General features: G+C 36.6%; 2 protein-coding genes and 1 long non-coding RNA gene across 6 annotated transcripts; 1 reads left to right on the plus strand and 2 right to left on the minus strand.

The window, feature by feature from the left end:
• Positions 1 to 22,379: 22,379 nt before the first annotated feature.
• On the minus strand, positions 22,380 to 404,839 carry WDPCP (WD repeat containing planar cell polarity effector). 4 transcript variants are annotated; one of them, XM_053890728.1, is made up of 19 exons: positions 404,400 to 404,507; positions 370,978 to 371,084; positions 316,794 to 316,878; positions 313,221 to 313,268; positions 312,324 to 312,374; positions 310,726 to 310,796; positions 310,363 to 310,422; positions 282,716 to 282,830; positions 280,334 to 280,467; positions 276,571 to 276,762; positions 264,237 to 264,846; positions 251,604 to 251,792; positions 248,208 to 248,331; positions 209,520 to 209,583; positions 156,449 to 156,551; positions 78,104 to 78,263; positions 53,618 to 53,697; positions 31,541 to 31,569; positions 23,086 to 23,182 (listed from the first exon to the last, which is right to left on the minus strand). In XM_053890728.1, exons 3-19 carry the CDS (start codon positions 316,852 to 316,854, stop codon positions 23,132 to 23,134), a joined length of 2,142 nt encoding a protein of 713 aa, XP_053746703.1. In that variant the 5' UTR covers positions 316,855 to 316,878; positions 370,978 to 371,084; positions 404,400 to 404,507; the 3' UTR covers positions 23,086 to 23,131. The 4 variants fall into 4 exon arrangements, with proteins under 4 accessions (XP_053746704.1, XP_053746703.1, XP_053746705.1 ...); XM_053890730.1 differs by lacking the exons at positions 370,978 to 371,084; positions 404,400 to 404,507 and adding an exon at positions 404,747 to 404,839; XM_053890729.1 differs by lacking the exons at positions 53,618 to 53,697; positions 370,978 to 371,084 and having other exon boundaries at positions 22,380 to 23,182; positions 404,400 to 404,508.
• Positions 404,840 to 405,040: 201 nt separating this feature from the next.
• On the plus strand, positions 405,041 to 425,624 carry MDH1 (malate dehydrogenase 1). The gene is made up of 9 exons (XM_019434859.2): positions 405,041 to 405,171; positions 410,937 to 411,035; positions 411,872 to 411,968; positions 414,690 to 414,865; positions 417,055 to 417,177; positions 423,306 to 423,482; positions 423,997 to 424,110; positions 424,656 to 424,745; positions 425,284 to 425,624. The coding sequence occupies exons 1-9, from the start codon at positions 405,169 to 405,171 to the stop codon at positions 425,407 to 425,409; spliced, it is 1,005 nt and encodes a 334-aa protein (XP_019290404.1). The 5' UTR covers positions 405,041 to 405,168; the 3' UTR covers positions 425,410 to 425,624.
• An 86,730-nt stretch (positions 425,625 to 512,354) lies between these two features.
• LOC128773527 (uncharacterized) lies at positions 512,355 to 531,026 on the minus strand. The gene is made up of 3 exons (XR_008417866.1): positions 529,034 to 531,026; positions 522,147 to 522,341; positions 512,355 to 513,275 (listed from the first exon to the last, which is right to left on the minus strand). It is a non-coding gene; the product is annotated as an uncharacterized LOC128773527 (long non-coding RNA).
• Positions 531,027 to 576,716: the final 45,690 nt, after the last annotated feature.

Consider the following 576,716-nt stretch of genomic DNA (forward strand, 5'->3'; position numbering starts at 1 on the left):
AGACATTTTAAAATAAAGAAGTATATTTATGTTACTTAGACATTTTTTGACTTTTTAAAATGAAGTCTATTCATGTTATATAGACATTAAAACCTAATATTTTAGGAAAATCTTATTCTGTGTACATTTCTGGCATCACTTCCTGTATAAATTTTAAATCTGAAATCCTCTTAACATGCAGAATAAATAGATTATGATATACTGAAGGATTAAGCTTCACTGTCTTGTGTCAGATTAATCCCTCATATATAGATCATTATTTGAACTGACAGAAGTATGGCTGTGATTCAGCAAAAAAGCTCAATGGATAAGTTATTTTATATAGGATAGATTCTATGCTTCTTGACTGGTTGTCGTATAATTCTCCGAATTTAAATCTCATAAACATATTTTTCTTAGGTTTTCATAGGGATTCGTGGAAAAGGTATCCCTGGTGGTTTTTTGGTGAACTAGTACCATTAAATATGCTATTTGGATTTTTCCACTTTATTGAGGTAACTCACTTGGTAAAGATATTTTAAAAGATTTTATGTAAATGTTGCTATTATTCTGAACTTTAATTTCCTCATTATACAAGTACAGATAAATTGGCTTTTAGGGGTTCCTGGGTGATTCAGTTGGTTAAGTGTCTGATTTGATTTCAGCTCAGATCATGATCTCATGGTTCATGTGATCAAGTCCCATGTCAGGCTCTGTGCTCGCAGCATGGAGCCTGCTTGGGATTCTCTCTCCCTCTTTCTCTGACCACCCCCTCCCCAAATAAATAAACTTAAAAAAAATTGCTTTTAAACAAAATAGTTAAATCTATAAAAAACATTGCTCCAGTTGCTTATGTTTTTGAATGAAATAGGTAAAAACTAAATACATGTAGGTGAATGTTTAAATGGGCCATGAAAAATAAAGACAGCTGTTACAGTATGGGCATTGTGGTTTGTAATTTATGTATATTTAAGAAATAGTTAAAGGAAATTTAAATATACTTTTTTTCTAACAGGAGATTGTATGAAAATGATTTCTAACTATCATTTTATGTAAACAGTTGAGCAATAGAGCAGAAATACTGTGTTTAGTAAAATTATTTTAATAAATATGTTAAAAATAAGTTTAAGGGGTGCCTCGCTGGCTCAGTTGGTAGAGCATGTGATTCTTGATCTTGATGTCATGAATGCAGCCCTACATTGGGTATAGAGCTTATTTAAAAAAAAGTTTTAAGAAACTTAGATAACTAATGAAAATATTTGTGTGTAATTTATGTTAGGATAATTGTGAGAAAATAAAAGAATAGTACTTGTTTTCTTTGAGAAGTTGAGAATGGAAGTAGAATATTGAAGTAGATTTTTAGCAAATCAAAATTAAATCCAGATGTTTTATTTTTATTTATTTATTTTAATGTTTATTTAGAGAGAGAGAGAGCATGAGTGGGGGAGGCGTAGAGAGAGAGAGAAAGGGAAACACAGAATCCGGCTTTGAGCCATCAACACAGAGCCCGACGTGGGACTCAAACTCAGGAACAATGAGATCATGACCTGAGCTGAAGTCAGATGCTCAACTGACTGAGCCACCTAGTCTCCCCTAGATGTTTTATTTTTTAGCTTAGTTTTATTTTTTATTAGTTTTTTAAGTAGGCTCCACACCCAACATGGGACTTGAACTCACAACCCTGAGAGTAAAGTTGCATGCTCTACTGAGTAAGCCAGCCAGGTGTCCTTTTAGTTTTAAAAATACTTTAATTGAAGTATAGTTCCAGTACAATGTTACATTAGTTTCAGATGTGCAACACAGTGACTTGACATTTATACATTATGAAATGCTCACTATGAGAAGTGTAGTTACCATCTGTCACCACACAAAGTTATTAGTTTTATTGACTATATTCCCTGTGCTGTACATTTCATCCCTGTGACTTATTTTATAACTGGAAGTCTGTAGCTCTAATCTCCTTCACCTGTTTTGCTCATCTGACCAAACCTTTTCCCCTCTAGCAAACACCAAATTGTTTTCTGTATCTATGAGTCTGTTCTTGTTTATCCATTGGTTTTATTTTTATTTTACTTATTTTTAAAGTTTATTGAGAGAGAGAGGGAGGGAGGGAGAGAGAGAGAACACTAGCAAGCACATGCAGGGGAGGGGCAGAGAGAGGGAGAAAGAGAATCCCAAGTAGGCTCTGTGCTGTCAGCACAGAGCTTGATGCAGGCTTGATCCCAAGAACCATGAAATCATTACCTGATTCAAATCGAGATTCAGACGCTTAATCAGCTGAGCCACCCATACGCCCCCATTTATTTCATTTTTTAGATGCCACATATAAGTGAAATCATTGGGTGTTTGTCATTCTCCATGTGACTTATTTCACTTAGCATAATGCCCTCTAGGTCCATCCATGTTGTCACAAATGGCAAGATTTCATTCTTTTTTATGGCTAGTAATATTCCATTGTGTAAATATCTTTTTTTATTCATTTATCTATCTGTGGATACTTGGGTTGCTTTGCTGGCTTGGCAATTATAAATAGTGATCCAGTAAACATAGGGGTGAATCTTTTCTAATTGGCGTTTTTGTTTTCTTCAAGTAAATACCCAATAGTAGAATTACTGGATTACATAGTATTTCTATTTTTGATTTTATGAGGAATCCTCCATACTGTTTGCCATAGTGGCTGTACCAGTTGATGTTACCACCAAACAGTGCATGAGGGTTCTCTTTTTATTTCTTGTCTTTTTAATGATAGCCATTCCTACTGGTGTGAGATGATACCTCCTTGTGGTTTTGATTTACGTTTCCCTGATGATTAATGATGTTGAGCATCTTTTCATGTGTCTTTTGCCATCTGTATGTCTTTGGAAAAATGTTAGCTCAGGTCATCTCTGCCCATTTTTAAAATTGGATTGTTTGGTTCTTTGGTGTTGAGTTTTTGGAGTTATTTATATTTTGGATATAATCTCTTTATCAGATACATCATTTGCAAATCTCTTCTCCCATTCAGTAGGTTGCCTTTTCATTTTGTTGAGGATTTCCTTCACTGTGTAAAAGCTTTTTAGTTTGATGTAGTCCCAGTTGTTTGTTTTGCTTAAAAATTTTTTTTTTTAATTTTTGCTTTTGTTTTCCGTGTTTAAGGGTCAGATCCCAAAATAATTGCTAAGACAAATGTCTACAAATGTACTACACACGTTTTCTTCTAGGAGTTTTATGATTTCAGTTTTCATATTTAGGTCTTTAATCTATTTTGATTTTATTTTTGTAAATGTTATAAGAGCCAGGTTCACTTTCATTCTTTTGCATGTAACTGTCCAGTTTTCCCACTACCATTTATTGATGAAATTGTCTTTTCCTCATTATCTATTTTTACCTCCTTTGTCACTGATTAATTGACTATATAAATGTGGGTTTATTTCTGGACCCTTTATTCTATTCCATTGATCTACGTTTCTGTTTTTGTTCAAGTACTGTACCATTTAGATTACTCTAGTGTAGTTGTATAGCTTTGTAGTACAGTTTGAAATCTGGGATTATGATATCTCCAGCTTTGTTGTTCTTTCTCGAGATTGTTTTTGCTGTTTGGGATCTTTTGTGGTTTCTTACAAATTTCAGGATTATTTGCTCTAGTTCTGTGAAAAATACTATTGATATTTTGATAGGGATTGCATTGAATCTGTTGATTCCTTTGGGTAGTATGGACATTTTAACAATTATTATTCTTTTAATCCATGAGCATGGTATATCTTTCCATTTATTTGTGTCATATTCAATTTTTTCATCGTGCTTAAGGGATTATTTTTTCCATTATGTTAAGTGTACTCTTTAATCCCCATCCCCCACCAACTTCTCCTCTGGTAACCACCAGTTTATTCTCTACAGTTAAGAGTCTCTTTAAAAATAGAACTACCCGATGACCCAGCAATTGCACTACTAGGCCTTTATCCACGGGATACAGGTGTGCTGTTTTGAAGGGACACATGCACCCCCATGTTTATAGCAGCACTATCAACAATAGCCAAAGTATGGAAAGAGCCCAAATGTCCATCGATGGATGAATGGATAAAGAAGATGTGGTGTATATATACAATGGAGTATTACTCGGCAGTCAAAAAGAATGAAATCTTGCCATTTGCAACGACGTGGATGGAACTGGAGGGTATGATAAGTGAAATTAGTCAGAGAAAGACAAAAATCATATGACTTCAGTCATATGAGGACTTTAAGAGACAAAACAGATGAACATAAGGGAAGGGAAACAAAAGTAATATAAAAACAGGGAGGGGGACAAAACAGAAGAGACTCTTAAATATGGAGGACAAACTGAGGGTTGCTGGAGGGGTTGTGGGAGGGGGGATGGACTAAATGGGTAAGGGGCATTAAGGAATCTACTCCTGAAATCGTTGTACTATATGCTAACTAATTTGGATGTAAATCTTAAAAAATAAAAAATAAAATTAAAAAAAAAAAGTTTCTTGGTTTGTTGCTCTCTCTTTTTTTTTTCCTTTGCTCATTTGCTTCTTAAATTCCACATATGAGTGAGATCATATGGGATTTGTCTTTCTCTGGCTGACTTACTCACTTAGCATTATGCTCTCTAGCTCTATCCATGTTGTTGCAAATGGCAAATGGTTTTTATGGCTGAGTAACATTTCATTGTCTATGTATAACACCTCATCTTTATGGACATTTCAGCTGCTTCCATAGGTTGGCTACTGTAAATATTGTAACATTTACATTATATATTATATATTACATATTACTGTAAAATTACATTACATATTACTGTGATATTTACATTATATATTACTGTAAAATTAACAGTAATGTTAAAATTACTGTTTTTGTATTGTTGGGATAAATGCCCACTAGTGTGACTCCTGGATCTTAGGGTAGTTCTCTTTTTAATTTTTTGAGAAACTCCATGTTATTTTCCACAATGGCTGCACCAGTTTGCATTCCTACCAACAGTGCACAAGGGTTCTTCTTCTTCACATCCTTGCCAACACTTGTTATTTCTTACATTTTTTATTTTAGCCATTCTGACAGGTGTGAGATGATATCTCATTGTAGTTGTAATTTGCATTTCCCTGATGATAAGTGATGTTGAGCATCTTTTGATGTGTCAGTTAGCTATCTTTATATCTTCTTTGGAAAAATGCCTGTTCATGTATTTTGCCCATTTTTAAACTGGATTATTTGTGGTTTTTTTTGTGTGTGTGTGGGGTTTGATAAGTTCTTTGTATATTTTGGATACTAACCTTCTATTACATATGTCATTTACAAATATTTTCTCCCATTCTGAAGGTCGCCTGTTCTCATTATTGTTTCCTTCACTGTGCAGGAACTTTTTATTTTGACATAGTCCCAAAAGTTTATTTTTCCTTTTATTTCCCTTACCTAGGAGACCTACCTAGAAAAATGTTGTTACGGCTGATGTCAGAGAGGTTACTGCCTGTGTTTTCTTCAGGAATTTTTATGATTTCATGTCTCACATTTAGGTCCTTAATCCATTTTGAGTTTATTTTTGTATGTGATAAAAGAAAGTGGTCATTCTTTTGCATGTAGCTCTCCAGTTTTCGCAACACCATTTGTTAAAGAGACTGTCTTTTTGCCATTGTATGTTCATTTCTCCTTTGTTGATTAATTGACCATATAATTGTGGGTTTGTTTCTGAGTTTTCTTTTTCTTTCTTTCTCTTTCTTTCTTTCTTTCTTTCTCTCCTTTCTTTCTTTCTTTTACTTATTTATTTATTGAAACTTGCATCCAAGTTAGTTGCATATAGTGCAATAATGATTGCAGTAGAGATTCCAGTGATTCATCCCCTACATATAATACCCAGTGCTCATCCCAACAAGTGTCCTCCTTAATGCCCCTTGCCCATCAAGCACATCCTCCTACCCATAACCCCTTAGTTTATTCTCTGTATTTAAGTCTCTTATGTTGTGTCCCTCTTCCTGTTTTTATATTATTTTTGCTTCCTTTCCCTTATGTTCATCTATTTTGTATCTTAAATTCCACATATGAGTGAAGTCATATGATACTGTCTTTCTCTGACTAATTTTGCTTGGCATAATATGCTCCAATTCTATCCACATTGTTGCAAATGGCAAGATTTCATTCTTTTTGATTGCCGAGAAATATTCTGTTGTATATATGTATACACCATATCTCCTTTATCCATTCATCTATCAGTGGAAATTTGGGCTCTTTCTATATTTTGGCTATTGTTGATAGCACTGCTATAAACATTGGGGTGCATGTGCTCCTTTGAAACAGCACACCTGTATTCTTTGGATAAATACCTAGTAGTGTAATTGCTGGGTCATAGGGTAGTTCTATTTTTAATTTTTTGAGGAACTTCCATACTGTTTTCCAGAGTGGCTGTACCAGTTTGCATTCCCACCAGCAAGGCAAAAGAGATCCTCTTTCTCCGTATCCTTACCAGCATCTATTGTTGCCTGAGTTGTTGATTTTAGCCATTCTGACAGGTGTGAGGGGGTATCTCATTGTGGTTTTGATTTGTATTTCCCTGATGAGTGATGTTGAGCATCTTTTCATGTGTCTGTTAGCCATCTAGATGTCGTCTTTGGAGAAGTGTCTATTTATGTCTTTTGCCCATTTCTTCACTGGGTTATTTGTTTTTAGGGTGATGATTTGATAAGTTCTTTACAGATTTTGGATACTAATCCTTTATCAGATACATCCTTTGTGAATATCTCCTCCCATTCTGTCAGTTGCCTTTTAGTTTTGCTGATTGTTTCCTTCACCATGCAGAAGCTTTTTATTTTGATTAAGTCCTAATAGTTGATTTGGCTTTTATTTCCCTTGCCTCCAGAGACCTGTCTAATAAGAAGTTGCTGAGGCCGAGGTCAAAGGGGTTTTTGCCTGTTTTCTCCTGTAGGATTTTGATGAATTCCTTTTTTATTTTTTATGTTTAGGTCTTCCATCCATTATGAGTATATTTTTGTGTATGGTGTAAAAAAGTGGTCCAGGTTCATTCTTGTGCATGTCACTGTCCAGTTTTTCCAAAACCATTTGCTGAAGAGACTGTCTATTCCATTGGATAGATATTCTTTCCTGCTTTGTGAAAGATTATTTGGCCATACACTTGTGAGTCCATTTCTGGGTTATTTTGTTCCATTTATCTATATGTCTGTTTTTGTGCCAGTACTATAGTGTCTTGATTACAGATTTGTAGTATAGCTTGAAGTCTGGAACTGTGATGTCTCCAGCTTTGGTTTTCTTTTTAAGGATTACTTTGGCTATTCGGGGTCTTTTCTGGTTCCATACAAATTTTAGGGTTGTTAGTTCTAGCTCTGTGAAGAATGCTGGTGTTATTTTGATAGGAATTGCTATTTCTGAGTTTTCTATTCCATTGATCTGTGTGTCTGTTTTTATGCCAGTACCATACTGTTTTATTTATTTATTTTTTAAACTTTATTTATTTTTAGAGAGAATCCTAAGCAGGCTCTGTACTGTCAGCACAGTCTGTCACAGGGCTTGATCCCACAAACCATGAGATCATGACCCAAGCGGAAATCAAGAGTTGGACACTCAACTGACTGAGCCACCTAGGCACCCCTACCTTACTGTTTTAATTACTGCTACTTTGTAATATAACTTGAAATCTGTAATTGTGATACCTCTAGCTTTGTTTTTCTTTTTCAAGATTGCTGTAGCTATTCAGGGTCTTTTGTTCTATACAGATTTTTAGGATCATTTGTTCTAGTTCTGTCAAAAATGTTATTGGTATCTTGATAAGGATTACGGTTAATCTGTTGATAGTTTTGGACAGTGTAGCCATCTTAGCATTATTTGTTATTCCTACCCATGAGCATGAGAGGTCTTTCCATTTTTGTGTGTGCCATCTTTAGTTTCTTTCATCAGCATTTTATAGTTTTCAGAGTATAGGTCTTTCCCCTCTTTCAGATATTTTCTTGTTTGAAGTGCAATTATAAATGGTATTTTTTTCTTAATTTCACTTTCTGCTGCTGCTTTATTAGTGTATAGGAATGCAACAGATTTCTGTACATTGATTTTGTATCCTGCCATCTTACTGAAATCATTTATCAGTTCTAATAATTTTTTGGTAGGGTCTTTAGGGTTTTTAAAATATAGTATCGTGTCATCTGCAAATAGTGAGAGTTTTACTTCTTCCGTTCCAATTTGGATGCCATTTCTTTCTTTATGTTGTCTAACTGCTGTGATTAGGGCTTCTAGTACAATGTTGAATAAAATTGATGAGAGTGGACAGCCTTGTCTTATTCCTGAACTTCGGGGAAAAGCTCCCAGTTTTTCACCATTGAGTATGATGTTGGCTATGGGTTTTTCATATAAGGCCTTTATTATGTTGAGATATTCCCTCTAGACCTACTTTGTAGAGGATTTTTATCATGAGTGGAAGTTGTACTTTGTCAAGTGCTCTTTCTGCATCTATTGAAAGGATCATACGGTGTTTATACTTTCTCTTATTGATGTGATGTATCACACTGACTGTTTTGAGAATATTGAACCACACTTGCATCCCAGGAATAATGCCACTTGATCGTGGTATGTGATTTTTTAAATAATTGTTGGATTCAGTTTACTAGTATTTTATTGAGGATTTTTGCATCTGTATTCATGAGGAATACTGGCCTGTGTCTTTATCTGTTTTTTTTTTTTTTTGTATCTGGGTGATACTAGCTGCACAGAATGAATTTGGAAGTTTTCGTTTTTCTTGTATTTTTAGAAATGTTTGAGAATTGGGTATTGAGTTTTCTTTAAATTTTGGTAGAATTTGCCTCTAAAGCTCTCTGGTTCTGGACTTTTGTTTTTTGAGAATTTTTGATAAGTTATTCAATTTCATTGCTAGTGATTTGTCTGTTCAGATTTTCCTTATTTAGTTTGGTAGGTTATATGTTTTTAAGGCATTTATCCACTTCTTCTAAGTTGTCCAATTTGTTGACATATTGGTTTTAGTAATTTTCTGTTACAGTTGTTGGGTGGTGTTGGTTGTTATTTCTTCTCTTTAATTAGTAATTTTGTTTATTTAAGTCCTCTTTTTTTAAAATGAGTATTGCTAGAAGTTTATCAATTTTGTTCATATTTTCAAAGAACCAGCTCTTGGTTTCATTGATCTGTTATATTGGTTTTTTTTAGTCTCTATTTCATACATTTCTGCTCTGATTTCTACTATCTCCTTTCTTTTACTCTTCTTAGGTTTTGTTCTTCTTTTTCTAGTTCCCTCAGATGTAAAGTTAAATTGTTTATTAGAGATTTTTCTTGTTTCTTGAGATAGGCCTGTATCGCTATAAATTTTCCTTTTAGAATTCCTTTTGCTGTGTCCCCAAAATTTCGAACTGTTACATTTCCAATTTCATTTGTCTGCAGATATTTTTTTCATTTCCTCTTTTATTACTTTGTTGACCAGTTGGTTGTTTAGTAGCATGTTGTTTTAGCCTTCATAATTTTTTTCTTAGTATTTTTTTCTTGTAATTGATTTCTTGTTTCCTAGTGTTGTGGATGGAAAAGATGCTTGATATGAGTTCAGTCTTCTTAAATTAATTAAGACTTAGGTGACTTTTGTCACCTAACATGTGCTCTATCCTGGAAAATGTTTCATGTGCCCTTGAAAATAATGTTTATTCCGCTGTTTTTGATGGACTATTCTATACTTATCTATACTTATCTAATGTGTTGTTGAAAGCCACTGCTTTCTTACTTTCTGTCTGGATAATCTATACATTGATGTAAGTGGGGTGTTAAAGTCCCATACTATTATTGTATTGTTGTCAGTTTCTCTTTTTATTTCTGTTAATATTCCCTTTATATATTTAGGTGCACCTATGTTGGGTGCATAGATATTTACAATTGTCACATATCCTTTTGTTAGATTGATTCCTTTAACATTATGTAATGCCCTTCTTTGTCTCTTATTACAATCTTTGTTGCTTTTTTTTAATGGTTTATTTTTGAGAGAGCATGAGTCAGGGAGGAGCACAGAGGATCCTAAGTGGGTCCATGCTGACAGCAGTGAGCCCATGTGGGGCTCGAACTCACAAACTACAAGATCATGACCTGAGCCGAAGTCAGATGCTCAAATGACTGAGCCACCCAGGTGCTCCTTACAATCTTTGTTTTATTTTTTCATTTTTTTCCTCCAGGCATTTATTTATTTTATTATTATTTTTATTTGTTTATCACTTATATGTAACACCCAGTGCTCATCCCAACAAGTGCCCTCCTTAATGCCCATCACCCATTTTCTCCACTCCTCATCACCCCACCCCCATCAACCCTCAGTTTATTCTCTGTATTTCAGTCGTTTATGGTTTGCCTCCCTCTCTGTTTTTACCTTATTTTTCCTTCCCTTCCCCTATGATCATCTGTTAAGTTTCTCAATCCAGCTATGAGTGAGTGAAATCATGGGATACTTGTCTTTCTCTATTTTGCTTAGCATAATACCCTCCAGTTCCATCCACATTGTTGCAAATGGCAAGATAACATTGTTTTTTATCACTGAATAGTATTCCATTGTATATGTATACCACATATTCTTAATCGATTCATCAGCTGATGGACATTTGGGTTCTTTCCATAATTTGTCTATTGTTGATTGTGCTGCTATAAACATTGGGATGCATGGGTCCCTTCGAATCAGCACTCCTGTATCTTTTGGATAATTACCTAGTAGTGCAATTGCTGGGTCATAGGGTAGTTGTATTTTTAATTTTTTGAGTAACCTCCACACTGTTTTCCATAGTGGTTGCACCAGTTTGCATTCCCACCAACAATGCAAGAGGGTTCCCCTTTCTTCACTTCCTCACCAACATCTATTGTTTCCTGAGTTGCTAATTTTAGCCACTGACCAGTGTGAGGTGGTATCTCATTGTCTTTTTCATTTATATTTCCCTGATGGTGAGTGATGTTGGGTATCTTTTCATGTATCTGCTATCTGGATGTCTTCTTTGGAAAATGGTCTCTTCATGTCTTCTGCCCATGTCTTCACTGGATTATTTGTTTTTTTTGGGTGTTGAGATTGGTGACTTCTTTATAGATTTTGGATACTAACCCTTTATCAGATATGTCATTTGCAAGTCTCTTCTCCATTTCTGTCAGTTGCCTTTTAGTTTTGTTGATTGTTTTCTTGGATGTGCAGAACCTTTTTATCTTGATGATAAACCCAGTAGTTCATTTTTGTTTTTATTTCCCTTGCCTTCAGACACATGTCAAGTAAGAAGTTCCTGTGGCCAGGGTCAAAGAGGTTGCTGTCTGTTTTCTCCTATAGGTTTTGATGGTTTCCTGTTTCACATTTAGGTCTTTTATCCATTTTGAATTTATTTCTGTGTATGGTGAAATAAAATGGTCTAGTTTCATTCTTCTGCAAGTTGCTGTCCAATTTTCCCAGCACCATTTGCTGAAGAGACTGTCTTTTTTCCACTGGATACTCTTTGCTGTTTTGTGGAAGATTATTTGGCTACACATATGTGGGTCCATTTCTGAATTCTCTGTTCTGTTCCATTGATCTGTGTGCCTGTGTTTGTGCTGATACCATACTGTCTTGATAATAACAGCTTTGTAATACAGCTTGAAGTCGAGAACTGTGATGCCTTCAGCTTTTCTTTTCTTTAAAAAAAATGTGTGTGTGTGTGTGTGTGTGTGTGTGTGTGTGTGTGTTTATTTTTGAAAGAGAGAGCAAGTGCACACAAGGGGGCGGGGAGGAACAAAGAGAGAGGGAGACACAGTATCTAAAGCAGGTTCCAGGCTCTGAGCTGTCAGTACAGAGCCCGACACAGGGCTCGAAGTCACAAACTGTGAGATCATGACCTGAGCCAAAGTGGCATGCTTAACCGACTGAGCCACCCAAGTGCCCCTTGGTTTTCTCTTTCAACATTACTTTGGCTATTCGGGGCCTTTTCTGGTTCCATACACATTTTAGGATTGTTTTTTCTAGCTCTGTGAAGAATGCTGGTGTTATTTTGATAGAGATTACATTGAATGTGTAGATTGCTTTCAGTAGTATAGACATTTTAATAATATTTGTTCTTCTGATCCATGAGCATGGAATGTTTTCCCATTTCTTTGTGTCATCTTTAATTTCTTTCATAAGCATTTTATAGTTTTTAGAGTACAGGCCTTTTATCTCTTTGGTTAGGTTTTTATTCATAGGTATTTTATGGTTTTTGATGCAGTTGTAAATGGGATTGACTCCCTGATATCTCTTTCTGTTACTTCATTATTGAGGTATAGAAATGTAAATGATTTCTGTACATTGATTTTATATCCTGTGACTTTGCTGAATTCTTGTGTTGGCTCTAGCAGTTTTTGGTGGAGTCTTTCGGGTATTCCATATAGAGTATTAAAGTCATCTGTGAGGAGTGAAAGTTTGACTTCTTCTTTGCCAATTTGGATGCCTTTTGTTTTGTTTCGTTGTCTGATTGCTGAGGCTATGACCTCAAAAACTATGTTAAACAACAGTGGTTAGAGTGGACATCCCTGTCATGTTCCATGTTCCTGATCTCAGAGGAAAAGCTCTCAGTTTTTTCCCTTTGAGGATGATATTAGCTGTGGGCCTTTCATACATGGCTTTTATAATGTTAAGATATATTTCTTCTACCCTGACTTTCTCGAAGGTTTTTATGTAAAAAAAATTTTTTTTGAATATTTATTTTTGAGACAGAGACAGAGCTTGAGCAGGGGAGGGGCAGAGAGAGAGGGAGACACAGAATCTGAAGCAGGCTCCAGGCTCTGAGCTGTCAGCACAGAGCCCAACCTGGGGCTCGAACTCACAAGCTGTGAGATTTACCTGAACCGAAGTCAGACGCTCAACCAACTGAGCCACCCAGGCACTCCTTTCAAAGGTTTTTTTTAAGAAAGGATGCTATGTTTTGTCAAATGCTTTTTCTGCATCTGTTAAGAGGATCATATGGTTCTTATCCTTTCTTCTATTAATGTGATATAACATATTGAAGGATTTGTCAGTATTGAACCAGCCCCGCAGCTCAGGAATGAATGCCACTTGATCATAGTGAATAATTCTTTTAGTGTACCATTAAATTCAGTTTGCTAGTATCTTGGTGAGAATTTTTGCATCAAGTTTCATCAGGGATATTGGCCTCTAATTCTCCTTTTTAGTGGGATCTTTGTCTGGTTTTGGAATCAAGGTAATGCTGTCTTCATAGAACAGTTTTGTGTGTTTTTTTGAACAGTTTGAGAAAAATAGGTATTAACTCTGCTTTAAATGTCTGGTAGAATTCCCCTGGAAAGCCATCTGGCCCAGTGTTCCTTTATTTGTTGGGAGATTTTTAATAACCAATTTAATTTCTTCTCTGGTTATGATCCTTTTCAAGTTTGCTATTTCTTCCTGTTTGAGTTTTGGTAGTGTGTGAGTGTCTAGGAGTTTGTCCATTTCTTCCAGGCTGTGCAGTTTGTTGGCACATAATTTTTCATATTATTCTACAGTAATTGTATTTAGGTGGTGTTGGCTGTGATCTCTCCTCTTTCATTCATTATTTTGTCTATTTGGGTCCTCTCTCTTTTCTTTTTGAGAAGTCTGGCTCTAGGGGGTTATCAATTTTGTTTATTCTTTCAAAAAACCAGCTCTTAGATTCATTGATATATTCTACTGTTTTTGTGGATTCTGTATCATTTATTTCTGCTCTAATCTTTATTATTTCTCTTCTTCTGCTGGCTTTGGGCTGTCTTTGCTGCCGACTTTCTAGCTCCTTTAGGTGTAAGTTTAGGTTGTATATTTGGGGCCGTTCTTGATTCTTGTTAGAGGCCTGAATTGCAATGTATTTTCCTCTTAGGACTGCCTTTGCTGCATCTCAAAGGGTTTGGACTGTTGCGTTTTCATTTTCATTTGCTTCCATATATATTTTTTTCTTTTTAAAAATTTTATTTTCTCATTTTAATTCCAGTATAATTAATATACAGTGTTACATTAGTTTCAGGTGTACACTGTAGCAATACAGAAATTCTATACATCATTAGTGTTCATCATAAGTGTACTCTTAATGTTCTTCACCTGTTTCACCCATTCCCCCATCCCCTCAACTCCCCTCTGGTACCATCAGTTTATTCTCTATAGTTAAGGGTCTGTTTCTCGATTTGTCTCTCTTTTTTTCCCCTTTGTTCATTTGTTTCATTTCTTAAATTCCACATATGAGTGAAATCATGTGGTATTTGTCTTTCTCTTACTGACTTATTTTGCTTAGCATAATACTCTCTAGATACATTCATGTCATTGAAAATGGCAAGATTTTATTTTTTATGACTGAAAAGTATTCCATCGTGTATCACATCTTTTTAATTAATTAATTAATTAATTTTACATCCAATATAGTGCAATAATGATTTCAGGAGTAGATTCCAGTCATTCATCCCCTAGGTATAACACCCAGTGCTCATCCAAACAAGTGTCTTCCTCAGCAGCAGCAGAAGAGAAATAATAAAGATCAGAGCAGAAATAAACAATATAGAATCTAAAAAAACAATATAGAATCTAAAAACTAAACAAAATTGATAAACCTGTAGCCAGGCTTCTCAAAAAGAAAAGGGAGATGACCCAAATAGATAAAATCATGAATGAAAATAGAATTATTACAACCAGTCCCTCAGAAATACAAGCAATTATCAAGGATTACTATGAAAAATTATATGCCAACAAACTGGACAACCTGGAAGAAATGGACAAATTCCTAAGCACCCACACACTTCCAAAACTCAAACAGGAAGAAATAGAAAACTTGAACAGACCCATAACCAGTGAAGAAATTGAATCAGTTATCAAAAATCTCCCAACAACTAAGAGTCCAGGACCAGATGGCTTCCCAGGGGAATTCTACCACACATTTAAAGCAGAGATAATACCTATCCTTCTCAAGCTGTTCCAAAAAATAGAAAGGGAAGGAAAACTTCCAGACTCATTCTATGAAGCCAGCATTACTTTGATTCCTAAACCAGACAGAGACCCAGTAAAAAAAGAGAACTACAGGCCAATATCCCTGATGAATATGGATGCAAAAATTCTCAATAAAATACCAGCAAATTGAATTCAACAGCATATAAAAAAAATTATACACCATGATCAAGTGAGATTCATTCCTGGGCTGCAGGGCTGGTTCAACATTCACAAATCAATCAATGTGATGCATCACATTAATAAAAGAAAAGATAAGAACCATATGAACTTGTCTATCGATGCAGAAAAAGCATTTGACAAAATATAGCATCCTTTCTTAATAAAAACCCTCGAGAAAGTCGGGATAGAAGGAACATACTTAAAAATCATAAAAGCCATTTATGAAAAGCCCACAGCTAATATCATCCTTAATGGGGAAAAACTGAGAGCTTTCTCCCTGAGATCAGGAACACAACAGGGATGTCCACTGTCACCGCTGTTGTTTAATATAGTGTTGGAAGTGCCAGCATCCGCAACCAGACAACAAAAGGAAATCAAAGGCATCAAAATTGGCAATGATGAAGTCAAGCTTTGACTTTTTGCAGATGACATGATATTATACATGGAAAACCCGACAGACTCCACCAAAAGTCTGCTAGAACTGATACATGAATTCAGCAAAGTCGCAGGATACAAAATCAATGTACAGAAATCAGTTGCATTCTTATACACTAACAATGAAGCAACAGAAAGACAAAGAAACTGATCCCATTCACAATTGCTCCAAGAAGCATAAAATACCTAGGAATAAATCTAACCAAAGATGTAAAAGATCTGTATGCTGAAAACTATAGAAAGCTTATGAAGGAAATTGAAGAAGATATAAAGAAATGGAAAAACATTCCATGCTCATGGATTGGAAGAATAAATATTGTTAAAATGTCAATACTACCCAAAGCTATCTACACATTCAACGCAATCCCAATCAAAATTGCACCAGCATTCTTCTTGAAGCTAGAACAAGCAATCCTAAAATTTGTATGGAACCACAAAAGGCCCCGAATAGCCAAAGTAATTTTGAAGAAGAAGACCAAAGCAGGAGGCATCACAATCCCAGACTTTAGTCTCTATTACAAAGCTGTAATCATCAAGACAGCTTGGTATCGGCACAAAAACAGACACATAGACCAATGGAATAGAATAGAAACCGCAGAATTAGACCCACAAACGTATGGCCAACTCATCTTTGACAAAGCAGGAAAGAATATCCAATGGAAAAAAGACAGTCTCTTTAACAAATGGTGCTGGGAGAACTGGACAGCAACATGCAGAAGGATGAAACTAGACCACTTTCTTACACCATTCACAAAAACAAACTCAAAATGGATAAGGGACCTGAATGGAAGACAGGAAACCATCAAAACCCTAGAGGAGAAAGCAGGAAAAAACTTCTCTGACCTCAGCTGCAGCAACTTCTTACTTGACACATCCCCAAAGGCAAGGGAATTAAAAGCAAAAATGAACTATTGGGACATCATGAAGATAAAAAGCTTCTGTACAGCAAAGGAAACGATCAACAAAACTAAAAGGCAACCAACAGAATGGGAAAAGATGTTTGCAAATGACATATCGGACAAAGGGCTAGTATCCAAAATCTATAAAGAGCTCACCAAACTCCACACCTGAAAAACAAATAATCCAGTGAAGAAATGGGCAGAAAACATGAATAGACACTTCTCTAAGGAAGACATCCGGATGGCCAACAGACACATGAAACGATGCTCAACGTCACTCCTCATCAGGGAAATACAAATCAAAACCACACTCAGATACCACCTCACGCCAGTCAGAGTGGCTGAAATGAACAAATCAGGAGACTATAGATGCTGGAGAGGATGTGGAGAAATGGGAACCTTCTTGCACTGTGGGTGGGAATGCAAACTGGTGCAGCCACTCTGGAAAAGTGTGGAGGTTCCTCAAAAAATTAAAAATAGACCTACCCTATGACCCAGCAATAGCACTGCTAGGAATTTACCCAAGGCATACAGGAGTGCTGATGCGTAGGGGCACTTGTACCCCAATGTTTATAGCATCAATTTCAACAATAGCCAAATTATGGAAAGAGCCTAAATGTCCATCAACTGATGAATGGATAAAGAAATTGTGGCTTATAGACACAATGGAATACTACGTGGCAATGAGAAAGAATGAAATATGGCCTTTTGTAGCAACGTGGATGGAGAGTGTTATGCTAAGTGAAATAAGTCATACAGAGAAAGATACTGTATGTTTTCACTCTTATGTGGATCCTGAGAAACTTAACAGAAACCCATGGGTGAGGGGAAGGAAAAAAAAAAAAAAAGAGGTTAGAGTGGGAGAGAGCCAAAGCATAAGGGACTCTTAAAAACTGAGAACAAACTGAGGGTTGATGGGGGGTGGGAGGGAGGGTAGGGTGGGTGATGGGTATTGAGGAGGGCACCTTTTGGGATGAGCACTGGGTGTTGTATGGAAACCAATTTGACAATAAATTTCACATTAAAAAAATAAAACTGATATGAAAATTAAAAAATAAAGTGTCTTAATGTTCCTTATCCATTTAGCCCATTCCCCCACCCACTACGCCTCCAGGAAACCTCAGTTTGTTCTCCATATTTAAGAGTCTCTTTTGTTTTGTCCCCCTCCTTGTTTTTATATTATTTTTGCTTCCCTTCCCTTATGTTTATCTGTTTTGTATCTTAAATTCCTCATATGAGTGAAGTCATGTAATATTTGTCTTTCTCTAATTTCACTTAGCACGATACCCTCTAGTTCCATCCATGTAGTTGTAAATGGCAAGATTTCATTCTTTTTGATTGCTGAGTAATGCTCCATTGTCTGTGTGTGTGTGTGTGTGTGTGTGTGTGTGTACACACACAGACACACACACACACACACACACACACACACACACACCACATCTTCTTTATCCATTCATCCATCGATGGACATTTGGGCTCTTTCCATAATTTGGCTATTATTGATAGTGCTGCTATAAACATTGGGGTGCATGTGTCCCTTTGGAACAGCATACCTGTATCCCTTGGATAAATACCTAGTAGTGCAATTTCTGGGTTGTAGGGTAGTTCTATTTTTAATTTTTTGAGGAACCTCCATACTGTTTTCCAGATTAGCTGCACCAGTTTGCATTCCCACCAGCAGTGCAAAAGAGATCCTCTCTTCCTCATCCTCACCAACATCTGTTGTTGCCTGAGTTGTTAATGTTAGCCATTCTGATGGGTGTGAGGGGGTATGTCATCGTGGTTTTGATTTGTATTTCCCTGATGATGAGGGATGTTGAGCATCTTCTCATGTGTCGGTTGGCCATCTGGATGTCTTCTTTGGAGAAGTGTCTATTCATGTCTTTGGCCCATTTCTTCACTGGATTATTTGCTTTTTGGGTATTAAGTCTGATAAGTTCTTTATAGATTTTGGGTATTAACTCTTTCTCTGATAGGTTGTTTGCAAATATCTTCTCCCATTCTGTCGGTTGCCTTTTAGTTTTGCTGATTGTTTCCTTCACTGTGCAGAAGCTTTTTATTTTGATGAGGTTCCAGTAGTTCATTTTTGCTTTTGTTTCCCTTGCCTCTGGAGATGTGTCGAGTGAGAAGTTGCTGCGGCCAAGGTCAAAGAGGCTTTTGCCTGCTTTATCCTCAAGGATTTTGATGGCTCCCTATCTTACATTTAGGTCTTTCATCCATTTTGAGTTTATTTTTATATATGGTGTAAGAAAGTGGTCCAGGTTCATTTTTCTGCATGTCACTGTCCAGTTTTCCCAGCACCACTTACTGAAGAGACTGTCTTTATTCCATTGGATATTCTTTCCTGCTTTGTCAAAGATTAGTTGGCCATATGTTTGTGGGTGCATTTCTAGGTTCTCTATTCTGTTCCATTGATCTGAGTGTCTGTTTTATGCCAAGCTCTGCTAATTTTCAAAGCTCCTGGAGTTAAGTCCTGCTGATTTTAAGAGCCAAACATCATGGGGGCTTGTCTTCCCATCACAGATCCCCAAGCTGGTGAATGTCTAATGTGGGGCTTGATCCCCTTGCTCCTCAGGAAGAACCTCTATGTTTTTGATATTTCACTTGCCAATGGGTCACTGCACCGGGGTTTTAATTCCCAACCACATCTCTGGCCTTCATACTCTTCTTGATGTGGCTTTTTCTTTACATCTTTAGCTGTGGAAGAGCTGGTCTCTTAGTCTTCAGGTCATTTTCAGAGTGAGTTGCACACTAAGTAGTTTCAGCCTTCATGTGTGCATGGGAGGAAGTGAGTGCAGGATTGTCCTACTTCAACGTCTTTCCAAACCCTCTAAATGTTTTTAACTCAGGCAACATCACATGTTGGCAAGGATGCAGAGAAAGAGAATCTCTTTTGCATTGCTGGTGGGAATGCAAGCTGGTGCAACCACTCTGGAAAACAGTATGGAGGTTCCTCAAAAGACTAAAAATAGAAGTACCCTATGACCCAGCAATTGCACTCCGAGGTATTTATCCAAGGGATACAGGTGTGCTGTTCCGAAGGGACACATGCACCCCAATGTTTATAGCAGCACTATCAACAATAGCCAAAGTATGGGAAAAGCCCAAATGCCCATAAATGGATGAATGGATAAAGAAGAAGTGGTATATATATACAATGGAGTATTACTTGGCATTCAAAAAGAATGAAATCTTGCCATTTGCAACTACGTGGATGGAACTGGAGGGTATTATGTTAAGTGAAATTAGTCAGAGAAAGACAAAAATCATATGACCTCACTCATATGAGGACTTTAAGAGACAAAACAGATGAACATAAGGGAAGGGAAACAAAAATAATATTAAAACAGGGAGGGGGACAAAGCATAAGAGACTCATAAATATGGAAAATAAACTGAGGGTTACGGGAGGGGTTGTGGGGGGGGGTGGGCTAAATGGGTAAGGGGCATTAAGGAATCTACTCCTGAAATCATTGTTGCACTATCTGCTAACTAATTTGTATGTAAATTTAAAAAAATAAAAAATAAAACAAGTTAAAATAAAAAAAATAAAATTTGTTTTTATAAGAATTGTGTTTTAATCCCCATTACTTTTTAAAAAAGCAAATTGGTGTTATGTAACTAGGATTATACATTTAAATTATTAAGATTTAGAAAACTTGTTACTTCTGAAATTTAGCTTTTTATTTAGTTTAAGGAGATAATTGATCTCCATGTACTTTTTTTCAGAGCCTTCCAGGTCATATAATAAGGTAAAATCATATGTTACACACATATTTTAAAATTTTTGATAAAATACATATAAACATAAAATTTATCATCTTAACCAGTTTTAAGTATACAGTTCAATAGTGTTAAGTATATTCACATCATTGTGTGACCAGACTTCAGAATTTTTTTTGTCTTGCAAAACTGAAACTATATACCTGTTAAACACTTCTTGATTTCCCCACTCCCCAACCTGTGGCAACCACTATTTTACTTTCTGCTTCTATGAATCGGACTACTCCAGATACCTCATGTAAGTGAAATCCCATAGCATTTGTCTTTTTGTCACTGGCATATTTTCACTTAGCATGATGTCTTCAAGATTCATCCATGCTATGGCATATGTCAGTATTACGTTTAAGGCTGAACATTCCATTATATGTATATACCACATTTTGTTCATTTATTCATACTTTGTTGGACACTTCACTTATTTCCATCTTTTGGCTATTGTGAATAACACTGCTATGAACATGGGTGTATAAACATTAGAGTTCCTACTTTATATTCTTTTGGGTATACTTCAGAAGTAGAATTGCTGGATGGCGATTTTGTTTTTAATTTTGAGGAACTGTATGTTTTCCGTAGCAGGTGCACCATTTTATCTTATAATCAAGAATTTTCAAGGGTTCCAGTTTTCTATATCCTTGCTGACACTTGTTTTCTTTTATCTTTTTTTTTTTAGTTTAGCCATTCTAATGTGGTGAAATAGTATCTCATTGTGGTTTTGATTTGCATTTCCTTAATTATTAATGATGTTAATAAGTATCTTTTCGTGTGATTTGTATATTACATTTGGAGAACTGTGTATTCAAGTTCTTTGCCAATTTTTTAATAGGATTATTTAGTTTTTTGTTGTTGGAGTTCTTACCATATCTATGATTTTCAAATATTTTCTTCCATTCCATGGATTATTTTTTCACTCTGACTATGGTATCTTTTGAGGCACAAAGTTTTAAATAGTGATGTCACTCAGTTTACCTTTACTTTTGTTGTCTGTACTTTTGATGTCATATCCAAGAAATCACTGCCAAATACAGCGTAATGAAGCTTTTCCAAAACCATTTAGATAGGAGTATGCAAACACAGTTTATTTTAGTAAAAGGCAAAATGTCATAGTTGTGCATTATTGTGGATATTATTTGAGATCTGTGAATTTTGAAGAATAGTCAAAAAGCTTAACTGACTTGACTGACTGAGCCACCCAGGTGCCCCTTAATGTCTCATTAAAATTTTTTAGTTTTAGCATAGACTATATCTATTTAGCATACACTATGTCTACTCGCATAGAACTTAGAAATAATACTGAACTCTTCTACCAGTCTCTCACATCGCTGTAGAGACAGTGGTGAAACGAACAAAAGGATATGGTAGATCAGGAAATGTGATTTGTATTTTCGGTTAATGGCTATTTACTAGAAAATCTGGAGAAAATGTTGCAGTCTTGACAAAACCATATATTTCTCAATATAATTTTTTCTTTAAAAACACTAGCTAACTTTTGATTATTATGGTAAAGATCAGAATAGTAAAATTAAAATCTGCTGGTAACTCTACATCTCTTTTTAGTATGGCTCATATACTATGTATTACTAAACCTTTTCCAGAGGAGTAGCAAACTGAAAAATCTAATTTGAGTTTTACTTCCTTTCTTCATCATACCATCTGGTAGAGGTGCATATGAATAGGAAGTAGGGAGAAAAATCTGAAGTGTAAAAGCCTTCAATCTAATTAACTTCTAAGATTGAAATAAATAATTTACCTCATGTACAACATTTGAAAAAAATGTTGATTATTATAGACATTTACTCTTCTAAAATACATGCTATTTGCCTAATGAATGGGTGTCAAGAACTGTGAAGGGCTTGAGATTTTTACCCTACTTGTAACAAATTACCAAGTAACAGTGGCATGCTGGTAGAAGACATGAGGCTCAAGACTCAGAAATAAAAGACAGTTTATTACTCATAGTAATAACAGCTATAGTGTCAAGTTTTGGTGGGCAGGGGGAGGGCATTGATTCCTAAGCCCATTCCCATGAGGTGATGTCAAGAAGGTCAGATGACCCCTGCACACTAGGTGGGCTGTGTAAAAGCTAGGAACTCTGAGTTTAGGGAACTTTAATTCTTTCACATGGTCAGGGAGACTGCCTGGCTTGGTCGGTGGAGCATGTGACTCTTGGTCTTCTTTGAGCCCCAAATTGAGAGGTATAGATTACTTAAAAATAGAATCTTTAAAAACAAAACAAAACTTTTTTTTTTAAAAAAGCTTATTTATTTATTTTTGAGAGAGCAGGTGAGGAACAGAGAGAGAGGGAGAGAGAAAGAATCCCAAGCAGGTTCTGCACGGTCAGAACAGAGGCCCATGCAGGGCTCAAACCCATGAATTGTGAGATCATGACCTGTGCCGAAATCAAGAGTTGGAGGCCCAACCCACTAAGTCACCCAGATGCCCCCAAAACAGAACTTTTCAAATGGGCAGTAAGCATGTCTGGTCTATGCTCTAGAGGGAGATGGTATCTGGCTCCAAGGGGCATTCTTTGCCTCATAGCCATAATTCAAGAGACCCATAGAAAACTGCCTCCCAGCAATGGGTCTGGGCTGAAAGTTTTGCTTAGTAAATATCTTATTCATAATGCAAATTAATAATGTAAACAAGTTCACAAGAGTAAATGTTTAAAATACTTGGGAGAACCACGTTTAAATATTTTACTTTTTATACCCAATAATATATAATTTAAGAAACTTCGAAAATTTTAAATTATTGAAAATAAGGACTTTTACTTAGGATCACTGCTGGTAAGTTACATGTTTTTGAAACTAATAAAATGTAACTTGAGAATACTCTCAATTTAAAACACTTAACTAATTCATATTGTCTTTTCTCTTTTTAATCTGTATAGGGAGATTTTACTCTGTATCAGGCCATGAAAGATTTTAGATGTGAGAAATGTGTTGTTTTATTTAAGTAAAAAAGTTTCTCATTGTTTATACCAAACCAAAGTGAACCATTCTGAGAGAACCACCATCTCCAAGTTCCTGAAAGTAAACAAATAAAAACAATTAAAATCATGTTTATGGTAGAGATTAAACAATAATTGACTTAGTATTTATATTTTAATATTTTTAATATAAATATTAGAAAACATTGAAGCAAAATAAAATAGTTAAATGCACTGTATATATGTAAATAAGAGAACCATGTATTCAGCTTACTGTTAAAATTTTGATACGGTGTTCATAAAGGCAGTAAAGATTAATAATATACAAAGCATAAAAAGGTAAAGAAGGAAAAATGTTAGTTGAAATTTGGAAGCATGTAAAGGCTCCTGCAATAAAAAGTTGCAAATTATGAATCCTCATTTTTTTATTCTACCTTTTTGATTTTATAATACTATCTGTTCCCCAAGTCTATTTCTTAATTTTGGTGTTTCTAAGCCCTTCATAAAATTTTATGAAGCTGCAAAGAGATACAAGAACTTCATCCATTTCCCATTTTTTGCTTTCTTTCTCACCTTCCCACCTACCCCATTAAGTAGAGATAAACAAAAAATTTTATCATAGGATTCTGAAATTGGAGAATGTTTAAACATGACACCAAAGGTGAATGACATTATTTGAAAAACAGTACAGTGGGGACATTTTTGAAATTTGGAAATAACCTACTTAAAGTTGAAATGGTAAAGGGGAAAAGTAAAGAGAGTACGGATGGTGGTTAGTACTTAAGCTAACATGTCATAATTGCAGATATTACTCTTTAAGAATTTAAAATTATTCCTTACTTATATCTTTAAAGTTCTTTTTAGTGAGAAGCCTTTCAGAAATTTGTCCTATCTAGAAGAAAACAGGTGTGGGGTTGACACGTAAGGGAAGCATGTATGTATGTATGTGCCTATGAATCCTGATAATACAAAATTAAAAAAAAAATTACCAACCTGGAAAAACAGGTAACAAGAAGAATGACAAACTTAACATTCCTGGAGGCTTATGTGTGTGTGCTGGCAAGTTCAGGAGACTTAGGTAGCTTTCAATTTAAAAACAAAAAAAAATGAAAGTACCAGCTTTTTAAAAAGCATAAGTTCCAATTCTTGGCTTATAAGCTACTATCCCAAAGTTTGTTTTCTCCACCACTAGAATGGTCATCAAGAAACTTGGCTTTAGTTTTTGGTCTTGTTGACTAACTGGCAGAAATCCTAGGTAAATTATTTCTCTAATATCTGGTTATAACTGTTACCAAAGGCCAGATTTTGTATACTCGATGTATCATCTGGTTCAACCATATTCTTGATATATATATATATATCTATATATACTGATATATAGATATATATATATCTATATCTATATATATAGATATATATAGATATATATCTATATCTATATATACTGATATATATAGATATATATATACTGATATATATATATATCAAGAATATATATATATATATCAAGAACATATATATCAAGAACATATATATATATATCAAGAACATATATACATATATATATATATATATATAGTGTCTTATGTTAAGAATTACATTCTCAAAAAAAAAAAAGAATTCTCAAAAGTAGGAACCTTAGAATTAACTTCTTAAGAATCTCCCAGGACTTAAAAAAAAAAAAAAAACAACTTCATAAAATTCATCCTATTTGTAAAAGACTTACTTCAGGGCATTTCAGGATTTCCATCATAATGTGTTCCATGCTAAATAACATTGACTTGTCCTTATTCAACTTGGAGGACTATTTTGGTGATTAATGAAATAATGTATTTTGTATACACAGTTACTTATTATTTGAAATAAAGTCAATTCATTAAATAAAATTTGGAACACAGAAAAGTATAAACAATTACCCATAGTCCCACTAGTCAATTAAAACTGTGGTTTAACATGTATTTGCTTCCAGTCTCTTTTTTTCCACGTTATATATATATATTTTTTAAATTTTTTTTTTCAACATTTTTTATTTATTTTTGGGACAGAGAGAGACAGAGCATGAACGGGGGAGGGGCAGAGAGAGAGGGAGACACAGAATCGGAAACAGGCTCCAGGCTCCGAGCCATCAGCCCAGAGCCTGACGCGGGGCTCGAACTCACGGACCGCGAGATCGTGACCCGGCTGAAGTCGGACGCTTAACCGACTGCGCCACCCAGGCGCCCCTATATATATTTTTTAAACACAGCTGAAATCATATATACAATTCTATATATTTTGGAGGGTTTTGCCTCAGTTTGAACACTTTTCATTGCTTCCAGCCTTTGTTTTTAACGGCTTAATTTTATTCCATTAAATACTGTAGCTTTACTCAACTATTCCTTTTTTTTTTTTTTTTTTTGGTTAAAATCTGTGTTGTTACCAGTTTCCTCTTTTTTTTTTAGTAAGTAACTCAGTGATAGAAAATTTTTAAAAGATATTACTAGGCATGAGTTTTATTTCTGTGTTTAGGATTATTTCTTTGGTATGGAGTTGCAGAGATAGAATTATTGGACCAAAGCTTATGAAATTTTAGGCCTCTGGATAAATACTAGAATTGGTAGTTTAGCTTTCTTTATTTCCTAGTTTGGGAGGAGGTGATTTTGTTTGGTAATAGAAAGTTGTGGTTTTGATGGAGGCTAATCTTCATTTTATTAAGTGCTGAAACTGTGCTCACCCTTGACTGAATGGCTACATGTTAATTCTTGTAATAATTTACAGCAACAAAAGGGTTTTCCCAGACCCTCATTTGATTTCAACATACGGGCTGGTGCATTTTCTAAACCACACCCTATTACTGTTACCTAATGTTGGGTGATACCAGGTCACTTTCTTTTAAATGTACATAGACTTTGATAATCAAATTCTGTAGACAAGTTATGCTTTGCTTTGTTGCAAACTGGATTTTGACTTCTTCCTCAATTAATACAGATATCTATATCTATATCTATATCTATATCTATATATCTATATAATACTAAGTGAGCATCTCATTATTTTACATTAGGTTTCCCCTAATGGTCTCATGTTTCTTGTTTGTTTCAACAATAGTTAAATCCCAGAAGTGTTCCATTTTAGAGAGAGAAGAAAGTTTCCTAATTGGCGGTCCTTTCATTTTACAGATGAGGAGACCAAGGCTTATGTGGGTTAAGTGTTTTATCCATAATTACTCATTTAGTGGCAGACCTGGGATTAGAATTTCGTTTTTATTTCTCTGAGGTGCTTTTTCCACTACAGCTTTTTTTATGTAGTAACAAGGAACATGTGTTCCACAGGCTACTTTATGATGAACTCTTAAGATTGCCTTACTCTGTCATTTAAGGCTTTTTTCTATAGGCATGCCAGTAGCCCACCCCTGTGTGACAGGAGATGCTTTCTTGAGCAAGTGGTCCAGTTACTCCGGTTTCACTATAGACTGTTAACTCTGCTTATTGCATATTTGGTATCATACACGGATTTATTTTTAATCAGCATTCCAGAGTTTTGTTGCTTGATATTCTTTCTAGAAAATGAAATCTTAAGTTGACTACAATCTAGCAGTTGCCAAAGGTTGGCTTGAGGTTTCTGGTACGTGTGTGAGAGAGGTTAATAGATAAGCTAACTATCTCATTGTCTAGCCTTCTCTGTGTTAAGTCAGCCATCAGAAAGGAAGGTGCTGGGAACATGTCCTCTCACTTTTCCACAGAATAGCCTTCACTGAGTTGTGATTCAGTATAATTCCAGCTTTCATAGAAGATTTCTAATGAAAACTTCTCTGTGAATAGGATTTCTTTTTCAGAACTCTACTTGAGGAATGTTTAGTTTCTAACACAAGCTTGCTTTCTTTGTTTGTTTACAAGAGAGAGAGGGCAGGGGAGGGGCAGAGAGAGGGAGAGAGAGAATCCCAAGCAGGCTCAGGGGTCTCCAGGCATTCTTGAGTATGAATCCAGTGCTAGAAAAACGTTTCAATTTAGTTGCATTTACTGTTTGCATACTTTAAACAATTAAGTCAGTAAAGACAATAATAATGAATGGTGTTTTGGAATTACAAAATGCTTTCACATTACCTAATTTGACATAGCAGTCCTATGATGTGTTAAATATAACTGTTCCAATTTTACAGTTTAAGAAATAGGTATAAATAGGCTGTAGCAGTGAGGAAGTAGTGGAACAAAAGTGGAACTGAGATAGTTTGCCTATAAATCCTACATTCTTTCTATTATACCATGATGCCTCCCCAAGTAAAGTAAACCTATTTCCCCTTTTTACCTTAGCCTCCCCAAATTGAGAGCCAAACTCCTTTTTAGTTGTATGTAACAGCCCAGATATTCAGCAACATCTCTTACTCTGCAAATTTTAATTGATATTTGCTTTGTCTAATTTCATTTTTGATATTGTATATAAAATAATTTTGTGAACTCAGCTCCAAATCTTTCAGAAAGTAGACAGGTCAGAAATACTAAGATAAATTGGTTCCTTCTATGAAGAATGACTACTTTTTATGGCTGTGCTGACCCTTTTGTTTTCTACCTAATGGTTTATCTAACTCTCCTCTTTGGGTAATAGGTTTATATATTTAAAAATATTTTTTAAAAATTATCCTTTGGAGGACAGAAATAAGTATGAGACGAATTTAGCACCTTTCCCATCTTAACAAATATATGAAGATGTTGTTATCCATCAAGTAGATTAATAAGCTTTATGAGGGGTCCCTGGGTGGCTCAGTCGGTTGAGCGTCCGACTTTGGCTCAGGTCATGATCTCGCGGTCCGTGAGTTCGAGCCCCGCGTCGGGCTCTGTGCTGACAGCTTGGAGCCTGGAGCCTGTTTCGGATTCTGTGTCTCCTTCTCTCTCTGACCCTCCCCCATTCATGCTCGGTCTCTCTCTGTCCCCAAAATAAATAAACTTAAAAAAAAAAAGCTTTATGATAGAAGTGACAACCAAAAATTGCTTTTATCACACTTGTACAAATTACTTAAACTTCAGTTATATAACGTGCTCCTTGTTAACATGGATAATTGTCAGTATGTAAATATATTTCCAAATACATGTAAATATATGTGTATATATGTATGTATATGTTTTATATGTAAAAAATATATATTACATATAAATTTATATGTAAGTATATGAATATATGTAGGTATTTAGGTTTATATTATATATAAATGTATATGTAAATATAATATATGTGTGTATACATATATCCCTAACATTTACATATTGACAACATAGACACACAAAAATACTTTCTTCTATTCATACTGCTCTTTCTGGTTGGAATCCACCTTGTTGGATGATAGAAGAACACAAAAAGAGCAATATAAACAGCAGATTGGTATATCTGTTGTAATTCCACATTAAAAAAATGAGTTTCTGGCATTTCCAAGTCTAAGATTTTTTCCAGACAGTATGCCAGTGAGTAGTACAGGTAAAACAATGTAGCTATATGACTGTACAATTTATTACCTATTTATGACTGAAGTCAGTGGGAAACAAGAGGTATGCTCCATACCTAGAAATGTATTCCCACATGCAAGCCCAAGTTATCCTCTTCCAAATTGATTAAAGTTTAATGGAGAAATCAAATTCTTTTCCTCAGCATTTGCCAGTACAAATCCTTCCCAAAATCTTCCCAAGAGCCAGCCAGACTTCTCGTAGTTTTATTTCTTTTTAATTGTGGGGTGAAATATACATAACATAAAATTTGCCATTTTAATCACTCATGACTTTCCCAATTTGTTTTTTCTTTGCTGTCATTGACTGTTAACTGTAGCTCAGTTAAGATCTGTTTAAATGCGTATTTCAAAATAGTTCTGGAGAAAGTGGGTAAAAATCTTCTTAGAGTGTACCACATCTATTAGAGAACATCTCCCAAATTTCAGGACATCTGAGATTAGTAGGGTAACTCTGAAGACTGTCTATAAATTTTAAAAGTGAGAAGGAGTTAAGCATTTGTGGAATTGCCTTCCTATTGCAGGGAAAAACTGTCAGAGTGTTGTTTTTTTATTTGTTTTCAGAAAGACTAACATAAATTGTTCTTCAGATGGTAGTTACATCAAGTTAAGACATGGAACGTAATTCCCTTTTCATATTTTTCACAAAAGAGAAGGTAAACAGGGATCTGAAGAACAAACTTTTTCTTGAGAGGTCCATAAGCAGGCAGTAATGTATACTATTTGAGAGAAATGTAGCTACTCTAGTAACAAATGTTTTGACAGTCAGCTAATTCAAAGCATCAGAGAACTTTGCACCTGGAGTTCTCTATATATCACCCAGCAGATTCTACCCAAAGAGTTTTCTTAGAATTGAAGTGCACAGCACAGCTCTCCAAAACAAAGAATTATCTGGCCCCAGATGTCAGTACCTCTGAGTTCAAGAAACTCTGTTCTAGAAGAGGATTGTTTGGGTTAGAATTCCAGCAGTATACTTTATAAACTGTGGGGAAGTTACTTAATATCTGTGTCTGTTTCCTTGTCTATAAAATGGCACTAATAGTAATTTTTAACTCATAGACTTGTGAGAATTAACTGAATTAAAATATTTAAAGCATTGAGACCAGTGCCAGTAATATAATAAGCAGTTGAGAAATACTAGCATTATTTTATTTATTTTATTTTATTTATTTTTTGCTTTCTTTTTTTTTGTTGTTTTATTGTTAAAAACTTAGTTCTTTTTTTTTTTTTTTTTTTTGGGACAGAGAGTGACAGAGCATGAACGGGGGAGGGGCAGAGAGAGAGGGAGACACAGAATCGGAAACAGGCTCCAGGCTCCGAGCCATCAGCCCAGAGCCTGATGCGGGGCTCGAACTCACGGACCGCGAGATCGTGACCTGGCTGAAGTCGGACGCTTAACCGACTGCGCCACCCAGGCGCCCCTAAAAACTTAGTTCTTGTTGAATATATCCAATTGGTTAAACTTAAATAAATAGGTGATAGAGAAATATGCTGAAAAAAATTACTAAAAGAAAATTATACAAAGAAACACATAAAATCCTAATTTAAAATGCAGTATATGGAAATTTTGAATGAGAAATACCTTTGTAAGCAATAATGATAGGCTCTTATAATCTGAATTTTATCTGTATCTTCCTAAACAAGTTTCTAAACAAGAAACTAGAAGGTTGAACATGACGTGTATATGACTGGTGCTAATCTGAACTTAAATTGTATTAATATCTGAATTTAAAGACTTGTGGCCTAATAATTAAGTTATGATAACCATTCTATACTTCAGTACACAAACTGATAGTCCTCTCATTCTGTGTAACAACCCTTACAGAAAAGTCCTTGGGAAATCAGTTTCTTGATTGGATGTCCTGTGCACTTATGTATTCAAGTGGATGTGTATAAAGTTTTGACGGGATGCAGTTTTTTTTTTCTTTAACAAGTGTTCTTAAAAATAATCTATTTAAAAATATACAAAACTTATAGTTAGGTTTCTTTAAGCTTTAGCAAATTAAGAGCAGATTATATGAATGTGTATTCAACTGTAACATGGAATATTTTTCTCTAAGCAAATCAAGAACTAAAATTATTTTCATTATAAATATATCTATAAAGAAGTAGATTGAAACAATGGTTTAATAATTACTATCATTAGTATAGTTCCATATAATTAACAAAGTCCTAGCACATACATAGTCACAATACTCCTTCATAAAAATCCCGTGGGGTATGTGGAATTATCTGTTCTATAGATGAAGAAGTTGAGGCATCCATAGATGAAATGATTTTCCAAAGTATAATGCTAGTAATTGTAGAACGATTATTCAGACTCAAGTCTCATAATCAGTTACTATGGCAATCTGCTGAGAACTTTTTAATAAAATTATGAGACTTTCTCTGATTTAGACCTAACCTTTTTGAAATTGGTATAATAAACCATAGATATTTCCTCAAAATGAATTTAGATATTTTAATGGCAGAATATGGAGAGAGACCCAACATGCATTACTTATGAAAATTATACATAAATATAATAAAAATGAATTTGATAACCTTGTCATTATTATAAACCTTTCTTTTATTTTTAACTTTTAATTTTGGATAGTTTCAAACATAAACCAGAGTAGAGAGAATAATATATGTAAACTGCTATTTTACTCATCACCCACCTGCATCAATTATCAACTCATGGTGAGTTCAGTTCATGTATATACCTCCTACTTTCTTCCCACTGGATTATTTTGAAGCAAATTCCATGTATATAATTTCATTGTACATGTTCCATTATGCATAATTTTATTTTTCAAAAATAACTATTTTAATAATAATTACAGCCCTGAAATACTACAAAACTGAATAGTTCTCTAGAAAAATATTTTCCCATTAATATATACCAGTGGGCATCTTTTTCTGAGTTCAAAATAATCACATATAGTATGATTTTCTCTTGGAATTTAATTTTCTAATGATAAACAGTAAGAGAAAGCATTTTACCTGTTCTATGTAGTCTTCTCGCCTTTCTCCTTTAAAAATAAAATATTGCAACATTAATTATTTGACATCTAATAAAGAGCCTTACTGAAAATTGTTAACAGAACTTTTTAATATATCCTTAGTAGCAAGAGAAATATTTTAATTAGGACTATTTTAAATCCTAATTTAAACAAATTGAAATACTGAAAACTCAAGAGACAGCAATAGCCAAACCTCAAAATAGTATGAAACTACCAGTGATTCTCATACATACCTTTGGGGCTAAGAGCTGCACTGAAATCAAATGAGTAGACTATATCTACATTGTTCCCTCTGTTCTTAAAATGATACCTTAAAACTTGATTGGCAAGTAAGTTTCATCTAAGTGCCAATTCTAGTTGATTAGTGGTGGTTACCTAGAAAACTCAGTTGAGTTTTATAAGCCCCCCCTTTTTTTCCCCTCAAGGGAAAAGAATACTGTATTTGCTTATGGGTTATTTGCTCTCATAGCAGTGATATACCTGCTAGGTCCTGGCTTAGTATATCTAAATGATGCTTTTAAAAGAGACATCCTTACTTAAATTTATATGCCACTAGACTGAAAGAAAACACATGTCATAGTGCTACAGTCTAATTTCCCATTATTCATGGTATTAGATAGACATTAATTTATATATTCTCATCCTTGAAACAAGTAATTGTGTATAATTGGTGGGTGTTTATAGGTACCAGTTATGTTTCTGTACTAGCCCTTAGTGCATGTATACCACTCATTTGGCACTATGCTTATGTTAACATATTATTATTTATTTCCTTTATTTATTTAGACTGGCTTCCCAAGTATATTATGTTTTTAAAAGCTTATCAGCAGCATCTTATTTCTCCTTGTAGTCCTGGCAACAAGAAATGCCTTGATAATGATTATATTTCCTTTTTTTAAAAAAAATTTATTCATTTTTGAGAGAGAGAGAGAGAGAGAGCGAGCATGAGTGTGGGAGGGAGAGAGAGAGAATCCTGAGCAGGCCAGTGCTGTCAGCATAGAGCCTGACTCGGGGCTTACCTGAGCCAAAATCAAGAGTCAGACGCTTAACCCACTGAGCCACCAAGGCTCCCCGATGATTATATTTCTATAAAAATACATGTTACTTGTCTGTCACTAACTCAAAATTACTTGCTATTTTGGGATATTTTTGTACAGAATGGGATGTTTTGCTTAGCTATATAGTTCAAAAATTGCAAAACACTTTAGATCTTTCTGACTTAAAAACATCCAGTGTTTGTGTTATTTCATCACAAATTTATGATATGAGCTTTCTCCCTAAATTTAATGGCGAGTTACTCTTTGAACAGTGGTACTCAAAGTATGGGATGAAGACTAATAGCTGATCATCAAACTATTTTTTGCTGGTCTGTTAACTGTTTATTATTTGTGCTTGGAAAAAAGAAGCAATTGTAAACATTTATGGCAGTTTGACAGGATAATTCTATGTATGTTTAATAAAATTTGAATTTTTATTTTTAAAATTTTGATATTACACTTAAAAAGTTGATATAATTGACATATAACACTATGTTAGTTTTAGGTATACAACATGATTTGATTTATTGTGAAATGATCACCACAGTATGCTTAGTTAACATCTATAGCCATTAGAATTTTCTCTTGTGATGAAAAATTTTAATATTTATTCTCTAATCACCCTTCAGAAATATAATACAGCATTATTATTAGTTTTTAAAATTTTATTTTAGAGAGCGTGCATGAGCAGGGGAGAGGGGCAAATGGAGAGAGAGAGAATCCCAAGCAGGCTCCACACCTAGCACAGAGCCTGACGCCATGATCCTGGGATCATGACCCAAAATAAGCTGAAACCAAGAGTGGGATGCTCAGTCAACGGGATGCTGAGGTGCCCCTGATACAGTATTATTGATTATAGTCATTATGCTGTACATTATATACCCATGACTTATTTTATATATGAAAGTTTCTACCTTTTGATAACCTTTACTCATTTTTCCCACCACCCCCATCTCTGGTAAACACCAAACTCTTTTCTGTATATCGGAGTTGGGTTGTTTTTTGTATTTGTTTTTTAAGATTCCACACATGAGTGAGATCATATGATATCTGTCTTTCTCTGTCTGACTTATTTCACTTAGTATAATGCCCTCAAGGTCCATCCGTGTTGTCAGAAAAAACAGGCTTTCCTTCACTTTTATGGATGAAAAGTATCCCATTGTGTATTTATATCATATTCAATCACTGATGGACACTGAAAGGTTGTTTCCATGACTTGGCTATTGTGAATAATGCTAATGAACATGAGAATGTAGATACTGTTGTAAGTTAGTATTTTTGTTTGCTTTGGACAAATACAAAGAAGTTGAACTGCTTGATCAAATGGTAGTTCTATTTTATTTTATTATTTTTTTTGAAGAATCTCCATATTGTTTTCTATAGTGTACATTCCTACCAACAGTGTACAAGGGTTCCCTTTTCTCCACATCCTTCCTTGCCAACTCTTGTTATTTCTTTTTGCTAATAACCATTCTCACAGGGGTGAGGAGATACCTCACTGAGGTTTTGATTTGTATTTCTTTGATGATTACTGATGTTGAGCACCTTTTCATGTACCTATTGGATATCCATATGTCATCTTTAGAAAAATGTCTATTTAGATCCTTTGCCCCCCACCCCCGGTTTTTGTTTTTTTTGAGAGAGAGAAAGAGAGCATGCACATGAGAACTCTGGAGGGGCAGTGAAAGAGGGGGAGAGAATCTCAAGCTGTCTCCACACTCAGTGTGAAGCATGATGCAAGGCTTGATCTCATGACCCTGGGATCACCACCTCAGATCCTGTGCCCATTTTTTAATTGGATTGTTTGTTTGCTGTTGAGTTGTCAGGTCTTTATATATTTTGGATATTAACCCCTTATCAGATATATGATTTGCAAATATTTTCTCCTATTCAGTAGGTTTTCTTTCATTTTGTTGATGGTCCTTTGCTGTGCAAAACTTTTCAGTTGGATGTTAGTCCCACTTGTTCATTTTTGCTTTTGTTGCCTTTCCTTTTAGTGTCAGATCCAAAAAATTGTCTCCAAGATTAAAATCAAGGCTCTTACTGCCTATATTTTCTTAAGGAGTTTTCCTATTTTGGGTTTCATATTCAAGTCTTTAATCCATTTTAGGCTATTTTGTGCATGTAGGGTAGTGGTATGGTTTCATTCTTTTGTATGTAGCTGTAACACTTTTTCCAGTACCATTTATTGAAAAGATGATCTTTTCCCTTTTGTACATTCTTATCTCTTGTATTGTAAATTAATTAGCCCTATATGCTTGGGTTTAATTCTGGGCTCTCAGTTCTTTTCCATTGATCTATGTGTCTTATTTTTTTATGCCAGTATCATACTGTATGATTACTGTGGCTTTGTAATATAGTTTGAAATCAGGACGTGTGATTTCAAGTCCCACTTGATTCTTCTTTCTCAAAATTGCTTTGGCTATTGGGATCTTATGTACTTCCATACAAATTTTAGGATTGTTTATTCTTTTTTTGTGGAAAGATCCATTAGAATTTTGAAAGGAATTGCATTAAATCAGTAGATTCCTTTAGGTAGTATGGACATTTTAACAATATTCTTCCAATCTGATCATGGTTTCTCTTTCAATTTATTTGTGACATCTTCAATCTTTCATCAATTTCTTATGGTTTTCACTGGGCATGTTTCTCACTTCCTTGGTTAAATTTATTCCTAGGTATTTCATACTTTTTGATGTAGTTGTAAACCAGATTGTTTTATGTCTTTTTATGACAGTTCAATATTATTACATAGAAACACAACAGATTTTTGTATGTTGATTTTTTTAACCTGCAACTTTACTGAATTTGTTTATTCTAGCAGCTTTTTGATGGAATCTGGGTTTTCTATAACCATTCATCTGCAAATAAAGTTTTAGTTCTTCCTTTCCAATTTGGATAGCTGTTAATTATTTTTTCTTGCCTTAAGTGCTCTGGCTATGACTTTCAATACTGCATTGAATAAAATGATAAGAATGGGCATTCTTGTCTTGTTCTTGATCTCAGAGGAAAAGTTTTCAGCTTTCACCATTGAGTAAAATGTTAGCTGTGGGCTTGTCATATATGGCCTTCATTATGTTGAGATATGTTCCCTCTATAACCACTTTTTGAGATTTTTTAAAATCATAAATGGATGTTGAAATCCATCAGATGATTTTTCTGTATATATTGAGAAAATCATAGGATTTTTATCCTTCATTTTGTTAATGTGGTGTATGACATTGATAGATTTACAAATGTCGAACCAGTCCTTGCATCCCTGGAATAAACTGCATTTGATCATGGTGTATGATCCTTTTAGTGTTATTGTTGAATTTGCTAATATTCTGTTGAGGTTTTCTGCATCTGTTCATCAGAGATAGTAGCCTATTGTTTTCTTTTGTATGGTGTCATTGCTACTTTTGGTATTAGGGTAATTCTGGCCTTGTAAAATGAGTTTGAAAATCTCTGCTTTACTTTTTTTGGGAAGAGTTTCAGAGGATTGTTACTCTTACTTAAATGGGTAGAATTCGTCAGTGAAACCATCTGGTCCTGGAATTTTCTTTTGGGGGAGATTTTTGATTAGAGATTTAATTTACTTTTCTGTATCTTCATGATTCACGTTGATAGGCTGTATGCTCCTAGAGTTTTATCCATTTCTTCAGATTTTCCAATTTGTTGAATTCTAATTGTTCATGGTAGTCTCCTATCCTTTGTAAAAATTTCTGGGAAGCCAGTTTCATTTCTGCTTTCTTTTTTTTTTTTTTTTAGTCACATTTCATTTATTTCTGCTCTTTTTGTTGCTATTTCTTTCTGCTAACTTTGGGTTTAGTTCTTCTTTTCTAGTTTCTTGAAGTATAAAGTTAGGTTGTTTATTTGACCCCTTGTTTCTTAGTGAAGGCATTTGTCATTATTAACTTCCCTCTTACAGCTGCTTTTGATGCATCCCATGAGTTTTGATATGTTGTATTTCCATTTTAAAATTTGTCAAGGAATTTGCTTTTTCTTTTGGTTTCTTCTTTGATGCATGGACTGTTTGGTACAATGTTGTTCAATCTTCACATATTTATAAATTTTCCACTTTCCTTCTTATAACTGATTTTTAGTTTCATACCACTGTGGTGAGAAAAGATGCTTGATATGATTCAGTTCTCTTAAATTTGTGAAGACTTGTGTGGTGTAACATATGATTCTTCCTAGAGAATGTTCCATGTGAGATTAAGAAGACTATGTATTCTGTTGCTTGGATAGAGGGTTCTGTGTGTGTTAAGTCCACCTAGTCTAACATGTCATTTAAGTAAAATGGTTTTTAATATTTTCTTTTTGTAATGTTTATTTACTTTGAGAAAGAGAGAGCATGAGTGTGTGAATCGAGGAGGGGCAGAGAGAGAGGGAGAGACAGAGACTCCCAAGAAAGTTCCACACTGTCAGCGCAGAGTCCAACACAGGGCTCAATTCCATGAACCATGAGATCATGACTTGAGCTGAAATCAAGAGTTAGATTCTTAACCAACTGAGCCACCCAGGTACCCCTGGAATAGATTTTCTGTTTTGATGATCTAATTGATGAAAGTGGGGAATTTAAGTCCCCTACTATTTTTTAATTGATGTCTGTTTCTCCCTTGACATTGATCAATGTTTGCTTTATGTATTTAGGTGCTTCTTCATTGGGTGAATAAATATTTACAAATGTTATATCCTCTTGTTTGGTTGGTCCTTTTATCATTATTTTATGACCTTGTTTGTCTCTTATTATAGTCTGTCTTAAAGTGTATTTTGTCTGCTATAAGTATACCTACCCCAGCTTTCTTTTGCTTTTCATTTGCATGGAGTATATTTTTTCCACTCTTTACTTTCAGTTTGCCTGTCCTTACATCTGAAGTGAGTCTCTCGTAGGCAGCATATAGATGCATCTTCTATTATCATTCGTTCAGCCAGTCTGTGTCTTTTTTTTTTTTTAAGTTTATTTATTTATTTTCAGAGAGAGCATGAGTGGGAGAGGGAATAGAGAGAGGGAGAATCTCAAGTAGGCTCCTCACTGTCAGTGCAGAGCCCAGCCCAGGGCTCAAACCCACAAAACTGTGATATCGTGACCTAAGCCAAAATCAAGAGTTGGATGCTCAGCTGACTGAGCCATCCAGCTACCCCACTCTCTGGCTTTTTATTGGAGAATTTAGCTCATTTTCATTTAAAGCAATTTATTGGTGAGTAGGTAGTTATTGGCATTTTGTTAATTGTTTTCTGGCTGTTCTTAAAATTTCTTTATTCCTTTCTATTTTTCTTTCTTTTTTCTTTTGTGATTTGATAATTTTCTGTAGTAATAGGCTTATAGATCTCCTATCTTTTGTGTATCTATAGGTTTTTGCTTTGTGGTTACCATGAGGCTTACATATATCTCACATCACATAGAAATAAATAAAGATGGTCTATTTTAAGTTAATAGCTTAAGTTCAGATGTATTCTAAACCTGACATCTTTTCTCCCTCTTCCACATTTTGTTTTGATGTCACAATTTAAATCTTTTAGTTTTCAATATTAACTTACAAATTATTGTAGTTACAGGTATTTTTACTACTTTTGTCTTTTAACCATCATACTAGATTTACAAGTAGTTAACCAACCACCTTTACAATATAAGATTATTTCTGATATTTGCTATATTTACCTTGACTACTGAGATTTATACTTTCCTATGTTTTCCTATTGTTAATTAGTGCCTTATGTTTAAGCTTAAGGAAGTCCCTTTAACATTTATTGTAAGTCAGGTCTAGGGGTAATAAACTCCTGAAGCTTTTGCTTGTCTGGAAAACTCATTCACACACCCCCCCCCACCCCAAATCTTAAGGACATCTTTGCTAGAGAGTCTTGTTGGCAGTCTTTTTCTATCATTATTTTGAATATATTGTGCCTACTCCCTCTGGCCTGCCAAGTTTCCACTCAAAAGTCTTGATTTTCTTATGGGATTTCACTTGCATTTAACTAATTGTTTTTCTCTTGATGCTTTTAAGATTCTCTCCTTCTTTTAAGAACAAATATTGTTAAAATACCCAAAGAAATCTACAGATTTAATACAATCCCTATCAAAATACTAGAAGCATTTTTCATGGAACAAATAATCCTAAAATTTGTATGGAACTACAAATGACCCCGCATAGCCAAAGCAGTCTTGAAAAAGAAAATCAAAACTAGAGGCATCACAATTAGAAACTTCATATTATACTACAAAGCTATAGTGATCAAGACAGTATAGTACCGGCACAAAAACAAACACATATAGATCAAAGGAATAGAATGGAAAACCCAGAAATAAACCTACAATTACATGTTCAATTAATCTTCAACAAAGGAGGCAGAATATGCAATGGGAAAAAGACTCAACAAATGGTGCTGGGAAGATTGGACAGCAATACGAAAAGAATGGAATTGGACCACTTTCTTACACCATACACAAAAATAAACCCCAAATAGATTAAGAACTTAAATGTGAGACCTGAAACCATAAAAATCCTAGAAGAGAGCACTGGTTATAATTTCTCTGACAATGGCCATAGCAACATTTTCCTAGACATGTGTCCTGAGGGAAGGGAAACAAAAGCAAAAATAAACTATTTGGATTACATCAAAATAAAAAGCTTCTGCACAGCAAAGGAAACAATCAACAAAACTATAAAAAACAACCTACTGAATGGAAAAAGGTATTTGCAAATGACATATCTGAAAAAGGGTTAGTATTTAAAATATATAAAGAACTGATACAACTCAACACCAAAAAAAAAATCCAATTTAAAAAATGGGCAGACAACATAAACAGATATTTCCCCAAAGAAAGCATTCAGATGGCCAACAGACACATGAAAAGATGTTCCCCATCATTCATCATCAGGGAAATGCAAATCAAACCATAATGAGATATTACCTCACACCTGTCAAAATGGCTAAAATAAAAAAGACAAGAAACAACAAGTGTTGGCAAGGATGTGGAGAAAAAGGAACTCTTGTGCACTGTTGGTGGGAATGCAAACTAGTGCAGCCATTGTGGAAAACAGTATGGAGTTTCCTAAAAAAATTAAAAACAGAGGCACCTGGGTGGCTCAGTCAGTTAAGTATCTGACTGTTGACTTCAGTGCAGGTCTTGATCTCACAGTTTCGTGAGTTCAAGCCCCAAGTTGGCTCTGTGCTGGTCCTGCAGAGCTCCTTGGGATTCTCTCTCTCTCTCTTTCTCTTTCTCTCTCTCTGCTCCTCCCCTGCTCACCTTCTCTCTGTCTCAAAATAAATGAACTTTAAAAAAAATTAAACAAAAAATTAAAAACATAACTACCATATGATCCAGTAATTCCACTACTGGGTATTTACCCAAAGAATAAAAAACCACTAGTTTATAAAGATAGATGTACCCCTGTTATAGCATTATAACAGTACTGACTGTATAACTGAGTAAACAGTATAACTGAGTACTGACAAATATACAGAATTGTTGAATCACTATATTGCACACCTGAAATGAATATAACACTGAACATTAACTTACTGGAATTAAAAAAAAAACACACAGATGCGAGGCTGGACCAATTACCAAAAAAAAAAAAAAAAAAAAAAGATTCCCTCCTTATCTTTAACTTTAGACAATTATAATGTGTTTTAGAGTGGGTCTCCAAGAGTAGGGAAGTTTTTAGCTATTATGTCTTTAAGTTCTCTACCCCTTCTCTGTCTCTTCTCATTCTGGAACTCCTATAATATGAATGTTGGTCCACTTGATGCTCTCTCATAAACCCCTTAAATTATCTGCACTTTTTTTTTCTTCCTGCTGCTATTTAGATGAGTTCTGCTGACCTGTCCTTGAATTCACTGCTACTTTCTTCTCATTCATCTGCTTTGATGTTGAATCTCTGTGTTGTATTTTTCAATTCTGTTATTGTATCTATCAGCTCTGTGACTTTTGACACTTTCCTATATTTTCTCTTTGTTAAAATTTGTTCATAAACTTTGTTCATACATTTTTCTGGCAAGATTGGTAAGCATCTTTATGACTGTCATTTTGAACTTTTAATCAGGTAAATCACTTACTTGTTTCATGAAAATGTTTTTCTGAGGTTTCATCTTGCTTTCATACGGAACCTATTCCTCTTTCTTCATTTTCTTGACTCTCTGTGTTAGTTTCTATGCATTAGATAAAACAGCTGCCATTCCCTGTTTTGAAGCAGTACCTCATAGGAATGATTTTCATCTTTCAACCCAAGTCTCTCAAACCTTTGTGCTTCTCCAAGCAGCCTACTTTATTCTTAGTGGCTGTCAATAGTTGCGGGTTTGCCAAGACCTGTCAGAGTCCAAAAGGGGAAGATCTTGGTTGGCTCATAGATTCAGACTGATTGGAAACAAACCCTCAGGCAGTAGCTTTTAAAGTATGCAGACATGACTCTTTCATGGGAAGACTGGGAGTGTTTTTGCCATTCCCTCTGAAATGGTAGCCTGTGAATGCAGGTCCCACCGGTCACCAAGAGTTAGGATATCAAGGAACTTGTCCTCTCGGCAGCAGACAAAAGTTGAAGCACCAACCAAGTATACAAGCTCCTTTCTCAGAAACACCAGTGACCTGGAGTAGGGCAGAGGGAGAGCAGGAAGATAGTTCCCACCCTCTGAGATCTCTGGAGAGGATTACAGTTGGCTCTTAGATGTGTATTAAATTAGAATCCTGTCCCTCAGGGTGCAGCCAAGAAGGTATCTTATACACCTCTTTCACAGAAAGACCAGGCATTTCAGTCTGCTGCCTTTCTGCTGTGCCCTAGGGTAGCTGGTTAAGAACTCTTTCTCCATTTATTACAGTCCTTTTGAATGTAAGCCTTGCTGGCCACCAGAGCTAGGTGATCAAAGGGTATCCCCCTAGGTGGCAGCTGCAAAAACTGGAATGCCAAACAAGTGCACAGTTCATTTCCAGGAGATATAGGCAACCTGGAACGAGGCAAGTACAATGACTGTCACTGTCAAAATGACAGAATCCCACATCCAGATATTGGTTGTTCCAAAATAACTCAAGTTCTTCAATTACATTTCTCTTTTTTTATTTTTTTAATGTTTGTTCATTTTTGAGAGAGAGAAAGAGTGCAAGCAGGGGAGGGGCAGAGAGAGAGGGAGACAGAATCTAAAGCAGGCTCCAGGCTCTGAGCTGTTAGCACAGAGACTGACGCTGGCCTTGAACCCAGGAACCATGAGATCATGACCCGAGCCAAAGTCAGATGCTTAAATGAGTGAACCACCTAGGTGCCCCTTCAATTACATTTTTTAATACCATGAAGGAAACTATATTAACCACAGTGATACAAAAAGCTGTAGATGTTTAAACGTATACAACTTGATGGGTTTGGAGATACGTATACACCTGTGAAACCATCATTACTATAATTGCCCTAAACTTATCTATCACTTCCAAAAGTTTCCTCCCATACCCCCTTTGTTGTTTTTCCTTTTTTCCTTTGTGGTAAGAGCACTTATCATAATACCTACTCTCTCAGAAAATTTTAAAATACGGTATTAAACATTACAGGTCACATACAGTAGATCTCCAGAACGTTTTGCATAAATTAAATTTTGTACTCTTTGACCAACAGATTCCCATTTCCTCCTCTCCACAGCCCCTGGCAACCACCATTCTACTCTCTGCTTCTATGTATTTGACTATTTTGGACTCCACATATAATTGAGATCATGTCTTGCTTTTTTTTTTTAAGTTTTTAAATTTTATTTTGAGAGAGAAAGCACAAGTAGAGGAGGGGCGGAGAGAAAGGGAGAAAGAGAGAATCTCAAGCGGACTCCGTATTGTTGGTGCAGAGCCCAGCATAGACCTTGAACTCATAAACCATGAAATCATGACCTGAGCTGAAGTTAAAGTTGAAGCTGAAGTTAACCGACTGAGCCACCCAGGAGCCCCAAGATTTGTCTGTGTCTGGCTTAGTTTACTTAGCATCATGTCCTTTAGGCGCATCCATGTTGTGGCAAATGGCAGGATTTCCTTTTTTAAGGCTGAATAATATTCCTCTGTATACCGAGAGTTGTAATTATTTATAAATTTGGGGTATTAACTTACCCTTATTTAATATTTGGCCTGTAAATATTTTCTCCCATTCTGTGGGTTGCCTTTTTATTTTGTTGAGGGCTTCATTTTTGTAAAGAAGTTTTTTAGTTTGATTTAATCTCATTTGTCTATTTTTGCTTTTGTTGCCTGTGCTTTTGGTGTCCTATCCAAGAAATCATTGGCTAGTCCAATGTCTGGTAGCTTTTACCCTAGATTTTCTTCTAAGACTTTATTGTTTCAGGTTTTGAGTTTAGGTCTTTAATCCATTTTGAGTTGATTATTCAAAATGGAGTGAGATAAGGGTCCAGTTTCATTTATTTACATGTAAATTTCTAATTTTTCTCCCAGCATTTATGGAAGAAATGGTCTTTTCCACGTGTGTATTCGTGGCACCCTTACTGAAGATCAGTTGATTCTTATATGCATGGACTTAGTTCTGGTGCTCTATTCTGTTTCATTAATTTATATTTCTGTTTTTCTGCCCATACCATACTGTTTAGATTATTATAAATTTGTAATATGTTTGAATTGGGCAGTATGATACCTCCGGCTTTATTCTTGATCAAAATTTTTTGAGCTATTTGGGGTTTTCTGTAGTTCCAAAAAAATTTTAGTATTGTCTTCTGTTTTTGTAACAAATGCCATTGGGGTTTTGATAAAGATTGCATTGAATGTACAAACTGCTTTGGGAAGTATGAGCTTTTTTTTTTTTTTTTTTAATGTTTATTTTGAGGGGGAGAGAGAGAGAGAGAGAGAGAGAGACAGGAGGAGGGGTGGAGAGAGAGGGAGGCACAGAATCTGAAGCAGGCCCCAGGCTCTGAGCTGTCAGCACAGAACCCGACACGGAGCTCAAACTCACGAACTGTGAGATCATGACCCGAGCCGAAGTCAGATGCTCAACTGACTGAGCCACCCAGGCACCCCAGGATGAGCTTTTTTTAAACAAATTTTTAAAATGTTTATTTTTGAGAGAGGTGGGGGAGAGAGAGACAGAGACACAGAGCACAAGCAGGGGAGGGAAGGAGAGAGAGTGAGACACAGAATCTGAGACAGGTTCCAGGCTCCAAGATGTCAGCACAGAGCCTGATGGGTGCTTAATGGGTGCTTGAACCCATGAAATGTGAGATAATGACCTGAACCAAAGTAGGATGCTTAACTGATGGAGCCACTCAGGTGCCCCAGGAAATACGAGCTTTTTAACAATACTGAGTCTTCTAGTACATAAACATGAGATGTCCTTCTATGTATTTGTTTTGTTTTTGTTTTGAGAGAGAGAGAGAGATAGAGAGAGAGATTGTGTGAGCAGGAGAGGGGCAGAGGGAGAGGGGAAAAGAATCTCAAGCAAGCTCCACGCCCAGCATGGAGCCTGACGTGATGCTCCATCCCAGGACTGTGAAATCATGACCTGAGCAGAAATCAAGAATCAGATGCTTAACTGACTGAGCCACCAGGCACCCCATTTATTTCTTTTTAAATTTATTTCTTTAAAAAATGTTTATTTTTGAGAGAAGGAGATAGAGTGTTGGTGGGGGAGGGGCAGAGAGAGAGGGAGACACAGAATCTGAAGGAAGCTCCAGGCTTTGAGCTGTCAGCACAGGGCCCTACATGGGGCTCGAACTTACGAACTGCAAGATCATGACCTGAGCTAAAGTTGGATGCTTAACTGACTGAGCCACCCAGGTGCCCCCTTTTTAAATTTCTTAAGTCAGTGTTTTGTAGTTTTACGTGTATAAGGGTTTTACTCCTTGGTTAAATTTATACTTAAGTATTTCTTTTTTAAAAAATATTATTGTAAATGGAACTGTTTTTTAAATTTCCTTTTTGGTAGGTGGTTAATATATAGAAATGTAGTTGATTTTTGTATGTCGGTTTTGTATCCTGTGTTGTTACTGAATCCATGTACTCTGTTTTTTGTGGAGTCTTTAAGGTTTTCTACATTTAAGATTATGTCATTTGCAAACAGGTAGTTTCACTTCTTCCTTTGCAATTTGGGTGCCTTTGTTTACTTTTTGTTTTTAATTGTTCTGCCTTATACTTTAAGTACCATGTTGAATTGGAGAGGGGGGAAGTGGACATCCTTGTTTTAGAAGTTAAATGTGATGCTTTCAGCTTTTCACTGTTGAGTACGATGTTACCTGTGGCCTTTTCACAAATGGCCTTTATTGTGTTGAGGTGCATTTGTTTTAGTACTTGCTTTGTTGAGAGTTTTTTCTTTCTTACCATGAGAAGGAGATGAATTTTGTCAAATGCTTTTCCTGCGTGTATTGAGATGATTATGTTAATTTTATCCTTTGTTCTGTTAAATGTGGCATGTCACATTTACTGATTTTTCTATGTTGAACGATCCTTGCATTCCAAGGATATGATTCTTTTAATGTGCTCTTGAACTAAGTTTGCTAGTATTTTGTTGGGGATTCTTGCAACTATGTTTGTCAGAGATGTTTGACTTGTAGTTTTCTTCTCTTCTGGTGTCTTTGTCAGTCTTTGGTATCACGGTGGTGTTGGTCTCATAGAATAGGTGGAAGTGTTCCCTCTTCTTTGACTTTTTGGAAGTGTTTGGAGAGGACTGGTATTAATTTTTTTGATGATTGGTAGGATTCACCTGTGAATCCATCTGGTCCTGGACTTTTCTTTGTTGGAAGGTTTTTAATTACTCCTTTACTTTTCTCATTTGCTATTGGTCTTTCAGGCTTTCTGTTTCTTCTTGATTCAGTCTTGGTAGGTAGTATGTTTGTAGGAATTTTGCTATTTCATGTAGGTTTTTCAAGTTACTGGTGTATAATTTTGGTAATAGTCCCTTACAATCCTTTTTATATCTGGGGGATCAGTTGTAATGTCTCCTCTTTTGTTTCTGTTATTATTTGATTCTTCTCTCTTTATTTCTTAGTCTACCTAAAGGTGTGTTGACTTTATATTTTCCCAAAAGAATTCTTAATTTCATTGATTTTTTAAAAATGTATTTCTATTCTCTATTTCAGTTCTAATCTCTATTACTTCTTCCTTCTGCCAACTTCATGAATAGCTTGTTGTTGTCTAGTTCCTTGAGGTATAAAGTTATGTTGTTTATTCTACATTTAAAAAAAAAAGCTTACTGCTATAGCCTTGCTTGTTAATACTGTTTTTGCTGCCTCCAATATGTTTGGATATATTGTGTGTCCATTTTTGTTTCTTTAGAGATATTTTCTTATTTCCCTTTTGATTTCATATGTGACCCAATAAATGTTTGAGTATGCTTTTAAAGTTGTGAGTATTTGTGAATTTTCTCATTTTCTTTTTATTATTCATTTCTTTTTATTTTTCTTTTTGATTATTGGATTTTCTTTTTTTTTAATTTAAATTTTAGTTTTTAATATATAGTACAATATTGGCTTCAGGAGTAGAATTCAGTGATTCATCACTTACTTAAAACACCCAGTGTTCACCACAACAAGAACTTTCCTTCATATCCATCACCCATCTAGCTCAACCCTCATCCACCTCCCTCCATCACCCTTAGTTTGTTCTATATCATTAAGAGTCTTGTGTGGTTTGCTTCCCTTTCTTCTTCTCTCCCTTCCTATATGTTCATCTGTTTTGTTTATTAAATTCCACATATGAGTGAAATCATATGGTATGTGTCTTTCTCTGATTGACTTATTTCATTTAGCATACTACATTCTAGCTCTGTCCATGTCACTGAAAATGGCAAGATTTTGTTCTTTTTCATGGCTGAGTGATATTCCACTACACATACATATGTATACATATATATGTATGTATATATATATATATCACCAGTCAGTGGACATTTGGACTCTTTCTATTGTTTGGCTATTGTTGCTAATGCTGTTATAAACGCTGGGGTGCATACACCCCTTCAAATCTGTATTTTTGTATCCTTTGGGTAAATACATAATAGCGTCACTACTGGATTGCAGGTTAGTTCTATGTTTAGGTTTTTGAGGAAACTATACTGTTCTCCAGAGTGGCTGCACCAATTTGCCTTTCCACTAGTGGTGCAAGAGGATTCCCCATTCTCCACATCCTTGCTAACACCTGTTGTTTCTTGTGTTGTTAATTTTAGCCATTCTGACAGGTGTGAGGTGATATCTCATTGTGTTTTTGATTTGGATTTCCCTAATGATGAGATGTTAAGCATCTTTTCATATGTCTGTTAGCCATCTGGATGTCTTCTTTGGAAGAGTGTCTGTTCATGTCTTTTGCCCATTTCTTCACTGGATTATTTGGTTTTGGGGTATTGAGTTTGATAAAGTCTTTATAGATTTTTAGATATGAACCCTTTATATGATGTGTCATTTGCAAATATCTTCCCCCAATCTCACTGGTTGCCTTTAAGTTTTGTTGATTGTTTCCTTCACTATCCAGAAGCTTTTTATCTTGGTGAGGTCCCAGTAGTTCATGTTTGCTTTTGTTTCCCTTGCCTCTGGAGATATGTCTAGTAAGAAGTTGCTATGGCTGAGGTGAAAGAGGTTGCTGCTGCTTTTCTCCTCTAGGATTTTTGTAATTTCCTGTCTCACATTTAGGTCTTTCATCTATTTTGAATTTATTTTTTTGTATGGTGTAAGAATCAGTAATCAAAAATCTTCCAACAAACAAGAGTCCTGGGCCAGATAGCTTACCAGGGGGATTTCTACCATATATTTAAAGAAGAGTTAATACCTATTCTTCTCAAACTGTACCAAAAAACAGAAATAGAAATCTTCCAAACTCATTCTATGAAGCCAGCATTACCTTTTTTCCAAAACCAGACTAAGACTCCACTAAAAATGAGAATTATAGGCCAATATAATATCCCTGATGAACCTGGATGGCAAAAATTCTCAACAAGATACTAGCAAATCAAATTCAAGAGTACGTTAAAAGAATTACCATGATCAAATGGGATTTATTTCTGGGCTGCAGGGCTGGTTTGGTATTCACAAATCAATTAATGTGATACACCACATTAATAAAAGAAAGGATAAGAACCATATGATCCTGTCAATAGATGCAGAAAAAGCATTTGACAAAAATACAGCATCTATTCTTTTTTTAAAAAGTTTTTAAAATGTTTATTTTTGAGAGAGAGAGAGAGACAGAGCATGAGTGGGGGATGGGCAGAGGGAGAAGGAGACACAGAGTCTGAAGCAGGCTCCAGGCTCTGAGCTCTCAGCATAGAGCTCGATATGGGGCTTGAACCCACGAATGGTGAAATCATGACCTTAGCTGAAGTCAGATGCTTAACTGAGTGAGCCACCCAGGTGCCCCCAGCATCCATTCTTAATAAAAACTGTCAACAAAGTGGGGATCACTGGAACACACCTCAACATCATAAAGGCCATATATGAAAGACCCACAACTCATATCATCCTCAATGGGGAAAACCTAAAGAATGGACCTAGAATGTATTAAGCTAAGCTCAAGCCTTTCCCCTATAGTCAGGGACAAGACAAGGATGTCCACCCTCACCATTACTATTTAACATAGTACAGGAAGTCTTAGCTTCAGCAATCAGGCAACAAAAAGAAATAAAGGGCATACAAATTGGCAAAAAAGAAGTCATACATCCACTATTTGCAGGTGACATGATACTCTATGTAGAAAACCAAAGACTCCACCAAAAAATTGCTAATACATAAATTCAGCAAAGTCACAGGATATAAAGTCAACGTGCAGAAATCTGTTGCATTTCTATCACCAATAATGAAGTAGTGGAAAGAGAAATCAAGGAATCATTCCCATTAACAATGCACCAAAACCAGTAAGATACCTTGGAATAAACCTTACTAAAGAGATAAAAGGTCTGTACTCTGAAAATACAGATTTATGAAAGAAATTAAAGAGGACAAAAAGAAATGGAAAAGCAATCCATGATCATGGATTGGAAGAACAAACTTTGTTAAAATGTCTACACTACTCAGTGCAATCTACACATTAAATGCAATCCCTATCAAAATACCACCAACATTCTTCACAGAGTTAGAAAAAACAATCCTGAAATTTGTATGGAACCACAAAGACCCAGAATAGCCAAAGCAGTCTTGAAAAAGAAAAAACCGGAGGCATTGTGATTCTGGATTTCAAGCTATATTACAAAGCAGTAGTGATTAAGACAGTATGGTACTGGCACAAAAACAGATGGAAACAAGAGAACAGAATAGAACAGATGGAAACAATGGAACAAAATAGAAAACCCAGAAATGGACCCACAGCTATACAGTCAACTCATCTTTGACAAAGCAGGAAAGAGTATCCAATGGAAAAAAAGACTGTCTCTTCAAATGGTGTTGGGAAAACTGGATGGTGACATGGAGAAGAATTACTTTCTAATTTCATTCCATTGTGATCAGAAAAGATATTTAAAATGATTCCGGTCTTTTTAAATTTGTTAAGACCTGTTTTGTGAACTAGTATGTGATCTATCATGGAGAATGTTTCATGTGCACTTGAGAAGAATGAGTATTTTGTTTTGGGGTGGAATGTTCTATATATGTTCAGTTTCCATTTTGTCTATAGTGTCATTCAGTTCTGCTGTGTTACTGAATTTTTGTGTGTGTAGATGATCTATCCATTATAAAGAGGTGGGTATTGAACTATACTACTATTTTATTACTGTCTACCTCTCTTTTCATATCTGTAAATGTTTGCTTTATATGTTAATATGTATTGACAGGTATATAGTTGATGTTGCGCGCATGTTTATTTATAATTGTTAAATCTTCCTGGTAAATTGACCTTTTTTATTGTTATGTAATGTCCTTTGTCTCATGATAGTTTATCAGTTAAAGTCTCTTTTGTCTACTGTAATGACTCCTCTCTTTTGGTTACCTGTAGCCACCCTTGTACTTTCAGGCTATGTGTATTTTTAAATCTAAAGTGAGTCTCTTGTAGATAGCATATAGTTGAGTCTTTTTAAATTTTTTAATCCATTCAGCCATACTATCTTTTGATTGAGGAATTTAATCCATTTACATTTAAAGTAATTACTGTGATAGGAAAAGACTTAATATAACTATTTCATTAACTGTTTTCTGTTTTGTAGTGATTTTGTTTCTTCTTCAACTTGTCTTTATTTGATGATTGCAGCAGCAGCAGCAGTATGCTTTGATTCTTTTCTCTTTATCTTTGGTGTATCTATTGTGCCTTTTGTTTTTGTAGTTACTACTGGGCTCACATCAAACATTTTCTAGTTAAGGCAGTCTGTTTTAAGCTAATAACAACTTAATTTTACTTATGTGCAGAATGTGTACACTTCTCTCACATAAACTTTGTTGATTCTAGATTTTACTTCTATGTTGTGTTCCATTTTAGTGGTGATAGTTATTCTTAGTACATTGGTCTTAATTTTTGTATACTAGTGTTAAAAGTGATTTACATGCCACTATTAAAGTATATCCTTTAACAGTGACAGTTCATATGCTTTTATGTTATTGTTTATACTTTTTTTTGTTTGTTTCAAACTAAACTCCCTTTAGTTTTTATTGTAAGGCACATCTAGCATAATATACTCCCTCAGGTTTTGTTTGTATGGGAGACTCTCTCCTTTATTCTTAAAATACAGTTTTGTCAGGTAAAGTATTCTTGGTTTGTACTTTTTTTGCTTTGAATATATCATCCGCCCCCCCCTTTTTTTTAGAAAAAGTTTTAATGTATATTTATTTTTGAGACAGAGAGAGAGTGTGAGTAGGAGAGGGGCAGAGAGAGAGGGAAACACAGAATCTGAAGCAGGATCCAGGCTCCAAGCTGTCAGCACAGAGCCTGACATGGCTGAACTCACCGTGAGATCATCACCTGAGCTGAAGTTGTACACTTAACCGACTGAGCCACCCAGGCACCCTTCATCCCTCTCTCTTTTGACTTACACAGTTTCTGTGGAGAAATCCACTGATAGTCTTAGGTGCTATTCCTTGTTATAGTCCCTTGGTGTGACAAGTCATTTTCTTTTGCTGCTGTGAAAATGTTTTCTTTTTACTTTAGACAATTTACTTGAACCTCTTTGGGAACTTTTAGGCTTCACAAATTTGGATGTTCATTTTCCTGCTTATATTTGAGATGTTTCAACCACTGTTTCTTTAACTTTTTGGTCTCTCTCTCTCTCTCTCTCTCTCTCTCCTTCTGGGACACCTATAGTGTGAGTATTTGTTCTTTTGGGGTATCATATTAAGTCCCATAGGGTTTCTTCACTTTTTCACTTGTTTTTTAATGTTTATTTTTGAGAGAGAGTGGGAGTGGGAGAGGGGTGGGGGGGGCACAGAGGTTCTGAAGTGGGCTGCATACCAACAACAGAGAGCCTGATGTGGGGATCGAACTCATGAACCATGAGATCATGACCTGAGCTGAAGTTAGACGCTTAACTTAAATGAGTCACCCAGGCACCCCTCATTCTTTTCTTTTTTGTTCTTTTAAATTTGGAATTTCAAATGACTTGTCTTTGAGTTTGTTGGGGTTTTTTCTGCTTAATTGATTCTGCTGTTGAAGTTAATGGAATTTTTAGTTTTATCATTATATTCTTCAGCTCCAGATTTCTGTTTTGTTTTTTTTTAATAGGTTGGTTTTTGTTTGTTTGTTTTTGAGCTTCATCATTTTGTTCATGTATTGTTTTCCTAATTTTCTTTAGTTATCTGTGTTCTCTTTTAGCTCACTGAACTTTTTTCCTTTTAAATTTTTATTTATTTTGAGAGAGCAAGCGAGTGGGGTTGGGGCAGAGAGAGAGGGAAAGAGAGAATCCAAGCAGGCTCCACACTGTCAGCGCAGAGCCCGATGCAGGCCTCAATCTCATGAACTGTGAGATCATGACCTGATCTGAAATCAAGAGTCAGAGGCTTAACTGACAGAGCCACCCAGGTGCCCTCACTGGGCCCCCTATCTATCTATCTATCTATCTATCTATCTACCTACCTACCTACCTACCTATCTATCTATCTATCTACATTGAGCTTTGTAAAGATGATTTTATTTGGAATTCTTTGTCAAGCAGTTTGTGGATTTCCATTTCTTTGGCACTGGTTACTAGAACTTTTTGTTTCCTTTGGTGGTACTGTGCCCACTTCTTTGTGACTTTATAGCCTTGCACTGGTGTCTGTGCAACTAAAGGAGCAGGGACCTCTTCCATTCTTTACAGAGTGTTTTTGGCAGGTAAAGACCTACTCCTGCAGGTCCCCAGATAGACAAGCCTGCCTCCAGGGTTGCAGTGGAGCAGAACCAGGGCCAGGTCATGGGGCTACTTCCTGGTCTACAGTTAGGTTACTAGTTGGCTGATTTATCATTGGGGGCATCATCAGGCATAGCTTGTGCTGCTTGTCCAGGTGGAAAGGCTACTTCTGAGTCCACAGTTAGCCCGCCTATTACTTGGGACATAGATTGGCATGTCTCTTCCCAGGTCCCTAGGTGGACCAGACTGGCTGTGGGATCACAGTTGAGCAGCTGGAACTGAATATGGGGTTGCTTCTAGGTTTGCAGTTGGGTCTGTAGTCAGTGGGCCTATTAGTGGGGTTACAGGCACATGACATTCCTGCCAGGCCCGCTAGTGTAGATCCATGTATATGGGGTGATAGAGCTGCTCCTAGGTCTGTGGTCAGGTCCTGGGGCAGGGGTATGCTTTCTCAAAGAATCCTCTGTCTTGGGCTCCATTGTGCTCTTGCAACTTTCTTCCTGGATTTTGAAGCCCCCACAATGGTACTTATGTTTGTAGATAGTTGCCAAATTGGTGTTTATGGGGAGGGGGGAATGAGGGCTGGAGACCTATTCTGCCATCTTGCTAGTAACCATCAACTAGCTGCTGGCCTTGTTGAATACTATAAACTCCACATTTTTCTTCAAATTCAAAAGAAACAAAATTGGAAAATGCCATTTCTTTCCTACATAGAATCATGTATCTTTAAACTACTAATGCCAAAACCATAGCTCTAAATTGTTTATTCAACTGTTCATCCTTCATGAGAACCATTCCATTTTTTTATTTTATAGATGAGGACAACAAAAGAATTGAAGTAATAGTATTTTGGGTTGGAGTTGGGACCATACATAGGCCTTGTGGCATATCCTTGGTAGACCTCAGTTTGTAAAACAACAGCAGTAAAGTAAGTGCTATATGCCTGGCACTATACAATACTTCTTAAAAGTTCTTTTTCCTTCCTGTCCACTTGCCTCAGAAGTTGCTCTTATGCACTTCTTTCTCTGGGCTATGTAGGAAAAAAAAACCCAAAAACGTCATAAAAAGTCTCTTAACTCCACATGCCTCTCTTGTCCTTCTCCATATCCTTTTTTTGTTCCAACTTCGGCATTTCAAAGTTTCAAAGACTTTAGTTAAGCGGAAATGACCCCTTTTCAGGGAGAAAGGTAAGAAAATAAATAGGCCAAATTAAGATTCATCTTTAGGGGATAGTGAAAAGGGAACATAGTGTGAACATTCAAATATTAACTACTTTTGTCTCTTCACACACAGTCAACTATGTGTTATTTGTACTTTCTTTTTCTATAAATGCTCACACAGTTTCTTCTACATGTTGAAATTCTTTGAAGGCCATCTGCTCAGCTGAATATCTTGGCTAGAAGTGATTGCTCTATTACCTCCTCATGCTTATTTGGGGTAGCACTTGTAGTCTAACTTACTGTGTACATTTCTTTCTTACTAAATTAGGTAAGGATGAAGCCATTTTTCTCAGTGACCTTCAGAACCTGTCTTATCAAATTGTAATCTCTAAGCCAGAAGTATACACATCACTGGCAGCTTGTTGGAAGGTCAGAATCATGGGCTCTACTCAAGACCTATTCAGTGAGAACCAACATTTTAAGAAGATCCCCAAATTTATTTGTATAATCATTATAATTAAGCTTTTGTTAAAACAAGCTGACTTAGTATTTTACACTATATTTACCAAGAACTGTCTTATAACACACCAACTAGAAATGCTCAGGGATTTCTTAGTTTCTTGCCAGCCATAATATTGTTATTCTGTTATGCTTTAAATACTTTGAGTAACTTGGATACCATTACCTTCTTCATTACAGGTCTTAGTCATCAAAGATTCAGCACAGGTGTCTTTTTCAAGTTCATTTCTTCTGTCAAGTACTTGTCTGTTGTTTTTTTTTAATTGGAAAAAGGATTAAAAAGAAAATTATAGGGTTAATATGTCATAGAATTTTTTCAATTTTCCCATCATTAAATAATTTACAGGACATTTTTGAAGAGCAATTAAATTCAAATTTAAGATACAAATAAAATATTTTACATACACAATTTTCAAAAGAAGTAGTGGAAACAAAATGTGACATTCTACTGGGGTATTACAGGATTAGAATGGATGGTAAAAATTTCCTATTAAATACATTTTATTTTCCTGATTTTAAAAGTAATTTATTACTACAGAAAAATTAAAAAAAAAAAACACAAAGGAAAAAAACAATAATATAATTCAGATTTCCAGAGTTCTCATCTGGATAATTAGCTTCTATATGTAAGCATCTTTAAAAAAATTTTTTTTTTAATGTTTATTCATTTTTGAGAGAGAAAGAGCGTGCAAGCTGGGGAAGAGGCAGAGAGAGGGAGACACAGAATCCAAAACAGGCTGCAGGCTCTGAGCTGCCGGCACAGAGCCCGATGCAGGGCTCAAACTCACAAGCCATGAGATCATGACCTGAGTCGAAGTCGGACGCCCAACCAACTGAGCCACCCAGGTGCCCCAAGCATCTTTTTAAACAAAGCTGAGATAACACTATCTTATAAAATTTTATATAGCTCTCATACAGTTTTTGTTACATTTTGTATGTAAATTATTACACATTAAAATGGACTATTTTTTTTGAAAATGGACTTTTAAAGATGTAGGTTTTAGGGGTGCTGGGTGGCTCAGTCGGTTGAGCATCTGACTTTAGCTCAGGTCATAATCTCATGGTTTGTGAGTTCAAGCCCCGCCTGGGGCTCTGTGCTGACAGCTCAGAGCCTGGAGCCTGCTTCAGATTCTGTGTCTCCCTCTCTCCCTGCTCCTCCCCTGCTTGAGCTCTGTCTCTCTCTCTCTCTCAAAAAAATAAAATAAACATTAAAAAAAAAAAAAGATGTAGATTTTAGGGGCACCTGGCTGGCTCAGTCAGAAGAGCATGTGACTCTTTTTGTTTTTTCTTTTTAAAGTTTATTTATTTGAAAGGGGGAGTGGCAGACAGAGGGAGAGAAGAATCCCAATCAGGCTCTGCACAGTCAGCACAGAGCCCAATGAAGGGCCGGAACTCACAGACCATGAGATCATGACCTGAGTGAAGATCAAGAGTCAGAGCTTAACTGATTAAGCCACCCAGGCACCCCAGAGCATGGGACTCTTGGTCTTAGGGTCATGAGTTTGAGCCTCACATTGGATGTAGAGATGACTTAAAAATCTTTAAAAGAAAGATGTAGATTCTATGAATTTAACAGATGTATAGATTTGTGTTACTGCTATCACAATCAGAATAAAAATAGTTTCAGCATGTGAAAAAAAAAACTCCCTCATACCTAACAGTCACACTTTCACCTCTATTAGTAAGCCTAGGAACCACTAATTTTGCTAGCTTGTCATTTCATGTTCTTAACAGTATCCTTTGAAGAGCAAAAGTTGATGAAGTCTAGCTTGTCAAATTTGTTTTTTTATGGATTGTACTTTTAGTGTCAGTTCTGAGAATTCTTAGACTAATACCAGATCATGAAGATTTACTTAAATGTTTTCTTTTAAATGTTTTATAGTTTTGCATTTTATATTTCGATGTATGATACATTTAGGGTTAATTTTTTAATAAGGTATGAGGTTTACTTTGGGGCTCATTGCTTTTATACATAAGATGTCCAGTTGTTCTAATACCATTTATTGAAGAGTATTCTTACTCCACTGAATTGCATTTGTACGTCTGTCAGAAATCAATGGGGCATATTGCATAGGTTTATTTCTGGATTCTCTGTTCAGTTTTATTCTGTCAATCTGTCCTTTTGCTAATACCACGATTTTTTGATTAGTATAGATTTAGAGAAGGGCATGGCAAACCACAGTCCATGGGAAATTAAAGTGATGCCTATTTTTGTAGATAAAGTTTTATTGGAACACACCCACACCCATTTATTTCCATAATATCAATGGCTGCTGTTTTAACAGCAGACTTAAGTAGCTGTGACAGGGATTGTATGATTTGCAAAACCTAAAACATTTACTAAATGACCCTTTATAGAAAGTGTTTGCTAGTTCTTGCTTTAGAAAAAGTCTTAAGATCATGCATGATTTTTCCAACATTATTTCTCTTCAAAATTGTTTTTGGTATTCTAATTTCTTTGTCCTTTTATATAAGTTTTAGAATCAGCTTGTCCATATCTACACAGAATCTTTCTGGGATTTTGATTAGAATTGTTTTAAAACTTTAGATCAATCAGAAGACAACTGATATGTGTACCATATTGAGTTTTTCAGTCCATAAACATGGTATGTGTCTCCATTTATTGTGGTCTTCTTTGATTAGTGTAAGCAGTATTTGAAACATACTTTAAAACTCTCTCAAAACAAAGTCCAGGAACAGATGGCTTCACATTTGAATTCTACAAAACTTTACTTTTTTCCCCAAGTTTTATTTAAATTCCAGCTAGTAAAAATATAGTGCAATATTTGTTTCGGGTACAGAATTTAGTGATTCATCACTTATATACGACACCCATGCTCATCACAAGTGCCCTCCTTAATACACATCACCTCTTTAATCCATCCCTTTGTCCACCTAGTAACCATCAATTTGTTCTCTCTAGTTAAGAGTCTGTTTCTTGGTTTGCCTCTCTTTTTTTCCCCGTGTTCATTTGTTTTGTTGCTTAAATCCACATAAGAGTAAAATCATATGGTATTTGTCTTTCTCTGATTTGTTTTGCTTAGCATAGTACTCTCTAGCTTTATTCACATGGTTGCAAATGGCCAGATTTCATTCTCACTTATAGCTGAGTAATATTCTATTGTATATATATGCCACTACTTCTTCATCAGGTGAAGGACATTTGGGCTCTTTCCATAATTTGGTTGTTGTTGATAATGCTGCCAGAAACATCGGGGTGTATGTATCCCTTTGAATTAGCATGTTTTTATCCTTTGGGTAAATACCTAGTAGTACAATTGCTGGATCATATGGCAGTTCTATTTTTAACTTTCTGGGGAACCTCCATACTGTTTTCCAGAGTGGATGTACCAGTTTGCATTCCCAACAGTGCAGAAGGTTCCCCTTCTCCACATCCCCACCAGCATTTGTTGTTTGATGAGTTAGTTGTTCATTTTAGCCATTCGGACAGGTGCGAGGTATGTGTGGTTTTGATTTGTATTTCTCTGATGATGAGTGATGTTGAGTACCTTTTCGTGTGTCAGCCATCTGTATATCCTCTGGAAATATGCCTGTTCATGTCTTCTGCCCATTTCTTAAACTGGATTGTTCTTTGGGCGTTGAGTTTTGTAAGTTCTTTATAAATGTTGGATATTAACTTTTTATCAAATATGTCATTTGCAAATACCTTTTCCCATTCCATAGGTTGCCTTTTAGTTTTGTTGATTGTTTCCTTTGCTGTGCATAACATTTTATTTTCATGAAGTCCCAGTAGTTTATTTTTGCTTTTCTTCTTTGCCTCAGAAGACCTATCTAGTAGGAAGTTGCTATGGCCAGTGTCAAGAGGTTATTGGCTGTGTTCTTCTGTAGGATTTTAATGGTTACCTGTCTGACATTTAGGTTTCCCATCCATTTTGAATTTATTTTTCTGTATGGTGTAAGAAAGCAGTCCAGTTTCATTTTCCTGGATGTTCTTGTCCAGTTTTCCCTAAACCATTTGTTGAAGAGACTGTCTTTTTTCCATTGGATATTCTTTCCTGCTTTGTTGAAGATTAATTGACCTTGACCATATAGTGGTGAGTTCATTTCTGGGGTGTCTATTCTGTCCTCTTTTGTGCCAGTCTGTTTTTGTTGCCAGTACCATACCACACTGTCTTGATCACTACAGCTTTGTAATATAACGTGAAATCTGAAATTTGTGATGCCTCCATCTTGGCTTTTCTTTTTCAAGAGTGCTTTGGCTATTTGGATTCTTTTGTGGTGCCATATAAATTTTAGGATTGTTTGTTCTAGTTCTGTGAAAAATGCTGTTGGTATTGTGACAGGAATGGCATTAAAACTGTAGATTGCTTTGGGTAATAGAGACATTTTAACAATATTTGTTCTTCCAATTCATGAGTGTGGAATGTTTTCCCATTTCTATGTCATCTTCAGTTTCTTTCATTAGTGTTTTACAGTTTTCAGAGTCCAGATATTTTACCTCTTTGGTTAGGTTTATTCCTAGGTATCTTGTAGGTTTTGGTACAAGTGTAAGTGGGATTGGTTCTTTGTTTTCTCTTTCTGCTGCTTCATTATAGTATCTAGAAATGCAACAGATTTCTGTACATTGATTCTGTGTCCTGTGACTTCACAGAATTCATGTACCACTTATAGCAATTTTTTTGGTCGAGTCTCTTGGGTTTACCATATACAGTATCATGTCATCTCCAGACAGTTAAAGTTTGACTTCTTCCTTTCTAATTTGGATGCCTTTTATTTATTTTGTTGTCTGATTGCTGAGGCTAGGACTTCCAGTACTATGTTAAAAAGTAACAGTGAGAATAGACATCCTTGCCTTGTTCCTGACTGTGTAAGGGAAAAGCTCTAATTTTTTCCCCATTGAGGATGATATTAGCTGTGAGTTTTTCATATATGGCCTTTATGATGTTGAGGTAGTTCCCTCTAACCGTACTTTGCTGAGGTTTTTTGTTTATTGTTTTTGTTTTTTTCTTATCATGTATAGATGTTGTACTTTTTCAAATGCCTTTTCTGTATCTGTTGAAAGGACTGTATGGTTCTTATCCTTTCTTTTTATTAATGTGGTGTATCACATTGATTGATTTGCAAATAGTGAACTACACTTGTAGCCCTGGAATAAATCCCACTTGATTATGGTGAATGATTTTTTTAATGTACTGTTTTCATTTGATTCTAGTATTTTATTGAGAATTTCTGCATCCATGTTCATCAGGGATATTGGCCTGTATTCTTTTTTAGTGAAGTCTTGTCTGGTTTTGGTATCAGGGTAATGCTGGCATCATAGAATGAATTTTCAAGTTTTTCTTCTATTTGTATTTTTTGGAATAGTTTGAGAATAGGAATTAACCTCCTCATTATTTTTTTAATAGGAAATTTATTGTCAAATTGGTTTCCATACAACACCCAGTGCTCATCCCAAAGGTGACCTCCTCAGTGCCCATCACCCACTTTCCCCTCCCTCCCATTCCCCATCAGCCCTCAGTTTATTCTCAGTTTTTAAGAGTTTCTTATGGTTTGGCTCCCTCCCTCTCTAACTTTTTTCTTTCCCTTCCCCTCCCCCATGGTCTTAAGTTTCTCAGGATCCACATAAGAGTGAGAACATATGGTATCTGTCTTTCTCTGTATGACTTATTTCACTTAGCATAACACTCTCCAGTTCCATCTACATTGCTACAAAAGGCCATGTTTCATTCTTTCTCATTGCCAAGTAGTATTCCATTGTATATATAAACCACAATTTCTTTATCCATTCATCAGGTGATGGACCTTGAGGCTCTTTCCATAATTTGGCTATTGTTGAAAGTGCTGCTATAAACATTGGGGTACAAGTGCCCCTATGCATCAGCACTCCTGTATCCCTTGGGTAAATTCCTAGCAGTGTTTTTGCTGGGTCATAGGGTAGATCTATTTTTAATTTTTTGAGGAACCTCCACACTGTTTTCCAGAGCGGCTGCACCAGTTTGCATTCCCACTAACAGTGCAAGAGTATTCCCTTTTCTCCACATCCTCTTTAAATGTCTGGTGGAATTTACCTGTGAAGCCATCTGGCCTTGGCCTTTTGTTTATTGGGAGATTTTTGATTACTGATTTAATTTCTTTGCTGGTTATGGGTCTGTTCAGGTTTTCTGTTTTTTTCCTGTTTTGGTTTTGGTAGTTTGTTTATTTTTTTTAGAGTACATAATTTATTTATTTAAATTCAAGTTAACATACAGTGTAGTATTGGTTTCAGGAGTAAAACCCAGTGATATAAACCCAGTGCTTATATATAAGTGATATATATATATCACTTATATATAACACCCAGTGCTCATCTCAAAAAGTGTGCTCCTTAATGCCCATCAGCTATTGATTGATTGATTGATTGATTGAATCTTTGGAAGATTTCTTTTTTCTCTCTCTTTAAAAAAGTTTTTAAAAATGTTTTATTCTTGAGAGAGAGAGAGAGAGTGCACAAGTGGGGAAGGGGCAGAGCGAGAGAGGGACACAGAATCTGAAGCAGGCTCCAGGCTCTGAGCTGTCAGCACAGAGCCTGATGAAGGGCTCGAACTCACAAGCCATGAGATCATGACCTGAGCTGAAGTTGGATGCCCAACTGACTGAGCCACCCAGGCACCCCTCTTTCTTTTTTAAGTTTATTTATTTTGAGAGAAACAGAGACAACACAAGTTGGGGAGGGGCAGAGAGAGAGGGAGAGAGAGAGAATCCCAAGCAAGCTCTGTGCTGCCAGCACAAGAGCCCAATGTGGGGATTGCACTCACAAAACCATGAGATCATGACCTGAGCTGAAACCAAGAGTTGGACACTTAGCCATCTGAGCTACCCAGAAACCCCTACCTATCGCCTATTTAGCCCATCCTGCCACTCATATGTTTTGTTTCTTAAATTCCATAATGAGTGAAATCATATATTTATCTTTCTGTGACTGACTTCACTTAGCATAATACAGTCTAGTTCCATTACGTTGTTGCAAATGGCAAGATCTCATTCTTTTTGATCACTGAGTAATATTCTATATGTATATACCACATCTTCTTTATCCATTCATCAGTTGATGAACATTTTAGGCTCTTTCCATAATTTGGCTATTGTTGATAGCACTGCTATAAACTATTTTTCTGCATGGCACTTTTTTTTTTATTTCTCTTTTTAAAAAAATTATTTTAGAGAATGCAAGCAGGGGAGAGGGGCAGAGAGAGAGAGAGAGGGGGAGAGAGAGAGAGAGAGAGAGAATGAATCCCTAGCAGATTCCATGCTCAGCAGAGCTTGACTTGGTGCTTGATCCCATGACCCTGGGATCATGACCTGAGCCAAAATCAAGAGTCAGACGCTGAACTGACTGAGCCACCCAGGCACCCCAGGACTCTGATGTTATGAATGTTAGACTTGGCATTGTCTCAGAGGTCCCTTAGGCTCTCTTTATTATTATTTTTTCAGTATTTTTTCTTTTTGTTGTTCATTGGATATTTTCTATTGATTTGTCTTGCAATTCACTCCTTTTTCATCTCAATTCTGCTATTATTGAAGCCATCAGTGAGGTTTAAAAAAATTGGTTACTTTATTGTTGAGTTATGTGTTTTTCCTGTTTCCTATTTCTTTTTGAGACTTTGTATTTTTCATTTCCGACAGCTTTTATGATTGTTGGAGCATTTTTGTAATAATTGCTTAAAGTTTTATCAGATAATTCCAGTGTATCATCTCCATATTACTGTCTATTGACTATTTTTTCTCATGTGAGTGGGGGTTTTCCTGGTTCTTTTTATGCCAAGTAATTTTGGGTCCTAGATATTTTGAATACTGGCAAGACTTGTTCTTATTTGAAATCCCATGATAAATGTTGATATTTCTGTCCTAGCAGGCAACTGATCTTGTTAGCTTTAGGCATCAAGTTCTAGTGTACCTCTGTGAGCTGTGGTTCCAATGTCAGTTCAATTTTCAGAGTCTTTGCAATACTATTTAGATCTGTTCATGTGTGTATCACCCAGTAATGAATCTGTGACTTGGGTGATGTTTTATCTGTTAGTTTAGATCTCAAAGTCTATTATATGCTAGTTAGGATCAGATCTACACATGCACATCTTGGGGTATAAACCTGGAATTTAGAAACAATTTAATTGGGTCACTTTCTTGAGGTCCTTCCTATCTGTAATCTCTGTTGGTACTTTTCTCCTCTATGAAGCAGTGGTGTCAGTAACTACATGCTGCCACCTACTTCCTTGACTATTACTGCCTCCAGGCCCAAGTGGTGGCAAAATGAAGGAAAAAATACTGGTAAACTTACCATTGGTTGAGGTAGTTCAGATTCTGGTCTTCTTCCTCAAGCTGTCTGCCACTATTTACTTTCCAGAGTCTTCAAATAGCTAATCTGTACATTCTTTCTAGGATTTTTAGCTGCATTCAGTGGGAGAGACCAGGAATAGTATGCTCACTCCATCTGGGACCAGAATCTGATAATTATGATTTTTAATGGCTTACATAGTATTCTAATATTCAGATATACTTTAATTTACTCAGTAATTTCCCAAATAGGCATTTAAGATTATTCATTTTATGCCAGCAGTGTGATGGACACACACACACATATATATAACAAAAATGAAATTTTAAGTCATGATATTTAAAAGCTTTTGATACAGTTGCCAAGATTACTTTCTGAAAAACTTAATTGGATGCATAAAACCTGACCATCAAAAAGAATATTTACCATATTAAAATACAAAACAAATGGAGACCAGTCTTGAAAATTCTCTCAACTGGGATGCCTGGGTGGCTCAGTCTATTGAGCATCTGACTTCAGCTTAGGTCATGATCTCACGGTTTGTGAGTCTGAGCCCCATGTAGGGCTCTGTGCTGATAGCTCAGATCTTGGACCCTGCTTCAGGTTCTGTGTCTACCTCTCTCTGCCCATCCCCAGCTCATGCTCTTTCCCTCTCTCAAAAAATAAATAAACATTAAAAAAAAAAAAAAAAAAAGAGGGGCCGTTGGGTGGCTCAGTCGTTTAAGTGTCTGACTTTGGCTTAGGTCATGATCTCACGGTTCGTGAATTCAAGCCCTATGTCGAGCTCTGGGCTTGACAGCTCAGTGCATGGAGCCTGCTTTGGATTCTTTCTTCCTCTCTCTCTGCCTCTCCCCTGCTCATTCTCTCTCTCCCTCTTCCTCTCTCTCTTTCTCTCAAAAATAAATAAACATTAAAAAAAAAAAGAAAATTTCCTCAACAGACAAAATCAGTCTCATCATATCAACAAAGCTTAACTTAGCTTATTTTGCAAGACTAACTTGACCTGGGTCATTTCTTGCTTTTGCCTGTGGAGATCCTAAAACTTGAACTGTTTCCCAGGGTTGGTGTAAAGTAACCACTCACCAATTTCCTAGCATTTAAGAAAATTTTAATATTATAACTAATCACTGTGAAGAATAAAGTGTCACTGCTTTCTTACTATATAAGCTGCTCTATAATAATATACCCCTGATGTTTTGGTTTGACTGCCTTTGGTTTGAAACTTTGTTTCTGGTGTGTGCACAGTAAACTTACTATTTACTACTTTGGTGATTCATTGGTTTTACTGTTATTTCTGAACTTTTGACAACCACAATGGACTCTAACACATTAAACACCATTTAAAAATGCACTTGACCTTTCCCCCCTCCCACCCCTGCCAAAATAGTGGTCCCCATTGCAGGCTGATGGCTTAATTTACTATGGCTCTGGAAACTGGTAAATATAGGGAACTATCAAGCATTTCCTTAGCCTTTCAGGGTAATCAAATAACTAGTAAGGAATCTTTTTTTTTTTTTTTTGCCTGTATAGAAGAATTCCAGCTTATAACTGCAGAAGGAATGCCAGTGTTAAAAAAATCACCATTTCACTACTCCTAATTAAACAGTCATCTGGGCAGCTTTCATGAGTAAATTCCAAAACATTAGGAGAAAGGTTGATGGGGAACTTTATACAGATCTTCCTCAACTTTTGATGGGGTTACATCCTGATAAACCCATTGTAAGTTGAAAATACCTTAAGTGGATGTTGGATTTAATACACCTAACCTACCAAACATCATAGCTTAGCCTAGCCTACCTTAAACATGTTCAGAATACGTATATTAGCCTACAGTTGGGCAAGATGATCGAACACAAAGCCTATTTTATAATAAAGTGTTGAATATCTCATGTAATTTGTTGACTACTGAATAATGGTTGTATGGGTACAAAACGGTGATAAATGTGTCAGTTGATTACCCTCTTAATCATATGGCTAACTGGGAGCTGTGGCTGGCTGCCACTGCCCAGCATCACACATAGTACCACGTATCACTAACTCATGAAAAGATCAAAATTCAGGGGCGCCTGGGTGGCTCGGTCGGTTGATCGTCCGACTTCGGCTCAGGTCATGATCTCATGGTCCGTGAGTTCGAGCCCCATGTCGGGCTCTGTGCTGACAGCTCAGAGCCTGGAGCCTGTTTCAGATTCTGTGTCCTCCTCTCTCTCTGCTCCTCCCCTGTTCATGCTCTGTCTCTCTCTGTCTCAAAAATAAATAAACGTTAAAAAAAAAAAATTCAAAATTTGAAGTATGGTTTCTATTGAATGTGTATCACTTCTGCACCATCATAAAGTCAAAAAATCATAAGATGAACCATCTTAAGTCAGGGATCATCTGTAATGGAGAATTCCACTGATTAATCTTAACATCACTAAAAGACATTATATACTTCCTGTTGTATGGTAATAGCACAGAGTATCCTCTGTTATTTTTTGTTATTTGGGACACAAAGCAACAATTTCCCTAAATTTGTTTATAGGAATATATATAAGAAGAGTAAAATAATTAAAATTTCTAAATATAGGGGATTTATAGATGACTGATGTTCTTCCATATTCCAGATATGTAGTTTGTCTCTGTGAAGGGATATGCAAAACTTGGTATATCTTCACAATAGGTAACAGACCAGTAGCTTGGCCTATAAAGAAAAGGTATTACATGGTGGTGTCAGGGTGTTTCAGACCCCATTTAGAGGATTTTCCTAGGATCTTCCATATCTTCAGAATGCAATTCAGGACACCTGTTTTCAGTTATACATGAAATAGCAAAACCAAAGCATCTTTTGTTTTATTTATTTATTTATTTATTTATTTATTTATTTATTTTTATGTGTATATAAATGGAATCATCTTCCTTAGGTTATTTTATGCTTTCATAATTCTCTCCTTAAAAGTTCCAGTTTCCTAAGTTTTTTCGTTTCTCTTTGTTGATAGTGTAAGGTATGTGAACCTAGATTCAACAAATATGGCAGAAAAAAGGAACCCAAAAGAATAGTGAAGAACAACTAAAGGCACATAGATATTTCTCCTTTGTCCTCAATGGCATACATTGCATTATTTTGAAACCATATATTTAAATATTTTAAGCTGCATGAGGTCCGTGTCTGAGGATAACAGCTTTCCAGGGAAAACTAAATATATAAATAAAGGGAGCCTTTAAACTGGGATTGAAAATCACTGTAAATAGTGATAGTACAATATGACTAAAAAATAAAGGTAAAACATAGAGATAAGTTTATGTTAATAACATGTATGTTATTGGGAATGCAAGCTGGTGCAGCCACTCTGGAAAACAGTATGGAGGTTTCTCAAAAAACTAAAAATAGAACTACCCTACGACCCAGCAGTTGCACTACTAGGCATTTATCCAAGGGATACAGGTGTGCTGTTTCGAAGGGACACATGTGCCCCCATGTTTATAGCAGCACAATCAATGATAGCCAAAGTATGGAAAGAGCCCAAATGTCCATCGATGGATGAATAGATAAAGAAGATGTGGTATATATCCACAATGGAGTATTACTCGGCAATCAAAAAGAATGAAATCTTGCCATCTGCAACTACGTGGATGGAACTGGAGAGTATTATGCTAAGTGAAATTAGGCAGTCAGAGAAAGACAAATATCATATGACTTCACTCATATGAGGAGTTTAAGATATAAAACAGATGAACATAAGGGAAGGGAAACAAAAATAATATAAAAACAGGGAGGGGGGGACAAAACAGAAGAGACTCATAAATAAGGAGAACAAATTGAGGGTTACTGGAGGGGTTGTGGGAGGGGGGATGGGCTAAATGGGTAAGGGGCACTAAGGAATATACCCCTGAAATTATTGTTGCACTATATGCTAACTAACTTGGATGTAAATTAAAAAAAAATAATAAAAAAAGTTTAATTGAATAAACTGGAGGGCATTATGTGAAGTGAAATTAGAGAAAGACAAATATATGACTGAGGACTTTAAGAGACAAAACAGATTAACATAAGGGAAGGGAAACAAAAATAATATAAAAACAGGGAGGGGACAAAACAGAAGAGACTCATAAATAGGGAGAACAAACAGAAGGTTACTGGAGAGGGTGTGGGAGGGGGCATGGGCTAAATGGGTAAGGGCATTAAGGAATCTACTCTTGAAATCATTGTTGCACTTTATGCTAACTAATTTGGATGTAAATTTAAAAAAATTAAATTAAAAAAATATAACATGTAGGTTATAATTTCAAACTAGGCACAAATTCTTAGAAGGAACAAAGAATAAGTCAGTTTGACTGGGCAGGTGGGGAGTCGTCCTAGTTTTTTTGACTAGATCCTCTAGAAGCATTAAATGGCATCTTTAACTTCACATTTGACTTTCGCAGTACACATCTTCATAAAGAAGGCCATTCATTTTCCTGTGGTTTCTATTAATACTTTGATAATAAACTAGTTTTCTTTTGCAATTCTTTTAATTTCATTATCCTTATGGAATTTCTCTTTTTAACTTAATTGGCCTAAGTGCCATTTCCTCATTTATCAATGGTTTTTGCATGGGATCTGAACATTCCTCCAATGTCTTTCATTGAACTCATGAAATACTCCTTTGTGCAAAATTTTTGGTTGTTTTGAAATGTCTTTGTATTACTGTGGTAGGTACAGCTGATAATCTGTGAAACTGCCGATGACCTTGCACTTAATATGTAGAAATAAATGCTAGTATTCACTGTGGATAAATATTTGAGTGGGGACTGAGTTTATAAGTAGTTAGTTCATTCTTAGATATTTCACATTATGAAGACTGTTGTTGCTCTTTGTAAACACATAACTATAGGATTTCAGGTAATGAATATCTGGGTAATAAGGATGCCCCTATAGTTGAAATTTTATGGTATTTTGAATGCAAGTCATGAAGTTTGAATGTTGTGAGCTTTGTGGAAGAAAAGTACTATGCAAGAAGTACTGTGAAGTACACTAACAAAGGTTAAGAGCTTCAAAATATATTAATACTAATATGGTTTTGTACATGAAATTATACTTTCATGTTTTTCATTTCACTTAGTTAATAAAAAGAATACATTCTAAACCAAAATAATACCCCTTAAAATACGTAAATTTTGGAACTTTGGATTTTCAAGGTGTTTGCTTTTCTTTTTCCGGTACTGGAGAATTACGATTCAGTAATAGAGCCATGAGTCTGTAAAGCACCTCATTTCGTCATAGCTTTTTTTGAGACAAATTAAAGCCACAATAAAATGAAACTTCTCTTTAACAATAAGCTTTAGTGGGTCAGAAAATGAAAATAAGAAAATTCACTGGAGACCAGATTAGACTGGAGAGAAAATGGAAATGTTCTTTTTCTTCTACAGCTTTTATTCTATCTTTGTCACATTCTCTTGATCAGCTTTCTTAAACATAGCTAGAGATTAAGTGAAAACCTGTAAACATCTTTACATTGTCAAATTGCTGATATCCTTTAATTTTTATGTTTTAGAAGAGTTTATAATTGATGGTCGTCTTTGGAAATATGTTTGAAATTGGCCAGGTTTAGTCATATACTGAAGCTTAGAAAAAGATGTCTGTACTTAGTTTTCAGCTTTATAGGCAGCAAACATAAAACATCTAGTGGGGATAATATGAACTTAATCAGTTCTGTGTAATATACATTAAGTTACCTTAATAGCTGAACACACTGGAAATGCTCAGTATATTCTACATTTATTTTGGTTTAAGATGCAGAAATGGACTTCCTAGACATATGCCATATGTTCTCTTCTTATGCCAAGTTAACAAGAATTAAAAGACTGAGATGAATAAACAAGGTCAACTTAAGCTGAGCCAAATTAGACAACAGAATAATTGTCAGATTTTCTGTTGGCAGGGACAGTTTGTTTTGAGCCAATCTTCATGAATTATAGGCTGTAAATTTTTTTTTTTTTTTTTTTTTTGCTGGTAAGTCTACCGCCAGGCATTCTGTTGACAATTTTCTTTGTTTTGTAAACACTGAAAATTTTCATCAGTTATATTGTTTATAGGCACACATAAGGATTATGGATAGATGGGTTTTTTTGTTTGTTTGTTCTAACTTAAGGGAAATTTGCTTAGAAACAAATCTAACAAAACCAAGCCAATATTTAAAACTTTTAACAAGATTTGTATTTTATTTGGAGTTTGTTAGGTATGAATTCAGATATAATAAATAGAAAACTAAACAATATTACTATTCATTTATGATAGTAAATATCAAAGTAGATTTGTTACGAACGCAAGGTTTATTTACAGTAAAGAATTTTAGACCTTGAAGGAGATAATCTAATACAGAGGGAAAGATTGAAGCAATTAGAGAAATGGAATAATTTAAAATATAATAACTAGTTTAGGGCAGTACCAAACCTAAAGTAAAATATTTAGTCCTAGGATCAATTATTTACCATTGTCCTTCTCATTACCCTTTTTCATTCTAAACTGTTTTTTCTTTGAGTTGTTTAACATTTTTTTTAATTGCCAGGTCAAAAAATATGAAAAACTAACCATTTAAATAATGTTTATTTTAACCACATAAAATATGGAAACCAACTATTTAAATAATAATGTCGGTGACCTATAAAGTCTCAGTCAATTCACATAATGGTGATTTTTAAAAACACTCATTTATATCCTAGATGTTGTAACTGCTATTAATATGGAAGTGCCTGATTCTTTTGGGTGTCTAAAGTGTCTACTTAACACATGTATTACTAGTAATGTATTCTTAATATCCTGTATATTCTTGTATTATAAAAATAATTATCTTATTTATTCAGTAAATATTTATTAAGCATCCGTTATATTACAGACAATTTTCTAAGTCCTGTAGGATCCAGCAATGAAGAATTAAAAAAAGACATCTTTACCCTCATACAGTTTACATTCAAGTAAGTTTGTTTATAAACTCAAGCATAGTACAGTCTATTCAAAACCAGTTTTCAGTTGGTTTCTGTATTATATTTAGTTCAAATGAATTCCATTTATTAATTTTGCCATAGCCTACACAGAAATTAAAATTTTTATTGTTTTGTTGATTGTTTCCTTCGCTGTGCAGAAGCTTTTTATCTTGATAAGGTCTCAATGGTTCATTTTTGCTTTTGTTTCCCTTGCCTCCTAAGACATATCTAGTAAGAAATTGCTATGGCTAAGGTCAAAGAGGTTTTTGCATATTTTCTCCTGTAGGATTTTGATGGTTTTCTGTCTTTTAGGTCTTTCATCCATTTTGAATTTATTTTTATGTATGGTGTAATAAAGTGGTCCAGGTTCATTCTTTTTTTTTAAAATTTTTAAAATGTTTTTATTTATTTTTGAAGGAGAGAGAGACAGAGCATGAGGGGGGGAGGAGCAGAGAGAGAGGGAGACACAGAATTCGAAGCAGGCTCCAGGCTCTAAGCTGTGAGCACAGAGCCCGATGTGGGGCTCGAACCCACAAACTGTGAGGTCATGACCTGAGCCGAAACCAGACACTCAACCGACTGAGCCACCCAGGTGCTCCCCAGGTTCATTCTTTTGCATGTTGCTGTCCAGTTCTCCCAGCACCATTTGCTGAAGAGACTGTCTTTTTTCCACTGGGTACTCTTTCCTGCTTTGTTGAAAATTATTTGGTCATACATTTGTGGGTCCATTTCTGGGTTCTGTATTCTGTTCATTGATTTATGTGTCTGTTTTTGTGCCAGTACCATACTGTCTTGATGATTACAGCTTTGTAATACAGCTTGAAGTCCAAACTGTGATGCCTTCATCTTTTTTTTTCCTAATTTTTTTTAATGTTTATATATTAAAAAAAATTTTTTTTAATGTTTATTTATTTTTGAGACAGAGAGAGACAGAGCATGAACAGGGGAGGGGCAGAGAGAGAGGGAGACACAGAATCTGAAACAGGCTCCAGGCTCTGAGCGGTCAGCACAGAGCCCGACGCGGGGCTCGAACTCATGGACTGTGAGATCATGACTTGAGCCGAAGTCGGACACTTAACCGACCAAGCCACCCAGGCGCCCCAATGTTTATATTTTTGAGAGAGAGACAGAGACAGAATGTAAGTGGGGAAAGAGCAATGAGAGAGGGAGACACAGAATTCAAATCAGGCTCCAAGCTCGGAGCTGTCAGCATAGAGCCCAACATGGGGCTTGAACTCAAGAACAGTGAGATCATGATATGAATGAAATCGGCTGATTAACCAACTGAGCCGCCTGGGTGCTCCTGGTTTTCTTTTTTAAGATTACTTTGGCCATTTGGGGTCTTTCATGGTTACACACAAACTTTAGGATTGTCTGTTCTAGCTCTTTGAGGAATGCTGGTGGTATATGTGTAGACTGCTTTGGTCAGTATAGACATTGTAACAATATTTGTTCTTCCAGTCCATGAGGATGAATGTTTTTTCCATTTCTTTGTGTCTTCATTTTTTTTCATAAGGTTTCTGTAGTTTTCAGTGTACAGGTCTTTTACCTCTTTGGTTAGGTTTATTACTAGGTATCTGCACAGTGAAGGAAACAATCAACAAAACTGAAAGGCAACCAACAATGGGAGAAGATATTTGCAAATGGCATATCGGATAAAGGGTTAGTATCCAAAATCTATAAAGAAGTTATCAAACTTAACACCCCAATAACAAATAATCCAGTGAAGAAATGAGCAAGAGACGTGAACAGACACTTGTCTTTTTTTTAAATTTATTTTATTTTTTAAAATATATATCCAACTTAGGAATATAGTGCAATAATGATTTCAGGAGTAGAATCCAGTTATTGATCCCCTATGTATAACACCCAGTGCTCATCCCAACAAGTGTCCTCCTTAAAACTCCTTGCCCATTTAGTCCATCCGCCACCCCCCACCCCTCCAGCAACCCTGTTTGTTCTCTATATTTAGGAGTCTCTTATGTTTTGTCCCTCTCCCTGTTTTTTATGTTAGTTTTGCTTACCTTCCCTTATGTTCATCAAACACTTTAAAAAGAAGACACCCAGATGGCTAACAGACACATGAAAAAGATGCTCAACATCAGTCATCATCAGGGAAATACAAATCAAAAACACAATGAGATAGCACCTCACTCCTGTCAGAATAGTAAACTTAACTCAGGAAACAACAGATGTTGGTGAGGATGCAGAGAAAGGGAAACTCTTTTGCACTGCTGATGGGAATGCAAACTGGTGCAGTCACTCTGGAAAACTGTAGGGAGTTTCCTCAAAAAATAAAAAATAGAAGTACCTTACGACTCAGCAATTGCACTACTAGGTATTTATCCAAAGGATACAAAAATGCTGATTCAGTGGGGCACATGCACCCCAATGTTTATAGCAGTGCGATATATCAACAATAGTCAAATATGGAAAGAGCCTAAATGTCCATCGACTGATTTTATACACACACACACACACACACACACACACACACACACACACACGCACACATGCACACACGCACACACACACAACAGAATACTACTAGGTGATGAAAAAGAATGAAATCTTGCCATTTGCAACAACATGGATGGAACTAGAATGTATTATGCTAAGCAAAATAAGTCACTCAGAAATATAAATATATGAATTCACTCATGTGAAGTTTAAGAAACACAATAGATGAACATAGGGGAAGGGAAGGAAAAATAAGATAAAAACAGAGAGGGAGGCAAACCATAAGAAACTCTTAAATACAGAGAACAAACGGGGTTGCTAGAGGGGAGGTAGGTGGGCAGATGGGCTAAATGAGTGATGAGCATTAAGGAGGGCACTTGTTGGGATGAGCACTGGGTGTTGTATGTAAGTGATGAATCACTGGGTTCTACTCCTGAAACCAGTACTAAACTGTATGTTAACTTGAATTTAAATAGGTATATTAAGAATAAAAAAATAATTTATTCAGTCATATAGGCCTATGAAAAATGTAAATAATTAATGGGAAGGACTTAAAATTAAGAGGACATTTTATAAAGAAGGCTAATATTTTATGGTTCAGTCAACCATTCATGGATGGAATATTTGTTGAATCCTAACTTTGTGCCTGGTGCTGGGTTGGAGGCTCTGGATACAACAGTAAGCAAAAGTAGGTACACTCTTAACCCCTGGTGAGTAGACCCATGTTGTGGGCCATGCTGCCATTCTCTTCTCTCTGCTTCTCTTTCTTACAGAGCTTGATACATTACTGAACTCCTATAGACAAAAACTTTAAGTATCTTTGGGTAAACTTCCCCAATGTAGTTCTGAAATTCACATTTAGCCCTGAACCCCAGCATCTGTATGTTGAAGTATGAAATCAGACATCACATCAAAATTGTCACTGATGCCAAGGCAGCTTTCCCTATCAAGTCAGCCTAGTCATTCAAAATGACCTATTAAAACTGCAGAACACATCCTAACACTTTGTATTAATTTTTCCTTGATTCTTTAACAATTTAGTGGCTTAAACAGCATGCATTCCTTTTCTGGAAGTGCTACAGGGTAATCTGTTTTCTTGCATTTTTGAGCTTCTAGAGGCCAGCCTGCATTCCTGGGCTCACGGCTCCTTTTCTCCATTTTCAAAGCAATGGTAGGTTGAGTCCATCTCATAGTGAATCACTTAGACTCTGATTCTTCTGCCTCTGTCAACCACATTTAAGGACCCTCTTCCAGATTTAAGGATTACATTAGGCCTGATAATCTGAGGTAATCTTCTTATTTAAAATTTTTTTTTTAATTGTTTACTTATTTTTGAGAGAGAGAGAGAGAAAGACAGAGGGTAAGAGGGGGAGGGTCAGAGAGAAAAAGGTAGATACAGAATCGAAACAGGCTCCAGGCTCTGAACTGTCAGCACCGATGGGGCCCAAGGAACAGCAAGATCATGACCCGAGTTGAAGTTGGACGTTTCACCAACTGAGCCACCCAGGCGCCCCAAATCTTTGTATGTTTAAGTCAGATGATTAACAACCTTAATTCCATCTGTTTCCTTAATTCCCCTTTACAACATGATGTAACATATTTACAGATTCTGGGGGTTAGGATGTGGCCATCTTTGGGAGTCCATTCTGCCCACTACATACTCTAATATCCTATATTGGCTTCTCACTGTAATTAAAACAAAGATCATACACACTAATATGGCTTAACAAGGCTCTAGTAATTTATCATGTTCCATACTCCTTTACAGTTTAGCTGTATTGGCTCTCTGTTATGCAAACCTCCCAATCTTGTTACTACACTAGGGCCTTTGTATGGGTACTTTCCTCTCCCTGGAATCTTCTGTCAATTTACTGCATCTTCACATAGATGACTCTTATCGTTCAGCCCTTAACTCAAATAGTACCTTCTCTACTCACCAGTTCTTTGTATTTTTTCCTAGTACTTATCATTAATTGAATGACCTTTAGTTATGTATTTTTGTTTGTTTCTTATCTATAGCATTCCTCTTCCTCCCCTACATGCTTGAGAACTCCAAGAGTGCAGTAGGCCTGCAGTGCCAACTATACACTAGGCATTATGGCAGGGCTTAGTGAAATGATAATATCTAAGAGCCATGGTGGTTTTCCCCTTCATGGAGTTTATAGGTTAATGAGGAAGCAGATGCTAATCTAATAATCACATAAGAATAAAACTGTAAGTATTATAGTATTATAGTAGTATAAGGCTTTATAATTAGGATGTTTTACTATCTGGTAGGACTGGCTCCCCTCCCATAGTTTCTTCTTTGTTTTAATTTTCTATGTGAACTTTAATATCACCTTGTCTAACTCAATAAAAAAGTATGTTGGTCTTTTTATTGGGATTACATTAAATGTAGGTAGTTTAATATAATACATTAATTTAGGGAGAACTGACATCTTTATGATGTTGAGTCATCTTATTCAAGAAGAGGGATATCTTGCCATTTGTTCAAGGCCATTTTTATGTCTTTCACAGTGTTGTAAGATTTCTATCATGTGGAATTTGCATATTTTTTGTTCAGTTTATTCCTCAGTATTTAATCTTTGTTGATAAAATAGATGGGGTTTTCCTCTACCATTACCATCTCTAACTCATTACTGTTTGTGTATATGAAGGCTAGTGGTTCTTGTACATTAGTTTTGTATCTTTCTACCTTACTGTATTTTTAAAATATTTGATTTTATCATTGATTCCCTAGTAGTCTTCTGTTATATTGTCATATCACTGAAAAGGGAGATAGTTTTATTTCCTTACCAATTTTTTTAAAAGTTTGTTTGTTTAGGGAGTGAGCAAGTGCAGAGAAGGGGCAGAGAGAGGAAGAGAGAGAATCCCAAGCAGGCTCCATACTGTCAGTGCAGAGCCTGATGGCAGGGCTTGAACCCACGAACCAGGAAATAATGACTGAGCTGAAGTAGGACACTCAACCGACTGAGTTAACAAGGCACCTCTCCTTACCACTTTTTATTCTCTACTTCAAGGATTGGCAAACTTCAAAGTATAGGATAGTAAATTACCTAGGTTTTGAGGACATTCAGTCTCAACTACCAACCCATAAACAATAAATAAATGGGTGTGGATGTGTTCTAATAAAACTTTTTTTACAAAAACAGCAGATTTGGATTTGGCCACTGGGCCATAGTTTGCCAACCTTTGATCTAGTTGATTTATCTAATTGTAATGGCTAACTGTAATGTACCTCTAGTACAGTGTCGAACAGTAGCAGAGATAGTGGGTATTCTTGTCTTGTTTCTGGTTTTAGTGGAAATGCCCTCAGTGATTTCCCATTAAAGAAGATACTAGTATTAGGACTAAGTTATATATATCAAGAATATATCCCTCAATTCCTATTTTCTTGAGGATTTTTTTCTGTCATTTTCAGTGCCTTCTTTTAAATTTTAATTTGAATTTATTCCCATTGGAATGCCTTGTAATTTATTTTTCATTTCTAAGATATTTTGCTTCCTTTTGTTTCTTGAATGCACTGAGCTTCCTCTTCCCTGCCTCTCCTCTTAGTTTTCATCTAATTCAGAGTGGGTTTCCAGAGTGCTTGAAGTGTTGTACAGTTTTCTTGTACTTCATGCCTGTTTTAGGGGAGAGAATTTTTCTCAACTGATATATGTTGGTCTTCATTTTTCTGCTTCTTTGCAGTATAACTCTATAGAACTCTTCATCTTTTTCCTGTTTATTTTTGTGGTATTGGAATGTATTTTGTGAGATTCCGGTTCATTGGAGCCCTTTGTATAGCTAAGTCTGACACTTGTTTTTGTGGGGTAGACACATAGACCAATGGAACAGAATGGCAAATCCAGAAATAAATCTTCACACGTATGGTCAATTGATTTTGACAAAGGAGTAAAGGCAATTAGATTTTCATATATAAAATAATGAACTTTAACCCTTATATGAGACATAAAAATTAACTCAAAATGGACTTGAATGTAAAGCTAAAATTATAAAACTTCCAGGAGAAAACATGAGAGAAAATTTTTGTGATTTTCATTTAGAAAAAGATTTCTTATATATAAAAGTACAATCAATAAAAGAAAAACTAAATTGTGCTTTACCAAAATTTGAAACTTTTGCACTTCAAAAGACACTGTTAGGAAAATGAGAGGGCAAGCCATAGACTGGGAGAAAATATTTGCAAATCATATTATGTGATAAAGGACTTCAAATTGAGGAATATATAAAGAGGTCTTATAATTCAATAATAAGGGAACTTATTTAAAAAATGGACAATGTTTTGCATAAATATTTCACCAAAGAAGATAAGCTAATGGCTAATAATCACATAAAAATGCTCAACATCACTAGTCATTAGGGAAATGCAAATTAAAACCATAATGAGACACTATACCTGGTAGAATAGCTATAATAAAAAAGACTGACAATACCAACCACAGGTGAGGATATGGAGAAACTGAAACCCTTGTATGTTGCTGACGGGTATGTAAAATGTTAGTCACTTTGGAAAAACAATTTGGTAGTTTCTAAAAACTAACAAGATAAATATAAACTGAGAACATGATCTATCAGTTCCACTCCTAGATATCTACCCAAGAGAAATGAAAACGTATGTTCCCTCGAAGACTTATGTGAATATTTATATCAACATTATTCATGTAGCCGAAAGCTACAAGTAATTAAAAAATCCAGCAGCTGGTGAGTGGATAAACAAAATATGGTATATCCATACAACGGAATACTATTCAGAAATTAAAAAGGAATAAACTACACACTACAACATGTATGAACCTCAGAAACCATAATGCTAAGTGAAGGAAGGCTGACACAAAAAAAGACAACATATTGTATGAATTAATTTCTATGAAGTTTCCAGACTGTATGATATCATTTATATGAAATTCCTCTAGAGGCAGGAAGCAGACACATGACTGGTTCAGGCTGGAGGTAGGAGTGGGAATGGACTGTAAATTATTGGCATAAGGGAACTTTGTGGCAGTGGAAATGTTCTAAAACTACACTGTAGTGGTAGTTGCACAACTTTATACATTCAGCAAACATATTTGAATTGTATACTTACAAGGAGTGAATTTTGTGGTACATGTAAATTATACGCCAGTAACATTGTTTTTAAAAAAGTAAATAAAGAAGTAGGACTGCCAGGTAGTTGAAGATAATAATGGCTGCTTTCCTTTCCACCTCTCAGTACTTCCTCTATAAACAGTATAGAACATAATAAGGAAGAAACAAACTGCATGAAAGCCACAGCTTCAGCATGACTTGACAGAGAACTTCCAAACAATTGTAAATAAAATGGAAAAAACGCCAAATGCTAGTGCATGATCTCCAATTCCTGGTGTTCTTAGCATGAACTACACCATGCAACTTGAAGGGATAGTTTTTTTAAATGCACAGTTTCCGGGGTGGGGAGATGAGTGGGTGAAAAAGGTAGAAAGGGAGAAGCACCTTATGGCAGTTGGGTGTGAAGGAAGAAAGAAGCAAAAGGGGAAAATTTAGGATCCTGCAATATAAAAGGGAGCCAAAAGAATTAAGAGGTCATACAACTCTATCAGGAATGTGTAAAGAGCTTAATTAGACAGTCTTATTCCAGGATCTTCTGGTTAAATTTTTGGCTAGTCTCCCATTCTGTCACTTGACCTAAGCAGGCTAGTAGAACTGTGGCTTTCCCTGTTCATTTCCTATCAAATTTGTTACTTTTGCTGACAGTTAGTTTGCTATTTTTATCGATAATAGTGCTGGGCAAGGGTTTTTCCATTCAAAAGCTCCACATCATGTCAACTAGCTGTTGTTTTTCACAGCCGGTGCTACCCTAGAACTAACTACAAGGCTGAACTAGCTTGGGAGTGGTGAAAGGATGGGAGCAGCACCAGAACATCAGATTTCCCCTTCATTACTAGAAGTTCAGCATTACTTCATGAATAAATGCTTATCAAATTGTTGTTTGCCCTTTTTGATTTCAGAGCCCTGAAATCGTAGTTTTTGTCCAGTTTTAAAACTGTTTGCTGGGGACAGGATTTATTCACCTCTAAACTTTGCCATACCTGGAAATTCTCCTTTATTTACTATTAACCAAACTATGTAGTTTGAAGCATTTTTCTCAAGGATGTTTTAAGTATGCATGTATAATTGATAGGAAATATGGAATATATTGAAATATGATATATATGAAAAATATGGTCTCTTCACAGTAATTGCATATAGTTGGGATCCTTAAGAGCAGGTATGTAAGCTACCGAATAGGGGCCAAATCCTGCCCACTGCCTATTTTTGTAAGTAAAGTTTTACTGTAACACAGCCACTCTCATTTATTTATGTATTATCTATGGCTGCTTTCATACTAAGATGGCAGAGTTGAGTGTTGTGATAAAATCTGTATGATCCACAAAGCCTAATATCTGGTGCTTTACACAAAAAGTTTGCTGACCTTTGCTTCAAAGCATTATCATAATTAACATAGCTACCATTATAAATATTACTTTGTCTAGTATATTTACTTCACATTTATCCTTTATTTTCTCAATAACCCAATATAATCAGCTACATACATATGAGTTATCAATTATCAGATTCCAAAAACTAATGGTAACCTTCATAAGTATGATCATATAAATTATAATTCAAACTGAATATACTAAAAATTAATATTTTAATCTAATAATCTCACAATCCTAAAATTTAGCAACAGAGACTAGAATTTAGTATCTTATAGTAATTTCATGTTCATGTTGGTTTGCAATAACATTCATCCTAACAATACTCTGTTTACACTCAATTACATCATAACTGCTGTTGCATGAACAAACTACTATAAAGTTGTTGCCATGAGAAAATGCACATTTTTTTCTTTGATATTTTGAAATCTTGCTTAACTATTAGTTTGCATTTAAAAAGGGAATATTTAAATTGTTTAATACTAAATACTTTGTGGAGCACTTTACTCAGTTCAACATATCTTACCTGTTAGAAGAGACATTCTGTGTTCTTTGTTGAATATGTTTATGGACTGAACAAAAGGGAGGGAGGTCATCTGGAAATGTGTCTTCTCCTTGAGGAGCTAAAGATAGGCCAACAAAAGCTTCATTTAGCGTATCTCCTCTGTCCAAAGGCCCCAGGAGTTCTGTTAAAAAATGATCAAGATATAAGTTAAAATCAAATAAAATTTCTGATAACTCCTTCATAAGTATGATTACAGGAAAATCTTTCACATATCCCAATGAAACTTAAAAATTTGTCAATTAACTATATAATGTGCAGTGGAAATCTTGTAGTCATAGTCCCCCTATGACTTCTGTCATTCTTACACTTAGCTCAACCCAGGGGAATTTGGTAACTGAGTAATTAATGTTTCTGAGTTTAGACTTTAAAAATTCACTTGTAACTTCATTCATAGTGTTTTTAGCCAGCATTTTATTAATCAAATATTTTTTGTTGTTAACAAATTACTGGAATATTTTATTATATTGGAAAGTTGTGAGAGGTGAATTATTTTACACTCCATATGTTGAACATAATTTGAAAGCAATAAAGGAAAGTATCTTTCTAATATTTAGTCTTAATTACAATTTTAAAGTGTACAGAGAGTTTGTTATTCCCACATCATACAGATGAAGAAAGCAAACTTTAATATTGGCAACTTTGACAGGGCATTGTTTAGAAAAATTGTGAAACATGATGAAGTTGTGAAAAACATATCTGAAAAAACATAAATCTTATTAAAAGCCAAAAACTCTTAGGACTGCACCCTGTGCATGTGTGTATTTTGTTTTTCTTTTCTTTCTTCCTTTCTTTCTCTTTTTTTCTTTTTCTTTTTCTCTTTCTTTCTTTCTCTCTCTCTCTATCTTTCTTTTCTTTCTTTCTTTCTTTCTTTCTTTCTTTCTTTCTTTCTTTCTTTCTTTCTTTCTTTCAGACAGAGCATGAACCAGGGAGGGGCAGAGAGAGGAGACAGAGAATCCTAAGCTGACTCCACACTGTCAGTGCACAGAGCCCGACATGGGGCTCAGACTCATGAAACCATGACCTGAGCTGAAATCAAGGGTTGGATGCTTAACCAACTAAGCCACCCAGGTGTTCCAACCATGGTAACCATTTTTTAAGTGTGCAGTTCATTAGTATTAAGTATATTCACCTCATTGTGCAACAGATCTCCAAAATATTTTCTGCTTTCAAAACTGACACTGTACACCCATTAAAAAACTCCCTATTTATTTCCTATTTCCCTTCTTCTAGGCCCTGGTAACCACCATTTTACTTTTTGTTTCTATAAATCTGACTACTTTAGTACTTCATTTAAGTGGTATCATGCAGTATTTGTATTTATGTGACTGGCATATTCTCCTTAGCATAATGTCCTCATGGCTCATCCATGTGGTAGGCATAATGTCCTCATGGCTCATCCATGTGGTAGGATTTCCTTCCTTTCTTAACAATTTTTTAAAAAAAATTTTTTTGAAGGGGGGAAGGGTGGGGAGAGAGACAGAATCTTAAGCAGGCTCCATTTCCAGCCCAGACCCCCATGTGCCAGGCTCAATTTCACGACCATGAGATGATTACCTGAACAGAAATCAAGAGTTGGACACTTAACTCACTGAGCCACTCAGGCACCCCCAGGATTTCCTTCCTTTTTAAGGCTGTATAATATCCCACTGCGCATGTGTGTGTGTACACAGAACCACATTTGGTTTATACATTTGATCGTCCATGGAGATTTGGGTTGCTTCCAGCTTTTGGCCGCTGTTAATAATTCTTCTATGAAGATGGGCGTGCAGATATCTTTTTGATACTCTGATTACAATTCCTTTGGATATGTACCTATAAGTGGAGTTGCTGGATCATAGGTAAGGTATATATTTTTTTTAATTTTTAATGAACTGCCATTTTTTTTGTTGTGGTGGCAACATTTTACAATCCCACCAAGAGCACTCCACAATTTTTCCAGTTTTGCCAACACTTGTTATTTTCCTTTCTTTTTTTTATTATAGCCATCCTAAAGGATGTGAGGTGCTCACATATAACTCACATATAACTATATCTCATTATAGTTTTGCTTTTGTGTCCATAATTATCAGTGATGTCAAACATATTTTCATGTGCCTATTGGCCATTTGATTTTCTTTGTTGGAGAAATATCTATTCAAGTCCCTTTGTCCATTTTTGAATCAGATTGTTTGATTTTGTTGTTGAGTTTTAGGAGTACTTTATCTTTCTGGATATTAAACCCTTACTACATATATACTAAATAGAATACATGATTTTCAAATATTCTTTCCTATTCTATGGGTTGCCCTTTTCATTCTGTTGATAGTGTCCTTTGATGAATAAAAGTTTTAAATTTTGATGCAGTCCAGTTTATTTTTGTTGCCTACTTTGGTATCCTATCCAGGAAACCATTGCCAAATCCAATGTCATGAAGCTTTCTCTTTGTTTTATCTCTGTAAGTTGGGTAGTTTAGGTCTTACAATTAGGCCTTTGGTCCATTTTGAGTTAATTTTCATAGATGGTGAAAGTTAAGGGTCCAAATTCATTTTTTTTACAATGTTTATTCATTTATTTTGAGAGAGAGAGAAAAAGCATGTGCAGGAAAGGGACAGAGAGAGAGGGAGAGGGAGAATCCCAAACGGGCTCCATGCTGTCAGCACAGAGCCCCACACGGGGCTCAGTCCATTAACTGTGAGATTGTGACTTGAGCCAAAATCAGGAGTTGGACACTTAACTTACTGAACCACCCAGGTGCTCCCCAACTTCATTTCTTTTTAATATGGATATCTAGTTTTCCAAGCACCATTTGTTGAAAAGACTGTCCTTTCCTGCACTGGACTGGGTACCCTTGTTGAAAATCACTTGACCATATATGTAAGGGTTTATTTCTGGGCTCTCTGTTTTATTCCATCAGTCTATATGTCTGCTGTTATGCCAATACTATTTATTGTTTTGGTTACAGTAGCTTTGTAGTAAGTTTTGACATGAGGAACTGTGAGTCCTTCAGCTTTATTCTTTCTCAAGATTATTTCGGTTCTTTAGGGTCCATTGAGATTCCATATGAATTTTAGGATAGGTTTTTCTGTTTCTGCAAAATATGTCATTGGGATTTTGAGAAGGATTGTACTGAATCTTTAGATTCCTTTGGGATCTAAGGACATTTTAACAGTAAATCTTAACAACTCATGAACAAGGAATGCTTTTTCACTTTTTACTGTCTTCTTCATTTTCTTTCAGTAGTGTTTTCTTCTTTTCAGTGTATAGGTGTTTCACCTCCTTAGGTTTATTCCTAAGAATTTAATTTTTCTTGATTGGATTTGTTTTTAAAATTTTTCTTTATAAATTGTTCATTTTTTAAAAATTAAAAAAAGTTTTTATTTAAATCCCAGTTAGTTAATATACAGTATAATGTAGTTTCAGGTGTACAATACAGTGATTCAACACTTTCATACAACACCTGGGGCTTATCACATCAAGTGCACTCCTTAATCCCCATCACCTATGTTACCCATCCCTCCCCACCAATTCCCTCCAGTAGCCTACAGTTCTGTATAGTTAAGGGTCTTTTTCTGATTTGGATGCCTCTATTTATTTTATTTTTTAAAGGTTTCTTTATTCTGGGGAGAGAGAGAGTGAGCTTGTGTGCAAGTATGTGTGAGCAGGGGAGGAGCAGAGAGAGAGAGAGGGAGACAGAGGATCCAAAGCCAGATCTGCACTGACAGCAGAGAGCCCAGTGTGGGGCTCGAACTCACAAACTGTGAGATCATGACATGAGTTGAAGTCAAACACTTAACTAATTGAGCCACCCCTATTTATTTTATTTCCTAATTGCTCTGGCTGGGATTTCCAGCACCATATTGAAAAGAAATCGAGAAAGAGAGCATCCTTGTCTTGTTCATGATTGTAGAGGAAAAGCTTTCAACTTTTCACTTTTAACTATGATATTAGTGGTGGGCTTTTAATAATTTTAATATGAGTCTTTTTAATGTCAAGATACTTTCCTTTTCTATTTAGTTTGTTGAGTTTTTATTATGAGAGGGTATTTCTGTCCTTCATTCTGTTATTGTGGTATATTACATTAATTTACTTTTGTAGGTTGAACTGTCCTTGCATTCCAGAAATAAATTAGTTGGAGTATAATGTATTAAATATGCTGCTGAATTTGGTTTAGTAGTATTTTGTTAAGAATTTGCATCAGCATTCATCAGAAATATTGGTATATTCTGTTATTTAATGTTTTTGTCTGGCTTTGGTATTAGGGTGCTAGAAAGTCGGGGAGGGACATTAAAGTATCCCCCAAATTGAGAAAGCACTTTAAGACAGGAATATGAAGGTGGTGATTCCATACAGTATACACAGAGTTTTTTTCATGGTAACTTATTGATGGGGCAATCAGGTGGGGGAGATCCATGGCAACTACATAGTTATTCTCCAGAAAATCCAGACCTTTGTCCACAGATTTTATTAGAGCTAGGGGACACAAAGAAGGATAGTGTAATGAGATCAGAGGGTTAACATGTACCTCAAAGGGTTTGCATGTACCTAATTGACAGCTAACCTTTTATTAGATCTTGTGGCACCACCTGTGCATCATGAGGGGGAAAGGCTGTGTTATGGCTAACAGATTCACAGGAGGCTAAAACATGCCTTCCACCTCATCCTAGCCTTGGCAGCCTAAGGCATGTATATTAATCTCCAAGGGGCCTGGAACACGAAACCCCAAAAGAGAGGTCATCAAATGAACATGAACAAGATGGTAGGGTCAAAGATGGAATTAGTATTGTCAGCACTCCTACATAGAGTAATGATGGCTTCATAAAATGAGTATGGGCTGTTGTTTCCTCTTCAGTTTTTTTTGTAAAAGTTTGAAGAGGACTGGTGGTCTTCTTTGAATGTGTAGTGGACTTTCCAGTGAAGCCGTCACTGGACTTTTCTTTTTGATTTATCCATTTCTAGGATTTATCCATTTCTTCTAGGTTTTACAATTTGTTGGCATGTAGTTGTTCATAGTAGTTTTAGAATCCTTTTTATTTCTGTGGTATTGGTTGTAAGAGCCCCTCCTTCTGATATTTATTTTTGAGTTTTCTCTTTTTGTTCTTAATCTAGCCAATGATTCGTCAATTTTTGTTGAAGTTTTTTAAAAAAGCTTTTAGTTTCCTTGATCTTTTCTATTTTTCTGGCCTCCATTTATTTCAACTTTGATCTTTGTTATTTCCTTCCTTTGGCTAACTTTGGGCTTAGTTCTTCTTTCTCTAGTTCCTGAGGTATAAATTTAGGTTGTTGATCTGACATCTTGCTTCTTTCTTAATGTAAATATTTACTGATACAACTTTTCTCTTAGCACTGCTTTTGCTGCATCCCCAAAATTTGGGTATATTGTGTTTTCATTTCCATTTGTCTCAAGATATTTTCTAATTTCCCTTGTGACTTCTTTGAGCCATCGTTTATTTACAAGGGTGTTAATATCCATGTTGTGATGGTGAATATTATGTGTCAACTTGACTGGGTTAAATGATGCCCAGATAGCCAGTAAAACATTATTTTCGGGTATGTCTGTGAATGAGTTCAGGAAGCAATTAGCATGTGAATCAGTAGACTAAATAAAAAAGTCTACTAGGTAGGTATCATCCAATCTGTTGAAGGCCCAAATAGAACAAAAAGGCAGAGAAAGGGTGAATTGTGTCTGTTTTCTTGAACTGGGACATCTATCTTCTCCTTCCTTCTGATGTTGGAATTCCTCATTCATTGGGCTTTTTCAACTCTGGGACTTGTACCAGTGTTGCTGCCCATCCCCCATCCCTGTTCTCAAGCCTTTGGCCTCAGACTGGGAGTTAAACCATTGGTGCTTCTGATTCTCAGGCCTTTACACATGGACTGAAATACACCACCAGCTTTCTTGGTTCTAAAGCTTGCAGATGGTGTACCATGGAACTTCTCAATTTTTATAATCATGTGAGCCAATTCCTACAATAAATCCCCTCATGTATCTTGCTATATATTCTATTTGTTCCCTGGAGAACCCTAATACACATATATTTATAGAATTTTAAGTTTTCCTTCTGTTGATTTCTAGTTATATTCCATTGTGTTTGCAAAAGATATTTTCTAAGATTTCAGTCTTTACATTGTTAAGACTTGGATTTTTGTTTTTTTGTTCTTTGTTTGTTTGTTTGTTTGTTTTTTTGCCTGACTTAAGGTCTGTCTGGCAGAATGCTCCATGTGCACTTGAGAATAATGTATTTTACACTGTTGTGTGAGTGTTGCATAGATGTCTGTTAGGTCCAGTTAGTGTATAGTGTGGTTCAAGCCCTCTATGTCCTTTTGATCTTCTGTTTGGTTGTTCTTCTATTACTGATAGAAGGGTGCTGAAGTCTCCTACTATTGTTTTGTTACTCTCTCTTTCTCCTTTCAATTTTGTCAGTGTTTGCTTCATATATTTAAGAGCTGCAGTGTTTGCTAAATAAATACTTATAATTGTTAGATCCTCCTTGTGAGTTGTGCTCCTTCTCATTATATGATATACTTTTTTGTCTCTTGTGATAGTTTTTGACTTGAAGTCTTTATGGATGCTATTAGTACAGACAGCTTTGCTCTTGTTATTATTTTCACAGAATATATTTTTCCATGCTTTCATTTTCAGCCTATAAATATAAAGTGAGTCTCTTGTATGAAATATATTATTGGATCTTGTTTGTTTAATCCACTCAATCTGTGTTTTTTGATTGAGGAGTGTAATCCATTTACATTTAAACTAATTGACCCAGAAGGACTTACCATTGTCATTTTGTTACTTGTTTTTTGGCGTCTTACAGCTTTTTTGTCCTTTATTTCTCTTACTGTTTTTTTTTGTGTTTGACTTTTTCTTTGTAGTGATATGTTGTAATTCCTTCTCATTTGCTTTTGTGTGTATTCTATAGTTTTTCTTTTGGATATAATTTTAATTATATAAAGTATCTTAAAAGTTAAAAAATCTATTTTAAACTGGTAACTTTAATCACATACAAAACCTTACCCCCTTATGGTTCTGTTCCCCCATTTGTTATTGTTACAAATTATATCTTTATATATTGTATACCTATTAACATAGATTTATAGTTTTTTTAGGGTTTTTGTCTTTTATACTCTGTACAAGAATTAAAAGTGGATTTATGTAACAAACTTACAGTAATACAGGATTCTATATTTGTATTTTTACCTTTACTGGGTAACTTTATACTTTAATAGGACTTCATGTTGCTGTCTAGCATTTTTTTTGGTTTAATTTGCAGGAGTCCCTAGTATTTTTTTTTTTTTTTTTTTTTTTTTTTTTGTATAGCAGGTCTAGTAGTACTAAATTCCTTCAGCTTTTATTTATCTGGGAAGATCTTAATTTCTCCTTCAGTTTTTCAGCACAGTTTTATAGGACACAATAATCTTGTTTGACAGTTTTCTTCTGTCATTAGCTCTCTAGTATATCATCCCGTTTCTTCTGATCAGCAAGGTTTCTCCTGAGAAATCTGATAATCTGTACTTGACAAGTCATTTTCTCTTGCTGTTTTCAAGATTCTCTTTGACTTTGAACAGTTTTGTTATAACTTAGGTCTGTTTATGTTTATGCTAGTTGGAGTTCATTGATCTACAGTTTGTGTTTTCATTTCATTCCTTAGATTGGGAAGTTTTCAGCCACTTCCCAATGTTTTCTCATGTAAGTTCTCTGTCCTTTATCTTTTCCTTCTACGACTGCTATAACACATTTTTAGGACTCTGATGGTGACCCATAAGTCTCTTAGGCTCTCTTCACTTTTTCTTCATTCTGTTTTCTTTTTGTTCCTCTGACTCAATGATTTCAAATGATCTGTGTGCTTTTAGTATATACAGGTGTGTGTGTGTGTGTGTGTGTGTGTGTGTGTGTGTGTGTGTGTCTTGATTTCCCATTTGTTCTCAGATTTCATTTTCTATTGAATTCTTCTGCCCTTATTCTCTTGCTCTGCCTAGTGCCTGCCTGCTGACTTGAGAGCCTCTGATATTCAGTGCACCAAGGCACTCACTTCTGTTTTCACTGGCCTCCAATCTGATATCTAAACTATGCTGCTGTCATTCTTACTAACATCTCAAGCCAGGCAACACAGAAGTCAGTTCCTTGTACACTTCCCAGAGAAGCCAGAATACTGTACTTGAGTTCCACTCTATTTCTTCTGTCTCAAGGAAGGGGTTGGTTACTGGGTGATATTCTTCCTATTGTACCACCCTACTGAGGTGAGGAATGGTGTGTATGGTGAGCAAAATGCAATGAATTCTTTTACTCCTTCTGAACCACCCCTTTTCTTGTTTATGCATTGGTGTGGGTGCTATGGCCCCTCACTATTTTCTAGAGTTCTCACAAAGGTATTTTATTCCTCATAGCTGTTAGGTTGGTGTCTTCATGGGAGAACAAGGGTCTGAAGCTTCCTAGTCCACCATTTTGCTGAAGTTGCTCCTTCCACAGTGAAGTCACTAGTTTCCATAGTGCCTAAAACTATAACAGGTAATAAGTAAATAGCTTTCATGTAGGCAAAGAAGACTATTTATTTTCACATTGAGTCCTATTCCCAATTACCCTGTTACCAATTTTCTTTTCTTGTCCATTACAAAATACATATGGCTTCGATTATCTCCTTCCAATAATTTGAAGTAATAAATTCTGCTTGGAGATCTGTTAGTATTATCTTAAGGATGAAAATATTTGTAGAAAGTACTTGTATCATAAGCATACTTATTTTGTAGAATACCATTACATGTGCCATAACATTTTTACTCTTTGCTTACTAATAAGGCTGAAATGAGACTGTATGGATCTCTGACAATAAATGGAGTTCTGAGGTGGTTCTGTTTTCAAATGTGAAAATAGGCTTTGGTTATTTGTATAAGCAAACTTTTATTGAGAGTTGGCTCCATGTAGGTTGCTCTACTGAGTAGGGGATATAAACATGAAGAAGACATAAAGGCTGTCCTTGACAGGGTAGGTATGCTTCAATTGTGCTTTCTTGAATATAAAATGAAAGTAAAATCAACAGTAGCAGCAAATGATTATTGTTGCAGTTGGGGGAAATGTCAGCAGGAGAGAACCATTAAAAAAAAAAAAAGGGTCGCTTTATGGGGCACCTGGGTGGCTCAGTTGGTTAAGCACCCAACTTCAACTCTGGTCATGATCTCGCAGTTCGTGGGTTAGAGCCCTGCATCAGGCTGTGTGCTGAAAGCTCAGAGCCTGGAGCCTGCTTCGAGTTCTCTGTCTCCCTCTCTCTGCCCCTCCCCCATTCATGCTCACTCGCGCTCGCTCTCTCCCAAAAATAAACAAACATTTAAAAAATTAAAAAAAAAAAGGATTGTTTTAACAGTATTTATTCTTTACTATAAGGCATATGGTCTTAGATTATAGCTATATTAGTGTGGTTTTACTTAAAAATATAATAATGAGCTTACTAAATTTCAGGGAATGTTATAGGCATGACTAGTAGTTTGGCTCCACCTAGTAAATAAAGGATAAAGTCTTAAACTAACAAACTACCAAGCGGCAGAATTTTGTTTGGGATGGAGCCAGAGGACAGAGTATGGAGAGGTTATATCCTTAGTGATCTATTACTTTATAGTCATACGTTTGTGTTCAGTAGGCAGAGTGAGTATGGGTTTGGGCTAAGAGTCAGTGAATTGGGTAATCTTAACTGTCTGCCAAAAGCAGGAATTACCTAGAATTTTGTTTTGTTTTCCTAGAACAAAGATTTTAAACTGGTAGTCCATATGCTAAATTCAGTTTATAGATGGAGACGTGTATATAATTATCTTCTAAAAATAAAGCTTATTTAAAAGAAAAAACACCAAAAACCTAGCACTTCTTAAAGAATTATGTCTGGGGGCTTTCTAAATTGTTTAAAAGATCAGTATGAAGAATTCTTGTAAACAGTTCTTACTTGCTCTATGTCCTTTTAACTTAAAAGGCTTTGTATTATAATTGCTCTGTAAATATCAGAATTTTCTGTATATTGTGCAGTGCACACAAAGAAGCTGTCAAACGGCTTACCTTGTACTTATCAACTTGTTTATTTTCATGCCTCCAAAAAGCTGTATTTTTTTACTAGAGCAGCTGCTACTTTGTAAATATTTTAATGGCTTCTGTTAAGTAGAGCTGTCAGTTTAACAAACAATATCATATAAGATTTTCACTCTTCCATGTATTGCACATCTTGAAATGTGTTTTACCCTGAAAACCTTTGGGAGATTTTAGACTGGAACGGACATCTCCTTTGAAGGCACATAGCCAACAAAAGAAGAGAGAGATTTAAAGAACCGTGTATAAGATAACCAAGGAAATAGTGCCATTTATTTCAGAAGACCAGTGTATGACAGCAATAAGTTCTCTTAGCTCCTATCTCCTTTTTTGAACTCAACTACAGATTTAAACACTGTTCAAATTAATGAACTACTGACTCAGGCAATATGATAATTACTGACCATTATCTGAGTTTTATTCTAGGTTGTGCCATCTGGTCTTGGGTAGGTCATCTAACTTCTCAGATTATTGGTGAGGATTTTAGAAATGGGTATCTTGTATATTGTTGATTGTATATTGTTGGTAAATCAATACTTAAAGGGAAATTTGGCAGTGTCCATAAAAATATTTCTTTTTGGACTCAATATACTATACTTTGAAATTATCTTCTACAAACACTAGCATAATGTGTACAAAGATATTTACAAGAGTACTTTTATTTATTCCAGCTTGTTATTTAAACATAAACACACCCCACAGTCATCTTGTTATGGAATTTCAACATGTCTGAAACCAGAGAGAACAGAATAATGATCCCTTAGCTAATTCTCCATCATCCAGCTTCAGTAATTACCAGTTATGGTCAATCTTGTTTCTTCTCAATCCTCTACCATTCAATACTCTACCCCTGGAATAATAATTGAAGCAAATCCTAGACAGATCATTTTATTTGAAATATTTTATATTGTATCTCTTTAAAAATAAGTGCTTCCCCTTTTTATTAATTTTTATTGAAGTATAATTAATACATATTAGTTTCAGGTGTACAGTATAATCATGAAATAATTTTATGCATTACTCAGTGCTTATCAAGGTAAATGTACTCTTTTTAAAATTTGAAAATTTTTAATGTTTATTTTTGAGAGAGAGAGAGAGAGACAGAGACAGAGTGCGAGTGGGGAAGGGAGAGAGAGAGAGGGATACACAGAATCTGAAGTAGGCTCCAGGCTCTGAGCTGTCAGCACAAAGCCCAGTGCAAGGCTCCAACTCATGAACTATGATATGAGATCATGACCTGAGGTGAAGTCGGATGCTTAACTGACTGAGCTACCCAGGTGTCCCAAGGTAGATGTACTCTTAATCCACTTTATTTTACCCATTCCACCCATCCACTTCTCTGGAAACCACCAGTTTGTACTCTGTATTTAAGAGTCTGTTTTCTTGTTTGTCTCTTTTTCTTCTTTGTTCGTTTCTTAAATTCCACATGAGTGAAATCACATGGTATTTGCCTTTCTCAGACTGACTTGTTTCACTTAGCATAATGCTCTCTAGCTCCATCTGTGCCCATCCAGGCAGAAGTTCATTCTTTCTTATGACTAATATTCGCGTGTGTGTGTGTGTGTGTGTACACACACACATCTTCTTTATCCATTCATCATAGACACCTGGATTGTTTCTGTAGCTTGGATGTTATAAATAATGCTGTAATAAATACAGGAGTACACATATCTTTCTGAATTAGTGTTTTCATTTTAAGTAGAAGTACTGGATTGTATGCTATTTCTACTTTTAATTTTTTGAGGAATCTCCATACTGTTTTCCACAGTGGCTATACCAATTTGCATTCCCATCAGCAATGCACAAGGGTTCCTTTTTCTCTATATAAGGTGATACATATGTCTTTGTGGTTTTCATTTGATGATTAGTGATGTTGAGTATCTCCGTGTATCCATTGGCGATCTGTATGACTTCTTTGGAAAAATATCAATTCAGGTCCTCTGCCTATATTTTAATTGTATTATTTTGTGGGGGGTGTAAAGTTATATAACTTCTTTGTATATATTTGATATTAACCCCTTATTGGATATGTCACTTGTAAATACCTTCTCGCATTCAGTAGGTTATTTTGTTGATGGTTTCTTGCATTGTGCAGAAGCTTTTCATTTTGGTGTAGTCCCAATAGTTTAATTTTGCTTTGGTTTCCCTTCCCATGTCAAAGTTATTACTGCCTATATAGTCTTCTCAGAGTTTTGTAGTTTCAGGTGTCACATTTAGAACTTTCATCTATTTTGAGTTTTTGTTGTTGTTGTTTTTGTTTTTAATGTATGGATTAAGTAAGTGGCCCAGTTTCATTCTTTTGTATGTAGCTATCCAGTTTTCCCAGCACCATTTGCTGTCTTTTCCCCATTGCATATTCTTGTCTCCTTTGTTGTAGATTAATTGACCATAAAAGTGTGGGTTTATTTCTGGACTCTATTCTGTTCCATGGATCTTTGTGCCTGTTTTTGTGCCAGTACCATACTGTTTTGATTCTTACAGCTTTGTAGTATCCCTTGAAATCTGGGATTGTGATACTTACAGCTTTATTCTTTTTTTCTCAAGATTGCTTTGGCTATTTGAGGCCTTTTGTGGTTCCATACAAATTTGAGGATTATTTGTTATAGTTCTGTGAAAATGTTGATATTTGATAGGGATTACATTGAATCTGTAGATTGCTTTCGGTAGTATGGACATTTTAACAATATTGTTCTTTCCAATCTATAAGCATGGGGCATCTTCCCATTTATTTGTGTCATTTTGTTTGATGTTTGGTTTGGTTTTTATTATTATTTTTTTTTCAAATAGAAACTACATCATTAGTTAATACTGAGATTATTAATTCAATTTCAGGTCTACAGAGATGTTTTTTTCATCAGCATTACTAATATCACCATTCTCCTATGTTGAAAACCCTAGTTCTTAATCATCATCATAAATGTTCATTTGCTGTATCCCACACCACATGTCTGACTCTTGGATTCTTAATAATAGTGCCACTGATTATGATTGTAAAACAGCTGAAGATTGTTTTGAAAGACCATTTTTATATCTATTCATATGTGTAGTTACAAACACTGAATTTTAAAAGTCACTTAGAATAATTCCTGCATTATTATGGCAGTAATTGGATACCTAGTTAGTTTTGTTTCATTTTTACGATTATTTTTTAAAAAGCTCCATATAATTATGTAAAATTAATGGTTCCAGAGTCCACTCTGCAAAGAAAAGCATATTCAAGGAACTATAAATTCTACGCCTGTACCCTTTTCTCTATAATAACTATTGTAGATATTTAAACAAAAATACACTGAGATAAATGGTATCATATTCTTTGTTCACTTTGTTCTTTATTCTTAGTAGATTCTGAACATCAGTCTATAGTGTGTAGAGTTGTACATTTCTCCTCTATTTGGATGTACCATAGTGTATTGAACTATTCTCCTTTTAATGAATATTTAGATTATATCCAGTCTTTTTTGGGGGGAGGGGAGGGGTTATCATAAACAGTGTTATAATGAATAGCTTTGTGCATTCATCTTTCCGTGTATACATGTTTGTGTATGGGTGTCTTTGGATTAGATTTCTAGAAGTGAGATTTCTGGATCAAAGTTACTTTATACATTTATTAGATATTGCCAAATTCTCTTTTATAGGACTTTTATTATTTTGCATTCCCACTGGCAGTGTATGTATTCATTCCTACAACCTTGTCAATGGCATATACTGTCAGACTTAGAATCTAACAGGTGGAAAATATCTCAGGGTGATTTTAATTTGCTGTGCACGCTGTTCCTAACCCATTTTTCTTCAGGAATGTGCATCTTTTGTTTTACTGTATTTTAGAAGCTTTTAATATATTAGAGACATTAAATTTTTATTCACGTAAGTTGTGAATATTTTTGTTAGTCATCTTAAAAATTTGCTTAATGTGTTTTCCCTATAAAATATATTAATTTTAAGTTATTACTTTTATCACCTTTCCCTTTTTACTTCTGGATTTTGAAGGTTTGTGTGTTGATTTTCTGTTGTTCCTATAACAAGTTACCACAGATTTAGCACCTTAAATCAACACCCATCTATTTTACTGTTCTGTAGTTTGGAAGTCCACATATAGTGCAGCTTGCCTGAACCTCTTGCTCAGGGCCTGACAAGATTTAAATCAAGTTGTCAGCTGGGCTGGGCTGGTGTCTAGAGGTTCATGGGAAAGATTTTGATGCAGGCTCAGTCAGGTTGTTGATGGACTTCAGTTCCTTGACGTTATGGCACTAAGGTCTCCCACTCTTTTCTTGCTATGGGTTAGGACTATTCTTTGCTCCTAGAGGAGGAACATTCCCTTTCAAGCTTTCCATGAGGATTCCTCCAGCAATAGAAGGTCAAATCTCTTTCACACTTCAAAACTTTCTTTCCTCCTCTACTGCCACAATATTTTTACTCCAGCCAGAAAAAGATCTCTGGCTCATTTGATATAGTGCACCCAACTGGATAATACAGAATAATCTTTTGGCAACTATAATTACATTTGTTGGTTAACAAACATTTTATTCTTTATTAAAAGATTATACTAAAGAAATACATACATGTTTCTAAAAATTATGAAATATATTCACAAAATGGTCAATCTAAAATTCTAGTGTAATGTTTGCGAAGTCCCTTTTGCCATTTGCATAGCATATTCACACATCTTTGGAAGATCTGTTTTGCCTACCACTAATTTTTAGAAAGTTTCCCTAATTCCTAATATCCAGCTTATATTGGACTTCACTCTTTTTTTTTCTTCTGACTTAGATTTTTTAAAAGAAAATTTTAATGTTTATTTTTGAGAGAGCACAATCAGGGGAGGGGCAGGGAGAAGGGGACAGAGGATTCAAAGTGGGCTCTGAGCTGACAGTAGCAAGCCCAACATGGGGCTTGAACTCACGAACTGCAAGACCATGACCTGAGCTAAAGTGAGACACTCAACCCACTGAGCCACTCAGGTACCCCTACATGGTTTAGATTTAAATCCTTCATCCTTCTGGAATTTACTATGGTGTGAAGAGTAAATCCAAATTTTTTCAAAAAAAAAATCTGTTTCAGTCCAGGCTAGTTAACATATAGTATAGCAATGGCTCCAGGAGTAGAATTTAGTGATTCATCAGTTAAATATAACACCCAGTGCTCATCCCAACAAGTGCACTCCTTAATGCCCATCACCCATTTAGCCCATCCTCCCACCCAACACCCATCCTCGATTTGTTCTCTATATTTAAGAGTCTCTAATGGTTTGCCTCCCTGTCTCTTTTTATTTTTCCTTCCCTTCCTGTATATTCATCTGTTTTGTTTCCTAAATTTCACATATGTGGAATCATATGATATTTCTTTCTGAGTGACTTATATTTCACTTAGTATAATATGTGTTCCATCCACGTTGTTGCAAATAGCAAGATTTTATTCTTTTTGGTTACTGAGTAATATTTATTTGTTACATATATACCACATATTCTTTATCCACTCATCAGTCGGTGGGCATTTGGGGTCTTTCCATAATTTGGCTGTTGTCAGTGCTCCTAGAAACATTGGGGTGCATGTGCCCCTTCAAATAAGCATTTTTGTATCCTTTGGATAAATAGCTAGTAGTGCAATTGCTGGGTTTTAGGGTAGTTCTATTTTTAATTTTTTGAGGAACCTCCAAACTGTACCAGTTTGCATTCTCACCAGTAGTGCAAAAGTGTTCCCCTTTCTCCACATCCTAGCTAACCTTTCCTGAGTTGTTAATTTTAGCCATTGTTTCAGGTGTGAGGTGGTATCTCAGTGTGGTTTTGATTTTTATTTCCTTGATGATGAATGATGTTGAGCATCTTTTCATGTTTTTTAGTCATCTATGTGTCTTCTTTCAAAGTGTCTGTTCATGTCTTTTGTCCATTTCTTCACTGGATTATTTGTTTTTTGGGTGTTGAGTTTGATTAAGGTCTTTATAGATTTTGGATATTGACCCTTTATTGATGTGTCTTTTGCACATATCTTCTCCCATCTCATTGGCTGCCTTTTAGTTTTGTTGATTGTTTCCTTCACTGTCCAGAAGCTTTTTATCTTGATGAGTTCCCAGTAATTCATGTTTGCTTTTGTTTCCCTTGCCTCCAGAGACATGTCTAGTAAGTTGCTGTGGTTGAGATCAAAGAGGTTACTGCTTCTTTTCTCCTCTAAGATTTTGATGTTCTCCTGTCTCACATTTAGGTCTTTCATTCATTTTGACTTCATTTTGTATATTGTGTAAGAAAGCAGTCAAGGTACATGAAGAATGTCCAGTTTTCCCAACACTATTTGCTGATGAGACTTTTTTTTTTTTTTTTTTTAACGTTTTTTATTTATTTTTGGGACAGAGAGAGACAGAGCATGAACGGGGGAGGGGCAGAGAGAGAGGGAGACACAGAATTGGAAACAGGCTCCAGGCTCCGAGCCATCAGCCCAGAGCCTGACGCGGGGCTCGAACTCACGGACCACGAGATCGTGACCTGGCTGAAGTCGGACGCTTAACCGACTGCGCCACCCAGGCGCCCCTGATGAGACTTTTTTCTATTGGACACTCTTTCCTACTTTGTTGAAGATTATTTGGCCATACATTTGTGTGTCCACTTCTGGGTTTTCTAATCTGTTCCATTGATCTGTGTGTCTGTTTTTGTTCCAGTACCATACTGTCTTGATGATTACAGTTTGTAATTCAGCTTGAAGTCCAGAATTGTGATGCCTCCAGCTTTGGTTTTCTTTTTCAGGATTGCTTTGGCTATTCGGGTTTTTTTCTGATTCCGTACAAATTTTAGAATTGTTTGTTTTAGCTCTGTGAAGAAAGCTGGTGTTATTTTGATAGGGATTGCATTGAATATGTAGATTTTTTGGGTAGTATTGAGATTTCAACAATATCTATTCTTTGAATCCATGAGCATGGTATGTTTTTCCATTTCCTTGTATCTTCTTCCATTTCTTTCTTAAGCTTTCTATAGTTTTCAGCATACAGATCTTTTACCTCTTTGGTTGGGTTTAGTCCTAGGTGTTTTACGGTTTTCAGTGTAGTTGTAAATGGGATCGATTCCTTGGTTTCTCTTGCTGCTGCTTCATTATTGGTGTACAGAAATGCAAATGATTTCTGTACATTGATTTTATATCCTGCGACTTTGCTGGATTTACCTATAAGTTCTAGCAATTTTTTAGTGGAGTCTTTGAGGTTTTCCATGTAGAGTATCATGTCGTCTGTGAAGAGTGAAAGTTTGACTTCTTGATTGATTTGGAAGCCTTTTATTTCTTTTTGTTGTCTGATTGCTGAGGCTAGGACTTCCAAAACTGTGTTGAACGACATGGTGAGAGTGGACATCCCTGTCGTATTCCTGACCTTATGGGGAAGCTCTCAGTTTTTCCCCATTGAGAATGGTATTAGTGGTGGGTCTTTCATAAATGGCCTTTATGATCTTGAGGTATGCTCCTTCTATCCCTATTTTCTTGAGGGTTTTTGTCAAGAAAGGATACTATATTTTGTCAATTGCTTTTTCTGCATCTCTTGTGAAGATCATATGGTTCTTATCCTTTCTTTTGTTAATGTGATGTATCACATTGATTGATTTGCAGATATTGAGCCAGCCCTTCAGCTCAGGCTTAAATCCCACTTGCTAATAGTGAATACTTCTTTTAATGTATTGTGGGAACTTGTCTGCTAGTATCTTGTTGAGAACTTTTGCATCCATGTTCACCAGGGAAATTGGTCTATTGTTTTCCTGGTTAGTCTTTGTCTGGTTTTGGAATCACTGTAATACTGGCCTCATAGAATGAGTTTGGAAGTTTTCTTTCCATTTCTGTTTTTTGGAACAGCGTCAAAAAAATATGTATTTACTCTTCTTTAAATGTTTGGTAGAATTCCCCTGGAAATCTTTCCAGCCCTGGATTCTTTTTTGTTGGGAGAGTTTTGATAACTGATTCAATTTATTTACTGGTTATGGGTCTGTTCAAATTTTCTGTTTCTTCCTGTCTGTTTTGGTAGTTTATATGTTTCTAGGAATTTGTCCATTTCTTCCAGATTGCCCAATTTGTTAGCATATAATTGCTCATAACATTCTCTTACTATTGTTTGTATTTCTGCAGTGCTGGTTGTGTCCTCTTTCAATATGTGGTTTTATTTTTCCTTTCAGTTTTTTTTCTGATAGATCTGACGAGGGGTTTATCAATTTTGTTAATTCTTTGAAAGAACCCGTTCCTGGTTTCATTGATCTGTTCTACATTTTTTTTTTTTAATTTCAGTATCATTGATTTCTCCTCTAATCTTTATTATTTACCTCCTTCTGCTGGTTTTGGGCTCTATTTGCTATCTTTTTCTAGCTCTTTTAGGTGTAAGTTTAGGTTGTATATTTGAGACCTTTCTTCCTTCTTTAGGAACGCCTGGATTGCTATATTCTTCCCTGTAATGACTGCCTTTCCTACATCCCACAGCTTTTACACTGCTGTGTTTTCGTTTTCTTTTCTTTCCTTTTTTTTTAAAAAAATATTTACTTATTTTGGGGAGAGCGCAAGTGGGGAAGGGGCAGAGAGAGAGGGACAGAAGATCTAAAGCAGGCTCTGCACTGACAGGCTGACAGCAGTGAGCCTGATATGGGGCTTGAACTCAGAACCACAAGATCATGACCTGAGCCAAAGTTGGATGCTCAACCAACTGAGCCACCCAGGTACCCCTTGTGTTTTCATTTTCATTGGCTTCTATGTATTTTTAATTTCCTCTTTAATTTCTTGGTTAACCCATTCATTATTTAGTGGGGTGTTCTTTAATCTCCAAGTATTCGTGGTCTTTCCAAATTTTTTCTGTGGTTGATTTCAAGTTTCATAGTGTTGTGGTCTAAAAATTTGCAAGGTATGATATTGATCTTTATGTACTTGTTGAAGGCTGACTTGTGACCCAGTATGTGATCTCTTCTGGAGAATGTTCCATGTGTCTTTGAGAAGAATGTGTAATCTGCTTTAGGATGAAATGTTCTGAATATATTTGTCAAGCCCATCTGGTCCAGTGTGTCATTCAAAGCCATTGTTTCCTTGTTGATTTTCTGCTTAGATTATCTGTCTATTGCTATAAGTGGGGTGTTGAAGTCCCCTACTCTTATGGTTTTATTATCAATGAATTTTTTATGTTTGTGATTAATCGATTTATATATTTGGGTGATCCCAAGTTGGAGGCATAAATATTTACATTTAGTTATTCTTGGTGGCTAGACCCTCTTAGTTATGATATAGTGCCTTTCTCCATCTCTTGTTACAATATTTGTTTTAAAGTCTACTTTGTCTCATATAAGTATGGCTATTCTGGCTTTCTTTTGACATCCATAAACATGATAGATGGTTTTCCATTTCCTTACTGTCAAATAGATACCACTCCTTAAAAGATGAAGTCCATCATTTCCTCACTGATTTGAATTGCTCTCATCATATACTAAACTTCATATGGATTGTCTACTGTGTACCATTGGGATACCAATATAATACTTTATACAGAGTCTTTATAGTATGCTTAAATGTCTGTGGGATCAGCTCCCTTTCATTCTTCTTTTATAAGATTTTCCTGGCTTTTATTGCTTACTCATCTTTCCAAAGAATTTTACAACTATTTAATATCAGGAGGAAAAATGTCTGATGGTATTTTTATAAACTTAGTATTAAATTTATAAGTTAACTTAGGGAGAACTGAATGTGTCACATGTCTTGTGCGTTGTTTCTGGAAGTGGTCATAAGATTTTACATCTTAGTTCCATGAATATAATGAATTAATGGATTTCCTAATGTAAAACCATTCTTGAAAATAGGAATAAACCACACTTGGTCATGGTTTTTAAAATGCGCTATTGGATTCCATTTAGTAATGTTTCATTTAGGAACTGCTATAATGATGTTTTTTAAGTCACAGTAGTCTGAAGTAATGCCTTTGATGAGTACAAAATTAATGGCTTACTTTCCTCAGAACATGGAATTTTGAAATTTGAAATTTTCTTCCTGGTCTAGAAAAGTTTAACAGCCATTGAGATAATCTGATTTTTATATGTTTTGTAAAATTTTCCTACCTGAGCAAGATATTTTAGTGTGGGTGGGAGAGCATTTTAGTTCATCTGTTTTGTTCTAATGTAACTTTTCATCTAAGACTTACTGCTAGTCTGGTAAATTGTAGTATTCTTGGAAATTATCCTTTCCAACTAAGTCTTCAAATTTATTTTCATATTTAAATAAAATAATTTTCTTTGATACTTTAAATTTTTTCTGTTTTGGTCATCATTCCCCATTTATCATGTCTAATTTTGTGTATTTCTGTTTCCTTCCTTTTCCCTTTGAAAAAGGTTAGCCTAGTGATTTGTCTACATTGATGTTTTTTTTCAGATGACCATATTTTGGATTGATTTTGTTCATTTTCTGTTTTCTAGCTTCAATTTCTAGAAATTAAATGTTAGAACTTCTAGCATTAATTTCTGCTTTCACTTTTATTCAGGCGTTCCCTTTTTTTTTGAAGCGTGGAGGATTTGCTTTGTAGTAATGTTGCTTAGCTTTTAAGTTCTGAATGAGTCTTTGAATTTCATTTTTTAATATGACTCTTAAATAGTATAAATTTTCCTCTGATAACTCAAAGATTTTGATATATAATATTGATCTAAGAATATTCAATATGTTTTTAAGTTTCTGAGTAACAGGCCTTATATTTTTTATTTTTCTAAATGCTTATTTTTGAAACAGAGAGTGTGCACATGCAAGCATGGGAGGGGCAGAGAGAGAGGAGGACAGAGGATCCAAAGTGGGCTCTGTGCTGATAGCAGAGGGCCTGATGTGGAGCTCAAACTCATGAACTGTGAGGTCATGACCTGAGCCAAAGTCAGATGCTTAACTGACTGAGCCACCCAGGCACCCCAGTAATAGGCCTTTTAATTTTTTTTTCAAGTAGTCTCTGTACCTATCATGGGGCTTGAACTCCTGACCCCATGCTCAAGAGTCATGTGCTCTATTGACTAAGCCAGCCAGGTACCCCTACAGGCCTGAAATAAATAATTTTTATTTTATTCATCATTTCTCATTTTATTCTTTTTTTAAATATAAAATTTATTGTCAAATTGGTTTCTATACAACACCCAGTGCTCATCCCAACAGGTGCCCTCCTCAATGTCCATCACCCACTTTCCCCTCCCTCCCACCCCCCATCAACCCTCAGTTTATTCTCAGTTTTTAAGAGTTTCTTATGGTTTGGCTCCCTCCCTCTCTACCTTTTTTTTTCCCCTTCCCCTCCCCCATGGTCTTAAGTTTCTCAGGATCCACATAAGAGTGAGAACATACAGTATCTGTCTTTCTCTATATGACTTATTTCTCTTAGCATAACATTCTCTTTTGTTGGCATATAACTTTTCATAGTATTCTGATAATTGCTTGTATTTCTGAGGGATTGGTTGTAATAGTTCCATTTTCATTCACGATCTTATCTATTTGGGTCATCTCCATTTTCTTTTTGCGAAGCCTGGCTAGAGATTTATCAATTTTGTTTACTTTTTCAAAAAACCAACTCTTGGTTTCATTGATCTGCTCTACAGTTTTTTTTAGATTCTATATTGTTTATTTCTGCTCTGATCTTTATTATTTCTCTTCTTCTGCTGGGTTTGGGGTGTCTTTGCTGTTCTGCTTCTATTTCCTTTAGGTGTGCTGTTAGATTTTGTATTTATCTTGTTTCTTGAGATAGGCCTGGATTGCAATGTATTTTCCTCTCAGGACTGCCTTTGCTGCATCCCAAAGCGTTTGGATTGTTGTATTTTCATTTTCATTTATTTCCATATATTTTGTAATTTCTTCTCTAATTGCCTCGTTGACCCGTTCATTCATTAGTAGGGTGTTCTTTAACCTCCATGCTTTTGGAGGTTTTCTAGACTTTTCCCCTGTGGTTAATTTCAAGCCTCACAGCATTGTGGTCTGAAAGTGTGCATGGCATGATCTCAATTCTTTTATACCTATGAAGGGTTGTTTTGTGACCCAGTATGTGATCTATCTTGGAGAATGTTCCATGCGCACTCGAGAAGAAAGTATATTCTGTTCCTTTGGGATGCAGAGTTCTAAATATATCTGTCAAGGCCATCTGATCCAATGTATCATTCATGGCCCTTGTTTCTTTATTGATCCTGTGTCTAGATAATCTATCCATTGTTGTCAGTGGGGTATTAAAGTCCCCTGCAATTACCACCTTTTTATCAATAAGGTTGCTTATGTTTGTGATTGTTTTATATATTTGGGGGCTCCCAATTTGGCGCATAGACATTTATAATTGTTAGCTCCTCCTGATGGATAGACCCTGTAATTATTATATAATGCCCTTCTTCATCTCGTGTTACAGCCTTTACTTTAAAGTCTAGTCTGATATAAGTATGGCTACTCCAGCTTTCTTTTGACTTCCAGTAGCATGACAGATAGTTCTCCATCCCTTCACTTTCAATCTGAAGGTGTCCTCAGGTCTAAAATGAGTTTCTTGTAGACAGCAAATAGATGGGTCCTGTTTTTTTTTTTTTATCCATTCTGATACCCTATGTCTTTTGGTTGGAGCATTTAGTCCATTTATATTCTGCGTTATTATTGAAATATATGGGTTTAGAGTCATTGTGTTGTCTGTAGGTTTCATGCTTGTAGTGATGTCTCTGGTACTTTGTGGTCCTGTAACATTTCACTCACAGAATCCCCCTTAGGATGTCTTGTAGGGCTGGTTTAGTGGTGATGAATTCCTTCAGTTTTTGTTTGGGAAAACCTTTATCTCTCCTATTCTGAATGACAGACTTGCTGGATAAAGGATTATTGGTTGCATATTTTTTCTGTTCATCCCATTGAATATTTCCTGCCATACCTTTCTGGCCTGCCAAGTTTCAGTACATAGGTCTGCTACTACTCTTATGTGTCTACCTTTGTAAGTTAGAGCCTGTTTATCCCTAGCTGCTTTCAGAGTTTTCTCTTTGTCCTTGTATTTTGCCAGTTTCACTATGATATGCTGTGCAGAAGATCAATTCAAATTGTGTCTGAAGGGAGTTCTCTGTGCCTCTTCGATTTCAATGCCTTTTTCCTTTCCCAGATCAGGGAAGTTCTCAGCTATGATTTGTTCAAGTACACCTTCAGCCCCTTTCTCTCTCTTCTTCTTCTTCTGGATTCCTATGATATGGATATTGTTCCGTTTGATTGCATCACTTAGTTCTCTAATTCTCCCCTCATACTCCTGGAATTTTATATCTCTCTTTTTCTCAGCTTCCCTTTTTTCCATAATTTTATCTTCCAATTCACCTATTTTCTCCTCTGCCTCTTCAATCTGTGCTATGGGCACCTCCATTTTATTTTGTACCTCATTTATAGCATTTTTTTAGTTCCTCATGACTATTTCTTAGTCCCTTGATCTCTGTAGCCATAGATTCTCTGCTGTCCTCTAGGCTTTTTCAAGCCCAGTGATTAATTTTATGACTATTATTCTAAATTCTTGTTTCATTGTATTGCTTAAATAAGTTTTGATCAATTTGTTAGCTGTCGCTACTTCCTGGAATTTCTTTTGAGGAGAATTCTTCCGTTTCGTCATTTTGGGTAGTGCCTGCCATGGCTCCAAACTGCAAGGCACTTCCCCTGTGCTGTCCAGAGTAACTTGTGTTGGTGGGCGGGGCCACCGTCAGACTGGTGTGTACCTTATCTTCCCCTCTCCCAGGGGCAGGACTCACTGTGGAGTGGTGTGGCCCCTGCCTGGGCTACATGCACACTGCCAGGCTTGTGGTGCTGCTTCAATGGGATCTGGCCAAGGGCATATTAGCCGGGGTGGATCCACAAGGTGCACAGGGGCAGAAAGGGCAGGCTTAACTTGCTTTGCTGGCTGTGGCCCCCTGCAGCAGGGTCCTGCAGCACTGGGAGGGAGGCAGGCCTGTTGGAGGGATGGATCCACAGAAGCACATCATTGGGCATTTGCGCAGTGCAAGCAAGTTCGGTGACAGGAACTGGTTACCTTTGGAATTTTGGGTGGGGGATGAGATAGGGAAGTGGTGCTTCCCAGTGCCTTTGTTTCCCCACCGAGCTGAGCTCTGTCTTCTGGGGCTCAACAGCTCTCCCTCCTGACGTCCTCTCGCCCTTCCCGCTCTCCAAGAGCAGAGCTGTTGGCTTTTAACATTCCAGATGTTAAGTCCCACTGGCTGTCAGAACTCACGGAGTCCGACCCCTCCGCTTTTGCAAGCTAGACTTCAGGGGCTCTGCCTTGCTGGGTGGGCTGCCCCTCCACCGCCCCGGCTCCCTCCCGCCAGTCCGTGTAGTGTGCACTGCATCTCTGCCCTTCCTACCCAATTCTGTGGGCCTCTTGTCTACACTTGGCTCTGTAAAGTCCGTTCTGCTAGCCTTCTGGCGGTTTTGTGGGTTATTCAGGCAGATGTGGGTGGAATCTAAACGATCAGCAGGAGGAGGTGAGCCCAGCGTCCTCCTACACCACCATTTTCCCTAGTATTCTCATTTTATTCTTTCAGCAAGGTCAGAGTACACTTTCCTTTTATTTCTATTTTTTTTCTGATTAACAGGCTTATTGAAGTTTCCCTTCTATGAAGCCTAAGATACGGCTAATTTTCCTCAGTGTTTCCATGAGCATCTACCAAAAGGTAATCCTCTATTATCAGAATTCAGAATTTATTATAGATCTAAAAGAACTAACTCACTGATTATGTTTAGGTGTTTTATATCCTCTAATATTTTGTCCACTTGATCTTTCTTAAATTGAGAGTATATTCTCCTTGCACTTTGTATAATTTTTGCTTAATGATAACTGTCACTGTGTTGTTTGGAATTTTTGTAACTGTTACATCGTTATTGTGAATTGCATCTTTTAGCATTATGAAGTGTCCTTCTTTGTTTCTCTTTTTGGTCTGAATTCTACCTTATCAGTTCTCAAAGTGTGACCTCCCATTTCTTTTAATTTGCATTTATCCTCATCTTTGTCCTATTATTTTAAACTTTCTTTAATTTTCATTAAAATTTTTTTAATGTTTCTTTTTGAGGGGGGGGGGGGCGAGGGGCAGAGAGAGAGGGAGATACAGAATCCAAAGCAGGCTCCAGGCTGTGAGCTGTCAGTATTGAGCCCAATGCAGAGCTTGAATCCATGAACCACAAGATCATGACCTGAGCCGAGGTTGGATGCTTAACCGACTGAGCCACCCAGGCACCCCTATTTGTAAACTTTCTGAATTAATCTTTTTTCCTCTCCCTGCATCTATCCCTTCCTCTCTCTCTCAGAGAGTAAGACTGTATATCCATCTTGCATGCAGCATAGTATTGGATTTTGCTTTGTTAGTTAATCTGAACTTTGTCTTTTTATAAAGGAGTTTAATTCATTTACATTTATTAAGATCTTTATGTCTGGCCTCACATTTGTCAGGTTTCATTGTACATACACAGAGAGACTATATTATCTGCCTTATTTAATGTGTATGTATAAACTTTTAATATTTAGGAAGGTTTGGTTTTTTTTTCCAATAATTACATTTATATCTGTACCTTTTTTTTAAGTTTTTATTTATTTTAAGAGCGAGAGAGAGAGTGCATGAGTGGGGAAGGGGCAGAGAGAGAGGGAGAGAGAAAATCCCTAGTCTCTGCACTCTCAGCATGGGGCTTGATCTCATGAAACGTGAGATCATGACCTGAGCCAAAATCAAGAGTTAGACACTTAAGTGAGCCAGCCTCGTGCCCCTATATGTGTACCTTTACATAATACCCTTGACACTTATCGTTTATATGGGGAGTACTGTCTGTTGGTTCCCTACTGTGAGCAATACTGGAATTAGCTATAAGCCCACTTTTCTTTTTGTCCTTCTTCTCCAATGTCAGATTTGAAGTTATCTCTTACGTTCAGCCAGTATCTACAAGGCAGTCATTGTATTTAGTTTACTTTTATTGTACTCTTCTCATTCTCCCCACATTTTTTGATAGCTAAACTGTGTTATGTCCTCCCTTATAACTGCCAGTTTTTTTACTGTGGTAAAAAATATGTAAGATTTACCATCTCAACAATGTTTAACTATATAGTTCAGTAATGATAAGTGTATTCACGTTGTTCTGCAACATTCTCTAGAACCTACCTTTACACTTAACAAAACTAAAACTCTATACCCATTAAACACCAATCCCCCCACTTAGCAACCACCTTTTACTTAGACTATTTTCAATATTTCGTATGAGTAGAATCATCTAGGATTTAAGTTTTTAATTTTAATTCCAGTTTAGTTAATATATAGTGTTATATTAGTTTCAGGTGTATAGTATTGCCATTCAGCAATTCTGTACATTACTCAGTGCTCATCATAAGTGTACCCTTTTATCCCTATCACCTATTTTACCAACTCCACTCCCCACCTACTCTCTTGTAACCATCAGTTTGTTCTCTATAGTTAAGAGTCTGTTTCTTGGTTTGTCTCTTTCTCTCTTTTTCTTCCTCTGTTCATTTGTTTTATTTCTTAAATTCCACATGAATGAAATCATATGGTCTTTGTCTTTCTCTGACTTATTTCACTTAGCATCATACTCTCTGGCTCCATCTCCATCCATGTTATTGCAAATGGCAAGATTTCATTTTTTAAAAAATTATACTCAACACAGAACATTACATTAGTTTCAGGTATACCAAATATTGATTTCATTGGTCTATAGATTATGCTGTGCTCACCACAAGTATAGCTACCCTGTGTCACCATATAGCACTATTACAATATCAATGACTATATTCCCTATGCTGTACCTCTCATCCCCAAGACTTTTATTCATTCCATAACTGAAAGCCTATAACCTCCCCCTCCTCTTAACCCCATTCCTTCGTTCTCCTCCCTTACGGCAACCACCAGTATTTTCTCTGTGTTTATGGGTCTGTTTCTCCTTTTGGTTTGTTTGTTCATTTGTTTGTTTGTTTGTTTTTTTAGATTCCACATATAAGTGAAGTCATATTGTATGTGTCTTTCTCTGACAATTCATTTAGCATAATACCTTCTAAATACAATGGTATTTAGACAATACCATGTTATTGAAAATGGTAAAATTTTATTTATTTTAATTAATTAATTTATTTTAGGGAAAGAGAGAGAGAATGCAAGTGGGAGAGGGGCAGAGGAGAGAAAATCTTAAGCAGGCTTCACTCTCAGCATGGAGCCCAACACAAGGCTTGATCCCACGACCCTGGGATCATGACCTGAGCCAAAATCAAGATTCAGATGCCCAATCAACTGAGCCACGCCAGAGCCCCGAGATTTCATTTTCATTTTATTTCTATTTTTTGGCTGAGTACAATTCCATTGTATATACATACCACATCTTTATCCATTCATCTTTTACTGGGCTTGGGTTGCTTCCATATCTTGGTTATTGTAAATTATGCTGTAGTAAACATAGGAATGCATGTATCTTTTTGAATTAGTGCTTTCATTTTCTTTGGGTAATACCCAGTAATAGGATTACAGGATCATATGGTAATTTTATTTTATTTTTTTAAACTTTTTTTTTTTTTAATGTTTTATTTGTTTTTGAGACAGAGAGAGACAGAGCATGAACAGGGGAGGGGCAGAGAGAGAGGGAGACACAGAATCTGAAGCAGGCTCCAGGCTCTGAGCTGTCAGCACAGAGCCCGACGCGGGGCTTGAACTCACGGACCGCGAGATTATGACCTGAGCCGAAGTCGGACGCTCAACCGACTGAGCCACCCAGGCGCCCCGGTAATTTTATTTTTAATTTCTTAAGGAACCTCCATACTGTTTTCTACAGTGGCTTCACCAATGTACCTTCCCACCTTTTTTCCTCTACATCCTCACCAACACTTGTTATTCCTTGTCTATTTGATTTTAACCATTCTGACAAATGTAAGGTGATATTTTATTGTGGCTTTGATTTGCATTTCCCTGATAATGAGTGATGTTGAACTTCTTTTCATGTGTCTATGGCCATCTGTTTGTCCTCTTTGAAAAAATGTTTATTCAGGTCTTCAGTCCATTTTTTAATTGGATTATTTATGGTTTTTTGGTGTTGGGTTGTATAAGTTCTTAATTTCAGATATTTACCCCTTTTCAGATATGTCATTTGCAAATATCATCTCCCATTCAGTAAGTTGCTTTGTTGATGGTTTTCTTTGCTGTGCAAAAGCTTTTTATTTGGGTGTAGTCCCAGTAGTTTGATTTGTATTTTGTTTCCCTTGCCTGAAGAGATGTATCTACAAAAATGTTGCTAAGACTGATTTCAAAGACATTACTGCTTATGTTTTCTTGTAGGAGTTTTGTGGTTTCAGGTCTCATATTTAGGTCTTTCATACATTTTGAGTTTATTTTTGTTAATGTTATGATCCGGGACCCCTGGGTGGCTCCGGTGGTGAATGTTACGATGTTAACAAAGTGGTCCAGTTTCATTCTTCGTCTGCAAGCTTTGTAGTATATCTTGAAATCTGGGCTTGAGATACCTCGAGGTTTGTTCTTGTTTCTCAAATTGCTGTGGCTTCATCATTTAGTTTTATAGTTTGGTAAATTTATAATGCTTACCACTCGTCCTTATATAGATGTTCTTAGTCATTTTGGTTGCCTGCATTTCTTTCTCTAGATTTCCCAGGAATAATTCATGGGAATAATAGGTTGTTTAGGTGTATATAAATCTTTCGCTAACATTTCCTTTTCTTGAATATCTTAAATATATTACTATAAAAGTGTTGCTATCAAAAAATGGTCACTATCTGATTTTCTTTTCTTTACAAGGACTCAGTATTTTTGTGTGAATGTTTAAAGCATCTCTTTGCTTCAAGTCCAAGAATTTCATTAAAGTATGTCTTGATATTGGCTGACTTAAGCCGATTTTTCTAGATACGCGATATGTCCTTTCATTTTGTAAGCATAAAATTTTTAAATTTCAGAAACATTTTCTTTAGAGTTTTAAAATATTCCTCCCTGTATTGCTTTCAGTTTTTTTCTTTAGAAACTTTTAAAACACACATATTGGATCTTTTGTGCTTTGTGATAAGAACTTTTGAAAAAAAAAAAAAAGAACTTTTGAGATCCACACTCATAGCTAATTTCAAATTTGCAGTACTCTATTATAAACTATATTTACCATGCTGTACACTACATACTCATGCCTTAATTCATTTTATAACTGGAAATTTGTACATTCCGACCCCTTCACCCATTTCATACACACCCCCCAACTCCTTCCTCAGGCGCCCACCAATCTGTCTCTATATCCATATGCTCATTTTCCTTTTTTGTCTTTGGGTTTTTTTTTAGATCCTATATATAACTGACCTCATAAGGCATTCATCCTCTTCTGTCTGACATACTACACTTAGTATAATGCCTCAGGGTCCATCCATGTTGCAAATGGCAAGATTTCAATCTATTTTTTATGGGTGAATAGTACTACATTGTGTGTATGTTTGTGTATATATATCACGCGTGTGTGTGTGTGTGTGTATCATGTTTTCTTTATCCATTGGTCCATCAGTGGACACAGGTTGCTTCCATGTCTTTGCTCTTGTGAATGATGCTGCAATGAACATAGGAGTGCAGATATTTCTTCAAGATTCTGATTTCACTTTCTTTGTATTCATACCTAGAAATGGGATTGCTAGATCATATGGTAGTTTTAATTTTAATTTTTTGAGGAATTTTGAGAGTAGCCATTCTAACAATTGTTAAGGTGATATCTCATTGTGGTTTTGATTTGCATTGCCCTGATTATTAGTGATGTTGAGCACCTTATTAGATTCTCTAGCCATTTTTAATTGGTTTATTTAGGTTTTTTTGCCATTAAGTTGTATTAATTCTTTATGTATTTTGGATATTCACCATTTATCTGATAAATGATTTGCAAATATTTTCTCCCATTCTGTAGGTTGCCCTTCTTATTTTGTTGATAGAGTCCTCCAGTTATTTTTTATTTTTCAAGTGTTTTCCCCTTCAAATTTTCCAGTTATCTTAGGCATTGTATTTATTTGATTTTGTGATCCTTCTAGTCTAAGCTTTACTTCTGAAATGATTTTTTCCTTTTATTTCTAATTATTTTTTCATCTTTAAAAAATCTTCTCTAATCACCTTAGTTCTCAATTTCTCTTAATACTGATTTATGTTGTTCTTTCATAACTTCTATCATTGTGTTAATTTATTTAAACCTACTTTAGAATAATAGGGTCAGTTTTCATCTACTTTTGGGCATGTTTTTCTAGAGTGCTTTCATTGTAGGGAAATTATCCTGCTCTTTATTCTACTTTTTATAAGGAACTTTGTATGAGATTTGATGGCAACTTTTACTGTTATTCATTTTTATGAGAAATTGGTTTTTCTACTTTTAAGAGGGCAGGATGGACCAAGATAACTTTTTTAATCTTTATAAGTCTGGAGCATCTGGGGTTGTTGTGTTCATCAAGTTGTCAAAAATAAAGTGTCCTATTATTGTCTTAATCCATTTAGGCTGCTGTACCAAAATACCACCAACTTGAGTAGCTTATAAACCACAGCAACTTATTTAATAGTGAAGTTGAAGATACTAATATTTACTTTTTAAGTTTATTTATTTTGAGAGAGAGAGTGAGCAGGGGAGGGGGAGGGAGGGAGTGAAGGAAGAGAGGGAGGGAGGGAGGGAGGGGGAGAGAGAGAGAGAGAGAGAGAGAGAGAGAGAGAGAGAGAGAGAATCCTAAACAGGCTCTGTGCTGTCAGTGCAAAGCCCCACCCAGGGCTCCATCTCAACTGTGAAATCATGACCTGTGTTGAAATCAAGAGCTGGATGTTTAACTGACTGAGCCACCCAGGCACCCTGCTAATATTTACTTTAAAGAAGATTTAAAAAAAAATCTCAGTGACACAGCTAATACACAGAAATAAGTCTGTAAAACAAGAACAAAAATAATCTATTAAAATGAGGGTTACTAAACTATGACCAGGCTAACTCTAGCCTGATGCCTGTTTTTCTGCAACCTATAAGCTAGGAGTGATTTTTATATTTTTAATAGTGGAAATAAAGTCAAAAGAAGAATAATGTTTTGTGACAAGTGAACATTGTGTGAAATTTATATTTCAGTGCCCACAGTAAAATTTCATTGGAACTTAGCCTTGATCATTCATTTACATATTCTATTATCTATGGCTGCTTTTGCCCAATGGCAGAGCTGAGTAGTTGTGAAACTATGTCCCCTAAAGTCTAAAATATTTACCATGTGGCCCTTTACAGAACAAAATGAGACAGAATGTCTCATTAACCTGGAAAAGCTGGGTCCATTAGAATCCTAGGTTTTAGATTATCTCTTCAATTTTATTTTGGTTCTATCAGAGTAATCAACGAAACAATTGGTTTGTCTTCAATTAAACTTGGTCATTTTCATTGATGATTTAGGTAGGACAAACAAATAAAGTATTTGAAATAACTTTCTTTCTCCCTAATTAAAATCTTCCCTCACAGCTGTCATCATAGAGTAAAAGGGAAGACTAACATATCATTTTGTGCTGGGCCAGATAATTAATGGACCAGTGCACACATTGATGGCTTTAGATGAAAAGTGACTGAAATTTGAACTGTTAGCTTTCCCTTTCTTGTTACTTCAAAACTAGTTTGGGCTTTAAACATCAACTTACAGGTGTTTATCTTTTCTTACTTGTCAGATAAATAGCCTTCCTGAGACATAGTTATGTGGTTTGGTCCACCTCAAAAAGAAAAACTCAGTAATCCTACAGTTGAATCCCCAGACAAAGACTAGACTACCTAATATCCCTCAAGGTTGCCTCCATCCATTGACCTATCCTTCATATCCATTCAGATATGAAAAATTAGAAGTGTCACTATTGAATACTAAGTTACTGAGCAATCACACTCAAAGATCTTTTACCTTATAGTTTGAGCACTGACCAGAATTCAATTTGGTAATACACAGTAAAGGATTACAACCTTTAATACTTATCTAAAAGCTAGACATTTGAATTATTAACCTTGTTGAAATTTAGAACACAAAAGTTATTTTGTTGCAGGTAAAGTTTTTGGTCAGGGAAGGAGGGATTATGAGGGATTTTCATTGACTTTACTGTGTACAATATGAGTTTTTTTAATGGTTCATATTTTATTTAAAAAATTTTTTAAATGTTTATTTTTGAGAGAGAAGCGTTTATGAGTGGGGCTGGGGCAGAGACGGGGAGACAGAGGACCCAAAGTAAACTCCGTGCTGTTAGCGCAGACATATAGTTCGAACTCATGAACCACGAGATCGTGACCTGAGTTGAAGTTGGATGCTTGACCGACTGAGCCACCCAGGTACCCCAATATTTTTTATTTCATTAAGATTAGTTAAGACTAGGGGCGCCTGGGTGGCTCAGTCAGTTGAGCGGCCGACTTTGGCTCAGGTCATGATCTCGCTGTCTTGTGAGTTTGAGCTCCGTATCAGGCTCTGTGCTGACAGCTCAGAGCCTGGAGCCTGTTTCAGATTCTGTGTCTCCTTCTCTCTGTGACCCTCCCCCGTTCATGCTCTGTCTCTCTCTGTCTCAAAAATAAATAAACGTTAAAAAAAAAAAAGATTAGTTAAGACTAAATTATCTGATATTTAGTAATAAATTTTTAGAATATATTTAGTAAGAAGCCAGTTCACTGTAATACTTATTTTCATCCATTATTTCAGTTCAAAATTGTAGTTATTAGAAAAGTCATAATGTGAATATATATTTCTTCTGCACCTATTTTAATATTTTAATGTAAAATTAGGCATTTCTAATAAAATACACTATGCTTTAAAACACATTTTTTTCACCATAGCTCTTTATAAAAAAAAGGGTCTCGATTGAAGCTGTTGGTGTTAATAACAATTTTAATTCAGTATATATTAATAGTATTTTAAAATACTGGTTCAAAACCTGAAAATAATTAATAAAATTATTTTTTCTGTCCCCAGTCTGAAATAGTTGGAACTATAATGAAAGGTGAATTAGCTCATGTTTAAATATACAACTTATATATATGCATAGTGTGACAAATCTTTGCATTACTCTTTTCTATTTGGGCTTATTATTATTATTATTGTTATTATTATTTTCCAGATGGATCCTTTTATGAGCCAAAACATAGCAGTTTCTGAATTTACCTTTAGGCATTAAGACAAAAGAAGTAGGAGTATTATAACCCAACTTGTTTAAAACATCACTATGCTACTTTGAATGACAGTTTACAATTTACAGGTAGGGTGTGGCTCATAAAGTCACTGAAGCAGACATAAGCATAGGTTTCTTTTATACACACTCCTCTCCTGTCAATCACATTTCCCAAATGCTTTGTTGCACAGGCATGCCAATAACTAAAACCACATTTTATCATTCCTGTACCCAAAGGCTTTTAAAAGGCCATACAACCATATTAGTGTTTGAAAGTTCCAGATTAAAGTTAAAGTTCTCAAGCAGAGCCTTATATTCCATCTAAAAGAGTAAAATTTCCTTGCAACTGATACAATTTTCATTAGTCTTATAATACATTATAATTGAACAGGTTGTTAAAACTTTGGTTTTAAAGTACTTATTTTGCCTTATTTCCAACATTTCTTACATAGTAACTTTTACGTATCTGGAAGTTAATATAGATGACTTAAATATAAATGTATATTATCGTAAGTGGTTTAATGCATATTTTATGCAAATTAAGATACAGTAAAAACAAACCAAACAACACCAGACACAAAACCTATGGCTATGCTGACTATATCCCCTTTCCATACTGCCCTGAACATGACATCTTCAGTAATTTTTTCTGATTTATTTATGTATTATCTGTATGTGTTTTATCTTTTGTGTGGTAATCTGGTACAAAAATTTAACTCTAAGGTATAGATTTGAGTGGTAGAAGCAGAGTTTAAGCCAATAAAAATTTTACATGGATTTTAGAACTTTCTTGTTTTAGAAAATTGGTTCCTATTATAGCAGATTTTGAAGCTGGATAGGAGGTTGAAGGGAGTTTGTTATTTCTTGTATACCTTCTGTGGTTGGATCATGGGGCAATAAAGTAACTTGAGAGACACAGGGAACAGCAGAAGAGTAGGTGAATTGGACTGAACATGTACAAATCTAAGCTGAATGTGAGGTTAGTTGGTTATAGCTAGGACTCTGAAAGGCTCAAGGAAAGTTTTAGCCAAAATGGAGAGTATAGACGTGTTCTGCAGTAAAACGGTGTCTTTAACTTTATGTCTTCTGATGACTGTTATCTATTTCTTGGTACATTAGAAGGTTTTCCCTAAGTCTTTTTAGATTTCTTAGTGTGAAGTTCTTCTTAAACTAGTGATTGGTGAGGGTTTGTGAAATTACCCAGTGGTGCAGGAAAAACAAAACAAAACAGGCTAGTATCTTTTGAATTAGTTTTCTTGTTTTCTTTGGGTAAATACCCAGTAGTGGAATTATTTGATCATGTAGTATTTCTGCTTTTAATTATTTGAGGAGCCTCAGTATGGTTTTTCTACAGTGGCTGTACTAATTTACATCTTCACCAACAGTGCCCAAGTGTTCCTTTTTCTCCACATCCTCATCAACACTTGTTGTTTCTTGTCTTTTTTATTTTAGCCATTCTGATAGGTGTGAGGTGTTTGTCATTGTGGTTTTGATTCTCATGTCTGACGACGAGTGATATTGAACATCATTTCATTTGTCTGTTGGCCATCTGTATGTTTTCTTTGGAAAAATGTTCATATTCTCTGCCTATTTTTTAAATCAGATTGTCTTTTTTGGTGTTATATAAATTCATTATGTATTTTGGATATTCATCTCTTTTTAGAGATATTATTTGCAAATATCCTATTCATTAGGTTGCCTTATTGTTTTCCTGGTGGTTTCCTTAACTATGCAAAAGCTTTTTATTTTGATGTAGCATTATTTTCCATAGCCAAGATTTTGAAGCAGTCTAAATACCCATCGACAGATGAATGGATAAAGAAGTTACACACACACAAATATATACAATGGAACATACACAGTCATCAGAAAGGATGAGATCATGCCACTTATGACAGCACTGATGGACCTAGAGGATGTTATGCTAAGTGAAATAAAGTCAGTAAAAGACAAATACCACATGATTTAACTCACGTGTGGAATAAACGAATAAATAAAAAATGAATAAATAAACCAAAAGCAAAATCAGACCTATAAATACAGAGAACAGACTGACGGTTGCCAGAGGGGAAGGAGTGGCAAGATGGGCAAAATGAGTGAAAGGGAATGGGAGATATAGACTTCCATTTACGGAATGAGTAAGTAATGGGAATATAAGAAACAAAATAAGGAATATAGTCAAGGATATTATAATGGTGTTGTGTAGTGACAGTTGGTAGCTATACTTGGGGTTAGCATAGCATAACGTATAAACTTGTAGATTCACTGTGTTATACAGGTGAAATGAATGTACATTGTATGTCAATGTATACTCAGATATTTTTTTAGAAAGGTGAAAAGCAGGCATGGAAGTCAGATTTACTATGAAATGATATTCTATAAGTGAATATAATAAATTATTATTTACTGGCCATAGTAACTGTCCAGTGCAGAGCTTATGTTTGAGTTTTTCTTTTGGATACACAGAACCACGTATACTGCTGTGTAACTTCCCCATCTTCTGGCCTATATCCCTTATCTTTAGGGGCTCATCTCTAAAGTGTTCTTGATTAGGTTAGTCATTGCTATGTGTAGGTGTCCACTTGTTGTTTGCTCCTAATTGTCTTTGTTAATTAAAACTATGTGGAGAATTTACAGTTAGAACTCAGGCAGTCTTAACACTTTTTTGAGAAAGTTCATTGAACAGAGCAATAAGGTTAGACAAATAGGGTGTGAAATAACCTGTGAATCCCAGAAAAGTTTAAGTATCTTTGAGGAGGGGGTATGGGTTGTCCCACTCTGGGTTAGATCCTTTCCCATAGTTAGAATATTGTCCAGGAGGGTCCCCTCTGGGCTCTCCAGAGGTGCACCCTTAGAGGCTGGTCCAGTGGTGATATTCTTGCAGGCAATTCAGCTTTGCCTGGACAGAGATTCATATAATGTTGAAAGCTAAGAATAAAAATTAAAATTTCATACATCTAGATATAGAGACAGACAGACAGATATAGGATTACTCCTAGTATAAAAGATCAAACTTTCGCATCTGGCTCAAGCACTGCATGGGCTTAAGGACATCACAAATTACTTTTAGTTGAAGAGTTTCTGAAAGGCTTTTCTACTTACACTTCTCTCCTGTAAGTACAACTTCTTTAAAATGCAGATTTCAGATTGTGTTGGCACAATAGGAGTTCCTTCACGCCCCACCCCCTTCCTTTTTTTTTTAATAAGACATTAGAAAAAACGGAAGACCTCATGTATCATAGCCATAGATCGGGAATGTAGGAACAGAAACATCTGGCTTGGATAATAACTACATTGTTTGCCATGCTAAGCACTAAGTCTTTCACTTACAGTTCTTGTGACAGGCTAAGTTTTCTGTTTCTTGGTTTGTTGACTATGTTTAAGGCCCAACCTAGAGGTGAAGCTTTCAGTATTTGAGTCATAAATACAACACAGTCTGCATTTGTAGTTGTTACATTTACAGTGATCCTAAGCACAGATATAAGTAATTTAATATTTCATTATGCCTTTTATTCTAGAAGTGTCACAAAGATTTATATTTTTAAAAATTATAAATGTGTTGTTTTATTAAAAGTACATACACACACACACACACACACACACACACACACACACACACACATGTTCATCATCTATGAGTTTGATTTTGGCAATTTGTTTTTTTCAAAAAGAGGAAAAGATCTAGCAAGGTGAAGAACAACTGATCTAACCTGTAAAGCCTAAGAAAAATGACGAAATGGCCCCGACAAACCAGTTTTCTATACAGACAATATAAAATGGATACATTCTTCAACTATTTTAGTATCTCATTAAAGAAAATAAAAAATGACTATATCAGTAATAAATAAATATAAATAGTCTGATAGTAGGAAACCTTAAATCTTAAAATTAGGAATTCCTATTTAAGGGCAACAACCCACCTTCCATTGATAATGCTAATGAATTCTATTCATACCTGAATGTTGGATCATTTTGACTAAATTGTGCAAGGCATTTGTGACTGGGTAATTTCTGAGAGACAAATAGATAATCAGCAAAGATCTAGATTCTCCATTAGCCCAGAGATCTTATCACAGAACATTTTACTACCGTGCTTTATGACTATCACTAGACAGAATATGGTATAATTTTGAAAATCTGAGTAGCACTCACAAAACTGGCTATGTAAAGAAAAGACAATATATCTACAGTTACATGAAGGTTCCTTGGAAGAGAGAAACTGAACAATAATAGTCTATTTTCTGCTTTCCTATTGCATTTATAAATAAGAGCCCCATTCTAGGGAGTCATTGGACAAACTCTGAGTGAATTCTGTTACATTGAAGACTAGCTTTACATAGGATGATTTTGGTGGTGGGGAGCATTTGCTGGGGACCCCAGGATGTTAATACCTTTGTAGATGTTACAGATCTTTACTATTAGTCTGAGCAATTTTGAAATCTCTTGCCTAGAAGTTGGCTCCTGAAACACTGGCTAGCAGTAGATAAGTAAAAAAAGAAGACCAGGGATCTTAGCATTTTTGTTTGGATACCATCACTTAATCCCCGTTTGTGGCATGGTACTCATCTTGGGGTTGGATCTTAACACTCTTTAGAGAATACACCCCTAGAAAATAAGCCTCTACTTTTCTGCTGGGCGGACAAAGTTGGTCATCCTTGTGGAATGAAGATCAAACTTTTTCTTTCTTTTTATCCCTTCTTTCTACCCTGATTTCATAGTTACCTGTTAGTGCCATTTCTTTTAGCATCTTGAGGACTCTCCCTTATGATTTGAGAGTTCTAGTGAGTAATTTTTCTTGTGAAGTTTGAAGGTATTGATCCACTGTTGAACTGCTTCCAGTGCTGCTGCTGAAAAATTCAAAGTAGCTTCTACCCTTTGGATTTGTAGAATTTGGCTTAGTTCTCAGCCTTCCCCATGCTAGGTTCTTTCATAGGTCAGTTACCCACCCTTTACTTCTCTTCCTCCTTATTGTAGTTTTGGGAGACAGCAAAATGAATGAGTATAGCCTGCCATTTTTCCAGGTGCTTTAAAACAATTTTTAAGTGAATTCATTCATAACTCTGGCTTTCCTGCCTTCTCAAGAAAGGACTTTCAAGATTTCAGAACAAATATTTTTAAATGGAAATAATAAGACTAAAACTAGAAGATAAAAAACTTTAAAGATACCACAACTCAGAACACTTTTTACATCCTCTCAAATAGTTCAGTTTTCAAATAAGTTCCCTTCCATCTAGATCTTCTATAACATTTTGTGTTACTTAATAGTATTAAAATTGATTTTTCCTTTGAAAAAAAAGAACCCTTTGTTTCAAAAATGCCTTATAGTCAAAGGAATGCATAGGGGAGATTCTTTTATTCTACCCTCTAGACTTCTATTAATAGCCAAATCTGAACTGCCTGTACTTGCCCAGAGAACTGTGCTAATGGGACCACAGTGGGGGGCCTGTCATGTAATAACCAGAATGTTACCAAAATCTACAAATGAGAAACATTTTTAGTGGATATATGGTATGTTTTGACAGCAGTAAGTTACAAGTTTTAAAAATAGAATTTTCTTTAAAAAGTTAAGCTGAAATGTTTATTTTTTTAATTTGAGAAAAAAATTCCTACTCTAAGATAATTATGCTATGATTTTTTTCTCTGATTATTTCTAATCTTATGTAGGATACCAATACCTCCTCCTCCCATGGTAGATAGGAAAACTAAGGCACATAATATTGATCTTTTGGTGTATATTAATTTTTGAGAGATATGGTCATGTAATGAAGTTTAATAATAACAATACACAATAATAATACATTAAGTGTTAAGAGCAAGGCAAAAAAAAAAAAAATCATTTTCCTGATATCTTTCCTGCTGCCTCCAAGCACTAGCTCTGTCTTAAAAAAAAAAAAAAAAGTAGTAACATGGGGAATATAGAATGGGACATTAATTTTTTCATATTTCATAGGGACATGACTAGATACACTGATGGAGTGGGTGCTTATATTGTGCCTTTGTGAGCTGCCAATGAGGGTGCAACAGATTGATTTGTTACGAATGCCCGATATTGCTTTACTATGCATTGTCACAGAACTTCTTTGGAATGTTGCCCATGATTCTTCTGGTATATTTTGTGTATTAGAGGAAAGATAATCATTTGGCCGTGTTCCATCTTTTGTTAATTCCCAAGCAGATGCAAAATTAGTTCCTATCAAAATTGATTTTAGTAACATGAGAAATTGAATAACAGAAAGACTAAAATCTAAATCATTAGCCAAATAGGAATAATAAGGTACTTAAAAAAATTATTTTCCATGCCCCAGGCTTCATAACTTAGTTCAAGAAAAGAAACTACTTATTCCAAAATTGACCTAGAAAAGCTGAAAAAAATTGTTTTAAGTACTATTCAAAGGTTGTACATTGACCTGTCTTAAGTAGCACAGCTAAAAAGAAGGGATTATTTTTTATTTTTATTTTTAAAATTAATTAACTAATTATTAGAGAATGTGTATGCACAAGCTGGGGAGGGGAGGGAGTGGGAAGACAGAATCTTAAGCAGCCTCCATGCCCATCATGGAGCCCCAACCAGGGGGCTCAATCTCACAACTGTGAGATCATGACCTGAGCCAAAATCAAGAGTGGAATGTTTAACTGACTGAGCCACCCAGGTGCCCCACTTAATTCTTTATTATTAAGTTTGGATCTTAAGAGTCATTACCTGCTTTCTTTCTTTTGAAAAAAGAAAACAAAACAAAAAAAACCAAAGCCTTTTATTTTTAAGTAATAACAGACAAGAAGTTTGCAAAGATAATACACAGAGGTTCTTGTATATTTTCCCTGTTTCCCTTGATGATTACATCTTACATAATTATCATATCAAAGCCAGGAAACTGACATTAGTACAATGTATGTGTAAAGTTCCGTCATTTTTATCACCTGTAGATTTGTATAAGCACCACTATAATCAAGATACAAAACTATTTCATCACTGTAAAGATTCACATGCCATTTCTCTGCCATCCTTCTTCCTCTGCCCAATATGTAATCACTGGCAACCACTAATCTATTCTCCATTTCTATAATTGTTATTTTGAGAATATTACACACATAGAATCATACAAAATGAGACCTTTTGAGATTGGAATTTTCTCATTAAACCTAACATCTTTGAGGTCTATCCTAGTTGTTCCATGTATCAGTAGTTGACTCCTTGGGCACCTGGGTGGCTTAGTTGAGTCTTGATTTTGACTCGGGTCATTTTCTCCAAGTTTCATGGGTTCAAGCCTGCATCAGGCTCTGTACTGATCTTGGAGAGCCTGCTCATGATTCTCCCTCTCTTTTTGCCCCTCCCCCATTTGCGCTTTCTCTCTCTCAAAATAAAAAAAAGTTAAAAAAAATAGTTGACTCCTTTGTATTGTTTAGTGGGATTTCATGGATTGTTAAGTGCCGCAGTTTAATCATTCACTATATTAGTTTCCAGTTTTTGACTATTGCAAATAAAATTGCTGTGAACAATTGTGTATAGGCTTTTGTGTGGACAGTTACTGGATCATTGGTGAGCATATGTTCAGTTTTATTAGAAACTGTCCAACTATTTTCCAGAATAGTAACATCATTTCACATTGTCATGAACAAGGTATGAGATCTAGTTTATCTGCACCATTGCCAGCATTTTGTATTGCCACAGTTTTTAATTTTAGTTGTTCTAATAGGTGTTATATTATGTCTCATTATGGCTTTTGTTTACATTTCCTGAAGTGACAATTATGTTGAATATGTTTTCACACGCTTATTTGCTATCATGTATTCTCTGAAGTGAAATGTCTCCTCATGTGTTTTGCTGAATTTTTAATTGCATTATTTTTTACTGTTGAGTTTTGAGATTTCTTTATATATGCTAGGTATGAGCCTTCTGTCAGGTAATGTGGTTTGCAAATATATTGCATATATATTCTTCCAATCTATTGCTTGTCATTCTCTTGAGAGGGTTTTTCATAGAGCAAAAGCTTTTGAGTAGGTCCAGTTTCTCAATTTTTTCTTTAATGGATTTTTTTTGGTGCCATATCTAAGAATCTTTACCAAGCCCTAGGTCTCCAATTTTTCTTTTTGCATATGACCCATTTTTTATAAGATGTAAGGTTTAGGTTAAGGCTTTTTTTTTTTTTTGGCCTTATAGTCATAAGGCCAGAAAAACAAAACAAAACAAAACAAAACAAGGCAGTTGTTCAAAAGGTATCCCTCCTCCAATGAATTGGTTTTGCACCCTTATCAAAAGTCATTTCAGCATATTTGTATGGGTCTATTTCTGGGTCTTCTATTCTCTTTCTTTATGTGTCTATCCCTATATCAATACTGCAGGCTTGTTTACTGTAGCTATGTAAGTCATCTTGAAAATTGATAGACTACTACTTCCCTCTATATGTTTTTCTTTCTCAAAATTATTTTAACTCTTCTATATAAATTTATTTTATGTTTAAAGTTGATTTATTTTTAGAGAGAGAGAGAGTAGGGGAGGGGCAGAGGGGGAGGGACAGATTGACTCCCATGCAGGCTCCACACCATCAGCGCAAAGCCTGATGCAGGGCTCGAACTCGTGAACTGTGAGATCATGACCTGAACAAAGATCAAGAGCTGGACACTCAACCGACAGAGCCGCCCAGGCACCCCACAATATAAATTTTATAATGATCTTGCCTATATCTGCCATTAAATTCGCTGTGATTGTGATAGGAGTTGGGGTAAACCTGTATATCAATAGGGGGAGAACTGACATTTTTCCTGTGTTGTGTCTTCCCATTTATGAACATGGTATGTCTCTACATTGATTTAGATATTTCATTTTTTTTTCATCATTGTGTTGTAGTTTTCAGCAGAGGAGTCTTGCATGTGTTTGTCAGCTAAGTATTTTATTGTTCTGAGCAACTATATATGGCACTGGATTTTAAATTTTGGTGTCTGTGTGTTCATTGCTATCTATGGAAATAGAGCTGAATTTTAAAATTTTATCTCTTGTCCTGCAACCTGCTGAGGTCATTTGCTAGCTCTAGGAGGTTTTTCAGGATTCCTCGACTTTTTTTTTTCTTTTTAATGTGTACTTTTGTGAGGGAGCATGAGCAAGGGAGGGGCGGGGGTAGGAGAAGAGGATCTGAAGTGGGCTCTGTGCTGATAAGAGTGAACCTGATGCAGAGCTTGAACTCATGAACTGCAAGATCATGACCTGAGATGTAGTCGGATTGGTGGTAATTCTTCTTTAAAAGTTTGGTAGAGGGGCACCTGGATGGCTCAGTTAAGTGTCTGACTCTTAGATTTCAGCTCAGGTGATCTCACAGATTGTGGGATCCAGCCCTGTGATGGGCTCTGCTCTGACACTGCTGAGCCTATTTGAGATTCTCTTTCTCCCTCCCCTTTCTGCCCTTCCCCCATTCATGTGCAAGTGTGTGTGCTCTCTCTCAATAAACAAATAAGCTTAAAAAAAATAAAGCATTTCCATGGATAATACAGACTTAAAATATAATTTTAAAAAGTTTGGTAGAAAAATGCTGGTGGTATTTTGATAGGGATTGCATTAAATGTGTACATTGCTCTGGGTGGTATAGACATTTGAACAATGTTTGTTTTTCCAGTCCATGAACATGTAATATTTTTTCATTTCTGTGTGTCGTCTTCAATTTCTTCATAAGCTTTCTATAGTTTTCAGCGTACAGATCTTTTACCTCTTTGTTTAGGTTTATTCCTAGATCTTTGAATGGTTTTTGGTGCAATTGTAAATGGGATCAATTCCTTGATTTCTCTTTCTGCTGCTTCATTATTGGTGTATAGAAAGGCAACCAATTTCTTTGCATTAATTTTTATATTCTGCGACTTTGCTGAATTCATATATCAGGTCTAACAGTTTTTGGTGGAGACTTTCAAGCTTTCCATGTACAGTATCATGTCCTCTGCGAAGAGGGAAAGTTTGACTTCTTCATTGCTGATCTGGATGCCTTTTATTACTTTTTGTTGTGTGATTGCTGAGACTAAGGGTTCTGGTACTATGTTGAACAACAGTGGGGGAGAATGGATCCTGTCATGTTCCTGACCTTAGGGGGAAAGCTCTCAGTTTTTCCCCATTGAGTATGATATTAGCTGTGGATCTTTCATATGGTCTATAAGATGTTGAAGCCATGTTCCTTCTGTTACTACTTCGTTGTGTGTGTGTTTTTTTTTAATCAAGAAAGGGTGCTATATTTTGCCAAATGCTTTTTCTGCATCTATTGAGAGGATCATAAGGTTCATATTCTTTCTTTCATTAATGTGATGTATCACACTGATTGATTTGCAAATCCTGAACCATCCCTGCAGCCCAAGAATAAAATCCCACTTGATTCCGGTGAATAATTCTTTTAACATACTGTTGAATTCAATTTGCTTGTATCTTGTTGAGAATTTTTAATCCAGGTTCATCAGGGATATTGGCCTGTATTTCTGCCTTATAGAGGGGTCTTCATATGCTTTTAGAATGAAAGTAATGCTGGCTTCATAGAATGAGTTTGCAAGCTCTCCTTCCATTTCTATCTTCGGGAACAGTTTGAAAAGAATAGGTATTAACTCTTCTTTAAATGTCTGGTAGAATTCTTCTGGGAAGTCATCTGGTCTGAGACGCTTGTTTGTTGGGAGGTTTTTGATAAATGTCTTTGCTGATTATGGGCCTGTTCAAATTTTCTATTTCTTCCTGTTTCAGTTTTGGTAATATGTGAGTTTCTAGGAATTTGTCCATTTCTTCTAGATTGTCCAATTTGTTGGCATATAATTTTTCATAGTATTCTCTAATAATTGTTTGTGTTTCTGTGGTGTTGATTGTGATCTCTACTCCTTTATTCATGATCTTATCTATTTAGGTCCTCTCTCTTTTCTTTTTGATAAGTCTGGCTAGGGGTTTATCAATTTTGTTTACTCTTCAAAAGAACCAGCTTTTACTTTCATTGTTCTGTTCTACTGTTTGTTTGTTTCTGTATCATTTATTTCTGCCCTAGTCTTCTATTATTTCCCTTCTTGGGCTGATATGAGGCTTTATTTGCTGCTCCCTTTCTAGTTCCTTTAGGTGGTAGTTTTAGGCTGTATATTTGGGACCTTTATTGCTTCTTGCCATAGGCCTGGATTGCAATGCACTTTCCTCAGGGTTTGGACTATCATGTTTTCATTTTCATTTTCATTTGCTTCCTTGTATTTTTAATTTCTTTTTTATTCCTGGTTAAGCTATTCATTCTTTAGTAGGATGTTCTTTAACCTCCATGTATTTGAGGGCTTTACAAATTTTTTCTTGTGGTTGATTTCATGTTTCATAGTGTTGTGATCTGAAAATACCCATGGTAAGATCTTGGTATTTTGTACCTGTTGAGGGCTGATTTGTGACCCAGTATGTGATCTATTTTGGAGAATGTGCATTTGAGAAGAATGTGTATTCTGCTGCTTTAGGATGAAATATTCTGAATATATCTGTCAAGTCCATCTGGTGCAATGTGTCATTCAAAGCTTTGGTTTCCTTCTTGATTTTATGCTTAGATGATCTGTCCATTGCTTTAAGTGGGGTTAAAATCCCCTACCAATATGGTATTATTATCAATGAGTTTCTTTATGTTTGTGATTAATTGATTTATATATTTGGGTGCTTCCAAGTTGGGGACATATATATTTACAACTGTTAGATATATTGATGGATAGACCCCTTAATTATGATACATTGCCCTTCTTCATATCTTGTTATAGTCTTTGCTTTAAAACCTAGTTTGTCTGAAAGTAGTATGGCTACTCCAGCTTTTTTTGACATCCATTAGCACAATGGATGGTTCTTCATCCCCTCACTTTAAATTTGCAGGTGGTTTTAGGTCTAAAATGAGTCTCTTGTAGGCTGCATATAGATGGATCTTGTTTTTTATCCATTCTGACACTCTAGGTCTTTTGATTGGAGCATTCAGAGTGATTATTGAAAGATACGAATTTAGTGCCATTGTGTTACCTGTAAAGTTGGTGTTTCTGGTGATGGTTTCTGGTCCTTTGTAGTCTTTCTTGCTTTGGTCTTCTCTTTTTCCTCCACTCAGAAAGCCCCTCTTAAAATTTCTTGCAGGGCTGGCTTAGTGCTCACAAACTCCTTTAGTTTTTGTTTTTCTGGGAAACTCTCTCTCTCCTCCTATTCTGAATGACAGTTGGCTGCATATTTTTCCTATTCAGAACATTGAATATTTCCTGCCACTCTCTTCTGGCCTGCCAAGTTTGAGTGGACAGGTCTGCTACTAACCTTATGTGTCTGCCTTGTAGATTTAGGACCTGTTGTCCCTAAGCTGTTTTCAGAATTCTCTCTTTATCTTTGTATTTTGCAAGTTTCACTATGATATGTTGTGGTGTTGACCTGTTATTGTTGATTTTGAGGGGTGTTCTCTGTGCCTCTTGGACTTTAATGCTTATTTCCTTCTCCAGATTAATGAAGTTCTTAGCTATAATTTGTTCAATAAATCTTCTGCCCCCTTTTCCCACTCTTCTTCTGGGACTCCTATGATACAGCTATTGTTTCACTTTATGGAATCACTAAGTTCTGTAATTCTCCCCTCATGATCTAATAATTTCCTTTCCCATTATAATTTTTCTTCAGTTTCACCTATTTTCTCCTCTGCTTCTTCAATCCTTGTTGTGACTGTATCCAGTCAGTTTTGCATCTCAGTTATAGCATTTTTTTATTTCAGCCTGACTAGTTTTTAGGTCTTTGATCTCTGAAGCAAGGGTTTATCTGTGCTTTTTTCAAAGCACAGCTAGTAGGTCTTATGACTGTTGTTCTAAATTCTTGTTCAGATAAATTGCTTATCTTTGTTGAGCAAGTCGCTGGCTGCAATTTCTTTTTGACCTTACATTTGGGGAGAATTTTGTCATTTTGGCTAAGTTTTTGTCTTTCATGTGTTTTATTTTATTTTATTTATTTTTTGTTTTTTTTTAATTTTTTTATTTAAAAAAAATTTTTTTTTTTTAACATTTATTTATTTTTGAGACAGAGAGAGAGCATGAACGGGGGAGGGTCAGAGAGAGAGGGAGACACAGAATCCGAAGCAGGCTCCAGGCTCTGAGCCATCAGCCCAGAGCCTGATGCGGGGCTCGAACTCACGGACCGCGAGATCGTGACCTGAGCTGAAGTCGGACGCTCAACCGACTGAGCCACCCAGGCGCCCCATCTTTCATGTGTTTTAAAAGCTTGTTGCTTCCTGCACCTGAGAGTACTGCCATATTAAAAAGGGGTCACATACTGTCCAGGGCCTGGCAATTCAGGAAGTGTTTCTGATGTATGCTGTGTGCACTCTGCTATTGTGTTTTGGCTGTTCTTTCCCACTGGTAAGTACTCTGCAGAGTTCCTCCTTGCTTGCAGTGGGGAGCATTTGTACCTTTAACTAGGCGTGCTTTAATTTTTTTGTTTGAAGTAAGCCAGAACTTTTGGTGTCATTCTGAAGCTCTCGATTTTCAGTACACTTGGTGTATGTGGGGTGATGACCGTGCTGGTCTGCTGGAGGAGAGGCTTGCTGCAGTGGCTCAGGATCAGTCTTGCACGAGTAAATAAGCAATTGCCTGTCACAGGGGTGCAGGGTTTGGTATAAATGGGTCCTGCCTCCACTGGGAGCCATTGTGCTGTTCTTTGAAGTCCCACCATGTTGGTGGTGGGGGAAATGGCGCCACCCCAATATCTCTTCTCTGGACAGGGGATCTCACAGCCCACAGTGTTTAGGCAGCCCTCACAGAATATCAAGGGCAGTCAGTTTTCCCTGTGCCACAACCCTCTTGTGTTTTTTCTTTGGCATGTGTCTGGGATTCAAAACCCAAAGTCTTAAAGGATGAGGCTTTATGTGGATCCAGCCCCCTTCTCCCCCACCCCAGACTAGAGCTCTTCATACTCTGTCTGAAATACTCTGTCCCTAAAAAACAGTCCCATGCCTTGCACCTGCCATGCTGTCTCCCTCCTACTATGGAGATCCTTCTGCCACTCCACAAATCTATTTCCTGAGTGTTCCAAATGATCTGACCTTAATACAGCTGTTTGATGGACAAGGAAAGCCCAGGTCTCCCTACTTCTCCAACATCTTAACTCCTCCCCTGTTCTTTCTTGATTGCTTTGGCTATTCGGGGTCTTTTTGGTTCCATACAAATTTTAAGGCTTATTTGTTCTGGTTCTATGAAAAATGTCATTGGAATTTTGAAAGGGATTACACTGAATCTGTAATTTGTTTTAGGTAGTATGGACATTTAACAACATTAATTCTTCTAGTCCATGAGCATGGTTTATATTTCCATTTATTTGTGTCATCTTCAGTTTCTTCAGTGTCTTACCATTTTCAATGTAATAGGTCTTTCAGCTCTGTGATTAAATTTACTTCTCAACAGTTTATTCTTCCTGATATTCTTATAAATGGTTTTGTTTTCTTCATTTGTTTCTCACAGTTCAGTATTACTGTATAGAAGTGCAAGAGGGATGCCTGCATGGCCCAAACATCCGACTCTTTTCATAAGATGGAACCCCAAATCAGGCTCTGCACTGACAGCACGGAGCTTGCATGGGATTCTCTCTCTCTCTCTCAAACATTTTTTTTAAAGCACAAGGTATTTTTGTATATAAACTTTATATCCTGCAACTTTACCAAAAAACTGTTAAAACTAATAATTAAATTTAGTAGAGTCTTGAGGGTTTTCTATACTTAATAGCATGTCATCTGCAAATAGACTGTTTTGCTTCTTCCTTTCTGATTTGAATGACTCTTATTTCTTTTTCTTGTCTAATTGCTCTGGCTAGGATCTTTAGTAGTATATTGAATCAAAGTGATGAGAGTAGACATTCTTGTTTTTGATCTTAGAGGGAAAGGTTGCAGCTTTCCCCATTGAGTATGAGGTTATTTGTCGATTTGTTATACATGGCCTTTATTATGCTGAGATATGCTCCCACTGTACTTATTTTGTTGAGAGTTTTATCATAAATCGATGTTGAATTTTGTGAAATGCTCTTTCTGCATCTATTCAGGTGATGATATGATTTTTACCCTTTATTATTTAGCCTTTTATTTATTTGTTGGGTGTCCTGTTGACTGATCTGCAGTTGTTGAATCATGTTTTCATCCTTGGAATAAATTCCACTTGGTGAAGGTATATGATTCTTTTAACATATTGCTAAAATATGTTGATCCTATTCAACATATTGTTGAAATCAGTTTGCTAACATTTTGTTGAGGATGTCTGCATCTATGTTCATCAAAGATACTGGCCTGTAATTTTCTTTTCTTGTAGTGTTCTTGTCTGGTTTTGGTATCAGGGTAATGCTGGCCTTGTAAAAGGAGTTTTCAGAGTGTTCCCTGTTCTTTTATTTTTTGGACTAATAAATGCTGGTAGAATTCACCAGTGAAGCTTATCTGGTCCTGGACTTATGTTTGCTGGAAGGATTTTGATTATTGATTCCCAATATCCTTCCCAGCAGTAGTTCTCTTCAGATATTCTATTACTTCATGATTCTGTCCATCTGTTTCTTCCAGGTTGTCCAATATGTTGGTATATTTAAGGTTTTCATTGGGATTGTATTTAACTATAGGTCAATTTGGACAATAGGTGTGTTTGAGCATAATTACATCCTTGGAAATTACTAAATATGCCACAGATTGCTATAATTGTTTTTTAACTCCAGTATAGTTAACATACAGAGTTAAATTGCTGTGATTTTAAAAATATTTTTCTATTTTTTTCTCTCTTTTCTCACATAGGCTTCCACTTGTTATGTCTGCCATGAGCCTTTTCTGCTACAATTAGAAAAAACAAGCCTCTAAGCTTCTCAGTCTTGTAAGATATAAGTTCTGCATGAATAATATACATGAAATCTAGTTTACTACATGGGCTTTTTGATATCTGTTTTGGCTATCTGGGAGTTCTTTTTTGTTTTCTTTTTTACAACCTTGATAGTTTAAGTGGCCAGTTAAATGATCATGTGAAAAAATGAATTTTTTTTTAATGTGTGTAAAAATACAATAGCTCCATTATTTACAAATCATGGTGCCATCTAAGGATAATTATAATCTTCCACAAAATATCAGTGACACATCTGCTAAAAATCAGTGAATTGTATACCTTAAAATAGGCAAAATGGTTAATTTTGTTTTATCACAACAAAAAAGTCACTGGCCCTAAGTTTAACATGTTATTTTTAGTATATGTGCTGCCGAAGCGAGCACAACATATTATTTTTAAAATTACTTGAAAGATAAAAGAGAATCTAAAGAAAAAACATATTTCATAAATAAATTTTGTTCTCAGGATGAAAGAGTTTGTAGCACACCAGTATTCTGAGAACAAACAGAAATCTAGATTTAAAAAAATTTATCTGTTAAATTGTAAATACTTTTGTATTATATAATATATAATACATAGAACATTATTACATGTTTGTATATACGTATGTATGTATACACACAGACACATATGTAGAAGGAATAGGAGAAGGTCAGAGGTAGACTAAGTTTTACCAAAACTATGAGCAAGTCTCAATTTAGCTCAGTCTCTGATTGGATTAAGGTAATCATCCTTATGCTTAGCAGGAGAATCCTTTCAAGAGGAATATAACATTACTGGAGCCTCTATAATTTTCTGGATTTAAGTTGTAGAATTTAATAAAACATTACCAGTAAAACCAGGAGATAAGATCAAACCCTGAAAAATAGCGAACAGGATAGACAATAGAAAGAAATTCAGAGATGGTCGTATGGAGCTTTGGTTGACAAGAACGGCTAAGATTTGGTTAGTGTGTGTGTGTGTGTGTGTGTATATATATATATATATATTTTTTTTTTTTTTTAATCTGTTTCAAGAAACAGAGCCTTGGAGGTAACGTCAGGAAATAAAGAAGTTATTGTAAGGATTCCTGAAACTGAGATTCATTATATTCTTGCAACCTCTTTCTCAGGAGTCACCCTTTATTTCTTTCAATGGTCCATATGGTCTATGGATCTTCTCCAGCCACCACTTTTATATATGTATATGTATGTATGTATGTATATATATATATATATATATATATATATATACACACACACACACACACACACACGCACATATGTATATATATATATACGTATATATATAAATAACATATGCACTAATTTAAAAGAAAAGTCTATACTACTACAAAAATTATATGCCAACAAATTGAACAACCTAGAAGAAATGGATAAATTCTGAGAAACATACAATTTCTAAATCTGGAAGAAATAGAATTATCTGAATAGACTGGTTATTAGTAACCAAATTGAACTGGTAATCAAAAAAAAAAAAAAGGCCCAACAAACAAAATCAAGGATTCACAGGGAATTATGCCAGACATTTGAAGAAGAGTTAATGCCTATTCTCCTCAATCTATTCTAAAAAAAATTAAAGAGGAAGGTAAATTTTCAAATATATGCTGTGAGACCATCATTACCTTGATTCCAAAACCAAAGACACTACAAAAAAGAAAACTATAGGCCAGTATCCCTGATGGACATAAATGCAAAAATCCTCAACAAAATATCAGGAAACCATATTCAACAATACATTAAAAGGATCATTCACCAAGATCAAGTGAGATTTATTCCAGGGATGCAAGGATGGTTCAATATTTGCAAATCAATCAACATTATATACCACATTAACAAATGATAAAAATCATATGATTATCTCAGTAGATTCAAAAAAGCACCCTTCATGATAAAAACTTTCACAGTGTGGGTTTAGAGGGAACATACCTCAATTTAATAAGGGCCATATATGAAAAACTAACAGCTAACATCATACTCAATGGTAAAAAACAGAGAGCTTTTCCTCATAGATCACAAACAAGACTAGAATGTCTACTCTTATCTTTTATTCAACATAGTACTGGAAGTCCTAGCTAAAGCAATCAGACAAAAAAAAGATGCAAAGGCATCCAAATTTATAAGGAAGAAGTAAAACTTTCACTGTTTGCAGATGACATGATACCATACATAGAAAACTCTAAAGACTCCACCAAAAAATTCAATTGAATGATTCAATTGAATACATATATAATAAATGAATTCAGTAAAGTTGCAGGACACAAAATTAATAAATCAGTTGCATTTCTATACACTAATAACAAAGTTGTAGATAAATTAAGAAAACCATTCCATTTACATTTGCACCAAAAACAGTAAAACAATAATATACATAAGGAATAAATTTAACCAAGGAGGTGAAAGACCTGTACTCTGAAAGCTATAAAACATTGGTGAAAGATAATCCATGCTCATGGACTGGAAGAACAAATATTGTTAAAATGTTCATAATACCCACAGCAATCTATAGATTCAGTGTAATCCCTATCAATATTATGATGGCATTTTTCACAGAACTAGAATAAATAATCCTAAAATCTGTATGGAACCACAAAAGATCCCCAATAGCCAAAGCAATCTTGAGAAAGAAAAACAAAGCTTGGAGGTGTCACAATCCCAGATTTCAAGATTTACTACAAAGCTGTAGGAATCAAAACAGTATGGTACTAGCAAAAAAACAGACACACAGGTCCACAGAACAGAAAAGAGAGCCCAGAAATCCATGCTTATATGGTCAATCTTAAAGGAGGCAAGAATATATAACGGAGAAGACAGTCTCTTCAACAAATGGGGTTAGGAAAACTGGATAGCTAGATACAGAAGAATGAAATTTCCACCACTTTCTTACATCATATACAAAATGAAATGGATTAAGGACGTAAATGTGAGACCTGAAACCATAAAAATCCCAGAAGACAGCATAGGCAGTAATTTCAATGACATAGGCTGTAGCAACATTTTTCTAGGTATGTCTCCTTAGGCAAGGGAAACAAAAACAAAAGCAAACTAATGGAACTACACCAAAAGCTACTGCTTAGTGAAGCAACCTAGTCATTGAAAGAAGATATTTGCAAAGATGTATTTGAAAAGGGGTTAATATTCCAAATATATAAAGAAGTTATATATATACAACCTAACACCAAAAAAAGGAAAAAAATAATTTGATTAAAAAATGGACAAAAGACCTTAATAGACATTTTTCCAAAGACATACAAAGACATTCGAAAGCACACACACAAAAAGATGCTCAACATTGCTTATCATCAGGGAAATGCAAATCAAAATCACAGTGAGGTATCATCTTGTTAGAATGACGATCATAAAGACAAGAAATAACAAATATTGGCAAAGATGTGGAGAAAAAGGACACCTCCTGCACTGTTGATGGGAATGTAAATTGGTGCAGCCACTGTGGAAAACAGTATGGAGAGTCCTCAAAAAATTAAAAATAGAAATATTGTACAATCTAGTAACTCTAATGGGTATTTACTTAAAATGAAAACACTAATTTAAAAAGATAAATGCACCTCTGTGTTTATTGCAGCATTATTGACAATAACCAAGATGTGGAAACAACCACAGTACCCATCAATAGGTGAATGAATAAGGATGTGGTGTGTGTGTGTGTGTGTGTATGTGTACACACACACACACAGACATACATACATACAGTAGACTATTAGCCCTAGAAAAGAATGAGATCTTGCCTTTTCCAACAACATGGACAGACCTAGAGGGTATTATGCTAAATGAAATATGTGAGACTGAGAAAGAAAAATAATATCACTTCACTCTCTTAAACAGCAAAAAGCAGAAACAGACTCATAAATACAGAACAACTGTTGGTTGCTATAGGGGATAGGGATGGGGGCATGGGCAAAATGGGAAGATACAGGCTTCCAGTTATGGAATGAGTAAGTCATGGGGATGAAAGGTATAGCACAGGGAATAAAGTCTGTGGTTTTGTAATCATCTTGCATGGTGACGGATGGTATCTAAGGGTGAGCTCAGCATAATGAATACACTTTTCACATTACTATGTTGTATGCTTGAAACTAAATTAACATTGTATATCAAGTATACTTTATTAAGATTTGTAAGTCTACATAAAATGAAACTCAAAAATATTCTATTTACAAGAGCATAAATATCCTAAATACTTAGAAATAAATTCAAAGAAAGACATGCTAAGAATTCTACATGGGAAATTATGAAATATTAAGTAAAATTGAAGACTTACATAAATAGAATATATAGCATGTGGAAGGTTGAATATTCCAAAGATACCAGTTCTCTATAAATTGATTTTTTAAATTCCAAAGCAAACCCAATTAAAGTCCTAACCATATTTTTTTGTGTAAATTGACAACTGATTATAAAATGGAAATGCAAGGGACCAACAAATGGTCAAGGCAGTTCTGAACAACAAAGCTAGAAGACTTATATTACTAGAAATCCAGACCTTTTACATGGTGAAAATAGATATGATGTCACCTGAATGATAAAGATGACATGCAGTAGAGAAAGGATAATCTTTTAAATAAACGGTGCTGTGTCATTTGGATAGCTATGTAGTTAAAACATAAATTTCTAAAACCCTGCCTCATGGTGTATACAAAAATCAATTCTAGGTGGATTACAGATCTAAATATTAAAGGTAAAGATCTAGAGAAAACATAAGAAATCTCTTCATGACCTTAAGAGTCTTTCTTAAGACATTCTTAAACAGGGCACAAAACATAATGAACATGATGGGAAAAATAGGTACTTTGTAGTATATAAATTGGAGTACTTAATACTAAAAACTTCCATTCTCAAAAGATAATATGAAATTAGGCATATCCCTGGCACAACAATATGCTTAATATATGCTGGATGGGTAAATAAAAGGGCCAATATACCATTTAAAAAAGACAATATTAAAAAAACAAACAAGACAACCCAAGAGTATTACAAAATATCTACAGTATTTATATCTAACCATGGGTTTGTGTCAGATTATTTAAAGAACTCATGAAAAATCATAAGAAAAAGGATGAGGGTACCTGGGTGGCTCTGTTGTTAAGCATCTGACTGGCTCAGGTCATGATCTCATGGTTTGTGAGCTCCAGCCCTGCTTCCCTCTCTTCCCTCCCTCTCCTTCATTCACCCTCTCTCTGCCCCTCACTCGCAACCTCTCTCTCAAAAAAGACAAAAATGATGATAAAAGAACAATGTTCAGAAATCTTGAAACGCACTTCACAGCACATATATCCACATTTCCAGTAAACATATAAAAAAAAGATGTTCAACTTCACCGGTCATCAGGGAAATACAAATTAAATCTACAGTGTAATACCACTATACACCTTCCAGAATATGTAAAATGGTGGCAGGGGATAGCAAGTATTGGGAAGGAAGGGAATGAACTAGAATTCCCATGTACTGATAATAAAAATGTAAACTGCTTCAGCTACTCTGAATGTATGCAGAAATAAATTGGTGTATTTGCAAACAACATGTAGAAGAATATTTGTAAGAACCCCAAACTGGAAACAACTCAAATGCTCTTTCACATTTGATGACAAAATAAGTAAATTGTGGCATATATTTGTAGTATACAATAAAACAATAAACATAAAATATGGGTTCATTTCACAAACACTGTTAAATAAGTCAGATGTCAACCATCCCCAGAAAAGTCCCTAATACTCATCTCTGTATATTACTGCAGTACCATAAGGATGCAGGGTTCCCTTACAAGATTAGGTAAAACTGATTTATAGTATTGGAAGTCAGGAGTGTTCATCCTTTCGAAGTATGAGAGGGGGGACAAGGAGGCCTTTTGGGGGTGCTGTTAAAGTTCAGTTTAATTATCTGGATTATAGTTATATGAGTATGTTCACTGAGTTGAACACTTCCAGAATGTACACATCTCCAAATATATGTTATCTTTAATGTCTACTTCAAAAAGTACACACTCATTTTCCTTTGACAGAAACAAAATTAATTTGCCCTATAGAAGCAAATATTGTGATCTAACCATGTATGTTGAAACCCCATGCTTTGAGATAGGAGTTGATAATGGTATCTAACTGCAAAGGCTTTAGAAAAAAAGGAAAAGTAGGTGATAGAAACAAATTTATCATTGGAATTGTTTGGTCAACAAATAGATGTGTAAACACTAAATAAATAGATCTGCTGTTAAGTACTCTAACAGTAAAGGACCATCGTGATTCCTCTCCTACTTTGATGACCACATATTTCCCTTTTTCTAAGTAAAAGACTTTCATAAGCATTTAAGCATTTGAAGTCAATTCTTTATAGTCTTTTTTCCTATTATCCATCATACTCTATAAATCTTTAAAATACTATTTATTTAAATACTTTGTAAAGATTTTGTTTTCAAAATTTCTTGAAATTCCTGACCTGAGTCATCCCTGTGATATGTCAAACCCTGTCACATCAAGTTACCTTACATTGAATAAACAGAAGAAAGTTTAAAAGTTTAGCATGCATACCACCTGACATGAAAATATTTGCCAGCTATTTCTTCTGCTTAAATGATTGTGTTCCAAATATCTAGATTATTAGCTTAGAAAAATGATAAATTTTATAAAAACATTTTACTAGTCATCTCTGTACATTATTCTAGTGCGTACATTTGAGTGCACCTAATTCTAATTCAGGAAGGAGTTTTACTAGAAACAACATGTTTCTCTTTCACATTTTGTCTTTTCTTTTGCATATGCATGTATGTGCTCAAACTTGTTTTACTTCCTTCTTAGAGACAGTTTACCGGGAACATGGTAACTATCTAGTACACATGGAATTTAGCCAGAAAGTAATGAAAAAAGAACTAATTGAATTTAACAGAAAATTTACCCTGGAAGTATTTGTGGTGTTTAGATCTTCATGACATTTTTCATAACAAATGGTATGTTACCCTAAACACTTATTTCTGATTGCTAAGGCAACATGAAGTATTGGATATTTAGGTAAGGGAGGAAGAAAGAATTTTTCTGACTGAGGAAAGTAATTACTCTTAAAACACAACAGTTTCCATTCATGTAAATCATCTGGCTACATTAAGCAAAGTTATTAAAGAGTTCTTAGTCCTCTATCTCATATTTTGTTACATGTGTTCAATCAAATCTAAACGAACAAGTCAGTTTCTTTTAGTTTTGGAGGAATGTCAGTTTACCATTTAGTAAGTGGAGGAACTATTGAAATAGCTCAAAGTCTAAGGTAAAGGAGTTCAGTTTCAAAGGTATAATAGGGATTGCATGAGCTAGTGCTCAAAGAGATTTTTCCGCACTATGTTATGAAAAGGTGTAAGGACTCACTTTTGGCACTGTTAGTAATAATATGGTAGCCAAAGATGACAGAGAAAGCCTTGTTTTGCTATCCTTTTTTAAGGCCCCAAAACCAAAACAACTCAAAAAATAAGTAACAAGCAATGTTAGGCAGTAAGGAATAAGGGAAATTGCAGCAGACCTGAAGTAAAAAAGCAGAATGGCAAAGTCATTCAGAATATGAGATTTGGAGTCAAACAGGAATGGTTTTAAATTCTGCCTCTTAAAAAATAAATAGCATTTAAAAAAATTTAAAACAATTCTACCTCTTAAACTTTGAGTCTTTGTGTCCTCATTTATAAATGAAAAAAGTAATATTTTATGGTTGCTGTAAATATGAAATACAACAGTGATTGCAGAGCTAGCACTCTACCTGGAAAATAGCATGTGCTAGCAAAAGTAGTATTTTTATTTTTAATGAAGATTGGTCCCTTTATTATCTTACCCTGATAATACTCCACTGTTAGATTCAGTGTGGTAGAGAAGTTAAGAACATATGCTTTGAGGAAAAAGACCTATGTGTAACATCTTTCTGCATCCTTTCTTTGTAAGATAGATATGTTACGAGACTGTCGTGACCACTAAATGAGGTAATGCCCCATGTTCAACATATTCTCTAACACCTAATAAGCTTTTGCTAAATTATGGATAACATCCTAAGACCTGGATTCTGGCTCTAGCTCTTGCACTGATCACCGTGAAACTTTGAGCAAGTCACTTAGCCTTTTGTCCCCAGAATAGGCCTAACAACACCTGCCCTGTTTATCTTTTAGGTTGTTGAGATAATAAAATGATGCAGGTAAGCACTTTGAGAACCATAAAGCTTGTAAAAATGGGATGGTATTATCATGGTTCTGATGGCAGTTTAGAGGTTAAGTACCATAAAAATGGGATTTAAAAATCTGTATAATCAAGAAAGCTGTACTTGATGTTTGTTAGTTTTGGAGATAACACACAAGTGACGAACATTATAGAAGTTCCATTTTTCTCTGTTGGGATTGGTTTATTATGGTACTCAGGATCAGAAAAGTTAATATGAATATTTTGTCCTGTTCATCACTCAGGAATAAGATATTAACACTTGAATTTATGTAGTATAGAGTGTATGACAAATATATTGAAAGTTTTTGTTGAGCAGAAAGTTCTTTGGCATCAGGAATTCACTTCTAACAAAAATGATATATTATTATTAGCTTAATTATAATTTTTAAAGCCCTTTAAAGAAGGAAAACACTCTATAAATGCTCAGCATTTATTGCTACTAACACGCAACAAGGTTAAACTCTCCTTCAAAATGCAGCTACTATTTGATGGGTTAGTTGTTAAATAATAGGACATGACAAAAACGGCAGCTACTGTGCCATGGGAGTGAATTCATGATTATAGCAATCATTAGAACTTCTATTATCAGTTATAACTAGTAATACTTTATTCTAGTAAGGTTGTTACTGTCTCAGAAAATTTAGGCACTTTTAAAAAGTGAAATAATTCATTTGATTCCATACTTGTAAGCTGGCACAGAATAAGGCCCAAGCCTCTGGGAAACTTCTGAAGTACAGAGTTGCACTGTCCAGTCTGGTAACTACTAGTGTGTGTGGCTGTTGAACTCTTGAAACATGGCTAGTATGACTGAGGAAGTAACTTAAACTTTATTTTTAACTAATTTAAGTTTAAAAGCTGGTAGTTTAGTAATTGTAAAAAAAACAAAAAATGTGTGGACCAACTTGGGTACCTGAAACGACTTCACAAGTACATTTAATGCAATCTAAATGCAGATAAAGTGTTTCCAGTGATAACTGAACATCTGATTTGAGATGGACTTGAAGTTGTAGTAGAAAATTTAAAGTTCTGTATGTAGCTTGCATTCTATTTCTATTGGACAACACTGTTACACAGGTTCAAAGACAGGCAATAAATTATACATGATATGGAGTTTACTCCCTCTTTTACCCTTGCAGTCAAATTATAGGAAGTTGGAGAGGGATATGTGAATGTTAAAAATTTTACTCAGTTCTGGTAGTTATAAAATCAGGAATAGTTCTAGATCTGTGATATGTGGAGACTTTGCTTTCATGAACCATAACCTGAGATCACCTCAGTGATATTCTATTAAATGATTACAAATCAAAACAAAAGCAAAAAACCCAATTTGCTTATTTCTGTGATGTAAATACCCCTGTGTCCATTTTCGAGCTATTAACATGTAGCCGAACTTTGAGTGTATCCCTTCCCAGCTCTATCGGCACTTGCAAGGCCATAGAAACCAGCACTAATGCATCACTAGAATACTTTATGAATTCCTGACACCTACATTTCTTGAAAGGTGTGTATGTATGTTCATGGTAGGGGCTGTTAAACTAAATTCTACCCCAAAGCAAACTATAAGGATGATTAGATCTGAGACTATAGGGCATTTTTTTTTTTTTTCTTTTAAGCCTTTGGGAACTGACTATAAAAAGTCTGATTCTTCCCCAATTCTCTTAAGAATATAGATTTATGATAATATGAAGCCATTGTGTAGACTGTAAAATGGTTAAAAGGAGGTAAAGATACTACTTAATTTTGATAAAGCGGATGTATGTTCTTAACTCACCAACTTTATAGACCAACTGCAAAACAAAGATTGTTTTGTGAATAGTGGTTTCCTGGGGACATGGTAAGGGTACAGGAAGATGACCCTTCAGAATTGATATAAATTCTGACACATTATGTAATTTTATACATGTAAAATATGCATACGAGGTCCAAATTCAGCTCAAAAGTAAATTAATAATTTTATGATTTTTGTTAGCTAATATATGTGAAATCATTGCTTATTGAGAAATTATTCCATTCCTATATTAGCTCCTCTGCTTTGGCACCTCAATGTTACTTTGTAGCAAAAGCCCTATACAAGAGGATTTAATTCAAAATTACCTTTTGAATAAGGTAATTCCCCTACTAAGAGAATATTCAAATGATTTCCTCTCATTTTATACATGAACCAACTAAAACACAAAAGTGACTTTTAAAATATCAAATGGTTAGTCTTGACTAGTTTAGCCAAAACTAAACTTTCCTGACTACCACCTTGGTATTCTTCAAGTCTGTAGCACATAACTACATGAATCTATTTGTCCATTCCCTTTTTGGGATTCTTGATAGAAGACACTTTTGTTGTACTCCACACTAGCCAAGTTAGCAAATATTCTATTTATTCCTAACTTTATGGTTTCATTAGTTACTCTTAATATTACATAACAATCCTCAGGTAAAATTCTGCATTATTTATTTACAGAAAATTTAATTGGCAATCATTCTATCCTAGATCAGCATAACTTACTATTCTGAAAAGTAAAACAGAGAAGAATGTTTGAGACATTGACTCGTTTCTGAAAAGGAGAAAAAGTAGGGTTAAAGCCCAAATAGTGTAATATTTGCACCTTTCTCCACAGGAAAAGACTATTAATATCTTTTGCTAAGTGTCAGTTTATGACTAGGTAAGTTCTGAAAAGATGACATCTTTTTTCATAATATAGTTGAATAGTATTCAAAAATGTTAACTGTTTAAATGATGGAAAGGTCTGACCTGAAAATAAATACCTAATTTAGAGAAAATCTATACTTAAGGTAATTAAGAATTGGTATTATTTAATATGTCGCATTTTGCAACTGACAGCATTTGCGACTTGCCACAAAGAAAGCAACAAAGGTTGGGTACACATGCATTCTAAGGAACTTCACTGAAAACTATAAATCTCTTTTAAGTTGTACAAGTAACAGTCTTGTATAGAACTCTGCAGCTAAGCAAAGCAGTTAGTCTTTGATGTGCTTATAATTATGAAGGGTTTAGGATTATGGCTTTAGGCAAAGATGCCTAGAGGTAGGAAGGTACAGATCAAACCTGACATCATGACACAATAAAGAGAAGATAGGTGAATTGGAGCCCAAAGTACGTTGGCATGAATGTATCTCATAAGTCAAACAAGTAGTAAATGTGGCCTCTCAAGCAGTGTAGGTAAACAGTTAAATCCAATTTTAAGTTTTAGAATTTAAAACTTCTTTTGTAGCTTAGTTTTAGAGGCTTTTTATATAAATGAGATATTTTAAGAGCAAAGTTTTATTTTTATACAGTTTTTATAGTGGTACTATGATTTTATAGTAAAGTAAGAAAGACATTTAAGAAGATAACTTATTAAAATCAGGCTTTTGAGGGGCCTGGGTGGCTCAGGTCATGAACTTGCAGTTTATGAGTTCAAGCCCCGCGTCAGGCTCTGTGTTGACATCTCAGAACCTGGAGCCTGCTTTGGATTCTGTGTCTCCCTCTCTCTCTCTCTCCCTGCCCCTCCCCCACTGTGCTCGGTCTCTCGGTCTCTCTCTCTCTCTCTCAAAAAAAAGAAATTTAAAAAAATCAGGCTTTGAAATGATTTTTAATGATATAGGAACACAGTCATAAGATACCATTGGGTAACAAAAAGGAAGATAAATGATTTGAATTTGTGCTTAGTAAAAAGAAGAAATAGAGTAATATCAGTTTTCTCTGGGTGATAATGAGTACTCTTTATCATTTTTATACTACATATTTAATATTGCATTCTCCAAAGTTCTCCATTAAGCACAAATAAGCTTTATATCAGATGTTTAAAATATATTTTAAAAGGAGATGGCAATTTATAAACTATAGCCTTTTTATAGCAGAGATATGAAAGACCATATATGAGATGTGTATTTGTAAAGATAATACATTTGGAAGAATTTCTGTATATGCAGATATGTAGCCAGGTACATTAAGTGCAGCTGCAAATTGCCTTTGAACAGGGTTTTTAAATTATTTACATTTCTGTGAATATGTGGATCATATAGAGGAAGATGGTTCCCCATTTTGCTGTTTTCTTCTTCTAAATACTATTCAACAAATCTCATTATAACACATAAGTGCTAGCTGTCCCCTCACGTGGCTATTACTTTTATAGTCACAGGTGTTTTACTGGGTACATGTGTTTCACATACACACTGAAGATGCTTCCTAGACTTCGTATCCGTCGGGGTAGCCTTATGACCAAAACTCCTAGGTGAAAACACAGGGTAAAGCTTCTTGACATGGATCCTGGCAATGATTTTTTTTTTTTTAAACGACACCCACAGTGTAAGCAACAAAAGCAAAAATAAGTTGAACTACGTCAAAGTGTAAAGAGCTTCTGCACAACAAAAGAAATAGTCCAAAAATGAAAAGCCAATTATTTACAAACCATGTATCTGGTAAGGGGTTAATATCCAAAATAAATATACAAAGAATTCATCATGCAACTTAACAACAACAACAAAACCCACCAATCTGAATAAAATATTGGCAGAAGCAGACCTACAAATGGCCAACAAGGTCATGAAAGTGTGCTCAACATCATTAATCATCAGGGAAATGCAAATCAAAACCACAATGAGATATCACTTCACACCTGTTAAAATGGCTATCATCAAAAAGAGAAGAGATAATAAGTGTTGGTGATGATGTGGAGAAAAGGGAAACCTGGTGTAAGTCAGTGCAGGTATTGTGGAAAACCATACGGACATTCAATGTTGAAAACTGAACTACGCTATCATCCGGCAATCATACTTTTTGGTATATATACAAAGGAAATGGAAAAGATATCTTCACTCCCATGTTTATTACAGCACTACAGTAACCAAGACAGGCAAACAACCTAACTGTCCATCAGTGGATGAGTGGATAAAACAGATGCGTTATGTATGTATATGTGTGTGTGTATATATATGTATATAGAAGCTGATATATATGTATTAATTGAGCCATGAGAAGGAAATCCTGCCATTTGCAACCACATGGATGAACCTTGAAAGCATTATGTTGTTAAGTGAAATAGGTCAGCAGACAGAGGAAGACAAATACTGTACCACTTATATGTGGAATCTTAAAAAACCTTAATTTACAGAACTAGAGTAGTAGTAGCCAAGGGGTGAGGGAAGGAGAATTAATCTTGATCAAAGGGTAAAAAATTCCACTTATAAATACATTCTGGGGAATCTAATGCACAGCATTGTGATTATGGTTAACAGTACTATATTTAAAAATGCTAAAAGAAAAGAGAAGTCTCATGACAAAAAAAGAAATGGTAATCTTATTGCAGTTTATGTGTATCAGAAGCATATACACCTTGAACTTCTACAATGTTATCTCATTGAAGGTGAAAATCAACTAAAACACATAACATAAAATAAGGTTATAGGAATAAATATAACAAAAGAAGTTCAAGACAACTAAGAAATTACCAGGTATCATTGACAAATATCATGGCTGCAATATTCAATACTGTAAAGATATCAATATTAGGTTAGTGCAATTTTGCTTAAAATACCTGTAAGGCTGAGGTTGAAAGAAGTTGGTGGGGTAGGAGGATCATGAGCTCACCTCATCCCTTGGACACTGAGATAACAGCTACATTTGAGCAACTAACTCTGAAAACCTGCAGATTGGCAGGACAGACGTTCCACGGTTAATGGTAGAGAGGAAACCACACTCAAAGAGTAGGAGGGGCAGAGACACTGTTAGGAACCAAACTCCCAGCAAGACTAAACACAAACAGAAGGAACACCAAAAGCAGGGACAAGCAAGAGGATCAGACCCCACACCAGGCAGTGAAGCACTGGGAAGACAAGTCCCCTTAACATCTGGCTTTGAAAACCAGTGAGGCTTAACTTTGGGAGCTTTTAAAAATCAGGGCAGCTTAACTCTGGGTGCTTTAAAAATCAGTGGGCTTAACTCTGGGAAAGCTGAAGGATAACAGGAAACTGAGTCTCCACCCTTAAAGAGTGAGCATAGTAAGTTGGCCAGAGACAAAGCACAAGAGCAGCAGTTTGAAAAGTGCCTGAAGTATACACAAAGATTTACTTACTAATCTCAGAACATACACTGAAAGGGAAGGACTCTTCAGAATATTTCTCTAGGAGTGAAAGTACTGGCAGGTGTCATTTCTCTTCCCCCTCCCCCAGACAGGTGGACACTTGTGGGAACCAGTGATAACCCTCTCCACCTACCTTGCTAGCACCATGTGACCTCCCTCGTATTCCACATGGGACCTGCCAGCCTCAACAGGAATCCCTCCAAAGTGGCTCCTGCCCTGCCACACCCTGCAAGTAGCCCCAGCAGGGACCAGTGTTACTGCAAAGTGACACCTGCCCTGTGAGAGAGTAAGATAACCCCACACACCAGGGTGCCAGCAGTTCTAACAGCCGATCCTTTTAGCTGACTATGTAGGGAGAAAGTCCTGCAGCTTGGTGCACCTGCACCTGTGGCACAGAGGCTAACTGCAGATATCTAGTCTGACTGCTCACCTTGCCTACCAACAAAAGCCTCTCAGTTGGCCACGCAGAAAGCAAGTCCTGCCAGTCTGTGTGCTTGCAGCTGTGCAGTAGCTAATTACAGACAGCGAGCCTGACTGCTGACCCTACCCACCTACAAGCCCACAGTGGCCTCAGATATGCGTCTCAACAGCACAGAGGTCAGACTGGTCTGAAGGCAAACATGGCTCAGTCACAACAGTAGGGTGCGTGAGGCCCCACAGAGCAGACCTCCCTGGAGTGCCTCGGTCTGGTGACCAGTGGGATTGCACTGGATAAAGCACCACGGGACCTCTTCTACACAAGACTACTACTTTCAAGACCAGGAAAATGTATCTGATTTTCCAATACACAAAAACAAACACAGAAAATCAGACTTAAAAGAAATGTTAAAGGGAATTCTTTGAGTGGAAAGAAAAGGACATACCTAGAAATAAAGTTGTAAAAGAAAGAAATTCATGGGTAAAAGTAAACACGTAGTAAAAGTAGTAGAACCACTATAAAACCAGGATGGAAGTTAAAACACAAAAGCGGTAACATCAGTTATATCTACAAAAACCAGTCAAGGGACATACACACACAAAATGTAAAATACGGGGCGCCTGGGTGGCTTAATCGGTTAAATGTCCAACTCATGGTTTTGGCTCAGGTCATGATCTCATGGTTTGTGGCATCACACCCTGCAAGCTCTCAGCACAGAGCCCACTTGGGATTCTTTCTCCCCGCGCTTTCCCCACTTGCACAGCTCTCTCTCAAAATAAATAAAAAATGCAGTGGGGAGTAAAAATTTAGTGCTTTAGAATGTGTTTGGACTTACACGAACATCAACTCAATGTAGGCTACTATATACATAATGTTAAATATGAATTTAATGGTAACCATATATCATAAACCTGTAATACCCAAAGTAAAACCTAGAGTAACACTAAAGAAAGCCATAGAATCAGAAGAGAACAAGAAGAAACAGAGAACTACAAAAACAACCAGAAGGCAAATAACAAAATGGCAATAAGTACATTCCTAATAGTAATTCCTCTAAGTGTAAATGGACTGAACACTCCAATCAAAAGACAAAGGGTGACTAAACAGATTTTAAAAAAACAAACACAAAACCTATCTATGTGCTGCCTAAAGACACTCACTTTAAACCTAATGACACAGACTGAAAGTGAAGGGATAGAAAACCTGTACCATGCAAATGGAAGCAGAAACAAAGTAGCAATACTTACATCAGAAAAATTAGACTCTTATAAAACTTCAGCAAAAGACAAAGGAGGACACTTCAAATGATAAAGGGATCAATCCAACAAGAGGATATAACAATTGTACATATCTATGCATTCAACATTGGAGTATATAAAGGGAATATTAACAAACAAAATGAAAAATATTGACACTAATACAATAATATAAGTGACTTTAATACCCCACGTAAAGGGTAGATCACCCAGACTGAAAATCAACAAGGAAACATTGAATGACCAGGTGGACCTAATAGACAGACAGAATATTCCATCCAACAACAGAATATATATATGCTTTTTAAGGGCACGTGGAACATTTTCCAGGATAGATCACAAGTTAGGCCACAAAACAAGTCTCAATAAAGAGAAGATTGATATTATATGCATCTTTTCTGACCACAACACTGTGAAACTAGAAATCAAGAAAAAAAACTGGAAAAAACACAAATATGTGGAGGTTAAACAACATGCTACAAAACAAACAATTGGTCAACAACAAAAAAGGAAATGAAAAAAACGCATGGAAATAAATGAAAATGAAAACATCACAGTTCAAAATCTTTGGGATGAAGCAAAAGCTGTTCTAAGAGGGGGAGCTACATATGGATATGGACCTACCACAAGAAACAAAAATTTCAGACCACCTAACCTTACCCCTAAAAGAGTTAGAAAAAGAACAAAGTCTAAAGCTAGTAGAAAGAAGGAAATAATAAAGATTAGAGAAGGAGTAAGCAAAATACACACTAAAAAAACAACAGGAAACATCAATGAAACCAGGAACTGATTACTTGAAAAGATCAACAAAATACCTTTAGCCAGATTCATCAAGAACAAAAGAGGACTCAAATCAGAAATGAAGGAGGAGCTGTAACAACTGAAACCAAGATAAAGGATTTTAAGAGCATGTTATGAAAAATTATATGCTACCAAATTGGACAACCTAGGAGAAACAGATAAATTCCTAGAAACATATAATCTTCCAAAACTCACACAGGAACAAATAGTAAATCTGAGACTGATTACTAGTGATGGAAATGAATCAGTAAAGAAAAAACTCCCAACAAACAAAAGCCCGGAACCAGATAGCTTCACAGTGAATTATACCAAATAAAGAAGAATTAATATTTACTCTCCTTGAACTTTTCCAAAACCTAGGAGAGGAAGGAAAACTGCTAAATTCATCATATAAGGCCAGCATCACTCTAATACCAAAACTAAAGACACTACAAACAAAAAGAAAATTTCAGACTGACTCCTTGATGAACATCGATGCAAACATCTTCAACCAATATTAGCAAGCTAAATTTGAAAACATTAAAAGGATCATTTGCATTATCAAGTAGTATTTATTCCAGGGATGCATGAGTGGTTTAACTATCATAAATCAACCAATGTGATAAACCAGATTAACAAAATGAAAGATAAAAAATCATATGATCATCCCAAAAGATGCAGAAAAAGCATCTGACAGAATACAACATCCACTCATGGTAAAAACTCTTAACAAAGTGGGTATAGAAAAACAACCTCAACAAAACAAAGCCCATATATGAAAAACCCACAGCTAACTCATACTCAATAGTGAAATGCTGAAAGCTTTACCTCTATTATCAGGAGCAGGACCAGGATATCCATTTTCCCTTTATTCAACATAGTCCTGGAATTTGTAGCCACAGCAATTAGACAAGAGAGAAATAAAAGATACCTGAATTGGTAAGGAAGAAGTAAAACTCAGTATTTACAGCTGATACTATATAGAAAATCCTAAAATCTCCACCAAAAATGTATTAGAATGAATGAATGTAGGAAAGTCCAGGGCTACAAAATCAATATACAGAAATCTACTGTATTTCTATACACTAATAAAGAGCTGTCAGAGAAATTAAGCAAACAATCCCAGGGGCACCTGGGTGGCTCAATCAGTTAAGCATCTGACACCTTTTAAAAAAACAAAAACAGAACTTTTTTAATGTTTATTTTTGAGAGACACAGAACACAAGCAGGGGAGGCACAGAGAGAGAGGGAGACACAGAATCTGAAGCAGAGTCCAGGTTCTGAGCTGTCAGGACAGGGCCCAACGTGGGGCTTGAACTCACAGACCATGAGATCATGGCCTAAGCCAAAGTTGGAAGCTTAACTTACTGAGCCACCCAGGTGCCCCAAGCATCCAACTCTTGATTTTGGTTCAGTTCATGATCCCAGGGTTGTGGGATCAAGCCCCGCGTTGGGCTGTGCACTGAGTGTAGAGCCTGCTTAAGATTCTCTCTCTCTCCCTCTTCCCCTCTCCCCCAATCTCTCTCTCTCTAGAATTAAAAGAAAGCAATCCCATTTACAATTTCAGCAAAAAGAATAAAATACGTACAAGTAAACTTAACCAAAGATGTGAAAGACCTACATTCTGAAAATTACAAAACACTGACAAAAGAAATTAAAGATGACACAAATTAATGGAAAAATATACCATATTCATGGATTGGAAGAACCAGTATTGTTAAAATGTCCATAATACCCAGTGAAATCCTCATCAAAACACTAATAATATTTTTCACAGAACTAGAATAATCTTAAAATATGTACAGAACCACAAAAGACCCCAAGTAGCCAAAGTAATCTTGAGGAAGATCAAAGCTAGAAGTATCACAATCCCATATTTCAAATTACTGTAAAGCTACAGTAATCAAAACACTATGGTATTGGCACAAAAAATAGACACATGGATCCATGGAACAGAATGGAGAGTCCAGAAATAAACTCTCACTTATATGGTCAATTAATCTTTGGCAACAGAGGCAGGAATATATAATGAGGAAAAGACAATCTCTTCAATAAATGTTGCTAGGAAACTGGGCCAGTTTATCCCATCATACACAAAAATTAACTCAAAATGGATGAAAGACCTAAATGTGACACCTGAAACCATAAAGCTTCCCAAAGAAAACCTAGCTAGTAAGGTCTTTGACATCAGCCCTAGAAGTATTTTTCAGAATATTTTTTCTCACAAAAGCAAAAATAAAAAACTTGGATGACATCCAACTAAAAAGCTTTTGCACAGGGTAGGAAACCATCAACAAATATAAGAGAACCTACTGAATAGGAGAAGTTATTTGTAAATGATGTATCTAGTAAAGGGTTAACACCCAAAATATATAGAGAACTCATATGACCCACCTCCCCCCCCAAAAAATTCAAATAATCTGATTAAATATGGGTAAAGGACCTGAGAATAGACATTTTTCCAAAGAAGACATACTGATGAACAACAGACACATGAAAAGATGCCCACCATCACTAATCACAAGGGGAATGAAAAGCAAAACCACAATGAGATATCACTTCAAAACAGAATGGCTAGTATCAAAAAGACAAAAGTATTTGTTAGGATGTGGATAAGAGAACAGTCATGTAAAGTGGGGATGTAAATTGGTGTAGCCACTATGAGAAACACTATGGAGGTTCATCAAAAAATTAAAAATGGAAATAGCATACAACCCAGTAATTACATACCTGAGTATTTAAATGAAGAAAGTAAAAACAGTAACTCTAAAAGAGTAACAGGCCTCTGTTTTTTTGCAGCATTTTTACAATAACCAAGATATGGAAGAAATTCAAGTGTTCATCAATAGATGAATGGATAAATATACTGTGTGTATGTGTATGTGTATACACACATGTATGTGTATGTGTATACACACACACATACACAAAGGAATATAAAAACCCTAAAAAAGAATGATAACTTGCCATTTGAGAAAACATGAATGTACGTAGAGGGTATTATGCTAAGTGAAGTCAGACAGAGAAAGACAAATACCACATAATTTCACTTTTATGTGGAATCTAAAAAACAAACCTATTGAACAAACAAAAGAAACTGACAAGAAATGGGTAGTTGCCACAAGAAATTGGGAGACAATCAAAATAAGTGAAGGAGATTAAGAACTACAAACTTCCAGTTGTAAAACAAGTTACAGGGATGAAAAGCATATAGGAAATATAGTGACTAATATTGTAATAAGTTTGCATGATGACAGAGTAACTACACTTACCATGCTTATCATTCCATAATGTATGTAATTGTTGAATAACTGTTGTACATCTGAAACTAATATGTCAGTTACATTCAATAAATACTTAAAACCAGAATTCCTTTGGTGAACCAAAGTTACCAGGCACACACAGCCTACCCAGAGTACAACCATACACAGGACCATTCCTTTAAGTTTAAAAGAAGCAGCTATTCAGCATAATACACAGAAACAGTTACAGAAAGTCAGCAAAAATGAGGAGACAGAAAAATATGCCCCAAATGAAAGACCAAGACAAAAACTTCAGAAAAAAAAACTATAAGCAGCAAGCAATAAGCTCAATAAAGAACTTAAAGTAATGATCATAAAGATGTTCACTCTACTGAAGAGCAGCATGGAAGAACTGAGATCTGCAACAAGAGATAGAAAATATGAGAAAGAACCAATCAGAGCTGAATACACTAACTGAAATGAAAAATATACTGGAGGGAATCAAAGGTTTTGTGGATGCAGAAGAATGGTTCAGTGATCTGGAAGACAGAGTAATGGAAAGCACCCAATCTGAACAGCATAAAGAATAAAAGAATTTTAGTAAATGAGAAGAGGTTAAGGGATCTCTTAGATAATATCAAGTGAACAAAGATTCACAGTATAGGGGTCCCAGAAGGCGAACAGAGACAAAGAAAGGGGTAGAAACCTTATTTGAAGAAATAGATGAAACCTTCTCTAACCTGGAGAAGGAAACTGACATCCAGGTTCAGAAAGCACAGACAGTTCCAAACAACATGAACCCAAGGAGGTCCATACCACAACATATAACATTTAAAATGTCAAAGATTAGAGAATTTTAAAGGAAGCAAGAGAAAAGGAAACCATTATATACAATGGACTCCACAAGGCTAACAGCTGATTTTTCAGCAGAAACTTTGCAGGTCAGAAGGAAGTGGCATCATATATTCAAAGTGCTAGAAGGGAAAAACCTGAAACCGGCAATACTCTATCCAACAAGGTAGCATTCAGAATTGGGGAGAATTTTCCAGACAAACAAAAGTTTTAAAAAGTTCATGACCACTAAACCAGCCTTACAGGAAATGTTAAATAGACTTCTTTAAGTGGCAAATAAAAGGCCATAATTAGAAGAAATATATGAATTAAAAAATTTTAATATCTAATAACATATACTTAAAACATGGAAGGGGGCAATAAAATAGTGCTTTGAGAATGTGTTTGAACTTAAGTTACCATGAACTTAATATAGACTGCCATATGCATAGGGTGAGCCTCATGGTAACCACAAACTCATACCTATATTAAAGACTCAAGAAACAAAGAATGACAAGCATGACACTAAAGAGAGCTATCAATCACAAAAAGAAAGAAGAAGAAGAGAGAAATAAAGAAGAACTACAAAAACAATCAGAAAATTATTAACAAAATGGCAGTAAGTACATACCTATCAATAATTACTATAAATGCAAATGGTCTAAATGCTCAAATCAAAAGACACAGGTTTGTGGAATGGATTAAACAACAACAACAAACAACAGGGCTCAGAGGCTGCCTAAAAGAGACCCACTTGAGACTGAAATACACATATGGACTGAAAATACAAAGATGGAAAAACATATATCAGACAAAATAGTCTTCAAAAAAAGATTGCATCATGAAACAAAGCAGGGTAGTTTATAATGATAAAGGGATCAGTCTAGCCAGAGCATATATCTATGCATCCAACATTGGAGGACCTAACTACATAAGGAAACATTTAATGGGCATAATGGGAGATGATGACAGTAATACAAAATATAAGAAAATTTAATATCTCACTTACATCCAAGGATAGAACATACACACAGAATATTGATAAGAAAACAGTGTCTTTGTTGGTGGGAATGCAAACTGGTGCAGCCACTCTGGAAAACAGTATGGAGGTTCCTCAAGAAGTTAAATAGAACTACCCTACAATCCAGCAATTTCACTACTAAGTATTTACCCAGAGGATACAAAAATACTAATTTGAAGGGGTTCATGTAACCCGATGTTTATAGCAGCATTATAACAATACTCAAATTAGGGAAAGAACCCAAATGTCTAATGAATGGATAAATAAGAGGTGGTATATGTAAATACAATAAAATATTATTCAGCCATAAAAAATAATGAAATCTTGCCAATTGCAACGATGTGTATGGAGCTAGAGAGTATTATGCTAAGTGAAATAAGTCAGAGAAAGACAAATAGCACAATTTCACTCATATGTGGAATTTAATAAACAAAACAAATGAACATGGGTAGAGGGGAAAGAGGCAAACCAAGAAACAGAGTCTTAACAGAGGAAAAAAAAGATGGTTACTGGAGGGGAGTTGGGAGGTTAAACAGGCAATGGGTATTAAGGAGGGCAGTTGTGATAAGCACTGGGTGTTGTATGTAAGTGATGAATCACTCAATTCTACACCTGAAACTAATATTGTACTGTAATGTTAACTAGTTGGAACTTAAAAACTTGTAAAAGAAAAAAAAGAAAAAAAAAGGTGTCTTTAAAAAACAAATTAGACCGGGGGTACCTGGGTGGTGTCCAACTTTGACTAAGGTCATGAACTCGTGGTTTGTGGGTTCAAGCTCCACATCGGGCTCTGTGCTGACAGCTCAGAGCCTGGACCTTGCTTCAGATTCTGTGTCTCCCACTCTGTTTCTCCCCCACTCACACTCTCTCTCTCTCTCTCTCAAAAATAAGTAAAGATTAAAAAAAATAGAAAACAAATTAGCCTATATGGACTTAACAGATATATACAGAACATTCCACTCAAACCAACAGAATACACATTCTTTTCAAGTGTAATCTATCCCAGAACATTTTCTGATAGATTACAATTTAGGCCACAAAATAAATCTCAATAAATATATGGAAGGTTGACATATGCATCTCTTCTGACCATAACAGTATGAAACTAGAAATCAATCTGGAAAAAAACTGGAAAAACACCAACATGCGGAGGCTGAACAACACGTTCCAAACAACTGGTTAATAAAAAAATCAAAGAGGAAATAAATACATGGAAATAAATGTGAAAATGAAAACACAATGGCTCAAAACCACTGAGATGCAATGAAAACAGTTTTAAGAGGGAAATTTATACTGATACTGAGAGACATCAAGAAATGAGAAAAATCTCAGGGTAACTTACAACTAGAAGGAACTAGAAAAAGAAGAACAAAACCTAAAATGAGTAGAAGGAAAGAAATAATAGAGATCAGATCGGAAATATATGAAGTAGAGACTTAAAAAAAAAAAAAAAAGAAAACAATGGAAAAGATCAATGAAACCCAGAGCTGGTTCTTTGAAAAGAGCAACAAAATTGATAAACTTTTAGCCACACTCATCAGGAAAAGAAAAAGAGAGGATCCAAATAAATAGAGAAATGAAAGATGAGATGTAACAAAATACTACAGAAATACAAAAGGTTATTAAGAGACTACAATGAAAAATTATATGCCAACAAATTGGACAACCTAGAAGAAATGGATAAATCCCTAGAAACATAGTCTTCCGAACTCAATAAGGAAGCATCAGAAAATCTAAAATGAAGGATAAAAATCATATGATCATCTCAATAGATGTAAAAAAAAAGAATTTGACAAAAGTCAACGTTTCTTATAAAAACTCTCAACACTGTGGGCTTATAGGGAATATGCCACAACATAATAAACACCATATATGAAAACCCACAGCTAACATCATAATGGTGAAAGGAAAAGCTTTTCCTCTAAGATCACAAATGAGACTAGGATGTCCACTCTCTCCACTTTATTGAACACAGTACTGGTCATAGAGCAGTCAGACAAGAAAAAGAAATAAAAGGTATCCAAATTGGTAAGGAAGAAGGTAAAATGTTGCCATTTACAGATGCTATTACAAAACCCTAAAGACTCCACCAAAAAAACTACTAGAAATGATAAATGAATTCAGTAAAGTTGCAGGACATAAAGTTCATACACAGAAATCAGATCCATTTCTATATACTAATAAGTAGCAGAAAGTGATATTTAAAAAAAAAATGACACTAAAAAAAATACTGTACCTGTAAAGAAACTTAAGCAAGGAGATAAAAGATCTGTACTGTGAAAACTTATAAAACATTGAATGAAACTGAAGGTGACACAATGGAGATACTCCATGCTCATGGATTGGAAGAACCAATATTGTTCAATGTCCCTGATACCCAAAGCAATCTACAGATTCAATGCAATCCCTATCAATATCAACAGCTTTTTTGCACAGAACTAGAACAAATAATCCACAATTGGTAGGGAGCCACAAAAGGTCCCAAGTAGCCAAAGCAATCTTGGGAAAAAACAAAGCTAAAAGTATCACAATCCCAGATTTCAAGATCTACTACAAAGCTGTAAGAATCAAAACAGTATAGTACTGACATAAAAAGAGATATACAATCCATGACACAGAATAGACAGTCTAGAAATAAACTCACACGTATATGGTCAATTAATCTCCAACAAAAGAGGCAACAATATACAATGGAGAAAAGACAGTCTCTTCAACAAACGGTGCTAGGAAAACAGGACAGCTATATGCAACAGAATGAAACTGGACTCCTTACAGCATACCAAAAAAAAATAAGCTTAAACTGGATTAAAGACCTAAATGTTAAACCTAAAACCATAAAACTCTTAGAAGAAAACACTGGTAGTCATTTCTTTGACTATCAGCCTTAGCAATATCTTTCTTGACCTGTCTCCTCAGACAAGGGAAACAAAAGCAAAAACAGACTGTTCGGACTACACCAAAATAAAAAGCTACTGCACAGCAAAGGAAATCATCCACAAAACAAAAAGCAACCTACTGAATGAGATTAGATATTTGCAATGATCCATCTAATAAGAAATTAATAGTCAAAATATATTAAGAATGTATACAACCCACCACCAAAAAAAAACCCCATGAATCAATCCAATTAAAAAGTGGGAAGAGTACCTACATGAATAGACATTTTTCTAAAGAAGACAAACAGATGGCCAACAGGTACATAAAATGGGCCTAAACATACTGAACATATTACAGGAGGAATCTGCAATCAAAACCACAATGAGATATCACCATATACCTGTCAGAATGGCTTGAATCAAAATAACACGAAATACATGTTGGCAAGGATGTAGAGATAAAGGAACCTTCATGCACTCTTGGTGAGACTGTAAATTGTTGTAGCCACTGTGGAAAACTATGGATGTTTCTCAAAAAATTAAAAATACCATACAATCCAGTAATTCCACGACTTGGTATTTACCCAAAGAAAATGAAAACACTAATCTGAAAAAATATATGTACCCCTGTGTATTGCAGCATTATTTACAGTAGTCAAGATAGGGAAATAACACAGTGTGCATTGGTAGATGAATGGACAAAGATAATGTGGCATACACACACACAATGGAATATTAGCCATAAAAAAGAGTGAGATCTTGCCATTTGAGACAGCATGGATGGACCTAGAGGATATTATGCTTAGTAAAATAAGCCAGACATAGGAAGATAAATACCATATGATTTCACTCATATATGCAACCTAAAAAACAAACAAAAAGCAGAAACAGGCCCATAATTATTGAAAAGAAACTTAGGGTTGCCAGAGGGGGTGTGATGGGGGAGGACTAAAGGGGCAGTGGGAGGTACAGGCTTCCATTACAGATTGAATAAGTCATGGGATGAAAGGTACAATATAGAGAATATAGTCAGTGGTACTGTAATAGTGTTGTATGGTGTTATATACATATAAAACGGAATATTACTCAGCCACAAAAAAGAATGAAAACTTGCCATTTGCAAAGACGTGGATAGAGCTAGAGTATTGTGCTAAGCAAAATAAATCAGTCAGAAAAAGACAAATAGCATATGATTTCACTCATATGTAGAATTTAAGAAATAAAACAAACAAGCCAAGGGGAAAAAAAAGAGAGAGGCAAACCAAGAAACCAGCTCTTAAATATAGAGAACTGATGGTTACCAGAAAGGTGGGTGGAAGGATGGGTTAAACAGGTGATGGGGATTAAAGAGTGCCCTTGCTGTGATGAGCACCGGGTGATGTATGGAAGTGCTGAATCACTATATTGTACACCTAAAACTAATATTATACTGTATGTTAACTGGAATTTAAATAAAAACATATATATATATATATATATATATACACACATACACATATTTTTTTTTGAAAAAAAAGATATGCATCTTTCACATATTGATTATTCTAACCTAGTTATTTTTTATTTTTTTTAATGTTTATTCATTTTTGAAAGAGAGAGAGACACAGTGTGAGTGGGGGAGGGGCAGAGAGACAGGGAGACACAGAATCAGAAGCAGGCTCCAGGCTCTGAGCTGTCAGCACAGAGCCCGATGCGGGCCTCAAACCCATGAACCCTAAGATCATGACCTGAGCCGAAGTCGGATGCTCAACTGACTGAGCCACCCAGGTGCCCCTAACCTAGTTATTTTTAAAGAAACTGTAGACACAAGAAAATCTCTGAAACCCAAGTTTCCCTTCCTTAGGAGACATTTACATGTATAAAGGAAATCTCCATTTGTAAGGGTATCTCCCTCAGTATCAGGAAGAAGGGGAGGACTCTTAAATGTCTAGACATTTATCAGTGGAGAAGGCATGAACTTACTAAATTTGCATGACAACTTCAGCCTTTTTTTTTTTTTTTACCATGCTTTTTCTGGTAACCTCCCGTTATGTACTGACCCTGTACACACAACATCATCTTTTGTTTTTAGATGGAGATGGTATTTAAGGTGATGTCTTCAGCTATTTTGGTGAGTTACTCAGTTTTCCTGGGTCTCTTCCATGTATACAGGAAGTATATATACTATTTAAATTTGTTTGAGTTTGTATTAATCAGTCTTACGAAAATGTGATTTTCAATCCAACTGGAAAAACCTTGAAGGACAGAGGCTTACATTTTCCTCACCTATACTACTAAAGCTGAGCATATGAATATAGCCTGTGTTCCAGCAAATCCACTTTAAAGCACATACCCTGTGGATATATCTGTTAAAAGACAAACACAAGTATGTTCACAGCAACACTATTCACAATAAACCCCAAACTTGAAAGAACTCAAATACCTGGCATAGAATGAATAAACTTGTATATGTTCATATATTGGAATACTATTATATAGCAATAAGAATGAAAGAATTACAATTATATACAATATAAAAGATCCTCACAAAGTTGAATAAAAGAACCCAAATACAAAAAAATAATATATATTCCACTTATTTAAAATTTGAAAGAAAGGTAAAGCTAATATATAGTGTCATAGTAAAGATAGTTGGGCTGGACTGTAGTATCTAAAAATGGATAGGAGACAGCTTGTGTGGTCTTGGTAATGTATGTTACTTGGTCTGGATAATGGTCACAAGGATGTGTTTGTTGGGTTTTTTTTTAATGTTTATTTATTTTTGAGAGAGAGAAAGAGACAGAGTATGAGTGGGGGAGGCATAGAGAGAGGGGGAGACACAGAATTTGAAGCAGGCTCTAGGCTCTGAGCTGTCAGCACAGAGCCTGACACGGAGCTCAAACCCAGGAACTGCAGGATCATGACCTGAGCCACCCAGGTACCCCAGGATGTTTACCTTGTGAAAATTCATTGAGTCCTATATTCATGATTTGTGTGCTTTTCTGTATGCATGTTATACTGGAATAAAAAATTTAAATAAAAAATTTTCAAATTGTTGAGATTATTATTATTCAACTTCTCCTTTGGCAACTCTTTTACTTATGTTGACAGCTACTACATGTGATAATTTTTTACAGACTCTTCCATGTAGACTGAACTACTTATACTTAAATATTCTTGATATTTTACATAATTTACCCCCTTGCTTGCATCAAAGAACACTTTTGCAAGCCAAAAACTTAATTATTTTCTGCTTTCAGAAAAGTTTGAGGGAGCATAGTTGAATTAAATTGAAGGAATCTGAGAGAAAATTAGCTTTCCCCAGCATGATGTGGGCTGTATGGAAAAATTAGACAAAAACGACAATAAAGAAATTAGAGATGCTTTCCTAATTCCTTTTGGAATTGTGAGTGGGAGTCACCCCAGTTTTCTAGAATAAAAGTGGAGCAGAACAATCTGAGAAGTTCACCTCTTGATAGTTAACTATTGTTACTGAATGGTATCTTTGTCAAGGGAGAGTAATAGAGGTCAAAAGGTGAGGCCTGAAAAAAAGGCTGAGAAGTGGGGAGGAACAGGGTTTCAATGAAGAGATATTTGCTAGAAATGAGGCAGGGCTTAAAAAGGGAACAACATCAACCAAGCTCTTTGGCTAAGAAGTTTCAGCTGGCCACAGCAGTCTAATCAAAGAATACAGAGAGCATAGGAAGCATTTTGGTGACTAGTGGAGTTTCTTTTTTTTTTTCTGAAATTTTGGATAATTTTTTCACATTCCTTTTCAGGCTTAGTAACTTTAAATTTCTCTAAAATGCAAAAGTGGCCTCCACTGTTAGAAGCAATAGAATTACTCCTTTGGGCTGCAAACAGCATTATAAAAACAAAGATGATCAATCAATGGAGAGTCTTGTAATAATTTGAAGCAATTTACAAAGTGGAGCTATATTAAAACTTACTTGTTTCATAGGAATTCCACAAAGAAATGAACTATGTTACAATTCTCAGGGTCCTTTGCCTAATCTAGGAATAGTAAATACCAGGAAGAATAGGAATTGGGATGTCCACAGGTCAATACTTCCACATTGAGACACATTACTGAGTGTCGGAAAGGAAGCTTATCTTGGTATTAGAATAATTTTAAAAACTATCATTTTTCTGTATTAAAAGTTTTGAATGGACCTTTAGATTAAGTTTAGGCTTCTGATTTGTCTTCTTTGGAAGACTATACTGTAAAATGGCTTTAGTGGCTTCAAAATTAAAACAAGTCATCCATTAAACCTAAAATCCCATGTGAAATACTTTGTATAAGACAATTCTTTTGATATCTCAAAATATATCTGACATGTTTATGTGTACAAATAAAGGATTATAGAACTTTCTGTATTGGCTAATATTAATAACAGCACTGATGGTAATAAACTCTTCCTCAAAAATCTTATGAGAAGAACAGTGTACTTCTGACTTTTTGCCAAGTGATGATTAATCAGTGATTATTAATTTTTATGTCATCACAGTTCCAACTTATATATCTATATTGTACTATTTACCCAGGCTTAATTCTTTTTTAAAGTTTCTTTCTTTTTAAAGAAAGTAATTCAAATTAACCAACCGTGCCCTACAAACATAAATATAAATGATACTGAACGAGTATTGATTGAAACAAAAAGCACTTAAAAAAAACAGCATTAATTCTTACCAACTCCAGAGGTTATTGATTCTGCATCAATGTCACTAGCTCTTTTTCTTGCCACTTCAGCCAGTGCCAATTCACCCTTATCTAGTGCAAAGTAATGGATGTCCTTTGGAAATAAAGCAAAATAAAGGATTAATCCAAATGAATCTTGGTCAACTTACAAAGAAGACTTTGAACAAAAGAGCTTACTGTTCAGATTACAAAACAGACATGGCTGATAAATATTTTTTTGCGTTTTAATTCTCTCAGTTTTCTTTCCCAGTATAAGCAAATTTTCTTGAATTGTAGATTATAACTATACCTAATAGCAGTTATTTAAATAAATTGTTTTAAGTCTCCAGGAAAAAAGGTAAGTTTTTAAACCAAATGTTTGACATACTCAGTTTTATCAGGAAATGAAAACTTTTATTGCTATGTTCTTTGGTGAGATTTTAATATCGGAGATGGCTTCTACAAAATTCTGTTGCACATCATACAAAATGCTAAGCATTTTACAAGAAATACTACTACAAAAATTTCTGACATTTATGTGTCTGACACATACAACTTTGTTAACATTACAAATATAGTAACTATCTTGAACTCAGGCAGTCAGCAGATAATCAGTGCCTACTAAGTGTCAGGCACTATTCTAGAATACAGAGATCAATTACAATTTCATGTCTCTGGAAGCTGTGAGCCCAGTAGGGAGACAGACCATTGTGAACAACAGTTAGTTATATAACATGTGATAGGTTTTATAACAGGTATTTCCACAGATATTTGCTGTGGAGTCAAGAGGATGCACTGATCCTTGATCTGAGTCTTGAAGGACAAATAAGAGTTATGCTAGGAGGGAAAATAGAGAAAATGTACCAGTTAATATCTGGTGCATATATGTAGAGAAACTTCAAAAACACAGTTCTGTTAGGCAATGAAATGTCTGAATATGGAAGGAGTCTTGGATGTGTGGGAGAAAGCAGTATAAAATAATACTAAAGTAGATATAGCCAGTAAAAAGGATTCTGAACTATTTTTGATGTGCAAAAAGATGGCTGGAATGGAAATTTTATTGCAATAAAAGTGTAAAAAGAATATGAACAGTTAACAATGAAAAAATATAAATGGCCTATAATCACGAAAAGATGCTTCACTTTATTAATATTCAAATAAATGTAAGTAGAAAAGATATAATTTCAAATTGTTTACATTTTTAAAAATTAAGAATATTTACTGGTTGCAGAGTAACCAGAACCATCTTCTGGAGGTGATGGCAGAGTAGGAAAATCATAAACTCACCTCGCCCATGGATACAACTGGGTAACACACACATCAGTGTCAATAGCCCAGAAAATGTCAGACCCAAAGACTAACAGAACAGACTCTCCACAGGTAAATGCAGAGAAGAAGCCACATCAAAGAGGGCAGGAAAGGTGGAGATGTTGTCAGGAGCCCAAGGAACCCAAGGGACTATCCACAGGAGGGAGGAATGCTGCAGGCATTGAGAGGAGAGTGGACCAGATCTCCACCCCAGGCACCCCAGGCACAGGGGACTCATGCTGGGAAGACAAAATCTCCATAACATTTGCTTTTGAAAACTAAAGGGGCCTAACTTGAAAGTCAGTGGGGCTTAACACCTAGAACTTTAAAAAATCTGTGGGCTTAGTTCTGGGAGAGCAGGGAGGACAACAGGGAACTGAGTTCCTGCTCTACAAACAGACCTACTGAGATACAGCATAGAAGCAGCAGTTTGAAAAATGCCTGAGGTATGAAGGGAAATAGATTTATTTACTAATCTCAGAGCATGTGCTGGAGGGGCAGGGATCTTTGGGAAACTTCTCCAAGAACAAAAGAGCTGCTGGGCACCATTTCTCTCCCCTGCTCCCGAGCCTAAATACATGGACACGCTTCAGAAGCCAGCACAGCACCAACACATTCCACCTAGCTTACTAACAGTGCACCCTGCCCCAGTGCACTTCTGCAGATTTGCACCCCTCACCCCCAACCCTGCCAGTCTTGGCAAGTTTTCCCAGGTGGCTGCAGGTCCTCTCCCTCAGCAGATGGCAAGGACCATGCTGGCACCATGTGCCCTGCCCCCATACTCTACTGCAGAATTTCCTTCTCCAGTATGCCCTTGGCAGGAGCCCATCCAAAACTGTGCCACAAATCTAGCCAGGTGCTACCAGGCTCCAGGCTGACAGCTTGGGATTCTCTCTCTCTCCCTCTCTCTCTGCCCTCCTCCACTCACATGCATGTTCTCTGTCTCTGTCTCTCTCTGCTTCTCAAAATAAATAAAATTAAAAAAAGAAAGAAAACAGACTAAGGGAACCTGTCAGGAACACCATTAAACATAATAACATTTGCATTATAGTGATCCCTGAGGAGAGAGAAAAGGAGGCAGAAAATTTATTTGAAGAAATAATAGCAAGAAACTCCACAAATCTGGGAAAGGAAACAGAAATCCAGATGCAGGAGGCACAGAGATCCCTCAACAAAATTAACCCAAAGAGGTCCACACCAAGACACATAGTAATTAAAATGGCAAAAAGCAGCAAAAGAGAAATTTTAAAAGCAGCAAAAGAAAACAGTTACATATGAGGGAAATTCTATATGACTGACTTCTTCAGCAGAAACTTTGTAGGTCAGAAGGGATGATATATTCAGAGTTCTAAGAAAAAAACCTGCAGCCAAGAATACTCTATCCAACATAATAATCACTTAGAAGGAGAGAATTTGGGGTGCCTGAGTGGTTCAGTCGGTTAAGTGTCTGACTTTGGCTGAGGTCATGATCTCGCGGTTTATGAATTTGAGTTCCGTGCTGGGCTCTGTGCTGATAGCTCAGAGCCTGAAGTCTGCTTCAGATTCTGTATCTCCCTCTGTCTCTGCCACTCCTCTGCTCACGCTGTCTCTCTCTCTCAAAAATAAATCAACATTAAAAAATTTTTAAGAAATAGGAGAGAATTTCCCAAACAAAAATTAAAGGAATTCATCACTACTAAACCAGCCCTGCGATAAACGTTAAAGGGACTCTGAATGGAAAGATCATAAGCAAGAGTAAGAAAAGTAGGAAGCAAAAAAACAGTAAAATTAAATGTATCTATAAAAATTGGTCAAGAGCCTCACAGAATAAAAAGGTGTAAAGTAGGAAATGATATTCATAAAATGGGGCTGGAAAAAGATAAAAAATTTAGTGCTTTTAGAATGGTTCAAACTTAAGGGACTATCAACTGAAGATAGACTGCTATATACATAAGATGTTATATATAAACCTAATGGTAACCACAAATCAAACACCGTTAACAAATATGCATAAAATAAATAGGAGTCCAAGCTTATCACTAAGAAAGCCAGCAAACTGTGACGGAAGAGAGCAAGAGAACAAAGGACAGAGAACTACAAAAACAACCATAAGACAAGTAACAAAATGCATACTTATCAATAATTACTTTGAATGTAAATGGACTAAATGCTTCAATCAAAAGACATGAGTTGATGGAATGGATAAAAAAGGCAAGGCCCATTATATGCTACACAGAAGGGACTCATTTCAGACCTAAAGACACATGCAGACTGGAAGTGCAAGGATAGAAAAGCACTTATGCAAAAGGATGTGAAAAGAAAGCTGGGGTAGCAATATTTATACAAGGCAAAGTGGGCTTTAGACCAAAGACTGTAATAAAGGAAAATGGACTATATAATCATAAAAGGAATAATCCAAAAAGAAGATAAAATAATTGCAAATATTTATACACCCAACATTGCAGCCCCAAATACATAAAGCAGCTAATAACAAACAAGGAAAGTGATCAATAGTAATACAATAATAATAGAGGACTTTAACAACCCACTTACATCAATGGATAGATCATCCACACAAAACATCAACAAGGAAACAGTGGCTTTCAATGACACATTGGACCAGAGAGATCTAAGAGATCTACCCAGAACATTCCATCCTATAATACAAGAATACACACTCATTTCAAGTGCAGATGGAACAATGTTCAGAATGGAGTATGTTAGGCCACAAAACAAGTCTAAACAATCTCAAAAAGATCAGCCATATGATGCATCTTTTCTGACTACAATGCTATGAAACTAGAAATCAAACACAAGAAAAACATCTGAAAGAACACAAATATATGGAGGTTAAATAACATGCTACTTATTGGATTATTTAATGCTATTGAACAATGAATGGGTCAACAAAAATATCAAAGAGGAGATCAAAAATCACAGGGAGACAAATGAAATGAAAATACAATGTTCCAAAATCTTTGGGATGAAGCAAAAGCTGTTCTATAAGGGAAGTTTATAGCAATACAGGCTTAATCAAGAAGCAAGAAAAATCTCAAATAAACAACCTAAACTTACACCTAACAGAGCCATAAAAAGAACAAACAAAACTGCAAACCAGCAGAAGGAAGGAAATAATAAAGATGAGAGCAGAAATCAATGAAATAGAAACTTAAAAAAAAAAAAAAGATCAATGAAACCAGGAGCTGGTTCTCTGAAAAGATTTTTAAAAAATTGATAACCCTTTGGCCAGACTCATCAAAAAGAGAGAGAGAGAGAACTCAAATAAATAAAATCATAAATGAAAGAAGAGAAATAATAATGAACACCAAAGAAACAGAATTATAAGAGATTATGAAAAATTATATGCCAACAAGTTGGACAATCTAGAAGAAATGGATAGATTCCTAGAAATTGAATTGAATCAGGAAGAAACAGAAAATTTAAAAATACTAATTACCAGTAATGAAATAGAATCAGTAATCAGAGGACACCCAGCAAAAAGAAGTCCAGGACCAGACACCTAGCAGGTGAATTCTACCAAATATTTAAAGAAAAGTTAATACATATTCTCAAACTATTCCAAAAAGAGAAGAGGAAGGAAAGCTTCCAAATTCATTTATGAGACTGCCATTACCCTGATACCAAAACCAGAAAAGACACTACAAAAAAAAAAAAAAAAAGAGAACTATAGGCCAGTATCTCTGATACACGGGTGCAAAAATCCTCAACAAAATATCACCAAACTGAATCCAACAATACATTAAAAAATCATTCACTTTAATCAAATGAGATTTATTCCTGTACTGCAACTGTGGTTCAATATTTGCAAATCAATCAGTTTGATACATCACATCAACAAGAGAGGATACAAACTACATAATCAATGGATGCAGAAAAAACATTTGACAAAGCATAACATCCATTCATGATAAAACTCCTCAACAAAGTAGGTTTGGGAGAACATAATAAAGGTCATATATGAAAAAACCCACAGCTAGCATCATATTCAATGGTCGAAAAACTAAGAGCTTTTCCCCTAAAATCAGGAACAAGTCGACCCTCACCACTTTTATTTAATAGCACTGGAAGTCCTTGCTGCAGCAATCAGAGAAGAAAAAGGAATAAAAGGCATCCAAGTTGGTAAGGAAGAAGTAAAACTGACACTATTTGCAGATAACATGATACCATACATAGAAAACCTTAAAGACTCTACCAAAAAAAAAAGTACTAGAAATGATAAATGAATTCAGTAAGGTCACAGGACACAAAATCAATACACATTTTGATAATTCATTTGATAAAGCAAAATCTAATACATTTTTATACACTAATAATGTAGTAGCTGAAGAAGAAATTAAGAAAAAAAATCCTATTTATAATTGCAGCAAAAAGAATACCTAAAGGTAAACTTAACCAAGCAAGTGAAAGACGCGTACTCTTGAAAGTACAAAACACTGATGAAAGAAATTGAAGACAGCACAAACAAATGGAAAGATTTTATGCTCATGGAGTGGAAGAACCAATATTGTTAAAATATCCATACTACTCAAAGTGGTCTACAGATTTTTTACAATCCTGATAAAAATACCAACATCATCTTTCACAGAACTAGAACAAATAATCCTAAAATTGGTATGTAACCACAAAAGATAACCCTGAATTGTCAAAGCAAAACTGTCAAAGAACAAAACTGGAGGTATTACAATCCCAGATTTGAAGATATATTACAAAGCTGTAGGAATCAAAACAATATGGTACCGGCACAAAAACAGACACATAGATGCATGGAATAGAGAGCCCAGAAATAAACCCAAGTTTATATGGTCTTCAACAAAGGAAGCAAGAATATGCAATTAGAAAAAGACAGTCTCTTCAATAAGTGGTGCTCGGAAAACTGGACTGCTACATGCAACAGAATGAAACTGGATACACTAAAATAAAGTTAAAGGTATTAAAAACCTGAAATGTGAAACCTCAAAACACACACACACACACACACAAAATCCTAGAAGAGAGCACAGGCAGTGATTTCTCTGACATGGGCAATAACAACATTTTTCTAGGTATGTCTCCTGAGGCAAGAGAAAGGCAAAAATGAACCATTGGGACTACATCAAAATAAAAAGCTTTTGCACAGAAAAGGAAACAATCAACAAAACTAAAAGACAACCTACTGAATGGGAGAAGATATTTACAAATAACATATGTGATACAGGTTAGTGTCCAAAATATATAAAGAACTTTTGCAACTCAACACCAGAAAACACAAATAATGCACTTTAAAATTGGGCAGAACATATAAACAGACATTTCTCCAAAAAAGACATCCAGACGGCCAACAGACACAGGAAAAGATGCTCAACACCAATCATCATCAGGGAAATGCATATCAAAACCACAATGACCTTACACCTGTCAGAATGGCTAAAATCAACAACATAAGAAACAACATGTTTTGGTGAAGATGTGGAGAAAAAGGAACCCTCTTGCACTGTTGGTGGGAATGCAAACTAGTGGAACCACTGTGGAAAACAGTATGGAGTTTCCTCAAAAAGGTAAAAATATACCTACCCTATGATCTCACAGACACACTACTGGGTATTTACCCAAAGAATGCAAAAAACACTAATTCAAAGGGATACATACACCTCTATGTTTATTGCAGCATTATTTACAATAGCTAAGATATGGAAGGAGCCCAAGTGTCTATCAACTGATTAACAGATAAAGATGTGGTACATATATATAACAGAATATTATTCAATGGCAAAAAACAATTAAATCTTGCCATTTACAATGACATGAATGGAACTATAGAGTGTAATGGTAAGTGAAATAAAGAGAAAGAGAAATATCCTATGATTTCACTTACATTTGGAATTTAAGAAAGAAAACAAATGAACAAAGAAAAAAAGAGACAAACCAAGAAACAGACACTTAACTATAGAAAACAAACTGATGGTTACCAGAGGGGAGGTGTGTGTGTGGGGGGATGGGTGAAAGATATGAAGGGGATTAAGAGTACACTTGTCACAATGTGCACCTGTAATATATACAATTAATGAATCACTATATTGTACACCTGAAACTAATAGTATATGTTAACTACATTGGAATTAAATTATGAAAAGGAATATTTACTGGTTGCAAGTTTGGGGGAACCAGGCACTTATTTACTGGGAATATAAGACTTTATAGAGCAGGCATCCATAAAGTATGGCCTAGAGGCCAAATATAGCTTGCCTTTTGTATAGTCCTTGAATTAAAAATGGTATTTACATTTTTAAATGGTTGGAAGAACTGTGCTCAACTACTCTTATTTAACTCTAAATGGCTTTGGAATTAGTGTATGCTGAAGACTTAAAAATATTTCAACCTAAAACTACAAGGTAAAATAGAACTTTGGTGTGAAACTTATACTGTGATAGAGTAATTTCAGTGATAACTACCATTTTTTGACTTGCAAGTAATGTCAGGCTGTGTTATACATTCCCTGAATTGTGAAGAATAAAGGAAATCTCATTCTACACACATTCCCGTAGCAATATATTTTCTGATTTTAATCCACAGCAGTCTTTTTCAGTATTTTTCTACATTTTATTTTTTAATTTTTAAATTTTACTTAAATCCAAGCTAGTTAACATATATTGTAATAATGATTTCAGGAGTAGAATTAAGTGATTCATCACTTAGGTAAAACACCCAGTGCTCATCCCAACAAGTGCCCTCCTTCATGCCCATCACCCATTTAGCCTATCCCCCCACTCAACACCCCTCCAGCAACCCTCAGTTTCTTCTCTGTATTTAAGAGTCTCTTATGGTTTGCCTCCCTCTCTCTTTTCATCTTATTTTTCCTTCCCTTCCCCTATGTTCATCTTTTTTGTTTCTTAAATTCCACGAGTGAAATCATGATGTCTGTCTTTCTCTGAATGACTTATTTCACTTAGCATAATACACTCTAGTTCCGTCCATGTTGTTGCAAGTGGCAACATTTCATTCTTTTTGTTTGTCTATTAATATTCCATTGTGGGTGTGTGTGTATGTATATATGTATTATATATATCATACATATATATGTACACACACATTATATATATATTGTATACACACACACACACATCTTCTTTGTCCATTCATCATTTGGTGGACATTTGGGTTCTTTCCATAATTTGGGTATTGTTGATAGTGCTGCTATAAACACTGGGGTACATGTGCCCCTTTGAATGAGCATTTTTGTATACTTTGGATGAATACCTAGTAATGCAATTTCTGGTTATAGGGTAGTTCTATTTTTAAATTTTTGAGGAACCTCCATACTGTTTTCCAGACTGGCTGCACCAGTTTGCATTCTCAATAGTGCAAAAGGATTTCCCGTTCTCTGCATCCTCGCCAATATCTGTTGTTTTCTGAGTTGTTCATTTTAGCCATTCTGACAGGTGTGAGGTGGTATCTCACTGTGCTTTTGATTTGTATTTCCCTGATGATGAGGGATGTTGAGCATCTTTTCATGTGTCTGTAGTCATTTAGATGTCTTCTTTGGAAAAAGTGTCTGTTCATGTCTTTTGCTCATTTCTTCACTGGATTATTTGTTTTTTTGGGTGTTGAGTTTGGTAAGTTCTTTATAGATTTTGGATACTAACTCTTTATCTGATATGTCATTTGCAAATATCTTTTCCTAATCAGTTGCTTTTAGTTTTGTTGATTGTTTCCTTCACTGTGCAGAAGCTATTTATCTTGATGAGGTCCCAATATAGAATGCTGTTTAGCATGTCATTGTATTACAAATTAATTTCATAATAAATTAATTTTAATTACAAATTTATTACAAATTAATTTTATTACAAATTAACTTTTATAATTTTACAACTAATTTAAATTAATGTGACTAATTTGTAATAAAATGACATGCTAAACGGCATTCTGTCTTTTAGTTAATGGAATTCTAAAAATATCTTTGAATTGGTGAATATAATCAATTAAAACCATATGCCTATGGGTTAATGATATTAACATGTGGCAGTACCTATCTATGAGGAAAGAAATTTGCAAAAGTGAAATACATACAAACTCATCATAGCTCAGTATTTACAGATGAACATTTGCAGATTTTTTTTTAATGAGGAACACCAGCTTTCAACCCTAATTTAAGTACAATGTTATCCCCATAAAAAAGAATTCCATTATTTACATTTGTTGACTTGTATTAGCAAAACTACTTAATTATTATATTTCTAATTTAGTCAGTAAAGATTTATGCTTTGTTTGTTTTTTCCTTGCTATACATAAGTACTTACATAATAACCTTAATTTTGCTTCTTGGTCCACAAGCCTATAATATTTGCTATATGGATCTTTCCAGAAAAAGTTATTTATTCTGTGTCCTAACAGTATATTAGAATAAAAAATTTACCTATATATACACTTTTGTAAACTCCTAAGAAAATAATGTGACAATGTATGTACAAAGATTGACAATAACAGCATTACTTATAACAATGAAAAATTGGAAGCTACTTTAGTGTACATCAAGTGAAATAATTACGTGGGTTTTTTTCTTTTAATTCAAGAGTGGCATAATATTTTCATAATGGGTCCATATTATTCAATGAAGTAATTTGTAATAACTTAAAAATATACACTACTGTAGTTGATTTGCTAATATTTAAGACGTTTACATCTATGTTCTTAAGAAAAGTCAATGACTTTACTTGAGCCTGACAGCTAATAAGCTCACACTGCTACCAAGGTTATATTAGCCTTACAAAATAAGTTAGGTGGCTTGTTTTCTATTTTCTCTTCTCTGGAAAAATTTGTGATTCTTCACTGAAAATAAGCAAAATATATGCAATAAATTTGAGAAGAAATTACCAAATATTACTGGGCAACATAAGTGAGCACCTGATTAAAATATAGACACACCTACTTACGTCTGAAAAAGACCATACATGACAAAGATCAATTCTGACCCCATATAATTTATAAAATCCAGTGGAATACAATAAAATCACTTCAGGGGTTTTAATGGAACTTGACAAGTTGATCTTAAAATTCTTATGTCAAAGCAAATCGTCAAAAATATGAAAGACTTACTCTAACAGTAAGGCTCTACAGCACTATTACACAGGCATATAAACCAAAGAGAAAGAAACATACCCATATAAATATGGTTTTCTTAGTGAGTTACTAACTTCAGTACTTTATGTTTAGCAGTGATGTAAGTGTTGGCTATAAGATCTGTGGCCCACAAATTATTTCTGGATCATTTTCTCTGTCTCACTCTCTCAGTTTTCCTTAATTCTATGATTTTTCCTCTTTATTTTTTAATTGTTTTAAAGAATGAGGTCATTAATTTGAGGAAGGTAACCCTCAACAGTTCCTAAGTTGTTACTGTATCTCTACCATGAAGGTTTTCATTCTTTAATCTTTCTATTTAGAAACAGTCTATTTACTTGCTGATACACTTGTGAGCTTCCCTGCCATTCACATGTCTGAGTATAGTCTTTAGCTAAATGTAGTAGAGAATATATCCCTTTAACTCCATGCTCCTCAGTTGACATAGTTGATGCATCTTTAGGGTCTAATACAAAACTCTTTAGGGTTTGATGCAAGACATATCTAGTATCTATATCACTTGCCAGTTTATCCTCTAGCTTCACTTATTTTTTAACTTTTGGATAGTTTTAGTGTTGGAATTTAATTTAAATGTTGGATATATACATCTCAGTGTGTTCATATATCTCTGGAAAATGGTTATATTCTAAATGAGTCAAGAAAATAAAAGCCACTTGGCTTTATATTCCATTTTCATGTCTTACACCTGACTAGACCAGTACATACATGAATAATGGATATACAGTAAAGCTGGTTGAGACTAAGGCTAATGTACTGTTAAATCACATATTAAGACATTTCAAGAGGCCACTACCAGGGTTGCCATGCCCTTCCACTCACCCTGAGTTCAAATTCAATTACAATTAATAAAAAAAAATCATTCCATAAATAATAATGGAATATCTATTATGCACCATATACAGAGGAGAATTTACCACAAAATTAATGAAGCTTAAGCTTCAATACTTCTTATTTGCACATGCCTTTCCAGTACCTAATTTTGTATTTGAAATTTTAAATTTTTTCTTAAGAAGTACTCCTCAAATTATACAAACTTCAAGCTCTATAAAACATGGATCCACCCCTGATGTACAGCCATCAAGGTTCTCACATACTAGTGGACTGTGTTACCACATGCTTAGTTTAGAATCATGTGTCTGAGAGGCACAAGGCATAGGAGACATTGGAAGTTGTATAGTCATTTTTTGTTTTATTGGTCTGTTTTTAGAGATTTATTGTATAAGATTAAAATTAACAAGACTAAATGGACAACATAGATGGCAATAGATTTGAAAAGTACCCTATTGATAAATCCCAACTTTTACTACCACCCAACCAGGTTACCTAGTTGGTGGATAGTTCTTTTATTAAAGTGTTACTAACCTGGAAGGAAGTTTTCAGAAAAATATTCAGAAGAATAAACCACTTAGTTTTTGTCATTCTCAGTAACAATTTTATAATTTTACATTTGCCAAATTGACTTAAATTAGTATCATCATTTAGCACTATTAAGTGAAATTGGCTTCCACTGCACAAAAGATGACAAACACTGATAGTCTTTGGCCATGATCCAGGTTTAAATATTTACACATATCCTGTCTGTGTTATCTAGGATCAAAAATAAAAAAACTTGCTGCTACTGGGTTCTTACCACCTTTCACAGATGACTTTTGAATGTACTACCGGAATTAATATGCAAATTTACAACAAAATATTTAAAACTAAAAAGCAATCTTGAATAGATTTTCATCTTTATATCATACTTTGGATCAGTTATTAACAGTTAACTTTTATAACATATTATTGTTATAATCTTTTCTAATTTTTATAATGTTTCCAGGGACTGATAAGTTTGTATGAAATAAAAAAGCACTATAAAGACATGCAACAGCTTATGCATATTTAAGAATACCATGTTCTAGGGGTGCCCGGGTGGATCAGCATCTGACTTCGGCTCAGGTCATGATCTCTCACCATTCGTGAGTTTGAGCCCTGTGTTAGGCTCTGTGCTGACAACTCAGAGCCTGGAGCCTGCTTTGGATTCTGTCTCCTTCTCTCTCCTCATCTGCCTGCTCACACTCTGTGTCTCCCCCTCTCTCTCTCTCTCTCTTAAAAATAAACATTAAAAAAAATTAAAGAAAAAAAAAGAATACCATGTTCTAGCTGTAACATTTAAGTTAGTTCAAACCAATTGATAAATGAAATTTAAATTCTAATTATAGATATTCAAGTTTACCTTGTCCAAAATTGCTTTCAGAATTCAAGTTTATGTTGCTGTATTTCAATTAAAGTAAAATGCTGACATAATTCTTTTTCTGTTACTTGTTTTTTACCTATTATTTTATAATTTCAGATTAGAAAATTTGATCAAAAAGTTTTAAAAATCAGGAATAAAGTACTTGTTTCTGATAATGTGCTAATTGAATTTCTCTATTTTGTAGATTTGAGGAAAATTAACTTTGAAGATAATAATGTATCAAATAGTTACATGCACATAAATTTTAGTAATCAACTCTTAATGTCTATGTAAATCATCTTTCTTATATAAATCAGAGCAATGAATAATCATTTTAAATATGAAAACATGTGGAAGTAATTTATTTATTTTTTTACCAAGTTTAATTATAGGGGCACATATTTTTATGTTAGAAAAACTTATTGGAAATTGCATGTTTTTGAGGTTTTCACAGAACTCATAAATAAAACTTTCTGCTTCCTTTCAGGAGTTATATTTTTGACTTGTATGAATTTTTTCTTGTGGCTACTGGATGATTTTAATTCATTTGTTTAGTATGTTATTTTTAGCCATTTATATTTTTCAAAAAATTATTCATGCTCACTAGGTTTTCATGTTTTTTGCACTAATGTATATATAGGCATAACTTGTATTATTGCATTTCACTTTATTGCACATTATAAATACTGCTTTTTTTTCCCAAAAGTGAAGGTTTTGTGGTAATCCTGCATTAAGTAAGTCTATTGGCACCATTTTTTCCAATGGTATTTGCTCACTTTGTGTCACTGTCATAGTTTAGTAATTCTCAAAATATTTCAAGCTTTTTCATTGTTAATGAATTTGTTATGGTGATCTGTGATCAGTGATCTTTGATGCTACTATTATGATTGTTTTGGGGCACCATAAACCATGCCCATATAAGATGGTGAACTTAACTAATGTGTGTGTTCTGACCGCTCCACTGACTATTTCCCCATCTCTTTCCATCTTCTTGTGCCTCCCTATTCCCTGAGACAAAAAAATGTTGAAATTAGGCCAATTAATAGCCCTACAATGACCTCTAAGTAGTTCAAGTAAAAGGAAGATCTGCATGTCTCTCACTTTGCATCAAAGGCTAGAAATGATTAAGCTAAGTGAGGAAGGCACATCAAAAGCCAGGACAGGCTGAAAGCTAGGCCTCTGCACCAAACAGTTAAGTTGTGAATGCAAAGGAAAAGTTCTTGAAGGAAACAAAGAGTACCACTCCAGTGAACTCATGAATGACAAGAAAGCAAAACAGATTTGTTGGTGATATGGAAAAAGTTTTAGTGGTCTGGATAGAAGATCAAACCAGTCAGAATTTCCTTAAGCCAAAACCTAATCTAGAGTAAAGCCCTAAATCTCTTCAATTCTTTTAAGGCTCAGAGAGGTAAGGAAGCTACAGAAGGAAAGTGTGAAACTAGCAGAGTTGATTCATGAGGTTTAAGAATCCATCTCCATAACATAAAAGTTCAAGGTGAAGTAGCAAGTGCTGATGTAGAAGCTGCAGCAAGTTATCTAAAAGTTCTAGCTAAGATCATTAATGAAGGTGGCTATATTAAACAACAGATTTTCAATGTAGAAGAAACAGCCTTCTATTGGAAGCAGATGCCATCGAGGACTTTCTTACCTACAGATGTCAATACTGGCTTCAAAGGAGAAGCTGACTGTCTTGTTCGGGGTTAATGCAGCTGGGGACTGTAAGTTGAAACCAGTGCTCACTTGCATTCCAAAAATCTTAGCAGCCCTTAGGAATTAATGTTAAGTTACTCTGACTGTATTCTAGAAATGGAAGGACAAAACCTGGATGAAAGCACATTTGTTTACAATATGCTTTACTGATTATTTTAAGCCCACTGTTGAGACCTACTGCTTAGTAAAAAATGATTCCCCTCAAAATATTACTGCTTGTTGACAATGCACCTGGTCATCCAAGAGGTCTGATGGAGATATACAACGAGATTCATATTGTTTTCATGCCTGCTAACACAACATCCATTCTGCAGCCCATGGAGAAAGGAGCAATTTCATCTTTCAAGTTTTATTATTTTTTTTTATTTAAAAAAAAATTTTTTTTAACGTTTTATTTATTTTTGAGACAGAGAGAGACAGCACGAACGGGGGAGGGGCAGAGAGAGAGGGAGACACAGAATGGGAATCAGGCTCCAGGCTCTGAGCCATCAGCCCAGAGCCCGACGCGGGGCTCGAACTCACGGACCGCGAGATCGTGACCTGAGCTGAAGTCGGACGCTTAACCGACTGAGCCACCCAGGCGCCCCTCAAGTTTTATTATTAAAGAAATACATTTCATAGCTGCCATATATAGTGATTCCTCTCATGGATCTGGGCTAAGTAAATTGAAAACTTCCTGGAAATCATTCACCATTCTAGATGCCATTAAGATCATTCGCAATTCATGGAAAGAGGTCAAAGTACCAACATGAATAGGCGTTTGGAAGAAGTTGATTCCAACCCTCATGGATGACTTTGAGGGGTTCAAGACCAGTGGAGGAAATAACTACAGATGAAAGTAACAAGAGGACTAGAATTAGAAGTGGAATCTCAGTTGTGACTGAATTGCTGCAGTCTCATGACAAAATTTGAACCAATGAAGAGCTGCTTCTTATGGATGAGCAAAGAAAGTGGTTTAAGATGAAATCTACTCCTAGTGAAGATGCTGGGAAAACTGTTGAAATGCAAAGTAGGATTTAAAGTATTACATAAGCTTAGTCAATAAAGCAGCAGCAAGATTTGAGAGGATTAATTCCAATTTTGGAAGAAGGTCTACTGTGGGTAAAATGTTATCAAACAGCATTACATGTGAAAGAGAAATTGTGAAAGGAAGAGTCCATTGATGCAGCAAACTATTGCTGTCTTATTTTAAGAAATTGCCACAGCCACTCTAACTTTCAGAAACTACCACCTGATCGCCTAGCTGCCATCAACATCAAGACAAGACTCTCCACCAGCAAAAGTATTACAACTCACTGAAAGCTTAGACGATTGTTAGCAATTTTTAGCAATAAAGTATTTTTAAATTAAGGTATGCATATTTTCTTTTATGGTACTGTATTCTATTACATACTTAATAGACTACGGTATAGTATAAATATAAGTAGAAATACACTGAGAAGCCAAAAAATTCATTTGACTCACTATATTGCTGTGGTCTGGATTTGAACCTACAGTATCTCCAAAGGATGCCTGTATAATTATCATAATTTTAAAAAGTCTTTTGTTGTTGTTTTTTTTTTTAATATCCTGTTTATTTATTTTTTTTTTATTTTTTTATTTTTTAATATATGAAATTTACTGTCAAATTGGTTTCCATACAACACCCAGTGCTCATCCCAAAAGGTGCCCTCCTCAATACCCATCACCCACCCTGCCCTCCCTCCCACCCCCCATCAACCCTCAGTTTGTTCTCAGTTTTTAACAGTCTCTAATGCTTTGGCTCTCTCCCACTCTAACCTCTTTTTTTTTTTTTTTTTCCTTCCCCTCCCCCATGGGTTTCTGTTATGTTTCTCAGGATCCACATAAGAGTGAAACCATATGGTATCTGTCTTTCTCTGTATGGCTTATTTCACTTAGCATCACACTCTCCAGTTCCATCCATGTTGCTACAAAAGGCCATATTTCATTTTTTCTCATTGCCACGTAGTATTCCATTGTGTATATAAACCACAATTTCTTTATCCATTCATCAGTTGATGGACATTTAGGCTCTTTCCATAATTTGGCTATTGTTGAGAGTGCCGCTATAAACATTGGGGTACAGGTGCCCCTATGCATCAGTACTCCTGTATCCCTTGGATAAATTCCTAGCAGTGCTACTGCTGGGTCATAGGGTAGGTCTATTTTTAATTTTCTGAGGAACCTCCACACTGCTTTCCAGAGCGGCTGCACCAATTTGCATTCCCACCAACAGTGCAAGAGGGTTCCTGTTTCTCCACATCCTCTCCAGCATCTATAGTCTCCTGATTTCTTCATTTTGGCCACTCTGACTGGCGTGAGGTGGTATCTGAGTGTGGTTTTGATTTGTATTTCCCTGATAAGGAGCGACGTTGAACATCTTTTCATGTGCCTGTTGGCCATCCGGATGTCTTCTTTAGAGAAGTGTCTATTCATGTTTTCTGCCCATTTCTTCACTGGGTTATTTGTTTTTCGGGTGTGGAGTTTGATGAGCTCTTTATAGATTTTGGATACTAGCCCTTTGTCCGATGTGTCATTTGCAAATATCTTTTCCCATTCCGTTGGTTGCCTTTTAGTTTTGTTGGTTGTTTCCTTTGCTGTGCAGAAGCTTTTTATCTTCATAAGGTCCCAGTAATTCACTTTTGCTTTTAATTCCCTTGCCTTTGGGGATGTGCCGAGTAAGAGATTGCTACGGCTGAGGTCAGAGAGGTCTTTTCCTGCTTTCTCCTCTAAGGTTTTGATGGTTTCCTGTCTCACATTCAGGTCCTTTATCCATTTTGAGTTTATTTTTGTGAATGGTGTGAGAAAGTGGTCTAGTTTCAACCTTCTGCATGTTGCTGTCCAGTTCTCCCAGCACCATTTGTTAAAGAGACTGTCTTTTTTCCATTGGATGTTCTTTCCTGCTTTGTCAAAGATGAGTTGGCCATACGTTTGTGGGTCTAGTTCTGGGGTTTCTATTCTATTCCATTGGTCTATGTGTCTGTTTTTATGCCAATACCATGCTGTCTTGATGATGACAGCTTTGTAGTAGAGGCTAAAGTCTGGGATTGTGATGCCTCCTGCTTTGGTCTTCTTCTTCAAAATTACTTTGGCTATTCGGGGCCTTTTGTGGTTCCATATGAATTTTAGGATTGCTTGTTCTAGTTTCGAGAAGAATGCTGGTGCAATTTTGATTGGGATTGCATTGAATGTGTAGATAGCTTTGGGTAGTATTGACATTTTGACAATATTTATTCTTCCAATCCATGAGCAGGGAATGTCTTTCCATTTCTTTATATCTTCTTCAATTACCTGCATAAGCTTTCTATAGTTTTCAGCATACAGATCTTTTACATCTTTGGTTAGATTTATTCCTAGGTATTTTATGCTTCTTGGTGCAATTGTGAATGGGATCAGTTTCTTCATTTGTCTTTCTGTTGCTTCATTGTTAGTGTATAAGAATGCAACTGATTTCTGCACATTGATTTTGTATCCTGCAACTTTGCTGAATTCATGTATCAGTTCTAGCAGACTTTTGGTGGAGTCTATCGGATTTTCCATGTATAATATCATGTCATCTGCAAAAAGCGAAAGCTTGACTTCATCTTTGCCAATTTTGATGCCTTTGATTTCCTTTTGTTGTCTGATTGCTGATGCTAGAACTTCCAGCACTATATTAAACAGCAGCGGTGACAGTGGGCATCCCTGTCGTGTTCCTGATCTCAGGGAAAAAGCTCTCAGTTTTTCCCCGTTGAGGATGATGTTAGCTGTGGGCTTTTCATAAATGGCCTTTATGATCTTTAAGTATGTTCCTTCTATCCCGACTTTCTCAAGGGTTTTTATTAAGAAAGGGTGCTGGATTTTGTCAAAGGCCTTTTCTGCATCGATTGACAGGATCATATGGTTCTTCTCTTTTTTTTTGTTAATGTGATGTATCACGTTGATCGATTTGCGAATGTTGAACCAGCCCTGCATCCCAGGAATGAATCCCACTTGATCATGGTGAATAATTCTTTTTATATGCTGTTGAATTCGATTTGCTAGTATCTTATTAAGAATTTTTGCATCCATATTCATCAGGGATATTGGCCTGTAGTTCTCTTTTTTTACTGGGTCTCTGTCTGGTTTAGGAATCAAAGTAATACTGGCTTCATAGAATGAGTCTGGAAGTTTTCCTTCCCTTTCTATTTCTTGGAATAGCTTGAGAAGGATAGGTATTATCTCTGCTTTAAATGTCTGGTAGAACTCCCCTGGGAAGCCATCTGGTCCTGGACTCTTATTTGTTGGGAGATTTTTGATAACCGATTCAATTTCTTCGCTGGTTATGGGTCTGTTCAAGCTTTCTATTTCCTCCTGATTGAGTTTTGGAAGAGTGTGGGTGTTTAGAAATTTGTCCATTTCTTCCAGGTTGTCCAATTTGCTGGCATATAATTTTTCATAGTATTCCCTGATAATTGTTTGTATCTCTGAGGGATTGGTTGTAATCATTCCATTTTCATTCATGATTTTATCTATTTGGGTCATCTCCCTTTTCTTTTTGAGAAGCCTGGCTAGAGGTTTGTCAATTTTGTTTATTTTTTCAAAAAACCAACTCTTGGTTTCGTTGATCTGCTCTACAGTTTTTTTAGATTCTATATTGTTTATTTCTGCTCTGATCTTTATTATTTCTCTTCTTCTGCTGGGTTTAGGCTGTCTTTGCTGTTCTGCTTCTATTTCCTTTAGGTGTGCTGTTAGATTTTGTATTTGGGATTTTTCTTGTTTCTTGAGATAGGCCTGGATTGCAATGTATTTTCCTCTCAGGACTGCCTTCGCTGCATCCCAAAGCGTTTGGAGTGTTGTATTTTCATTTTCGTTTGTTTCCATATATGTTTTAATTTCTTCTCTAATTGCCTGGTTGACCCACTCATTCGTTAGTAGGGTGTTCTTTAACCTCCATGCTTTTGGAGGTTTTCCAGACTTTTTCCTGTGGTTGATTTCAAGCTTCATAGCATTGTGGTCTGAAAGTATGCATGGTATAATTTCAATTCTTGTAAACTTATGAAGGGCTGTTTTGTGACCCAGTATATGATCTATGTTGGAGAATGTTCCATGTGCACTCGAGAAGAAAGTATATTCTGTTGCTTTGGGATGCAGAGTTCTAAATATATCTGTCAAGTCCATCTGATCCAATGTATCATTCAGGGCCCTTGTTTCTTTATTGACCGTGTGTCTAGATGATCTATCCATTTCTGTAAGTGGGGTGTTAAAGTCCCCTGCAATGACCACATTCTTATCAATAAGGTTGCTTATGTTTATGAGTAATTGTTTTATATATCTGGGGGCTCGGGTATTTGGCGCATAGACATTTATAATAGTTAGCTCTTCCTGGTGGATAGACCCTGTGATTATTATATAATGCCCTTCTTCATCTCTTGTTACAGCCTTTAATTTAAAGTCTAGTTTGTCTGATATAAGTATGGCTACTCCAGCTTTCTTTTGGCTTCCAGGAGCATGATAAATAGTTCTCCATCCCCTCACTCTCAATCTAAAGGTGTCCTCAGATCTAAAATGAGTCTCTTGTAGACAGCAAATAGATGGGTCTTGTTTTTTTATCCATTCTGATACCCTATGTCTTTTGGTTGGCGCATTTAATCCATTTACGTTCAGTGTTATTATAGAAAGATATGGGTTTAGAGTCATTGTGATGTCTGTATGTTTTATGCTTGTAGTGATGTCTCTGGTACTTTGTCTCACAGGATCCCCCTTAGGATCTCTTGTAGGGCTGGTTTCGTGGTGACAAATTCCTTCAGTTTTTGTTTGTTTGGGAAGACCTTTATCTCTCCTTCTATTCTAAATGACAGACTTGCTGGATAAAGGATTCTCGGCTGCATATTTTTTCTGTTTAGCACACTGTAGATATCGTGCCAAGCCTTTCTGGCCTGCCAAGTTTCAAAGGAGAGATCAGTCACGAGTCTTATAGGTCTCCCTTTATATGTGAGGGCACGTTTATCCCTTGCTGCTTTCAGAATTTTCTCTTTATCCTTGTATTTTGCCAGTTTCACTATGATATGTCGTGCAGAAGATCGATTCAAGTTACGTCTGAAGGGAGTTCTCTGTGCCTCTTGGATTTCAATGCCTTTTTCCTTCCCCAGTTCAGGGAAGTTCTCAGCTATAATTTGTTCAAGTACCCCTTCAGCACCTTTCCCTCTCTCTTCCTCCTCTGGGATACCAATTATGCGTATATTATTTTTTTTTAGTGTATCACTTAGTTCTCTAATTTTCCCCTCATACTCCTGGATTTTTTTATCTCTCTTTCTTTCAGCTTCCTCTTTTTCCATAACTTTATCTTCTAGTTCACCTATTCTCTCCTCTGCCTCTTCAAGCCGAGCCATCGTGGTTTCCATTTTGTTTTGCATTTCGTTTAAAGCGTTTTTCAGCTCCTCGTGACTGTTCCTTAGTCCCTCGATCTTTGTGGCAAGAGATTCTCTGCTGTCCTGTATACTGTTTTCAAGCCCAGCGATTAATTTTATGACTATTATTCTAAATTCACTTTCTGTTATATTGTTTAAATCCTTTTTGATCAGTTCATTAGCTGTTGTTATTTCCTGGTGATTCTTCTGAGGGGAATTCTTCCGTTTGGTCATTTTGGAGAGTCCCTGGCGTGGTGAGGACCTGCAGTGCACTTCCCCTGTGCTGTGGTGTATAACTGGAGTTAGTGGGCGGGGCCGCAGTCCAACCCGATGTCTGCCCCCAGCCCACTGCTGGGGCCACAGTCAGACTGGTGTGTGCCTTCTCTTCCCCTCTCCTAGGGGCGGGATTCACTGTGGGGTGGCGTGTCCCGTCTGGGCTACTTGCACACTGCCAGGCTTGTGTTGCTGGGGATCTGGCGTATTAGCTGGGGTGGGTAGGCAAGGTGCACGGGGGCTGGAGGGGCAGGCTTAGCTCGCTTCTCCTTAGGTGATCCACTTCAGGAGGAGCCCTGTGGCAGCGGGAGGGAGTCAGATCCGCTGCCGGAGGTTTGGCTCCGCAGAAGCACAGAGTTGGGTGTTTGCGCGGAGCGAGCAAGTTCCCTGGCAGGAACTGGTTCCCTTTGGGATTTTGGCTGGGGGATGGGCGGGGGAGATGGCGCTGGCGCCTTTGTTCCCCGCCAAGCTGAGCTCTGCCGTCCGGGGGCTCAGCAGCTCTCCCTCCCTTTGTCCTCCAGCCTTCCCGCTTTCCGAGCAGAGCTGTTAACTTATGACCTCCCAGACGCTAAGTCGCGCTTGCTGTCGGAACACAGTCTGTCCGGCCCCTCCGCTTTTGCCAGCCAGACTCAGGGGCTCCGCTTGGCCGGCGAGCCGCCCCTCCGCCCCGGCTCCCTCCCGCCAGTCCGTGGAGCGCGCACCGCCTCGCCGCCCTTCCTACCCTCTTCCGTGGGCCTCTAGTCTGCGCTTGACTCCGGAGACTCCCTTCTGCTAATCCTCTGGCGGTTTTCTGGGTTCTTTAGGCAGGTGTAGGTGGAATCTAAGTGATCGGCAGGACGCGCTGTGAGCCCCGCGTCCTCCTACGCCGCCATCTTCCGGAACCCCTCCTTAAAAAGTCTTTTGATCTTTATACTGCTAGGGAGTCACTGCCAAGATACATGGAGTTAAGAAAAAATCAAGTTGCCAAACAATGTGTTTAGTGTGCTACTAAAATAGTAAAACAGGGGTTTAGATGAACATATATGCATATATGGTATTATGTATTTTCCATAAAAGATGGATAAACCATAATGACAACCTAAAGAGGAATGAAAGGAACAATGTGAAGAAAACAGAGAGTGAAGTTAGACTTCACTGAATGTACCATTTTTTAAAATCTAACTTAGAATCATTTTTACATAATTATAAGATAAAATAAAACTTTTAAATTATTCCTGAAATTTCACAATCAAAATTAAGTTAATGAACTTAAGACATCAATTTGGTGGCATAATTACATGAAAAAAGTATTTTCAAATCAGTTTAAAATACAGACATTTATCTCTTATGGCATATCTCTAAAAATAAAGGAATTGCAATGAAATCTTAGAATGTTTTCATAATTATACTAGTGGGAATCATATTTGTAGAAATATTCTAAAGCCGTTTTCTAGAAATGTTGTATAACAGAGGTCAGCCAAGTACAGCCTGTGAACCAAATCCAACCTACAACCAATTTTTGAAAATTAAGTCTTATTAAAACAGTCATACTCATTTGTTTATGTATTGCTGATGTCTTCTTTCAAGCTACAATGGCAGAATTGAATAATGACAGAGACTATGTGACCTGCAAGGCCAAAATACTTACTGTGTAGCCCTTTATGAAAGAATATTTTGACTACTTTTGTTCTAGCTCTCTCCTCTAGAAAACAATGCCAAACTCAGTAGAAAAAGGTACATTAGCAACAGTCTTAACTCTAGTAACCATTTGCTACTAAAAGAAATAAAAAGAATTCAGAGATATCATTGATAGCAGACTGGGGGCACCTTATCATACAAGAAGGAAAGGAAGATATCAGTATTACTGGGGTCACCTTAATAGTACTCAGTAATCAACTTAAAGGGATTTCTATGACTAAAGATGGTGCAAAAATATTACCAACTGTACATTTTTTTTTAATGTTTATTTTTGAGAGAGAAAGAGCATGAGGGAGGAGGGGCTGAGGGAGAGGGAAACACAGAATCTGAAGCAGGCTCCAGGCTCTGAGCTGTCAGCACAGAGCCTGACGCAGGGCTCAAACTCACGAATGGTGAGAGATCATGACGTGAGCCGAAGTCAGACGTTTAACCAACTGAGCCACCCAGGCGCCCCACCATCTGTACATTCTTTAAAGGAACAGAACAAATTCCCACACTCAGCAACAAAATTCATGAACTCCAGCTACTAATGACGATATACTAGATATGAGAAATACTAAGAAAATGTGACCCTAACAAAGAGAAAAATCGGTCACTTGGAGTGGACATAGAAATGGCAGAGATAATGGAATTAGCAAAAATAACTTTAAAACAGACATATACATATGCACACATTTACTGAGAGACATATACATTTAAGGGAAAACACAAAGAAAGATTAAATGATATTTTAAAAAACCAAATGGAACTAGAAATTTAAAATATAGTATCTAAAATGAAAAGTTCACTGGAAAGGAGTAAACAAATCAGACACTAAAGAATAAAAGATCGGTGGTGAGAGGAGCCAAGATGGCATAACAGCATGGAAGGTTTTTTTGGGGTCTCGAGTCCATGAAATACAGCCAGATCAACACTAAACCATCCTGCACACCTAGAAAACTGATTTGAGGATCAACACAACAATCTGCACAACCTGCACCACAGAACCCAGGAGGTACACAGCACAGAGATATGAAATGGGGAAGAGAAGCCACGGAAGGCAGGGAGCTGTTTTTGCTTGTGGAGAGAGGATGGAGATGGGGGAGAGCACAGGAAAAGCACCCCCCCCCCCGAAAGTGGAAAAGTGGAAACAGCCACAGGGACTGAACTAAAAAGGGAGAAAGGAGAGGGTTTAAATTCCATTAAGACTCTACAAACAGGGCGGGGAGCACAGAGTCTGAAAGTCTTCAGCTCAATACCTGGCAGTGTTCTGGTGGGAAGGGTGAATCCCCAGGAGCAGAGTGGGGTCTGGGAGGTCCTCGGGCCACATGGGGAGAAGCAGTTCCAATGCTGTAAGGACATTGGTAGAAGCTGTGTGGTCACCCAGTCCAAGCAGACCCCAGAGAACAACCACATTCGCTGGTGCTGGAATAAGGTCGTTAGGGTGAAGCTTGGTGTCAGGTGTGTATTGTGATTTCCCATAATCCCTGAAACGCTGCTGCTACATGGTTGTGTGAACTTTTTCTGGGCTGGGCTGGCACCCAGCCGCAATCTCTGGGCATCGGCAGCAGCACAGTTCCACGAATGTTTCTGGGTGTGGCCAGCACCCAGCCATTGCTCGGTGAGACCCTCCCCCAGGGGATCTGAGCGGGTCAAAGCCGCAGTCCCTCAGAAGTGAGGGGTCGGGAAACACAGCCGCATCTGAGATAAAACTCAGGAGGGAGGTGCTGCCTGGCAACCGGACAGCTTGGTGACAGCGTAAAAGCAGGGAGTGGACAGAAGTTGGAGACAAAGGATGGGTGCGTGATTGCTGGTCCAGGAGAGCAGACTTCCAATACCAGAGACTAGGCAGCTGGGTGACGCCATTTTTACCCCTTCCGCACATGCGCATACCCACCTACAAGTGCCACAACAATCTACCACAGTAAGCTAGGCAATACCATCTAGTGGAGAATGGATCCATTACACTAAGCCCCGCTCAACTGGGCCAACCTCGCTCTTTAGGAACACAACAAATCTCTCCACCTGCTTAGTTTACAGACTAAAGTGCTTCACAGTTTGACTTCTAGGGAAAAATGATATAATTTCAATTGTATTTCAGTCTGTTCACTGGTCCATCTATTCAATTTTCTCTTTTTTTCTTTTTCGTTTCTTTTCTTTCTTGAATAGGGAAAGAAAAAATTTACTTTTATTAAAATATTTTTTCTACTGTATTTTTTACTTTTTTTGTAAATGTTTCAAATTATAATTTACTTCCATCATTTCATTTTATTCTATTTCATTGTATTCATTTTCTCAAATTTTCAAACGTTTCTTTTTTTCTTGTTTTTTTTCTTTTCAATTTTTTCTTTGTTTTCCCCTCCCTTTCTCCTCTTATCTATCACTCTCCTTTCAATACCAGACCAAGACAACCTATTCTAGCATCATTTATTTGATTTTGTGTGTGTGTGTGCCTGTGTTGTTTTTAATTTTTTAATTTTATTTTTTTCCCTTATTAATTCCTTTTCTTCCTTCAAAGTGATGTAATGAAGGAATTCACCAAAAAGAAAGACAACACAGGGGCTTAACACAGATACAAGCAAGATGTCTGAACCAGAATTTAGAATCACGATAATAAGAATACTAGCTGAGGTCAAAAATAGATTAGAATCCCTTTCTTTACAGATAAAAGAAGTAAAAGCTAGTCAGAATGAAATAAAAAATGCTGTCACTGAGATGCAATCTTGAATGGATGCCACAGAGACAAGGATGGTGAGGCAGAGCAGTGAATCAACGATATAGAGGACAAACTTATGGAGAATAATGAAGCAGAAAAAAAGAGAGACACTAAGGCAAAAGAGCACGATTTAAGAGTTAGAGAAATCAGTGAGTCATTAAAAGGAAACAACATCAGAATCATAAGGGTCCCAGAAGAAGAGAGAGAAAAAGGGGTAGAAGGGTTATGTGAGGAAATCATAGCAGAAAACTTTCCTAACCAGAGGAAAGACACAGACATCAACATCCAGGAAGCACAGAGGACTCCGATAAGATTCAACAAAAACAAACCATCAACAAGGCATATCATAGTAAAATTCACAAAATAATCAGGCAAGGAAAGAATCATGAAAGCAGCAAGGGAAAAAAAGTCCTTTACCTACAAGGGAAGGCAGATCAGGTTTGCAACAGACGTATCCACAGAAACGTGACAGGACAGAAAGGAGTGGCAGGATATATTCAATGTGCTAAATTGGAAAAATATGCAGCCAAGAATTCTTTATCCAGCAAGGCTGTCATTCAAAATAGAAGGAGAGATTAAAAGTTTCCCAAACAAAAATTAAAGGAGTTTGTGACCACTAAACCAGCCCTACAAGAAATTTGAAAGGGGGCTCTCTGAGGGGAGAAAGATGGGAAAAAAAAAAAAAAAGACCAAAAGCAACAAAGACTAGAAAGGACCAAATAACACCACCAGAAGCTCCAACTCTACAAGAAACATAATGGCAATAAACTCTTATCTTTCAGTACTCACTCTAAACGTCAATGGACTAAATGCTCCAATCAAAAGACATAGTGTAACAGAATGAATAAGAAAACAAGATCTGTCTATATTCTGTTTACAGGAGACCCACTTTAGACCTAAAGACATCTTCAGATTGAAAGTAAGAAATGGAGAACTATCATACTAATGATTGCCAAAAGAAAGCCAGAGTAGCCATACTTAAGACAATCTAGACTTTAAAATAAAGACTGTAACAAGAGATGAAGAAGGACATTATATCATAATTAAGGGGTCTATCCACCAAGAAGACCTAACCGTTGTAAACATTTATGCTCCAAATGTGCAGCGCCCAAATATATAAATCAATTAATCACAAACATAAAGACTCATTGATAATAATACCATCATAGTAGGGGACTTCAACACCCCACTTAAAGCAATGGACAAATCATGTAATTAGAAAATCAACAAGGAAACAATGGCTTTGAATGACACACTGGACCAGATGGACTTAACAGATATATTCAGAACATTTCATCCTAAAGCAGCAGAATATACATTCTTCTCCAGTACGCATGGAATGTTCTCCAGAATAGACCACATACTGGGACACAAATCAGCCTTCAACAAGTACGAAAAGATAGAGATCATACCGTGCATACTGTCAGACCACAATGCTATGAAACTAGAAAACAACCACAAGAAAAAATTTGGAAAGGTAAGAAATACCTGGAGACTAAAGACCATCCTACTAAAGAATGAATGGACTAACCAAGAAGTTAAAGAGGAAATTAAAAAGTACATAGAAGCCAGTGAAAATGACAACACCTCACCCCAAAACTTCAGGGATGCAGCAAAGGTGGTCATAAGAGGAAACTATATAGCAATCCAGGCCTTCCTAAAGAAGGAAGAAAGGTCTCAGACACATAACCTAACCTTACACCTTAAAGAGCTGGAAAAAGAACAGCAAATTAATCCCCAAACCAGCAGAAGACAGGAAATTATAAAGATTAGAGCAGAAATCAATGCTATTGAAACAAAAAACAAAAACAAAAAACCAACAGTAGAAAGATCAATGAAACCAGAAGCTGGTTCTTTGAAAGAATTAACAAAATTAATAAACCACTAGCCAGTTTGATCAAAAAGAAAAAAGAAAAGACTCATATAAACAAAATCAAGAACGAAAGAGGAGAGATCACAACCAACACAGTAGAAATAAAAATAATAAGAGAATATTATGAGCAATTATATGCCAATAAAATGGGCAATCTGGAAGAAATGGACAAATTCTTAGAAACATATACACTACCAAAACGGAAACAGGAAGAAATAGAAAATTTGAACAGACCCATAACCAGTAAAGAAATTGAATTAGTAATAAAAAAATCTCCCAAAAAACAAGAGTCCAAGGCCAGATGAACTTCCAGAGGAATTGTACCAAACATTTAAGGAAGAGTTAACACCTATTCTCTTGGAGCTGTTCCAAAAAATAGAAATGGAAGGAAAATTTCCAAACTCTTTCTATGAAGCCAGCATTACCTTGATTCCAAAACCAGACAAAGACCTCACAAAAAAAGGAGAACTAGAGACCAATTTCCTTGATGAACATGGATGCAAAAATCCTCAACAAGGTATTAGCCAACCAGATCCAACAATACATTAAACAAATTATTTACTACGACCAAGTGGGATTTATACCTGGGATGACAGGATGGTTCAATATCCACCAAATAATCAATGTGACTCACCACATCAATAAAAGAAAGGACAAGAACCATATGATCCTCTCAATAGATGCAGAGAAAGCATTTGACAAAATATAGCATCCTTTCTTGATAAAAACCCATAAGAAAGAAGGGATGGAAGGATCATACCTCGAGATTATAAAAGCTGTGTATGAAAGACCCAATATTAATATGATCCTCAATGGGGAAAAACAGAGCTTTCCCACTAAGGTCAGGAACAAGACAAGGATGTCCACTCTCGCCACTGTTATTCAACATAGTATTGGAAGTCTTAGCCTCAGCAATCAGACAACACAAAGAAATAAAAGGCATCCAAATCAGCCAAGAGGAGGTCAAACTTTCACTCTTCATAGATGACATGATACTCTACATGAAAAACCCAAAAGATTCCACCAAAAAACTGCTAGAACTTATCCATGAATTCAGCAAAGTGGCAGGATATAAAATCAACGCACAGAAATTGGATGCATCCTATACACCCAATTGTGAAGTAACATAAAGAGAAATCAATGAATCAATCCCATTTACAACTGCACCAAAAACCATAAAATACCTAGGAATAAATGTAACCAAAGAGGTGAAAAATCTATACACTGAAAACTATAGAAAGCTGATGAAAGAAATTGAAGAAGACACAAACATGGAAAAATATTCCATGCTCCTGGATAGGAAGAACAAATGTTAAAATGTCAATACTACCCAAAGCAATCTACACATTCAATGCAATCCCTATCAAAATAACACCAGCATTCTTCACAGAGCTGAACAAACAATCCTAAAATTTGTATAGAATCAGAAAAGACCCCACATAGCCAAAGCAATCTTGAAAAAGAAAACCAAAGCAGGAGGCATCACAATCCCGGACTTCAAGCTGTATTACAACGTTGTAATAATCAAGACAGTATGGTACTGGCACAAGAACAGACACTCAGATCAATGGAACAGAATACAGAACCCAGAAATGGACCCACAAACCTATGGCCAACTAATCTTTGACAAGGCGGGAAAGAACATGCAATGGAATAAAGACAGTCTCTTCAACAAGTGGTGCTGGGAAAACTGAACAGCAACATGCAGAAAAATGAACCTGGACCACTTTCTTACACCATACACAAAAATAAACTCAAAATGGATGAAAGACCTAAATGTAAGAGAGGAAGCCATCAAAATCCTCGAGGATAAAGCAGGCAAAAACCTCTCTGACCTTGGCCACAGCAACTTCTTATGGAACATGTCTCTGGAGGCAAGGAAAACAAAAGCAAAAATGAACTAGTGGGACCTCATCAAAATAAAAAGCTTCTTCACAGTGAAGGAAACAATCAGCAAAACAAAAAGGCAACCAAGAGAATGGGAGAAGATATTTGTAAATGACATATCAGATAAAGGGTTAGTATCCAAAATCTATAAAGAACTTATCAAACTCAACACCCAATAAACAAATAATCCAGTGAAGAAATGGGCAAAAGATGTGAGTGGACACTTCTCCAAAGAAGACATCCAGATGGCCAACCACCAGATGAAAAAATGCTGAACATATCTCATCATCAGGGAAATACAAATCAAAACCACAATGAGATACTCCCTCACACCTGTCAAAATGGCTAACATTAACAACTCAGGCAACAACAGATGTTGGTGAGGATGAGGAGAAAGGGGATCTCTTTTGCACTGCTGGTGGGAATGCAAACTGGTGCAGCCAATCTGGAAAACCGTATGGAGGTTCCTCAAAAAATTAAAAATAGAACTACTCTACAACCCAGCAATTGTACTACTAGGTATTTATCCAAGGGATAGAGGCATGCTGTTTTGAAGGAGCACATGCACCCCAATGTTTATAGGAGCACTATCAACAATAGCCAAAGTATGGAAAGAGCCATTCCATTGACAGATGAATGGATAAAGAAGAAGTGGTATATATATACAATGGAGTATTACTGGGCAATCAAAAAGAATGAAATCTTGCCATTTGCAACTATGTGGATAGAACAAGAGGGTATTATGCTAAGGGAAATTAGAAAAGACAAGTATCATATGACTTCACTCATATGAGGACTTTAAGATACAAAACAGATGAACATAAGGGAAGTGAAGCAAAAACAATATAAAAATAGGGAGTTGGACAAAAACATAAGGGACTCTTAAATATGGAGTACAAACAGAGAGTTACTGGAGCGGTTGTGGGAGGGCGGATGGGCTAAATGGGTAAGGGGCATTAAGGAATCTACTCCTGAAATCAAATAGTATATGTTACACTATATACTAATTTACTTGGATATAAATTTAAAAAATAAATTAAATAAAAATTTAAAAAATAATAAATAATAAAAGATCAGTGAACTTAAACAATAAAAACAATCCAACATTAAGCACACAGAGAAAAAAAAGACTGAAAAGAAAATGAATGGAGCCACAGGACAAGGTCAAGCAGAGTAATTTAAATACAGAGAGGGAATAAATACTGAAAATAATGAGCAGAGTTTTAGTGGCCAGTGAATAATATTAAGTAGTATAACATAAATGTAATTGGTTCCCAGAAAGAACAGAGAGAAGGTGGGAAAACACTTATAAGGGCTGGAGGAGGAATTAAGATGGTGGAGAAGTAGGGGGACCCAGGCCTTTCCTTGTCCCTCAAACACAGCTGTTTTGAGGCCAGATTACTTGGAACACCCAGGAAATCAATCTGCAGAGTGGCAGAAGGATATTAATACTTGGAGGGAGACATCTTGGTAGGTGCAAGGTGCGTGGATGTGAATTGGGGGAGAGAAAAATGGCAGTACCACACAGGAGAAGGAACCCTTTTGTGAAGAGACAAAATGGAGGGAAAGAGAGAGGGGTTGAGTTAGTGCAGCATTGAGTTACCACATGAGGAAAACCTCTCTGGACCATGGACTGGGGAGTGAGAAGTCCTCAGTGTCCAAGTTTTCTTTGTTTGTTTGTTTTTGTTTGTTTGTTTTGCAAACAGCTTTTGGAGTTCAAACTGTGAGGTTTTGAATGCGTGCGACTTTCCAGAGCAGAGCTGTGGAGTGTGATTCTGGGGAGGAGGGCGCTGGCCCAGAGTGCATATAAGGTGTAGAGATCTCCAGGATGCAGTGGGAGAGAACAGTCCCCTTCCTGGAGTACTTCTGGAAAAGGGCTTATTGCCTCCCCAGTATAAAAGACCCTGCAGGGACCAGCCAAAGGCCTTTCAACAGCAGGGTAGAGAGGCTCTACTCTGGACAAGGGAAGTATTTCCACGTGGTGCCAGGTCCTTTAAGACTTTGGGTTTTGAATCCCAGCTGCATGCCAAATAAAAAAAACGCCAAAGAGTTGTGGTGCAGCGCAAGATGACTGCCCTCGCTATACTGTATAGCTGCTATACTATATAGCCCTTGCTATACTGTGAGGGCTGCCTGAAGAGCAGGGGTTGAGATCCCTGGTCCGGGGACAAGAGATTGAGGTAGTAGCATCCCCCCCCGACCCCCCCGCCAACACCAATCTGGTAGGACTTCAGAGAGCAACACACCAGCCCCCAGTTGGAGGCAGGACCCTCTTACCCCAAACCTTGCCCCTCTGTCCCTGTCAACTGCTTATTTACTGGGGCAAGACTGACTCTGAGCCAACATAGCCTGCCTCTCCTCCAGAACAGCACAGCCAGTACCCCCACCCCCACCCCCACCATGCACCAACAGACAGCTCTTTTTTCTTTTTCTTCCTTCTTCTATTTTAATTTTGGGAATCAGGCTCTTAGTTCCTTGTTTGTAGAAGGGTTTTATTTTTTCATTTCCTTTTCTCTTTTTTTGGATCTGGCTTTTTAATTCTTTTCTTTTTCCCTCTTATTTATCTTCTTCTGCTTTCCCCTTCCCCCTTTTTTCTTCCTTTTTCTTTGGAATCAGTCTTACAGTATTCTGATTCTGTTTGGGGTTTTTTGTTCCCTTTCCTTTTCTTTTATTGGGATGAGGCTCTCCCCACTGCTTATTTTTTCCAGGGTTACTTCAGACACATCAAAGCACATCTAGTTAGGGGATCAAACATTCCACCACTGCAAGCATGGTAGGGCTCTCCAAATGACTGACAAGAGGGAAAAGAGCAGTCAAAATCCAACAGCAGAGTGCACAAAGCACACACCAGAAACAGTTCCTGGAGTGCCAGGCCCTGGACAGTGTATGACTCCTTTTTTATACAGCAGCACTCGCAGGTGGAGGAAACATAACAAGCTTTTAAGACATGCAAAAGACAGAAGCTTAGCCAAAATGACAAGACAGAGGAATTCTCTCCAAAAGAATGGTCAAGAATAAATCACAGCCAGGACCTTGCTCAGAACAGATATAAGCAATTTATGTGAACAAGAATTTAGAACAACAGTCATAAGACTACTAGCTGGGCTTGAAAAAAGCATAGAAGACACCAGAGAAACACTTTCTGCAGAGATCAAAGACCTAAGAAATAGTTCAGATGAATTTTAAAATGCTATAATTGAGATGGGAAACAAACTGGAAAAAGTGACAGGATTGAAAAAGCAGAGGAGAGATTAGGTGAAATAGAATATAAAAGTATGTAAAATAATGACACTGAAAAAAGAGGGAAAGGAAATTATTAGATCATAAGGGGAGGCAGAGAGAATGAAGTGATTCCATAAAATGAAACAGTATCTGTATCATAGGAATCCCAGAAAAAGCACAGAAAAAAGGGGCAGAAGGTTTATTTGAACAAGTTATAGCTGAAAACTTCCTTAATGTGGGGAAGGAAACAGGCATTAAAGTCCAAGAGGCACAAAGAACACCCCTCAAAATCAAAAAATGGGATACCACCACGACATATCATTGTGAAACTTGCAAAAAAACAAATATAACAAGAAAATTCTGAAAGTAGCTAGGGACAAAAGGCCCTTAACCTACAAGGGCAGACATTAAGGTTAGCAGCAAATGTGTCCACTGAAACTTGGCAGGCCAGAAGAGTGGCAGGAAATACTCAATGTGATGAATAGGAAAAATATGCAGCCAAGAATCCTTTATCTGGCAAGGCTGTCATTCAGAATAGAAGGAGAGATAAAGTGTTTCCCAGAAAAACAAAAACTAAAGGAGTTCATGACCACTAAACCAACCCTGCAAGAAATTTTAAGAGGGAATCTCTGAGTGGAGGAAAAAAAAAACAAACCAAAGGAACAAAGACTACAAAGGTCCAGAGAACATCACCAGAAACACCAACTCTACAGGTAACACAATGGCACTAAGTTCATATCTTTCAGTAATCACTCTGAGTGTAAATGGACTAAATGCTCCAATCAAAAGACATAGGGTATCAGAATGGATAAAAAAAAAATAAGATCCATGTATACATTGCCTACAAGAGCCTCATTTTAGACCTAATGACACCTGCAGATTGAAAGTCAGGGGATGGAGGACCGTCTATCATACTAATGGAAGTCAAAAGAAAGCCGGAGTAGCCATAGATCAATCAGACAAACTAAATTTTAAAACAGAGACTCTAACAAGAGATGAGGAAGGGCATTATATCATAATTGAGGGGTCTATCCATCAAGAAGACCTAACAATTGTAAATATTTATGCCCCAAACTCGACAACACCCAAATAAATAAATCATTCACAAACATAAACACATTGATAACAATTCCTTAATAGGGAACTTTAATACTCCACTTACAACAATGGACAGATAATCTAAGCAGAAAATCAACAAGAAATCAATGGCTTTAAAAAATGTTCATTTATTTTTGAGAGAGAGAATTAGAGAGCAAGCAGGGGAGAGGCAGAGAAAGAGACAAACGGAATCCTAAGCAGGCTCTGCACTGTGCACAGAACCCAATGCAGGGCTTGAACTCATGAAGTGTAAGATCATGACCTGAGCCAAAACTAGGAGTTGGATGTTCAACCAACCAAGCCACCCAGGCATCTCTGGAAACAATGGCTTTGAATGACACACTGGACCAGATGGACTTAACAGATATATTAAGAACATTTCATCCTAAAGCAGCAGAATACACATTCTTCTTGAGTGCACATGGAGCATTCTCCTGAATAGACCACATACTGGGTCACAAATCAGCCCTCGACAGGTAGAAAAAGATCAAGATCATGCATATTTTCAGGTCACAATGCTATGAAATTTAAAATCAACCACTAGAAAAAATTTGTAAAGCCCTCAAATACATGGAGGTTAAAGAACATCCTACTAAAGGACAAATAGCTTAAACAGGGAATTAAAGAAGGGAAAAAAATACATGGAAGCAAATGAAAAGGAAAACACAACAGTCCAAATCCTTTGAGATGCAGCAAAAGCAGTCCTAACAGGAAAGCATACTGCAACTCAGGCCTATCTCAAGAAGTAAGAAAGGTCCCAAATATACATCCTAAACCTACCCCTAAAGCCGCTAGAAAAGGACTAGCAAATAAAGCCTAATGCCAGCCCAGGAAGGGAAATAATAAAGATTAGAGCAGAAATAAATGATATAGAATTCAAAAAAAATAACAAATCAATGAAACTAAATGCTGATTCTTTGAAAGAATAAACAAAATTGATAAACTCCTAGCCAGACTTTCCAAAAGAAAAGAGAGAGGACCAAAATAGGTAAGATCATGAATGAAAGAGGAGAAGTCACAACCAACACACAGAAATACAATTAAAAAGAAATACTTATATGCCAACAAACTGGGCAATCTGGAAGAAATGGAAAAATTCTTAAAAACTTACACACTACCAAAACTCAAGTAGCAAGAAATAGAAAATTTGAACACGCCCATAATCAGCAAAGAAATGGAATCAGTTTCCACCAAATATATCCCAACAAACAAGAGTCCTGGGCCAGATGGCTTTCCAGAGAATTCTACCAGAAACTTAAAAGAATTAATACCTATTTTTCTCAAACTGTTCCAGAAAATAGAAATGGAAGGACAGCTTTCTTTGATTCCAAAACCATACAAAGAACTCACTAAAAAGGAGAAGTACAGGCCAATATTCCTGATGAATCTGGATGTAAACATTTTAAACAAGATACTAGTAAATCGAATTCAACAGTACACTAAAAGAATTACTCATCATTGATTACATGGGATTTATTCCTGGGCTACAGAGCTGGTTCAATATTCATAAATTAACATGATACACCACACTAATAAAAGCAAGGATAAGAACCATATGGTCCTCTCAATTGATGCAGAAAAAGCAATTAACAAAATATAGTATCCTTTCTAGATAAAAACCCTCAAGAAACTAGGAATAGAAGGAACATTCCTCAACACTGTAATGGCCATATATAAAAGACCCACAGCTAATATCATCCTCAGTGGGGAAAGCTGAGAGCTTTCCCCCTAAGGCCAGGGACACAGTCGGGATGTCCACTATCACCACTCTTGTCTACATAGTACTGAAACTCCTAGCCTCAGCAATAAGACAACAAAAAGAAAAAAAGACATCAAAATTGGCAAAGAAGAAGTCAAACTTCCACTCTTCACAGACTTCATGATACTCTACATGGAAAACACAAAAGACACCACCGAAAAACTGCTAGAACTGGTATGTGAATTCAGCAAAGTCTCAGGATATAATACCAATGTACAGAAATCAGTTGCACTTCTATACACCAATAATGAAGCAGCAGAAAGGGAAATCAAGGAATCAGTCCCATTTATAATTGCCCCCCAAAACATGATACCTATGAATAAACCTAACCAAAAAGGTAAAAGATCTGTAGGCTGACAAGTATAAAATGCTTATGAAAGAAATCGAAGAAGACACAAAAAATGGAAAAACATTCCATCCTCCTGGATAGGAAGAACAAATATTGTTGAAGTGTTATTACTACCCAAAGAAATCTACACATTCAATGCAATCCTTATCAAAATAATACCAGCATTCTTCACAGAGCTAGAATAAACAATCCTAAAATTTGTATGGAACCAGAAAAGACCATGAATAACCAAAGCAATCTTGAAAAAGGAAACCAAAGCTGCAGGCATCACAATTCTGGATTTCAATCTGTATTACAAAGCTGTAATCATCAACACAGTATGGTATTGGCACAAAAACAGACACAGATCAATGGAACAGAAGAGAGAACCCAGAAATGGACCCACATAACAAATATACAGCCAATTAATCCTTGACTAAGCAGGAAAGAGTATCCAATGGAAAAAGACAGTCTCTTCAGCAAATGGTGCTGAGAAAACTGGACAGTGACATTCACAAGAATGAAAGTGGACCACTTTCTTACACCATTCAGAGAAATAAATTCAAAATGGATGAAAGACCTAAATGTGAGACAGGAAACCATTAAAACCCTACAGGAGAAAACAGGCAGCAAACTCTTTGACCTTGGCCACAGCAACTTCTTACTAGACAGTCTCTGGGGGGCAAGGGAAACAAAAGCAAAAATGAACTATTGGGACCTCATCAAAATACAAAACTGCACAGCGAAGGAAACAATCAACAAAACTAAATGACAACTGATGAAATGAAATGGGAAAATATATTTGAAAATGACATATCAGATAAAGAGTTAGTATCCAAAATCTTTAAAGAACTTACCAAACTCAGCCCCCAAAAACAAATAATCCCATTAAGAAATGTGCAGAAGACATGACTGGACACTTTTCTAAAGAAGACATCCAGATGGTAATGGGCACCTGAAAACATCCTCAACATCACTCATCATCAGAGAAATACAAATCAAAAGCACAATGAAATACCACCTCACACCTGTTAAAATGGCTAAAATTAACAACTCAGGAAACAACAGATGTTGGTGAGGATGTGGAGAAAGAGGAACCCTTTTACACTGTTGGTGGGAATGCAAGCTGTTCCATTCACCCTGGAGAATAATATGGAGGTTCCTCAAAAAATTAGAAATAGAACTACTCTATGGCCCAGAAATTTTACTAATAGGTATTTAAAAGGGTACAAAAATGCTGATTTGAAGGGGCACATGCATCCCAATGTTTATTAGCATTGCTATCAACAAGAGCCAAATTATGCAAAGAGCCCAAATGTCCATTGACTGATGAATGGCTAAAAAAAGATGTGGTGTATGTTTATATATATTTTACACACACACACACACACACACGCACGCACACACAGAGGAATATTAGCAATCAAAAAGAATGAAATCCTATCATTTGCAACAATGTGGATGGAACTAGAGTGTATTATGCTAAGCTAAATAAGTCTGTCAGAGAAAGACAAATATCATATGATTTCACTCATATATGGAATTTAAGAAACAAAGCAGATGAACATGGGGAAGGGAAGGAAAAATAAGATAAAAATGGAGATGGAGGCAAACTAGAAGAGACAAATACAGAAAACAAACTGAAGGTCACTGGAGGGGAGGCAGGTGAAGGTGTGGTTAAATGGGTAATGTGCACTAAGGAGGGCACTTGTTGGGATAAGCACTGGGTGTTGTTTGTAAATGATAAATCACTGGGTTGTACTCCTGAAACCACTAATACACTGTATGTTAACTAAGTTGAATTTAAATACATTATGTACTCTAAACAAAAAAAAGAAATAACAAGTATTGGTGAGGATGTGGAAGAAAAGGAACCTTTCTGCAGTGTGGGTAAGAGTGCAAATTGGTGCAGGGACTATGGAAAACAGTTTGGAGGTTCCTCAAAAAGTTGAAAAAGAATTACCATATGATCCAGTAATTCTGCTACCAGGTTTTAAACCAAAGAAAAAGAAAGCACTAATTCAAAAAGATTTATGCACCCCTATATTTACTACATTATTTACAATAACCAAGATACAGGAACAACCCAAGTGTGAATAAATGGATAAAGAAGATGTGGTATGTATATGTGTGTGTGTGTGTGTGTGTGTGTGTGTATATCATATATATATATATCATATATATCATATATATACACATATATATGTATATATATGATATATATATATACACATACATATATATGATATATATATATACACATATATATATATATACACATATATACATATATATGTAATGGAGCCATAAAAAATGAAATCTTGCCATTTGTGACAACATGGATATAGCTAGAGGGTATAATATTAAGTGAAATAAGGCAGACATTGAAAGACAAATACCAAATGATTTCACTCACGTGGACTTTAAAAAACAAAATAAACAGGGAAAAAAGAAAAAAAAAACCACAGAGAACAAACTGGTAATTGCTGGGGAGGGGGAGGAGGAGGTGAAATAGATAAAGGGGATTAAAAGTACACCTATCCTGATGAGCAGAGAATAATGCATAGAATTGTTGAAACTAATAAAACACCCTATGTTAATTACACTTCAGTTAAAATAAAAAGAGGGGCACCTGGGTGGCTCAGTCGGTTGTGTCTCATGCTCGGTTTCAGCTCAGGTCATGATCTCAGTTTCATGAGTCTGAGCCCCACATCGGACTCTGCACTGACGGTGCAGAGCCTGCTTGGGATTCATTCTCTCTCTCTCTCTCTCTCTCTCTCTCTCTCTCTCTGCCCCTCCCCTATTCACACTGTCTCTGTCTCTGTCAAAATAAATAAACTTAAAAAATTTAAAAAAAACAAAGTGATTTTTAAAAATAAAGAAAAAGAAGGATGCTGTCAAAATTTGAGTGACATGTTATATTGTAGCAGCACAATCTTTTTGTGGTCTATTTAACCTTTATTACATATATATTACAATTTTTGAATATGGTCTCTAAGAGAGCATTTAGAAATATGCATTTAGAGATGGCATTTGCTGAGATATGCTTGGAGGGTTCGATATGATCACTTGTGATTGATTTTGTCAGTTTATAATGTGTATTCTGTTTATTAAATATATCATTAGCTCAAATTTTCTAATTAATGTTATTCAAGTCCTCAAGATCCTCACTGTTTATTTCCTTCTTTGTATATAGTTTTCTGAGAAGTATGTGTTAATATCCTGCAATTTGTGGATTTTGCATTTTTTCCTTGAAGATTTTTCTTTAAAAAAATAATCTGGAGCCCTGTACTTAAATGAATAGTGCTATATCTACTTGATGCATTACTTCTCTTATCAACTATATAATTATGAAGGATCCCTTTGTGTTAGTTGTCTATTGCTGCATAACAAACCCCCAAAATTAGCAGCTTAAAACGATAAACAGTGATTCACAATTTCTGAGGGTCAGGAATATAGGACAACTTAACTGTGATTCTGACTCAGGGTCTCTCGTGAGTTTGCAGTCAAGATGCTGACCAGAACTGCAGTCATCTGAAAGTTTGGGGATGAAGGACCTACTTCTAGGTGGCTCATTGACATGGATTTTGGCTGGAGGCTGTTCACAAGATACATCATTACCTCACTGCATAGACCTCTTAATAGGGTTGCCTGAATACCCTACTGATGTGGCAACTGACTTCCTGCAGAGCAAGTGTTCAGAGACAAAGGGATCAAAAAGGAAGCCACAACACATTACACTACTTAGTTTCAGAAGTTATAACTTAAGTGAGATGAGAGGGGATGAGAGGGTAAGGAACCAGCTTTTGAAAAGAGAAATATCAAAGGATTTCAGGACATATTTTTAATGTACCTCACTTTTCTTTCCCCTATTCAATTTTTTAAAGCACAGATATTTTGTCTGGTACTTGGTTTGGGCAGCATTTATTTGTATATCTTTTTCCATTTGAACTTTCCCAAGTTATTTCAGGATTGGAGGCGTTTTTTATATGCAACCTATATCTGAATATTTAAAAAATCCAATCTTACAGTCTCTGATTTTCAATAGGTGAATTTAATTCACTCACCTTATAACTACTGATTAGACATTCTTAACAGCTGATTTTGTATTTTCTATTTACTATTACTAGTTACTATTACTATACTATTTAGTGATTACCTTTTGATTATTTCCTGTTTGCTTTTTAATAATTTATCATTTTCTTTCTTGTACTTTTCCTATTTACTGGTACTGAAGTTACGCTGTTTATATCACTCTGATAGGGCTACCATAACAAAATACCATGCGGTGGGTGCTTTCAAAAACAGCAATGTATCTTCTCACAATTCTGGAGGCTAAAGTTCCAGGACCAAGCTGTTGACAGGTTGGTTTCTCCTGAGGCCACTGTCCTTGGCTCGCAGAGAGCCACCTTCTTGCTGTAAACTCTCATGGCCTTTTCTCTGTGCAGTGACTCTGCCTCTTTTGATAGACACCGTCATACTGCATTAGGGTTACAACTTTAACCTGTCTCCAAATAGTCACATTGGGGGTTAGAGCTTCAATATATGAATTTCGGAAGGCATGGGGACACAATTTAGTCCATAACACCATCTAGTCCTATTTTTCTTGTGTATATTCTTAAATTCTTAACATTACAAATTACTTTTCTAACAATAGCTGGGGTAATTAATATCTATTTATTTTGATTTTTCTCTGCTCAGGCACCCTCCTGCACCCCTGATTATTCACTCTTGCTAGCCCAGGAGAATTTTTCCCATTCCTAGTATCTCCTTCCAAAGGGCATGGAGAACTTTGGGTGCTTTTTCCAACTTGGGGAGCAGTCTTCTCCTCTGGACATTTAAGTTTCTGCTTTCTTTTTCAATCTGATTTTGTCTGTTTTACAGCTTTCAGTAGGTTCCTTACAGCTTCTGGTCCATCGTGTATTTTTTTTTTTTTATGTTTATTTATTTCTGAGACAGAGAGAGACAGAGCATGAGTGGGGGAGGGGCAGAGAGAGAGGGAGACACAGAATCAGAAGCAGGCTCCGGGCTCCGAGCTGTCAGCACAGAGCCCGACGCAGGGCTCCAACTCGCAAACCGTGAGATCATGACCTGAGCCAAAGTCAGTCACTCAACTGACTGAGCTACCCAGGCGCCCCATGTATTCTTGTTTTGAATTCCAGTTACAAATTTTAAACACAGAACACACATATCCCATGATTTCTAGAGATTTGGCACAGGAGGGAGAGGTTGATGTATATGCATTCAATCCAGTGTCTTAAAACAGAAGAGGTATGTTTCATTTAGAAGTTAATTTTTAAGAGTGAAGACTTCTGACTGGGAAAATTTGAAATTGGAAGTCCAAATAGGTAAGTTTGAGTCAAGAGAAGCCAGAGACATCTATAGTGCTAATATTTAAAACTACAATTATATTGTATGTAATAAATGGTAATTCTTGTTTCAGAAGTTAGCAGGTATAAAACTTCTCTATATAAAAACAGTGCCAAAGTAGCAATTTTATGTCAACTTGATCACCAAGCAAGTGCCTAGGAGTGGCAGATGTAAGCCACACTACAGAAATCATGCCAATGAAAGACAAACTACCCAATAGTGTCATGCCAAGGGAAGGCACAGATGGCTGGAGAGCAGCAGCTATAGGTCTTTTTATAGCATTATCAAATGGCACACACTTGACATTCCAACTGGTCCTGTGCCAATGGCCAAGGTAATTAGGGATGCCAACATGAGAATGTTCAGAAGGCAAACTCATCTTCATGCCATCCAACATGGGACCAGAGAAGCAATCTTGGGTGGCAAATGAGTAGTTTTATGCCACAGTAATAATTAGGTTGGAGAGGTTACCTGATTTCTCAAAAGCAGAGTAAGATCCCAAAGACACAAAATTAAAAGCGGCATTTCTGTGACCAACAAAAACAGACTCCCAAACTGCACAGCTTCTACCTAGAAACAACATGGACAAAAAGAGTCTAGAGCCATGACAGTACAATTTTTTTCTCTTTAAAAAAATTTTCAGCAATCTCAGTTACAGAAAAGTTTCAAATACAGTACAAAGATTTTTCTTTCTGAATCATTTGAGAGGAAGTTGCCAACACACTCTTGAACACTTTAATGTTTATTTCCTACTGAGGACATTCTCCTACCTACACAATCAAATCATCAAAATCATAAGGTTAGCATTGATAACATTATTCCAGCTTAATCACTGAAATTGCACCAACTGTTCCAGTAACGTTCTTCATATAACAAAGATCAATTTCTTAATGAATTTGTTAGGTCTCTTTAGATTCCTTCAGTATAAATTAGTTATTCAGTCTTCTTTTCATTCATATGAACTTGGCATTTTTTTTAATAGTATAGGTTAGTTATTATAATGTCCCTCAATTTGAGTTCACCTGATGTTTCCTCAGGATTAGATGCCAGTTATATACTTTTTTTTGCAGAAATACCACAGAAAGGCTGTTGTGTTCTTATTGAGTATATATGGTAGTTTATTTTGATTTCTTCCATTACTGATAATACCATTTTGATCACTTATTAACATGGTATCTACCAGCCTTCTCCACTGTGAAGTTATTTTTTCCTTTTGTAAATAACACATACTTTGTGAAGGAATATTTTTTTGAGACAATGCAAATACCCTGTATCTCAGGAAACTTTCTCTCACAGTTATAGCATCCATTAATTATTCTTGCCTTACTCTATTATTAATATGATGTCTTCCAAATTGTGATTTTTCTCATTCTGTCATTCCTTTTACATTTATTAATTGGATTTATTCACTTTTGTACTTATTTGTATCAGTATAGACTCATGGCAATTTATTTTATACAACTTATAATCATCCCACATATTTTGATAAAATTCAATTCAAAAAATTATTTCCTAAATTCTCATATTTCTTCTTTGACCCATGAGACATTTAGAGAAGTACTGTTTAATGTGCAAATAGTGGGAGCTTTGTTGAGAATATGAAAGTTATTGAATTGTAATTTAATTCCTTTGGTGTCGTATTTCACTTTTCTAAAGAGTACTGTCCTTTCTTTTATATACCAGCATATAATCTATGTTTAGTGACTATTTCAGGTGCTTTAAAAGGAAAGTACATTCTAAAGTTGTTGAATATAGGTCAAAAAATGTCAGGTCAAGTTGGTGGATAGGTTCATATATTCTGTATCCTTATGCATTTCTGTACTACTCGTCCTATGAATTACTACATTTGTCTACTTTTCTTTTTTTGGTTGTTATCTTTTGCTTCATATATTTGAATATTTATTTTGAGAGAGAGAGCGTGCATGCACACCAGTAGGGGAGGCAAAGACAGAGAGGGGGACAGAGGATTCCAAGCAGGCTCTGTGCTGACAGCAGACAGCCAAATGAAGGCCTGGAACTCCTGAACCAGGAGACCATGACCTGAGCCGAAGTCAGACACTTAACCAACTGAGCCACCCAGGCTTCTTCATATATTTGAAACTCACTTATTTTGTATATAAACATTTAGAATGATGTCTTTCTATCGAACTTTTATCATCAGGAATATGTCTTTTTAGGTCTTCTAATACTTCTTTTGTTCTGAAGTCTACTTTGGTACTTAATGTTAGTGTGTTACATCTTTTTAAATGTATTTGTGTTATAGTAACTGAAGTATTCTCTTATTCAGAATATAATCAGGTTTTGTTTTTTATCCTGTCTGACAAAGTCAGACTTAAAAAAAATTCAATCTGTATTTTAACTGGAGTATCTTATTAATTTAAATTCAATATAATTATAAATGTTTAGGTTTAAGTATAGCATCTTGCTGTTTGTTTTCTATTTTCCTTCCTGTCCTGCCCTCTTTGGGGTTGACTATTTTTAAAGGTTTTGTTTGTTTGTTTGTTTTTAATTTCCTCTATTGACTTTCTTTAAAGCTGCATATCTATTCAAATTTTTGAGAAAATCCTCCAGGCACTACAATTTACTTAGCACAGTATAAGTGTTAAGCTAGTGTTAACTTAGCACAGTTTACTTAGAATTAATATTGTACCACTTCAGGTAAAAGGTATAAACCTTACAATGGTATGATTCCATTTTATCACCTGTCATGATATGATGTTACTGTCATTCATTTCACATCTACATGTTATAAATACCACAATGCATTATTATTTTGCTTTGGACAATTATCTTTTAAAGAAATTTTTACATGAGGAAAAAATACTTTTACAAATAATCCATATTTACCATTGCAAGGGCTCTTCATTCTTTTATGTAGATCCATGTTTCCATCTGATATTATATTTGTTGTGCCAGAAGAACTTCCTTTACCTTTCCTTGTACTGCAGGTCTCCTGAGTTGGTGCTGAGTTGTCTCAGTTTTCATTTATTCAAAAGTGTCTTTATTTTACCAACATTTTAAGGTAATTTTCACTGGATATAAAATTTTGTATTGTGTTATTTTTTCGGTTCATTGAAGATGTTGCTACATTATCTTTGGCATTATTTTTTCTGATGAGAAGTAAGCTATAATTCATATTAGTTGGTCCTTCTAAGTCTTTTTTTTGTTGTTGAGTTTTTAAAAAGATTTTTATCTTAATCACTGATTTTCAATAGTTTGGGTATGCTATGCCAAGATGTAGTGTGCCTGAGTATTGCTTTGTTTATTTGGAGTTCACTGAGCTTCGATCCATAGACTAATGTTTTCCACCAATGACATGTATTTTAGACCACTGGATTTGGGTTTCACAAGTTACTCAGCCTTTATTAATTTTTGTATTTTTCCTTCTTTTTATTAATACTGGATGATTTCCATTTATCTGTCTTGATGTCTTTCTATGGATCCTTTATTATACTGTCCAGTCTTTTGCTAAGCCTACCCAGGGAGTTTTTCATTTCAGGTTTCACATTTTTCAGTTCTAGAATTTCTTTGCCCCCTTTAAAAAATAGTTTCCTTGTCTCTCTTGAGAATCCATATATATTCAATCATTATATTCATCTCTTCCTTTAAAATACTTAAACATATTTATAACAGCTGCTCCAAAGTTTTTTCTGCTCCTTTCAACATCTGGGTCCTCTCAGGTCCGTTACCATTAGCTCCTTTTTCTCTCCATTATTTATACATCACATTTTCCTGCTTCTTTAACCACCTAATGATGTGTTATTGTGTGCTGTAAATCACATTATAAGGAGTTTGGGTAATGCTTTCTTTAAAGGATGTTGATTTTTGTACTAGCAGGGTATTAAATTAGTGGTGAATTCTTTTGATTCTGTCAAGTTAGGTTTTGTGATTTGTAAAGGCAGATCTGGTTTTGTACACAGTCCTGTAATAAGTTCTTCATCTTCAAGCATAGCATTTCTAGAGTTTCATAAAAATGCCCAGTGAGGTTGCTTCACTTTGAGCCAGAATTCCAGCACCTCTCACCATTACGAAGGCTCTCCATTTAGCTCTCAGTCTCACAGCAGTGACTCTTTGGTAGGCCTTATGTATACTTGCTGCTTAGCCTTCCATCAAGGACCCAAGTAACCACCTTGTAGACTTCTGGGTCCCCACTCTTCACATAGATTTTCCCATTCTGGTATCCTGCCCCATAAATTCTAGATCATTTATCATCTCTGAATTCTGAACTCATCCCTGGCTCTTCATCTGAGAGACATCACTGGTCTCTGTTCTGGAAATTATATAGAGGGCCATCTGTATATTCCTCCTCTTTTAAGAATCAAAGTCCTGCAGGGCTTACTTATTGTCCAATGCCTAAAAACTGTTGTCTCATATTTTATGTAGTTTTATAGTAGTTTACAGTGGGAGCACAAGTCTGAAACCAGTTTGTCCAGTAGCTGGAAGTGGAAGATCCTCTTCCCTTACCAGTAATATTTTAAAACAGTTCTGCCAATATTGACTATATAATTATTCCCTTTTGCTTGGGTTTTGGTAGGAAACAACCTTGAACTATAGGGATCAATGAGAAGCTAGTGTTTTGGTTTTTTAAAAATATTTTTAAATTACTTACCTTTGAGAGACAGATAGAGAATGAGCAGGGGAGGGGAAGAGAGAAGGAGACACACACTCCAAAGCAGGCTCCAGACTCCAAGCTGTCAGCACAGAGCCCCACATGGGGCTTGAACTCACAGACTGTTTAGATCATGACCTGAGCTGAAGTTGGATGCTTAACTGTCTGAGCCATCCAAGTGCCCCTAGAAGCTAATGGTTTTTAAAAGACAAGAAATTGGGAATGGACACTTTAAAAAGTATTACACCTATCCAGTTCAAATGACAGTCTAAGATACAACTCTTTGTGTCTCCCAAGATGCAAATGGGTTCTCAAAGAGCAGACTCATAGTCCTGGAAGATCTATCCATATCATGTCTGGCATATACCACATTCCTCTCTAAGAAAACTATCACTAAATGTGTGAGGTTTTTTTTTTTTTTTTTCCTGGAGACATGAATGAGAAAATAGGGAAATGGGCAATTGGTGCTATTTTTCTTTGGTTCTTTCTATATTCACTGTGCACTTCCTTTTATTACAGACTAAGAGCTCTTAATTTAGATGAATGATATTCCAAATAAACTGGGTTCTGTGTATCATTCAGGATAGATCAGATGCCATTCTGCAATAAACAGTCTTACTGATAACTTTCGAACTTTGGTAAAGAATAAAAGGAAAAGAATAGCTCTTTGAAGTTAGTAATAGGGAGTCATCACGTCATAAATCACTGAGCTTTGGGGAACTTCTAAATTTTTAGTTTATATAAGTAGTTTGGTATAAATGGAAACAGCATGAACTTTAGAGTCAAATACACCTTAGTTTGAATCACAATTCTCAGTTGTCCTTATAATTACTTTTAGCAACTGTAACATAGGTATAATAATTCTATTGTCTAGGATTATTATGAGAATTAAATAAGATAATTTATAAAGTGGTATAATGTATGTTATATATAACATATTGACATAATATATTATACCATTATATAAGGCATTATCTGGTATAATGCCTTTGCAGGTGATCAAGAAAAGTTAACTCCTTTAACTTTGTGAGATGTAATGATTTTGTTACTGATAAAGCACTTGGTATGCCTTCAAGCAAGACAGACTATAAATTTAAGCTGGCATACACAAATATTTTCATTAGCAAAAGGAAAGATCTGCATTATTAATCTTATAAGATTTCTATAATTCTTCAACTTGAAGAACTGAAAATTACTTTTTTTACTTTTTTGAACATAAGTTAGAATTTTAAAAACTTGGGTTTTTCTTTTTAGTGCTTTTACTACAATTAAACCATAAACCCTGGTATAAACAACATCTTATATAATTTCATTTGTTCCATTTGGGGCATAAAATTGATGATACGTCATGCTTTAAAGCAGAATTTGTGACATTTAAGGCTCTTAGCGATTAATAGTTCAAACATAACAGCGCACTGCAGGGGAGTTATCCAGAATTGGAAAGCAGCTAGTGCCAAGCTTAACACTTCACTCACCTTCCAAAAACATACTACAGAACTTCTCACTCCAGTTATCCCAGATGAGAACATATCAGACTAATAGTCTTGCTGAGAACAACTAAAACAGCTGGCTAAAATAATTTTTAAAATTCTGTTTGAAGACATTGGAGAACAAGACAGTGAGTATTTGAAGGACCAAGATTCTAGACAGAAGCAAAGCCCAGAGAGGTAAGCCTGACATTTGGTGCAGCTTTTGCTTTTCAAAGTATTTGCCAATATGTAATTGGCGGCCAAGAAGGTGAGAAACTTAACAGAAAGTAGTGTTTGAGAAGTTGAGAAACCACCAATGAACATTAGGTAGAGTCAATGGGCTAAGGCTACTAAGTTATACTTCAGGGTCTGCTGAACAGACAAGGCTTCTAACTGGGACTCCTGAAGGGCTACACTCTTGATGTTCAGTATAAAGTAGAAATAAATTGGCTCTTAGACTGAAACTCATGTTCAAACAAACTCAATCCCAGAATGGAGTAAGGTATCTTTTAACCTTTACCCTAACTAACTTCTAGAAGCAAAAGTAAATTCTTTCTGGAGGAAAACAACATCATACACAGCCTCAAATTATCAACATTTAAAAAAATGCTTTGGTTTTTCAAAAAAAAAAAAAAAAAAAAAAAAAAAGGCAGAGAGTTAAAACCAAATGACCCCCAAACAAGAACAGAAAGACAGAAAGATTCAGCATAAGGATAGGAGTCAAAAGAAAAAATTAGAGGAAAAATGTAATTAATAAGCTAATAGAAGGGAAAAAATGGAATAATAGAGTTAACATAAAAAAGGGCAAGGATGGTTAGGTAAAAGGACATAGAATAGGTGGGAGAAACAGAAAAGAAAGTGGGTAGGACAAACACAATTATATTATTTATAATCCAATTAAATAATCTAATTAAAAGACAAAGGTGACCCCTGATTAAAAATATACAACTATTTATTGCTTATAAGAGATGCAACTCAAAATATAAAGAAACATGGATATAAAAGATTGACCATATAATGAGCCATAAGGGAATTTCAACAAATTTCAAAGGGTTGATGTAATACAGAATAGGTTAAGGTGTGTGTGTGTGTGTGTGTGTGTGTGTGTGTGTGTCTGTCTGTCTAGAAAATGTTTTATTATTTGAAATTAGGAAATGTAAGAAACCTAGGACAAAGAATTCACAACAGAAATGTTTAGAAATACTTTGAGCTGAATGATAACGAAAAACAGACACATAAAATTGTCAGAATGCAATCAAGGCCATCTTTGAATGGAGATTATACCCTTGAATGCATACATTAGGATACAGTAGCTAAAAAATCCATGACTTAAGCATCTATCACAGGTTAGAGTAAGAACAACACATTTAAACAAACTTGGAAGACTTACATTATTGGATATAAATACTTATGAAGTAATTAAAGAAGTTTAGTATTGGAGCAAGGACAGAATCTAGTAATATACCTTCACATATAGGGCACTTGATTGGCTTATTCTGATTGAATTATAGTTGACATGCAGTATTCTATTATTTGCTGGTGTACAACATAGTGGTTCAACAAATCTATACATTATGTAATGCTTACTACATACAATAAGTGTAGTTGCCATCTGTCAACATACCAATTTATTACATTATCTACCATATTCCCTATGCTGCACTTTTCATCTCCCTAACTTATTTTATAACTAAAAATGTTTAGTTCTTAATCCCCTTCACCTATTTCACCCATCCCCCTATACCCCTCTATTTTGACAACCACCAGTTTGTTCTCTGTATGTATGAGCCTGTTTCTGTTTCTTTTGGTGTTTATTTGTTCATTTGTTTTTACTTGCAGCTTCCACATATAGGTGAAAATACACAGTGTTTGTTTTTTTCTGTCTGACTTATTTCACGTAGCATAATATCCTCTAGGTCCATCCATGTTGTCACAAATGGCAAGATTTCATTCTTTTTTATGGCTGTTATTCCATCCTGTATATATATAACATCTTTATCCATTCATCTATGGATGGGCATTTGGGTTGCTTCCACACCTTGGCTTTTGTAGATAATGTTGCAATAAACAGGGGTGCATGTGTCTTTTCCAAATAGTGTTTTCATTGTCTTTGGGTAAATACCCAGTAGCAGAATTACTGGATTATATAGTATTTCCATTTTTATTTTTTTGAGAAATCTGCATAGTTATCTATAGTGAACAATTTACATTCCCACCAACATTCTCCAGATCCTTGCCACCACTTGTTATTTCCTGTCTCTTTGATACTAACCATTCTGACTGGTGTGAGGTTATATCTCATTATGGTTTTGATGTGCATTTCTGTGGGAACCTCATTTATGACAAAGGTGACCCTGTAAAGCGTCAAAGTACAATTTTGTCAATCAATGGTCACAGGTCAACTGGATATACGTATGATGGAAGTTAATTTTGTGCCATATCCTCTAAAAAAATCAATAGAGGTGGATTGTAGGTTTAAATGTTAACATTAAAATAATACAAATTCTGGAAGATAAAAAGGAGAATTTTGGAGGTGCTTGGCTGGCTCAGTCAGCAGAGCATGCAACTCTTGATCTGGGAGGGTGTGAGTTCAAGCCCATATTGGTTATAGAGATTACTTAAAAACAAAATCTTTAGAAAAAAGAAGAATTTTCAAGACCTTGAAGATTTTTAAAACAAGGCACAAAGAGCACTAACCAGTCCCTAGCAACCACCACTTTACTCTTTATTTCTATGAAACCAGTTTTTATTCATTTTTTAAGATTCCATATATAACTGACACCAGACAGTATTTGTCTTTCTCTTATTTTCCTTAGCGTAATGCCCTCCAGGTTGGTCAATGGTATAGCAAATGGCAAGATTTCCTTCATCTGTCAATGGACACCTAGGTTATTTCCACATCTTGGCTATCTGAATAATGCTGCTGCACACATGGGTACAGATACTTCTTCGAGATACTGGTTTTGTTTCCTTTGGGTATCTACCCAGAAGTGGGATTTCTGGGTTATGTGGCAGTTTTATTTTTAATTTTTTAAGGAGCCTCCATATTGTTTTCCATAGTGGCTGCACCAGTTTACACTCACACCACCAGTGAACAAGCGTTCCCTTTTCTCCACATCTCTGCCAACTTTTGTAATCTCTTTTTTGATAAAAGACATCCTAACAGGTGTGGGGTATTATCTCATTGTGGTTTTGATTTGCATTTCCCTGATGATTAGTGATGTTGAGTACCTTTTCATGTACCTGTTGGCCATCTGTATGTCCTCTTTGGAAAAATGTCTTTTCAGGTCCTTTGCTCATTTTTTAATTGAATTGTTTGATTTTTTTGCTATTGAATTGTAGAAGTTGTAATATATTTTGGATATTAACCCCTTATCAAATACATGATTTACAAATATTTTCTCCCATTTGTAGATTGCCTTTTTGGTTTTTTTTTTTTGACTATTTCTTTTGCTGTGCAGAAACTTTTTGGTTTGACACAGTGTCACTTATTTTAGCTTTTGTGGCCTATGCTTTTATTGTCTTTTATCAAAAAACAACAACAAAAACAAATAAACAAACAAAGAAACCCACAAAAAATAAAAAACCCACACTGCCAAGACCAATGTCAAGGAGCTTTTTCTCAATGTTTTCTTCTAGGACTTTATGGCTATAGGTCTTACATTTAAGTCTTCAATTCATTTTTAGTTTTTGTGAGTCATGTAAGATAGGAGTCCAGGTTCATTATTTTGCATGTGGATTTCCAATTTTCCTACACCACTTATTGAATTCATCCAAGGGATACAGGAATCAGGGATGCTGATTCATAGGGGCACATGTACCCCAATGTTTATAGCAGCACTTTCAATAATAGCCAAATTATGGAAAGAGCCTAAATGCCCATCAACTGATAAATAGATAAAAAGATGTGGTTTATATATACAATGGAATACTACTTGGCAATGAGAAAGAATGAAATCATGCCATTTGCAGCAAGGTGAATAGGACTGGAAGGCTGAGTGAAACAAGTCAGAGAAGAACAGATATCGTATGTTTTCACTCATATGTGGATCTTGAGAAACTTAATAGAAGACCATAGGGGAAGGGAAGGGGAAAAAATAGTTACAAACAGAAAGGAGAGAGGCAAACCATAAGAGACTCTTAAATACAGAGAACAAACTGAGGGTGGATAGAGGGGTAGGGGAGAGGGGAAAGTAGGTGATGGGCATTGAGGAGGGCACTTGTTGGGATGAGCGCTGTGTGTTGTGTGTAAGCAATGAACCATGGGAGTCTACTCCAAAAACCAAGAGCACACTTTACACACTGTATGTTAGCCAATTTGACAATAAATTATATTAAAGAAAGAAAAAAAAAAGGAAAGAAAAAACTAACTTGTCCCCATTGTGTATTCTTGGTGAAAGACTAGTTGACCATATATGCATGGGTTCATTTCTGGGCTCTTTATTCTGTTCCATTGGTCTGTGTGCCTGTTTTTATGCCAGTTATCACATATAAAATGGAATATAACATAAACATTAAAGAAATGACATACACTTATGTTTACTGATATGGAAAACTATGTCATATTGTTGAAAGAAAAAAATCAAGTTATAAACAAAAAGTATAGGGAATGAATACATTCACAGAGAGGTATTTTAAAGGATGTCCATTGGTTTTTTATTTTTATTCTCTTTATTTATAGTTTACTTTCTATTATAGTATTATTTATTCTTATAATCAAAATATTTTATTTTAATCTAAGGTCTTGCTGAATCATATTGCTTTTGCTTACAAAATATCCTCTCTTTTACATTCATATAATTCAAGCCCTGTTTCAGGTATTCATTATTTTTTACATGGCTATGTAATAACAATAGTTGCTCTGTCTCAACAATAATAACACATAATATCTGTATATTACTTACCAGTTGCAAAGTACTTTCAATACATTATCCCCACTAAGACTCAAAAACAACCTTATGAATAAAGAAATATGAAGAAAATCTACCTTTACTGAGGTGAATACTGGTAAAGGTGAGAAAGTAGAGATAGATAGTGGGGTCAAAAAATCTAAAAAGTGTTGTTATTTCTGACACTGTGATGTCTACATGTAGAGATATTGGCCAAATAAAACCTTCTCTCAATATACGAATATGTCTATTCAATTTGATAAAACAAAATACAGATGATAAATAATAACTTTTTGAATTAGAGATTTCTTCACGATCAATGAAAGCACAATTTAACTGAATGATGCAAAGTTAGAATTTAAACAACAAACTCATTCCAAAGACAAGTGACCTAATGTCATGAAGCTATTTTAATATCTAAAGCATCAAAGCTTAAACTACAGAAATGTCTTCATTGTGCAGAAGATTCAGGTAAAAGAGCCTTCCAGAATTTTTTTTGTTTCGTTTTCAAGAAGCTTTTACTTTATTGGTTTCCTTGACAACAATGAATTTTCTGTGGAGAATATGCTAGGAAACCAGGAAAGGAACACCACCTCATCTGACCTCACTGTGACATTGTGGTAAAAGATCTTAGAAGAACCTGATACAGAGCACAAGGATCTGTAAGAAACTGGCCAATTTTACTGCTGTTAGCTAATAAATGGGAGGACTAAAGTGTATATGAATTTATAACTTCTTGGATGTGTTTTGCACTGTGGGTACTTTAAAAATATAAGTGAGAACATTCATAATTTGTTACTTTACACTAAAATCTAAGGGACAAACTTGAGCACATTCAAAATCTATGGTACATATTTTGCCCTATGTCCTGGCTTCTGTAGCTGTACTTTAGAGAATGGATTAAAAGGACACGCTTATTAGATAGAAAGGTGTCATCCCCTCACATCAAGGTACACGAGGAGAAAAGTTCAAGAATTATAAATTCTTAGAAAACATAAAAAATCCTTTGGGCCCCAGCAAAGAAAATGTCAACGAGTCAAAAGAGACTAGATGGCTATTGACCAGTTTCATGAAGGCAAAGCTGCAAGCCAAGAAGGAATAATGCTTTCTCACCATGTGTCTAAGGCACAAATGACACTAATCCTTTTTAATGGTCACAAAAGCTGACAACTTACTCAGCCTTAGAACTGAAGGCACAAAATCATCTCTGGGAATGACTCACCATAAACAGGTCACGAGCACCAATGTCAACAGCTAACAGAAATGCCTTTTCAAATCTCTGGTACCTATAATGAAGAAAAGAAATGTATATGTTAGTTATGAACAAAACCATAAAAGAAGAGAGCTGCTTGTTTAATGTATTTATGTGTTACTGTTTTTTGTTCTTCTGATGGGAAAAATATTTTCAAACAGTGGGGAATTTGCCTGCTGGGATTTTCTGTATGTGAAATGTTATTGCACTTAGAAGGGCCTTAGTCAAAGAGCCTGCAGAGGCCTTCGATGCAATTTGCAAGGATAAGCATAACCCAGAAAAGGTGCTGTTGAATGTAGGGAAATAATAGCTTAGGAAAAAGTCTCTCATAATTTTTAACTTTATCATGTTTTCTAAGAGAAAAGTATGGGAATATGTAGAATATAGCAAGATAACAGTAATTAACAAACCGAATAATTATACTTTTGGTTTCACAGGTAAAAGTTGAGAAGCCATACGCTGTATTATTACAAAAGTCATATTTGTGAGTTTTGGAAAATATACACCCTAGGTTGTTCGAAAATGACAGTAGAAATGGTTTCTAAATATTTTAACGTATTTTCTAAGTATGTTTTTTTAATGCTTATTTATTTTTGAGACAGAGACAGAGAGACAGAGGGAGAGAGGGAGGGAAGGAGGGAGGAAGCTGGGGAGGGGCATACAGAGGAGACAGAAGATCTGAAGTGGACTCCACACTGACAGCAGAGAGCCTGACTCAGAGCTCAAACCCACAAACCGTCAGATCATAACCTGAGCCAAACTTGGATGCTTTACTGATTGAGCCACCTAAGCGCCCCTTTTCTAAGTATTCTTAAGTATTTTCTAAATACTTCAAACATTACTTTTCTACTCTTTTTACACAATATACACTTTTCCTAAAGTATAACTTTGATAATTATTTTTTTATAATGTTTATTCATTTTTGAGAGAGAGAGAGAGAGAGTGAGAGAGAGCACGAGTGGGGTAGGGGCAGAGAGAGATGGAGACACAGAATTCAAAGCAGGCTCCAGGCATTGAGCTGTCAGCACAGAGCCTGACACGAGACTCGAACCCATGAACTGGGATATCATGACCTGAGTCGAAGCTGGGCGCTTAACCGAGTGAGCCACGCAGGTGCCCCTGATAATTCTTTTTAGTGAAAGTTTAATTTTAGCCCAAGATATATGAAAACTACAGTTTAAATTAATTACCTTCACAGGAAAGTTGAAGCTCCTGAAAGCAAAGCATGTTATGATCACATACTTTGCACAGAGTTTTAGAAGGAAAGGTCTTTTTTTTCTTTTTTTGGTTTGAATGCTGAGATTTACATAGATATAATTGTGAGAATTTCTGACTCCAGAAACAAGCAGGTAAATAACCAGGTTGTACTCTGTTCTCTATTTTATATTGTGAAATATGACAGTATAAAATATAAAGATTTCAATTGCAACACATCAGAAATATGGAATATTAACAGATTACATAAATTTTATCAGTAAAATAGCTAAAATAATTTAAGTCCTAACAAAAAATTAATGACTCTTATTGCCAATCTCCTCCTTCACCGTTCTTACTAACCTCTCCAGTATTTGCCTGAATCCCTTTAACTATGGAAGATCAGAAGGCAGTTGTATTTCTTTTGTTCCAGGCAGTTTACTGATTCCCTGTGTATTCAGTGGAGGTGGGATGTAATGAGAAACAGAGGACTGTAGCAAGTTGTACAACTTGTTCATACATTCACTGCTATTTTGCATTTGATCCCACTACACTGAAACTTTTCTGTCAATAGTAATCTTCCAGCTTCTAATGATGAAACGTAAGATAAGTTCTCATCTTGTGTGCCCTTTTGGCCACATCTGACCCTACAAATTTCCCCTCCTTGAAACTCCCTTTTTCCTTGCGTTTGGAGATGCCATTCTTTGTTTTCTCATTTCTGACATTTCATTTTCTTAGTCTCCTTTCCCAGTTTGTTCTATGCCTACTCCATAAAGTTGGTGTTCTATGGTCCTCTTATTTATACTTACTACTCTAGTCTCCCCAATAACCTTACCCACTTCATGCCATTGATAATTACATCAATAACTCACGAATCCCTAGGTTCCCTATCTTTCCTGAGCTCCAAACTTTTATTTCCAGGTACTTTAAATTTAAAGTGTCTAACATACCCATCAATACATCAATTTGGCAACCATATATATGATAAATTAAAATTGGAGAAAGTGAAATTAAGAGGGACAAGATAGGATGTTTTGTTCTTTCTAGGTGAGAGATAATGATGAGCACTATGATAAAATGAAGGATTGGCTTTGGAATTGGGCAGAATGGTCAACCAGAAATACCAAAGGGAACTCCCAACTAGACTGCCTATAAAATATACATTAAAGTACATCACAGAACTCTAAAAAAATAAGAAAATCTAAGAGTACCATAGTCTCAATCAAAATATAACCAACCAAATGAAATCCCTTCATTAAAACTAGAGTAAAGATCCCTGAGCAGAGAGCAAATACTGGGGGAGAGGGAGAGGCAGAACTACCCTAAGGGCCATCACACTCAAGAGACTGAGCTCTGAACAAGTGTCAGGGTAACGGTGCTAAGCCCAAGACTTCTGATTAAGCCAAGGGCTAAAATGTTCCCAGGATATTAGTGTCCCTAACTTTGGCATAAAGAATAAAAAAAAAAAATTCATGTCTTGCTTAAAGCTTTTTCTTTAAGTAGACTCTACACCCAATGTGGGGCTCAAAGACACAACCCTAAGACTGAGAGTCACATGCTCCAACAACTGAGACAGCCTAGCACCCCTAGATTAAAGCATTTTTTATAGAAATCCCCAGGCTTATCATAAATTAAAATAAAACAAGTATGAGCTCATGATCAAAAATCACCAAACGCACAAGAAAACAAGCTAGTATGATGGAAAATAATTTCACAGATTATTTTTTCTTATGGTATGCTATAGTTCATACATGCTTCCTTTACTATTTTTCATTCTTTTTTCTTTGCTCTCCTTTGGGTAATTTCAAAAGACTTGTCTTCTACCTCAAAGATTCTTTCACTGGCTCAATTCCATCAGATGTTGATGCTCTCTACTTCATGTTTCATTTTATCCATTGTATTCTTCACCTCCAGAATCTGTTTTTTTTTTAATGATTTTTGTCTCTGTAAAGTTCTCATTTTGTTCATTGTTTTCCTTATCTTAATGTCTTTGTTTTCTTGTAGCTCGTTGAGTTTCCTTAAAATGTTTAATTATTGGGTATACCACAGATCTTCATTTCTTTGGGGATATTTATTAAAAAATATCATGTTTCTCTGGTGGTGTCATGTTTCCTTGATATTTCATGCTTCTTCAAGTCTTATGTTGCTGTTCTCTCATTTAAAGAGTAGTCACCTGGGGCACCTGGGTGGCGCAGTCGGCTAAGCGTCCGACTTCAGCCAGGTCACGATCTCGCGGTCCGTGAGTTCGAGCCCCGCGTCAGGCTCTGGGCTGATGGCTCAGAGCCTGGAGCCTGTTTCCGGTTCTGTGTCTCCCTCTCTCTCTGACCCTCCCCCGTTCATGCTCTGTCTCTCTCTGTCCCAAAAATAAATAAAAAACGTTGAAAAATAAAAAAAATAAAAAAAAATAATAAAGAGTAGTCACCTAATTCAGTCTTACCAACTAGTTTCAGGAATATTAGCCCTGTAGGGATTCTGAGCCGTTCTCAGACTTTTTCTATGGATAAACCTGCTCCACACTTCTTATTCTCTCTTGGGGAGGAATTCTTAAGATGTATGCCTTCTCTCTATTCTGCAACCCTAGGCCAGATGCTGAGAACCTGCTATTTGCTTTCCTAGGGTACTCCTTATGCCCAAGTTTGTGTGCTTTCTCTTAGTCCTACAGTCAGGCTATCTGTGTGTGATTAGTAGCCATTTCCAAAGTCTCCTCTTGCCACCCTGGACTCATGCATAGGATGCTGGCCATGGAGTGTGGGGGCACACATGGAGCATTTGGGGTACCTGTTGCCAGTTGTGCGGATCCATAGGCAAGGTGTCCTCATCAGTTCGTGGGTAGGCTTCTTGATAATAGTCTGTCAGTCAGTCTGGTCGGTCAGTCAGTTAGTAGCATCTGTATCCCTTTGATGCCCTCTATGAGCAGTGACTGCTGTTTTTCCAGCTGTTCTCCACCCCCTTGATATGCAGTACACTTGAGTATTCTGGATGGGATGAGAAAGAAGTAAGTCTCTGGCAGCATCCTGCACAGCTTGGGAAGCCAGGCACTTACTCAACATGCTCTCACTTTTAGCCATGGGAGAAATCATGGGCCGAGGTCTCTCTTGGCACTGAGCTGTGCCACCCTGGGAAAGGGATGACACAAGTAAAGTGAAACTGCTCCTCTTACCCTATTCAATGGATCCAATCTCAGATTTTTCCCCCCTTTTTGCTCCAGAGGTGTGCTGGAACATCTCTGCTGGACTCCCAGACTTCCACAAAGGCACTCTTATTCATGGGTGATTGTCTAAATTGGTGTGCTGAGGAGTAAATGGTAAAAAACTTATTCTGCCATGTTGATGGTTGTATAATTTCACCTTTTATATTCAGGGCTGTGATCCACTTCAAGTACGTTTGTGTTGGCAAAAGGTAGAGGACAAGACTCATTTTCCCCCCTATATGGATCACCAGTTTATGTCGTATCATATTTGGAAAAGACCATCTAGACTACATTGAATTACTTTATCAATTTAGTAAAAAACAGTTGTAGTAAGTTTTGAAATCAGGAAGTGTGTGTTCCCTACCGTTGTTCTTTTTTAAGATTGTTTGGGCTGTTTGGGCCCCTTTGCAATTTCATATAAGTTTGTGAACTGGCTTTTTCTATTTCTGAAAAAAAAAAAAGGCACTGGAATTTTGAATCTTTGGACTACTTTGGGTAAGTGCTGCCATCTTAACAAGAGGAAGTCTTCTAATCCACATATATGGGATGTCCACATTTATTTAAGTCTTCTTTAATTTCTTTTAGCAATATTTTTATGCTTTCAGTTTATAAAACTTTGCCAGTGGTAGAATTATAATATAATATAATATAATATAATATAATATAATATAATATAATATAATATCTTTTCAATTTATGCATATATATTATTAACATACATACAGTGTTATATTAGTTTCAAGTTTACAATATGATGATTCCACAATTTCATACATTACTCAATGCTCATCATGAAAAGTATACTCTTAATCCCCTTAATCTATTTCACCCATCTCCACAACCCTCTGGCAACCACCAGTGTTTTCTCTGTACTTTTTGTCTCTTTTTTCTTTGTTAATTTGTCTTGTTTCTTAAATTCCACGAGTGAAATCATATTTCACTGACTTATTTCACTTAGCATTATACTCTCTATCTATGTTGTCACAAATGGCATGATCACATTCTTTTTTTTATGGCTGAGCAATATTCTATGATATATATAACATACATATCACATCTCCTTTATCCATTCATCTATTGATGGACACTTGGTTTGCTTCCATATCTTCATCATTGTAGATAATATTGCAATAAACATAGGGGTGCATACATCTTTGTGAATTAATGTTTTCATTTTCTTTGGATAAATACCCAGTGGTGTTTACCACCCAGTGGTGGCATTACTGAATCATATTGTAATTCTATTTTAAAATTCTTGAGGAATCTCCATACTGTTATCCATCGTGGCTGCACCACACAGCACACAGGGTTCTTTTTCTTCCACATCCTCACCAGCATTTATTACTCCTTGTCTTTTTAATTCTAACCATTCTGACAGGTTTAAGGCAATAATACCTCACTATAGTCTTGATTTGCAATTGTGATAATTAGTGGTGTTGAGTATCTTTTCATATGTCTGTTAGCCATCTGTATGCCCTCTTTGGAAAAGCATCTATTCAATTCTTCTGCCCATTTTAATCAGATTATTTGGGGGATTTTTGGTGTTGAGTTGTGTAAGTTCCTCACAAATTTTGGACATTAACCCCTTATCAGATATACCATTTGCGAATATTGTCTCTCATTCATTAGGTGGTCCTTTTGTTCTGTTGATGTTTTCCTTCACTGTGCAAAATCTTTTTTATTTTGGTGTAGTCCCAATAGTTTAATTTTGCTTTTCTTTCCTTTGCCTGAGGAGACATATGTACAAAAATGTTTTATGGTCTCAGGTTTAACATTTAGGTCTTTAATCCACTTTGAGTTTATTTTTGTGCATGGTGTTAAGAAAGTAGTCCAGTTTTCCCAGCACCATTTGTTGAAGGAACAGTCTTTTCCCCATTGTATATTCTTGTCTCCTCTGTTGTAGATTAACTGATCATATAAGCATGAGTTTATTTCTGGGATGTCTATTCTTTTCCATGGATCTATATGCCCATTTTTGTGCCAATATCATATTCTTTTGTTACTAAAGCTTTGTAGTATATCTTGAAATCTGGATTGTGATACCTCCAGCTTTGTTCTTCTTTCTCAAAATTGTTTTGGCTATTCAGGTTCTTTTTTGGTTCCATACAAATTTAAGGATTATTTGCTCTACTTCTGTGAACAATGCCACTGGAATTTTGATACAGACTGCACTGAATGTGTACACTGGTTTTGGTACTATGGACATTTTAACAATATTGGTTCTTCTACTCCATGTGCATAAAATATTTTCCCATTTGTTTGGGCCATCTTCAGTTTCTTTCATCTGTGTTTTATAGTTTTCAGAGTACATGGCTTTCATCTCCTTGGTTAAGTTTATTCCTAGGTATTTATTCTTTATGGTGCAAATGTAAATGGGATTGTTTTCTTAATTTCCCTTTCTGCTACTTCATTATTAGCGTATAGAAATGCAACAGATTTCTGTCTGTTAATTTTGTGCCCTGTGACTTTACTGAATTCATTTATCAGTTCTAGTGGTTATTTGGTGGTCTTTAGGGTTTTCTATATATAGTGGCATGTCATCTGCAAGTAGTCAAAGTTTTACTTCTTCCTTACCCATTGTATTTCATTTTATACTTTTTATTTCATTTTCTTATCTGATTGCTACAGCTAGGACTTCCAGTACAATGTTGAATAAAAGTGGTGAAAGTGGACATCCTTGTCTGGTTCCTGATGTTAGAGAAACATAAATGAAAAACCCACAGCTAACATTATACTCAATGGTATTAAGAAAAAGTTTTTCTTCTAAGATCAAGTGTAGGATTTTTGGTTTATAGTTTTTTCCTTTGTACATTTTAAATGTCATCCCACCACTTTCTGACCTCCATGGTTTCTAATGAGAAATAAGCTGTTAATCTTACTACAGATCCTGATTATAAGTTGCTTTCTGCTTTCCACCTTCAAGATTCTCTTCTTGGTTTTTGAATTTTGATTGTAATGTGTTTAATGTGGATCTTGTTGAGTTGATTATACTTGAATTTCATCTTGTTTCTTGGATATGTAGATTCATGCCATTAGTCAAAATTTTCTTCTAAGACTCCCATAATGCATATGCTTAATGGCATCCCACAGGTCCCTCAAGTTGTTTTTATTTTCTTCATTCTGTTTTTATATCTGCTCCTCTAGCTTGATAATTTAAATTGTCCTATTTTCACATTCAATGATTCTTTCTTCTGCCTGCTCAAATCTGTTGAATCAATCTAGTGAATTTCTCATTTCAACTATTATACTCTATAGCTCAAGATATTCTATTGGATTCCTTTTTACAATTTCGATCTCTTTATTATATTCTCTATCAGGTAAGGCATTATCCTTCTTGTTTCTTTTTGTTCATTGTCCATGGTTTCCTTTAGCTTTTTGAGCTTATTTAAGATAGTTAATATAAATAAAGTCTTTGTCTAGTCATCCCAGTGCCTAGGTTTCCCCTGGGATGCTGCCAACTTTTTTTCCTTGTGAATGGGCCATAGTTCCCTGCTTCTTTGTATGCCTTTGAAAACTTTTTTTTTTTGAAATTAGACATTTTGAGTATCATGATGTGATAACTCTGGAAATCAGATTCTTTCCCTCTCTAGGTTTTACTGTACTGTTGAGGGCACTACTCCATTTGTTTACTGACATTCCCAAACTATTTTTGCAAGGCCTATATTCCTTCTCATGTGTGATCACTGACATCTCTGTTTCATTATCTCAGCAGCCAGATATTTTTTAAAATCCTGACAGATGACCTGATAGATTTTTTTTCAAATTGTGAAGCAACAAAAAACTCTCCCAGTCTTTGTAGATTGGCTCAGAGTTAGGATACTCCTTTATTGCTTAGCCAAATTACCTACATATAATTCTGTCTTAGCCTTACCTTCTTTCTTATGCAGGGCCGAAGGTCTTCCTGAGGTTTATAACTGGGGTTCTCTCAGGTCTTTCTGAGCATGCATCCAGCTTTGGGCATTTGTGTTGCACCTGTGATGCACTAGTATATGTAGTAGCCCTTCAAGGAACTTATTCTAAAATATCTTCTGCTTAGCCTTCTCTTTCCCAGGTCTGCTGGTCAATCTGCTGCTCTTCCCAGTCTCCCTCTCTTGCCTGAGTCAGCTATGCATATTATATGTCTTTAAATGCTTTTGACATATGCAAATGCTTTTGCCAGAGATGCTGTCATAGCCTGACAGAGGTAAATGAAACCAAGCTTCTGCACTGGTCCCTCTGGAAACCACACACTGGTCAAAATGCAAAATGTATAACCACAGTTTTTGAGAACAAGGTCCATCATGGCCCTCTGCACCAGCTAGGTAATACTAGGAATGCCAACCACTGTCCTCAAGGCCACTGTCATAGAGGGGTATGGGGGATGGTAGATAGGTAAACAAAAATGCAGTAATTCTTTCTTACCTATATTTAGCATTCTCTGTCTTTATTAGGCACTATTGTTTTAAGTTTTAAAAATTAGATTATAAAGTTAAAGTTAATTCTGTCAGTTTTGTTGCTTAATGATTGCTTCAGTGGAAGGACTGATTCTTGGAGCTCCCTACTCTGTTTTCATGTCATCTCTCCCACTTCTATTTATAAACCTCAATGTGGCACTCATGAGAATCTCTCTCTCAGATCTCCTACTGCAGGGAGTACAACTGACTGACAGCCCCAGCTGCTGCATTTTGAAATCTATCATTGTGTTTTCCTGTTAAGGCTACACTTTCCATAAGCTGCTCCTGGGCAGTGGCTGAGGGCAGTTGAGATAGTAAGGCAGTCCTGTTCCTGGGTGACACGGGATTCTTCAAATGGGCAACACTGGCTTGATGACTTCTGATAGCCTTAGAACTTTCCTTAGAATTGCTCAGAAGTATGCTTTGGTGGGTGGTGGAGGCTGTGGATGGGCAATACTTATTAAGCAGACAGTGGAACAGACTGATTACTACTAAGTTGTATTTACATCATGAGGAAGCATAATGAGAGACTGAATGCTCTTTTCTTTCCTTCTTTTTTTTTTTTTTTTTTTCTTCTTCCCTGAGTGCTCTTTTCAGTTAATAGCCACTTTGGTAGTTTACAGAAGTCCTTATCCTCTGCATTTGAAAAGCAGATACAGTTGACATGGGGGAGACCTAATCGTTAGAGTCAAAGAGTTCTAGAGACATTTGGATGTACTACCAAGGCAAGTTTACTTTACTAGTCAATGCCCTGTTAAGAACACCTGGGATCCTGATATCTGGGATGGGTACATCTTCCACCACTTCCAATTGTGCTAGAAGATTCTGTAGAGACCCTCCTCTCAAACCAACAAATATTCCCTCCCCTTAGGAAGTGCCTGTGCCGCTGCCTGGCTGCCAGGCTGATAACTGGGGTTAAATCTCAGCACAATACAGCTAGGAACATGCTAGATCTGATAAACTATGAGACCATACGCTTAAATAATTACAAGATTTAGCTAGCATGTGCCAGTAAGAAAAGGGGAGTTGGAATGGAAGACAGGATAAATAAGAATTCATTACTGTGGGGAACACTCCTTCAGGATACAGAATTTAACATCCTATCAAGGGCTCCATGGGGTGGGATAAACTGCCGCTGGAATGGCTCTTAAAAGCCTGAAAAAAAAAAAAAAAACAATGGCCAAACTCAATGAAGTGGAAATGCCTGGCAATGCCAAGTAGTGCAAAAAGAAATAAAGTGGATGGTGGATGAGAGAGAGGATGAATACTATTTGCAGCCATGAGATGAAACTCAGTGACAATGGATACAGTTTATCTTACTAACTTCCCTTTTTGTCTCCAGTTTCCATGGAATAGCTGTTCTCTGAACCTATGTGGAAAAGTAGATCTGTACAGTGGCATTCATGAGAAGGCACATCTGAGATCTCTGACTTCAGGGTACAAAATAGACCAACAGCTTCAGATACTGTGGTCTGAAATTTATCACTGCATCTACACTGAGGCTACATTCCCCAGAAGCTATACCTAGCCAATGAATGATGAAGCAGGGATTCTCAGGCAGGTCCATTCCTGGGAGACACGGACCTGTCCTGTCATTGTCCTTTGTCAGCTTTGTGGAGTCTCACTCTATGCATGTACAGCTTAGGGTTCACCTAAGTTGACTCTTACGCAGATTTCTGGAGCTCTTTCTCTACACAGCACCTGCCTCTCTAGTACACAAACCCACAAATTCCAATTGTCTCATCTTCCCTGAACTCTGACCAATTCAACAAACTGCCTGCCATATTCTGCTTGGGTTCCCCCTCCTTGCTCTCTGATGTAGAAAGTAGCCCTGTTGGAAAACCAGGTGATCATAAGATTGACCTTATTTATTTTTCACTCTCAGGGACCAGAGTCCTGCACTGTCAATCACTTCACCTCTAAAAACAAATTTTAATGTCCAGTTTAATAGCTGTCTCTGGTGACAGGTCAATCTATTACCAGTTATCATCACAGCTGACAGCAGAAGGTCTCAGAAATAGTATCTTCAGTAAATATTATAACCCCATCAACAACACCCATGGTAACAACAATAGATCTTATTTATTTATTGAGATCTTCTCTGTACTAGTTACTATTTTAAGTACTTTCTATGTATTAACTCATGTAATCTTCACAACAACCCTATCAATTTGGTACTATTCTTATCTTTTATTTAACAAGGAGAAAACTCAAGCACAAAGAGGTTAAGTAAAAGTTGTCGTATAAAATACAGAACATCTGGGGCACCTGGCTAGCTCAGTTGGTAGAGTATGCAGACTCTTTTTTTTTTAAGTTATATATATATATATATATATATACATATGGAGGGGGGGGGGAGGGATGAGATGAGAAAGAGAGGTGCCGAGAGAGAGAGAGAGAGAGAGAGAGAGAGAGAGAGAGAGAGAGAGAGAATGAGATGAGAAAGAGAGGTGCCAAGAGAGGGAGAGAATCCCAAGCAGCCTCCACACTGCCAGTGCAGAGCCCGATGTGGGGCTCAAACTCACAATTGTTGAGATTGTGACCTGAGCCGAAATCAAGAGCTGGAAGCTTAGCTGACTGAGCCACTGAGGCGCCCCTAGAGTATGCAGACTCTTAATATCAGGGTGGTCAGTTCAAACCCCACGTTGGGCTTGAAACGTACTTAAAAAAAAAAAAAGAAGGAAAAGGAAAAAAAAAAGGACAGAAAACCCAGTTAAATTTGAATTTTAGATAATGAATAGTTCTTTAGTGTTAAGTATATCCCATATGATATCTGGGACATGCTTACACTAGATAATTCTTTATTACCTGAAATTCACATTTAACTGGGTGTTCTTTATTTTTATTTGCTAAATAAATCTGGCAACTTTAAACTTGCTCAAGGTCCTACAGCTACTTGTATAGTAATCTGGCTCCAAAACTTCCACCCTCTAATATAGTACTGCTCTAATACACTAGGAAAGAATGAACTATGTGCTATAGGCTTATAGGTCCTTCTTCTTTAGATAAGGTCTCTCAGTTCAGATAAGAAATGCCATGTTGCATTCATTAAAGAGGAATGACCAAATGACTTCCACCTTTGGCTCTATAAAGAGATGAGCCAGCTCCCTTTTTTGGTTTACAGCATATTAGGGACCCAAAATTCCATCATTTTGAACACTACAAGCTTTAAAACTAGTATCATTCAAAAGTTATCATCAGCTATATTGTCCCCTATAAGTACATTTGCTTTTATAGGGTGCTTACGAAATACCGCCAATGCCCAAGTTCCTGTGTTAACTCAAAGCGTTAGAAAACCTAATGACATTAATTCTTGACCTTAAGCAACTCACACTCTAGTAGGAGAAATAGACATAAACAATGATAGTAGCTTTCACATCTATTAAGTACTTATTTAATACATGCTAGTCATTTCATATTTATTATTTATAATTCTGACAAAGATGTTTAAGGTTAGTAAACTCCTCATTTGTAAAATGGAAATAAGAGTTTGTGCATTACTGTGTAAATTATTAAGCTGGGATTCACACTTAGTTCTGTTTGACTCTAGTGCTTGGGCTTTTCAAAAGCAATCGAGTGTGACCTCCACAACTATCTAAAACCTCAGTCTCTAAGTGCTAGAGCTTAGCAATTAAGACTTAAGGGAGCATTCCTACCTAGTGTACCCTCCTCCATACTTTGCAGAGGGCTGTTCATAACTGCTGTTGAGATTATCGAGACGGTGTGTAGCAAATACTCAAATTGTTTGTGTTATCATATTTGTTAAAGATATTATATCTGAGACATTCTTCTGTCAGCTATGATGAATAAGCTGATTCTATCGCCATAAACATAATGGCGGAAGTCATTCATTGCTTTCATATGGCTATTGATGATAGTAGTGTGTTGCAGTATGACTACTGACATTATGAAATGTAAAAAAAAAAAATACTATATTGAAGAATGTTCCTGTGATAACAAATCAATTTAAAATAAAACACAAACCATATCAATGACAGCAAACATATTTTAAAAATAATATATGTGAAAGATAGGGCCTGATAAAGGAGAATAACAGTACTGCTTAACTAAAGATACTCCTCTAGAGAGAACTGTTCAGTCAGGATTTGAGAACAAAAATGTCAACAAATTCTGGTACTAAGAACATCAAGACTTTACATAATAGCTGAGTTTATGAAATACCAGTTAAATAGCGGCCCTGTAAAATATGCCGAGAGGGAGATGTACTGAGGAGCTCCTGGATAGCTCTGTTGTTTAAGTGTCTGACTCTTGATTTTAGCTCAGGCCATGATCTTACAGTTTGGTAGTTTGAGCCCTGCACTAGGCTCAATGCTGACAGTGTGGAGCCTGCTTGGGATTCTCTCTTCTCTCTCTCTCTCTCTCTCTCTCTCTCTCTCTCATCCCTCCCTCCCTCCCTCCCTCCCTCCCTCTCTCTCTCCCTCTCTCTCTCTGCCCCATGCCACCCCCCACTCGTGTGCTCTCTCTCTCTCAAAATAAATAAATAAACTTTAGAAAGTATTGAGAGATGTTTCTGAGTCACTTCGTGGAAAGTTCAAATGAATTTGCCTCCAGTCTCCTGCTGCATAATTAGCTGTATGCCTGTATGTTGAGTATAGGAGTAAAAATCTGTGATTAATAAATCTATTAAAAATTTGCATGCATTGGTTGGTTGTGCATGTTAAATTTTATCTGTGAAGTATGGACAGAAGTAACAATCTAGCTCAAAGTTCCTGATTTATTCTAGAACCATGAACTTGTCAGAAGTCTCTCATGCTTTACTAAAATCATAACTGATAGTTTTTGTGTAGGGTACAAATTTAAAGGTAAATAACTTCTATCTCAGTTTAACTGTATTTACCACTTTTAAGTATTAAGTACTAAAATTTTCCTATAATAATTTAGTTCTCCTGAAAGACACCTAAAATTTCCCTCTATCTTGTTTCATGTCAAATAAGCTATGAGTGTTTTCTAGTCCTGCCTCTCTATAATTTTCAAAGATAAACTATTTCTAACTTACTGTTACAGTACAAAATAAGCTATGCAACAAATGAAATTATTACTAGTATTTTTAATTAATCAATACTGAATGGTAGTTAGAAGCCTCTGGAAAGAAAACTCTAAGTTGGTTTCTTTCCTTTTATCTTCTATATAAAAGGTACATAAACCTACATTAAATGACACATTTGAAGTCATTTGGGTTAGGAATAAACAGTCTTATTTTCATCCTTTGAAGGAAAAAAGTACATTTGGCAAGACGGAGGCTCATAAAAACTGTGACCAACTAGACCAACCATGTGCCCTGTGGTTGCTCTCTCACAGTGGCACTCCCCTCTTCATAACAATAGGAGGGCCATTTGAATTGTAGGGTTTCCCAGATCACACTCAGAGGACAGGTCACTCTTTCCCAAAAGGCCAAAATGGGAAAATTTGTGGAACAGAGGATTCCCTCCCCATAACACTGTGTGCTTCTCTTACACACACACTATTTCTCTAACAGCTGTCCCTGAGCCATCTCCCTGTCAGTCCCTTGTTGGTGTGGGTTAAGGCTTACGGTGTGAGTAGCTCAGTGCTACAGTTTAGCTGCTGTGAGATCTAATCCTCTCTCTCTCTGCAGAGCATAGTATATAGGGCATGTCAAAGAGCAGGGATTGTGGTGCAATGGGTACAATTCCACCTGCCTTTTGTTCTGTTTCGGCCCTAAATTGGACTCTTGCTTTTTGTACAGATTTACCTAAGTCTTTGGAAGTCTCCTGGCAATTCACAGGCATTTGGGGGGCACAGTAAGGCAAGTTATAACCACCTATGATGCTCTCTTTACTTACACAAATGCATGTGGCCAATATGTACACTTTTTTAGAGTTTTTCTACCCCACCTGCTCTTTAGCCTGCAACTTGGTTAAGTAATAAAATACATTTTGAAAACATGAAAAATGCTAAATATCTTTACTTAGTTTAAAAAGATTTGGAGAATTAGTAAAGTACTTCTTTTTTTCAAAATCATGGTTATATTTGCATTCATTTAACATTTCAGTCCTGCTCCTATTTCCCCAAAGTTTTTTAAAATAAGCAATTATAGTTTTTATTTGTGGAAAAATTTGCAGATGTAAAAGTGTTTGCTAGTAATTGTTTTATTGGGTACAACACTCCCAAGAGTTAGCAGAGGCAGGTGATTTGATTTCCATTTTACAGATAAAAAGCTTATCAAAAATCTCTTTAGTCTTTGGTTAAACTGGCATTAAAAAAAAATCACATCCCTTGATTCCAGTTCTCTTTTAACTCTACCACAATTAGCTTAGATGTAAATAAAGGAAGGCAAATTCTCCACTTTGCAGGTTAGAACTCATTACATTCATCCCCCAAACTTCTGTATGGTCTGCCTCAGTCTCTACTTCTCTTTAGTCTTGCCAATACATTGTAGCCCCCTAAAAAAGCCCTTGTTGCTAGGATGTACTTAGCTTTAATACATTTCATTTTCCTCCTTCCTCTCTTGCTTATCCCCTTTCTTCATGCTTCCTATTATCTCTTTCTATCCCTATCTCTTCCTTCCTTCCACTATATTCTCTCTATATTTCCTCTCCCTTCCTTCCCCTTTCCATTTTCTTTTCCTTTCCCCTCATTTCTCTCCTTTCTCACTTTTTATATTCATATCTTAATATCATACCCCCAATGTTTGAATCTTAGCATAATCCAACCACGTCATTCTGGCTCCTGCATCTACATTTAAACAGCCACGATGTCCTCAGTCTTACAAGATTTCCCTCATGCTTACAAAATACAAACTTGCATTTCCAAAGAATATCGATTAACATTAAAAAATATATATTTTCAAAAAGTCCAATAGAAAATAGACAAAGGACATGAAGAGATACTTCACCAGAGTATATACAGATGGAAAATTAATACACGAAAAGATCCTCCACATCATTAACCATCAGGAAAATGCAAATGAAAACAACAATGAAATATCACTGCACATCCATTATAACAGTTAAAACAAAAAACAGTGACAGTATTGGCAAGGATGAGAACCTAGATATTTCATATATTGTTGACAGGAACGCAAAATGATATGGCCATTCTGAAAACAGTATGGCAGCTTCCTATAGAACTAAACACACCCAACCCTGCATACGACTTTGCAAGCATACTCCTGGGCATTTATCACAGGGGAGTGGAAATTCACATCTACACAAAAATCTGTACATGAATGTTCATGGAAGCTTTACTTGTAATAGCCCCAACCTGGAAATAACGGAAATGCCCCTTGATAGGTAAATTCATGATTTTTAAAATTATACTTAATGGAATAACATTTTGTAGGAGAGTTGAATTAGCATCTTTATATAGGATATATGTCAAAAAGTAGTAGCCATTAAAATATTTCTAAGAAATTTTTCTTTCCACAAACAACGCAAACCAAACCAAACCTGAGCTTTGCATTAGACTAAAAGCCAAACAATACAAGTCGGTGTCTTGCTGTTACTTACGTACTGGTTTTACTTTATGGTTAGAGTTTCAACTGTTAGAGGACATTAGTGAACATTTTTACATCTAACGAAAGCTAATCAAGAAAACTACTTAAAAAGAAAAAAGAAAACTACTTATACTCCCTTGCCCAAACCCTTACTTTGTTTTTATTTTCTAAATTCTTTCCATTTTTTCCCAACATGAAAAGTTCTGAAATTGCCACAGTATCTTATGCCACAGATTGTTTATTTTTGTTTTTATTCTTTTATTACAATTATGAATGTAATACATAAATATTGTCTCGTTTTCAAAATTCAAATAATGCAGATAAAGCAAAAACCCCCTAGAACTGCTTCCGAATTCCAAGCCCAGGTATGAGCAGAAGTGAACACTTTTATTATTACAGACTGTGGCTTTTCATACTTCACTGTGACTTCCTAAACACATTAAGTATCAAAATAAATGATATAAAAACATACCGTTTTAATAGAGGTTTCCCTTAGACGTCTATCTCCAATGAGTAACCTCCCTCTCAAGGAAAACCTTTATGTTTCACTAACCTCTTTACTACTTAGCTGCTTCTCAATAGTCCGTGTTTATCTCTGAATACAGGCACTGGTGGAGAATTCTCAGCAAAGTGCTTCAGGCTAAAAACAGATGTTAATTAAAAATGCTGATAACCCATGGCACCTGTTGTTTCACACTTCTTTTGCTCCAGTCCCAGTCTGCCAAATCCCATCCTTTGTTTCAGTAATTCTCTGCAGCTTTTCTTCCATTCCAGCTGTAGGTCTTTCACTGTAGTGATCATTTAAACTTAATAGGAAAGTCATGTTTTATTGAACAAACCTATCAGGATGACTACACACACAGTCAGTTTAAGGAATGCAATATCACAGCTCTAAGAATGAACTACATTCTAATGATATGTGTCAATTGTCCGCATGTGATATCTCAACAATTTTAACTATGGGAACAGGAACTTAGTAAATCATTTAAGTGTATCTCTCTCTTCCATCTCTCCTGCTGGTCTCCATAGAGTGTTTTCATGGCAGGACTAAATGGAGGAAAGGAAGGGAATAGATCTAGCACTGAGAGAGACAAGGTCAAAATCCATAGTGACTTCAATCAAGTAGGCATGTAGTCAGCGAAGATCAAAGTTCTTGAAGAGTAACTATATTTAAGTCACTGAAAAGGAAATAAACTACACAAAAGTGGTAAGATGGAGAAGGACTAGAAAAGGAAATGTCACAAAGATGTGCATAGTGTGCAAATATATTGCATATATTGCCCAGAATATATTTGCATAAATTATATTTAATATAAAGCAATTAAGACTTATAATGTAATATTGTGGGCAAAATAGCTAGTGAGGTAATAAATGTATAAATTTGAATATCTGGAAACTGATCATTTACCACTGATGATAAATTATATTAAGCATGGGGTTGCAGATAGAGCTCTGAGCTATATTCTGCACTTTTGGCATAGTAGATGGCACACAGTAAATACATATTTGTTGAGTGAATAAATGTTTTTTTCAAAAACTAAAGAAAAATTTGGAGAAGATTCCACAGAAAGCGAAAATAAAGAAGTAGTTTGGGAGCGCCTAGGTGGCTCAATCAGTTAAGCATCAGACTCTTGATATTGGCTCAGGTCCCGATCTCACAGTTGTAAGATCGAGGTCCATATAGGGTTCCATACCAAGCATGGAGTCTGGTTGAGATTCTCTCTTTACTTCTCTCTCTGCTCCTCCCTGACTTGCATTCTCTCAAAATAATTAAAGAAACTTAAAAAAAAAGTGGTTTGAAACTAAACCACGTGAGTATAGTTCATACTACACCAAGCACATGTGTCACCATGTAGGGTAGAAAACTCCTCCTACTCAGTTGTATGTTGGGATCACATGACCTGTCCAAGCACCAGCCTAATCTTTCATTCTTTTGCAGATAGTGCAAGTGAGAGGAGTGGGAACAGAGAATAACAGTGAGGGCAACACTAACAAAGCTATACTTGTCAAAGAGAGAGGGGATGAGGCAGCAAAGCTCCAAGATTCACAGCATCTCTAGGGATGGAAAATTCACTTGAAAATTTGGAGGAGGGAGGTTTTATTTTTTTCTTTTTTAATGAGGTATTCTCACATGCATATACAGGTAAGGTCAACAGAATCCCATTTTTCTGTCAGCTGTGTGTGTGAGTAGGGAGAGGTAGTTGAAGGGAGAGAGAGGTAAGAAAGTCGAAAGGCCTGAAAATAGAAAGAAAAATAATATTCTAAAGAAAATGTGTTATTCTTATCTTGGTCATCAGTGCTATATTTATTAATACTGCAGTCCCGTGACTATGAGTAGGATACAGTACCATCAGGAAAGTGAACTAAGCTAATAACCCTGGTCTGCTTAGCTCTGCTTCTCTAATGTAGTCTAGGAGACAGGCTGAATGTGTGCAATCTCTGAGATGTTCGTATACATTTGAAAAATGAGCTGGCCCCTTCAGAGTTTAGTTTATTTACTTGATATTAACACAAAAATTTTGTTTCCACAAATTAATTTTCTCAACCACTGTGCTTGCATGAATGTTTTATTTACAAACTAGGCTACTCTTGGGCATACTTTCTGCTTCAGTTTTCCTGTAACATACAAGTCCCTAAAATTATGACTTGGGGTACAATTTTAGTATTGTTCTTAATTTATAACCAAAAGCTTAAAAATTAGAAATGAAAAAATGTATAGGGAAGTATAAAGAAGAACATAATTATCATTGTTAACTAATCTAGATTCAAACAGTTGATGCTTGAACAGTGCATGGGGTGGGGGCCTTACTCCTTGTGCAGTTGAAAATCCATGTATAACTTTAGACTCCCCAAAAGCTTAATTACTAATAACCTATTATTGTCTGGAAGCTTTACCGATAATATAAACTATCAACTAACCCATATTTTGTATGTTATATATTGTATTCTTACAATTAAATAAGCTAGAGAAAAGAAAATGTTATTAAGAAAATCATAAGGAAAAAAAGAAAAATCATAAGCAAGAGAAAATACATTTTTAATTCTATAGCAGAACAAAAAAAATCCAAGTATAAGTGGACCCATGCAGTTCAAAACCAGGTTGTTCAAAGGTTAACTGTATATACTTCCACTTATTAATTACATGTGTTCTACTATGCACAAAATAATCACCCTTGTCTTTATAAAATGGGTACATATTCATAAAAAGAGGTTCAAACAACACAAAAGGACAAATATCAAAGTATAAGTCACTCCCACATTGCAATAAATACCCATAAATTTCTCACGGTTACTGAGTTTAAGCTCCGTGTCCAGCTCTGAGCTGACAGCATGGAGCCTGCTTGGGATCTTCTGTCTTCCTCTCTCTCTGCCCCTCCTCCACTCACACATTCTCTCTCTCTCTCTCAAAATATGCAATAAATACCCATAAATTTCCATTGTTCACATTAGGTACACATCATCCGGGTGTCTTTGTATAGGTATATAAAATAGATGGAGAGATACCAAGAAATTCTTTTCTGTATAAAGGCTTTTATGTTACACATCCTATTTGTTAGTTAAGAGAAAAAAATTAATTTTGCTTTAAAGAAAAGAAGAAAAGTAGTTTTGTAGAAATAACCTTCAATTACTTATTTCCTAAACACAGGCTATTTCCTAAAAGATCCCTTTAAAGTTAAGAAATTAAAAATATTCAGGTTTTTAAAAGAATTTATATTCCTTTTAAACAGGATTTACTGACTCTGTTTTGAAAGATAATGACTCATGTTTTCTCCATCTCCCCTTCCTCCAACTTCCAATTCTTAATACAGTTCTGTTTTTTATATTATCCAAGATAATATTCTATTACTTTTCTAATTATAATTTCTATAGTTGTTTAGTATTAGTTACTCACAAAACGACTGCTTACTACCAGGCTTCTTTGTTTTTCTGTTAGATTCTCCATTTTTGAGAAGACTTTTATTTATGCTCATTATTAAGCATTTTTTCCACAAAAGGTTCAGAGGTGTTATATTGAGGTCTTTACTGTTTGATTTATTTGCCTATTATGTCTAATCTTGACAGAAATTTCAACTAGGTATAATATTCTTAGATTGCACTGCTTGATTTTTTTTTCATTTCAGGGACTTTTTTCTTGTTTTATATATTTGAGTACATCGTCTTTTCTCATTATCCTACTGTTGAATTATCTATCTTCTATATCTAATACATATTTCTAATTGCTTTAATTCCTTTGCCTTTTCATCTACATTCACTGTGATTATCTCAAGTATGTCCTGATTTCCAGTAGTTATCTGTTCTTTCTGGTGTGGTTTCTCTTTTTTTAACTGGAGTGTTTAGACCATTTACATATAATATGATTATTGATAAGTTTTGGTTTTAAATCTTCCACATTACTATTTGTTTTTCAATTGTCTTTTTTTCTGACATTCTTTTGGATTGAATATATTTTATGATTCTATTCCATCTCTTCATTATCAAGATTTTTCTCTTATAATTCTAGGGATAAGCCCAAGTTTCAAATGTCATTGTGAGAATGATGATTTCATGTAATTACTGCTCAGAAGAGAAATCAAGTTGAGGCTCATGTGCATCAGCAAAATAGGTATGCCCTTATTTTGAAATAATCAACTTATTATAAATATTCAATTTTAGGTCAAGTTTTACTATTTACATCTGCTTCAATAGTTACGATCAGAGTATTACATTCTAATAATATAAGGATGGTTTATTATTAGGGATCTGTCAATAAAAGTGTCAACAAAAGCCACCTGGGTGGCTCAGTAGGTTAAGTGTCTGACTCTTAATTTCAGAGTAGGTCATGATTTCACAGTTACTGAGTTTAAGCTCCATGTCCAGCTCTGCGCTGACAGCATGGAGCCTGCTTGGGATCCTCTGTCTTCCTCTCTCTCTGCCCCTCCTCCACTCACACTTCTCTCTCTCTCTCAAAATAAATAAATAAAATAGGCTATCTTTATAAAGGGGCATATAATCCTATCTGAAGATCTCCAAAAGGCATTCAATAAGATACAAAATATTTTTCAGATTCTTAGTAGCTTAGGAAGAGACAAATGTTCAGCTAACATGATTTAAAAACACACTAACAGGGAGGATTCTGGGAAGATGGTGGAATAGGAAGCAAGAGATATCTGTCAGCCCACCTAGACAACAACTGCCCTGTCAAAATCTGCCTGATGTAACTATTTTGGAATTCTGGAATCTACTGAAGGCTTGCAACTTCCAGGGAAAGACTTTGAAGGTAAGTTGAGGCTAATTTTGGTCAATTCCAGCTCTTACCACAGTAGCAGTTACCAATCCCCCAACCCCAACCATATGGCAAGCATCTCTGCATGTGTTCCTGGAGCAACTTTCATAACTGTGGGAGCTAGGATGGGGGAAAGGATCCTGTCCTCCAAATACTGGGTAACTGTGTTTTGATCGTTAATTGCTGTTTCTGAACACATAAGTACAAAGAAGCCAGGGAGCCACCCTTGTTGTGTCTCTCCCCCCCTCCCCCCAGGGCATTGTTACAAGCCCTTTCCCCTCTGGCTGAAATGAATTTCAGAGGATTTTAAAGGTCCTCTTTCCCCTTCTTCATCTTTTGCTTTCTTCTCTTTTGAGAGTCATCCATTAAAGACTAGGAGATTCAGAAGCCACTGCATATACAGTAAAATTAGAAAATGACCCTGCATACCCAGGGAAAAGCTCAGAAAAGACCTGAGAAGACATTAAGTTTATACTTAAAGCTAATCTTGGCACAGAAACACCTAAAATGATCAAAAAACAATAACCATTACAAAAAACAGTAAACCTTGGGTAAGGAAGAGAATCTGATTTCCAGAGTTACTACATTATTATATTCAAATGTCCAGCATTCAACAACAACAAAAATCATAAGGCAAACAAAGAAACAGGTAAGTATGGTCCTTTCAAAGAAAAAATAAATCAACAGAAACTGACCAAGGAAAAACCTAATGGCAGATATACTAGACAAAGACTTTAAAACAATTGTCTTAAAGATGCTCAAAGAACTGAAGACATGCAGAAAGTCAAGAAAACAATGTGTGAATGAAGTGAAAATCTCAACAGAAGGAGAATCGAAAAAGAAATGATAAGGAAATTCTGAAGCTGAAAAGTACAGTAACCAAAATGAAAACTTCACCAGATGGATATGAAGCAGAGTTAAGCAGGCAGAGGAAAAAATCAGTAAACTTGAAAAGAGAACAATGGACATTATCAAGGGTCAGGAACAGAAAGAGAAAAGATGGAAGAAAAGTGAAAAGAGCCCAAGGGACCTGTGGCACACCATTAAACAGACAAACATATGCATCATAGGAGTCCCAGAAGAAGATAGAAAGGGATAGAGAGAATATTGAGGAAATAACAGCTGAAAACTTCCCAAATTGATGAAAGACATGAATATAAACATCCAAGAAGCTCAATGAACTCCAAGTAAGATTAACTCAAAGAGACCCATACAGATACACATTATAATACAACTTTCAAAAGATAAAGAGTGAATCCTGGAAGCAGCAAAATAGAAATTAATCACATATACAAGGGATTTTCAATAAGATTATAGGTAGATTCCTCATCAAAAACTTTGGAGGCCAGAAAACAGTGGAAAGATACATTCATAGTGCTAAAAGGAAACAAAAATCTATCAACCAAGAATCCTATATCTGACAAAATTATCCTTCAAAGTGAGGGAGAAATTAAGACATTCCCAGATAAACAAAAGCTGTGGGAGTGTGTGACCACTAGACCTGTCCTGGAACAAACACTCAGGGGGATCCTGCAAGTGAAATAAAAGAACACAAGATAGTAACATGAAGCCATTTGGAGAAATAAAGATCTCAATAAAAGTAAATACATGGGAAGTTATAAAAACCAGTATTATTGTAATAATAATTTATAACTGTACTTTTTTTTTGTTTTCTATATGATACATTTAAAAAACAAGTATTAATGTAAAAGCTAGCTTTATTGTAACTCTGGTTTGTAATTCCAAGTCTTGTTTTCTGTAAAGTTTAGGAGACACTTAAAAGGATTGTTAGTGTATGTTTTGGGGCATACAATGTATAAAGATGTACAGCAGTCCCCTTGAACCTCCTGTGGTTCTGCTTTCCACAGTTTCAGGTACCCATGGTCAACCGTGATCCAGAAGCCAGTGATCTTCTTTCTTACATATTGTCAGAAGGTCAGTAGTAGCCTAATGCTACATCACAATGCCTGCATCATTCACCTCATTTCATCTCATCAGGTAGGTATTTCATTATCTCAAATTATTACAAGTAAGGTGATACAATACAATATGATATTTTGAGAAACAGAGACTCCATTCAGATAACTTTTATTACAGCTTGTCATAATTGTTCTATTTTATTAGTAGTTATTGTTGTTAATCTTGTTATTGTTGCCTAATTTATAGATTAAACTTTATCACAGGTATTTATGTATAGGAAAAAACAGTATATATACAATTCAGTACTATCTGTAGTTTCAGGCATCAGCTAGTGGTCTTGGAACATATCCCCCATGGATAAGGGGAGACTACTGTAATTCTCCGCAATCAACAACTGAAAGAATTGGGGACAGAGCTGTAAAGCTGACTTTTTGTAAGCTACTGAAATTAAACTAGTATAAGTTTAAGTTAGAGTGTTATAACTTTAGGATGTTTAAATGTTATCCCCATGATGACCACAAAGAAAACAGGTATAGAATATACACAAAAGGAAATGAGAAAGGAATTTACAAATTTCACTACAAAAAAATGAACTAAACACAAAAGAAGATAGTAATGAAGGAAATGAGGGACAAAAGCACTATAGCACATAGAGAAAACAAATAGCACAATGATAAAAGTAAGTCCCTCCTTATGAGTAATCACTCTAAATGTAAATGAAATAAATTCTCCACCCAAAGACAAAGACTGGCAGAATGGACAAAAACACATGACCCAACCAAATGCTGTTTATAAGAGACTCATTTGAGACTCAAAGACACAAACAAATTCAAAGTGAAAAGATGGAAAAAGATATTTCATGCAAATAGTAACTAAAAGAGAATAGGAGCAGCTAAACTAATATTAGACAAAATAGACTTTATTTTTTTAAGTTTATTTATTTTGAGAGAGAAAGAGAGAGGGAGCAGGGGAGGGGCAGGAGGAAAGAGTGAGAGAGAATCCCAAGCCTTAAGTGGGGTTCAATCTTAGGAACTGTGGGATCATGACTGGAGCCAAAATCAAGAATTGGATGCTCAAGCCAACTGAGCTACCCAAGTGCCCATAGACAAAACAGATCTTAAATCAAAAAAGGTTATAAGAGATAAAGAAGGACATTATATATTAATAGAAAGTTTACCACAGCAAGGTGATAAACCTATAATGAACATTTATGAACCTAAAGACAGATTATCAAAGTATATGAAGCAAAACCCCACAGAATTGAAGTCAGAAATAGGGAGTTCTACAACAGTTGGAGACTACAAGATCTTACTCACAATAATGGATAGAATAACCAGACAAAAGATACATAAGGAAATAGAGGACATAAACGACACAATACACCAACTAAATGTAACCTATACAGAACTCTACCCAATATGCACAATTTTCTCAGGTGCACATGGGACATTTTCCAGGATGTACCATATGTTGGTACAAATTAAGTCTCAATAGATTTCAAACAATTTTTTGTCTTACCACAACTGGATGAAGTTAGAAATATATCACATAAGTAAAACTGGGAAATTCAGAAAATTGTAGAAATTAAACAATACACTTTTAAGCAACCAATGCATCAGAGAAGAAATCACAAGGGAAATGAGAGAACACTTGCGGATGAATGACTTTAGGGTAACACACCAAACCTACGAGACACAGCACTAAGGGGGAAATTTACAGTTGTAAGCACTTACATTAAAAAACAAGAAAGATCTAAAATCAACATTTTAAGAAATGTTAATGTTTATTTTTTTTAACATTTATTTTTTTTGAGAGACAGAACGAGGACAGAGCATGAGCAGGGGAGGGGCAGAGGGAGAGGGGGAACAAAGAAATTAATGCAGGCTCCAGGCTCTGAGCTGTCAGCACAGAGCCTCAGGCAGGACTTGAACCCATACACCGTGAGATCATGACCTGAACCGAAGTCAGATGCTTAACTGACTGAGCTACCCAGGTGCCCCAAGAAATGTTAATGTTTAATTTACATTTTAAGAAATGTTCTAGAAAAAAACAAATAAACAAACAACTAAGCCCAAAACTAGCAGAAGGAAGGAAATAATAAAGATTAGAGTGGAAATAAATGAATGGAGAATAGAAAAACAATAGAAAAAGCAATGAAACAAAAGTTGGTTCTTCAAAAAGATCAACAAAATAAACAAACCTTTAGCTAGATGGACTAAAAAACTGAGAAGACTCAGATTACTAAAATCAGAAATGAAAGTAAGAACATTACTACTGATTCTACAAAAATAGAGAGTATTATAAAAGACTACTATGAACAATGTACATCAAAATATGGAATAACCTACAAGAAATGCACAAACTTCTAGGAAGACAAAAACTATCAAGACTAATACACGAAGGAACATAATCTGAACAGATTTATAATTAGTAAGGAGATTAAATTAGGACTTAAAAATCTCCCAACAGAGAAAAGTTCTGGACCTGATAGCTTTACAGGTGAATTATACCATACATTAAACAATACCTATAACCATTTTTCTCAAACTTTTCCAAAAAAATTAAGAGGAGGAACCATTTCCTAACTCATTTTACAAGGCTAGCATAACCTTGATACCAAAGCCAAAGGCAGTATAAGAAAACTACAGACCAATATACCATATGAACACTGACACAAAAACTTCAACAAAATACTAAACAAACAGAATTTAGTATTATATTAAAGAATTACACATTATGACAAAGTGGGATTTCCTGGAATGTAAAAATGGTTCAACATACAAAAATCAATGAACGTATTTTGCACATTAACAAGATGAAGGGGAAAAAGTACATGATCATCTCGGAATGAATCATGATCAATTCATGATCATCTGAATTGATTCAGAAAAAGCACATGATAAAATTCAACACCCTTTCAGGATAAAAATGCTCAACAAAATATAAATAGAAGGGACTTCCTCAACCTAGTAAAAGCCCTATATGAAAAGCCCACACTAGACATCATACTATATGGTAAAAGAAAGCTTTTCTTTTAAGTTCAGGAAGAAGGCAAAGATGCTCACTCTTGCCACTTACATTCAACACAGTATGGAAATTCAGGCTAGAGCAATTAAAGAAAAAAAAAAAAGGAAAACATAAGCATAAAAATTGGAAAGGAAGAAATAAAATTATCTCTTTGCTGATGATATCATTGTATATGTGGAAAACCCTGAAGATTCCACAAAAAAAGCTGTTAGAATATATGAATTCGGCAAAGTAACAGGATACAAAGTCAACATGCAAAAATCAGTTGCATTTCTACACACCAACAATGAACAATGTGAAAAGACAATAACAAAATTAATTCCTTTACAGTAGCATCAAAAAGAATAAAATTCTTAGGAATTGACTCCACCAAGGAGGTAAAAGACTTAGCCAATGAAAATTAAAAAAACATTAAAGAAAACATAAATGGAAACACATCCCTTGTACATGGATTAAAAGACTTAATATTGTTAAAATGTTGATACCACCCAAAGCAATCTACAGATTCAATGAAATCCCTACAAAAATCCCAATGATGTTATTTGTAAAAATAGAAAAACTCATCCTAAAATTCACATAAAATCTCAAGAGACTTCGAATAGCCAAAACAATTTTGAAAAACAAGAGCAAATTGGGAGATTTATGATTCTTGATTTCCACTTACTGCAAAGTAATCACAAATGAAGCATTGGTATGGTACTGGCATACAGACAGATATATAGACCAACGGAATAGAATACAGAGCCCAGAAATAAACCCTCACATATATAATGAAATTATTTATGTTATTTATTTATTTTTAAGTAAACTCCATGCCCCACAGGTGGATGAACTCACAACCCTGAGATTGAGTCACATGCTTTACTGACTAAGCCAGCCAACCAGGAGATCCCTATAATGAAACACTGTTTGAGAAGAAGGCCAAGACTATTCAATGGGGAAGGCACATTCTTTTCAACAAATGGTGTTTAGAAAACTGGATACCCACATGCAAAAAAATAAAGTTGGACCCTCACCCAGTAAGCGTATATAAAAATTAACCGAAAATGGATCAAGAACCTAAATGTGAGACAATAAAACTCTCAGAACAAAACATAAGATGAAAGCTTCACAGCATTTAATTTGACAATGATTTCTTGGATATGACACCAAATGTGCAGGTAACAAAAGAAAAAAATAGACAAACTGGACTTTATGTAAATTTAAACATGTTGTGCACCAAAAGACACCATTCACAGAGTAAAAAGGAAACCTACAGAATGGGAAAAATGTTTGCAAATTATACATGTGATAAGGGATTAATATCCAAAATATATGGAGAATTTTTAAAACTTAACAAAAATACAAACTACCCAATGCAAAAATGGGCAAGGGACTTGAATAAAAATTTCTCCAGATATACAAATGGCCAATAAGCACATGAAGATGTTCAACATCACTAATCATGAGGGAAATGTAAATCAAAACTGCAATGCGTTACTACCTCACATCTGTTAGGAGGGTTACTATCAAACAACAGAAAATAACAAGTGTTGGCGAGGTAGTAGAGAAATTAGAACTCTGTGCATGGTTGGTAGAAATGCAAACTAATGCATTTCACTACTGAGTATTTACCCAAAGTAAATACTCAGTATTAGTGTTTACAACACTCAGTATTAGTGTTGCAAAACACTAATTCAAAAGGATATATGCACCACTATATTTATTGGAGCCTTATTTACAATAGCCAAACTATGCAAGCAGTCCAAGTGTCCATCAATAGATGAATGGATAAAGATGATGTGGTGTGGTATATATATATATATTCATATAATGGAATATTATTCAGCCATAAAAACGAATGAAATCTGGGCAAATGCAACCACATGGATGGATCTAGAGAGTATAACGCTAAGTGAAATGAGTCCATTAGAAAAAGACAAATACCATATGATTTTACTCATATGTGGAATGTAAGAAGCAATACACACACACACACACGCACACACACACACACACAAAGAAAGAGAGAGGCAAAACAAGAAACATACTCGTAATTATTATAGAGAACTGATGGTTACCAGAGGGGAGGTATTTGTGGGGGATGGGTGAAATAGGTGATAGGGATTAAAGAGTACATGTATAATGAGCACTGATTAATGTATAGAATTGTTGAATCACTGTATTGTACACCTGAAACTACTGTAACACTGTATGCTAACTATTCTGGAATTAAAATAAAAACCTTAATAAATTTTTTTAAAAAGTATACATCACAAAACAACTGACAGCATCATCCTAAATTATAAAAGAAGAGCAACTTTGTCGTTGAAGTCACATTTAAGAGTGTCCTACTGCCACTATTATTTACTACACAAGAATGAGCAGTATAAATATGGGAAAGGGGAAATGATAATTATTTATACACAACATGCTTGTCCACTTTGGACAGACAAAATAATCAACTGAATAATTATTAGAAATAATTTTTAAATGTTCAAAAAGGTAATCCACTAAAAAATTAGTATACAAACATCAATAGTTTCTGATATACCAACAATCATAAATTAGAAGTTGAATTTAAAAAATATCTTACCCCAAAATAGGAAAAAACTACAATAAAATATAGAGGAGTAAACACGAAATATGTGCATATAAAAATATATCTAGGGATGTAAAGGAAAACTTGAATCAACAGAGAGAAACCTGTTATTGAACAGAAGAATTCAGTATTATAAAAATGTTGATTCTTCCTAAAATTAATCCATATATTCATAACTATTCTAATCAAAATCCTCATGAGATTTCCTTTTTTTTACAAAGTAACAAAGAACCCTAGAGTTTATCTGAAATTTTAAAAACTTATTATAAAGCAGAGACATTTTGAAGAGTGCTTCATATTGTACACAAAGTTATAGTAAATGAAATGGTATGGAGAGGGCATGGGGGGGGATAGATTATTGGAAATAGAGCCCATAAATTAAATGCTGATAAAACAGGCAGGCAATAGATATATATTTAATAGGCCAAATGTAACAAGCAAGAAGAACTGGTGGGAATCTGTGACAAAAGGGGGAATATAAACCCATTATGGATGGGACATGTGCCATTCTGCTCTGATTGTTGTCTGAAAAATGCAGGTTCACTATTAACAAATAATCCAGTGAGTTTTTTTTTTAAGGGAAATCATAAATTAGGTTTTAATGCAATGTCAATTTTTTTTAATTAAGTAAACTTTACCCTCAATGTGGGGCTGGAACTCATGACCCCAACAAGAGTCACATGCTCTTCCAACACAGCCAGCCAGGTGCCCCTGCAATATCAATTTTTAAATGCTGACTCAAATTCTTAAAATGTGTGTGTATGTGTGTGTGCATGTGTGCATGTATGTACGTGTGTGTGTGTGCACACACGCGCACATGTATGCATGCATATATAGACTCTAGTGGATGAGCATGACTTTGTGACTGCTGCCTAAAGTTATTCTGTAATTGTTACTATGGAATACAGTAAGTTCACAAGTCATGAGAAAATGGATCTTAGGACAAGTGCCCAGAGAGAAGAGAGAAAATAAAGTTGGATCTATGTGTTATTTCTTATGCCAAAATTATTTTCAGTATTAAAGAATAAAATGTAGAATATAAAGTCATAAAGGTGATTAAAAAAAACAGAGGTTGTATGCAACCACAAAAGACCCCGAATAACCAAAGTAATGCTGAAAAGAAAACCAAAGCTGAAGGTATCACAATTCCAGACTCAAGCTGTATTACAAAGCTTTAATCATCAAGACAGTATCGTACTGGCACAAAAACAGACACACAGATCAATGGAACAGAATAGAGAACCCAGAAATGGACCCATAAATATATGGCCAACTAATTTTTGACAAAGCAGGAAAGAGTATCCAATGGAAAAAAAAAAAAAAAAAGAGTCTCTTCAGCATATGGTGCTGGGAAAACTGGACAGCAACATGCAAAAGAATGAAACTGGACCACTCTCTTACACCATACACAGAAACAAATTCAAAATGGTTGAAAGACCTAAATGTGAGACAGGAAACTACCAAAATCCTACAGGATAAAACAGGCAGCAACCTCTTTGACGTTGGCCATAGCAACTTCTTACTTGACATGTCTCTGGAAGGAAGGGAAATGAAAGCAAATGTGACCTCGTCAAGATAAAAAGCTTCCACACATCAAATGAAACAATCAACAAAACTAAAAGGCAACTGACAGAATGGGAGAAGATATTTGCAAATGACATATCTGATAAAGGGTTAGTATACAAAATCTATAAAGAACTTATCAAACTCAACACCTAAAACACAAATAATCCAGTGAAGAAATGGACAGAAGACACGAATAGACACTTTTCCAAAAAAGACATCCAGATGGCTAACATACATATGCTCAACATCACTCATCATTAGGGAAATACTAATCAAAACCACAATGAGATACCACCTCACACCTGTCAGAATGGCTAAAATTAACAACTCAGGAAACAAGAGATGTTGGCAAGGATGTGGAGAAAGGGGAACCCTTTCACACTGTTGGTGGGAAAGCAAACTGGTACAGCCACTCTGGAAAACAGTATGGAGGTTCCTCAAAAAATTAAAAATAGGGGCACCTGGGTAACTCAGTTGGTTAAACGTTAGACTTTGACTCAGGTCATGATCTCACAGTTTGTGGGTTCGAGCCCCGTGTTGGGCTCTGTGCTGACAGCTCAGAGCTTGGAGCCTGCTTCAGATGCTGTGTCTCCCTCTCTCTCTGCCCCTTCCCCACTCATGCTCTGTCTCTCACTCTCAAAAATAAATAAACATAAAAAATTTTTTTAAAAATTAAAAATAGAACTACCCTATAACCCAGCAATTGCAATACTACATATTTATCCAAAGGATACAAAAATGCTGATGTGAAGGGGCACACGCACCCCAGTGTTTAAACAGCACTGTCAACAATAGCCAAATTATGGAAAGAGCCCAAATGTCCATCAACTGATGAATGGATAAAAAAGATGTGGCAAATATCTACAATGGAATACTACTCAGCAATTAAAGAGAATGAAATCTTGCCATTTCCAACAACGTGGATAGAACTAGAGTGTGTATTTTTCTAAGCGAAATAAGTCAGTCAGAGAAAGACATATCATGATGTGAATTTGAGAAACTCAACAGATGAACACAGGGGAAGTGAAGGAAGAGTAAGATAAAAAGAGAGAGGGAGGCAAACCCTAAGAGACTTTTTTTTTTAATGTTTATTTATTTTTGAGAGAGAGCGAGCACACGCATGAGTGGGGGAGGGGCAGACAGGAGACACAGAATGTGAAGCAGGCTCCAGGCTCTGAGCTGTCAGCACAGAGCCCGACATGGGGCTCGAACCCACAAACCGTGAGATCATGACCTGAGCCAAAGTCAGCCGTCTAACCAACCGAGCCACCCAGGCGCCCCAACCATAAGAGACTCTTAAATACAGAGAACAAACTGAGGGTTGCTGGAGAGGGTGTGGGGGGGATGGGTTAAATGTTAAATGGATGATGGGCATTAAGGAGGGCACTTTTCAGGAAGAGCGCTGGGTGTCATACGTAAGAGATGAATCACTGGGTTCTACTCCTGAAGCCAAGACTACACTGTATGTTATCTAACTTGAATTTAAATTTTTAAAAAAGGCCAAAAAAAAAAAAAACAAGAAAAAAGAAGGTAAGTATTTTTATAATGCTGGGGAGAGAAGTTCTAAGAACTAGGAAACCATAATGCAGAATAGTCATATATTAATTAACCTTATCAAACTCCTTTAGGAACAACAACAACAACAACATGCATGTAATAGACTGAAAAACGAATGGCAATACGGGAAAAGATATTTGCAACAAATGAAAGATTATCAATAACATCCAAAGTTTGCTTAAAAATCCATAAAAAAGGTAAAAATTCCAATGGAATGGATAGACGATTTACAAAAAAAAATTCCAAATGGTCAATAAATTTACAAAGATCCATACATATCCACCAAAGACATGTACATGAAGAGCAACATATTTTATAGTAGCCCTAAACATAACAGAAATGTCCCTGAACATTAGGATAGATAAATAAAATGTGATTTATTCTAATAGTATATGTCATGAGAAGACAAAAGAATGTTCAGTAATAAAAATGAACCTAGGGGTGCCTGGGTGGCTCAGTCAGTTAAGCATTCAACTTCGACTTAGGTCATGATCTCCTGGTTTGTGAGTTCGAGCCCTGCAGTTCAGGCTTGTGAGGACAACTCAGAGCCTGGAGTCTGCTTCAGATTCTGTGTCTACCTCTCTCTCTGCCCCTCCTCCTCTTGCACTCTGTCTCTCTCTCTCTTTGCAAATGAAATCATTGACAATGATTATTGATTTTTAAATTAATTTCTACTACGTCATTTTGTGTTTTCTGTTTTCCATCTTTTTTTAATGTTTCGTCCCCCTGTGTGCTGCACCCTCTCCCAATTCTTGCCTTTTTTTGTGATGAATTTGTTCTCATCCAACATATTCACTCTGTTTGTTTGAAAATTATATAATGTTTGCATTTTTTTAGTGATTGCCCCAGAAATTCTACCGTGTATATTTTACTTAATAAAATCTAGTATTGGGGCACCCGGGTGGCTCAGTTGGTTAAGCATCCGACTTCGGCTCGGTCATGATCTCACAGTTCATGGGTTCAAGTCCTGCGTCAGGCTCTGTGCTGGCAGCTCAGAGCCTGAAACCTGCTTGGGATTCTGTGTCTCCTCTCTCTGTTCTTTCCCTGCTCATGCTCTCTCTCTCTCTCAAAATAAATAAAGATTAAAAATAAATAAATTAAAAAAAATAAATAAAACCTAGTATTAGTAGTATATCTTCTTCTTGAAAAGCATAAAGACTTTAGAATACTTTAACTTCTTCACTCATCTTCTGATTTATATACTGTTATTGCCCAGAATTTTATCTTAATTTTTAATCCCTTGAATTAGATGTTAGTGTTTATGTTTTATACTATTGATTTGTATGTTCCTACAAGTTTAGTATTATATTTTGCCCACCATTCCTTCTTGCCTTTCATACCTTCCTTCCTTATAGTTCAGAGAAGATGCTACCCTCCAATGGTCATAGATTGATGTGGAGATCTCATGATCCCATCTCCCCATTCTGCTTGAGCCCTAGGCTTTGTCTCCTACACTCTGAATGTACAAGCTTTCCTAAACCAAGCTCCTCACTGCCAGGTGCCAGCACATGCCCTCAAGGCAAACTTTGAGTTTGCTTACTCTAGTGGAATCAAGCATCCTTGTCATTTCTACCTGAGTGTTTCCCTTAGTTTCCTGCCACGCTTTAAGCAAATATTTTAAATATATTATCAAGCATGTTTAGATGATCTGACCAGGAAGTTTTTCTCTGCAAATAATTCTGTGTTATTTCCTAAATATTCTTAGGTAACTATTTTAGTATTAATATTCTTTGAATTGATTTCATATAATGGTTTTACTTACTTTACTATGTATGCTGCATTAGTGAAAAGTGTAACCAAAAAAGCCATTTAGAAATCAAGCTGGTTAACAACTTTTTTAGTCACAGAATAATTTTTGTGCCTATCATATATATGTATTGCATAAGCTAAGAACCATTTTGAAAGCTAAGAATAGGGGCGCCTGGGTGGCTCAGTCGGTTAAGCGGCCGACTTCGGCTCAGGTCATGATCTCATGGTCCGTGAGTTTGAGCCCCACGTCAGGCTCTGTGCTGACAGCTCAGAGCCTAGAGCCTGTTTCGGATTCTGTGTCTCCCTCTCCCTGACCCTCCCCCGTTCATGCTTTGTCTCTCTCTGTCTCAAAAATAAATAAACGTTAAAAAAAAATTTAAAAAAAAAAAAAAAAAGAAAGAAAGCTAAGAATAATTTCCAAAACAGTACCCTTTTTTACCTGAACTCTAAGTATAAATATTGACCCCAACATAATATATATTTCCCTCCAACACCTTATTGTAAAAATTTTCAAACATCCAGGAAAGCTGTATGAATATATTTACCACCTAGATTCTATCATCATTTTACAATATTGTTTTATTACATATCTATCCATCTCCCTTTCTTTTCATCAGTTCCTCTTACTTTTTGTTGCAGTGAAAAGGAAAATACAGGTATCACTAAACTCTGCCTGAAATATTTCATAAACATTGTATTTTTTAAAAATTTTTAAATGTTTATTTTTGAGAGAGAGACAGAGCACAAGTGGGAGAGGGGCAGAGAGAAAAGAAGACACAGGATCTGAAGCAGGCTCCAGGCTCTAGCTGTCAGCACAGAGCCTGACTGGAGGCTCGAACTCATGACCTGTAAGATTATAACCTGAGCTGAAATCGGACACTTTGCTGACTGATGAGCCACCCAGGTGCCCCACAAACATCTTATTTTTATTTCTAGGCAATAAAGTTCCCTTTTCCAACTTGCTTACCGTTTTCTAATAATTGAAAAGCATGACGCTATCTCTGTGCCACAATCACATTGTTCCATAGGAGTCAGAAAACAGTAGCCTTTTTTTTTTTTTTAATTTTTTTTTTTAACGTTTATTTATTTTTGAGACAGAGAGAGAGACACAGCATGAACGGGGGAGGGGCAGAGAGAGAGGGAGACACAGAATCGGAAGCAAGCTCCAGGCTCTGAGCCATCAGCCCAGAGCGACGCGGGGCTCGAACTTGCAGACCGCAACATCATGACCTGAGCTGAAGTCGGACGCTTAACCGACTGAGCCACCCAGGCGCCCCAGAAAACAGTAGTCTTATAGTTAAGAGGGGAAATAAACAAGTAGAATCAATTAATTTTTAATCCTTTATAATATGTTTCCATGTTAGTAAAATAAGTTTCATATGTGGCACATTCACTTGAAATATTTGCCCTTTTATTTCATCAATATCTAGGAGTTCCTATTATAGTTTCTATTTGTTTATAATGAAAAGTTCTTACTTGTTAATACCTTCCTATTCAGTAGTTCTGGAGGACTATTCTATTTCATGAAGACAGGTGAACAATCATCTTCTGAACTTAGCTTAGGCAGTTGCATTTGCATTCTGTGATATTATGATTTATAGTAAGAAATATATATTTTATATATTTGGTTTTATCCCATTCCTAAAATCCTTAGGATTTCCTAAAAGAAAAGAAAGTCTTTTATTATTTGTAACAAGCCCCTTTCAACCACATCTGAGTTTACATTACAGAGGAGACTTTGTGAAAGCCCCTAGCATGGGGGCTGGTTGTCAGTGGAACCAAGCGTATGATTAGAGGATTGGAAATTTCAGCCCTATCCCCAGACCTGGGGCTGGAGAGAAGGTTTGGAGGTTGAGTTATTACCAATGGCCAATTATTTAATCAATCATGCCTACGTAATGAAGCCTGCATAAAATATCCAAAAGGAACGGGTTCGAAAAGGTTCCAAATTTGGTAAACAAGTGGAAGTGCTGGGAGGGTGGCACTCCTGGAGAGGGAATGGAGGCTTCATGTCCCTTCTCCTATAACTTGCCCTATGCATCTCTTCATCTGGCTGTTCACCTGTATCCTTTAAAACATCCTTTAAGGGGGTGCCTGGGTGACTCAGTAGGCTAAGCATCTGACTTCTGCTCAGGTCATGATCTTACGGTTCATGAGTTTGAGCCCCACGTCAGGCTCTGTGCTCACAGCTCAGAGCCTGGAGCCTGTTTCAGATTCTGTGTCTCCCTCTCTCTTCCCCTCCCCTGCTCATGCTTGCTCACTCACTCTCTCTCTCTCTCTCTCTCTGAAAAATAAATAAATGTTCAAAAAATTTTTAATTAATATAAATAAATAAAACATCCTTTAAAATACTGGCAATAGTAAGAAAACTGCTCTTCTGGGTTCTGTGAGCTGCTCTAGCAAATTATCAAATCTGAGAAGGGGGTAGCAGGAAACTCCAATTTGTAGCCAAATTGGACAGAACCTGTGAGTAACCTGGGGACTTATTACTTGCAGATGGCAGCTGAAATAAGGACACTCCTGTAGGACTGATAACTTTACATGTGTGGTCTGTGTTAACTCTGGTTACTGTCAGAATTGTATTGAATTCTAGAACACCCTGCAGGTGTCAGAGATTGGTCAGTGTGGGGGGAAAAAACTCCCACCTATCTGGTGTCAAGAGAGTGAGTATGGGAATATAGGAAAACACACTGAAGTTTTTTCTAGACAACTTCTATAGGTAAGCGTCTTACAACTTAATGATTTTATGAAATAGACTGCATCATCTATTTAAAATTTTACTATAGTAAACATTTTATTTAGCTGTTTTATCAATATTGTACCTCTACTGCTTTCTATCTTCAATGTTAAAAGCCATGATTTACATTTACAGGGAACATTTCTTGATGAAAATTTATTACTTGGAACACATACAAAAAGGTGTCAAGAAAGGACATGAGAAATCAGTTTTAAAGTTTAGATTCATTTGTATTTGGAGGAAGACTGTCAAGATAAGTTTTCATACTTGCTAATGACAAAAAAATCTGTGTACTTCCTCTAATGTCAAGATAAAAACAAAATTGTATCAAAAATAGTTATTTTAATAACCAAAATGGATTACTGTCCTCATGCATGCATACTATGACCTCATGCTTTATATGCTGTATGAAATTAAAATCAATGTAATATTTTATTCTTCTTTATCAAAAGAGCCCAATCTGGACTCAGGCAGTTTCAGTCAGCTTTACCAATGAGTGACCTTAGGTACATCCCTATTCTGCATGGTGCTTCTTTTCTTCATCTTTAACTTGAAATTCTTTATGATGGTCTTTACTGTTTAGAACTTATTCCATTATCTAATAACACTTTTTAGAGTATTAATATACTGGCTAGACAAGGTAAAGGCAGTAATGCAATTCTAGCACTTCACAAATACAAAGTATTTAGCCTGTTCCTCTTCCTCTAAGCAGGAGAACTTCACAGCAGATTAAAAAAAGAATAATTCCAATTTAAACTATTTCATTTAATTTCTTCTAAATGTACACTTTTTTCATAATGTCATATATAGCCTACTATCAAAAGAACTAATAAACACTCATGATAACTGAAATAGTAGCAAAGCGTGCAAAAAAGGAAATGAGAAAATCCTGATATACCCCAAGGAAAAACATTTAATTCTAGGAATAACCTTTTTTTGGGCTGTTTAGGCAGGAGGTAAATTCAGAAACAAGGGAAACAAAATATAGAACAAAGCAAAGAAGTCCAAATAAATGTGACATCCGCCCTAGTATTTTTGGCATTTGTTCACACATAGAAAACAGCTTCATTCAGGATGAAGAGTCTCTTGAAATATGCTAAAATCATTCAGATAAAAAGGCAAGATTCAATTACAGATCATAATTCATGCAATATATCAACATTTCTCAACTTTTAAGACTGTTTTCCAAAGGCTTCACTGTTAGGTAGAGACCAAAGTACCACTTAATAGTTTATTTATTTGTCAAATAATGATACCCTCTTACAGGGTATGTTCTGAGAAAAAAGGAGAGATAATACATGAAATTGTTTGAAAGAGTTAAAAAGAACTATGACACATTATAAATGAAATTAAAACTCAAAATTCAACTCGATGTAATACTTACCTTTGGTACATGAAGTTGATAATTCTCTTACTTCCTGTTATAAAATACATGATATATAAAAGTATACAACACATATATTTAATTAAAAGAATAACAGTTTTTGATGGACCCTGATGCATATCCCTCTCATCTTAAAAAAATGGAACATTACTAGGGCACCTGGGTGGCTCAGTCAGTTAAGCATCCAACTCTTGATTTTGGCTCAGGTCATGATCTCACAGTTGTGAGTTGCTCTCTCTCCCTCTCCCTCCCCCTCTCTCTCAAAAAAATAAAAATAAAAATAAAATAAATAAAATTGACTTTACAAATAAAATTGACTTTACATAGTTAGTATTGTTTGCTTTCATATTAAAGGGGAAGTTATATTCAAGCATTCTGATGATGTGTAAAAGCCCTAAACAATATTCAAATATATTCATTAAAAGGAAAACAAGAACATATTAAAGAGTATCAAGAGAAGATCTGTTTTTTCTCTTAGGAAATGGACTATTAGAAAACAGCCACATTATGGAATATTCTAATTAAAGAAGATGGTTCCTTAAATAGGTAGTCTGACATTAATCAATCCCAAGATATTGTTCACCTGAGCAAGTGATGGAAGAATCTTCTTGCATATTTGCTGATTTCATCTCTGTATTCCAATATAGTTGTATCCAGAAGTGGTCTTGTTGGAGCATAGAAGGTTCCAAGGCTTGCCTCAAGCTGTGCTGTGGAATTCAAACATAGCAGCACTGAAACAAGTGAAACTCCTTCAATTACAACAGAATACTCATGTTTGCAGTCAGTCAGGTTTTGCAAACTTGGATGAAATGTGAGCTTGTTGCAGGAAAGATGAAATTAAAATATGACAGCTGGTACAAAAACAAACCTGTGTATAAACTTTCACTTGAGGCAAAGCTGACAATGACTCTGAGCAACAAAAAGCTGTCAAAACTGAAGAAATCCATAATGAACCAACCTCTCACCACAAATGGGTAATTAAAACAGTGACTCATCAAAGTAACACAGTTTGAACTAGTATTTCCAGTAGAATCAACTCACAGTGTGCTGAACATTTACTCTTTACCTAAAAGGAGAAAACTAACCTTTTTGCATTGGGGATTGAAAGAAGTATTAGGAATGTTTTAAATAAACATTTAAAAATAAATACAGCCCTACTGAAGTAATAACATCCTTCTAAGACAATTTTAAAGAAACAGCGAAAGTCCCCATACCTTCCCTAAATCTCATTCTAATAAACAAGATTGTTGGTTTTGTCCAAGTGTGAAAGCTAACACCCCTGGGAGGGATGTCATGCTAATCTGCTCTTGGTCAACTGACACCTTCCTAGGAAAAAAGGATTGGAGAGCAAGTTTTGATAAACCAGAGGGCTAGAGACTGGGAGAAAAAGGCACATTTTGCCTACTTCATAATTTTACCAAGGGGTTGTGTTTTCTCCCCCAAACACCTGGAAGTTATATAATTACAATAATGGTGAGCACTGTATGAGAGAACTTCAGCTTACAGTAAAACTCCATTGATTTTTATGCTACTAAGTGCTAGAGTGAATAAAAAATTCCTTATTTAGCAAAACTCTAGTTTTAGGTATATTTGGGTTTGAAAGTATTAAATACCTCATCAGAGTAATTGCTATGGACTTGGCTAAGCTGTTAGTAATTTCTTTTTTTTAAATCTCAAATCTAGACAGTAAAGTAAGATGAACTTCAGAGGTATTTTCTTTCAAAGCAGCAGTCAATTTAGATTAAAATTGAATACAGCAATGCTATTGTGAAAACAAGCCAGAGCCTCTTGCCATTGCTTGTTTTCTTGACAGCATGTTTCGTACTTCTGCAATGTTCAAACCTATATGGAACACTCATAACTCCCAGCACAGTTACAGATTCATTAGATAGCCCAGCTTGATGTTTAAGGCAGAAATGAAGATCTCAAAGATAACCACAACACAGCACAAATGAAAGAACTCACTGGGTTCCACTAATAAAAGGAAAACAAATTACCATGTCAAATTTGTTAGATTCGGACAGAATAAATCTCAACAGAGAAGAATTCTGAATGTTTTAGAAATGTATTTTGCAGTTACTTGGGGGGAAATGCATATACCTACTTAAAATGTGCATATTCTGATAATCCAGCATCATGCAAGTCTTTTATTTTAATAGCCTAGTATCATACAAGCTTTTCATTTCCCTATCTTCCCAACACGGTACCTTGAAAATATCCTTTATTAAAGCAAGAATCTGATAATGCCCATTTGTGAATTCCCTAATAACCTTTCTTACAACACAGGAATCTTACAACACAAATTCACCAAGGTGCTAGCAATTTCTCAGCGTCGTTGACAGTCAATATTTTATCTTCTCTACAATTCTTCAACTGTAAATTTAGCATCTCTTACACATATTGTGTATACTATAACAGGCTTTCCTTACATATTCTGCTTTTTAACCCCCTACTATGTACCTAATCTCTGAGAGTGTACCAATACTAAGAAATAAGTACTTGAGATAACTCTGTAGGCAGAAATATTACAGTAATATCTAGTAACCTAACATTTTAAAGTTATACTCTTCTTTTTATTTTTAACTAATAGTCATTAAATACCTATGGTAGGCCAAGCATTGTGCTAGGCATTTTCTCACTGTAGAAATACTGGACCCTCCAGAGATGGGTTGGACTACCTCCAAAGAGCACATTCAATTAACATTAAATAAATATTTATTGTGGGCCTCCTAAGAGTTGCGCCAAGTCCCATGATGTGAACTTCCTGAAGGAACCTGTTCTTTAAAATTACTAAAATGAAGGTTAGGTACAGAATTTTATCTACACAATTTGGTTACTTTGGAAACATAGTGAAATGGAAGAAGAAAATCTATAAACATTCAAAGAAAATAGTAGGGAAAAAGCTCTCCAGTGAAGACCTTTTGACATATTTCCTGCTTTCTCTACCTTGTAAATTACCTAGGGACATTTTTCATTGTCCAGGACTTCCCATCATTAATGTCAAAGCTTCTTGCAAAGATTTGAAATAAAGACACAAGTGCAAGAATGTTTAGGTGCATTTTATATTAATAACTCATAATAAAAATAGCATACACTGAATAATTGGAAAATACAAAAATGAATTTCATTACTGTATGTACACATTATTTTTCTCTTTTTTAAAAAAGTGTCTTATCTGAGGGGCGCCTGGATGGCTCAAGTCAGTAGAGCAGGCAAGTCTTGATCTTGGGGTGGTGAGTTCAAGCTCCATGCTGTGCACAGAGCTCACTTAAAAAACAATGTCTTATCTGAGATCCTATGGGCATAATTACTTACTGAAGGAAAACAGAGGAATCCAAGTAGGCAGAGAGGTATCGGAACTACCAGTTAAAATGAAAAGGAGTAGCAGCCTGGGCCACAATTCTCATTCTCTCTCTCTCTCTCTCTGTCTCTGTCTCTCTCTGTCTCTCTCTCTCTCTCTGTCTCTCTCTCTCTCTCTCACACACACACACACACACACACACACACACACACACACACACAGCACACACACAAATCAGTGGTAAGGACTACCATCTAGACAAAAGATTTGGAGTATGAGAAAAAAATACTGATGTCTAAAATGAAGGAAGAATAAGGACCTTTATTTGGGGCCCTCTGTCTACCAGCCCCTACAGAGTACATGGAATTCTCAATTAAAGTTTAAGATCTGAGCATATTACACACATGAACTTAGACTGAAATGTACAATGACTGCATTGTGAGTTCCAACACAGGTATACACAAAAAAAGTTGTTCTTTATGTTGACAAATACTACACGCTAAGTACCATATGGATAATTATTTGATATCTGATCTTGTCAGTTTTAATAGGGCATTAACATTTGTCTTTTAATCTCTGATAATACAATTCAAAAAAATCCTCAAAACATAGTGGACTCAATAAAATGTACTTCATATATATACAAAATCCATTTATGAAATATACTCCATGTCTGACCTTCTCTCTCTGGAGTGAGCTTTTGTCTAAGAAGATGGTTTACAATGGCACTCATGCTGATAAAGCACTGGTGGCCCAGAGTGTCCCAGTTCATACTGCTCAGGATATTTATCGCCTCATATATCTCATCACAGTGAATGTATTGGAATATGATGTCTATCAGGCCCAGCTGTCCTCGTGTGAAGATACCTGTCACAAAAAAGTAAAACCAAGTGATTCTTTTGAAAATAACAAGTAGATTAACAAATACAGAGTTAACATTTCCATAAAGGAAAAATAATCATTTCCTGCATAAGTGCTAGAAATGTGGGATCTAGGGGGGCAAGAATAATATGATTTTGTGGCTACCAGCTACCAACTCCATCTATCTTATGCCTGTCATTCAGCATATATTAATTAATTTATACTCCACATAATCAAACTACGTTCACATCAAAAGCCTGTCTTTAAACATATACAGCAGAGGCCTAAACAACAGATGGGGAAAATGGGGTTAGCTTTTGCGGTCTACCTAAAGATTCTTCTCTTGTTTATTCACTTTTAGGTAGACCACAATAGCTAACCCTATTTTTCGCACCAGTTGTTTAGGCCTCTGTTATATACATTTAAAGACAGGGTTTTGATGTGAACACAATTCTTATTGACTAGCTCTATTGGTTCTAAGTTGCTTTTACTCTTCAGCCCCACATACTTTGGTGTGGGTGGGGATAAGTACAAATAGCCATGACAAATATGACTATATATATGCTTTGAAGTCTGTTTTTATTAATGGGTGCTCTCAATTGATAGTTTTTTCATAGATACCACATACGAATTTATTTTAAATTGGCATTTAAAGACTATTCTTTTTGGGGCACCTGGGTGGCTCAGTTGGTTAAGCGTCCAACTCTTGGTTTCAGCTCAGGTCATGATCTCACGGCTTCATGGATTTGAGCCCCGCGTCAGGCTCTCTGCTGGCAGTGCAGAGCCTACTTGGGATTCTCTCTCTCCTCTAGCTGCCCTTCCCTCACTCATGCTGTCTCTGTCTCTCTCAAAATAAATAAATAAAAACTTTAAAAAAAATTTAAAAAGTAAAGACTATTCTTTTCTACTGAAGGATGATCAGTGTTAATCTTGCTAGTGATGCCCTTCACAGCTAATATTTACTATAAAATATCTTGGCACAATATAAGTACATTAGTTTATCCTTTTAAAATGAAAGAAATCGGGACTCCTGGGTGGCTCAGTCGGTTGAGCGTCCAACTTCGGCTCAGGTCATGATCTCACGGTCTGTGAGTTGGAGCCCCGCGTTGGGCTCTGTGCTGACAGCACAGAGCCTGGAGCCTGCTTCAGATTCTGTGTCTCCCTCTCTCTCTGACCCTCTCCCATTCATGTTCTGTCTCTCTCTGTATCAAATATAAATAAACATTAAATTTTTTTTTAAATAAACATTAAAAAATTTTTTAAATAAAAAAATGAAAGAAATCCACTTTTTTTTATTAAAAAAATTTTTTAATGCTTATTTATTTTTGAGAGAGAGAAACAAAGTGTGAGCAGGGGAGGGGCTGAGAGAGGAAGACACAGAATCTGAAGCAGGCTCTAGGCTCTGAGCTGTCAGCACAGGGTCCAACGTGAGGCTTGAACTCACGAACTGTGAGATCATGACCTGAGCCAAAGTCAGACGTGTAACCGAATGAGCCACCCAGGCGCCCCAAAGAAAATCCACTTCTAATGTAAGAGAAGCAAGACCACAAAACAAAGATGGGGCATTCTATTCTAATTTTATCATCTTTTATACATCCTTGATTTCATTTGAAACTAACAATTTCTGTGTAATTAAATGACAGTAAGTATTAGGGCTTTTAAGCAGGGTGGGTTTTTTTTTTTTAATCTTTTAAAAATGGTTGGCTATAAAATACTTTTTCTTCAAAAGTAGCAATGTTTATTGATTTGAGTGAGTCCATAAAAATTTCTCAGTACAAATAATCATAAAACCAAATGAGAAAATGTATGTAAAATTATTTATAAGCTGTAAAGTATATAAAATATTACTGCAATTCTTCTTTTTATTACTATCATCATCAACATCATTTAACTGGAATAGTTACAGGTTTTAGGATTTTAAAAAATACATTAGTTCATGCAAAAGATGCCAAAACTCTTCATACTAACTTCAAGTCACATCAAAATAAGAATTTGTGCTATATGTAACAGGACTCAACTTGATAGGGAATCTGGGGAATTGCCCTAACCATACCAAGCAATAAAACCTCACTATTCTTTCTGTGTTGGTAGAATCATGAATGGTACTATCCAAAAGCCTTCACAAGCTTGCAGTCAAGCACTGTAAACTCTCATAAATCAGGGTGGTTCCTTGGCAGTAGATATCAATGTGTAGGAACTTTATAGGAAACCAAAAATATCTGAAATCTGTTGATTCTGCTCGTACCCTAAGCAATACCTCTAGAAAGAGAAGAAACTTATTTGCTGAGAAAAAAACATTAACCATAATCATAATCATGTTCAAAAGAGGATGAAGGGAAAATCTTAAAAAGTAGCCAAAGAAAAAAGACACAGGCACAAAGATATGAAAAACTGCAAACTTTGTTTCTGAAATTATGCAAGCCAGAAGACAACAGCAAGACTTTTAAAAATGCTTAGATAAAAATGAATTAAACTAAAATTCTGTACCTTCATAATAAAGAGTTGAAAATTAATGAAGAACCATAACAATCTTAAATATTACTAATAACAGAGTTCTGAAATAATATAGCAAAAATTGATAGAACTAAAAGGAGAAAAAGTGAAAGCCACAATTATAATTGGAATTTCCTCACTCACTAGTTGAGAGAACACATAAACAAAATCAGCAAAAATAGAAAATACTTGAAAAACATTATCAGTGAATTTGACCTGACATTTATAAAACACTTCACTGAACAGCAAAATACATTCTTTTTAAATGTAAATAGAATATCAACCAAGATGGATCATATTCAGGGGGCTAAAACAAACCTCAATAAATTTAACTGTTTTGAAATCATACAGAGTAGGTTCTTCTGACCACAACAGAATTAAATTGGATATCAATACAGAAAGATACCTGGAAAATCTCCAACTATTTAGAAATTAATCAACATTCTTTTAAATAAACTATGACTTAAAGAAGAAACCACAAAGTAAATTAGGAAATATTTTGAAATGAATAAAAACAAAAAGGAGTGCCTGGGCGGCTCAGTTGATTAAGCATCCGACATCAGTTCAGGTCATGATTTTATGATTCATGAGTTTAATCCCTGCATCGGGCTCTGCACTGACAGTGGGAAGCCTGTTTGGGATTCTCTCTCTCTCTCCCTCTCTGAGATTTAGAAAGGAAAATATAAATAAATAAGATAAAAATATAACATCAAAACTTGTGAGATGTAGCTATAGCAGTACTTAGAGGGAAATTTCTAGCTTTAAGTGTTTTAATTAGAAAAGAAGGAAGGTCTAAAATCAACAATCCCAGCTTCCCACATTAAGAACCTAGGGAAAGTAGAGTAAATTACACCTAAAGTAAATAGAAGGATGGAAATGATAAAAATAAGAACTAGTAAATAAAGAATAGAGAAAACCGGGGCGCCTGGGTGGCGCAGTCGGTTAAGCGTCCGACTTCAGCCAGGTCACGATCTCGCGGTCTGTGAGTTCGAGCCCCGCGTCAGGCTCTGGGCTGATGGCTCGGAGCCTGGAGCCTGTTTCAGATTCTGTGTCTCCCTCTCTCTCTGCCCCTCCCCCGTTCATGCTCTGTCTCTCTCTGTCCCAAAAATAAATAAAAAACGTTGAAAAAAAAAAAATTTAAAAAAAAAAAAGAATAGAGAAAACCAATGAAATCAACAGCTAATTCTTTGAAATGATCAGTAAAACTGACCAATCTTGGCCTAAATTCATAAAAAAAAGAAAGAAAGACTACAGAACTACACACATTAAAAAATAATAATATGAATAACTTTATACAAATAAACATAACGTAAATGAGATGGATACCTTGAAGGACTCAAACTATCAAAGCTCTTGCAAGAAGGAATAGATAACTTGAATGACTCTATATTATTTAAACTTGAATTCATAGTTAAAGAATCTTTCAACACACATGTACATACATGCATGTACACACACACACACACGCACACACACACACACACACCCTTCATGTCCAGATGCCTTCATTGGTGAATTCTCCCAAATATCAGAAGAAGAAATAATATTAACTCTACACAACTCAATATACAAGAAGAGGGAGCACTTGACAACTTATTTCATCATGTTAGCATTAATTACACTGATGTAAAAAATGACAGAGACAGTACAGGAAAAGACAGAAAACTACAGACCAATATCTCCCATAAACAGATACAAAAATCCCTAACAAAGTATTAGCAAGTCTAGCAATATATTAAAAAGATCATAGATCATGAACAAGAGAGATTTATCCCACAAATGCAAGCTGCTAAAACATCTGGAAACTAATCAATATAATTCACCATATGACCAGAAAAAAACATAATAATTTCAACAGATGCAAAAAAAAAAAAAAAAAAACTTGAAAAAATTCAATATCTACTCAAGATAATATATCTTAGCCAATTAGGAATGGAAGGAAGGGGACTTCCTCAACGTAATAACATTAATACTAATAGTGAAAAGACTAAATGCTTTCCATCTAAGATCTGAAACAAAGCAAGGCTGTCCTCCCTTGCCACCTCACTTAATACTGTACTGGAGATTCCAGCTGATGTAATAAGGAACCAAAATAAAAGGCATACAGGCTGAATAAGAATATGTAAAACTGTTTTTAAATGCCATTGTCATAGTCATCTCAGAAAGTCCTAAAGAATCTACAAAAACATTATTACAACTGGAAATGAGTTTAACAGGGTACATGGTCAAGATTTTAAAATTTTATTTCCATATAATCCCAATGAACAATTAAAATTGTAATTAAAAATACTATTTGCAGTAGCACCCAAAAATATGAACAAAGTATGCATAAGATCTTTACACTTAAAATTAAAAAACACTGCTGAGAGAAATTTTATTGTTTTTAATTTTTTAATAAACTTTATTTATTTATTTATTTATTTATTTATTTATTTAGAGGTGGAGGGAGAGAGAGAAAATGCAAGTAGGAGAGGGACAGAGAGAGAGGGAGAGAGAGAGAATCCCAAGCAGGCTCTGCATTGAGCGCAGAGCCCGAGTTGGGGCTTGATACCAGGAACTGCAAGATCATGACCTGAGCCAAAATCAAAAGTCAGATGCTTAACCAACTGAGACACCCAGGTGCCCAAAAATCACTGCTGAGAGAAGTTTTAAAAGATTTGAATAAATGGAGAGAGATATTGTGTTCAAAGATTGAGAGACTCAATATTGTTAAACTGTCATTCCACCTCAAATTGAACTACAGATTCAACATAATCCCAATCAAAATCTCAAGTACTTTTGTAAAACTGACAAGTTTGTTTTAAAATTTATATAGAAATCAAAGGATCTAGAGTAGCCAAAAACAATTTGGAAAAAGAACAAAGTTGGAGAACTAACAGTAATTGATTTTATGACTTACTATAAAACCACAGTAATTAAGACAGTGTGGTACTCCCATATAGACATATAGATCAGTGGAAGAGAATAGAATCTATTCATAAACACATACATATATGGTCAAGGCAGTTCAATGGAGAAAGGACAGTCTTTCCAACAATTGGTTCTGGGACAAATGAATATTTATATTTAAAAACTAATTTCAGGGGCCCCTGGTTGGCTAAAATTGTTTTAAAAATTAGGGGCGCCTGAGTGGCTCAGGTGGTTAAGCGTCCGACTTCAGCTCAGGTCATGATCTCACAATTCGTGGTTCGAGCCCCGCATCAGGCTCTGTGCTGACAGCTCAGAGCCTGGAGCCTGCTTGGATTCTATGTTTCCCTCTTTCTCTCTGCCCCTCCCCCACTCATGCTCTGTCTCTCAAGAATGAAAAAACGTTAATTTTTTCTAATTAATTTTAATCTATGCCTCATAGTATATGCAAAATTTTAACTTGGAACAGACCATAAACCTAATTGTAAGAGCTAAAATGTCTAGGAGGAAACAGGGTTAGACAAACACTTCTTAAGATGGTACATAAAAAACACAAGTCATAAAATAATTTAAGAACTGAATTTCATTAAAATTAAAAACTTCTGCTACCCGAAACACGTTGTTAAATAAATGAAAAGGTAAAACTATGAGCTGGAAGAAAACATTCATAATACTAGTGTCTCACAAAAGATTTTTATTCAGAATATATAAAAACTCTTACAACTCAATAATAAACAATCCAATTAAATTTGGGCAAAAGATTTGAAGATATACTTTATCAGAGAAGATATATGGCAAATAAGCACATAAAAAGATACTAAGCTCCAATAGTCATCACGGAAATGAAAATTAACACCATTACACACCCATTAGAATGGCCAAAATTAAAAAGACCATTAAGGCTAAGCGGTAGAATATAGAGCAACCAGAACTTCAAAATAGTTTCTTCTTCAGTTAAACATATCCTGAGCCTATGGCCTAGGCATTCTACTCCTAGATTTTTCCCAAGAGAAATTAGAATATATGTCAATATAGGGGCGCCTGGGTGGCTCAGTCAGTGAAGTGTCTGACTGTGGCTCAGGAGGTGATCTCGCAGTTTGTGAGTTCGAGCCCCGCGTCGGGCTCTGTGCTGACGGCTCAGAGCCTGGAGCCTGCTTCAGATTCTGTGTCTCCCTCTCTCTCTGCTCCTCCCCTGTTCACACTCTGTCTCTCTCTCTCTCAAAAATAAATAAGCATTAAACAAAATATATACATATATGTCAATATAAAGACTTGTACATGAAAATACATAGTATTTTTAGTGATATTAGCTTAAATCTGGAAACAATCCAGATGTCCATCAAGAGGTGGAGCAATATACAAATTGTGGTTTATCTACATAATGGGATACTACTCACTAATGTAAAGGAAAATTTGAAGATGTACATACCGATATGGAAGATTCTCACAGATAAATGCTGTTTATCTCACAGATAAACAGATAAATGTTTTCATGTAGAAAAACACTAAAAAAGTACCTATTTTATGAGTCCTTTTCTATGAAATTTAGAAAAAGCAAATCTAATCAGTAATGAGAGAAAGCAGGTCAGTGCTCTTTTGGCCTTCAGGGAAATAGACTGCAAAGAGGTTTGAGAGAATTTTTTGGTGATGGAAATATTCTGTTTTGATTGTGGTGGTAATCATGAGGATACATACATTTGTCAAAACTCATTAAACTGCACATTTGGAATGGGTACACTTTATTTTATGTAAATTATACTCCAATAAACTTGATTTAAAAATCCATCATCACTCTAGTTTAGCAGAATGCTGTCTGGAATAACAGTCTATTTCAAATGATTTGAGATCCAAGTTTAAGATTACTAGGCATCTAAGAAATTATCTGACATTTCTTTCCAGCAATAAATTACCCACAATTACCACCTGGGTAAAGTTTAGTATTTTAAAAGCTCACTAAAAGTAACTCTTTTGGAACAAACTGAGGGGTGCTGGTAGGGGTATGGGCTAAATGGGTGGTGGGCATCAAGGACGGCACTTTGTTGGGATGAGCATTGGGTGTTATATGTAAGTGATGAATCACTAAATTCTACTCCTAAAATCATTATTACACGATATGTTAACTAACTTGGATTTAAATAAACAAATAAATAAATAAATAAATAATATAGTGATTATGCCTATATTATGGCATATATACATATAAATATGTATATGAGCTAAATATTCAGATTAAAGCCTTTTTTGATCCCCTTCTAGATGACAATTCTAACTTCTCCTTCAGGGGCTAATAGGTGTTCTGCGATAAAATCATTTTACATTTTATTTTTAAGCCAAGGGCCTTATTTGCCTGGAGTTTTAGTAACTTCTAGAACCTGGACTCTCAGATGAAACTAGGTACATAAAAATATTGTTTCAGGATTTAATAGCTATCTTTTGTGAGTAAAGAAAACTCTGTAGGGCACCTGGGTGGCTCAGTCGGTTGAGTGTCTGACTTCGGCTCAGGTCATGATCTCACAGTTCATGAGTTCAAGCCCCACATTGGATTCGCTGCTGTCAGTGCAAAGCCTGATTCAGATCCTCTGTCCCCTTCTGTTTCTGCCCCTCCCCTGCTTGTGCTCTCTCAAAAATAAATAATATTAAAAAAAAATAAAGAAAATCTGTAATCACAATTGGAAATATTGACTGTTGTTTTAAATTTATTTCAGTCACAAATAACAGAAAAACCTCCTAAAAATGCCCTAAATAATAAAAGGTATCTTATTTACAATACTAAAAAAGTAATCAAAACAGAACTTTTGAAGAAAACCTATTTCTTATAAAAATACTAAGAGAAAAATCATCCTACTAATTTTCTAGACAGAATGATACACCCACACGCACACGCGCACACACACGTTGCCTTTGATTTTCAAAATCCTATGAGAGGGCAGATGTTAGCTTTAACTATTTCTTGCCTAATATTATCACTTGAATATTTAACCTTTTAACTTTGCAGGCTCTGGGAGAGTATTGCAAGGGCACTCCAGGTAGATGGAATACTATCAAAATCACCACAGGAAGGAGGGAATGTGAGAGAGAGCACATGCCCCAAATGGGGAGCTACAGTAGTGCAAAAACAGCTGGGGAGATGAAGCCTGAGAGGCAGACAAGGGTTTATCAATCCCTGAAGGATTTCAAGCTAGAGAATCCATGACCAAATCTGCAGTTAGATTACTCTGGTGGCAGTTCAGGGGATTATGAGAAGATTGGAAGGCAGAAGATTACAGAGAGCTACTACTTGATCGCTGCTTGAAAACAGGGAAGGTCCAGGTTAAGGTCATGAGAGCAAGCCTGTACAGAGATGTTTTTGACAGTATTTAGAAGGTAGAATTGATGGGACTTGGCCACTGATTGCATATGGCATTAGGGGTGAGGGAAGATTCTAGGATGATTTCTGACTTGGGATTCCATCTGAATAATAGTACCATCCACCAAAATGAAGAATATAGAAGAAACAGGTTTGGGGAGAAAGAAATAAACTCTCAATCTACATAAAACAGGAGGAGAGCTAAAAATGGAACCTTACGGAGCCTCAACATATTCATGAATAGGCAGAAGGAGAACACAAACATGATGAAAAGGTGTTATCTGGGGTCATGGAAGGCAAGTACAATGAGAATTCTGTGACAGAAGTGGTAAGCAACCATTAAGTGCTGAAAAGTCATCAAGTAACATAACAGAAATGTATGTATCAAGTAGGAAGTCCCTGGTGACCTTTGCAAGAGCAGTTCCAGAAAACTAAAGACCCAAGCCAGAACTTGGTACTGTGAGGAGTGAATGGGGAGTGAAGAAGCAGAAAAAGTCAATGTTCACTATTATTTTGGTGCATCTGACTATGAAAGAAGGTGATCATCTGACTAATAACGGAAGAGAAACAATGTTAAGGAAGAGATGTTTGTCTGTTTGTTTGTTTTATGGTGTGGCTTGGGCCTGTGTCTTGGGGTATAGTAAGATTTTTGGGGGGAGTGGGAAGGCTGACAAAGTAAAGGTGTCAAAAGGAATGTAGTGGGATCCAGAGTGGAAGTGGTGGTGGAACTAGTCTTGGACAAGAGGAAGGTCTCCTTTTCCATTGAATTGAGAAGGAAAGATTTATGTTCATGTAGATAAGGGGTTGGTTAGGTTGGGTGGGTAGGTGGTAAGAAGCAGATAAACTTAATGAAGTATCAATTAAAAGGGAAGATTCTCTCTTCAGAGGGCAGAGAGATAGATGATCATGTGAGTTTAAAGAGAGCAGTGGAAGTTGAAAAAGGTACTGATGAGAATGGAAAAGCTTTAATATCTCTGTAATATAATTAGGGACTTGTCTTTTAAAAATTAATCTCAGTCTACATATGTGGAAATACGGGACAATGACTGCCAAGCAAAGAAATCTGATTATATTTTGCTTTACATGAGACAGTACTTCTTGGCTTCCACGTGGGAGGATGATACTTCTAGCTCCCTCCTGAGGAAGGCATGCCCTTCAAATTCTTCTAACAGTAGTGATGGCCTTTTAATCCCCAACACATTTGCATGATGATTATAAGGATTTAGAATGGAAGCTCTAGTCTTGGAACAAAGTTTTCCTTCAAGATTACACTGACCTATTCTAAAAGTCAAACTCCAAAAATCTTAGCATATTGGCACCAGCCACTGCCACGTTTACATATGACAGCATTCTATTTTAAACTATGATCTATGTCAGCTTCTTAAATTGTAAGCTACACCTTGCATGTCAAATTTTCCAAAGGCTTGCATAACAAGCTTATGAAAAAATCTCGTAAATGCTCCCTAGTGGGGAAACTGCACATGCAACTACCTGTTTATATATGCAGTAACTTGAATTATACATGAAAATTCCACATGGATGCCCAGAATCAGCACTGTGTTAATTCAAGAAGTATATTAAAATTTTTGGATGTATTTAGTAGCAGAACCTAAGAAAAATCTGTTCTTTAAACAGGGTTTTCTTTAAAAAAAAAAAAAAAAAAGATCTGTTAGTTGGAATCTACTGTTTCAAGGAATCTACTCTTCCTAGAAAAATTAATAATCTGTAATAAATATTAATCTTATAATGTGTTTTTTAAAATTCTGGGAAACTCCATATCTAGATCTTTTAAAGAGTCTGTAAGTCTGCAAAATTTCCCTATCCCATAAAACTTAAGAGTCATATTGAAAATAAAATTTTAATGATAAATGTCAGTTGCAGAAGTTATCACCTTTTCATTTGAATGCTTGACTTCTATTGGATAATTCTCTTCCAAGAGACCTTCTTGGGAAAAAGATGTGACAGCCAACTCATTGCCTAATTGATTTAGGAACAGTGCCCAGGGAGACAGTCCAATTAAGTTTACAAGCTGGCAATTAGCAGGAAGCCCTCTAAATCCCTACACTGAGAGCCTGTTTACTTTAGTAAGAAGGCAAATGTGCTAGAGATAGGAAGAGAAAGCTGTGCTTTTTGCAAAGCTGTTGTGAGTAGGCCCACAAGGGAGGGCTGAAGAAAAGCTAGGTATATGTGGGCAGACAGCCTTCTGTTTGACAGGTAACTGGGTAATTTAGAGTGTGTGTGTGTGTGTGTGTGTGTGTGTGTGTGTGTGCATGCATGTGTGTGTGTGTGTGTGTTTTAACAGACATGCAAAACATCTAACATCCACTTTAATGAGCGTTGTGTATGGAGACATACAACTGTTAAACATGTAGTTGGGCAAAGAACTGGATTATTTTATAATAAATGAGATTCTAAACATTTTTTCTTGGACAACATTAACATTATATATAAATTTTGATGCATTTTTATTATGTGGAAAGAACACAGAGCTCAAATTATACCTTTCAGGTTAATCAAGTCATTTTTAAGTAGATTTATTTCATCAGTTCAATTTCGGAGGCAAGTAGATCTATTAAAAAATAATAAACTGACATATACTTAGCAAACACTACACTATCTTTAAAAACTTAACTTTGGGAGCACCTGGCTAGCTCAGTCACTTAAGCGTCTGACTCTTGATTTCAGCTCAGGTCATGATCTTGATGTTCATGAGATTGAGCACCGCATCAATCTCATGAACAGCTGCTGTCAGCACAGAGCCTGCTTGGTATTCTCTGTCTCCCTCTCTCTCTCTCAAAATAAATAAATACATATTTTTTAAAAAATAAAAACTTAACTCTGTATCACAGAGCCAAACCATGCATAGAGTTTAAAAATGTATTGACTTTTCTATGTTTTCAAGTTGCGATAAAATGCATTAATTAAAATCTATTTTTTAAACCTAAATCTATTTTTTAAGCCTTACACACTCCAATCTGAGAAGCAATACATACATATTATATCAAATAATTTTAATAGGGGCACCTGGGTGGCTCAGTCGGTTAAGCGTTGGACTACAGCTTAGGTCATGATCTCCCAGCTTGGGAGTTCGAGCCCTGCATTGGGCTCTGTGCCAACAGCTCTGAGCCTGGAGCCTGCTTCAGTTTCTTGTCTCCCTCTCTCTGTGTCCCTCCCCTACTCACACTCTGTCTCTCTCAAAAATGAGTAAACATAAAATCAATCAAATCAAATCAAATCATTTTAATAGAAAAATTATCACATTCCTTCAACACAAAATTTTTTAATGGGCATAGTAAATAGTTTTAAAATATTCACATATGTATTTATTTTGGAAAGTATCAAATGTGGAAGTTTAAGCTTTTCATTCATCACAATGGACAATTAGTGCAATTTCCAAATTCTTCACTATCTAATGTTCCCTAACACTTAGAAAATCATCCACAAAGCTTTCTTAAACCATATGAGGGCACCTGGCTGGCTCAGTTGGTGGAGCATGTGACTCTTGATCTCAAGGTTGTGAGTTTGAGTCCCACGTTGAGCATAGAGATTACTTGGAAAAAAAACACAGCTACATGAAATGTCTGAAAGGCAAGCCTATTTACGGGAAAACACAGAAAACCTACATTTCTAGAACGGTTTTATTCTCTTAATCATAATGTTATCATCATAAACATTTTACTTACTCACCAACTTCCTTGACTTACCAAGTTTAAACAAAAGTGCACCCAAAGGTCCTCTGTCAAACCTGAGGAAGAGGAGATCATAGATGTCCCCACTTTTAGGCTTCTGAGAAACCACCTGAGGAGCTATCCACTGCATTTGAACAAGACTGCTGGAAATATCAAAGAATTTATTGAACTGCAGAGTCTCCCTGGGTGAGCGGTCTTCAGCCAAGAGCTGGATGTTAATAGGGGATAGAGCCATATCAAAAATTTGCAGCTCCCCTTGGTTGCTGCCAACTAGTAGAATGGCGCCACTTGGGTGGCAGCTTATTAACGAAGGCAAAAGTTTAGCCTGGGCTAAGAGAGTTACTCTACGGTGAGCTTCATAAAGAATTACTGAAGAATCTTCACAGCCCAGAATCAGTTTGTCTTCAGTAACATTCCTGCAGCAGCTAATGGCCTTCGATCTTAGTGGTATTCTGGTTATTGACACACACTGGATTTTATTCCGAACACATTCATAGATGCAGCTGTCAGCCATGGGCTCTTTGTCTACACTGATGGAGTGCTCCACTGTCAACACCTGATAAGGCTGTTTATTGCCAAAGCGAACATCCAGCGGATCCCATTCTGTGCGGACACAGCTCAGAACCTGTGAGAAAAGTATCAAGTATGTTCACACAGACCTTGGTTTTTCTTCAGCTGTCACACATACGACTGCATATTAATCCAGCATCCCATTGAAGACCATCAATTATCACCTTAAACATCAGCAACATTTAAATATGTATGTGCATATATATTTGTGCATCTCTCTCTCATAGAACACATAAATATATATAGCACATATATAACACAGCTGCAGAAATTGTAACATTTTAACTTTAACACTTTGTTTTTGAAAGTCTGTAAATAACTTAATGTTCAATATATAAAAACTAATAAGGTGGGCTTTGACTAAAATAGTATGGTAGTAGAATATCTAAAAATATCAGTTTAAGTTTTAAAACAATTTATTTCTTTTAAACACCAAGAGTTTATTTCTTTTTCTTTTTTTCTTTTTTGTTAGGAGCACCTGGGTGGCTCAGTCAATTAAATGTCCAGCTCTTGGTTTCAGCTCAGGTCATTATCTCATAGTTTGTGGGTTCGAGCCCCACATCAGGCTCTGTGTTGACAGTGCTGAGCCTGCTTAGGATTCTCTCTGCCCCTGCTCGCACTTGCATGTGCGCACACTCTCTCACTCAAAATAAATAAAAACTTTAAAAAAATCAAATAAAGTTATTAAAATATACCCTACTGACTGAAGAGCTATCTGAAAGGAAAATTTGTCAACACATTTTCTAGCTATAAGGTGCTCTGTTAGCAGATCATTTGCAAATAGGAAGTTGAAAACACCAAATGCAATTAGGTAGTCATTGCAAAATACCAAGAAAAAATACAGACTTTTTAATCCAAACTTGCATATACTAAGACATCTCTCATATTTATGCAGCTGGTTTTTCCTCCCCAAATGAACTTAGTCAGGAGATGATCAGGTCAAGATATAATGTTAAGATAAAGAAAAAGTACAGTGTATAGTTAAGGGAGAAACATTAATGACAATGCTCTGAAGAAAAAAGCACAAAGGAGAGAAAATAATCCAAAAACAGAGGACCCTGGCTGATGAGACTCATGTAAGCTAACAAGATTAATTTGATGTCTTCTATCATCTTCCATAAGGCTTGTTCAATGTTATCCTCTACAAACTTCATGATCAAGAATTCCCTTCTTTCACTGAGTTCTTGGTCTTTCTTTTTTTTTTTTATTGAGGTATAATTGACATATATTATATTACTTTCAGGTGTACAACAAAATGATTCAATGTTTGTATATATTGAAAATGATCATTATAGGAAGTCTCATAAACATCCATCATCATACACAGTTATAAACTTTTTTTCTTGTGATAAGTACTTTTAAGATTTACTGTCTTAGCAACATTGAGTTCTTGGTCTTAATCCTATCTTCAGGCACTCCTCAGATTAGGTGAATTCTGAAATCTAATAACTCTTTAAAGATTCTTAAAAAATACATGCCAGAGGTTTCAGGAACTAGTCAGTAGAATTCAAATGGGAATGGCTGTGGTAAAGGACACGGTGAAAAGTTTTAACAAAGGCATAGTGAGCAGGCAAAGAATGAGATGCAGAAGAACAGTGTAGATAATTAAGGGATGAAAAAATAAACACCAAAAAAATTTTTTTAAATGTTTATTTATTGTTGAGAGAGACAGAGACAGAGAATGAGCGGGGGAGGGGCAGAGAGAGGAGACACAGAATCTGAAGCAGGCTCCAGGCTCCGAGCTATCAGCACAGAGCCTGACATGGCGCTCAAACTCATGAGCTGTGAGATCATTACCTGAGCCGAAGTTGGATGCTCAACCGACTAAGCCACTCAGGCACCCTTAAAGACTTTTATAGTTTGTGGTGGCCTGCTTAAAGTCTGGAGATCTTTAGAAAAAGATCTCTGCTTTAATTCTAAAGTAATAGGAAGGTACAAAGAAGAAAAGCACAGAAACAGGCAGTGTGTTAGCTAAACCACAGATTATGCTATGTTCCAATGGGTCAGTTAAGAAAGACTGTGATAGCAGACCTAAGAATAGATGACCATGATTCAATGTTTTATTTTTTTGTTGTTTGCTTTCTGTTTTGTTTGTTTTTTAATGTTTATTTATTTTTGAGAGAGAGAGAGAGAGCATGCGCGCAAGTGAAGGAGGGGCAGAGAGAGGGAGGGAGACACAAAATCCGAAACAGGCTCCAGGCTCTGAGCTGTCAGCACAGAGCCCGGTGTGGGGCTCTAACTCAGGACTGTGAGATCATGACCTGAGACGAAGTTGGCCGCGTAACCAACTTAGACACCTGGGCACCCCATTTGCTTTTTGTTTTTTAAAGAAAACTGTGTAATAAAGAAAGAAATGACAAGAGTTTAAAAATTCAAGCCAAGAAAGAACAGAAAAGGTAAAGAAGAATCCTAAAGGTCTTGGAATTTCTAATTTCAAGGATAAACAAGCTGGTAGTTTCATTCCTAAAATGAATTGTTTCAGTCAAGTTTGAATCAGTCAGCTTTAAGGCTGAAACTTGTTGAAAAATGCACACTGAGATTATTTCATTTTTATTCTTAAAAAGGCTAAATTTGAAAAAGGTAGACAGAGCTGTTCCAAAAGTCATCAAAAAAGGAACAGTATAGAGTAGGAAAAGCATTAAATAGTTAATATAACTGATGCCCTCTCCGGAAGATATTTTAAAATTAAGAAAGCACAGAAAGCAGAAAAGCAATTATAGTGAGCTGGAGATAGGCTCAAGATTGTCATGTTTCATGTTTAGCTATAGAGGGCTGGTTCAAACTAAGTGTTTATCGGGACACCTGGCTGGCTTAGTGGGTAGAGGATTCGACTCTTGATCTCAGGGCCATGAGCTCAAGCCTCATGTTGGGTGGAGAGCTTACTTAAAAAAAAAACTAAGTGTTTATTATGACCATGAGTATAGCATCCCTGATTCTGGCAAAGTGGTGATGGTGGCACTATAGTTTTTGAATCTCTCTAAATCCCTAGATGAAAGAAACAGTTCAACTAAATAGCAAAACCAAAAACCTATGGATGACTAGATGAGAATTCGAGAGAGCATTGTATGTAATGACTTTATGCTCCAATAATGTAAATAAAGTACAACTATTTAAAAATGCAAAGGAGGGGCGCCTGGGTGGCTCAGTCGGTTGAGCGTCCGACTTCAGCTCAGGTCACGATCTCACGGTCCACGGGTTCGAGCCCTGCGTCGGGCTCTGGGCTGATGGCTCAGAGCCTGGAGCCTCCTTCCGATTCTGTGTTTCCCTCTCTTTCTGCCCCTCCCCCGTTCATGCTGTGTCTCTCTCTGTCTGAAAAATAAATAAACGTTAAAAAAAAATTTTTTTTTTAAATGCAAAGGAAAAAATTGATAAAAACATAGGCAAAAAGTTTCTGAATATTCTCAGTAATTTATATTAGTAGTGGTAGTATTAGTAGGATTATTCTCAGACTGTTAAGTGTATACTGTGACATAAAGTAAGCAAGTAATTGTGAGATATTATAATTCATCTCCCATGTCCCTGAAAACTAGGATTTTTGTATGAAAAAGAGGAGATACAGATGTAATATAGAAGAGGTTAAATTTAAAACCCTGTATCCTGAATTTGAGTTAGAAGTAACAATGTGAACTCACTCTGAATATATATATATATATATATGTATAAAATATGTAGCTCATCCTACTAAAGATACCTAGAAATAATGCCCAATCCAATAACAACACTTTATCCCTAGCTCCCAAACTTGGGCTTACAATACCATTTTCCATGAAAAGAAACCAGAGCTTATTAAAGAAATGGCTAATTCCAGATCTGAGGCAGGAAATGTTTAAGATGAGCATGAAACATACTATCATAGCGAACAGCAGGGAAGCTACCCAAGACTACTGGGGTCATGACAAAAAGAGGAACCAACTTGTAGAGGCTCCAAATATGAGACAAATTTGAGCTTTCAATAGGATAACGACTACAATTTATAAAACCCATCAAATCAAATATATTTAAATTCATAAATTATCAATGCTACTTAAAAAACAAAACTAATTGGTTATCTTCAGGGAGTGATAAGGAACCAACTCATTATCTTGAAAACTAGTAAACAAAAGAAAAGAAACAGACATTTATCCTGATTATAATACATGAATTCAACCACTAGGAAAACAAATAGGAAATGAGTAGAAGTATCTATAAAAGTATCCCAATTAATAAATGAAAAACTAGTAATTAGAATATCATCATTTGCAACCTAATGAATTAATGGATCTAGGCACTGAGCATTAGTAGCTGCTAACATCAAAGAAGAGAGACAACCAAGAGAGAACCTGACGTTACGTGCCTTCTGATGAAAAGAACACAACGCCCCACAGTCTTGCCAACACTAACTTGCAGAATTTTCAAAAGACAGAGAAACATGTTGAACCACATGATTATGCAAACAACAAAATCCACACTATGAGACACTGCAGTTTCAAAAGATAAATTTTAAGGAAAAGAAAGCAATGGAGAGGGGGATTTGTATATTAAAAGAGAAACATTAAAGTGGTTTTTAAAAAAAAAATTTATGTGTATTTATTTTTGAAGGGGGGAGGGGCAGAGAGAGAGGGGGATAGAGGATCCAAAGCAGGCTCTGTGCTGACAGCAGCGAGCCCAATGCAGGGCTTGAACTCACAAATGGCGAGATAATGACCTGAGCCAAAGACGCTCAACTGACTGAGGCACCCTGAAGTGTCTTAAATGGATAATACTAAAGTTTTAAGAGATGCATTAGGGTGATAAAAACTATATAGGTATATAAGAAAGTGATTAAAAGTCATGACAGAGGTTACTTTTGGGGAACAGGAAGGGTTGAAATCATGATAGTACATTCATAGTATTTCTGGGCACGTGGCAAAGTTCTACTTCTTGACTTGAGTGTGGTTCCAGGGGTATTTCCTTTGTAATAGCTCATTAAACTATACATTTAGTTCATGTGGTTTTCTTTATGCATGTTTTTTTTTATAATAAAGAGATTTTTTTTTAAAAGCTACCATCCCTAGAATATAAAATCTTTGTTATGTAGTTGAAAGCTAACACAGTACATACATTTCTTTGGAAGAGACGTTTCTCAAATATTCTGGCTTTTCAGTTGAATGCATTTACAACACTTTCTGAATGTTTTTTTAATCAAATTATGCCATATTGAAAGTTCGTCTCATTTTTACTTTTTCATTAGTTGCTGCTCCTCTTAATCACTGCAAAAATAGTTTTAAGTTTTATGGGAAAAAGGTTATCTTCGTGAGGTTATATTTCCCTATCCCTGACTACAAGTTGTAAGGTTTAATAGCTATGCTTATGTGGTTTTGATTAAATTGGTAAACAAATTCAGTGACCCCTTCTGAGTAATACAGCTTGAAATTACCATCATACTCAGAAAGCATTACCTAATCCATATAGCTGAAAAGTTAAAATACCTGCTCAAATACAAAGGTAAGGGAAGAATTAGTTGTGTAGTCATCACATTTTTGACAAAGTGAATGAATTAAATAGTTCTGTGATGACTATAATAACTTTCTAAAAAGGAATACATAAAGAGTATGTGGAATTTAAATAAAAATGATTACCATGTTATATATGATAATCCACACACACACCATTAAAAGCTGTTTTAAAATGAATTTACTGATAAAAATTTCTTTCTCTGCGCACTATCTATTGTATATTTTTCAAAGAAATTTTTTTTCCTAGACTACATAACTCTCTCTGCTCTCTGCTTCTAATTAAGATATGTGCTGTTGTTTAGAGCTCTGCAGTGTGAAATTAGACCAGGAGTTTTCTAATATCCATAAAATAAATTAAAAAATGTTCCTCCTCCGAAAGACAGATAATTCAGTCACAGAGAGCTTAGTTCTATGTTTCCTTTGTTTTCTTTTTTTTTTAGCTGCTTGGTAAGCCAATTTTCTACTTAGAATCTACTGTTAAAACTCTCATTTGGTTCAGTATGTGGGCTTTATCCTTTCCATGGTCTGTTATGCAAAAATGATGTTTTTTTTTTTTTTTTTAGTTTGCTGTAAAGCAGTGACTCTTAACTTGGATGTACATGAGAATCACCTAGGGAACCTGTTAAAGAATACTGGTGCCTCCTCCCTCTCAGGAGGTTCAGATATAACTAGTCTGGGTGGGCTCCTCTGTAAAAGCTCTGCAGGTGATTGTAATGTGTTGCCAAGGCTGGGAACCACGACTCTAGGATCTTGCCACTTTCCAACTAAAAGCTTATTATTATATTTTCTGATTGAACTTAGATGGGAAATGCTTTTTAAAAATTCTATTTTTTTTACTGTTTATTCATTTATTTTTGAGAGAGAGAGAGAGTGGGAGCAGGATAAGGACAGAGAGAGACACAGAGTCCGAGGCAGGCTCTGAGCTGACAGCACAGAGCCGGATGCGGGGCGTGAACCCACAAACTGTGAGATCATGACCTGACCCAAAGTCAACGCTTAACTGACTGAGCCACCCAGGCACCCCTAAAAATTCTATTTTTTAACAGATGCAATGACTAAATTTCCTTTCTATGAGGTTGCTACTTTTTTAGTTTGAATTTTATGGAACTGATAAACTGAGGGCTGATTGGGGTGAGAGGAAGGGGAGGGTGGGTGATGGGTATTGAGGAGGGCACCTGTTGGGATGAGCACTGGGTGTTGTATGGAAACCAATTTGACAATAAATTTCATATTAAAAAATAAATAAATAAAAAGTATAGTACAAAATATTTAAAAATAAAAAAAAGTATATTGTATCTTTTATTCTGATGATTGGTTCAAGAAGTCTATTGGTGACCAGTGAAAAAAATTTAAAGACATATGTCTGAATACCGCTTTTATCGACTAGTGGTTTTTGTTCATGATAGTCTAAAAAATGTGCTACAATTAATTCATAGTTAAAAATTATGTCCTCAATGGGAAAAAAAGAAATAATTATTTCTTTAGAGATTTCGTCCAAAGACATATGCGTATGTCTTTTGCATATGGAAGTTCACACGAGGGTCTGAAAAAGAAATCTTTTTTCTTTACTAACTTTTTAAAAAGATTTACTTATTTTGGGAGCTCCTGGGTTGCTCAGTTCGTTGAGCATACGACTTCGGCTCAGGTCATGATCTCACCATTCATGAGTCTGAGCCCTGCGCTGGGCTCTGTGCTGACAGCTCAGAGCCTGGAGCCTGCTTCAGACTCTGTGTCCCCCTCTCTTTCTGCCCCTCCCCTGCTTGCGCTCTGTCTCTCTCTCTAATATAAATAAACATTAGCAAAAAAATTTAAGGGTTTACTTATTTTTGAGAAAGAGAACACAAGATCTCTCTGAAGCTGGCTTCCACTGACAGCAGCAAGCGCAATGCGGGGCTCGAACTCACAAACCATGAGATCATGACCTGAGCTGAAGTCGGGTGCTCAACTGATTGAGCTACCCAGGCACTCCCTGAAAAAGAAATCTTTGCAAATTTTTCCAAGAGTCTAAACTTTGATAGACTGAAAAGGCCAAATCCAAGTAAAAGCTACTCTTGCTTAAAAAAAGAAAAAGGAATTATGTATCTTAATATATAGTAGGAGTGAAAAGGGGGGCATTAACTATGCAATCATTGATGAATAGCTAAAAATCACGTACAAATACATCACCAGGAGCAAGGGAGACAAAAGCAAAAATGAACTATTGGGACTTCATCAAAACAAAAAGCTTCAGCACAGTGAAGGAAACAATCAACAAAACTAAAAGGCAGCCTATAGAATGGGAGAAGATATTTGCAAATGACTTATCTGATAAAGGGTTAGTATCCAAAATCTATAAAGAACTTATCAAACTCAACACTCAAAAAACAAATAATCCAGTGAAGAAATGGGCAGAAGACATGAACAGACACTTTCCAAAGACACAGATGGCTAACAGACACATGAAAAGATGCTCAACATCATTCAACATCAAGGAAATATAAATCAAATCCACAATGAGATACCACCTCACACCAGTCAGAATGGCTAAAATTGTCAACACAAGAAGCAAAAGGTGTTGGTGAGGATGCAGAGAAAGGGGAACTCTCTTGCACTGTTGGTGGGAAGGCAAACTGGTACAGCCACTCTGGAAAACAGCATGGAGGTTCCTCAAAAAGTTAAAAATAGAACTACCCTACAATTTAGCAAGTGCACTACTAGGTATTTACCCAAAGAATACAGAAATACAGATTCAAAGGGGCACATGCACCCCAATGTTTACAGCAGCATTATCAACAATAGCCAAGCTACGGCAAGAGGCAAATGTCCACTGACTGATGAATGGATAAAGAAGATGTGGTATGTATGAATGTATGTGTGTGTGCATATATATATATATATATATATATATATATATATGCTGAGTATATATACATATGTGTGTGTGTGTGTGTGTGTGTGTGTATATATATATATATATATATATATATATATATATATATATATAATGGAATGCTACTCAACCATCAAAAAGAATGAAATCTTGTCATTTGCAACGTGGATGGAGCAACAGTGTATTATGCTATGCAAAATAAGTCAGTCAGAGAAAGACAAATACCACATGATTTCACTCGTATGTGGAATTTAGGAAACAAAACACATGAACATATAAAAGAGCTGGGGAAAAGAAAAACAAAGGGAAACAAACCATGAGAGACTCTCAGAGAACAAACTGAGGCTTGATGGCTGGAGGTGGGTGGGGGATGGGCTAGATGGTTGACGGGTATTAAAGGAGGGCACTTGTTATGATGAGCACTGGGTGTTGTATGTAAGTGATGAACACTGAATTCTACTCCTGAAACTAATACTACACTGTATGTTAACTAACTAGAATTTAAATAAAAATTTGAACAAAAAAATCAGGTGTATCATGTACAACTTTATGAAAATCTATTTAAAAAGTTACATAAAATGGATAATTTTCCAGAAATACAAATTAAGGAAAAAACAGAATTCCTGAAAAATAAGCAACCCTTCCTTTAAAACACCACACCCAGGCAAATTTCATATGTGAGTTTTACCAAACACTCAAACATCAGATAATTCCTTTTGGTACTGTTTCAAAGATGAGAAAAAGAAAAAGCTAGCCAAATCATTCCATAGGTCTAGTACAACCTTCATATGGAACTTAGAAAGGAGAGTAAAAGAAAGTAAAATTGCTTACCAATCTCATTTTTGAGCAAATTGTAAAGCCCCTTTAATGTTTCTTCCTTACTATCTAAGTAGAATCAATCATTCTGTACTGGCTACTACTATATAGCATACACATACATACTCTATCCACAGCATCATTTAATGCCTTAGTGCACCTACATGTTTTCATATTTGTCTCTCATTGGTGGACACTAAGATCCCTGCAGGCAGGGTTATTTTTTGTATTCATATTCCCTGTAATGAAATACAGTGTTTACTTCAGGGTCATGCTCAATAGTTGTCAAATGATGTAGAAACAGAAGGAAGGGCCTTTCTTCCTTGTGTAATGTGTATAGGCAGGACGTGAAAAATAAAGGCAGTGAGTAAACAAACCACTTGGCTAGAATACAGGTTTGCATAAGGAAGTAACATTGGAAAGGTAGGTCAGGGCCAGTCAATGTGGGCTTTTCAATGCTGACGCTGTTAGTTATGCTAAAGGCATTTTAGCAAGCAATGGCTAAATCAGACCTGTGCAGAATCCAGATGAGCACTTTTTAGAGCTATTACAGACCTAAAGAGGTGATCTATCTGGTTGAAATCTATCATTTTAAAAACAGACAACTAAAGTCTGAGAGGACAGGCTATCTATCCAAGGCCAAAGAACACAAAATTAGCTAAAAGCAGGCAGAAGCTTAGAGGCAGTAAGCTTGATTAATGTCAGACAGTTAGTATGTATATCGTCTGACCAACAGGTAAACCAAGTTTGTCTAACTCCAAAGGACATCATCTAGATGACACCAGGAGATGAGGTATATAAAACGTATGTATACCCTTTAAGCACTCCTAATTTCATGTAGTACATTCATTTCACATACAGGTAATTTGTGTAAAGTTTAGCTAAATTACTTTTACCTTTATTCTAAGACAGAACATTTAGAATTCTAATTAGCTTTATTACAGTCATTTTGATGAACTCTTTTACTCAATTAGCTTCTGAACCCAAGATCAATAAAACAGTAGGCATGAAAAGCCAATGAATAGGAACAAAGCACTTCCTTAGCCTCACAAAATCCACACCTAAAGCATTATAAGTAGTTTTAGTTACTATAACAAAATTGGAAAAGTTCCAGAAAAAGGCAAATTAATTAATTAGAAAGGACTCTACAGTCTTAAAAGATAGCCTGGAAGTTTATAACACCAGAAAAAGTAGGTAGGGACAGAAAAAACCTGGACTTGCTCATTGTATCTCAGAATACTAACTCCGAGAAATACTTCATAAAGTCTAAATGGTAATAAATTTAGAGAAAATATAGATGTATACTACAGTGATTCCTTGCCTTAGGATGGATTCACGTCCCAATAAACCAATCATATGTTGAAAATATCCTTAGTTGAAAATGCATTTAATACACCTAACCTACTGGACCTCACAGCTTAGCCTCAACTACTTAGACACGCTCAGAACATTCACATTAGGTTACAATTGGGCAAAATCATCTAACACACAGCCTCATGTAATTTACTGAATACTGTGCGGAAAGCAAAAAACAGAATGGTTTTATGGATACAGAATGGTTGTAAGGGTATGTGGCTGTGATCTCATGGCTGGCTGGGAGCTGCGCTGTCTGCCACTGTCCAGCATCATGAGAGAGGATCCTATCACCTATCACTACACCGAGAAAAGATCAAAATTCAAAATTCCAAGTATGGTTTCTACTAAATGTGAATTGCTTTCACATCCTGGTGAAGTCAAGAATCGTAAGTCAAATCATCTGTAAATTGAACTGTCTATATTCTACTCAGGCAAAAACTTAAAAAAGAATAAAGGAGGGTTGCTTTTGTTAAGTTATAAAAAAGAAAAACAAATTCCATACTCAAAGTACTGGTACAAGTTGAAATTACCTGTAGGTTCACAATAATGAATGATGGTAGAACCACTGGCAGGAATAGACAGGGTAGAATACTGTCCTCGCCTCCTAGATTAACCCTTTTGGTGCTCCTGTCTGAGGCAGGATACCAGATGAGAAGGCCATAGCTCTACAGCCCTCCTGATAAATTCTTGCCTTAGCCATGGTTTGGCTCCACAGTCTTCTACCAAATAGACATTTGACTAATGTTTACTGATTCCTTAACTGAAGTTTAAAGAAGGTGATTGATAACATAACTTTGGCAAGCAAGAAATTATAGGCAAGCCGTAATGATAGTACTAATAATGATATTAATAAGAATCACACAATGATCAGCGTTTGAGAGTTTACCATATGTAGATACTGCTCTAAATGCATGTCATAACTTATTTTTCTTCATTAACTCTATTTTTCAGATAACAAAACCATGGTGCACACAGGTTAATTAGTTGCCCAAGGACAAAGAGCTAGGTAGTGGCAGAGCTAGGATTTGAACCCAGAAGCCTGTGTTCTTAATCACTGTGAGACTCAGGCCAGCCCTGGAACTGTCTATCTTGCAGATAGGATACTTTAAAGGATCCCACTTTATATGTACTTTCCTTTTTTCAGTATTTAGAAAAATAAATTATACATTAAAAAAAGTATTCATCTTTATTTCAGAATCAAAAAAACTAATAATCCTATTTTATTTGTTCTTCAATAAAATGTATATGTTTGCTTTAGATTTACCTCCAGTCTTCCTTGAGCATAACCTAGGAGCAGCAGATTGGCTCTGTCCTTCTCAGGAGAAATGGGGGCCCAAGGCCAAGCATCATCACTGACCAGCGGCCACCAGCAAACAACTGTATCTTGAACACAATTGATGGCTAGATGACGGTCTGCTGTCCTGTTTACTGGGCCCGGTATCTCAGAATAGGAAATCTAATGATTAAGAAAAAAAAGCACATAAGAATCATTTTTTAATGCAAAATCCTCGATGTATTACAAAAATTAAAGCATCTGTAAATGTAGATAAATGCAAGTAAATATGCATGTTAAACATGTGCTTAAGGAGGTGTCAGAATTTACCAAATTCTTTTGACACATATATAAAAAAGACATATGTTCAAAATTCTCCCCATTTTTAGCAGAGGAAAGGGAAAGGAGAAATGTGAGTTAGGGAGGAATTGGCTGTAGCAATCCCAATCAATACCAAAATGTACAGTCATGGCTGCTTGACAGCATCGACCTACACATAGGATTTAAGACCAGCTATATTAAATGACAAGTTCAGTACTGCTGACCAAGAGTATCTGACTACTGTTTAAGACATAACATGTTAACAATGACTGACAACAATAAAAGGAAAAACAACTTGAGGCAAATATCACTTTAAAGAATATATGAGACATATACACATATATTCTGCATAAAGGGATAAGCCACAGCATCATGCGTAAAAGTTTATGCAGCTTCTGAGAATTATGCTTCTCTTTCTTAGGAAGGATTTGTAGAATTTATTATTCAAACTATGTTATTTTGGAACATGGTTATTTGAAAACATAAGCACGGCACCATCTGGGTGACACATGCCAAGGAAATATAGATTGCACCGTATTTCTGCTTAAGGAATTAATGGAAGGTTGATAGCTTGGAAGAAAAAAAAAAAACTATCTTGCCATTGCTGGTCAGCAATAATCGAACCACTTTCTGGGGATTAAGCGCATGGCTAAGCCTACTGGACCAGACACTAGCAAAGGGCAGGGGGTCTTCTTATCAGAGAAATGCTTCTGGAGCCAGTCTCACTACATGACAGATTGCTTTCATATTCCTGTCTGCAAGGCAACAAAGGATGGCAGTAATGCGATAATGCCAGAGTGCAATGGGTGTTAAGAACCCGTTGCATTTATGTATTGTATTTAGTAAATAATCAGGCTCATCCAAATTGTGATCTCACCACTCAACCAAGGCCATTAAAATCAAGGTTAATGCTTTAATAATCCTCTGCTATTTTTTTTAATATGGTCAAAAGGAACCCTTTTCTATTTGCATGGCCATAATATTATTGACCTCTTCATCCTCTGAATGCACATCAAAAGGAACTGAAATCAAAGTAATTACCAGTGTTGTTCTCTCATGGTAAACATTTAACTCCTTGCACTGTCCCTTCACTGTTAAATAAATTGAATTGGATTTTTTAAATGTAGCCTGGAAAACTTGTTAAAGGTCAGTAGATTCAGGATATTTACCCTGCAATTTTCTTTGCCAAAATTATTTCAATCTGAAAGAATTATGGTACAGCTGTAAAGAAAAACAGGATTATAAATACACTATTTCTTTGTTTTAAAATCCAAATGGGCAATGACAGACAACACAGATGTACCTTATGCTTTGAAGTGCAAATTCTTATATTTATGCTCTCAATATTATTATTTTGACTACTTATCTTCTTATTTGAGAGGAATACCACAATGGGATAGCTAGGTCTTTATAAATATACATACAATATTTTGACATCCTATTGCCATGTCACACATTATTTAGGAATTTCTAGATGAAAAAATAGAGTTAAAACAAGAAACTGGCACTTTCAGTCCTCATAGTGCACATCATGTATGTTATCTGAAATTTTCTGTTTCCTGTGAGTTTTAATGGCATCAGTTTTCTATCATGATGGTCAATAGGGCAAATAAAGTGAACAAGTTTCTTAAATTATTCTTCCAAAAGACAAATGGCAGTTTTTACTAAGTATTACATATATATATATATATATATATATATATTAAACACTGAACCAGAAAGTGAAATCCATGGGCTCTTCCAAAGGGAAGCAGGTTACTTCCCTGCATGCATAGTCCAATGCATAGACATGGAGTGCCCATGTTATTCTCAAATCCAAAGGCATAAAGAATAAACAAACAAGTAATTCCCTTACTTAAGGTGCAAGAGTCCATATACCAGGTCTATTTTCCACATCTCTTCATAAGAAAAGATGACATCCTGGCAGTTTCTCTCTGATCCCATTAATGGGTAGCTACGATCCTTCAGCTGAGAAGACTGTACTAAGCTATCCATCACATCTAAGATGGAGAACTAGTCATAAAAAATTTTACACAATAGCATTGAAAACATTTTAAATAGTTTGAGTTAATGCACATTGGAGCGTTTTATTTATTTATTTATTTATTTATTTACTCACTCCATATTGGTACATTTTAAAGACCAGTATTAGTAAATAAACAACATTTCAAATAAATCTACAATTAGCCAACCTGGAAAATAGCATCCCATTAAGAGTGCTAATACCAGTTTTTTTTACTAACCAAAATAGAATACATGAGTACCACTGATTTTCCAAGTAAAGAAAATCAGTATTAAATGCTACAGAAGCTCCACAAGATTGGCAAATATGACCAAATTAGTTTATTACCACAATGAAAAACTCATTTAATATATTTTATCTCATGTCAAAAAAATTTTTTATAAGAATAGAGGTTTCCACCAAATAAAACTAAATCCTTCCCATACCACTATCATCTCAATCACAATAAGAAATAATCCCAAAGGGCAAAAGGTTAGCTTAAATACTACTTTTTCAAACACACACACACACACACAAAGTTTCAAGCCATAAAGCTGACTTCTAAAAATCTTTGCTGTTATTACGGATAGATACTCTGGGTATGGCATAAGTGTGCATCTTTTTTAAGGAAGCTTTATATCAGTTCTGTTCCCAGTGAACAGTGAACTGTCTCAAATCCACGTCACAGAGGCTGGATCAATCTTGCAAACACAAGTCATTCCTGAAAAGAGGCCTTGAACTGAAACAGCCTGGAAAATGTATTAGATACTCATCCTAGCAGAGAGTATGCCTTCCAAGCAGTTAAAATGTAATGTGGCAAAACTTATATTAAACACATCATTTAAAATAAAAATCCTTCCTTAACAGATGTAAAGTCCCTGATACAAGGAAACAAATTACCTGGAGTTAGTGAAGGGAGAGATACTAACATATGAAGGAGAATTCGTTTTGCATTCTTCTCCAGTTATAGCTGGGTGGGGGGTGGGGGGGGTGGGTATTTTTCCTCCCCTTGTTTATTACACTTTTCTATTAACCTTTGAAAGTGCCTTCTTTCTTCTTTCTTTTCTTGTGAAATGGAAGCCAAAGTAGCTATCCTTGCCTAGAAAGATGATATGAGGTCTTAGGGAAAAATGAGAATGCTGTATATACTATCCTTAGAAAGAAAAACATTTTCAAATGTGTAATTTGTCTCTCTTATGTGTCTATGATTTCCATAAGTACCAAACATGTCATTATTAGACCCTTATAATGAGATTAAAACAGAAAAGGTAGGAGAGCCACTATTTTTAATAAATCAACCCTAATCATATAATTAATTCTGGTTTTCCAGAAATCTAGAACTGTTCAAAAATACTGAACATAGTATCAGCCCATGTGATACTCTAGCATACCTTAATAATTAATAAAATGACTATAAATTGAAATCTCTACCTTATAATCCAAGGCTGAGAGTTTTTCCAGTCTTTTGTTTACATCAGGAGAACCCATCTTCTTGGTAAACTGAATAAAACATAGTTTGTTTTGTGCCAAAAATGATAAGATGATAAAGTTGTCTGTAAGAAGAGCTAAGGAAAAAAAAAAGATTTGATAAAATACTGTAAAATACTAAGTTACAATAAAATGATAATGAAGTAATTTTTTCCACTGAAATATTACAAAAAGCTACTTTCAGAATATAAATACCAACTGAAATAACTAGTCTCCCAAATATCATTATTTTACAAGGATATTAAAGATACTATGAATAAACAATAATCATCAAACTAGTGATGCATGGATTTGATACTTTTCCTTTTATCCTGAGACCATTTTATGATACACTGATGTTTGGGGACAACCACCAAATGAGATATATTTGGAACTAGGGCTAGAAAAGCATAAAATAAAGACTATTCCATACTGAATCTAAGATGAAAACATTTTTTTGTGCTTAGCCTTTAATCCTGCATTTATATGATATAAACCATCTGAGAACAAACTAATTTTTTTTAGGGGATATAGATCAGTGTTCTCCACCAATCTTATGTATTTTTTTATTTTAAATTTTTCATCAATGAACTTTCTTTTTGAGGGTATACAAGCTGAACAAAACAAAGCATATTATACTCAATATGCACATTATGTAAGTTAATATCTAATAATGAAGATTAGCAAAAAGATTTCTACAGCTTTATTTCTATGCACACTAGTAGGTAGACAATTAATATTCATAAGTTATATAAAGGGCTACTAATATTAAAAATTATTGATAAAAACATATAATAGGAATTTGAGAAATATTTTATATTGTTCCTAGCATAATGAAATTATACAATGTTTCATATATTTTTCTTCACTTCCACACCCCTGGCTGTGCAAGCAGCAACCAACAGTATATCTACACAATTACAGGAGAATCTGGAGAACTGCCAAGAAATCACATTGTTATCATGGTCTCATGAGAGTGTATTATTTGGGGTATAAATAAAAGAAACAAGTAAAAAAAGATATCTCAGAGACATGAATAGTGTTGGAAGTCTTTTATTTCTTATAGAGGAGCATCAACATGACAAAATCATCACAGCCACTATTTTATTCGTAGTGTCAACAAAGGGGTCAATTATTAGACATGAAAACGGAACTTTTTCCATCGGAAGCTTCCTTGGCACCATGTTCCTGTAAGGAAGAGGAAATGGCACACTTACAATCCTACCCCCAGCTTATTACTATCAGGAATGTTGCTAATTACAGCCATCCTGCCGAGTGCTGTCCTCTAAGATGATGAAATTGTGTCTAAGTCATTCAGTGGTAGCTAGTGAGAGCACATAGCAGAAGGAAGGTTTCTGTGTTCTCACCTCTGTCCTTTCCACTGGTGCACACTTTGTTCTGATTATTCAATTTAAGATACTGACAATTTTCAATTTCTAATGATAATGCAACCTGTTTCTTAAACCTTTTTACCTTCAATAAAAGAATATAAGCTTAAAACCTCAGGAGTCAGCACAGTATAACAGAAAGAAAATGGGCTCTGTAGCTAGAACCTGGGTTCAAATCTCAGTTTGGTTATTTTCAGGCTGTTCCTTAGTATCTCATTCATGGGCATGTTCCTTAGTATCTTAGCTTCAATTTCCTTATCTATAAAATGGAGATAATTATACCATATAAAGTTGTTTTTTTAATTAAATAAGTAGGTTGGTATAGTATAGAGCCTTTCAGGGCTCAATAAATGTCAGTATCCTACCTTTTCAATAATTGGCTTAAAAATTTTTTTTATGTGCTTTGTGGCAATTACATACTGGTTGTGTTATACTTAAAAGAATCCAGCTTTGTATATTTGGCATTGGTTTTTGATATTTAGAAATACTGCCCAAATTCTCTCAAAAGTTAGTATTCATAGACTTTGGTAACAAAGAATCTTCCTACGAGCCAAATTACAGACTTATTTTTTTTTTACTGGTGATTGTGTTGACACATTTGAGTTATTTTTTTCAAAATTCATTTGAAAATGAAAAATATTTGAAATGTCAACAATAGGGGGCTAATTTTGAAAACACACACCAAAAAAAAAAAAATACCCTATTTTGAAAATACATTCACATTTTTAAAGGAAAAACTGAAAAATACTCAGAATATGAGCCTAACACTTGACAAAAACTTTGGTATTAAATATTAGTCAAAACTTGTATTTGTCCCAGGGGTTGTAACTATGCTATTATAAGCAGATTACTTGTGTTTGCAAGTCCCCAGTGGTAATAATTAGTGTACCTGTTGACATACTATTTCTCCTGCCCCACTGTTAATGTAGGCAATTGACTTGCACATGGGGGTAATTACCATCACTGATGGAGTCTGAGATGAGCTTCCCCACCAGGCTTCTGTCAATCACTACTTTCTCCAGCTGCGGCCCAGAGAGGCTTAGGGACACCAGCACACCTGAACCAAAGAGGAGCTAAAACCCGGTAAAGAGGAAGATACACTGAGCATTAGTCTTTCAAAAATCTCTCTTCAAATGTATAAATTATACAGACATTTACACAGCATTTATACCATGAAATTATAAAGAGTTTTTCTTCATCGAAAACAATTACTGCCATTCTGAGTAAATAGGAAAAGGTGGCTAAATGATACAACACAAGAAGTGCATTGGTCAAAGCTATGTGCAGAAACTGAGTTTAGTTCACGTTTATTACAAGTCTAATCATCTAAACATTTAGAAAATACTCATGGAGAGATAAATGCTTTGCACTGCATTCAGAAATATAATGTGTTCTATTAGTATTTTGAAAGATTACTTTTTATATCTGAAATTAAAAGACGATTTCCAAATAGTTGTTCCTAGACATTAAATATAGAAAAGATGCAACCATTAGAATACAAACAGTGTATGTTACAATTTATTTGGACTTTAAACCCCACTTCTACAAATAAAGATCTTGTCAGTTTAAAATATTAAAATACATGGGGCGCCTGGGTGGCTCAGTCGGTTAAGCGGCCGACTTCGGCCCAGGTCATGATCTCGTGGTCCGTGAGTTCGAGCCCCGCGTCGGGCTCTGTGCTGACAGCTCAGAGCCTGGAGCCTGTTTCAGATTCTGTGTCTCCCTCTCTCTGACCCTCCCCCATTCATGCTTTGTCTCTCTCTGTCTCAAAAATAAATAAACGCTAAAAAAAATAAAATAAAATAAAATATTAAAATACATGTAAATCAAGGCAATTAAAATAAAATGTTAAACTTTAAAATTCGTAAATAAATAATACATACCACAAACAATTCCTCAAGAAGAGATAAACACAGTAAAGTACTCAGGCTTTATCAATATCAGGGTTCACCCAACCCCCCAACAAGAGATGACTGGATATTGCCATTATGATTTTATATTGCTCCTTCCCATTTGTGGCAACATAATTCATTCATCTCCAAATGTTTAAAACTTCTGAAAGGACTATGCATATGCGTATGCTTGTTATCTATGAGATTATGAAATATCAACATTGGAAGAAATTGTTTCACCTTCAAGGCAACAGACTCAAAGCAGATGAATCATGGAATAGCATATGGTATAAGAAGAAAAAAACCAATTGTCAGTAAACTAATCATGAACATGCTAGCCAAACTCAAAGACAACTATGATTTTAAACAAAACAGGGGAATTCCCCACCTACCTAGATATCATGTCCCAGCTAGAAAGGATGTTTCTGTGTCAAGACATATTTAGACATGTGTGAAAGATGAGCAGCACGAGGGACCAGGTTATTATAAAGAAAGACGACTACTTCCCCATTGCCTAACAGATTCCAGGCACAGGAATAAGAAAAGAAACTGAAGGGTCCCCCGTGACTTAATAGACTGTCCATTTAACATCAATGCCCCTATAGGGTGCAGAGGACAAGGAAGATGTAATCATATTTATTCATTTGGGAGACTAATAAGAGAAGAACATTTGTTCCAAGAATTTCAAAATATTCAGAAATTAATTAATCTCTACTGAATTACATCCAGCTCTGCAATATCCCTTGATGGAAAACACTGATATTTCCCTTTGGGGAATTCCCCAATAACAACAAAGCATGTGGTCTTTATTTCTAAATTCTCCCTTCTCAAGCAGGTAATTTTAGGGTCATCTTTCATTTCCAGTTCTCCCCTATGTAACAGCTTTTTTCTCTCCCTTCCCCATTTGTTCAAAACATCTTTAAAATCTGCCATTTTAAATGTATTTTTATCTACCAAAACCTTAACCTATACTCTTGAGCATCTCTTTTCTTAATTATTCACTGACTACTAGCTCCTTGTGGGTACTAGCTAGGCCACTTGTATCTTTGTACCTTCAATGCTTAAACAATGCCAGGCACAGAGTAAGTGCTAATTAAATGTTTGGAGAAAAAAAACATAATTAACTCATTATAGGATCTGATTATTCATAGTTAAAAAGAAACTTAGTCTAATCTTCCACTTCCATAAGTTCCTTTTCCTTCTGCAGCATTCCTTCAAGGATCAGCCTATTCTTGAATACTTCCAGTGATCAGGAGCTCATTATCTTACCACTGGACAGTTCTAATCGACTCAGAGATCACTCGGTCATTTTTTTCATTCAACAAACCTGAATGTTGATTATATGCCAAGCACTAAACTGAATTTAGTGGCTCAAAAGTTAATAAAATATAATCTTCAAAATAGATGAAATATAGATTAATAGAGGTAGAGATATAAGAAAACAAATGTAATAAAGTGCTATTACTGGTCCTATTATAAGAGTACATACAGGGGAGACTGGAGAGACTGAGGAGAAGGTGGTGACGCTTGAGGTAAAGGCTAATAATGCCTTCTAAGAACTCCTACAGTAATCCAAGTTTTTCTTCAATAGCACACTTTCAAATACTAAAGGATAGTAGCATAGTGTTAAGCCTGGACTCTGAAATCAGAATGAAATCAGCACTAGCTCTACCTCTTACTAGCTGTGTGACCTTGTGGGAGTTGCTTAACCTCTCTGTAACTTCATTACCTCATCTGAAAAGGTAATATCTACTTCATAGGAAGAGCATTAAGTAACTTTTTACAAGTAGTATTTAGAATAATGCCCGGCACATATTAATGTTTGCAATTACTATTACTATTTTTTGAAGTTTATTTATTTCGAGACGGGGGGGGGGGGGGCAGAGGGAAGAGAGCATGAGCAGGGAGGGGCAGAGAGAGAGGGAGAGAGAGAATCCCTATTGCAAAACAGTGAGATCATGACCTGAGCCTATAGCAAGAGTCAGATGCTTAACCAACTGAGCCACCCAGGAGCCCCTGCAATTACTACTGTTACTGTTATTCAGCCAGTACTCATATGATGTGTGCTCACTATACTATTTGCAATCTCTGAGCACATTCTTTTGTCTTTCTGAAAATCTTGCGCCCAGATTGGACTCAATACTAGACATGGTACACTAGACTCCAGGTGAGTTATCACCAGTACAATCTTTTGTCACCTTTCCCATTTGCTATGGTTTCATAAAGATATTGTCTCCAAGATATTTGCAACTTCCTCCAGAAGTCTGGAATTTAATTTGCCCAAGTCTCTCAAATTTCTTGTTCCTTATTTTCTGCTCTCAGCAACATTATCATGAACTGGCCCTCATCTCCTAACGGTAGTTGCTATTTCTATGTATGAGCATCTGCTATCTTATAAAACTAATTCTATATGACCACTTTAGTGGGATGGAGACGTAAAGTACAACCTGTGAGAGTAGGTAAAAGAAGGAATTTAGGCTGGAAAGGATTCAGAGGGGAAATGTCCAGGTACAGGAAGAAAACGTGCATATGCTACAGTACACACCACACGGAGATAGGAGAAGTGATTTGGGAATTGCGAATCCTGCCCAGTGAGTTTCAGCATTCCTTCAGAATCTTTCCTTCCAAGGACTGGCACAGCCTACTTATTCATTCATTCATTCATTCATTTCATAAATCTGTATTAGTATTTGTATGAGCTAGGCCCTGTTCTAGATACTGAAGATACAGCAGTGAATATAACAGACAAAACCTTTTCCCTACCTCCCCTCAGGGAGTTGCGTTCTAGTGTGGACACAGGAAACAGGCAAAACATTTTGATATAATGTCAAATAGCAGCAAGAATTACAGAGAAAAATAAACTAAAGCACAGTAAGGATGGGGATTTTAGAAGAATGCTGTTTTGAGCAGAATGACTAATTAAGAAAAAGACCTGACGAGATGACATTTGAGTACAGACACAAATGAAGTGACTGAACAAGACACAGATTATTTGGAGAAAAGGAGTCTGAGGCAGAGAACAGCAAATGCAAAAACTCTAAGGTCAGAATGTGCCTAGGATGACTGAAGAAAGCTAGGCCAGAGAAGCTAGAGGGAAGTGAGTGACAGTGATATTCACAGAGGCTAAAATTAGAGAGGTAGTTGGGCCAGGTTAGGTCGATGAGAAATCACTCGGTTTTAAGCAGCAGAGAATTATGGTCTAATTTATGTTTTGTTTTGTTTTGTTTTGTTTTGTTTTGTTTACAGCTTATGTATTTATTTTTGACAGGGGGTAGGGGAGCAGAAAGAGGGAGGTGGAGAGAGAATCCAAAGACCTGAAATCATGACCTGAGCTGAATCAAGAGTCAGAAACCTAACCATCTGAGCCACCTAGGTGCCCCTTACTTATGTTTTAAAGAGGGGTCTGGCTGGGCAAGAGTATAAGCAAGGAGACCTTAGGAAACTACTGCAAGAGAGAGAAGATGATGGCTGGGCTAAAATGGCAATGCTACAAGAAATGATATGTGGACAGATTTGAGATATATTTTAAAGAGGATCAACTAGGAATTGCTTAGGGACTGGGTGTGGCATACGAGAGAAAAACTAAAAAATGTGGGGGCTGAGCAACTGGGTTTAATGAGTTACGGAACACCCAAGGAGACACTATTCAGGGGGAATCAAGAAATTGGTTTTGGACATGTTAGTTTATGGTGTCTATGGACATAAAAGTAGAGATATTGAGTAGACAATTAGAAATGAGTCTGAAGTTTAAGGTGAAGTGGGGGCTGCAAATATATATTTGGGAGTCATTTAGTCATTTAGGTAGTATTAAAAGTCATGGAACTGGACAAGCTCTTCTTAAAAAATGAGTAGAGGAACTAGAGTGCTAAGTGAAATTAGTCAGTTAGAGAAAGACAAATATCATATGACTTCACTCATACGTGGAATTTAAGACACAAAACCGATGAACCTAAGGGAAGGGAAGCAAAAATAATATAAAAACAGGGAGGGGGACAAAACATAAGAGACTCTTAAATATAGAGAACATACTGAGGATTGCTGGAGGGGTTGTGGGTGGGGAGATTAAGGCAAGAGGCATTAAGGAGGACATGCGTTGGGATGAGCACTGGGTGTTATATGTAGGGGAAAAATCACTGGATTCTACTCCTGAAATCATCATCGCACTATATGCTAACTGATTTGGATGTAAATTTTAAACAATTAAAAAATTTAAAAAATTTTTTTAAATTAAAAAAAGGAGTAGAGAGGTCAAATGGGTGGCACCCCAATCTACAACTTATGGTATCTTCATAAGAAGAGGAAGAAACAATAGAGAGTTCCCTCTCTCCATGTGCACACATAGAGGAAAGGCCATGTGACAACACAGTAAGAAGACAGCTGCAGGAAGAGAGGCCTTACCAGAAACCCTTACCAACCCTGACAACACCTTGATCTTGGAATGCTAGTCTCCAGAACTGTGAGAAGAAAAAAAAAAATCTGTTGTTTAATCAATCAATCAATCAATAAAAGTTGATAGAGAAAGAAGCCCAAGGTCTGAGGTTTGGGACATTCCAAACTTTAGAGTTGTTAAAAGATCAGATTAGCCCTCTTACTGAAACCTAGTTTGGGTACTCATTAGGATCAAGGTGTGTCCATCATTACCTATCTCTAAATGTCTTGTGGCCTAGAGGTATCTCTGACACCAGATTTTGAAATAAGAAAGTATAGATAAATTAATAAGCTAATTAATGCATTTTTATAAAACAACCTGTGGGAAAGCATAAAGTTTCCAAGTACTGGTGCCAAAGATACTCCTGGGTAGAGTAACGGAGATAACCAGAATTAGGAAAAAATAGTCTCAAGTTCAAGAAACGAATATTCCAGTTCAGACAGGAAAGTGTTTCCACCTGTTTCCCTAAAAGGTTGTTTTTAACTCACCAAAATGAAAATGGCCTTTGTAAGATTTGGCAGGACAAGAAGGAAAAGGGGCACTAAGATACTGTCCTATCCCACTACAAGGAGTTGCAGATTTCTGACAGCTCAGAAAATGAAAAAGAGGACAGCAGTAAAGGGAAACCACTATAAAGCAGATAGATCTGAGCTTGGGAATAGATCTACATGATGAATCAATGAGAAGACCCATGAGATTTCCCAAAATTGTTCCAATTTTAATGTTGTTCTTTGTGTACAACATGACTAAGGCAAAACAGGAAATGAAACTTGTCCTTTTCTCAGACACCCTCCCAGACAGGAAGTATCTTCCTTATTATTTCTGCTCAGTCCATGTTTCTTTCCATTGCCTTTTATCATTTCTCCTTCTCATTTTCTTTAATAAGCTCATACCAAAGAGCTTTTCTCTTTAAGAAACTGGGAAATGATTCCTATAATCTTTAGATGGCTCTTCAAATGATTTCTTCTAACCTTAGATTCAGTACTTAAATGGAAATGAAAAGAAAAGGGAAAAGAAAGAGAAAATTATATCAGATGATACCATTAATCAAAACAAAACATAAACAACCACAAGAACCTGAGTTTTATTCCATTCACCAGGTCAAAATATGCATCTCCTATATAATCCAAGTATATAGACAGGGATACAACAGTGAGTAAGGAAGACACATGTTAGTAGAATATATATATAAAATAAAGTAGAAGACCTCATCTCAGCAAGAAGTGCAGGTTTTGGTTAGGATAGATGGCTGCTTCCTAGAAGAGAGAGTTTAATATGCCAGAGAAGAGAAAAGCAGCACACTTGGTCTCTAGTACTAAAGAACTGATATAGTATTGTGAATGAGCTATTTTGTAATAGTGATCACAAACAAGTCCATTGATTTCAATGTTCTCATTGGTTAAGAAAACTTTCCCCCATCCCAAATCCATGTGATTATCATCACATCTGAGGAGAAAATGAAAAGTAAAGTAGGCCAGGTGAGTACTAAAAAATCAACGAGTGACAGGTTTAATTCACAATCTGAAAATTAAGTCATGAACAGGCAGCAAAGATTGATTTTCATAATCATTAGCAGACATGTGGGAGACAGCAGGTGCTGAATACTACAATCCAGAGAGGCAACAAAGTATTAGGACCACTGGAGTGAATTCTAGGGCTGAAGCAAATATTTAAAGCATTGTAAAGCCACTCCCCTAGCGGTCCAGTAAATTGACATCACGTCGACACCTCACTCAATCCTGCCCCCGATCCAATCCATGGGATAAATTCTGGAGAAACTCTGAGAGCTATAAATAGTCAAGCAATTTTACATTGGGGAACTCTAAATCAGAGTGTAGAGTCACTGATCATTTTAAGAGATAACGTGCTGGAAGGATAACATGTCTTCTGTAATTTATTCCTTCATTCAGCAAACATTTGAGTATAGAGGGAAACAATACCTGACTAAACTGTTAAGGTAGAGAAACAAAAGTGAATGTAGTTAAGACAAGAACAAAAAAATCTAATTGACTCATCAAAGGAAATTGAGTTAAGAAGAAGAAACAAAAGTACAAGAAATAAACAGGTATTTTTCTGGATACAGAGTGTTAACAAAGGGGTTTTCCAATGATTTGTGTGGTGTAATTCAATATATGAAATAGATACATGCCTAGAAATTTGCTTGTCTATTTCAATCATAAGAAATCTCATTTTCTTACTTATTACAAGTAATGTTACTTTTTTTTTAAGTTTATCTATTTGGGGAGGGGGGTGGGGGACAGAGAGAGGGAGAGAGAGAATCCCAAGTTGGCTCTGCACTGTAGGCACAGAGCCCAACATGGGGCTTGTTCCCACAAACCATGAGATCATGACCTGAGCCAGATCAAGAGTCAGACACTTAACCGAATGAGCCACCCAGCACCCCGGCAATGCTATTTTAATCTCTAATGTAATTTTCAATCCACCTCTTTTATATTTATATATAATAATTACATAAAAGTGATCATTCCTAGAAAATATAATCATGGTGAAATTCACACACACACACACACACACACACACACACACACACACACACACACACACAAAGGGTACAAAGGTAAATACCCTATTTGCCAGTAGTTTTAAAGGTCAAAAGGGATAAAAGCAGTGGTAAGAAGTGAATAGGAAGACATACCAGACAGCACACTACTTTTGTACAAAATTTTATAATTTACAGAGTACTTTTAGATACGTTCTAATGCATGTAAAATGCCAGTACAACTCTGGTACATAAAAAGAACACAAGTTAAAAAATAATAGTAACAAGCTTAATCTTCATATTAATTCACAATCAGGAGGGTTAAGCAACTAATGAAAGGTCTCATAATTAGTAAGAAAGTAGAGACCAAGACATAGGACAAATCCAACATTTTTTCTCACACCACTGAGGAACTAACATCCTTAAGCCTCACTTCTCAGTTGACTTCCATGTAATATCCCATCTGGCTTTCCTCTCTAGCTCTTTCTACTCTAAACCAGCCTCCCTCTACACCAGAGGTTCTCAGCTAGGGGTGATTTTGGTTATCAGGGGACATTTGGCAATCAATGTGTGGAGGCACTGTAGTTGTCACAAGATGTTTATGTGAGTCACTTCCACAGGGGCTCACCTGAAGAAAGTTCTCATAAATGAGTTGCTGTGGAGGCAAAGGTGTTTTTCCCTACCTCCATCAAGCAGATCAGGAGGATCTTCAAATTCTAATCAACACTTTCCACACATAAAGAAAGGGCGATGAATGAAGACCTGGTCAGATATCTTAAATGGAGCAGTGAGCAGTGCACAGTTCATATCAGGAGCCTGGAGGAAGCCTGTTCTGTATGTTTCTAACCATGTTCAGGGCAATGAGTGATAACTCATGCCAGCTGTCAAGATAGAGAGAGCCGCAGGGCAAGTCAGAGAGCTACCATAGCTAGATAGAAACATCCTGTAAGAACACCTCCTTGCTTTTGTTCTAATTCTCAGCTCACCAATCAGCTTTCTTATCTATAATTTAGTCTCTTGAGTAATTCATCCATCAGGTGGGAATGCCCCAAGCAAATGAACAAAATCTATGATAACAGATATTTCTGACACTATAAATTAATAAACTGCCATGCAGTTAATAAATCAGTTGCTTCTGAGTCTGGTTATTGTGAATGTTGTTAGTACAAGAAAACGAATGGAGATAACATAGAAGATAGATAAGTTTAATTAATCATAAGTTTTCTGCCCAAGTCTACGATACATTGTTGAAGTGGGGAGGGCAGAATTTTTAAAACTTACAGACCTACATGAATAGCAAGAGCCCATTTTATTAGAAAAAAGCAGTGTGGTATGTGTATATATACGTATTTGGAAATTATCTGCATAAATACAAGAAAATGTCAGAAAGAGTATGCCCCAAACTCAAAGGTAGGTACCTCAAAGAGGTGACACTAGGTACCTCAAAGAGGTGAAATTAGGAGCTGGAGGCATGAATTTTAACTTCTAGCCTTATAGATTTGTTAAAAATTGGGATTACGGATGAATTTTTAAGTTTTTATATGTCTTTGGTATTTTTCTATAAAACTTTTCAAAAACAAAGAAGCAGCTCTTAAAATATCTGGCCACAGGGGCGCTTGGGTGGCTCAGTTGGTTAAGCGTCCGACTTCAGCTCAGGTCACGATCTCGCGGTCCATGAGTTGGAGCCCCGCGTCGGGCTCTGGGCTGATGGCTCAGAGCCTGGAGCCTGCTTCCGATTCTGTGTCTCCCTCTCTCTCTGCCCCTCCCCCGTTCATGCTCTGTCTCTCTCTGTCTCAAAAATAAATAAAACGTTAAAAAAAAATTAAAAAAAAAATCTGGCCACAAATAAATTTATTTATTTATGGTTTTAAAGAGATACTTTTATGCCAGAAAATGTGTTTCTAAGAAGTCTGAATTTAATTCATACTGAGGGGCGCCTGGGTGGCTCCATTGGTTGAGCGTCTGACTTCGGCCCAGGTCATGATCTCACAGTTCATGAGTTTGAGCCCTACGTCGGGCTCTGTGCTGACATGACAGCTCAGAGCCTGGAGCCTGCTTCCGATTCTGTGTCTCTGTCTCTCGCTGCCCCTCCCCCACCTTCAAAAATAAATAAGCATTATAAAAATTTTTAAAAAATCATACTGAAGATGAACTACAATATGGATCCTTACTAAAAGGATCAAATAGAAAACTGGACTGAGTCCCTCTCCTCAGCAATTTCACTTATTAAAAAAAATTTAAAACACTCTTTGTTCTTACCTTGTTACCTTATTAAATTGTTCATCCATATCCAATTTTTTTACTTACTAAAAAGCTTATCACTGTAAAGTATGGTAGATCCAAATTATGGATTATTATGCACCTACTAAAAACAAGGAGATAGATGTAGATCACTGACAGGTTATACACGTAAAGCAAGTTACAGAACAATATCTACAGAGTAATTCCACCTATTTTAAAACCATGCATATGCATACATATACACAGATGAGTGTTTGTAAACACAGAAGGACATAAACCAAACTGCAAACTGATTACCATGGAGAAGGGAATGAATTTGGGGTTGGGGAGGTACTTTTAATTTGTATTATACATCTATTTTTACTGTATGCCATTTTACAGTGATAAGGAGCCATTTTAATTATTTTAAATTTTACTTGTTTTTTATTCATTTATTAATTTATTTTTCTAAGTAGGCTCCATGCCCAACATGGGGCCTGGACTTATGACCCTGAGATCAAGAGCTGCAGGCTCTACCAACTGAGCCAGCAAGGCACCCCTAATTATTTTAAATTTTAAAACATTAAAAGTGGGAATAAAGGTCACCACTAAATATTTTTTCAGTTCCCTTAGTTTGAATTTACCATTTTTAATTGCTCACCTTCACTGAACAGATCTCAAATTCACCAATATTCTGCGGATTTTCTTCAATTTCTCTAAAATCTACCATTTCTAATCTAACTCCTTGTCTGTTCTCTTTTACTAGAACCATACTGAACAGCTGCCCTTGACACCTTCTGCTTTTCCTTCCCTGTAATAAAATACTAATATTAGCATAAATCTAAAAGAGCATTTCCCAAAGCAGAGTCTGTAAAATACGAATCTTTGAAAATGTTCCAGAAAAGCTTGAAAATTTTGCGTATAAGTCAACCTCATGAAGACCGGCAACAGCACTTCCCGAGTTAATTTAAACACACACATACACACATTCACCCTTAATATGTTGTCAGATGCCTTACTAATTTAAAATTTTGGAGTAATTATTCTGGGTTTAAGCATAGGAGAGATTTCTTAGGATTCGTATTGTTAAATTGTTACTACTTCTACTTTTTTGCTGAGTTAGAAATATAAAACCACAAAAATCCTTGAAAATAAAAATCACAAAAACTGAGCAGTCAAGTTTTAGAACTTCTCCCAAATAATTTATAAATGTGTTCTAACTTAACATACCAGGCACAGTCCCTGCCCCCACTTGGAACTTTTAGTCAAAACAATGAGGTAGATAATAGTTAGATGGTCACACAATAAAGGTAGAACTGGAACCACAATGAATGTCAAGAAGCACATGGTCCTGTAAAAGCACATAATGGGGGACAGAGCTTGTCAAGGAAGGTTTCCCTAAGGAAGTGATAACTGGTGGTCTGAGATGGAAGGAGAAGTGCCATCTCAGTAGCAAAGGGCATTTTAGGCAGAGCTAGGAACAATTTGTGCAAAGGCCCTGAAGAAAGAGATAGCATGTAGAGCATGAGGGACTGACAGAAGCTGGGTATGGCTGAGGCACTGAGATGTTTTCATTTTGTTTTGTTAGGACACTGAGACTTTTAAAAGAGAATATAGTAGGGGATGAGGTAAAAAAGGTAAGTAGATTGGAAACAGTTCAGTTTAGCCTTCAAGAGTGGTGTGATGCAGTAATTTTTAAAATTCAATTTATTGATTTAATTTTGGAAATGAATAATATATTCATGTAGTTCCAAAAGAAAACAACAACAAATTATACAGAGATAATTAAAAGTCTTGTTCCTTTCTCTGTACCTTCCCACCCATACTCCCCTACCCCTGCCCTAGTTAATCAGTTTTCAGTTTCCTATCTATTCTATTCTATCTATTCTCCAGAGTTGTAGAAGGGTTTTAAGCATGAGAGTGACTGGTTTGCTTTTAAAAAATCATTTTGGCTAAAGTGTGGAGAAGACTGATGGGGAGCAAACATGGAAGCAGACAGAACACTTAGGAAGTGTTTAAGCAGTCTAGAAGAGAGGTAAAGTAAGGTAGCTTTGACTAAAGTTATGAGCAAAGGGATGGACAGCGTCCGGCAGATGTGAGAGAGATGTAGGAGATAAAATCAATAAGAATAAGAGTTTAGTTAGACATGCGTGTGTGGTGGGAGGAGTCAGGTAAAGAAGACAATCATTTGAGGAGTGCCTGTATAGCTCACTCAGTTGAACATCGTATTCTTGATTTCAGCCTGGGTCATGATGCCAGGGTTTCAGCTCAGTGCTGAGTGTGGAGCCTGCTTAAGAGTCTCTGTCTCTATCTCTGTCTCTATCTCTGTCTCTAACTCTCCTTCTGCCCCTCTCCCCTGCTCATGCTCTCTCTCTCTCTCAGAAAATAAAATAAAATAAAATAAAATAAAATAAAATAAAATAAAATAAAATAAAATAAAATAAAGAGGATAATATCAAAGATAAACAGGTGACTTCCAGCATTCTGGTTTCTAAAAGTGGATGGAAGGCAGAGCCATTCACTGATACTGGAATGGCAAAAGAAGAATAGGTAAGGGGCTCGGGGTTCCATCTTAAAGATACTGTGTTTGGGGCTGCCTGGTTGGCTCAGTCAGTAGAACATGTAACTCTTGATTTTGGAGTTGTGTGTTCAAGCCCCATATTGGGGGTAGAGTTTACTAAATAATTAAATAAATAAATAAATAAATAAATAATTTTAATTTTTAAAAAGATACTGTTTGAAATATCTTTGATGTACTCAAGGGGAGACATCAAATAGGCAGCTAGATTTATGGACTTGGGGCAAAGGGGAAAGGTCTGAGCTCTATAAAGAAGCCACTGAAGCTATGGATATAAATTTGATTATCTAGGAGTTGAGAGAAGAGGAGAAAGGGCTTAGAATTGGGCCTTGAGGAATTCCAACATTTCAAGGAGACAGGAAAGGAGCATGGGCCTATAAAGAAGACAGAGAAGAATGCCACAGAGGCAGAAAGAAAACTGGAAGAACAAAGTGTCAGGAGAACTAACAGAAAAAAGTATTTCAAGAACAAAGAGGTGGTCAGTAGTGTTAAGTCCTCTTGTGTATTTCAGATGATGCTTTCTAAAAAAAGTCTACCGCATTTAGTAATACAGAGATTTTTGCAACCTTAGCGGAAAGTTTTTCAGCATAATAATCAGGACAAAAGCAAAATAGGAGTTGGTTGAATGCTGGGTGAGCACTGAGAGGAAAGGGAGATCACAAATAGAGACAATTCTTTTGAGAAATCTGATTTTGAACGAAAAGGATAAGACCAGAGATGATTAAGACTTGTGTTTATTTGTTTTAAAAGAAAAGAGTTGCACTTATTTAAAATTTTTTTTAAGATTTATTTATTTTTGAGAGACAGAGAGAGACAGAGCATGAGCAGGGGAGGGGCAGAGAGAGAGAGGGAGACACAGAATCTGAAGCAGGCTCCAGGCTCCGAGCTATCAGCACAGAGCCTGATGCGGGGCTCAAACTCACAAACCGCAAGATCATGACCCAAGCTGAAGTCGGATGCTTAACTGACTGAGCCACCCAGGTGCCCCAAAAGTTGTACTTACTTAAAAGCTGTTTGGGAATCACGGGAATCCCAAATAGCTAAAGCAATACTGAAAAAGAACAAAATTAAAGGACTCATATTACTTGATTTCAAAACATATTATAAAGCCACAATAATCAAAACAGTGTGATTCTGGCATACAGACAGATCTATAGACCAATGAAACAGAACAAAGAGCTCACATACGAAGCCTCACAAATATGGTTAAAGTGATCTTCAACAAGAATGCCAAGACCACTCAAGGGGAAAGTTACTTCAACAAATGGTGTGGGGAAAAACTGGATATCCACATGCAAAAGAATGAAGGTGGACTCTTAAGCTACACCATACACAAACATACCAAAATGGATCAAAGATCTACATGTAGACACAAAAGTATAAAATTCCTGGAAGAAACCATAGGGAAACAGCTCTAAGACCTTGGATTTGACAATGATTTCTTGAATAGGACATCAAAAGCATAGACAACAAAAGCAAAAATAGACAAATGGGACTTATCAAACCTTAATACTTTAGTGCATCAAAGTACATTATCAATGGAGTAAAAAGGCAATCTACACAATGGGAAAAAATATTTGCAAATCATATATCTGGTAAGGGGTTAATTTACAGAATACATTCTTTAAAACTCCCATAAATCAACAACAACAAAAATCATATAACCCTTAAAAAACAGGGAAACAACCTGAAAAGACATTTCTCAAAAAGGAAACCATACAAATGGCCAAAAAGCATATCAGCATCACTAATCATTAGAGAAATGCAAATCAAAACCATGATGGGATATCACCTCACACCCATTAGGATAGCAACTATCAAAAAAAAAAAAAAAAAAGTGTTGGTAAGGCTTAGAAAAATTGGAACCCTATGCACCATTGCTAGGATTGTAAAATGGTACCATCACTATGGAAAACAGTATGGGGTTTCCTCAAAAAATTAAAAATAGAACTGTCATCTGATTCAGCAATCCCACTTGTGGGTATATATCCAAAAGAATTGAAATCAGGGTCTTGAAGAAGTATTTGTACCCCAGGTTCATAACAGCATTATTCACAAGAGTTAAGAGAAGGAAGGAATCCAAATGTCCATCAATGGAAGAATAAATAAAATGTGGTATATACATATATAGTGAAATATTATTCAACCTTAAAAAGGAAGGAATTTCTGTCACATGCCACAAAATGGATGAACCATGAGGATTTTATGCTAAGTGAAATAAGCCAGTCACAGAAAGACAAGTACTGCATGATTCTACTTATATGAGATATCTAAATTAATCCAACTCAAAGAAGCAGAGAGTAGAATGGTGGTTGCCAAGGGCTGGGAGGAGGGGGAAAGGGGATTTGTTGTTTAAGGGATGCAGAGTTTTAGTTTTGCAAAATGAAAAACTTCTGGAGATCTGTTTCATAACAGTATGAATATATTTAACACCACTGAATTGTACACTTAAACATGATTAAGATGGAAAATTTTATGTTTTACCATAATAAAAATATTTTTTTTTAATTTTTTTAATGTTTATTTATTTTTGAGACAGAGAGAGACAGAGCATGAACAGGGGAGGGTCAGAGAGAGAGGGAGACACAGAATCCGAAGCAGGCTCCAGGCTCCGAGCTATCAGCACGGAGCCCGACGCGGGGCTCGAACTCACAGACCGTGAGATCATGACCCGAGCCGAAGTCGGACGCTTAACCAACTGAGCCACCCAGGCGCCCCAATAAAAATATTGTTTAATGAAAAAAATTTTAAGTTGATTCCAAAGATCCAGTTGATAGTAAGTTTCAATTTAGGTCTGGGGCACCTGGGTGGCTCAGTTGGTTAAGCATCTGACTCTTGATTTTGGCTCAGGTCATGATCTCACATTCATGAGATTGAGCCCCACATTGGGCTCTGTGCTGTTCTAACAGCACGAAGTCTGCTTGGGAATCTTTCTCCCTCTCTCTCTGCCCCTCCCCAGCTGTGCACATGCCTCTCTCTTTCTCTCAAAATAAATAAACTTTTAAAAAAATTTAAAAAATTAAATAAAAACTAAAAATCAGGTCTGTGCCAGAAACCAAGCATTTTATATGTGTGTGTGTGTGTGTGTGTGTGTGTGTGTATACATATATATATATATATACATATGTGTGTGTATATATATATATATATGTATATATAAACTCACTTAATTCTTATAATAAATGTATGAGTTTTTAATCTTCATTTTATAGTTAAATAAACTCTGGCACAGAGAGGTAAAGTAACTTCCCAAAGTCACACAGCTAGTAAAGCCAAGATTTGATGCCAAGAAGAATGAAGCGGTTTGTGCTTTCCATCACTATGCTACATATGAGCGAAATGACAATCATGTGGGGTCCTAAGAAGGCCAGATGGCATGGGATCCAAAATCTAGGCCAGAGGCTCCCAAACTTTCTCAGTTCATGGCACCCTATGTGTCTCAGTAGTCATATGGTACCCCTAGGCCAAAAGAAATACCAGCAATTCCATTTAATAAAGCGATTCAAACAACTTAAGTATTTATGTCCCAAAAACATAGTAGCCATTTGAAAACATAATATACAGAGATTGAAACAAAACAATTAATTCCTAATAACCACAATTACTAATAGGATGTGTACACTAACAGAAGTTGGGCACTACACAACTTCTCAAACCTTGAAATCAGATTGGAAACCCTCACACTCGCTCCTGTTCTATGTGAACTGTTGTGTGGTACGTGCTTTTTATCACAGCAAGTCCTGAAAAGCTGCCTTCATATAGCTAGGACATCCTAAAAGGAATGTGGCGCAATCTCATGTTGAGACCCTGCACTACCTGGAGCTACTTGTTTGTATAGTGTCTGACAGACGTCTTGTGTTTTCTGTGAAATTCTTAAATATCCTGCAGGACTCCTGTGAATTCACTGCAGTCCCTAGGATGCCTCAGTGCAGTTTGAGAGCTATGATTGCTGTCAAAGTCATAGAAGCAGAGAGGCTGGGCCTTCAAGAGGAGTAGGGACTGTTCCTCTATTATGGCAGAAGGATGAGTACAGATATAAGGACATTTGTTTACTTAGCACGCGGTGACAACTTTGATCTCACAGTTCAACCTGGGCTTCTACTTAGATCAAGGTGACCACCAAATGGCAGGTACTTCCCTGTGAAGAGCTACTGTGAATATTTTATATGTAACACTATTTTATAAGAAGCATAGCTATAACTGCTTTTCATTTCATTGTCATTTAAGCAGTATTTGTGCTAACCTAATAGTTTTACTTTACTTTTTTTTATTTTTTTTTAATGTTTATTCATTTTTTGAGAGAGAGAGAGAGAGAGCACAAGCTAGGGGAGGCGGACAGAGAGAGAGGGAGACACAGAATCCAAAGCAAGTTCCAGGCTCCGAGCTGCTGGCACAGAGCCTGGCATGGGGCTCAAACCTATGAACCACGAGATCATGACCTGGGCCGAAGTCGGAGGCTTAACCGACAAAGCCACCCAGGTGCCCCTTTAACTTTATTTTTAAGTTAAGAGGTATAAATTACAACTTGGCAGAGGCATTTGATGCATTTTCTCTATCAGCTACACTGTCATATATATAACATTAATATTCTCAAATATCATGAATGTCCAGTTGCTATGTTTTGAAACCCAACCTTAGATGCTTGGTTTATACACGTACTTTTCTAACTGGTACATTCCAACTTGTGCATCTCAAGTTCTAAATTTGAAACATATTTTAAGTTTTTATATAAAATCTCAGTATAAGCATTCAAATATAATGCAATAAATGTCTCCTCATTTGCTAGCAATGGAAGTAAAACTTTATTTTCCCTTTAAAAAGTAGATAAATGTTTGGCATGTGTTTCTATTTTGTTAAATATGAAAATCAACAAGAGACAGATAATTCAGATTTTGGAATTTGTTTAGTATTACATATATTTATTATTAACTATAACTGAATATATGAGGGAAATTCATAGTCCTGACCTAGTTTCCTTTGGGGCAAAATACCCTGAAGCTTCCAAAACATTGTTAGACATGAATGCCAAGGGTGGAGGCAGGGAAATTACAAGTTTCTTTAAAGCAATGTTTTAAAATGAAAACAATTAATAAAAGAGAAGAAAGAACTATTTATGAAAATAACAGAAGAAAATGTTCATTTATGATACAAAGATACATTATTATTAAGATCAAAATTTTCTTTGTATCATAACCATGTTCTAAAACTGGGTTCATTCATACCGTACTATATTTTAAGAGTAAATAATTACTGTATCTATGAATTATTGCCGGTCATCAAACTTTGGATTGAGGGAGTCAAGATACAATGTAAGTTTTCTTTCTGTTTTTCCTGGAAAAGAATTAATTTTTTGCCTAAGAAAGAATTATTAAGGCATGATATTAAACTGGCTAGCTGGACATTAACACTCAGGTACAGTGTTCTATATGTGCAAATATCCAGACATATGTTCTTATTTTTAACATAAATCTTTGTGGGTGTGATGGCCTTGGATATACAGCCCTCAGGGCTCCTTCAGGAGGAATGAAGGCTGGAAGTTGACTGACAAAAGCTACACTTGGCCGAGGTGGCTACTAGCCAGTGTCTGAGCATGGTTGGGTGCTAGTTCTACAAGGGACTCCTCTAATGAGGAACTTTGGCTCACGGACTCCCCATTTAGCTTGGCTGAAACTTTCTCAGGACCATGCTGTAGCCTGAGGCTCTTTATACCCATTCTTCTCTCACTCCTTCTCCTTTCACAGGGTTCAGATCAGCATCCCAGTCAACAGATTCTTCCCACCTACTTTTCTCCCTTCCTCCTTTATCTTTCACATCTCCCCCATAAACCTCTTGCATTCCTAGTACATCTTCTTTTAATCTTTAATTATTTTTTAAGTGATCTCTATGCCCAATGTGGGGCTCAAACTCATAACCCCGAGATCAAGAGTCACATGTTCTACTGATTCTACTGACTGAGCCAGTCAGGCGCCCTCTTAGTATAGCTTGACATCTGCTTCTCAGAAGCACTATGGGTATGTTTTTTAAAGATTTAAATTAAAGAAATACATGTATAAATTATTAAAATGTCAAAGAACACCTGGAATTAAAACAACCGTTTACTGGGGCACCTGGGTGACTCAGTCACTTGAGCATCCGACTGGATTTCAGCTCAGGTCATGATCCCAGGGTCGTGGGATAGAGCGCTGTGTCAGCTGTGCACTGAGCATGAGCCCGCTTAGGATTCTCATTCTCTCTCTCTCTCCCTCTGCTCCTCTCCCCCCATTCGCATGCTCTCTCTAAAATAAAACCAAAAACCAAAAACTGTTTACTGCCTAATCCCACCAGAGCCTCTCATCCCATTTGCAAATGGGACCATTTTTAACTCTTATAGTAGCTCCTTCTGGTCCTATGCCCACATTTCTAAACAAGTTTTGTCACTTAGAATCGCATTCAGATGCATGTAACAAAAACCAAAAAAAAAAAAAAAAAAAAAAAAAAAATCATCACTTAACGGAATGGATTAGTTTTTCCTCATAGAACCAGAAATCTGCAGTTAGGCAGTCCATGGCTGATAAGGCAGGTCCATGATATCATCAGGTACCAGGTACCTACTTTCCATCCCTCCCCCTTTATTAAGTGGCTTTTTGTCAACATTATTCCAGCAATCAATTCTCCCCTTTCCCTGCATCAATTCTTCCCTTCTTTATTGGATCACTTCCATTAGCATACCAACAGAAACAGAGGTTATTTCTCCTATCTAAAAAAAGAAATAACAACCTCTTTTGATTACACTTCTCCCTCAAGCTCCTGCCCCATTTCTCCTTTTTTCTTTGTTAACATACCCCTTCTTACATTGTTAATTCCTAATTTCTCCCCTCCCATTTTCTCTTAAGTATATTCCAGTCAGGCTCCTGCCCACATCATCTACTGAAACAGCTCTTATGCAAGTCACTGATGACCTCCATGCTACTCCATCCAATGGTCCCTCTGAGGCATCTTGTTACTGGTTTCTTATATAATAGTAACACTTCACTTTCTTCTTGGAACCTAGTTTCCAGGATACCACACTCCCTTCAATGTGCTCTGTCTACTCCTTTTAGTCTCCTTGATCCATCTTTCCCTTTTTCTATCTCCAATCCCCAAATGCTGGAGGATTCCAGAACTCAGCCCTTTGGCCTCCTCTAGTTCTCTATGTACACTCACTCCCCTGGAGATCTTTACCAATCTCTTGGCTTTAATACCATCTGGTGGCTGCCTCCCAATTTTCTCTCTCCAGCCCAGATTTTTCTCTAAACTACAGACTACTATAATTAACTACTGGACTTCTCCACTTGAATATCTAATGGCCTTTCAAACACTAATGTCCAAAACTGAGCTTGGACTCATTTCCCTCAAAAATGTCTCTGATATTTCCCTCAAAAATGTCTCTTTGGAATCTCCTTCATCTCAGTAAATGGCAACTCCATTCTTCTATCTCCCATATTTGATCCATTAGCAAATTCTGATGGCTCAAAACTTATACCCAGAATCTGGCCACTTCTCACATCACAATCACAATCATCCAGTCCAAGCCACCATTATTTACCTGGACTATGACAATAGACTTCTAATTCATCTCCCTGATTCTACCTTCACTCCCTTCAATTTGTTCCCTTCATAATATCCAGAGTGATCCAGCTGAAAAGTGAATTAGATCAGGTTCTTCCTCTGCACAAAAATCCTTCAAGGGTTTCCCATCTCACTTAGAGTAAAAGTTAAGTCCTAACAAAGGCCTAGAAGGTTCTATATAACTAGTGTCTAATTGCCTCTCAATTCCTACTACTCTTCCCCTTGCTCGTTCCATTCTAGTCACCTTGACCTTTTGCTGTTCTTTAAACATGCCAGGTATACTCCCATCTCAGGCTGCTATTCCCTCGACCTGGAAACATCTTCTCCAGCTGCCTTCCATTGCTTACTCCTGCATGTCTTAATCACATAATATTGCAGTGAGGCCTTTCTTGGTCACCAAATATCAGGCCCATCATGCACTACCATCCCCCACACATATCTCCTATCTTTCTTGCATTATTTTTCCCTAACAGTTTTCACTTTCTTTCATACTCTATATTGTACTTATTAATATTTTCATGACTATTTCCCTACTGGAAATGTAAACTGCAGGAGAACAGAAATATTGGTCATTTTTGTCTGTTTTGTTCACTGGTATCCCCAGCACTGAGAATACTATTGGGCATATGGTAGATAAAAAAAAAAAATATATATATATATATATATATATATATATATATATATATATATATATAATTATAAATAAATAATATATAATATATAAATATATATTTATATATTATATATTATATATATTAAATATATATTTATATTTATATATAAATAATATATAAATATATAAATATACAAATATATACATATATATATATATATATATATATATATATATATATATATATATATGTAATGACTTGAGTGAAAACAAAATGGTCAAAAGCAGACCCCTGCCCCTCAGGCATATCTCAGATCCAGACTAGAAGAAATCCAAGAACAGAAGCTGAAAAGGCACCTCACAATTGAGTCTGGCCCCTTTAATAAGTTTTCATGTAGATCCTACTGGTGACCTCTGCTTACTTTGGCCAGAGCTACTTCATATGGCCACCTCCAACTTCATGGGGAACAGGGTAACTGAGTACTTTAAACTGGTCACATTGCCACTGGGAACAACAGTGTCTGTTCATAAAGAAAAATAGATATTAGGCAAGCAATTAGTAATGTCTTCCATATGTTATTTCTTTATTTAGTCACTACCTATTGATTGCTTATTATCATGAATCAAGATTTAATTCTCTTGTATCTTTTATCTCTTATCCATTATTCTTTAAAATTTTATATTAGATCAGATATTAGATTTATCAGTTCCTTTTCTTCCCTCATTCCAAGATTCCTAGTAGAACCTTCTGTCCCCTGCCCCAATTTGGAATAGTTGCTCTCTAGGTCTAAGGCACAGTTATCATCCTAAAGATTACTCTTCACTTTTTTTTTTTCTTTTTTAAGTTTATTTATTTATTTATTTCGAGAGAGAATGCAAGTGGGGTAGGCGCAGAGAGAAGGGGGAGAGAGAGAACTCCAAGCAGGCCTCACACTGTCAGCACAGAGCCCTATGTGGGGCTCGAACCCATGAACCATAAGATCATGACCTGAGCCGAAATCAAGAGTCGGCTGCTAAATTGACTGAGCCGCCCAGGGACCCTCTCTTCACTTCTTTCTTATGTAAGATCTTCCGTTTCCTAAGAAGTCTTGTTTCCTGGTTTGTTCTGTTGCTTTAGAATAGCACACCTTCCAATAACTTCCTGAGAAAAGTACCCGGTAGGTAAATTTTTTTGAGAGCTAACAAGTCTGGAAATGTCCCTGCTTGAAAGACAATTCAGAATTCTACACATAGAACTCTAGGCTAAAAATCTCTTCCCTTCACAATTTTGAAAGCATCATCCCACTGTTTTGTCTTTGTGTTGTTGCTGGCAAGTCTGATTCCCATTCCTCTGTACGTATCTTATTTTCTTTTCTCCTCTGAAAGCTTTTTGGATCTTCTCTTCATCTTTGGTTTTCTAAAATTCACAAAATAGGCCTCTAATATTGATCTTTTTTCAGTCACTGAGTTCTTTCACACTGGAAATAAGCACCTTCCAGTTCTTGGAATTTTTCTTCTATCATTTTTTTGTTTCTTCCCTTCTGTTTCCTGTTAATCATTTACATATTAAACCTTCCGGCCTAATACTCTAATTTCCTTATCTTCTGTTGCCTACTGTTCACCAAAATGTCCTTTTGTCATTGTGGTCGTGCTAGAGAGACATTTCAACTTAATCTTTCAATCCTTCTAGTATTTTTTTTCTATTTATGCTGTCATATTTTGTTTAATTAATGTTTATTTTGAGAGAGTGCATGCAAGCAGAGGAAGGGCAGAGAGAGAGGTAAAGAGGGAGAGAGAGAATCCCAAACAAGCTCTACACTGCCTGACGCAGGGCTCGATCTCACAAACTGTGAGAACATGACTTGAGCTGAAATCAAGAGTCAGACACTCAACCGACTAGGCCACCCAGGTGCCCCTGCTGTCATATTTTTAGTTCTCAAGAGCTCCTTCCCCTTTTCCCAAATATCCCTTTCTTAAAAATAGCTTCCTATTCTTGTTTCAAAGATGCAACATCTCCTCTTACATCTCTGTGGGGATTAATTTTAAATTCCCAAATTTACTTCTGTTTATTGCATTGTCCCTGATTCTTTATCTTTTGTTTGTTTTAGACTCAAACTCCTAGATCTTAGATTTACAGATGGAGAATTCCCTCAAAAGCATCATAATCTGTAGCTCTCTGGTTATATTTAAAAGTAAATCTCTTTAAAAATTTATTGGGAGCTTGTTATGCATTGGCAGGTTTATTAACTTATAACTCCACTGTAAGGAGATTGGTTGGCACACCTACCTTTTCAAAGGAAACTACCAAATTTGTTACTTGTATCCTTTGCTCTGGGCCAGCAGGGGAGGGGAGGGAGGGAAGGAAAATATATTTTTTTCAGAGAAGGATCCTTTAAACAGGTTACACAGAGACATATACCTAGCTGCTAGAGAGGGGAAAGAGCTGAGGAAGATCTCATCATTCCAGATATAGACTCTCACTTAATCCCCTTATTCTCAGTCTAGCCACCTCACTTCTACTGAGTATTGTGCTTAGCATCTTCAAGTCCAGAAACACCTTGGCATGGTGCTTCCAGAAAATAATTATCCCATCTCATTTGTTCTTTATACAGACTGCCTCTAATTTTCCTGTTTTATCCTACATCTCACTCCCAGGCTAATCTCTATGCCTTCTCTCTAAACTCTTACTATCTTTTTACTAAACTTTACTTTCCTCTAAACTTTACTATCTTTTTACTTGGTATCCTACAACTTAGCACTCATCAGTGTCTTAGTGATTTCATGTGTCTATATTCCTTGACTAGGTTATACTGAGGACTCAGCCCGCATCTTACACTTCCTTAGTGCATCCCATAATGGTGGCAGTCAATAAATATTGTGTGATAAGTTTTATATAAGTAATATGCTGTTTCTAATAGTTGTAATTTAAAGTCATCATGGTTTGCCAACTGTTATTTTATGAGAAAACCAAACTGATTTTCATACAATCGGATGAAAGGAAAGATCAGGTAATGATGCTGTCAATTCTATAACTGAGAAAATTATGATAAAATGAGTTCCATAAACTCACAATCTGTGATAGGTTTAGAAAATAATTTGTATTTTTACATAGCATGGCAAGTAATTCATTACAAGAACTAAAAAAAGAAAATTATCTTTTCTTGGGATTTTAAAATTGTACCTGGAAATGCAGAACTGCTATAGAAAGAAATCAGGGTAGAGCTGACTATATTGTATATTTTTGTAGTTGATTGTACATACACGATTCAAATAATTTAATCTAAAATCAACATGTGTGAGTTTACATCTATCTTAATAACACTGCCTTTAAATAATTATGCAATAACCTGCAAATATGAATGTGACTTGACTCACAATAATTTAAAGAATTGAAAAATTCCACCATAGTGGTACACAATTTAATAGTCACTCAATGCTGAAACTATCATTCCCTTTGTAAAATATTTGTAAAATGAACAGTTTGTAAAACAGTTTAAGAAATTCAAAGCTGGAGGGGCACTTGGGTGGCTCAGACAGTTAAGTGTCTGACTTCGGCTGAGGTCATGATCTCACGGTTCGTGAGTTCGAGGCCCGTGTTGGGCTCTGTGCTGACAGCCCAGGGCCTAGAGCCTGCTTTGGATTCTGTGTCTCCCTCTCTTCCTCTGCCCCTGCCCGACTCATGCTCTGTCTCTGTCTCTCTAAAATAAACATTAAAATTTTTTTTAAAAAAAGAAAAATTCAAAGCTGGAAATTATTAAACACTTTCTTAAAATAAAATGATTTTAGAAGACAGCCCCCAAAAAAGAGAGAGAAATATTTTGATAGCTAGTAAAACTAAAACTATAAATTACATCTCATACTTTTAAATGCATTTCAAACTAGGAATAGGCCTAGTTTGAAAAACCAACTTTAAAAAACAATTTTCCTACAGACATATATATAGGTAAGTCTTGATTTATAAACCGATTTGAATTTGCAAGTGGAGGGAATTATTTTTAAATGGTACAATTTACAGGTCACTGGATCAACAACATGAACTAAGTGTTGGTTTTTATGACAACTATAAAATCTCATTATTCAATAGAGGGGAAAATCCAAGCTCAAACTGTATCCTCTGAAATACTTTATGTTTCTGTAGTTGCCTTGCTAATTTCCAAACAATTGGACCTTCTGAAGAAATAAGGATCCCTTAAAAAGAAGAAAACCAAGATAAATTCTATAAGTGTTAAATTTGCCATTTTGGGGGGTAAAAAATTTATATCAGTTAGAGTTCAACTTTATTAACACCAAGGTATTGAGGGAGTTTTTTCATCCCTTCTTTAAGAATATGTCGTGGTCAACTGTTGCCATCTTAGGGCTAAATATATGGAGAAAACTACTAATAGAAATTTAAGCACATGTTATCTTTAGAGCCGCCACACTGGATAATACACAAAAAGGAGGACCCTAGAGTAGCTTGGGAAGCACTTATTTTGCAACTAATAAAAGGTTACGGGGACCCTTTTAAAAATTTAGCTTGAACACAAAATTTTTAACTTACTGTAATATAAGAGATCTTTAGGATAACACACATACACATATTTTTAGAAGACTTAGCTCACAGTCTTGTTTAGAAACTGAGGAAGAGGACAGATAATGTCAGGAGGTCTCTCAAAGGCCCTAAAGATGTGGGGACCAATCTGGACTAGTGGGCAGGGTGGAGGTCAAGTTATCTTACTAAAATAAATCACCATATCAAGAATGTGCTGGTATTAAAAGGACTATTTTAACTTACCAATCACACAAATAAACCACAAAATATGACAGAACATAAAGAAGGATAAATTCCATTGGAAATATTAAAAGTGACCCATTGGTACAACAGCCTAAGAAACCACTATTGTCAGTTTGATGTAAATTACAAAAGTTTATATATATTCTATCATGAAAATTCCTTTTCTGCATTGAATTAATTCAATAGTGAGGGATGTCCTTCTCCTGATTCCACCTATATACAAAACACACAAAGTTGCTTAAAAATTAAAATGCAATAACGTCTATTTAAAAAGGATTGCCTATTGGGATGCCTCACTGCACATTTTAAGATGCCTGACATGTTCCAACTTACCCTGTGCGATGGTAAGGGTGAGGCCACAAGACACACCTCTTACTATAGGTAGTAGGCTTGCCCTCCAGTCAAATAATTTTGAGCCTGCTTTTAAGGTGAGTAATGGCATTGAGAAGCACAATTTGAGTTGTACTAAGTTTAAAACTTTCTGGAGCATATTTTGTATTCAAGTCTTAAAGTCTGATTAAAAGTTTAGTGAAAACGAATTATGAGTTTTTACGTAATTTCACCCTTTGAATACATTCTTAAATCAAATTTAAAAAGTACTATGCTTCTAATAATATTAATTCAGCCTAGCAAACATGCTCTGGAAAATAATAATTCATGCCATTTGAGGAGGTAACCAAATAGTTACCTTCATGAATAAAAGTAGACTAGTTTAAACAAAAAATGAGGAAAAACTAGACTCCACTGAAATGATAGCCCATATTCAAATATTCAGTTAAGATATGTTCCTAATAACCATAAATTCAATGTTGTAGATTTATGGATACAGCCATGGGCCTAAACCTCAAACAAGAGTAGTCAGACCTAAAATAAATCACATTATAAACAAGTCAGTATTTAAATCCATACAAGATATTCAATTCCATAAAAGTTATAATTAGTAGTAGTACTCATGTAACTTCAATTACATGTATGACTAGAATATAACTTAATGATTCTTTTAATCATAAACAAGTCTAATTTTTCTAGGCAACTGGTATTTCTTAAGTGTATAAACAAAGTTGAGGAATTTGTCCATTATTTTGTGATCCAAGGTCACTAATTATTATGTCCTGAATCTAGACCCATTCAAGATGTAGCTCCTGTTGTCTAGGCCCAAACTGTGCTAACAGAACTTTCTGTAATGGAAATGTTCTGTATCTATATTGTCCATATGATATATGTGGCTACTGAGCACTTAAAATATGGGTAGTGCAACTTTAATTCTAATTAGTTTCAATTTATTTTTATTTATTTTTTTAATTTTTTTTTTTTAACGTTTATTTATTTTTGAGACAGAGAGAGACAGAGCATGAACAGGGGAGGGGCAGAGAGAGAGGGAGACACAGAATCTGAAACAGACTCCAGGCTCTGAGTGGTCAGCTCAGAGCCCGACGCGGGGCTCTAACTCACAGACCATGAGATCATGACCTGAGCCAAAGTCGGACGCTTAACCGACCGAGTCACCCAGGCTCCCCTCAATTTATTTTTAAATAGCCACAGTAACTGGTAGCTATGATATTAAACAACACAACTTAGAGGGTTCAAAAAATAAGAGCAAATGTCTTGTTATGTTAGGTCTAACTCCAGTCCACTTGTTGACTTCCATAAGCATCGTACTTACAAATGCCTGCTAGAGTGATAGGCCAAAAAACCTTCTGCCCTATGGTTTTATCTTCATTCAAAAATATGATTAAATCTATGCCAGTAAACATCTAATATAACATTCAGATAAATCCAAACAAAATATACCATCCAAAAAGATTTTTATTAGCATTTATAGTGTCAGTACAACTATACTGACTAATGAGGCAGCCTGGTGGCCTGTGTCAATCTGTCTAATGTTAGTTCTAGAATGACTAGAATTCAAACTATGAAATATCCCCTCTTAAAAAGGTTTTGTCCATTACCTATCATAACACAAGAATACCAATTACTGCATAGTTTTCAGCTCCACTGGTTAAACACTGCAAAATCATGTCAAACCATTTTACCTGACAGACATATTTGTTCTTCCATTTGCTCAGCACACAGTGACTGTTTTGCATCAGCTCCTGAAGGAAACAGAAAAAGAGACAACGTAGTTGGCTATACACACTGTTGTTATCACTTAAAGTGTTTCTGATTTGCAAGCAAAAAAAAAACCCAAAAAAGCAAAAGTCCAAAACAAAACAAAACAAAACAAAAAAAAAAGATCAGCATGCCACACAAAGATGCAACTGTTTTGGAACTCCTCACTAGACAAAAGCAAAGCTATCATCACTAGGAGAGTTGATCCTTTATGAAAATTAAAGCTGTTGAAAGATGTTTTAAAATAGATTTGTTTGTTGCCATTTTTGAAACTTTTGGAAAGATACCTCCAACTCCTTGAGTGAGTCTCGAAGTTTTTCTGGGCGTCTATTTTTGAGTGTCCATGGATAATCTCGTGCTGGCAAATGAAACATGTACTACAGTTAGTTAAACATGATTTAAAAAGGAAACACTGCTGAGCAGCGTGCCTTGGGAGGATTAAAATAAAACACCTCCTTAATTGAGAGGAAGTGGGCTTCATTTCCATCATCAAATAACAGTCTTTTCAAAAGCTTTGTCATAGGAACAGGATTTTTACCACAAAACAATCTCGGTGATCATAATTTTATGATGACAACCAACGTGGCTCAGAGAATCCCTGGGAAAGTTTCCTTGTCCTGTGAATCTAGTACCTAATTGTAAATGACCAACTCTTTGCCAGAGAAGTAACTTTTTCACATGAATAATTAAAAGTTCAATCCAAAAGAAATTTCAAGTAGCCTTCTCAAACCTAAAAATTCCTATGAGTGAATGAATATACTAAGGGAAGAAATATAACACAAAATATGATGCACAGAATACAAATTTTAAAGTAAACATCACCTATGACATTTTTATTTAAAATGATCCTCTTTAAAAGCTATACCACAATTCAATAATGATAAGCCTTTTTTTGTTTTAAATGCATTTAATTAAAAGATAAAATTATTCTTTAGTAGAAACTCAATGTTAGCGTAAGACAAACTAAAAATAGTTTACTTAAAAGAACAACATGTTAAATCATTATAATGATATCTGTTTCATCAGGAAAATAAATTCATCTTTGAGTTCTCCTAAATAATAATTCTAAATAAGAGTTATACATATGTGCATATGTTCTGTATGCATCCTCCTATAATATGTAGTGTATATAGTATATGTAGTCATTTAAATTTTACAGAATTACTATGTATCTTATTTCAGAAAATTAATTTCATTCTATAAACATAATGTATGATGTATAGAGCATATGTACAAGGTTTTAAATTGATGTTGCAGCTACTAATACAGCATTTAAAAAATTAAACGTCAGCTTGACCATTTAAAACAAGGGAACAAGTAGGATTTTCAGCTCTACCTGTATTATATATAAAACTTAAATTATATTTAATTTCACTCATCAAAGCCATATTTCATTGTAGCCAAATTACATATATAATGTATTTATATACCTGAGAACAGATAAGGCTAGAAAGAATAAAATGCTAATATTAATCATTACAAATTTTCGTTCTTTTTTACAAATTTTATTTTCTTAAAATGGGTAAAATGTATTAATCATTTAGGCATGGTATGTATAATAAAACATTATCAGAATTTAAATATAATATACTTACTTTAAATATAATAAATGATATAAATATGGTTAAGAAAGTTTATGTTCACACAAGCATAGATCTTGTTCAAAACTAGACAGAGATTTCAATGGTCTGAATTAGAAGTGCCTAAGAAATATAATTCTCATGTTTATATACCTCAACAATGGGAATTTATAATTAAAGAAATTTGGAAGGAGTAACATTTCCTACTTGTACAGAAAGCTTAAAAAAATTTTTAAGACTGAATCTTCAGGGATATTAAAACTCCAGTTTTATAATAATTACAAAAAAATATAAAGTAAGCTTACATTCTGCCAGCTTATGCTTTTCTTCTAAGTCACCATGCTCTGTCACTGATACTGTGGCAGAAGAGAGAAGGAAGAAAATAAAAATGGAAGTTATTTTAATTTTAATACTTTGTATTTTGAAATGCACATATATAATGTATATTATGCACGTTGTTGAGATTAATGAGTTATGTTAAATTTTTAAGAGGCAGGTGAAAAAATGCCATAAAGTGGATGTTTTCATTTCATAGAGGTATTTCTTAAATTTGTAGTGCAAAGGCTTACATCACACAACAGGTGGGCCAATATCCTGAGCTCACAATCTCATCAGATAGGGAAGAGAACTGCAACGGAGTCCAGAATAGAAGCTGCTTCAGTCTGTCATCAGAACCATGAAGCTAGCCTATTAACCACCAAGCTAAGCATACAGGATGCCCACCCCAGCACCACTTCAACAGAGACCAAAACAGGAAGTAACTAGCTAGAGAGACCTTTTGGCCCATCATGAAACTTCTGGGATTAACAGGATTAATCAGATAAAGAAAATTGATCATTCACTCAGAAATGCCTATTTCAGATATCAGGTGAGGATCCGGGAGGCCAGCACCAGTGGGACCCACGCATTAACAATGCCCTCTACTGGGACACTGATAAATAAACGTGAATAGACTGTCCAGTTATCAGTCGGATCGGCAGTAAAATGAACATTTTCATGTTCTTCTACAGCATTTTCTCAATATTGCTTTATTTTATACAGAACAGATATCAACCTCAAAATTTTTCTAAAGGACTAAAATGACTTTTTTTTAATTTTAGAATTTACCTAATGCTCAAAAAAGGGTTTTTTTTAATGGTCAGTATTTTACAGTTTAAAATATTTCATTTATAAAAATTAGTTGTATAGAATAGATACTTTACCTGCTGGGTCTTTCTTGTCATAATACTGGTAGATCCCTATGTCTCTATCTATAGAAAAGAAGAAATAACATTAGATTGTGATAAAAAGTTCTGGGAAATAAGAAGCCAAACCATGCTATATATATGTCAGGATTGGGGTTGGGAGTGGGTAGGCAGGAAGGAGGACATAAACCATCTTTTTATGTTACTAGAAATAAATAAGATCAAAAGTATATGCGTTCATCTATTCCAGGGATATGTGGGAACTGGAAGGTTTATCAATCTAATTAGAGAAGATTTACACAAAACTGGAAGGGCATGAGGAAAGGAGCAGTAAAAAACTGAAATCAAATAAGACCAACTTTTCTCTTTCACACTTCCTCTGATATTTTTCACAGGGTGCTACCAAAAGGAACTGCCACTAAGCAACACCACATGAAATTAGTGGATGGAAATGCCCTGTTGGATTCTGAGTTGTTGCTTGCTTTTCTCCAGTTTAGCTTGAATCTAGTACAGTGCTTGGGGGAAATTTGCAGGAGAAAAAGAAAATTAGAGGAAAGCATGGGTAAGTTACCTGAAGCTTGTTTAGATTCAAAAAACCTTCCAAATGCATTCAAATTCAGATGTTCTCCTGGGACTAAAAAGCAAAGCAAGGCTTCCTAGAGTGATTTAACCAAGGACTCTGTCTTTGCAACTGAATTACAGGAAAACAAAATAACTGTGTCCATTTTGTTCCTATATGTGAATAGTGAAATCTTTTTCCTTTGAATTAACGTTTGTTTCCCTCCATGCAAAATAATTCTAGTTACTAACAAAAGAATGCAACGGTTTCTGAAGAAGTGGAAGCAGTACAGGCTGCCCCCTAGTGACTGACTGCTCCAAACTTTCTCAAACTAAATGAAACTCAAAAGAGGTATTACAGCTATAGCCAATTTTTTAAATAGAGTTGTTAAAAATATTCAATCCTGTGTACTTATTAAAGCTCCATTCTATTTACCATGCCACTAATTGGAACACATAATTTTTTTTTTAAGATTTTATTTTTTAGTAATCTCTACACCCAACATGGGGCTCGAACTTACAACCCTGAGGTCAAGAGACTGCTCTTTTGACTGAGCCAGCCATGCGCACAGAGACATATAATTTTAAAGAATGAAGTTTACTTCTATTATTTAGGCTAAAAATATTTAATAAGGGGTGACTGGGAAAGGTTATAAGTAGGGCTCCTAAGATACTGATAATATTTTATTTCTTGAGTGATTTTATGGGCATGTTCATTTTTTGATAGTTCAAAATATACCCTTATGATCTTTATACTTTTCAATATATATAAAAAGGTAGGCTTTCAATAAAAAGGTAGGCTTTTTTAAAATCTAAGAACCATAAGCATTATTTACATGGGCAATGTGTCTTCATATAATATTCCATCATTAGATGCAGCCAAATATTTATAACTCTAGAACAGAACTATGAAGACCATAAAGGCCCCTGAATTCTTTTTATTTTTTTTAAGCTTTTAAAAAAAATTTATTTAAGTAGTCTCTATAGCCAATATGTGGCTCCAGCTCATGACCTGGAGATCAAGGGTCACATGCTCTTCTGAGATAGCCAGGCACCCCAAGAACCCCGAATTCTGCATCTGACCCAGAGTAGGCTGTCAAAACCCAATCAGAGCCTAAGCTGGATGAGGAAGGTGTCCATGCAGAATGTCAGGCTGACAGTGTATCAGAACCACAGGTGGGTGAGAAGGACATTCACATGGGGCAATGGCCAAATGTGGGTGTCTAGGTGAGGAAGACATCCACATATGGGAAGAGCCCAACATGGTATGTCAGAACCAATGTGAAATGAGAAGGGCATCCACATAGGGGAAGGAATGCCCACCAAGATAGAAGACTGAGTGCATACAGGGTGATTAAGTAAAAAAAGATATGGGAGTCCCAGGTTTCTCACTGTCAGAGAAGAGAAATACAAATATAGAAAGGGAGAAAATTAGAATGAACCCTCTGCTGGTAGATTAGAATTGATTTTCAATAGAGATAGATACAAAAATGAATATAGATGTAAATATATGTACATACATACATACCCTAGGCTCTGCCCACTGAGAGCCTAGTAAAAATGATACTCCAATAACAATAAGCATACCTAAAGCACCGTTGACTTCTAGATACCACTTCCCTCTAAAAGGAACCAAGCTACTTAGAGAAGTAACTGATTCCAGCACGCTAGGGAATCTTTCTGTTATGCCAGAAAGAATGGAAATGCTTAAATACTGATAGGGACCTGTCACAAAGACATAGACTCAGCTTGAGTGGGGTCCCACTGGCCACATCAGAAACAATTTAAATATCAAAATAAATAATGATAGTAATGGATTAAAACCATTGAATAGGAAACCTGAGTCCACAGGGATAAGATAAATAATAAATATACTTAAAGTTTAATAAGAAACAACACATTTACATAATCTCAAAATATCTCCCTATGAAATACTAATTAACTCCAAAGGAAAAGTAACTTTGCAGTGGAGAATACTACCAGACACAATCTTATTCAAATGATCATAAACATTATCAATAAAGACACAAATTGAAATTGTACACCACCCAATTAGGATGTGCTGAAAATACAACACCTCTTCTGTGATATTCACATCAAACATATATAATCTGAAACTTCAGATTTGTAAAAAAAAAAACTTCAAACATATCCAAATACAGGGGCCTCCTATAAAATAATTGGCATAAAATCTTCAAAACTGTTAAGGTCACAAAAGTTAAAAAATAAATAAAAATTTTAAGGATGAAAGACAGGAGTAATGTGTGTTTTAACAATGCTTATTAGTATTATGGGATAAAGTATGTATTGTTAGGAAATATCTTTTAAAAAATCTTCTCTTTTGGGGCACCTGGGTGGCTCAGTCGGTTAAGTGTCAGACTCTTGATTTTGGATCAGGTCATGGTCTCACGGGTTTGTGGGTCGAGCCCACATCAGGCCCCATGTTGGGCTCGGTGCTGGGAGTATGGAGCAAAGAAATCCAAAGAACATGAATATAATTAATTGTACACCTTAGCTGTATGTTTGAAATATTACCTTTTTTTTTTTTTTTAAGTAGGATTCACGCCCAGTGCAGAGCCCAACATGGGGCTTGAACTCATGACCTTGAGATCAACACCTGAGCTGAGATCAGAGTTGGATGCTTAAACAACTGAGCCACCTAGGCACCCCTGAAATGTTATCTTAATATCAAATAGAAATACCTTTACCATTAGTTAGCCTACAAATATTTATGAATATAAGTCAGTCATTAGGAACAATCCCAGGAAAAAATTGAACATGTATATCTCCTAAACGGAAACAAATATTAGACCAATATAATTTTCACAACAGAAAATCTAACTCAAATTGAAAAAATAACTTATTCAGAGTAACTAAAAAGAATTATTTTTTTCATTAGCCAATTTTTCATTAAGTATAAAAAAATAATGCAACTCCAGCAGAAGAATCTAAACTCTAATCTTTGCTAGTACTTACTTATAACATTGTAACTTATATTTGAAAATGACTGAAATTAATCCAGAGATCATTTACCCCCAATGTGTAAGGTATTCTTCAAAGACCACAGGTGCAGTTCAGTCAAGCAGAAAGACATCTGAAGGCAGAAGAAATCTCCGTCCTGTTTAAAAAATAATTAAAAAGAAATGCTAATTATCTTCCATTGTCAATAAAACCAAGATCTCTTAGAAAAATAATAGAATCATCTGACACTACTGATATTTGAGATATGGCCCATTAGAATAAACATATTTTAATGTACCCTTGGTTAACCATCAAGAAATAAACTCTAGGAAAAAAAAAATACACTCTTCCTAAATGTAGTATGTCATCGCATTGAGAAATGTGATAACATGAAAATATATGTTTGAATCTTCAGTACCTTGTTTGATTTTTAAGGCTCTGAGTATATTTAGAATTATTTCATATTTAAGCATTTTAAGAACATTTTTAAGAAAAGGAAACATCTGGGAAGTAGTGTATTATGCTAAGTGAAATAAGTCAGAGAAAGATAAATATCATATGATTTCATTCATATGTGGGATTTAAGAAACAAAACAGATGAACATAGGGGAAGGGAAGCAAAAATAATATAAAAACAGAGAGGAAGGCAAACCATAAGAGATTCTTAAATACAGAAAATAAACAGGGTTACTAGAGGGCTTTGCGTGGGGGGGGGGGATGGGCTAAAGGGGTGATGGGCATTAATGAGGGCACTTGCTGTGATGAGCACTGGGTGTTGTATGTTAGGTGATGAATCACTAACTTCTACTCCTGAAATCATTATTGCATTATTATATGTTAACTAAATTGGATTTAAATAAAATTTTAAAATTTTAAGAATTTAAAAATAAATAAAATATTTATTTAAAAAAAGAAAAGGAAACATCTGTTAGGTAATTATTACATATAAACACATTTTGTATTGTATTTTTAATATACAAAGCAAATATTTATGATCTCCCACATACAAACAAGCTAATTAGAGTGGAATTTGTAGGGCACCTGGTTGGCTCAATCAGTTAAGCGTCGGACTTCAGGCTCAGGTCATGATCTCGAGGTCTGTGAGTTTGAGCCCCTCATCAGGCTCTGTGCTGACAGCTCAGAGCCTGGAGCCTGCTTCAGATTCTGTGTCTCATTCTCTGCCCCTCCCCCACTCACGCTCTGTCTCTCAAAAATGAATAAATGTTAAAAAAATAATAATAAAGTGGAATTTGCAAAGTAAATGGTATATAGTTACTATTACAAAAAATATTTACTTAAAGGTAAATGTGTGAAACCACAGTAGTGAATATTCAGATTAATTTGTTAATCTGCACCTCATTGTAGACCCAGATACAGTATTCTACTCTAATTACATTAGAAAAAAAAAAAACAACAACAAGATAACAAAAGAGTACATGGAGTATTTCTCCCATTTTTAATATCAAGAGCTAGTGATGGTTATTACTGATACTTTTTCATGAAGGAGAACCCCATTAATTTGGACTAATTGGAGGAAGACCAATATGAATGAGAAAAAAAGTCAACATTTTACAAGTATTTGAAAGAAATTTATTTAACTTCCAAATGTTTGCTTAGAAATACATACAGTACTATACTATGTGGATAGTTCACTATGTATTAGAAATACATAAACTATTGGTATCTTCTTTACAGAGATCACAAAAGAATTGCTCTTTCCAATAAAATTCTGAATAACAAAGAAAGCTTGAAAAATATTTATGACTTTTGTAGACACAGGAAAAAGCTCCCAGCTTCTTTAACATTAGGAGTGACTAAAAACATTTCCCATATTATTCATAAGGGTGATAACCCCAAATAATTTTAGACATAGTAGAAACTTCTTTCATCCTTCCTTTACCTTTACATTTGACCTCAACGTATTAATAATCAAGGAATAGATGCATGTTCAGATAACAAGATGCAGTGTGCCAATATTGAAACAGCAGAGTGAACAATGGCAGCATAAAATAAGGGCCAAGCCTGCCTGGAACAGTGGGGCTTTGAAAAAGCTACAGAGAAGTTGTGAAATGTCAGCAGAGCATCAAAGATGCATAGGATTTCACCAGTTAAATGATAATAAAGAAAATGATGATGATAGCAACAGGCAATACTCGCTAAATACCTCATGAAAAGCATTGTTCTAAACATTATATATATATTAACTTATTTAAGCCTCATAGCTACCCTTTGAAGTAGTACAATTATTACTCCTATAATGAAGAAACTGAGGGACTGAGAAGTCACATAGCCAGCAGTTAGCTGAGGCAGACTTTGAATAGACGCAGACTGGCTCCAGAATCTGTGCTTGAAACCAGAGCACTCTATAGTACTGGGCTATCTAGAAGGGTGGGAGGGAGAATAGGTAGTAGTGTTGAGTACAAGGATGGCATATCCCAGGCATGGCAGTAGATTAAAATGCATGGTAGAAAGTGACAGAAGACACGCCTGGGTGGCTCAGTCGGTTAAGCATCCAACTCTTGGTTTCGGCTCAGGTCATGATCTCGAGGTTCGTGAGATGGAGCCGCAAGCTGAGAGCGCGAAGCCTGCTTGGGATTCTCTTCTCTTCTCTTCTCTTCTCTTCTCTTCTCTTCTCTTCTCTTCTCTCTCTCTCTCTCTCTGCCCCTCCCCTGCTCGCACTCTCTATCTCAAAAATAAATAAACTTTAAAAAAAAAAAGAAAAAGAAAGTGATAGAAAAATGCAATTGCAAAGGGTAACAAGGAACAGACTATAAAAATAATAGAAATGTTTGGACTGATCTGAGTTCACTCTCTTCTGTGTACTGAAGTGCCTTAAAAAGGTTAGAGATAGAACAAAGGACCCTTCAATCTCCAGAGCTGCCCAGCTGTCACCAGAAGCTGGCTGCCACTGTATGTAGGTATGGGGTAGAAGAGCTATGAAAGAGGATGAAGTTCCTTATCAGCAGGCAGTACAGAAAAAGTGGTATTAAGCTAATTACAACTTTTTCAATTCAACTGAACTTTATCTTGCAGCGTTGTCTCCTTGGGAGTGACTCTAGTGAGGCTACTATTACTTAAAATATTTCCAAAGCCATATTCTTTGGAATTGTTTTCAGTTAGTTTATGAGGCTCATTTCAGGATTACTTTATGGTATACTTTTTTAAAAACCAAAATACTTACTGTTTTAGAATATGTAAACTGCACCCTTCTCATTTGGATGGGTGAGGTCTAGAATATTGGTTTAAAGAAACAGCTAATAAATTAAATAAATATTTACTTGCATTTAAAAAGCTTAATGAGTATATTCTAGACCCTAACTGCCTGGTTTCTTATTCTAACTTCTCAGTTTACTACCTAACTTGGAAAACTGACATAGCTTCTCTAAGTTCCCCAAGATATAAAATGGCCATAATAAAGTACCTACCTCAGGGACTCAAGGGCACTTTTATTCAATTAATTTATTGTTGCCGTTGTTGCTGCTGCTACTGCTATTACTCTGTATGTCTAGCACTATGCAAATTTATATGAAAAAAACACAAGGAGTATGTTACATACAATCTCTGACCTTAGACAGTAATTTCACAAGGTGAAATGAATGAAATGAATAAATGAATAAAACTCTGTACTCCTAAGTACAGAGTACAATAGGGGTTTTATGAAAGAAAAACATGTATCTGTAGAGAAGTTTCTACACAAGAGAAAGTATTTGGATTAGGACATGCAAATGGGTTAATATTTCACTGGGAACAGAGAAGAATGGATGTGATGAAACAGGAGCATATTTCTTCTGATATTAAGTATCAAAGGTCACAACTTTTAGACTACACTAGAAAATAAAAATTCACATTCTTCAATTTAGTGTCTATTCAGACACCAATAATTAGGATTTATGACAATGTAGACAAAGACAAGGCTGAAATTCAGCTGTTATTAGATACATAAAAAAGTTTTATTATGCAAATTAAATATAAAGTTTTACAGCTAAAGCCAAAAAGGCCACACCTTTACTTATATATCAAAAGAAGACTGCACTTGAAACTCTGCTTTTTTTTTTTCCAATTTAAGTCAATTCAATAATAAAGAATTTGTCAAAACTTTTCCCTAATAGCAGAAATGGAGAGAAAAGAATATTTTTCCTTGTAATTCACATTGGCCATTTCTAAGAAGCAGGAATGCTTTTAACTTGAAAACCAATAGATCCACTGTCCATATTTTTACTAAGTTTGAAACTCCTATAGTACTCAGAAATTAGAGTTTGGGGGAGAACAAGCAAAATGAGGTCCATGGAGAGCTTCAAATGTCAAGTGCAAACAAAGCCTGTGACCCTTTGTATTTGGACATAAGGAGAAGTTCTGAGAATCGTATGGGTTTGAGCCTATGATCTGGACTTGTCTTCCAGGTAGGTCAGTATCAAAGATTCATGTCTAGTCCCAATGGAGTGGGAACACTGAGAAAGATGCCCTAGTTCTCAAAATGCTCTGATACATAAATATTATCGATTTGTATTGATATTATTTCCCACTAAAAAATACAGGACAAAGGAAGAGAGGGGCATTCTGCTTTATAAAGGACCCCTTTGGGGGCACCTGGATGACTCAGTAGGTTAAGCAACTGACTCTTGATTTCAGCTCAGGTCGTGATCTCACAGTCGTGAGATCTAGCCCTGCATTGGGCTCCACACTGGGTGTGGAACCTGCTTAAGATTCATTCATTCATTCATTCATTCATTCTCTCTCTCTCTCCCCCCCTCCCTTCCTCTCCCTCAGTCCCTTCCCTGCTCATAAGCATGCACATGTGTATATACACACAAGCTCTCTCTCAAAAAAAAAAAAATTGTAATAAATAAATAAATAAATAAATAAATAAATAAATAAATAAATAAAAACAAAGGACCCCTTTGTGGAACATTTGGTTTAGGGTAATAGCTGTAGAGGATGATACCCAGCTAGCTGTAGGGGATGACACCCAGCAGAAAGTAAGCAGGCCTGGCAGCCATTTGGATAAACATAGTCAACAAAAGTGTGGGATCCAGACAAAATGGGATCCACCCCAGCAAAAGTAGACATGGTGGCCAAGGAGTAATCCATACCACCTGGAGAAACGGCAATAATCAGGTGATGGAGTAAGCCTAACAAATAGTTGGGTGAGGCAAGTGAGAAGAAAATAACCAATGCCCATTAGTAAATGATTGTACTTGTTTATGAGCACATGTGACAACCCCTGCAGACTCCCCAAAATACATACAATTAAGGAGGCTTTGCAGGAGTCATACCCTAGCAGGTAGGCCAAAGATAGTCAAATATGGGTTATTCATCCTTCTTTTCCCCTGAACTTTAAATATCTGCTGATAAGACCATAAAAAACTAAAAAGAATTAATGGAGTAAATAAAACAAGTTTATAAAAATCTACAATAACTACATGGGCACAGTGAGAGGGGACCAAGTCATTATCCTTTTTAGCCCTCAAGATGTCTTGCCATCTTTACACTGTGCAGGTTCTTTAAAAGATACAGACCTTTAAACGTCTTGCATCTTACTCAAGAATGTCACCAGTTAAAAGGAATGCTGGTAATTTTCTTATTTGAAAAATTGCCTGGAGGAAGTAGTCAAGACTGAGCTTGTATTATTCAAATACTGTATTAGTGCATAAATAGTTGTTTTAAAGGAGGGTAAGAAAAGAATTTCAGAAGAATGATGGATTCTGCATTGTGGGATTGGGGTGTGAGCAGAGATTAAAAAGGGAGAGAAATAGGGAGTGCCTTAAAAAGTTAGCTGAGAAATGCTGTCCCTATTCAGTGCCCTTGTCCATTTCTCGGAGTAAAATCCAATGCACAATTTAGAGCTAGAACAAAAGTAGCCATTTAAGGGGTTATGTGAAAAAAAAATGATTTAGTAAAAAATATAGCAAATAATAATCCAAATGAAAAGAAAAAGGAAAAACCTCTACAACAACAAAATGCCCATAATTTTTATGTTAAAATAACTTAAATTTCTACAGTTTTCTACCTAAATTCTGTAAGGTAGTTGATGACCGTCCCAGATGCCCAGAAGCCCATCCTGAACCTAAACCTGTGATCTCCATGAGAGAATAAGCAGCATGATTTAAATTAATCTTGACCTAAATCTAGATGATTGTTCTGCTGTAGAGGCAGAATCTATGACAGTCCAAATATTGATTGATTGATTCATTCATTCATTCATTCATTCATTCATAGTGCACACAAGCGAGCAGGGGAGGAGCAGAGAAAAAGGGAGAGAATCCCAAGCAGGCACTGCTCTGACAGTTCAGAGCCCGATGTGGGGCTCAGTCTCACAAACCATGAGATAATGACCTGAGCCAAAATCAAGAGTTAAACACTTAACCAACTGAGCCACAAAGGTACCCCTATGACACCAAATTTTGAGGACAAAATGGTGAGAGGATCCTAGAGAGCCTTCTTACTTTTTACTTCCATTTTTAAAAAGTTTAAAGCCTTCCCTTCAAAACTGGTTACATTGTAATAAATCAATATTTATTTGCCTTAAGAAAATTGTTACCATACAGACTAAATTTTAAGAAAGTAACGTGCAAAATAAAAACAGCTGTGTTAAAACACTGAAACTTGCTTTACTTTTGATAATTTTTCTTTTGAAAAAGAAAAACTATGTTTTAGAGGTACAGATTACTTGCCACTAAATAAATCTGCAAAATACTTGTCTTCCTGGTTTCTGAAGTCAGCTATTTTGACTGGTTTGGGAAGAACAGGAAGCTTCAGGGCAAATAAAACCCTAATGTAAAACATGATGGGAAAGGAAAGAATTAACAAATAGAAGACACTGTTCTAGTTTAACAAAGATAAATGATACCTGGCGCCAACAAGACATTTAAAATAAATGTGTTATCAGCACAATACCTCAGAGAGCCTAAGGGAATCTTTGTTGGGCATAAACTTAGAGTGTATACTTGCTATTTATTACCAACAGACTTTCTGAGGAATATCTATTCACCAATTCAAAATGTACAAAAATGAAGACAACTAAAAAAGCATAAATTTAAGATAAACCACTGGTTAACTGTATCATTGGGCAATTTTCAAACTACATGAAACACAGCATATTCCCCCGTAATGTCTTGCCAAGCATCAACATAGAATCATTAATAATACCTGTTAAGCATATGTATGAACATAATTGATCAATGTCACATTACCAGAAATTAAGATTTAAAATAATATTTTGAAATATTTAACACTAAACCAAACAATTAAGCAATGAAAACATTTGTGTAAAAGGGCAGAGTGGTCTCAAAATAGAGACCTCTAGCTTGGATTGAACCTACTGCAACAGAAGACTAGAGCATTAGGAACACCAGACCGTTGGTACCTCAGAGAGTCCTATGATATTAATTATATTAATTAAATGTCACCAATATTTTGAGCACTTTAGGTGTATGGCATTTTACTGTGAGTCCAATATACGAAGATTTACAAAGTAGAATCTCTACTATCAAATAGTATCCATGTAGCAGATAAAATAACCACAAAAACAACATGAAGTTTATGGTAAGTGCTAATCTAGCAACAAAGGGTGTTCAGTAGGTGCTCTAGTTTGATCATGAAGTAGAAGGGCATTGAGGATTGTTAGTTTTTTTTATGTTTATTTACTTATTTATTTTGAGAGGGGGGCAGGGGCTAAGAGAGAGGGAGAGAGAATGAATTCCAAGCAGGCTCCGCACCATCAGCGCAGAGCCCGACAGAGGGCTCAAACCCATGAACCATGAGATCATGACCTGAGGGGAAGTTGGATGCTTAACCGACTGAGCCACCCAGCTACCCTGAGGATTGTTAGATTTGACAGAGGGAGAGAAATAAAAATGAGGGAACAGTATACAAAAATTTAAGTTGCAAGGCTTGAGAAATAATAAGCAATTGGTTTGGTGCACAAATAGAAGAGATAAATCAGGGCCACACTAAGGTAGTCGCCATCAGGACTTCACATCTGCTAGGTAGCTAATGAGGAATAGTGACAAGTTTCTGATCTGGTAAGGTATTCTAGAAAAAGTAATCAACAGATCAGAATTGTTGTTGGAAGATTTATTGTATAGGTGGTAATATTGACGGAGTGGAGGAAGAGGATACAAGTAACCTGTTAGAAAAGCTACATAGAAAAAGAAATAACACCAATATTCAGTAACAAGAACTTGATTTGGGATGATGGCAGTTGGAAAGTAGCTTAAAAGAAAAAAAAAAAAACAGATTCAACTGATCTGTTGAAGAAAGAGTCAATATCCTATGGGGACTAATGAATTGTAGAAGCGAGAAAGAAGGAAGAATCTGGAATAACCCCCAATGAATAGGAATCTAGTTACTGCACAGAGAGTGGCCCTTGCCTTGAACATGCTTCCACTGAGCAGGTATGTCTCTATCATCATGTGCCAGGTAAAAGGGAGCCAGTACATTCTCCCCTTGACTACCTCAACTACTCAATCCACACACCTCAATCTGCCCAGCCACTGACTTGGCTGGCTACTCAGTTTCCTGAGTACTTTTCCCTTGCCCCTCAGTTTCTAACTCAGGCTCTCCCTCTTCCTTAGACTGTGATTCAGCGTCTTCACTCTGTGAAGGACTCACAAACATCAGTTTTCTTAGTTACGCCCAGTTTACAAGAACCCCTTACACAGACCTGTTCCCACTTGGTTTATTCTAGTTTCAAGAGCAGATTTTGAATTAAAACATACACAGAAGCAGGTTAGTCTAGAAAAGAAGCATGTTTTGCCAATGTAGGTAAGCTCAACTTTTGACACAGTGGGAATTCAAGGTATAAAAGTAGATACGGTTATGTCTAACTGATAGCTATAAATACAGAAAAGGGGCCTGGACTGTACAAAAACTATCTTGGGATTATATAAATAGAAAGTTAAAAATCACTGAGTAAGATCCCAAAACAAAAATAAAGCCAAGGATAGATATTTTGGTAATTCTCCAACAAGAAGATGATGAAAAAGAAATTAAGACAGTATAGTGTCAAAGAAAGGAAGGAAGGAAGGAAGGAAGGAAGGAAGGAAGGAAGGAAGGAAGGAAGGAAGGAAAAGAGGGGCATCTGGCTGGCTCAGTCAGTTGGGCGTCCAACTTTGACTCAGATCATGATCTCTTGGTTTGTGGGTTTGAGCCCCATGTCAGGCTCTGTGCTGACAGCTCAGAGCCTGGAGCCTGCTTTGGATTCTGTGCCTCCCCCTCTCTCTCTCTCTGCCTCTCCCTTGCTCGCACTCTGTCGCTCTCTCAAAAACAAATAAATATTAAGAAAGGAAGAAAGAAGGAAGTAACAAACAAACAAATGTGTCAAGAAAACAAAAGAAAAAATGGTATATGTGTTTTATTTTAAGTGGCTATATAGTGGTCAAACTTGTTTCTGAATTTCAATGTAGAAATGACCTCAATACAGTTTAATGAGAAGTAATGTTTTGTCAAGGGCAGAGAGATTAAGTCTTCTAAGGAAGGTGTGGTTCTACTGCTCTGAATGCTGGGCTGCGAGCCAAAATGCCTCATTTCTAATCTAGCTATGACAGACTTACCCCAAACCATTTAACTTCTCTGCCTCAATTTCCCTACTTACAAAAATAAGGATAATGATACTGACCTACATTTGCAACAACATTGTAAGGATTAATTAATGTTGTATACTGCTTTGAAGATGAAAAGCACTGAGCATTACTAGTTGGTATTGCATAACTAATTGCCTATTAATACTGAAAATTTTATCCTTTAATTTAATTCAAACAGCAGTTATCACATAAATGTTCTAGCTCCCTCCGTAAATTATTTTTCTGTATCTAGATCTTTTCTAGATTGTATCATAAGTGTTATTCCATAGGATATAAAGATTTGATGAGCTCAGAAGTCTAGAACACTTTTTTAACCTAAATATTAAATATAAATATTCAGGACATACTTATTTGCTAATGAGCAGCCTTTGCAAGTATTCAATAAATGCTAAAAGGTAATACTCAAACTTATGAAATTTTAGATTTTACAAATAACACCAAGAAATTATATGGTAAAAGCAAAATACAAAAGCACAAAGCAGTGTATTGAAAACACTGTCTCTGGGGCACCTGGGTAGCTCAGTTAGTTAAGTGTCAGACTCTTGATTTCGGCTCAGGTCTTGATCTCATAGTTCGCGAAATCGAACCCTGGTCAGGCTCCAAGCTGTCACTGTGGAGCCTGGTTGAGATTCTCTCTCTTCTTCTCTCTCCATCCCTTCCCCACTCATGTTCTCTCTCTCAAAATAAATAAATAAACTTTAGAGGTGCCTGGGTGGCTCAGTCAGTTAAGCATCTGACTTTGGCTCAAGTCATGACCTCATGCTTCATGGGTTTGAGACCCGTGTTGGGCTCTGTGCTGACAGCTCAGAGCCTGGACCCTGCTTCAGATTCTGTGTCTCCCTCTGTCTCTGACCCTCCCCCACTCGCGTTGTCTCCCTCTCTCTTAAAAATAAACATTAAAAAAAATTTTTTAAATAAATCAATAGACTTTAAAAAAATGAAAAAAAGTCCTTATTTCTAAAACAACCTATACAACCTAAAAGTATACAAAAAATAGAGAAACTTTTAAATCCATTTTAAATTTACAATAGTAATGCATGCTTAGTGTTTTAAAAAATACAAATATGGAAATATTTGATGTTAAAATGAGTATGTTCCCCTCCCAGCTGCCCTCTCCACTGTGAAAGGAGCCACTGCACAGTATGGCATGTGGCCTTACAGATTTTCTTGATATGCTTACAGTGTGTCCATACCCATACTTACTTCCTTTGTGTTTTTGTAAAGACAAGATTTTACGATACATACCATTTCTTTTTTTCACCTGAACACCACAGCATGGATATTCTCTATCTACATACACAGACTGACTTCATTGTTTGGGTTACTTTCCTCAACTAAAGATTGGATTTATTCAAGTATCTGAAAACATTCTACAATGGAAACTGTTATTAGATGCTGCTTATTCTGTGCTATGGACCACGCACATACTGCCACGCTGTTTTCAGAAGACTTGAAAGGTCACTAATAGTTTAAAAACTGTACACCTGACAGAGAAGGAAGACAACTTAATGTTTCATCCAGATCCAGAAGTACATCCCTCACTATTTTTTAATACAATGTAAGATGGATGTAAGATGTTTCATTGGATAGTGATCGTAATTTACTTAACCATTTCCTCAATGTACATTCTGTTTCTACTTTTTGCCTTATAATCCCATGAAAACATATATGCACACCTTACATTTTGAGAGGTGATGCCAAACTGGCCTCCGAGATGACTCTGCCAATTGACATTTCTACCAATAACATTACTATCTTTTTCCCTATAACATGGAGAATTATCTAACTTTTACATTTTTGCCAATCTGGTATGTGAAAATTGGATTCCTGTAGTTTTCAGTTTCATTTTTCCACTTATTAAAGAGATCAAACACCTTTTCATGGATTTTTAAATAATTTTATTTCTTCTATAAACTACTTGTTTCTATCTTTGCCTATCTTTCCAATGAGTTCTTTATCTAATTCTCTGTGTATTAATAACATTAATCCTTCATTGTATACATTGGACATATTTAGCCCTTGAAATTTTTTCATCAGCTTTATACATGAAGAAAATAAGAGAATACAGAATTCACATTTTTTTGAAAATTGAGCATAACCTAACAGAAAGCTCTCTGAACTCCATTCAGCTAGTGAAGAAGTGGTTCTTCACAGCCGCTCACAGTTGGTCAGATGATGCTATTTCTAGATGAAGCAAAAGACAACAGATTCTTATGTTCCAGGAAAAGTGTGCATCACTCTTAATAAATAAAAGAGGTTAGAGGAGATTCTTTGCCTAGAAAGAAAAGTGGGAGTCCCTTCAAGTTCCCAAAATAAACTGTGGCAAAAATCTTTATAAATCTCCTGTTATACTTAAATTTGGAAAATATTCCCCTTGGGCATTGTTTAAATTGTTTAATTCATTTAAATAGATTTTGTCAGTTTAACATTTTTCACACTGTAAGCAGTTTTGACATTTAGACAATTTATCAATGGCTTCTTTATTGTGGTCTGTTTCCTCTTCTTTCTACTCATTACATGCAACAAATTAAATTTCACTAATATTTAAAGATCAGTGTTGACCTTTGCATAGCCATTTTCTAGTTCCTGTTAATACAAACATCTTGTTTGCTGATGTTCATTTTCAATATTTTGCTGCACACAATTTCCATTATTCCAAAGAGACTTGTATCCAGTTGAAGTGCATTTTTTCAGTGACCTTGCAAAATAATTGCAATGGCTTACATCAGGAATTTGGGGGGGGCTTGCATAAGCAAATAATAATAACAACAATAAAATAATCTTTGCCTCCCATCTCCTCTTATATATGTACCCACCTTTCTTATCTACAAAAATATGGACTTAATTCTTGTTAGGATGTATTTCAGTCACAACAATAAAAAGACAAAGAAACAGAAATGTTGGCAATACAATCATGATAATTAATTCTAGATTACAATTGCATATGCTATACATGGATAGAAAGAAATGGGACTTTGAAGACAGAGTAAACTGAATTTCAGGAATAATTCCTAAAGAGCTGAGTTAAAGACAAGAGAACACTGAAATGCTCTTATCTAAACCAATGCTAACTGGTGAAATAATTTGTCAATTTAGATTTACTGTTTTAAAAAGCATATAAATCAAAGACTGTTGCAAAGTGAGCAAGAATGGAAAAAAAGATAGAGATCCTTTCTCTTCAAATAGAAAAGACAGTGAAAATTTTTGAAGTGGCCTCCAGCTATCACCTCAACCTTGTCAGATTTCACTTGTCAACACTTTGATGACAGATTGCCACCCCCTCCTCTAAAAAACAAACCCTAGTAACTGTTGAAAGAAACGGCTTCTTATAAAAGTGGAATATCTCATGCAATTTGATAGTTGTATACTTTAAAATCTTTTTTCCCCCAAAGAGACTTGAAAAACCTTTTTCTATGGCTATTATCAAAACTTAAAAGCTGAAGAACACTCCCAGTGTGGGGAAGAATAGGGGGTATAACATTTTTAAATACCTACTTAATGCATTTTATATTCATTATTTCATCTAATCCTCACAGTAACCCTCTGGAATTGTGTACTAAATTGTGCATGTATTTGCCTGTGTACATATGGTGTGCATGGGCATAAAAGTATTTTTCTGGGCAAGGAATAGCAGTTTCTCCAAGGAGTCTTTTTGCCTGCCCTCCCCCAACCCAAATCAACTCTGATAGACTAGAAATCTCTTAATTTAGATATGAAAATAGGCCTAAGGAGGTAAAGTAATTTGCACAAGTTCAGTCAGTTTGTTATAGGAACAGTTAGGGCTAGAATTCATGTCCACAGATTATCTGTGCAGTGCTCTTTCTACTCTACCTCCCTCTGCCTAAATGCTATGCTAAATAGAGCCTTTTAGTTAAGCTTCTGCTTAAGCACCTAAGACAGGTGTCAGTTTAGACTGATGTAATTAATCCATGGTGAAAGATACAGATGAAACCTATTTTCTGGCCAAATTTAATTTATTTTGCTTGGAAAACCCTTGGAGGAAGTTATGTGAATAACTATTTAAGGATTATTTTTAATTAGTATATTAGCAGTTTTTAAGTAAAATGATGTATCTAAAACATCTGATTAAAACTGGTATTTCTTAGACACTAAAGAATCTTCACACTATTTACTTAACAAATTTCACAGATAATACAAAACTAAGCTCTAACATGAATTATTAATGTTTTACAGCTGAATGTTAAGTGAATTAAGGTCTTCTTTTTAAGTTATTGCATTATATCAGAGGTTTATTTCTATTTTGACTCCCCTTATTGGGTGGTGGTTCTCACTAAATTCACAAGCTCCTCAATCTCTATGACAAGTTCTTAATGAAATGTAAACAAGCCCTAAAAGCTCCCAGTTCATAAGAATTTTTGCAGTGAATCCTTTTATATTGTGATTGGATCTTCCTTCATACTCTTTATTCCCTGATTGGTCATTTTCACCTTTACTAATGGCTTGTCACAGCATAATTACTTACATAATACTTTTGGTATTTTGTTTCAGTACTTGAATGGAAAACCAAAGAAGGTAACTCAGGAAAGAACAGCCTTTTCTTATTGAAATGAAGACTGTGAATAACCACCAAGTTCCCCCTGAGAAGGGATCAGTTTCACCTTAATACATTTAATACAGGCATACATCATCACAGCTTAAAATGTTAATAATTTCCTAATGAGTAGAAAATTATTAACTAATATTTAAAAATCAGAATAAAACAAGGAAGATTCTAGATTACAATCATGTTTTACCTTAAAGCCCAAACAAATCATGGATTAAAAAAAAAAAATGTTTCCCATGCTTTTCAGACTGGACTGTCTTATCGAGGAGTAAATAGAATAACATATTTGAAAATATGTGGCAAATGACCATTGTTCAATAAATGTCAGTTTCCTTTTCCTCAATATTCATATCTGTAAAACAGACCCTGATTTCAATAGAAAAGAAAAAAATACTCTGATTATTTTAGTGTTTCACTAAGTATCATTTCATCTTCTAATTATTTTAGTTTGGGCCAATCTACATTTGCAAAGCATCTACCATGTCCCAAATTGGGCCAGACATTGTGCTAGGCATTCAAGATATAAAGGTGGGAAAAAACCCAAGAACTTACATGTGAGGAGGTGGTAACTTAGTGGAGGATGGGGGGATGGGAAGAGAAAAACAATGAATACAATTACATCAGAGTATGGAAAATAAAGTAGAATCATATCCAAGGAAGAAAGTACAGAGAAAAGAGTTATCAATTCTAACGTCTAACACAATCTCAGCCACAAAAATTGAAATTATAAATCTATTTTCAGAACCAGAGGCCTCTTTAGAGAAAATGAATACCTAGCATAGGACTGGGTCACATAAAGCTACTGTATGCTTCACATTGAAACTTTATGTATCTGATAATCAATGTATACATTTAACACAGGGTTGCTTTTTTTAAATCAGAATTCAACATTAAATCAATATCACTTTATAATCAATCGTAAATTAGAATGAAGGAAACATTGCCTATATCAATGCTTGATTGATTTTTTTTTTGGTAGCACAACCAGCTGAAAGTTGGCAACATACACAAAAATCCTACATAGAGGACCATCCCAATAAAGATAGGGGGTTGAGCACATATAAAATGACAGTAAACAACAGAAAGAAAACTCACAAGGCAAGGAGAATGAGAAATAGGGCAACAAAATAGTTATCAACAAAATTTTGGAGAGTAAAAAGCTGATGGATAAGAGGTAACTGACAATAGACTCAAAAAAGTGTAAAGCCAAGAATACATGTAGGGTGGATGGCTAAGAGCCAAAGAGTTCATGCACTAGAACTCTAAAAAGGCTCAGAAACTAGAAGCATCAAGTACTTTTGAAGGAATGCTTAGGATTGAAAACAAGGGAACTGTTTGAAATTCTATGTAAAGAATACTTAGACTTGTAGGTGCTATTCTCTGCCAGCACAGCTGGACTATCCCTCCCTATCATAGAAGAAAACTGTAAAATGACTCTTTAGAGGTGGTTTCAGAGCAACTACTTAAGAAACAAAACATTGCTGAAAAATAAGAGAGCTACTCTGAAAAGAGGGAGGAAAGGGAGGAAATAAAAATAAGACAGCCAAAATAAATAACTCAAATGAATGTTGAGGAAATCTCCCTGAAAGTAAAAAGAAATGCATACTTACACACACACACACACACACACACACACACACACACACAGAGAGAGAGAGAGAGAGAGAGAGAGAGAGAGAGAGAGAGAGAGAGAGAATCTGGAGAATCAGTCAGATTAATCCTAAATCACACATATGACTAAGGAAGAAAATAGAGACAATGGAAGGAAGGGAAGAAATTATCAAAGAAAAAATACAAGAAAATTTCCCAGAACTGAAATACATGAGTTTCTAGGTTGAAAGAAATTGTCAAGTACCCAACACAATGGTTTACAAAAGAGTCACCCCCTAGGCATATCATTGCAAAATCAAAACACTGGAGATAAAAATCTTAGGTTTCCAGAGAAGAAAAAAATAAACCATGACAAAAACAGGTCACTTAAAAAGGATCAAGGCATCAATCAGACTTCTCAACACCAGCAATGGAAGTTAGAAGTCAAGGAAGTACTGCTTCCAATTTCTCAAGGAAAATTATTTCCTACCTATAATTCTATATGTAGCCAAACTATCACTTCAGTGTGAGATTAAAGATGTTCAAAGAGGCAAGGTCTCAAAAATTATTGTGCATTTTTTAAAGGAAATTACTGAAAAATGTGTCCCACCAAAGGATACAATTAACCATGAAAGAGGACAATATGGGATCCAGGAAATAAAGGATCCAACACAAGAACAAGGAAAAAGGATTTCCAGAATAGCAATAAAGGGAAATCATACAAGGATAAACTGTATCTCATGCACAATAAAGGAAGAGAGCAAGCTCCATGAAGAATATTGCCAAGAAAAAAAAATTGACAGTAACAGACTACCTGATGCATACAAATCTACAGAAAGAAGATTTATACCTTTGCTGGGAAAGTTGGGATGAGAAAATAATAGGTCTATAAAAAATAAGCAAATTGTAAAAGTAATGCAATTATTAACTGCATAGAAAACACAATTATACAAGAAGAAAAATGTAATCTTTGTATGTTACACTGCTAAACTTTTATTACATACAGTTAGAATACTGGAGACATACAATTCAGATTAACCAAAAACTGTGGTATACCTGTGCTGGAAGAGAGAGAAGTTTGTATGGGAGGGCATAAGTGCTAAGGCAGGGGTTAAGTTCTCTTCCAAAGTGACAATTTAATAGGCTAAAAAGTAAAATTTTCAAAATGAAGAAATAAGCAATGCATGTTGTTTACGAATACAGAGGTAAACACCAGAAGAAATAACTAAAGAACTGAAAGTGCTTGCCTCTGGTTGGTGCTGAGGATCAGAAATGCCGTGGTTATTGATAAGCCTTACAGAACTCTCCTTATACTATGTATGTGTGCCATTTTGATTTAAATAAAAAGTTTCCCACCTCGTCCCAAGTTTATTCAGAACACATCTGAAGACAGAAATAGCAGTGAACATTGAGTAACTGCTTCAATCCTGCTGTCTCACTCACTCCTATGCTAACAATGCCTTTAATGTCTTGGTGGGCATCCTTTATTCTCCCTCAATTGATGGTCTATTTAACCACTGTAGTAGCAGCTAATCATACTACTTCAACAGGCACCCTCCATGAAAGAATACTTTCTATTAGAAATAAAATTAGTATTTTCCTGAGGTAATTCACCACTTTGACTTTGCAACATTCCACGATGTCATCTGGCATTTAAAAATAGGTGCGAAACTGCAGAGCTACCCACAGTTAGCATTTATTTTTTTAGGAGATGCATATTCTGTAGATTGTCAAGCTAACTTATTAAAGCATTAGGTAGACATTAAATACCCAACTACAGATACGGAGCTTGGGAGTGAGATCTAGAATAAAAATGTTAGGGAGCCAATTAAGTAGTTGAAGCCATAAATGTGGATGGTGAGAGAGGGTGGTAGCTAAAGGAGTCTCAGGACAGAGGGAGGGTTGTTTGTTTGTTTGTTTAAGATGGAAGAGACGTAAACTATCAACTATTCTCATCACTCTTGTGTTTGCAACCTCTTCTCCCATATCCTCCTTCCTAGAGGAATTAGACAGGGCCAGGGCTGCAAAGAGCACAGCGTCAATACTTGGTTTTGGTGCCAACTCAGGCTGCAGCTGTGTGTCTGTAAACAGTACAGTTCAGAATTTGTCACAGATGGTGCCAACCAATGAGAAGGTGTCTAGGTATTCAAAGCAGGGTTTGCTATTTTTTCAGTAGTTAGTAAATATTATATGTCAGTTATTTTCTAATAAAGAAAAATTGGGTGGTATACATATTTTAATTACAAAATATTTTTTAAATTTATAGCTTAATACATATCAGTGCATGGCGGATTTGGCACGAACACTGGTTTAACTACATATCCCCTTCCATAGACATTCCAATGTACACTTACATAAAGTACCTAATTTATTAAATTAATGTTTGGACATGATTTATTCAAATGTCAGTTTATGGTATGACTTTGTTACAAATTATTCAATATGTGGCATACTCAGAAAAGTGCTTTAACTTAAAGATACTCAATAAAAGGTTTAACACTCTTATAAAGCAATGGTCAACTCCTGAAAACTACATTTGTGTTGGGTGTTATTAGCCTTCTACATATAAATCTCTGATTATGCTAATAAGGAAATAAATGTAATTTGCCTTTAGAAGTTGCATTTACTTGTTTTTAAACTCAGCAAGTTTGAAAAATCTCAAAGGTTTTAAAGCTATTCATTTTATGTTTGATCAAGAAGAAAGAAGTTCTCTTCTCAGCTAATTAGAGAGTTCCCACTATATGGTGAGTGCTTTGTACGCATTTTTCTCATTTAGACTTTACAACAACCATATGAGGTAGTATTTTCCTGTTTTATAAAATAGAAAAGTGACAGAGGTGTATTTTTTTTTATTTTTTTTTTAATGTTTATTTATTTTTGAGACAGAGAGAGACAGAGCATGAACGGGGGAGGGTCAGAGAGCGGGAGACACAGAATCTGAAACAGGCTCCGGGCTCTGAGCTGTCAGCACAGAGCCCGACACGGGGCTCGAACTCACGGACCGTGAGATCATGACCTGAGCCGAAGTTGGCCGCTTAACCGACTGAGCCACCCAGGCGCCCCTGGAGGTGTATTTTAACACAAATCTAAACCAAACTCATCATTTTGTCACTACATGCTTCTTTCACTGTAGGTAGGGTATTTAAGACCACTTAAATTTTTTTTTTTTTAATGTTTTATGTATTTTTGAGAGAGAGACAGAGTATGAGCAGGGGAGGGGCAAAGAGAGAGGGAGGCATAAAGTCTGAAGCAGGCTCCAGGCTCTGAGCTGTCAGCACAGAGCCTGATGCGGGGCTCTAACTCATGAACCATGAGATCATGACCTGAGCAGAAGTTGGATGCTTAACTGACTGAGCCACCCAGGCACCCCAAGACCATTTTTAAAGAAGTTGTGACTGCTCCGCCCCATTTTCCAGCTGCTACAGCTGTCCATGAGGCTCAGTACCTTCCTTTGCAGATGACTGTCACCCTCCAGGCCAGAGTGAGAGGGCATAGCCAGAACCATGTTGTGATGACATTCAAACAGCCTATGAAGACCACTTTGGGAGAGGGAGAGCTGGCCCCTCCACAACGACCAGCACTCCCTTGCCAACCACATGCTTGAGCCTCCTGGGCCTTATATCCACCAGCTCCAGGCCAGCCATCAGATCACTGCGATCTCTTGAGAGATCCAGCACCAGAACTGCCCATTGAAGCCACTCTCGAATATATGATGCACACAAACTATGAGGATAACAAATGTTTAAGTTCTGACATTCTTTTATTAGATTAAATATATGAGCAATTCATTTTGAATGTGGGTAACATTTCCAGTCTTACCACCAACTCATTTCCCTTCCCCAACATGTAATACTCTATGGCTACAAAGAAAGCTCAATGTCTTACTAAAAGAGAGAGGGGGGAGGACAAGACAGAGCATGGAGAAAGGAAGAAAGGAAAAAAGGAAAAAAAGAAAAACAAACAAAAACTCCGCCCTTGCAAGTCTTTCTATCAGTCACCACCCCTATGTTCTCTTTTCCCTTCTTGACTCAGCTTCTTCTAAAACATATCCTAATCTTGCTACTTCTTTCTATCTCCATTATTACCTCTCTAGCTTAGAACACCATCTTTTCTTGTATGGAGCATTTATTTCATGCCTTCTGACCAGTCTCCCATTTCAACATTTGAACCTTCATAATTCATTTCCCATAGAAATATAAAAATATTTTTATAATTTTAATATATAATGTATAATATGTAATCATAGTTAATATAAAATATTTTTAAATATACAAATTAGACCATTTTATTCATTTGTGTGAAGCTCTTCAAAAGCTTTTCCTTGCATGTCTTAAAATCCTTACACTGGCTTATATATGCCTATGTGAGTGGCCTCTACTTCTGCTATGTAATCTTCCTTCACTCTCCCTAGAAAGACAAGTCGGGATAAAAGCGTAGACCTTTCAATTAAATGCAGCAAATCTGAACTTCATCCCACGTGTCAATAATTTTCAAACTTTTTTTTTCCTGGTAGACCACATTTTCCTTCAATAAAATATTACACTCAACTCCAATATATAAAACTTGTAAAAGTAGAGATGCTCTGGTAGAAGCAAGGTCCAGGGGTCCATCCCTAATACCCCTTCCCACCACTAATACCAACAGTTCTCTAAGGCCAAATGGCTACAAGTAGGGGGACAACCTTTATTTCTCAATTTCTAGTTGTATCGGATTGCTTGGATTGACCTTCCCTGGCTTAACTTTTCTCCCACATTTTGTCTTTTAACTCTAACTGAGAATATTTATTTGACCTTATCTTCCAGATTACTATTTCAGTCTGTAAGATTTATTACCTTGTTTTACTCTTCTCATATACAGAAGATATACTTTTTTTTTTAATGTTTATTTATCTTAGAGAGATACAGAGCATGAGCAGGGATGGGGCAGAGAGAGATGGAGACACAGAATCCAAAGCAGGCTGCAGGTTCTGAACTGTCAGCACAAAGCCCAACGCAGGACTCAGACTCAGGAGCTGTGAGATCATGACCTGAGCCAAAGCTGGATGCTTAACCGACTGAGCCACCCAGGAACCCCAGAAGATACACTCTTGGACAACACAGGTTTGAACTGCACAGGCCCACTTATACCAGATTTTTGTCAATAAACACACTACAGTGCTATGAAGATATTTTCTCTTCCTTATGATTTGCTTAATACATTTTCTTTTCTCTAGCTTACTTTACTATAAGAGTATAGTATATAATATATATCACATACAAAATATGTGTTAATCAACTGTTTATATTATCAGTAAGGCCTCCAGTCAACAATAGGCTATTCGTAATTAAGTTTTGGGGGAGTCTAAAGTTATACTTAGATTTTAGACTGTGCATGGAGTTGGCACCCTTAGCCCCCCACATTGTTCAATGGTCATTGGTATGTGGTGTGTGTGTGTATGTGTATATATATATATATACATATATATATATATGTATATACATACATATATACGTATATATATATGTATGTATATCAGAGACAATGAGATCATTGTCTCGTTGCTTCTTTTGAATAGTGGTCTATTCTTGTTCCATTATCTTCTGGAATCTCTCAGAAGTTATTTATTTGAATATATTTTATATGCTCTTCTTTGAATTAAATGTTTCATCCAAATCAGTGGTCTGTTCATCTTGGCTCTTCTTTTCCCTGCTGTTCGTTCTTTTATCAGTCTCTGATGATCCTTGGCCATCCATTCGTATTTATAAACAAAAATTTCATTTGATGAGTATACACAGCTGGCCATATAGGTGTTTCGCCAATCTGGTCTCTCTCCTGTACAGGAAGGCTGACTGCTGGTAATATAATGGCCAGAGTCACATTAAGATGTGTAGACTAGCATACAGAGGCAAGCTGAGGAGGCTCCAAGTGACAAAAACAAAAGAGTTTTACTCTGGTTGTGGAAAACTCTAACATATTTCCCTCCTGGGCAGGGCTATCTTTTATTTTTCCTCCATCCACATCTGTAACATAGGTAAATCCTCCCAAGGTACTTCATGTTCTACTCTTTTCTCATGTCCCTACAGCCACATTGGGAGCCTTTCCCAGATAAGTAGTTTGCCTAATGTATGGCTTTGAAATTTCAGAAATGGGCCAATGCAACTGCTGCCTGCTATTGCTACTATGTGTATGTATGTATGCATATGTATATGAATGTCTATGTGTATGTGTGTGTGCATGTGTCAGAGAGGGAGAGAGGGAGAGAGGGAGAAAGGGAGGGGGAGGGAGAGGGAGAGGGAGAGGGAGAGGGAGAGGGAGAGGGGGAGAGGGGGAGAGGGGGAGAGGGGGAGAGGGGGAGAGGGGGAGAGGGGGCGGAGAGAGAGAGAGAGAGAGAGAGAGAGGGAGAGGGAGAGGGAGGAAAGAAGGGAGAAGTAGACATGAGTATCTGCATGATTTGAGGAGAAAGAACTGGGCAAAGAGAAATACTTTCTTCTATTTAAGGCACATACCTTTAAATAATTACTCCTACTACCAAGAACTTGAAAGTTTTGATGCTCTACTTTCATGCACAGTTGTTTTCTGTGCCATTTTGGGCTGTCATTTTCCAGCCTTCTGCTTTCTGTCTCTCAGGAATTCCTCGCAATATCTGATGGCACCATTTCCTGTCATCCAACAGTGCTGAAAATTTATCTTTTAATTCTTCCGGTTTGAAAGAATTTGGAAAAGAAAGGGAAGTAGTGGCATCTATTCAAAAAGTGATTTAGAACAGGAAAAGGCCCTAGAGTATCTATAAATTTAAAAGAAAGATATAGTGGAGTAACAAAGGCTATAGATGGAATAAAATTCAAACCTCTTGTCATGACCTACTTCTCTAAATTCATCATTTAGCACTGTCCTCCTTAGCTCGCTACAATCCAGAAACATGGGCTTTCTTTTTGTTTCTCAAAAAATATTAATCTCATTCCTACTTCAGAGCTTTTGTGCTGTTCTTTTATGTAGAAATCTGATTCTTCTCGTAATTCAGATCTCTGTGCATATCAATTCTTCCTAAAAGTCTTCTCCAATGATGACCATATAAAACAGGACCATCTCAGTTTCTGTCACACCATTCTTTTTAATTTTAACTTTATTGGGCTTATCTTATTCTAAGATTATCTTGATTATTTCTTTGTTTGTCTCAGTACCTCCACTAGCATAAGTGCTACATAAAGCTGCTTTGTAACATCCATACTGTATCATAATAAATATTTGGTAAATGAAGATTTGAGAAGACTTAGCCATGACACAAGATCTCAGAAGTCCAAAGAGAAGAGCATGAAAATCAAAGTTGAAGCGTTAGCCATGAAAAAAAAAATGACTTATTTCTGAGATAGATAGGAATGAAAGAGGATGAAGATTAAGATGTTTTGAGATGCTGGAAGATAATTCTGTATAGGTATCTCAGGTTTCTGCAAAAAAAGGCACTGAGTGCCCTTTTTTTCTACGCTATCTTTTCAAGGATAGCAAACAACCCTGGAAAATAGAGTTAATGTTTCTTAATTTTTTTTTTTTAACGTTTATTTATTTTTGAGACAGAGAGAGACAGAGCATGAACGGGGGAGGAGCAGAGAGAGAGGGAGGCACAGAATCGGAACCAGGCTCCAGGCTCTGGGCCATCAGCCCAGAGCCTGACGCAGGGCTCGAACTCACGGACTGTGAGATCGTGACCTGAGCCGAAGTCGGACGCTTAACCGACTGAGCCGCCCAGGCGCCCCTAGAGTTAATGTTTCTTATGAAGCAAAGGGCAGGCATGCTTACTTCCAATTATAAAAGATTTAGGTTCCCTAAGCTCACGGCTCCTCTTCCATAATGCAGCCCACTGCATGTGTAGGTGTCAGCTGGCACTCTTCAGGGAACTAGGGTTCAGGGAACCAGTGCAAAGAATGCTAGTACTTCAACCCCTCGATTGCTGAGAATGAAAACTTTCACCTCTGACCCAGGCATCTTATGTTTTCTACCAGCATCCATAAAACTGTAGCGGGCTAACTTACTAGTGTGCAAGTAAGGTAAAATGTCAGACTCTTCATGCTTCTTTTTTCCTTTTTTTTTTTTTTTTTTTTTAAGTAAGTGCATGCACACACAAGCATGCACACGTGTGAGCAGGGGAGGGGCAGAAAGACAGGAAGAGAGAATCTTAAGCAGGCTCCACACTCAGCGCGGAGCCCCACACCGGGCTTGATCTCACAATCCTAAGATCACGAACCCAGCTGAAATCAAGAAGTCGGAGGCTTACGCAACTGAGCCACCCAGGCTCCCCTCCTCATGTTTCTTGATATGAAGTAGGGACCAAAAAAAGTGGCACATTAAAGCTTAATAACTTATTTTTTCCTAATGAAGAATGGAAAGAGGTCTTCTGTTGAGTTAAGGCAAGGTGAATAGGGGGAGGCTTAACACAAGCGATTTTAGATAAAGTCACTATGAGAAAAAGGAAAGGAAACAAACTGGAAGTGAACACCTCCACTTCACCCTGTCCCTTCCACCAGTTCAAATACTGTTGTTGGGGTTTTTTGCTTGTTTTATACTAATTTCCTATTCTCTCCAGTGCTATAGTTTAATTGGGTTCTGGCCCTGTGCTCCTTTTCCTGGCCCTTTGTCCCAATCTAACCTGGTAGATTAATCTTATCAAAAAACAAATCTTTTAGCATTCTTTTATTTATAAAACACTGAAAATTACATTAATGGCATGATCATATGAATTTTTTTTAAATTGTGAAATATATCATACAAAGTATGAAATATAAAAGTACTATTTAATAAATACAATGAATATCTTGTATCCACCATACAGCTTAAGAAACAGGACACTACCAGTACCTTAAAACCCTCCTGTCCCCTCCCAGTCACATCTCTCCCATTCCCTCCTCCAGAAGTGACTAACACCCTGAATTTTGGGTTACTTCCCTTTTTCAAAATAGACTACTACCTATATGCATATCCTTAAAGAATATGTTGCTGTAAGTGGATAAACAAGATGTAGTATATCTATACAATGAAATATTAGTATTATTCAGCCTTTAAAAGAATGAAATCATTCTAGTTAAAATCCTCCTATGTCTTCCTATTGCCAAAAACATACAGCATGTCAAGCAAGGCCTTCATTATCATTTCCCCCTACTACCCATCTAGTCCTATCTCTAACATGAACCCTAGAACTGTCACTAGCTGACATACAACTTGTTAGTTCTATGGCTTTATACTTTCCTACCTTTTACTATGTTGCCCCTTTACCTGGAATATTATTTCCCACCATTCAGGAGCTTCCTTAAATGTGATTTTCAGATGCAACCTCCTCCATGAAACATCCCTGAAGCAAAGACAGAATCTTTCCTTCATCTGAAATTACACAGCACTTCATCTGAATTTCCCATATAGTGTGCATTTTCTACCATTATGTTTCTACTCTGCCTGATATCCTTTTAATCACTCTCATCCATTGGTTTCAGTGACACTGCACCCTCCTCATTTTCATCCTACCTCTCTCTACCTGCTTTCTAATATTTTTCACTGGTTCTTCCTCTGTCCATCTCTGAAATATTGGATCCCTTAGGGTCCTCTTTTCAGAATCCTCTGAGATCTCATCTCTTTATATCCTCCCTGTAAAACACCCCATCTACTCCAATTACTACCTATATGCTGATGACTCTTAGTCACTAGTCCTCATTTCTCTCCTGAGCAGCTAGTTTATATATCCAACTTCTACTGGCCATCTCCACACACTCTTTCACATTAATTTGGAAGTTTACCATTTATAAAACTGAATTCATATTCTTCCCTGATTCCTTCCATTATTCCAATCATATTGAATGGACGCACTATGTACCTAGTTACCTGGGTTAGAAACTTGAGTGTCACCTTTACCACTATTTCTTCCACAAACCTCCACATCCTATCACCAACACTGTTGCTGTTACCAGTTAAAATTTCATAAATTCATCTAGTTCTTTCCATCTCTACTGCACCAAAATAGCTTATGACTTTTTATCTCAACCAATTACTCAGAAAGTCCTCACTGTGTATCTTCGTCTCTAATCTAACTTCTTCCAACCCATTCTCCATCCTGCTGCTAGCACAATCTTTCCAAACAGCAACAAGAATTGTGTCATTTCTCTGAAAAACCTTAACAGCTTCCCACTGCACCAAGGTTGAAATTCCAAAATACACAAGACCACACATGAAATCCTCCTTGTTCATGCCACCACCTTCGTCTCTGATCACTGAAGTCTTAGAGTCCCATGAGTCATGCCATGTTTTCTAACTCCTCTGTGCCTTTGCACATACTTTGTGTGAAATGCACTTAACCATCCCTACTTCCCTTCCCCTTCCAACACTTCACCTGGTTAACCCTCATACATGCTAAGCCTCAAGTTAGCCAAAACTTTCTCCAGGAAACTTTCCCCAACACCAGGCCCCACTAAGGTTTGGTTAGATGGACAAACCTAATTCCACCACAGGTACTTTCAGTGTATCCTGTATGTTCCCCAATCATAGTACTCATCAACTTACATACTTAGATTTTAATTACCTATTTACTTGTCTGTGTTCCGCACAAGACTGAAATCAATGTGAGCCCTGATAACTTAGTTACTCTTATGGAACATATGAGATGTTTTATAAATATTTGTTGTCAAATGAATGAAAGAATGTTTTATCTCTGCTAAATAAGAACATATGTCCCCCAATGACAGAATCTGAGTCTGATAAATTTTCAAACACCATATACTATGCTCAAAAAAACCAAGAATTTTTAAAATTTCACAAAGGTCAAAATAAGAACATGATCTACATTCAAAAGTATGGCTCAAGGGGCACTTGAGTGGCTCAGTCGGTTAAGTGTCTAACTCTTGACTTTAGCTCAGGTCATGATCTTACAGTTCGTGAGATCGAGCCCCTCATTTGGCTCTGCACTGATAGTGCAGAGCCTGCTTGGGATTCTCTCTCTCCCTCTCTCTCTGCCCCTCCCTTTCTCTCTTTCTCTCAAAAATAAATTTATTTTTTAAAAAGTATGACTCGAAATGCTAGGAAAGGAACCCCAAGAGTCACACAGTCCAGACTCCTGACTTTAATCAAGTAAAATATAATCAATCCCTCAATTATATATGACCAAGTATTTACAAATTGTTGTTAGCAATATTATTTAAAGTAATATGTGAAATTATAAAATTAGACTCCCAAATAAGATGTTAAAATAAAAGTGGACTCTAAGAGGTACCCATATTGGTAAAGAAGGCAAACCAACACTATTTGCAGATAACATGATACTCTACATAGAAAATTCTAAAGACTTCACCAAAAGAACTACTGGAAGTAATACATAAGTTCAGTAAAGTTGCAGGATACAAAATTAATACCCAGAAGTTGATAGCAGTTTTACAAATAATAACAAAGTAGCAGAAAGAGAAATTAAGAAAACAATTCCATTTACAGTTGCACCAAAAAGAAAAAAATACCTCAGAACTTAACCAAAGTGAAAGACCTGCACTCTGAAAACTACAACACACTGATGAAAGAAACTGAAGACCACCCAAGCAAATGGAAAGATATTCCATATCATGAACTGAAAAACCAATACTGTTAAAATATCCATACTACCCAAGCCAATCTACAGATTCAATGCAATCCCTATCGAAATACCAACAGCATTTTTCACAGAACTGGAACAAACAATCCTAAAATTTGTATGGAACCAAAAAAGACCCTGAATAGCCAAAACAATTTTGAGAAATAAGAACAAAGCTGGAGGTACTGATTCCAGATTTCAAGATATACTACAAAGCAGTAGCAATCAAAACAGTATGGTACTGGCACAAAGACACATAGATCCATGGAACAGAGCAGACAGCTCAGATATAAACTCACACTTTTACAGCCAATTAAGCTATGACCAAGAAGACAAAAATATACAATGGAGAAAGGACAGTCTCTTCAACAAATGGTGCTGGGAAAATTGGACAGCTACATACAAAAGAAAGAAATTGAACCACTTTCTTATTATCATATACAAAAATAAACTCAAAGTGGATTAAAACGACCCAGGTCTGAGACCTGAAACCATAAATGTCTCTGACATCAGCCATAGTAACATTTTTCTAGGCATGTCTAAAAAGCTTTTTGTACAGTGAAGGAAACCAACAACAAAAAAGGCAAACTCCTGAACAGGAGAAGATATTTGCAAATGACATATCCAATATAGGGTTTATATCCAAAATATATAAAGAACTCACACAACACCAAAAAAATATCCAACTATCTGATTAAAAATGGGCAGAGGACTGAACAGTTTTCCAAAAAAGACACACAGATGGCCAACAAGTGAAGAGATGCTCAACATCACGAATCATTAGGAAGATGTAAATCAAAACCACAATGAGATATCACCTAGCACCTGTCTTAATGGCTACTATCCGGGCACCTGGGTGGCTCAGTCCCTTACGTGTATGAATCTAAATTTCGGCTCAGGTCATGGTTTCACAGTTTGTGAGATCAAGCCCTGCATTGTGCTGTTAGCGCAGACCCTGCTTGGAATTCTCTCCTCCTCTCCCTCTGCCTCTCCTCTGCTCATGGGGTCTCTCTCTCTCAAAATAAATAAATTTAAAAAAAATTTTTTTTTAAGTTTTTAAAATTTTTTTTAATGTTTATTTATTTCTGAGACAGAGAGAGACAAAGCATGACTGGGGGAGGGGCAGAGAGAGAGGGAGACACAGAATCAGAAGCAGGCTCCAGGCTCTGAGCTGTCAGCACAGAGCCCAATGCAGGGCTCGAACTCACGAACCATGAGATCATGACCTGAGCCCAAGTCGGTCGCTCAACTGACTGAGCCACCCAGGTGCCCCTAAAAAAAAGTTTTTTTATTAAAGAATGGCTGTTATCAAAAAGACAAAAACTAACAAGTGTTGATGAGGATGTGGAGAAAAAGGAACTCTTTTACACTGTTGGCAGGAATGTAAATTGGTAGAGCCACCTTGGAAAACAGTATGGAAGTTCCTAAAAAAATTAAAAATAGAAATACCATATGATCCGATAATTCCACTACTGGGTATTTACCAAAAAACCCCCCTCAAAATACTAATTTGGCAAGGTATATGTAACCCTATGTTTATTGCAGCATTATTTATAGTAGCCTACGGAATTATGGAAGCAATCCAAGTGTCCATCAATAGACAAATCGATAAGGAAGATGATGTGTGTATTACATGAACAGCCATAAAAAAAGATGAGATTGTGCCACTAGCAACAACACAGACAGACCAAGAGGGTATTATGCTAAGTGAAATAAGTCATATGAAAAAGTCAAATACCATATGATTTCACTCCTATGTGGAATCAAATAAATAAATAAATAACAGAATCAGACACAGAAAACGAACTGATGGTTGCCAGAGGGGAGAGGGTAGGAGGGATAGGTAAAATGGGTGAAGAGTGGGAGATACAGGTTTCCAGTTATGGAAAGATTAAGTTACAGGAATAAAAGAATCAGCATAAGGAATATAGTCAAAGATATTGTAATAGTGTTGTATGGTGACAGATAGTAGCTACACTGTGGTGAACACAGATAGCATAAACTTATGGAATCACTATGTTGTACACCTGAAACTAATGTAGCACTGTGTGTCAACTATACTCAAAATAATTAATCAATTAAAATCTGACTCACTACATATGAACTGATTCATTAATATACTAGGGCAGAAAAATAAGAAACATTGAGAAATGTGACTATCCTATAGAATTAGCTCACTATAATCTACTTGAGTTTAGATTTTTTACCTTAAAATATTTTAAACCAACCCTTAAAAATTTTAAATTTGCTTTTGACAAATTGCTTTGGGAACTCAAAGGGAGAGAAATTCATACAAGCAAGATTGTCCAGTTATGAAGATTTCAATACCTCAACAATTTTGCATATATTACTGACATAAGTCTGCTTTAAATATACTATATTACCCCGTGTATTTTCTTTATAGCTTAGTATCAATCATCAAAATCACTAGTTTCAACACCTCCTTTAAAAGCATTCATTCATGTCTCATTCAAGGAAAGTATTTTTAAAGCCTGTATTATTTTGACATGTATTTTCAAACTAACAAGATTATAGCAATTTATTAAGGGTTTACAGTTTTTAAAGTAGGAAAGCTAGCAGAAAAGATGAAACTAGCCTGATAGAATTTCACTGCCCAATGGGTTATTCATGGAAATCAGTCACTTTTGTTTTATTCTGAGATATCATATGAGGTAAGATGCAAGATAACTGTATGGTTAGTGTAGATATGTTCAAAATAATATAGGTTTAGTCATTAGAATTCATAGGCTGGTGTCTATTTCTCAGGTTTTTCTCAATTTTCCTCTTTGCAATTACTGAATCCAACTCCCCCAGAACTTTAATAAACTGCTAAAAAATATTGTTTCAACATCCAATTACTAAAATATTTAAAGGAAACCTATTTTTAGCAAAAATACCATTTGACAAGAGGTGAAACTTTTGCCAAATATATGCAATTATTAATTTTTTTTAATTTTTGTATTTTCCTCTAAGACAGCCCACAATTTACACTTACATAGAAAACTATATTATCTCATTGCCATCTGGCTAATTTTTTGATGCCTAAATCCCTTCTTTTCACTTAAAGTAAAAACTGTACAGATATTGCAAGGTGAAAGCAGGTAAAATTCTTCCACACTACCAAAACTTCTGTAATGTATAGTTAGAATAAACCAAATATGCTGAATAAGGTCTTCTCTACAAATGATGGTTAAAAATTAACTGTTAATACTTTGATTACTCCAAGTATTATCAAACTAATTTTTAGTAGTATGTTTCTAATAGCTGAACTATTATCTATAGGCAATCAGATAATTTAACCAATAATTTTAGTAAATAATGTCATTATTGATAGATGAACAGATAGGTAAATAATAGCTAACAAATCACTTCTTGAGTGATTCAGGACATGGTTTGTATTCCCTATTTCTTAAATAGTCTAATAACTTCATTTTTATTGGTATTCTAAATAGAAACAAGGCATTTTATTAAAAGGTTATGTTGCAGTAGCTTTATAGTAAGTATTATTTTAACCACACTCAAATATCACCTCACGCCAGTCAGAGTGGCCAAAATGAACAAATCAGGAGACTATAGATGCTGGAGAGGATGTGGAGAAACGGGAACCCTCTTGCACTGTTGGTGGGAATGCAAATTGGTGCAGCTACTCTGGAAAACACTGTGGGGGTTCCTCAAAAAATTAAAAATAGACCTACCCTATGACCCAGCAGTAGCACTGCTAGGAATTTACCCAAGGGATACAGGAGTACTGATGCATAGGGGCACTTGTACCCCAATGTTTATAGCAGCACTCTCAACAATAGCCAAATTATGGAAAGAGCCTAAATGTCCATCAACTGATGAATGGATAAAGAAATTGTGGTTTATATACACAATGGAGTACTACGTGGCAATGAGAAAGAACGAAATATGGCCCTTTGTAGCAACGTGGATGGAACTGGAGAGTGTGATGCTAAGTGAAATAAGCCATACAGAGAAAGACAGATACCATATGTTTTCACTCTTATGTGGATCCTGAGAAACTTAACAGAAACCCATGGGGGAGGGGAAGGAAAAAAAAAGGTTAGAGTGGGAGAGAGCCAAAGCATAAGAGACTCTTAAAAACTGAGAACAAACTGAGGGTTGATGGGGGGTGGGAGGGAGGGGAGGGTAGGTGATGGGTATTGAGGAGGGCACCTTTTGGGATGAGCACTGGGTGCTGTATGGAAACCAATTTGACAATAAATTTCATATATTGAAAAAACAAATTAATTCAAAAACATAAAATAAAATAGAGAAAGAAAAAACACAATAAGAAAGAATAAATAAACTTGGGAATAAATTTTTTTTCTTTTTTTTTTCTTTTTTTATTTATTTTTTCAATATATGAAATTTATTGTCAAATTGGTTTCCATACAACACCCAGTGCTCATCCCAAAAGGTGCCCTCCTCAATACCCATCACCTACCCTCCCCTCCCTCCCACCCCCCATCAACCCTCAGTTTGTTCTCAGTTTTTAAGAGTCTCTTATGCTTTGGCTCTCTCCCACTCTAACCTCTTTTTTTTTTTTCCTTCCCCTCCCCCATGGGTTTCTGTTAAGGTTCTCAGGATCCACATAAGAGTGAAAACATATGGTATCTGTCTTTCTCTGTATGGCTTATTTCACTTAGCATCACACTCTCCAGTTCCATCCACGTTGCTACAAGGGCCATATTTCGTTCTTTCTCATTGCCACGTAGTACTCCATTGTGTCTATAAACCACAATTTCTTTATCCATTCATCAGTTGATGGACATTTAGGCTCTTTAAACTTGGGAATAAATTTAATCAGAAGATTAAAAATCTGTATTTTGAAAACTATAAGATATTAATGAAAAAAATTGAAGATGACATAAATAAATGGAAATATATTCCAAAAAAAAAAAAAACAATTGCATTTAAAAACAACTAAATTTCAAAAATCTATATAGAAATTATTTCCTGTATCGCTATTCAAGGTGGTTTCAAGATGATCTACACAATGTTTTTAAACTTTTTTTTTAATGTTTATTTAGATTTGAGAGAGAAAGAAAGCACAAGTGGGGGAGGGAGAGAGAGAGGGATACACAGAATCTGAAGCAGGCTCCAGGCTCTGGCTGTCTGCCCAGAGCCAACACGGGCTCGAACCCATGAACCATGAGATCATGACCTGGGCCAAAGTCAAACGCTTAACCAACTGAGCCACCCAGGCGCCCCTCACAATTTTATTCAGTACAGAAACAAGTCCTATATTAAGAAATAGTATTTACTTTACTCATTATTTTTATGAATAAGAGATAAATATTTATTTGACCTCTGTTAACATGCTAAAACATCAAAATAATTGTTTTTCTTTTACAAATAGGTTAACTTCCTATAGAGTTAGATTATTAACAGCTAGTACAAACAAATTAATGAATTAAAAGAAGGTACAAAATTCAGGAAATGTGTTACATTAAATGTTCACTTTTGGAGCAGAGAATATGTACACTCCGTTCAAGTAAAGAGTAGAGAAAGGAGATTGTTGGTATCAAAGCCTCATCTTACAGTTGGCTAAGGAATGGACATGATACTTGCAAGAGGCACCTCTAACCCTTCAATATAAGGAAATGCTAATGACAGGACAAAAAGCATGTAAGATTGTGTTTTATGTTAGATATAGGAACAATTATGTCTCTATATGTGATTGTTTATGTTAAATACAAAATGAAGAAAAGCAGCAAGTTGAACTATAACTATGTTCCTAATTCAAACATGATTAAATTCTACATTTCAGTTTTCAGTTGGTCCCATTTTGATTTAATAAGCATTTAAACTCAAATGGATTTCAGTAATGTTTTATCATTTTCCAAAACTGCACCAAACAGTTCTCACTATCAGAACTTATAATTCAATACAGCATGTAATAAAGTAAGTAATAATTATAGTTCTTTATTTCACATAATTCTTAATTGTAAAATGTTTAAAACTTCAGATTACTTTCATATTATTTTTATCATATTCTTTCTTGATTTTTCAAAATCATTTAACATTATTAAATACATAGCAAATATTAAAATATATAATAAATATTTAGATTTTGCCTCAGTATGTATTAAAACAGCAAATGGTAGGTTTCTGCCCTCTTCTCCCTCCCCCCTTTCTTCTCTGATCAACAAATACATTATTAAAATGTTTAAAGTAAGGGTAGAAGAGTCTTGTAAAAGTTAGACTAATTAAGAATTTCAAAGCAATGAGACCACAATACAACTTTTTTTTTTTTTAAATATTACTGTCAAATCTCTTTGAGTTAAATTTTCGGTCAGCATGTGAGAATTAGCCATAGCAATCCCATTACCCAAATGAGTATTCTATGTGTAACTTCCTACACATCAAACATAAATTTTTTCACAATTTCTTTCAAATATCTAAATATGTACATATATAACACAACATCAAAAGTCTTTACAAAACTTTTAAAGACTTACATAATATACATATACACACATATTTACACATCAGTAATATATATACACTACACATACACACATACACATGTACGTTTATATCTCTACACTCTACCAATCTTTTACATAGCTAAGAAGTTAAGTTATAGGCATTAAAAGGATTATCCAAAATAAGTGCCTGCAGCAATATCCTGACCAGGGTCTGAACGAGCTATGTATTTAACAGAGCGTGTCAAATGTGAGGATTCCCATTCGTAAAACTATATGTATTACCTAAATGAAACTGTTTGAAGCCTGAATACTGCATTCAATAATACAGTCTTGGGAAGGAAGAATTTTTTTTTTCTTCCTGAAGTGAATTTGATGCTTTTTAAAGACTGACAGATTTGGAAGAAAAAGTATAGCTCTAAACTAAATTAAGTATTCACAGAACAAACACTGCAGCTGCAAGAGCAATTCAAATTTCCTATCACCAATGTTTCAGTCCTCATTTTAAAAGAACGATTTCTGAGGTCAGAGGTTACTCCCATTTTCATGGCTCTTCAGCCCCCTGGCTAATATAGCTAACATGGGTACCATTAAATACTGACAATTGTGATAATGGATACACCTGCAACCCACCAAGTCATTTTATAAAAGCTGCCAACTACCATAAAAGTAGTGGTTTTTTTTTCAGGGCACCTGCGTAGCTCGGTCGGTTGAGCGTCCGACTTCGGCTCAAGTCATGATCTCACGGTTTGTGGGTTCAAGCCCCGTGTCCAGCTATGTGCTGACAACTCAGAGCCTGGAGCCTGCTTCGGATTCTGTGTCTCCCTCTCCCTCTGTCCCTCCCCCTCTCATGCTCCTTCTCTCTCTCTCTCTTTCTCAACAATAATTAAACATAAAAATGTTTTTACAATGATTTTTCAATTCCACATATTGTTTCTGTAACATTTTATCTAAAACTGGTTACATGACTCAGATATTAACCTGTATTTTTTAAAGAAAGTATTAATTACATGTTACATTCCAAAAGATTCAAAGGGGACTGTGAAAATAAATTTAAAATAAAAGTATATACCATCAAATAAGCCATGAGCAATGGCCCTGCTACTTGGAGTCTGATATATGTGTCTGTCTGTGAACACATATACCTATTTCACAAATAGAAAGAAAATAACTTTATTCATAATGAAATATTATTACCTCAAAATAGAAATATCAAAGATTCAAGAGAAAAATACTAAAGGTGGTAGTCTTGAAGAGAAGTATTATAATGTTAGTGAGAAAAATAATTCATAAAACATAAATCTAAATTTCCAAAAATGTTATAATCTTTGTATAGTACATGGAAAGTAAGTTTTAAAATAAAGTTGTTTTGGTACATTAAGTGAAACTTAAAATCAGTTTTGTATAACTCTGCATCTGGTAAAGCATATATGATTCAATTAGAAAAATAACATGTAAAAATACACATAGGGTTTGTGTAATTCTATCAGTTATGACAGCTTACTGAAGTACCTAAATTGATTCTGATTTTTCTATGATTATCAGTGAATATTTCAAAATGATAAGATAGTTTCATTTTTTGCTTCTAAAATATTGAAATACATTTAAATCTGAATGTAACTGAAATAACATTATTCATTAAATTGGTGGAAGACATAAATGACTTTTTTGAATTCCAAAAAGTACTATATCTCAAATTGGAAAAGAACTTAAAAGGAAACAAGCAAACAAACAAAAAATCAGAATTAGAACTTAAAGCTTTAAATAATTATCTGTATGGAAATATTTTCTTATTTTTAATACACAAGTAAATCAACAATAGTTATTTTTCATTTCAGAAACTAAATCTTCAATTTACTAATTTAATGACCTGAACTTACATAGGAATGCAAGGTTTGTTTGTTTGTTTGTTTGTTTGTTTTTGGTGGATAAAAAAAGATAAAACATGCCAAGAGGAAAGCTACTTTCCAAGTTTTAACTGATCAACAATCATTTGACAAGATGAAATACAATATACATATAATTGCTCAACTCCTATGGAATTTTAAATTTGAAATAGTAGAGGGTGAGCCTGTTTAATTGTAGAAATAGAGCAATTCAATATTGAAAAATTTATAGAAAACAAAATTGTATCAGTTTTCTTTTTTGTTTTTTTGTGGGGTTGTTTTCCTTTCTGTAGTTAGTTGAGCTTAAAATGCAATATAAATAATAAACAAATACTTTGAGGCTGTATGATCCAAATCGAAAGACAGGCTCCATTTGAATCCCAGAACAATTAATGAAAGAGCAAGATTCATCCATGCATTTTAATATTTTGAGAATTCTTATTTCCAAAGAGTTTCCTCAAACCAGAATTTTAATTTCATTCTCCTGCCTTCCAAGAACACAAACAAAAAAGCCTTTCACATACTTCATTATATGGTCCCTGCACAATTGCACCACCTAGTGTTCACTAGGCAATAAATCTACAAATTTAGTAAAGCTTTCTCAATATTTAAAACAAAAACTACCACTACCACTATAACCATCAAGACACCACGCCACCATTCTACATCAACAATCCAAACTTTAACTTGTTATCTTTGTCTGACTTGTAAAACTTTAAAATTTGAGATGTATTAAAATTTTAGATTTTAATTGTGATCTATTTAAATAATCTAAACGTGCTCTGAGGTCGTCTCCCAATTCTGAAAATAATGTACTTCAAATGTGTTCAAACTGATGACATATAATCTCGAAAAGAATCACATTTTAAATCTAGAATGTGCTTCAATGCCAAAATTAACAGAGATAAATGAGACGGTGGGTGGTCTCCTCATGGTCAAAGCAATGACATACCTTCTCTGTCTTCTACTTCTTTGGCTTCCTGAGGACAACAGGGCAGCCTCTTGTTCCTGCTCTCCACCCAAAGTCACATTCTAAAGAGTATTTAATTGTGTATAGGGAAGACATACTACTATATTTCTACTACTATAGGTATTTACTGAGGAAATAATTTAAATAATTTATTTCCTCAGTAAATAATTATTAGATTTTTTAAAAAGTAATGTTCCTGTTATACTATTGAGCAAAAATTTTTTAAATGTGCATCCATGAATGATAAAATACCATAGTTATAATAAATTTACAATATTAACCTCATACTTATTTAATAATGTACATACTGATTAAAAGTCATCTTTACTGTTCTACATGGTAATCAAGCATAGATGATAAACTGTTCCCATGAATTACTATAATCAACATTGCCCTTTTATAGTTAAAACCAAGAATTTCTAAAGTAAGTTGGAGGGAGAGAAAGGGAAACCCAGGTGGAACAAAGGTACTCTTAGGCCCTACCAAAGATATTAAATCTATTATTTATACTTGGAGAGTCAAACCTATTTCTTTTCTAGCAGCAGGGTGCCACGGTTGTAGATTACAGAATTCCCTGGCTGGTAAGTATACCAGTCCTCCAACTTGCCAACCTCCAGTGTTGAAAGCCAGGAGAGAGCCAAATACACTTTGGCTTAGAATAGTAGTTAGTGTTAAAGTGTGTTAAAATGTGTGTGTGCGTGTGCGTGTGTGTGTGTGTGTGTATGTGAGAGAGAGAGAGAGAGAAAGAGAGAGAAACAGAGTGGGGGGAGAGGAATAGGGATACGGGGTGGGGGGTAGGGAAGAAGAGGGAGACAGAGACATGAAAATGGACTTCAATCCAAATTGAAAACTAGTCTAGGTTCCCCACTTAAACAGCAGAAGTATGCAATCAAATCTTTGATAGTGTCTATTGCCTTTTGTCCTCCAGCACTAGGCCTCTATCACCATGCACTTTCTTATCTCTTAAGTCTACCCTTTCTTTTGTCTTTGGACATTTCATTTTTCATCTTTGCTAGTTAAAGGACATGACCTATATAGTTTATTTGTCTAAATCTGAACATAGAAATGATCCAAGTGACATCCTTGGCCACAATATCAAGCAGAGCTCAGATCTACCTTAAAACATTCAAGGGCTTATGGAACACCCTGTAATCCCTAGAGACTGAAAGTACTTAAGAATATGACACCTCCATGGCAAAAAAATGAGACACTGGTCTGCAAAGGTTTGCTCTTCCACCTCCTCTAGCTGCTTCTGACATACTCTCATTGTCATGAGAACTGGACTCTATAGTAATATGAGGGACTCAAATGCAAAAGTACTGTGAAATGTGATGATAGTTCAAACATTTTTTTCTAACTTAAATAAAAACTTACTAAAAACTTTCCCTTTGCCATACTGGTCCAGAGATCCCATGATCCTAAAGGCCAACTCATAATAAAGTCTCCCAAGATTCTGAGAGCCATGGCTTTCAAGATCCTAAGCCTAACCTAGAACCCCATAGCACTTTAACTACTAAAATGTTGTAGGATACTATGTTCAGCAAGGCGAAAAGATTACAATGATGCTTGTGAGAGACTTAGACTATAATTAGGGTAGCAAAAAGAGGAGATGAGGGTGGTATTTGTTCTTTCCTCCTGCACAATAAAATGAAAGTAGTGAATTATATATATATATATATATATATATATATATATATATATATATTTTTTTTTTTTTTTTTTAATGCATAAGCTATGTTGTACTAGATAACTTAGAGCCTTAAACATGAGCCCAGAGAAAAAGAGTAATGTAACTTTTAATTCAAGAGAAAAGAAGGCAGAATATAGGCCTTCTATCCAGGTAGGGAATCTAAGAGACAACCATCCTCACCATAAAGCATGAACCCTTAAATGCTACATTCTCAATGTAAAAGCAAACCAAAAGTAAATCCACCCAATCCTTCTTATTGCTACAGGACTTCAAAGACAGTTAGTTGCCTTGGCACTGTAGGGGGAGCCAAAGGATCCTGTTCCTAAGAAACAGCAGCCTGAGTTCAGTAATCACTAGAAATGCAGTCCAAATTCTCTTGACCTGGGTATCCAAAGAACTTTAAGTTTTTAATTTAGCCCAAAGTGGTCCCAGACCAGTAAGTGGTTTCTACAGTAGAAACAAACACAATTCCTCTTGGAGGAATGAAGAGACACACTTTCATTCCAAACCTCAAAGACTTCACAAAATTAATTTGTCAAATATAGAATGATATAATGCATCATGAACAAGAATCAGCAAAGGCAACAGAAAGCAGAAACAAACCCAAAGAGATAATATGTTTGAATTATTAGGCACAGGTTATACTATTTAAAAAAGTAACAACAGATTTTAGAGAAAAATAAAACTCTAAGAAATAAAAAACATAATAATTGAAATTAAACACTCAAGGGAAAAAATTAACAGCAGTATGAAGAGCTGGAAAACATGAAGGAATCAGTTTGAGAGTTTAAAATAGAATGGTGTAAGAAACCTAGACTACAAAGTAAGAAATTATTTGGTATGTCTGATTATTGCTCAAGAACAAGAGGAGAGATTGGGGCAAAGGCAAAATTTGAAGAAATACAACAAATTTCTAGCAATGATGAAAAACAATAATCTACAGATTCAAAAAGCTCAACAAATCCAAAGCTGGATTTAAAAAGAAAAAAATTCATGTCCAGATACATCACAGTGAAAGTACAGATGGCCAAAGACAAAGCCAAGATCTTAAAAGCAGTTAGATAAAATTGACTTAAAAGAAGCAACAATTAGACTGGCAGCTGACATCAACAGCCATGTGAGAAACCATGTTCTGAACGAAAGAAACTAAACTGTGATCACAGAAATCTATAGTCAGTAATAATATCTTTCAGGAATTGGGGCAAAATAAAGACATTTCAGACAGACACAGAAACGCTAAAGGTCTGGTACCAGCAAACTTTGAAAAAGACAACTCTATGAATATACCTTAGGCAGAAGGAAAATAATCCTACTGGATGGGTATCTGAGATGCCCATCTCAGGAACAAAGAAAAGTGAGAAAACACAAGTATTAAACTTGTAATAATTTCTTTTGAGATTTCAAATGAAAAGAATTAAAATATAAATCAGCAATAACATGTAAGTCAGCAGGCAGGCAAAACTAATTAAAAAGTTCTGAGGTTGTTTTATTATCTGATAAGAAAATGAGGTACTAATTGTCCTTAGATCTTGAAAAGTACAATATATGTAATTTTTAGGGTACCCACTAAAAGAAAAGAATTAAGTATATAACTTCCAAACTAGTGGAAAGGGAACATGAAATGATTTTTAAAAATACAGGTAATAATGTGAAACGGTAAGAACTCTCAATCACTGCTGGTTGGAATTCAGCCACATTGGAAGACGGTTTGTCAGTTTCTTACAAAACAAAATATACCATTACTATGATCCAGGAATCACACTCCTTGGTATTTTACCCAAAAGAAATGAAAACCCTTGTCCACACAAAAACCTGCACACAGATGTTTATAGCAACTTTATACAAAATTGCCAAAACTTGGAAGGATCCAGGATGTCCTTCAGTAGATGAATGGTTAAACTGTGGTACAACCAGGCAATGGAATATTATTCAGCAAGCACTAAAAAGAAATGTGCTATCAAGTCATGAGGTGACATAAAGGAAACTTAGATGCCTATTACTAAATGAAAGAAGCCAATCTGAAAAGGCTACATACTATATGATTCCAACTACATGGCATTCTTGAAAAGGTGAAACTATAGAGATAATAAAAAATATTAGTGATTGCCAGGGGTTGGGGGAAGAGACGGATGAATAGGAAGGGCACCGTAGACTTTTAGGGCAGTGAAATAATTCTGCATAGTGGATTAAGCATCATTATACTATATATACATTTGTCAAAATTCACAGAACATACAGCACCACAAGTGAATCCTAATGTAAACTATGAACTTTGGGAAATGCTATGTCAGTGTAGGTTCATCAGTTGCAACCAATGTACCATTCTGGTCTAGGATATGTCTCTCTGTGTGGGTGGTAAGGGGCAGTGGGTATATGAGAACTTTATGTACTTTCTGTTCAATTTTGCTACAAACCTCAAACTGCTTTAAAAACTGTTTTTTTTATCAATCAATGCAAAAGAAGGCAAGAGAGGAAAAGAAACATGAAATAGGAAAGATGAATAAGAATCCCAAAATCAGATAGTAACTATGAACCTAAAAAGCAGCTCTAGTGGCCATCAACAGATGGCTGAACAAAGAAGATGCGGTGTATACATATATACATGTGTGCACGTACACACACACACACACACACACACAGAGCCATAAAAAAAGAATGCAATCTTGCCATTTGCAATGGCACGGATGGAGCTAGAAAGTATAATGCTAAGTAAGCAAGTGAGAAAGGCAAACACCATGATTTCACTCATATGTAAAATTTGAGAAACAAAACAAATGAGCAAAGGGGGAAAAAAAAGAGAGAGACACCAACCAAGCAACAGACTCTTAACTACAGAGAACAAACATGGTTATCAGAGGGAGGCTGGTGGGGAGATGGGTGAAATAGGTGATAGGAATTAAAGAGTTCACTTACCATGATAAGCACTAAGTAATGTATAAGATTGCTGAATCACTACATTACACACCTGAAACTAATATAACATAGAATGTTAACTATACTAGAATCAAAAGACTCAAAAATTTTTAGATAAAGTAACAGTAAAAAAGAAATGAAGTTCAAACACACCAAGAACTACTTTAAGTGACTTTAAAACACAGCAATTGGCTATTTATCCCTAATGGAATATCCTAAAGGACAGAGAAGAAAGAGATACCAAGAAATTACTGTTTTTGATAATCACACTGATAAGTAATGAGATCGTTATACTAAAACTCTGTTTTAGAATAAGTTTAAGTAATTATGCTAATTATCATTTAGAATCAAAACTTTCAGCATGAGAAAAGATACAATAAATAAAATGAAAGAAGTAAAAATCCTATCTTACTGAATGAGTCAGAATATCAGTATGAACTCATAATGTATTTTTCCCCCAAAAAATAGATATTTTCTATATCCACTAAGAAGGCCTAGGAAAAAAACACAACAATCCAATAATTTGCACTCCTCCAGCCCAGATTGTGTCTTCTACATATATTTCGAAAAGAATCAGGGCTCCTTGGAGAAAAGGCTGGTTCCAGATCTAGAACAGAAAATCTACAAGATGAGCCTCAAATATCTTATATTTGAATACAAGGAAGCTCTCAAAGACAATGGAGATTGTGTCAAAGGACTCAGAAGCCAACTGGAAGAAATTAACACCTTGGAAAATAGGTTGGACATTATCTCCTAAAACTGAACAATCATATCCCATATGGCCCAGCATTCCTACTTATAGGAATGTATTCCCCAAAACATGTACAAGAAATGTATAAGAATGTACATGTTTTCAGAATATCAAAACCTGGAAACCCAAATGTCTATCACCAGGAGAATAAATGAATAAACCATGGAACATTAAAACAGAGTATTATACAGCAGTTAAAACAAATGAACCATAGTGACATGCAATGGTATGAATGAACCTTAGCAATACAACATTAAGAAGTGGGTTGCTACCAAAGTCATTGCTTCCCCCCTGCCTCCGCTCCCCCAGTGTAAGTTTATAGATGCCTATTAATTATTTCTGAAAAGTAGTAGTCAAAAGAGAAAAAAGAAGTTTCTTCTATTGAAAGCTTTAGATATTTTAAACATCTGTCTGGTCAAAAATACAACTACTATAATGGCAATGAATGTTGGCCACAGTGATCTTAGATAACATTAAAGCAATGAAGTCCCAAAATATATTAAAAGCAAAATGCTGGCATAATGTTTTGGTGCCCTAAAACCAACTACATACATGTGAATTACCTGTTCAAATCAAAGGAACCCAAATGAAAAGGACAATGAACACTTTTTAATAATCTCAATTTCTAGCTGCCCTTCTTTACCTATCTCCAACATATTCTTTCTTAACTCTTCTTATCCTAGTAAACACCTAACCATGAGTAATTTGTTGCTTTCTTTAAATAAAACAACATTTTAGGGGCAGCTGGATGGTTCAGTCAGTTAAGAGTCCTACTCTTGATCTCAGCTCAGATCATGATCTCACAGTTTGGGAGCTTGAGTCCCGCATCGGGCTCTGCGCTGGCAGCACGGAGTCTGTTTGGGATTCTCTCTCCTTCTCTCTGGCCCTCCCCTTCTTGTGCTCGCTCTCTCAAATAAATACTTTAAAGAAAAAACCATTTTATATTCTGTATTTAAAAGGTCAGTGCTGTATTATATTCCCCCAAAGAAAATTGTAAACATTTCTTTCATTGGTGTTATATTTAACAAGTGAGTATCTGGGCATTCTTAAATCAAGGAGAATGTTAAGAGACAGTAACTTTCTTTATAAAAGATAAATTTTCTCTATTCATTCTTTTTTTTTAATGTTTCTTTATTTATTTTGAGAGAAGACAAAGTGCAAGCAGAGGAGGGACAGAGAGGCAGGCTCCAGGCTCTGAGCTGTCAGCACAGAGCCCCATCCAGGGCTAGAATGCACAAACCGGGAGATCATGACCTGAGCGGAAGCCAGACACTTAACCGACTTAGCCACACAGATGCCACTCTATTCATTCTTTCATGCTATTTTTTCCAGTTATTCCAAGAGAAAAAAGTACACCTACTCCAATTCATTTTTAAAAATCATTTTAATTTTAAATAATTCCATGAAGCATGAATTTTAAATATTCCATTAAATAATTCCATTATTTAATTTTAAATAATTCCATGCCAATTTTAAAGAATTCAGAGGCGCCTGGGTGGCTCAGTCAGTTAAGCATCCAACTTTAGCTCAAGTTATGATCTCACAATTTGTGGGTTCAAGCCCCGCATCAGGCTCTGTGCTGACAGCTAAGCCTAGAGTCTGCTTCAGATTCTGTGTCTCCCTCTCTCTCTGCCCCTCCCCCTGTTCACACTCTGTGTCTCAAAAATAAATAAACATTTAAACAAATTTTAACAAAAAAATAATGGATTTAAATCCATATTAGGTAATGAGCACTTAATGGATAACTGTATACATTAAAAAGTAATTCAACCAAAAAGACAGCTAGGCACTGTCACAAAGATTATGAGGTACAAAGATAGTATCTCCTCTTTTGGAGTTTATAACTTAGTTGAGAAGACAAAGGATACAGACACAAACAATAAAACAAAAATGCAGAAGATTCAGAGATATAATGTCAAAGAAAAGGCTTTAACAAACAAGCTGTAAGATTTCTTAATACAGAGAAATCACCATGCACCAAGATGACTAGAAACAGCTTCCCAGAAGAAATGGATCCCACAAGGTGTTTTGATAGATGAGTAGCAAACATTCAGAAAAGAACAGAGGTGAGAGAATCACATGTAATTAGAACCAAAAATTTTTTTACAGGGTAAAATAAATACAAGTGTGTCTGAAGATGATTTCTACAGGGTAGAAAAGTTAAGAAAAGTAAAAAAGATAGGTTACCACTAAACTACAGAAGAACACGAATGCCAACTAATGGGTATAAAATGAAATTTGACCTGTCTAGGCCTAATGGCAGTGAAAGGAAAGCATCCAACAGACTTCACTGACACTTAGGGGAAAATGAATGAATGGGGGGCGGGGGGGGGCAGGGAATGAATATTTTCAAAGCTTTCAGTTTCACTACACACTACCATGGGGGGGGGGGGGGGCAGTAAGTGGTGAGAGAAAGGATATAAAAATAAAAATAAGTTTGATTTAACTTTATCAGCTTTTCCCAAGTAACAACAAAATCACAAATGAATAATGTGAACTCTTCAACTGTTAAATTCTATTTATGAAATGTGATATTACATTTTCTTTTGTTATCTTTAAAGACTAAGCATTTATTTCAAAGTTGTGGAAAGTATTTCCCCCCATCTTGGTACATGTCAGAGCCAGTTATTTTTATAGCTTTGAAGCTCTTTCAAGGTCTGTCATGTGGTAAGGTCAGGGGATAAATGCCTGGGGTGTTTTGTCCTCTAGATTGCTATTCTTCCTTAATGCATCTCTGTTTAGAAATGATTTATGCATTTTGGAGGATAAGGGTTTTTTTTAAGATAAAAAAAATCAAAAGTCCCATGTCAACCTTGTTATATATAAGGCACAATTATCCATTCATCTATCTTGTATAAATACTCAAACTCACCTTTGCATCTAATCATTTTAATATTAAAAAAAAAAACTTTTTTCTTGGTAAACAGAGCATTCAATGTAAATTGGGTTATAGGGATACTCAACTTTTGAGGAGGACATTTGTTTAAAAATGTGCTGTGAAATAAAACTAATGGAAAAGTTGCAAAATAGTACAAAGAACTACTATACATCTTTGATCCAGCTTCCCCAATTGTTAACACCTTACGTCATTAAACTTAACATTTGCTCATATACACACAAATTTTTTCCTGAACCATTTGAAATTAAATTGCAACATTATGTCCCAATACCCCTTAATACATTATGTCCCAATACCCCTTAATACTTCAATGTATATTCCCTCCAATCAAGGACACTGTCCTACAGAGCCACAATACAATCACCAAAGTCAACAAATTTCAACACAATTTTACAATTTAAACCAGAGACCCAATTCAAATTTCACCAATTGTTCCGTTAATATCCAGGATCCAGTTCAGATCATATTTTGCATTTCACTGTCATGTCTCTCTGGATGCCTTCAATTTGGAACACTTCTTCAGTTTTTCCTTCTCTTTCATGACCTGACATTTCTGAAGTATAAATGCTGCTTACTTTATAGAATGTTCCTCGATTTGGATTTTTCTTATGTTTCCTTATCATAATTAGATGTAGTGTATGTATTTTTGGCAAGAGTGTCAGAACCAAGACTATGTTCTTCCGGGTTCATTATCAGGAGGCATATACAATGTTGACTCATCCCATTCCTGGGTTGCTAAATTCTGTCAGTTGGTTAAGATGATACTTGCCTCAGTAAAGTTAGAATTGCGTTCTTTTGAAAGTAATTAGTAGTATTTTATGGGGAGGTATTTTGAAACTATGCAAATATCTTGCTTTTCATCAAATTTTCACTCACTATAGTATCCATTAATAAATTTGCCTTATTATTGCCATGAGGGCTGCCAAAGGTGATTTTCCAATTCCAACATTTATCAAGATTAATTGGATGTTCTACTGTAAGGTAGTGCCTTTCATTCAATCCCATTAATTATTTATTCACTTACTTATATCAGTGTGCTTTTGATATGCATGGTTTTATCACTCTTGCAACACTTCATTGCTTTCTGGCTCAACAAGCCATTTCCCTAAGAAGCTTGCTTCGTTTTAGTGGAGAATAACATCTAGAAACCAAGATCTGGGCACAAGTGTGTTCATTGCTACTAAACTGTTAGTGCTTCTAGACCCTCTCAGGGGTCAGAGCTAAGAGATCTTTGCAGGTACATACACAAATACGCACATATACATACACATGTAGCCTACTGCTGGTTCAGTGACTGAAAGAACTGTATTTGAATTCCAGTCTTTTAAAAAATATATATTTATTTATTTGCTCTGAGAGAGAGTATGTGCATACAAGCAAGCGGGGGAGGATGGGGCAGAGAGAGAGGGAGAGAGAGAATCCCAAGCACGCTCCACACTATCAGGACAAAGCTCCATGCAAGGCTCAATCCACATACTGAGAGATCATGACCTGAGCTGATACCAAGGGACAGACACCTAACCGAGTCACCCAGGAGTCCCTGTATTTCTAGTCTTAAAATCATCCAAAGAATAAGGTTTTGATGATTGTACAATAGTTTTGAAATGACTTCACAAGAAAAAAAAAAAAAGCCTAGTGGAGATAAAACAGGTAACAGAAGACAGTAAGCAAGAAGATATTCACAAGTTTGAGAAAGTGTCATGCAGAAACTGTCATATATGCAAAGCATAATAACAGGTATTTTGTCTCACTGAAAAATGGTATTATTTAATAGAATAACCATCACAATGTGGAATTTTAAAAATTCTAACACACTGCAAGTAAGATTCACCATTGACTATAGATTCTTCAAAAAGGAGTCAAAAGACACAAAGGCCATATATTGTATAATTCCATTTCTATGAAACATATAGACTGGACAAATCCATAGAGACAGAAAGGAGATTAGATGCCAGGGGCGGGATGGAGGGAAAGATGAGGAGTGACAGCTAATGCATATGGAATTTCTTTTGCAGGTGACAAAAATGTTCTGAATTAGATAATAGTGATGATCACTGAATTGTACACTAAAAAAGTGACTTGTACGGTCTGTGAATTTTATCTCAATAAAAAAGGGAGGGTGGGGCACCTGGGTGGCTCATTCGGTCAAGCATCTGACTCAGAATTTCGGCTCAGGTCATGAATCTCACGGTTTGTGAGTGTGGCCCTGCATTGGGCTCCCTGCTGAGAGCACGGAGCCTGCTTGGGATTCTCTCTCTCTTCCCCTCCACTACTCACTCACTCTGAAAAATAAACTTAAACTAAATTTTTTTAAAGGAAGGACCAATAATGCAAAACTTCCTAACAGCACACCAAATGTTAACTTTTGAGGATTCTCATGTTGCCAGACTTTCTGAGACTTTTCCATAGACCAAACACAGACGATAACCTGTGAAAGACAATCTTGCCATTTAGGTAGAAATGTGCTTTCATCAGACAAGGCCAACTTGTCAAGAATATAATTAGAATTTTCAATTTTTCACTTCATTAGTTGTCAGAAGTCTAACTTAGCATGGTAATCTCTTTTGTAGTATTTGAACATGTAGGCATGCTTTGGAGCTTCACTGTTAGAATTCTGCAGACTGAGGTTTTTAGAATATTTGGTTCAGCAGATATACAGTACATGTTTTGGGCACTCTATGCCAACACAGTCTCAATATTAGCCACAGTCCCTGCCTTGCTGGCATCTCCCAGATCTAGGCTTGTTATAAACTATGCCCAATGTCCTTGAGTTTTTCATTTAGTTGCTAATGTTTGTGGGGAGTCTCCTTCTTATAATAGGAAGTGAATATTCTTACTGTCATCACGAACTTGATTTCAGCCAACCAAGAGCACAGTTAACTTTCTCTTCAATGTTTACCATCTTCAATTAAAAGGATTGAAACAAAAAAAATTAAAATTTTGCTATTCAAAATTCATAAAAACATGAGTATAAAAGAAATTCAAATAATTAAACTTTCAAATGATATGTTGTTAAGTCTGCAGAAGTTATACTTCTGAAGCACTAAGACTTCTGGGGTACTCTTAAGTTACATAAAATCAAAAATTTTCTTTTTCAGAAAAAAAAAAAACCTGGAAAACAAACAAGAAATATAATACTTGTTTGGGTAGACAACCAAGTGTAAACAAGCAATAGCCTAATTAAAGATGACTTAACTGATCGTTTTTTTAAATCTAAAAGTTTCGATGAAAAGCATCCTCCAAAGCTAAAAGAACTGAGTTAATTAACACTTGTCATTGAGAAAAATCCACTTAAAAAGAAAAAAAAACAACTTGGAGAAGTGGCTAAGGATTTGAAAAATTCCATTGGGACAGAGAATGTTGAAGATAGCCGGACACCAGATTCAGTGATGCTAAAAACTTTATACCCATGAATCTAACTTTTAACTCTAAAAAAGTAAAAGGGAAAAATTAAGATAATTTTTTAAAAATAAGATTACTAGGCAATGTGTTTTTGTTTTTGTTTTCATTTTTAAGTAATCTCTATACCCAAAGTAGGACTTGAACTCATGACCCCAAGATCAAGAGCTGAATGCTTTTCAACTGGGGTACTGACTGAGCCAGCCAGGTGCCCCAGCAACATATTTTTTTTTAATAGTCTGATCAAGGAACAAAACAAAGTTTAGAAAGTCTCTCAAGTTTCATATAACATATGCCTATTAGGTGGTGACAAATTGGTTACATAACTTCATTTGTAAGTGTTATCAATGAATAAGAATTATCCGAAGAGAAATAATAAATGTTGTTTTTCAAAACTGATTGTAGGGCCAGTATTAGCTAAATATATTCAGCCATGACAGATGACTGGCTGAAGCAACTATCAAATACCCAATAAACCAAAAAGGAAATAACAGACCTAGTTAAGGTCTCTTAAAGAGCAGCTAAAACAATCAAGAGTATAGTATATTTATATTAAAAAGACCAAAAAGATAAGACTACTTCTTTCTAGAATGACAAAAGTAAAATGAAATAGGATTTATCCTAAGGCTTGAAGGCCATGAACAGGCTGAGTATGGAATGATTATCAAATTCTAAAATATTAGAATTAAACACTTCAACCTTCAGTTGAAAAAGACAAACAGCACAGGAAATATAGTCAATGGTATTGTAATAGAGGTGTATGGTAACAGATGGTAGCGGCACTTGTGGGGAGCACGGCATAACATACGGACTTGTCCAATCACTATGCTGTTACGCCTACAACTAATATCACATTGTAAGTCAACCATACTTCAATTTAAAAAAACCAAAAACCTGCATCCCTCAAAGCCTGTAGGAGACTGTTTTAAGATCTCCCCAAAAAAGTATTTTTTTAATGAGCACAAACCTATGAACTTGTTGTTATGAGTACATGACTAAAATACAATTAAGTTCAATAAGGGTTTGAACAAATATATCGATGACCATTGGTCAGAACCAATAAAAAATGTGCTGGAAGACAAAGAAATATTCAAACCCTGTAAGATGAATTATAGTAAGACATCTAGAAGCCACTGAAGAAAACAGGGTATCAGTAGTTTAAGTATTGTGCCTACATTGACTTTACTTCTGAATAACTCACTTAGTCTAATTAGTGTCTTGCTCACTGTCAAGTCTCAAAATTTAAGAAAATTAATTATATTATATTGCTAGGTAACCTAAAAAGCAAGCAGGAAATCAGTATATAAAACAAAGAATCCCACATTAGTTTACACATCTGATTTTTTTTTTAAAGATTTTAGTCCTTTTTTTTAAAGTCTTTATTTACTTATTCATTTAAGTAATCCCAAAGATGGGGCTCAAACTCACGACTCCAAGATCAAGAGTCACCCACTCATCTAAGTCAGCCATGTGTCCCAAGCGTCTATTTTTAAAAAGCATTAAATTCTATTACAGTTTATACAACTTAAGAGAAAAGTTGCAAATCTGAGCATGTTGAATAAAAAAAACTACAAATACAATTCAAAAGTTAACAAAGAAGGTTGATCAACCAAAAACCTGAGCTACTTTTAACACCTCCCTCTCTCTCTCACCACCCATGGTTACAAATACAACCACCACCCAGGCTCATCTACTCTGTGTTTTAAATATTTCTGAATGTCTAATTCTCTCCATCTCCACTGTCATCATCATCTGCCACCTCTACAACTGATTACAGCCTCCCCAACGAATCTATATTTTATACCTTCTCTCTACTACAGGTAGATCCTTTAAGATGTAAATGGATCCTGCCCCTCTCCATTCTCAAATCCATCCCAATTCCCATTTGTTGTCTTTCACTTGGCCTGCAAGGCCTTGCCTGTATCTCTTCTAATTTCTCCAATTTCACTGTTCCTGCCTTGCTAAACTTCAGACTCTCTGGATTCTCTTAAGCCCCCAGCACGCCAGGCTCTTTTCCATGTGAGAGTCCCGGCACACGATGACCCCTGTAGGGAATGCTCCTCTAGTTATTTTGCTTTTATTGTGCTTAAATATCAGTTGCTAAAAGGGGCTCTCCTCAGTCCCTCCATCTCAAGGAGACATTCTCTTGTTTTTATCACATTCATCGCCCATATTCTTTCCCTTCAGAACACTAATAACAAGTTGAAATTCTATACTTGTGCATTTGTTTTATGTCTCTAACCCCTACTAAACTCAAGTTTCTTAAATTTTTTTTTTTAACGCTTTATTTTTGAGAGAGAGAGAGACAGAGCATGAACGGGGGAGGGGCAGAGAGAGAGGGAGACACAGAATCTGAAGCAGGGTCCAGGCTCTGAGCCATCAGCCCAGAGCCCGACGCCGGGCTCGAATTCACGGACCGCGAGATCGTGACGTGAGCTGAAGTCGGACACTTAACCGACTGAGCCACCCAGGCGCCCCTAAAGTCAAGTTTCTTAAGGGCAGAGATCACATCACTTTAGCAGCTGATTGTATGCCCAGTGACTTGCACAGTGTCACACATCTAGTAAGTGTTTAAATTTTGGACTAAGTAAATTTTTATTCATAAGTAGGCTTTCAAAAAGAGTTGGAAGTACTAAATTTAAGTGTATAAACAGGTCTCCCATAAAAGATAAATGACAGCTTTTTCCATTTCCATTACAGGTAGAATAAGAATGATAGCTAACACTTATTGAATGTTTACCATGTTTCAAGTAAACGTTACATAGATTACATAGATTAATTCATTGATCCTTACAATAACCATATGACGTAGTTTTCAGATGAGGAGCCGAGGCCAGAAGGGATAAAATAACTTACACGAAATTACACAGACATGAGAGAGTTGGGAGTTTTGAAACTGGGCAATGTGGTTCAACCACTATGCTTTCTAGAATATAAGGTAATAAGTTAAACTATAACATAACTAGTTTAGGGGCTCAGTCAGTTAAAAATCTGACTTCGGCTCAGGTCATGATCTCAGTTTGTGGGTTCGAACCCCACATCATGCTTTGTGCTGACAACCTGCTTTAGATTCTGTGTCTCCTCCCTCTCTCTCTGTCCCTCCCCCACTCGTTCTCTTATTTAATGTTAAATAAACATTAAAAAAAAAACTAGTTTAAATTAGAAAACAGGAAGATGTCTCTGACTATGGAAATTACTAAGTAGATTCCTGAAGACAGCCCTTCTCCAAAGAGCTTTAAAAATTCCCTAACAGCTTCTCATGTGTACTGGGAGACATGTACAAAAATGTATATGGTAGCAATGTCTGAAATAGTTAAAAATTAAAAACAACCTAAAGGTCACTAATATAGAGAATGAATAAAGTATATAGCAGACAACATGATTGATTCTCAACTATGTTGAGCAAAGGAGCAAGTTTAAGAAAAATATACATTGTTTCATTTACACAAAATGTAAAAATGATCAAAATTAAACACTACACTGCTTAGGATATAAATGAGAAATCTATGAAGAAAAGCCAGAGAATAACTCAAAACTCAGGATGGTTATCTCTGGCGAGGAAGAACGGGAATGGAATTGGGAAGGGACCTATAGGTGGTTGAGAAGCATGGGTAATATTCTAGTTCTTAAATGGAGGCAAGGGGAGGTACACTTGTATTACACATTTTTTCCTTTATGCCTCATATATGTTATGAATTGTTTCACATATATCTAGATAGAGCTATACTATGTCATCTATGCAAAGATCCAGCTGGACAGAGAGAAGCCCAAGGAAGCCCCAAGATTTTAAGTGTTGTCCTATCAGATAATGAATACCACTCAGCTTTCTTCCTCCTTTATCTTTGATGTTAGGGCCTTATACCCAATTTCTTGATTACAAACATTTGCTAATTCACATGGACGAGGCATAAGTGCACTGGAGATATCACTGACATAAAAAAGCAAAAAGGTAGTTTTAAAAAAACAACCACTATCTGTGATGACTAATACCCCCAAAACTCTCTACCTTCATGGTATTTGCTATATCCTGGTTGATGTGGCTAGCAAGCATTAGTCAGTGGTCCTTCAGAGTGGAAGTATCCCTAATGAGTAGTTCAAAAAGACCCTTCAGACTCTCTCACATGCCTTAAACCTCAAGTGTCTATACATAGTAATGATCACTCAAGGTAACACAAGAAAAGGGGTGGGGATGTGGCAGAGTGACTCCATGCCCCTCTCTTAGTAGGACCATTTTTTACCACTTATCTCAATGTTCAGCAACAAACACAAACCACAGAAATAACCGGGTGATGACGCCAAGATTATAATTATCTACAAATTTTGCTTTTAGCAAAACATTAATCTCACTGACTTGATACAAATATTACAAATGTGAACTTAACTAAAACAGCTGCATAAATAAAATACCACTTTTGTTTTACATATTGCAATAAAATGAAAATTTTAACTTGGAAAAAAAAATTCTTTGCTATTTAACAAAAAAAGTTTGAAAACATAGCTATATCATGCATTGCAATACAGAAATGGCAGAAGACACAACATGGAACTTTTTTATGAAACTGATACACAGAGGGCATTCAATATAAGTTTATGTCCTTCCCCACCAAACAGTAGCCTGATTTTTCTCTCTTCCCCATGAGTCACCAATGAGACACCTATGTTTCCCTATGAATTACCAATGTTTCCCTCATTTTTCCTCGTTCAGGCTGTAAGCTCTTGCTTTCCAGTCAGATATATTGAAAGAGGGGCCACAAAAATAAAGGAAGGGCCAAGGGACAAAATAAAGCCAAAGGGCAGAGAATTTGGGATAGGAATTATCTGCCCAAGAGATTAACCAGGGAGATACACCCAGGTAGATGATCATTATCAAGTTAACACAGGAGAAAGTGAAATATATATATTATGTATGAGGAAAAGAAAATGCCAAGAATATTAGAAATAGGAATTGAAGGTTTCTCATATTTCATATTTTTAACAAATACTTTACCTTTAATTTAGGTTTTGGGGTGTTTTTTTTTGTTTTTTTATTTTTTTGGAATGAGAGAGAGGGCGCAAGTGAGCAAGGGACAGAAAGAGAGGAAGAGAGAGAGAATCCCACAAGGGGCAGAAAGGGAAGGAGAGAGAGGGAGAGAGAAGCAGGGCTCACCTGAACCAGGGCTCAAGCTCACGAACCATGAGATCATGACCTAAGCCAAAGTCCAATGCTTGACCAACTGAGCCACATAGGCAACCCACCTTTAATTTAGTTTTATTCATATACTCTACTTTATCTGCAATATGGTGGTAATAAAGCTTAATGCAGGTCTCATTTTCTGAGGAAATATAATATAGTAGCTAGGAGCACAAGCTCTAAAGTCAGGTATCCCGGGTTCAAATTTTGCCTCTGCCACTTACTAGCTATGATACCATGAGTAAATTATTTAATACCATCCCATGCCTCAATTTCCTTATTAACCCTATTAAGGTTGTTGTAATGAATAAATGTGATAATGTATGTAAAGAGCTTAACACAATGCTGATACATAGCTCTCAATAAATTTTAATAATTATAATTATTATTTACCAGAGAGTTTTGGCATTATTTCAGTACTTTTTACAGGCTGCTAGTATTTTCCACTCTGCCATTTAAAAATTTTATCTTATGTTTGAGATCTAATCACCTAAATACATTTGTCATTCTTTTTTAAAATCTGAATGCAGCTGCATGCCAGCATATTAAAAACTGCTAACCTCATATTTTAGCAATCCCTCTGCATTATTTTTTAGTGGTTGCTCTAAAGATAGCAACATACATCCTTAACCTTTCAGTCTACTGAGAGTTAATATTGTACCACTGCATGAAAATGCAAGAGCCTTGCAATTTCCCTTCCTCAACATTATGCTATAATCACTGTAGGTATTACATTTACATATGCCATAAACCTCACAATACAATGCTAAAACTTTTACTTTGAACAGTCACATGTGTTTTAAAAGAATTGGGGAATAATAAATACATTTACCCACATACTTCCCATATTTGGTGTTCTCTATTCCTCTAGAAAATCCAAGTTTCCTTCTGGTATCATTTCACTTCAGCCTGAAGAACTCCCTTCAGCAATTTCTTGTAATGCAGGTCTCTTGGCAATAAAATCTCATTTTTGTTTATGCAGTGTTATTCTCCTTCCAAGTGTTGACTCCCCCCTCCAATTCTGCCTGCTTATGGTCACTCTCCAGTGCCTTCAGAGTTGTGGGGTTTTTGTATTTTGTCCAGAATTTATAATGGTTTTCTGCAGGAGGATTAGTTCAATACGAGCTACTCTACTATTACTAGAAGCAGCTAATATTTTAGGATGCCAGAAAAGTTTTAAATATTCAAAGGATATTCTTGGACATGTGACTCTAAGGCAAAAGATAGATTACAATACTTCAAAATGATATATTTATAGTTATCACTATTATTCCATAAATTGACTCATGTGGTCTCTTAGGTTATAATTCGGCAACCCAATTATTTCAGCATTGTTTCTCTTTTTCCCACATAGAATAGTAACTTTGTCCTATGTAAATTTGACAATGATCATATAACTAGAAACATAATCATGTACTTGGTTGTTTCTTCTACTAGGGTTTTGTTTTGGTTTTTGTTTGCTTAATAAACAACAGAAACAACTACAGTAACTTTAGCAGAAAAGAAACTTATTGCAAGAAAATCAGGTAGATCAGGTAGATCACACAATCACTGGAAGCCCAGAGACTCAGACTCCAGAGAAAATCAAAGAAGGCAAGGTATCACGAAAATTCTAAGCCACAAACCCACCCCATAGCCCTGAGAACCCACTGAATACTCATCCCCCCTCTCCACACTCATACTACTGAAAGTACTCTGCCGCTGCAGCATCTAATCTAACTAAACATCCATCACTCCCTTAAGAGTCAATATCCTGAGCAGGACTATCTGACTGGCTCACAGCCTAACTGCCAGGGATATATATAGGTGGAGCTTACCTCACCATGTTTGGTATTCCTCAAAATGAGAAGGGTATGTAACTCTAAGTTAGTTCTAATGTATTATTATTAATTATAAAATGGAAAATATAATGACTGGCAAGGGAGCAAACATCAGAGTAAAATCATACAATATGAGGATTTTGTAAATATAACATGCCATACTTGCTTCATTCATGGTTCGGTGCTTCTAATTATTTTGGAGTTAAAGTTATACCCAATTTAAAATGTGATATACAGAGCTTTAATTTATAAAACAAATAAGGCAAGGAGGAATTAATTCCATTAGAAGAGAATTCTTGCTTTTAAAAGTATTCATTGCTGGACTCCTTCAAATATCTGACTCCTTTATTACAATTAAAATAATGTTAGATTTATAAAAACCCTATTTTCTTCTACTTTTTGAAGCAGGACACGGGTTTTAACCATTCAACTTTTGCATTTACACCCAGAGCATCACTTTATTGATCTAGAGATTAATGCATTTTTGAGTGCCTGCCCTCACAGAATACTAAACTGAAATAAACAGGTGGATATGAAACAATTTCTCTATTGCAACTACTAAAATCAAGTTAATATAAATTACCAGAGATGAAAACAGTATTGAACAGTATTGAACAGTATTCAAAAGAAAAAATTGTGAAAGACTGAAATTTAATGGGTGTCTTGACTAGCTCAGGCATTTGTCATTGACTAGACTCTTTCATAACTCTGTAGAAAGAGAAATTAACTTATAGAAATGGATAATACGAATATTTCCCACCCATTGAAATGCAAATTGGTCCTGATGATTGTCCTGTGGATATTGATCAGTTTTATCTGTTCTGCATTCACTTGTACATTCATTTCACTAGCCCTTATTTGATAATAAACATGTGGTACTTTGAACTGACAACAATATCATATTAATAATTAATGAGTTACATGTAATCTTTGACATATGTTCATTTTATATTTTCATAAAAGTCATGATCACAGTCTCTTTTAAATTGTATCCTTTGACGGGGCACCCTGCTGTCTCAGTCAGTAGACCCTGCAACACTTAATCTCAAGGTCCTGAGTTCAAGTCCCATGTTGGGAGTGGAGCCTACTTTTAAAAAAATAAAAGGGGCACCTGGATGGCTGAGTCAGTTAAGCGACGGGCTTCTTCGGCTCAGGTCATGATCTCGTGGTTCGTGGGTTCAAGCCCCTAATTGGGCTCTGTGCTGACAGCTCAGAGCCAGGAGCCTGCTTTGGATTCTGTCTCCTTCTCTCTCTACCCTCCCTCACTCACACTCTGTCTCTCTCACTCTCAAAAAATAAACAAACAATAAAAAAAATGTTAATAAAAATAATATGTCCTTTGACAACAGTCTGCTTAGTGGAGGGCTAAAATGAGAAAACAAACATACACAACTGCCACCAGTAATTCTATATAGCACAACCTTAAAAAATATGGCAAAGGAAGTTCTGCTTAGAAGATGACTGATGTAACTAAAAAGACTTATAATTACTGATATAATTATTTCTACATATGACACAATAGAAATAACCTAGAAATGCTAGAAATGCACTGTTCTCCACTATAGACAGTATGTCTATCTACCTCTCTCTCTCTCTCCATATATATATATACATATATACACACACACATTACATATATCTATCTATACACTGTAAACACACAAACATACCTTATAGTGTACATACTGTATATTATAAATTATCTTTTAAATGTACTCTATAAATATATAGTATACAGTATATATAGACTAATACTACTATATATAGCATACAACATATAGTTTGTGTACATATGTATATGTGCATATATATCCTATAGACAATATAAAAACTTAGAATTGTGCTAATATTAAATGAATGATCATTTCCATCACTTAGAACTGGAATTCAGAAAATAACTATGAATCCTCGACTCCTGTATTGTAATATTTCACCTCGCTGTTTATTACAATGAGAAGCATGATTCATAATTTGGCATTGAGAGCTTATTTTCTTTTTACAGGTACATAATTAAATACTTTTCTCTTTTCAATTAGACATAGGTTAAATATCATGAGTTAATAGCTTTCTTATAATCAACTTATGATAATAATAAAATCAGATTTTCACAGCCAGGAAAGATCATGTTCTTTTAAAGCCTTCATTATAAGGTAGTTCCACAATTCAGTTTCAAACATTCTTAAAGCATTTGAAATAACAGTAACCAAAATGTTTTTTTAAAATCCCTTGGCAATCTATTCAGTATGGTAACTTCATTCATTTTAGATACACATTTCAAACTTTTATATTTAATCCTACCTAGAGAGTAACTTCCAAAGTGCTATTTCCCGAAGCCAAAACCCAGACTTCATGTCTCTAGAATAATCTTGCCTTGTAGTAGTTTCAACTTCAGTAAGTCTATATGCCCTTCCCAAAGTAGTTCTGACTGGCCTGGGCTTGTTGTAAATAGTTGGTTCCGTGAGACAGTTTTTTTAAAATGTCAACACATCTAACAATTCACACGATATACAAGGAACGTATTGTACTTTAAAATCAAGATGTGTTTCCTCTTGTGAAATAAAGTTAATCATTTGGGCGAGTCCACTTAAAAAAAATTGGATAGTTTTTTGTTCTCTAGAAAAGAATTGAAAAGGTATCTCATCTCGCCCCCCCCCCCATCCCAATTTGAGCAAGACCTAGAGATCAAATGTTCTTTATGACAGAAAAGACACATATCATTAAAGGATGCAAACCTGAAAAATCTAACAGATAAGCCTGTGAGAGTCCCAAAACTGTTCTGTATTTTTAATATCTGAAAATAATCAAATAATTTTATGTTAAATACAAATTTTCAAGCACCCTAGCATAGCCCCTCTAAAATTTTAAACAAATATACTTGATATGAAAAATAGCATTTTGTCCAAATATCAAATATTATTACACTATTTGAATAGCAAACACAAACAGTCCTAATCCCAATCACAGACTATATTGTAAAATGTTAATGTATTTAAATTTTTTAATTATACATGGAATTAACTGAAATACCCCACTTTAAACAATTAGTTATTAATATTTTAGTCATATTAAATAAAGAACACATGAACAAGTGAAATTCAATGCAGGAAATTTTCAAAAGCAAATTATACAATGTGGGAAGTCTATTTGGGTTTCTGGAAAATGTTAAGGACAATATTCATAGTGCTGAATAGGCGCGCCTGGGGTGGCTCAGTTTTGGTTAAGCGTCTGACTTCAGCTCAGGTCATGATCTCATTGTTCTGGAGTTCAAGCCCCACGTCAGGCTCTGTGCTGACAGCTCAGAGCCTGGAGCCTGCTTCAGATTCTGTCTCTCTCTGCCCCTCCCCCACACACTCTGTTAAAATTAAAAAATGCTCTGTTAAATTAAAAAAGAAAAAAAAAAGGCTGAATAGCTCTTTTTAAGGAAAATACTAAATGATAATGCTATCACATATCACAACACAAAAGTATAAGGAAATATACAGTTATATTTATACCTCTTAATCAGGTCAAATTAATCAGGCACATTAATTAACAGCCATGCTTTCATGATACATTTAGTGAATAATACAAGGTATTAGATTATTGAAAATCCTTGTCTCAATTTTATACCAATTTGTAGCATTATTATTATTGACAATAAATTGAAATATCACAATGTTCTGAAAAGAACTCAGAAAGTAAATCACTTAGCTTATATTGCTTACAGACAGAGTAAGGTTGTGTTCTGGCAGGATGAAGAACCAAGATACAGATACATATTGCAAACTATATCCATAGAAGCCACTTAGGGAAAATGCCCTCTCCAACAACCCTACTACAAGGGGAGCTAACCACCAGATATTCCTATGATAAGGAATGTGCTCTGAAAATCATGACTCTATACATAAACCTGAGTGGGCTGGAAATGGGCACCTGATATAGTTTGAAGATTGGTAAGCAAACTCTGATGGTTCTGGTAGGGGAATCTCTGCCCAAGCAACAATGGTGATAACTTTTCATGCCTCTGCTCTTCTCCCCTCCCCCCCTCCCCTCCCTCTCTCTTTTTCTCAGCAATATGGATATACCAGACAGTTAAGAGTAACAAGAAAAGCAAAAAGATTTAAGAAGTCAGGTTATTGGTGGATCTGTGAACTCCTAAAGGTAGATGAACAGTTAGATAATCAAGAATCCATAACCTTCTGAGATTCTAAAATGACTTATCAGTTCTATCTTCCATGACGCTCACATAATTGTCCAATTTATTTCTGTTTGGAAAAAGAGAGAGTGGTCATAAAATCTCAGCTTGACTTTCCCTGGGTTATGCAGGGGTCTTGCCAAATTGCTGTGATTTGTCCTTTTCTTCTTATTATGCGTATCCTTACAGTATAGCTTCAAAATTACAAAGCATCTGAGATAATCTCTGTTCCTAAAAAACCAAGAGTGCTAAATAAAAGACCTTTTTGGCTTTGATTTTAGCTCATTTTCTCTTACTAAATCATGCCAAGTTAGAAAAAAGTCATTATCATTTACTTAAAGAAAAATAAACCCTTGAGGTACTAACTTAATCCACTGAAGAAGAATCCACAAATCTACACTAATTATATAGATCACATAGATAATGAGAGTGATACTGTGATATAATAAATACTTGGTTTTCATCACAGGTTCCCTAGCAAAAGAGCTTCTAAAACTCTTGGAGTTTCCTGAGTGATAAGAGTGCCTTTGGTATACTAATGATTCTTGGCTGAGGTACTCCTAAGATAGCTTCAGGATGGGTGCTGGTCACCAGAAAGACCAAGGCATGATTAAAGGGTTCAAACTTTCAGCCCCACATCAGGATCCCCAACGAGGCGAGAGAGGCTAGGGAATGAGTTAATCAACAGTGGCCAGTGATTTTACCAAGCATCCCTACATAATTAAACCTCTATAATAACTACAGGGTTCAGAGAACTTCCAAGTTTTTTAATACATCCAGGTGCTGGAAGGGTGACATGCCCAGAGAAGGCATGAAAGTTCCATACCTCTTGCCTCATACCTTGCCCAATACATGTTTTCCATTTGTCTGTTCCTGAGTTGTATTCTTTAAAATAAATCAGTAATAGCAAATAAACCATCTTTCTGAGTTCTATGAGCCATTCCAGCAAATTACTGAACCCAAGGAGGGGTCATGAAACCTGTGATTTATAGCCAGTTGGTAAGAATTATGGCAGGTCTGGACTTCTCTGAAGGAGGCACAGGCTTGTGTGACTGACCCCTTAACCTGAAAGGTCTTGCTAACTCCAGGTGGTGTCAGAATTGAACTGAATTGTAGGACACTCAGTTGGGTGTCCACAGAGAACTGGGTAATTGGTATAGAAAACACAAACATCTGGTATCAGAAGTGTTGGTAATAAGAGCAGATGAGAGATAGATAGATAAATATATAAATAAGGGAAAACTTAAACTTATAGTATAATGGCATCTAATATATGTTGAAGAAATGACAAAATTTGAAAAGCATTTTACCATCATACTAATAACAGATTCAGGAAATAATCATCAACAAGAGCTAAAACTACTGGTTAAATTTTGATGAGAAACAGGATTTTAACATACAAAGTATGTCCCCACAGATTACTTATTAATTACAAAGGGAAAACATGTAATTTTACAGTGGAAAATCTGATGAACAATACCTTAATCAAACTACTATAATTAGCATCACAAACAATAAGACAAACTTATGTAATGTCCTCATAAGGCCACAACATCACTTATGCAGTATTCCTGGAAAAAATACATAACCTGAATTTAATTAAGAGAAATTTCAAACTAACCTAAACTGAGGGACGTTCTACAAAATAACTAACTTATTGGCTTATACTCTTCAAAAACATCAATGTCATGACACCTGGGTGGCTCAATTAGTGAAGCATCTGACTCTTGATCTCGGCTCAGGTTATGATCTCACAGTTCATTAGATCAAGCCCCGTGTCAGGCCCTGTGCTGACAGCACGGATCCTGCTTGGAATTCTCTGTCTCCCCCTCCCCCACTCACTCTCTTCCAAAATAAATAAATAAGGTTTTTTAAAAAAGTCAATGTCATGAAAGACAAAGAGAATTAATGAACTGTTCCAGATAGTAGGAAATTAAAGAGACACAACACCTAAATGCAATGCATGATTTTGTACTAAAGAAAAAGTGCTGGGGCACCTGGCTTGCATGCAACTCTTGATCTCAGGGTTGCAAGTTCAAGCCCCATGATGGGTATGGAGATTACTTAAAAATTTAGAGATTACTTAAAAATTTTCTTAATCTCCTAATTGTATGGTGGTTATAGGAAAGAATATCCCTGTTCTTAGAAAATATTCACTCAAGTGGGGCCTGGGTGGCTCAGTAGATTGAGCATCCAACTCTTGATTTCAGCTCAGGTCATTACACCAAGGTAATAGGATAGGGCCCCACATTAGGCTCCACACCAAGCATAGAGTCTGCTTGGGATTCTCTCTTTCTCTCTCTCTTCCCCTCCCCTAATTGCATATGCTTGCCCTCTCTCTTTCTCACAAAAGAAAAAAAAGAAAGAAAAGAGAAAAGAAAAGAAAGAAAGAAAATATTCACTGAAGAATATAGGAGCATAAAAGTGCATGATGTCTACAACTTACTATCAAATGGATCGGAAAAAAATAACATTTGGAGGCAAAGTAAAGAAAGAGAGGGATAAGCAGTGTAATAAAGCAAATGTGACAGGATGTTAATTGGTAAACCTGGATGAGAGGTCTGAGAATATCTTGTATTATTCTTACAAATCTTCAATAAATTCAAATTATTTCAAAATAAAAAGACTTTTAAAAATAGCTGAGCCTATAAGAAAAGGAGTTCTTGTTTACCAAAGAGAATGTACAGTGAAGGAATCAAAACTAAAAAAGACAACCTATTGAATGGAGAAAATATTTGCAAATGACATATCTGATGAAAGGTTGGTATCCAAAATATACAAAGAACCAATACAACTCAACACCTAAAAAACAAATAATCAAATTAAAAAATGGGCAGAAGACATGAAGAGATATTTCTCAAAGAAGACATACAGATGGGCCAACAAGCACATGAAAAGATACTCAACACCACTTATCATCAGGGAAATGCAAATCAAAACTACCATGAGATAGTACCTCACACCTGTCAGAATTGCTAAAATCAACAACACAAGAAACAACAGGTATTAGAGAGGATGTGGAGAAATAGGAACCCTTGTGCACTGTTGGTAGGAGTGCAAACTGGTGCAGCCATTATGGAAAATAGTTGGGAGGTTCCTCAAAAAGTTAAAAATGGAACTACCCTATGATCCAGCAACAGCACTACTGGGTATTTACCTAAAGAATACAAAACCACAAGTTCAAAGGAATACGTGCACCCCTATGTTTATCTCAGCATTATTTACAATAGCCAAACTATGGAAACAGCCCAAGTGTCCATCGATAGATGTGTGGATAAAGGGGTGGTGTATGTATGTGTGTATGTATATACATACACACACACACACACACACACACACACACACACGGAATATTACTCAACTATAAAATAAAATGACAATGCAAAAACATGAATAGAGCTAGAGAGTATAATGCTAAATGAGATAAATTCGGAGGAAGACAAATACCACATGATCTCACTTATATGTAGAATTTAAGATAAAAAACAACAACAACAACAACAACAACAACAAGCAAAGGAGACAAAGAGAGAGAGAGACAAACCAAGAAACAGATTCTTAACTATAAAGAATAGACTGATGATTGCGGGTGGGGTGGGGGGGAATGGGTAAAATAGGAGATGGGGATTAAAGAGCACACTTGTCTCCTTGTCCTCGCAGGGCCCCTCCTTTCCATAATTTTACTTGTGACCATTGGCCCCTGTATACTAAATACCCTGGTATGTTTTATTGAAAACACTGTTGCTAGCCAAACTGCAGCACGTATCTTAGCCCTCCAAGGGTATCAACCCCTAGGGCTAAAAAGTGATGCCTAATAAAAGATTTTTTAAAAGGCATCAAAGGGGGGAATGTTGGGAAAATAAATAAAGTTTTACACCATAAGATAGCCAACGGGACTAAAACAAGCCCTGGTCTCTAGTTTGAAGAACTCTCTTCCGCGTTATTCTTGCCCTGTTTGCCATGCACGTGAAAACCTGCCACAGATATGGAAGCTGACAACTATAAATTACCCTTCCCCCCCTTTATTCGGAGCTCAGATCTTTGGAGAAACGGTCTCCTCTGAGCCCGCCGGTGTTAAATAAATCTCTGATCCACCAAGATCTCCAAGTGCCGCTTGGTTTTTCCACCAGTGTTCCAGCCTGGTTCCATAACACCTTCTCTCCTGACGGACTGTGCCCAAAACTTATCTGTTTCCCCCCAACTTTAGACTGGCAGGCAAATAGTGAGGCTTCTCCCCAGGAGATTCTAGCTTCTGCTATTGCCACCATTACTTCTGGCCACCCATATACATATACATACAAGACTTACGAGCAGCATTGTATTGTTTAAACTTATGTTTTACAATCATCTCAGCCACTATTTCTGGAAGACTGTTATTATGGAGATTTATACCACAGATTGTGGTATACTTGTGTCATATTGTTCTTATATTTTAGTTGGTTCTCCTTTTGGGGGTTTCTTTTCTATTGTTTTATTTCTTAATGCAGTCTTTAAATTTGCATACCTAAGACACTGTGGAAGAAAAGGTTAGTTTTACATTTGAATGGCTTGAAAATAATATGATTTTAACATTTATTTATTTTTGAGACAGAGAGAGACAGAGCATGAACAGGGGAGGGGCAGAGAGAGAGGGAGACACAGAATCTGAAACAGGCTCCAGGCTCTGAGCTGTCAGCACAGAGCCCGACGCGTGGCTCGAACTCACGGACCGTGAGATCATGACCTGAGCCGAAGTCGGACGCTTAACCGACCAAGCCACCCAGGCGCCCCAAAAATAATATGATTTTAGTTGGCATTTATTAAAATAAATAAAAGAACTCCTGTGGGTTTGTGTGGAAAAAAAAAAAAAGAGCACACTTATCACTAAAGGGGCAACCAGGTCAAGATGGCCTTAATCCTTAGGAATAAACATAACCCAGTTTCTTAGGGGTCAGAATTATAACTAATGAGACTCCACCTTATATAACGAACTCACCAGGGAAAAGGTGATTTTTTTCTGAAGATATCCAGCCAATTGGTTTCAGATATTGAAAAGAAAGAAAGAAAGAAAGAAAGAAAAGAAAAGAAAAGAAAAGAATTAAACCAAGTGCCCCATCTCCTCCCATTTCTCTGGCAGATGATGGGGGTTGGTAAAGCAGGAGAAATAAGAGGAACAAAAACTGTAAAAACAAAAAATAAAATGAAAAATGAAAGCAAACATGGGCTGGATTCGAAATTTAAAAAGTTAAAACAAGCAAAAATGACCTTTTCATAAGAACATTATTACATAATATAGTACCTATATAACATGGAAAGCCACTTTGCACTACAAATCACTTTTCCACAAAAAATTAAAAGAAGCAGAACAAACATAAAAATCAATTAAGGCCCAAAGTAGGGTTCCATTACCTTTGAGGGGCCTGTTCTTATCTAAACACTGACTTATGTGGGTACCGTTAGGCTGCCTAACAAAGGGTATCTTTTATTCTCACTTGAGTCAGTTTGGAGAATGATTTCTCCATTTCAGATTGCAAGGAAAAGCTAAACAAGAGGAGCAGAATGTTCTTCCACTTAGAAAATAACCCAACCCATCCCAGTGCCTAAGGTTGCTAAGGCCTCCTATTGGCACACTGGCTTCCAAGGAGCTCTCTTGGCTGTACCAGGGACCAGCTGTTGGGTTGTAGGTGAGGCCAAAACTCCTGAGAAAAGCACGCCCCATTTCCAAATGCTCCCATCAGGAACAAGGCAGACATGGGGAAAACCAGCACAATGCCTGGCCCATTAAGAAGGAAAAAAAAAAAAAAAAATCACTGAACTTGCAAGAAAAAGGAGTTCTTATTTACCAAAAAGAAAGTAGGAACTAAAAACAAAACTGGTAGGCATATGAAGCTGTGTTAAGAGAGAGAAGGTATGATACAGAATGAGGAAAATCAGGAAGAGTTCAGGAAACAACTTGGGTTAAGGAGACAGTGCTGAATGACTAGAGAGAACACAATGGTTACAATTCTCTAGAGAAGAAACAGCCACACAGAGAGAGAACTCCAGAGACCTTCAGACAATTCCTCTTGAGAATTCAGATGAGTACTGACAGTATATGCATATGAAAAAAGTTCACAAGACGAGGGGAAAGAAAGGCCAGAAATGATTAAAGATAATAGTGCTTGGCATTCATATGAGGCTAGGAATAGTACCTACTCCTACCAGCCTGACAGAAAAACTTTCTGATTTATAGTAATTGCGTAGAGTATCCAGAAAGGTCTTACCCCAGGAACGAAAAATTATTAGCCCTAGGCTGAATACTACTCAGTCCTAATAAATCTTAAAAGTAAGTCTTGAAGGATTGAACTGTTTCCCAATATTTAACTGCATCCCAGAAAAAAGCTCAAAATTATGTATAGAAAAATAAAAATATCCAACACCCAAAAATATAATATTCATAGCATTTGGCATTCAATACAAAGTTACCACGCATCCAAAGAAACATAAACATATGATTCAAGGGGCGCCTGGGTGACTCAATTAAGCGTCGGACTTTGTCCCAGGTCATGATCTCATGGTTCATAAGTTCGAGCCCCGTGTAGGGCTCTGTGCTGACAACTCAGAGCCTGGAGCCTACTTTGAATTCTGTGTCTCCCTCTTTCACTTTCCCTCCCCCATTCTCTCTCTCTCTCTCTCTCTCTCTCTTTCTCTCTCTCTCAAAACAAACATTTAAAAAAAAATTTAAATATGATCCAAAATAAGAAGAAAAATCTGTCAAAACTAACTCAACTCTGACAATTATAATGAAGAAACTAGAACATTAAAATCATTATTAAAATGTATTTCATATCTTCTAAAAATTTAGCAGACATGAAAGATATAAAAAAGATCCAAATCAGGGTGCCTGGGTGGCTCAGTCAGTTAAGCATCCAACTTTGGCTCAGGTCATGATCATGCAGTCAGTGGGTTTCAGCCCCATGTCAGGCTCTGTTCCTGGAGCCTGCTTCAAATTCTGTGTCTCCCTCTCTCTCTGCCCCTCCCCCACGCTCTCTCTCTCGCAAAAAAAAAAAATAAACATTAAAAAAAATTTTTTTAAATCATACTTATAAAGATGAAAATTACGGGGCACCTGGGTGGCTCAATTGTTTAAGCATCCCTCCCTTGATTTCGGCTCAGATTATGATCTCACAATTGTGAGATCTCCACACACAGAGTGGAGCCTGCTGGATTCTCTCTCCCATGTGGTGCCTGGGCAGCTCAGTTAGTTAAGCTTCCAACTATTGATTTCAGCTCAGAAATCATCTCACAGTTTGTCAGTGAGAGCCCCACATCGGGCTCCATGCTGACAGTGCAGAGCCTGCTTGGGATTCTCTCTCTCTCCCTCTCCCCATACCCCTCCCCACTTATGCTCTCTCTCTCTCTCTCTCTCTCTCTCTCTCAAAATAAACATTTTTTTAAAAAAAAATAGAGGATTTTCTTTCCCTCTGCCCCTCCCCTGCTCATGTTCACTCTCTCTCTAAAAATTTTTTTTAAAAAATTAAAACAATATGTGAGGTGAAAAGTACAACAGATGGAATTAACAGAATACATGTGGCAAAAAAAAAAAAAAAAATTAGTGACCTTGAACACACAGCAATAAAAACTTTACAAAATGAAACTAGAAAAAAAACTTAAAAACTGAACAGAACATCAGTGAACAATGGGACTAGTTCAATCAGCCTATTATACATATAAGTTGCATCCTCAAAACACTGGCAGAATGGGGGATAGACAGAAAAAAAATTTGAAGGAATAATAACCAAATTTTCTCAAATTTGTTAAAAACTGTAAATTCATAAATCCAAGAATCTCAAATAACCCAAGCACAAGAAACATGAAAAAAACTAAACCAAGGCATATCGTAATATCATTCAAAACCACTGATAAAAAATAAAATATTTACATACAAAAAGAAAGATAAGGATGACAGCAGATGACATCAAAAATAAGGCAAATGAAAAAGGTAGTGGACCACCATCTCTCAAGCACTAAAAGAAAAAAATGTCAACCTAGAATTTTATACACAGTGAAAATATCTTTCAAAATAAAAGATAAAGACTTTTTCATACATATAAAACTAAGAACATTTTTCACCATCCAGTCTCTGCTATAATAAATATTTTAAAATTTTGTAATGTTTATTTATTTTTGACAGAGAGACAGACAGAGCATGAGCGGGGGAGGGGCAGAGAGAGACGGAGCCACAGAATCCGAAGCAGGCTCCAGGCTCTGAGCTGTCAGCACAGAGCCCAACGCAGGGCTCTAACTCACAGACCACGAGATCATAACCTGAGCTGAAGTCGGACGCTCAACCGACGGAATCACACAGGCTCCCCTATAATAAATATTTTAAAAAGAAAATTCCTTAGGCAGAAAAAAAAATTACACCATAGAAGAAATATGGATGTATACAATGAAAGTACTAAAAACAGTTACATGAGTAAATATTAGATATTTTTTTCTCATATTTAAATCTCCTTAAAAGGTAATTGACCATTTAAACAAAAATAACAATGTAGTTTGTGGCTCAAACTTAAGCAGAAATAAAATATATAACAACTATCACACAAAAGGAAGGAAGGAAAAATGCAAGTAACTTATTGAATGTTCTTGTTAAGTGCTATAATACCACTTGAAGACAGACATGAGAAAACGATGTATGCTATTAACCCCAAAGCCATCATGAAATTAAGAAAACTGTTATCACTAATAAGCCAACAAGAGATAAAATTGAATTATAAAAAAATTTCAACAAATCAAAAAGAAGGAAGAAAAGGAGGAAAGAAAGAACAAACACATGGAACAAACAGAAAACAAATGGCAAGATGATAAATTTATGTCTAACCTTGCAGGGAGCACCTGGGTGGTGCAGTTGGGTTATGCACCCAACTTCAGCTCAAGTCATGATCTCACGGTTCATGAGTTTGAGCCCTGCATTGGGCTGTGAGCTGACAGCTCAAAGCGTGGAGCCTGCTTCAGATTCTGTGTCTCCCTTGCTTTCTGCCCCTCCCCGACGCATGCTCTTTCTCTCTCAAAAATAAACATTAAAAAATTTAGAAAAAAATAAATGTAACCTTGAAAACTTAAATGGGATTTACAAAAATGTAAATTTTTCTATCAGGATAGAAAATTAATGAGAGACATAAATCTTTTTCAAAGGTGCTATTCCATGATAAAAAATAAAACTCTAAGCACTATGTATTTTTAAAAAAAAAAAATTTTTTTTAACGTTTATTTATTTTTGAGACAGAGAGAGACAGAGCATGAACGGGGAGGGGCAGAGAGAGAGAGAGACACAGAATCGGAAGCAGGCTCCAGGCTCTGAGCCATCAGCCCAGAGCCCGACGCAGGGCTCAAACTCACGGACCGCGAGATCGTGACCTGAGCTGAAGTCGGACACTTAACCGACCGAGCCACCCAGGCGCCCCTGTATTTTTTTTTTATAAAATATCAAACAAGTGTGATCAAAGGTATATTTTAAATAGTAATAAATATATATTAAAAACATACAAATGAATAAATTAAATTCCCATGTACCCACACATCTTAAGAAGCAGAAGATTACCAATATTTAAAGACCTTATAGGGTGCCTGGGTGGCTCAGTCAGTTGAGTTTCCGACTTCAGCCCAGGTTATGATCTCATAGTTCATGGGTTCGAGCCCTGCGATGGGCTCTGTGCTGACAGCTCAGAGCCTGGAGCTTGTTTCGGATTCTGTCTCCTTCTCTCTCTGCCCCAACCCCACTTGTGCTCGGTCTCTAAAATAAACAAACAGTAAAAAAAAATTTTTAATTAAAAAAAAAATAAAGACCTTACTGCACCCTCTTGTACTCTCCACCAAAGAACTCACTTCTGAATTAATCATTCCTCTGCTATACTATATGGCTTTACTAGATGTGTATGAAACCCTAAATAGGATTTTTACATATTTTTAAATTCCATAAAAATAGGATCATACTCTATATATTATGTGATTTGCTTTTTTCACTCGACATTGCATTTTTGATATCCATCCATATTGGTGTATATAGTTATGGTCCATTCATTTCAATATATTCATTCATTCTCCTACTGATGGACAAATGGGCGCTTAGAGTTTTGCTCTTAGAAACTGCTTATGAACATTCCTATACATCTCCAGATTGAAAGGGATAGCTATAGGAGTTGCTACATGATGTTTCCAGGTTTTATGGTCATTCTTGTGCTATGATCCCCTTTTCATTGATAAACTGAGGCTTATAGAGACCAAGAAACTTGTTCAAGATCACATAGCTAGGCAGTATTGTTAAAACAAATAAATTCCCTTCCATCTACTTAAAAGAAAAAATCTCATAGTCCTGGAAACAACCACTTATCAAAAAGTGGATGGATAATATTTTACCTTGTTTTACATGAAGTTACAAGAGGAGGTTCTAGCAACTGATTCCAGTCAATTCTACCTCTTGACTTCTCATAGCAACTTGGTTATATGATAATCACATGACTATAAATTTCATCCTGTTAAGATACCCTGTACTTCACCATTCCTGAAAATCTAGTCAAATATTTTATAGTTAAATATGCTGGGATGTGTATAAATTATGTGTGCATAAAATACTTTTTAAAAATTAGTAATAAAGCATTTCCAATTGTGACTACAACTTTAAATTAAATTACAAGAACTTTTTTTTCTTTCACGACTAAATTTGATTTTGGAATTACTATGTTTAAGACCCACTGAAGTGAATGTAATAATAATTTTTAAAATACTCTGTATTCACTGTAGAAGCTATTTGAGAGTATTTGCAAAAAATGTTTTGCATGTCACCTAAACCAAATAATATTATATTATTATTATTAATATTATAATATTAATAATATTATTCTTGCATTTAAAAAAAAAGAATACAATCCAAACTTTAGTAACTATTAGTCAACTAGTAACTATTTAGATCAGTATAATCCTTCAATTTAAAAGTATGCGGAGAGGGGGCACCTGGGTGGCTCAGTCGGTTGAGCGGCCAACTTCAGCTCGGGTCATGATCTCGCGGTCCGTGAGTTCGAGCCCCGCGTCGGGCTCTGTGCTGACCGCTCAGAGCCTGGAGCCTGTTTCAGATTCTGTGTCTCCCTCTCTCTGACCCTCCCCTGTTCATGCTCTGTCTCTCCCTGTCTCAAAAATAAATAAAAGGTTAAAAAAAAAGTTATTAAAAAGTATGTGGAGAGGATTCTGGGAAGATGGTGGAGTAGGAAACACCAGAACTATCTCCCTACTTCTGCAACAATTACACTGGCAGAATCTGTCTCATGTAACTGTTTTGGATGTCTGGAGTCAGATACAAGTTTGCAACTTTCAGAAGATCTGAATGGGCAGTTTTGTTAGCTTCAGTCCATCTCAACTTTCTGCACAGTAGCAGCTACCCAATCCTCTAGTCTTAGCCATGTGGCAGCCAGCTGTACATGTGCTCCTGGAGCAGCTTGTACACAGCTTCCTGGAGACAGGTGGAGTTAAAACAACAACAACAACAACAATTCTGTCCTCCAAAAACTGATAACTGATTACTGCTTCTTCTCACAAAGGTACAAAGAGGCAGACACCCATTCTTGTTGCACCTCCCTTCATTGTTGCAAGCCCCTTCCCCAATGCTGAAGTGATTTCCAAAGGATTTAAAAGACCAATGCCCATTTTCCCCCCTCTTCATTTTTCTGCTTTTTCAAACTCTTTTGGGAGCCAGACATTTAAGAATAGAACATCAAAATTACTACATATACAAGGAAAATTAGAAAGTGACCATGAAGGGGCACCTGGATGGCTCAGTTGGTTAAGCGTCCGACTTCAGCTCAGGTCACGATCTCACGGTCCATGAGTTCGAGCCCCGCGTCGGGCTCTGGGCTGATGGCTCAGAGCCTGGAGACTGCTTCTGATTCTGTGTCTCCCTCTCTCTCTGCCCCTCCCCCGTTCATGCTCTGTCTCTGTCTCAAAAATAAATAAACATTAAAAAAAATAATAAAAAATAAATAAATAAAAAAAAAAGAAAGTGACCATGAATGCCCAGAGAAAGGCTCAGAAAAGACCTGAGCAGACATTAAGTCTATACCTCGGTCTGATCCTCAGTACAGAAACTGCCTAGATTTTAAACAACAACAGCAAACTCTGGGAAACTGGGAAAAGCAGAGAATTCAATTTCCAGAGTTACCACATTATTAGTTGCAAATGTCTAGTATTAAACAAGAAATCACAAGCCATACAAAGAAACAGGAAAGTATAGCCCATTCAATAAAAACAACTAAGAGAAACTGTCCCTGAAAGACCTACTGGCAAATATACTACACAAAAAACTTCAAAACAATGGTCTTAAATATGTCCAAAGAACCAAAGAAAGATGTAGAGAAAGTTTAAAAAAAAAAGGGGGGGGGGGGGACAAAATGGAAATACCAAAAAAAAGACATAGAAAACCTAAAACAAACCAAAATTAAGTTACGGACCTGAAAAGTACAGTAACTGCAATGAAAAATCCACTAGATAGATTCAAAGGCCGACCTGAATATAAAGAAAAAAGAATCAGTGAACTTGAAAATAGAACAATAGAAATTATTGAGGCCTCAGAAACAAAAAGAAAAAAAAAAATTGAAGAAAAGTGAACAGAGCCTAAAGGACCTATGGGATACCATCAATCAATCCAACATATGCATCATAGGAATCCCAGAAGCAGAAGATAAGGAGAAAAAAAGGAAAGAGAATAATTGAAGAAATAATAGCCAAAAACTTCCCAAATTTGAAAAAAGACATGAAATACACTTCCAGGAAGTTCAGCAAACTCTAAGTAAGATGAATTCAAAGACCCACACAGACATACATTATAATCAAACTTTGAAAAGACAGAGAATCTTGAAAGCAAAAGAGAGAGAGTCATCACATCCAAGGAATCCTCCATAAGATTACATACAGATTTCTCACCAGAAACTTTGGAGGCTAGAACACAGTGGGCAAATATATTCAAAGTGCTAACGAAAAAAAAAATTGACAACCAAGAATCCAATATCTCGCAAAACTGTCCTTCAAAAGTGAAAGAGAAATTAAGATATTCCCAAACAAAATTGAGGGTATTCATGACCACTAGACCAGCCATGCATAAAGGTTCAAGGGAATCCTGCAAGTGAAATGAAAAGACACTAGACGGTAATTTAAAGCCATATGGGGAAAAAAAGATATCCATAAAGGTAAATACTTGAGCAATTATAAAAGCTGGTATATGTAACAATGGTCTGTAACTGCACTTTTTGTTTTCTGAATGATTTAAATGACTAATACATTTAAAAGGGAAAAAAATACTGAATTAGTATAAAAGCTATTATTACTATAACTTAGGTTTGTAACTCCAAACCTTGTTTTCTATATAATTTAGGATACTAATGCATTTACAAGAATTGTTTATTTGAGATCACGCAATGTGACATCAACAACCAAAAGGATGGAGCTAGAACTGTAAAGTTTTTGTATGTTACTAGAGTTAAGGTAGTTATAAATTCAAATTACAGTGTTATGACTTTGGGATGTGAAATACATTCCCCATGGTAATCACAAAGAAATTATACAATATACACAAAAGAAAATGAAAAAGGAATTTAACATTTCCCTACCAAAAAAAAAAAAAAAAATCAACTAAACATAAAAGAACAATTCAGGAAGTGAGGGACAAAAATACTGAAGACATACAGAGGGACAAAAGTCCCTCTTTATCAGTTACTACTTCATGTGTAAGTGTATTAAATTTTCCAAAGAAAAGGCAGAGAATAAAAGAATGAATAAAAATATATGTCCCAATTGTATGCTGTCTTCAGGAGACCCACTTAAGACCCAAAGACACAAACAAGTGACAGAAAGTGAAAGAATGAAAAAAAGATTCTATGCAAACAGCAACCAAGAGAGAGCAGGGTGGCTATATTAAGTCACGCAAAACAGACTTTAAATCCAAAAAGGTAAGAGACATGAAGGACATTGTATATTATTAATAAAAGCTTCAATATAGCAAAAAGATGTAACATTACAAATATTTATACATTTAATGACATTCAAAATATATGAAGCAAAAACTGACAGAGTTTAAGGGAGAAATACAATACTCAACTCACAAATAATGGATAGAACCACTGCACTGGGCAGACCACTTAATACAATAAACCAAACTAAATCTAACAGACATATTACAGAACACTCCACCCAAAAACAATGGCACACACATCCTTCTCCAGTCCATGTGGGACATTTTCCAAGATACAACATATATTATGCCACAGATTAAGTATCAATATGTTTAAAAAGATATCATACAAACTATGTTCTCTGGCCACAACAAAATGAAGTTAGAAATCAAAAACAAAAATCAAACTAGAATATTCACAAAATTATGGAAATTAATATACTTTTAAACAACTAATATTTCAAAAAAGAAATCACAAGGGGCGCCTGGGTGGCTCAGTCGGTTAAACATCCGACTTCGGCTCAGGTCATGATTTCAGTTTGTGGGTTTGAGCCCTGCATCAGGCTCTGAGCCTGAAGCCTGCTTTGGATTCTGTGTCTCCCTCTCTCTGCCCCTCCCCCACTCACTCTCTGTCTCTCTCTCAAAAACGAACATTAAAATTAAAAAAAAAGAAATCACAATAGAAATTAGAAAATCCTTAGAAATAAATAAAAACACCAAATACCAAAAATTACGGAATGTACCAAAGCAGTGCTAAGGGGGAAATTAGAGCTATACATGCTTACGTTAAAAAAAAAAAAAAAATGATTAAAAAAGATTTTAAAAATTAACAATCTAAGTTTACAACTTAAGAAACCAGAAAAAGGAGAACAAAACTAAACCCAAAGCTCACAAAAGGAAGGAAATAATAAAGATTAGAGATAAATGAATAAAGAATAGAAAGGCAATAGAGAAAATCAATGAAACAAAAAGTTGATTCTTTGAATAGACTGACCAAATTAACATACTTTTAGCTAGATGGACCAAGAAAAAAAGGAGAGAAGATTCAAATTACTCAAAACCAGAATGGAAGGGAGGACATTACTACTGATTCTACAGAAATTAAAAGTATTACAAGAAACTACTATGAACAACTGTATGCCAAAAACTTGGATAATGTAGATAAAATGAACAAATTCATAGAAACACAAAGCCTACCAAGATTAAATCATGAAGAAAATCTGAATAGACCTATAACTCTTAAGGAGATTGAATCAGTAATAAAAATCTCCCAGTAAAGAAAAATCCTGCTGCTTAGCTGTCTCAGGTGAATTCTACCAAACATTTAAAAAGAAATGAATCAATTCTTCTCAAACTTTCCCAAAAATTGAAGAAAAGCTAACACTTTCTAACTCATTCTAACAGACCAGCATAATACTGATACCAAAGCCAAACAAAGACACTGTGAGAAAATTATAGATCAATATTTCTTATGAACAATGGTGTAAAAATCCTCAACAAAATACTAGCAAACAGGATTCAGCAGCATATTAAAAAGGTAACTCCATGACCAAGTGGGATTAATGTAAGGATGGTTCAACATATGAAAATCAATCAAAATAATACACACATCAACATGAAGGAAAAAAAGCACATGATCATCTCAATTGATGGAGAAATAACATCTTACAAAATTCAACATCCTTTCATGATAACAACACTTAAATTAGAAATAAAAGGAAACTTCCTCAACATAATAAAAGCCACATATGAAAAACCCACAGCAAACATCATACTTAACGGTGAAAGACTTAAAAACTTAGATCTTAGAGCTTTTCCTCTAAGATTGGAAACAAGGCAACATGCCTACCTTTCACCATTTCTATTCAACACAGTACTGGAGGTTCTACTTAAAGCAACTAGGCAAGGGGAAAAAAAGGCATACAAATGAGAAAGGAAGAAGTCATATGACCTGCTTGCAAATAATGATTTTATATTTAGAAAACCCTATCCACAAAACAGCTCTCAGAACTAATAAAGTAGCAGGACATAAAGCCAACAAACACTAGTTGCATTTCTGTATGCCAACAATGAACAATCTGAAAAGGAAATTATAAAATAAATTCCATTTACAACAGCATCAAAAAGAATAAAATACTTAGGAATTAACTTAATCAGGGAGGTGAAAGACTTGTTCAATGAAAACTAGGAAACACTGCTGAAAGAAATTAAAGACAAGGGGTACCTGGATAGCTCAGCAGGTTAAGCATCCAACTTGGACTCAGATCATGATCCTGCGGTTCGTGGGTTCTAGCTCCACATCAGGAACTTTGCAGTCAGAGCAGAGCCCACTTCAGATCCTCTGTCTCCCTCTCTCTCTGCCCCTCCCCTGAATGCACCTGCACACAATCTCTCTCTCTCTCAAAAATAAACATTAAAAAAAAAGCAATTAAAGACAACATAAATAAATGGGAATACATCCCATGTTTATGGACTGGAAGACTTTAATTTGTTAAAATGTCAATACAACCCAAAGCAGTCTACAGATTCAATGCAATCCCAATGACATATTGTGCAGAAATGGTAAAACTCACCTTAAAATTCATATGGAACCTCTAGGACTGCAAAGAGCCAAAACAATTGAAAAAAGAGAGGAAGAGAAAAAAACTAGAGGGCTCATACTTCTTCATTTCAAAACTTACTACAAAGCTACAGTAATTATGGTATCAGCATATATAGACTACTACATAGATATATATAGATCAATGGAATAGAATAGAAAGTCCAGAAATAAACTCTTACATATATGGTCAAATGACTTTTGACAAGGGTGCTAAGACCACTCAGTAAGGAGTCTTTTCAACAAACCTGGATATGCACAGGCAAAAAAATAAAGCTGGACCCTTACCTAACATCATATACAAATATTAACTGAAAATGGATCAAGGACCTAAGTGTAAGACCTAAGACAGTAAAATTCTTAAAATCATACATAGGACAAAAGCTTTATGACATTAGATTTGGTGATGATTTCTTGGATAGGATGCCAAAGGCCCAAGTAACAAAAGAAAAAAATAGACAAACTGGACTACATGAAAATTTTAAAATCTTGGACATCAAAAACCACTATCCTTAATGAAACAATTACTCAAAAAGTCACGCATTGAGGGTGCCTGGCAGCTCAGTTGGTTAAATGTCCAATTCTTGATTTCAGCCAGGTCACGAATTCATGGTCCATGGGACTGAGTCCCACGTCAGGCTCCAGGCTTACAGCACAGAGCCTGCTTGGGATTCTCTCTCTCCCTCTCTGTCTGCCCCTCCCCCACTCATGCTCTCTCGCAATCTCCCTCGTTCTTTCTCAAAATAAATAAATATTTAAATTAAAAAGTCACACATTGACCCATTCAATGTACAAGAAAAGCACATAGATTTTTAATGTAATCAAATAGGAAATATTCAATGATAATTGTTTCAGGTTCCATTTTGCAAATAACCTTTGAGAAATTACCATGTGTGTGGTTTTAACATAGTATTAATGATGAATATCCACAATTATCTGAAAAAGTTTATTAAAAAAATACTAAAAAAAAAAAAGAGAGCCTATCCATAGAGTAAATGTCAACCCACACAATGTGAGAAAATATTTGCAAATCATATGTCTGGTAAGAGATTACTATCCAGAATCTATAAATTCTAAAACTCAACAAAAACAAAAACAAACAGGCACCTGGTTAGCTATATCAGTAGAGCATATGACTCTGGATCTTGGGGTTGTGAGTTCAAGCCCCACAATGCGTATAAAGATTACTTTAAAAAATTAAATTTTAAAAACAAAATCCAATTTAAAAATGGGCAAAAACTTTAGTAGACATTTCTCCAAAGAAGATATACGGTCCATAAACACATGTAAAGATGCTCAAATCACTAATCATTAGGGAAATGCAAATCAAAACCACAATAAGGTATAATCTCATACCCATTAGGATGGCTACTATCAAAAAAAAAAAAAAAAACCAGAAAATATATTTTGGGAAGGATGTGGAGAAATCAGAACCCTCATGCAATGCTGGTAGGAATGTAAAATGGAACAGCTGTTAACGGAAAGCAATACGATGGTTTCTTGAAAAATTACAAACAGAGTTACCATATGATCCAGCAATTCCATTTGAGTATTTATCTAAAAGTACTGAAAGCAGAATCTCAAAAAGGTATTTGTATACCCATGTTTATAGCAACATTATTAACTATAGCTAAAACGTGGAAGCAAACCAAGGGTCCATCAACTGATGAATGGATAAGCACAATGTGACATACACATACAGTGGTATATTAACTAGCCTTTAAAAAGAAGAAAATTCTGCAATATGTTACAACATGGATGAACCTTGAGGACAATATACTAAGTGAAAAAAACCAGTAACAAAAGACAATTACAGTAAAAACTTGGATTGTAACTTGTCCTGCAAGTGTTCCGCAAGAACAGCAAACATTTCTGATAAATTTTAACTTGAAAACGAGTAATGTCTTGCAATATGGGTAATATATGATGCTGAATGTCACACGATCAACTGAGCCAATGGTTCTTCTTGCTCTCTTGCTGAGGGATTGTGGATGGTCATCTCCCATGCTCACTCTCAGTCCACAGCGTTTGGCAAAAATCAGTGGTTTTTCAGAACATTGGAAGGTGCCCACACCAGCACTAGTATATTTTTTATCACTTCAGAGCACCTTTGGCCAGTCCTTTGCTTTTCCATACAAGAGTAACCTTAGGAACGTTTTGCTTCATTCTAGGTCAGGCTGCCTGCAGATATAGACCATTTCCTCTGCTACTTTATTGCCAGTTACATTAAATACAGTATATGACAAGAGTTTATTAATACCGTACTATAGTCAACATCCATGCAAGCATATATAATGGCCCCCATGCAGAAAAAGATTCCATTGATCCAGTAGGTAGCAATGATTCTGTATCTGATAGTGAAAGTCATCCTACACGATAACCTCCCTCTCTCCTGTCTCCTGCACACTAGCCATTAAGGTTTTCAAAGGTAAGTTCAGGTTAATTTATTTTTCTCTATATTTTGTATTTCCTTTATTATTTTGTATTATATTACAGTATTGTAATCATTTTTATATAAATATTTTTGGATTGTATAACAAATCATTTGAGTTTCCATTATTTCTTATGGGGAAATTTGCTTTGTTATACAAGTGCTTTGATTACAAACATGTTTCCAGAACAAAGTTTCCAGAACAAAGTTTCCTATTGTTTAATAGGTATAGAGTTTCAGCTTTACAAGATGAAAGTGTAGGGCACTTGGGTAGCTCAGTTGGCTGAGCATCTGACTCGATTTCAGCTCAGGTCATGATCCCAGGGTCATGGAATCAAGCCCCACATCGGGCTCCATGCTGAGCATGAAACCTGCTGAAGATTCTCTCTCTCTCCCTCTCTCTCACTCTTTCTCTCTCTCTCCCTCTGCCCCTCTTCCCCTCTTGTGTATGCTCTCTCAGAAATAAAAATTAAAAAACTAAAAACACATGAAAAATGTTATGGGGATGGATAATGATGGTTGCTAAAAATTATGAAGATATGTAATATCACTGAACTGTATACTTAAAAATAGCTAAGATGGTAAATCTTATACATATTTTACCATAGTAAAAAAAAAAAAAAAACCTTTATAATAATTTAATCCCTGATTTATTTTACAAGTCTTAATCTTGCTTTTTAAGAGATCCTGTTTTTAATCACACTATAATCTACCATGGCTCTTTATCAATTGCATGGATGCTATGCAAAACACATATTTCTAAATGTGCGGATACTTAAGACAGCAAAGGCACCTTAAGATTTCTCTCTAAAAATTACTTTGCTGGTTTCAATGAAACACAATCAGATTATAATAAAATTGTTACATAAAGAGCTTTAAATATTGTTCATTAAAGAAAACATCAAAATGAATGATTTTTAACCGGAATCATACCAATTTTATATATGCTATAAGTAAAATTAATGAGGTTAATTTCTTACTGTGTAAGTGTAAAATCTTGTAAGCTCCAAAATACCTAGAGTATCAAGAGGCAACATTCAATTTTAGGGATTTGAAACTTAATACTCCTTCAATAGCTCTGTTGGATGTTGTTAGAATGGTATTTTAAACATTTTCTGTAATTTTAATTAAACATTACCTAAATAATGCTGAACTGGAAAAAAATGTTAAAAACATCTCCAAATCCAGCATAATAGATTAATGCTCTATTGTTTGTTGCCTTAACAAAAGCGAATGATTCAGAAACCACCTGGAGATTCAAACTCACAATGAATTGCAATGACATTTGTACTACTTGACATTAATTATTACCAGAGTTGATTCTCTAAGAAGGCAGAGAAGACAACCTTATTATTAGTATAATTGGAAATATGCTAATATGCCCACCAGAACAAAAATCCTCTCTTGTAACATACTGCATTACCTGTGAAAGGTAACTTATGAACTAATCAGTGCTAATGTGTTCTTTAATCTAACAAGGAACTATAAAGAGAACAAGGCCATGAACCACCAGTCAGTTGACTGTGATTGCATGTATCTGAACTGGAAGAGGGAAGGGGGGCACACATGTCTGTGGCCTCCTTGGAGTATGAAGATGTCCTATTTTGCTATAGGACTGCATGAGATTTCTGGTTATAAAAACTCTCCCTTCGAAAATTCACTCTAAATCAAGAATAGAAATCATGAGATTAGGCAAAGTTTGACTGTGAAATGATTGGTTGAGGTATAAAAAGTCTATCAAAATTTATGTATTTACTTCTAACTTGTATATATGATTCTTAAGTTCTCTGCAGCTCAAAAGCTTTGAGTTTGATACCCATATGCCGAAGGAATACGACACCATTTATCATATTCCTCAATTCATAAATAATTTATATTTTTAGATCTACTTTATATCACTTTATTATAAACTAAACAATTAGGAACAGCATTATCATCACTTTAATCAGTTATTTTAAACCATATTTCATCCCTGCATCATCTTAACTTTGACTTTATTGGTTTAATAATCTCTTCCAAAGGCATGCCACAATTTATTTCTCAGTGGTTTTTATAGTATTTTTCAAAATTGGTATTAATGGGCATTAATTTAATTCAAAATGAAGTCATACTTTTATTAAAAGTCAATCTTATTTGACTGGGTTTCAACAATTAGATTATACGGCAATATTTTATCCAAAACTGAAAATTCAATGAGCAAATAAACCACCTCAAGTCTTTGACAAAAACATATTTAAGGAATATGGTAAGATGAAAGCATTTAATTACAAATATTGTTTGGGGAAGGTGTTAATAAAATTCTATTTCAATTTTTCCTAACACTTTCAGAGCATATTGAATTAATCACGGTAACTCTAAATCAAAGAGGGACTGTATAACATTAGGCAAATTTTAGTAAAGCTCTGAATAAGTAATATTTTTGAAAGTCAGGTAGTTTTCAATTTTCTGTTTTCAGACAAATTGAAGAAATGGCCCAAATGAGATCACTGAAAACAATTTCTGATTACAGGCCTCTACGTGACTTTGTTTTGCAAATGACATAGAAGGAGTTCTAAGAATTCTCATCTTCTTATTTATGTGAGTAAGGTTTCTAAGCACTTACAACTATAACTCTGGAAAACGGTAATAAATTTGAAACTGAATCCAATCTCATTCTAAACACAAGTAATAATCATCCACATATATATAAACTAATCAGGGGAGAAAAAGTCCCATCCATTGAGATACACCCCATTAAATTTATACTTTTAATTTTTAATAAGTATCTAAATTTGCAACATTTGTTTTGATACACTGTATGCAATTAAGAACTGTGATGACAAGTTTATTATACCAACAGCCATAAGTGATAAATTTTAAAAAAATTTAGATTCAATTTATATTCATATTTTTGTCATAAAAAACTATGATAACATGCTCATAAAAGACCTTTTTAGCATTAAACTACATTAAAGTAAGATAAAATTGGAAGTTTGAGATTAGCAATGTATAGAAACCTCAACTTTTGACCGTCAAAGAAGACATATTTACCTATTTTTTTAAAAGGACAATGGTAGGAAGATATTTACATTCCACTGCATTTTTTTTAAGTTTATTTATTTTGAGAGTGAGTGAGAGAGAGAGAGAGAGGGAGAGGGAGAGGGAGAGGGAGAGAGAGCAAGGGAGGGGTAGAGAGAAAGGGAGAGAGAGAGAATCCCAGGCAAGAGGCTTGATCTCACAAAGCATGAGATCATGACCTGAGCCGAAATCAAAAGGCAGACACTCAACCCACTGAGCCACTCAGGTACCCACCCGCTGCATGTTTTTTAAAGAATGATCTAACAGTTGTTTTTTTTTTTTAATTCAATATTCATAATACATTGGAAATTATAATTTTTATAATTGTATAAACATCACACATTTTAGATGTTAATTTTTAAATGTATGAGGGGATATGTAGTTTGCTTTCTTAATGTAAGAAGATCTTTTCTAGATATGGCTAGAAGAATCTGAACAAATCACAACTTTTGAAATTGAGTTTCTTAAACTGAGGATAATACTCTACTTCAGGATGATACATATGTAATATACATATTCACTATCTGATTTTTGTAAAATGTAAAACAGTATGATTAAATTTATGGGGGCCTATAAAAAAATGACACCTCCCTTAATTTTGAGTCCTTTTTATATGAACTGGACAGACCAACTAAGACATAACATGAAAAATCTCAGCTGCAAGTCATGAAAACTTGATTCATTTCTAGGGGCTATAAATTAAATTGAACTATAACTAAATTCCTATGTACCACGATTCTTTAAAATTAAACTTCGCCAAATATAAGAGGGTATTACAAAACCAGATTTGGGAATTAAGGCACTGAAATGTAAAAAGGAAACAGAGGTCTTAGATTTAGAAACAAGGCTATGGACAGCCAGCCTTACCCAGTCAATCCCATCTTTTGGGGACAGTTTACAACTTCCTATCTTAAAATAAGCGTCATGTAACATAAACCAGTAAGAATAATATATGCCCATTTTCTGGGCCTCCATCTACAGATCTCAGTAGTTTCATTTAGATGGAGCCAACTATATTCCACAGGCAAACCAAGCATACTAGACAATAAATACATCATACTGAAATAAAAAAATAATTTTGCTACATGTATATTTTATAATTGAAACTGTTCTTAATTCTGCCTATAGGTTAAGCCTGATAATTTAGCTAAATGAGTTGGTATACAAGTGAATAAGCTATTTACCAAAAATTGGTAATATATAAATTTTTATTAAAGTGTCAAATAACATCTGTGAAATTTCAGATATGCTCAGTACTCTACAACAACTTCTAATCATTCTCCAATATAATTTGCATTTACAAAATTTCTGCTTGGCTAGAAAAGTTTGAAACTGATTGGGTTCATTAAGCCAAGATTGTTAGTCTTCAAGATTCCACAATAGCAATTTTGAAGACATTTCTCTTATACCGATTTTGAGGAAGACATCATGTTGTGCTCTATGAGGCATACATTGATGTATAAGAGTCTCTGAACTCAGAGAAAGCATCAGTCTAATACAGAAAAGTTGAGAGCATTGCACAGTGACTACTACCACCTAAATTCTAAAATTAACATTTTACTATACAGTATTTCCTGTAACTATATTTGCTTTATCTATATTATAACTTTGTATGGACATAACTATTCATCCCCCTATATATCCATCAATCCATCTTACATTTTTTTAAATTTTTTAAAAGATTTTATTTTCAAGTAATCTTTATGCCCAATGTGGGGCTTGAACTCACAACCCTGAGATCAAGAGTCACATGCTCCACAGGCTGAGCCAGCCAGGCATCCCTGATGCATTTCAAAGAAAGCTGCAGACATAAGTATGTTTCATCCCTAAATATTTCAGCATAACTATCATTAGCTAGAGCTTAATAATTTTTACAGTTTTTAAGAGAAAATTTACAAATATGAAATGCACAAATCTTAAATGTTTCACTTGCAGATTTTTGCAAATGTCTACGCCTCTCTAATCCACACCCTCATCAAGATATAGCAAATTACTGTCACCTAAAAAGTTCCTTCTTGCCCATTTGCAGTCAATCTCCACCCCAACTCCCACTTAGAGGGAACCACTGTTGGTGAATTTTTTTCCCCACCATTGATTAGTTTTGCAGATAATTTTTAAAATCAAAATTTAAAACAAAGAGTGATCAGACTGAGGAATCAAAAAAGACTTCACATGAAGAGATGTATAGAAACATGATAAAGTAAATATAAAAAAAACACTTAACAATTGTAGAAATTAGGTGTGGGTATAGGGGTGCGTCAGTTAGCAATTTACCACCTCTCAGCTCCAAAGGACATGTTTTAGCAACAGCAAGAAGACTGGCTAAAGCACAAGACATAAGGGGCACCCAGCTGGCTCAGTTGGTTAAGCATATGACTTTAGTTCAGGTCATGATCTCACAGTCTGTCAGTTCGAGCCCCAAGTCAGGCTCTGTGCTGACAGCTTAGAGCCTGGAGTCTGCTTCAGATCCTGTGTCTCACTCTTTCTGCCCCACCCCCGCTCACATTCTGGCTCGCTCTCTCTCTCTCTCTCTCTCTCTCTCTCAAAAATAAACATTAAAAAAAAAACTTTTAAAAAAAGACATAAAATGCACATTAATACATTATTTTTTCCTCCCATTTAACCTTCACTTCAATATGTTAATTCTTCACATTCAATTGTTTTCTTTTTGGCCTACTCTCCTGTCCCTGCTCTGCCCATACTTCGACATACTGTCCAAGGCCTAGCTCTTCCCACTCTTTCCTATCTCTTATGAGTCATAAACTGATCCATTGCAGTCTTTTGTATGTCTTAATTTCTTCAAACATAGGCATAAGTATATGTCTTTGGACATATTTATGACAAAATGTAGATATGTCTGTGCTTACATTTTTTTTTTTTTTACATGTAAAGCTATTAGCAGTAACATAAGACAGGATTTCATAATCTCTAGTTAGTAGGGGATAAGAAAAAGCATTATTTGGGGCACCTGGTTGGCTCAGTCAGTTAAGCATCCAACTTTATTTAGCTCAAGTCATAATCTCATGGTTCATGAGTTCAAGCCCCGCATCAGGCTCTGCACTGACAGTGTGGAGCCTGCCTGGGACTCTCTCTCTCTCTCCCTCTCCTTCTGCCCCTCCCCAATTACACACGCTCTATCAAAATATATACATAAACTTCAAAAAGAAAAGGCATTAGTTGATTTTTTTTAATAAAAAACTTTCTTTTTATAACTACAAAATATACCTATATACTCAAGAGTGAGTATATGTGCATGTGTGTCAGCACATGATCTCTGGGAAGGGATTGGTAATATTCTTTGTTAAACTGGGTGATGAGTACAGTTGAACAAATAAAATGAATTCCCAATATTTTCTCCACCTACCCATACATTTAAAGCACCCTCAAGCCACTGTCCAGTGATGTCTCTCTTCTTTCTCCTTCCTTAGAAATTTCACAACTATTGTAAAATTTGATTTACAAAAAGCATGTTTGTTTAACCCAATCTGAAAATATAAAAAATTATAAAACCAGCTGGACATGTAATAGGAAAAACTCATAAAAGACGTAAGTCATAGAAAACAAATATATCCAAACAAAACATATGACAATTCATTAAAAGCATGTATGAACATGCACTTGTTGTACACATTAAAGTATAAAGATATCCCAACTGGGCTTTCTCTCCTAACCCCCATTATTGGTGGGGTCTGAACCTGCCAATCTATTTCACACTTCCATATGTGGTAGGTACTCTTCCATCTACTCAGAATGTGGCAGGAACACAGGCATTCTAAAATAGTAAAGAGCAGCAGGCAGATGTTGTTTGGTGTCATCAAGACAATGACACTGCTTTCTCAACCCCTTCTGTGGGCTTGCTAAGTCCAGGTTCAAGCTCCAGGACAATGCAGTGTTTGGAAACATTCTTTCAAACAGACACACACCAAGACTGTTAAAGTTCTTCCAAAATAGAAAGGCGATGGTTAAGACCAGAATTGGGTTTCTTGCCTCTGACAGTACACTTCCTGTGTAGTCAGTAGCACAGACAGCTATGCACTCCATTCTACACTCAGGGGCAAAAGAAACACCCCACAAAGATATGTTGCAGCTGTTCCCATTCTGGGTGATGCCTTGCTTCCACTAACTTCCAACAGCTGTGCAAAAGAACTTCCTGTGATAAATGAAAATGTTCAATATTCTGTCCCAAGTGGCTTTTGGACACTTGAAATCTAACTAGTGTGACTAAGGAACTGGACTTTTAATTTTGTATCTAATTTTAACTAATTTAAATTTAATAGCTGCGTGATTCACAGCTATAGTCTTGGGTAACACATTTCTGGAGCCTCCGTTAAAAAAAAAAAAAAAATCAGGAACTTAAAGCAGCTGTCTTACCACCAAACCAAAACCCTACCTATAAAACAGTAAATGTGGTTCTACCTCTTATCTTAGCTGCCTGGCAAAAACATCCATTTGCCTTCATTCAGGCAGCACCTCCTTTGTGAAGTCCTGGCACCCCATAGTTGCTAACTCTTTATTACTAACTAGGCCACACCACGTTGTCATTTACATAATTGTATTCCCTGCTATTATGGGGGCTCCAAAAAGGCAGCAATTGTATCATATTAATCTCTGAATTCTCAGAGCTTAATAGGGTGCCACATCCTAAAACCCTTGCCCTACATTTTCCTGGCCAATTTTTTTTTTTTTTAAGTTTGTTTATTTTGAGTGAGCACAAGGGGGGAAGGGGCAGAGACAGAGGGAGAGAGAGAATCCTAAGCAAGCTCTACACCATCAGTGCAGAGCCTGATGTGGGGCCCGAACCCACAAACCATGAGATCATGACCTGAGCAGAAGATGGACACTTCACCGACTGAGCCACCAAAGCGCCCACACCAGTTTTCATCTAACCAATCCCAGCTCTTTACTACTCTACCATTTGAAATCTCATAATCCCATTCACAACCAACATCTTAGAACTAGAGAAATCCAAGGTCATTTTATCTATATCAAAGGGCTTGGTGTTTTACCTCCATATACAATTGCTCAGTAGAAAACACTGTAAAATAGTGAAAATGATGCATATTAGGAAATCAAGTGGAAATAACGAGTAAGCAGTTCAACATAGAATCTGGAATTCAGGACAAAACACCAATTTGGGAATTTTTTGACACAGAAGTAACTACGCATTTGACATTTGTAACCATGCAACTCAGGACGTAGATCACTTAGGGATTAACTGTAGATAGAAGAGCAAAGGCACTGCAATGTTAAGAAGTCAGAGGCAAAAAAGAACATGCAAAGAAACCTGAGAAGAGACAACCAGTGACATAAGAGGAAAACCAGGAAAGTAGGTTACATGAATAACAAGTGAATAAAGTGATTCAAAGAAGAGAGAACCATTCAGTTATGATAAGTAATACTGATAAAGCAAACTGGAAAGTAAAATGCTATAGTTCTTTCCTACAATAGCAAACCCTCCAAAATGAAGAGAGTGAAACTGAAAGATACCACTTGGCATTCAATCACCAGTGATAGAGAAAAACTAGAAGTTAGAGCAATGTTATCTAATATAGATACTGCATTCATTTTCTTTACATATACGTCATTCCAGAGCACCACATCTTCCTTTCCCTAGCCACATCAAACAAGGTTTCAGGGAGCACAACAATTCTCTTGGGCAGCATTAATTTTAAATCAAAACATCCCAGTTGTACACCAGCTGAGACACTGCCTGAAACAACTAGTGTCTCCCGTTCAAGTACTACATGTCCCTTAGAAATTCAGGTTTGGCGTAATTCAAAGGTCAAGATGGCTTATACAGAGGCCAGTTTTCAAAAAAGAATAGGCAAAAGTCGACATTCACAAGGACTTAGAGAAAAAGATCCGTGAAACTGTGAACTCCAGGAGAGGAAGGGCTCACTTCCCACAAGACAAGCACTATTTTTTATTTAACTTTAGAAGAGCCGTATCATACACAGGGGAGGGGGCGCGAACTTCAGGACACTACGCCCTCCAGAACGCTGCTGCCCTAACACTCAGCGCTGAGGCCCCGGCGAGCTCGCGGGCACTGCCCAGTAGGTAAGCGCCCGGGTAGATAAAAGCAAAGCAGGCCGGCGCCTACCCGGCATTCTGGACCCTCAGGTTAACAGAAAACCCCTAGCCCTCGGGCCCTGGCTCACCAGCCTCTTGAGTAGGGCAGACGTGCGGCCCCTGGCCACCTCAAAGGAGCGTCCCCACAAACTGCTCACCTCGTCACCCGACACTACCACTGAGGAGCGTCCCCTGGCAAGTAAGGAAGGAGGCCGTGCTGGCCACGGCACGCTAGCTCTGTCTCCAGCGTTTCGGAGCTGCGGCAGCCACAATCCCCCCAAGTACTCCCCAGCGGCCCGTGCGTGCGCGCGCTCTCCCGCCTGTCGCTTAGCAACCTGCGAAGCCTTCCAGTCTTCGCGACACGTCAATTCCGCCCGCCCCTCCAGGGTGCAAATAGTTTTTAAAAAGATTTTGTTTCCGGGTCAATCCGATTTACGCAGCGGAAGGTCTCTTTGCTTCACACATTTACCCTTGGGGATAAGATAAGTCTCAGATGCGTACGTACGGGGGATGTAGCTAACAGATCTGTATCTCCTCCCTCAAGTTCCACATGCCTCCCCTCCCACCAATTGCTGGGCGCCATCAGGCAGGTCCTTTCCCTTAAGCACAAATCTTCTGCTCATCGCTGTCTTCCAATCACAGCTGCCGGCCCTCAGGGACTACTTTGCAATCCGCGAAGAGCGCAGGGAGAAGGGAGTGAGTGGAGGCTCTGACCTCGGGAAGTGTAGTTCAACACTTGAAGGAAATGAGTTGGAGAGTGCGCCAGAATCTGGGCAGCATAAACTACAGTTCCCAGAGGGCGCTGCGGTTGGGAGCTCTTTCTTTCTCACATCGCTCGCCCTCCGTAAGTCCGTTCTGCGGTAGAGGTGACCGGATTCGCGGAGGCTCGTTTTGCAGGTGCTGAAATTGTTCGCGCAGTTCCTAATCATGGTGAGTGTGGGCCCCTGCATCCTGCTTACCTTCGACCTTCGCGCCCTTATGTGGGGTTTCTTGCACTTGAAGGACTTGTTGGGGGAGGAAGGGAGGGGACGGCTGTGCAAAGCACTGTCCTTGGAGGGCTTTAGTAAAGCCTCGAATCCTCTTTTGGGGGCTTTCGCAGTGACCCAGTAATTGGGACGGGGTTGATTTCCACCTAGGGGCTCTTACAAGGACTCCAGAGAAGTTCATCACTGGAGAGGCCCGATCTCAGTCCTGCTGCATGGCGGGGATGCAAAATACGAGGCTGCGGGTTTTCTCCAAAGCACAATTATAGGGTTTGATAAGAATGATATGGGAGGAGGGGTGTTGGATCTTAACCTCTTTTTCTTCCTTGAGCCCACAGCGTTTTTTAAAGGCTTTTCTCACAAAGCCCTTGAAAGCAGAGAGCCCTTGGTTAAAGATAGTGCTTACCAGGTGCTCCAGATTACAATCGACGTTTTCAAGAGCTGTGTTTCCGCCATATCTAATTTCACAAAATGTTATTTAAAACCTGTTCATTGATCTTTTGTAAAACCAGGAAGTGGTGCAGTGGCGGCATCACTAGCACTGATCTGTGTGTTATGAATTCTAGAGCCACTACTTTTAATACTACACAATGTAACCATCTTGTGAAGGTCTGGGTACCTAGATCACCATATTTTGTCTCTGCTGCAAGGGGGGGAGGGGGAGGTGGGGCAACTCTGACGTAGAAATAAGCTGCATGCTGTTTGAAGGTGACATTTGACATCAGACAGAAATTTCTTCAGTACTTGTATTTATAGTTGAAGTTGTTCTTCCTCCATTATTTCCTCTGTATTTAAATGAATTGGAATTTTTCCTGAACCCGGTAAGCCATATTTTCAAGGTAAGGGGATTACTACCTCCTCTACCTTTATTAGGGGCCAGTGGTGACAGCTACTAATTCTTAGTAGCTACTAACTCTTAAATCTCGGTTTCTTACTTATAATTAGTCATTTAAACGATGGTTTGGGCTCTGACCTAATAATCTTAGCAAGAATGCAGGGTACTTAGAGAACCTGAGACTTTATAATTTTAGAACTGGATAGGACCTTTTAAAGATCATCTTGATAAATCTGCCCTACTTCAAATCTTAAAATTGTGTTAAATGAAACCCAAAGAATTATTTGCTCAAGGTCATACACCGGTTTGCTCCCAAGGGTCTCACAGCTTTTTTCACCTTACCATATTGTGCCGTACAATTACCAAGTTATTTTGAAAATTTATTTTCAGTAGCTGAGGTTCTGGAGGCAGATACAAGTTCATACTGCAGATACAAACTGAAGTATTTTATCAGCATTTTACATTACCTGATAGCTTTATTCCCTGCAATTCAGAATATTGGAATTCTAAGATTGGAAGGGAATTTGGAGATTATTTAATCTAATTTTAAAAGGTAGCCTGGTGATTGCACGCTAACAGTGGCAGAGCCTATTTAGGATTCTCGCTCCACCACCACCACCACCAACCTCCTTATCCCGCCCCTCGCCCCGGTCTCTCTCTCAAAATAAATAAATAAAATAAAAGTAGCCTGATGAGGTTAAATGATTTTCCCAAAGTCACAGAGAGAATCCTGGGCCCCCATTCTTAGGTTGTTTTGCTACGCAGTAGATAAAACCAGGCCTCACCCCCAGAAGGTCACCCGGGCACCAGAGAACACAGAGATGTCCATAAGAAAGAATATTCCTGTCGGTTTCCTGAAACTGACAGCAGTCTCACATGACTCAGTCTTCTTTCCTCCTCAGGAGAGGATGTGAACAATCATTGAGTTTAAAAGGGGCCATCTTTTGCAAGCTGTTCAAAGCAATTTTTTTTTTAAAGCGGGAATTGGGAGTGACAGCAAGAATTAACTGTATGAAGGAATCTAAATGATAGTTTGTCTTTTATATTACAGAAATAGATGTAAATTAGAAAGAAAAAAACGAATACATGGGTTTTTCTGTAGAATAACAGAAGGAGCACTTCTATTCAAGCTTGACAACTGAGACATGCACAAGCGTCTGAATCTGCAGGAAGGTCATTAGAGCCCTGCCAAGAGCAAAGACATTCCTTCTTTGGATCTTGGCTGACTGCCCAGATGTCTAAGCAAAGAATAGTAACCTGTCTTCACACTGTAACGTTGTGGAAAGTCAGCAGGAATCTCCCACCCTCCTGCTTTTCAAATGCAGTGTTGCAAAGAGCAAAAAGAACCAAATACACACATCCTTTCCCATTTCATAATCAAACATTCAGACACTTGACTAGGCTTCCTATCCTCTTAACAAGACAGAATTACCTATCTGTGAAAATAATTTGCTCATGGACATAGAAGGAAACTGCTGAGATGGAATTAGTAGTTGTTCACTAGTTGGCCACAACCCCTTCCCTAAGGACTGTGGTCCTGGGAACGCTTTTTTAGCAGCTAAAATTAATGCCTAAGATTGACTACATTACTGTGTTCTAACCATCTACCTGTGAGCTTTACAGATAGTGATACTCACTTTCCCCTTCGTTTCTTATCCTGGCTTGCGTTACACTGAAGTAGCATGTGTTTATATGTTTCTTAACCCTGCACTTTCATTCATTCAACAAATATTTGTTGGACACTATCTGGGCGTGCAAATTTGAGTCAAAGGTGGACCTCTCTCACTGCAAGGGGGTGGTGGTTCACAGTCCAGTAGAGAGTAACAGACATGTAAGTAGAAAACCACAGGGTATAATAGTCCTTAGAGGAAAATTTTATGGTGACAGAGACCTATAATTACAGTATTTGCTACATACTGTTCTTAATGCTTTTCTGTTAATTCCCTCAATCCTTTATAACCACCTTATTTGTTAGGTAGTGCTGTCATTATCTACATTTTACTGTGCGGAAACTGAATACGGAGAGGTTAAGTAACTTGCCGAAAACATAGAGCGAATGAGTAGTAAAGTCAGGATTTAAAACCAGAACCTCTGGGTCTAGAGGCTATCTCTGTATTACACGCTGCCACCTTTCTAGCCCTTGTTTTAGAAAACTAGGTTATCCTCTTGTTTCCTGCACAAGGTTCAATAATGAATTCTCTGGCCTAAAGTAGTACCAAGTACATAATAAAGATTCATTAGTGTATTGTTTAATGAATGAAGTGAGATAACAGTTTATCAGTTGATTTATAAGACCCTGTCATTAGAACTAGTGACATAATTTTGCCAACTATAGCTGGCTTTATTGTGGTCAGTAAGTTTCCAACCTTCTCAATGCGAGTATATACGAATAAAATATCTTAAACAAATTTTTAAAGCATGTTAGGTTTGCTTCCAAACAATTCTTTTACATTTCCAGGTTTTCAGTAGTCATTTTACAAGACCCAGCTATTCCTTCAGCAAGTATTTGAGCTCCAGCTACATGCCAGGCATTGTTTTAGGCAGTTGGAATACAAAGTATATAAAATAGAATAAAATAAAATAAAAACAAAGCCCCTGGCCTTAAGTAGATTGCACACCTGGGTGCCTTCTGACTTCCACTCAGGTCATGATCTCAGTTTGTGAGTTCAAGCCCCACGTCAGGCTCTTGTGCTGACAGCTTGGAGCCTGCTTCAGATTCTGTGTCTCCCTCTCTGCCCCTCCCCCACTCTCTCTCTCTCTCTTTCTCTCTCGAAAATAATAAACATTTAAAAAAAAAAAAAGAAGAGGGGAGTCTGGGTGGCTCAGTCAGTTGACCTTCGACTTCAGCTTAGGTCATGGTCTCGCAGGTCATGATGAGTTCAAGCCCCATGTCAGGCTCTGTGCTGACAAACAGCTCAGAGCCTGGAGCCTGCTTCGGATTCTGAATCTCCCTCTCCCTCCCCCTCCGCTGCTCATGCTCTGGCTCTCTCTGTCTCTCAAAAATAAATAAATGTTAAAAAATTAAAAAAAAAAAAAAAGAAGAAGATTGCATTCTAAAGAGAAAGGGGGAATAATTTCTTCCTCTATTCCCCTTTCCTCACCCACTCTACTTCAAGGGAAGAGGAGAAAATGACAATTAACATGTAAAGGCCATATGATAAAAAATAACCATATACAATTACTTTTAGTATTCTTTATAAACCTAAAGTCTCTTTGGAAACAGAAGTATGTATTGTAATAAAATTGGTTTATTTGGGGAATTACCGTATTTTGTCTTTTTAGGCGTAGGGAAGGCCTAGGGGAAAAGTTGGTGAAGAGGATGGGGAAGAGACCTAGAAGGTCAAGGAATAACCTTCATAGTTACTCTCCATAGTTTTCTCCTTTTTTCCACTCATACTCTGGTCACATCTTTGGGAAGAAAGCATACATTGTCTGCTATGTACAGACTTGTTTCTCTACAACAGTTGATACTACTTTGAGAATTTTTTCCTTTGATTTCTATGGGTACCAAATTGTTAAGTGCTGCTGACCTTCAGAGGTTAGGGCTGGAAGGTCATCGGACATAGTCTCCTTCTATTCCAAAGACATGACTCACCCTGGAAGAGAGAATTCTAAATATAAAGAAATCACAGGCTTCTTTCACCATTCGTTTCAGTGGGCCACTTCTCTCCTGCCGGTAACAATATAGGTGACACAGCGTAAGTCCATTTACCCAGCATTGTCAAGGAAAGGAACAGTTCACCTTGATTAAATGTTTCCATCTAAGTAAATGTATCCACTAAGTTCCAAACATTTTTGTTTAACTCTTTTTAAAAGAAATATTTCTATCTTTTAATTCTCTGAGCTTCCTTTTTTTGTGTGTGTGTGACTCTGGATCATCATTTTGAATATTAGTTATTTTTGTCCATATGTCTGTGTTTTGTTCAGGATCTGTTAAGGTCTATAAGGCAACTTCTGTTATAACTATTATGCTCTCTGTACTTCTCTTTTAAAATTAATTTTCCCTTGGAATCGGGTTGTCAACTGTCACTGTATTATTTTGTTGTTATTTAATACTAAAATTTATTATAATCAAGATATCATTTTCTTGTTTTTCTTTCTCCTTACATAAAAAATAAAGGCTTAATTTTCCTCCTTCAAGTAGTTAAGTTGAATCATGATTAATAGTTTCATTAAAATTTTCTGATTCATTGTAAATAGAAAACTTTAGCCACTATTACTCCTCTTCCTGGTGTGAGGGTTCTATTGAGCAGGTGGGAGTGGGGAGATCTGCATAAGGCTCTAGTGACTACGAGAGTTTATATCACCATATAAGGCACCTCAACATCCTTAGGCCTATATCAGTGGCAAAATAGCCTTAAAAAGATAGGTACGATTATGTAAGTAAATCCAGGTTTACAGAGGTAAATAACACCACAGAAATAACGCAGCCAAAGGACGGACACATGTTCCAGATTTGGGCATGCTATATTTACTGGACAAGTCTGAAATAAGTTAGTCCTCTACTAAGCCAAATGGTAAGAAACTTTAAAATTTCACAGTAACTTTTGGGGCGCCTGGGAGGCTTAGTCGGTTGGGCGGCCGACTTCGGCTCAGGTCTTGCGGTCATGAATTCCAGCCCCGCGTCAGGCTCTGTGCTGACAGCTTGGAGCCTGGAGCCTGCTTCAGATTCTGTGTCTCCCTCTCTCTCTGCCCCTCCCCCATTCGCACTCTGTCTCTCTGTGCATTTCAAAAATGAGTAAATGTTAAAAAATTTTTTTAATTTTACAGTATTTTAAAGTATGTGGTTGTCTTGTTACAGAGAACATCCTGAACATCTTTAGGATACAACAGCGTTTGAAAATAAGATGTTAATTAATGAGTCTCTTTTATTACAGTCTGAACCAATCAGAGTTCTTGTGACTGGAGCAGCTGGTCAAATTGCATATTCACTGCTGTACAGTATTGGAAATGGATCTGTCTTTGGTAAAGACCAGGTAGGTCTTCTATATACCTCAAATCAAAATTAGAACATTGTCAATAAACCCTGTATTTAGTTTCAAAGAAATGTTTAAATGATGAAGGAATGGGTTATCCCAATAAATGTAGTAGGCACACTGCTATAAATGTACGTGGTATCTTATTAATATGTGCTCTTCCAGGCATTGAAAATGCTTTGTAGATCAGAACTATTCCACATACTGTATTTTGTTGACTTGGTACAGCCAGCAGGTATTAGTCAGTCAGTGGAAGGTTTTTACTAGTAACAGTAACTAGTAGAGTCATGTGGGAGAGAAAGCTACTGAATTAGGACTTCCTTGTTCGCCAGTGGTCTTTAGACACAAAATAGTTGGACAGGCAAATCTGTGTTCCAGTTTAAAGCAGGCACTCCCTATTCCAGCAGGTCTGGTTACATGAAAGTCTGTTTCTAAAGTATTCATCTATTATTTCTCTTCACCCATGGATATCAAGTTCTTCCTTCATGCCAGACACTGTACTTAGCTTTTCATGAACTAAAATCAGATATACAGCTATGAACCATACGAGTGAGCTGTGGCATGTCACTTCAATTTGGTATTTCTTCCCTGTATACTCCTTTAAAATTCAATAGTGGTGATTCCTTTTACTTTGTCTATTAGCACACTGTTGCTGGTTTTCTAGCATTCCTTTTTCTGAAAGTGGGATGATAACCTGACCTCCTAAAATAATTATAACTAATAATGGGAATTATACACATACACCAAATAAGCAAAAACTCTGCAGGAGGACTTTTTTGTGACTGAGTGACATAAGCTACACTGACAGATGCTGTCGTTGGCTATTTATTTGGCAGCCTATAATTCTTGTGCTGTTGGATATCACTCCCATGATGGGTGTCCTAGATGGTGTTCTAATGGAACTGCAAGACTGTGCCCTTCCCCTCCTGAAAGGTGAGTTGGGGTGGAGGAGAAAAGGATATTATAGTATTCTATGTCATTCAAAAAAGAGATTTTTTTTTTTTTTCAACTTTTTTTTTTTTTTTTTTTTTTTTTTTTTTTTTTGGGACAGAGAGAGACAGAGCATGAACGGGGGAGGGGCAGAGAGAGAGGGAGACACAGAATCGGAAACAGGCTCCAGGCTCCGAGCCATCAGCCCAGAGCCTGACGCGGGGCTCGAACTCACGGACCGCGAGATCGTGACCTGGCTGAAGTCGGACGCTTAACCGACTGCGCCATCCAGGCGCCCCCAAAAAAGATTTTTAACCAGCCTCTCAATTAGAAACTATTTCACAAAAGTGTTTTTGGGGGCGCCTGGGTGGCTCAGTCAGTTGAGCGTCCGACTTCGGCTCAGGTCATGATCTCGCGGCTTGTGAGTTCGAGCCCCGCGTCGGGCTCTGTACTGACAGCTCAGAGTCTGGAGCCTACTTCAGATTCTGTGTTTCCCTCTCATTCTGCCCCTCCCCTGTTCACGCCCTGTCTATCTGTCTCTCTCTCTCTCTCTCAAAAATAAATAAAGATTAAAAAAAATTTTTTTATATAAAAGTGTTTTTGTATTTTGAGCTACAACTACTTGGTAAGATGTATATCAAGAATAAATAAGGGTAAAAGCAAGAAGTAACCCGGGGCGGTTAAAAACTATGCCTTTTTTCCAAGGTGCTTATATATGATTTATCTAACTAAGCATAGTATCACACAAGAGTTATACACCTGAGATTGTCTACATTATGTTGTTATTTAAAATCTATTTAACAAGTAATAGCGCCTTTAATGGAGAACTTTTGAACTCTAAGTGATGTCCTCCAAAGCCATATTGCCATGAGGCTGGAAATTGGTTAGTCCCTCACGTAGAGTCTCAACCCACAGCCGTTATCAGATTGAGATATAGCATAAATTGTCCTAATCGTATGCTGCATAGTTTGAAAGCCCACGAGAGTTCTGCTAAGAGCCTTTGAGAATCATTGAACTATTGCACAAATGTAAGACAGAAGTCTTTTCATCAAATTTCATGAACGTTTCATTAAAATGTTAGATCAAGTTGTAAACTAATTTGAATATTTTTCTTTACATATACTTTCTTTATGATCTTTTTCTTTTAGTAAGGATTAATTAATATTCTCCTATAAGTTCACACAGAACAAAATATATGCACACTCAAGAGAAACCATGCTCAGAATTCATATGTCTGTTCAATAGACATTTACTAGAAGGAGTACTCTGCTGCCTAAATCATGTGGGTGCAAATTGTATAAGAGAGTGCAAGCTATTCTTCTGGCTCCCTTTCTTCACCCTCTTTTCTTTTCTTTTCTTTTCTTTTCTTTTCCTTTTCTTTTTTTAAATTGAAGTATAGTTGACACACAACTCACCCTCTTTTTCCAAATCAACTTTATTGCATTGTTGCATTTTTAGTCCTTTCTCTGCTGAGTTCCTCTGCTCTAATGGGTCTAGTTAATAGCTTGTCCCCGATCAGCTGTGAACACAGAGGGAAAGTTCTGCAAATAAGGATACATGTCACGGAAGAAGATTCCCCCTGACTAAGTAATGTTTCTTTGTATACCTGTTGGGGGCTTTACAGCACCCTTACTGTGACACAAGTTGACCACCGTAAAAATTTACCAGTGACAATGCTGAATCCTGGTTGTCTTAGTCCATCTGGGCTACTATAACAAAAATACCATAGACTGAGTGGCTGACAAACAAAAATAATTCTCAGAGTTCTGGAGGTTAGGAGATCCAAGATTAAGGTACCAGCATGGTCACATTCTGGTGAGAAGCCAATTCCTGGTTCATAGACCACTGTCTTCCTGTGTCCTCGCAAAATGGAAGGGGTGAAGGAGCTCTCTGAGGCTTCTTTTATAAGGACACTAATCTCATTCATAACAGCTGTACCCTTCTAACCTAATCATCTCCCACAAGACCCCCACCTTTTAATACCATCACATTGGGGATTAGGTCTCAACATATGAATTTTGTGGGGGACAAAAACATTTAGTCCGTAGCACTAGTCGTGGCCTTTTTAATACTGTCAACAAAGGAGAGTGATGATATATGTTCTTTAATCAAAAAACAAGTGGTGGATGTTTATTGGACTAACATAGTAGAATAGTGGTTGACCTCTGGACCAATAGCTTCACTGCTTTTTGATGGCAGCTGATTAATCTCTTTAAATCTCTTTGTCTTCACGTATCAAATATTAAAGTTAAATTCAATAAAATAAAATTCATAGTGTTATTCCTGGCACAAAACTCCTCAATAAACATTATTTTGAATGTGTGATTCAGATCTTAGACCTTAAAGTAATTACAACGTAAAAATAGATAAATTAGTTTCTCTTTCATGCTGTGGTAGTGTGAATAACAAATGTTGCTTTGAAAGTTATATATTATACCTTGTACAATCTTTGATTATAGAACAAACAGCTATAGAGTTTTTGGATTTGAAACAATTACTGAAATAGGAAAAGCAAAATAAATGTAATTTACATTTCTGCTGATGTTCTGTTTGTTGACTATATTGTCTTTCCCTTCTTAGGCCCATAAAACTTTAAACATTATGATATATAAATGTTAACATTTGCTACAAAGGGAAAGAAGTACTGGGTAGATGCAGTGTGAAAAAGAAGACCTCAGACTTTGGTGTTTCAGTAGCTCTCCATATTTATTGCCATGTTCACAGATGTCATCGCAACAGATAAAGAAGATGTTGCCTTCAAAGACCTGGATGTGGCCATTCTTGTGGGCTCCATGCCAAGAAGGGATGGCATGGAGAGGAAAGATTTACTGAAAGCAAATGTGAAAATCTTCAAATGCCAGGGTGCAGCCTTGGAGAAATATGCCAAGAAGACAGTTAAGGTGACCATATAGTATTTTATGGGGGTTTTCATTATCAGCATTTAAAATTTGTTTCAGCATTTAAGTGGAGGCAAAATTATTTGTCTCCCCCCCCACCCCAGTTCTGTGCTGTGGTCAGTAAATAGAGAATTTTGCTTGATAAAACTTTTTTTCCCTGTAATGTAGAAATTTTTATTTAGAGGTTTTCAAAAATAGTTTGCTCATTACTGTGATATGGAAATTCAGTATTAATTTAGAGACTTCTAGAGAAGGCACAGAACTTTCTGGTGCCTTTTAGCTGTGTGGAAATATTTGTTCAGAATTTGGATTTGTGATTGTAGAGAGAGATGGCTGTAAGTTGCATTCTCAGCAATGAGAGGTTGTGTCTTCTAAAATGCTCAGATTTTCTCAGTTCAGAGGAATTTTGATATGCTTGTCTCTTGAGGAGTGGAATTGGTGTAACTTCCTTTTCTCTTTGTGTTCAAGGTACTTTATTTCTAAATTTGCCTTATTATTATAATAAGACCTCTTTTACCAATTAAATATCAGTTAACTAGAACTTAGTTGTCATAGCTAAAAAGGCTTACTGATGAAAGGTTTTATTGATTTTGATAGTCATTCTTCCCTGTCTTGACTTTTTTTTTCCCCCTATCCTGACTTTAAACAAAGGTAAGAGAAAATGTTTAAGATTTTTAAAGTTGCCAATTACAATGTTCTATTATAATAATATACATATATCTGAATTTTTGCTTTCTGTAGAATTCATTTCAAATAGCTTACTTTTATCTTCTATAGTCATTAATAGAAAACAGTAGAAATAAGTTGAGGAGAAATCCATAGGTCTCAAAAAAATTACAACGTTGTTTGGACTGCTCCAGGCTGCTTGGAGTTGTGGTACTGCTTCCACAGTAATTAACTCCTCAGCCAAAAGTGTCCTTTTTAGGGAAATACACAGTGACACTGGGGTACTTAGGGGCATTGGGGTATCATGTCTTCAGCTTGCTCTCAAATGGGCCAAAAAAAAAAAAAAAGGCTAAGGATATAGTGTGTGTGTGTGTGTGTGTGTGTGAGTGTGTGTGTGTGTGTGTGTGTGTGTGTGTGTGTGTGTGTAGAGAGAGAGAGAGGAGAGAGATGGAGCAAGTTGGGGAATCTGGGTAAAAAGGATGTGGGAGGTAGTCTCTGTACTATTCTTACAGCTTTTCGGTAAGTTTGCATTATTTCCTGGTAAGTATATAATTTTATTAAAGATTTTAATTTTTTTTTTTAACGTTTATGTATTTTTGAGACAGAGAGAGACAGAGTATGAACAGGGGAGGAGCAGAGTGAGAGGGAGACACAGAATCCGAAACAGGCTCCAGGCTCCGAGCTGTCAGCACAGAGCCCGACGCGGGGCTCGAACTCACGGACCGTGAGATCATGACCCGAGCCGAAGTCGGCCGCTTAACCGACTGAGCCACCCTGGCCCCCCAAGATTTTAAAAACTTGAATGAAAAAGCCCATGGTGGATTTTTCTGTATATTTTCCTATACTGTATTATAATGCAGTGTATCCTGTACCTCCCCAAATTAAAAAAAAAAAAAAAAAAAGTAGCCTAAAGTGCTTTCTTCTAAGGATTCTTCTCCCTTCTCAGTAGGTATGGATGGGTAGGATTTGGTAATCTGTAACTTAGCAAATCCCAGTTAATTCTTAAGATTAGGCAAGATTGAAAATACTCTCAATTAATAAAGACAAATCATTGTCCTAAAGTGAACTGCTCAAGTAGAATTTCTTTCTTGGATTACTTTTATGGAAGGAAATTTTATGTAAGGAAGGAAAAAAAAAAAAAGGAAAATTTTATGAATGAATTGATGTCTTAGAGCCTTGGATTACTTAGGGTTTTGTATGTGTGTGTGGCAATTAGATAAATGATTTGTCTCTGTTTTGGCACAAAACAAAATAGAAAGACATGGACCTCAGGTCTTGGACACTGCCACCTGGAAAGCAACTTGTGTACATACTGGTAGCTTTCTTAAAGACACATTTTGAGTACGAAACACATTGTACCAAACACTAACAATGGGGTGGAAATACAGTAGAAACTGCAGTGGTAACTTTGCCTATTTTGTTCACACAAACTTGACACAAAGACTACATGTTACACATTCGTCAGTCCTATTCTAAGATAGTTTAGTTAATCAGTATGTGGTCTATAACGGTGCTATGCCTCCTAGGTTATTGTGGTGGGAAACCCAGCCAATACCAACTGCCTGACTGCCTGCAAGTCGGCACCTTCCATCCCCAAGGAGAACTTCAGTTGCTTGACTCGTTTGGATCACAACCGAGCTAAAGCTCAGGTAGGAAAACACCTTTTAAAATCTTATGAATGTTCAACTTTAAAGCCTTTTTCTCTCACTTTTAAAGTAGCTGAAATTTACTTTTTTATTTTATTGTTTTTGTTTAGTAGGAAGCTTTTCTCATTTATTAGGGAGTCTTTAAATCTAGTCTCTTAAGGAGGCTGAGCTTCATACTTAATTTTCTCAACTATAGGGGTGCCTGGGTGGCTCAGTCGGCTAAGTGTCTGACTCTTGGTTTCAGCTTAGGTCATGATCTCACGGTTTGTGAGCTCGAGCCCCGCATCAAGCTCTGCGCTAAGAGCACAGAGCCTGCTTGTGATCTCTCACTCTCCCTTTCTCTCTGCCCTTCCAATGCTCTCTTGTTCTCTCTTTCAGAATAAATAAACTTAAAAAATTTTTTTGAAAAAAAATTTTCTTGACTATATTTAATTTGCTAACTATATTTAAAATGCTGTTCCTAATGTTCTCTTACTGTAGTAGTTAAAAAATCAGTCATTAGTATAATTAACATGACAATGCATAGTTGATTTTTGTGAGATATATAGAACATTATAGAAAGAAAGATTTCAGTTTTTTGTGTTTTATGTGATTGTTTCCTTTTTCCCTATAGCTAAGCAATCAGATTCAGATTTTTTAATTTTATATCTAATTTTATTTTTATGTCTTCTTAATATTCTACATTGTTTCCATAAAACTTCTTAATTACCACTTCTTAGCAACTAAATTTTAATTGTTCTCAAGTGCCCTTACCCCTTGGAGTCTTAGATAAATGTGCCAAGGAGTCAGTGACCAGGGTAATAACAGTAACCTTTTAAAAAAATGAGAAGCCACGGCCAATTATCTGTACTGGTCTCCTAGGTTTTATTGGGTCTAGACAATCCTGGTGCCCTTCAAACGCCATGACAAAGTTCAGGGTTCTTGGACATAACCTCTTTCCTTTTCCTTAACACTTTTCTGACCATGCCTCCTCATAAACAGGTCATCAGTGTTAAGTAGTGTATGAATTTAGTCCTTTTTCTTCATTTTTAGAAATTATTTTATGTTAGAGAGCATGAGGGGGGAGAGGGGCAAAGGGAGAGGGAGGGAGAAATCTTGAGCAGGCTCCACACTCAGCACAGAGCTCAATACAAGGCTCATTCCCATGACCCTGGGATCATGATGACCTTAGCCAAAATCAAGAGTTGGACACTCAACTGACTGAGCCACATAGGCTCCCCGCTGTTTCTTCTAAAGAACGCAACTTTGTTGGGGCATCTGAGTGGCTCATTCAGTTAAGCGTCCAGCTCTTGATTTCAGTTCAAGTCATGATCTCATGGTTCATGAGATCAAGTCCCATGTCAGGTCTGTGCTGACAGCACAGAACCTGCTAGGGATTCATTCTCTCTCTCTCTCTCTCTCTCTCTCTCTCTCTCTGCCCCACCCTCGTTCATTCTCTCTCTGTCTCTCTCAAAATGAATAAATAAACATTTTTTTAAAAACAATTTTAGTTTCAAGAAAAGTTTTCGTCAAAAGATGGTGTGAGGTCTAAGTTGAAAAACCATTGCTTTAAACTGAGAATTGATCAACTTTCAGCTTTGGAGTACCTAGTAAAGAAGAAAAGAATTGATACTTGTTAAGCTTCTACCCTAAGCGGAATGGTCTACATGTAATTTATCATTTAATTCTTCTAATAACCATATGAGGTATGTTATTATCTGTATTTTACAGATAAGAAACCTGAAGCCCAGAGAGGTCAGGGATCCTGCCACCTAGATTCATCTGAGTCCAAACCCCTAGGTGTGTTCTTACGTAGCAGGGTCAGTACTAGTTCTGTGACCTTGAGAAAGTATATTTACTTTCTTACTAGTTCTTACTAGTTCTGTGATCTTGAGAAAGTATATTTAAGGTATGAAATGGGATAATAATTCTGTCTATCTCAAAGGGAAGCTATGTGGATTAAATAAGATCTACATTAAGCCCTTATCATGGTACCTGTCACATAGTAAAACTAAATAAAAGTGGGTTGCTCTTACTATTAATGATTTGTAGTGGTAGTAGTAAGAAGGATGTAACCAAGTTGAGAAGAGCCATACCTCAGATACATCTTGAATATTCAATTAATTTAGAAGGCCATCCGATAACAAGCTTAAATTGCAAATATTTCCTGTGAGGCTTTAGGCTGTGAGCTGTCTTTTTCCTTACTTTTTAGCTAGAATCTGGTGGGTGGAAGGAACGGGAGTTAGTTTGAATGAGTGGAGACATTTGGGTACTATGAAACATTGTTGAATTTCTTGGCTCTGGATTGCAAGATGGTTACCTACATGCAACAGGGAAAAAGGTAAGGACCCTGACAAACTTGGTTTTCTGCTGTTTGAACTGAGGCCTTGGTGGAGGCAGGCACTGGAAAATTCTGCTTACAGAGGTACTATTAAGTGACACTTTGTCCCAGTGCCTGAAGCCCTTTTCCCTGTAGGGGCAAAAGTCTAATTGAGGAAAGAGACAAAAAGCAGTCTTTTTAAAGCAGACTTTAACTTTTGGCACATGTTCCAGCATGTCAGTCTGGCACAGGGAGAGCTTGTAGGAAGTTTTTGAAAAAGCAGTTTCTTCCTCCCATAGAAGTTGTTAATCCAGTGAGAAAAATAACAAATGCAAAGACTATTTCATACATGAATGTTGCTAGTCTTAACGTAGTTCATTTTGGAAATCAGGGCCTAGCTACCTAGTGACTGTCTAACACCTGCAGAATTCCCCTGTGTATTTGCAAACCAGAGCTGCATATGTATGCTGACAGGGTAATTTGCCAGTACAACTAGTTAGCTGGTACCAGGGGGAAGAGATTTACTGGGGCTGGAGAATCAGTCCAAAACTGTTTAACAGGTCTACATGGCAGACATGACAGCATCTAATGGAGCAAGGAAGTGCAGTCCTGGATACACGTGAATTTAGACTCGCTCTGACACGAATGAAATTTAGAAACTACATATGCAAGGTATTGGCCTTTGCTGTCCAGACAGAAATGGATTAACTCAGTAAATTAAAAAAAAAAAAAAAAAAGAAGTAGGCAAAGGACAAAAGAAGGAAGGAGCTTCCTGGAGGGAGGAGAGGCCTGGAAGCAGTTTGTCTTCACTGTACCCTGGAGCAGTTAAGGCTGGCATCCAGCAAAGGTATAGGTTCTTAGTTCTTGGTAACAGACATCTTAGGTTGCTTGCCCTGGGTAAATTTTCCCTTTTCTCTGTGATAACTACTAAATACAAGTAAGAGCAATTCTTCCCAAGTCCAGGAAGGTCCTAGCACAGAAAATGGTACTCATTGTACCTCATACCACTCTACCTCGACCACTAAGCAGATCAGTAGCTGGATTCTCTAGAAACAAGCTATCCAACTACTTTGTGAAGACTGATGTGCTTTAATAGTCCTAATACTTGCAGAACTCTAGATGAAGCAGGGTTTAGATGAGAAGTGATTTAAATGTCAGAAACAAAATTTTAAGTTAATTTTTAAAAATCGTCCAATTATGGGAATGCAAACTGGTACAGCCACTCTGGAAGACAGTGTGGAAGTTCCTCAAAAAATTAAAAATAGATCTACCCTAGGACCCAGCAATAGCACTGCTAGGAATTTACCCAAGGGATACAGGAGTACTGATGCATAGGGGCGCTTGTACCCCAGTGTTTATAGCAGCACTTTCAACAATAGCCAAACTATGGAAAGAGCCTCAATGTGCATCAACTGATCAATGGATAAAGAGATTGTGGTTTATATACACAATGGAATACTACTTGGCAATGAGAAAGAATGAAACATGGCCTTTTGTAGCAACGTGGATGGAACTGGAAAGTGTTATGCTAAGTGAAGTAAGTCATACAGAGAAAGACAGATACCATATGTTTTCACTCTTATGTGGGTCCTGAGAAACTTTACAGAAGACCATGGTGGGGGGAGGAGAAGGGGGGAAAAAGTTACAGAAAGGGAGGGAGGCAAACCATAAGAGACTCTTAAAAACTGAGAATAAACTCAGGGTTGATGGGGGGTGGTAGGGAGGGGAAAGCGGGTGATGGGCATTGAGGTGAGTACCTGTTGGGATGAGCACTGGGTGTTGTATGGAAACCAATTTGACAGTAAATTTCATATTAAAAAAAAAAATCCTCCAATTACTGTAGGATTTAATTTTTTTAATGTTTATTTTTGAGACACAGAGCACTAGTGGGGGAGGGACAGGGAGGAAGGGAGACAGTCCAAAGCAGTCTCAGCACTGTCAGTGCATAGCCTGAGCCATGAGAGATCACAGCCTGAGCCAAAATCAGACACCCAACCGACTGAGCCATCCACGCGTCCCTAACTATTGTAGGATTTAAGAAACAAGTCTCAATTTTAAGGGTTATAGTGAAAGTGAACACAATTTGATTTTTATTTGCTGGAATAAATTAGGGTAAAGATGAATCAAGTCATTGCAAGCATTTTAGGTATTGGCCTTGTCCATTAGTGTCCTTTTTGGTTGGTTGGTTGGTTGGTTGGTTGGTTGGTTGGTTGGTTCTATTGCTTTTTACTCTTTATTTTGGAATATAGACTAAGAAGTGACAAAAATAGTACAGAGAATCCCTGTACTTTCTTATACTGTTTAATGCCTTTAAGACCCATCCAAGTTGTTGCCTGTATCAATAGTTTACTCCTTTTTATTATTTGTGCAGTTATTCCCATTTATTTCATTATATGGAAGGACCACCATTTCTAACCATTCTTGAAGGACTTTGGGGTTGTTTCCAATTTGGGGCTATCCTTATTGTTTTTAAATCTTCTTAAATTATCAGAGTATATATCCTTTGGATGGAGTGCTTTTATTGATGTATGCAAAAGCTGTGAACTCTGGCACAGCTATTTTTCTCTCCCATTCTACTGGTAATATGAAAGAAAGAGAAATCACCCACAGTGCTACCCTAACACATTCAGTTCTCAAAAATTTTTTCCCAAAACATTCCCTTCTGGTCCATCATAATTCTGTCTAATTAAGACAAATTATACATGTAACTAACCATAATTTCTTTTTGCAAATTATCTTATCAGGCAATAACAAAATAAGTGAGCTGATTTTGTTTATTTAAATCTTTCAAAACATAACTTTTTTTTTTCAAGTTTATTTATTTTGAGAGAGAGAAAGTGCAAGCCAGGGAGGGGCAGAGAGAGAAGGAGAGAGAGAATCCCAAGCAGGCTCTGCACTGTCAGTGCAGAGCCCAACGTGGGGCTTGAACCCATGAACTGTGAGATCATGATCTGAGCTGAGGTTGGATGCTTAACTGACTGAGCCACCCAGGCGCCCCAAACATAACTTTCTAACCCTTTGTGTGGCTACATAGTATAATTGATAGTCATGTGACTATAAGGCATGCAGGATCCTAGAGTACTTTTTTTTTTTAAGTTTTTTGGTTTTTTTTAAGTAATCTCTACATTCAGCATGGACCGCCTACTCATGACCCCAAGATCAAGAGTCACGTGCTCCCCCAACCAAGCCAGCGAGATGTCCCCTAAAGTGCTTTTTGAACCTACAAGGAGAAATTGTTAGTTCTGGTATCATTTTAGAGACATTTAGAGTCTTTCCTTTGGTTCCCTGTTCTATAAACTGAGGACAGTCATACTTTTGGTAATCTGAATCCCTTCCCACTCAAAAATTTCATAGGATTATTTGAAATTTAGCTAATTCATTTTTATGATATATAATAAAAATTTCTCCTAAATGTGGAGAAAATTCCATATTCTAACCTGATCAGAAGTGCTGAGGAGACATCTCTAAGTAAGTATTAACAACAAAGCAAAGGTCACATTTATATATTCAAACCATATTAATCTCTTGCTGGTGTTTTATATTTGATAAACCCACTATACTGATAAGTCAGGCACAAACTGAGGTGCTCTTTGCTCTCAAATAGTCTACTTTGTAATCTTTCGGGTTCACATTTTGTTTATACAGTTGAGCTTTAGGAAGTAACCAAGCAGTAAATTATTATAATAATAATTAACACTATATTATTTCACAAATCAATATAACTTGTGTGTTTTCTTGAAGTTTCAGAGGCTTTTTATTTTAAGGTTTGTCAGGCACAATTTGAAATAAAAAGCATTTGTCTAAGTAATGTGTTTGTTTTCTATTTCACTAGATTGCTCTTAAACTTGGTGTGACTTCTGATGATGTGAAGAATGTCATTATCTGGGGAAACCATTCCTCAACTCAGTATCCAGATGTCAGCCATGCCAAGGTGAAACTGCATGGAAAGGAAGTTGGTGTTTACGATGCTCTGAAAGATGACAGCTGGCTCAAAGGAGAATTCATCACAGTAAGAAAAATCTCTTAACAGCCATGCATAAAGAACTCTTGAGAAACACACCACATTGCTGACCTGAGTGTCTCTCCAAGGGATGGGGGTGGAGTGGTTCTCAAGGAGAGCAGGCCTTTCACAGTTGCTCTGGTGACTACATACTTTCTTTGCAGGTCATACACAGCCAATCTTGATCCAGTCAGATCTGATCTGTTGTGTGGCAGTCAAGATTGATTGCTAAAATGAGAAAAAACTAAAGTTCCCTCCAGTCATCCAGTTCATCTTTATAACGAGATCCATTTCTTTATATGGAATGTAGTAAACTCTGTGTGGATTTGTAGTTTTCTTTTTTCAGAAAGACCGGTGCTTATAATTCAGATAGGTTGGTAAGGCTCACACCAGGTAGTTGAATGATTTTGGAGGGGAAGACATTAAACTATGATTGCAGTCTTTCATCCCAGGATTAGCTCAGAATTGATAAAAACTCTGCTCTCATGATCAAGTAATACTGTCTCTGCCTGTCCCCAACCAGACTGTGCAGCAGCGTGGTGCTGCTGTCATCAAGGCTCGAAAGCTGTCCAGCGCAATGTCTGCTGCAAAAGCCATCTGTGACCATGTCAGAGACATCTGGTTTGGAACCCCAGAGGTGAGGACCCAGTGATCTGTACAGGCCGCTCTTTCACTTTTGGCCTCTGATGTTGTGCTATGAAAAGAACATAACCTTGCAGTCAGGAAGGTTAGGTTTATATCCCAGCTCAGCTGCCTACTGGCTGAAAAATCTTGGGAAAGTTACTTAAACTTTGTGAACCATTTGATTATCTTTTACATGGCATTTCTCACAGGGTTGTTAAGGGTTAGATGAGATGATATATGGAAAACACCTAGCACACCTGGCGACTGTGACTTTCTTCCTAAAACCTATATTAAGGCCATAGCTTCCTCATTTATAAAATGAGAATTCGGTTTCTCTGGCCTGCTTCTCACAAGGATTGGAGGAGTGGAATGAGATAATAACACATGGAAGTTAACCTGTCATGGAAGTGCCTGGTGATGCTTCCTTATACAGTATTGAAGTCAGGCACATAGTAAGAAAGCATTACCTGGTTTAGTTTTGTTAATTCATGTTCATTTGCTTGTGTGAATTAATTCCTAAGCACCATGAGAATATACAACGTTGATTATTGTTTTTAGGGAGAATTTGTGTCCATGGGCATTATCTCTGATGGCAACCCCTATGGTATTCCTGATGATCTGCTGTACTCATTCCCTGTTACAATCAAGGTATGGTATTTTAGGGTTATTTCCCTCTGTTCCCTTCTGGGAGAGTAGTTACATATTTTTATTAATATTGGTATGTTAGTCTAGAAAGTTGTTCTTTTACTAAGTTAGACATTTTTCTCAACTTTAAAATTGTATGAAGCACAACTTCAGGGTACTAAAAGATTGAAATTAATCTGGAAAGCAAGATTCACCTCTTGTCACTAGACGTACTTTGTTATTATGCCTCTAATATTAGATACCTACCAATAGTATCTTATTTTTATTATGACCATATGAAAGTCATTAGTTTTTTTTTTTAACGTTTGCTAATTAAATCCTCATAAGATTTTTTTTCTAGATTCAATGAGTTTTAAATCCAAGTGTTGAATTTTTACCAGAATTATATGTTAGTTAAGATCTGGATTTTGATTTGCTTCTTTAGAATCAGACTTTAAAAACAGATACTCCTGTAGCGTAAAGTTCAATCTGAGTTGTTGCTTGCTGGAAGATCAGTTCTCATTTAATTGTAAATCTTTTATTTGCAATTATTTTCAAACAGAACAAGACCTGGAAGGTTGTTGAAGGTCTCACTATTAATGATTTCTCTCGTGAGAAGATGGATCTAACTGCAAAGGAACTGGCAGAAGAAAAAGAAACTGCTTTTGAATTTCTCTCTTCTGCCTGACTAGACAATCATTTTGATGTTACTAAAAGCTCCAGAGCTGAAGAATCTAAATGTCGTCTTTGACTCTCGTAACCAAATAACAATAATGCTATACTTAAATTACTTGCGAAAAAACAACACATTTGAAAGATTGTGTGCTTCTTGGTATAAATTTGTGACAGTTTATCATCATGCTGTTAGTGCTGCATTCTAAATAAAATATATATTCAAATGAAGACGACTCAGACTAATTTCCAGCTAACATTTCATTTATGTTCAGAAAACAAACTTGCATGTGTCCCAGTTTAGTACTGTGATTTCTTTTTTAACCAGAGAAAAGCAGTAAAGATGGAAAATGTTACAAAATAAAGCATAATTCTCTTCTCATAAACAGGATAGGAAAATCCATCTTGTGATAATGAATCAGTCTACTGTAGAATATATTTTTAAACATCCCTACATTAGACTATTAAACATTTACATATTTTAAATCTTAAAGGTTAGTTCATGCACTGTAGATAATTTGATTTTAACATTATGTGTTAAATAGGTTGCAAAAATAGTGTTAACAGTTTAATGCCATTGGGTGAAATTAGAACAATCATTTTCGTGATGGAATGAAAAGGTAATAAATCTTCCCTTGATGTATTACCTTATAGCAGATAAGGAATAATTTACATTTCATAACTGCTAAATGCCACAGAAATGTATGCTAGTGGGAATGTCCTCAGTCTAAGCTTCTTACTAGAAACAAGTGCTGTTCAAAAAAATTAGTCTTTTTTTCCAAAATTCATAAGGACCAGAGACCTCACTTTCCATTCTTATACTTAATTCATTGTACATAATAGATAATATAAATCTCTCAGGGCCTAATCTAGTGTTCTTCATGGGTGCTCAAATACCTAGTTGGATCTATTAAATAAAACTTTGTCATCTTGTATTTTATATATAGAAAAGAGAAAAAAAGCAAGCAAGTGCAAAGTGCTTTTAGAACTGTTAACCAATTACGGGCTCCTGGGTGGTGGCTCAGTTGGTTAAGTGTCCAACTTTTGATTTCGGCTCAGGTCATGATCCCATGATTTGTGAGTCTGAGCCCCACATCGGGCTCTGCACTGGCAATGTGGAGCCTGCTTGGAATTCTGTCTATAAATAAATAAACATTTTTTTAAAATAACAATCAGATGCATAAAAATTTCATATGAATTATTTTAATTTTATATATAAGAAGTGTGAATGTATACCAGTTATTAAATTATTCTCAGTTCCAAACACTTCTATACTCTGCTTATGACACTGGATCTGGAACTCCAAATATTTCTTTACCAGCTGCTCCTTGAGTTAAAAACTGCTGAGAAAGGGTAGTAGAGGGAGACCAGCAGGTCTCCAGGAGGAAGGAACATAATCTTGCTCCTCCCTTTTGGCTTCTTTTATCTTTACCTTCACTCCATTTGATACATAAACCAGAAAAGAAAACAAACAAGGCACATTTGTCTTTAAAGGGGCATCTGGGTGGCTCAGTTAAGCATCCGACTCTTGATCTCAGCTCAGGCCTTGATCTCAGGCTCCTGAGTTTAAGCCCTGCGTTGGGCTCCACACTAGGCATGGAGCTTACTTCAAAGGTAAGTAAGTAAAGGGGCACCTGGGTGGCTCTGTCAGTTAAGCATCTGACTTTAGCTCAAGTCATGATCTCACGGTTTGTGAGCTCAAGCCCCATGTCCAGCTCTGCTGACAGCTCAGAGCTTGCTTTGGATTATGTGTCCCTCTCTCTTTCTCCCACTTGTGCTCTGCCTCTCAAAAATAAACATTAAAAAAATTTTTTTTTGTAATAAGTAAATTAATTGGGCATGAAGACAAAATTTAATGCATTTTTTTAAATGTCATATGAAGAAAGAATGTATAAAAGTTGTAAGAGCTAGGGGCGCCTGGGTGGCTCAGTCGGTTAAGCGTCCGGCTTCATCTCAGGTCACGATCTCGCGGTCCGTGAGTTGGAGCCCCGCGTCGGGCTCTGGGCTGATGGCTCAGAGCCTGGAGCCTGCTTCCGATTCTGTGTCTCCCTCTCTCTCTGCCCCTCCCCCGTTCATGCTCTTTCTCTCTCTGTCTCAAAAATAAATAAGCATTAAAAAAAAAAAGTTGTAACAGCTAGAACACATGATAGAATTGAAAGACCTAAAATTAAATTAATTCAATAATGTGTTCACCTCTATTTTGTCATCCATTTTGGATAAACTGGCCTATTTATTCCGTAAATTAACCTCAACAACTCCTTAAAATCAGGGGTCACGTAAACAAATGAAGTGGTCATAAGGCTTTGGAGAGATCTGGTAGATTAGTTATAGCAATAATTTCTCACCAATTTCTCACTTCTCACAAGCAAAAGTGCTTCTGTACTTTTGAAGCATGGCTTTGTGTTTGAATAGTCACAATTTGAAGCTGATCATCACCTCTGTATGCCATTTCTTTATGCTATTCACCTCTGTCACCCTAAGAGAATAAAGCACTTTTTTGTCTCCTTTTAATGAACAGTCCAGGCCCAGGAAATTGTGCCCTTAAGAAGTGTGTGATAATTTGTGAAAGGCTCAGGCCTTTCAGAGCATTTTACTAGAACTTGAGGAAATGACACATGGGTGGAATTACAGGGCAAAAGACCTTACATTTTAAACCAATAAAGCTGGATTCAAAAACTTTCCAGGAAAGATACAATCTGAATAAAATAAACTTTAGGAGAGAATTGGCCTGTGCAGATCATGACCCTGGTAATGTTTTCTAAACAACAGAGAAGGATGGCCAGCAACAGCTTTTTCAAAAAAATAAAAGGTTTTGGCTTTTTTTTTTTTAATTGCATGAAAGCATAAAGAAGGGCAGGTGCAAAAACTCTATCCTGCTACCAGTTAAATCATATTTCATATAAAAGTAATAGATACTTGTCAGAAAATTAGTGAAATGACATTAAATGAAAACCAAAAGCCCCTTACTTCTCTCACACATAAACACTCTTTCTTTTTTTTTTTTTTTAAATGTTTTTATTTATCTCTGAGACAGAGAGAGACAGAGCATGAGCAGAGAAAGGGCAGAAAGAGGGGGAGACACAGAATCTGAAGCAGGCTCCAGGCTCTGAGCTGTCAGCACAGAGCCCGACATGGGGCTCGAACTCACACACTGTGAGATCATGACCTGAGCTGAAGTCGGACGCTCAACCGACTGAGCCACCCAGGCGCCCCTGTGTCTGATTTATTTTAAAAGCAATAGCTTCTGGGGCGCCTGGGTGGCGCAGTCGGTTAAGCGTCCGACTTCAGCCAGGTCACGATCTCACGGTCCGTGAGTTCGAGCCCCAAGTCAGGCTCTGGGCTGATGGCTCAGAGCCTGGAGCCTGTTTCGGATTCTGTGTCTCCCTCTCTCTCTGCCCCTCCCCCATTCATGCTCTGTCTCTCTCTGTCCCAAAAATAAATAAAAAACGTTGAAAAAAAATTAAAAAAAAAAAAAAAAGCAATAGCTTCTGGGTCCTATAGTTACATGTTTAATAATAGTACATTCTAACTGGTTTTCTTCTAAACTTTTTTTTTTTAACAAGACCTTGATTAAGCCAGCCATAATGTTTCTCAAGGAATGTTGGCCAGGGACAAAGTCTATTAGAAGTTACCCTTTTAGTATATAAACTTAAGAATTTCACTATGAAAACCAAAAGACAACAGAAATAGGTTGGAAGGAAGAAACCGGAATAAGAACCCATGATGGCTTTTAAACAACCTTAACAAAACATGAAACCTAGCCATGTTTTGGTTTCTGAATATTGATTGGTTACTATGAGGGTTACAGACTCAGCAGAAATACAGTGTAAGCTTTGAGATATTTTCCTATTAATGTCACCTAATTGGTGACTGGTACTTTTGTGGGTTGTATTGACAGTATTAGCCATCCTGAGTTTTCATAAGATTAGTAATACCTACCATACAGGATTAAATTAGATAATGTTCATATTGGTTGTTGACACTCAGTAGGGGGCAAAAAAATGTTATTTCTCTTCACTACGTACACTGTGCTTAGTGATAGAAGGAAATCACTTGCTCCATTGCTGAGGTACCAGACTAATCTACTAGAAAATTGTATAGGCTTGATTTCTTTTTAACATGAAAAAGAAAGACTACCATGCAAATTTGAGTCCTTTATATATCCTATATAGCTTATAATAAGAAATCTCAAAGAAAAATAATTTTAAGATTCCAGTGGCTTTATTGGCCACTAATGTTGCCAATGATGTTGATTAGTGGACAGTTTTGCCTAGCATGACTGGAAAGAGGCCATATTACTCTACTACCTTCCTCTAGTATTACACTGCAAGTATTGTAGAATTACATAAACACAGCATCCTATGCATAAAAGAAAAAAATTATTATAAAGAAAAAAGTATATGCAAATAAGGATTGTAGTGATAATGTGAAAAGAGCTAAATAAAATTACAATCTGTAGAAGGATTTTAAAACGGAAACCTTTGGGATTAGTAAAATACCTTTGCATTTATTTTTTAAAGGGATTTTTAAAGTCTAAGTATTTTTTTGTTTGTAAAAAACAAAATGCCTTTCTCCAACATAGCCAAAAGTGAAAGTATAGCTTGTTTAAATGGAAAAAAACAAGTTTAGAAATGAATGCAAACCAGGAGCTTTTGCCATGTCTGTGCTCTGCTGACAGGTCATTTAGCTCAGAGCTGAGCTCTCACAATTAGCACCTCACCAGGGAAGAAATTTTTAAGAACTCTCAACTAAGCCATTCATGACACAGAATAAATTCTTGCACATTACTCTAGGGGGGAAAAAATCTACATTGGCCATGCTCTTGCAATCCCAAGAGCTAATAGTTAACTATTTTTAATATAACTGTTGGAGTGATAAGGTAGACCAGCTGCCTTTCAACTCAGCTATCAAACTCAAATTTTTTGCAGATTTACTTTAAATTTAAAGGTGGATTGAAATTAAGAATAACATGATTACATTGTACTTTCAGATGAAATCATGACCTCATACCTTCATTTCATATGTACATACATACATTTTGTACATACACACAAAATTTGTACATACATACAAATTTCATTCCAACCTTTTACTAGGAAAATACAAACAAATATCTTGAAACCCCATGGCTTTTAGGTTAGGCAACATGGAAACAAAAAAGAAAGGTGATTTGTTAAAATTCTTTCTCTGTACTGTTTGTTTTCCCTTATGGTTGTTTCATTTATTTAAAAAAAAATGCACTTTGCATTTCAACTACTAAATCCTTGAGGATTAAGACAGATTTAAATGAAAGAGGAGCTTATGTAAATACAACCACCTTTGAGTTGGAAATAGAAACAATTTTCTTTTCTGCTCAGATACCAACGTCCTGTTGAGAAGAAGATTCTCCAAAATGCTCAAGCAAGTGCTTAGAATGAAAACTCAGCCAGCATGGAATAGAGAACTGGGAAGGCAGGGAGCATGCTTTATTTTCCGGGGGGGGGGGGGGGGGGGGGGGGGCTGCATCTTTGAACTTAATAGCTTAAGGGGGGCACAATCTACAACTTAGGTAGAAATGGACTTCATTGTGTTCCTGCAACACATCCAGCACAGTTGAGTGTAATCACTAACTTATTATTAAGAATTTAATTGCCCAGGTGTCAAACCTATTTTTTTTTTTCTGACTCTATTTACTGAAATTGTCAAATGATAAGAGATTATCTCCCATCTTCATCCTTTAGATGCTGATCACCCGGCATGCTGGAGCAATTTCTCTTTAAATACCCTTGGGCTCTGGTTGACACAATTCTGCATGCCCTTGGTTCACTTTTGGAAGCATAAGGACCACAGCCCTTAAAATGTGTTACTCTTGATAGAAGAGGGATAATCATTTGGTTTTAAATTGGCCATAAATTGTATGTTGTGAGGAAGATCTATTTCAGCACTGATCCATGTTAAGATGTAAAATTAAACACAACCACTAGCAGGTTTCCCAGGAGGATTTACTTTATTCTCTGACCCTCTTTCATTTCTTGACCACTGCCTCTTTCTCCAGCCCATGTCAATCTGCTGACCAGTTAGGGAACAAGAAAAAAGAATGAAGGGCAGAGAAGGGTTTTAAACTGACATCAGTATGCTGGGTCATGGGTAACTCAGATTATCCACAAATATCACCCCACTTCCTTTAAAAAGAGTAACAGGGAATTTCAAGGCTTGAAATGCCCATCCTCTATCACCTCCATCTATCCACATCCCTCATACCCTTCAGGACTTTGTTCAATTATCACTGCCTCTGAAAACTCCAATCTGAAGAGACTCTTCTTCCTCAAAACTCCCATAGAGATTTTCAGTATAATTAACTCATTTGGCCACTTATCATATGCTGGTTTGTATCATCTCTCTTTGAACCTAAACTGCTATCATTATTTACTTTTCCAAGGATCTAGGTGCTGTTTCACTAGATTGTAAGCACATGAAGATCTATATTTTATATTCTCTAACAGCCTAACACCATGCTTCATACCTAATGGACTATTAATAATTATTGTCAATTTAAATATGAGCACATAAAAAAAATAAAAAATAAATATAAGCACATGAAAAATTAGATAAATGACACATTTAGTGACTATTTCCATGAAAAGATAATTTCCCTGCTTTGATCATGATTTCATGATTAACTCATTTTGTTTTCTAAAACTTTAGTCTCAGATTATCTTGATTTTCAAAAAAAAAAAAAAAAAAAAAAAGATTCCTAGCAGAAAACCTTTAGTTCAAAACCAAAAGCTCATTCATTCTTAACTTTGCTCAATACTGTCATTTATAGAATCATGATAGTCATAATATCCAAGAAGCATTTATCTCTTTAACAAATGGTGTTGGGAAAACTGGACGGCTACTGGACCACTTTCTTAAACCATACACAAAAATAGATTCAAAATGGACTAAAGGCCTAAATGTGAGACCTGAAACCATAAAAATCCTAGAAGAGAACACAGGCAGTAACTTCTTTGACATTGGCTGTAGCAATTTCTCTCCAGATATATCTCCCGAGGTCAGGAAAACAAGAGCAAAAATAAACTACTGGGACCTCATCAAAGTAAAAACACCTCTGCACAACAACAACAACAACAACAACAACAACAAAGAAAACAACAACCAAAAATAAATAAATAAAAGACAACCTATTGAATGGGAGAAGTTATTTGCAAATGATTTTTCTGAAAAAGGGTTAGCATTCAATATATATAAAGAACTAATATAACTCAACACCAAACAACACAAATAATACAACTAAAAATTGGGCAGAAGACACGAACAGACATCTCTGCAAAGACATTCAGATGGCCAGCAGACACATGAAGATGCTCAACATCACTCACCATCAGGGAAATGCAAATCAAAACTACGATGAGATATTACCTCACACCTGTCAGAATGGCTAAAATCAACAACACAAGAAACAACAGTATTGGTAAGGATAGGGAGAAGGGGAACCTTCATGTACTGTTGGTGGGAATGCAAATTAGTACAGCCACTATGGAAGACAATATGGAGGTTCCTCAAAAAATTAAAAATAGAACTAACCTATGATCAATTGTACTACTGGGTATTTACCCCCAAAATACAAAAACACTAATTCAAAGGGATACATGCACCCCTATGTTTATTGCAGCATTATTTACAATAGCCAAATTATGGAAGCCACCCAAGTGCCCACCAACTGATGAATGGATAAAGAAGATGTGGCAAGGGGCGCCTGGGTGGCGCAGTCGGTTAAGCGTCCGACTTCAGCCAGGTCACGATCTCACGGTCCGTGAGTTCGAGCCCCGCGTCGGGCTCTGGGCTGATGGCTCGGAGCCTGGAGCCTGTTTCCGATTCTGTGTCTCCCTCTCTCTGCCCCTCCCCCGTTCATGCTCTGTCTCTCTCTGTCCCAAAAATAAATTAAAAAAAAAAAAAAAAAAAAAGAAGATGTGGCATGCATATATATATATATATATATACACACACACACACACACACACACACATATATATGAATATATGTATATATATATATATGCATATGTGTGTGTGTGTATACAATGGAATACTACCTTGCCATAAAAGAATGAAATCTTGCCATTTGCAAAAAGGATGGAGCTAGAGAGTATTATACTAAGTGAAATAAGCCACTCAGAGAAAGATTAATACTATATAATTTCACTCATATGTGCAAACAAAAAAAGGGACAAACCAAGAAACAGATTCTTAACTAGAGAACAAACAGATGGTTACTAGAGGGAAGGCGGATAGGGGAATGGGTGAAATAGGTGAAGGGAATTAAGAGTACACTTATTTGATGAGCACTGAATAATATATGGAACTGCTAAATCACTATATTGTACTCCCAAAACTAATATAACATCCTATATTAACTCATATACAGGTATCACATCCACTTTGAATTTATTTTTGTGTATGATAAAAGAAAGTGGTCCAGTTTCATTCTTTTGCATGTGGCTGTCCAGTTTTCCCAACACCATTTGTTGAAGAAACTGTCTTTTTCCCGTTGCCTATTCTTTCCTGCTTCATTGAAGTTTAATTGACCTTATAGTTGTGGGTTCACTTCTGGGTTTCCTATTCTGTTCTCTTGAACTATGTGTCTACTTTTCTGCCAGTATCATACTGTTTTGATCACTATAGCTTTGTAATATAATCTGGAATTGTGATGCCTCCAGCTTTGCTTTTCTTTTTCAAGTTTGCTTTCACTATTTGGGGTCTTTTGGGTTCCATACAAATTTTAGGATTGTTTGTTCTAGCTCTATGAAAAATGCTATTGGTAGGGATTGTATTAAATGTGTAGATTGCTTTGGGCACTATAGCCATTTTAACAATAAATGTTCTTCCAATCTATGAGCATGGAATGTCTTTCCATTTCTTTGTGTCATCTTCAATTTCTTTCATCAGTGTTTTATAGTTTTCAGAGTACAAGTCTTTCACTTCTTTGGTTAGGTTTATTCCTAGGTATCTTATGGTTTTTGGTGCATTGTACATGGGATTGATTCCTTAATTTCTCTTTCTGCTACTTCATTATTGGTGTATAGAAATGCAACGGATTTCTGTATATTGATTTTATATCCTGCAACTTTACTGAATTTGTGTATCAGTTTTAACAGTTTTTGGTGGAGTCATTTGTGTTTTTCTACATGGAATATTATGTCATATGCAAATAATGAAACTTTTACTACTTCCTTGTTGATTTAAATGCCTTTTATTTCTTTTTATTGTCTGATCGCTGTGGCTAGGACTTCCAATACTATGTTAAATAACAGTGGTGAGAGTGGACATCCCTGTCTTGTTCCTGACCATAGAGGGAAAGCTGTCAGTTCTTCCCCATTTGAGGGTATTAGCTGTAGATTTTTCATAGATAGCCATTATTATGATGACATATGTTCTGTGTAAACCTACCTTGTTGAGGGTTTCTATCATGAATTGATGTTGTACTTTGTCAAATGCTTTTTCTGCATCTATTGAAATGATCACATCGTTCTTATCCTCTCTTTTATTAATTTGATACCAAATTTATTAGGGTATCAAATTGATTAATTTAAAAATATTGAACCACCCTTGCTTTCCAGGAATAAATCCCACTTGATCATGGTGAATGATTTTTTTAATGTATTGTTGGATTCAGTTTGGTAGTATTTTATTGAGAACTTCTTCATCCATGATCATCAAGGATATTGACCTGTATTCTCTTTTTTAGTAGAGTGTTTATCTGGTTTTGGTATCAGGGTAATTCTGGCCCCATAGAATGAATTTGGAAGTTTTGAAAGTTTTCCTTCCTTTTTCTATTTCTTGGAAGAGTTTGAGAAGAATAGGTATTAACTCTTCTTCAGATGTCTGCTAGTATTTACCTGTGAAACTTCTGGGCCTGAACTTTTGTTTGTTGGGAGTTTTTTGATTACTGATTCCATTTCTTTGCTAATTATCAGTCTGTTCAAGTGTTCTTTTCTTTTCTTTTCTTTTCTTTTCTTTTCTTTTCTTTTCTTTTCTTTTCTTTTCTTTTTTAAATAGCCTCCACCCCCAGCATGGAGCCCAATGTAGGGCTTGAACTTATGACTCTGAGATCAAGTCAGATGCTTAACTGACTGCAACACCCAGGCACCTCTGTTCAAGTTTTCTATTTAAGTTTTTTAATTTCTTGTGACTTGTTTTGTGACCAAATATGTAATATATTCTGGAGAATGTTCCATGTGCACTTGAAATGAATATATATGCTACTGCTTTAGGATGGAATGTTCTGAATATATATGTTAAGTCTATCTGGTACAGTGTATCTTTCAAGCCATTGTTTCTTTGTTGATGTTCTGTTTAGATGATCTGTTCATTGATGTTAGTGTGATGTTAAAGTCCCCTACTATTATTGTGTTATTATCAATCAGCTCCTTTATGTTTGTTATTGTTTTATACATTTGGGTGCTCGCATTTTGGGTACTCCCATTTTGGATGCATAAATATTTATAATTGTTATATCTTCTTGTTGGATTATCCCCTTTATGATTATATAATCCCCTTCTTCATCTCTTGTTAGAGTCTTTGTTTTAAAGTCTAGTTTGTCCAATATAAACAGTGCTACTCTGACTTTCTTTTGACATCCATTTGCATGGTAAATGTTTCTCTACCTCCTCACCTTCAATCTGCAGATGTCTTTAAAATGAGCCTCTTATAGGCAGCATATAGATGGGTCTTGGGTTTTGTTTTATCCATTCTGGCATCCTATGTCTTGTGATTTACTGAAAGTCCATTTACTTTCAGAGTAATTATTGATAGATGTGGACCATTATATTATTTGTTTTGTCACTGTTTTTGGAGATTTTCTCTGTTTCTTCCTAGTCTTTGTCACTTTTGGTTTTTCCTTCCCACTCAAAGAGTTCCCTTTAATATTTCTTGCAGGACTGGTTTAGTGGTCATGAACTCCTTTAGTTTTTGTTTGGGAAATTCTTTATCTCTCTTTATATTCTGAATGATAGCCTTGCTGGATAGAGTATTCTTGGCTGCAGATTTTTCCCATTGAATATATCATGAATATATTCACATTGAATATATCATGCCACTCCCTTCTGGCTTGCCACATTTCTTTTGAGAAATCTCCAACTAGCTTATGGGTTTTGCCTTGTGAATTAAGGACTTTTTAAAAATCTTACTGCTTTAAAAAAAAAATTTAATGTTTATTTTTGAGAGACAAAGACACAGAGTGCGAGCAAGGGAGGGCAGAGAGAGAGACACACAAAATCCAAAGCAGACTCCAGGCTCTGAGCTGTCACCACAAAGTCCGATGCGGGGGTCAAACCCAGAAACTACAGGATCATGACCTGAACCGAAGACGGACGCTCAACCAACTGAGCCACCCAGGTGCCCCTAACTTTACTGCTTTTAAGTTTTCCTTTATCACTTTATTTTGCAAATTTAATTACCATGTGTCTTGGTGTTGGCCTGCTTTTATTGAGTTTGATGGGAGTTCTCTGTGTATCCTGGATCTGGATGTCTGTTTCCTTCCCCAGGTTAGGGAAGTTTTCTGCTATTATCTCTTTATATAAATTATCTGTCCCCTTTTCTCTCTCTTCTGAGACTCCTACACAATGAATATTATTACGTTTGGTGGAGTCACTGAGTTCCCTAAGTCTATCCTTGTGTTGCATTCTTCTTCTTTCTCTCTTTTGTTCAGCTTCATAATTTTTCATTATTGTGTCTCCCTGGTCACTAATTTGTTTCTCTACTTCTTCCAGCCTACTGTTCATTAACATTAAGCCTGTTTTCCAATCTTGGTTATTGCATTCTTCATCTCTGACTGATTTTTTTTTAACTCTTTTATCTCTGTGGTAAGGGTCTCGGTGATGTCTTTTAGTCTTTTTTTCAAGCCCAGCAAGTGTCCTTATGATTGTTGCTTTAAATTATCCACCAGGCATGTCACTTATATCTGTATCACTTACATCCCTAGCTGTGGCCTTATCTTGTTCTTTCATTTGGGATAAATTCCTTTGTCTTGTTTCTGCTTGTTTCTCTAAGTTTCTGCCTTCTTCTTTGTGTTAGAAAATCCAGTTATATCTCCAACTCCTGAAAGTGATGGCCTTATGAAGAAGAGGTCATGTAGTGTCTGGCACTTCAGGAAGTGTCTCCAGTATGTGCTGCATGCACTCTACTGTTATGTTTTAGCTGCTCTATCCTTCAGGCCAGTCATCTGCAGAGATTTCCTTGCCTGCTGTGGGCACTCTTTGGTCGCTAGCCTGAATGTGGTGAATTTTAACTAGGTGTGCTCTGGTCCAGTTCCACCGGAAGTGAGGTCCTGCAGAACTCTCTGGTTGGAAGACATGGTGTAGGCAGGGGTTAGTGCTGGCCTACTGGGGAGGGGCTTGCTACACTGGGACTGAGTCAAGTTTGACTGAGAGGTGCAGTCCCACCAGAGCACAGGGGGGTGGGCCTTAGTGTAAGCAAGTTAGGCAGCCAGTGTCAGTGCTGCACTGCTTCCCGCAAGTGGCTCTGTGTTTATGCTGAGAGGCAAGAGAGGGAAATTGTGCCTGCCAGCTCCTTTGTTCCCAGCTCCTTTGCCAGCTTCCTGAACACTGTCTCTCAGGGACACTCTCCAGGAGGAGTGAATAATCTCCCTACTGTGTGCTTCAGGTGTTCTTCAGATCACTGTTTCCATGCTGTCAGCCCTGGGTTGTTTGCCTTCCTTCTCTCCAGGAATAGGGTAGTGCCCTCAGGGCTCTATTCCAGCCAAGCCCCGCCGACCTTTAAAACTCCAGGCTTTAAGCCTCATTGGTTGCAAGAGCTCATGAAATTCAGCCCCTCTCATTATCCAAGCCAATGGCTTTGGGGAAACATTCTTCTTGTGCATTCCCCTGTGCACTCCTCTCTCTCCTGTCCTCTTCCACAATCACAGCTCCCTCCCCTCTGCAGCACGTGCAATCAAATAAAAATGTATGCCTTTTCTCCTATTAATCTGCCTGTTGTCAGTTTGCTGCTCAAACCCAGCCAGAGAACCTAAGAGTAGAGAAGAATCTTCCTCTCCTAAATATACATATTGATATTAAACCCCAAATTTTGATAGTGAACACTACTTCTGACAGTTCTATTTATGACTTTATTAACAGAAACAACCAAGCTCATCTTTAAATATCTATTTAAAAGGCATAAATGTCAACTGTGAAAAAACTAAGATGGGATGTTAAAATAGGGAGAAAGATTTCAGTCTAAGATTCAAAAAAATACTGCTAAGCTTCTGTTCTGTTAGGGAATTCAGAGCTGTAAGTTTAGACTTCATCTGGTTTAGGGGAATTCAGTTTTTCTTCATACAGAGGAGCAACTCCCAATTTAACACCTTGGTATGTGGATTAAGGAGGTTGATAACTGCCATTTGCAACAGCAGCCCACCTTTTTAAAAGAAAATCATGGCAGTCTGGAAGAAAGGCACATCATATGTAAATTGTTTTAACAATCAATTGGGTAAATTGGAGAACATATCATGGCCGGCAAGGTCTCTTCTAATGGGCCCAAATCCAGGACCAGATTGTAGAACATTGCACCTCAGAGCTGGCACAGGCCTCACCATTACCTAGTCCAGTGGTCCCACACTTGGACTCAGCTATGAGCCTCCAGGACTTCTCAGGACTTCTGTTTCTAGAAAAGTGGAGTCAATATTATTTTCTCTATGCCTCCCTCTAACTATAACTTAAAATACTGGACATTATATATAAATAAACATAAGAAGGCTCTGAAAAGTTGAGAGAAGAAGGCAGACTTGCCAAGAACTTTGGGATATCAAGAAACAACATGGTGGTGAGTTCCCGAGGTTTTCTTTTTGCCTTATATATCCCAGAAGTCCACAACCTGGATGTCAACAGGTGCAGACAAAAGAAAGATCCTACGTAAGCCTGCTCTCTTTAACCAAAAGAGAAGGAAAGGGGCAGCATAACAAGAGAAAAATCAACCAGACAATAACTGCTCTATTCCAGCCAAATGCTACAAAAAAGAACTGTGGACCCACTAACCCACACCAGTAATGCCAGGTAGAGATCCTAGAGTTCTACTCAGGCCATGCTGTAAAGAGTCATCTTAGCCACACCCCTGGAATAGTATCAAAAGAGGCTGAGCAGGATTCCAGGACTTTCATCCCTACAGGGATGGGCAGTTTGAAGCCACCTCTATGATATCAGTGGAAATTACATGGGGAGTCTGGATTTCTACCCCAGCAAGCAATAATGAGGCACCCTTCCTCTACCTTCATTTTATGGTGGTGTCAGAGAAGGGCTACTTGAGGATAAGGACTTGTGTCACTAATAAGAAGGCCAGTCCCCTCTTGGTGCCAGTAAAGGCCACATGGGAAGCAATAATAAGGCACTCCTACCTCTCCCAGCCAGGGAAACATAAATGGAGGCTGAGTGCAGAGTTGGAATTCCTATCTTCACCCAGCAGTATTGAGGAGCCTCTCCCACACTCTGGCTGCACATCAACATAGTCTGAGGAAGAGATCTAGATGTCTACCCCCAGCTGGCAATAATGAGGTGGTACCCCACCACCCTCTTCCTCTGCCAGAATGATATCATTAAAAATCAGTTAAAACAAAAAGATTTAAGTAAGATCTAGAGTAAGATTTAAGATCTCATAACATAATACTCAAAATGTCCAGATTTCAATTGAAAATCACTTATATCATGAATCAGAAAGATCTCAAATTGAATGAAAAAATACAACCATAGATGCCAACACCAAGATGACAAAAATGTTAGGATTATCTGATAAGTATTTTAAGATAGCCATTATAAAAATGCTTCAGTGAGCAATTATGACCATGCTTGAAATAAATGAAAAATTAGAAGTCTCAGCATAAGTTATATACAATATATAATATATATATACATATATATATGTATATATATATATATATATAATATAACTGTAGCAAACTCTAAAAACTACAACAAAGAGATACACTAAAAAAAATTCAAAATTAAAATACCTCTTAGAGAGGAAAATATTCATGTAATCCACAGGAAGTCAGGAAAAAGAAAACAGAACAAACAGAAAACAAAAATAAGATGGCAGACTTAAGACATACTTTATTAAATTAGACTAAACGAGTAGGATCTAGATTCACCAATTAAAAGACAGAGGATGACAGCAAGGATTAAAAAACAGGACCTAGGGTGCCTGGCTGGCTCATTCGGTAAAGCATGTGATCTTCAACTCAGGGTTGTGAGTTTCAAGCCCCATTTTGGGTGTAAAGATTACTTAAAAATAAATCTAAAACATCAAAAAATCAAAAAAATTTAAAAACAGAAGCCAACTATGTACTGTCTAAAAAAACTCACTTCAAATATAATGATAGAAACAGGTTAAAAGTAAAAAAACAAATCAAAAAAAATTGAAAAAGATATATCACACAAATATTAATCAAAACAAACCAGGGGTAAAGTTAGCAGGATACAGAAGAACTCAACAACATCAAACAAGAGTATCTAACTGATATTTATAGAACACTCCACCCAACATCAGCAGAAAACACATTCTTTTCAAGTTTCCCTGAATATTTCCAAGATAAATGTATTCTGAATGAACTATAGTGAAACTAACCAAATTTAGAAAAATTGAAATCATACAGAGTATGCTCTCTGATCATGTTGGAATCAAATTAGAAGTCAATAATTACAAAATAATGAAAATCTCCAAACACTTGGAAACAAAATTAAATGAAAATACAACATATCAAAAATTGTGCACAACTGAAGCACTGCTGAGAGGAAAATGTATAGCTCTAAGTGCATACATTAGAAAAGAGAAAAAGTTTCAAATCAATTATCTTAATTCCCACCTTAAGAACCTAGAAAAAGAAGAGAAAATAAGAAGTAGAAAGAAGAACATAGTAAACATAAGAGTATAAATCAGTGAAATTGAAAAGAGCAAAATAGAGAAAATCAATGAAACAAAGAACTGGTTCTGTGAGATGCTCAGTGAAATTGACAAACCTTTAGCATGATTGACAAAGAAGAAAACAGAAGTCACAAATTACTAATATCAGTAATAAAGCAAGGATATTATGATAGACTCTGCAGATATTAAAAGAATAATAAGTTAATACTATAAAAAAACTCTACATTCAGAAATTTGACAATTTAGGTGAAATGAACCAATTCCTTGAAAAATATAAACTACCACAACTCATCCAATACAAAACAGGTAATTTGAATCACCCTATAACGATTAAGGAAATAGAATTCATAAGTTAAAAGCTTCTAAAATAGTGGTGCCTTTGTGTCTCTGTTGGCTGAGTGTCTAACTCTTGATTTTGGCTCCAGTCATGGGATCAAGCTTGGGATTCTCTCTCTCTCTCTCTCTGCCCCTTTCCCCCACTGACATGCTCACTCTCTAAAATTAAAAAAAAAAAAAAAAAAAGCTTCCAAAATAGAAATCTCCAAACCTAGATAGTTTTACTAAAGAACTCTAAAGAATGTTTAAAAGAATTAATACAAATTCTATACAATCTCTTCCAAAACTTAGAGGAGGTGGGAAACACTTCTGAATTCATTTTATGAAGCTGGTATTGCTCTGATAGCAAAACTAGACAAAGACAAAAAGAAAAAGAAAAGAAAAAGGAAAGGAGTGGGGAGGAAAGGGGAGGGAAAGGGAAGGAAAGGGAACTACAGACCAACATCCTTCATGAATACTTCACAAAATATTAAAAAATTGCATTAAGCAATATTTAAAGCAAATATGACCAAGTGGAGTTTATTCAGGGATACAAGGGTGGCTCAATATTTGAAAATCAATCAGTGTGCTCTATCACATCAATAAGCTAAAGAAGAAAAACTACATAATCATATTGATTGATACAGAAAAAACATTTGACAAAATTCAGCACTTAATTCATGATTTAAAATTCTCAGGGAAAACAGAAATAAAGGGAAACTTCCTTAATTTGATAAAGGGCAAATACAAAAAAAATCTATAGCTAACATACTCAATGGTGAAGCAATGCTTCCTGTTATGGGCTGAATTGTGTCCCCCCAATGCATATGTTGAAGTCATAATGCCCAATATTTCAGAACTTGACTGTATTTGGAGACAGAGCCTTTAAGGAGTTAATTTAATTAAAATGAGGCTGTTAGGTATCCTCACAAGCAGATGAGATTAGAACACCAGAGGAGACAGATATCAGGGTGCATGTGTGAAGAGACAGCAAGAGGCCAGGCCAGCCATGTGCAAACCAAAGAGAGGCCTCAAAAGAAACCAAATCTGCTTACTTTGATCTTGGACTTCTAGGCTCCAAAACCTGAGAAAATGAAATTCTGTTGTGAAGCCATTCTGTAGTCTTTTGTTATGGCAACCCCAGCAAACTAATACACTTTTCCTCTAGGATCAGGGATAAGGCAAGGACGTCTGTTCTCTTTCTTGGGCCCCATCTGTAACCTGACCAATCAGGATCCCAGGAATGATAACCAACAATCTGTATTTGTTTTTCTTTAAGCTTATTTATTTATTTTGAGAGAGAGAGAGAGAGAGAGAGGGAGAGGGAATGCACACAAGCGAGGGAGGGGCAGAGAGAGAGAGAGAGAGAAAGGGAGAGAGAGAGAATTCCACGCAGGATCCACACTGTTAGCACAGAGCCCCACACACAGATCGAACCCATGAACTGGAGATCATGACCTGAGCTGAAATCAAGAGTTGGACACTTAACCAAATGAACCACCGAGGTGCCCCAAGAATCTGTATTTTTAACAACTTTCTTGGCTATTTTCAAAAAGCCATTAACAAGCAGCCTGACACTGGTGTGTACAATACCATTTAAAAATCACCGAGATAGCCCAGCTTCTTGGTGATGCATGGATTCCTTCCAGCAACCTCCCCCACAGGTATCCCTAGGTAGCTGCTTGAATGGACCCACTGCTGGTCAATTCAGCCCATCCTACTATGGGAGAGTATCATGGTAGGAATGCTCTTCAATTTTCAGCTCAAATCCACCACGCTGTAAGATGTCATTGGATCTAGGGCTTTTCTGTGGGCCAACTCTTCACCCCTTGTTTCTCTCATTAGATAAGGTTTCAAGTTCCCTCACTATCCTGGCCTCACTAATCCCGATATATTCAGCACCAAGGGTTTTCCCAGGATGTGGAACATTCAGTGCTAAAACTGAGAAAGTACTGGTCACATGCAGACTAAGTTGGCCACCCTAAAATTAAATTTTTCAGTTCTTCTTTTCTTATTGAAATATAATATACAGACTGAGGGAGGGAAGATGGCAGCATAGGAGGACGCTGGGCTCACCGCATCCTGCTGATCACTTAGATTCCACCTACACCTGCCTAAATAACCCAGAAAACTGCTAGAAGACTAGCAGAACGGATTCTCTGGAGCAGACAAGAGGCCCATGGAAGAGGGCAGGAAGGGCGGAGAGGCAGTGCTCGCTACACGGACTGGCAGGAGGGAGCCGGGGTGGAGGGGCAGCCCTCGGGCTAAGCAGAGACCCCGAGTCTGGCTTGCAAAAGTGGAGGAGCTGGATGGAGTGTGTTCTGACAGCAAGCGGGACTTAACATCTGGAAGGTTATAAGTTAACAGCTCTGCTCAGAGAGCGGGAAGGCTGGAGGACAACGGGAGGGAGATTTGTTGAGCCCTGGACGACAGAACACAGCTTGGCGGGGAACAAAGGCGCTTGCCAGCGCCATCTCCCTCACCCATCCCCCAGCCAAAATCCCAAAGGGAACCAGTTCCTGCCAGGGAACTTGCTTGCACCTCGCAAACACCCAATGCTGTGCTTCTGCGGATCCATCCCTCCAGCAGCGGGTCTGACTCCCTCCCAGTGCTTCAGGGTCCCTGCTGAAGCAGATCACCAAAGGATAAACAAGCTGAGCCTACCCCTCCCGCCCCTGTGCACCTTGCGGATCCACCCCAGCTAATACACCAGATCCCCAGCACCAAAAGCCTGGCAGTGTGCCAGTAGCCCAGACAGGGGCCACACCACCCCACAGTGAATCCTGCCCCTACGAAAGGGGAAGAGAAGGCACACACCAGTCTGACTGTGGCCCCAGTGATGGGCTGGGGGCAGACATCAGGTCTGACTGCGGCCCCGCCCACCAACGTAAGTTATTCAAGACAGCACAGGGGAAGTTCCGCACCACTCCAGGGACTATCCAAAATGACGCAACGGAAGAATTCCCCTCAAAAGAATCTCCAGGAAATAACAACAGCTAATGAACTGATCAAAAAGGATTTAAACAATATAACAGAAAGTGAATTTAGAATAATAGTCATAAAATTAATCGCTGGGCTTGAAAACAGTATAGAGGACAGCAGAGAATCTATTGCTACAGAGATCAAGGGACTAAGGAACAGTCAGGAGGAGCTAAAAAATGCTATAAACAAGCTGCAAAACAAAATGGAAACAACTACGGCTCGAATTGAAGAGGCAGAGGAGAGAATAGGTGAACTAGAAGATAAAATTATGGAAAAAGAGGAAGCTGAGAGAAAGAGAGATAAAAAAATCCAGGAGTATGAGGGAAAAATTAGAGAACTAAGTGATGCACTAACGAAAAATAATCTACGCATAATTGGTATTCCAGAGGAGGAAGAGAGAGGGAAAGGTGCTGAAGGTGTACTTGAAGAAATAATAGTTGAGAACTTCCCTGAACTGGGTAAGGAAAAAGGCACTGAAATCCAAGAGGCACAGAGAACTCCCTTCAGACGTAACTTGAATCGATCTTCTGCATGACATACCATAGTGAAACTGGCAAAATACAAGGATAAAGAGAAAATTGTGAAAGCAGCTAGGGATAAACATGCTCTGAATATAAAGGGAATCCTATAAGACTTGTGACCGATCTCTCTACTGAAACTTGGCAAGCCAGAAAGGAATGGTAGGAGATCTTCAATGTGATGGACAGAAAAAATATGCAGCCAAGAATCTTTTATCCAGAAAGTCTGTCATTTAGAATAGAAGGAGAGATAAAGGTCTTTCCAAACAAACAAAAACTGAAGGAATTGGTCACCACTAAACCAGCCCTACAAGAGATCCTAAGGGGGATCCTGTGAAACAAAGTACCAGAGACATCGCTACAAGCATGAAACCTACAGACATCACAATGACTCTAAACCCATATCTTTCTATAATAACACTGAACGTAAATGGACTAAATGCACCAACCAAAAGACATAGGGTATCAGAATGGATAAAAAACAAGACCCATCTATTTGCTGTCTACAAGAGACTCATTTTAGACCTGAGGACACCTTCAGATTGAAAGTGGGGGGATGGAGAACTATTTACCATGCTACTGGAAGTCAAAAGAAAGCTGGAGTAGCCATACTTATATCAGACAAACTAGACTTTAAATTAAAGGCTGTAACAAGAGATGAAGAAGGGCATTATATAATAATTACAGGGTCTAGCCATCAGGAAGAGCTAACAATTATAAATGTCTATGCGCCGAATACGGGAGCCCCCAAATATATAAAACAATTACTCAGAAACACAAGCAACTTTATTGATAAGTGGTAATTGCAGGGGACTTTAACACCCCACTTACAGAAATGGATAGATCATCTAGACACACGGTTAATAAAGAAGCAAGGGCCCTGAATGATACATTGGATAAGATGGACTTGACAGATATATTTAGAACTCTGCATTCCAAAGCAACAGAATATACTTTCTTCTCGAGTGCACATGGAACATTCTCCACGATAGATACTGGGTCACAAAACAGCCCTTCATAAATATACAAGAATTGAGATCATACCATGCATACTTTCAGACCACAATGCTATGAAGCTTGAAATCAACCATAGGAAAAAGTCTGGAAAACCTCCAAAAGCATGGAGGTTAAAGAACAGCCTACTAACGAATGAGTGGGTCAACCAGGCAATTAGAGGAGAAATTAAAAAATATATGGAAACAAACGAAAATGAAAATACAACAATCCAAATGCTTTGGGATGCAGGGAAGGCGGTCCTGAGAGGAAAATACATTGCAATCCAGGCCTATCTCAAGAAACAAGAAAAATCACAAATACAAAATCTAACAGCACACCTAAAGGAAATAGAAGCAGAACAGCAAAGACAGCCTAAACCCAGCAGAAGAAGAGAAATAATAAAGATCAGAGCAGAAATAAACAATATAGAATCTAAAAAAACTGCAGAGCAGATCAACGAAACCAAGGTTTTTTGAAAAAATAAACAAAATTGATAAACCTCTAGCCAGGCTTCTCAAAAAGAAAAGGGAGATGACCCAAATAGATAAAATCATGAATGAAAATGGAATTATTACAACCAATCCCTCAGAGATACAAACAATTATCAGGGAATACTATGAAAAATTATATGCCAACAAACTGGACAACCTGGAAGAAATGGACAAATTCCTAAACACCCACACACTTCCAAAACTCAATCATGAGGAAATAGAAAGCTTGAACAGACCCATAACCAGTGAAGAAATTGAATCAGTTATCAAAAATCTCCCAACAACTAAGAGTCCAGGACCAGATGGCTTCCCAGGGGACTTCTACCAGACGTTTAAAGCAGAGATAATACCTATCCTTCTCAAGCTATTCCAAAAAACGAAAGGGAAGGAAAACTTCCAGACTCATTCTATGAAGCCAGTATTACTTTCATTCCTAAATCAGAGACCCAGTAAAAAAAGAGAACTACAGGCCAATATCCCCGATGAATATGGATGCAAAAATTCTCAATAAGATACTAGCAAATCGAATTCAACAGCATATAAAAAGAATTATTCACCATGATCAAGTGGGATTCATTCCTGGGATGCAGGGCTGGTTCAACATTCACAAATCAATCAACGTGATACATCACATAATAAAAGAAAAGATAAGAACCATATGATCCTGTCAATCGATGCAGAAAGGGCATTTGACAAAATTCAGCACCCTTTCTTAACAAAAACCCTCGAGAAAGTCGGGATAGAAGGAACATACTTAAACATCATAAAAGCCATTTATGAAAAGCCCACAGCTAACATCATCCTCAACGGGGAAAAACTGAGAGCTTTTCCCCTGAGATCAGGAACACGACAGGGATGCCCACTCTCACCGCTGTTGTTTAACATAGGGTTGGAAGTTCTAGCATCAGCAATCAGACAACAAAAGGAAATCAAAGGCATCCAAATTGGCAAAGATGAAGTCAAGCTTTCGCTTTTTGCAGATGACATGATATTATACATGGAAAATCTGATAGACTCCACCAAAAGTCTGCTAGAACTGATACATGAATTCAGCAAAGTTGCAGGATAGAAAATCAATGTACAGAAATCAGTTGCATTCTTATACACTAACAATGAAGCAACAGAAAGACAAATAAAGAAACTGATCCCATTCACAATTGCACCAAGAAGCATAAAATACCTAGGAATAAATCTAACCAAAGATGTAAAAGATCTGTATGCTGAACACTATAGAAAGCTTATGAAGGAAATTGAAGAAGATATAAAGAAATGGAAAAACATTCCATGCTGATGGATTGGAAGAATAAATATTGTCAAAATGCCAATACTACCCAAAGCTATCTACACATTCAATGCAATCCCAATCAAAATTGCACCAGCATTCTTCTCGAAGCTAGAACAAGCAATCCTAAAATTCATATGGAACCACAAAAGGCCTCGAATAGCCAAAGTAATTTTGAAGAAGAAGACCAAAGCAGGAGGCATCACAATCCCAGACTTTAGCCTCTACTACAAAGCTGTAATCATCAAGACAGCATAGTATTGGCACAAAAAGACACATAGACCAATGGAATAGAATAGAAACCCCAGAACTAGACCCACAAACGTATGGCCAACTCATCTTTGACAAAGCAGGAAAGAACACCCAATGGAAAAAAGACAGTCTCTTTAACAAATGGTGCTGGGAGAACTGGACAGCAACATGCAGAAGATTGAAACTAGACCACTTTCTCACACCATTCACAAAAATAAACTCAAAATGGATAAAGGACCTGAATGTGAGACAGGAAACCATCAAAACCCTAGAGGAGAAAGCAGGAAAAGACCTCTGTGACCTCAGTCGTAGCAATATCTTACTTGACACATCCCCAAAGGCAAGGGAATTAAAAGCAAAAATGAACTACTGGGACGTTATGAAGATAAAAAGCTTCTGCACAGCAAAGGAAACAACCAACAAAACTAAAAGGCAACCAACGGAATGGGAAAAGATATTTGCAAATGACATATCAGACAAAGGGTTAGTATCCAAAATCTATAAAGAGCTCACCAAACTCCACACCTGAAAAACAAATAACCCAGTGAAGAAATGGGCAGAAAATATGAATAGACACTTCTCTAAAGAAGACATCCGGATGGCCAACAGGCACATGAAAAGATGCTCAACATCGCTCCTCATCAGGGAAATACAAATCAAAACCACACTCAGATATCACCTCATGCCAGTCAGAGTGGCCAAAATAAACAAATCAGGAGACTACAGATGCTGGAGAGGATGTGGAGAAACGGGAACCCTCTTGCACTGTTGGTGGGAATGCAAATTGGTGCAGCCACTCTGGAAAACAGTGTGGAGGTTCCTCAAAAAATTAAAAATAGACCTACCCTATGACCCAGCAATAGCACTGCTAGGAATTTACCCAAGGGATACAGGAGTACTGATGCATAGGGGCACTTGTACCCCAATGTTTATAGCAGCACTCTCAACAATAGCCAAATTATGGAAAGAGCCTAAATGTCCATCAACTGATGAATGGATAAAGAAATTGTGGTTTATAGACACAATGGAGTACTACATGGCAATGAGAAAGAATGAAATATGGCCCTTTGTAGCAACGTGGATGGAACTGGGGAGTGTTATGCTAAGTGAAATAACCCATACAGAGAAAGACAGATACCATATGTTTTCACTCTTATGTGGATCCTGAGAAACTTAACAGAAACCCATGGGGGAGGGGAAGGAAAAAAAAAAAAGGTTAGAGTGGGAGAGAGCCAAAGCATAAGAGACTCTTAAAAACTGAGAATAAACTGAGGGTTGATGGGGGGTGGGAGGGAGGGGAGGGTGGGTGATGGGTATTGAGGAGGTCACCTGTTGGGATGAGCACTGGGTGTTGTATGGAAACCAATAAGACAATAAATTTCTAATATTGAAAAAAAAAAGAAATATAATTTACATACAGTAAAATTCACCCTGTTAAAGTGGGCATTTCAATGAGTTTGATAGATGTAGTCATGTTAATTACTATCACAATCAAGGTATTTACATCTCCCCAAAATGTTGTGCCTCTTTCAGTCAATTCTGTCTCCTAATAACCTACAACGATAAGACTTTTGTTGCTATAGTTTTGTCTTTTCTAGGATGTCATAAAAAATGAATCAAACAGTATGTAGTCTTTGATGTGTCTTTTTATTAGCGTGATGCTTCTGAGATTCATCCATTTTGTTGCATCAATAAGGACATATTTTTTTTTAAGTAGTCTCTATGCCCAACGTGAGGCTTGAACTCACAACCCTGAGACTGAGAGTCACATGTTCTACTGACCAAGCCAGCCAGATGCCTCAAAACTTCCCTCTTTATTCTTGAATTTTGTTAGCACTCTTAAATGCTGAGAACTGAACCCAAGACCCTGGAAACAGTCCACTCCAATGAACACAGCAGGAAGAATGATTACCTTATATCTTAACTGGAACACTAGTCTTCTCTAATTGCCATCAAAGATCACATTAGCTTTCTCAGCAGATTGCAAAGTCATCTCATTTAGGCTACAGCCAACTAAAAGTCCCAAGCCATTTTCATATGCACTTCTGTTCAGCAATTGATAGGGTCCAAATGCTATTTGAGCCTCAAATACAACGTTTAACGCTTAACTTTTATTTTCCTTATAGTATTTTTAAAAACTGAGATACAAGTTCATGTAACATAAAATTATCCATGTTAATAATGTACATGACAGTATGTTTACCATGTTGTACATCAATCATCACTAATCCTAGAATATTTCCACTACCCCGAAAAAGAAACCCCATACCTGTTACCAGTTAGTCCCTATTCTCCCTTTTCCCCATCACTTGTTAACCACTAATCTTTCTGTATCTGTATATTTCCCTATTCTGGACATCTCATATAAACAGAATCACATAACCTGTGATCTTTTATATCTGGCTTCTTTCACTTAGCAAAATGTTTTCAAGGTGTATCTGTGCTATTACATGCAATAGTAATTTATTCCTTTTTACAGCTCAATAATATTCCATTGTGTGCATATGCCACATTTTATTTATTCATGCATCAATTGATTAACATTTAGGTTTTTTCTACCTTTTACCTATCGTGAATTAAGCTATAAACATTTGTAAACAAGTCTTTATGTGAATATGTTTTCAATTCTATCAGGTATATATCTGGGAGCAGAATTGCTGGGTCATATATTAACTCTTAAATTTTCTGAGGAACTGCCTATTTTCCACAGAAATACATTTGCCCTTCTTAAATTTCATCATTCATAGAAATCATTCCCCTAATTAGCCAGCATAGTAACTTGATTTCTTTAAAAAAGGAAATAGTTAATCTGGCATTCTGTCTCTCTCTCCCAAAAAGAGTAAGGTCTGTAGTAGAGCAGAGCTGACCAGTAGCTGCACAGCTTAGAGCAAAGGGGAAAGAGACAGAATCCAGGGCAGAAGTTGGTTCAGACACCAAAAACAAACAAAGCAAACCAGACAAGGCAACAGATATAGAGGGTTTGGTCAGAGAGGCCCAAACCAAGTCTTGGGCAAAGGGGCTATGCAGGGCTCAGGAATGAGAAACAAGGCAGTAAGGGAGGGAAACTCGTAGGTGTGATCCAGAGAGACTCCCAGAGACGTGGATATGTAGAGCTAAGACATCAGCAAGGGCTGTGGCTTCTTCTATGGGTCTGGACTGAGGTATTAGGGTATCCAGTTTGGGTGTTACCTTTGCTCAAGGTAGAATGGGATGGAGTCTTCCCAGATCTGTTCAGTACAATATTTCTCAATCCTTTGTTTGAGTCAGTCATCTGGAGAGCTTATTAAAATACAGATTGCTGGCCCCATTCCCCAAATTTTGATTCAGCAGGTCTGTGCTGGGGCCCAAGAATTTGCATTTCTAACAAATTCCTCAGTGAGGCTTATGCTACTGGTCCAAGGGTCACACTTTGAGAACCTCTACCTTAGCAAATAGCTTTATCCCATTGGAAAGCATTTTGAAGCCAGGATATGGTTCCCACTATTACTCCCTTTAGGACTTAACACCTTGCCAGTGAATTTAGTACTGGAGTTAGCCATAGTTACTCCCCTTGTCTTTATAGGACCTATATATTCGTCTTATTTCGCTTTGGGGGAACAACTGGAATGTAGGGAGAAGCATCTCAGTACAACTAATGCAGCTGTAAGTAACAATTAGAGGGAAGTGACTGAACTGAGAAAAATCTTGAATTGATGCTTTTACTTTTGAGCTATTCCTTAACCAGTCTGAGGGTTTCATGAAGATCCTTCTTGGTAACCATCAATTTTCTTAGCAATTGACCAGCTGCCAGAGTCTCCATGGCGAGGAGTTTGAAAGAAAGGAATAGGTTCCCTTCAATAGTTTCCATGCATTGAGAGGTGCAATGAAGTGGGATCGCCAAATTACACAGTGGGAAGATAAATGATTACAATTGTAGTTTTGTTGGTAAGGAAGTGAGGCAACATAAACACTTTTCAAATATCTTGCCAAATGTCTTGACAAGTGTGCTAAAAGCTGGAATGTGGGGACCTGGTAGTAACCCAGTGGACTTAAGACTTACAGGGCTTTGGAAATTTTCTTCAAATACAAAGAGATAAACTTGGGACTATCATCAGACAAAGACAACATTCGTGGACGTGACAGAACAACAATACGGATCCTCGGTTGCTTTCTGACCACAGCTACTTCTCGCCCTGGACCTTTCACCCTACTAAATGCTGAAAGAGACAAAAGTTCTTTTTTTTTTTTAAAGCCACTGTACTTTTGAGTCTTAATTATAGCCACTTTGTCTGTCCTAGATATGTTATAAATACATACCATTAATGTATTTGGAGAGAGAAGACATGAGATTATGAAAATAAAAGTAATGTGTATAAAGGTATGATGAGTGCTAAGTCAGAGGAAGGAAAAGTCATTTTGGGGTAGAGATGTCATAGAAGTCTTCTGTTTCAGTCAGGTTTTCCAGAGTAACAGAATCTATTTTATATATATATATATATATATATATATATATATATATATATATATACTATACACATATAATACATATTATAAATATATGCATTCAGAGACTTCTTTTAAGGCATTGGCTCATGCAATGTGGAGGCTGGCAAATCTAAATTCCCTAGGGTAGGCTGGCAGGCTGGCAACTCAGACAGGAGTTAATGCTACAGGCTTAAGGCAAAATCTCTTCTCCTGCAAACTTTAATTTTTACTCTTAAGACCTTCACTGATTAGATTAAGCCTACCTAAATTATTTTTACTTACAGTCAATGATTGTAGATGTTATTCACATCTATAAACTACCTCCAAGGCAACATCTAGACTAGTATTTGATTAAATCACTCAGAACTATAACCTAGCCAAGTTGACATGTAAAACTAATCATCACAGCTTCCTGTAGGAAGTGGTATTTGAGCTGAACCTGAAGAATGGATTAAGATTTGAATGGGCACAGGGCATAAATCAGGCTGATTTTCAAAAGCTTATTATCTGGCTCTGTGTTGCTGAATATGTAACAACTTTCTTCATGAGTATAAACTGCCTAATTTAACCCTTAGCTCCACACAGAAAAAGAGATCATTTAAGCCCATAATCTGGCTCAATCAGTGAGTTAAATGCTGCAATTCTAAGGAGTATTTGTTCAGATAATGCAATACTGAATTGTGCAAATGTCCCTGATGGTTCCACACATGGACACTGGTATGACATTTGCAGAGTTGCTTCTGTGAAGTTCTGGCAAGGACAGCACATTAGCTCCGTGGAAGTTCCTCTGCCACACACACACACACACACACACACTCTCTCTCTCTCTCTCTCTCTCTCTCTCTCTCTCTCTCTCTCTCTCTCTTCTCTCTCTCTCTCTCACACACACACACACCCGCACATACTCACACACACATACACACACAGTGTAGTTAACTTTGGAGCTTTGTACATGGCATCCAACAACTCGTATGGCATACCTTCTGGGTGAAGATGGGTCACAAGATTTATGCAATTCACGAATCATGAAATTCAAGGATTCGAACTCTTACTGAGAAGCAGTAAAGCCCTCCGTGGAAGTAGATATCAATTCAAGAAAAGGTGTGTTTTTATTTGAGAGAAATAAGGAATTGATTTGCTTAAAACCAGGACTGTCTCTGGGTTTACAAATTAGGCAACTCTGTAGAAGGATCCCACCAGATGGCTCTCCTGCCTGCCTCAAAGTCTCTACCATCTGCTGAAATGTATCAGCACTGGAGCTTCACTCCCTTCAGTTAAGGCTTAATCACTATTAAATGTTATAGACTTTCTGAGAAAAAGGTTTTGATAAAAAGGATAGAGACTGCAGGAAGTTGAGAATGAAAGGATTCAGAAACATAAAGGCAATTGACTCTGAAGATAAACCTTGCCAAACTTAATATAAGCTAAACTGCTCATAGCACCTTTTAAGAGAACTTAAGTCTGATTCAATATGGGTTATAGATCTTGGACTCATTTGTTTCTCAGCCAAAATGTAGGGTATATAGGTAGATACAATCCCTGAAAGAGAATTCGAATGTAAGACGGTGGCCCTTAAAAGGGTAACTACTGGGGCACCTGGGTGGCTCAGTTGGTTAAGCGTCTGACTTCAGCTCAGGTCATGATCTCATGGTTCGTGGGGTTGAGCCCCGCGTTGGGCTCTGTGCTGACAGCTTGAAGCCTTAAGCCTGCTTCAGATCCTGTGTCTCCCTCTCTTTCTGCCCCTCCCCCACTCATGGTTGCTCATGTGTGCTGTCTCTCTCTCTCAAAAATAAATAAACACTTTTTAAAATGGGTAACTACTACAGAACTGCACTCCTCCTTGTCCCCCATTAAAAAAAAAAAAAAAACTAGATGGGGTGGCTAGGTGGCTTAGTCTGTTGAGCATCTGACTTCGTCTTAGGTCATGATCTCACGGTTCATGAGTTTGAATCTCACATCGGGCTCTGTGCTGACAGCCCAGAGCCTGGATCCTACTTTGGATTCTGTTTCCCTCTCTTTCTGCCTCTCATCAACTTGTGCTCTGTCTCTGTCTGTCTCTCAAAAATGAATAAACATTAAACAATTTTTTTAACTTAGATAATTTGACAAAAAATTGGAAAAACCTTTTCAGATATTGGATAATAGGCAACAGAGTACTATGATGTTTAAGAGAAGGGAATAAAATAAGATGAACTCTGTAATTGCCCTTTCTTTTTGGAAGCAAATTCTTGGCAGTGGCTCAGGAAGGGGAACCCAAACAGAGTCTGGTGATCTTGCTGAGTTAAGAAGACAGGAATCCTGAATAGTGGAGAGGAGGGAGTTTTGCACAGAAACACATGCAGAAATCTGCATAGAGGTTCTTTTGAGACCTTGGCTGTTTATCAGTCTTACATACAAAGGGTGAAACTCCCTGGGGCTGGGCAAAGAATTGGGAAAGAACAATTACTGGGAAACTGTAAGCCAAATAGTTCCCAAAGCTCACACAGAATGGAGACTGAATCAGGTTCCCACCAGCGTGAGTGGAAAGACCTTGCTAAATACGTGGGGAGTTTAGTAAAGATTCCAGATACGTCAAGCCTTAATAGTGGGGCTAACCTTGATCTATAGTTAGGTTACTCTAGACATATCCTAAGAAAATCTTCAAAGCAAACCTGGAAAAGCCAGTCTACAAACAATTTCCTATCAGAATGAAGTCAAACAATCTTTACAGGAATGAAACAATACTCAGCACTCAGTAATGTGAAATTTAAGTCCAACATCCGATAAAAATTACTAGACATTCAATGACTCAGGAAAAAAAAACCATAGCCCAGAGAAAAATCAGTTGATAGAAACAGACCCAGAAATGACAGATGATGGAGTTAGAAGACAAAAACTTAAAAAGTACTATCAGAAATAATATAAATATGGGCCTGAGTAGTATTCTACATCTCCATTGACCTCAATAGAGCAATTACTTCACATTTTAACTCTGATTTTGACTTGGTCTTTAAAACAAACTAACAAGCCCAATATGTGTTTTAAATGGCTTGGATAGAGTTGCCCTGAAATAGTGCAAGGAGAGTGTCCAAGATCCAGATGATCTCTGCCCTGAATACTCTCTGTCCAAAGTTAAAATACATTCTTAGAAAAAGACACAGTGGGTGGCTTACGAAAGTCCTTCCTGGGGCGTGTTGGCTGTTTGGCAGCCATGTACTTTTCTACTCCATTTCTGTAATGGGGTAATCAGCCCTATGTACTGACTATGCAGAAAGATCATTTGGATCCAGTAGTGAGAGAAAGTAGCTGCCTACAATGAACAGCAGAGAATATGAAAGAGAAAACCATTTAAAACAGAATTGAGTATTTTGATTGAATTAAGTATTTCAATCAAAAGAAGCCTTTAAAAATAATGTGTAACCTGGGGTGCCCGGGTGGCTTATTCGGGTTGAGTGTCCAACTCCTGATTTTGGCTTGGGTCATGATCTCAGAGTTCATGAGTTCAACAGGCTCTGTTCTGACAGTGTGGAGCTAGCTTGGAATTCTCTTCCTTGTCTCTCTCTGCCCCTCCCTATACCTAAATAAATAAATATTTGTTAAACATAATGCATACCTTGGGGCATCTGGGTGGCTCAGTTGGTTAAGCATCTGGCTCTTGGTTTCAGCTCAGGTCATGATCTCACAGTTCATGAGTTAAAGCCCTGTGAAGGGTTCTGTGCTGGCAGTGCAGATCCTGCTTGGGATTCTATCTTTCTCCTCCTCTTTGCCCCTCCCCTGCTCTGCTCTCTCTCAAAATAAATTTAAAAACTTAAAAAAAAAATGCATATCCTTATTATAAAATCAAAACACTATGGAAATACATGTAACTTAGTAGTACCCAAAGTCAAGGGTGATCTAAACTTCCTTTAAATACCCAAATAACAATAATTTGCATCTCTCCCCATCCTATGTAATGGCAGGAAGTCCAGTGGTTTGTTGGGTTCTCTGATCTGAGTGTTTCTGGGAATCCCTGGGAAATGTTGACATTTTTCCACAAGTGTAAATGGTTTTTGCTTTTTGTTTTATTTTGTTGTTGTTGTTGTTGTTGTTGTTGTTGTTGTTGTGATCACTTCAGCTAGCTAGCTCACTCTGGCCCACTTTTTCTCTCTTCAGGCCTCCTTACTATTTAGCATTCAGCTGGACAACTGCTGACAACTTCTTCTCAAGTGGATGAGTGTCTTTGCCAAAACAAGCCTAGGTCTGACCACACATAACTGAAAAGTTCAGGACAACAGAAAAAAATTACAATGTTCATGAGAAAAAAAATTAAAGCTAGATATAACGGGCTGCATGGTGGCCTCCAAAAACACATGCCCTAATCCCTGGAACCTGTGAATGCTACCCTATTTTAAAAAAAGGATTTTTACAGATGTGATTTTAAGTTAAGGATTATGAGAAGAAGAGTTTATCCTGGATTATCTAGATGGGCCCTAAAATAAATCACATGTATTCTTATGAGAGAAATGGAGATTAGACTGAAAAACACAGGAAGAAAAGCACACAGAAAAGAGGAGGAGGCAATGTAACCATGGAGAAAGAGGTTGGAGTGTTGCGGCCACAAGCCAAGAAATCCCTGCAGCCCCTAGAAGCTGAAAGACACAAGGTGTAGATTATCCTCTAGAGCCTTGGGAAAGAGGACATTTTGATTTTGGACTTCTGGCCTACAGAACCATGAGAAAATAAATTTCTGTCATTTTAAGTCATCCAGTTTGTGGTAATTTGTTACAGCAGCCACGGGAATCTAATATACAAGATACCACTCACTATGGACACTTGAGCTTCCATAGTGTCAATGGACCAGCTCACTTCCTCACTTCCTCATCATCTACTTGGAGTCTAGGACCTCAACTTCTCTCTTATTCTGAAGAATAGAGAAAATTACTCCATTTTAATAATCCAACCATTTTAATAATCTGTAAAAATGTAACTCAGGCCCTGCAAACATTGTTTACCAAACATTTACTCTTTTTCATCTTCCTGTGAATTGTCTTCCTCTCCTTTGCAGTCCCAGACCTGTAACCCCTTCTCCTTAGCTCTGAATGGCATGTAAGCTCCAACTACCTGATTGACTGGGGGCCTCCTAATTTTATGGAGCCGCCATATGTACATAATTAAATTTGATTTTCTCCTGTTAAAAAAATGAATAAAGTAATTTCACCTACAATTAAAAAAATGCAACTCTGGCCACAATACAAACAGCAGAAGGATTATGGGAAGGTGAGCACCCAAGAGTGAGTGTGTGAAGGGAACATAAGATGGAGAAAATGAGATGAAGGAAAGAAGTGATGAGAGCCTGCAGTTGCTAGAAACCATGTCCCATCTGCCTTTTTAAAAACATATATTTTTTAATGTTTATTTATTTTTGATACAGAGACAGAGCATAAGCAGGGGAGGGGCAGAGAGAGAGGAAGACACAGAATTTGAAGCAGGCTCCAGGCTCTGAGCTGTCAGCACAGAGCCTGACGCCGGGCTCGAACCCATGAACTGTGAGATCATGACCTGAGCCAAAGTCAGACGTTCAACCATCTGAGCCACCCAGACACCCCCACCTGCCCTTTATTAACCTACATTGAGGTCTGAATAATACCTCAGTAACACAGTATCATTTTTTTTAAGTTTAGTAGTTGAGCTTAATGAGAACTCTTCACATAAGAATATATTCAAGTACAATTATTGCAAATGTTTTCTTTGGCATTACTATAATGGACTATTAAACTACATCCATTTGATAAAATTCAATTCCATTTAGTGGAGGAAATCTAAATCTAAATTTAAATTAGGAAACACTATTATAATCTCTCATTCCATTCTTTTAATTCATAGCACTTATCATTTGTAGTTATATATTCATTTGTGTGAATGTATATAAAAAAATCTCAAAACCAAGTGGATTAAGACAACACAAACACACATTTATTATCTGTTTCCATGGGTCAGTTTCTAGGGGTTCTTTGGGCACAGCTTAGCTAAGTCTTCTGCTTCAGGGTCTCTCACAAGGCTATAAGGTGTCAGCTGGGCATGTCATCTCATTTGAAGACTCAACTAAGGAAGATTTACTTCCAAGCTTATTCAACTAGTTTATTGTCAGAATTTACTTCCTCACCCACTGCTAAATTGAGGCTACAATTCTTTTTTTTTTTTAATATTTATTTATTTAGCACATGTGTGCTAGTGGGGGAGTGGCAGAGAGAGAAAGAGAGGATCCGAATCAGGCTTTGTGATGACACAGAGGCTGCTATGGGGCTCAAATTCATGAGCTGTGAGAACATGACCCAAGCCAAAGTCGGAAGCTTAACTGACTGAGTCACTCAGGTGCCCTGAGGCCTCAATTCTTGATGGGCAGTTGGCTCTTGCCACATGGGACTTTCCATAGGGAAATCTCCCAACATGGTAGAAGAGGACAAGAGAGAGCCACTAAGAGAGTTATCAAGATGGAATTCACAGTCTTTTGTAATCTAAACATGATATCCCACCACTTTTGCTGTATTCGTTTCGTAGCACTACAAGTAAGTTGTTAAATTCAGCCTACACATGAGGGGAGGGAATTACACAAGGGCCTGGATACCAGGAGGCAGGAATTGTTGGGGTCATCTTAGAAACCTGCCTACCACCATAAATATTCGGTTAATGTCTATCCTCCCTACCTCCTCAAATTGACTATAAGCTTTACGAAGGCCACGACCACATGTTTGTTCATGACTGCTTTCCTGACACCAAGAACAATGCATGGCAAAGAGTAGGACTTACTTAATACATGCTTGTTGAAATAATGACAGAATGGACATACTTAGTGCCTATAATTTATTGATATTTAAACAAGAGAAAAGGATATTTCTGTTATCACTTGTCACATGTATTGCTTGAATCATCTTTAACACACACATTTTCTGTTACAAATTTCTGTTGTCAACCTCAGTACATATTCAAATGCAAGAGGCCATGAAAATAAAGAACTATACACTGTTGTTGTGTTTTGAAGTATCTGTGAAACAAATAAAATGTAGGTGAAGTAATAGAAGCCAAATACAATACAGGGCAAATGAATATTGCAGACAGTGTGTGCCATGGGAGAGCTGTCACCAAGGCTCTGTTAATGATTCTCAGTGCCTTGATAGATCAATAGGACCTTGGCAGATGGAAGTTGGTAAGGAGAGCTACCAGCTGGAAAAAAATACCTAGACAAATATTTAAAGATAAGGGTGTATGTGTTGTGCATAGGGATCCAGAGTAGGATCCAGAAGAGTAGGCAAGAGAGGAGGATGCCTATAGGAAAAACTTGAAAACAAGTCAGGGAGGGAGGGGGAGTACAGAAGCCTAAAATGATGGAATTGTAATGGAGCTTAGTGGTCATTTTCTAAACCTTTCACATTAAATATGGGGAACCGGAAAAATGACTTGTCCTCTGTGGCACAAGCCAGTAGCAGAATAGAAAGTACTGGAATATAAAGAGTACATACTTTAGTGTTAAATAGCTGGATTTGAAACCCAGCTCTGCCAGGCATCAGATTGACCTTAGGAAAATACTTACTTCACTGAACTTTAGTTTTCTCATCTGTGAAGAGATAGTAATAGTTCAAACAACTTTAGGTTTTTTTGAGGATTTAATTAGATAGTGCTAGGTTTGCCATATGGTCCGTATGTATATACATACACGCATGAACCTGCACACACATGTGTGTATTCATTCATATTATGAAAGGAAACATGAGATCTCTGGATTCAGAGAACAGTTTTATCACTCACAGAGCACTCTGGCACTGGTTCTCCAAGTGCCAAGCCCCACAGGACAACATGGTAAGAGTCTGTGCTACAGTGCATGTGCAACAGGGTTGCACCACAGAAGAGTCCACAAAGTTATTAGACCTGGGGCTTATACAAGTCTTCTGGCACATCTTCCCATTCTTCTATGAAGAGATGAATAGATACATACCTTATCTTTACTCTGGAAGGTAAGCAAATGTTTCCAGGGAGAGGTAAGCAAATGGCTCCAGTGAAAATAAATCTCTAAGCCTCTCCAGAGCAATACTCTCTCTCTAATTTCATATGGTATGTTGCCAGTAAATCATCCTTTAATGAAGTTTGGTGGTGCTCTTTGTTCAGAAGGCCTAGGTAGTGCAGAAATGTGAAAATACTCATGGAGAATTGCATCCCAACAGTAGATCCTAATACATGTTACCTTCCTTCAGGAGTCCAAAAACAAATAACTCTACTCCAAATGGCTCTAAAATCTTTCCTCACAGATGCCACTGTTGTTGAGAGACCAAGGGCTCACTGGCCACTGTATACCCTAAGGTGAACACCCTACTGACAATTCCATATCATACACACTTCCATTTGGTCATATCCTCAATAATCTGTTGGCTGCTTTCTTGGAATTCTTTCACACATATAATTTCTGCAGATGAGAGATTCTGGAGAGCATCTTACATGTAGTGAGATAATGTTTTTAACGATTAAAAATTACATCCCCTGTGCTCTGTCTCCCTCCCTCTCCCAACCTTGGCTGCTACACAAGGGATTGCTATTTGAGGGGAGGGGATTTTATCTTAGAGGAATTAGAGAGCAAGATGCCAAGTTCTTCATAAGTTCTGGTCCAGACTTGAAACAAATATTTGGAAACTACATGATCTTATAAAACAAGTTACACAATATACATAAGTTACACAATATTCTTCTTCCCTATCTTAGGACTAAATATAGAACCGTGGAAGGGAAAGTAAGAGAAAAGAGCAATAGTGAACGCTGGTGTAGGTCGGCTCCCAGCCTGGCCCAGATTGAGGGATATGCAACAAGAAGAAATAGAATCTCCCATAAGGTGGCAACTGCATATTACAAATGAGAGATGACTAAACCAACAGAAAAACCAAAAGAAATGGAGAAAGGACTAAGGGGTGAACGTGGGTGGTTTTAAGACTTTGAAGGTGCGATATATAAGACTTGGTTAGAGTCCAGAGTGATTCGGGGGCACCTGGGTGGCTCAGTCAGTTAAGAGTCTGACTCTTAAATTTTGACTCAGGTCATGATCTCAGGGTTTGTGAGATTGAGCCCTGCGTGTGGGGCTGTACTGACAGCATGGAACCTGCTTGGGATTTTCTCTCTCTCTCTGCCCTCCACCATGCTTGCATGTGTGCTTTCTCTTTCTCAAAAATAAGTAAATAAACTTTAAAAAAAAAGAATTCAGAGTGATTCAGATTTTTAATTTGGTTGTTGTGTGACTAAAACAGTTGGAGGGGGGCTACAGATTAATTGAATGTTATAATTATGGGCTTTTACCATACATTCTGATAAAAAAATATTTGTAACTTTTATGGAACAACTAGAACTGGAGTGTGGGGTTTTTTTTTTTTCATTTTTCATGTTCCTTTTTCTTATCTTTTTTTTGTTTTAGTTTTAATTTAAATTCCAGTTACTTAACACACAGTGTAGTATTAGTTTCAGGTGTAGTCTTTTTTTTTTTTAAGTAAACTCTACGCCCAACATGGGGCACAAACTCATAACCCCAAGATCAAGAGTCTCATACTTTACCAACTGAGCCAGCCAGATGCCCATGGAATGTTTTAATTTGTTAATTGATGTTGACTTCATGTATTTGCTGTTTGTTTTCTTTTCATATTTTCAATAGAAATCTTTCCCCCCCCCCTAGTTTGGGAAGTTGGCAGGGCATTTGTCCCTATACTAACACCCACCCCACACCTAAGTTGTACTGAGGGTCACTAATGGGTAATCCCATTAAGTGAGAAAATAAGGTTTCCAGAAATTTGAGATCATTAAATTATTACATTTGGTAAGCACATATTAGTCTCAAGGTCATTTCTAGAATATACATATGGGGAGGTGCAGACAGAATTCCAAGTGAGAAGTAGAGGCTGAAGATTTAGCTTTGGAAATGATCAGTATATGTGGTCATTGCAACCACAGTTGTATCTATCAAGGTTCTTGGTTACAAACAATAGAAACCAACCCTGGTTAGTTTAAGCAGGGAAGTAATTTATTAGAGACAATAGGTAGTTCACAAAATCTCCAGAAGGATGAGAAACCAGGCTTAGAGACTTATGATGAGAAACAATTTCCAAATCACATTATAGGACTGGGCCCCGCCTCTGTAGCTTGGTACCACCAACACTGCCAACATGTGGCAATAGACACTATCATCAACCTCTGCCACAACCACCTCTGGATCCTGAAGATGCTGTTTCCACCTTTGCCAGAAGGGCTCCATGAGAGGCTCCTTCTTCCTTCACTAGCTCCCAACTCAGTCGGTGTGGGTATAATTGAAATGCCTATGTCCTAGGTGCAAGAGAGGCTAGGAATGTGACTCTCCATATGGACTATAGAGGAGGCAGGATTTCTTAAAGCGGGAAGAAGGTTAATTGTGCAGTGTGGCCAAAAGGAATAAGAAACATCCACTACAAGAACAGAACTGAGATTATGAAAGAGAAGATGTGGAAGGAGAAAAGATAATGACTATAGCAAATATTCATAGAATACTTACATCTTTAGCATTTTATATATACGAAAGTTTCCTCCTTAGAACAACTCTCTCACTCGGAAGTACTGGTTTGCAGGTAGAGTGGGTGATCAAATACATGCCCAAGGTCACCTAGCAAGGAGAGCTGACTCCAGAACTTACATACGACTACTAACTACTACACTATACTACCTCTCCATGAAGAGGACAAAAATGGAATTCTAGGAGACACAGACATTTAGGGAGTAGATAGAGGAAGTAAAATGGGTTGAGAAGAAATAAATGATCAGAGAGCTGGAGGGACTTCAAGCAAAGTGCTCTATCAGAAACCTGGCATAAGAAGATTTCAAGGAATGATGGTCGTATTGGCTTCCTAGGGCTGCTTGTAATAAAAAGCATCATAAACTGGGTAGCTTAAACAACAGAAATTTATTGTCTTACACTTCTGGAGGTTAGAAGGTTGAGATGAAGGTGTTGGCAGTGTTGGTTCCTTCTGGGGCTGCAAGGAAGAATCATTCCATGACTCTCTTAGAGCTTCTAGTACTTTGCTGGCAATCTTTGGTATTCCTTGGCTTACCACCCCAATCTCTGCCTTCACAGAGCATTCTCCCTGTGTCTGTCCATACAGTCTTCTCTCTTTGTATGTCTGTTTCCAAATTTCCCCTCCCTATAACAACAGCAGTCATCTTGAATTAGGAGCTCACCCTCCTCCAGTATGATCTCATTTTAAACTAATTATATTCACAATGACCCCACCTCAAAATAAGATCACATGGTAAGATACTGGGGTTAAAATTTCAACATATGAATTTGGGGAGAGGGACACAATTTAACTCATAACAGTGATAAACTGTATAAATGCTGCTGAAAGTTCAAGAAGGATGAAGGCTACAAATTATTGGATTTGGCAACTGAGAGGTAACGTGACTGGGTGAGAACAATTTAGTACATTGACACTGGCAGACATAGATTATGAATCTATGGGAGAGGGGCTTAGGAGAGGATGCAGAGGAAATACACACAGACAGTTCTCTATGTAAGTTTGTTGTGATAGCAAAGGTATAGCCCTTTCTATACAGAGGGACAGATCCCTATGTAGCCTTTATCACACACCCACTGATCTGATTGGTAATTTTACAGTTTGGTGGTGTTATTTCCCATATGTCAAGCCACATCTTTAAAAATTGTAATTTGAAGTCAACTGGTTTGGGGTAGACATCTGCATAACATGTGGTGGTGTTGCCATAGTGATTGTCACTCTAAGAAATTCAGGGTAGGAAATTTACACTTAAGCTTCTGTGTTCCAAAATGAAGACATAATTTTAGGTACTAAGGACCTTTACGTATATCCCTCCTGAATGTTAATGCTATTCAAATGAGTAACAGAACACTTCAAATATTTTCGTTCCTTGAAAATGAAACTCCTTTCTTTCCTGTGTCTAGAGATACTCCTCTAAAATGCAAAAGCCTCAAATAACTGCAAATTCAAATAGAGTTTTTGAGCTGTACAGCAGGAAGGAGTTAGGATTTAGAAGGCTGATTTCCATGCCTGCTGTGTTTTCATTTCTCTTTGCTAGGGTCAGTAGCTGTATTTCAGAAATAGGGAAGCTCTGAAAGCAAAGATGTGTATGACTGAAAACATGGAATTGGTTTCCTATGTATGTTTAAAACTCCAGTTTGAAAGAAGTGCTTTATTCCTTTTCAAACTTCCCTGCTGTTTCAGTGAATTCATTTCTTTCATGATCCCATGGGACTGAATTTTGTGTTCCCGCCTTCAGGATGAAAATAGTTTAGCCCTGTGTGCTAATGCCTGATTCTCCCAGAGTGTGACCACCTGGCTGCCTGGGCCTTTTGAAGTTCCTGCTGCAGCCAAGTTGCTCAGCACTGGGCATTTTCCACTTCCTCCCGTTTCTTCTATTCCACTGCTTTCATCTGCTTAACAGTGTAAGAGCCCACGCTGAGCATGTTGGAAACTTACTGTGACTCCTACCCCACACAAGCATGTCCACACTCTCCACGTTCCACAGACATATTCTGCTGGAGAACCAAGGAAGTCAACACTGGGATCTTGTCAAATTTCCCACTGATAGAGCCCAACAGACCACAAAAAAAAGGGGGCTTAAATAGTTGCAATACGGATGCTTTTTGTTAAAACATTTTAGTAAGTTTATTTCATTTGATGAGATATTTGACTCAAAAAGAAACCATCTCCAGGAAACATCCATACATGTTGATTAAAATGATGGCCCCTATCTTGATTGTGGAAGTGATTTCAGGGGTGCATACATCTGTTAAAACTTAACAATTGTAGACTTAAAGTATGTGCAGTTTATTGTTTGTTGATTACACCTCAACAGGGCTGTTAAAATGTGTGGGCTCCTAAGCAAACTTACCTTTCTGGTTTTTTGAGGGGGTGGTCTCTCATTGACATTGTTGTAGCTCAGAATTTGAACAGTGACATTTGCACACATTTATTCACCATGGGTAAGGCTGGCAATTGCTTGTTCTCTAGGGCAGGACAAAGCTGGCAGAGGTCTTGGGGATAAGCAAGCACTTCGCATTGCAAACAAAGTGCCTGGAAAACCCTGAACAAATAATCCAGTGACTTCTGGCACAGTAGAAGGAACACTGAAATGTTTCGTTAACATTTTAACAGTAACAGCTGATTGCTTGCAGGTTTGGTCGCTTCCCTGCCCCTCGCACCCCACCTCCCACTTTTCAAGGGTTAGATAGATTATGTACATCCAAAAGCAGTTCAGAAACTTTCTGGTGTTTCCCCCTATTTTCTTCTTCTCTTCTCCTGTTTTGTATTTTTTCTAGAGCTGCATTAAACCTATTTTTCCTCCTTGGATGTCTTTTGCAGGGTAGGGTGGAGAATGAGGAGATATGGGGAAATGTATAAGGAAAAGACCCCTTCATAACCCAGGGAGAAGAGCTTCAGCCAATATTATTTCAGCTTCCCCCTCTGGATTCCAGCTACTGAAATCAAGATGTCTTCAAGTTCTCCAGGCTTCCTTCCTTCAATATTCAAGCAAAGTAACTGAAGCCCCATGCTGCACAGCTAGAAACCCATCCTTTCTTGCAGGTTTCTTAGGCTTCCCAGGAGGGTGTTCATTCTCTCCGGACTCTGTCCTAATCCCTGCTTTTCTCTACATGATTACTGTTTCTCCAGGATGCTGCACCCTCTCTGTGGTTCTGTTTGTTCTAAAGCCTGGGATTCCCCAAAGCAGCTAGAGCTCATCCGAGTCTGCAACTAAATTGAAATGATTAACAAAAACTTTTTAAAGTGTTTTGGTGGAAAGAGAGGCAACAGATACGTTGCCATTGTGGGGCAGAAAGGGACACAAAGTGAGATGTCAGATGGCCAACTCTTCCTAGAACCTGTGAGCCAACCCACATCTTTGTAGGGAGTTGCTAGCTGTCCCTGATCAACAGTCCCTGGGACTCTGGGGTGGTCTCTCACTGTCTCCTGCATCCCCTCTCCCACCATTCCCTACCCCCAATATTCCACTTTCAATGTCCCTAGGAAAACTACAAAAATCTAAGAAGATTTAACACAAAAATAATTTCTCCACCCAAAGGAACCAATCCTTTTGTACAACAACCAGCAGAAAAGTTTTAACTCATACTGTTCTGTTTTTTTTTTCTGGATTTGGCTTTAGCACAACTATAAAATCATGTATAGTTTCCCACCTGTACCCCAAGAGAACTGTCTACCTCAGAAGAAAATCCAGATCTGCACTTTTAGGGAATTGATAAAAAACTTTTTTTAAGGAAATTGATATACACTTCTTATATGTAATGTAAACACACATTCATCGGCAGGACTCAAGATCAAGGTATCTGTGCTTCTCTCCCCTGCTGTCAATCCACAGATGGGGTGGGGATGGGTGGAAGATTTGTTTATCGTACATCCTACAACCCCCGCAACATTTCCAGGCAAACTGCAGGGTTTGGGCTCTTTCCTCCATTCCTTCCTTCCCCTTTGTATACACTCCTGTCTTATTTCTAGGCTTATGTCTTTATTTTGTGGGAGATGCCAATAGGCAAGAGTTAGATATACATTCGATTTTGTTGTATATCCCACAAATTAGTGCTAGTGTAATTTTAAGGACACTAATTGCTCTCTATAAGTCTCCTTTCCCAGGGGTGAAGCACAGGCATTTGAAACTGCTGCCAGCATCATTTCAGGCAGATCCCAGTGGTCTAAAAAGCTCGAAACTTGGCAGTTGTTAGATAAACCTCTCCAGAGTGCGTAAGATGGCAACACATTTGTTCTTTTCTGGTATGAAGTAAGGTAACAGTGTCCGAACAGCCACATCCAGGGAAATTTTAGGGGGAAAGATGTGATACTGGCTTCTCTGAACTCTACCCCTTCCCTTTGGAACTCCAGGATATAAAAATATGAAATCTGGCAAGAGACTCCTGCACTGCACTCCTGCAAGAGACTCCAGTGCATGGTCTCTGTGAATAGTTATTCCAGGAGTTGTCCAGTGCGCAGCTTGCTGACAGTACTTGAAGCCCCTGGTTTGAATCCTGGTCCTCTACTTACCAGCTGTATGAACTCAGGGAAGCTTCTATCTTCTCTAAGCTTCATATTCCTCAACTATAAGAAAGGAATGTTAATGGTACCTACCTCTTAGGATTACTGTGAGGACTGCATGAAGTAAACGAATTAATGATGTGATGATAATTGTTAGGTATCATTGATAAAAATAACAAATGGGTACTAAAGTCTGATACTCTAAGGTTACCATTTTTCTGATACTCAGTTGCTGAGAACACAATCTATAAATGTGGTTAAGTAAGCAGTTCCATATGGCAGGCACATTGCTACCACCCACAGAAATATAGTTTTTTAAAGACCCTAACTTGATACAATTTTATGAATCTTGACCACTAGAAAGCTCTTTCACAATGCCAAACTTTTATGTTACCAGTCTTCTCCCTCAGATCTACTGCAGACCTGGTGTTGCTAAATACCCAGTGCACCCAACTTGCCTTGGTTCTTGCCACATGGCCTCTTTCCATCTTTCTCCCAACCAGTGCCTGCCCAACATGGAGACTTTAACATGGACCTTCTATAGGTAGGAACTAGGGAAGGTGGGATCTTGGGATCTAGTGTAGGGAGCTGTGAGTGCTAGGACTGAGTATACTAGGGAAGGCGGTTTCTGCTTTTTTTTTTTCTCTACTGCCCCCTTGAACACCAGGTCTAGTTTCATGGGAGAAGCTACAGAGGCAGCAAAATCACAATGCAGCAGGAAAATTACAGGAATGTGAGTGCCCAGGGGTAAGTGTGTGTTGGGGGAAGGACAGAGGGGAGATGGTGTAAAACCAGGGAATAAAAGAGAAAGTTAGATGGAGAACATAAGTGATAAGAGCCAGCTGCTAGAGACCATCTTCCTATCTGCCCTTTATCAACCTACGTCAAAATCTGGGATCTGGTCAGAAATGGTACCTGATGTTATTAATCACACTCACCTTTGGACCAAGTTAACATTGTAAATAACAAGGGTCAGCAACCTCTTATTGCCTTGGGTAATGTGGGCACATCTAAGGCAAAAGTGTGAAATGAGAAGAAGAGTTGTGTAAGAAGCAGAAAAAAGAGGACTAGAGAACAGGGGAGAGGGGAAAGAAAGGCTAAAATGATAACATTTGCTCTTGAGGAACTAATTAACAGGCATGATTAATTGATTAATACATGCATAAAGTTTTGTGCAGAGAAGGGAGTAAAAGAGGTGAAGACTACTGCACAGTGGGACTCTTAAATCCATCCCCATTCAGGCCCAGCTTTGAGATTTTTAGACAGACTAAAGTAGTCCTCAGAGTGACCAGGAGGGCAGTTAGGATCCTCTTCTGCTGGCATGGCCCTCTCCCCACTTCCGTGGCTGGCATGAAGATGTGCTGACTAGTCCATCAGCTACCGGGAATGTAACTGATGGAGAGCTTCTGTGCTTTGAAATCGATTCATCATCACATTTGTTCCAAGGCCATGCTTCCCATAGGCTGCTCGTAGTCAATGACAGACTATAGCAGGGATACTAAGGTCAGCCCACTTCCAGGAGACACAGGAACCTTCTGATGATTACTTTGGCTTAGGAACTCCCCAAACAGCCTTGCCGAACCTTTCTGGGACTATGGCAGTCTACGACACTTTCATCCATCTTTTCTTCCCACTCTCCTCCTGGGGTCAATCAGACTTGCTTCATGAACTGATGGCTCATTCAGCCTTATCAGGCTTCCTCCTCATTTTATTTCACAGATGGTCCCTCCTAATAAAATCCTCACATATTTAATCCCAGTTTGGCACCTGCTTCCCAGACTAACATAATCTCCAAGCACTAGCAGAAACAGGAAATCCTTGTTCTCCTACTCACCATCTATAATGCAATGCCTTAAACCAACACTTGTTCAATTATACTTAGACAATCTTCACTATTCTCTAGGTGTGATGTAAAAGCTTCAAGTTCAGGATTCTCATGCTTGAATGGAGCAGTTCTGGCTTTGTCTGTGGGTATTCCCTTAGTCTATATCTGTAGGGAAGTGGAATATCCATTTTTCCAGGCAAAAGGCTTGGTTTTACTCATCAACTTCTATTAGAAAGGAGTCAACTGCAGCATCAACTTATTCAATCTCTACGTCTATAATGTAGACTGGGTCCAACCAAGCAAGACATGGAGTAATCACTGCCCATTTCTTACTGGCGGTCTTGACCTTGAATAGGCCCATCTAAGGAAGAAGCCTATTTGCAGTAATATGTAGGGAACCATGATTGTCCAGCCAATCCGGCAGATTCTAGACTTTATCATTAGATCCATGAAAAGCTCAATACTAGTGCAGCTTACCTTGGACCCACAAAGAAAAAACTGAGTTCATTAGAAGGTTATGCTCTCAGTTTTGTTTTGTTTTTCTGAAAATAATTATTTTAATGAGCTTATAATTTCTATATAAATTAAAGCATGTGAAAGGGCACCTGGGTGGCTCAGTCAGTTAAGCGTCCAACTTCGGCTCAGGTCATGATCTCCTGGTTTGTGAGTTTGAGCCCTATGTTGGGCTCTGTGCTAATGCTCAGAGTTGGGAGCTTGCTTTAGATTCTGTGTCTCCCTTTCTCTCTGCCCCTCCCATGCTCAAGCTCTGTCTCTCAATAATAAATAAATGTTTAAAATTTTTTTCTAATTAGAGCATGTGAATAATGAACATATATTTGAAGATGCTAGCATAGTGATATTTGGCATAGAAAACAGGCAAACCATAGTATTTTCACTTGTTTAAAGAAGTCTACCAAACACACAGCCTTCTAAACGAGAAGGCTTATTTTACTCCCTTGAGAGTCTGGTTTTCCAATTTTTAAAACTGTGGTAAATAAACATAACACAAAATCTACTACTTTAACCTATACAATTCAGTGACATTTAGTACATTCTCAGTGTTGTGCAACCATCACCACTCACCTAGTTCCAGAACAATTTCATCACTCCAAAAAAAACCTCGCACCCACTAAGCACTCATTTACATTTCCCACTCCTTCCCCAGCCCAAGGCTAACCACTAATATGATTTCTGTCTTTATGGATTTGCTTATTCTGGATATTTCATATAAATGGAATCATACAATATGTGGTCTTTTGTGTCTGGCTTCTTTCATGTAACAAAATGTTTTCTTGCTGCATGTAATGGTACTTCAATACTTTTTATGGCTGAATAATATTTGATTATATATTCAGTTAATTCTCTTTATTTCTAGAGTCCATATTTGCAAATTTTCCTGCTTGCTAAAATTTATTTGTGATCCCCATATGCACGGTGCTCTTGTGGTCATCCATAGACATGCATATGTGCAGAGTGCTGGAAATTTTGAGTCACCTGACATGTATGTTCCCAGCTGCTGTGGAACAAGGTGACATTCTGCTTTCTTGTTTCAGCTCTTACACATAAGTGTCTTTTTTCACAGCCCATTTAGCTCCATGCTTTTTGCATTTTTGTGCTTTTTCTTGGTGATTTTAACTCCTTAAAATGGCCCCAAATGTAGGGCTGTCTAGTTAGTGTTTCTAAGGGCAAGAAGGCTGTGATGTGCATTATGGAGGAAATAAGTATGTCAGATAACCTTCATTTAGGAATGAATTATGGTGCTGTTTGCCAAGCTTGATGTTAATGAATGAACAATATATATTAAAATGTCTTTAAACAGAAACACACCTAAGACAAGGTTATGCACTGAACAGTTGATGCAAATGTTGTGACCAGAGGCTTGCAGAAACCTAACCCTATACTTCCTCTAGCAGCAAGAATTCAATATTCACTAATTCAGTGTTCATGGTGACTTTATAGAACATAATTACTTTGAATAATGAGATTTGACTATATTCCACATTTTGCTTATTCATTTCTCAGTTGATGGACATTTGGGTTGTTTCTACATTTGGCTATTAAGAGTAATGCTAATATGAATATTTGTGTACAAGTTTTTGTCCAAATACCTGTTTTTCAATTCTTTGTGGGTATATAACCAGATGTCCTCAGCTTTTTTTAAGTTTATTTATTTTTGAGAGAGACAGAGCTTGAGCATGGGAGAGGGACAGAGACAGAGACAAAGAGCATGAGTGGGGGAGGAGAGAGAGAGGGGAACAGAGGACTGAAGCAGGCTCTGCCCTGACAGCAGAGAGCCCAATGTGGGGCTTGAACTCACAAACTGTGAGATCATGACCCAAGCTGAAGTTAGACACTTGACCGACTGAGTCACCCAGGTGCCCCAAGATGTCCTCAGTTTATAATCAGTATAATTCCACAAAAATTTGCTGCTTAATGGTGAAGGGGGGGTTAGGAAATAAAAGGCAGAAGAAGAGATACAGGATGCTAACGACACTGGTTGGCTCAGGGTGAAAATAGAACTGGGCTTTGACCTGCAGAGTAAGAGAGGTGATCAAAAGGAGGCCAGGGACAATTGCCCTCTAATTGCCCTCCTGAATTGATTTCATTTCTAATTTCAGTTGCAATGCATTTTGCCTTTCTACTCAGTTTCTGCTGGATGTGAGGCTGGATCTGCTTGATGGGTTCCCAGGTCTGACTTGTTCCCTGAATATTCTTACTTCTGTATTTGTTTCATGTCCCCCAAATTTCAGATCAGCCCTGCCCTATTCCTTATGTCAGCACAGGTTTCCAGAAACCAAACTCACCTCAGAGTCCCAGGTCCCCACTGGTTTGAATCCAGTAACTGAGAAACAACTGTTTTATCCTCATGGATAAAAAGAAAAACTGGATTAACTTTATATATTTTCTTTTTTCTTTGGCTTCAACTATAACATCACATTTTTTGTCTTACTTTTTCCCTTGATTACAATATAGACTTATATATAGTAATCAAAGCTTCCCAAGGGCTTTGGGAGATTTGACAAAGTAATTCAGAGTTTAACAGATACAATGAAAAAGGGAGAAGAGTCAAATCATTTATATATTTTAAGTTTATTTATTTATTTTTGAGAGAGAGAAAGAGAGAGCAAGCAAGTGAGCATATGCAGGGGAGGGGCAGAGAGAGAGAGAGGGAGACAGAGAATCCCAAGCAGGCTCTGTGCTGTCAAGTAGAGAGCCCAATGCGAACTCATGAACTGTGAGATCAGGACCCGAGCCAAGATCAAGAGTCAGACACTTAACCAGCTGAGATCCAGGTGCCCCTCAAATAATTTCTGAAAAAGAAAAGCTACAGAGGGGCATTTCCTTACATGATCTAAAAATGTATTGTAAAGAATATTACAGTACTTTAAAATTTATAGATCAAGGTGCTATAACTGATTTCAATTTAGTTTTTGGACTTTTATTTTTCTTGATGGTAGAGAATGTTCAGTCCTGCCTGTTCATTTTGACTCAGTCAGTCTGGCCTAAAATGTAGCAAATATTCACTCAACTCTAAGATCTGAGGCTACTCAACTCCTTGCCAGATGTGTGTGTGTGTGTGTGTGTGTGTGTGTGTGTGTGTGTGTGTGTGTGATCTAATTTACCCTGAGAATTCATCAACTTGGCATGGGGCAAGGTCATCTTGTTTTTTATGCCAAGCTTTGTTAACATGAGAATATACCTGGTTCTCACCTGCCCTGGTCTTGGGGGTCCTTTTGAATTCCAACCCAACCTTCTTTGTCTCCTCTGGCTCTTATCACTTTTTCACCTCCATTGGGAGCTCAGGAACTTTTTATGTTTTCCGGAACCACCCTGGAGTATGAGACTCTGTCAAGTGCCTCTTAGGCTCATCTGCCTACACACTTGCCCCAGCATGGCTCTTTTACCACCCAGGCAGTGAGTTTCTTAGAATCCTGGCCAAACTCCCTGAACTTGGGGCTACTCTAAGAGTTCTACTCTAAGAATCCCTTGGCTGGGTTTCTATCACACTCTTTCCATCTGGGCTTTAACTCCAGGTAGGCGGCATACATACAGTGAAGAAAGATACATACATAAAGTATATCACATCATTTTCATAACCATTCTATGACAGGAAAGTGTTTATCATATAGGAATGTTTTGCTGCAAGTGTTTGAAAACCTAACTGTAGCTTAAGCAAATAGGGGTTTATTTTTCTCATATAACAAGAATTTAAGGTAGATAATCCATGGCCTTTGTAGCTGCTCGATGTAATCAAGGACTCAGGTTTTTTCTGTCTCTGCTCTATCCTTTGTTAGTTTTCACTGTTTTTTTTTAAATTTTTAAATGTTTTTATTTATTTTTGAGACAGAGAGAGACAGAGCATGAGCAGGGGAGGGGCAGAGAGAGAGGGAGACACAGAATCTGAAGCAGGCTCCAGGCTCTGAGCTGTCAGCACAGAGCCCGACACGGGGCTCAAACTCGCAGACTGTGAGATCATGACCTGAGCTGAAGTTGGATGCCCAACCAACTGAGCCACCCAGGCGCCCCTGTTAGTTTTCTCTGTTAACAGCCATAACTCCAGGCATCACATTCCCATTTTAGGAAGGAAGAAATGGGAAGGAAAAAAAAAGCTTCATCAGCTGTTTTGCTTCACTTTAGGGGGAAAGCAATGCTTTCCAGAATCTGCTTAGCAAACTTCTGCCTACATCTTATTGGCCAGAACTGTTTCACAAGGGCACCTCCAGTTACAAGAGAGACTGGGAAATGATAGAGCATTTATCTTTCCAGCCTCTATCGTAGAGGAAAGCAAAATGGAAGGGGGCTGGGAATTAACGTGAAGCAAGCCAACCTATATATAATACCTGTATGGTGGATAAGGTCAATTGGCTCTCTAAATATTCACCCCACCACCTTTTAATGTATCATCTTGTACTGCAGAGACTAGAAAGCTGAAAACAACTTTTCCCAAATGGGATCCTGTATTATTTAGCTTTTGCTAATCAGATGCACTTATGCACGATTTGGGAGGTAGAAGTGAGTGAGGTAAAAGCCATTCTGTTGCTTCTTTCAATCCTTTCTGCTAGAAAGCACAGTCAGGCAGCAAAGCACTGGCTTCTTCTGTGTCAGTATGTTAGCGGCCACTTGCTAGCTTCGTTGGTAGCGATGGACCTGCTGTAGAGCGTAGCTCAGAAGTTATCAGTGGTGGTGATGGTAGCAGGTGATGGTAGATGATCCCGGGCATGTGCTCCTGAAGCCAGTAGTTCCAATGATAGTCTCCTGCTGGTGGCAGAAACGACATCTCTACTAGTAGCTAGTTCTGCAAAACTGTTCTGGGAATTATTATTGAAGGTCTGGCCTGGAACTTAATCCTTCATCTCTACCTAAATTTTTTTAAGTTTCTAATGCCATGTATTAAGTACTTTTACTTAAAATAGCTAGTTTGTTTTCTGCAGTTGAACCTGGCTAATACAATCTGCTACAGTTCATCTCTCTAGGTTTCCAATACCCATACTTACCTTTTCATCAAGTATATACTTCATTTTGAGGGGTCATTCCTTCCCCCAAGGTTGCATCCAGTTCTTGCATTCAGTTTGAGTCATTTTTATCTCTCTTTGTCAGGTTCACATGCAGCTCCCCCAAGGAGCCATGGTTAATCTACCTTCCACATTCCCAGTCTACATAACGTGTGGAGAAGTAGCAGGAGAACCACAGTACAAACATGAAACCTGAAACTGTCGGTGGTTCATGGCAAACACAGAATCCCACTGTGTGGTGAGGAATGGTGACGAATTTCTATAGGAATAGTGGAATCAGCTCATGGTTGAACCATCTGTTTGTCAGGCTTGTTCTGTCCTCTGGGAAAATCTTCCCTCTATCCTCAATGGTCACATCTTATTTGGTTATTAGAAAAAATTCCATTCCTACACAGATTATGCAGCCCACTCCCTGTTGATGTGGATACAGGAGTCCCAGGATTGCCTTTGGGGCTGAAGAGTCAGTCATTGGCTTTTGGCCAGCCAGGCCTGGCATTTCTTTGAAGCTTCCATGAACTTCCTTAGGAGGCTTTTTGTTGATCCCATGTGTGAATAACCATAGTCAAAGAGTTATTTTGATATGGGAATTAAGTCTGAAGATTTTTTTTAACCTGTAGCCCTGTGTGCTCTGTTCTTCCCTTTAGCTCTAAGCTAATTATGGCTACTGCCTTAGGGCACTTTCAATCAATAGCCTCCTGTGGGGAGACACCAGCTTTAATCACTTATTTTTCTGGTGGTCCTCCCTCTCCTCTTCTCTGTGGTAGAGAACTTCTAAGGGAAAATGTATGAGAAAGGCCTGGAGCCCTAATATTGTCTCTTGCCGAGGCTGTTCTTTTCTTGCCCTGAGATAACCTTCTCCATCAGTAATGGAAATTATCTTTTTAACCTCTATAAAGATCCAAAATGCAGGAGTTGCAGGTAATTTAGAGTGTAAGCAGCAGGCAGAGCACTTCTCCAAGCAAAGCTATGTTTTCCTCCATCTCTTTTTCCAGACTGGCTATTCCTGGGCCAAGTTGTCTCTCTTGCAGGACTTTGTAGAAAGTGGCCAGCATTCTGAATAGGGTGTGTGTTGGGGGTGCAAACTTTTTTTTTTTTTAAGTATCAGGAGTATTCTGAGCAACCAGTTTACTTTTCTTTATAAAATGTTCTTCAACTGAATAGATCTTCTTCCACTGAGAAGCATTCAGGCCTTACTTTTAAAAATGCTTCTCAGTGGAAGAAGATCTATTCAGTTGAAGAACATTTTATAAAGAAAAGTAAACTGGTTGCTCAGAATACTCCTGATACTTAAAAAAAAAAAAAGTTTGCACCCCCAACACACACCCTATTCAGAATGCTGGCCACTTTCTACAAAGTCCTGCAAGAGAGACAACTTGGCCCAGGAATAGCCAGTCTGGAAAAAGAGCCTAAATGTCCATCAACTGATGAATGGATAAAGAAATGGTGGTTTATATACACAATGGAGTACTACATGGCAATGATAAAGAACGAAATATGGCCCTTTGTAGCAACGTGGATGGAACTGGAGAGTGTGATGCTAAGCGAAATAAGCCATACAGAGAAAGACAGATACCATATGTTTTCACTCTTATGTGGATCCTGAGAAACTTAACAGAAACCCATGGGGGAGGGGAAGGAAAAAAAAGGTTAGAGTGGGAGAGAGCCAAAGCATAAGAGACTCTTAAAAACTGAGAACAAACTGAGGGTTGATGGGGGGTGGGAGGGAGGGGAGGGTGGGTGATGGGTATTGAGGAGGGCACCTGTTGGGATGAGCACTGAGTGTTGTATGGAAACCAATTTGACAATAAATTTCAAAAAAAATAAATAAATAAAGAGAAATAACACAAATATAGAAGACCTAAAAAAAAAAAATAAAATAAAATAAAAGTAAGACCTGGATGACGTCACCACAATGGTGGTATAGGAGATCCTAGCTTCCACACCCCCCTTCCCCAACAAAGTTCAACAGTTTGACAGCTATTCATGAACAAAAACAGCTCTGGGAAAGATCTGGAGTGCACTTAAGAAATGTTAGCAACACAGGGGTGTCTGGGTGGCTCAGTTGGTTGGGCGTCCAACTTTGGCTCAGGTCATGATCTCACGGTTTGCGAGTTTGAGCCCTGCGTCAGGCTCTGTGCTGACAGTTCCGAGCCTGGACCCTGCTTCATGCTTCAGATTCTGTGTCTCCTTCTCTCTCTGTCCCTCCCCAACTTGTGCTCTGTCTCTCTATGTCTCTCAAAAAATAAATAAATGTAAAAAAAAAATTTTTTTTTAAAAAAGAAAGAAATGTTAGCAACACAGTGGAGCAGAAAATGGGTGAATAAGAACATAAAACAGAAAGGAAAATAGCTTCATTTTGCCTGTTTCATCATCCCATCCCCCAGGGCTGTCATTACTCAGCACCAGGAGGGAGCTCCCCAGCTAGAAACAGTCCCCCTTGCTGGGAGAGGGACAGTGGAGTGAACAATCAGTTTCTCCAGCTTTTTGATGAAATGAAGGACCCACTTCAGTTTTTCCCTATAGGAACATAGAGGAAAAGCAAAGGCTACCAGTATCAGCCATGCAACAGGAGCAACTGCAGTTCTTGCCCCCTCCACCCTTTTTTTTCAAGTAAGCCCCACACCAGTGAGGAGCCCAATGTGGGGATTGAACTCGTGACCTTGAGATCAAACCTGAGCTGAGATCAAGAGTCAAATGCTTAACTGACTGAGCCACCCAGGCACCCCATGAGCAACTGCAGATCTTAATAAACTCTCAGCAGAGGACTCCAGCAGTCTTGCACCAATGAAGAAGCCAATGGCCAGCATAGCCACCATGGACTCCTTCCAGATTTTACCAAATTTTCCTCCACAGGTATTCATGTCACAATCATCAGCTAAGTCCCTCCCAGCTTCCTCCTCACCTCCAAGACTTGCTAGAGTCCAGCACCCACAATGGCAGCCAGCTCAGTCTTCTACAGCTGCATCAGTGCAAGACACCAGTGTAGGCTCTGCAGCTGTGCACCATCAGTGTGTGCACACTCAGAACTAGCCCCTCCAGCTGTGCACTTGCAGGCTGATGGCCTGATCCCTGTCATCAGCCTCCACTGATGCATGCACACACAAGGCAAGATCTTGCAGGCACAGAAGTGCACACTGAACCTGTTTCCTGTCACTGGCCTGTACCATGGGGCTCATCTGCAACTAGCTCATCCAGCTGTGCATCTACATGCCTACAGTCTGACTCCCAACACCAGTCTCCAATGCTGTGTGCCCATGGTAAGACCAACAACCACAGGAGTGTACACGAATAGCCAGGGCTCTCACAGCTGTCAATGTGCCTACAGTTGGCCCTGGCCTTCTCTGTCGGCCTGGCCCCCCATCACTATGTGTGTCTGCAACAGGCTGCTGCCACTGTACAAGCACCTACAGTTGCCTCCTGTAGCTGAATGTGTGCACACACCAGAAGCTCCAGCCACAAGCACTACCTGCCCTGACCCCCTAACCACAGGACCTGGAGGTGCTAATGAGGACCCCAACAGACCTTCCAGGCACTCTAGGCCCCTCACAGCAGTAGCCAAGAACCACACAATGCTGTGGACCCCAGCAGCCTGAGCCAAAGAGCCATCATACCTCCCCAGATCCAAAGCCACCATATGTCCTTGTACTTGGCACCTGGCACCACTAAATCTAGAATCACAGCATGCTCCAGAATGTCCCCACCCACAAGTAAAAGTCCTTTCTAACCAAAGTCAGTCCATAAATTCTGGAAGAGGTGACTGCTTCTTCAAATACACAGACACCTATACAAGGCTGCAGAGATCACAAGGAGTGATTACCAAAGAAAGAAACACAGTAAACTTCTAGTAAGTGACCCCAAAGAAATGGAGATCCATGAATTGCCTGACAAAGACTTCAAAATAATTATTCTAAAGTTACTCAGAAAGGGAGAGCGACATCAGTACCATGTTAGGGTGAGTTGTTCCTCTTTACCCTCCCCGTTGATTTACAACTAATTGGATAGCCATAACTGAAAAAAGTACCTGTATACAGCATACCACCTGAGAGATTCATCCATTTATGCACCTCAAAGTGGGTGGATTAGACTGTGGAAAAGGCAGTGGAACAAGCAAGAGAAGTGGCAGTAGAGCCTATAGCAGCAGAAGTGATGATGGCAGAGAAGGTGCCACCCTTTGGCAACAAGCCAGCACAACCTTTCTGACACAGGAGGTGGAAGGTAAAGATGGTGAGTGTGTGTGTGTGTGTGTGTGTGTGTGTGTGTGTGTGTGTGTGTGTCTGCCTGGTCACGTGGGTGCTGATGCTGGAGTTGTTCTCTCTGAGGAGAAATGGCAGTGACTGGGGGGAGGGAAAAGAAAGAGAAGTAGGCAAAAAAAAAAAAAACAAAAAAACACCTGAAGGAAATTATCTTCTGCTGTCTGCCCCAGAAGGCAAGAGGACTACCCATGTATCTCTGGGGCACCCCCTACCCCCAACTTGAGGATCCCCACACAGGGCTGTGGGCACCCAAAGCCCCAAGTGCTAAGTATACATCTCCTGCTCCACCACTGTTACCCTTTTCTTTTCTTTTCATTTTTAATGTACTGGCTCCCAACCCTAGTGGTCAGTCAGCTCCAATAAGAGAAACAAAAAACTTGTGCTATAGCACCACCTTCTGGAAAATATAAGGAAGGTTCCTAACTACCAGCCTGTTGGAACTGTTAAAATGAAAGTAAGCAATACCTTGCTTGAAAGGTACAGAACAAATGTGGGGGCAGAGGCACTTCTCATTAAACACCATGAAAAATCACAGTAACATGGTATCACAAAAAGAAAATGACCATTTTTCAGCAACTGAACTCAAAGACATGAGATACTGTGATATAGCTGAAAAAGAATGGCTGTTATGGCCATTAACAGCCTTAACATGTTAAATGGCTATTATGAACACATTCAACAAGCTGCGAGAAAACTCAAAAAGGCAATGCAATAATCTCAGGAATAAAATTAAAGAATAGAAGGAATGCTTTGCCAGAGAGATTAAAATTCTAAAAAAGGACCAAACAAATTCTGGAACTAAGGAACTCAATAAATGAGATGAAGAATATATTAGAATGCAATGGAAATAGAGCAGATCATATGGAAGAGAGAATTAGTAAGCTTGATAATACAATATAGAAATGGTTCAGGTGGAAGAGGAGAGTGGATTAAGATTTTAAAACAGTGAGGAAATATCACAAGAGCTATCTGACTCGATTAGAAAAGCAAACACAGGGGCGCCTGGGTGGCTCAGTCGGTTGAGTGTCCGACTTTGGCTCAGCTCGTGATCTCGCAGTCTGTGAGTTCGAGCCCCGCGTTGGGCTCTGTGCTGACAGTGCAGCGCCTGGAGCCTGTTTCAGATTCTGTGTCTCCTTCTCTCTCTGACCCTCCCCCATTCATGCTCTGTCTCTCTCTGTCTCAAAAATAAATAAACGTTAAAAAAATTTAAAAAAAAAAGAAAGAAAAGCCAACACAAGAATAATGGGTATCCCAGAAGGAGGAGAGAAAGAAAGGAGTAGAGAGTGTATTTAAAGAAATAATAGCTTAGAGGCTCCCAAACCTGAAAAAGGAACTGGATATACATGTCCGTGAAGCTAAAAGAACACCTTACTAGCTCAATGCAAAAAGACATTCTCCAAGGCACATTATATTAAAACTGTCAAAAGTCAATGATAAAGAGTTTTAAAGGCAGCCAGGAGGAAAAAAGAGAATAACCTAATAACCTACAAAGGTTGGTTATTATTCCTCTCGAGGGAGAGAGAGAGAGAGAGGAGAGGGAGAGCGAGATCCATGTAATCACATATTCAAAATGATGAAAGATAAAACTTCCAGCCAAGAATATTCTACCCAGCAAAGTTATTCTTCAGATGAAGGAGAAATGAAGGCTTTCCCAGACAAACAAGAACTGAGAGAGTCCACCACCACTAGACCTACCTTACAAGAAATACTGAAAGGAGCTCTTGAAACTGAAATGAAAAAACAAAAGTACACATAAGTCTGATTAAGGTGACAAACAGTCAGAATTAGAATACTATAATGCTATTTTTTTAGAAAGGCATATTAAACTCTTAATAATACATAAAGATTAAAGGGAAAGATTCTGAAAAAATAACTACGGTTACTACAATTTGGTAATGAAGTCACAGCATAAAAAGATATCATTTGTGACATCAAAAATATAAAGGGGGAAGAGTAAAAAGATGGAAACTTTATAGGTGAATGAAGATAAAATGCAATCAGCAGAAAAACACATTACTTTATCTATGACATGTTATGTCATACCTCATGGTATGTATACCTCATGGTAACCACAAAGCAAAGATCTAGAGCAGAGACACAAAACATAAAAATAAAAGCGGAGACTGAGCAAATCACAATGGAAAATCACCAACTTACAAAGGTAAACAGAAACAGAAGGGAAAAGAAATGAAGAGACAAAACAACCAGAAGGCAAAAGATAAAATGGCAATAGTAAATCCTTAATATCAATCAATAATCACCCTAAAAGTAAATGGATTGGACTCACCAATTATAAAGCAGAGAGTGGCTGGATGGATTAAAAAAAAAAAAAAAAAAGACTCAACTATATGCTGCCTACAGGAGACTCATTTCAGCTCTATAGGCACACATAGGCTCAAAGTGAAAGGACAGAAGATGATATTCCAAGCACAAAAAAGTGAAAAGAAGGCAGGCATAGCAATACTTATATCAGACAAAATAGACTTCAAGCCAAAAAAGGTAACAAGAGACAAAGAAAGTCATTATATAATGATAAAAGTGTCAATGCAACGATTGTAAATATATACACTTCCAACACCCAAGCACCGGAATATATTAAGCAATTAGTAACAGATCTTAAAAGAGAAGTAGACAACAATACAGTAATTGTAGGAGATGTCAATGTACCCTACTATCAGCAATGGATAGATCATCCAGGCAGAAAACCAACAAGAAAACATTGGGATGGAACCACACTTTAGAACAGACTTCATAGACATATACAAAACATTGTATCCAACAGCAGCAGAACACACATTCTTCTCAAGTGCACATGGAACATTTGCCAGGATAGATGATATGATAGGCCACAAAACACATCTTGGAAAATTTAAGAAGGCTGATATCATACTAACTATCTTCTATGACCGCAATGTTATGAGAGTATCAAGAACAAGAAGAATCAGCAATAAGAGCAAAGTGAGGAAGTCTAGGGATATGTGGAAACTAAACACACTTCTGAACAACCATTGGATCCCCCCAGTGTACCGTACAGAGGTAGTAGAATGAAATGCCCAGTCTGCATGCAAGAGGCCTATTTGCTTATCTTAAAAGCTGTGGCCTAAAGGCCAGACTTTTTATTTAATACGCATCTAGGGGGTGACTACAATCCTCTCCAGAAACTAGGGAAGCTAGCAGTTGCCAACTTCATGCTCTCCCTGTGACTCACCCCATGTTGCTGGTGTCTCTGTGAAAGGAGCTTGTGTACATGTCTGGCACCTTGGCTTTTCTAAATGCCACCCAGAGGATACATCCCTTGATAGACACATCTTATGGCTATCACCCCAGGGTTCAGTGCAAAGGGAGCAAGCAGAAATGCCAATCTGCCAGTCTTCACCTTATTTGCATACTTTAAAGAAGGTCATTATATAATGGTGAAGGGGTCAATTTAATATAGGGATACAACATTTGTAAATATTTATGCACTCAGCATAGAAGCACTTAAATATATAGAACAAATATTAACAGATCTAAAGAAAGAAACAGACAGCAATACAATAATAATAGACTTCAAAACCTTACTTTCATCAATGGATAGAGCCATCCAGATAGAAAATAAGGAAACACTGGACTAAACACATTAGACCAGACAGACTTACAGACATTTACAGTACATTTTATCCAGAATACATGTTCTTCTCAAGGGCACATAGAACATTGTCCAGGATAAATTATATACTAGGCCACAAAAGAAATATTAGTAAATTTAAGAAGGCTGAAATTATATCAAGCATCTCTTCTAACCACAGTGGTATAAAACTAGAAATCAACACAAGAAAACTGGAAAAGTCACAAAAATGTGGAGATTAAACAACATGCTACTAAGCAGCCATTGGGTCAAAGAATAAATCAAAAGAGAAATTTTTAAAAATCTTGAGACAAATGAAAATGGAAAATATAACGCAACAAAAATTATTGGGTGCAGCAAAAGCAGTTCTAAAAGGGAATTTTAGAGTGATAAATGCCTATATTAAGAAACAAGAAAAATCTAAAAGGAAAAACCCAACTTATACCTCAGGGAACTAGAAAAAGCAAACAAACAAAGCTCAAAGTTAACAGAAGGAAGAAGAGAGCAGAGAAAAGAGCAGAAATAAAAGAAATAAAGAAAAGCAATAGAAAAGATCAATGATACTAAGTTGGTTTTTTGAAAAGATAATAAAAATTGACAAACCTTTGGCCTAACTTACCAAGAAAAGAGAGAAAGCACTCAAATAAACTTAGACCTGAAAGAAGAGATACTACAAATGATACCATAGAAATACAAAGAATCATAAAAGACTATTAAGAACAATTATATACCAACAAATTGGGACAACCCAGAAAAAATGGGATAAATTCCTAGAAACATACAATCTACCAAGAGTGAATCAAAAAGAAACAGAAAGCCTGAACAGACCAATAAAAAATTAGACAATTCAAAGAGTAATAAAAACAACTCCCAACAGGAGCCTGGAAAGATGGCAGAATAGGAGGATCCTAAGCTCACCTCATCCTATGGATACACGTAGATAACAGGTACATCAATGTAACTAACCCAGAAAATAAACCAAAGACTGGCAGAAGAGACTCTTCATAGTTAATTATAGAGAGGAGACCACATAAAAATTGATATGAAGGGTAGAATCCTGGTTGGGTACCAAACTAATCTGCAAGACTAAAAACAAATCAGAGGGACACCTCAAGCACAGAGAAGGGACACCTGAGACACTGGGGACCTGCACTGGGTAGACAAGTCCCCATAACATTTGGCTTTGAAATCCAGAGGGGTCTAACCTCACAAGTTTTTATAATCAGTGGGGCTTAACTCTGAGAGCTTCAGAGTTAAGTGGCTTAACTCAAAATCAAAATCACTTAACTCACTCAAAAATCAGTGGCTTCAGCTCCATGAGAGTTAGAGGGTGGTAGAAAACTGAGTCCTCCTTTTATTTGTTTGTTTGTTTATTATTTTTTAATGTTCATTCATTTTTGAGGAGAAAGAGACAGAGTACAAGCAGGGAAGGGGCAGAAAGAGAGAGATAGATAGGGAGACACAGAATCTGAAACAGGCTCCAGGCTCTGAGTTGTCAGCACAGACCTGATGCAGGGCTCAAACTCACGAACTGTGAGACCATGAGCCAAAGTCCAACACTTAACCGACTGAGCCACCCAGGTGCCCCCTGAGTCCTCCCTTTAAAGAGACAGCATAACAAACAATCCCACTGAGATACAGAATAGAAGCAGTAGTTTGAAAAGTATGTGGGAAAGATAATTATTTACTAATCTCACAATGTGTGCTGGAGGGTCAGTGATCTTTAGGAGATGTCTTCAAGAACAAAAGATGCTGGCAGATGCCATTTTCCTCCCCTGCCCCACAGCCCAGATACATGGACACTGCAGGCACTCACTACCTAGTTTGCTAACACCATGCTCTATCCCCACATTCTCCTGTGAACTTGCCCTTCCAACCTGCTCCACTCAGCAGGAGTCCCTGCAGAGTGATGCCTGATCTGTCTCATTATGCAGGCAGCCCTGACAGGGTCCATCACTACCCCAAAGTAACTCTTGCCCTGGGGAGAGGGAAGATAACCACACATCCAAGTTTGACTGTGGCCCCAGTGGTGGGCTAGGGACAGACAACTGATCTGACTGCCAACCCTACACACCAACAGAGACCTCACAAAGGGCAGCACAAACTACCAACTATAGCACACACTACAGTGTCCTATAGTTTAGGGTCACTGCAACCCCAACAAACAGACTAGGGGCAGATATCTTGGTCTAACTGCAGGCCTGGTCCACCAACGAAAGCCTATTAGGGCACATCACAGGGAGAGAATCCTGCAATTCAATGCAATAGCAGTTTGGGTAAATGGGCTGAGGGCAGGCATCTGGTCTGATCCAACTACAAGCCCAAGATGGCCTAGACTGGACCCTTACTAGCACAGAGACCACACCTTGCCCACAACAGATGAAAAGGGCCATTACAGCCAACTGGACTGTAGGTAAATGCAGCTCAACCACAATAGTAGGGTGCACACAACACACATAGATATGCTCCTGAAGTGCCAGGTTCTGGTGAACAGGGGCACTGCACTACAGGGCACTACTAAGAAGAGGGACCTCTTCTTCATAAGGCCACTACTTTCAATCATGAGACAAAACTGACTTTCCTAACACATGGAAGTAGACATAGAGAGTTAGACAAAATGAGGAGATAGAGGAATATGTCCCAAATGAAAGAACAGGACAAAATCATAGCAAGAGAGCTAAATGAAACAGATAAGCAACATACTTGATAGATAATTTAAAGTAATGGTCATAAAGACCATTTATGGACTTGAGAAAAGAGTGGAGGATCTCACTTCTGGGGAAGAATGGGTTCAAACTTATTTGATCATCAACTTAATATAGATGGCTACATGTGTAAGGTGTTATATATACAAACATAATGTTGACCACAAATCTAAAACCAGTAATAGATATGCAAAAAAAAGAGAAAGAATCCAAGAATATCATTAAAGAAATCCAGAAAATCATGACAGAAGAGAGTAAGAGAAGAAAGGGACAGGGCCAAATGAATGGATAAAAAGCAAGACCCATCTATATGCTACCTACAAAAGACTAATTTCAGACCTAAAGATAGATGCAGATTGAAGTTGAAGGGATGGAAAAGCATTTACCACATAAATAGAAGTGAAAAGAAAGCTGGGGTAACAATACCTATATCAGACAAAATAGACTTTAAAAGAAAGACTGTAATATGGGACAAAGAAGGATATACAATCATAAAGGAAAGAGTTCAACAAGAATATGCAATAATTGTAAATATTTACGCATCCAACTTGGAAGCACCAATATACAAAAAAACAGTTAATAACAAACAAAGGAAGTGCTCAACAGTAATATAACAATAGTACGGAACTTTAACACCCCACTTACAACAATGGATAGAACATCCACAAAAAAAATCAACAAGGAAACAGTGGCTTTGAATAACACATTGGACCAGATGGATCTAGCAGATATATTCAGAACATTCCATACTAAAACAACAGAATACACATTCCTTTAAAGTGCACATGGAACATTCTCGAGTATAGATCACATATTAGGCCACAAAACAAGTCACAACAAATTCAAAAAGATCAAAGTTATACCATGCATGTTTTCCAACCACAATGATATGAAACTGAAAATTAACCACAAGAAAAAATCTAGAAAGAGCACATATACATGCAGGTTAAATAACATGCTACTAAACAATGAATGGGTCAACCAAGAAATCAAAGAAGAAATGAAAAAATACATGGAGACAAATGAAAACACAATGGTTCAAAATCTTTGGATGCAGCAAAAGCAGTTCTAAGAAGGAAGTTTATAGCAAAACAGGTCTAACTCAAGAAACAGGACACATCTTAAATAAACAACCTAAACTTACACCTAAAGGAGCTAGAAAAAGAAGAACAAGACCTCAAACCAGCTGAAGGAAGGAAATAAAAATTAGAGCAGAAATAAATGATACAGGAGCCAAGATGGTGGAATAGCACGGAAGTTTGTTTTGTGTATCGCGTCCATGAAATACAACCAAATCAACACTAAAGCATCCTGCACACAGAGAAAACTGATTTGAGGATTAACACAACAATCTGCACAATGTGAACCACAGAACTCAGCAGGTACAAAGTGTGGAGAGGTGAACTGGGGAAAGAGAAGTCGTGGAGGGCAGGGAGCTGTTTTTGCATCCAGAAAGAGGACGGAGAAAGGAGAGATTACAGGAAAAGCACTCCCCAAAAGCAGCTGGAGAGAAAGTGGAAAAGTGGAAATAACCACAGGGACTGAACTAAAAAGGGAGAAAGGAGAAAGGAGAGGGTTTAAATTCCATTAAGACTCTATAAACAGGGGGAGTGCAGAGTCAGAAACTCTGCAGCTTGATACTTGGTGGTGCTCTGGTGAGAAGGGTGAATCCCCAGGAGAAGAGTGAGGTCCGGGGGTCCTCAGGCCACACAGGGGGAGGTGGTTCCCATGCTGGGAGGACATTTGGTAGAGGCTGTGTGCCCCCCCCGCCCAGGCAAAGGCCCCAGTGGATCCTGGAAAACAACCATATTTGCTGGTGCTGGAACAAGGTTGTTAAGGGTGAAGCCTGGTGCCAGATGTGTGTTGTGATTTTCCATAGTCCCTGAAATGCTGCTGCTTCGTGATCTCATGAACTTTTTCTGGGATGGGCTGGCACCCAGCTGCAGTCTCTGGGCATTGGCAGCAGCACGGTCCCGTGAAAATTCCTGGATGCAGTTGGCACCTGACCATTGCTCGGTGAGGCCCTCCCACAGAGAGGCAGAATGGGTCAAAGCTGCAGTCCCTCAGAAGTTAGGGGTCAGGAAAAAAAGCCGAATTTGAGATAAAACTCAGGAGGGAGGTGGCGCCTCACAACCTGATGACTTGGTCACAAAGAGCAGAAAAGCAGGGAGTGGACAGAAGCCAGAGATAAAGGATGGGTCTGCATTTGCTGATCCAGGAGAACAGAATTCTGATACTAGAGACTGGGTAGCTGGGTGACACCATTTTCACCCCTCTCACACATCTACAAGTGCCACAACAATCCACCCCAGTAAGCTAAGCCGTGCCATCGAGTGGAGAACGGAGCCATTACACTAAGCCCCATCCAACTGGGCCAACCTTGTTCTTCAGGAATACAAGTCTCTCTGCTTGCTTACTTTACAGACTACAAAGTGTTTCATAGTTTGACTTCTAGGGGAAAACAATGTAATTTCAATCGTATTTCAGTATTTCAATTCGTATTTCAGCGAATTTCGTATTCACTGGTCCATCTATTCAATTTTCTTTTTTTCTTTTTCATTTCTTTTCTTTTTCTTGAATACAGAAAGAGAAAAAATTATTTTTATTTTCAATTTTTATTAAAAATATTTTTAATTTTTTCCTTCTATATTTTTTACTTTTTTTGTAAATTTTTCAAATTCTATTTTACTTCCATCATCTCATTTTATTCTATTTCATTCTATTCATTTTTTCAAATTTTCAAACATTTTATCTAATCTATCCTTACCGTTTTTCTCTAATCTATCAAGCCCCTTTCAACACCCAAACTAAAACACACCTAGGATCTAGCATCATTTAATTAATTTGTGTGTTTGTGTTGTTTTCAATTTTTTACCTTTAATTTTTTTAACTCATTAATTCCTTTTCTTCCTTCAAGATGAAGAAATGAAGGAATTCACCACAAAACAAAGAGCAGGAAGGAATAACAGCCATGGATTTACCAACACAGATACAAGCAAGATGTCTGAACCAGAATTTAGAATCACGATAGTAAGAATACTAGCTGGGATGGAAAATAGATTAGAATCCCTTTCTGCAGAGAAAGAAGTAAAAGCTAGTCAGGATGAAATAAAAAATGTTAAAACTGAGCTGCAATCTTGAATGAATGCCACAGTGGCAAGGATGCATGGGGCAGAGCAGCGAATCAGCAATATAGAAGACAAACTTATGGAGAATAATGAAGCAGAAAAAAAGTGGGAGACTAACGCAAAAGAGCACAATTTAAGAATTAGACAAATCAGTGAGTCATTAAAAAGGAACAACATCAGAATCACAGGGGTCCCAGAAGATGAAGAGAGAGAAAAAGGGGTAGAAGGGTTATGTGAGGAAATCATAGCAGAAAACTTTCCTAACCTGGGGAAAGACAAGACATCAAAATCCAGGAAGCACAGAGGACTCCGATGAGATTCAACAAAAAACAACCATCAACAAGGCATATCATAGTCAAATTCACAAAATAGGCAAGGAAAGAATCATGAAAGCAGCAAAGGAAAAAAAGTCCTTAACTTACAAGGGAAGACAGGGTAGGTTTGCAGCAGACCTATCCACAGAAATTTGACAGTCCAGAAAGGAGTGGCAGGATATATTCAATATGCTGAATCAGAAAAATATGCAGCCATGAATTCTTTATCCAGCAAAGCTGTCATTCAAAATAGAAGGAGAGATTAAAAGTTTCCCAGACAAACAAAAATTATAGGAGTTTGTGACCACTAAACCAGCCCTGCAAGAAATTTTAAGGGGCACTCTCTGAGGGGACAAAAGATGAAAAATAAATAAAGACCATAAGCAACAAAGACTAGAAAGGGCCAGGGAACACCACCAGAAACTCCAACTCTACAAGAAACATAATGGCAATAAGTTCATGTCTTTCAGTACTCACTCTAAATGTCAATGGACATTTACTCCAATTTACTCCAAATACTCCAATCAAAAGACATAGTGTAACAGAATGAATAAGAAAACAAGATCCGTCTATATGCTGTTTACAAGAGATCCACTTTAGACCTAAAGACACCTTCAGATTGAAAGTAAGAAATGGAGAACCATCTATCATACTAATGATTGCCAAAAGAAAGCCAGAGTAGCCATACTTATATCAGACAATCTAGACTTTAAAATAAAGATTGTAACAAGAGATGAAGAAGGACATTATATCATAATTAAGGGGTCTATCCACCAAGAAGACCTAACAATTGTAAACATTTATGCTCCAAATGTGTAGCACCCAAATATATAAATCAATTAATCACAAACATAAAGACTCATTGATAGGGGACTTCAACACACCATTTACAACAATGGACAGATCATCTGATCAGAAAATCAACAAGGAAGCAATGGCTTTGAATGACACACTGGACCAGATGGACTTAACAGATATATTCAGAACATTTCATCCTAAAGCAGCAGAATATACATTCTTCTCCAGTACACATGGAATGTTCTCCAGAATAGACCACATACTGGGACACAAATCAGCCCTCAACAAGTACGAAAAGATAGAGATCATACCGTGCATATTGTCAGACCACAATGCTATGAAACTAGAAAACAACCACAAGAAAAAATTTGGAAAGGTAAGAAATACCTGGAGACTAAAGACCATCCTACTAAAGAATGAATGGGCTAACCAAGAAGTTAAAGATGAAATTAAAAAATACATGGAAGCCAATGAAAATGATAACACCACAGCCCAAAACCACTGGGACACAGCAAAGGCAGTCATAAGAGGAAAGTATATAGCAATCCAGGCCTTCCTAAAGAAGGAAGAAAGGTCTCAGCTACACAACCTAACCTTACACCTTAAAGAGCTGGAAAAAGAACAGCAAATAAAACCCAAAACCAGCAGAAGGCAGGAAACAATAAAGATTAGAGCAGAAATCAATGCTATCAAAACCAAAAAAAACCCAAAAAACAAAACAAACAAAAAAAACCAACAGTAGAACAGATCAATGAAACCACTGGCCAGTTTGATGAAAAAGAAAAAGGAAAGGACCCAAATAAATAAAATCAAGAATGAAAGAGGAGAGATCACAACCAACACAGCAGAAATAAAAACAATAATAAGAGAATATTATGAGCTATTATATGTCAATAAAATGGGCAATCTGGAAGAAATGGACAAATTCCTAGAAACATATATAGTACCAAAACTGAAACAGGAAGAAATAGAAAATTTGAACAGACCCATAGCCAGTAAAGAAATCCAATTAGTAATCAAAAAATCTCCCAAGAAAACAAGAGTCCAGGGCCAGATGACTTTTCAGGAGAATTCTACCAAACATTTAAGGAAGAGTTAACACCTATTCTCTTGAAGGTGTTCCAAAAAGTAGAAATGGAAGGAAAACTTCCAAACTCTTTCTATGAAGCCAGCATTACCTTGGTTCCAAAACCAGACAAAGATCTCACTAAAAAGGAGAACTATAGGCCAATTTCCTTGATGAACATGGATGCAAAAATCCTCAACAAGATATTAGCCAACTGGATCCAACAATACATTAAAAAAATTATTCACCATGACCAAGTGGGATTTATACCTGGGATGCATTGCTGGTTCAATATCCACCAAACAATCAATGTAATTCATCACATCAATAAAAGAAAGGATAAGAACCACATGATTCTTTCAATAGATGCATAGAAAGCATTTGATGGGGCACCTGGGTGGCTCAGTCAGTTAAGCATCTGACTTTGGCTCAGGTTATGATCTCACGGTTCGTGAGTTCAAGCCCCGCGTTGGGCTCTGTGCTGACAGCTTGGAGCCTGGAGCCTGTTTCAGATTCTGTGTCTCCCTCTCTCTCTGCCCCTCCCCCACTCACGCTGTCTCCCTGTCTCAAGAATGAATAAACATTAAAAAAAAAAAAAAAAGAAAGAAAGCATTTGACAAAATATAGCATCCTTTATTGATCAAAACCTTCAAGACAGTAGGGCTAGAAGGAGCATACCTCAAGATCATAAAAGCCATATATGACAGACCCAGCGGTAATATCATCCTCAATGTGGAAAAACTGAGAGCTTTCCAACTAAGGTCAGGAACAAGACATGGATGTCCACTCTCACCACTGTTATTCAATATAGTATTGCAAGTCTTAGCCTCAGCAATCAGACAACACAAAGAAATAAAAGGCATCCAAATTGGCCAGTTGCAAGTCAAACTTTCACTCTTCGCAGATGACATGATACCCTATATGGAAAACCCAAAAGATTCCACCAAAAAACTGCTAGAAGTGATCCATGAATTCAGCAAAGTGTCAGGATATAAAATCAATGCACAGAAATCAGTTACATTCTTATACACCAACAGTGAAGCAGCAGAAAGAAATCAAGGAATCGATCCCATTTACAATTGTATCAAAAACCATAAAAATACCTAGGAATAAATCTAACCAAAGAGGTGAAAAATCTATATACTGAAAACTATAGAAAGCTTATGAAGGAAATTGAAGAAGACATCAAAAAAATGGAAAAATATTCCATGCTCCTGGATAGGAAGAACAATTATATTAAAATGTCAATACTACCCAAAGCAATCTACATATTCAGTGCAATCCCTATCAAAATAACACCAACATTCTTCACAGAGCTAGAACAAACAGTCCTAAAATTTGTATGAAACCAGAAAGGCCCCGAATAGCCAAAGCAATCTTGAAAAAGAAAACCAAAGCAGGAGGCATCACAATCCTGGACTTCAAGGTGTATTACAAAGCTGTAATCATCAAGACAGTATGGTATTGGCACAAAAACAGACACTCAGATCAATGGAACAGAACAGAGAACCCAGAAATGGACACACAAACATATGGCCAACTAATCTTTGACAAAGCAGCAAAGAACATCCAATGGAATAAAGACAGTCTCTTCAGCAAGTGGTGCTGGGAAAACTGGACAGCAACATGCAGAGAAATGAAGCTGGACTACTTTCTTACACCATACACAAAAATAAACTCAAAATGGATGAATGATCTAAATGTAAAACTGGAAACCATCAAAATCCTTGAGGAGAAAGCAGGCAAAAACTTCCTTGACCTTGGCCACAGCAACTTCTTACTCAACACATCTCTGGAGGCAAGGGAAACAAAAGCAAAAATGAACTACTGGGACCTCATCAAAATAAAAAGCTTCTGCACCGAAAAGGAAACAACAAAACTAAAAGGCAACCGATGGAACAGGAGAAGATATTTGCAAACGATATATCAGTTTAAGGGTTAGTATCTAAAAACTATAAAGAACTTATCAAATTCAACACCCAGTAAACAAATAATCCAGTGAAGAAATGGGCAAAAGACATGAATGGACACTTCTCCAAAGAAGACATCCAGATGGCCAACTGACACATGAAAAGATGCTCAACATCCCTCATCATCAGGGAAATACAAATCAAAACCACAATGAGGTATCACTTCATACCTGTCAGAATGGCTAACATTAACAACTCAGGCTACAACAGATATTGGCGAGGATGTGGAGAGACAGGATCTCTTTTGCACTGCTGGTGGGAATGCAAACTGGTGCAGCCATTCTGGAAAACAGTATGGAGGTTCCTCAAAAAATTAAAAATAGAACTACCCTATGACCCAGCAGTTATACTACTAGGTATTTATCCAAGCGATACAGGTATGCTGTTTTGAAGGGGCACATGCACCCCAATGTTTATAGCACCACTAACAACAACAGCCAAAGTATGGAAAGAGCCCAAATGTCCATCAATGGATGAATGGATCAAGAAAAAGTGGTATATATATATATACACATATACATAGAGTGGAGTATTACTCAGCAATCAAAAAGAATGAAATCTTGCCATTTGCAACTACGTGGATGGAACTAGAGGGTATTATGCTAAGCAAAATTAGTCAGAAAAGACAAATATCTTATGACTTCATTCACAGAAGGACTTTAAGACACAGAACAGATGAACACAAGGGAAGGGAAACAAAAATAATATAAAAACAGGGAGGAGGACAAAATATAAGAGACTCTTAAATATGGAGAACAAACAGAGGGTTACTGGAGGGGTTGTGAGAGGGGGGATGGGCTAAATGGGTAAGGGGCACTAAGGAATCTACTCCTGAAATCATTGTTGCACTGTATGCTAACTAACTTGGATATAATTTTTTTAAAAAAGAAATAAATGATGCAGAAACTAAAAAAAAAAAAAACAAAAAAAAAAAACAATAGAATTGATCAATGAAACCAGGAGCTGTTTCTTGGAAAAGATCAATAAAATTGATCCAGACTCATTAAAAAAAAAAAGACAGGGGACTCAAATAAACAAAAGTAGAAATGAAAGAGGAGCAATAATAACCACACCACAGAAATACAAAATATTGTAAGATAATATTATCAAAAATTATATTTCAACAAAATGCACATCCTAGAAGAAATATGTAAATTCCTTGAAACATAATATTCCAAAACTGAATCAAGAAGATACACAATATTTGAATTGACCCATTACTAGCAATGAAATTGAAACAGTAACAAAAAACTCCCAACAACAAAAAAAAGTCCAGGGCCAGATGGCTTCACAGGTGAATTCCACCAAACATTTAAAGAAGAGTGAATACCTGTTCTTCTCAAACTATTCCAAAAAATAGAAGAGGAAATGAAGCTTGCAAATTCATTCTATGAAGCTTGCATTACCCTGATACTAAAACTGAATAAACACACCACAAAAAACTGTAGGTCAATACCTCTGACAAACATCGACACAAAAATCCTCAACAAAATATAAGCAAACTGATTCCAACAATACATTAAAAAAATCATTTACCACAATCAAGTGGGATTTACTCCCAGGATGCAGGGGTGGTTCAATATTCACAAATCAGTCAATGTGATATATCACATCAACAACAACAAAAGGATAAAAACCATATGATCATTTGATGAGATGCAGAAAAATCATTTGACAAAATACGAAATTCACTCATGATAAAAAAAAATCCTTAGAGCGCTTGGGGCTTAGTCAGTTAGGTGTCTGACTCTTGATCTTGGCTTAGATCATAATCTCATGTTTTGTGGGATTAAACCCTACATTGGGCTCTGTGTTGACAGCACGGAGCCTGCTTGGGATTCTCTCTCTCCCTTTCTCTCTCCCTCTACCCTCTCTATTGCTCCCTTTCTCTCAAAGTAAATAAACTTAAAAAAAACCTTTAACAAAGTAGGTTTAGAGGGAACACACTTCAACATAATAATGGCCTTATATGAAAAAATCCACAGTTAATATAATAATCAATGGGGAAAAACTGAGACATTTTCCCATAAGATCAGGAACAAGACATGAACACCAATGCTCACCACTTTTTTTTTCTTTAAGATTTATTTTATTTTGAGAGAGAGGGAGTGTGAGTAGGGAAGAGGGAGAGGGGGAGGGAGAGAGAGAATCCCCACATTGAGCATCGAGCCTGATGCGGTGCTCAATCCTACAACTATGGGATCATGACCTGAGCTGAAATCAAGAGTCAGACACTCAAATGACTGAGCCACTCCGGTTCCCCATTCCCACCACTTTCATTCAACACAGTCTGGAAGTCCTGGCCACAGAAATCAGACAACAAAAAGAAATAAAAGGCATCCAAATTGGTAAGGAAGAAGTACATTTTTCACTATTTGCAGACAACGTGATACTATATGTAGGAAATCCTACAGACTCCACAAATAAATTGCTAGAACTGATAAATGAATGCAGTAAAGTCACAGGATACAAAATTGATACACGGAAATCCACTGCATATCTATACACCAATAATGAAGTAATTAAGAAAATGAATTTGATAGTTGCACCAAAAATAATAAAATCCCTAGGAATAAACTTAACCAAGAAGGTGAAAGACCTGTACTCTAAGAACTATAAAACAATGATGAAAGAAATTGAAGATGACACAAACAAATGGAAAGATATTCCATGGTCTGAACTGAAAAACCCAATATTTAAAAAATGTCCATATTACTGAAAGCAATCTACAGATTTAATGTAATCCCTATCAAAATATCAACAGCATTTTTCACAGTAGTAGAACAAATAATCCTAAAATCTGTATGGAACCACAAAAGACCCTGAATACCCAAAGCAATCTTGGAAAATAAGAACAAAACTGAATGTATCACAATCCCAGATTTCAAGATACACTACAAAGCTTCAGGAATCAAAATAGTATAGTATTGGCATAAAAGAAAAGACACATAGGTCCACGGCACAGGAGAGTATAAATATAAGTCCATGATTATATGATCAACTAATTATCAACAAAGGAGGCAAGAATATGCAATGGAAAAAAGACAGTCTCTTCAACAAATAGTGTTGTAAAAGATGGACAGTTACTTGCAAAAGAATGAAACCAGACCACTTTTTTTATACCATATATAAAGATAAAATTAAAATAACCTGAATGTGATATCTGAAAGCATTAAATTCCTAGAAGAAAACAAGGCAGTTATCTCTTTGATATCAGCTATAGCAACCTTTTTGTAGATATGTCTCCTTTGGCAAGGGAAACAAAAGCGAAATTAAACTATTGAGACTACATCATATAAAAGTTTCTGCACAGCAAAGGAAACCATCAACCAAACAAAAAGATAACCTAGTGAATGGGAGAGAATGTTTGTAAATGATACATCTGATAAGGGGTTTATATCCAAAATATATAAGGAGTTTATACAACTCAACACACAAAAACCAAATAATCCAATTTAAAAATGGCCAAAGGACATAAATAGACATTTTTCCAAAGAAGACATACAGATGGCCAACAAAAGATGCTCAATATCACTCATCATCAGTGAAATGCAAATCAAAACCACAATGAGATATCACCTCACACCAGTCAGAATGGCTAAAATACCACCCCCCTGCCCCCCCCCCCCCCCAAGAAACAAGTATTGGTGAGGATGTGGAGAAAAGGAATCCTCTTGCACTGTTGGTAAGAATGCAAACTAGTGTAGCCACTCTGGAAGACAGTATGGAGGTTCCTCAAAAAATTAAAAAAAGAACCACCCTATGATCCAGAAACTGCACTACTGGGTATTTATCCAAACAATATAAAAACACTAATTAGAAGGGATGTATTTACTCCTATGTTTATTGCAGCATTATTTATAATAGCCAAATTATGGAAGCAACCCAGTGTCTATTGATAGATGAATGGATAAAGAAGATGTGGGGTGTACACACACACACACACACACACACACACACACACACACACACACAACTGAATACTACTCAGCCATAAAAAAGAATGAAATCTTGCCATTTGCAACAATATGGATGGATCTAGAGGATATCATACTAAGTAAAATAAGTCAGTCAGAGAAAGACAAATAACATACGATTTCACTCATATAAAAAATTTAACAAACAAAACAAAGAAGAAAACAAAAACAAAAACAAAAAACAACAAAAAACAAAAACAAACCCCAGACTCTTAAATATAGAGAACAAACTGGTGGTTTCCAGAGAGGAGGTAGGTGGGGATATGGAAGAAATAGATAAATAGATGAACAAGACTAAGAGCACACTTATTATGATGAATGCTGAGTAATATATAGAATTGTTGAATCATTGTATTCTACACTTGAAACTAACACAACACTGTATGTTTAATTATACTTGAACTTAAAAAAAGAAAGAAACTAAGGCAAAAAAAAAAACAACCCAAATTTAAAACCTCCCAACAAAGAAAAGTCCATCTCCAGATGGTTTCACAGGTGAAGTTTCCCAAACATTTAAAGACTTATTACCAATTTTTCTCAAACTCTTACAAAAAAATTGAATAGGAGGAACACTCCCATATTTATTTTATTAGGCCAGGATTAACCAGATACCAAAGTCAGATAAGGATACTACAAGAAAAGTACAGGCCAATATCTTTGATGAATATAGTTGAAAAAAAAAAGTTAGCAAACCAAATTTAAGAACACATTAAAATGATTGCACACCATGACCAAGTGGGATTTTTCTTTGGGATCAAAAATGATTCAACATATGCAAATCAATGAATGTGACATACCACATCAATAAAATGAAAGATAATAACACAATCATCTCAACAGGTGCATAAAACGCATTTGAGAAAATTCAACATTATTTATAATAAAAACTCTCAACAGACTGGGTATAGAAGGAACATACCTCCACATAACAAAGACCATATATTACAAATCCATAGCTAATATCATAGCCGGTGGTGAAAGGTTGAAGAGTTTACCTCTAAGATCAGGAATAAGGCAAGAGTGCCCGCTCTTATTCTATATAGTGCTAGAAGTCCTAGCCAGACAGATTAAGCAAGAAAAATAAATAAAAAGCTTTTAAATTGGAAAGGTAGAAGTAAGGTGGTTTGTGCTATGGTCTTGTACATAGAAAATCCTAAAGACTGCACAAAAAACTGTTAGAATTTTAAAAATTTACGGGCATCTGGGTGGCTTAGTCAGTTAAGTGTCTGACTCTTGGTTTCGGCTCAGGTCTTCATCTCATGGTTCATGAGTTCAAGTGTCACGTTGGGCTCCACACTGACAGCAGAGAGCTTCCTTTGGATTCTCTCACTCTCCCTCACTCTCTGCTCCTCGTCTGCTCATTCTTGCTCAATCTCTCTCTCTCTCTCAAAATAAATAAATAAACTTAAAAAAAGCAATTTAAAAACTTTAGTATAGCTTAAGAACATTAAATCAACATTCAAAAAATCAGTTGCACTTCTATACAGTAACAAGGAATTATCCAAAAAAGAAATAATGAAAACAATCCCACTTACAGTAGTTTCAAAACCAACAAAATACTTGGATACAAATTTAAGGTGGTAAAAGATCTGTACACTGAAAACTTTAAGATGTTAATGAAAGAAGTTGAGGAAGACACAAATAAATAGAAAGATATTGTATGTTTATGCATGAGAAATGTGAATATTGTTAAAATGGCCTTACTATCCCAAACCATCTATAGATTCAATGCAATTCCCATCAAAATTCTAAGGCAGTTTTCATGGAAATAGAAAAGTTTGTTTGGAATCTCAAAAGACCATGGATAGCTGAGAAAGACAAGCTAGAAACTTCATACTTCCTGATTTCAAATTATATTACAGAGGTACAATAATCAAAGCAGAATGGTACTAGCATAAAAACAGTCATAGACCAATGAACAGAATTCAGAGTGTACAAATACACCCATGTATATATGGTCAACTAATACATGACAGATAATCTAAGAATACTCAATGGGGAAAAGATTGTTCTTCAATAAACGGTGTTGAGAAAACTGGTTATTTGCAAACAAAAGAATGAAAGTAGATCCCTATGTTACACCATTCACAAAAATGAACTCAAATTGGATTAATGACTTAAACATAAGACCATAAACTGTATAACTCCTAGAAGAAAACATAGGGGAAAAGCTCCTTGACATGGATCTTGGCAATAATTTTTTGGATATGACAGCAGAAGTACAAGCAACAAAAGCAAAAAGCAGCAAGTGGGACTACATCAAACTAAATGGCTTCTGCACAGCAAAAGAAACCATTAACAAAATGAAAAGGCAAGGTACAAAATAGGAACAAAACATTTGCAAACCATATATTTGATAGGGAGTTAATATCCAAAACATATAAGCAACTCATACAAGTCAATAGCAAAAAACACACAAAAAATATGATTAAAAATGGGCAGAGGACTTGACTGGATATTTTTTCAAAGAAGGCATACAGGTGGCCAACAAGAATATGAAAAGTTGCTTAACATCACTAATTTTCAGAGAAATGCAAATCAAAATCACAATGAGCTGCCACCTCACACCTGTCAGAATGATAAGACTGTCAATGTTTTCTGTTTTCTCTTTCCTCAACCACATTTTTGATCTTTTGACTGAGGAGTACAAGAGAGAAGAGAGTCAGCTTAACAACAAGACAGACAGCAACACATGGCTCTAGAAAGGCTGTGAGTTCTGCTTCTGTCACCATCACCAGCATGTCTGTCACAAAGTTAGCCCTTATCAGAAGCAGTTATCAAAGAGCGTTTGTGGTAGTCAAGGCTGATTTTTTCCTCAATTTTTATTCCAAACAGGAGTAAAAATATCTTATGTAATAAGAGCCAATTGAGCACAATCATTTTTGAGCATAGTGCTATTTTTTTTCTTTAAAAAAATTTTTAATGGTTATTTATTTTTGAGAGAGAGACAGAGACAGAGCATGAGTGGGGGAGGGACAGAAGAGAAAGGAGACACAGAATCCGAAGCAGGCTCCAGGCTCTGCACAAAGGCTCTGTGTGCTCTGCACTCCAGCCTCTGTCAGCACACAGCCCAACCCGGGGCTTGAACTTGTCAACCAAAGATCATGACCTGAGCTGAAGTTGGATGCTTAACTGAATGAGCCACCCAGGCACCCCAGTGCTAAGTATTTCATATGCATGATCTTTTTTTTTTTACTTATTCTCAAGTTAGCTAACATACAGTATAGTCTTGGCCTCAGGAGTAGATTCCAGTGATTTGTCACTTACATACACCACCCAGATCTTATTTAATCTTCAGAACAAACTGATGAGGTAGGTACAATTAATATTCACATTTTATAGATGGAAAAAATACTGAGGCTCAGATAGGATTTCATGGGTTCGTTCCCACTGACAAATGCACAAGGATAAAGGAATCACTGTGGGTATTAATTTATAAACTGATGACGTGCAGTGATTCTTTAGAGGAATTACATATATCTTGAAGAACTGATACATTTCATATTCTTAAAATTAAGTTTAGCAAATTACACAACACTTATTTTCAAATTAATACAGCTCATAAAAGTGTTTATAAAAACTGCATTTGTTTCTGAGTATTCATTTACTTACTTGGTGACTTTTACATGTTTTTAAAATAGATGCTTAAAGGTTTAAAAGTGTTTTTTAAATGTAAATATGGTTAAGTGATATGTAAGACTCTGAAGAACTATAGAGAAAATGCCTATGAAACAAATAGTAGAGGAGCAATAAGACAGAGACCCAGACCAACAAAGAGCACCAAAGAATGGAAAGAAAAATCAGATATGAAGAAGAACAGAATGATGTGAAACTTATCACAGACAAGTTCCAAGTGAGAATAACAAAGAAGCAGTAATCAGCCAGGAAAAGCCATGATCTTAGGGAATATGGATTCTATTTTTTTAATGTCTATTTATTTTTGAGAAAGAAAGAGACAGAGCACAAGCTGGGGAGGGGCAGAGAGAGAGGGGGGGAGACATAGAATCCAAAGCAGGATCCAGGCTCTGAGTGGTCAGCGTAGATGGGGCTCAAACCCACGAACCACGAGATCATGACCTGACCCTGGGTCAGATGCTTAACCGACTGAACCACCCAGGCGCCCCATGGGAATATGGATTCTAAATGTGAGAGTACAACATGAAACATTAAGAACACAGATTAAACATGTCACAGACACTTACTAGAAGCCATATGATGGCTTTACCTAACCCTGGTGTGAGAACATCCACAGGAGTTATTTATGGGAAATGAAGCAATGAAAACTATACTCATCCTGCTAGAGAGTCCACTTAGCACAGGCTTTGACATCAAAGACACTACATTTGGTCCTTGGATTCTTTAAATCTGAGAAAAACATGACTTTACTGTGCTTGTAATAAAATAAATGAACATTAAAAGAAAGAAAAAGAAAGAAAGAAAGAAAGAAAGAAAGAAAGAAAGAAAGAAAGAAAGAAAGAAAGAAAAGGTAAGGGGGTGCCTACGAGGCTCAGTTGGTTAAGCATCCGACTTTGGCTCAGGTCATGATCTCCTGGTTCACAAGCTTGAGCCCCACGTTGGGCTCTGTGCTAACAGTTGAGAACCTGGAGCCTGCTTCAGATTCTGTGTCTCCTTCTCTTTCTGTTCCTCCCTGGCTCGCACTCTGTCTCTCTCAAAAATAAATAAACATTAAAAAAAAAAAAAAGTAAGGCTGACTCAACATTTTCCCATTATTCTCGGTTACTTCTTGGCTTATTCAAAGTTATTAATTCAGCTATTTGGTGTCAGACAAAACAAAGACCTCTAGAAATTTTCAGGTTGTATTTAAACTTCCTTGTCAAGGACTCAAGTTAATGTTATCAGCCTACCATACTATACAGAAGCAAGAATAAAAGTTAAAAAATATCATTATAAGGTAAGTGTTTAAAGAGGTCAAGGATGGGGGCATGAATAGGAATTAGGCAGTTTTGACTGAGTGGAAACATGAACAAAGGATGGTCAAGAGTTAGACCATCTGTCCCTTCCGTTTGTACAGCCTGTTCTGCGTTGTTCAAAGTACTCACAATCAGTTATTTTAATTAACTCGAAAAAGTTTCCTGTGGAGTAGAGAGGAATTTATTATAAAAGCATATTTAAAACTCTTAAACTCAGCAGCAAAGGTTGTTATCATTAATTTACAAATGAGGAAACTGAGACACAATGAGGTCAAGTGATTTAAGTAGAATGGGTATTTAGCCCCTGTTTAACTCCTGGCTCTGTGCTCTTTCACACCATCCCAGTAACTCTCTCTCAGGAACAACCTAGGCCCTCTGTATTTTGGCAATACACACTAAAAATGTCAAGCAGATTGTTCTAAGGTAAGAATCATGGATAGGTGTAAAATTTATCTGTAATGATCCCACTGCAGAATTGTTGAAGGCAAAATATCAAAATCAGGGTGCCTGGGTGGCTCAGTTGGTTAAGCGTCCGACTCCTGATCTCAGTTCAGGTCCTGATCTCATGGTTTGTGGGATTAAGCCGTATATTGGGCTCTGCATTGACAGTGTGGAGCCTGCTTGAGATTCTCTGTCTCCCTCTCTCTCTGCCCCTCCCACAGTCATATTCATTCTCTCAAAATAAATAAATACATAAACTTTTTAAAAAATAATATAAATATCTATCAAAGATGGCAAGTTAAATTACATAGGGGAATGTAATGGAGGTAAAAAATACACATTAAAAAAGTAGAAACATAATAATGTATAACAAATTGGGCAAAAAACAATGTACATGCATAACCTTAAAATATATATATTTATTTACCTAGCTCTGTCATAAGCAATACCAACATCAACAATACCATTTTTGCCCACAACCAAATCCCATATGAGCACTCTTAGCACCCCAATTTTACTCTCTAATGTTATTCTCCATTAAAATGAACCAGGATTCTTACAGGATAGTTGATTCCATAATTTGGGGGCAGGAAAAATTATGTTGCATTTGAAACAATAATTTGTTGCCAGAAATCAAGGATGCAAGGATAGAAGTGTTTAGAAGACAAAACAAACTATACAAAGGAACTTCCCCTGAATAGGTTGTGAACACTTAAGCAACAAATAAATAGTAACAGTGATGATTAACTAAAACAAGTTAAAACTGTAATTGTCTAATTAAGAGTGATAAAGATATAGTTTCCATACAAAATAAGAATAAATATAACATTTTGGTTTACTTTGTTATTAATTTAATAAGTAGAAAGGTATTGGTCTATACAGGTTTTCAAAAATTAGATACTACAATGTATATACATGTGTGTATGTATATATGTATATGTATTTTTCTATCTTATTAGCAGGAAGCAGTTTACAAAAACTTGTTGAGTGAATGAAATAATTCCACAAAATATAGAATTTACTCATTTTCTAAATGTGATTATTTTCTCCATTATCCTGTTGCCAAATTGCTCTCCTTATTTATATCTGGAAGAATATTCTTTATGGGTTTTGTCTGGGTCACAAATCCTAGCTATACCTTATGGGAAGTACCTGATCTAATTACAACTTGATTTTATCCATTCGGGAAAAAAACTTAAGTATACAGAGTTTTATATTTACATATATAAAACACCACTGACCAGCAGATGGCTCCACAGAGCAATAAAAATCACTTGAAATGATTTAAGATTGATCTATGTGTAAATCCTTAGAGCTGGAAATCTTTTTTACACTGTCTCTAACAGAGAGAAATGTTTTCTAATCATAACAATTTGAATGGTATAAGCAAATATTTAACTTGCTAAATTAACTTTGGCAAGTTAAATGTTTTGATAATATTTCGGAAACAAATATTTTAAGAAGTTCATCATGAAGTCGTTATTGTCAATTTTTACTTCAAAATTTACCCATATATGTACACAAAAGCAGTTCAACATAGATATGAAGAAAAAATCATCTAGAAATAATTGCCACTTTAAGTACCATCTTCTAAATAATATAAACTAAGGTCAGGGATATTCATCAATATTATTTATTCAGATCTAAAAGTAATGTGGTATCTAGAAAAATGAGTCTACTAAAATCTCTTTTACATAAGCCTTATATGATTTTTTATTGAAAAAAAATACAGAGTAAGGGGGAAGATGGCAGAGTAGGAGGACCCTAAGCTCACTTCGTCTCACCAACTAGATAACACTCATATTGGTGTAAATAATCCAGAAAATTACCTGAAACTTGGCAGAACAAACTCCACAACTAAATGTAAGAGGCCGCATTGAAGTGGGTAAGAAGGGCAGAGATGTGGTGGGTAGCTAATAGACACACAGGCCATCCATGGGAGGGAGCCCCAGGCCTGGACAGGGGAGGGAAACAGATTCTCACGCTGGAGAGCTGGCATGGGGAAGACAAATTCCCATACCGTTCAGCTCTGAAAACTACAGAGACTGAAGTTAGTGAGTTCCTACAACCAGAAGGACTTAAAGCCTGGAATTTTACAAATGCTCTGAGAGAGCCTGGAGGGTGATAGGAAACTGAATCCCTGTCCTTAAAGAGACAGCACAACAAATAGCTCATGCAGATACAACAAAGAAGCAGCAGTTTGAAAAATGCCTGGTGCATATAGGAGGCAGAGTTATTTACTAATCCCAGAGCGTTTCCCAGAGAGACAGATTTCTCTGGGAGATCCCTCCAGGACAAAGGAACTGGCAGGCACCATTTCCCGCCCCTACAGCATAAACACACAGCCACCTTCAGGAACCAGCACTACAACAGCATTCGTTACCTAACTTGCTTACACTATGCCCCACTCCTCCAGCCACACCTGTCTCAGTCCTGTTGCTGCAGTTCTCCTCCACCCAGAAGACTGGTGCAAACCTTGCCAACTCTGCTTCTCCCTGCTGCGTGCCCTGCAGGGCCTTGTTACCAGCAGTGGCCAATCACCTCCCACAGAGCATGCATCTTGTTAAAACTGCATGCCCTGCCCGGGCATGCTTTGCAGATTAGGCTGGCCAGCCCTGGTCTCCACAGACGCACATACATCTGGCAAAGGATCAGCACCACCTTGTTAAAAGCATGGTGCCCCACCCATTATTTTCAAGAGCAGGAGATGTAGTTGACTTTCCTAACACCGAGGGAGTTAGACAAAATGAAGAGATAGAGGAATATACCCCAAATGAAAGAATAGGATAAAACCACAGCAAGAGATCTAAGCAAAACAGATGTAAGTAATATGCCTGATAGAGAATTTAAAGTAATGGATTTGAGAAAAGAGTGAAGGATATTAGTGAGGCACTTAACAAAGAGATAGAACCAATAAAAATGAACCAATCAGAGATAAAGAACACAGTAAGTGAAATTTAAAATACACTGGAATAAGTAGCAGGCTAGAGGAAGCAGAGGAATGAATTAACAATGGAGGATCAAGTAAGCTGAGCAGGTATGGGACAACAAAATTATACACAATGAGAATAGACTTAGGGAACTCAGCAACTCCATTAAGCACAATAACACTCTCATTATAGGGATCCCAGAAAAAGAAGAGTGAGAAAAGGGGGAAGAAAATGTATTTGAAAGAATAGCTGAAAACTTCCCTAATCTGGGAAAGGAAACAGATATCCAGATCCAGGAGGCACAGAGATCCCCAAACAAAATCAACTCAAGGAGGTTCACACCAAGACACACAGTAATTAAAATGGCAAAAAGTAGTGATAGAGAATTTTAAAAGCAGCAAGAGAAGGCAGTTACACACAAGGGAAACCCCATATGGCTATTAGTGGATTCTTCAGCAAAAATTTTGCAGGCCAGAAGGAAGTGGCATGATATATTTAAAGTGCTGGAAGGAAAAGTCTGTAGCCAAGAATACTCTATCCAGCAAGGCTATCATTCAGAATAGAAAGAAAGATAAAGAATTTCTCAGAGAAACAAAAGCTAGAGGAGTTCATTACCACTACACCAGCCCTACAAGAAACATTAAAGAGAACTCTTTGAGTGGCAAGGAAAGACCATAAGTAAGAGTAAGAAAAGCAGGAAGCATAAAAACAGTAAAAAAAAATTATATCTGTAAAACTCAGTTAAGGAACTCACAAAATAAAAGGGTATAGAGTATGACACCATATACCTAAAATGTGGGGAGCAGAGGAGTAAAGAATGGGTTCAAACTTAAGTGATCATCAACTTCATATAGACTGCTATATACAGAAGATGTTATATGCAAACCTAATGGTAGCTGCAAATCAAAAAATAGTAACAATGGGGTCCCTGGGTGGCTCAGTTATTTAAGTGGCTAACTCTTGATCTCAGCTCAGGTCATGATCTCATGGTTAGTGAGTTTGAGCCCCACATCAGGCTCTGTGCTCATGGGGCAGAACATGGTTGGGATTCTGTCTCTTCCTTTCTCTGCCCCTCCCCTGTGCTGTCTCTGTCTCTGTCTCGGTCATTCTCTCTTTCAAAATAAATGAATAAACTAAAAAAAAAAAAAGTAACAGATATGCAAAATTAAAGAGAAAAGAATCCAAGTACATCCCTAACGAAAGCCAACCCATGGTGAGAGAAGAGAGGAAGGGAAGAAAGGAACAGAATATTTACAAAACAACCACAAAACAACAAAATGGCAATAAATACATACTTATCAATAATTACTTTGAATGTAAATGGACTACTAAATATCCAATAAAAAGACATAGGGTGTCAGAATGTATAAAAAACCAGGACCCATCTATAAGCTGCCTATAAGAGACTCATTTCAGACCTAAGACACATGCACATTGAAAGTAAGAGGATGGAAAATATTTATCACGCAAATGGATATGAAAAAGCCAGAGTAGCAATACTTATATCAGGCAAAATAGACTTTAAAACAAAGACTGTAACAAGACACAAAGAAGGACACTATAGAATCGTTAAGGTAAGAGGACAACCCAACAAGAAGACCTAACAATTGTAAAAATTGTGTATCCAACATGGGAGCACACAAAAACAAAATAGTTAATAATAAATATAATAGAACTAATGAAAGTAATACAATAATAGTAGGGGAATTTAACACCCCATTTACATCAGTGGATAGATCATCTAAACAGAAAACCAACAAGGAGACAATGGCTTTAAATGATACACTGGAACAGATGGATTTAATAGACCTACACAGAACATTCCATTCTAAAACAGCAGAATACACATTCTTTTCAAGTGAACATGGAACATTCTCCAGAGTAGATCATATATTAGGTCACAGAAATAGTCTCAACAAATTAAAAAAGACTGAAGGTATACCAAGCAGCTTTTCCAACCACAACACAATAAAACTAGAAATCAACTACAAGAAAAAATCTGGAAAGAGCACAAATACATGGAGGTTAAATAACATGAATGGATCAATCAAGAAATCAAAGAGGAAACATAAAAACACAGGAAGAAAAAGGAAACCACAATGGTCTAAAATCTTTGGAATGCAGCCAAAATGGCTCTAAAAGGGAAGTTTATAGCAAAACAGGCCTAACTCAAGAAGCTGGAAAAATCTTAAATAAACAACCTAAACTTATACCTAAAGAAGCTAGAAAGAGAAGAAAACAAAACCTCAAACCAGTAGAAGGAAGGAAATGATGAAGATTACAGCAGAAATAAGTGATTCAAAAACTGAAAACCAATAGAACAGATCAATGAACAGCTGGTTCTTTGGAAAGATCAACAAAATTGGTAAACCTTTCCAAAAAAAGAGGGGAGAGAGAGAGGGGAGAGAGAGGACTCAAATAAACAAAATAAGAAACAAAAGTAGAGAAATAACAACTCCCACCACAGAAATACAAAGGATTATGAAAGAATATTAAGAAAACTTTTATGTCAAAAAACTATGCAACTCAGAAGAAATGTATCAATTCCTTAAAACATATACCCTACCAAAAACTGAAGCCAGAAGTAGAAAATTTGAACAGACCTAATAACAGCAATGAAATTGAATCAGTAAAAAGAAAACTCCCAACCAAAAAAAGTCCAGGGCCAGATGGCATCATAGGTGAATTCTACCAAACATTTAAAGAAGAGTTAATACCTATTCTCAAACTATTTCTAAAAATAGAAGAAGAGGGCACCTGGAGAAGAAGAGGATCAGTTGGTTGGGTGTCTGATTCTTGATTTCGGCTCAGGTCATGATCTCACAGTTTGTGGGTTTGAGCCCTGCATATGCTTAGGATTCTCTCTCTCCCTCTCTGCCACTCCCCTGCTCATGCTCTCTCTCTCTCAAAATAAATAAATAAATTTTAAAAAAAGTAAAACAAAAAAATAGAAGAGGAAGGAAAGCTTCCAAATTCATTCTGTAAGGCTTGTATTACCCTGACACCAAAACCAGATACATTACAAAAAAAAGAAACCATAGGTCAGTATCTCTGATGAACATAGATGCAAAAATCCACAACGAAATATTAGCAAACTCATTCTAACAATACATTAAAAAATCATTCACCACAACCAAATGGGGTTTATCCTTGGGATTCAAGGTGGTTCAATATTCACAAATCAATCAATGTGATACATCATATCAATAAGAGAAAGGATAAAACCCATATGATCATTTGATAAGATGCAGCAAAAGCATTTGACAAAGTACAACATCCATTCATGAAAAAACCTCTCAACAAAGTAGGTTTAGAGGGAATATACCTTAACATAATAATAACCTTATATAAAAAACCCACAGCAAACATCATACTCAATGGGGAAATACAGAGCTTCTCCCCTAAGGTCAGGAAGAAGACTAAGATGTCCACTCTCACCACTTTTATTCAACATAGTACTGGAAGTCCTAGCCACAACAATCAGATAATAAAAAGAAATAAAAAGCACCCAAATTGGTAAGGAGTAAGTAAATCTTTCACTCTTTGCAGATGACATGATACTGTATATAGAAAACCCTAAAGACTCCACCAAAAAACTGCTAGAACTGATAAATGAATTCAGTGAGATGGCAGGATACAAAAATCAATGTACAAAAATCTGTTGCATTTCTATACACTAATAATGAAGTAGCAGAAAGAGAAATTAAGAAAATAATTCCACTTATAATTACACTAAAAATAATTAAATACCTAGGAATAAACTTAACCAAAGAGGTGAAAGTTCTGTACTATAAAAAGTATAACACATTGATGAAAGAAATTAAAGATGACAAGAAATGGAAAGACAATTCATGTTCATGGATTGGAAGACCCAATATTTTTTAAATGTCCATACTACAGAACAATCTACAGATTTAATAGTCCCTATCAAAATACCAATAGCATCTTTCACAGAACTAGAACAAACCTACAGTTTGTATGGAACCAAAACTGACTCCAAATAGCCAAACCAATCTTGAAAAAAGAAAAACAAAACTGGAGGTATCATAATTCCAGACTTAAAGTTATATTATGATGCTTTAGTAATCAAAACAGTATGGTTTGGGGACAAAAGTAGATACACACATCAATAGAACACAATAGAAGGCCTAGAAATGTGAAAACTGGACAGCTACATGCAAAAAAGAATGAAACTGGATCACTTTATTACACTATACACAAAAATAAACTCAAAATGGATTAAAGACCTGAATGTGATATCTGCAACCATAACTATCCTAGAAGAAAACATAGGCAGCAATTTCTATGACATTGGCCATAAGAACATCTTTCTAGATATGTCTCCTGAGGCAAAGGAAACAAAAGCAAAAATAAACTATTGGGACCACATCAAAATAAAAAGCCTCTATACGGCAAAGGAAACAAGCAACAAAACTAAAAGACAATCTACTGAATGGGATAAGATATTTGCAAATGACATATCTGACAAAATGTTAGTGTCCAAAATATGAAAGAATTTATGTAACACTAAAAAACTACAAATAACACAGTTAAAAATAGGCAGAAGACATGAACAGAAATTTCTCCAAAGACAACATCCAGGTGGCTAGCAGACACGTGAAAAGATGCTCAACATCACTCATCATCAAAACTACAATAAGCTGTCACCTTACACCTGTCAGAATGACTGAAATCAACAACACAAGAAACAACAAGTGTTGGCGAGCATGTGGAGAAGAAAGAATCCTTGTGGAGTGTTGGTGGGAATGAAAACTAGTGCAGCCACTGTGGAAAACAGTATGGAGGTTCCTCAAAAAATTAAAACAGAACTACCCTATGATCCAGAAATCACGCTTCTCCATATTTACCCAAAGAATACAAAAACACTAATTTGAAGGGATATATGCACCCCTATGTTTATTGCAGCATTATTTACAATAGCTAAAGTATGGAGGCAGCCCAAGTGTCCATCAATAGATGAATGGATAAAGAAGATGTGGTACACACACACACACACACACACACACACACACACACACAGAGGAATATTACTCACCCATAAAAAAGAATGAAATCTTGCCATTTGCAACAACATGGATGGAGCTACAGAGTATAATGCTAAGAAAAATAAGCCAGTCAGAGAAAGACAAATACCATATAATTTCACCAGTATGTAGAATTTAAGAGACAAAACAAATGAACAACGGGGGAAAAAAAAGAGACAAGAAACAGACTCCAAACTGTAGAGAACAGAGCATTACCAGAGGGGAGGTAGGTGACGGGGTGGGTGAAACAGGTAAGGGGATTAAGAGTGCACTTATGATGAGCTCTGAGAAATATATGGAATTGTTTAATCACTATATTGTACACCTGAAACTATTACAACACTGTATGTTAACCACTGTGGAAATTATAAAAAAAAAAGGTCAATCATATAGAATACAAACTTCATTCTGAAACTCTCTCCAGAAATAAATCATCATGGCTTATATCTTAGAGATATACTAATTTCTCTTAACATTGTTATGTACTATGTATAATTTTATAATCATAGATCGAGGAATAACAAAAGTAGCCATTGTTTTCTCTAGATTTTCATCATAATCCATTCTGTTTCGTTCATTCATTAGAAAGCTGATATTTATCAAGTACTTGCTATGTGCTACACAAGCTATTTTAGGCACTTTACATGTATAAATTCATTTAATTCTCAAAGCAACTCTATGAAGTAAATATTTCTATTATCCCTATTGTATGGATAAGGAAATTGAAGCACAGAGATTAAATAGTTCAAATTCAGACAGTTAACAAGGGGTAAATGCAAACTTTGGTAGTTTATCTCCACTCCAAAAGCAGTGGCTTTCCATGCATTTATTCATCAGAAAATATTTACTGAGGGGCCATGGAGTATGACCTGCTCTCCTAGATGTCATGTGAAAATGTATGTGCAATCTCCATCTCAGGAAGGCTATAAACTAGTAATGAAGACAATAATCTATATACAATGGTATGGTTCTTTATAGTTTACAAAAGTATGTTCATATACTTATGCATATTAAATAACTCTAAGAAAATACTGCAGAAGATGGTACAAGCTAGTATGTAAAAAAATACATTAGTGGTATAGACAATAATTTAATAATATAGCCAGGCAAAAGGAAAGATGGCTGTGAGCTAGAGAAGGCAGTTAATTTAATGGGAGTGGTGGGTTTTGAGCTGGACCTGGACAGTGAAAGATGATTTGGGTGGGCAGGGAGGAAGTGAGTAAGGTGATATTCCGGCAGCCTCCTGGGTATAGAGACACTGATCTAGAAGCTAATAAAGAGACCTGATCGGAAATAATTGAAGGAGTTGTAGGAGATAAGGTTGGAAAAGTAAGTGGGGACAGATTTTGGAGACTTTTGAATGTTACAGAAATGTTAGGTACAAAAAAGCAAGTAGTTAGTAAGTAAGTGGTAACCCAGCACATTCCTGCAACTTATTTAGGTGCTAAATGTCATTATTGCATTTGCACGGGAACTATTAGAGCTATTAAAGATTCCACAATTGTTTAAGTCATTTATTGATTAATGGACCTTTTCAGTAATGCGCACAAAGTGTCCTGAAAAGTCCAGAGCTACTTGATTTATGTATCTATGCTAATACTGTTCCATAAAAATTAGTGCTTTTTTTTGTGTTTATGATACTTTCATACTAATTTGTCTCTGTGTATTTTTAAATTCTCTGCATATACTGGGTTTCATCATTCTGCCCTCCTCCTACCTCCCCACTCTCTCAGCAAAGGTAATTGATAACAGTAATACTCATTAACACAGGAATAATGTATATATATACATATACATATATACACATACATGTGTATATATATATATATATATATATATATATATATATATATGCATAGTCTCCATGACAACAGGATAACCAGTTATTTCAATCAATTGTATGAAAAACAGTGAAAAGTGTTCCCTGGAGTCATTTAGAAATGACTGGATCGATGATGAGTGAAGTGGTTCAATCAGAAATACACATTAGTGGGGCACCTGGGTGGTTCAGTCAGTTGAGTGTCCGACTTTGGCTCAGGTCATGATCTCACAGCTTGTGAGTTTGAGCCCCATGTCGGGCTCTATGCTGACAGCTCAGAGCCTGGAGCCTGCTTTGGATTCTGTGTCTCCTTCTCTCTCTGCCCCTAACCCACTTGCATTCTGTCTCTGTCTCTCTCAAAAATAAATAAACATTAAAAAAAAAAAAAGAAATACACATTAGTTGAGGGCAGGGAGGGGGAGAAAAAAAAAAGAAATACACATTAGTTGACAACATTGCAGAAAACCACTAACTTTTGAAAGAATTGGCCACCATTTAGAACAACGGTTTCAAAAGTGGGCTGTTGAAACACAATATCATCTGTCCTTGATGTGGATGCAACTTCCATCTTCCCCCTTTCTACCTCCCCTCAAGTATTTTAGGAGATGTAGTTATTGCTTAAATGAAAGGATATTACAATCATTTTTGACTTAAGAATTTTACTCCAAATAAAGTGGTAACACTCTTGGTATTACAGAATCATGACTTGGAAGTCTTTGTGGATGCAGAAAATAATTTCATTTTATTGCCACCATTTCTATGTACTGAAAATATATCAAAGCACAAAACCTTTGAGACTTGATTCCATTTACTGACACAGCCTAGTTGTACTAAATAATTTGTGCTGGAATTTCTTCACCCTTAAGAGTGGGAAGTATAGGAAAGAAAGGGGAGATGGAATTCTGAAAACTTGGTTCAAATCTACTAACTGTGTGAGAACCATAGTTGAAATGTACCAGCTACATATTAGTTAACGTTTCTGGAGAGAGAAAAGGGAAAAATGACCTTTCTGAGATCAACAACAAATAGAGTTTTCAGGTTTAGCCTATGAAACCTAAAGATAAGAAAAGGCAGGAAAAACACTGCTTATATTGGGAAGGGTTCAACTTCCAATGGGGCAGAGGTTACAGAGTTCTGAAAAAGAGGAAAACAGAGGGAAAACAGTTCAATAAAAAATAAGAAACAAGAACATAGACAAATCAGGACTGAATGTTCAGAAACACCAACAGAGTTGCAAATTCAAACTCAGTAAATGGAAGTGTGAATGATTTTGGCACTACCTTATTTCTCTGCTTATCTTATTTCTGTTCTCTTCATTGACACGAAAGTGGGAATGAGGACCTGAAAACAGAAGAGGGGTATTAATTGAAGGAGGAATGGAGTAAGTGAAAAACTAGAGCACTTATTTTCTCATTTCTGTCTCCTATAATTTATTTGTACATTTCAATATTTCTATCTAAGACTACATATCCTTAATATATATCCTTTTCTCACTTGCTCGTTACATCAAAGATAAAACATACTTAGATGATTTAAGATTAGGGTTGCCAGATAAAATACAGGGTGATTAGCTCTATTTGAATTTCACATAGGCAATGAATACTTTTTTAGTATAAACATATCTCAAATATTGCATGGGACATACTTGTGCTAAAAAATTATTTGTTTTCTGTCTGAAATTGAAGTTTAGTGAGGCATCCTGTATTTTTATCTGCTAAATCTGGTAGTCATAGGAAAGAATCACTAGTCCTAAGAGGTGAATATTCCATATTTAATCCAGTTTATGGATATCCTCTACTGAAATTTTTTAAGTTTATTTATTTATTTTGAAAGAGAGAGAGAGAGAGAATCCCAAGCTGGCTCTGCCCTGTCATTGTGGAGCCGACACCAGGCTCGAACTCATGAACCCTGAGATCACAACCTGAGCCAAAATCAAGAGTTAGATGCTTAGCCAACTGAACTACCCAGGTGAAATTTTTTTATTGAAATACAACACACACACAAAAAGCACACTTATCTCAAGTGTACAGTTCATTAAATTTGCACAAAATGAACACATCCATGTAATCAGCACCCAGGTCCAAATTATGTTACCAGACTATGTTACCAGCCTCCTAGAAGTCTCCCTTGCCCTCTTTCCCCCTACTTTCCTGACCAGATTTCTGACTTCTAAAAGTATAGACTAATTTTACCCATTTTTGCCACTATTTCTATTTAGCATCAGTGTCCTCGTCCTTGTATTCTAAGAAAGTGTCTACCTACTGGAAGAGACATAGAACTCTGGCTCCAGGTTAAATGTCCAGTTGATTGGAGATGGTTGAGGTTATGGGAGAGCTCTCCTGTCTCCATGTATTAAGTGAATTCTCAACGTAGTGTATTTCTCCAGAACCCATGGGAGTAGCAGGTGGGTAGCACTTTCCAGGGAAGCTAGGAGATAATACCTTCAAGAGAACCCAGGAGATAATAAAGGCAGAAATCAAGAAGTTGTGAGTCTTTTGGAATATGGTATGTTATGAACTTTTAGGAGAAGCTGAGCGCCAAGTAGGTGGTTTTGTTGGTGATAACATTTAACAGAGAGATAGTAATAAGCAGGCATTTGACATGCCACCCTGTGCAGTTTCATGAAGATGATCTTATGAGTCACTGTCCTCTTAGGAGGAGCCGGCTGTTGCCAGTGTTCATCTGCACTGGCATAGCTTTGTTGCATAAGGTTGTTCCATGAAGCCATGTAATACCTCTAAGTCTATAATTCTCTCAACCTGTAGAGAGGATACTATTCCTATTTTATCAGAATGCACCATAACCATTCCCATTAGAAAGGGCAGGGGATCAGGATTCAGAAAAAGGCCCCTTCCACTTGTCCCCAGTAGTGTTGGAAGAAAGGCCACAGGAATCAAACTCTAAATGAGAGCAGAAGCATCTCTAACAGGATCTCATGCACCAGCCTAGAAGAGAGGGAGGCTCCAGGGGCTCACTGAGTTCAGTGAGTGTCCTCCAAGGCTTCCTTGGAGCTGAACCCCCAGGGCTGAGAAATTCTATGACAGCTGTTGCATGAGGAACTAAAAGTATATGACATGGCTGACTAAGGACCCTTCTATCAGAATCTGAGGATATGATTACTAGTGATTCAATCTGGGAAGGACAATCTGCTATTTGACTGGGTGGAGCCATAAAGTCTGAGTAGTTTCTCAGCAGCAGTCTTCCAGGCAAAAGTGAAATACTGGTGACATCTGCCTCTCCAACCAAGCTCAAAACCAAGAAAGTAAAAGATAGTACTTCCATTTCCCATCACTATCTATACTCCTTCCCTGCTTGATGTATAGTCTGTCCTGTTACAAATGCAGTGGAAGAAAGATGTCTGTTTGCAGTATTGCTCAAAATACAAAAAGTAGAACACTCTACCCAGCAATGGACCTTGACTAAATACATTATGCTATATCCCCCAAAATGCAATCCTATCCAGTCTTTAAAATGATGTTGTAGCAAAATTGTAGTAGTAGTCATAGTAGTTGTAGCTAGCCTTATAAAGCCCGTACTACCTGTCAGGCACTGTTCTAAGTTCTCAGCAAATGCTGACTCACTTAAATATTCACAACTCTGTGAAGTAAATATTATTATCCCCATTTACCAATGAGGAATCTGAAATACATATTTCACTTAAATGACATGCCCAAGGGTCACACAATTAGTAAGTGACAACAGGGCCAGGATTCAAATTCAGACAGGCTACCTCCAGAGTCCACACAGTTAACTGTTGCATAATGACAAAGGAAAATGTTAATCATTTATCATTAAAGAATAAGAACAAGCTTAAAAAAAGTTTGTAAAGTGTTATTTCAATTCTATATCAAATATTTTTGAAAAAATCATGACTATATATACAAGGAAAACTTATAAGGATACATGCCATAGTGTTAACAATGTCACAGTTGAAGCAATTTTTACCTCTTTTTTTTTTAACATTCTATATTGTCTACATTTTCTATAATAATGACTCTTTCAATGAGTAAAAAAATTCTTAAAATGATTTCTTTTGGTGAAATCAGATCGACAATTGTGACTTTTATGTAAGGCCTTCTGGTGTGAAGCCATTGGAAAGCAATAACATCTTATAGAAAGCTTTCAAGGAACATGCCAACCATTTTGTTTCAGAAAAGTGAGTTTCATACTCATTCATGCAAACCAGTGCAGGGGAAATGAGCTACGTAGAGTACTGAACAGATGTCAGAATGTAGAAGCTGGCGGAAACCTCAAGCTTCTCTAACCAACCCCCTCTGTTGGTCGAGACTGAGGCTGAAGAGGTTACCCATGGAAAGCTGGTTAAGTGGGAGGCCTTTTAGAAAATGACACTAGTCTTAGGAAGCAGAACTCAGCAGGAAATTTCACAAGTCATTTTAAATTTAGCCACAGAATGGCACATCAGTAGCAAGAGGGCATTTGAGCAGATTTTTATCATCTTGTGGCCACGAAAGTTTTCTTAGAGAAAGGCTTGTAATATATTACAACAAAGATGTATTTACATAACTTCAGAGAGTTTAAAATTAGCTGTGATGGAGAAGAATCTGTTGCAGATGATGGTGTGAACATTAGCCCTCTTTCCCAGGCTATACCCTCAGATAGGGCTGGGTTATGTTCAGTGTCTCCCTGTAGGTACCTATTGAGGTAACAGAGTTCTTGGACTTCCAGTCCAGTCTGGATTTCTGGAGGGAAGGGTAAATTGAAAAACCAAGAGTCCTCCACCTGGCCCCATCTTGGATCCACACCATGGCTCATGTGAGGATAAAGAGTGGAGAGGACTGACAATCTCTAAGCAACATGATTTTTCAGAGCTTGACCTTTCCAAAGGCTACTGCCAGGAATAGGGCCAGTGAGTCCTGCCAGTTGGGCAGCCACTCCTAGCAGTTCTCCATCCCATCTGAGTGTCTTCCAGCATGTGTTGCTGATCCATGGTCTTAGGCCTCTCTCTGGCTCACTGATGATATACTACCTGTAGAGGGCAGTTCAAAACAAGGCTCTTCTTGAGTTCTGGAATGGCAGTACTTCACAGATTTTAAAGAAACTGAATATCCTGGATTGCATTAGTGAAGCAAATTTATGTTCTTTCACAGAATGTCACAATTGTAGCTGCCTTCACAAGCAATTTGCAGGACTCTAGGAGTCCTGTGTACAGACCAAATATGTATCCAAGTATGTAAACTAAAAGGAACCATGTGATAAGGTTGCTAGAGTTACAAAGAAGGAACTGGGAGGATTCCAAGGGAAGGTTGCTTCCAGCTGAGGTAGTGAACAAAGCACTCTTTGAGCTGCCTTTGAGCTCGGTCTGAAAGATGGGCCCATATAGGAAAGGAGGCCAGGGAGAGGGATACCCTGACAGAGGGAAATCCCTGAACAAAAATTTGGAGCTTAACCAACTGGTTAAGAAGCTTGAGGTTTCTGCCACTCATTTGACAGAATGAGTGATAGCACAGCAAAGTGAGAGGTCCTGTTTTCTAGAACAGAGGTGTCCCATAGCAAGCCAAGAACTGAGAAAATAACCGTATTTCATTGAATCTAAGATGCCAAGATTGCCATTCATTACAAGATGCACTCTGATTTCAGAGATGTTTTAATATATTTTAAGAATAGGTCTTAGAATTGATGAAACACAGATGGGTCATATCATAGAAGGCCTTGAAAATCAGGTAAGAAGGGTAGATGGTAATGAATGGGGAGCCCTGAGTAGGGGTGTGATATTATGTTTTATGTAGATTGCGCTAATTGCTGCGGTGAGGCTAAGGTAGGATATGTTGTGCTTGAACATTAGCATTAGTACAGGACAAGGATATGAGAGGTGTGGGCATGGGAATTGAAGTGATCAGACACAAGAGATTTTTCCAAGGAAAGATCAAGTGAGTCAGTCACACTGACATGGTAAGTGAGAGAGGAGTCAAAGAAAAATTCCAGATGGGTGATGAGGAAGAATGTGGTAGGCCTGTCATATTTTATGTTTCCAACTTATGTTTTCTTGTTGCATATTTTTTCCTTTCATGATTTTTGCTAGATGGTACAGTTTTGTTATTCTTTTTCTGCCCTTTCCAGTGTTTTGAAAGTTCTGATTTCCATCTTTATATGGTTAATGATGATCCTTACATATCTATGCTTACATTTTTATATTAACAAAAATTAACAGGTGCTCATTCTCACACAGAATGGAAGATTTACCTGCCTTTTTCTCTTCCATCTTCATCCTCATTCCCACCCCTTTCAGGCTTTGTTGGTATTATCACATTTGGAATTGCATTTGGAGGCTAGAGTCCTATCTAGTCACGAGAGCTATTTGATTACGCTATGCAAAATAGTCCCCCTAAAATAGGATCAATATCAAGTCATCAAAAATATATTAAAGCTTATGGAAACTTGTACCCCAACGCCTGCTATGAATTTCGGTTTTATGGTCTATTTCGTGTTAATATCTACTAATTCCTAACCACCTCTAAATTGTTCTAATTTCCAATACTGCTATAATTTCTATTTATCTAAATTTTATTTTAGTTTTACTGTTCTTCAAGTTCTCCTTATTTAGTATATTTCCTATTATTATCTGAGTTTGCATGCTTCTAGAATAAGGTATGAAGCTTTAGCTGCTGCACCTTAAGGAAATCACGAGAGAGATTCAGAAGGACAGAGAATTAATAAAATATTTGAAGAGAAAGGGCTCCTGCTGAGTAGAGATCAACAAAAATGACCAGGCAACTTAGGTTTTGGATAGCAGTGACTTAGGGGGCATATGGTTAAAGCTTTTATTTTTTTATTTTTATTTTATTTATTTATTTTGTTTGTTTGTTTTGGTTAAAGCTTTTAAAATCAAGAGGTAAACATCAGGCGAATCTAGTAATAGAACCCTCACACTAATGTTACAACAGGTCTTACAACTTTTAAGAAATAAACTTAGAGAAAAAAATTAAAGCACTTGAGTTTCACAATGGGTAGTTTTGCTTCTTTTGCCTCTTTAAATCTAATTTTTATCCTTCTCTGCCCTGCTCTGGTGCTGGGAAGCTGACCTTTATGGACCACAGCAACCAACCCCCTTGCCTTCTGGCTAGCGCTGGGTTTGGTGAATGGGGTGGTAGTGATAGGCACCGAGCAGGATTCTGGAAGACAGAGAAGAGTGAGGTTATTTACTCCCCATCTCCCTTGCTCTCTCTCTACCAGGGTGTTCAGGGCTACCACTCTGGTCAGATAGCTCTCTCCATATTCCTTCTGGGTTTTAGGAAACACACTCTTCCTTTCTCACTTCAGATGTATGGGCAGCAATAACCCCCCATTGTTGTTAACTCCCAGACACTGCATTAACCCCTGTTGATTTCTGTAAACCCTACTCAAACCTTGTGAATAGTGCCTTTACTAACCTCCCTCAATTACCTTCATGTAGTAGCTGTCCTTTTCCAGACCTATGCTGAACCCTCACTGATGCATTAATGCACGTAGAGATCTCTGTACCTAAGAAATAGTACAAGAGACTACACCCGACTTTGTGATAAAGGCCAGTATTATAGTACTTTGTATTATTGGGTCAAGGGGCACCTGTTGGACTCAATGGTTGGGTGGAAGTATGTTTTTCTTTTTAGAAAATGAATGTGCCCACTATAAATCATCCTGGGAACTGGATAATCCCCATGTAGGAAATAAATTGAAGCCATGGACTGTGGAAGGAAGGACTTCCCTGACTCTCTGAATCAGACATCTATTTGGTCCTGGACTTTGAGGTATGGAGAAGCTTCAAGCAGGCTAACACTGGCAGCGAGCTCTCCCCAAGGCTGCAGTAAAAACAAGTTTCTGTGCTTGTCAGGAATGGCAGCAGACAACAGCAGCTCAGAGAGGGAAATAATCAGAGTTTGAGGAACTCCTAGGCTGGAAAGGCATTGTATCTGCTTTTGTCCACACCAAAAAGCAGGAGGCACGATCAAGATGCTCCCTTTGGCCCAAAGGAAAATATTTTCTCTTTCCTGAAGCTGATAGGGGGACAACACTGGGAAGAACTGAGCCCATGACAGCCAAACTTTCCTGAAAGTCAAAGCAGTGTAGTGAGAAGGCCAGAGGGGATGTATAGGAAAGCTCTATTTTAGAGTTTTATAAATAAGGAGTAAAAATAAGGTTTCAGATATAATTGAAAGCACTTTGAGAGAGGTGACTTCCTAGCAAATAGGCTGGTAGGATAGAAGGCTGTCATAATTTTGGTATAAAATGGAAGGATAATTTCCACTGTAGTCATACACTGGGAAGCTAGGAATACATAAGTTACAGAAATAGCTTCTATGTCTAGTGGCTAGATAGGAGTTTACTAATGGAAGCTGAAATCTCTCTCTGACATTTTGAAATCAATACTGAAGAAACCCAACTTCCCTTCCACAAAATTCCTCTGGTAATTCTGCTGGGATCGGAATGTAGGATGAGGTGGCTATGGCAACATTTATGGGTTTTTGTTTTCATTGGGGTTCTGTAATTCATTTTCTCTGTACTGAAGATAGGAATAGTTCTTGGAGCTTTCACAAGGTTGAAGTGACACCCTGATTCCTATTTTGGTTTAATGGGACTTCAGATCTCACTAAGGGCCAAACCAACTCTCATTAGTCATATGAGCCTTGCACGTTTACCAAGAACTTGCCCTCCACTCTGGCAGAAAGGGCCCTGTGTGCCAGCTGAAAGGACATCACCTGATGGTCTCTAATATAATGTGCAGCCTGGACTCAGTTTACTAAGCAGTGCACCCAGGCATCATCCAAAAATATTGCTGTGAGTTATTACCCAGGATCAAATGCATTTCTTGAGATTGTTTAAAAAAAATATCAAGAGTAGCTTAATATGTTAAGAATTTTGTAATAGCTCAAGAAGATAAATTGCGGAGAAATGAATATGGACTCTCATATAAAAAATGATTTCTCTTGTCCTTGGAAAATGTTAATCAATCTTTAGGGGTTTAACTAACGTAAAATTTTAACACAAATTCTTCTATGAGCCAAAATCCGAATATTATTGAGGCCTGAAGTGTCAGGCTGTCTCCTGCCTACTACCACCAGTTATGCATGACTGGGTCCAACAATTCTACTTTAGGGACAGTTTGCTTCTTCATAGGCATACTCATTACTTTAAGGAAATTGTGAGCCTTCCTGACAGAGGGCTTCTTCTGTGTGAGGAAAGGAGACCCCACAAAGCCTGTTCTCCCTAATATGTTCCTTTGCCATCTGACCAAAGAGTGCATCTGCACAACCCCAAACTGCCCTGCCTCCCTGTCCCCTTCTGACCTTTTTAGTTAGAGTTGACGTAATCTCCAAGAGCATGTGACTCAGGCTGCGTAATGTCAGTGATCAGGCTGAACTATTATAGACATAGTGGATTAGCAGCCAAGGAGCAGCTCTTCTGACTCGGACTGCCCAGGGTTTTCTGAGGATTCATTCTCTGGCAACCATGCCACTCAGACTGTAATAGCTTTGTGATTCCAAGGAGTAATTCTGAATTACAACATGGCAAGATCCACAGTGGATGAGCTCATTTTTTGGGTGCTCATTGTCTCAACTCTAGTAACTTGAACAAAACCTCCAAGAAAGAGTAGTGTTTTTGTTTCTAGTTTATTCCATCTTAATTCTGTCATGGCTGCAATTCCACTGCACACCATGACCAGCTTGATTAAGCATGGGATGGTAAACTGTGTCTATGTCATGAGGTTAGATATCCTAAAGCTGCCTTTTATATTGGCACTGTAGGATGGGTGTGGGCTGTTATCATTTTGTGCTCCCCTACATCTTCAATATCAATATCACAAAAGGAATGCCTATGGGACATTCAGAAAACTGAACATAGGGATGGACTTTTAAAAGGCCTATTTCCACAATAGGCAAACTAGATTAGTCTTTACCCCAATTTTTCCACAACCAAGTAGGTTTTGGGGATGTCTTCCTATGTGATAATTAAATGGTAATTAATACGCTAAAATTAGTCAAATATTCAAAGTGTGGATCTTTATGCTGACAGGAAGGAAGTGGCTAAACCTGACTCCTGGCAACCTTAGACTATTTTTTCAAAATTTTCTAAGAATAAACCTCCTCAGAATTGGCTTCTTCATTTAAAGCAATTCTCTTAATTGGGTTTGAGGTTTGTTATAGTAGCAATGTGGCCAAGGGGCAATAGGTCTGCAATGATTGAAGCATCTGAAAGAAACAACTGGCAAAAGCTTACCTGGATTTGGGGGCTGATTTAAGATTTCTTTCTCTGATATTTTATGCAGATGGTGCTTACTGTTGTTCGGTGTGTATTTTGGTGTTGTCTGTCTAGGCACAGAGGTGAGTTAGCTAACACAAACTCCACTGCCAATGACTATGTGCCCTTCAATTCTTCAGAGAATTCTCAGAAGTTCAGAGGGCTGTGCTCTCCCTGCTAAGACAGGTTCATTTCATTAATGCTGTAGGTTTTCTCTTTCAGAGATAAATGTAGGAAAACAGTTTGGCAGCTCCTCAAACAGTTAAACACAGAATTACCATATGACCTAGCGATTCCACTCCTCAGTATACATGCAAAAGAATTGAAAACAGGTACTCAGGCAAATACTTTTACATGAATGTTCATAGTAGAGGTATTCACAATAGCCACAAGATAGAAACAATCCATCAATGGATGAATCGATAAACAAATTATAGTATACAATGCAATATTCAGTCATAAAAAAAGGAATGAAGTACTGGATACATGTAACAGTGTGGATGAACCTTGAAAACATTGTGTTAAGTGAGAGAAGCCAGATACAAAAGGTCACATATTATAAAAGTCCATTTACTTTTTTTTTTCAATATATGAAGTTTATTGTCAAATTGGTTTCCATACAACACCCAGTGCTCATCCCAAAAGTTGCCCTCCTCAATACCCTGTAAAAGTCCATTTAAATGACGTATCCAGAATAGGTGAATTTACGGAGTCAGAAAGCAGACTGTGGTTGGCAAAATCTGTAGGTAGTTGGGTATGGGATTTCTTTATGGAGTAATAAAAATATTTTGGATCCTGATATAGATTGCATAATATTGTTAATGTACTAAATGCCAATGAATTGGTTGCTTCAAAATGGCTAATTTTATGTGGGGCGCCTGGGTGGCTCAGTGGGTTAAGCATCTGATTCTTGATTATGGCTCAGGTCATGATCTCACAATTTGTGAGTTTGAGCCCCACATTGGGCTCTGTGCTGAAGGTGTGGGAACTGCTTGGGATTCTCTCTCCTTCTCTCTGCCCCTCCCCTGCTCATTCTCTCTCTCTCTCTCAAAATAAGTAAATAAAAATACAATGGCTAATTTTATGTTATGTGAATTTGATCTTAATAAAAATAATTTTTAAATGTAAAACACACTGTATTCAGTTCTCTGCATTAAGTACATTGTAACTCAATATCCTTCAGTCCTAGGAAACAGGATTATACGCCATAGGTAGAGAAACAACTGTTTGCATCAGTTCCTGACAATGACAAGCTACTTTAGCCACCTATAATGTACCAGATTCATAAAGAGAAGCCTGACAGTTCACCAAGGAGAGAAATGATCCCTGGCAGCCGTTTTGAAATAGAAGAGCCATTCATCTCTCTGACAGCTAGAGAGCACAAGATTAAATTTTTTTCATGCTTTACAAAATGTATTTCAATAGAAAATTGATACACTGGTTTTCATGAAAAGAAATCTTGCAATTGGTGATGTGCAAAAGAGAAATGACCTATTTTTGCCCATATATTCCATTGCGTTTAAATTCTTAGTGCAAAGATAAAGGCAAGAATTCTCTACTTCTAGGGTCAGAGGGTGTCAGAATTGCCATTCATCATAAAATCAAAGAGATAACAATAATTAAGTCTTTGGAAGATAAACCCAGTGAGGGCTAGGAAAAAAAGTGGTATAGGAATTGAGTACTGAGGGATGTCACATGGGGTGGTGATCATTTGTCCTGCCTTCCCAGAGGAAAGAGGGCAGAAGCCTACCTGTACTGAGGGGCTCCTATTCAGCATTAATATGTTCTTGCTGCAAGAATGAAAAGAGACTAAACTAAGATGCTAAAAGAAGCTACAAAGTTCCTTAAGGAGGCATTTAAGACCCTGGGAAGCTGATGAATGTGATGAGGTATGAAGAGACACTTCACTTCCCTGACTCTGGGATAGCTGTAATGGGTCAGGATCTTTTGTTTTGTTTTGTTTTGTTTCTTCAGAGAAGATACCTGTCTGGTATCTTAACAGACCTCTCTATTGGTATCTAATGTAATTCCTTCATGATTACTTTCTTGTCTTTTTTCTTTCCTTTTTTAAATTGAAGTATAGTGGACACACAATGTTATATTAATTTCAGGTGTACAATATAGTGATTTGACAAATCTGTAAGTTATGTTGTGCTCACCACAAGTGTAGCCACCATCTGTCACCATAGAATGCTATCGAAATACCATTGACTATATTCCCTATGCTGTACCTTTCATCCCTGTGACTTACTCATTCCATAACTGGAATCCTGTACCTCCCATTGCCCTTCACATACTTTGCCTATCTCCCATCCCCCACCCCCGCAACCACCAGTCTGTTCTCTGTATTTAGGGGTCTGTTTCTGGTTTTTTTTTGTTTTTTTTTAAGATTCAATATATAAATGATATCATACGGTATTTGTCTTCCCTCTTATTTCACTTAGCATCATACCCTTCAGGTCCATCCATATTGTTGCAAATGGCAAGATCTCATTCATTTTTATGGCTGAGTAATACTTTCTTGTTGCCTTAATCTTAGTGGGGATAAGGAACAAAGACATTATCCTCTATAAAATAACTTTCAAACAGTGGAAGCTGACAGCAATAAGCTCATTCCTACCTCAGATAAATTTCCCATTCTCTGAGTCATAGGATCTTAGTTCTTGTTCATTTTTGTGGCATTCTTATCACTATTTTAAAGCTCTTTATTATCCTCTGAAATCATCTAAATGATTGGGCAACCTAACTTTAGAAAAGAAGCATAAAAGCTATCTGAATAAGTGTGCAAAAATAACAGAATATATTTGAGTTATTCACACACTTATTTCCAAAGATAGTCGCCATTGTTCTATGGGCTACAAAAGCCCTTGTTTGGGAGAGGTTGGGGTGTGCAGTGTGGGGCTGAGGAGAGACAGGCCAGGCAGCAAAGATAAGCTATTGATGCTCTGCTCTATGAGTGCTTGATTAGAAATTAAAAAGTGGCCCTGGAGCCAAGTAATTCCTCAAATTAAATATTAAGGACTCAACTGCCATGCCTTAAATCTTTTTCTAATTTTATTTATTTTTTTAATATATTTATTTACTTATTTTTGAGAGAGAGAGAGAGAGAAAGAGAGAGAGAGAGAGAGAGAGAGAGAGAGAGGAAGAGAACGAACACAAGTATGGGAGGGGCAAAGAGAGAGGGAGACACAGAATCTGAAGCAGGCTCCAGGCTCCAAAATGTCAGCACAGAGCCCGATGCGGAGCCCAAAACCATGACCTGAGCTGAAGTTGGACACCTAACCCAGGCACCCTAATTTTTTTCTACTTTTATATTTTACAAGGCCAAAGGCAAAGAAACAACAAATGGTTTACTTACCCCATACAGCCAATCAGCAGAACTGAAGTTCGAATTTAGGAGTACTTTGTTGCCAATCTAGTACTCAGTCTATTGAAATGAGGTAGACTGCCCAAATTTGGAGGCCCAGTTAAAAAAATAAATACAATTCTGATAATTTTCACAGAATTGTTCTACTTAACATAGATTATAATCTCATTCTGGTAGTAATTTGATGTTTTGATCAAACTAGCATCTCCACACTTCCTTAGTTATGAGATGTCTTATAAAGACTTACTGTTGACTTATAAAGCAATAACACAAAGCAAGACCATCAACTGAAATATTCAAATAAGTAATTTTCACATGCATTTATTGCTTTTATTTTTTTTTTTTTAAGTTTATTTACTTTGAGAGAGTGAGAGAGGCAGGCGGGGGGAGGGATAAGAGAGAGGGACAGACAGAATCCCAAGCAGGCTCTTGTGCCCGACACAGGGCTTGAATTCACAAACTTTGAGATCATGACCTAAGCCAAGATCAAGAGTCAAATTCTTAACCGGCTGAGCCACCCAGGTGCCCCACGTTTACTGCTTTTATGAGTCTTCATGGCACAGAGATTATGGTAGTGGTTGAAATAGGAAGTCTTTGGATACCTTTTGTGAGGGAAAAGGTCAGCATGTAGATCAGGCAAAATCACACGTAAGCTCAGTTTTTAGGATTCTAGGTAAAAGCCTCAGGCCAAAGGCTAGACTTGCTCCTATACTTTTCACTTTTCACCTTCAAGGAGAATTACAATGCATCATACTTGGGAGCCGCTAACAAAATTCTTAGCAAGATCTGAGTCACTTGGAAAAACAAATGACCTGGAAAACAGGGAATAAAAGTATGATGCAATTTATTTTCAAGTGGAAAATTGTAATTGGTTCATTTTGAAGGGGGAAAAAAAAGAACATCATTGCTGGAAGAGCAAAAGATAAACAAGAAAAATGAAATGCAGAACTTGGACAAGAAAGAAACAAGAGAGGTTTATCTCAAAGCATATGTGAAATCCAAAGTCTTCATTGGATAATATAAATCCCAAGCACTCAGAACAAGTCTTTTTTGGTGAAAAGAACTTCAAGATAAAAGGAAGTCATGGAAATGGAGGCAAACACCTGCTTTCCATCACCATGGCAGGGGGTGTGCATATTTAGATATTCTCTTGAGTTGTGCTCAACACAACAAGTACCCTCCTTAATACCCATCACCCACTTAATCCATCTCCCATCCACCAAAAAGGTAGAATTAAAATTCTCTATAATGATAAGGAACATGGGATGAGGTGTTAAACAAGGAGTTAAAGGATTGAAAGAACAAGAAGGAATGGTGAGGACCAAAGAACCAGCAACAGTGGGAAGCCATGACTCCCCCAAGGACTTGAGGGAACAGTATTACTGGGGCTCAATGGGAGCAAGACTTGTGCTGGAGGGGCTGCCCAAAATGAGTTCCGATCCTTACGCTGGGGCAAGGAGGTATGCCAAACCTAATCAGAAATGAGAGGGAAAGGGAATGGGACAGAAGGCTAAGAATGGATTTTTTTTTCTAATTTATCATTTCACACTAGCACATCTTTCTTTATGAGCATCTATAGACCATAGGGCAAATGGAGAATAATTTTGCACAACAATCACAGTGAGAAATTTTCACATAACCCTATCATAAACTGATAGACCAAGTGACCCAGAATTAGTCAGATGTACATTTGTACAATTAACAAGCTTCATTTTACAGATGTGGTATGTGTGGGTGTAAAGAGAGACAGAGAACATTTGCTCCCAACAGGCAGCAAGTATAAATTCTTTCTGAGCATATTTGCAATGCAATATTTATAAAAGTTACCATACTGTATCACAAGAGGGTCAAATGCTAAATAATTGATATTACATAGAACATAATGCAATTCAATTAGAAATCAGCCTTAAAAGATTTATATGTGTGGATACAAAATGACCTTCAAGATGTATTTCCAAGTGAAAATTACAAAGTGTAAAGCATTATCCCTACTCTACCGATATTTGCATAAAATCATGTCTCTACTTATATATGCACAGAAAATACCTAGATACCTAAGAAACTACTAATAGTGGTTGCCTGTGGGATGGGAAGGTAATTTCCTTTTTCCCTTTTTTCTTTTTTTGGTATTCTGAATCTTTTATACTATTTGTACCATTACTTTAAAAAAACCTAGTTAAAAAATGCTAAATGGATTATGTTATCCTCAATTTCTTTTTAGTCCATTCTCAAGGCACATTCCCTAGCTAATTTTGTAGTGTGTAGGATTTTAACCCAAATGAAATAGCTACCATGGCTTACTCTATGGTATGCCAAATTTCCACTTAACTTTCCTCATTTAGTTTTTCCTACATAGAAAACAATATAATGATTCCATTGTGTCTCTTTCCATTGACCCCTAAGTTGAGGTGACTTCTGAAAAAATAAAAGCTGAGCTCTTGAACATAAACAACATTCCTGTGACCTCTAAATGTGCATGTTGTACTGTTCATCAAGAATTTCTGCTAGGGATGGTAGTAATTTACAGAGCAGTTAAACAGAAACCATACAGTGGACAAATAAAATAATCCAAACAAGAAACTATTAACACAACCCACTAAAATGAATGTCAAGAATGGGACATCTAAATTACTGTATACATTTTTAAGCCTAATTCCCCTTAGTCTGAAACAGTTAACTGAGTATGCTGCCATACCTGAAAGTCATTAACATAGAGCCTGAAATGTCAATAACAAAGTAATATTTCATTTGACATTTCAAGTGATAATAAGGACAACTGAACAGAGAGCCCTGAAGCAAACAGTTTTTTTTTAAGTTTATTTATTTTGAGAGAGAGAGAGCCTGAGTGGGGGAGGGACAGAAAGAGGGAGAGAAAGAATCCTAAGCAGGCTCTGCCCCATCTGAGACTGAGGGTGGGGCTGGATCTCACCATTGTGAGATCATGACCTGAGCCAAGATGAAGAGTCCCATGCTTAACTGAGCCACCCTGATGCAAACAATTCTTTTTTTTTTTTTTTTTTTTTAAGTTTTTTATTTTGAGAGAGACAGAGACAGCACTAGTCATGAGCTGGGGAGGGGCAGCGAGACAGGGAGACAGAGAATCCCAAGCAGGTTCCGCACTATCAACGCAGAGCTCAATTTGGGGCTCCAATTCATGAACTTGTGAGATCATAACCTGAGCTGAAACTAAGACTGGGATGCTTAGCCGACTGAGCCACCCAGGCATCCCTGAAGCAAACAGTTCTTTAACAGAATTCTTTATATAGCGGGGAATCTACATTGATGATCACGCTTTTATAATTCATATCTTGATTCAGATACATGAATCAAGGAAAACTGGCATGAGTGCATACATTGAGCTGCTGCTCAATTTCTTGATTTAACTGTTTGCAAATCTGTAAAATGGCAATGAATGTTCACTATTGGCCTACTTCAGAGGCGGTCTTATAAGGGGAGGCATCCTGCACTAAGCAGATGGGGTCAGAGGTGGTCAGCTTACAGGTATCTGACGGCCGGGGCAGACCTCCTCAGCAAACTTCAGCTTTCCTCTCTCACCTGGTGGCCAGTACTTGCAAGCCTGGCTGGGCTTCTGCTCAGGTTTCCATGTGTCCTCCACCACATCAGAGCAACCCTTTCTAATCAAAACTTGGGAGCTCCAAACGGTAACAGCATGGGTTTTGGAGTCAGAAAAGACCCGGATGGAAGTCCCACCATGCTTGCTGTTTTATTTGCTCCCTCTCGATCACACTCTCCACCCTCTACCCTGGTGCACCCAGATTTCTGCCTTCTGGCTTCCTATTGGGTTTGGCCAGTGGGAGCCTAAACAGAAGACAAGCGGAAGAGAGAGAACTGAGTGAGATTGTCTGCAGCTGTGTCCCTCCACTGACAACCACTACTCCTTTCAAAGCAGCTTCTACGCACACTACTTTCTCCTTGCTGCTCTCTGGAAGCTAGTCTCTCCTCTTGATGCTTTAATCAAGTACTAGTCCCAGTTTATTGTACTATTCCTCATGGTCCCCTACTCTGTATCCTCATTTCGCTGTGCATTGTAAAACAGACAATCCCTCCTTGAATTATCGTCTTTCAAGTTTGCCAGCTGTTTCTGGTTAAAACTCAGACTAGGATGCCCCACTTCACTACTTATTAGCTGAACAGACTTGGGCAGATGATTTAACTCCTGTTAGCTTCAGTTTCCTCATTCACAAACTATGAAAATATACCTTCCTTAGAGGAGTACACATGGCAAAGTATGTGGCACTTTGTAAATGTGCTCCTAGCCACATCTCTCTGAGGGGCTAAGGACTTCCTGGTAGCTGCACATAGCACCTAACTGGCTGGACCTCCCTGGAATTAAGAAGATTTCACCTGACAATGAATGTTGCCTGAAACTCTGGCTACTGTTTTCTGCAGAAACCTCTCCTGTGATCTCCACATATTGATATCTCACTATCTCCACTGAGGTGTCTCAGAGGTACCTTAAAATTCACTATGGCCCAAACAAAACTCATGTTCTTCCCTACTAAACTTTATCTTCGTGTCCTGTAGTTCAGTAAGTCACATCACCATCTATCTAGTTTTTAAAATTAGCAATTTGGGAGTCATTCTTGACAACCTTCTGTTTCCTCTAACCAACAAGCAGCAGTTCTTGTCAATTCTGCCTCCTGTATTATCTCTCTGGAATTTGTCTATTTCTATTATGCCCCAAGCCCGACACCACAACCATCACCCAGGCCACCATTATTTCTCACCAGGACCACTGTAATAGCCTCCTCCAGGGCAAGCCTCCTCTTGCCCTTTCTAGTTCAGACTCCACAGGGCCACCAGACTGTTCTTTTAAAAGAAAACAAACCCTGACATCTAGTAACACCTTGCTCCGTTGGCTCTAGCTACAATGGCTGCTCAGTTTCTTGATGTTGATATGCTTTTTCATGTTTCTGGGCCTCTCTAAAACCCACTCCCTAGAAGGTTTCCTTTTCCCCACCCTTCACACTTGGCTGATTCCTGCTTACCCTTCAGAACTGTAAATTATGTATCACTTCCTCACAGCCACCATCCCCCTTACCCTAGTTCTGGTCAGGTTCTGCTAGCATAAAGTCTCTTAGAATCTTGTTACATCTTTGTATCCCTTATCATAACACTAATTGAAGAATTCTAAAACAGAAGTTCCGTGCTGGAGTTCATCATTGGTTGCCTAGCTTCTCACACAGTGCTTTCCATATAGTTGGCATTCTTTAAATAGCTGTTAAATTATGGATGAGTGAATGCATATTAATGCTGGTCTGGACTGTACCCAAGTTTACCATTCCCTCCCCCTACCCCAATTTGATCTGCTAGTGAGCCACACTGTGGGCCAGTGTGCCCTCTGGCCCCACCCATTCTGGTCTGATTAACCCCGGAGATCTCTCACACCTCCACCAAAGCTGAGGAAACATGGATTGCAAATCATTATAGAAAACATTCCTATTTTCCCCCTACTCTTTCATTACTATTATTATAAAAGTATTGTACTCACTGAGAAAATTTGGCAAAGTTCAAAAATGTAAAAAAGGGAAAAAAAACCCTCCTATAATCTCAACATCCAGGACAATGTCTGTTTTAAACATTTGTCAAATTTGTGTGGCATTTCAGTAGATTTGCTGCTTAGATTTCAATTTGAAATCCCTTTATCTTTTTTTTTTAATTTTTTTAAACATTTTTATTTATTTTTGAGAGACAGCGAGACAGAGCATGAGCCAAGGGAGAGACAGAGAGAGAGGGAGACACAGAATCCGAAGCAGGCTCCAGGCTCCGAGCTGTCAGCACAGAGCCCGATGTGGGGCTGGAACCCGCCAACCCTGAGATCATGACCTGAGCTGAAGTCGGACACCTAACCGACTGAGCCACCCAGGCATCCCATGAAATCCCTTCACCTTTAACTGACAACCCACACATCTAGCACATGCTTTGTTAGGCTCTGCCCAATTTGGGAAAGTTCTGTGAGAGATAAATAAGAACCCCCAAAGTACATACTGCCGAGTAACAAAGGAAAAACACCTGAATAATGCATTTGGTTTGATGTCATTGTTTATTGCTAAACTGAAATTCTTCATCATTAATATATTTACATTTCACAAAAGGAAAAATAATGGGCTACAAGTACCATATTTCATCTATGTTCTAACTTTCCATTAAACTAATAGACTTAAAAAATGGTCTTATGCCTTTTTTTTCTTCTTCTTAACTACTAAAGGGCAAAAATGCACACTTTGAAAGAACCTTGTCAACACTTTCACTGTGGGGCACATTTCCTGTGGAATCTACTTGCCATTTCTCCTGCCTCTACAGATCTTACTAATCATTGACCCTGACTATATTTTCATACATTAAAAAAAATAATAATTCTTCTGTGACAGATTTCGTTTCAAAACATCATTAATGATATTTGGGTATCTGCAAAGATTTAAAAGACAAGTGTATGACATTATGGGGCAAAATTTAAGAGTGGCTTGAGGGAACTCCTGTGGAAAAGTGGACAGTAAGTTTCAAAATTTAAAACTTAAAATTTAAATTGCTAGGAGCAATTTTAGCAAGCTCTTGAACTAACCAGGAACACTAGCCTCTCTTGTTTAAAGAACTCAAAGAGAGGTTTGTTACTAACCAGTTATTCTGAGAAGTCCACCTCAGCCAGACGCACATGGGCATGTGAACTGCTCTTGAAAAATGTGTGCAGAGAGCAATTCGTTTGTGTGTCTAGGACTCTGGCTCTGAGCCTAGAAGAACTGTTTTCCCACCCATTCACCTCTGGAATTTTTTATGATATTCTTATAATATCTTTATACTTGACAAGAAAATTGCTTCTACCTTGAAAGCAAGCAATATAAAGAAGCTGAAATTAAAAGACCCCCCTCCCCCCGCCTCAGGAATATAAATTTCGGAAAACAATAAGGTAGACATAGTATTATTTAGTAATCCACTGTAGTGAAACAAAAGAATTCTAGAAGAATACCTGAAGATAAAATGAATGTATCTTGTAACATCTAACTATGCACAAATATACACATAGCAAATAAAGGAATAGAAAAAAGGAAGAAGAAAGAAAGAGAATTGTTTTATCTAAGCAGCAGCCTTATGGCTTTGGGAAGGAAAGGCTGCTCTTAAACTACCTTAAGTGTATGTAAACAACAGCAAAATAGTCTTTCAGAAACCAGACCCACATGTGGAGCCATATGACTCCTAGTCACAGGAGCTGTGCTTGGCCAAATACCAGCGCCTGGACTAGGGCAGACTGAGGGCTAGGCCTCAACATTCTCAGGAATGGGCAAGTACAGGGTCATCCCTGAGAGTGAGTGCCACCTTAGATGTTGAGCCCTGAGCACTTCACTTACCTCATGCTCCGTGATAACACTCATTACTCTTTCAAAGTAATGCCTTATACTTTATTTTATTTAAGTCATACAACAACCCTAGAAATTAGATATATAATCACCCTCATTTTGCAGATGAGGAAACTGAAGCTCAGGGTCAAATGATTTACCCAGTTACTCCACTAGTGAGTAGGGTGTCAAGACTTGAATGTAGGCTTTCTCGCTTCAGCCCTGGCATTCTTCTACTCAATGACCCACTCATATGTCACTCAGGACAGTTTATCTCTGAATTCCAAAGGCATGCCTTCCAGCAAGCATCAAGGAAAATTTCAATATACAGTCTCATGACCACAAATGAAAAATACTTCAAAGACACAACAAACTTTCCATTTATTCATCCAATCTCTATTTAGAACCAGGACCACGAATTATATATTTATACCAAAAAAAAAAAATCCTTAATCTACATAATATATGAATAAAAAGCCTGGCTTTTGAACGAGACTTAATTATATCCTAAAAATATCCACTCCATATTATCCAAACTCATGATCATGATATTCCCTACAAAACAAACAAACAAACATCTAAATAAAATGTTGACATGGAGCTAATATGGCTCAGTGTTTTCTAATCCAACACTTTCACAAAGGGAAATACAGGATTCTGGCTACATATTAGCAGTTTTATTTAAATTATCTTAATATATTTTTATTAAAATACTAATCTAAAATTTTTTAACCTAAAACCACTTCATAATATACTATACAAAATGATATTTTTTTAATTCTTGGGAAGTGGAATTGTTCTGTGAAAATCAGTTCTTGAGTTAAAAAAAAAAAAAGTGAAGAGTAGATTCAGTGCTTGTATTTTCTAGGTGAATAAATCGACCCAGCTAAGAGAAGTGGCCTGTCCAAGGTCACTCAGTTAGTGGCATGGCCAGACCAATTTCCTTGAACCTTGATGCCTCCTGATAATACAGAAAGTTATTTCACTTTCATGCTAAAAACAAATCAGAAATGTTGCACAACTCAAATTTCTATTTTCCTAAACATGTGTAGTAACTTTTATCTACTGTTGAAGGCTTTCCCTCCTATCCCTTACCCCTGATTAAAGGGATACAACATTTATAACAAATTTCTGCACAATATTTAGGTTCCCTATTCCATTATGTGCAATGAAAAAAATGCTATTAAAAAATAAAGATCACAAAGAGGAATACATAAATAAGAACTTTAAAAAAAAGAAAAGAAAAGAAAAGACTAGGTCTTACTTTTTCTCTGCTTTTTCCACTTTTTCTTTTTTTTCTTAGCAATGCTTATCTGTTTCTGGGGTACCAGCCTCTTGAATTGTTTGACAGGGGCCTCCTCCTCCAGGAACACATCTACATTGACATCATCTTCTTTCTTCTTCTTCCCCTCCTCTTCCTAGGATAGACCTGAAATGTTGTAACATTCCTGGCCACTCAGCAACACAGATCTAGAGCCAGCTTGAGAGCCAGCTCAGATCCTATCATGATAACCATGGCTAGGACAGAGGCCTGAAGTAGGGCAATGGTGATGGGCTTCTTCTTCTGGTCCTCTGGGGTTGCTGGGGCAGAATCCCCATGAGGTTCATTTCCTCTTGGGCTTTCTCCCACAAGCAAATCATACTAAGCAACAATTCACAGTCATGTATCCCCTCTTTCTGGGGTTTGAAGGTCTAAGTCAACTTCTATTGGTTTAGCTCACAGCCCCAGAGCATGGCTGCTACCTCCTGTTTGGCTGTGCTGTTAGTGCTGCTGAGCCCGGATATGGAAGGCAGCAAAAATGAATATGATCTAACTTTTGTCTTCAGACAAGCTTGCAGTCTAATGAAGAATTCAGACATGTAATCCTATGGTATAGGTAAGTGAAAGAAAAGGGACTAGAGAGAGAAGGGTTAAGATATCAGAAGAAGGTCACAGGAAGACTACTTGCTTGGTTTAAAGCAGAGTCTTATGCATGGACCAGTGGTGATTTTCTCGTTAAGACTATGGAGAGCATTAAAGTGCAGGTAAACTGCAGAAATAGGTGGGGATGTTACATGGGCCTGTGAACCAAATCCCCACTCTCCAGGAAAAAATGAGGAAAGAAGGGAGCTAATTAAGGCTTCATGTTTTTGTTTTTATGGTGTATAGATCCTGTCACAAGATTGGCCTTGCAGGCCAATTCTAAGAAACTGAAGAATATATGAAGAGAAGCTATTGTTATGCAATTTATCGCTATAATGGCATCATTTGGAGGGAAAAAAAGAGCATTTAAAATATATAAAAAACGAGCAAGATAAAAAGGTATGGAAACCCACAAAATAAAAGTGGGACATAAAGGGGAGTGCAATAACACTGAAAATGTAAAGTATAAAATGGGTACACACTCTGAAAGGGAAGAAAATGCAACAATTGGAGATCGCGCTTCAAATTTCACCCATCTGAGAGGAAAGAGCAAATTCTGCTAAAGAAAGGTGAATTGTAAGTGAAATATCTTTCCAGAAGATATAAGGAAGGATCATCAGTGGAATGTAAGGACTGAGGATCTAAAAAGTATGATAGGAAATTATCAAAGGACTATTAAAGGAGATGTATATTTATAAAAGAATAAATAATGGTATTTATATACCATTTATATATCATTTAATAATGAGTATTAAAATAATCTTTCAAAGCCTACAGGTAATAAAAGAATAAGTATAATAAATACAGTTTATATTAAATATAATATAAGACAGAAATATCTTACAAAACATTTAACAAACAATGGTTCTACAATAAAAATGTTCAGAATAGGGACAGCAACTACCACTGCATGGGCTATAACTAAATATTTTTGGAGTCACTTAGCAAAGATTAGGGGAAAGGAAGAAGTAGATTATAGTTTTAAAGAAAAAATATATGGGTCTTATTCAGAAAAAGGAGATAGATGAAGAAAAACGTCAACATCTTAAAAATAAAGACTCAGAAAACAGAACAGAAACATAAAGAACTATGTATATACAAAAAGTCAGAAGAATTGGTCATATTTGGGTAAAAGATATTAGAAAGAGTAGAGTAAAGCAAACAGAGTCAGAGAAATACCAAGAGAAATCCACAGCACTTATAAGAAATGGAATGTTTTTGCTCTCATTATGGATGAACAATTTTAAATAAGTGTAAAACATAAGCACAGTTAGAAATAAAATGTGAGGAATAAATGAGCTAATGAGGGTAAATGTGCTTGAGAAATTATAAGCCAATATACAAATAAAAGGTTTTATTTCACTCTAATGTAATAGCTGTGGGCATTCATCTTCAGTCCAGAGGAATAGGGAAGAAGCATTTAGCAGATCTCTTGCTCAGTTACCATAAAACCTATGACCCCTGAGAGCAAGTATGCTGAAGACTGTGCTTCTCAGTGACTACCATCTTTCTCCTCTTGAATGCTGGCTAGACAAAACCTCTGGAAAACCTCCTTGTTGAGCAATCTTCAACTGGTATTTTTTAACACTGAGATACAATTCACATACCATACTATTCACCCCTTTTAAAAGTGTACAATTTAGTGGTTTTTAGTATATTCACAGAGTTAGGCAACCATCACGACTCTAATTCCAAACATTTTCATCACTTCAAAATATAAACCCCATAGCCATCAGCCGTCACTCTCATTTCCTCTTCCTCCAGCTGCTGGAGTAAGGTTCATTCATGTCGTAGCATTTATCAGACCTGTTTATGACTGAATAGTATTCCATTGTATAGGTATGCCACATTTCAACCATTCATCAGTGGATGGGCATTTCCAATTATTACTACTTTTTCAAGTTTGTTGATATTTGGTAATTATTTTTACATGCACATAGGTATATTTCAAGTATGTGGTGTGGAGTTCTGAAGATTAATTTCAAGATACAAAACTGTCTAAAAATTGGCAAACATCATACAAAGAAAGTACAGAAGTGAATAACGTGGTTTATATATGTTACGTTATATATTTTTTAGATATGTATATTTATATAAATATATAGCCACTTTAACATATATTTGTGTCTATACATATTATAAGCACTGTCTTGTGACTGGTCATCTGACTGTTTCCACTTGGGTGCAGATTTTTCATTGAGTGGCTATTCTGCCCCTTTCTCCCCCAAAACCAAGGTCATGACTTTTCTCGATGGCCCACATGTAGCAGTCTTTAAGTAAATTCTTCACCTCACTGGATTAAAACTTGTATGTACCATCCACAGAGTTAGTGTTGATCTTTCTCATAGAGTTGCATCAGCTTTAACAAACATTTGAACATCACAGTACACAAATCATGTGAACCTAAACCACTTTTGGAAGCTGACTGCAGCACAGCTTGAAGGAAGGGAACTGGATATTACTTGCTACATCTGTAGTTTAAGTTATTGTACCTTTCTCATTTTTCTTTTTTTCCTATTTTTTCTCACTGAAACCAGACAAGCTGAGAAATTATGAGATGAAGAGAGAGATAACAAATAAGTGGAGAAATTCATAATTTAAAAAATGCCCCATGAGTGGTTTTAACTGGGTTGAATGAGTTTGGATAAGTTCAAATTTCCATGGTATCTCTGATACTATTTATTCATTGAACAACCCTTTGTGGAAAAACCACTATGTGCCAGGTACCTTGAGGAGTATAAATATGGAACAGATATTCTCTGACTTCATGAAACTGATTATCTAGTGAGAAAGATAAGATATGAACATAAATATCTATAATATAGAGTACAAAGTGATAACTGTTATGAAAGAGATGCAGATAAGTTGCCATAGGAGTTCAGAAAAAAAGAGGTTGTCTGCAGCTGAAAGAGACCAAGAAAAGCTGGGAGCAGGATCTTGGCCTTAAATGTTAAGAATAGGTAGAATATGAACAGGTGGAAACGAGAAGCAAGAACCACAGGGACAAAGGCACAGGGCCAGAACATTTGTGGACACGTAAAGAAAGAGCAAGAAGCTTGAAAGTCTGTGGTAAATGGAGTAATGGGCCACAGGGTTGGGAAGCTAGGTTGAGTCAGATGGTAAAGGAAGGACTTTGGCTACCTTGAGTTTGTTTTATACGGTGGTGAACAGAGACCTATTAAGGTTTTTGAGTAGGAAAGTAATGTGAGAAAAACTGTACTTGGGAATAATCAGTTAACCCACATATAAATCATGTAAAAAAGGGAAGGGAAGGGAAGGGAAGGGAAGGGAAGGGAAGGGAAGGGAAGGGAAGGGAAGGGTAGGAGCCAGAAGGAGGAGCATCAAGGAAAGAAGCATCATGAACGGAATTGAATAAATGTTTCATATTCCTGTTAGCAATTTGTATTCCAGGAAACTAAATTCTGTAAAGTTAATACAGAAACAAGCCTTCGATTGACTGGTAACAATATCGGTCACTTGTACCCAAAGGTACACAGAAAATTACTCCAGCTCTTTATAAAGAAGAAATCTGTAATATCAATAGCCTCTGAGAGTCCTCTCACAGCAAAACTTCCTTTCAGATACTTGATCCATCACTAGGATTCTGCAGGGAGAGTTCTCTTAATCTACAGGTTAAGGAATGCAGAATTCTACCCACAGAACTCTGCGCTGATCATAGAACTCCATCCCATTTGCCTACCTCCAATTTGACCAATAGTTAAACTGAGCCCCATCATAGAAACTGACTTGTCTGGGGAGACATGGCTGGTTAAGGGTCACATCTCCTGATCTACTGTAGATGTTCTGGGTTGGTTAGAACTGAAGTATCAAGCTAAAGTGACTCTTAGTTTGCTTGGGCTTAACAAGTTGGTTTCAAATAAATAGAAAGCAAGGGGGGAAAAAGTATGGCTCTACTAGAAAATTAAAAATCTGCAAGGTATTGCTATCTCGTTGGAATACTGACGTACCACATGCCTTGCTCATTAGGTATCATAAAACACCAAGTTAAATGCAGTGTAGCAACTGCTTGACTCTTTTTGGAAAATTCTGGTTAACTCAGGGGAAATTCCTTAGGTCTTACCAACACTTGCGGTCTCCAAACTCCCAAACGTGTGTGTGTGTGTGTGTGTGTGTGTGTGTGTGTGTGTGTGAGAGAGAGAGAGAGAGAGAGAGAGAGAGAGAGAGAGAGAGAGAGTAGAATAACAAATATGTTTTTAATAAACTTCAGTTTGGGATTTCAGAAAGTAATGGAAAATCTGCAGGCTATAAGCATTACAGAAATGAAAGAAAAGGGCATCAATCTCTCAAAATTCTGGCAGGAAAGGAGTGGCTGCTTCCAAAGTCCTTTTTCCTTTGCAATAAGCTGGTCACTGGTGCCAAAGAATAGCTCATCAGCAATGTTGTTTCATTTTATAGGGATGTTTTGAGACAGGGGAAAAAATTAGGAATGTGTGCTGTGATTTTTTTAAACCTCATGTCCCAAAGCCTATAATAATCTTCCTGCTTTTTATTTTAAAAAAGGAAACCAAATGTTCAAAATTTGATACTTGTGTCTACCATGTTCACTGCAGGCACATTACCTTAACTTTATCACAAGAAGCAACATGTAGTTCTTTAACTGTTGCCAAGACAGAAAAACAAAAAGTCATAGATTCCCTTAAGGATTCCATGTTTTCCTATGTGTAATTTATGTTACACATAGTAACACACACAGCTACAAAAATCTTATTTCCCTGTCTCTGCTGGGGGGATATCCTCTACCTCCACTAGGTCAAGGTGCTCAGGGATGTGTGTCTGGGTGCTCCAAGAACAGTTCTCTCAGCTGCCAAACCGTGTTCACAATTCTCCTTACCTGATACAAGCAGCTAGCTGCTGCCAGTCCTCCAAGCCGTGTCATCACTGCCCACCAAAGGTACCACCGCCATTGTTGCAGCTGCTGACATGTGCAAGGGATCCAACTTTCAGGGCATCAGAAGTGTTGAGGGTCCTGGTGCCAACACTGCTGCCGTCCTCGTGTCCTAAGAAGATGAGCAAAAAACAGTTCCTTTAGCCTTTACTAGGTCTTATATTACAGCCACCCTGGAGTCACAGGGCTCAGGGACAGATTAGGTAGATGTTCAACAGCTATTTGTTGAAAGAATGAAGGAGTCCACCAGGCTGGGCTACAAACAATCTAAGTGGAAGACACCATGTTGTACACAGACATGTTCAATCTCATCTGTTTGCCCTTAATGCGACCTCTGTACCTTGGTTCTTTCTTCCACTTGGGATTAGTTCCTGGAGCAACCTGACTTGTCTTATAAATAAAATTCCAGAAGGCCTATCACAATCAGACCCTAGGTATGCCTAGATAGGTCTCAGTCCTGGGGAGAATAAAACTTAATTTCAACATACCATCTGTCTTTATCTTAGAAAAGGGAAATACAGAACTGATAGAGTTATACAAATTCATTTGATTCTCATCAGGAGCTATAAATTGGTAGCCTATGGTCAAATCTGGCCAGAAGATCTTTTTTTTTTTAAGTCCACATATTTAAAAAAAAAAAAGAGAGAGAAAGAGAATACATCTAGATTGGTGGTTCTCATACAGGAACACGGATCAGAATCAAGCTTGTTAAAACTCAGATTACTGGGCTCCACCCCCACAGTTTCTGACTCAGTAGATCTGGGGTGGGGCCCAATACTAGTTCCTGATGTGTCTGGTCTGAACCTACTCTGGTTCTCAGTTAGGGGTTGCCATTCTATAGTTTTTCCAGACCTCACCACCAAATACCACTGTATTTCATCTGGCCTGCTTTACTCATTTGCATTACCTGCCTGGCCCTTGGGTTTGAAAGCTCTGTGAATCTTAATATTTTCGATGAAAACCTCTTTACAACCAGACTCACAGACATGATTGTATTACCCACATTGTTTCATTTATAATACTTGGTGTATCTACAGTCTCACAACAAAATGTTCAGTAAATGTTTTTGGTTTTGTTTTGTTTTTACTCAGGGTCTATTATTATTACTATTAATTATTATTATTATTACTATGATGGCTACTATTGACAGTTGATTGTTCTTGAGATTACCACCACCTCCTCCCCCATGCATATAGATTTGCTTGAGATCGGCTCAATCCAGAAGTGGAAAATGCTTATGACAAATGACAAAGCAATTTAGTTTAGTCTATTTGTTTTATCATGTCACTTTTAGATATAAATGGCTATTTTTCAAGCATATATGTATTTATATTTTTAACCTGTACCTTTGTTAAAACCAAATGTCTGAATATCAAATAATGATCATAGTCATTAGTCTGGCATAGTAATAAGTGAGGGCAATTTAAACAAGTCATAAAGAATAAACATATACGTTTTACTTTTTTAACTTACTGAAGTATAACAGATAAACAGAAAGGTACATACATTATAAGTGTGCAGTTCAATGAGTTTTCACAAACTGAACTCATGTATCTAACCAGCACCTAGGGCAATAAATAAAGTATTACCAGCTCCCAGAAACTCTTTCATGCTCCTTTTCATAATTTTAACCCTGAGGGTAACCACTTTCCTAATTTCAGACATCATAGTTTCATTTTGCCTGTTTTTATAATTTATCCAATGGCCTACATGTGTCTGGCTGATCCACATTATGTTCATGAGATTTGTGCACATCGTTGTATACAGTTGTAATTTGTTTATTCTCATTGCCGTACACTATTCCATTATACAATACTATAATTTACCCATTTTACCATTGATCAGCATTTGGGTCATTTACATTTTGAGGCTATTACAAAAAAGTGCTGCTACAAACATTCTCATATATGTCTTTTGCTGCACATATCTGTGCATTTTTGTTAAATATATACCTAGGAGTAGAACGGCTGGGTCATAGGGCATGTGCATATTTAGCTTTAAAAGATACTGCCAAACAGATTACTCAAGTGTTTTTACAATTCATAGTTCCACTAGAAACATATGAAAGTTCAAATTTCTCCACATTCTCACCAACACTCTGAATTTCACTTGTCATTTATTTTTTTTAAAAAAATTTTTTTTTCAACGTTTTTTATTTATTTTTGGGACAGAGAGAGACAGAGCATGAACGGGGGAGGGGCAGAGAGAGAGGGAGACACAGAATCGGAAACAGGCTCCAGGCTCCGAGCCATCAGCCCAGAGCCTGACGCGGGGCTCGAACTCACAGACCGCGAGATCGTGACCTGGCTGAAGTCGGACGCTTAACTGACTGTGCCACCCAGGCGCCCCTCACTTGTCATTTAAAAGAACAATAGGCTTGCCTGGATTTAAGTCATTGGTGTTTTCATTTGATTTGCATACATCTTGAGTTCACTGTACAGCTCCTATCACTTTCAGGGAATTGAGGAATAAATCTTTCTTTAATAAATGATTGTGCTTCAGAACCAATTTGTAAATAGATACCTTAAGTTAGTGAATTATCCACTATCCACTATCTAAGTGGATTTCCCTCTTGTCATGTATTATCTACTGTTTGTTTTTAAGCCACAAAGTATATTCTTTATGGGAAGATCTGGTTATTCTCTATGTTTGCAGCCGTAATATAAATGTGTAACCCACAGTACTCCTCATTTGGTGACTGGCAGCTATTTGTAGTAACCTTTCCAGCAGGTGATGCTTTTCTTCGAACCCAATTTCTAGAAGTTCAAGATCTGAATCTAAGAAGTCAGAGATTTCTGGATGCTGTCTTTCCACAGGGAAGGAAGTTGGCATTTTCTGGCCAAAGGTCAACTCTAATGATCAGTAACAGGTTTCTCATATTATGCAACCCCTCTTACTTTGCTATAAGCTGATCCTTCAAAGAGACTGAGACAAAGGGGCGTCTGGATAGCTCAGTTGGTTAAAGCACCTGACTCTTGATTTTGGCTCAGGTCATGATTTTGAGGTTCATGGGATCGAGGCCTACTTCAGGCTCTGTGATGACACCATGGAGCCTATTTGGGATTCTCTCTCCCTTTCTCTGCCCCTCCCCAGAGGGTGCACCTTCTCTCTCTCTCTCTCTCTCTCTCTCTCTCAAAATAAATTAAAAAAGAACAATAAACAAACAACCACTGAGAGAAAACACTTAATAGGGACACCTTTTGGGATGCCATCAAGGACTAGAGAAAAGGTCTCAGTCCTGTGGGACCCTCTGTTTCTCCCCACCATGCCCACAGGCTGGTTTTCTTTCCAGAATCTTTGGTAGCAAATTTTTTATTTAATTTTTCAATTACACTGGAAATGGCCTTAGCAGAATCAAGGTTTATTTGTATTTCACTGTACTGTTTATTTATTTTGTTTGCCTAATTTGGGTGATTTCTGGCTTTGATACATTGCATCTTTTTTTTAAAGTTTATTTAGTGATAACTTTTTTTAATGTTTATTTATTTTTAAGAGAGAGAAAGAGAGAGAGAGAGAGAGTGCACGTGTGAGCATGAGCGGGGGAGGGGAAGAGAGTGAGGGAGACACAGAACCCCAAGCTGACTCCAGACTGAGCTGTCAGCACAGACCTCAATGTGGGGCCTGAACTGGTGAACTGTGAGATCATGACCTGAGCTGAAGTCAGTCATTTAACTGACTGAGCCACCCAGGTGCCCTTTAAGTGTATTTACTTATTTATTTTGAGAAAGAGAGTGTGCGTGAGCAAGTAGGTTGGGGGCAAGAAAGAGGGAAAGAAAGAATCTTAAGCAGGCTCCATACTCAGCTCGGAGCTCAAAGCAGGACTAAATTTCACAACCAGGAGATCACGACCCAAACAGAAATCAAGAATCTGTCACTCAACCCACTGATACATTGCATCTTAAATTTTGTTGGTTCACCTGGGTAATTATAATATTTACACAATTTTTCTCATAATACTTAAGGGCTTACCAGTATAACTTCTCATTTCATATTTGTCACTTTTAACAAGAGCTAGATAAGTGGAAAATCATTATTTTGTATGATTTTATTAAAGAATAACAACTTCAATATTTTTTTAAAAAGATACATACTCATTTAAAAAATTCAAGCAATTAAGAAAAACACAAAAAATAAAGCAAAAAATACTTTTGGGGTGCCTGGGTGGCTGCGTCAGTTGAGCATCCAACACTTGGTTTAAGTTCAGGTCATGATCTCACGGTTTGTGAGTTGGAGCCCCGCTTCGGGCTCTGCACAGACAGTGCAGAGCCTACTTGGGATTCTGTCTTTTCTTCTCTCTCTGCCCCTCCCCAACTTGCTCTCTATCTCTCTCTCTCAAAATAAATTAAAAAAAAAAAATTAAAAAAAAATACTTCTTACCATTCAGAAAATAAACATTGTTAACCTTAAGTGAATATTATTCCAGACATCTCTCTATGCCTCTATACAGATGAAAGTTTAGATAAACAGAAAGATAAATGATGTATTATAATTGGATCATACATCATCTGGTGATTAATAAAAAATTATAAGAGTTCATTTTAACAAAAGAAAAGCAAGCTAACTAAGGTAGAATAACTATAGATAGAATTTTCATCACATTTCAGGCATATTTTAGAGATTGTGTTAATGAGTGCTTGTGCTTGTCTGAGTCCTGATCTCTAACTCTTGGCTATACCTAGAGGAATGTCTTGATTGCATGTGCAGCAGTATTAGTCTCCCCAGTCTCTAATAGTTCATCTTGTAGTAACATGTGTGTAACATATGTGTAATGTGTGTTTTTGTCAGCAGCCTGTATAAAGATAAAATGGAAATAAATAAAAAAGGGAAAGAATAGCAAAGAAGGCAGGAAAGGATGGAAGGAAGGGAGGGAGAAAAAGAGGGATGAAAGTTGCTATTTCAATGTCTTTATTCCAGTTTGTCATTTTAGTGGTCCTCCATTAAAGTGCCATGTAACTTGCACATGATGCCCACTGAGCATTACAGGGAGCACCCAGTATTTGGTTAAACAGGTCTGGCCTTCCTACTCCATTATGGAATAGGTCCAAAGGACCATTATGGTACTGTCACATCAGAGCTTATGGTGACCTGCCTGATCCAAATCCTCTCAATAAAGAAACTTTAGTAGTTTGCACTAAAAGTCTAGTTTTGTTCAGTTTATTTTATGCAGACTCTTATTGTGATGAAGCTTTTATCTACAAAATGCTAATGAGATTATCTTTAGATTATCAACACAAAATTCCAGAGCAGTGGTAACTAACAAAGAAGACTCATACAAAGTGACACAAAAATGCTGATGGATTGTTTATTGTATGCTCTGCACAATGCCACAGACCTTGACCTTGTAGAATGTCTGGATAATTACCAAGTGGCACCAGGGAAACTATACTCAGTACTTGCATTAACAACACAGAACACAATGTTATCAATTGCATCTAATTGACTAGATTCTAAAGAATCTAAGAATGCTGTAATTGAAAATAAACTGAAAATTTAATAAGAAAGGCCAAGGTGACCCAGGTGAATGGGGGAAGAGAACTAACACTTCTTGAGCTTTTATTTTTATGCTAAGTAGTTTGTTTACATTCTTTTAATATTCAAATGACCCTATGGAATTGATGTTGTTTGTAGTTTTCCTGTTACAGAGGAGTAGCCAGGCTAAGAGGGGTTGATATTGAGAGGGCCTAGAATTTGCATCTCCATCTGTCCAACTCCAGTACTTTTTCTCCTCAATTGTTCTCCCTGCCTGCAAGTTGTTATCCAACAAAATTTCAAGCTATATGCTAAATGAAGCTTGGTGGGAGATGGTATGTGCAACCCGTTACATGGCTCCCATATTTCATCACTTCTCAGAACATCAGACTCAACTACTTCAGTAAGGTCCTCGAAGTTCTTTCAGAGTCATGCCTAACGCTAAATGGATTTGGTTACTGCCTGTCCTTGCCACCTGATGCTGCCAGGGGAAGTGGAAGAACAGCTGTGGGAAAGACTTACTAATTTCTTTGAATAGTTTGTGACATTATCTAAACTTTAGATTCTAAAGCAATTTGTTGATATCACAGGTGCCTTTTTCCTTAATATATCATGATATACCTGGAAACGAGAGAATAGGATTTTAAGAAAATCATTTTGTTAGTATTGTGTAGACTTCTCAAATAATGTATATGAAATGTAATCCCAAGTTATGAATACTTGCATGACAGTTCATGGAATTAAGAGGGAGCTCTATTTGAAAGGTCATGTACACAGTTGAGCAACTTGTTATCAAGTGATCTTATTAGGGAGATTACATCGTAGCCCTTGTGATACCAAAAGCTTTTTCTTTCTTTCTTTCTTTCTTTCTTTCTTTCTTTCTTTCTTTCTTTCTTTCTTTCTTTCTTTCTTTCTTCCTTCCTTCCTTCCTTCCTTCCTTCAATCATGAGCTGCTTAAAGGTAAAACAGTCTATGTAACCTTCCTATATTTCTTACAATTTTACTATCATGGAAAATTAACTTAAAATTCATTCACTGCTTATCACTCTTTGTGATTTAAATATCTCTCTAAAAAAATCCTTGGGTAGAAGTCAGATAACTTAATGCAAAAAACAGAGGTAGTCTTGATTAAAGTGTAATAAGCCAGTTGATAGCAGGGACAACTGTATGTCATGCTCTGAAAAAAATCATTGATTTCTCTAATATGTCACAATATGTTCCAGATGGATGAATGGCAGGGATGGTGGGTTTTATTCTATACAGAGGGTTTTATTCTGTAACTGGAGAAATGGAGATAGAGATGTGATATGCTGAAGTCATCGTGCTCTTGGACACATAACGCTTTTATGTGCATTCACTTTGTCTCTAGGCAGAACACCTATACCCTATTGATTAAGATTAAATAGACTTCTTCATCATTTCTAATTTGTGCTCTAATCTGAAAGCTCAGTAGCCATGTGGAACCTCTCCTCCTGCTCCTGGGCTTTCTTTTATGCTGGCCTGTGGTTGGGAATGGTTCTTCATTCTTTTTTTTTTTTTTTTTTTTGGTTTTAATTTACTAAAATGCTCAATTTACTAAAATTACTAAGACTCAGAACTAAACCACCTTAGAATTGCTGCCATCAAAGCAATTGGATACCATTCTATGAATGATTATATTCATTAATTGTTACACTATTCAGACTTCTTTCCATGTTGAAACAAATTAGTCAGACCGAGGCACACAGGATTCAGACTCACCCTGAAGTCTCTCATATATTGAAGTAAATCATTAAGTTGTAATTGCTTTAGAGAAACAACAACAACAACAAAGAAACTAAAACAAAGCAGCCTGCATCCTAAAGAGAAATTAATTTATAATCACATTTTTCTAAGTATGGTTCTTCCAGTTTTTTTCTCCCTTGAGAAATCTTATACATGATTCTCCCCTTTTGGCTCCACAGCCTAAACAACCAGAGAAAACCCTCCGATTATAGAAACTTCCCATGTGGTGAGATTTTAGGTCCCCCTATCCTCAAACCACCCCCACATCCTGCACAAATAGTTTCACCATCTGTCTATAATACTGCCTGAAATTCCATCATTAAATTTATGCCTCCAGTTAAATATACCCGCTTATTTTAAAAATCATAGTCACTTCATTGAACATTCTCATAAACCTAACACAATTATTTAAATTGTTTTAACTATCTCTGATGTTTTCAATGCTTCTGCAGATATTTTTAATCATACAGATAGCATATGAATGCATGTTTAGTTCTCATTGTTCATTTGATGTTATTTAATATATCCATATACCAATACGAGGCATATATTTATCACATTATTTTTATTGCCCATGTACTCTACTTTGGTAATTTACAAAAAAAAAAAAAGTTAATTGTTTCAAGTTTTGTTTTCATAAATATTTCTGCCTTAAAAATTATTGCACATGGGGCATGTGGGTGGCTCTGTAGGTTAAGCGTCTGACACTTGGTTTTGACTCAGGTCACTATCTCACAGTTCATGGGATCTGGCCCCACATCAGGCTCTGTGCTGACAGCACAGAGTCTGCTAGTGATTCTCTCCCATTCTCTCTGCCCTTTCCCGGCTTGCGCTCACATATGCTCTCTCTCTCTCTCTCTCTCTCTCTCTCGCTGCTTCAAAATAGATAAATAAACAAACAACAAAAGTTTAAACATTATTGCACACATTGGCTTTGATTCTGACTTTTTATTTTCTTAAATAACCTTAAATTCCCCAAAGTAGAAATCCTGAGTCAAAGAATGACAATACTTTATTTTTTCTGACATATTTTTTAAAATTTATTTATCGTTTAATTTACCTCCAAGTTAGTTAGCATATGGTGCAACAATGATTTCAGGAGTAGATTCCTTAATGCCCCTACCCATTTAGCCAATCCCCCCTCTCACAACCCCTTCAGCAACCCTGTTTGTTCTCTATATTTAACAACCTTTTATGTTTTCTCCTCCTCCATGTTTTTTTATTATTTTTGCTTCCTTCCCCTTATGTTCATCTGTTTTATATCTTAAATTCCTCATGAGTGAAGTCATATGATAGTTGTCCTTCTCTGACTGACTCATTTCACTTAGCATCATACCCTCCAGTTCCATCCATGTAGTTGTAAATGGCAAGATTTCATTCTTTTTGATTACTGAGTAATACTCCATATATATATATATCAATACTCCATATATATATATATATCTTGATATATATATCAAGAAAATGTGGTATATATAAAGTTCTTTCCATACTTTGGCTGTTGTTGTTAGTGCTGCTATAAACGTTGGAGTGCATGTGCCCCTTCAAAACAGCATACCTGTATTGCTTGGATAAATACCTAGTAGTATAACTGCTGGGTCATAGGGTAGTTCTATTTTTAATTTTTTGAGGAACCTCCATTCTGTTTTCCAGAATGGCTGCACCAGTTTGCATTCCCACCAGCAGTGCAAAAGAGATCCTGTCTCTCCACATCCCTGCCAATATCTGTTGTTGCCTGAGTTGTTAATGTTAGCCATTCTGACAGGTATGAGGTTGTATCTCATTGTGGTTTTGATTTGTATTTCCCTGATGATGAGGGATGTAGAGTATTTTTTCACGTGGCGGTTGGCTGGCCATCTGGATGTCTTCTTTAGAGAAGTGTCCATTCATGTCTTTTGCCCATTTCTTCACTTGATTATTTGTTTTTTGGGTGTTGAGTTTGATAAGTTCTTTATAGATTTTGGATGCTAACCCTTTATCTGATATGTCATTTGCAAATATCTTCTCCCATTCCATCAGTTGTCTTACAGTTTTGCTGATTGTTTCCTTCGCTGTGCAGAATGAGGTCCCAATAGTTCATTTTTGCTTTTGTTTCCCTTGCCTCCAAAGACGTATTGAGTAAGAAGTTGCTGCATAAGATCAAAGAGGTTTTTGCCTGCTTTCTCCTTGAGGATTTTGATGGCTTCCTGTCTTACATTTAGGTCTTTCATCCATTTTGAGTTTATTTTTGTGTGGTGTAAGAAAGTGGTCCAGGTTCATTTTTCTGCATGTCGCTGTTCAGTTTTCCTAGCACCACTTGCTGAAGAGACTATCTTTATTCCATTGGATATTCTTTCCTGCTTTGTCAAAGATTAGTTGGCCATATGTTTGTGTGTCCATTTCTGGGTTCTCTGTTCTGTTCCATTGATCTGAGTGTCTGTTTTTGTGCCAGTACCATACTGTCTTGATTACAGTTTTGTAATATGAAGAATGACAATACTTTAATATATCATTTCACATTTCACATATGGTTAAACCTACTCTCCCAAAAGACTGTCAATTTGCATGCTACCAGCATATAAGTACCACTCTCTCTGCGAAGTTGGTTGATTACTATAATTTTTTTTAATGTTTACTTTTGAGAGAGAAAGACACACACACACACACACACACACACACACACACACACAGAGCGTGAGCAGGGGAGGGGCAGAGAAAGAGGGAGACACAGAATCCAAAGCAGGTTCCAGGCTCTGAGCTGTCAGCACAGAGCCCAACGCTGGGCTCGAACTTGTGAACTGTGAGATCATGACCTGAGCCAAAGTTGGAAGTTTAACCGACTGAGCCACCCAGGCACCCCTATCATTTTTTAATTAAAAAAATATAACCATAGTATTTATGTGTATGTTAGAACTCAAAATTGTTGATTTTGTATTTTTTTTTTTTCATTAAACAAGGTAATGATTTTTCAACTGTTATTTTATTACAGCCCTTTCATCTGGAAAGTCTGGAGACTAGATATTGATCATATAGCTCCAAATCAAGATCATATAGTAAGGAAGGAACAGAATTAAGAATTGAATTTAGGTTTGTCTGACCTCAAATCACTGAGCTGGAGGGTTGGGGTGGGGGCTAACCATAAATATAGGACTGTATTTTGTATATTCTATAAATTAAATTATTTTTAATATTTGAGTTCTGGCTATGAAATACAATGTTGCTAATATCTTAGAGCTCTGGGTGCATCCTGTGCTCTATTGCAGAAGTAATCTATCCTCCCATCTTTTGTGATTTTTTTCCTTTGCTTTTCTTTATAACTTTATTCTTTATGTATGCTTCCCTAAATTACATATTGGTTGGGTTTTATCTGCTTTCATACATAATGCAAACGGAACCTACCATCTGTATTTTTATGACTTCTTTTGTTCAACCTTAGAAGATTCATCTATATTGATACATATAGCTGTAGTTGATTTTCATTTCTGTATAGCTGCAAATTTTTATATGCTGTTAACAAATTATCAAATTACAAATTACCAAATTACCAAGTTTTAGTGGCCTAAAACACCACACATTTATTATCTCACAGGTTCCACAGGGTCAACAGTCCAGGTGTGACTTAACTAGGTCCTCTGCTTAGGGTCTCACTAGGCTGTTGTCAAGTTGCCAGCCAGGATGCATTCTCCTCTGGAGGCTTAACAGGGGGAAGGATCTGCTTCCAAGCTCATTTGGATTATTGGCGGAATTCACTCTCTTGAAGCTTTAAAAATCATGGTAGCTTGCTTCTTGGAGGCCAGTAGGAGAGAAGAGTCTGCTTAAATATATATACATAGACGTGTGTGTGTGTGTGTGTGTGTGTGTGTGTGTGTGTGTGTACATAAATATGCATATGTAAATATGGAGACACATATACACACATACACACACAAAACCATGGGGGTGATATCCCATCACCTTTGCCTATAACATAACCTAATAAAGAGAGTAACGCCCTGTGACTTTTCTCATATTCTATTTGTTAGAAACAAGTCATAGGTACTACCTGCATTCAAGGAGAGATTATACAGGGCATAACAGCAGGGGTAGAGACCATGGTGGAGGGGGAGCAATTTAGAATTGTGCTTACCACAGTAGTAATTTAGTACTTATTATATGTATAAGCCACAATTTATTTATCCAGTCTACTGCTGATGAGACACTTAGATTTTTTTCTTTTCTAGTTTGGGGCTGTGATGGTTATTTTTAACTTGGCTGAACCATGGTGCCTAGAAATTTGGATGTTTCTGTGTGGGTATTTTTGGATGAGATTTAAATTTAAATTGGTGGACTCTGAGTAAAATAGAGTGGCCTCCAGATCTGATTCAATAAAGCAAATAAATAAAGCAAAGGCTGAATAAAGCAAAAGGCTGACCTCCCCTGAACAAGAGGGAATTCTGTCAGCAGACTGTCTTTCCACTTTATTTGAAACATTGGCTCTTTCTGGTTTGCCAATAGACTGCCTTTGGACTTTAACTGTAATTCTTTCCTGAGTCTCCAGCCTGGTGCCTTTTATAAGAAGCCTGGTGATTCTTTATGAGGTAGCACCAAACTATTTTTCAGTTTTTACATTCATTAATACTCTTACCAGCACAGCTGAGTTCCCATTATTACAAATGCTCATCAACATATGGCACTATTTTTAAATTTTGTCAGTCTGATGGGCAAAATATGGTGTCTTATTGCATTTGCATTTTCTTGACAATTGATTAGGTTGGACATGTTTTCATGAGTTTATGGGGCATTCAGGTTTCTTCTTTTGTGAAATGTTTGGTCAAGGCTCTTGCCCATTTAGATGCTGAATATTTGTTGTTTTCTTACTGATTTGTAGCAGCTCTTATATATGCTAAATAACAGATCTTAAATATCTTCTAGCTTATAGCTTGTCTTTGCATTCTGTTTAAGATGTATTTTGAAGATCAGAACTTCTCAATTTTGATGTAGTTTACATTTCCCTCTCTGTTCAATGTTTTGTTCTTTGTGTAAGAAATACTTCTGGGGGCGCCTGGGTAGCTCAGTTGGTTGGGCATCCGACTTCGGCTCAGGTCATATCTCATGGCTTGTGGGTTCAAGCCCCGTGTCGGGCTCTGTGCTGACAGCTCAGAGCCTGGAGCCTGCTTCGGATTCTGGGTCTCCCTCTCTCTCTGCCCCTCCCCTGCTCGCGCTTGTCTCTCTCTCTCTCTCAAAAAAAAAATAAATAAACATAAAAAATTAAAAAAAAAAAAAGAAATACTTCTGTATTCTGTTGCCACGAAGATATTTTCCTATATTATCTTTCAATGCCTTTAACTTTACCTCTGACTTTTTGGTCTTTATTTCTCCCAGAAATTTATTTTGATTATTGTGTGGGATAGAGAGCCAATGTAATATTTTCCCATATGAATATCTTTATCCAGTATTATTTATTGAAAAATCCATCCTTTCCCACTCTCTGCAATACTCTTCTGTCATATATTATTATCTATATATGCCAGTGTTTATTTCTGAGCTTTAATTCTGTTCCATTGACCTATTTCTCTATGCAGCACCAATACTATACTATCTTAATATAGTATAAGAACAAATGCTTTATGTCTTGAAGTCCGTAGGGCAAGTCCCCTAAACTTATTCATCTTCTTCAAGAGTTACTTGGATATCTCAGGTCCTTTGTATCTCCATATAAATTTTAGAACATGACTATGAAGTTCCACTTTTAAAAAATCTATTGGTGATCTTATTGAGATTGCATTGATTCTATAGATCAAATTGGGGACAACAGATATCTTTACAATATAGAATCTTCTAGTCTGTTTTTTCTTAAAAGTTTTGATGTTAGGTTAATTCCTAGATATTCATGGTTTTAAAAATATAGATGTGGTATATATGTATATATGCATATATATATATACATATATGTATATATATATATGTATGTATATACACAGAGATACATTTAGTACATGGTGCTGCTATACAGAAATGTGATAATTTTTGTATATCGAGTTGGTATCTGGAAACTTTTGTTAAATCCACATTCATTAAAAAGTTATTGGTTACCAGTTATATGTCAGTAAAGCTGGAAAAACTTTATTGGTGGCGTATTTTGAATTTTTTACCTACAACATCATTTGAGAACAATGATAATATTCTCCCTCTTTCCAATCCTTATTCTTCTTATACTTTGTTCTTTTTTTTTCTTCAATGACTAGTACAATGCTAAATAGAAGTGGGCAGTATGATGTTAAATAGAAGTGGGCATTCTTATCTTGTTCCCAATCTTAGAGAAAATATTTTAATAACTAACCATTAAATGTAATGTTTTCTTAAGTTTTACTTATTTTTAAATTGGGCTGAAAAAACCTCTTCTGTTTCTAGTTAGCTAGGAGTTTTTATTATAAATGAATGTCAGATTTTATCAAACACCTTTTCTGTAATCATTGAGATGATCATATAAATTTTCTCCTTTAACCTATTAATGTGGTGAATTATATTAATTAATTTACTGGTATTAGGATAAACCTCACTTGGTCATAATATATTTTCTTTTCTACCCATTGCTGGATATGTTTTGGTAATGTTTTATTCCTGGAACACACTGTGAAGTTTATCTTTTACTTCTTTAAGCATTGTAAACATTTTAATTTTATAGTTTGTGTCTGAAATATACGTGAACATATTCTTGGCAATATTTGTTTCTGCTGTATATCACTCACGGTATCTTTTTTACTTGTGTGTTTTCTCAGTTTTTTTTTTTCTCCCATGAGCTGTTCATTTTACTTGGGGTTTTACTTCTCGGAACTCTTCGAAGTCTGAGGCTGTGGTGGGATGTGCCAGACTGAATTTACATATGATGCTGACCAGTCATATGATGGCACTACAAATCTAGAATACTGTAATTTAAATTCTTAGCTTAAGGTTTTGGTAGCACACGGTTCCTATGAATTTGTGCTACAAACCTGTGCAAGAACTGTTTTGTAATCACAACTCCTGGGTGACATTTTTTTCTTCTCTGCTCAATGCTAAGAGTGAAAACTATTTTCTTTGTAGATCCCAAGGACAGGAAAGGGGTATAAACATGCTGATACCGAGTGTTTAGAACTTTGATGTCTTAGCTTTATTGATTAGGAAGGAGCTTCTATTAAACTACTACCTTTGGAGGGCCCTGGTCTCTGTCCCCTTCTTTGTGGGTTCTGTGAGTCCATGATAAGTTCAAATTCATGCAATTTAGGCAATGCCTTGAGAAAGAAAAATGGCTAAAATGCTACACTTACTTCTCTGGGCTTCCTGCCTCTTTTAATCCCTGATCTGAGAATTCCTTACTTTCTTATAGTAAATTGATATTTTAAATATTTTAAAATATATTATCTAGAATTTTTTTTTTGTTTTCTTAAAGAAAGACAAACCAGGTGCCTAGCTTGCCATATTACATGAATTGACTATGTTAAATGTTTAATGTATTCCAATCCTATAATCTCTCTGGTATCTTACCTTTGCTATTATTATTATGTTGCTAAACAACATGTTTATAAACACTAGTTTGCTAGGATACACAGAATAGATGAAAGGTATAACTCTTGTTATTTCTTTCTTCTTTATTATTTTTATTTTTCTTGCCTTATTGGAGTAGCTGGCACCTTTATTACAATGTTGAATAGAAGTTCGGAAAGTGGGCTTCTACTCCTTGTCCCAATTATAGGGGGACATCATCCAATGTATGACTGTTGTGTGATATTAGCTGTTAGTTTTTATAGCTGCCTTTTATGAAACTGAGAAAGATCCTTCCTATTCCTAGTTTACTACAAGTGTTTTTATAAATGGGTGATAAATTGTGACAAAATGCATTTTCTGTATTTGTGAAGATGATCTAAGGGTGTTTTTTCTCCATTAATGTGGTTATACTGATTGATTTTTGAGTGTTAAACCAACCTTGCATTCTCAGGCTCTACCTTTCTTGGTCATGGTATATTAGTCCTATCAGGTATTGTTGGGTTCAATTAATACATTTTCAAGGTTTAAAAAAAATTTTTTTAATGTTTATTTATTTTTGAGACAGAGAAAGAGAGAGAGTGTGAGTGGGTGAAGAAAGAGAGGGAGATAGAGAACCTGAAGCAGTCTCTAGGCTCTGAGCTGTCAGCACAGAGCCCAACATGGAGCTTGAACTTGTGAACCATGAGATCGTGACCTGAGCTGAAGTCGGATGCTTAACCAACTGAGCCACCCAGACGCCCCTTCAGGGATTTTTTAGGTCTGTATTCATGTGTGATATTGGTAGATAATTTTCTTTTCTTGTAATATCTTTGCTAGGTTTTAGGATTAGGATTATGATGATCTTATAAAGTAGGAAAGTCTTGCCTCTTCTTTATTTTCTGTAAGAAAGAGCTTTTATAAGATTAGTGTTTTTTTCTTCCATAATTGTTTGGTAGAATTCTCCAATGAAACCATCTGTGTTGAGAGTTTTTTCTGTTTTGGGAAGTTTTTGACAATATATTTAATTTCTTTAATAGGTATAGGACTATTAGCATCTTCTGTTTAATCTGTTGTTGACCTTGGTAAATTGCATTTTTCAGGAAATTTACCCATTTTATCTAAGTTTTCAGAGTTTTGGTATACATTTTTCATATTATCTTACTTACATTTTTCATATTATCTTACTATCCTTTTAATGTCTGTAGGATTTGTAGTAATAATCTCTCTTTTATTCTGATATTGGTGATTTATGTTGTATTTTTTTCTTCATCTTAGAACTTTTCAATTTTGTTGATATCTTCAGATTATCAGCTTTTGGCTTTCTTAATTTTCTCTATTGTTTTTCTTTTTAAAAGTATTTTTCAAAGTTTTGGACTAAGAATACATCTTCTTTTCTCATGAATCAAATATATCAGTCTTATAAATAACTGAGAAGATCTCACCTTTCCTGTCTAGTTTCATGAAAATAGGTAGTCTTATATTAGATTCTCTAAAAGCAGAATTTGAGATACAGATTTGGGTGCATGTGTCTTATTGAGAAGGCACTCTTTGGAGAAAAATTTGTAAGGGAGAGAGAAGAACATGATAGGGAAGCAAAAGAGCTGCCAAGTAAGGATCTGGTATTACATAAAGTCCAGCCTTAGCCCAATCTACAAAGGGGAGAGCTCTGGATATAAACGACACCATACACCTATCATTCCTTGTGGCAACAGGGCTGGACTTTTATGACATCATTTTGTTTGGCCATAGGTTGTGGATCATCTATAGAGAGGGCATAATTTCCTGAGTTGGCTCCCGTTGGCCTTACGTGTAAGCCGTTACTAGTCACACTCAAGGGACTGGGGGTGCTTCAAGCATGTAAAGGGGAACTGGGCAGGGTTATCATAGTATTAACTGTAACTATTCCAAGGCTAGGCAAATAAAATAGGATTTGCAGGTGAGAAAAGAACTTTCAATATTTAATCATATGATTTTTAATCAATGAAATGTTTTTGATAGTGTTTAAAGAACTATTCCAAGAGTAATCCTTGCTCAGCAGAATAATATCCTCATATATACATAACACTTAAAGAAAGAAAGATAGAACATAAAGTTGATGTGTTAGTTAGGACATGCTGAAGTACTGTAAAATTTAGACCTCCAAATTTAATTGCTGTAAATAAGTTTATTTCTGTCTCTACAATCAAGGTTATTGTGGGGAGTGGAGAAACTAGAGAAGAAGACTGTCCTCTACATGCTGATTCAGGAACCTGAGCTGATTATAGCTCTGAACTCTTCAACATGTGGTTTCCAAGCTTGTGAGCTTTGCCATTCAGCTGACGGGATGCATCAGTTATCTATTGCTGCAAAGCAAACTTAGCACCTTTTAAAACTACTATTTAATATTTATGATCTCACAGTTTCTGTGGGTCACAAATTTGGAAGTGGCTTAGCCAAATAGTTCTAGTTCACTGTCTTTGAGCCACAGTTTGCAGTCAGATGTCTGTTGTAGCTACAGTCATAAAAAGGCTCAACTAGGGCTGAAGTATTTGTCTCTAATATGGTTCAGTTAAAGCTGGTTGTGGCCAGGTGGCCTCAGTTTCTTGCTACATAGACCTCTCTATAGGGTTGTTTAAATGTCCTCATGACATACTGGCTAGCTTCATTCAGAGAAAGTGGTCCAAAAGGGCAAGATGAGGATTGCCTGTCTGGCTCAGTGGGTGGTGCTGCGACTCTTGATCTCAGGGACATGAGTTTGAACCCCATATTGGGCACAGAGATTACTTTAAAAAAAAGAGGGCAAGATGAAAATTACTGTATCTTTTACGACCTAGACTTGGAAATCACATTTTGTTATTCTGCAATAACCTATTAGTTATATAGGTCAGCTATATTCGGTGAAGGAGGAGATTACACAGGGACATAAATACCGGGAGTCAGAAATCACTGGAAGTCATCTTGGAGGCAGGATACCATCCTGGAGAAGCATGTGTTGGGGGGAGGTTTTTACAGGCCAAGACTACTCAAATTTCACTCAAGGAACTTAGTCACATGACAGTATCTAATAGCAGAAGGAGCAAGAACATGTTGTATAGCTGGCCAGACATGTATCTTTTTTTATAGTGGAAGAAGTGGGTGGAACAGTACTTAGATGCACATCTGGGAGTTTCTGCTACAATTGGGAAAATGAAGCAGGAGGAGAAAACATTCAAGAGATAAGTAACTAAAATAAAAACAACCAAAGTTGATCTTATCAAGTTTCCAACTATGTGTGTCCGTGCCAACATAATGTTTAAATTTTTTTTTTCTGATTTCATGAAATTGTTCTTGCCAACACCATCTCACAGGCAAAGCCTCTGAAATTCTGATAGGTTGTTTGAAAAGGCAACCTTCTAATATTGGCTTTCACAAATGTTTTCAATTTATTTTAAGTAACTGACATTTTAAAAATAGTCCAAAAATTTACTAATGTCCATTAGTGAAACCCAAGACACATATGCAATAGAGAAAATAGAATTTGTCTGCATACTCATTACCTAGAAAAAGAACTTAAGAGCAAATATCCTACTTCTTCTTTGCGAATCTCCCTTGGAGAAAGGTTTTGTATGCACTGATTTAGGTCATGGACTAGATAATTCTTTAAAAAAATTTTTTTAAAGTTTATTTATTTTGAGAGAGAGAGAGAGAGAGAGAGAGAGAGAGAGAGAACAGCAGGGGAGGGGCAGAGAGAGAAGGAGAGAGAGAATCCTAAGCAGGCTCCATGCTGTCAGTGCAGAGCCTGACATGGGGCTCAAACCCACAAACCATGAGATCATGACATGAGCCAAAGTTGGATGCTCAACCAACAGAGCCACCCAGGTGCCCCATGAGCAATAGCACTAACTTTTTAAAACATAAATGCATATAGGGGTGCCTGGGTGGCTCTGTTGGTTGAGCGTCTGACTTTGGCTCAAGTCATGATCTCGCAGTTTGTGGGTTTGAGCCCCATGTGGGGCTCTGTGCTGACAGTGTGGAGCCTGGAGCCTACTTCAGAGGCTACTTCTGTGTCTCCCTCTCTCTCTGCCCCTCCCCTGTTCATGCTGTGTCTCTCTCTGTCTCTCAAAAACTAAATAAACATTAAAAAAATACGTGCATCTAACAAATAGGAATATTAGTACAAGTCTTAGCCTAGGTTCTTCAGGACCATTGCAAGACTGCCACCTCTATGTGGCCAAGGTTCAGGGCAGGATTGAGATGCTGAAAGTTGCCTTGAGTGGGGACACTGTGGACCAAATCAAGGCAATCAGCCCCAAACCAAGCCAGTAAGTCCAAGTGTCTGGGAAGAGAGTAAAGGCTTGTGTAAAAGTCAGAATCTTTGGAGACCACAAGGGAATTGTGACTAAGGGGGGATAAGGAGGCTGGATAAGAGGAGGATGGATGATGTGATTATTAGACCACACATTTTTTAGTAGGGGATACCTTATTCATCTTGGTATTCTTAGCACCTAATAACCTGACTGACACATAAAAGATACTCAAAAAGTATTTGTTGACTGAATACATGACTTCATTTTTGTACTGACAATACCATAACTCGTGAAATTCATCTAAAATACATTTATTGTTAATTTAACATGACAAAAACTTCATGAAACCAAAATCCACCTCATATATTCTGAGATGTAACAGCAAAAAAAGTATTTTAATTAATGAAGTTGTGTAGAAAAATATCCTTATAAAGAAAAATATCTGAATATAAAGGATATATTCAGAAATTAGGAGTTATTTCGTTGTCCTCTAGCTACTCCTCTGTGCCAACAATTTGCTGCTAGAAGTTGTTTTTTAAAATGGAATCTTTAAGTAGTAGATTAAATCCAGCTGGCTTCAAATGATACGGGGTTAGGGGAAGGAGGACAGATGGCCACATGTCCAAAAATTTTATGACTGCAGTGATGACCAACTGAAATTCTTAGACTCTTATGCGAAAAATTCTATGTTCCCTGAGAATTACTGTTAATTTTTTAACTGAAGTAAAATTCACATTACATAAAATTAACCATTTTAAAGTATACAATTCAATGACACTGTGTACATTTTGTACACTCACAATGCTGTGCAACCATCACTTCTATCCAGTTCTAAAAATTTTCATCATTCCAAAAGGAAATCCCATACCCATTAAGCGGCCAACCTGAGAATTATTTAATCTTTGGCTCATTGTACTAAGTACTAATCCTATCTATTCTGTCATATTTAGAATTATTTCTCTCCAAAAAGTATAAAAATAGTAATTTAATAATAGGGTTTGTTGGGCCAGGCTGGGGCTAGTATGTGATCCCAAGAGTAATGCCCTCCTGATCTCTGATTCTGAGTGTGTGGTATGGTCTGCCCTCCAGAGGGGCAGCAGTTATATCTCCATGCAGACCTTACAGCTTCTGAGAAAACTCCCTGGGTGACTCTAGAAGACCAAAATGTCAACTGAGTTTTGAAGAATATCTAAGGTTTTCAGATTTAAACAATTCGAATTATAAATAACCAGGCAATCAGGAGATGTGGTAAGTGGTTAGAAAAGATCAAATGTGAATTCAAAGTTTATAAATGGGTTGGAAAGTGAAAAAAGCCATAAATACTACACTAAGAGCCTCCAAGAATTGCCTCTTCGCAGCACTGGCTCTATTAATGTGTGCTGGGAAGGGGTTCATGTATTTAGAGCAAAGACCAAGAGTCTTCTTAGAAAATCCATCCTAAATGAAGAACCTGGAGGAAGAGCTTGGGCCAGAAGCAAAGGTTGAATCATCAAAAGGGCATGGTTTTTCTGATTCCAGTGTTATATGTGTAATTCAGATTCTTCTCCTAGCCCAGAGTCTCTTGGGGCTCATATGGGGGTGGAGTAGGGTGGAGGACATGGTGAGTAAAAAATTGGAAATGGAAAGAACTGCTTAACTAAAAAGGAGGAGTCCTGGACTAGACTAGGGCAGCTCATCCATTCAACAAATTATGTGTGGGAAGAACTAAGTCTTAGACAAGGACAATATAATGATAAGCAAGACAGATAACAGTACTTGTCCCCAAGAAGTTTATAATCTAGAGGTAAATATTTAATAGGAATACATAAATATTAATTATTATAACCATTTTTAAAGTTTATTTATTTATTTTGAAAGAGAGCAAGAGTAAGTGCATGTGTGAGCGGGGGAGGGTCCAAGAGAGAGGGAGACAACAGAATCCCAAACAGGTTCCACATGCTGTCAGCACAGAGCCCAACACCAGGCTCAGACTCACCAACCGTGAGATCATGACCTAAGCCAAAATCAAGAGTATGACGTGTAAATGACTGAGCCACCCAGTCTTATTATGAAGGCTAACAAGGAATAGTTCAGTAGGCAATGGCAGTGTGTTACCGAAAAATCTGGAAGGATGAGGAAGGCTTCCCTGAGGAAACATTTTAGCTGAAACCTGGAGTTGGGAAGGGTGTGTAAACATTTTTTTTTGAGGTGGGAGGAGCTTCAGTGAGTACTAGCACAGGGGCAGGAGAAAGAAGCAGGAGAATGCAGCTTACTTGGCTACTTCTCCACATTTGCCAAGCGAGTGTCCTGCTAGCAAGCACAGCCATCCTCAGGTAGGGCAGACAGTCTCTCCCGGTTGTAAGGCTGTGGGATGTGAGCTAAACCAGGGCCTTGAAGGGTTTGGGGAAAGGACTGGGCAGATTTCCTTTTTATTCTCCAGTTAAATGCACTAGGCCATTAATTCATGCATGTCACATGTCTCAGGCTCCCATGTAACATTATCCCAAAGATGTAGATTCAATCCCTTCAGGAAATTCCAGATTATTCTAGAATCTAGATCAAGTCTCCTACCAGGAGCCAAAAAGTAAGGCATGTGATGCTGGCAGGATCAATGTACTACTACCTGGTTAACACTTTCAGCTCAATTCAGGGGCAAATGTATTTATACATCCGCATTAAAAACAAACAAACAAAACAAAAACCCTTACAAAAGTAATTCCTGTGTACTTGGAAGGATGTGGCCAAGTTTGTGCTTTCCCTAAAAGAAAACCTTCACCAGGAATGAGCGACCTGCAGAGTCATGAAGCTCTCAGTTATATCAGGGCCAGGTTTCCTAGCAGATATTTGGGTGGAGCTATTACAGGTGGGGACAGCACCTCCAGCCGTTCTTGGCTCCAGGAGGCCAGGAAAGTCATCCTTGTTTAGAACAGTATCTCAGCACCTGGCACGGTGCCTACTGTGTGGTAGGGAATCAGTAAATATCTTTGTAATGGATGAGTGGAGGCTGAGCACAGGGCAGGCAGTTCTGCCAAAGTGGAACCCAGCCAACCCAAAAGATTAGCATCCTCTGTTCACAAAGACATGAGGAACCAGAAGCAAAAGCAGTGATTCTCATCCCTACACATGAGGGGGATTAAAAGAAAAACACAGATACACTTTTATTTCAGATATGTTTTTAAAAGTTATTTATAAAGAACTTAGGCTGGAAGTAAATACGCCCAAATGTTAACTTTTCGACAGTGAGATTAAGTACAGTTGTTCTTTTACTCTGTTGCACTTCTGTATTCCAAGGTAGGAATGTTACTTTAAAAAAGAAAAAAAGCTTTAACTGAGTTATAATTGGCATACAATAAGCTGCATATGTTTAAAGTGTCAATATGGGGGCGCCTGGGTGGCTCAGTCGGTTAAGCATCCGACTTCGGCTCAGGTCATGATCTCGCAGTCCATGAGTTCGAGCCCCGCGTCAGGCTCTGTGCTGACAGCTCGGAGCCTGGAGCCTGTCTCAGATTCTGTGTCTCCCTCTCTCTCTGACCCTCCCCGCTTCATGCTCTGTCTCTCTCTGTCTCAAAAGTAAATAAATATTAAAAAAAAAAATTTAAAAAAAAGTGTCAATATGATAAGTTTTAACGTATTTAACAAGTTATTACACCTATAAAATCATCACCACAATCAATATAATGGACATATGGATTACCTTTAAAAGTTTTCTCATGTCCCTTTGTTCTACCTCTATCCCATCTCCAAGCAAGCACTGATCTTTTTCCTATCACTATAGATCAGTTCGTGTTCTCTAGAATTTTATACAAATGGAATTACAAAGTATATATTCTTTCTGTCTGGCTTTTTCCATTCAACTTAGTTATTTCAAATTCATTCATGTTGTGTGTATCAGTAGTTCATTCTATTTTACTGGTAAGTAAGCTGCATTGTATACACACACACACACACACACACACACACACACACACATATGTATATAACCATTCACCTGTTGATGGGCATTTGGGTTGTTTCTGATTTTTAGTTATTACAAACAAAGCTGCTATGAATATTTGTGTTCAAGCCTTTGTGTGGATGTATGTTTGCATTTATCATGGGTTAATACCTAGGAAATGAGCATAAATACCTAGGAAGGTATATGACTTAATATTTTAAGACACTGCCAAACTATTTTCAAAAATTGCTGTAACATTTTACATTCTCAGCAGCAATGTATGAAAGTTCCAATTGTTCCATATCCTCTCCAACATTTGGTATGGTTAATCTTTTGTATTTTAAACATTGTAGTGGGTATATGGTTTTAATTAGCATTTCCTTTATGATTAATGAAGTTGAGCATCTTTTCATGTGCACATTTGTCAGTTGAATTATCTGCTTTAGTAAAATGTCTTTTCATATCTTTTGTCCATATTTTTATGTGAGTGTGTATGTGTGTGTGGGTGTGTGTGTGTATTACTGACTTTCAGGAGTTCTTTATTAATTCTGGATACAAGTCTTTTATCTGATATGTGATGTGCAAATATTTTCCTTTAGTCTGTGGCTTGTCTTTTCATTCTCTCCATAGTGTCTTTCAAAAAGCAAACGTCATTAATTTTGATGAAATCCAATTTAATAATTTTTCTTAATGGATAATCCTTTTGGTGTGGCATCTAAAGAATCCTAGGGGTGCCTGGGTGACTCAGTTGGTTAAGTGTCCAACTTCGGCTCAGGTCATGATCTCGTTGTCCAAGAGTTCAAGCCCTGCATCTGGCTTTGTGCTGACAGCTCAGAGCCTGGAGCCTGCTTCAGATTCTGTGTCTTCCTCTCTCTTGGCCCCTCCCTTGCTCACACTCTGTCTCTCTGTCTCTCTCTCTCTCTCAAAAATAAATGAACATAAAAAAAATAAAAAATATTTTAAAGAATCCTTGCCTGCCCCAAAGTCATCATATTATTTTTTCTTATAGATGTTTTATAGTTTTTAAGTTTTATATTTAGTTCCATGATCCATCATTTTAATTTTTTTATATGGTGAGAGATACGAAGTTTTTTGTTTTTCCTATAAATGTTACATTGTTTCAGCATGATTTGTTCAAAAAAACAAAAAAAAAACACTATACTTTCTTCACTGAATTGCCTTGTTTTGTACCTTTGTTGAGCTGTATATGTGTAGACCTATTTCTGGTCTAGACCTATTCTGTTCCATTGAACTACTTGATTATTTCGACACCAATATCTTTCAGTCTTGGAATCATGTAGTATTAATCCTCCAACTTAATTTTTTTCCTTAATTGTTTTAATTATTCTAGATTCTCTTCATTTCCACAGGAATTTTAGAATCAACTTGTCAATTTCTACAAAAAGTGTGCTGAGATCTTGATGGAGGTTGCACTGAATCTATAGATCAACGTGGCAAGAAATAACATCTTAAAAAATCAAGTTTTCAATCACTTGGGTGTTTTTTCTTTTTTTTCTTTTTAAAAAAATTTTTTTTAACGTTTATTTATTTTTGAGACAGAGAGAGACAGACCATGAACAGGGGAGGGGCAGAGAGAGAGGGAGACACAGAATCTGAAACAGGCTCCAGGCTCTGAGCTGTCAGCATAGAGACCGACACGGGGCTCGAACTCACGGACTGCGAGATCATGACCTGAGCCGAAGTCGGACGCTTAACCGACCAAGCCACCCAGGCGTCCCCACTTGGGTGTTTTTTAAAAAATACTTATGCCTGGCTACTTCTGACTAACTGAATCATAACCTGTGGGGATGGGACATGGATACTGTTATTTTTTAAGAAATTCCCTGGGTGATTTTATGTGCAGCCCGGGTGCTGGACACTGAGACCTGGAACCTCTCTTGGTGGGGTTCTGCCTGCCTAATCCTCCTAAAGGGAATGAACCATATTGAATAACACAAGGAATGAAAGAACCAATGATGCTGAGCTTAAAGGAAAACTTTCAAGGAGACATGGGTTTGAAGTACTATCATACAGAGGAGAAATTAGATTCTTTCTGATCTAACAGACAGGAACTTCAGGGGGTCAGACATCATTTCAGCCCATGGAGGTGCTTTCTAACAGCCAATAATGTCCTCAGAAACAATGGGCTTCCTAAGAGAGGAGATCCTTATAGTCCTATAGACTGGATAACTATTTGGTGGGATCCATTCATTCAGCATTCACCAGGCACCTACTATGTACTAACAGAAAAGCTGCAGAGGCTTTTCAGCATTAGCAGAATTCTTGCAAAAATGGCTTAGCTAACTACTCTGACTTTCCAATTCTATGAAGTACTTCTTTAATAATTTTAATGAAATTTTCATGAATGGTTGCATTACATAGTTGGGCCACAGGTGTAGACTTTGTTATAACTCATATTCAGAGTTGGGGAAAAAAATGAATACACTGCAGATAGGTAACTAGTTCTGTGTGAGGGATAAGAACACACAGGAGCATACAGCATTATGTGGGAGGGGCAATAGAAATGTCACTGGGACAAGGAAGCTTAGAACCATGAATCTTCTGTGGAATGAGTCTACTGTGGTGATAACATGAGCAGGATAATAATACAGTGCTGTAAAGTTTATATGGAGGTAAAGTAGCAGCTAAAGTGATTGACAGATTTAAAAATATTAAAAAGTATTGTTTTTAAGGTCACATGGAATGTTAACCATGATTGACCATATTTTGAGCCATGGTCTAAAATATTTTCAAATGATTAAAGCCCTATACATATTCTCTGATTACAGTGGAATTAAGCTAGAGATCAATAATAAAAAGATAATTAGAAAATTGCTAAGTGGAAATTAAGTAATACATTTCTAAATAACCTATGAGTCCAAGAAGTAACCACACACCCAAAAAATGGGAAACTATTTTGAACTGAAATATTTTGTTTCATATTATGGAAATACGGTATATTGAAACTGAGATTCAACTTTTGTGGTACTCAGAGAAAAGAAAGTTAAAAATCATTTGAGAAGGTGGAAAAAGAATATTGACTTAAATCTAAAGGAAGTGTTAGAGTGAATCATATGAAATTAGCTGTATTCAATTACTTTTTAGCTATAAAAACAGCAATATCATTTTGCTAAACCTGATAGAAGGAAGGAAATAATAAAAAGCAGAACTTTACAAGTTATAATAAAACAGGAAACAAAGTTATAATGGTGAGAATCACAACCAAAGTTAGTTGTTTATGAAGATTAATACAGAGGTTCTTAAAATGTAGTCTGAGGATCTTTGGATGCCCCTGAGTTCAAACGGTCCATGAGGCCAAAATTATTTTAATAATGATAATAATAATAATAATAGTGTGTTATTTTTCTTTTTTATCCTCATTCTCCCACAATTATACAGTAAAGTTTTCCAGTGGCAACATGACACAAAATATTGGAACAGATTGAAAGCAAAGGTGGATAAGAGAATCCAGCTGTCTCCTATTAAGTATGATATTAAAAAAGATTAGAAGTGTAAAACAATGTTATTCTTATCACTTAACTTTTTGTTTTGAAAAATATTGCTATTTTCATTAAAATAGAGGTATTTTTATAAAACTATGTTATTTTGTTAAAATGTAATAGGTTTCAAATTAATTAATAATTTTAAATGATCATAATTTAAATGCCTAATATGGTAGTGTTGGTACATACAGCTAACACAAACAAAAGTTCTTTAAGGCCCTCAATGATTTTTTTAAAGTTTATTTACTTATTTTGAGAGAGAGAGAGAGAGGAAGAGAGAGAGTGAGCACACGAGTGGGGAAGGGACTGAGAAAGGGAGAGAGAGAATCCCAAGCAGGCTCTGTGCTGTCAGCATGGAGCCCAATGTGGGGCTTGATGAGGGGCTCCATCTCACGAACTGTGAGATCATGACCTGAGAGGAAATCAAGAGTCAGACGCTTAATTGACTGAGCCACCCAGGTGCCCCAAGTCCTCAATGATTTTTAAGACTCGAAAGGATCCTGAAAACCACTGGACTAAAAAAATTGATTTACCACTGGTGAGGTTGATCAAGGGAAAAATAAAAAAGAAGTCATGAACCTCTAATACCAAAAATAAAAAGGAGGTATAGATATTAAAAAGTAAAAAGATATTATAAACACATTTATGCTAATTCATTTGAAATTTTAATGAATTGACAAATTCCTAGAAAAACAAACTGAAACTGACAAAAGGAAGTAGAAAATTTAAATAATTGTATATTTATTTAAACATTTAATTTAAAACCTTCTAATTTAAAACCTTCCTCTGGTATACTCAAAACCTCTAGGCCCAGGGGCACCTGGGTGGCTCCTTCAGTTAAGCGTTTGACTTCAGCTCAGGTCATGATCTTGCGGTTTGTGAGTTTGAGCCCTGCGTCGGGCTCGGTACTGACAGCTCGGAGCCTGGAGCCTGCTTCAGATTCTGTGTCTCCCTCTCTCTGCCCCTCCCCTGCTCATGCTCATTCTCTCTCGGTCTTTCAATAATAAATAAACGTTCAAAAAAGAAAAAAATCTAGGCCCAGATAATTTTGCCAGTGAATTTTACCAAACAATTAAGGAAGAAATAACACCACTCTTAATTAACTCTTTGAGAGAATAGACCAAAAGGGAAAACTTGCCAACTTGCTTAATGAGACCAACATAACCTGGTACCAAAACCTCACAGGGACAACACAAGAAAGGAACATCACAGGCCAATCTCTTTCATGACAGATGCAAAAATCTTCAACAAAATATTAGTATATTTAATCCAGCCATGCATAATAGGTTAATAAATCACAATCAAGTTGATTTTATTCCAGGAATGCAATGTTGGCTTAATATTTGAAAATCAATAAATGTAATTCATTTATGACATTAATGAAATTAAGGATATCTTAAATGCTGAGTTCAATAATGCAGAAAAACCATCAAAAATTTTAAAAATTCAATTATTCATGATACAAAAATAATACAACAATGCACTCTCAACAAATTAGGTATAGAAAGGAACTTCATTAACCTGACAAAAAGTTTACAAAATACCTACAGAAAACATCAAACTTAATTCGAGATATTTAAAGCTTTTCTCCTGAGATTAGAAATGAGACAAGAATGTCCACTGTCACCACTTATTCATTATTTTTCTGTAAGGCTTCACCAGTACAATGTTAAGAAAAACATATAATAGGTATATATAAGCATTGGAATGAAAGGAAAATGATAAAACTACCATTGTTCACGGATAATACAATTGTATATGTGTAAGATCCAAAAGATTCTTCAGAGAAAACATTAGCATTGTACTTATATAATTTCACTCTTGCATATGTATCCAATAAAAAGTGTAAATATGTGCACTATACCCACAAATGTTTATAGGAGAATTCTTTACAAGTCAGAAACTGGAAGCAGTCCATATGCCCATCAACAATATAATGGAAAAGTAAGTTGAGATATATTCATACAATGGAATACTAAACAACAACAAAGAGAAACAAACCAATGATAAATGCAACGGTATGGCCAACCTCAAAAGCATTATGTTGAATGAAAGAAGTCAGACACAAGAAGTATGTGTTGTACAATAATGTCTGTATGACCCTCAGAAACAGGCAAAACTAATTTATTGGGTTAGAAGTCAGAAGAATAATTACAATTTAGAAAGCAGAAAATACGACTAGGGTTTAAGGAGATTTCTGAGGTCTAGTAGTGCTTCATTTCTTGGTATAAATGGAGATGACATGGATATGTTCAGTGTGTAAAAATTCATCAAGCTGAGTACCTATAAATTTTGTACTTTTCTGAACATATATATTGTATTCTGTATATATATTATACTTCAATAAAATAATTTATAAAGATGTTTGTACAAGACGTTGATGAAAAGATTTATTTTTTACCTGCACAGTCAAAAGATGTACTATTGAATAAGGAGGCTTAGAAAAACTTCAGGGCCAATGCAAAAATATTTTTAAGATAAATCAAACTGCTAAAAGAGTAATCATAATATAATTATATGATTTAGCTCAACATTATTACATAAGAAAAAAACATTTTGTTTTAGCATTGGAAACTTTGATTAAAATGTGAGCATATTTGGAAAATAATTCTATAGAAAATTATAAATGTAATAAGTCACTGTATATTCTAGGAACTATATAAAACGTCATATTAGAAGCCTGGAAAAAAACTGAATCTCAAATTAAAAAGACCTCCTACTGTCATGAAAGTAAGTTGTGGCTAAGTACGAAATAAACTAGACATAATTTTAGATGAGATCAGTAAAGTCCAAGAGATGGTAGGTCAGAAGTTACACAGGGCAAAAATATTATAGAAATAACTTTCAAGGGCCACAAAATCCAATAACAAACATTTTTATGACACAAAATTGTTCAAAATCAATCTGAGAATCAATGGAGCCAGGTCATCATCATGGAGCAAGTGTAAAATGAAGGAATAGCCACACAGAAAACCTTTTTTTCTTTCATCTTGATTAAAGAATATTTTAGAAAATGTCTTACCTCTAAATTCCCTATTCTCAGTATTCTAACCTCTTCTCTTCCCCCACTACAAAATCTCCCCAGGTAATTTCTTTTCCCCAAATTTCAACCACCACCTCCTTGTGTTGATGTCCTCAAATCTCTATCTCCAGCCACCCCTCTTCTGAGCTTCAGATTTTTAACATTCTACTGTTATTTCTACTCCGATAACTCAAACACACAGCTCCCAAATGTCAAAAGCCAAACTCATGATCTTTTCCAGCAAACCCATTCTTCCTCCTTTGTTCTCATTTGCAGTTAGTGGTACCTTCCTTTTCCTAGTTAGCCAGTCTAGAATCTGCGACTCATCTTCATTTCCTTCTTCTCTCTCAACCCCCATAGCAAACCATCCCTCCATCTGTTGCTTCTACTTCCGAAATCATTTTCTCCTTTGAGAGATCCCCATCTCTCAGTTTTCACTACAATTGTCTCAGAGCAGGTCCCTTTTTATTATGTGTATAGACTATTCCAATAATCTCCTCCCTCCTAGGCTCTCTGCCTATTTCAGTGCCCATTTTCTGTACTGTTACTGATATCATCTTTCTAAAATACAAGTCACATCAGTCCCATGCATTAAAACCTCCAATGGATTCTAGGCCCTGCTTTTGAGTCTCTAGATATGACAGACATGAGATAGCTCTCTTAAGTAACAACCTTTACAAAGAGATGCTAATCCCCACTCAACTGGCTCCCTTCCCATATAGGTCTATATTCAACAAGCAGCATAGAGAAGCAGGGAGTATAATCTTGAGCTCATCTTCTGAGCCCTCAAACAATATTTATCAAAAACTTTTCTAAGAGAAACCATGAATCAGTGCCTGAAAGAAATAAAAATAATTCACCCTTTTTTATAGTCCAAGTAGTCTAAAGCATAGTCTTGCATAGGATTTAGATCATCAGAGAGCTGGATACCTATTCTTTGTTGTAACGGTCCCCTGAAAGATAGGCTTTTACTGAATGCCACCTGATTGTAATGTGATCAACCCATACTGAACTACTATAACTGCCCCTTGAAACTTGCCATTGTCAAGGAAACTGTTCCTTCTTCTTTATAAGGTTCCATGGGAGAAATTCATGTCTAGTCTTTTTAATATGTACTAATATATCTCTTAAGCAATTGGTTTGTTTGATCTTATACACACTGAATTGCAGGAAAAGTTAGAGGCAAAATGCAGATCATTATAGCATGCATTTTCACTGTCATTAGTGGCTCCAGTTTATGTCCCACCTTATTTTTCTTTTTTTCTATCAACTTTTAAGTTACATTATCTTGGATCCTTGTAAACTATCTTAAAGTCTTTCTGCAACAAGATGAAATAGAAGGAAATAACTAAATAACTAAAGTAAATAATGAAATAACTAAAGTAAATAACTACACAAGCATTCAAATAAACAAATACCACATCCTGCTACCTCTCTTGTTTTATGCAGAATTGTCACAGCTGCACACCAAAATCATCTTTGAAGTTTCATAAATACTCAGATGCCCAAGCCTCTTTCCAGAATTACTGCACGAGGATCTTGAGGAAAGAGGCCCACAAATCAGTATTAAAATATAAACACAAAACTATACAGGTTGCTCCATAAAAGAAATAATTAATCAATTGGACTTCATCAAATTAAGAACTTTTTGAAAACTTCTGATAAGAGAATAAAAAGGTAAGTGACAGAAAATATTTGCAAATCACACACATCAGATAAGATACTTGTAACCAGAATACAAAAAGAACTCTCAAAACTCAGTAATAAGAATATAACCCAATACAAATGTGAACAGATCTGAATAACCATTTCATCAAAGAAAATATACAGATAGTAAATAAGCACATGAAAAGATACTGAACACCATTAGTCATTAGATAAATGCAAATTATAGCCACAATGCAAGTTAAAACCATATCTATTAGGCTAAAATGTAAAAACTGATCATATCAAGTATTACGATGTGAAGCAACCAGAACTCTCATACACTGATGATGGGAGTGTAAAATGCTATAGCCATGATGGAAAACAATTTGGAAGTTTCTTAAAAAGTTAAACATATATCTACCATAATGAAGGCATATATCCATACAAAGAGTTGTAGCTGAATGTGCATAGAAGTTTTATTTGTAAAATCCAAAACTGGAAATAACCTAACTGTCCACCAACAGGTGAATGAATAGACAGATTACGGTATATCCATACTATGGAATATCACTCAGTAATAAAAGGAATAAACTACTGATACACACACAACGTAAATGAATCTCAAAATGATTATGCTGAGTGAAAGAAGCCAGACAAAAAAAGAGCATGTATATAAATGATTCCATTTACATAAAAATCCAGTGAATACAAACTAATCTATAGTGATAGAAAGCAGGTCAGTGGTGCCTAGAGATTGGGGGAAAAGAATGGGAAAAAGGAGGAATTACTTAAGAAACTTCTAGGATGAAAAAGATGTTCATTATCTTCACTGTGAAGATGATTTCATGGGTGTATACATTTGTCAAAATTTATCAAATTATACACCCCAATAGGTACAATTACATTATATGCAATTATACCTCAATAAAATTGTTTTAAAACTATACAAATGATTTTGATGAGGAGCTAAGATGCAGAGCCACTGGTTTTCAGAATAAAAAGTGAACTCCTAGTATGCCATTCGATGATTTTGCAAACTTTCTACGCTTTTTCCTTCAACTCTGCCCACATCTTCCTTCTCCATCTGTTGAGTTTCTGCCCATTCTTCAAGAGCCAGCTAAAATGTCCCCACCTCTGTGATATCCTCCTAATTGCCCCCACCCAGCCTTAGTCCCTGTGTCCCTTGGTGCTCCGGTTACTCTTTGTATAAACACACCGCATTTACAGTGCAGAGATTCTGTATTTTCTTTACATATTAGGTTCTGCGACTATCCTGAGCAGCATTTCTCAGCTCTTAAAAAGATCTACATTTTCTTTTGATAAATAGTAGGATCTTAACCCTCAAAGCAATCCTTAACCCTGAGATTCCTTGCATCTTCTGCATATTACTACCAGTCCCAAGTTATTATTCAAGCCTTACTTTCTGTCATTCATGTTATGAAATAATATATTTTTGTTATATGATATTGTAATATTGAGTATGTTTTTTTCAGCTTATACATATTTCTCCCTCCCTCTGGTTACCCAGGAAGTTCTGACACATCCCTCTTTCTTCCAGTTGATACACATCACACCAAGGAAGGGGAATGTGTCTTTTCCTTCTTTGAACCCTGATGTTGGACATACAGTAAATCTCAGTGAAGGTTTGCAGAAGATCTAACTGAACTGAACCTATATTTTGAGGAGTAGAGAGAGACTATTAGGATACATAACAATAATTCATAAGCAGGTTCAGGACTAAGTGACAAAATACATTTAAATTAATCACTAGGATCAAGCAGGCATCCTCTCAAGTATTTGGAAGACCTATAGACACTATGAAAATATGATAACGGTTTTCCAAAATGTGTAACCCATTGTGTAAATGCCCACTTTATGGTAGGATGAATTGTTATAGCGTCCAGCCATAAAATATACTTTTGAAAACAAACCAACAAACCAACTAACCAACAAACAGACAACATACAGGTTTTTGGATGAGAGTCAGGGAATAATAGGTTATTAGAATAGATGTTTATTCCCATTCCCACAGAAAAAGGTAGGATTTAAGAGGGTTAGGTAATTATATTCTTCAAATTGGGAAGGAGCCAAAATAAAATTTCTGAGAAGTAAAGCATATGGTTGTCCTGGCATTTTCTGATTTTGCAGGTGCCTCAGAGGCAGCATGTTGCTGTTGTGGTGGACCTCCCACCTGAGAATAAACCATGATCAATTTTCTAAGTGTGTATTTCCTTAGAGCAGACACTAGGGCTTGATGTTGATTAAGTACCTGTGAGGAATAAATGGTAAATGCTTTCCATTCTTGTGTGGAAAAATGGGAGGCAGCTTTATAAGTCTTTCAAATCACGTTCTCAGATGGACAGAAAACACTGTTGAAAAAAACCATTCAGCTTCAACTTCTAATCCATGTGTGAGCATGGGACTTTAAAGCTTAGTCCAACTTCATGATAAATAAAATCTATACGTCCTAATTACCCTTTCGTTTCTTTTTCCAAAAATATTCCAAGAACTAGTTCTTAGAATCAAGATGTTGTCCTAATCTTTGACATATTTTGTAAATAACTCACAATTTTCTTAGGGTTCTAGGTTTACAAAGAAAAATAACACAGAGTTCCTGCCCTCAAGTTGCTCACAATCTTTCCCCTAACTACCTCCAATAGCTGTTTTCTAGGCACCAAACAATCTAGGGGATATTTTCTTTTATTCTTACTTCCAGCTTCATGCCCATGTACTCAGGTTTTCAGCTATGCACAGCTGTTTGCTTCTGTCTTGCATAAGTCACAACTGTGTTGTGTCAAAGAGTGACTGGCAGTCAATGACCTTTCCAATCTTGGGTATAGCAGCTGGTTCATAGGAAGCCTGGCTCGACACACTTCTGTTTAATAAAAGAATGCTGTGTCTCTTACTCTACCCTGGGAGAATCTTCCAATTGCCACAGAAATGCTAGTGGAAAGGGTTCTCTTGTGGGTCATGGGAGACTAGGGCTGCCAGAATACAATCTGGAAAGAAGAGATAGAAGGATTATTCTGCTCTTTAACAGAAGGATACCCTGCTGGTGAGCCAGGCTGAACATTATTATCCTCAATTATAGAGAAGATATTTTTCCTGTTACATGTTTTTCCTTCTAAGCACAGAACTCCCAAGGACATACTTGGCCTAATCAGAAGTAGGGGCTCAAATATAACAAATCGAAGGCAACTTCAGGAGGAGAATCATAGTGTTTTAATCAGCCCACAAGGTCTAATTCAAAACACCTGCTGCTTGACAATAACAGCCTTCTCAAGACAACACATCTTTACTTATTTCCTAGCTCTGATGGATCATATATGTCCAGCTTGTAAAACAACGTTTATTATTCTAACTGACTTCAGGCAGAATGGAAGTGATAAAGAAAATAAATACATATGTAGGTGTAATGGAGCCTTTTTAGGCTCTAAAAAAAAAGAGAGAGAAAAATAAAACAAAACAAAAACCAAACAACATGTGGGAACTGAGAACCTAGCCAAATAGTCATCTTATATTCGTCTCTCCACAAAGAAAACCACTTCAAAAATGGATGGGATCTCTACACACAGTTGGAATAAAGCCAACACTGAAAAATTGGAGAATCAGGTCTGTTATAGAATTAGTTTGAGAAAAGTGTATTGCTTGGTCTTTGAGCCATTCAGCTTAATTAGTGCTATTTCCCCCTGTATTATTTCTTCAGGCTACATCCCTGAAGAGCACTATATGATCCTTCTGTTTTTTCCTACAGCACTTCCAGACTCAACCCCACTCTAAATGCCAGGACTTGGGCTGGCCCTAAAGTGCCATGTAGGTATTTGCTGAGCATAGGCTTTCCATGACCAGCACATATTCATCACCACACATGCCTGTCTATGCAGCATACATTGCATATACTAAATATATGTACCCAGAAATATTGGGATGAGATAGATGTGGGGTGACTTGTGAAGAGGTAGAGAAGGAAGGGATAGGGAGTTACATGTAAGTGTCTATTATATGCCAGGCACTCTGCAAGATGCTTTATACACATTAGCCAAAAGCTTGCCTATCTCTTCTCCCATCTTACCCAAGATGTTCCATTTAGTAGGATGTTACTACTGATAGTATCATGCCCAGGTATAGCCATGCCAATTAGTCCCAGGCATGTCCAAGGGGTGAAAGGTAAGGAGAAGATAAGCACAAGGTCCAAGGAAAGGGTACATTTAACTTTCCCTGGTAGCAGTAAAAACTGTCTTTTCCTTTTTTTTCCTTTTTTTTTTTTAGAGAGAGAGAGAGAGAGAGAGAGAGCGAGCATGAATGGGGGCAAGGGGCAGAGGGAGAGAAGGAGGAAGAGAGAAAGAATCCCAAGCAGGCTCTATCATCAGTGCAGAGCCCAATGCAGAACTTGATCCCACGATGCTGGGATCATGACCTGCGCCAAAACCAAGAGTCAGATGCTCAAATGACTGAGTCACTCAGGCACCTCAAAACTGTCTTATTCTTTATATCATTTACTTTTGAGAAGTATTCCAGTGGTACTACCCCTCATTCCTCTAGCATTATTAAAATGAGTGCTAACTCTAAGCACTGTAGTCTAGGAAAAAATAAGTAAGACATAGTCTCTATCTTCAAGAAACACAGCCTTCTTGGGAGGCAGACAGACATGTAAACAATAGGAACAAAATAGTCTGTGGGGTAAGTGTAATAGCAGGAGCAGTTACAAGATACAAGCAGGGAACAGAGGCTGGAGCAATCACTCTGCTTGGAGGAACTAGGTAAGCTTCTTGGAGGCAGTAGCATGTCCCTGACGTGAACTGTTCATTTATAACTGGAACCATAGTTCCAGTAAGTGACATTGCCACTTCCCCATATCCTGCTGAGATACTCCAGGTAGACCCCAGGATTCTGCTGTCTGTACCCCAGCTATAGCTCTCTGGAACAAATGCTCTCTGGGTACTTCAGGGAAGGAGAAAACTCTTTCTCTACCTTCTCATGCCCATTGACTGTGAATCTGCAATTTAAAGTGACAATAGATTAACAGTAGGAAAAAACAGTTTATTTATGTGTATAATGTGCATACAGATAGGAAAACTCTGTGATGAGGAACTCAAAGAGTAGGATAAAATTTAGGGCTTCCATACCATCTTATAGGTGAAGAGGAAGGGGAGAAAGACAGGTAGGGAAAAGCAAATTACTTTTTTTGAAAGATAAATGAGTTTTCATGAGAAAATAAAACAGGAGATAAAGAGTTGGTGACAATGTTTGTCATTATAGATATGGATGGTCTTTCCAGCTTCTACAAGGTCATAAAACTCCCTTGGAGAAAATATTTGAGATAGGTTTTATTCACATTCTTCCTTTTGAGAACAGATCCACTCTGAAGAGGAATTTACAGTAGCCTTATTTCCCAGAAATTGCTGCTTGTAGTCAGATAAGGGAAGTTCTGAGGCTTTTCTTCTACATCTGTTGAGTCTAATATGTCTTCAGCTTAAAATAATCTTTATACAAAAGTGACATACTTTGAGGCAGCATAGTTTGATCCCCATTAGCACCTACCCCAAAGCAGTCAATCTACCGGCGTGTGTGTGTGTGTGTGTGTGTGTGTGTGTGTGTGTGTGTGTACATGTGTACATGCAGAGAGAATTGAGTAGTTAGCCCAGAAAGCTCTTCCTTTACCTCTTCCTCATATTAATTCATCCTTCAAACTACAGCTGAGTGTCACTTCCTTATACAAAGTCTGGCCTGACTTCCCTGACTAGGCCAAATCCTAGCACTAAATCCCCAGCACCATTTCACATTCGTAGTGTTGCTTTTATTTGTGCAGCTTCTGTTTGTTGGATTAGCACCTCACTCCCTTCTTCTCTATCTCCAGGGGGGCAATCACTATGTCTTTTGCTTCATAATTGTATATCTAGCATCTGGCACTGAACTGGAGACAAAGTCTACGGTCAATAAATATTTGGTGAGTGAATGAACTGAAGTGAGGACCAAT

This window comes from Panthera pardus, unplaced genomic scaffold (genome assembly GCF_024362965.1).
Source record: "Panthera pardus isolate Hobbes unplaced genomic scaffold, ASM2436296v1 HiC_scaffold_25, whole genome shotgun sequence".
NCBI classification, from domain to species: Eukaryota; Metazoa; Chordata; class Mammalia; order Carnivora; family Felidae; genus Panthera; species Panthera pardus.

Coding starts and splice junctions, on each gene's coding strand:
- MDH1 (XM_019434859.2), top strand. Junction 414,866..417,054: donor ATGCCAAGAAGACAGTTAAG/GTGACCATATAG, acceptor TATGCCTCCTAG/GTTATTGTGGTGGGAAACCC. Junction 424,746..425,283: donor CATTCCCTGTTACAATCAAG/GTATGGTATTTT, acceptor ATTTTCAAACAG/AACAAGACCTGGAAGGTTGT.
- WDPCP (XM_053890730.1), bottom strand. CDS start 404,824: ATGGCGCCCAGCAATTGGTGGGAGGGGAGGCATGTGGAACTTGAGGGA. Junction 313,269..316,793: donor GAATACCTTACACATTGGGG/GTAAATGATCTC, acceptor TCTTTTCTATAG/ATAGAGACATAGGGATCTAC. Junction 276,763..280,333: donor TCTCAGCCTTGGATTATAAG/GTAGAGATTTCA, acceptor CTTAATCATTAG/ATTTCCTATTCTGAGATACC.